The sequence below is a fragment of the Fringilla coelebs genome (genome assembly GCF_963513975.1).
Source record: "Fringilla coelebs genome assembly, chromosome: 9".
Lineage (NCBI taxonomy): Eukaryota > Metazoa > Chordata > Aves > Passeriformes > Fringillidae > Fringilla > Fringilla coelebs.
This window is the reverse complement of record NC_140067.1, coordinates 8,725,562-9,213,148: the sequence shown is the minus strand read 5'-3', so window position 1 is coordinate 9,213,148 and position 487,587 is coordinate 8,725,562. Positions and strand designations below refer to the sequence as shown.

Here is a 487,587-nt window from a genome sequence, read left to right as displayed (position 1 = left end):
CCTCCCGGCCGCGAGCCGCTGCTCTCGCGATAGCGGGCGGCGGGCGGCGCGCGGGGCGGGAGGGGGGCGGTGCCGCGGCGGCCGCGCTCGCTGACAGGCGGCGGGAGCGGGAGCGCGCGGCATGTCCGCGCCCGCGCGCCCCGCGCGCAGGTGCCCGCGGCCGCCCCGCCGCCCCGGCGCTCCGTGACCGCCGCCCGCCATGGGGCCCCGGCCGTGCTGCCGCCGCCGCTGAGGAGGAGGAGGGGGAGGAGGAGAAGAAGCCGCCGCGATGAGGAAGGGCCGCTCTCGGGGGGACAAAGCGGCGCCGCCGCCGCCGGCGCGGAGGGAGCCCGGGCGGGCGGTGTCCGGCACCGCGGCGGAGCGCAGAGCCGCCCTGCTGGGGGGCGGCGGCAGGAAGGAGCCGGAGGATGCCCGGGCCGCGGGGGCGGCGGAACGGGTAAAGCCGGGGCGCGGGGCGGGGGTCGCCGTTGTTATGGAGACGCGCCCCGCGTGGCGGGGCCGGTCCGCGGCCGCCCCGGGCCGGGACCGCGGCGCTCCGGCGGGGGAGAGCGGCGGGGGGCGCGGGGCGGGAGCGGCGGCGCCCGGTGCGGCGGCAGCCTCCGAGCATCCTCGCGTGCTCCGTGCGCTCCCGCAGGTAGATGCCCCCAGAAGAGCCAAGGGTGGGAGCGGCGGCGTGGCCGTGTCGGTGCTGACGGCGTGGCGTGAGTGAGTGAGTGAGTGAGTGAGTGAGTGAGTGCTGCGGGAGCCGCGGTGCCGGGAGTCTGCCCGCGTGCCGCGGAAGGCGGGGGAGGATGCAGTGGAGTCGGGTGTGTGCTGTGTGCTGGCTGGTGTTACTAATCGCAGAGTACATCTTTCTAGTAACCCTCTGTGGGTCACTCCTAATCGCGATGAGAATAATGTTGCATTTTCCAGCATTTTAGGTCTTAATTCCAGAAGTGGTTTGTTTAGGAAACATACCGTACCTTTGCAGAGACTTGAAAATGCATAGGCTTGTTACGTGTGGGAGTGTGTAAGTTCAGTATGTCCACTTTCATGTCTTTCATACCCACAAAAACAGGATCTACTGATTGGTGTTTAGGATTACAGGGACAAGAGACCAAAGAGATACTAAATCAAGTTTAGGATCATCAGCACTTTGGTAGTCCTAGTTTTACAAGAGATAAAAATGGGAGATGACACTTCGCAGTGGAAAAATGTAGGTGACAACTAATGCTATTTTTTTGTTTATTTGGAGAGAAGGAGAAAGTATCACAAGTGTGGAGATTCCTGGGATGCAGTAATTCGTTGCCATGTTTTGCCATTTTTTAGAGCAAAGAGAAAACCTAGGGTCTTTGTCAAAAAGGTGTTTTAAGTTTACATCATTGTTGCAGATGCACAGGTTTATGCTGTTTAAAAAATAATTTCTTAGGTTTTTTTCCTAGAAAAGCTGCGTTACACTGCCTTCAAATATGGGAGCCTTGGATTTTGGCTTTGACTAGTGGATATCTCTTGAATACAGATTTATCAGACTGGGCCCTTGAAGAGGAGAACTCTATTATTTTATTCTCTAGCGCTTTGTTAAGCCAGGTGGTTAAGAGGGGCTGCTGCTTTTGATGTTTATTCTCTCCTGAAACAACTAAGAAATGCTATAGTCTTCATTCGGGGAAAAAAATCTAAAATCAGAAGAGGTCACCTGGTATCCTCCCAGCTGTCTGTGAAATGGGCAAATTTGTAGAGCAACCAAATACAGCAGCAAGGTGTTTGTTTGTACTGTTTTGACGTATTGTTTTTGATATTGACATGGAAATTGAAGGAAATGATTTCCATTCTTGGTGGTGTGAATGAAACTTACAAATGGTAAACACAGAACATGCTATGTCTTGAATGTTGTATTGAACACTTGGGCAGTTTCACTGAAACAACCCCAGTGCTGCAAACCAGGAAAGGCTGCAAATTCAGAAGTGTCAGTTTTTGAGATGCACCAGGCTTTTTAATGGGAAATAGTGCCAATTTGTGTTTAACTTGGGCACTCTGACTAGGACCTGAAGTGACTTGTAAGAACAGATCTTTGTGTGCTGGCAGGTATTCGGTGTGTTGGAGGAGGAATTTTTCAGCTAAAGTTAAGAAAGCTCCTACTCAACCGTGTGTGAGATACTCCCCAAACTTCTACGGAGAAGCTCTCATTCCCTCTCCCCTTCTGCCTTTCATTTAAGGTTTTGTAAGTGTGGCAAACAGCTGCAAATAAATGGGTGTGTTGGACAAATGTGACAAACAGCATTTCTGTCTTTAATATCAATAATTCAGCGTTTATTTAAATGTTGGTAGTTGGTACTGTGTGTGTGGTAAAAAAGGCCCTCTGAGATGCAAAAGACATCGAGATACTCCATTTTCACAGATCCAGCTTGTAGCTTGACAAGTATTTCCTTTGGGGCCCTTCTGATATAAGTAGCCCAGTTGTTCCCAAGTAATGTGCCCTCAGCAGTGCCAGTGCAACAGTGTGCACAGCTGCAGCAAACCATTCTGGATGGAATTCAGATCTCTTTGTTTGCCATACATTTGCACAAGTTTGTGGCTGGGAGAGGCTGAACTACTCCAGTGTTGAAAAAAATCCTTATCAAACTGTGACTGCAGCAGTTAATCACTGTACTGACCTTAAGGCCTTTGAAAATCTGGTCCTTTGCTCTGCTTGTAGTTCCGACGTGCACACGATTAATGTTTGTGCTTTCTCGTGTGTTATGCAAGAATTAAGAATGACTGTACTTGGGCACATTAAAGATCCCTCTCGCCCAGTATCCTGCCTCTCCCAGCTGCCAAGAACAGATGCTTGGAGAAGAGTGCAGTGTATATTGAGGAAATGCCTCTCCCAGCCTCCAGTAATTTGTGGCTCATAGGTTTCCTGAACCAGAGGTGATATTTGTTTTTAGAGCCCCCAGTGGGTTTTTTCTTCTATGAATTTGTCCAATTAGTGTTTGAAGCCATGTATGCTTGTAGCATCCACAACATCCTGTGGCTGAGTTGTAGGGCTTAAACACATTTTGTGTGGAAAAAACACTTATTTTTGTTTGCTTTTAAACTTTCTGCCTGCTTGGTTTCATACCTTGCTTGTTCCTTCTTGTATTGGAAGAGGCAGTGGAAAGGAGAATCCATGTTATTGTGTGCCTTATGGGTTGATGACTTTTTCTTCTATTTACCTTCCCTTGCTTGTGACTTTTCCAGAGGCATTTCAGAAAGAAGTTACTCTACCCCTTTCATTGTCCTTGCTGTCTTCTTTGCACCTTTTGCAGGTATGTTTCTGAGTGGAGACAGTGATGCAGGAATCCAAGGAACAGGGTTGGGTTACAATAACCAGGACCAGCTACAGTATTTCAGCATATGCCACCCAGTCAACTTACATGGCATATTAGATTTCATTCTTTAATCTTCTGCATGCTTTTTCTAGACAATCTTTAAGCATTGAGTTGGCACTGCTGTGGAACTATGATAACTCCAGTCACTCTTTTAAGTGGTAATAATTAGTTCAGAATTTCTGATTGTGTACATATTTTTTTAATACTATGCATAATTTTACATTTACCTGCTATTTTACCAGCCCACTTAAGCAGTGTCATTAAATTCTTCTTCAGATCTTGAGTCAATGCTTTTGCAATCTTCAATAACTTTAAGCATTGTCAGCAAACTCTGTGTCATAAGTGTCAAGCTTCTTGGCTAGATTTTGTCTTAAAATATGCAAGGTGTTGATCCCAGAAGAGATCCTTGTGAGACTCCAGTGGTGATCCTTCTTTTTTGGGAAAAAGGCCAACTTAAGTAAGTTGCTCCAACTTACTTCCTGTTCATCAGTCATTAATTCATGACTGAATTGTCCTTCTTACTCCGTGACATTTTAGTCTCATTGAGTGAGGGCATCTTTGTCAAACACAGCACACTTGGATTTCAGTAGAGGATCAGCTTAATCATTGTATGATTGCTGACTGCACTGAAGGAGAAAAATGACCAGTTGAAATGAAAGTGATTGTTGTTCATGAATGACAGTCACCCTCATCCAGAGGCACATTTCAAGCACTAGGCTGTTTCCATATCATGCTGACATAATTAATTTTAGTGATATTTACAGTGAAAGATTTGACATGGATCATAGCCAATATTTGTTAGAATTGCTTTTATTAGCATTTTTTTCTTCAGGTAGAAGACAAAGTCCTCATAGAAAGGATTCTTCTGTTTCTAGAGGTGATGGCTGTAGAGGTTGTGATGGAATTATACAAGACCGTGGTTGGTCTACAGGGGGTTGGTAGCAAACAGCAACTTTCTGTGTCCTCTGGTATCAAGTGATGACTCAGGCTTTGCAAGAGGTGGGTCTTCATGCTCAAGGTAATACATGTATTTTTTTTTTCCCACAAGGGATGTAATAGATGCAAAGGAGGAGATTGAGTTAAAATTATTTATTAGGTAGGCTGGATCCACCTGAGGAAAACACCCGAAATCAGCTAAAATCTAGGAGAACATTGGAATGGGGCAAATGCATGGTGCTTGCTTTTACTTGTCTGTGTGGAATGTCTGCTATTTTTTATCATGAGCAGTGGGAGCTAATGTGTCCCTATCAAATTCAAATGCTGTCTTCCTCTAAAAGCAGAGGGATGATAAACAGATGTAAGGAAAACTGAAGTATTGTCACAGGTCCAGTGGGATGGAGGTTGAGAGAGAGTCAAAATAGAGAATACTGAGCATTGAACATCACTGAATGACATTTTCTGCTCTAAAGGCATGTAGGGAACTAGGGAGTGCAACCCAAGGGTGCTTGCTTGCATATGTGACCAGGTGAGGGAACAGAAACAGACCCCGTCACTTCGGACAAGCTTCCCACTCTTGCTGTGGGTGGCCAGGTGTGACACCAATTTCTACTTGGATACAAAATGTTTCCTGAGCTTTTTGCAAGCTAACTGACTTATAATCAATCATTTAACAATAACTGTCTCTAGGAACTGTAGTGCTACAAACTTTTTGAGAGTAACAAAAATATTCCTTCCCCCCATCGCCCCCCAACCTGTCTTTGAAACATTAGAGATCTTTCTGTCCCAAAACCAAAATGGAACACTGAGGTTATCCAGTGTGCTGTCTGTGGAACTTTCCTGAAAGATAAATTAAAACATCTCTCTTAGAAACTGATCTTATCTTAGCATTAGATCATGGTGTGTTTGTCACCTCTGCTGAAAGCTCTGCCAATGTTTAATTATTCCTGCCGTTAGAAAGCTAAACGACATCTTACTTCAACGCTTGTTTTGTCTAATGGCCAACTTTCAGCTGTGGAATATGCTTGTGCTAGCACAGGCAGTAAAAATTCTCTACTATCTGATCTCTTTTCCATGTAGAAGTATTTGAAATGTAAAATTGAGCTTTGCTTGGAACAGAAGATGCTGAGTTTTTTGCTTCTAGAACTCGGTGCGTTTTCCTCTTGATTCTTCTTGGAGTGTTCGCCAAACCCAGGTAACACTCTGGCAGCCTGGAATAGTGTGATTGCAGACAAGCTTCCTCCTTCACTACTTTTGGATACTTGTCTTTTTGCAATTTTAGGTATTGCATTACCACAGTTGGGTGTGTCATATGAGAGGGGGTTTTGTAACATTATGCATATGTGGATATTTCTCCTCCATCTATGAGTAAAATCATGCAAATTGGTCCAAGACTACTTGTAAACAATAGGTTACAAAGCTTATTACTCCTTTCATGTTGTCATTATATTTTGATTCTTTTTTTTTTTCTTGGAAGGAATAGCAAAGAATCTTTTCCACTGACTTCTCACCCTGTTATGTTTTGGAAGGCAGTCAGTGACCAGCAGGGAGAAACTGGCCAAACCCCAGAGTGCTACTCAGATGTATTTTGTCTCCACAACTGCAGAGAAGCTGTTACCATGCTTTCCTTGCTGCGTGGCAAGTCTGGAAACTGAAGAGATCTTCCTTTTTTCCTAATTAGAACTTCTGTACTTCAAATATACTGTTTTCTTTTCTCTCTAGGTGATATCAGTGCTAGTAAAGGCACTACCCCTGTTTTGATGAGCTCTGTATGTAGACTGCAGAACAGTTTGGTGTTCTTTAGTTATTTCTACCATGAGTCTTCCCTTTTGATTGACAAGTGAAGAATAAAGTTTTTGGAGTTCAGTTGGCACTTTGCTTCTCAGTTTTCTCCACAGCTCTGACTCTCAGCGTGCTGATCACAGCTCTGTTGCAGCTCTTCCAGTCATGGACCCTGTGGGTAACAGTTCACAACACTCAGAGCTGTTCTTTATAACTTCACATCAAGACCTACAGGCTGGGATGAAACTTAATCTGAAGAAGATGAAGGTTTATTTTCAAAATTCAAGCACATAAACTGAATCAAATGGACTTACTGTTAGCCATGCAGATTGCATTTGCAATCTAGTGTAGATTTTACTATTCACCTTACATATTCTATAAAAGCAAGTATAGCTTAATCATAGCCAAATATATTCTGTAAACATCATTGCCCCTTTTATTAAAGGAGGGATGGAGTGCTGCTAACTTCTAGAAGTTCAGGAACCATCTGTTTATATAAATGCTTATTACCACCTGTTCTGTGAAATTGTTTAGGGTTGATTTTAGGGTGGTTCTGACCTATGTCTGTTTTGTCAAAGGAGCTAAAGAAATTTCCTAAGGACATTGGTAAAGACTCCTGAATTACAAGTTGTGATTGTAACTTTCCAGTAAAAACTCAGTTACTGTTTGCAGACCTCAAACTTCCTTTTCTCATCTTCTTTTGTTTCTGTCTACTAGCTCTTTTTCTTATGGAAGGAAGAAAGAAAAAAAGAAAAAAAAAAAAAAAAAAAAAAAAAAAAAAAAAAAAAAAAGCAAGCTGTTTTTAATGAAAAGCACAATTCTAGCCTGTGGAGCTTCTAATATGGTTGACCAGAGTCCAGAGTGAATGGCTGGCCAGCAGGCATTCTTACTTGTCCTCAGACTTTATTTTCTGAAGTTTATTCCCTTTTCTATGGAGAAATAAAGGTAGTCAAGAGGTCAGGGTGTAGCTGTGGAGGAATCAGATGTGTGTTCATACCAATGTTTAAAAATATGGGGTGCTGAAAAAGTGACTGAGGGAAACAGTCATCTAAAAGCAGGCAAAGGGGAATAGAATCAAGGGATCAATTCTGTAATGTGTTTATTAGATAATAACAGAATTGAACCAAAAGAGAAATCCAGATGCAGACAAAAGGGATGTGGAGTAAAGTGACCAATTCTGCAATGGGCTTGTTGGGTAAGAGCAAAGTGGCACCAGAGGGCTGATGGCACTTCTCTGGCCTGAGAAAATGGAATCATCACTTCTTTCAAAGTTGAGTATTAATGGACAAATTTCTGTTGTGTAGATCAATATCTAGGTAGGCATTGCATCAGCAGCTTAGATGATTCAGCTCGCCCATGTGAGATTTCGATTTCCTGTCACAAGTGAAGAGTAAGAGCAAGTATTGTATTAGCCACATCAATTTCATATCTTACATATTAGAATAGCTAAGCAGGCAGTGGAAAGATGCAGTACACTGCATTTCTTGTCCAAAAGCAGAATAGAAGTGAAGGAGCCAAAAGAATTCTTCTGTCAGAAGTGCTTGGGTTTGGTGTGGCACTGCTTTTCTTTAGAATAATTATTAGCCTTAAGGGGGAAGCTGCTGCTACTTACTGTTTGTTACAGAGCACTTGAGGATAACAGTGGGGTGCTGTCCAAGGCTTGGATTAGGCAGCTGCAAAGCATTCAAAGATTTTGGATATATTCCTGACTAGATGCTTTGGGAAACCAAGTAGTATATCCAAGTGTTACTCTGTTGGAGGAATGGCTATGTGTTATTGACTTTACAACTAGTAGCATACTTCTTGAGCAAGCTCACCTACCTTCTGGCAGCCCAGACTGTAAATGTTGTCCTGCCTGTCAAAGTAGTTCTTAAGTCTTTAGAAGGGGCAGTTCTTCAATTTGCTTTGATAGATGTTTTTTATTACCCATGCTGCCTGCCATAAGCCAACATAGCTTTAGTGCTATAAGAAAGGCAGTAGATTATTGTAGATATGATGATAGGCATTTATTTAAAATAAAAGTTTTTCTAAGTCTTATTTAATTCCTATGTATGGAAGCTGAGTAGCTGAAGCTAACGAAGTGGCGAAGACCACCGGGCTGGTGAACTATTTGAGACTAAACCAAAATGCTTTATCCCTCAGCAAGACTTTGTTCCTCAAGAACCACAATAGATAAATGGACAGGTCATATAGAGTCTCAGTGATTTCATTTCCACATCAAATAATGCTGTGCTGTGGTTAGTGTGTTTTTGTAGTGTAGTGATGTAGTACTGTTCGAAGCCTGGTGAAAATGCTGCTCTTTGAAGGAAGAAGCATGAGTGCTCAAAAGATTACCTTTGAAACCAGATTTAGAACTTTAAAATTTGCTCTTCCTCTAAGCTGTGTCTTTTGTGAGTTTTTTACTTAACTTACAGTTAGGGTCCATGAACCCCAAATCTAGTAATCTGTCAGAAGTTATTTTCAAATGTTCTGTTATAAATACACATTACAGTGCAGTGAGGGAAGAGGGTTCAAGACTGATGGCTTGGTCTTGCAATAATTTGGAAGTTTAGCTTTTAATTTTTTTACTATTTGAAATTGGTCTAGTGTTAATGGAGTCTATTATGTACATGGAAAACAGGATGATGCTGTATTTCTTTCCAGGAAAAAAAACGATCTTTGCTATTGGAGTTGCATCATAAATATTTTCACTTTTTGTTATACATATAGTAAGCATTTCTATCAATAAAACATGTTTTAAAACCTTTTAGTTGGTATGGATTTTTATGAATGTAAAAGCAGGACAGCAATTCAAAACATTCCATATACATGTTTAAATTTCCAGAAGCAGATGGAACTGTTGAGGGTGGGCTCTGGGGAGTGAAAGAATTTTTGAAATGTAATTTCTGATTTAGTTTCGGTCCACGTCTTCATGAGCTGTCTATATAGAAAGATTTTCTCTAATGACTTTTGTTATAAGGTGTGAGAAGTAATCCGCCATAAACATTCTCAGCTGTTTGTCGCCAAAATAAGTTGATTAGTTAATTGATCGATACTTGGCAAATTTTTGTCTTGACATTTACTGAGTCATGCTGTGTTCTGAAACTCTTGTAGGTGTTTGACATATCAGCTAATTCAGCTAATGCTAAAAATACTTAACAAGAGTTATAATAAGAAGCTGATTTTCAGTGCACTTCTAGAATGAACCTTCCATTCCTGTCTGCTCATTGTCCAAACACCCAGCAATCCATTTAGGACAGATTTTCAGTGAAGTTTTTGCTTCTAAGGGGCTCATTCAGCAGGTCCTAACTTCTTGCAGTGACTGTGAGCTGTCTTGTGGAAATTGGCTGGATATACACTGTGTGTGTTTATCACTTGGATACGTTAGCTGCTAGCACAACAGGATTGAAAACCAGCAATAGCTTGTGTAGGTCCTGCCATCCCTGTTGAATTTCCCCTATGGGATTTGACGGAAGAGTTCTCAAAGCCGATTGTCTTTCAGGAGGGAAGAGACAGGACAGAAAGGTTACAGAAGTAAACAAATGCTGGCCTGCAGCATTCAGAAGGCAGTTTTGCTAAAGACTAAAATTATGTGTGCAGTGAGCGACTGCACGCGAGTGTCACTGACCGCGCGCGCATCAGCGGCCGCGTGCGCGTTGATGTCCACGTGTGAGTGTCAGCGGCTGCGCGCGCATCAGTGACCGTGCCCGCGTTGACGGCCGTGCACGAGTGTCAGCGGCCTCGCGCGCATCCGCGACCGCGGGCATTGACAACCGCGCGAGAGTGTCAGCGACCGCGCGCGCATCCGTGACTGCGCTCGCGTTTACGTCCGCACGCGCATCAGCAACCGCGCGCGCGTCGACGTCCAAGCGCCAGTGTCAGCGGCCACGTGCGCATCAGCGTCCGTGTGAGTGTCAGCGACTGCGCGTTCTCATCAACGTCCGCGTGCGCGTTGACGTCTGCGCGCGAGTGTCAGCGACCTCGCGCATCAGTGGCCGCGTGCGCATCAGTGACCGTGCGCGAGTGTCAGCGACCGCGTGCGTTGACAGCCGCGCGCAAGCGGCAGTGATCGTGCGCACATCTGCGGCCGCGCTCGCGTTGTCGGCCGCGCGCGGGTGTCGACGTCTGTGTGCGAGTGTCAAAGACCGCGCACGCACCAGTGACCGCGCACGTTTCAGCGACTGTGCGTGCGTCGACGGCCGTGTGCCAGTGTCAACGGCTGCGCGCGCTGACGGCCGCGTGCACATCAGCGACCGCACGCGAGTGTCAGCGGCCGCGCGCGAGCGTTAGCGACTGCGCGCGTGTCAGCGGCTGCGCGCGCATTAACGGCCGCGTGCCAGTGTCAGTGGCCGTGCGAGTGTCAGCGTCAGCGCGCGAGTGTCAGCGACCTCGTGCATCAGTGGCCGCGTGCGCATCAGCGACCGTGCGCGAGTGCCAGCGACTGCGCGCAAGCGTCAGCAACTGCGCGCGCATCAGCGGCCGCGCTCACGTTGTCGGCCGCGCTCGCGTGTCGACGTCCGCGTGCGAGTGTCAAAGACCGCGCGCGCACCAGTGACCGTGCGCGTCGACGGCCGCGCGCGAGTGTCAACGGCCGCGCGCACTGACGGCCGCGTGCACATCAGCGACTGCACGCGAGTGTCAGCAGCCGCGCGCGAGCGTTAGCGACCGCGCGCGTGTCAGCAGCTGCGCGCGCATTAACGGCCGCGTGCCAGTGTCAGTGGCCGTGCGAGTGTCGTCAGCGCGCGAGTGTCAGCGACGGTGCGCGCGTTGACGGCCGCGTGCAAGTGTCAGCGCGCGCGTTAGCCAATCACACGACCCCCTTGCTGGAATGTTAAGCTTGATGGACATCACTTAGGAACAGGCTAGGGGAGAGGCACAGAGAAGGTATTGCTACCTGGGAAAGGACTGGGAAGTCTAAAACAGGAAATTGCAACGCCCTACAACAGTGCGCGAGTGTGCTCGAGAGCGCTCGAGCGTGCGCGAGTGTGAGCGAGTGCGCGAGAGCATGTGCGAATGTGCGAGAGCGCGCACAAGTGTTCAAGAGTGTGCACTAGTGTTCAAGTGTGTGTTCCCTTGTGTTTGAGTTCCTTGTGAGATGACCTTTATAAAATTCAGCTCTTTTGAAGACCAAATTCAGTTATGCAGAGAATCACTGCATAGGACACTCCTTACAACACAGCAAAAAACCACTATAAACCAGCAACTTCCAGTTAAGTTCAATAAATGACAGTAATACCTTAATTTTCTGGTGAATATGCCTCAGTGAATCTGCTGTACCCATGTCCATGTTGTCACTGATGCACACAAAATCAAACTTCATTTTTGTGTCCAGGTTTAGCATCTTCTGTATTTCCTTCCTTGTAATCACAATGACCTCTAGGACAAAGGAGCCATTCAGTGTCTGATTAGAAAATCCCCTTGAGCTCACCTGAGTGATTCTCTACCAAAGTTCAGTTATTTTTAAAATTTTCTTTGTAAGCCGCTTCATTTGAAACAAGCCTTGTAATAGCAGTTGGGTATGGATTTCTTTCCTCTGGCCTCCTAAGTCTTGGGATATGTTTTTAAGGGCAGTATCTCATACTGGACCAATAGATACTTTCATTAGAGATTTTACTTCGAACTTAATGAACCTTAACATTTTTCTTTGGAAATTGCTTTTTCAAGATTAGAACGGTATTATTAGTAAATCAGTATTTTATACAGCACACACATTTTAATACACTGTTATTGTTCACTTGTCAAACTTTGTATTTTCATCTACTATTTTAATTTAAAATATATTTTATTTGTGCCTTAAACATAGAAAACTCTGTATTGTTTTGGGCCAGGAATCAAATATTAATACAGATAACATCTCTTAGGTTTTTCCACTCACCTGGAGGTTCCTGTCTGAAATGTATAAAATCAGATTAAACTTCCTTCCTGATTCTATTGCTATGAAGCAATTGTTTGTTCGTGTAAATTAAATTAACTTAAAACTTACCATTAGGTTTTGTTCATCTCTGTTCCTAAAGAACCAGGGAGTTTACATTCCAAATAAAAATTCATTGGCTTGTAACATTTTACTGGGCATTAAACAGAGTTTACACAGGTATAGGTAGGTATTTTATGTTGATTTGTTCTTTCCCTGTGAACGAGACAGTGAGACAATGTCATGTGCACAAAAATCAATATAGTTGGAGATCTGAAAGCTCTAAAGTGAGCCATCAGAGTCTCAGGGAATGAAGGTGCCCTGCAGAATCCTCTGGTAAGTCTCCTTTTTATAGCCAGTAAGAAATCACAGGTTTCTTTGCCTGCACAGATGAAAGTGCAGCTGTTCCTGCTGCTGGCTCCATTAGCAGTTCCCATTCTAGTCTGACTCACAGCCTAGTTGTGCTAAGAGGGGTTAAGTTCCGTGTTTCCTGTGTAATAAATATCTGAATAAATCTGTGAGGAACTGACAAACAAGAAAAGTTTGGTTTGCTGATACTGTGGATTAGGGTCTTCAGCAAACCTAAACATGCGCCTCTATTTAACCATGTAAAACCTTATAGACAAGAATAGAGAAGATAAATGAGTATTTGATAACACACAGGATGCTAAAGAGAACCTTAAATAATCTTAGTCAGTGATGCTAGGACTCATCACATGTTTGGCACATCTTTTGAGTCTATTGAAAGAAAATCTTCAGAGAGAAGGTGTTTTGATGTCTTATAAAATGAAATTTTATTACAAATCTCTTTTTTGGTAGGGGTCATATTTCTTTTAATCCTTACAGCATATGAGTAAGGATGATGAATGATAGAGTTGTTTTGTTTTATCTGGCCAAGAGTTAATTTCCCTGTTCAATACAGCCTTTTAATGTTTGCAATACTCATGCTAGAAGAGCAATGATAAAGGAATGATGTGGCCTTTAATGCTCAGTGTCTGTTCAGACTGGTTTTGTTGTGAGTGCAGCTACTGAGCCTGGTGTGGGCTTTGGAGTCTTGATAGATTGATAGTGGTTTCTTTGAGCCTCTGTGAAGTCTGATATAGACTTTAGAGGCTCTGTTTCTTTTTCTTCCCTTGATGAAATTCATTTGGCTTTAGGCATTTACTAGCTGAATTCAGGAATTACTCTTCCCTTTTGGCTGTTGGGGAGATCTTGAAGTAGGGTTGAATACTTTGTTTAAACCATTTGTGTTTTCATGTAAGGACCAAACATTCAAGCTGATATAATTAAATCATCAATTACCTTCTCTTATAGACTGTGGTTCCATTAGGAATAAAACAATTTTGTATCTCAACAGGCCTCAGAAAGGGGTTAATAATGCACACAGTTATAAATATTTACCTTTCCTTTTTAAGAAGCTTTTTCGTGTGATCCTGCAGCTGGGACACTTCACAACAAAGTTAACAACACTAACTTTTGTGATGAAACATTAAATCTTCTAATTTATTTGTTCTAATCAAACATGCCATGTAACCCCTGAAGACTTAACAAGAAAAGAAATCTCATTGAAGAACAAGAAAGAAGGGTGTATCTGATAGTATGGGCTTCTGATACTGGGTCTTTTAGGGAACATTCATTTATTTTTCTTGTTTGTTTGGTTTTAACGCTGGGTTTTTTTAAACATGAAGTTTTGAGTTTGTAACTTTTCTGTCATCTGTGGTATAACTGCAGATGAGTGTGCAGCGGAAGCTGCAGGTATTCAGAATGGTAAATGTGTGCATGATGTGTTCAAAACATCACTGTGGCAAATAACACTTGGCTTTGCAGTCATTTTGGAAACTTAATATTGACACTAAGTTCAGTTTATATATTTACTGTTGTAGGAATTTATTGCAAAGTTCTTCAAATAAATCTACTGCAGAGAAAAATAGTGTAGAGCTCTGCTGACACTTTTATATAATGCAATACATTCTGTAAAGCTTTTCTCTGTTGTTGATGTTGTAAACCAATATATTATAGCCTCTAAGAGCCTATGTTGATCTACTGTAATTTTCCTTGATTCTGCTGTCTCTGACATTTTTCAGGGTGTTGCTGGCAAGGACATGAGTTAAGCAGATACAGTTAAAAAGGAACTTAGTTGCAAATTCTTATTTAGCCCATAATTTTGGTCACATGTGGGCTCACCCCAGCTTCCTTGTAAACTGCTGGCCCTCTCCTCTCGATGTGTAATGGGCAGACTAGAAAGTTAAGGCAAATTTCAGTGCTAAATACTAAAGCATAAATACTATGATTCCATTGCACTAATTGCTACTTATATAGATAGATATTTGGTCTGTGATCTGTTGTCCAGGCCTTTAATTTTCAGTGTATTTTAGAGTATATTAGAGCAGGCCTAATGACAGGATCAGATTTATCTTTCATTAAGGGTATGCACACAGATTATATAAAGTGATGAGGAAAGGCTGAGAAGAAAAAGAGTGCTTCTCAGATATGCACACAGCCCTGACACAATAAGCTTTTATCTTTTAAAGGACAAACAGTACTGTGTTAAAAAATAGAAAATGCAGCTTTCAATGTTGACTATTTTTGGTGCATTCAAAAAATTCAGAAAGTATTAAGTTACTCTCAAGTTACATTGCTCATTGGTTATATTCCTTACAAGACGGGCTAATAATAGTGAATTCTTGGCCAGTTTATTGTAGTTAAATTTTCATTCTTCCTTCCAACAGTTTGCTAGGATTCACTTCCAGATGACCTAGGGTTGTTATGCTCATTAGGCTACATAAAAAAGGTTTCTCATTTTTCTTACTAATGGATTTCCTGTTCATAGAAAACTTTTGTGTAGATTCTCCACCCCCTGGCTAACAGTTTAACATATTTTGACCTGCAGACTTGAATATTTGTCAGTAACAATTGAGTGCTTTTGCTTGTCATAGAGATTGTGAGGCAGTCTGTGTTTGATTTAATTACAATACAGTTACATGCATGGAAGTGCCCTTTGCATGATCTGTTACTTCTTAAATATAGGCCATAAAAACAGGGCTTGGGAAATTTTATCCCAGCATTGGTCTGATGCTGATGTATCAGTCTCTCTGGCTGTGTGATGCTTCACCTGGCAGTCAAAGCAAAACACAAATCCACACTTGCAGTATTCACCTGCCTTTAGAGATTAAAGACCTGTGCTGCTCTCTTGCAGCACCATTAAATGAACAATGGTTAAACAAAAGAGCTTCTGACAATCCTTGCAGTGGTTTAATGCTTGTTCTTTTATAACCTGCTTTAATTACTTGGAACTCTTCCTGTGCAATGAGGGCCATGTAGGAGGATCCATGTAGCTGTATTCTGAAATTACCAGATCACGTTTTTAACAGGGGATGTAGTGATCGGGCAAATTGAGAAGCACATTTGGCTTCTTGTCTTTTGTCTGCATCCCCTGTGACAATCTGGTTCTCCCATCCAGCTGAGTGTGATAACCCCAATGTGAGATTTCAGGCAAGAGGAACAGACTTATTCCAGTACCAGAACTCTTTTAGTGCTTTTTCTGTGCAAGTCTGGTAAGTGACTGAGCTGAGAAATTCAGAGCCTCTTGATAGCCAAGAAAAGCTTTGGCCATTCTTCTTCATATCCTGCTATTTCAAGTTATGTGAGCAAACTTTTCTGTACCTTTGGTAGGGAGTGATAGCAATAATCTTTGCCTAGCAAATCAAGATTATGTGATGTTTTTATCTTCAGCCCTAAGCTTTGCAGGAATCAGCTGGCTGTTTGAACCTGATTTTTAGCTTGTGGCAAAAGCCACAAGCCCAAAGTAAATTAAGTTCTTTATCGCCTTTGAAAAGAAATGAATGGAGAGAGGCTTGCAGTCCTTTTCACACGCTGTGAGCAAAGTGTTACATGCTTACTAATGCTTTCATCTTTAGGGCTGTAAAACTTTTTCTTTTGAAAAGTGGAAGTGGAGTCCTTAAAATTATGGCAGTCTGTTCTATGTAATCCGTCCTTCAACCACTTGATCTGATAGATTAATTTACTAGTTTGAAAGCATGTAAGCAAAATTTTGCTCTACAGAAACTCTCTAAAGAGTTTCTTTATTCATCAATTTGGAATGTTGTGTAAGATTTTTGTGTTCTTTGTATGCATTGCTTTGGGGCAAGGACAAGGAAAGATATTTTCCTCTAGTTTTTCCTTCCTTGTTTGAGAGTGGTAATGTAATCTACTGCTATTTTCATGCAGTTCATCTGTGATCTGCAATATCAAAGCAGGGCTTTGATGGATGAGTGAAGTAAATTGCAGTCTTATGGAAGACAGCTCTATTGTTATCAAGCTAAAACTTTCCCTCTTCATTGTTTTGCTGACACAATATGGGCACAGCTCTTAGAAAATGAAATTTTAAATTGGCTGTGTTGCACTTAAAATTTTTTAAAACATAATAGGATGTCTCAGAACAGTACACTTTTTGAAAAAAACTTTTAAAATATCTATTTGAAAAGTGACTTTAACAGTATATAAACCTGCAGAATTTGGTTGGAGGCCCTTTCTTCCAGACATTTAACACTTATGTAGTCTTCATTGCTGAAGTGTTTAATGTGCTAAACAAGAAAAGGGTTCATGAAGAGGTTTCCATATGTAATATGTACCAAATCCATAATTTCTAGAAGACAGCCTGGATTCTTTGGTGAGTGTGGGAAGCTGTATTTACCTTTCTACTATTCCTTTCTTATCTCTGTAGTAGTTTTGGTGGAAAGCTGAACCTGGGGGCAGCTGTCACAAGGAATGGCTTTTTGAGAAGTAGCTTATGCCACTGGGCTGACCTCAAAGGTGTGTGTAGGCAGGGTGCTGGAGCTGATGAGATACTGTGGCAGGAGTAGGTGTGCCCTTCAGCTGGGGAGCTTTTGATTTAGATTTTATCAGAGCTACAAGATTTGTGTACTGTAACTCAAGAAGACACATTAAGAATTTGTAATTATTTTTGCCAATAAAAGGAGACTGTGCATAGAGGGAAAAGGGGAAGGGTAGGGAAGTGGCACATTCCTTGCCTGGTAAGCATTGTCTGTATATGGTGGAGAAAGACATTTAAACACAGAAGTTGCTTGTAACATGATTTAGAGTACTTTTGTTTCTGACTTCAGCGCCTTTCCTTACCTGGTGTCCCAAGTGAAAGAATGTTCTTATTTAGTTGCAGCTCGCTGAGAGCAATTGGTGAGAGGTGTGTCTGTGTTTGTGTGTGTGTTGAAGGGGAGGTGAATATGCACCTGCAGGGGAAAAACCAAAACAACAAACCAAGTGAAACCTCCAAAACACCGACAAACACCCCCAAAACTTTGAAGAAAGAAGTCCCAGTTAGAACACTTCACTTTAAGTTAGTCTTTGACATTTTAATTTTAACTGCTTTAACTGCTGCTGATGTGCACGGGGCCTTTCAACACATGACTAGTTTCAGGGAAGTAGCTGGATACTGAAGGATGCTGGGAATATTTGGAATTGAAGCATAAGGAGTGTGAGAGGAGAGGGTAGGCTGGATGAAGTTCTTAAGAAATTTGTTTGTAAGCTGGAGTGTCCATATTCTTTTTTTTTTTTTTTTTTTTTGAGGTGTGGTAATTTCAGACTGTCACAGATGGTAAACATGTGCCAGATTTCAGACACTATAGGCATAGGACAGGCCTTATTAAAAGTGTGTGCATGTTTCTGTGTGTCTACTTACAGTCATAGACACAAATGTAACCATCCTCTGCCATCCTGAATAGAAACTGCAGACTCTCTGCCCTTGGCCTCTGCAGCTTTCCCCCCCTCCCCGTGCTGGGGGACTGCTAATGCTGCAATTTAATATTATTTAGCTTACTCCCAAGCACAGAGAGAAAGACAGGTAAATGTCTTTTCAGCTCTCCAAATGACAAAAAAGGAGAAGAGTACAGGCTGCTGCAAACGGAGGACTTCAGTATCTTTGTGGGGAAGGTCAGAGACAAATGAAAATGTGACGTCCTTTGCTCCAAGATGTGCACAAGGAACCATAAGATTCAAACAGTTTTTCACCTGAGCAGTTTTCTCTATTCCCCCCAGGTCACTTGTTTTTGAGCCCCCTCCTTTCTTGCACCAGCACAACTGTTTGCAGCTGTATGAACTGAGTGAACTGACCTGCTCTGGTACCCAGCTGTCTCTGTGATCTGGTTTAGACCCTATGGAGACTGAAAGTCTGACCAGAACCAGAGAAGAAATTAGAGCATCCAGAGCAGGCTGGGAAAGGTGCACCGCTGAGGCTGATGTGGAGCAAAGCATTGCTGTCCCTCAAACAGTAATAAACTTATTCAATATTATGAGGTGCCAAAAAATTTCGTGATTAGAAGAAGATGGGGTCTAAGAAAGGTTGTGAAGGAGTGAAGGACTCAGAGCTAAATGAGAATTCTATTTCAAATCCCAAGTATTTTTTTTTCATCTCCTTCCCTTCCCCTCCCTTCCCTTTGAGGTTTTTAAAGTGTGTACTCCTGGTCTGGATTTGACAGTTTGAGGCATAACACTGTAGAATGAATAGATTTGAATTAATTACTATAGAAATAGATTTTGACCTGAATCTGCAAATTTTAATTAAAAACCATAACTGGTAAACTAGTTTTTGATTTAAATTTAAAACTATGTTAAATCATGTGGTCATGTATCATGCAGGGAAAGTTTTTTTTCTTCCTCAGATGAGATTTTTATGAGGATAAGCATGGCTTGAAGTGCTGTATAGCTAATGAGAGGCATTTGAAATAAAATGGAGGAGTCCATTAAAACAAGTGGAGTGTTTCACGCTGCAGAGAAGGGAGAATTTGAACAGTTCATCCAAATGGGCTATAATGGAAAGTGTCACCTCTTCAAATCCATATCTGATAGCAAAGCTTGTTGTTCTTCTTTGGGTGTGCAATGAGAGTTTGTCACCTCCAGAACAATGAAAAGCATGAGGAAAGCACTCACAAGTGGTTGTGCTTGACACTGCTCTGCCTACGCTATTTTGACTGAAATCTTGCTGTGTGCTGTGAAAGGAATTCACATGTGTGGGAGTGTTTCTGACAAATACATGTCTAATTTTGTTTGTAGTAATAACAAAGACATGACACAAAGGCTGATCGTTATCCTAGTTATTATTTGGTTATGCATATGGTCTTCATAGAGCTATAACTTATAATAGCAGTTTTGGGTTGCAATAGACATTGCAACAGCTTCTTTATAGGTATATTACTCATAGGCTGGATGGAAGAAAGATTGAAGAAGATTGGAGAAAGTATTTTTGCTTTAGCAGGAAATAGTTTAATCAAAGCTGAGCTTGTTTCTTCAGTGCCACTTTGTTCTAAATACTGTAAGAGAAAAGAACTGCCAATAGCATAATAGCGTTTTTCTGACTATTATTAATGGTATTTCTTGCAGCTTGGTGTTCAAGGACCAGAGTTGACAGGGACCTTGTGATGTGCTTTCTGTGCAGCTATGGGGCTCCAAAGAGGGAGATGTTGAATGTTGCTGTTTTGGTTCTTTTTTTTTTGGGGGGGGGAGGGTGGTGAGTGTGTTTCTTTGTATTTTTTTGAACAGTGTCCTTTATGCTTTGGAGATTGCATGTTTCAGACAGGGGTTACTTGGCTAACACAGTTTTGCATGTTTTTCTTCCTCCAGGAGATGATAACAGAGTCCACTCCACTGCGTTGCAGGAAGCTCAGCAATCCTGACATCTTTTCATCTGCTGGGAAAACCAAGCTCCACCGTCAGCTAAGTCAAGATGACTGCAAGCTACGAAGAGGTAGCTTGGCAAGTTCTTTGTCAGGTATGCCATTTTGTAGAGTATGATACTTGGTTAGTATTAAAGAAGATTCAGCATAATAAAAGATACTGGTAAGTCATTGGTAAGGTGACCTCTTGTTGGCAGGGCATACAAAATTTTATGTAAGAGAAAGATGCAGAAAGAAATATCAGTAGAGAAGAGTGAAAAAGCCTGGATTTAGAGTGAAATTTTTTATATTGCCCAGAGTGAAAAGTTAAAAGCCAAGATTTAATATGCAAAATTAAAGAATGGAGTTGTGGAACTTTAGGTGACACATTGGGGTATTCTTACCCTTTTTAACATCAGCACTTACTGTAAACTTGCCGACTTTGCCCTTTTGTTTCATACTGGGAGACTGACTTTTTATATCATATTTAAATTACTATTTAGTTTCTTTTTGGCTTCAAAAGCACTGTAGGAAATTGTCATTCAAAGTAAAGAATCTTGCTTACTAACTTGATGTTTTTTTCAGTGGTTTTTTTTCAGTTCATGTAAAATTTGTTTTTTTCTTGTGAACTTGATATTCAGCCTTGTAATTGACTTTAGTTTGTCGGCTGTAGAATCATTGGAGCAAGCATAGCAAGTAATTAACCAAAAATGGACCAAGTTCAGTAGTTCTTTTTTTTTTCAAAGACTTTGTTAGTGGGCTAGGGGATGGTTTCACAACTGTTTAAAACTGATATCAGAGTCTGTGATGCTGGAATAGAGCACAGAGAGCTGCATGATCAGTCTAGAATGAAAGAGCTGATATGCCCGAATGCCACTGTTATTCTGTAGGGTTTGGTTGCAGCCCATTTCCTCCCTAATTAGGCTGCTTGCCTATTTGCATGTTAGTGCAAGAACTGGAAGAGTTGAAAATTCTGAGTGGGAGAGAAAGAGGAAGAAGGTGAAACCACCTTTTTTGATTTATATGATTGTGAAAATGCATCCAGTCCTAGTCCCTTGTCTTTTAACAGAGGAAGATAAATATTTTCATGTTTGAGGTATTAGGTGTAATAGAATTAAATAAGCAGTAAATTCTGTATATTTTATTTTGGCTTGGCCTTGGCTTAGTGTTTTGTTTGTAGTAAGTGGATAGTTTTTGAAAAATGGAAACATTCATAATGTTTTGTACATGTGCAAGTCTGTTCTCCAAGGCAGGTTAATCACTAGAGGAGAACAGAACTTTATGAAGCACACAGCTGTTGACTGACTTCAATGGCCTAAGTTAGTACTGTAGCTTTTTTTTTCCCTTTGAGTAGAAGAAAGCAAAGTAAATAGGAGGAAGCAGGAAAACTGGAAGGGCTGTTCTCTTTTAAAAACAATTTTTCTGTTTGGAGAGTGTAATTTCAGAACAAGAAATTCTATATTCTCCTGAACCTGTTGATTCATCTTGATTACTTTTCAGTCTACTATACCCGATTCAGGAAGGGGTAAAGAGCCTGAAAAAGATCAGTCTAACCCAATTGGGTAGAGAAAATGTACAGGTTTAGATGTCTATTTTCAGTGTAGGCCTTTGGAATGTGTGTAGAACTTGAGGCATGACGGGGAAAGGCTTTAGCTTCAAGTCCCATCCTTAAAATGATTCCTGCTAATTTTTGCCACAGAATCAAATAAGTTTGAAGAATGCAGATGACTGATTGGCTGAGATTTGACTCTTGGTGGAATTCTGGATTCAGGTTTTGTGGAGCTAAAAGGAGATATTGATAACTATATGTTATAGAGACTTAAATAAAGTTATTCTTGTCCTCAAGCATGGGTATTTTAGACTGCTAGATAATTATATTATCTGACTTGCTATTACAGGATATCTTTGTTAGTGCTGCATAGAGATAAATACAGCAATGTACATTTCTGTAGTTTTAGATCTCTGCTGATGAGTTGTTGTGTTTATACATTATCTTGAAGATGATCAAGCCATGAAAGTCATGGCCAGAGCTGTAAGCAGCTTGAGTGGGACCAGGAAGAGGGCACTAATATGTTGTGTCTCTGTTTGCTTGACAAAGTTGGGCCTGCTCATCTCTCATACACTTTGACTTATTCTGTTGGTGTATTCTTGGCCCATTGCCTGTAACTATCACAGAAAATTAATCTTAACAAGTTAAAAAAAGAAAAAAACCACACCACTTCCACTCCACACCTTTCCCCATCATCATGGCTGGTCACATTATGTGGCAGCCTTCCAAATATTGCAGCCACTGCTATGGAATGAATGTAATAATTCACATTTAGTTCTAAGGTGAGGTTGAATTTGTAAACACCTTTCTGCCTCTGAGGGAACAAGTCTTTTTCTGCAGCATATTTGTGATTAAAGGTGTAGCCTTCCTGCTGCTTACTGCAATAAATGTCTCAGTCCCCTGTGACTCCTGAGCATGTAGTAATCCATTGAATGCAAGATTCTTTCCTATGCTTGGAAGGGGGTGTGTTATTTAGTCCCATAGTCCTAATTTTAAGGAAAGAGGTATTATCCACTTCCATTGTGCAATGGGGAAATTGCAGTACAGGGCTTGACTGACCAAACTTACAGAGTAAGTCATCTGGAAGCTAATAAGTGAACCCAGATTCACAGACTTCTTCACTTATGTGTTTTTAACCACAGAAATATCTTCTCTTTTTTCTTTGTGGATGACATTGTACATAAAAGGAAGCTGTCAAGCTCTGTGGAGTCAAAATATGACCTACTTTGACTTTGGTTCTTTCTCAGAGTGGAAATTTACTGCTTGACATTTTTCAAAAACGAGTGTTGCATTGACTAGAAAATATCTATTGAGCAAAAAATATCCATCCATTGTTCAAAGCAAAACGATATTTAAACATACACTGTAGTATGTGACAGCTGTGTGAAATGCAATGCTCAGTGTTCCAGTGGAAGGAGAAAGTGGGGATGTCTAGATGACCAAGCTATTGGGAGGAGACAATATTTTACAATTAGGAATCCATTTCAAAGGAATTTTTAAAATGATACTAAAGAGATTTTGCCTTCTTTTAGGGCAGCAAGTATTGTTTCCTTTTTAGGGTGAGTGGAATATGGAAACTTGCAAAGTGATAGAAGTCTGTTCTTACAAGGTTTTTGGATTTCCCCATTATCTCATAATGTAAAGTAGATTTTTTTGGAAATTGTTAGTTATCAATTTACTGGTAAGGTTCTCTTAGAAGTTTCAACCTACCAAAATCTTGAAATTGCTTTTTTTATTAATTGCTTTTTCTTCCTATGCAGTATTAGTTGTCAGCTTTGTGCATTGAACTTGCAGACTTGTTTAGAAACAAGCTGATGGTATTTTGATTTTATTTTTAAAGGAAAACAGCTACTTCCCTTATCAAATAGTGTCCACAGTGGAGTGGGGCAGACGCTGTGGCAGCCTCCTGGAGATACCTCCAACCTGGTCCGCATGAGAAATCAGTCCCTGGGACAGTCTGCTCCTTCCCTGACTGCTGGTTTGGTGAGTGGCTCTGGGAATGAATACTCGTGGTGCTTTTGTGCTATAAAAAGTGATGTGATCCTGTACTTTAGTTTTTACCTTGTTTCCCCTGTTCCTGCTCAGTGAAAGCAGCATTTTGTTCCTGTGGCACTTTTTAGGCTACAAGGTGAGCCAGGAGGAGAATATGTTCATCCTGCTTTAGACAGAAAGCAGGAAAAGATGTGTGTTGAAGAATCATTTCTTTTTGGGGACATTCCTTCTCAAAGCTGCTTCAGTTGCCTGATGCCTGAAAGAAATATCATTGGAGTCTAGGAGATGTGAGCATGGGAACCCAACCATTTGAAACAAGTTTAATTGGGAAGCAGCTTTCTGAATATCTGCCTCTGCCTGTTTTTCTAGGGAATAGCTAGGGAGATGAATCTGAAAGGGATAACTCTCATGTCCAAGTAATTGAAGAGCTGAAATTGACATATGTTCTTCTTCGTGGTTTCTGTCAAAAGGACTTGGTAAAAAAACCTTTGGGGAAATATTTTTGAGGAATATTGCATCTGCTAAACTAACATTTTCTAAGAAAAGAGTGTTCTGTATGGGGACACACTCTCAGGTGGCTACAGTCAAGTCTGAACTGCACACGAAAAGGAACACATGTTTTGTTTGTAAATTTTCCTTATTATCTATAAAATTCTAAAATCAGTGACATGTGAGGAGAAGAAAAATCCAAGGGTAGGAAAAGACAGTTATTTGTGAGCAGGCATATATGCAACAGAAATTGTTGGTAAGTAGTAGATTAAAACCAAAGTTGATTTTTTTTTTTGCTGAACACCTACAGAGTTATTTGTATAACAGGTTTTACTCAAATGAGGACTTTTGGTGCGTGCTACTTATAGTGCTGCAAGTAACTGGGTAAATTTATGTTATATTGTAAGACTACTTAGAAGCAATGACCCCTTAAGTTAATTATGTTTTTAAGTCTGGATAAAGCCCTGAGAATTTTTTTGGGGGTTCCTAGACAGTTTGGCACCACCAGGTTATGAAAGGAAACTCAAATCTTTAAGGTTCAAAAAGCCACACATTTGTGTTACAACAAATTTTGATTTCACAATGAAGTAATTGTAGTCTTGACGTTTTCAGACATGTTACTATATTGAAATTCTTTTGATTTGGTTTAATTGTGTTGCATCTTAATTTGGTGCCTGTTCAGTGTTTTCCTTAAGTTTATGCTCTCACCAGTGGCTCTAAAGTCAGCGGTAACAGAAAGGGGGAATGCTCACATGAACTTGGCTAGAAGTATTTATCTGAGGGGGATTAGAAAACGTAATATGTTAAAACACAGATCTGTACTCTAGAGGCAGATAAATGCCTTGAAGCTTCATAACTTAGGTTAATGAAAATAACCGTGCTTTAAAACAAAGCACTAATTCTCAGCTATTTAATTTGGAGTACTAGGCTGTTGCTTAACAGGTGTGTGAAGCTCAGCGAGCTGCAGATGTTTGCATGTTACTATTCTGCATACTACCCATATTATATCCTGTGTTTTCAGTTTTTCATGGCAGTGTTCGTGCTATCAAATGTTCTGATCTGAAACACAATGCCAACGAGTTATTTTAAAATAATTTTAAATTCTCTGTTTCCTAAGTAAGGCAGAGAAATGAATCTCTAAATCCAGTTTTTGTTCCTCTGTGATGATGTTTAGGGGTTGAACAATACGGTCACTTTCCTATCTCTCTCTATTCTGTGATGGGCTCTGTGTTTCATTACAGTTGCACTTAATTAAGCCTAGACATTACAAATTTTTATGTGAAGTGGGTTTCAAAAGCAGTGACTAAAGAACATCACAAGATGAACACCTAATTAAATGCAGTGAGTCCTGAGATTTTGGAGCCACTTACATGTTTGCAGCTGTTTTAATATGCTTGTGGTATTGAAATACGTTTCACAAATTAGAATAGCAAAAGGTCTCTTGCCAGTATAATTAATCTCCTTTGAAGAATAGCTCTATTAAGAGATGAGTAAGTTCAGTAATGCAGAGTGTCATTTTAATATGCCAGCCTTGACTGCTAGAGCATTTAATTCTTCTATTATTTGTTATAATACAGTAGTTGGATAGCTAGAGAGAAGTGGAATGTGATTTAGGAAAGCTGTGTGCATTGTTTCTGCTCCCTCTTTCTGGCTCTGCAGGTATCAGTAGATTTTCTTTTGCTAAATTGCTTTGTGGCCTTCAGTAATGTGTTTTTTTGCTTTTTAACCACTACTAATCATATGGCTTGTTTAAGCATTAAAGAATGCTTAAATTGCATTCTTTTCCTCTTTAAAAATATTTACAAAGTGAAAAGATAAGTTAACAATAGCAAATCTACAGAAATTAGTTTTTAGCTTCTGAAACAAGCCTGATAACTGGGCTACTTATCAGCAATGACTCCAGAACTGAGAATACATCAAATTCTAACTTGCTAAACTGTATAAACACAATTTATTGTTGGGCAGGATCTTTCAGCTTGTACATGTGTGATAATCTGGATTAATGTGCCTGCACAGCAGTTGCCACTAGGTCCTTGACCTAAGAAAGAAGCCAGGGCAGAGTGAATGCTGAGTGCTGTCATTGTGGAATGAAAGGTGTTGATCTGATCTGTGTCCCTTCTAAATATATGTGAGGATTTTAGAGGATGACCTTCAGCTCATCATCTACCTTAAGACGAATGGCTCTGATCTTATGAGATTGAATTCTGCTGGGGAGTATCCTATTTAAGACTTTAAATCCCTAAGATAGCTGAGGAAGTAATCAGAGGAAAACACATAAAGCATCATCGTGGGCAGCTCAGTGATATTTCCTGATGTCAAGACCCAAATACACAAAAAAAAATTGGGTGCAGGGAATATGTATGGAGTGCACATTTAAGGAACAGAAGGGTAATTTTATAGACAATTTCTTATGACTTAGTTTTGGGGGTTTATCTGAGATCTTACCCTGTCATAAAAAGAGTTAGACCTTGGACTGTGTTTTTTTAAGGGATGTAATAGAATTCTAGAATCCTAGAATATGCTGAGTTGGAAGGGACCCACAAGGATCATTGAATTCAACTCCTGTCCCTGTGCAGGACACCCCAAGAGTCACCCCATGTGCCTGGGAGTGTTGTCCAAACACTTCTGGAATTCAGACAGCCTTGGTGCTGCAACTGTTTCCCTGCGGAGCCGGTTCCAGTGCTCAACCATCTCACGGTGAAAAACTCCTTCCTGATACCTGACCTAAACCTCTCCTGACGGAGCTTCATCCTGTTTCCTTGAGTCCTGGCACTGCTGATGCAAAAGATCAGTTATGTGGGTGCATTCTCTTAGGAAAGACCACCAGGGTTTCTAATTTAAGAAAGGAAAACGACCTTGTGAAGAGATGGTTGTGATTGTAGTAGATGTAGATTTGGGAGTGTCTTTCTTGCAGCTGTTAATTTTGACAAAACACAATGGAAATAAAACTGATTGCCAGGAGCAATGCCATAAGGTGCTAATATCCCATAGCTGAGCATTTATTGGTGAGCAAGGGGTGACTTTCCCCTCATTTTCATTAAGGACAGGATGCTTAATTAGATCACTACACTAATGCTGAATAGGCTTCTTTATTTGTGAAGAGAGATTCTTTGTGTGTGTGTGTGTGTCCCATGTCCTGGCTCCTCACAGAGACCATCTCAAGCACCCTCTCCAGGGTTTTGTGAAAGAAACATCAGATAATGTGCAACCCATTAATTAGGACTACATCTCTGATGCATTGCTCACCATCTAATGCCTGGAAAAGTTCGAGATGTTCCAGGAATAAGAAACCATGCATGTTCCCCTGCCAAATGTGGCGATAGGAAAACGTTTGAGGAAGCCTGTCAGTGGAAACTTAGATATGTTTGTGAAAGAGATTTTGAAATTCTCTTTTTAAATACTTACAAACTCTCATTTTCTGAGGTGCTTCCAGTACTGAACTGAGACCTGTGGCACTCCTTGAACTGAAAAACTGGACATAATTTTTGAAAATGAGGTTGATGGTTTCAGCCGGGTGGTTGCAGTTCTATTTAGTGTAAACTTTCTTCCTTATATTCTGGGATATATTATGGGATGTGGTCAGAGCCATTTCTTCATCTTCAGAGATGAAGGCTGCTGACTAAGCAGTTGGTGCTCTGTTAATCCTCTGATTCCAGACTTGTAAGACTTCCTTGTAGGGTCAGTCTCATCTTCACAGGATAATTTCAAATGCCTTAGGGTTTTACATTTACTTTCAAACAGAGTGAAAGTTGAAACAGTGAAATAATTGCATATTCATTGTGGTTGCACACAGTGCCAGAGAGTTAATCTTTCCCTCGTATTGTTCTAGAAAAAGTAGTTAAAGACCCAAGCCTCTTAGATTTTGAATAATGATCTGGAAGGTAGAAAAGCTCAAATGCAAAGATTTGAAACACCTCTCAGCTGAAGAAGTTCCTCTGTGGAACAACACTCAGCATGATTTATGGTGAACATTCAGTTCCCCTAAGCAGTGTGGATTAGGCAATGCTGAGTGGAATGGGGAGAATGGGTCATCCTTGTGCCTTTGGGGCCTTGGCTTGGCATGTGCTGGGAGCTGGGAACAGACAGACCTCATGGTACCTTTGGTCTCCAAGTTGAGGTATGCTTTTTAGATGTAGGAAATAATATTGACTTTTTATTTTCTAAATTTTTGCTTTTTTAAAAAATTTCGTATTACATACATTAGGAATAAAATCAATTGTACCCAATATATAAAGTTCCCCTAATAGCATATTTCCTCTGTGCTGTATATTAAAAACACAATTAAAATTTGTATTGTTCCTGGCTATGAGGAAGAGTGGTTAATTGGCTACAGGTTTGAGCGAGTGAGTGAGATTATTACAAGGTAGGTGATTCTCTTTGAAGGCCTGGAAGTGGAATCCAAAGGCTGTGCTTTCCTCCAGCCTGTGCAGGGCTCTGTGGAGCTGCGTTGCCATCTGCTGGTGTGCCAGGGCTGGGCACAGGGACCGGGAACTCCATCATCCAAGTGACTTTTTGTCAAAGGGCGTTAGAACCCCCGCAATCATCAGTGATTTTACAGCAGGGCTGTGTTCATTCTGGGATCGTGTCCCACAGCAATCCTTTGTTAATAACTGGCCTTTTTCATACTCTTCACTGGAGTATGAATTCGCTTTGTAATGTCGTGCTGTGGTTTGCAGCATCCTTTTTCTGGTAACAGAGAGATGATGGTTGGGACATTTACGAAGAAAAAAAAAAGATTAAAAAAATAAAAAATACTATTTGTAGCTGATTCTAGAAATAAAATCGGGAATTTTTGGGTGGCAGCTGCGTGAGCTGCGCTTCGGCCTCTGGCCTGGCGGTGGCGCTGCAGCCCCGGCGTCTCACGAGCCGCGGCTCCCGCCGGGAATGCCGCCCTGGCCGGGCCGGGCCGGGGCCGGGGATGGGGATGGGGCCGGGGATGGCTCCCGCGGCTAAAGGAGACCTCAGCTCTGGGCTGTCTGTCACTCCGGTACGGGAATCAATAATTCAAGAGGCCTGGCGAAGTGCAGTGGAGCTGGAAGTTCCAGCTTCAAACCCCCTCCTAGTTATAAAGGGAAATTCCATCTCCACAGCGCCTGCTTAGCCCCCAGCGCTTTAATGCATTATTTATTTATTTATTACATCCTGTTTGTTATTTAGGATCTCTGCGCTCGGCAGACACCTGGGCAGTGGCTGTTAAACTCAGGGATGAGGTCTTGGAAGGGATGGGGCTGGCAGAGCCCAGGTACAACATCTGCCCTCTCCATCCACCTCTCTGCTCCTCGTGTGTGCGGGCAGCGAGGTGAGTGCAGAGAGCTTGGAGTTCCACCTCCTCACAAAAGAATTAGATGTAATCTCTTTTAATTGAAAAATACAGCACTAGTTCAGGGACAAATCATTAATGCCAGTTGTGCATAGTGCTACCTCCTGTGGATTGCCTGGATACTTATTACAAAAGCAGGCGTTTAATCTGATGGGAAAATTTAATTTACGTTGTGTCTTCTAAAACACACAGCTGCTCTTTTCCCAAAATGTTTTGTCAGAGGTAATGTTACTTTTAGTTTGCATTTTAGATGTTGACTACTTAAATGTTGCTCAATATAGATAAAAATAGTTTTGTTTAAGAATAATCCTGAAAGTCATGGGTGATGAAGGTCATAAATTATTTCATTTTTTAATTTCTTATTAGGGAGTAGAGAACATTCAATACTTGACTGTACAAGTAGGATTTAATATTTTTATGTTGATAGGAAAGGAAAAGACAGCAGGAACTATGGTTGCACGAACGAAGGGATTTTATTACTGTATGAAGGCATGGAAATTGCATTTTAAATTGACAGTTGTAATAACCTGAGTTAGGAAGTAAGTGGATTTCCAAATTAAGACCACATGTGAAGTCTAAGTTTATGCATACTGATTAGATACTTGCATGGACATATGCTGCAGGGCCTGTTGGTGAATCTTTGGGGACATTATCAATTTTGGAATTTGGACAGGACCTGAGAAAGAAGTATGGAGCAAGTTCTAGACATTTGGCAGTGTTTAGAGTGTTTGCAGGGACTCACCTTTGTCACAGCTTTTAAAGTGTCTCTGGTAGGAAACCAAAAATGGATGTGCAGTGACTCTGTGTTTTCATGATAGATTCAGGACACTTGCTTCACACTGGCATCCAAAACTGATAGTCCTGATTGGTTTTTCACTAGGAAACTTAATTCTGAATAATTCATGTAAAGAACAGAAAATTTTTGTGGTAAATTCTTTACTAAAGTTATATTTACTATATGGTGCATATTACTAAAGCACAGTCAGCATCTTGCTCTGAAGAAACTTCAGCATATTACTTAAAACACAGTCAGCATCTTTTTGCTCACTTCAGTTAAGTGAATTCCATTTTGGAGTGGACTCATTGGCTTAAAGGAGGTTTTCATATTTGAAAGAGAATGTGAACACCCTTCTGTGTAACCTGAGGCTTGTCATTGCAGGAAATATGAATTCATAAAACTTGCCTTGTGATAATTGTTAGGCACTAGACTGTCAGTTTGAATGATTGCAGTTCTCATTATCTTCAGATGCTGCATGTTATTTTTTTTGTCTGTGAATATGTTGAATTGATTTTTGGCACATGCAGTCACTTCTCTTCCTGACAGCAGCACTATTGTAGGTGTAGAGTGAGAAACTGCTGTAGTGTGCATGGAAAATTAGCTATTTTGCTTGGGGAGCTATGGGGAACTTAAAATACAGTTATTCAGACTGTCTTGAGCACACTCTGTTGGAGAGCGAGGCTTTGTTCCTTGAGTCTTGTTCTGTGGGTCTCAATGACCTCTCTATAAACACATACTCATGTACACAATAAAAGTTCTGGGTTTTAATTTAAAGTAGTTGAAAATCTGCTGTTTTATTTTTGGCAGATATTTCCATAGAAAGGCACTGTGAGAGGTTTAACATTTTAATATGGCTGCCTTTCGTGTCTGGTAATACTTTTGAAATCGTTTCCTAGGATGTGATAATAGGAGGATGGGTCTTTAAACATGAAATAGTTTGTTGGCTTAAGTTTCAAGCTGCTTTCTTTGAGAGATACAAACAGTTTTGAGCCTTTGGACATTTATAAGAATCCCTTGTGGCATTTTGACTAAGCAAAAGCTTTGGACATGCTCTGTAATTAGCAGCATAATCCTCCATGTTTGGCTGCCACTTTTTGTTTGGTCTGTTTTCCTGCACTGTGTCACTTTGGTTTATCCAAGCCATGCAATGTGTCTTTCCAGCAATCCTTTTCAGCCCCAGAGACACAGTGGTTGTTTGTTTTACCACTTTCAGGACAGTGGGAATACAGAGGTTTGTGTGCCTCACCTCTGAAGAGCTGCAGCTCAGAATCTTTCCTAGGAGTTAATCTAAAATCCTTATTGCCTCGAGATTACCAGGGTGGGAGAGGTGAAATCTCTTGGCAGAGATAAGGGTAGCCTTGTAAGTGAAACACAAGCCCAGGACTGATGCAACAATGCTGATATCTGAACTTTGATAAGCTCAGGTACAGAGAGGTTCAGTCCCCTGGTCACCTGAAGAGCTGAGAGTGAAGCACGTCTCGCAGAGGTTCTGTAAACCTCAGTTTATTAATGTTTAGCAGATGTTTGCAGCTCAAATGGACGGTGCTGTGGATTAATTTATTGCTGCACTCACTGTATATGGTCTGCCAGTATAATTTTCTTATTTCTGATTGTGTTCATATTTAGATTTTCAAGTCACTTGTTTAAGAGCCATGCCATGATCTCTTACCTGCCCTTGCTGGGTTATTCTTGCTAACCCGAACATTTCCACATTAATGGTGAGTTTCAGACTCTTCCCTGGTGGGAACTGCAGAGTCCTTGTGCTGTGAGAACATGAGGTATGAAGTCAGAATAACCAATATATTACCAAGCTTGATTTAGAGTCAATATCTCTAGCTCTTCCCTTTGTGAACAGAAAATAGGACAAAATAATGGCTAGCCTTCTCTTTTTTTTGTTTTTCCCCTTCCATATTGCTGTTTATTATAGAAATAGATGAGAAGAATTCCTGTATTGTGGCATTTTGGATTGATCAGAATTATTTTTACTGAAAGCAGTTGTGGCCAACTAAGTACAAATAATGTAAAATTTGCTGAGAGTGTGCCTTACTGACTGAGAGGCTTCTGTTTTTGTTGTTTATTGCAGTGACCAAGTTTCCATTAAATAAACAAGATTCTGTGTTCATCATGAATATAAAGCACTTGTCATGTTGAGACTATAGTGTGAGTATGCAAAAATATGTCAGTGTGAACTCTCAGCTATTTGGCAAAGGGCAGTGTTTATAGAAGAGGATTGAAAGATATGCAGGGTTTCAGATCTGTCATAAAAGGATGTGAAATGTAATTAACCTAAAATAACCTTTAAAATATTTTTTGAGCCTGATAAATTAAATGAGCTGTTGAGATAACTTAATGAGAGATTTTAATTTTATACCTTAAATAATATCCTATTAAAATCCTCAAGATTTTGCTTTGTGATGGAATCCACTGAGATTTATATTTTCACAATGACCTCATGATTCAGTAACATTGTTAATATATTTGGTGCATATTTGAGGGGTAAGGTCTAGGTTAATGGCAGCATTTATTCTTTAAGTGCTGGAAGCCACAAAGCTCTAATTGAAGATTGGAATGTTCAAACCTCATTATTTTAATTTGGTCATACAGTATAGTGACACTTAAAGTAGTTATATGATGAACTTCTATGGCAGGGTTCATAATTTGTCCATGAAAACAAATTATTATGTGAAACTTTGCATTAAAATTCTCTGCCTTGGAGTTTAAATAAAACATGAAACTTCAGGTCTAACATGGTTTCTGTATTTGTCTTTGCTCAAATTAGCAACAAGCATTTGCATACCTTTAACACAGAGAATTCTGCTGTGAATTGTTTACACAAAGTTACAGTGCATGCACTGAATCTCTCAGACAAAGCTGCCTCAGTAGGTGCAGTGCGATGTTTTTGTTTCAGGTGGTTAAGCTGCAGAGGTACTTTTGGCAAGTCTGCATCTCAAATTTTCTAAATATTGAAGTAATTGAAGTAATTTAGTGGATGAGCTGTTGTCAAGGAAAATACATGCAGTGCTTATCACAGTGTCAGGAATCCAGGGGTTGGAGGCAATGGTCAGAATGTTCATTCTTGCTTGCATTTCATCAGTGCTGCCAGCCCTGGTTAGGGCAGTTTGCACACTGGGCTGCCTCCACTCTGAACTAGATCCTTTTAGGACCTCTCCTACCTCTTCAATGTTCCTAAACTCTCCTTTCTCTCCCAGAAGTGTTTATTTTTCTCAACAGCTTTCCCTACCCCTGGAAAAAACCTCCCCGCAGTAAAACTCAATTCTTATTTCTCAATGATAGCCAGAAGATTCTGGCTAATTGCGGATTTGGGCTGTTTTATGCACACATACACTTCTACTGTGACCTCCTTAGTTCCTCTCCCCTGTCAGTTCTTTGGGCTATGGGCTCCTGGTCTGGGAGCAGTGAGCACTGTGGAGTTATATCTTGTATTGCAGCTTTACAGCTGCTCAAAATTTGCACTCCCCTTTTCTACTGTACAGTTTCTAGTTCTGGTACTACCTTTATTTCTTTAGTATCTCCTTGATAAATGAACAGTGTTCTGAGTCATGTGCTTTTGATCCTCAAGCTCTTTGAGCCTGCTCAAATGACAGTATGCAACACAAAAGTCAAGTTTGTGGGTATTATTAAATCTATCAAGAACTATTTGTTTGGTTTAGGTAGGGTTCTGATGTTTTGCCTTAAAATTCATCTATCAAATATTTTCTTTTAAAAGAAAGTAAAATGTAGAGTGTTATGAATTTCAAATGCATAAATTTCTTATCAGAGGTAATTATTGAATCTCATTAGAATGAAATAGCCTAATGAAAGAGAAGTTTGGCAAGATAAATGATTAGGTGTTTCAAAGGAAAGAGGAACAATGTGTAATATGGCAAACATGCAGAACTCTCTGAATGGAGAGGAAAAGAACTATGTCAGCATTGCCAGATTATATTGATCAGGCATCAGCATCAATCCTGATTAAACAGGCAGCTGTTTAAAGGGTACTTTTGACAGTGACATCTTTTATTTTTTGTATGATTACTGGCCTGCTGACATGCTTACTTTCTCAATATAATTTACATATTGTGTTTAAAATGTTGCTGACTGAGAAATAGTTGAATTATACAAGGCAGAGTAAAAAGAAAATCAGACCTTTTTATAGCTGATATGAACATGTATGAATATCAGGTAATGCCTACAAACAAACCAGCTGATTTATGTACCAACTAAATTTTAGATGAGCACTCTAATAAATTGAACTGCTTGTTTATCCTCTTAATTTTTTATGATAAAGGTTTTTTAGAAATCAGTTTATATACATATACATACCTATACACACACATACATATATATATATATGAGATTTAAAAATAAAATAGCTGCAAATGTTTGTATAAATGAGAGTTGTTGAAACCCTTGGGAGACACTGTTCCATGTGGTTTATTGTCAGACAAATCTGTGGCATCAACTTCCCAGAGAAAAAGTGAAGAATGGATTAAAAGCCATTTAAGGGTGCTTGGCCATTAAACTTGGGTCTGCAATGAAGGTATAGATGTCCCTTGCAGCTCTAATTGCTGAATTTCTCTATTTTTCCATAAGCAAAAGGTGAACTGCTCTTCTCCCTGGCTTACTATAATTTGCAATAATTCCAGGGGAAAAGTATGATGGTGCTTAGTTTCTTCAGTGGAGTACATTAATGATGCATGCCCTTCCATCTGCTTTGGATTTCTTTTTGTCCCATTATCAACAAGGATTTTATCATCAAGCTTTGCCTCCATTGAGTGCAATCTCCATCTGAGAATAGTCATGGACAGCTGTTGGTAATGTTCAGCTTCTTTGCACATCAGGAAACATCCCCAATAGTTTGGGTGTTCAGAAGTAGGTAACTACTATTTCACATTCTGGAGCAAGCCATGAAAGGTTGTTTGAACTCTATCTTGTGTTATGTAAAAAGGATAAAGTTGATTTAACTCCATTTCAACTAAGCTATATGATTGAGCTTATGCTTTGTGTTACAAGCTTCTGTTCTGTGTTGAATCCCCCAGTTCAGAGTAGTGGAAAGCCTATAATTATGTTCACTGCCCATAAGTGTAAATACTACACTACTGTATGTTTTACAGATAATTAATCCCATAAAATGCTCAAATTCTGTCATGACTCTGCTGAGGAATGCCTGTATAGAAATAGAGGTATGCAAAGCTAAAAACAGTAAAAAAACAACCTGCTTTGAGTTTCAAAAAGATGAACCGATTTAGAAAGAGAAGCATGAAGAACAAGGAGCATCAGTGGAGAGACCTGCATCTTTGTAGTCTTCACAGAACTGAATTAAGGACCACTCCTTCAAGGCAGAAGATGAGTGTAGTGTTCCCCTATCCTACCTATGAATAAGAATTAAGACTGGTTAAAAGGAAAGCAGAATGGTGAGGGACAGACCAAAGTAGGTTGTTAATTCAGTGAGTAGAAGGAGATAATGACACAGCTTTAAAATAATTCAAAGATGAAATGTGTGAACTACTATTTGTGCTGTATAGGCAATTGCTCAAAATAGTCTGAGGACTGGAAAATGGCAAATTGAGTACCAGTATTTGAAAAAAGGGATCCATGAGAGATTAATGCAGTTAAGAATTGCAGATGTTCCCTTCATGCTGTAGGTGCCTAAATCCTAATTCCTACGAGTGTAATTTACCATTTGGCATTAACACAGCATGTGCACAGAGCAGGTCATTCAGATCACCCTGACAGCATTGACCTCACTGTTCATTCTCTGTTAGAGTTCATTTGTCATCAGTGGCTTTATTTTTAGGTCACCCATTCAAATAATAGAATCATAGAATGGTTTGTGTTGGAAGGGACCTTAAAGACCCTTTTGTTCCAACCCCCTGCCATGGGCAGGGACACCTTCCACTAGACCAGGTTGCTCAAAGCTTCATCCAGCCTGGCCTTGAACACTTGCAGAGATGTGACATCCACAACTTCTCTGAGCAACCTGTGCCAGTGCCTCCTCACCCTCATAGTGAATAATTTCTTCCTCATATCTAATGTTATATGCATGGCTGTTCTTTTGACATAGAAGGGTCATATTCCCTAGCAATTCTTCCGACAGCTACTTTTAAAAATTCAATTGATTGGCAGGTTCTTAACCCAGAAACTTTTGCTGTTTCCTAGAGATACATTTTCTTTAGAAATGTAGTTTTCAGTCAAGCTGTAAGCTCAGAACAATTCAGAGCCTGATGTTTACATGTTTACTTGATCAGCAGAGACAGTAATTTAAACAGCCCAACCTCTGCCTCTCCCGCCCAAAAGCACCTAAGAACTCTCCTCGGAAGCCACAGTGATTTATTTGCAACCTTTTTTTTTTTTTCCCAGTGAAAATCTCAGTAACTAATGCTGTGATGCTTCTTCTACTTGTTCTTTGGAAAAGCTGATATAGGACTGAAATAATTATTTTGCCTTGGACATTGTCCTAGCTGCTCTGAAACCTCCTAGATAATCTGCTTACTTGTTTGGCTGGGCAGGAATGGACTTTGGCTTCTCCTCTGCTTCCTGTTGCAAAAGCAGCTTTGGAGGCAGTTCTGAGAAGGAAAGGGAGCTGCTAGCGTGGGAAATTCAGGAGCACAGGACAGAGCAAATCAACTACAATCAACTGATAATGCTGATGTCTGATAACTCAGAGGTATATTTAGAATGCTGCTGCTGTTTTCATGTTTGTCTTTTGTTGTCCATTGCAGCTCACACTTGCATTTAGTTGCTTTCTACTTCAGTGACTTCGGAAGGAAACCTAAGGAGACAGGGGTTTCTTCAGCTTCATTAACTATTCTGGAAAGAGCTTCTCCTTGTCTTGAATTCCACCTTGCCTGTAGAGATTTGTGTTCTGCTATGAGATAATTCTGTCAATATAGGCTTGTTTACTTTACAACTTCAGCAGTTTTGGAAGGCTCCTTTCAATATTGAAACATCCACCTTTTGCACTAACAACAGCATGGAACTGTGAATCACAACTGATGGTTGTCAGTGTTTCTTTCTTCTAGGAAGACCTAATGCTTTGGTAGAATTGAATTCTCTGTTTTCTAATGTAGTTTCCTGTGTTAATTGGTTTCTTGCTGGATCCTGTCAGCCTCACTGTGATACCACCCTCCTGAGAAGCTTATTTTGTGGATGCATTTAGAAAAGGCTCTCCTCCTTTCATGGAAAGAATTTTCTCTAGGGATGCTGCCAAGTCTCAGAAGACCAAGAAATGATATGGTTTTGTATTTAAGTGTAATCAAACTGGCATTCATGATCATTTTGTCTCTTTAGAGCAGGAACAGCTCTGTAGATGAATATATATTTTTGGCATTGGCTTTAACCAAAATTGAAAGTAATGGTATAAATGATCTGCCAGAAACACTGAGCTGTAGTAGGGAGTCAAAGTTTCTCCAGTTGTTCCTTCTTTCCTGGTGACTTCCAAGTTACCAGGCCAATTTCATCCAGGCTTAAAAAGAATGAGAAATGTCAAAAATGACTGTAATTGCAATACTCTAAGAACTGGAAAGCGAGTAGGAGACACCCCCTCACATTCTCTCAGTGACAGTCAGTTTGTTGTTTATTGTGGTTTGGCAGCACTGGTTGACACTCAAATATGACAGTGCAGGATTAACTGGAGGAGGTGCTGTCTCCAGCTGGGTGGAGACCAGAAGAGCAGAGCCAGAGTTACCTCTGTCAGGCTATGGGAGGGAGCAGGAGACGAAAAGCCAAACTCAAGTCTGTAAGAAACTGGGCGCCTTTACTCCTTGCTGCAGAAGAAGCAGCTTGTTTATATTGCAGTAATGAAAGAATCTGGCACCCTTCTGTTTCCAAGAACACTGGTGTTCATGGCCTAACTCTGGGCAAGGTGGGAAGGGCAGCTTTTGAAATGCTTCCCTGTTGTCAGGTTGGCATGTTGCTTTTGCTGTGGGGGGAATGGTGGGATGCTATTCCAGCAAACTGAAGATCTTTCCGTGTGTCTGCCTTTGCAGTGTCCCGTGGTTGTCCCAGCCTGGGACTGCACTGCAGGGTCAGCTCTAGGAAGTGATGGCTGTCTTCCCTGGACTGTAAATCTGACCTTCCAGAAAGGAGGGAAGGGAACCCTCACGGTTTGGTTGCGCATACTGGAGCTGAGCATACTTGTGGCATCATCTGCAGTTTATTTCTTTGCTTTTCACTACTAACAACATTACAAAAATTAGTATTCTACAAGCTTGAAAGACAGACTATTATCTAATTGGCTTTTGGTTAGGAGGATACTGATTTCTAGGTCAATGTAAAACAAATGAGCATTTAAATTGAAGAGGAGCAGCTGTTCCAAAGCCCCTTTCCACAGTGCCTGGTTTTGTTAAGGATAATTATGTCTAATTTTAAATTATGATAGCTTTGAGTATTGAGCTTTGCCTTGTTACATCCACTAGCTCATTCTCCTTCATCAGTAAGAATGTTCTATCATGGAGCTAGGTTTCTGATTGGGTTTATTTTTCTGGGCCTTTTGAATTATGAAGAGAAATACAGCTTTAAGGATGGGGTTTTCAACACTTTCATGCCAATGTTACCGCACTCACATTTTATTTTTCGAGGTCTCAAAACTGATACAGCGTGTCTGATTCCTGTGGAAAGATACTGCTGGGAAAATACATATTTATGTAAATGTGTAAGATTTTTGTTCATATTTTTAGCTTGACTATGGAAACGTCAGACTCTAGTGCTGAAAAATCCAAGAAAGCTCTTGTCAGCCTTGGAAGGAAACATATGCTAAAGATGTCCTGTGGATTACGTACCGCTTGTTTCAATTAACACATTGATATTCTCTGACAGTTCTAGAGACAAAAAGCCCAGGTGACAATTCAAATGATGCATGAAAATAACATTTCAATTTTTACTGGTGAGCTCAGATTTTTTTAAAACGAAGAACAAAAGATTTCAACTGTTTTGGTCAATTTTACATTAGTAACTCAGTAGTATGTCTGAATTCTTTAAGGAGCAACATATATTGTAAAGATACTGCTGCTGCAATGAAGCACATTTGTTTTCTGAAATGTTTGCTTCTGGACATGTATTGTGTCACACGTAAGAGTTTTGTGTTTGAATTTAATTTGGAGTAAAGTGTAACTGTATCAAGAATTGCAAAATGTATATATTTGAGTATTAATTTGAAATCCAAGCATTTTTTATCTGCTGCTTTTATGGAAGGAGACATATTTTCACATGCCTTTTAAAATAATTATTGTCACACTTTTCTTTTGAGAAATATTCTTGGAGTCTTTTAAGCCTGCAGTTTTACTGTCTTCTGTTTCTTCTCTCCTGACTGAATGTAAATGGTTCCATTAAAAAACACCAAAAAAAGTTCAAGAGATTGCCAAATTACTATTATGTCTCTACTCTTTTTTAAATGAAAAAAAAAACCAGCCATGAGAGCTCATAAAAATGGGAGGTCTGATCCAGAACCTGGTAAAAAGGGAGAATTGAAAAAAAAAGTTATCATTGTACTGTAAGTCTTTGAAATCTTGAATGAATTTATTATTTTTATCTTTCTTTTTGTTTTTGGATAAATGTCGGAAAAAAAGGATATCTATAAAAAAGCTTTTAACTTGTCCAGCACTTGAAGGAGATGACAAAATTGTGAGAAATCAATAGCAAAGTTTTGTCTGAGACCAGAAATGGAAGAATAAAAACCTGTCAAAATCCATCAGTAAAAAACTGCTGTGAGATGTCTCCCTAGATATCGATGTAAGCTTAGTCAGGTATAAACAAGGAGAGTAGGACAGAATAAAGCCCTCTAATTCCAAATGTTTTGGCTTATCTTCAGGTATTTATTTCAAAGGCAGTGTTTAACTGTATATCATGTTGGTCTTAAGCAAGCAAAATGGTACAACCTTTAGAGTCTTGTTTAAGCACTTTAATGTCAGCTGGAAGCCAAGGTAAAATTCATGGTATATTGAAATCAATTGTATGTGGATTAAGTTGAAAAAATATGTTCAGTGCTGTAGACTCTGTTCTGACCAGAATAATTAAAGAAAAAGCAGTTGTTGAGTTTCACAGCATTTTTCTTAGGGGGTTTTTTCCTAATGACAGCGTGAATCATTATTTGTAGCTATTTTACCAGGGTAATAGAAGGGGTTCCTTGTCTCATGAAATATCAAGTGTTTGTTTTGAAGAAATGGGTGTCCAAAATGACAAATATCCTACAGATACAAGTGGGAGGAGGATACAGTGAAATACAGCTCAGTTTGGTCTTGCACCTCTGCAATTTGTTGTCCTTATGATTCTTTAATTGAAAAGTGCCATCTTTCTGTTAAAATTGTCTAGCTTGTACTTCAAAGTTAAATGTGGCTTTATTGATGAAGTAAGAATTGGAAGCAGAAGTTTGGGAGGAGTTCACAGAAAAGGGAGGTGTGTATATGCAAACCACTGCTGCTGTGGTAAGGCTGCAGCAAGGGCAGTGCTGGTCAGGAGGGTGGATAGTGGGGTAAATCTTTTGTGTGCAGTAAAATTTTGGGAGTATTTATCAGTGTGTGTTTTCATGAGATATGAGGTGCATCTGTAATTTGTAGCTTTATAGAGCCAGTTTCTAGGGCAGAATAGCTTCTGGGCTAACTGGATTCAAAATGTCTTTCCTGTGGGATTCTGGAAACTACAGCCTTTGTTTCCATACACATTTCAGTAAATGTCAATAGCTTCATTTGGGAAACACACAAGTTGGTATTGAGTCTTTGAGCTTTGGGTTTGTTGCTGTTCTGATTATTAATGCTGAGGTTTAAATCCTAACGTCTGAAGCATAAGGGTTGTCTTAAAGTAAAGGAAACTTCATTTTGGTACTGTCATTAATTGTTTAGTAAACAGAAATTATATTTTCTTCAGGTTTAAATTTGCAGCCTATAGTGAGAAAGGCTTTTCAGCCTATCAGAACCACGTTTCTTTTAAAAATGGCATTGTATTTGAAAGGTAGCATGAGAGTAGCTGGTTTCCATTCTGTTCTAATGGCAGTTCAGCTCCAGAATATGAATTTACATAGTGAATCCCACATTTTCTATAAATATGAAATTTAATTGGAGATTCCTTTCCAAAGATGTTATCTTGAGCCAAGGCTCTGCCTGGAAGCTGGTGTCTCTTCTGCATGTGCCTTCTCTGTTACAGTATGGAAGCAGTTGTTCTGTAGATGAATGAACTCTTTCCTCCAGCCCTGTCGGCAGCAAATTTACATTTGTATGGAAGATGAGTGGGAGTGCCGCCTTTCATAAGGCATTGGATGTGGGGGATGGGGCAGTCTGGCCCAGGAATCTAAACCTAACAAACTGGGAACAGAAAGCGTGCTGTGAAAGCCTGAGTATTGTGTAAACCTTGAGGATTTTTGACATTTTTTCAGTGTTTCTTTTTCTGGGACCAAGCCTTGTAAGCGGTGGCTGAGGATGAGTTCCTGCTGTAGTTCATTGCTAATGCACAGCTTTGCTCCAAAGGTCTTTCTTTATCAAACTGAATCTTGTAAATAGGCAAGACATCCAGAAGAAATTCAGACAAGCTGTCAGGCGAGTTTCCTTAGGTTGGCTGCCAAGTTGTTTTTTTTCTTTTTTTAAAAAACAAGTTACCTCATCAACCTTCCTGGTTTCAGTAGTCTGTCAGTGTATCTCAAAGAGACACGTTTTTAAATCTCCAGATAAACACAGCTTGATCAAAATAAATAAAAAAGCCCCAAGCACTTAAGTTTCAGTTTGACAGCGAAACATTTGGCTCTTTTTTTTTTTCTTTCACAGATAAATGCTACCAAAGACTTAAAAAAAAGTCACTAAAGTTGTCAGCTTATAAAATTTTGGAAAGTGATCTTTTTTTCCCACCAGACAATATGTTATGTAAGAAAATGTTATAGCTTTAAAGTTTCCCACAGCTTGATGTCTTGTTTCTTTTAGTTTTGATTAAATAGAGTAAAAACTATAATGAATTCAGAATTATGAAATTCATAATTTACATTATGAAAAATGTAAATTGTGTATCTCAGTATTTTAGATCGGGGCATTGGTTCAAAAATTCCTTGATAATTCAATATGTAATTAAAAACATTGCATCTTGCTGCAGGAAATTGAAAAGCTGTTGGTCTTTTTAGCCTGATTTTTGGATGGGAGCGCTCTTTGTGTGGCAAAATGTGAATTGGTGATCATCACAAGATCATCCTTTTGTGTAGTGCTGATATCCTTCACACTCCATCTCCAGGGATGGGGCCCTGGTTGTGTGAGAGACTTTCTGGTGTTTTTGTAGTTATTATGAAATATCAAAAGTTTTTAAGTGGTCAATATAAGTGGACTTGGTCCTCTAGAAGGACCTCCAAATTCTCTGGAGTTATGATTTAAGGAGTGCAGCTATTGGATTCACTTAAGCTATTCTAGGCAGCACACACAGTTTTGATCCACAGTGTGATGATTTGATTGCCAAGAAGACCTTTAGTGGTTTTGCTTTTATGGTAATGGTAGGTTTCAATTCTGGTGCAATGGTATAAACCACAGAAGATGTCAGGATGCAGTGCCAAGAACCTGAAATGACTAGGAAGTCATAGCAAAATTATTTGCTCTATTTTGGTTAATTTTTAGTTTTTTCAAGGATGTTGAGTGATACCTGAAATACTCTGCAAATATCAATTACAATTTGATATAGGTAGTTTATATTCAGCATAGGAAGTACAATATGCAAACTGAACACAGCTGAGAGATGAGCCACGTGATTCTACACAGATATGTCTTTGTGCATATGTAAATGCATTCTGATATAGTAGATACAGACTCCTTCCTTATTTATCCCCCTTTGCAGTTGCTTTGGTGAGTAGAAAATGTGACTAATAGGATAATAGCTTATTCAGGAATTCTCAATTATGTTTCAGTAAAATGTATTGTACACAGGAACAATTGCACAACTTCTAAGTGACTTCCTGTGGTCATTGCTTTTCTGACTGTGAAATTGGTTTGTCCTTGGTCATCTTCCACTGATGCTATTTGAAAACCTGTGGGCTGCAGAAGAGCTGAAAGAATTGTTGTTTCGATGATACTGAAGTCAATAGATGGAAAACTCCTGTCATTTTCACCTTGGAAATGTTCTGACCTCTCAGATTTTTTTCTTCTACAAGACAGAGAAGTGATAGATTTTGGTAGCAGGCAGTGGAATGGGGTCTGAATCAGCATGAATGAGAAGAGATTTCTTCTTATCAAAAGACATAAAATGCTGACCAGAATCCAAGCACAGACCTCTCCTAGAGACCTCTGAGAGGTAGGGTTGTTTGCTGTCTAGTGTGTAAAAAGTAAAATTCCAGGTCCTCTTCATATTCTTCAATGTCTTGGGCATACATGTGGCTTTTCCTGGGATAATTAAAGGAGATTAAGTTCTTAAAGTCTTTTAACACTGATGTTTTTCTACCCTGGAAACATTAATTTTGGATCTTTCATTTTATCAATATTCATATGGCCAAATATAGGCCACAGACATGATTTTCCATGGTGATGTCATCAATATTATATCTAGAGACAATAGCACTAATTTATGATGTGTAAGTTCTCTTGGTCTGTTCACAGCTTCCTTGAACTGTCATAGCTATACACTATTTTTAGAATTACTTTTCAGTTTACAAATTCACTGTTACACCTCGTTCCTTTTTGGAGCTTGGATGCCTTTTAGGATGCAGGACACTTTTGTCTTCTGCAAGCACTACCTTTGGACTTTCTACCTAAATAAAGCCACAGAATGGGTACACTGGCTGAGCCCAGTACCTTATCTCTGATTGCAGGTGTCCAAGGCAGAGCCTCTTCCCAGAGCACTTGCAACTGTTGGTGGCTCTGGGTCAACTTCAGTGTGTTTCCCTCTTTTAAGAGTTCTTGGCAGATTCTTCAATGCATTTGTCCAAACACTTGTGCCCATGCTTGTGATTCTTTTCCCCTCCAGCCTTTTACAGCCAGAAATAGCCCAGTGTGACTGTTGTGTAAAGCAGTAGCTCCTTTTGTTTCTTTGGAAATTGCTCTTAGCCTTGTTTAATTCACCCCAGTATTGGCAAGCTGATAAACTGTCCTTCCCTACTTACCAGGCTAATCCTTGTAGGAACATACTGGAAATTCATGGCCATTTCCATTTCTTGGTGTCTTCAAATCAACATTCAATTAAGAACTTTATCAGAGCTTTTCCAGAGCCCTGCAGCTAAACAGGAATTGGTTGGATTATGTCCAGAAGATCCCAATGCTACACTACCCTTTCTCTTTCCTTGTTGCTGCAGAGCAAAGCAAATTTTCTCTAGACTTGTAAATTTGATGGAGGGAGGAAGAACTGAGTTAGGAGCTTACTAAGGTTGCTGGTTAACCAACTTTAAAGTCCCTCTTTTAATCCCCCTTCCTAATTTTTTTTTACTAAAGTTGAATATTAAGGTAGGTGCTCTCATTCTTAAAGGATTCAAGTATTACATGACCTCATTTTGATTTTTTTCCCCATGAGAAACAGGTTTTTTGCTTGACCCTTTGTTGGTGTTGCCTGCATCTGGAAACTGTTTGGGAACATTCTCCTAGAATTAACTTTTTATAGAATTGATAAAATTACATTTTGTGTCCTTTGGTTTCTTTAATATCTTTCAGTAATACATCCTTTAATGGCATGTCATACAATACTTTCTCATCTCTAATTGGAGACTTACCTGCAGACCTTTCAGGATGTGAAAATCACTGTCTAAGGGTGGTGTAATCTTTTGGTGAAAGGATGAGTTGATTTAAATTCCTAAAGGTAGTATTTAGTAAAAAAAATTTCTATGTCAGAGAGTTGCTTTTCAATTCCATTTGTCCTTCGCTTGTTTCAGTTCGATCCTAAGTATTTTCTCCCGTCTTCTTTCATCGTTGATTTTCTCTGGTAGATTTTGCTGAAGGAAGAAAAAAGGAGAGTGGATGAGTCTTAACAGTTAAGCAGGAGAGAAGAAAAGGTGGTTGCTCCATTTGTGATGTTTTTGGTGGTGGTTTTTGATCTGACATTTAAGCAAACACTGAAGAAGGGAAGGGGACAGGGAAGCTGGAGGAAAAGCTATGCCTGTTTTTTTTTTCCCAGCAGCCCCACTTGGCTTCTCTACCCCAGAAACTGGGTAAGTGTGGCAGGCAGCCAATTTGAAAGCATCCTCCCCAAGAAAGCTTGAAATTTGGAAGAGAACAGATGATTCTCATGGTATTTCAAGACCCATGCCAGGCTCAATCAATTACAAGTCACTTGTGAAGACATATTGAGAATTGGCAGTGTCTGAATATGATGGTAAATAATCCAGGAAGGATTAGATGTATATGTGCCAATAAGAATGCTTCCAGTTATGTTATGGAAATAAGTTATGGTTATATACTACTGTTATCTGGCTGAAACATTTTCATTTAGTGGTTAAGGAGAATACAATGGGAATGGTGTTGCATGATTGTTAAGATGCCTTGATTCCTCTCACTTTAATGCTGGTGGCCTTAGAAGAGGTAAGATCAATGATCTGGTTAGTGCATTGTCTAATAGAAATATTTCTAAAATCTATTGTAGACTAAAATAAATTGCAAAGTGTATGTAATATACATGAGCATGCATGCCAAAATGTTTTGTTTCTATGAGATTTTCTTAGGTAAAAATAGAATTGGTATGGTACTAATGTCTGATAACTGAAGGTTAGTATTTTTTTTCCTGTGGAAGCTTATTTGACAGCAAAATGGAAGAAATGATATTGAAATCCATCATGAACATTATCACAGTGAAGTCCTACGATCATTTTACTTTCCTGTGTGCTTTTAAATAGCTTAATCTGTATTTTTATGTTGCTGTTCCCCCCGGTGAAGCATCTTTAAGTTCTCCCGCAGAGTTCCGTGGCTGGCTCGCCATTCCCCAGCCCCATTTGCAAAAGCAGATGCTGTTCCTTTAAAATGAAGTGGCTCATGGAGTTGTTTTCACTAGCGCAGGTTTTTATATGGTACAGTAGGCTCCATGCAAATGAGCTCTGCCCTCTCCGGAGCGCACAAAGGCGCTGCAGCCCTCATTCGGCATTCGCTCGTGTAAATCGGCAGATGGATGGAGGGAGGCTCGGCAGCCGCAGGATTTATTAGCTGCTCTCAATAAAAGACCACACTCGCTCCGCCGAGGATCAGGAAAAAGCCTGGTGAATGGGATTGAGTTGTATCTGCTTTCAGCTGACTTTACATTGATGTGTTCAGCTCATGTGACTCGGTCACTTAGCATGAAGATCAGCTAAAGATTTCCGTGTAAATCTCTGCTCCTTTAAGCACCGCCAGACCCGTGTGCTTGTCCGGAGACTCTTTTGGGCTGGCAGCTGTCAGAGCTGCGGGGACGGGAGCGCTGCCCCGGGCTGGGCTCCGCTCGCTGCTGCGTTTGCACACTCGAGGATGTCTGGCTGAGATCCCCTCAAAAACACAGCTCTCGGTCAAGTTTGATTTGTGTATCTCATGAAATCCTTCAGAAGTTAGGTTCTTTTTAAATACAGTGTTTCTATTCAGAAGTCATAAATAGACTCTCTTCCTAAGCTTTTATCAGGAGATGAAATCTGTTGCTTTAGCTTTCTGCTAAAATATTGAAGGTCATTGCGGCAATAGGTTATTCATTATATTTGCAATACTTTCTTTTTTCCTTTTTAATCTAGAAAGGGCATGTGTAGGACAAAGGCTTCTTGACATGCTCAGAAATTTAAATGATGCTGGGATGAACATACCTAGCTTTTTGGTTTTACTGAAATGGTGTTCGGTATAGCTAGAAGCATTGTTGTTTTATTTTTCAACACATGCTGTATGCTCATGTTTTAAAATGGCATTGGCATTATGGACCTAAAGGGGCGAAGCCCTTTTTGACCTTGCTGGAGTTGTCTGTGTGAAGGTAGCTGGAAAACAGAAACTGCAGGACAGACTGAAAAAGACTCAGCTGAACTGTGCTTTTTCATCTTTTTTTACCCCTGCCTTTTTGCTATGGATGACGATGAGGGAAGGGCTGCTCCAGACAGCTCTGTTAGTGATGAATAGATGAATGAATTCTTAAATGTTCAGAACTTGCAACATGTGTTCCAGACCCTTCAGCACATGAGAGTCGCAAGATCTCAGCAATGAGCTGAAGAATGTGCCGTGCCTGCTGCATGGAGGAGCCCAGCATACCTCAGAGATAGCAGAAACAAAAGAATGTGTGACAGTATCTGAAGAATCCCACAGTTGCTTTGTCTTGCAAAGGAGTAAAGGAATTTTTCAGAATTGGGAAAAATAAAATTTCCATGGTTTTCATAGCGAGATTTTTCTGTATTTTCGGTGCCAGTGTGGGGTCCTGTGTGGCCGCAGTATTGCTTTTTTAGTTAGCGTGACTGTGTGTTTTTTAAAGGAAATGTGACCTGGATTTTGTGAGCTTATTATACACAGTAAATGAAGGCAGCTGTTTTAGCTTACTGATCCCTTATAACAGCTCGAGTAAATTGAAATAAAGCAAAAATGTGTATGGGATCTGAATTCAATTCCACTCTTTGGCCTTACGTGGAGTTGTGGATTACTATTATTATATATTTGTAGACAGTTGTGTGCATGAGGGCAGTGAGACATCCAACCTTGAAAAGATTTAGGAAAGTCGAAGAGATTTTTTTCTAATGTGACCTGCTAAATCTGCCACAAAGAGGCAGGCAAAATTACATCCAGATAGTCAGAGACCGTGGCTGCAGTTCTTCCTGACAGGCAAGTGAAAGACCGTGTCCTATTTTTAGCAAGTGGACGGAGGGCGAGTGGGAGGGGGAGAAAAGTTTGAAAATAATGGACTTCTCTAACAGTTAGAGAGCAAAGCTAGTGAGAAGCAAGTGAGCTTTAGTGATCAGCAGTGGAAATATGGATGATTCAAGTATTCTTCGAAGAAGAGGGCTGCAGGTAAGTGTAACTTCAGCCTTCTTTTGTTTATTCTTCTGCTTGTAATGTGATAGTCTCATAAAAATTCTGACAGCAGTTTGGTGTAAATAAGGTTGACTGAGAACATAGCAATGATACTAGATTTGAGTTTTTCTGTTTTTACCTAGTGTATATTTTATAAATTAAAAGCAGGACTTTGTATACAGTTATAAAATAATATTTTAATGTCTTGGATTATATCCAATAGTTTTGTGACTATTCCTATGGTAAGAAGTGAAGTATAAACTATGAGGCTTACCTTATTTTGGGACTTCACTTTTACAGCTACATAAAAAAATCTTTTACATGGCTTGTCAGACTTGCCTTAGAGTAGCCATTTTACTTGAGCATTAATTAAAAATTAAATGTCAAAGCAGATTGAATATTCTCATTTATTTTTGACATATGCTTCTTTACTGCTTCAAATGCACAGTAATCCAAAACCAGAATGCAATTCACCAACGCAAATAATATTTATATTTTACTTCCAACAACCATCATTGTTGCAATAAATGCTCTACTTTGTTTTGAACTCAAACATCCTAGTGAAGTTTTATTTTGTACTGGTGCTGTGGAAGCTGGACTCAGTTGCCCTGGTCTGACAAACAGTAATCTGTGCCAGTGTCAGTGGTGTGTGATAACTGAACTGATGCTTATGGAACAAAACTGCTGGAAGTGAGTGAGCTCCAAAATCTTGTGTGAGATGGACAGGGAATAGATTTGTGCTTGAGAGCAACATATTCTTCCCCTTCACCCCTCCTTTTCATTGTAATAGGATGGTATATAGCCTATTACATACTTGCTAGCATAAGTAATTGTTTATAGACCATGAACATTGCCTATTAAATTAACCATGTCTGTCCCATTGTTTAACTTCCTTTGAGGAAAATAAATTTACTATTTTAACATATTGCCATTCATGCCTTGCTGATGCTTTAAGGCAATTACAAAGTAATTGCTGCCTTATGTGAATATGTTCTAGATCTCACCTTTTTATTTATTTATTTATTTATTTATTTATTTATTTATTTATTGCTTATTAGTATTACTGAAAAACTTGACACAGTGCTGCATATACCATGGTGACAGTGTATTAGGATAGTGCATTTCCTCATAATAAAATTAGCTGTATTTATTTTCTGTAACTGAGTATATAGGAATAGGTAAGATTATGTGGGGGTGAATTTTTGGATAAATTGATATTTATTTTCAATGCCTCTAATTAGTTAGAATTTCATAACCAAGAAGATTGTTTCTGTCCACAGATAATCAAAATTGTTTTCAAGCCATTTATTGCTTTTCTGAACCTAGCATTTCTCATGGATGTTTTATTTGTTTGACAAGCCAGGGAGTGGTTCTCATGGTAATTCTTTAGGGGAGTATTGGAGAAGGGAGGTTGGAGGAGCCCAAATGTCCACCAGTGTCAGCAGAAGACACTGCTGGGAATGAGAATGCATTTCCCTGGTTTAACTTTGTAGCATGGTGAAATTCCATCATTTGGTGGTCTTGAGTATTTACTGTCTCGATGTGGTGTTGTGTCTGTCCACAGTTGGGTAGGGATGTGTAAATGCATATGCATGTCTATTTAGGTGTAATCAATATCTACATCAAAAATGCTTCAGGAACTAAGAAAATAGGCTAAAAGGATATCAGGAAATAAGGCAGATGTCCAAAAGGAAGTTAGTCCTAGATATTTTTTTCCCCTCTGTATTTTGGAGTAGAATTTTTGGAAGAAATTGTGGCTTGGAAAAGTGACCATTTTATAGTCAATTTCAGCTTCAAAAATCAGGCAAAATTAAAGAGCTGTTGGGACATTGCCAAGGCAATATATTTAATTACTTCCCTTGGAGAGCTGGGTGATACTAGTTTGAAAGGCCACTGATGAAAAAAATTAGTTTCTTAGTTCAAGCTGGATGTTGATGGCTTTTAAAATGAACATCACAGCCCAAATTAGGTTTTCTAATCCAACCTCTCCTCTCAAAGCAATGCTAATTCCAAAGTTAGATCAGGCTGCTGAAGGACTTGTTCAGGCTGGTCTTGAGTGTATCTAGGGGTAGGAGATTTTGTAGCCTTTTTTGGCACCTGTTCTGGTACTTAATCAAGTGCACTGTGAAAATCTTGTTTCCTCCATGTTTCACTACAGGGCACTTTCCAAATGCACACATATGATTTCCCCATGCTCTCTTTTACCTCCATCACCTGAAATGTTTGTGATATCAACACTGTGATAACTTTGTCTTCTTGGGGAGCTCTCTCAGCCCTGATCCCTGCAGGAAATAGTTGTGGACCAGAGGGAGCAGATAACCTAAAGGAGCAGGAATGTTCCTACATGCCAAGTCAATATAGTGGCACGTGGCCCTGCTGTATCACCTCTTCATTTGTTCAGTTCTGCTTTTGTTGCCTCCTGTTTGGTGCCACAAATTTGTAGTGGTGAAGTGTGTGGAAATTTGAGGTCCAGGAGATCTGAAAGACAAACTGCATCACAGGGCTTGAATGTGCTTATCTTGGCTGATGTTTCTACTGCACAGCATGTTTGGCTAAGATATAATGTATTAAAAAACTATGCCTCCTCACCCACCAGAAGAATCATTCACTAGTTTTAAAGATAAATCTAACATTTTCCTCCTGGGGGCAGGGGGGAAATAGGGCATGGAGAGTATAATCTGAGTATTTGGTGGACTTGTTCTTGAGCTGATTTATTTTACTCTAAGGACTGAGCACTTTTTTGTTTTGTTTTATAGGGAAAGGGAATCAGAAAGTCAGTGGAATCTCTAAGCTTCAATATATTTAACAATAGAAGGCTGACTGCACTGTACAGTTCAAGCCTTCTCTGACACACCTTTGGCCATAATTTAGAGACCATGAAACATGACTAGCTCTTCAATTTTGTCTACTAAAGAGTGTCTTTTAGAGTTATTGAAGACATTTTTTGCTGGCTACAAAGCTCATTACAAGATCTGATAAAAATGGTGTTAGTAAGAATGTTGCTTTTTACTGTATTTTTATAAAAAAATGAAAGTAGAAATTGCTCTCTAAAGACCTATGAGTTGTTCACAGTGAAGGGAGACTCTGAATGGGACTCAAAATTAGATTTTTCTGTTCTGTTTTTAAAAATCTTCTGAAATAGACATTAACTAAATAATTAGTATCTACATTTTAAACTGAAGGTTACCTTTGTAAGTTTAGCATGAAGATAGATGCATACATACACATGTAAAGATCTTCAGATGTTAGCAGTCTCTTGGATTTGAGTTTTTGGAACTGTGTGCAGCAGGGGAGCCTGCTATGGGAAATATATTAATGAGACTTATTTTACACTGCTCACAGATTTACCAGGAACATATCTGAGCCCACAGGTCAGATGTCTGCTGAAGAGCTTCCAACAGTGATGATGTAGGCAGTCACCACGTACACTGACATCTGAGGAAGAGGTGATAACATGAGAAGATAAATAAAAATGATTTATTCAGATACTGAAATTTTAAACTCATCTTAGAATACCAGAAAGTGCATACCAGTTTTCTTTTAAAAAATATTAAAAAATATTGAAGAAAAAGAATTTTTTCAGGTTAGCTTCCAAAAGAAGCAAGATTCATGTTTAGGCTTGGTTCCTGTTCGCTCGGTAAATTTCCAACACCTGACATTAATGAAAAAAACAGTCTAAGTTCTTTAGCTTCTCTGGAAATTGGCAGCTGACAGGAGGAGTGGGATCTGCATTGGTGTTGCCAGTGTGATGAAGGGAAATGACCTTGCTCTTGTACAAAGGTTGGTGGCTGAGGGTGTCCAGACTGCCTGGGCAATGTGCTCTGTCTTCTGCTGAGGAGGAGAATTGGGGAACTCTGACTACAGATGAATGGTTGCTGGAATTCATTAACTAGATCAGCCACAAGCCACTGGTTTTGACTAAAGTCAGTGGAAAAAACCTGTGAAGCTTTATTCTCTGAGTCTGTTGTAATCTGGTGCTGGGATGCTGTATGTCCCAACATGGGGAAATGGAGCATTGTGAGATCTGTGTGGTCCATCTCATTGTAGGACTGAGGAGCCGTGCTCAGACAGGCATGAAGTTGGGTTCATACCTTGTGGGTTTTTGGTGGATGTCTCCTGGCATGTGAGCTTTCCCACTGGTTTGATTCTTCAGGTTTGGTGCTTGTGGTCCACTTGGCAATGGAGTAGGGAAGGGAACCAAATTTGGGGGGGGGGGGGCGTGAGCTTCTGGCATTCACTTTGAGGACACTAGAAAATGTACCAAGGCAAAAATGTGAAACCTTGTCAGAATAAAAAGTCCTTGAAACATGGACAAGGAGAAAAGGTTAAATGGTTTGCTCAGGCAGAAAAGATGGCATTTAGCTGCTGTCTTCAGGGTACTGTTAAATTGGTTTGATAATTTGCTGTAGTTAATGCTTAAATAAGTGCTTTCAGTTTGTCAGTAAGGACATTGTGAATGCTTGCATAGCTGCACTAAACTATTTATTTTCAGACTCTGAGGAAAGATAAAAATACCAGTAATTAATATTCTACAACTTGAGGAAGAAAGGTTTTGTTTGCAGACGACAGCATGAAAGAATGGGTGTATGTGTGTGAACCTGAGCCCAAGGAAATGCTGGGTAGAGGAATTCTTCCCAAAAAACCCCAGCAGTATCCTTTCACACATTTCATTGGCTTGAGCATGTCAGCTGGACTTGCTAGTTGCCATGATTGGTGTTTGCTGCTGGTGGCAGGGGTTGCTGTGCAGGGAGTGGGAGCGTTTCTCCTCCTCACCATCAGCCCCTTGGAGCGTTTCACTGGTGTTATCATCGCTGCATTTTGTACTTAATGCTGGAAATTCCAAATCTTGAAGGGAAACCAGCTCTCCAGCCTAGCAACATAACACAATGCTGCCATGCTGCAAGACTGGTGTTTAATCTGCTTATCTTTAATAGTCTTCACTGCTTACACAGACCCACTTACCTCTTTAATGAGAAGAAATGTCCTGCAGTGAGGCAGTGTGTATTTTGCTTCTAGGCTTATGTCATCAGTCTGGAAGTTGAAATTGGTTAGAGCACATTTTATTTTCCTGCTGTCAGTTCTGCTGGTTATGGTTGCCACTTCAGTTCCTCAAATACATTGAAAGATGCTATAGAGTGGCTTTTTGTGTTTTTTGTGTTTATTTTTTTGTTTGCTTTTTTTTTGTACAAGGAAGCCTAATTAAAACATGCCAAGTGAAAAAATCTAATTTTGAAAAACAATCACTATTCATTGGGAGTAAGCAGTGCTTTTGTGTTTTCAACAGATAAATATTAGTTATCTTTGCATTCTAAATATTTATAAATTGTGGATAGTAGTCACATAAATTACAGAAAATATTTTAGGAGCAGCACTACTTAATAACACCTAGAAAAGGATCTCTAAAATGTCAAGAGATATTTAAAGTCAGTTTTAAATATGTGGCAGCATTTCCCATGTGATTTATCAGTTGGTCTTCTTTTATTTTGTATTTAATTGCTTTACCCAAGCCATTCGTATTTATCTGACCTGTAGTAGGTATGGGATTTTATAATTTCTGAGATCAAGACAGGATAAGCTTTTCAGGGTTGGTGATTCTTGAATTTCTAGGAGCTACTATTAAAAATGTGAAGTTATTTGTGGACTCCAAAGTGTTTCAGTGTAATTCGCTGAAGGAGCTGATATTAAATCTTAAGATGTTTTTTTAAAGAAATGAATACCCAAGACTTTTTGATGTGCAATCTTAGCACAACAGTGAGAGACAAGAAGCTGGATTACTTTATTCAGCAGCTACATGAATAGCAGAGTGTTTTTGCCCACCAGAGCAGTATGCAAATGCAACTGTTTTACTCTTGGCATCCAAGGTAGGTCAGATATTCCCTGTAGTTTGTTTTCTATTGTGTGGATGTATTCTGAATTTTCCAATCTGTGACTATAGTTTAGCAGCTCTTTCTCTCTTTCTCTCTTTCACAAAATGTTTAAGGTTTACATAATCTTTCAGCAGTTGAAGACCTGGGGTTGGCTTTGGTGGAGGTGGACTTAATATTTAATGAGTTTTGCTCACTGAATGTTCCTGTTTCTAGTTGTTAAAGGCTTTTCTTAGTTGTGTGACTTCTGGCCTGGCTATCTGTGACATTCAAAAGAATTGCTAAACAAAATAAAAGCCACCTAAAACTACAGTGAATTCAAGTGGTATGAAAATGATTTGTTAGACTAGGTTTAGTGTAAGCAGGTGTGCTTTAGAAATATGAATTTTCATTTTACTTGTATCTTGTGGAAACATTGGGTTTGTACTGTAAATAATGCAGCAGAGTTCATTAAACTTGGCTTATGAGCTTTGGAATCATCATCTCTATTTAAAGATTGCTATGAATCACACTTTGTAGTTTTGTGATTCACAGTGTGAAAGTCTAGCCACGTTAGAAAGCTAATTTCAGCTTGAATTCAATTATTGTATACCATAGTAGAAATATATAATACATGACATTTTACATAAATGCTTCAGCATGATTGAACCCTGAAGTTTCTTTTCTTTTGTTTCAAGGATCAAGAATGAGATCCAGTAAAAAGTATTGAGTTATTTCAGATTTTGATAGTCTTTATTCTAACATTCAGCCTTCCTGTCCATAACTGTTCTCCAATATCAATTTTATTGATATATGTGGAGGTAATAAGGGCCACTTTTTCATGCTTCCCGAGGTGTTGTCTGCTGTGGGGCTTTGGGTGAAGTGCTGTACTGCAGGCATGTAATAATATAGTGAATTAAGGGTTTAACTCTCCCACTTTCTATGCAGAATGCTTCCTGATAGATGTCATTGCTGTCTTTTGAATGAATTTCTCAAATAAATAATGGCATTTAAGTTTTTGTATTGTTTCTTTTTGGAGATGAGGTGTATATAGAGATCTTTGAAATCTGGACTTTGAAGTTATCAGCACATCATCTGTGAATGCATTCTCTGGATGGAAAGTGGTTCAGCTTTGTTTTTACCTGGTCAAATCTATAAATGACTCATTTTGCTAATAGCAATGCTCCCTTTAAATCAAATTGTTGAAGCACAACAGATGCTTTTGTAGCCAAAGGTTTCTTTTTCAAAATGCTCTTGGGTATTAGTGTGATAAAATCATGTTTGGAATGAGGATGAATATAAATATTACCTATTGTATGGCACAGCTTAAACAACTGTAACCTGATATAATTACTTTTAAATTACTTTCCTCAAAAGATGAAAATATTAATTGCCTCTGACATTTATCACTTGTTTTACATCAGCATAGGCTAATAAATGTCACTTGTACTGCCAGCAAAAAAAAGGAAATTGTATCAGATGTCACTGGGGTAGTTTGGTGTATTCTGTATTCTGTGAAAAAAGCTCTTTCTGCTCCACTGGTCCATGAGCTGTGGCTTGTTCCTGCTGGGGATGACTCCATGGTCTGAAATGGAGCAAGCCAAGCCCATGGCCATCACTTCCAGCAGATCCGTGGCCCTGAGAGTGTTTCTGAGTGCTTCCAGTGTTACACTGTTTTTTCCCCTTAGGTGTATGTAGTGATCTCTTTTAAAAATGTGCATCGTTTGCCTTATTTTTCATAATTACAGTGAACAATTTGGCTAAGGTGGAAGAATGTGTGCTGGCTGGTGGAGAGATCCCCTGGGGGAGCTAATTGTGAGGTGCCTGTTGGGAAGCAATTAGGATCTCAAAAAACCTAAACAATGGGGGATACATTTAAAGGCTGAAAGAGGAAAGAGAAATGGATTGTGGTGAGCTATGGGCAAGAGGAAGATTGGAGGTGACTTAAACAGGGACATGAGTGATTTTACATTTAAGATTGATTTCAGATTGCAAAGGCTGTGGGCTGACAGTTTATTCTCTCTAATGGTCCCCAGTCATTTACTGTTTATTTTCCTAGCTTTTATCTTTTCCTCTTTCAAATGTGAATGTCAGGCAGCTTCCTGTTCTGAGCTTGTTGGCTGTTTGGGCAGGCCCTACCTTAAAACTCTGTGGACCAAGTTTAAACCTGGCAGTTCTGTTGCACTGTCTCAAAATATTTATTTATGAAATAGCACCCAAAACTTCTTGTACTGAAATGGGCAAACATTGAAGTTTTTTAGAACCAATTTTATAATCTGGGATAGTTTTGCTGTGTGATGACTGCCTGCTTGTAAATTTTGAGACTTTGACAGTGCCAAGCTGATATTTTTCTTCCAAAGTGGCTACCATGAAGAAAGCCCCTCAGGGACATGAGACTACTGGAGACCTTCAGAAAGCAATGTTGTGCTTGATTAAGTTTAGACAGATGATGGAGTGATGTAGTAAAATCATTTTTGTTAAGGCATAATACAACATAGAATCCAGTGTAGTACCACTGGGACTGATAAAAATGAAATACTAAAGAAAAACCATGCCCTTACATACAGCTTTCAGCAGCAGATGCAATAGGTGTAATTTAGTTGGGTGGTGCTGGGAACATAATATTGATTTACCATGAATCAAGAGAAATAGCCTGTACCTTGCCTGGCTGTATGGATTGCAGCAATCTTGGGGAAACCTGTTACCTTCAAATGGTGCTGTAACAGAATCCCTTCCTTTTGATAGCAGTGGGGAGGCAAGTACAGCCAAGTGAAATATCCAGTTACATATCTAAATGGGGGGGTGAGAGTCCTTATGTGCTGTTGCTGGGAATTGCCAGTTTTCCATGTACTTAACTCACACTTCTTGAAAAGAACAATTTCTTGAGAGCAATCCTTTGCATAACTTGCATAGAATTGAAGGCAGTGGAATGAGAGGGGTTTGGGGTAGCTCTTGCCTTGTATTGCTCACACAAATAACTTCAACTTTTTGTGTAGCATTTGTGCACCACAAGATATTTTTCCTCTGTTTAAAAAAATATCAAGCAAAATAGCATTTGAGGTGAAGTTGCAGTGACTCCAAAGGAGGTCAGGCTGGTCACTGTGGCATGTGAGTTCTTTCTGGGAGGCAGTGATTCTCTTGGTCTTTAATAGGAGAATTAGAATTACTGGATGAAGTGATTGCTGTTTGTGTTTTTTGGCAGGCAATATAATGCTACCAAAGGGTTTTAATAATTTCACCTTTCAACCAGAAAGAGCTGTATTATGTTAGTGTTTGAGAGACTGGTGTATGTCTTTGATTCATTTACCCCTTAATCCTCAGGTGACCTAGTTTATCCTGAAGTAAGATGGCTTTAAATGCCCTTGACATAGACCCTGATACTCGAAACAAAGCACTCCTGTATTGGTGTCTTGGGTCTCTTTATGTGCTCATGACTGATATCAGCTGAAGGTGAGTGTTTCAAGAAACAACTATTCATTTTTGGTTTTGGACTTAAAAGAATTTCTGTATTGTAGGCAAATGGAAGCCTTGTCACAAGAGGGCTTTGCCTCCCCTCATTATTCCTCCTTTATCCTTCTGCCAGATCCCAGTTGCTCCGCAGGTGAAGTCAGACAGAACTTTTCATATTCTATAATGGGACACAAAAGGGGGTTTTATAGTTGAGTTCCTTCTGTTTTCTGAAAACTTTGGAGTGTAACAACCATCATTTCCATATTCTCTGCTTTTGTTTCAGGAAGTGAGCCTGATTAGAGGGCTGCTAAATTAACGTCAGCAGGGTGCACTGTGCAAATGAAACCTGACCACTTGAGAGCAGAAGGGATGTTTGAAATGGAATGGTTGCCTTTTTTTTCCCCAGCTGGCAACCTTGGTTTCTCCCCAAATACTCTTGGTGAAGAATTAGTGCTTCTAAACTCCTGGAAGGCAGATTGCAGAAAGCATTAAAATGATTCCTGTTGGTATTTCAAGAACCCCCTGCTGTCTTGGAAAAGAACCAAATCAAAACCCAAAAAATCGAGCCAGCAAGATACTTAGCTGTAGAAATAAAAAGAGGCCACCTTTGTACCTGGGCTGGATTTTTGTGTCTTTGCTGAAGGTTCTTATGGGAATGGTTGATTTGGCTTTTGTTAACTTTATAAAAAAAGAAATGAACAAACGCTGTTTGTTTTCAGGAGCCAATGAGAGGCATAAATTTACATTGGTCTTGTGTGGAACAGGTTGTGGTTAGGATGGATGAACCAAATATATGTGAAAGCTGCAAACACTCAGTTTGGGATGCTGAGTTAGTTCTGATAGAACACAAAACAAAGGGAATTCCTCTTTAATATTTGTGTAACGAGCAGGTTTAGGGAGTTTATTATGCTACACAAAGGCAGGGGAGAAAAACCTCTTTGCCACTTTTCATCTTGGGTGTGTGCCAATTTTAAAAAAGCAAAAATAGAATACAATCCTATTATTAGTGTAACAGATCATGATTGATAGTTGTTATGGCTAGAAATTGGTTTTAAGCACTGTATTTTGGAACAGCTTGAGTAATATTATAGGCTTTTACTTAACATGCCTCTCTTAAAATCTTGTTTCTGCTCTCAGTCTTTCAACCATTCAAAGGGATGTATTTGGACAAGGTATCTATTTTTTATCTGTTTGAAATAACATTCACTTTACTGTTCAATAATCAGTCCTCTTTTTTTCCCCTCTGAATCTACCATTTGTTATTTGTGTAGCTCTAAACTGCTCCGTAGCAGCAAGAAAACCATAGTGAAATGGAAAATGAAAACTGATCATGAACACACACAAAAAAAATTGTAAATATATTTAGAGTTGTAGTAAAAAACTGTACTTAATTTCTTAAATAAAGATTTTTTCCAAACTAAGGCCATTTTGAAGATTTATGCTTAAAAAATGTAGCCGAAGGAGTCAAAGAAGCTGTAAAGATCACAAAATGCAATAAGAGAGAGCAATAAGAAGGTAGAGATAAACATTCATAGCATTTGAGCAGGATATTAGTTTTAAAGGTTAAAATTTTAAATAAAATTCAGAGGAATTCTTAATTAAAAATGAGGTAATGTGAGAAAAATGAAAGTTGAAATAGATGTTGTACTCAGAGTTGTGGTCAATGCTTGATGTCCAAGCAGAGACCAGTGACAAGGGGGGGACCAGTTGGGACTGATCCTGCCTAACAGCTTTGGTGGTGATGTTGGATTGAGTGCAAAGCACAGGAGGGACATGGAGCTGTTAGTAAAAGACAAGTTTATATTTGAGCCTGTTTTTGGTGGTGGCTGAGTGAGAACTTTGTGAGGTTAACAGGAAATTAGGGAGGCAGGAAGATGAAATCCAAGTGCCAGGCTGTAGGAATGGTAAGAACCCAGAAGGTCCAGTGCCCTTCAAAGCCTTCCCATGGGAATCTTTATGCACAATGTTAATTCTTGTTGCAGTGAAATGAGTTCTTGGGTCAGTGGCAGGTAAACTGAGCAGTTGAGATCCCAAGTAAAAAGAGATACCTGTCAACCTGCTAGGAGTTGTTTGCCTTTGTAAATGTAACAGAAATCAAAGTCACAGAAACAAAAATGAAAAAGTAGAAACTTTAGATTGAACAATACTAAGATGCTTAGAGGTTATTCACCATTGCTGCTGTGAAATAAACTGGTAGGTTATTGAATTTTTGTGTTTGGAAAAAATTACTTTAGAAATAATACACCAACTTCTAAGGTCAGACAGGCTAAACCAAATGTTTTAAAAATTGATTTATCAAGTAACTGTCAAGTTCTTAGGGAAAAATACAGAATTAAAAAGAATAGAAACCTCATAGGTGGAAACCAACAAAATGCTACATCCAAAGAATTGAATAAGTTTCCATGAGAGAAATGCTGAAAGGATTGCTCTGGAAATATGCTTCTTGTGTTTTAATTGCCCTGTCAGAGAAGACGATCTCATTAAGTTTTGTTTCTCCTATTAAAATCCTTGTTTGGGTCCTGTAAGTGGTTCCATACATCATCTATTTGTATTATCTTTTACTAAATGTCTGAGTTGGTTTCAAATTCCTATTATGGACGAAAGGTTGCAGTAAATGTTGAATCTAATCATATGGATATACTGTCTTTTGAACATTCCTGGAAGCAAATCTTATTTTGCTGCTTTAATATGTTTGAAGTCCAAATTAATCTTACACCTAGATTAGCATTACTGGGACGTGATAATGGATTAAGTACTGATCTTTTCTGCCCCCTGTTTCATCAGCTGCTTTCTTCTGCAGGAGTGGTAATTGCTTTGGAATGGAAATCTTCAAATAGTATTTCAGTTGATAAAGATTTGTGCAATATCCATGCAGATATTCTTTCACATTAAAAAGGATTCTTCTACTATTTATTTTGACACATGTTAAATAGTGTAAGAGATATCAGAATGTGAATCATAATTCCTTAAAGAACTCATGTAATAGCTGTATGAGTCGTCTTGCAGAAATAAAAAATCATAACATGGAGATCAGCTCATGAAAATCCTAAAGTAAAAATATGAGTATCAAATAAGAAATAGAACACTTATCCTACAAAATACCTAATGCTACAGGACTGACAACATACAAAGTGGAACTCTGATAAGGGGACAATGTACAGTATTAGCTCAATGAAAAAAATACAAACATTAGTACTAACAATACAGGAAAAGTGCTAATGTTACTATTGTGAATAAGGCCTCCTGTTTTTTGTTACAGGTAAAAATTCATCTGTATTATTTTGATCTCGAGCGTTCAAAGACAAAGCTGTCAATTTCATGGAGTTTCTAATTGAAACATAACATAATTCCAATTTTGGAGTCCAAATAGAAACACAAGTCAGCTTTTAACTTCAGATGAATTCTCCAGGGCAGGCAAGTGTTAAGAAAGTTAATTAAGATAATGTGAGTAAGGCTTTTAATGGACTTGCAGCTGTGCACGTGGCCACCTACTGCATCTGGCTGAGATGGGGCAGCTTTGTGTCTTTGAGTCTTGTCCTTACCTGGGCACCTCCAAGCATTTAACCACGGCCTGGTTTGCAGACAGTTTGAGAATTAACTGAGAAATAAAACCTTTTATGCTGTTCCTCAAGGACAGTCTTGAAACAATGGGAAAAACTCAATTGCCATACTTAAGGGCAGCCAGTATGCACTGAGGTTGCAATAATAACTCCAGCTTGTAGGGAAGAGATTAAAACTTCACTAACAGCAAAATATTAAATATGATCACTTGCTAAAAATAATTTGAACTTGCAACAGAGAAAAGACATTATTGTACAAGAAATTGATTTTTGGGCATGGGAGGTTGCATTCTGATGCACAAGACAATAACAAGCTAATGCTAAAAGAAAAGCAGGTTAGCTCTTGTTTTCTCCTGATGCTGGACAAAGTAGAACTTTCTCCAAAGTACATAGAATTATAATTTTAATTTTTGCACATAATACAAGATGTTGATGCATTAACAACGCTGCCAGCAATCAGAGTTAGATCTGAAATAATCTTTTCTCAGTTAAGAAAGATTGCATCTTCATCTCAGGAGAGATCTGTCACTCTCCTCTTGTTGCAGCGTTAATGGTGGAGGTTAATCAAGCATTGTATTTCCAAAGTCCATACTGTAAGTATGTGCAATATGAAACTTAATAACCAAGTCAAAATTCAAGTAAATATTTTCACTGATTAACATAAAGGTACTAATTCATTTTTCAGTGGTGAAAACCTCAGTGATTAGAGATGCAAAAACCTGAAGTAACAGCTCGTAATAGCTGCTGGTGGAATGGCAGTCAAATGGCAAAGCCTTTGGATTCTTGGTAGCTCTTCCTTCTCGTGGAAGAAATGCTGATCCACAGTGTCTTCAGGATTGATTCCTACTCCTGGAGTGCATCCTCTTGTGAAAAAGATGTGGTGATGTAGCTCCATCCATCCCAAATGACACATTTGTGGCATAAGAAGTATTTCAGCTGAGACTTCTGTGTATCAGCAGCAGATGGATCCTTCTGTAGTCCTCATTTGCTGGAAATTGGGGCTGAGAGTCTTGCAGCAAATCCCTCAGAAGTAAACTGTAGTGCAGTAGAATAAGGGAGTGGAGTAAAAAGCCAAAAAGGTTGATTGTACTAAAGAGGATTCACTGAAGGTGGGCCATAAAACAAACAAAAAAGTGCTCCCACAGAAAATGGCAATGGCAGCCGTAAAATCAGATAATAAAGGAATCCTACCATGAAGACAAAAAAGCAAAAAACAATTAAGCCCCCCCAGAGAATCAAACTAAACAGAAAACAAAAAGCAAACAGGCTTAGGACAGGGAGACACAGGCACAGAGCAGCAGCCATGTTGCTACTAAAAAAATCCTGTGCTTAAGCAGATTAGGAAAATTCCTCTTGCCCTAAGCTCTCACAGTTTGCCTGCTATATATATTGTAGGCTGTTTTTGAATGCCTCCATAAATTGCACATGTAGAAAATGCATTCCAGAAACCTGTGGCTTTCAATCCTTTTGTTTTCCAAAGAAAGAAGTCAGTTGTAAAAGAAGGTGTTGGAAATAATGCTGTAATCTCTGGTGCATCGTAACAAAATTTCCTCTTGTGGTGTCTTTGAAGTTTGTATGTATACAAAAGAAAATGTGTGAGCTTTCCATTTATCCCGGTAAAATAGAATTTCTTTGTGTCTGTGTATTCATAGAAATCATGTGTATGTATGAAATAATGTATATATGCTGTCCAATTCTATCTCTTTAGGACCATAAAGAATTTAAGTACTTCATTGCTACTGTTTTACAAGCATAGTCTTCTGAAAATTAGAAACTTTTAGTTTCCATTTGTATGGAAATTGTCCTTTGTTCTGGGTTTCTTTCCTTCTGTGGGAATTCCTCCCTCAATTAATCCATGAGACTGTCCTCACTGCAGCCAAGGACTTCTTGTGCTGGAATGGTGGCTGCCTGCGTTTCCATATTTGTTTGAGATAAACTGGTGGCTCTCCTTGCTGAGCTGTGGAAGGCAGTGCTGTCACACTGCAGGTGTTTGAGGATACTTCTCCTTTGGCTAGAAAGACAAGTTATTTCCTTTCTGGTGACAACCTGTTTGGTGGTGGTTGGAGGGGGTTTTTTTTATAGCTTTAGGCTCAAATATGTATTCCATAGGAAAATGAATTCCAAGAATAGTAGCAAGCTGTCTTGGCCAGGAGTCTGGCATTTTTCTTTGTGAACGATGTGCCCAGAACCAGACATGGCATCATAGCTGCTGATGTGCTTCTGATTGAGCTAATGCCATTATAATAATTTTCATATTATGTTCCATCCCGTTCCTGATGCTGCCTAACAGCCTGTTTGCCTTTTATTCCCCAATTAAAGCTGTCCATTGTCTTCACAGTTTGTCCTCTGTCCTTTTCCAAATTAGTTCTAGTTTGGCTGTATGTGGTAGGTGAGAAGTGAGTTGTGTATATCCTGATTCTGGCCTTGTGTTGGCCACTTGCTTGATAAATTCCTCACACTGCCAGGATTTACAGGAAATCCACATTTGGTTCTGTGCAGTATCTGCTATTGCAGTGTAATCTGGAATTAAGTTAGGAAAACTCAACCTAAATGGAAAACTCAAATCTCAAATTTCTAACATTTTGCAGTAATAAAGTAACAACACACTTTTGAACTTCTGCATTAGTTGTTTGTTTTTTTTTTTTTTAGTTCTGTATGTAAGATTTTTGACCCACCTACAACATTAGCCAGCTTTCTGCCTGATCATCTGGGATACTGAGAATGCCCAGCCTGTTCAGAGATGCAGGAGTGAAAAGAAAAGAAATTTCTAACTCGTATGTAGAACAGGGGACAATGAAAAGGTTGGCTGTCATCAGTGAAGAGAGAATGCCTCAAGTCAGCATTTAAGAAGAAGCCCATAAACTCAAAAAACTGAACTTGCTCTTGGATAGATGTCATCTATTTTTAATTTACTTAATAAAGTAGAATAGAGTGGGAGGAGAGTAAGTTTAATTACTACTTGAAGGAGAAGCTTAATTAGCATCAGTTCTAGTACCTAACACACTGTTAAACACAAGAGAGGTAAATATCGTGTCTAAGTGAAGGCTTCTCCAGTTTTTGCAGAGAATGCAGATCACACGATGGAGAAGGTCTCCAGTGTGTTTCAGGGAGCTCTCAGCACTGAGGGCAGAGGTTTGCTCTTGAAGTACCTGAACTGGACAAACTTAGTGGAGAGGCTCAGAGGTGGGACCTGCAGGGACGCCACGGGGGCAGCCCCTCTGCGCTGCTGCTGAGCGTGGACCTGACCTTTTGGACAAGATTCACCTTTCAGACAGGGTCATTGTATCCTGCTGTGCTGAGGAGGCTCCTGCAGCAGAGATGATTCCCCCAAGGATAAGGGGAAGCTGTGGGTGATGGTGGGTGATTCTGTGAATAAATGCAGTTAACTCAGTTTCTGTGTGGGAGGTTCAGGGAGGGATGCTTCCAGGGTAACTCCAGGTTGCCAAGTAGGCCATTGAAATACAAGATTTCTGTGATAACATTCTCTGTGATACCTGCCAGTTCTGTGTGTGAGAATCTGTAGACAAGAGACTAGCAGCCCACATGTGTGGACAGCATAAAGGAGTAAAAAGGAGGAGTTTGGTGTGATGGGAGCTGATCATGTCTCTGGGACTGAAGGCTTCTGCCCAGGAGGAGCACTGCACCCAGTCAAGACAGGGTCATGCTGTGGGTGCTAAAAAGGAATGTAGAAGGCTGAGGATAAACCCAAAATAGCATCTCTTTTTGGAGTTCAGACTGCTCTTTTGTTATCCTGGTGAAGCGCTGGCCCAGATTGAAAACTTCCATTGTTGTGACTTGTTCTAACTTTGCAGCTTCCCTGATCTTATTTAATGTTTCCTGATTGTTGCCATTGCCTTGAACTGAGAATTGGTAGCACAGCCCTGAAACTGTATTTTTGGCTATTACAGGCTGGGTTCCCAGCCCAAAGGGATGCTGTGATGCATTTCTTCTGTAATATTTTTATCCTGGTAAATTTCATCTGCAGAGCATCTTCCCTGCTCCCACAGCTTAATCCATCAGTCCTAAGAAATAAATACTGACAACACTCTCCCACAGATTATCCTCCTGTGGGCAGGTGTGTGGGATGCCTGTTACAGAGGGTGGCTGTTTGATGCCAAATATACTTTTGTTTTATTTGCCAGGCTTCTAGAATTCATGTAGAAGCCCTTGTAAGTTCAGCTTTGCTTTTTGCACATGGTAGCTCCCTGGCATCGTAGACAGATTCATTTCCCTTTCCTGTATCTTGCTATTATATTGTTTATTTGCCTGTTGGCTTTTTGAGCCCTTTTTTTGCTCTCTGCTTTTCCCAGGCTCTAGAGACTTATTTGCTTTGATAGGAATACCTGAATTGTGTGAAGCAAAAGCCTCCTAGATGGAGATTTTCAGACACTACAATGAACCTAATTTCTCACCTTTTCCATTGAAATGAATGGACATTTGTGTAGTGAGGCTCCAATACTGTTTTGAAAATTCTATTTTTTTGGTCAGTCGTTTGCTTTAATAGTTTCTAGGTCTGAACAGTGGAATGCTATTTAAGTACACTGAAATTAGAAAAATTTCAAGTATTAAGATTGAAAATAAGATTTTGCTCTCCTGGGTATAGTAATTTTACAAACAATTCTTTCAAGTTTGTGTAAGAGTACAGATTCTGCTTCCTAGAACCAGTACACATTTAAATGCTCTCTGTCCGTTTGCATTTAATGTTAAACTTGGGTAGAGAGGCTATAAATATTCAATTAGAATAAAATGAAAATGGGAAAATGAAAAGAATATTTTATTAATCTATAATGTCTATTGATTTTTAGGTGAGCAGGCATAATGTCTATTGATTTTATTTTTTTAAGGAGCGTGTACATAGCAATTTAAGCGCTCTGGACATAAATGCTGGGCAGCTTCTTTCAGGTGGGGGAGGGAATATTACTTGAGTTGCTTTACCTTCATCTGAAAAATAACCCAACACCATGTTAACAAAGCAATAGACTTTCCCAGGGCCTCACCTAGTAAGACTCCAGGCTCACTGCATCTGAAAAACTGCTTTTAAATGTTTTTGTTGTCCAGTCTCTGATAGTTCTTGTGTCCAGGTGAGCCATCCTAGGATTTTTCTTCAATAGATACTAACCTGACTTTTAAATTTGTTTCAAAGATAAGTACTTCTATAAAAGTAAGTGATAGGCAGAAAATAAATATTCATTGTTTAAGAAGCTACTGTGAAATTAAAAACAGTGAAAATAAAGTGGTACCTGTGACATATCTTTTTTTTTTTAATCATGTAAGTGAGGAAAGATCATTTGAAATGTTAAGTCTAAACTGTCACTTAGCACATATGTAAATCTGGACTAACCCCAGGAGCTGCACTGGGTTTGTTTTGGGTGTGTGTGTCAGAGAAATCCCCCTATAGCCAGTCATCTGTAATTCCTTGACTAGGTGGTATTAAAATTCTGCTTTCTGGTGTTAAAATTCAGAATTCAACAAGTACAAAGTTTGCACTAAAATAAATCTTCAAATCTCCAAAGTTTCTTTCGTCCTGAGTAAACTGAAATGTTTAAAATACAGTGGTGAATTTGGAGCAATGTTTCAGCTCCAAGAATAGGATTTAAATGGGAATTTAAATGGGAATCACCACCTTGCCTTTTCTTTGCTGTGCTTTTTACTTTGTGAGAAACTGAAAAGTGAAACATGTTAAAAGGGTTTTGAGCCTGTTGCAGTCAGATCACGTTGGAACTATTTTATCAGTTTCTAAATCATTTTATTGAAGTGAAAGTTATCATTTTTCAGAGAATTTAAGATTGGCGGAGAATTAATGAAATGAATTCAATTTTTGTGTATGCACTGAATGTTTCTGCAGGATCACTTTAATGTTTTTACTAATCCTTTGTTCTGGCTGCTGAAGTTGCACTTCTGTTGTGAGAATTTGGGAGCACCAGTACAGTTTATGGCAGCACTGCCTGAGAGAAAACATTGTGGAAATAGGGATTAAGGAGTTAAACATCTAAGGGAAATAAACCAAGAATTTTCTTGATGAAGAAGATAACTTATCATAGCAAGGAGCATGGGTAGATGGTTGCTATCAGGAAATGAAACCTTGAGTCATTCTTTGAAAGCTATTTAGGTCAGTTCTTCACAGATGGTCACTAAACTTCCAATTTTTTGTTATTTCTTTGAAGTTTGGTCCCTCTCAAACAAAAATGTAACAAATTCAGTGAAAAATCTCGTAAGGCTTTTTTTCCCATTAGTTATCAACATAAGAATTACTTCATTGTCCACAGCAAACATTCTTTGTATAGGAAATCCTCTAATGCACATAGCAGCACATCAAAATTGCAACTTCTACTCTGAAAAAAGCTGTTGAGTTTGGGCTGATTGTTAGTGAGCTGGGATAGACAAAAGAAAATGACAGCAAAACTTCAAAAACAGCAGTGGGAAAGCTTGTGCAGAGGTATAGAGCTGGTTTTTAGTAGTGTGAGCACCATTTGTACTTAAATGCTTCGATGTACTGAAGGTTTTTGCCTGTTAGATAGTTTGGAGTTTCCATGCTGGCTTTTTTTTTTCCAGTATGAGTAGCTTTTTTGTAGCTTTTATGAAATATGTATCAGAGGAGCAGGGACTTTGGTTCTGGTATTCAAGTTCTCCTACAGTACATTACAGACATCGAGTTAAAAACATTAAAGATTTTTTGGCTCCCCAGAAGCTATTCTGAGCTGAATGCTTTAATCATGCATTGAATTCAACCTGAAAGTGTGAACAAGGCCATTGATTAGACTTGTGGTTTTGAGACCTGTCAAGTTGAGGAAAAGCCTCTTCCAAAATCCTCTTTGAAGAAAGAGACTGTTCAGTGACAATTGGTGATGAATTTTCAGGTATTGCGAAGTCTTTGGAAATTTTTTCTGTACCCATAAATGCAAACAGGAATATACCTTAAAACCTCACTTTGAAGCCAACAGCTGAATTAAAAAAAAACTTGCAGTTTCTTCTAAAAGGAGTAAAGGGTGAAGAAGAAGGCACAGCAGAGAAATTACAGTGCAGAGAGTCCTGAGTACATGCAAGGCTTTTCCCAGTGATGAAGTCAGTGTTTGTTCTAATTTGAAGTATGGTAAAGGACAGAAGGCAGAAGTTTTAGATATTGATTAGGATCTTTTGTTTTGATATTTTCAGGAGAGTCCATATTTATAATTTAAATGCAACAGAAAGAGAATCCTTGCCAGAACATGTCCTTGTAATAGAATCAGCTGTTTCTGTCAGCCCATTACAGAGCGCGGTAATCGCCCATCAGAGCTAAAAGTCATTAGGCACAGTCTGCACTTTCTCAAATCTGTGCTTTGGGAGTCAGTGCCTGTATTTTACCACTGCTTTAATTGGGGATGAATTTTCCTTTACTCTGAAACAGATCTCTTGGCACTGAGTAAACCTGAATTATCCAACTATATTAAATGTAGGGTTGTTCATAAATAAATCTGTAAAAGATGCTTAGATGTGTCCCATGCTTTTTCATAGGAGAAATCTGAGTGATCCAAAAGCTTCAGTTCTCTTGACATTTGCAGAGTGTATGATGTAACTGTAGGTCAGGGCTGGGTGTGGTTATTTAAAAATGTGCCCAGGGATGAGGTTGGTCAGTTTCTATGGTTCCCAGCTCACCTGTCTGTCATTTTGAAAGCAATAAATGCTGCTTCTGTGAGATATGTTCTGTCTCTTCTAAGCCTGAAGTTGTACTTACCTACATGAGGAGAAAACTTTCCCCACATTGGGTTTGATGTATAAATTAATGCTGGGTTTGGCCTAGCACCACTTTGCAGTTTCTTATTTTATATTCCATCTCAGAGCATTGTCACGCTGTTGAACCTATGAAGTTAATATAAGATTGTGATTTTAAAATTGGAGTTCAGTTGGTGATTATTACAGTTCTGTCTCACTGAAATTGAGAGGACGATTTAATTACTTTTTTCTAATATATTTTTTGTCTTTATGATTAATTTAAATATGCCTAAGCAGAAAAAACCCCACCAACTAGTTTGAAAGTATGTGTGAAAGATGATAGGAAAGCATGTTCCAATTTAATGTTTGGTTTTTTCACTGAAATTATTGTTTTTCAGACCTAATAATAAAAAAATTGTGGTATAAAGGCTTTGTGCTATAACTGAAATGAGTCATGCCAGGTGTGTAACCACCTTATATATCCAGGGGGTGAATATCTCCTATACAGATAATGTGTGTAAGTGTCACCTATCTGTGGCTTTTGCTTTTGGTGTAAAAAAAGCATTTATTTTTGGGGAATGAAGCAACAGATCCCTTTCTTTCATCACTTTTGTCGAGGGTTTATGCTCCAGTGTGGAGCCCAGCAGGCATAAGCAATATCAGAGACTATTCACTTCTGAGGGCAGAAAGAGGAGTTAAAGTTCTCTTGTTTGCTTACAAAGGTGTAAATCCTGTCTGGCTCTGATTATTCCAAGTTTTCACATGGTGCTCAGCATGTGGATTTCTTCATTAAGTGGTGATGGCCTGTAACTATTCCATTGCAGAACATGCTCAGAGCACCCAGTCTGTCCCTCCTCTCGGGTTCTGTGAGCAGCAGTGATTTGAGAGGGGTGGGCTGAAGTGCCTCGTGTAGCTTAGCTAAGCAATGGAAAATTACATCTGCTTGTTCTGTAAATAATGTCCAGTCAGAGCAGATGTAATTAACTACTGAACTTAATGGATGCCACGTGAGGTTACAGATGCTATCAGTCATAAACTAGATGAAGGCAAGGGAGCTTTATTTGCTTGGAAAACCTTTTAGGACTAATTACTAAATATCTTTAAAATTGATTGCTTATGCTTTCAATTTCTGAGAGTGTTTTCCCATATCTATGTGGAATGGATTTGATAGAGCTTTAAGGAAAGATGGGAGACACCTTTATTGTTGAGGCTTTTTGAGGAACTAAATGGTTTCTCTTCCCTGGAACTTTCTCCCAGAGCTTTACTGTTAGGAAACTTGGTGTTGTTTTAGGGCTAGCCAAGCTCTCCAGCTGTCTGGCAGCACTGGCCTGACACATTTTTCTTTTTGTCTGAATTAATTGAGAAATAGACAATCATAAAGATAAAATTCTGTTGATGTCACAATCTTGGCCTAACATTGACAAAGCAATTGGAGACACGGGCAGCGCATCTCAAAAACAACCACCAAATTTAATTTCTGTTTGCTTTCAAACAATTTACAACTGGGGAGTCAGTGAGAAACAAGCCTGACAGACTTTGGACTGGCAGGAGAGACCTGCTGCTGACATTAACACTGAACTGACCATGGGCCTTTTGTTCCTTCAGCTATGGTATTGAAGAATGCCCCATTTATTTTAATATAATATGATGCCAATGTATTTCAATATAATTTTAGGGGCCACCTTTGACTTTTGTTCATGGTCTGTATTAACAGTGCACTGAATGAATATGAGCTGATGAGCCAGGGCTGGAGTGTTCATGAGATGCTCATTGTCTCATATGGATTTGTGAAGGGTAAACCAGAAAGGTTCTTGTGGAATCCTTTTGTTGGGCTTGGTTATTCAGTTTAAGGGATATTTAAAGAGTTTTAAGAATCAAATTGATTGTCAGGTAGCCTTTTTGTCTAGAAACAACCTTTTAAGATTTGTGTATAGTAGAAATATCAACTGACTTAATCATAGATCAATATTAGTATGAGCCTACAAGGGAGAGAATAAAACTGGATTTGTTTATTTGTAATGCTCTTGGCATTTTTAGCAGCTGTGACTGTTTCCTTGTGACCATTGCATGCCCAGTCTTGAAGGAATTTTTGGTGCAAGTCAAGACAGAGTAATTTTAAGAGCAGTTTCTAACAATAGCATTGCAGCTGGAGTTCTGTATAGCTCTGAGATGAGACTCTTCCCTGCATTTTCTAAAATTTTGTAGAATGTGACCTTTTGACTTAAATTTCTGAAACTGGTGCTGGCTGGCAAAATGAAAGAGAATTTTGAACAGTTGCTCCCATTATTTGGGATGAGTGTTCAGTGCTGGGCAGGCACTTTCACACATCAGGAATCTTCTTCATGGCCTTGTAAAACTAGAATTAAGTAATGAGAAAGATTAATGAGCTGTCTAAGCTGTGTGCTTTATTACTCTCAGTATTCCTTTGGCTTTAGGCTAAATTGTGCAAAAATATATAAGGAAGATTTGGAGCATTTTTTATTGTGCTATTTCTTAGGTTTAAAAGTATAACCTTTTATTTACAGAGGACTACCACTTGCTTTTTATTTTGCTGCTACACACACACACACACACACACACACATATTTTGGGTTGCTGCTGTTGTTTAATTTGGGGAATAAGTTATCATAATGGTCTTCCAGGGCTGCTGCTGTTGCAATTTATGGATTGTCTGTTAGGAGAGTAAATTCATAGTTTTTCTTCTGCTCTGCTGGTTTTTTTTCTTTGCTTCTGCATCACATTAGGTCTATGGGATACAAAATTCAAGCTGTAATATTGAAATTGACTTTTTTCTGCTAGTGAAATTGCACTTTAAAACATTGTCTCTTCTGTGCTCTATAACATTTAAAAGTAAGTTTGGCAAGTGTACTTGAAGAGGGTTGCTTCTGTGGTTGGTTTTATTTTTTTAGCCTTGAGGAAAACAATCAAGTTAATAGTAAATTAGTTTGCTGATGTCTAAGGATTGAACAGTTGAGTTACTGTACCCCTGTGATTGTGACCAGGCTCTTAGAGGTTATATTAATTTTCAGAAGCCAGTCTTTGTTTAACCACTGCTGAAAAGCTTGGGATCGAATATAAAACTAGGAATTGTCTTTATTATGGGAAGAAAGAGACTTCTGCTTGACTGAGGGCATGAAATCAGAGTGACCCTGTGATCCTGGTCCTGAGAAACAGAGATGGGAATGAATCCTGTGGAGGAAATGAGAGCTGGAGGACTGCAAGTCACTCATGGCTCTGGCTGGTGAGGGATGTGATGGTGCCACCCTGCCCTGGCCTGTGGGTGCCCACTGAGCTGTGGAAAAACTGTGGCTTTTCCTGGGGCTGCTCCCTTCATCCCTTGGGAATGTGCTTTGCATCCCTTGTTTTTATTGTCATTTGCCAGTCCAAGCCATGACGTGTGGTTTCAGTCCTGTTTGCTGCCGTGAGCAGTGGCCCATGGTGGGCACCGTGTAATGTTGTATTTTGGGCTGGAAAACATGATGTAATGTACAAAATATGGAGCAGACACTCCAGCCTGCTAAAATACATATTGATATAGTGTGTATATATATATACACATGGGAGTGGGCACTGAAAATATTCTGAGGAAAGTGTGAATTCTTGTCTGTTTTGAGATGTATTCTGGAATTATTTTAGGTCAAGTAGCCAAAATCCATAATCTTATGGAAAGCCCTGAGGTTAAGTGATATGAAGGGTTAGTGGGAAGCTTCTGGTCACATATATTCTTGACAAGTTAATGCACAGATGTGACCTGGATCCTTAGCTTTGCTTACCAAAGAATAAGTTTCTGTTGCCCATTCAGAAGGGCTGGTGGGGGAGGGAAAATAATTTGCTGTGTTTGAGAATTTTGCTTGAAGTTTAAAGGGCTTTTAGCTTTATTTCCTTCTGCAGTAAGTCTAATTTGAAATAAATCCAAAGGCTTTTTATTTTGCTGACTAGTAAGGGATTTCTAAGCTGAAGAGAAAAGAAAGACTGGAAGATCTAAAAGCATGAAATGCATCATTGGCTGATTCATGACCTGTGGGTCAAAAGACTGATATACACTGAATATTTAGAGAAATAGGGCTGCCTGTTAATTAAACAGCTGAGGGTTTTTTCCCCATTTGGTTTTATATGTTGGAATAGTTGCAAATGGTATTTTTATTGTCATGCAGCTTCTGCTGAGGTAGAAAATGGATCAAAACAATAACTTGATTTTGCTTTGAACTTGTATGTTTAGGGTAGCACTGGGTGAACAGATACACTGTTGATTATTCTGGTATCACACACATTTTTCTGGAGGCTGTGGCACTTTGCCACCATGAAGGTGAGATTTCTTAGGAAAGGGTGGTTCCAGGCAGTTTGGGTGGTACTGGGAATATGGGGGGATGCCTTGGGACTAAACTATCCATGGCATTTTAGAATTTGTATGATGGCAGACATAAATTCAGTAGAGTGCAGAGAAAGGTCTGGGAATTAAATCCATGTCTCTGAATATTTTGAATGGTATTGGCAAGAGGCTGGGTATTCGTTTTCTGTATTTTAAGTATCTCTGTAGCTAAGCAGATGATCTAACAGTATGATCCTGAATTTAGTTTCTAAAAAGTCAGTAAATTACAGAAAATATTTGCAGCATATTCCATAGGTTCATCTGACCTTCAGTACAGATATGGTTTCAGTGCTGCTGTTTAAAATTCTTTACTGATGAGTTTGGGAAACAAGTTCAGATGTAATCATTTCTAGACAGAGGAATGAGAAGTGCTGTTTTTAATAACCGTTTACAGTGATATGGTGAAAAGAAGGAAATTATTTTTCCTGACAGATTCTGATAGCAGAAAGAAAAGCTTAGCATGGGGCATTTTTTTTTTTTCCTTAATCACCATGAAAAATTCCTTCCTGTTAATCTGATGGATGGATTACAGTTTGTCCTTGCACGGCCAGGTTGTACTTTCCATCAGAATTGGAGATTCCAACCCTCATTATATCATTTCTGTAATGCAAATGGTTATGTATAGAGGGAGATTTAATTAATCCCCTGCTGGTTGGTAGTATACCCTAAAGCAAACATAGTCAGCAAAGGAAAAAAAATTAAAACAAGAGTGCATGGTACCAGGTCACTGACTGTCAGTGGAATTCCATCATCTGTGAAATATTAACTTATTAACTGAAATGTATTTACTCTTATAGCTGTAAAAATATTTGCCTATTGTCCCAACTGGTATGATAGTGAGTACCTTGCAAAGGAGCCAAGGTCAGAAGCAATCTCAGGAATCATGCTGTCTGCTCTGGCAAAAATATGGAACATCCTGTGTGGCGCTGGTTCTCATTTTAATTTGCAAGGACTCCATTTAAGCTGCCATCAGTGCAGGCTCCAGCATCCAACTTTGCCTGTGGGTCTGTGCCATATGTGCAGATACATATTCAAGGACAAATTACAAGACTGAGAGAAAGTGACAAATTTGAGTGATGGGTTCCTGTTTTTTCGCACTTTTATAACATAACGGATCTGCTGGAACGATGTGGGTTGTGTTGTAGGTCAGTGAACAAATAGATTTCCAGACTTTATTTCCTCTCCATATTGTGTGCACACACCTATGCAAAAAGCCAGAACTCTTCCTGCTGCCTGAAACATTCCTGTTTTCTGATGCAGTTTCTGTTTATAAAAAAACCACAACTGAATACATTTTTCAGTATCTATGTACTAAACAATGTCTTTTGCAAACAAAAATGATCTGCCAAATGACTGGTATTTTTTCTCTTTATCCTCCTTGCTGCCTTTAAAATGAGGATCTTGTCTTATTGTGAAACCTTCTGTAGCATGATATGGTGTCCAACTGATTTTATAGCCTCATGATTGAGGTGATGAACTTAAGATAAAAGGAAATGTAAGGAACTCTTTTGAAGGCAGATATTTGAATCGGCTTTTTATAAATTCTGCGATGCTGAATTTCTTACCCAAGGTTCCTTTTTAACTGCTCATCTGAAAATCTGCTGCTTCTTTTGTCTTGTAGAGATCAAGTTGCATGTTTAATAATTATGCCCTGAAATGTGGAACTGGTACAAAAAAATTAACTTTCAGAACAGTCTGTTCTTGTCATTTGGGTACTGCAAGATTTAATACGCTCCTTATTTTTTAGGATCTGTGAAAGTAGTTCTTTATTTCCACTTCTGAAAATTCTTTGTGAATAATGTGCACCAATATTTTATAGTGTTCTTATGCTATTTAGCACTTCATATAAATCAAATATAAATGTAAGCCTCTGTTTTGAGGGTTATATTGTTGACCTAGAGAGCAGGTGGCATGGAGGCTGGCTGGAGTAATAATGGTAATATAAATATAGCTACTGGCAGCACAAGTGCTCAGGGAGGCAGATGTGCTCTTGGGAGGGGCAGTTTGGAATCTTGCAGGTTCCTGTGTTGTTCTCATCAGAAGGGTGGTCTTTAATGAAAAATGTCCTGCAGGATAAACTAGCATATTGAAAGGATTACAGCTGCTCCCTTTAAATAGTGTTTCAGACCAAGGAGTCACAGCTCAGCACTCTTTTATTAGTTATCTCACCTCTTAAAATGTGATTTATTTTTTCAGGATACATGGATACGTAATGCCAAACTCCTTTGTGGTGTGAGTGGAAACCAGTTAAATCATACCACCTACCTCATAATTTACTAACTAAAACATTTAATCTCTGCTATAAATGATATGATTCTGAGTAGACTTTAACCTTTATAGGGTGCTTGTGGAATGCTGTTGGACTTTTCCCTTACATTTTCAATAATTGTTGAATCCACTGCTTTTGTACTGTTTGAAACCACCCTGTCATTATAAGATACAAACTCTCTGTTGGTTCCATTGCACACATTGAAGTGTTGAGCTCTCTTAAGACCCAGCTGAGTCTCAACCCTGTGAGTGTATCCCCATCTGTGGGAGGCATTTTCATTGTCCCCTTGATCCCCCGGAGATGTGCAGTGTTCTCCTGGCAGTGGGCATCCTCAAACAGGAAATAGTTCAGCAGTTGTCTGCAGTCTGCTCCCTCCTTCTTTCCATGGCCAGGCGTTTTCTCTCTGGGATGTAACTTCACACACACAAAACTCCCTGGTGATCTGGGAAAGCAAATCTCCTTACGCTGCTCGTGGTTGGGTAATGTCCAGCTCTGGTGCTTTTGCCTTGGCCCCACTGCTCATGGCCTGTTTGGGGGGATTGTAGGGGCTGTTACCAGCTCTGGAGAGGCAGAGAAGGGCAGAGAGCTGGGAGAGTGCATTGTCATTTCCCCAGAGGACAGGGCCAGTGCTGCAGAGGCCAGGAGGTGGTGGGCTGTGTGGCTGTTAGGGTTTGTAAAGGGGATTTTAAGGCTAACACGAACTGAGGCATAGTGGAACAACAGGTATAAAAATTGATTGTTTTGATTGTGCTCTTTGTTGTCAAGACCACAGTGGTATTAAATGTGAACTGCTGCCTATTGATTCCACAGCTGCACTGTGTTTGTCAAGGTGGCGGTGCAGAATGAAGACAATTCCTGCATGGATAGGATAATATTTCAATTGCATTGAGATGTCATCTGCCAGGACTTTGTTCCATCCTTATTTGGGAACTCAGTTTCCAAGGGATGTTTTCAGGAACAAAGCCTCAGGCAGTCCTCCTCCTACTCCTCCTAACCTTGCATGGATTTTATCCTGAATTTCTTACATTATAGGAAGTATTAAAGGTCATACTGTTTGAGCAAAGCAAGTGTTCTGTAAAGGAAAGGATTTGTCCATTCCTGTTCCTGGGCCGTGTTTCTTGTGATGTATCTCTGGTAATTACAAGTCACAATTACCAGAGCTGTGCTGCTGCAAGGGAGTGTTCTCTCTTTAAATGACTTTTCAGCTCTAATGACTAGAGCAAAGCTTGTAAAAATGAACCCTAGAAGTTCAAAAGCTGGAAGGTAGTTAGATTTAAAGGTCACTGTTTTGCTTTTTCATCCAGTACTATGAAATTCCAGAGCTTTATATATACATTCTAAAAATTTCTGGGGCTTACTGTGTTGGAATCAACAGAAATACGTCATTTGAATAGAAAAAGTGCTTTCTGCCAAGAGGTGCCATCTTCTTTAAAAAGCATAAATTAAATACAGCTGCTCATATGATGAAAGAGATGTATATGCATGTCTAGGTAACACACTATCCAAAGAAGCAGAATAACATATAATACCTATATCTTATCTAGTTTTTTATTCATTTGCAGTAGCAAAAAGCTGTCCTTGCTACATAGGCTTCGCAGTTGGAAACGAATTCTTTCTAACAAATGAGAGTGGAAGAAATACCTTTTTTAGAATATAAACCACACAACCTGTTATAGATGCTAATGATTTATTATCTTACGCACTTGAAGTGTTTTGATTAAATCTTGACAAGTTTGTCTGACGACAGGAATTTATTTCTCCATGCTGTAAGCTGTCAGCCTTGAGATAATTCACACATGGAATTTGCTCGGCACTGTTAAAGTGTAATGAAATTTCAAATTATGGAGAACTAATACTTGAAAAGAATAATGGCATGTAAGAGTTATATATTTATTTATTTGTTATTAGTGGCTGTAACTTTTTGATATCTTTGGAAAACTTCAAGCTGAATCCAATGTGTTACTGATCAGACCAGTCACTGCCTGTCAATAGCATTGTTAGTCATGTCAGTCAGCACAAACACTGTGGCTAAAGATGGAAAAGAGATTGCCTTACCAGTGTTATGGATTTGATATTTTTTTCCTATTGATTTTTTTTTCAATATTCAGTGAAAACACTGATTTTTTATTTTTTTTTTTCTTAGAGGGGATGAGAAACACATCCCGTAGATCAGTACTCTGACATCCAGTTGGTATTGGCTGTGCTGGTGCTCGCTGGGCTCAGCCGGAGCGAAGCAGCCGGGGATGCGCCCGGCCCGTGCCGATGTTTTGAGGAGAAAATGCCCAGAATCGGGGCCGGGCCGGCGGCCGCGGCTGCCACCTGGCGGTGTCCGGCGGGAGCGCAGCCCCCGCAGCCGGGCGGGGCCGGGGATTGCGGAGCCGGGGGAGGGGACAGTGCCGGGGGGAGGGGGGCAATGCTGGGATAGGGACAGTGCCGGGGGAAGGGGGACAGTGTTTGGGGGTGGGCAGTGCCGAGGGATGCGCCGTGTCCAGCCTGGGCAGTGCCAGGAGAGACAGTGCCCACGGTGGGGGACAGTGCCAAGGGATGTGCCGTGTCCAGCAATGCCCCGCCTGGGGATGCCCCCGGGCTGTCGTCTGCAATAAAAACGGAAAAATCCAGCGTCTGCCTTTGCTTGTGCTGCTGAAAGGCGAAATGCTGCTGAGAACTGGAAGTTGTGTTTGGCCTCGATTTTTTTATGACAATACATAACACAACTAATGTGTATGTCAAAAAAACCCCAAAAAACCAACCCCAAATCACCCCCCAAATCCCGTCTATGGCATCAATTCTTCCTTTTGGTGAGAGTGTGAGACCATAGTGCAGCAGCTGCAGGCACACTATGTTCCACACCTCTGGAAGTGGTTCGGTCTGATGCTGATGAGGTATGTAGGACAGAATTAATTACTGCCTTATCTGTGCTCAGGCTTGAATTTCAAAGTTATGTTTGCTCTGTTGAGTACTTATGATTTTTAACTCCAAAGGCAATGATTGTTTAGGCAAAATGAGCAACTTTCATAGCCCAGACTGTGCATTGTGAATGGGCAGCAGCAGAGCTGTGCAGTTGCACACTGAGCATGCGCTGGGAAATGGCCAGCTCTTTATTCATTCCACTTCAGTCATTTATTGATAAATAAATCAGTAATATATGATAAAAAGTAAAATTAATTTAAGGTTTTAATTTTTTTTTTCCAGAAAGAGCTCAGTCTCCCCAGAAGAGGAAGCTTGTAAGTATAATTATTCCTTATTCATCCCTTGGTTTGTTTTGAACATATAGAGCTGTTCAGTTGTGGAAGTAATTTAGATGGGCAGATGCTCTGTTTTCTCTGTTAAACATTTTCAAGAATCTGTCATGGGCTTGGAAAGAGCTAGCTTGGATTTCTGTGAGACTGAAGCCTCTATTCATTTCCTTAAGTGTAGCAGGAAAAGCAGTGGTAGTGTAAGCTTACTTCTAATTACCACCTTGAGCTGCTCCTGATACCAAAGCAGCTGCAGTGCTGAGTGCTGCCACTCCGACGGGGCTGAAGGGACTCCAGAGGAGTTGCTGATTATTTATGTGATATGGACAACTCTGATCACTGCTCTCCCAACAGTCTGTTGACAGAAGTCTAAGCACACAGCTCCTGGGCCACACAGGTCAGGTGTTTGTGGAGCAGGCAGCCTGATAGAGGTGTCTCAATAAAGTAGAGCATGTCAGGAAAAGTAGGCTTTTAAAACTGTCATTTAAACAAACAGCAATTTTTTTTAATGCATTATGACGCTTAAAGAATTTCAGCAAACTAACTTGGTGTTTCAATGGTATTATAAGAGCTTAGCTTCTGCTATGCTTACAGATTTATGGTGGAAGAAATTGCATTATTGATTGCATTATATAAAAGAGAAAGCTTTTGTACTGCCTGCTATTGCATTATGATTTTAAATTGTTTCCCAAAGCTTATGGACTACAGACATGAAGCTCACAAAAGCTTATAACCTTTCTTCCTCAGGTTTCTGGTTCTAATGAGAAATGATTTTCAGTCTTTCAGTGTAAGCTATCCCCTTTGTATAAGAAACAGTGTTTGGAAAATGCTGTGTAGAGCTTGTGATTCAGGGCTGAACAATACAGAGGATCAAAAGGTCTTTTTTTAAAAGTGGGGCATGACCGGACCTTTTTGTTTAGTTCATATGACAATGATAAACCAGTCAGGGAGTTATTTAAAGAACATGGAGCACTGACTGGTTTTGGGTTTTTTTTAACCAGTGTGCCTCAAAGGATGGCTTAACGAGATTTGAGAGATTTCTAAGACAGGTGGTGTTCATCATTTGAAGATTATGAAGGTTCTTTGATCAAATAGTGGAGCAGTGAGTTACCAGAAAGTTTTTTGTTGAATGTAATATTTGCACAAAACTTTTGGAATTGAAATTGAGGATGCCAGAGATATTCCAGCTCATTCCAGCATGGAGGTGGGTATGACACAAGACTAGTCATGTATTTTCATTTGAGCTATCTGAGATACAAATGAAGTGCTTCAGATGTGTAATGTTTTAGTTACTGGTAACTAAACCAAATGACTGAATATTTTATTTCTGTATTACTTAACTCCTGCAATTTTCATTACTTCACTTTAGTTTTCTTCCACAAGTGAGTGCCTTTTAAGCTGTCACTATGTGAAGTAATTTAGCAACCTGTGTCAAGAAGATCCAGGCCATAAATTTTAAGCACAAGGTTGCTGCTATTAGTGAGACTAAAGATCTATGAAGAATTGAAATTTCTTAGTTGCCTGTGTTGTCTAGCTGATTATTTGATTGTAGTTTCTGGAATTACAGATTCTATATCAAGTCAAGTACCAAGGGTAGTCCAGAACCAAATGATATTTTGTTGTTTGAGAAGTTTTAACTGTTCAGGAAGTCAGTGGTGCATTGTGGCTGATGTAGATCTGTTGATGCTGTACTATGAAATGTACAGGTTCACTGAAAAGGCTCCTGTGGAGTTGACCTGCTTGATTTTGCAAATTCCAATACCAGAGTGCTTACTTGATTAAAAAAACTAAACCTCTTTGTTTTTGAATTAGAAATGAGAGAAATTTATATAAAGGGAATAATTATAATATATGCATTTAATATAAGGTAAAAATATACATATACTGTGTATAAATTTGTTCAACTATTTTGTCAAAAATAATGGCATTTCAACTGTAGGCAGTTCTCAGTTCTTCTGGGGGATTTTCCTCTGCTGGAATCAACTTAACTGTGAACATCATATTCAAAAATAAATTCTGAAAATAAAATTTATTCTGAAAAGCTGCTGTTGTGCTGTGGCTGATGAGCAGGGATAGTTATGGGTGTAGCCATGTCCTGATTCATTGACTGTCAGCCACTGACTTTTGATCACTGACAGAAGCAGAAGCAGGAATGGACAGGAGGATGAAGTACCTGGCTTGGAGCCAGAATCCCTCAAGAGGTGCATGAATTTTCTTCACAACCTCCAGCCTTTGTAGCAGTTGAGTAACAATTGAATTATATACAAAAAACAGCCACTCAGCATTCTTTTGTGTGCTAGTCTGGAGGTTGGGGTGCACTTAATTCTGTAAAAAAATCTACTACTGCTGACTGGTTTGGTGGTTGCTTTGCTGGATTGTTGAGTTACAAAGGTTTTAGCCTGGATCAGCTTGGGTATTTGCCATTGCTGAATGGAAAAGGATGAGCTGTTCCTGAAAATGCTTCTAACTTTTTCTTTGTGTGACTCTCAATATTTCTTATTTCCTGGGTTGGTATGTGTAATCTGTGTTTATTGCAGGAACTGATTATAAGCAGGGACAGCAAGAACTGCTGTGCTTATTCATGCTAAGGAAAAGGAGTGGAGTTACATGTCTCACTGTTTTTGTCAGGAGAACATGAGAACTTTTGTCACCTAAAGAAGCACTTGGGTGGGAGCTGAAGAGAATGAATGGTGGGATGGAGCCTGGGAAGTCTGTTGATGAGTGTTGATGACTGTTTCCATATTAGCAGAAGGAAACAGGCACACTGTAGAGAATGGCTTTGCACTTGGGTATCTTGCAATCCTGATTTTGAAATAATCAGCACAGAGTGAGCAGACATGTAAAACAGATGGGGGAATTGTATGCAGGGTGACATTAAGAGGAATGCCTGATAATTTAGATAGCATTTTGTTGTTAATGTGCTTAAAGTGTTTGTGTTTCTATGGGGGTTTATGTTTAATGCACTAAAGGAGATGATATTCAGCTGAGTTGTAGGCTGCTAAGAGAATGAATAGTTAGAGAAAAGGAGTAAGTAGTTATATTTTGTCTCTGGTGTGGTTCAATAATCAGAGTTCAAAGTTTTCCTTTAATGAATTATGCATATAAATGTATTGGTTATGTTTTTCCCCGTGCTTTGTTCACAAAAGAAATAATTACCATTCATGAATATTTTCTTTAGTTTCAAATAGCGGATGTGGAGTGATAGACTCCAACTTTGATCTCCAGCCTATTAGTCAAAGTGGTTTAATTATTTTCAGCCATTATCCTGTTCTGTTCTCAGTAGAGATTGGTTTTTGTATTGCTGGCTGCAGCTTTCACATGGTTTTGATGTGCACCTGCACGTGAATCACAGCAGAGACGTTCCAGACTCGAAGGGACAAAGGTGGGGACTTGGCAGCAGGAGCATCCCGTGGTGAAGCACCTCTGTGTGCTCATGTGTCTGAGAGCAGTTCAGCACCCAGAGGATCAGGCTGCAAACTGCATTTCATCCTGGCTGCAGGATGCCCAGCACCAGCCTGGAGCTCGCTATTGCTTCTGCTTTGCCTTCTTGGCTGAGCAGTAGTCACTAAATCTAGTTGGGGTTGCCCTTGAGCCATCTGGTTTCTTGTTCAGCACCCCAATAATAATAATAAATTAATTATAAATTCAGTTCTTTATAGCATGAACTTTATTGACCTGTGCAGGCTTTTTAATGAAAAATGTGGGTTTATATTTTAAATTCTCATGGTTTCTAAGGCAGGGTTCATGGTGTGGGTTGCTGTAATTTCTGGGCTAAATGTAAAATTTTCTAAAAAGAAAACACAGCTTTCCCATATTATATCCAAATTTGAAAAGAGTAATTTCCTCAGCAAACTAAATTTGCTAAACCGGTTTCTAACTTCAGCTGTAAGTTTTTTTTGTTAATTATTTCCTGCTATCAACCATCTGTATAAAATATACTTTAAAAGGCTGTATACAAATGGAAAAAGAAACTGGAGGCATAAAAAATGTGAAAAAATAGTTTTAGCCCAGAATATATCCAGTAAAAATACACATTTATATGAACCAAATATTACACATTGTTGTTTGGATGGTGATTGGTGCTGGTAAAGAGTAGTATTTGCCTGAAGTTTTTATGTCTATCTCTGAAATATGGTAAGCAACATAAAAGTGTTTGTTGAAGACGTGTGCAAGCCTTTTATGGTGGTCTTTATTCCTTCTAATCACTTTTTAAGGCAGCTTATGTCCCCTGTGGGACTTGTTTCCTCTCATTCTCTCCCTCCTTCTCTCCATTACCATTTTACTTTAAACCTCTGAAGATTCTTAGTTTCTGCTGCCCTAGACATTTCTGAGGGGGTTTCATTAAACAAGTCTCCATCATAATTTGTTAAACTTGCCCCTAGCTTCTTGACAGTAACATAACACACAAACACACCAAGGAATTTCTCTGGAGGGATGTGCTGAACTGCTTGTATTTTTTTGAATGTTTAGACTTTGGAAACAATAAGAAGTTTGATGGCAGGAAAGAAAATTTCTGGCCTTTAGTGGTTTATGTCTTCGTGCTGCCATGCTCAGGTGCTGTGGGAATTTCCTCTGTGTCTGCAGAGAAATGGAGTATATAATTCAGTTTCTGCTCGTCTTGGCGGGTGAGTGTTTCTGCTGGTGATGGATCGATGCCATTTCCCTGCCAGGAGCGAGTGCCACTGTCCCAGGAGTGGGAAAGCCAAAGTGCAGGAAGTGGATGAAAAATGGTTCTGAAAAGGAGTAGGGAATTTTGCTGCTTTTGCACTCTGTTCTGATTTGGATGTAGAAATAAAGTAAGAAATAATGCCTGCAGTCAGTGCATTCTGCTTGTGGTGCTTTATATAGATGGGGAGAGAAAGGTGCACTCTTCTGACCACCCCATCCTTCTCTGAGCACATACAAGCAGCTCACAAGCAGTAGGTCAAAAATAACCGGCTGCTCTTAAGCTGATCCATGGGGCTGGTTCTGGAGGTGGAACGTGCTGAATTATTCTTGTGGAGCTCCACAGCAGTGCTGCTATTTCTGTATTAGACTTTAAATATTATTTGAAAGCATTGTTTCTTTAAAAGAAGTGATTTGGTGAATCAGGAGTACTTTAGTGTTATGTATAGACTGTAATCTCAGAGACAAAGAATTTATGGGGGTTTTCATCAAGGATTTAAAACTGGAAAAAGTATTTTGTGCAGTTTTTATTGTCAAGTTTCCACTACTTAATCCAGGCTCTCATTTAATAAGTACAATAGAATTATTTGTAGCATACCAAATTTGTACTTTTTGTTGCTTGCTGTGCTGTCTGGCTCCAGAGGCACAGTGTGGGGTCAGAGGGCTTTGGCTGTGTAAGGAACAGCCATCCCGGCCCTTCCTCCTCAGCCTGGCACTCTGTTTTCCTCATTCTGAGAGATTGGGATTTTGTAGTTTGGGGCTGCGATCAGAATTAGGGGAAGGTCTGAAGATCAGAGCTGTCACCTGGAATTTGACTTGGTTGATGAGTACTTGTGAGTGGCGGACTAAATACAACTTTTAGCACTCTAAAACCTATCAAACATATATATATGGAATCTTTTCTGAGGAAAGTAACATTCTTACAAATACACATTTCAAAAATATTTGGCATCATTTGGGAGCAGTTTTATTAATAGCACAGGATTGATTCTGAGCTGGCTGAAGTCGCTGTTTGCGAGCAGCAGCGTTAAGGGAACATTTCCTCCTGGCGAAGGTGTTCCCCTTCCTCCCCTGCGCCATCCGGCTCCAGGGCTGCTGCCAGCGCCGCTGCCCTGTTCTGGGTGCTGGAATCCATCAAGTCTCCGCCTGGAACGCAGCTTGGGAGTTTCGGGAAGGTGTTTGAGGCTGCTGTAGTTGAGGGCATTGATTTCGGAGCGGGGCTGGTTCACGTGTCCCGCCGGCCGGGCGCAGCTGCTGCCCGCGCCCGCTGCGGGCTCTGCCGGGTGCGAGCGCTGCTCGCTCCATCGCCCTGCGGCTGTCCGGGCTGCTCCCAGAGCCCTGCCAGGACCCTTTCGCTGTGCCGAGCCTTTCCTTGGGTTCGCTGGGGAAGGCTGCTCCTGCTCCTGGCAGCCCCGGAGTTGGTGAATCGGGTGGCTGATGTGCGGCGGCTCGGCCGGAGCGTGGCAGGACCGTGCTGCTGGCGGTGTGACAGCTCAGATGTCCCCTCTGTGTCCTGGGCTCCTTCCTTTCCTTCTGCTCCGCTCCGCTTCCTTTCGCCGGATGGTGTGAACAGGCTCGCAGAAGATTTTTTTTTTAATCTGAATTTTTTTTTTTCATAAAGAATTAGGTTTTTGACATGAGCTGTGTGATTAATCTGGACCATGACTGAACTCCCGAGGTGTCTGTGACACCGGGGGTGTACGAAGAGCTCGGAATTGCACTGATTGTTCTGTGCTCTGCGTTGGAGCGATAACAGTGGCCTCTCCTCCCCAGCCCTAAGCCTCTTACGCTGGGAAGAGGCATATCAGTGTATCAGCACAATGATGAAGCGGAGGAAACAGAGGCTCGGAGCCCCATCTCTGCGGATCCAGTAAGGACTGTTGTGAAAAAGAAATTGCACTTAATCATTTCAAATTGAAGCTATGAAGAGGAAAAAAACGGCCAGAATTTTCTGTGGCCAATAGACATTGCTTTGATTTGTTAGAACTTTCTTTATCTGTCATGCTTCTTTGGCTGTACATGAAATTTCGTTTTGGAAGCTTTAGCATTTTACTTTTGTGGAGTATTAGCCATGAAGTATAGCCAAAAAAAGCAATGTTTCAATGTTTTTAACGGGGATACATTGTGGTTAAATTTTGTCCCAAGCATTAGTGTAGTCAAACTAAATGTTTGTAACTCTGCCTTTCTAGTTTGATCATTCTTCAGATTTAAAAAGCACTTTTAATAATCTGTCAGAAAGCTGTTACAGTGCTAAAATCTTCAGAAACCTTTGTTACCTTTGCTGTTTTCTAGAATTAAGAATGCTTTTGAAAACTTCTAGATTTGAAGCAAGAAGTCTTAGCTACATTGCCACATTGCCACATATATTTCTACAAATGGAATTTCAACAAGCATTTCCTTTTTAAATGCTTTCCCTTTATAAGTACTTTGAAATCTACTAATGGAAACTGCTATTTATGATTGTAATTGTATTTATTATTTCTATTAGGTAAAATTAAGGAAATTGTACATTTAATATGTTGTTTGTAAGTAGAGGAGGTGAAAAGAATCTATGGTGTAGTCAGTGGAGGGAGGAGCAGGGTAAGAGGCAGGCTTAACCTTTTCTGTCTGCAGACTGTAAAGCTCATCAGCTGTTTAAGCAGAGATTGCTGGTGGGGAGGATTTCCAGTATATAAAGGCTGCTTTACTGATAAGTATTTGGATTCACCAGGAAATTTAAAGCTAGGAACATGGACAAACATGCTTGACTTCAGGACCCTAAGTGTAAAATATCTGAATTCTAACCAAAACTGAAGCATGCCTCAAATTTCCATTTTGCTCATTTTTATGTTTAAATATGGTAAATAGAAACTTTTTTTTCCAGCCCTCAGTCAAAAATCAAAGTTACAGGTATAAGAATACACTGGCACTAATTTGTATTCTAACACACAAGCACACTGTGTAATACCAATAATTGTAAGTTAACTTTTACTTTATTTCTAGTGAAGGACATCTCATCGTGTATAGTTCACTAAAGTAGGTGTTAGAATCTCTGCTCTGTGTTTATGTACAAGTCTGTTTGCAGCTTTTTGAAAAGCAGCTACTTTGAGACCTTTTCTGTGCCCTGTGTGAATACAAATGTGCCTTGGCTGCTGAGCCTGCAGAAGCAGGATAGTTCCCAGAGCTGAGCACAGAGCTGGGCACCAGCCCCCTCAGCTGCAGTCCTGATGCTACCGTGGATGTGCTGTGGACATGTCACTAAACCTCTTCATGCCTCAGTTTCCCCACTGCTAAAACTAGAATAAAGCCATTTTGCAGTGCTGCTTTCAGGCTTAATTAGTTGTTGCTCTAAAACAACTGCCACTGCTAAATGTTGTTTTCTAGTTAATGGTTTGTGTCATTCATATTTTCACAGTTGTGTGTTTCAGTTATTGGCACAGCTGTGGCATGGAACCATGGCTCCCAAATTGTGAAGGCAGTGATAGAAATGGTCTATGTTTGCTGATGGTGCCATTATTAATTTGTGAATTTTTCTCAATTAAGCACTTTATATTAGAGATTGACAATGGTGTGTATTCCAGAAAGCCTGGAAGTCACTGCAAGAAAGGATTTGAGTAATTCCAGACTGGAGGATTTTTGTAGTGGAAAAATCACATTGAATAGATATTAAATTGACTAAAAAATACATTTTGGTTTGGATGATGATGGAAAGGAATGACTTTTGATCACTTAGTTTATTGCATTTGTTTAGAAGATATAACTTGTATTTTGAAATTATTTTTTTTCTTTATTGAAACAGAGGATGTGATATTGACCCTGATTTTTTTTTTCTACTGTGGTACCTTGTCAGAATCTCCTCTCCTTTGTTCTCCCACTGCCGAGGAAATGATGTTCATCAGCACATGTTCTCTCCTACATCTGCTCCAGGTCTGCAGCATCTTAAATTCCCATTTAGTGCTGACTGTGCACTTGTCACTTCTCCTCTAGTATTTTACCTGAACTCACAAGCCCAGAGCAATCCATCTAGTCCGTGCTACAGCCATCCTTTTCAGTGGAGGTAAGGAGAGGTATCAGCCAGGAATTTTTAACAGTTTGGTGTTGGCATAACCATCTATGAACTTAACAGTTCTGCAGTTCAAGAGAATAACATCTAACAGAAGGAAACAGCTTCCTACTCACAGCTTACTTCCAGCCTTTTAGTGTTCAAGTTGATGTTGCCTATTGGGATAAATTTTTTGTAGTTTGCATGTAGGCCCTATGTAGGGAAAAAGATAAATTGGATTTAGGAGTGGAAACCTGTCTGGTGGTGTGTGCATGCCTGTTCCTGGTGGTACCTTGTGCACCTTGTACCTTGTAGCAGAGGAGCCCTCACAGGCATTTCTGGTGTCAGGAAAACCAACTTAAAAGTCAAGCAGCCTGTCTAAGTAGTGGGTCTGTGCTAAATGCTGCACCCTCTTCTATTCCCTGGAAATCCACTCTGCTTTCTTACAGAGGCTGGCAGGCTAAAGTCTCCAAGCACAGGGTACACAAAGGATAAGGAGTAGAATCAAGCCTGTTGTTAGCAGGCTTGAGTGAAGGATACAAGAGTTTCTAAAGCAAAAATAGCCCAAACCAGCTCAGTTTACATTAAAGCACTTAACAGCTCAACTGATATATTTTCCCTTCAGGATTAGCTCTTGTTCCTCACTGTGCTTGTGCAGGACAAGCACAGCCATCAGCCACCCCAGTGGAAACCTTCAGCTTCTTCTTCTCAGGGGAAATGTCACCAGCTCTCAGGGGGACGGTCCCAGGCAAAGGCTCACACACGCTGGAGATCTTTGCCTGTGTGGTTATGAAACTGGAGCTCAGTGGTACCTACTTAAAACTTGAGCCAACACAGCACCAGAGGGCTGGTTTTAAAGTTCACATGCTGCAGGGTGGATGTGGCTGGTCAAATTTCAGTTACTCATCAGGTGGTAATGCAATAGCCCCTGAATCTAGATGTTATTTCAGAGGGAGGTTGGTCTTGCTGGCCAGCTCTGGTAGGACTAACCAGAAAATGTGAAGTTGAACTATTTTAGGCTTCTGCCCCTCTAATGCAGAGTAATGTACATGACATCTGTTGAGTGGAAATCAGGTTGTCAGCAGAGGAAAGGGATGCTGCATGTGTCTGTCCTCACTGTGCATGGCCATGGGGAGTGGCTTGCCCAGTGTCTGCTGCTTTCCCTGCATGTTGGGCAGCACTCGGTGACAATTCTTAATAAGGTGCTCACTTTGGCAGCACTTGGGGGAAGTGAAGGGCAGCAACTACAGAACAGTCCCCTAACATTTCAATGTCATGGCCATCAATCTAAATTTAAATGAATTTTTATTGTTTAAAGGCTGGTATTGGGTAATGTTCCTTTAAACAAGGGTGATTAAACTCGATTAAATGCTGTTTAGCCTTAGGGCTAATTAACAGACTGGTAAGTGGCAATTAAATATCCAGATTGGATTATTGTTAAAGTCAGCTGAGAACTGTTCTTTTTGGAGATGAGATCTGATGCTTATTGATTATTTTCAAAAACCTTTTTGGTACTTACTGCTTTTTCTTCCTCTGAGAAACCTTCAATTTTCAGAGTTCTGACATGGGTCAGCGAATAATTTACTCTTTAAGAACAGTTCATATAAAAGTCTTAACAGCAAGCTTTATTCCACTGTTACTATGGACTCCTTGATAATAATGTTTTTCACATATGGGGACCTTCCAGCCATCTGCTCTTTAAATACTGAAAGGTTGATGATTCACAGATACGTGGTTCGGCGTGAGAGCTTAGGTCGACTATAATAAGTTTTTATTTTTGTCATTGTTGCTTTCACCTGTGCAGCTCTTGATCCAGTTTTATCCTGTCTTTCTTTGTTGTAGTTTTGTTTACTTGGTTACGGTGCCAGTGACAGCCATTCCTGCTTGCTTAGAGCAAAGGTTCATCTTGGCAAGTTCCCACTGTCATTGATCTGCTCAGCTTAGCACCTCAGCTTAGCCAGGCAGTGATTCATTTCCATGGCTGTGCAGGGAACTGCTGGAAAATGTAACAAGAAAAACTTGTGCCTTCCCATTAAACCTTCCTCACTTTTTACCTTTGGTATATCGCATTTGCGAGAATCTGCACAGATTTTCCCTTCTTCCCTATATTTCGTGGTGCCATTGATAATTTTACGTCGACAGATGAACAAATGTTGGTGCATCTGATGTCAAGACAGATGGCATGGAAGTTCATGGCTTCTGAAAGAATTAATCTAATTAAGATTGAAAATATTTTATACATAACCTTTGAACAAATGAAAATCATGTAAACCTTGCAAAAGAGTAAAAGGAAATGTGGTCTGATTACAATAAAACCAAATTGATAACAGGTGGAACAAGACTGCTATAGTTGATGGAAATGTGTGTTGGAATTAAGGTCATGCATCTTTAGGAAGACAAGACAATTATGTCCAGAATGAAACAAGTTCTGTTTTTTGTCTTTGGGATCTGGCTTGCACTCTTCTGGGGGTAACAGGAAAGTCAAATTACTGAAGAAGAAAATGAGGCCATGTTTCACAGCTGGTCCTCTTTATGAGCTGGCAAATCTTTGTGCACCCATATTTGTCCTTTAATTTAATCAAAATATGAATTTACAGCATTTTTTGCTCTCAGGTTGCTTAAGAGATGTCATGAATTGATTGTTCTAACTTGGAAGTGATGAACCGTGAGATTAAAGGAGAGTGCAATTACCCCCATTCCAGAAACTGTTACATTCTGTGTAACACCCTCAGTGAGATATAAGACATTTTCAGTAATTCTAGAAACAGTTTAATTTGTTTGTGGTAAAAAGGATGAAAGTGTCCAGGTGCTGTTTTTCTGGCATCTCTGAGTGCTGCAGCTGAGGTGAAGTCTCAGTGGAAATTTGCTTCAATTTCCTCACAAACCAAGGGAAGAGTTGGCTACAGCTGGATCATTCAAGGGGCATTTTCTCGTGCTATTTCAATTTCATGAATTCATGCCAGTTGTGGAACATGTTCTTATAGGGATGTATGGCGGAGGTTATTTTTATAGAAATGTTTTCCTCTGGAAATTCTAGCTTTAATGAAGTCTATTGGAAATAGCTATTAATTTTTTTATAGCTTTTCAGAATACTTTAATAGAATTTTTTCCTAGCCTGTACAAAATCTGGTCACCATTTGTGGATGTGATGGTGACCAGACCCTTGCTGTCTTATTTAAGTAAAACAAAATGGGAAACCTAATGTTGCTCCAAAATAGTCTTTAAGCACACTACATAATTACTTGATCAGTGTGTAATTACAATGTTATGAGTTTTATATAATTAGGATTTTATGGACATCTGTGATATAATTTAAGAATATATTAATTTATTTACATAAAAAGGCTATTCTAGGAAACAAGCCTTTCATCAATAACTGTGGTAAGTAACAAGAATATATTATACATAGGCATTCAGCAAATGTCCTGGAGGGCTGCCTGCCTTTATTTAAAGCCTTTTTTGTACAAGCTGTTGCAATGGATGAGGGCAGACCTATATTTAGAGCTAGGGCTTGTTTGGGTGTATGAGTGAGGCTGGGTGGGCAGTGTTCTGGGCAGGTCTGCTCCATTGCACTGAATCCAGGGGGCTTTGCAGGTTTGCAGGGTGCTGGTCAGAAAACCCTCACCAAAGGGTGGGGATGGGGACATCCACCTTCTTGGAATGGACCTCATGTGGGACTGTGGCTCTTTATCTTGTGCGTGAGGATTGCTGGTGTGCCTCGATGAGAGGCTTGTAACTGCAGTCCTGCTGCCTCAGGCAGGTGCAGAAATCCCTTCCACAGCACAAAGATGTATTCTTGGCACACACATCCCCAGATCACCTGAGGTTTGGGTTTTGAAGACTGCATATATTTTACAACATCAGGGCCGTAGCTGTAAACAGAAGTTCCTTATTTTTAAGGAAGATCAAAAACATTTCAGAATTCAGACTTGATAAGTTTCTTTGCTCTTAGATTGAAATACCTCAAGGCTTAAGCCAATAGTTGTTGATGGTTTCCTATCTTTGCCTAAATTTTGCTTAGTGTGAAGTCACTTGATATCATACAGGTTTTAAAATTTATTTTTTTTTAGTTAGAATTTCCTATTTGACAAATGCTGGAGGATTAATGAAGAGGCCTGTATTCAGTTTGAATGACATTTGGAAAGTGTTCTGGTTTTGCAGTAAGTGTTATCTTCCTGGTTTAGTGCTTGATTTGGTACAGGTTCTGCTTTCTTAAATGTGCTAAATAATTGGTCAGAGTTGACTGCAAGATGGCATAATGTCACTTTTGGAAACAGTGTAGATCAGCAATTCAAGAATAATGAGAAACAGAACAACTTTGTGGATATATCATTATGCATAATGTGAAATGATGAATTTTGAGTAGGTAAGCTTTTGGCAACTGAATTCTAATCTACATCTCACATTGAATGAATGAGTTTCCCAGAATTAATTTCTTTTTTAATGGAAATTTTTCTCCTTACTCCTTTTCCTTTGTACTGGTTATTATTCTTGGGAATCATTTTCCCCATCAACGAAACTACATGGGAGGGACACACTGTTGATACTTGCAACGTGACAGGCTCAGATAACTTCTTGTGTGTCTTGGGCTGATGGGAAACTGCTTGTTTAATATGGTTGGCAATATTGAGGCATGGTGGCCTGCATGGTATAATTTTTTCACGTGAAGGCATCATGTAAGTGCAAAAATCTCTGCATCCTGCCTGGAGCTGCAGTAGCAGAAGAGTTAAACCCTGGGCTTTGGAGCCCGAGGTGTGAATTCTTGTCTCCTTCCAGGCTCACCATTTGGCTGCCCTCCATGGGACCAATTGTAAATCATAACCTGGTGGTTTGACCTGGGAAATTGGAGGCTCCCAGAGGGGAGCTTGTACTTGTGACTTTAGAAATTGGAGAGCTTTACTGTTTGTTGGCCATTTCACCTATAAACTCTATAAGGTTGTGGTTCATAACTGGTTTTTCTATATAATCATGTTTGAAGGCTGTGATCTGCTGGTGCTCCTGTGTATGAGCTGGCTCATTTACTACCCCTGCACTGTTCAGAGTTTGGGATGGTTGGGATAAGTCAGCAACTTCTAGGGAGGAATGAAGAGCTCAGAAGGTTCTTAAGAGACTGTAGTAAATACTGAAGCCTTTCTTTTTCTGTCCTTATCCTCAAATAACAGAGAGTTCCTCAAACGACAGCGGTGTGCTCCTTCCAAGTAGTCTCTCCTTCAAAGACTTTTTGATCTTGAAACAACCAGAGCACTGAAAGATTCCTGGCAAGGGAATAGTTCTGAGAAAGAAATAAAATTCTTAACCAGACAGTCATGTGTTTATTATTGTTGATAGACAGTGCCATGCGTTTTCCAAGATTTGTTTTTAATTGGACTATGAGGCAACCAGGGGCTATTTTTAGTTTTAATTTGGAAAATCAGTGAGTGTGCAAAGAGGCCTGTTAATGTCCTGTGCTGAAGCACTGATAGTAGAGATGTACTAACAGCGAGTAGTTGGTGTCACCTCCATGGCCTGGAGCTGGGGGGAAGCAGAGGTTATTTTACACAGCTGTGTGTGTCAGCCCAGGACTGCTCCTGCCCATGAGCAGCAGGTTCCTTTCCAATGTGTTTCTTTGAAAAAACTGCTTTTTGAAGACATGTGTTACAGAATTTATTTAGTTAGATAAACCATTTAGCGGATCAATATTAACCTGAAAGCTTAAGGAAGGTTTAGGATGTAAAGAAGGAAAGAGGATCTCAGGGTAACTTTCCACCAGTTTTTGGAATGGCAACCCATTTCAGCTATGTTTTGCTATCCTGAGCTATGGTGAACTTTTGTCTCAAATTTATGCTCTTGTTTGAATATTCATAACTGCCATGCCAGAGAGCCTGCAGAGCTGCTTCTGCTGTAAATGGACCCACTCGTGCTCTCTTTTCTACAGGCTGCATCTGTGCTCCCCTTTTTTTCAGTATCTCTCTATTCCTGTTTTTGTTCATTCATCTCAAATATGCTTCTTTTAGTGCTCTAAGTTCTCTCTTCCCCTCATTTATCTCCTGAAATTTTGCTACTTTGGCTACTTGTTATTATTCTGTCATTCAATCCCTTGTGTGGTACTTGAGAGCATAATCTTCTAACCTAGTTTACATTACACTGTCATTATGAATTATTAATGTTCTAAAATAAAATCTTCAAACCGTAATCTTTGCTGTGGTGAAAGAGCTCTGTGTGCTTTTGTTTCCTTCCTGTTCTCCCTGTCCTTTCCTTTCTTCAGACCTTTAGGTCTTTAGAGCAGGGGTGTTATTGATCCAGCCGTCTGGGAAAGACTTGCTGCACTTAGAATTGCATTGTCACATCTCTGGGCTGAGATGGGCATTTATTATATAAGCACTTAAAAAGCTGCTTTTGGAAGTAATTCTTTTGATTCTCATCAAAGACATGCTGCACAAGTAGAAGTGATAATGTATGTTTGGGTTATGGCTCGCCTGAGAAGGTGAATATTATTTTTTGTACTCTTTATTCAAATTTTGTTTTGTTCCTGAGAGTCTCACTTGTGTTTGTGAGCAGAGGAGAAATTTAAAATAGCAGAACAGGTCAAGTGATAATTCTCAGCAAATTTTTAGGGCAAAATTTTCCACTGAAAGACAAAAGGTCCCTACTAGCTTTCCTCCACACTTCATTTAATACAACTGCTTGCCCGTTCTTCTTCCGAGAGACTGGAAGATTCCAGAACCACGAAACGCCCAATTTTCCGAGCAAATCGACGCACAAATATTGACCAGAAGCGTTCCTTTAAAGTTACGAGTGTCGGCAATGCCCTCGCAGAGAACTTGCGATGGCTTTGAGCCCGATGAGTGGATTAGAGCTGCGTTTGTCTCTGGCCGTGGGGACGTGTCCCGGCCTGCGCCCCACGGCTGAGCGCGCAGCTCGGCCGGCGCCCGCATGGATCCCGCAGCCGGGAGCTGCCGCCTCTGCGGCCTCCCCGTCCGCGCCCCCGGCCAGGGCAGCTGCAGGCTGGGCCGCAGGACGCCGCGGTCGCTGCTCTACATCGTGCTCTTGTGAGTGCCCCGCGGGGAGGGAGCTCTGGGGCGCGCAGGTGGCGATGGTTCGCTCACCTCACCTGAGCTCACCTGAGCTCTGCCCGCCGGTGGGTTGGCTTGGGAGCCCGAGTGGGGTACTGGGCTACCGCCATGGTCAGCTGGAAATAGGATTTGCTTTTTAATAGGTAGCGCAGAAAATGGTTTTGTTAGAAAATATGTTTTTGAATTGTATACATTTGTGCTTAAATTTTAATTTTTTTTCCCCTAATCGGCAAAATCTGTATAATGCTGCATCTCCTGATCAAAATTTGGAAGAAAAGAAAAAAAGTGAATACAAGATAGATATTCCCATTTATTAACACTTTCTCGTGTTCTTTATATCTGAGATGGCTTAGAAGGTCATTGGTGAGGTGGGTTATGAAAGTAATTTATTTTATTACCAAGCAATTTTGTTGTATATTTTTGTTTCTAGCTGTATTATTTAGATTTATTTGTGCCGTTTTTAATGTTACAGTAGAGTGTAGTAAGATACAGCATTGCAAATGGATAAATTTTGGTTTTAGTATTTCAACATGAATGTTTCTCTGGAGACTGCAGAAATCATTACGAGTTCCATATCTGTCCATTCTGTACTTTATTTCAAAGCTGAGAATTCAGTTTGACTCAATTTATCTTAATTTATTAAATCTGCTTCTGTGTTCTAGCACTTATGTCTCCACTTATATATAGGTAGACACACATGTTAAAAGTCATATATAAAATAAATATCTTCTTTCAAGACTTTCTAAATAATATGTGTGTTTTAGGAAGCCTTGGTTTTGTAATGAACCACCTTTGTGGGTTTCTCAGAATTACAGTAGAACAGTTGATAGAGTTGTATAGTTATTTAGAGTTGTAGTTATTTAGAACTCTGTGGTCCAGGCTTGTTCTTATGTTGGATCTGTTTGTATATTATATATTTTTCTGAGGGTCACAACCTAGAGTAGTTTGTTTGTCTGACAGTTGATGATATCTTATCACAGTTTTTCCAGTCTTTAGGACTAAAAGCTAAGCTTTTGCTGTGAAGATTCATAGTATTCCAGAGGAATGGCTAAACTAGGGGCCAATTTATCTTAAAAATGCATGTCCAAATAAGGATGTAATTCTGCCTTTAAAACTAGATAAACTTTTTCTCCTTTGTGTGTGTGTGTGTGTGTGTGTGTGTGTGTGTGTGTGTCTACTAGCACCCCTGATGTTTCCCAAGCATGGTTTTGATTTCTCATGTCTCTTTTGTACCATGCTTATTTTGTAAAGTCTATTCTTATCCCATGCTCTAACTTCATTAAGAATTTATGCTCGAAAATGTAAAATTCATCCTCTTCGTCTGTTCATTGCATTAGCATTCCCCTTGCTCCCAGAATAACTCTTCTTAGCCAACATCCTACAAAATAAGCTTTTTGTCTCAGAAAAGCCATGGCAAATGCAAGGGCTTTGCAATATCCTTAACATTTCAGCTGAGCCTAAGTGTGTTAACCAGGAAAGGAGGAAACGAGCTGGAGAGTGGAACGTCCTGCACCGGAGATTTGGGTTGGAGCAAACAACCTGAATTATACTGAGAAACAAATCAGATGCCAGGGCTTGTTGTGGAGTTCAGGCTTGATTTGGTCTTGAGGGTAATACACTGTGAAACAGGTGACAGCACTCCCTGCTCGCTGCTCACCACGTGTGCCCTGAGCCTGGGGCACCACGGTGATCCTTGGCACGGGCTGCTGCCCTGGGATGTGCTGGGGGCCTGTGGTCCTGCACAGATGAGGGGAATCCTTTTTGCTTTTGTGAGCTGGTAATTGAGAGCTGAGTAACTCAAAGCCCTCTAATTCACTCTCTGAAATACAGCTCAGTTCCCTCTCTTTGTTGTTTGCTTTGTTCATTTTGCCTTAATTACTTGCCTGTTGTCTTGGTTTAGTTTTAGCCATCCTTTCTTCATCAGTCCTCATTCTTATGAAGACACAAAGTCTGCCAGCCACCTTTGCTGCTGCTCTTACCCTAATTTCTCCTTTAGGCTCTTCACTGTAGCTTCCCTGTTAAATGGGAGGGGGATAACACCTGCTTTTTCAAATCTGTTTTGTTGACATAGTTTTATTGGAATGGCTATGGACCCTGTCTGTCAAGGACTGTGTGTTACAGCACTTTGGAATATGTACAAATCCCATGTTACAGGAATTAGCAATAGCCTGGTGGTGTTACTCAAGTACAGGGAGTCAGAGGTGGAAAAACTGCAAAGAGCTGAAGTGCTGTACTTCATCATGGAGAGGCTGCTGCAGGCTGGAGTGGCAGGAGAAAAGATTAAGTTGTCTTCCTGTTTGCAAATCCAGTTGCACAGTGAATTCATTAAGACTGTGTTACAGGTTAAAAAGGAAGTTTTAAATGCTTTAGGATAAATAATGCATGACAAAGATGAGGAAATGCTATGGTGGCAGGAGGAGGCTCAACCTATGTTTTTTCCTTTGGTTAAATTTTGGCTGGTGAAGAGGAGGAAGAACCTTTGGAGGAAGATGTTTGGGCTACAGCAGCGCTCTGTGATGCTGTGTTTTTTGCAAATGCTTCTGAATGTCCTTAAGTACATTTTGGATAAAGCGTTAGAAGACTTCTGTGTGAACAGGAAGTGACATTTTCAGATCTGATATTCAGTATTGTTGTTTTTCAAATAACATTTCTCAATTTTTATGGCATTTGAATCGCATATGGAGGTTGCATTTGATTAAATTGGACAACTGACATTTGAATCACACATGAAGAAGGCTGGGCTAGGGAAAGAATGCAAGATCCAGTAACTTATTTAAAGAGGATAATTGATCTTTCCATGGCATCTGAACCCAATTGTCAAGTCTGTGAGTTTGAAATTATGTTAAGCTTCTGTTATACTGGAGTAGCTGAACATCTTACCAGTGTTACTTGGGAAGGATTGCGTTGCATGGAACATAAACATACTAATAAGTGATAGTTTTATAAATAAAAATGCAGAGAAAGAATATTTCTTATTAAATATTCATAGGATTTGGGGCACAATTAACTTGGTATTTTAGCACTGCTCACTTATCACTTATTTAGTAGCGTCTTCACTTAAAAGATTGTGATGATGGAGCTGTAGTTGGCATCCTCTATATCTGAGTGAGTACAATTTTGTGCGAGTTGTTTTAGACTGAAATCAGAGCAGTTGCTTGTGCTTAACTGTGCAGTGATATTGTAGTGCATTAGATAGCATTTCAGGCTGTCCTCTAGGATGGCAACCCCCGTTAGTTCAGTAACTGTGCTCAATTAAAATTACATGAGGAGTTGGCAGCTTCCATGCAGGTGCAGGGCCTGATAGCTGCTTCAGTGAATGTTTCTGATCCTTTGAATCATTAACTAGTGCAGTCACTAGGCTGTTCCCTGCATAGGGAGTACACACCAGAGGGAAGTTTAGTTGTTCTTCACCCCCAAAACCCTTGGCCACCAGCTGTTTGTTGAATCTCGTACAGATACATCTTTGGGAGCCCTTTTATACAGAGGTAGCAGTTGAAATCCATGGGAGCCACTGTAGTAAAAGACTGTGACTATGGCTCTTTAGATCTTGGGGGTTGGCTTGGTGATTTCTGCCCCAAAAAGGAGAAATCTGTGGTTTTATAATTGAGCAAATGATAGAAAAGTGGACCTTGAAGATACATCCACCCTAATGTTTTCTGTCAGACTGTTGCTTAGGAGTCTTGCGATTGCAGGCGGCTCAAAGACAGCCTGTTCTTCACTTGCTTAGGTCACTGTTCAAATAATAATGATGCCTCAAATAGCTCAACACACATCTCCCATGTCATTTTTTTTTTAAAGGAACCTTCCTTTTTGTTTTTTAAAGCATAAATGAAGAACTTTTCTCCTTTCCCCCTATTGCAGGACCAGTTTTCTGTTGGGGTTTTTACACCTCACACGCGTTTCAGTGCACGGTGACACAGAGTGGGCATCTTCACCTGTGTTAACTTCTGCTTGCTTACAATGGAACAATTTTCTGTGCTCGTTGGGCATACAATTTAAAGTTTAAAATCAGTCAATATGCTCTTTATAGAGATAGAATACATCTACTTATGCTGTGACTTCTCCAAAGAATTTGGCTTTACTAGCAAAATGGTTTTAATTTCTGGGTATTTCTAGTGAATAATTTGTGTATTTCAGTCTAATGGCTGTTAAAAAAAGTTATGTCCCCAAGTATCATTTTTTTGTGTGAAGCATGGAAGTGATGGTGTAATTAGCAAGAGGTATGTTTTTCCCAATGGCATTTCAACTGGTTACATTATAAGTTTTCCTTTACCACAGTGTAACTTCTGAAATTCATCTTCATTTGAAAACTACACGGTTCATCCTGGTTGAAGTGTTTAAAAATATAATCAGTATTTTGTGAAAACTTTTCCTGATACCTAGTCAACTTAAAGTGTTGTCAGTCACAGAGTTTTGCTCTTTGGGATATTCTTTTTCAAAATTACCTCGTTGATCTGCTTGGTACTGCTTCAGACTTTCCAGGGAGTTCGGCTTACTTCTAAAAGGACAGATTTTATTTAAAAGCAGATGATCTTACACCAAGGAAATTTGTTTAATGATAAATGTAGCTGCTATAAAAAAGTCCAGAAAGCAATGGGTTTCATGTGGACTGTTTGCCTAATTGCATTCTCATTTAATGTCAGGCTTAATTAATGTCCTGCGTTGGTAATGGCAAAGATGAGAAATAGGGAAAGTCGTTGACACTGACTATTTATAACTGTCCAGTGGATGCAGTGTCATTAGGAGGGCTCTGGAAGCTGTACATTTGGTTGACAGAGAAATACTCCATCATCACAGGAGCTGCTGAAATGTTCTGCAGGTGGTCTTTTCAGAGGACAAGCTGGGCATAAAGAAGGGAAGGTGCATTAGGAAGATTGATGGAGACTAAATATCCTGAAAGGCGAGTGAGAGAATGTTGTAAAGGAAGAGGTTTCTCCAGTCTTGGAATGATTCAGGGCCTGAAATTCACAAAGATATGTTAATGTTATTATGAGTTAAATAAAATAGAAAACTCATCTTGTAACCTATTTGTGTGAGTGTTGTTGACATGTTCTCTCATATACAGATATGGTATATTTTTTGAATTAGTGAGAAGTTTCTGGTCCAGATTTTCCAAAATGTTTTGCTGATTGTGCAGAGACAGGCAGTTCCTTCAAAGGATTTCATTTGTCATTGTAGGTGTGAGAAAATCCTTATGCTTCCTATATTTGTCTCTACTAAAGACAATTCTGCAAATGTTGACATATTTTAAGACATTACTTATTTTAAAAGCTTTTTGACAGTTTGTGTTCTTCTGTTTTTCTAGTGAAAACACTTCATCTCCAAGTGTGGTGTCTTCCTAATTTTTTTGGATACTCTGAATTTCTTGGGAATCTCTGGGTCCCAAAATGAACGCTTTGCCGGTGCTGATTTGCAGGATTAGAGTTTCAAAATGCCTGTTCCATGGGGAACAGGCATTTTGAAAAGCAGGAACATAAAGTGTTAAAAGAAATTTCTGCTGGTTTTGAACCAGTGTTATGTAATTCTCAAAGTGCTTTTTGCAGTTCTTGGGTAAAAGCTCTGCAGAATTGTTTTAAATAGCAAGATGGGTGAATGGATGGGTTTCTGATGATAGCAAACACCCCATCCCCTTCCCTGCTTGGGGTGCTCTGTGTTCCCCAGGAGCAGCAGAGGATGGACAGGGTTTAGCTGGACTAACATTGCTGTAGGGCTGTCAGTCACTGATGCCCATGGAGAAATGTTCTCCTAAAATGGCTTCTCCTTTTTGTGTCCTTCCTGCAAGAGATGTGAAAGTGCTGCTGCTGAGTACAGTGATAATGAATGATATGTCTTCAACTATTGAGTTTTCAATCATTTTTGTAAAAAGTGTGACTAATACAGATTTAGGGGTGTTAGCTGATTGTGATCTTATTTGCTAACTATAAGCAGCCAGGAATTTATTTCTGCTGTGATAGGTTTATTTTGTTAGTTAACTGAACACTTTTATTCCACCATTATTGCTCATGAATTTCAATTCATGTTTTAGCTGACAGAGTAAAATTTTCATATCTTTTCGAAACCAGGGTTTATTGGAATTGGAAGGTCACATAATATCCTGAATATAATTCCAAAAGGCTAGTGTTCAGTTTCTACTTGGTAGGTATATGATATTATGTGGACACAAAAATGAATGTGTTTATTCTTTCTCATCAGTAGTAGACAGCGTCAGGGTTTGGTTCTGTTGTATTTTAAATTAACTTTGTGAAATCAAACCACTATGTGATGTAGATTAACTTTGTAAAAATGTTTAAAAGCACTATAAAAGATGGTCGTGTTATGCAGAGAGTCTAAAAATCCCGTTTTGAATTCTAGGTGGAAGGGAATACTTTGCTCAATCAGACACTGTGATTCCTGATTAATGTATGTATTAAAAAATATGTGATTATTTAATGGAAAATTATGAAGACCATCTAATTCTTCCATGAGATTCTGTGGAAAGCTGAAGTGAATCTAGTGGGATTTCTTTCTCCCAGACATTTTTGTGCATTTTTTTAGGGCTGTATTGTGCTTGGAAGGCTGTGCCAGCTGTTGATTGTCATCTTTCTCATGACTGTGATAAAAAGCCACTCAAGAAGGCTGAAATATGAGAACGTCATTAGCTTTCTTACTGGCAGAAGGGCTTAAAGAAGCCACAATAAAAAGGAAATAGATTGCATACTGAAATTAAAAAAAAAAAAAGGCAGCTCCAGTGAGGTTTTGTTTAGACCCCAGAAAAAGAAAAAACATGGCAAGAAGGTTCTACAGGCATGAAGGGGAATAGTGAGCTTGTGGCTAATGTGCAAAGGGGGTGTGTGGGAAACCTCTGATGTGCCTCATACGAGTCTTGCTTGTGTTTTGTTGTCAAAATTCAGCTGGTTGAGTTGTTTTTGGGCACCAGGTGCTATGTAGGAGTTTGTGTTTACTGTGACTGACGTGGATCTGGTGTGGCTGACTTCAGGGTTAGAATGGATTTCTGTTTTTAAACTGATCTTGGGAGGCATTAGAAGCTTTTTTTTTTTTTTTTAAATTAAAAATCCACTTGGGTTACTGAAGATGAAAGATGGGATTTGTTTAAAGGTGGAGGATTAATTAAGAATAATAAGCAAGATGCCCCAAATGTGCCTCATGTAGTTAGGAAAAGAAGAGCCACCATGTCAGAATAAAAACACAAACTAGGCAGACAGTGGTGCTTTCTGTGCACACACAGCTTAAACCCCCCTGTGTTATTCAGGATTGCAAACAGTGCCCAGTTACGGTTTTGAAAACACTGAAAATATTTTGTTTGTAATTAGATGAACACAGAGAGATGTACAGAAAGCATGTATGCCGTGTATTCAGCAAACTCCAGGTTTAAAGTGTATTAGGAAGAGAATAAATATCTCGTTTTGCACTGCCTCCTAAGGTGGAGGGAGGGAGGCAGGGATGGAGCAGGGAGAAAACAGAGGCAGTGGAAACAGCAGCAATATGTACGCTTGCCTGCCTGTCTCACATTAATGGAACAGCTTGCAAGGTCTACAGGGAATTTGCATTGGCTCTGTCACTGGTATTATTTAGTTCCTTATTTATTGCTAGTGGCTTGATTGTGCTGTATTTTCCCAGCAATGAAAGCTTTTAAAGATCATGTCTGACTCCTTTTGGACAGTGCTGTCCAATTTCTCTCTGCCTGCTACCAGCATGTTGAGACGATCCAAAAGGTAATCTAAGGATTTTGCGAGTTATTCTTATGATGTTTTTCTAAGCTGCTTGTTTTAATACTGTTAAATCTTGCTTTTTTTTTCCTGTTTTAACAGATTGAATCATATTCCTAGTGCGTTAGATATGATTTCTTAATTTCTGAATGATTTGTAATTGTATTCATTGTAAAAATCATACTGTGCAGATCCACCGTTCGTTCTTTTTAAAGGTATTTATTTAAAGGCATTGTTCCTTCTCATACTATGTGAATATGATGTGGGGTTTGTTTCTGCAAAATGATGGATAGATGCTTACTGGAAGGAAGCTGCTTTATTATTTGAAGTAGCAAAACAGTATTATGTTGAAATAGGCAGCAGCATGAAAGACTTGCAAATATTTTGACTTACAGCACTTACGGTCTTTACAGAGATATGCATAACCTTAAATTTTAAATAATGCTTAATACATTTAGCATCTTTCTTTTTATTAGAGATGTGAATATGTTAATGTAGCAGTTAATAGGATGAATGTTTGCATTTACCCTGCTCCTGGATTTTGATAAAATCCCATTGAAGTGTGTGAACTAATGAATGGTATCGGATCTGATGCTGTACAGGGTTGTCCCTTCAAGACTGGGAAATATCAACATAATTATTGCTCATCAGGTGCTCTGTGGAGCTTAGCATTTGTAGCCTGAAAACTTACTGGGAAGACTGGTAGGTAGCTAATCCTGACTAAAGCAGTATATTCAGATTTATCAGTAAACAGTTGCAGCTGGTACCAGAATTTCTCAGCAGCTGGTTTGTTGATACAGTTAATAATCTGTGTAAGACTCAGAATATGAGCTTTGGCTTAGGTTTTGGGTGAATTTTGTTCATCAGTTATCAGAAATTATATTAATCATTTTTAGAGGATTAGCTTCTTACCAACTAATATTTCAGGGGACTCTAATTATTGTTATTATTCCATATTTGTGATTTAAATTTTATTAAGGTTGTGTTCTGTGCTGCCACTGACTTTTAGAAATCTTAGTGGCAATGAAGAAAGATTTTGTAAATAAATAGGGATCTTAGTTGCCAGGAATTGCATTAGCAATGTTATTATTTTCAAAATTGTTGTCTTTGGCCTGTTTTTTAAAGTAAAAGAGTTCCTTGAGATTCAGGTTGTGTGTTGATGTCTCTGCTCCAAGCAGTAACTTTCACACCCACTGGGCAGTTGTAGCAGTGGTTTGATGGAGTGACAGAAGAGACAAAGATAAAGCTTCATATTTTCTTACAGATTTCTTTAATTTGGCTGGCGAGAGGAAAGGGAGGCAAATTATTCTCCTGTGCCTCCATTTCCAAGGGCTAAGGTAGGTTGGACTTGGCTTTCAGGTGCTCTTGGCCACCAACCTGTGAGATGGGAGCAGCCTGGTGTAACGAGCCAGGGGAGCTGGGCAGAGCCAGGAGCGCAGGAGCTGCTTTAGGGCACGTGAGGAGGGAGGACACCTGTGCATAAGAGGATAACCTGTGTTAGACCTGCAGATTCTGGATCCTTTTACTACTGCTGCTTGCACAGCTTTGGTTTCCTGAAGCTCTTCCATTCCAGACGGTGTCTTACAGGTAGTATTTTGTGAAAAATTCAGCAATAATAGTCTTCCAAAGAAAGTAAACACCCACAGTGTCTCTAACAACCAAAATAAACCATCCTTGTTTTTCAATATCTTGTTAGTGTGCCATTTTGAATTTAAAATTACGCATCAAGGTCAGAAACAATTTGAGAGATACTAACAAGGTTTCAGGTGTGATATTTTGTCAGAAAACTCCTACTCAAAATTTACAATTCCATTTATTGTTAGTAGTCGAAGTACAAAAAGAAAGGAATTGATCTGTAAATCCGCTGAGCATCTTAATGGAAAAGAGATGACTTTTTATTGATTTAATCACATAAACGAGTATTAGGTATTTCAAAATGATCAAACAGCACCATGAGTATTCAGAGCAGAGAGCTGCTGTATGAAGTCATGTGGTGGAAATCCTATTTTGCACAGGATGGAAACTGCAGCCTTCAGCCAGCCTCAGAAATGAAATATTTGAGCATGTGTGACAGTTTGCTGGGAATATCACCTTCTGCCGAGCCGGGCTGGCAGTCTGCCAGCGCTTTGCCTGCCGTCTTGGGGGAGATGGGTGGGCAGGTTGGGCTGGTCTGAGGAGTATTGTGATAAATCACTGTAATAATGTGATTCTTGCCAGGGTATCCATCCTGAAATCCCATGTCCATGTATGCAATGACTGCTCCTGAGGGTTTCTGGGCTGTGAGAGTGGTCACTGCACATGGAGTGCGTTGCAATGCCATGACCTGGGTGTTTTTGTGTGCTAATGTTCTCAGGATTGTGGCATCTAGGCACTAGGAATGGAATACTCTATTAGTAAATAAATAAATAAATAATTTTCAGTTTTAATTGGCCCCCTTTCAAAGCACAGTGTTCGCTTCATGCACTTCCTTTAAAAATGATGATTTCAATTTAAATTTCTCCTGTAACTTTGCAATCTTGGTCATGGTTAGCAGTAGAGAATTTTTTCCTGTGGCAAATATTTGATCCAATTTTCCCCTACTCCGTTTGTAAAACTTCTGTACAGTCCCGTTGAATTAGTGATAGCTTGTGTGCTCTTGATTCAGGGCTTCTCCGCCTCGGTTTTCTCTCAGTTTTAATTTGGTTTCACATTGCAAGAAAGGGTTACTTGTGGTATTCTGACTACTGAGCTATGGCACATTTCTCTATAATGGCTTCTGATATGTACTAAAAATCCTAGAGGGCTTGACTCCCATATGGCTTCTCCTGCATTAGGAGGCAAATGGGAAGGACTCCTCTTTCTGCTCGGCGCATTTTGTGGAAATGAGCTCTCCCGTGCAGCTGGTGGGATCTCGCCGCAGCTAATGGCTCTGGAAAAGGGAACCATCTGCTGCTCTGGTCAAAGTGGCTGCCTTGTTTCTTCTCCAGCCTATTCCCAGAAGGGTAGAGAAAGTCAAGAGCAAACTGTAAATACATAAGTTTCTCATGGGAGGGGTGACATAAACATAAATCACATTTACCTGTCAAACTGGTTCTGTATAAATATTTATGAGTTTAAACTATAGGAGAAATATGAGAGCTCCTCAAAGGGTTCAAAGGGCATATGGGGCTGGTATTCTGGTATCAGCTCTACTGAGGCATGGCCCATTGAAATTGGATTATGGAAAGATAAAGCATAATTCTGACATATTTAAATTAAATGTCTCTGCATTTAAGTCCTTTTGTTTCTTTAGACTTTGAGTGTATCTTGAATATACTCTTGCAATTTGATATTAACAGCATCGTAGAATTATGCAAGTATTTGTTTGTCCTGTAAAACTGACTTAGAATGCTGATTTCTAATGTTTTTTTAATTTTAATCCTGTCTGGGTGGAACAGGCTGTGACTGTGGGTTTAAGTGATTTCACTTTTGTTTAGCGACTTTCTCTTTGCAAAGTTAAGATAGGAGATTTGTATGTTGAAGTGACTTGAAAGATAATGCTGGGAGACAAAAAAAGGTGGATTTCTGTGAGGAAGGACATCTTGGATTTGTATCCACAATTGCCATTGATGCATTAATTATCTTGCCTCTTTCCTTTTAATGAAAGGGCTTTAGCGATACAGAAATTGGTTAAAATCACAAGAATTACCCGCTTGTAAAGTGTAAAGCAATCTTTAAGTAGCAAATCACCTCAAAGATCAATGATTCTGTGGAAATCATTGTATTTCATACAAACAGTTCCTTGGTAACTAAGAAAAATGCTATTCATTATTGAAATAGTCACAAACAGTAAGAGAAACCACCTTTCACTGGGATGTAAATGGGTGGATGGCAATAATCAGGTGGCCAAGAACACATAAATGGTGCTTTCTGAGAAATTGGTGTTTTTCTGGTAACTTTTCAGTTGCCATAACAAGACCACCTTAGACAGTGAGTCCATACATATCCCCCAAATGCATTCAGTGTCTTTTTTATGCTGATTCATCTAGATTGACATTAAAAGCTGTGTGTCAGAAGGATGCCACCTCCTCCATATATACATTGTCACTTTGAAGAAAAACAATTAGTTTGATGCTAGCAGAATACTTACATTTTTGTGGTAACATAAAGCTAGCATTAAAAATGTGAGTCTATCCTATAATTAACTTTAAAGTGACAGCTGTCTCACCACACATTTCCTTGCTTAAATGAATAACATAAGAAATATTTCCCTTATGTTGGGAAGGATAGGAAAGACCTGGAAATCTGATGCTTTTGTTAATACTTAGCTCAATTTTTTTTGCCTAGCTCAGCATATTAAATGACCATCTGACACTCATAATTGGAGAGGAAATTTCATTCAAATTACTTCTGCTAGGTATTTCAATATGGCCTTAGGACAAAAGCACTGCTTGGGGGAGAAAAGATCTCCACCGTATCTTCTGAAAATCTCTTTATGACAATGGTCTGTTGGATTGCATGGAAATGTAACGGATATTTTGCTCACTAATGGATGAGTTTTGGGGAGCTTCCAATACACTCTCCATTACAGGATATTTGCACTACTTAAATACAAGGAAAGAGGCTGGTCCAGTGAATGGAAGGGAGGTCCTCCTAAAACCCCCAAACATTTGTAATGATTCAGGCAATCCACATGGACTGTTTGTATTTTCTAGTTTATGTGAGTTTCTGTGTAAATCATATTTTATGTTGATTTAGGAAACTGTTGGCAGATTCCCTCTTGACTAAAACTCAGGGAAAGGGTCTTAGAGGGTTAACACTGAAGTTTTGAGCCTTGAAAGCTTTTTGTTCAGATCGAAACTCTCTTGTATGAACATTTGGCTATTGCCCAGGACAAACCAGTTTTTCAAGTCAAAACCTTTGTGGAGAGGAAATGAAGCAACACACAAATTGCAGACAATTTCAAGAATTGTTTGGATCCTTCACATAAACGAGACTGCTGAGTATAAAATAATTTTGTACTGGTGTTTTAAGTGAGCTAAATGAAATAGTGGGGTAAGAGACTGGTTTGAGGAGAGGTATGAGGAAAAGGAAGATCCTGAACTTTACAGAAGACGCTCAGATCAGGTCAGTTCTACTGTGGAAAGTAAGAGTAAATCACTGGCACGTGATCGGCCTGGAAACGCGCAGCTCTTGTGTTTAATTGAAGTCGACACATTTGGGTGTTGGAATCCTTACAGAGTCTGTGCATCTGCTTATTTTGACTGTTTTTTGTCTCTGACAAGTGCATTTTAAATCTGAGTGCCCACCAGCCTAAAGCTCTGGGATGGACTTGGAGAAGTATCTGGATGTGAGGAGCCCCTGCCCATGCCAGGATGTGACTCTTTGCAAACCCCTCTTCTTTGGACAGGTGTGAAGTTGTGGTCAGGAGCAAACTAAGAGATGTCCTCTGGTGCACCTGGGATTCCTGTTATTTTACTGGCAGCTGGATGTTGACTTTACAAGGAACTGTACACCTTAGAGCGAAATTTTTTTTATAAAAAGGAGACCTTACTTTAGGAACTGAGAGATACATTGTATGACATGTCATCTTCTGTCACCAGACACCTACCTGGAGAGAAATTACTTAGTTTTCAGCTGGGTGCTCAACCCTTCATATTGCCCACCATTTTAGTTACTATATTCAGCAAGTATATATCTTTTCAAACCATTAAGGAAAACACCTTTGAAGTGATTTGATTCTACATTTGAAGCTAATTATCAGATAATCCCTGAATAGTTTTTCTCCACTCATAGCCCAATTATATTTTTTTTCTATTATTTTGAGGACTACAGATTAATACCTATGCATTCTTTAGAGTAATCTGCTGATAAAATCAAACATACTTCTGTAGTGAAATATCATAGGTTATTCCAGGCCTCTTAAAAATTTAAAGTCTGTTTTGGTGTTATTTGGTTTTTTTTGATTCTATGTCAGCTGAAGGCGGCAAGGTCTGGAGAACTGGGTTTCAGAAGGAGGATGCTTACAAGTCCCGTGCAGGAGAATCCTTGTGCCAGATATGAAGTCCAGGCCACCTGATACCAGTCTTTTTAGTCTATCATTTTAGGCAATGCTGTGCAGCAAATTGGACGTGTTTTGAGATTGTTAGCTTAATCAATCACTATCTTTCCAGAAAAAAGCCTCAACTGTCATGTTTTATATGAGGACAAAGCTTAGCAACGTACTGAAAATCTAAGCAAATGTTATGCTATATATCAGTAGGATATCTCCCCATATTCATTGCTGCCTGCTGTGTTTACGTAGCACTGAGCCCATCATTGAAACTCCTTCAGAATGAACAGAAGACGTGAACGTCACTTGCCCGGTGGTGTTTGATGTTGGAGCAGTTCCTTCTGGTGTCACTGGCAGTGAGCATGTGCCAGAGCAGGGACATCTTCTGTAGGCACCCATGGGAACAGGCTTGCCCTGGATCTTTGTTCTCTGAGGAAGCAAGCTTGGATCCTGCGGTGGCATTTGAAATTACTGATTTCCAGTACATTGTGTGTTTTCCTGTCCTGTAATTTTTTTTTCCCAGTCTTGATTGCATGGTAAATTAGGATGCTACAATTAGCAGACCTAATTTAAATTAGGCATGATTGCTATGGAATTTGAATACCTGACTTTCTCTCAGTGTTTGCATTTGTCTTCCTCTGTGTCTTCATTTGTGTATGTCCTGCAATTTTCATGGGTCTCATTTGTTTTCCTGCTGGCCAAGCTGGTTTCAGACCAGAACAGAACTGGGGCAGCAAGACTACTGGAATTTCACTATACGTGGCTCCCAGAAATGAATTTTACAACAATCTTTTACTTTTACTGAAATAGGCTAATGTTATTTAACAGGCCTATCTTTCCCCAATTTGTCTCAGAGAAAATGTGGGCTGTGTTTTCCTATGCTTGTGAGTTTCTGCTGGAGTTTGTTAGACACCATTTGTAAAAACAATGCTCAGATGTTCTTAGTTCCTTTAGTTATGAATAAGTATATAAAGCATTCAAAAAGCTTTTAGCAGTTTCTTTGCTTGCATTCTGATCCAATTTTACATGAGGTACATTTATTAAATATCTGCTTTTTGAACAGCTGTGTAAATGATGGCTCTGATTTTACTACGTTTTAGTTTTTTCATTCTTTTATGATTTCTTTTTGTCATCACTGCTACCATCCATTTATTTTTGATGGATTCATATATTTATATGTACTGCTCTCTACCATCTTACTGGAATTGATTTTGATTTTACTTTTCAGCCTTCTTAAGTAGAAAAGCTCTTAAAACAAGTGCCCTTTCTTGGCAGTGGTGAGCTGCTTCACCCTTTGGATGTACTGCTGGTGCAAGCTTTAGCTGTCAGCTTGTGACTTCTAATGTTTGTGTTTTTCTTCTGCTCAGTTTTGTGAATGGTTGTTCCAGCTTCAGTCTAAAATTTCAAAACCCTGTGTGTGTGTATCTATTTGTAGTACACATTTGTATCGTTATTAAACGGGAACAGCCATCCTTGTATGAAAAATTGATGGCTGCTGGATAATGAACATTTGGCTCAGCAAGTAGGCTTTACACAAAAGAATGAGGTTTAACATGTAATCAGGCTTGATTGTTCCAGAAACTTCCCCTTGCTGCAGATCTGAGGGCTGCTCTGTGTGCCAGGGCAGGATCTGCACTCAGGGCCTCCCCCTCTTCTCCTGCCCTTGGTGGTTTTGTTGCTCCATTAACATGAAATGCCTTCTACAGGTGTATTTTCTTATTATTTTAGTAGTCAGCTTATTTGATCTGATAGACACTGCAGTATAGCTATCTAATGTGTTTTTGTAGATAATTTTTTCATGTCTTTTTAAGTGTGTTGTTTTTATCCAGGGCAGTGGTTTATTGACAGACCTGTCTGTGTAAGTGAGTAAGGACCACATAAACAGAATGCTTTATTTCAACACTGCAATGAATCTCTCTACATGAATTTACACCAGTTTTAGTGGCTACACTGAGCATTTTCAATGTCCACAGAACTTCAGCCCCTGTCTGCCCCCTTCTTTGATGTTTAGAGCCAGTTTTTATCTCAGTAGCCTCTTCTCCCTCTCTGCCATTCTGTGAGTGCATTGATTAGAAAGGTCCCAAGCAGCATTTCCTCCTCCAAAGCTGAAGGGAACATCCATATTCTCCCTCTGTATCTGTTTGGAATTGAAGCACCACCTTGGCAAACACATCTCACCTTTGTCTTGCTCTGGTGGGGAACTGCTCTGCTCAGCCCTGGTGGAGTCCAGGCAGGCAGAGCATGGCATTTTCCTGTCTAAGCTTAGTCCTGGACAAATGGCAAAAGTTTTGTAGCCTGCCCACTGAGATTACAGGTTTGTTTAGCCCAGATATTTTCCTAATATATCCATTGGACTATTATCAGTCTACCTTAGTACACTCATGCTTTGCTGTTATTTTTTAGAGATGTTCTTGAGGATTTTTCTCCCATCTTTGTGTATGTGCAAACATGAGCAACAAAAACTGTTTTCAGTGCTTCTGTTTGAAGGGCTTTAGAGGCTGAATGTTTGTGTGTACATGTATATATGGACTTTAATACTTGCACAGAAAAGTGGTTTTCCCCTCTTGAGGAAATGAACCTTTCTTCATTGGACTGTCTTTTAGAAGTATCCTGTTCTTTTCTCCAAATTTTTTTAAATTGATGCTGATATTTTTCTTTTGGTTTCATTTTGTAAGAAGTTGCTAAGAGTTGGGAAATATTATTGCTTTAGGAAAGAGAGGGTCATGGTGATGAAAATAGAAAGCACAATCTCGCCTTCTAAGTTTAGAAGCAAAAGTATAAATTTAAATGATCATTGTAAGATAAGCAGGTGGAGACTGATTTTCTGCATCTATGTCATTACCTACTACTCTTTACAACTGGGGATGAATTTGAGAATTGTTTACCTATTCAATGAACATTTTTTTATATATTCAAATTCTGCAAAATTAAGAAAGGCAAAAGAGAATCCCAATAAGATAAAAGAGCACAAATCTCATAGCAGGCAATAGTTAGGATCAGAAAGATATGAGGGATGAGAGTGTTGAGGTATCAGTGGTGCAAAGTATGGTTATATATATTGCAGCTTACCTTGGTTTTTTTGGTATTTTTTAAAAGGTCAGATATTTTGGTCCCTATAGCTTCTGTGTTAAATCCAAAATATCTACGAAGCCTTTCTGTCAAAAGGTATGTAGAACTGAAAAATTGAGGGATGGTGGTTTTACAAAAAGCTACCTAAAAATGATGTGGGATTGGTTGCAGATTGTCTCACAACACACTCTCTTTGTTGTCTGCTCTTCTGGCACGTTTGTCCCGATGTGGTGCCATGTTCTGTTCAGGATTTTCTGTGCTCTGGTATGCTGAAAGCTGATTGCAAATTAAATATGCTGAGTGATGCTTAAGGAAGTTGGTGTTGCAGAGCTGAGGATGGCAGTAAGTGAGGCTCATGTGCAAAATATCAGAGGACCAGGGGTGGAAGCACAGCCCAGCACTTGTCTGAAAGCCACAGCAGAGACATAGTTCCAAGTGGGAGGAAAGCGCATCACAAGTGTAACATTCTGCCAAGCAAGCACAAACCCTGACACTCTTCAGTTGGTCTCCATAGCTGGAGAAGGTGAGTCTTACCAACAGAGCAAAACCTTTCCAGTGGAGCTCAGGAAAGCACCTTAAGAACTTGTATTTTTAAAATGTGCAGATAATTTGATTGCAAACATCCGGGTCTTGTTCAGAATGTTGCCACTCTGGTTATTACTCTGGTGGTCAGCCGTGTGAAAATCTGTGTTCTGTGCAGTAGAGGCAACTCCCTGGACAGTCTGGAGATTAATTCTAGAATAGTGTATTGTTAGAATAGATTTAAAATTGGATCAGTAATTAATCCTCATGCTGAGGTTTGGAACCGCAGGTAGCTGGTAATGAGCTAATTTGTAACATTTTTTGATTCTTAAACTAAGAAACAAAATGAAGAGAACTGTGTTCATGTTGTGTGCTACAAAGCAGCCAAATGAGTTTTCTTATTATTTCATGTAACATTTACATTAAACTGAAAAACTTTCTTTCAATTTTCAGCTCATTTGCTTTGTTTCCTGGGTGCTTCTTTGGGGAGAGTGTCTAGAGTAGGTTTGTTATATTGCACACCTGTATGTAATTGTACACTCCACGGTTAGAGGGTTTGAAACAATATAAAATCACTGTCATTTCATTCTGGAATTTGTTTGCTTGTATTTTTTGGAAGAAAAGAAATGTGATAAACCAGCTTCCGTGAGAATTGCCAAGTAGAGACTTATTTAAAAAGCAGCTATGCTATGTGAAGCATTTAATAATAGATTTGGAGGAAATGGGAAGTGAAAATATGCAGTTATGCTTAGCTTTCATTCAATCAGCCTTTCACACTTTGTGATGTAACTTCATGGCAGCATAATGCATAACACAACTGGACTAGGAGATAGGAGTGCTTGAGAAGGTTTGTTTTAGGTTTTTACCCATTAAATAATGTCTATATTTATTCTGGAGTCTCTCTTCCATAATCAGAGATTTTTTTCTTACTTTTGTTCTTTTGTGCTAAAACAAGGATAGGCTTGGAGTGTGTTCAGAATAAAGTGGATTTGTGTAGTTGAGAACGGCTGTACCAGTCACTGTAATTTGTTGTGACATCTCATTTTGTTTGGCCTTGCAGAGTTGTTCCTATGTTGTTAATAATGCAAAAGGTCTGGACTATGCAGAGTGGTGTAAGCAGGTGTGCACCAGCCTCAAGCATTAGGCAAATTAGACATAAATTTGGTGTTCACTGGCAATTCCAGCCTTTTCTTTTGTAATTTCTTAGCTTGCGGTGATGCAGCTTCTTCAATTGGAGCTCTAAATGAAGTAGGAGGGCTTGTCTAACATAGAGCTTGGTTTAGATGAAAGGAAAATGGCCTTTCATGCAATAAGTTAATTCCTAAGTACAAAGATGTTAATTTTCCTTAAAACAAAGGACCATCTGCAGCCATTTTACTCCTTGCTTTGTAAGTCTTGCATTGCTTGTCTCTGTGTTCACCTCGGTTGATGTGTTTGGCAGCAGGCTGAGAGGTGTGCTGGCATTGTGGAAAATGATGTCCCTTGTGTGTTTTACCCCCGTGCACACTCTGTACAGAAGTACAACCCACACTTCACAAGTTGACTTCATCTTTTTCCTCTGTGCTCTTCTTTTTTTTGTCCAGTTTATTCTGTCTCGTGGGCATCACAACAATGGGCAGTGCAAATTTGAGTAGAGCCTGGCTTGCTGAACAACTTGGATCTGTTACTGTGTTTGTAGTTATTAAATTGTAGAAAACTTTTTGTGGAAGAGGACCCTGCACTCAGGCAGTTGGTTTTCATTATTGTTTTTATTTGGGTTCCAAAGTTAAATCCTATTTGAAGTTCTTCAGAAAGATGGTGGAAACAGGAATACTGTAATCCAGTCTCAAGATCATGGGAGTTAGGGATTATAAAGGAGTGAATGGCAGGTACAGATTGTCCAGAGATGGACAAAGTCTCCTTAGTTGTTTAGTCTGGACAAAATAACCAGGAAGGAATCCAAATTCAGGATGTTTCCCTGCTTCTGGGACTTCAGTGACAGGAAAGAAAAAGCAGTTTTCCTAGGTGATGTTGGGAAGAAGATAGTTCTGTGTCTGTTGTGGTGGAGACTCTGCCTGCAACCTTTAAGAAGTTGCTTGTTGGACTTGTGCTTCCATCCTTCGTATCTTAACTTTGTGTAATTGTATTTCTTTACAACACAAGAAGTGTTTATTGTAGGAATGTGCAACCCCCAAACCTACACCATGAATAATAACACTTTTTTCCCCCCAGTTATTCTAGGATGAATAATTCTTAAACTATTCTTGAATGTGGAAAAAAAAAGAAATCAGTTGAACCAGATGCTTACTTATCTATTTTAGAGAACTAATTATCCCTGTTGTTGGTAGTGCTAAAGCTTACAAAATTGCTTCCATCTTTGAATTACTATAATTAAGACGATAACTTCCACATCTAGTTAACATTGCTGTGCAGCTGCTGCATTCATTGACATGCAGATTTTGGATTTTGTAAATTTTCTGTCATTGTGAATAAAAATTTTAAATACTTATTTTCATTTCCAAAATGTCTGTTTCTCATAAAGAACTCTTTGTAAAGCAAATCAACTGAAACCAAACTTCTGTAATATCAGAGGAGAATCTGGTGAAGTTTGGTTAGGTGATATTACATTTTAGGAAAATATGTAACCAGAAATAACTTTAGGAGATATGACTGCTCTGAATTTGGATCCTGATTCATAGGGATTTGAGGTCACTAAATGGAGTGTCAAATCTGGAACAAGTCTGATGTTTGGCTTCTGAAATGCTATTTTGAAAGAAGTTAGTGCAGGAGTTAATCTGGCAACCTGAGGTAGTTTAAGAAATTCTAAAATTAAAACTTTTGGTCAAAGCTTGGGCTTGATGATCTTGTAAGTCTTTTCCAATTTTAGTGATTCTGTGACAAATCACTAATATAAATAACATGCATTCATGAATAGTAACCAAAATGTGATTTAAGCTGTACTTTTTCCAAGTATCGTATTTCTTCAAGTTGATTTCTGTCCAAGTCAATGAGAAGGCTCATGCAATCAGCGTTATCTTGTTTACTTACATACTCCAGCAGTTTCAGCTACGAGAAATTCCTCAAGGCCTGTAAATTCAGATGGATTTTGAGAAACTTCCTTATCATTATTCATTTATAATAACCAACATCCCTGTGAAATCACATGATAGTGATGGTTGGTTATTTATATTTACATTGTTTTTTTCCGTGGCCCTCGCTTTCATTACACAGATGCCTCCTGGGCATTAATCAGTTTTGCTCAGTGAGTTGAAGATGTCCCCTGAGTAAACTGCTAAAATAAAGAATCAAATATCGATTTATGCTGAAACTGAGTCATTGATTTCTTTTTCAGACTGAGCAGGCACATGAAGCAAGGTGCACTCGTGGTGCTCATTTTAGAGGCTTGTGCCTGGATGAGGAGGAGGAGGAGGCTGGTTGGGGGGCAGATGAAGAGCTGGGGGCTGCGTGCAGTCGCAGGTACAATGCCAAATGTGCTCAGAAATAACTCTGGGCAAGGGTGCTGCCCTGGGGGCACATTGCAGTGGGTCCAAAAGCAGTGTCCAGTTACCAGAGCCGTCCGATGTCCTGCGGGGTTCAGTTTCAGGAACGCGCTGGGGACACTTCAGTACACGTAACAAACGATATTTTTACTGCAGGCTGAGGAGTTAACTCCAGAAACAGGGTGAAAGCTCTATCCATAGTGATCCAAAGGCATTGTTTCAGCTCTTTCAATGTAAGATATCCATTTTACTATGTGTTTTTAGAATTAAACCGAGGTGCTCCTGTGGTCTCACAGGTTTCTGGACTCAGGTTTGGCTGTGTAGGTGTTTGCCCAGGGAAGGGAGGGCAGCACCTCCAGAGCTCTGATGGGCTGGAGCTCAGCCCTACAGCTTTGAGCCCTACAGAAACTCTGTGCTTTTAAAATTGTGTTTTGCCTAAGCTGGAAGACCTGGAGGGGATTTGCTCTCTGAAATGATGAAGTGAGATCTGAGAAAAACAAAAGGTTAACAAGACCCATAGCAAATTGTGAAAGAAAGGGAGGTTCAGGGCAGGACTCACCTTGTGTTTAATGAAAACAGCAAAACTTTGGCTTATAAACAAATAATAATGCTTGAAATCTCTCTGGACTGGTTAAAAACTGATTTTTTCTAGTTAAAAAGTAAGCTATAGCCAACCTTCTCCCCTTTCACTTTCTCCTATTACTCATGTTTTCTTATGTAGATTGAATTAATTTTTGAGCAAGAAAACATGCAGTATTGTTTCAAGAATTCACAAATGGTAATAAATAATAGTTAATGCAATTTAAGGGATTAACAATATTATCTCCTCATTATCTTTGGCCTGGCAGCTCACTTTTGAGCCTAGCACTGTCTGTCTGGCTAAAATGAACCTTCCAGGAAATAATTTTTTTTTCAGTGGAACCGCTTCTGCCAACACTTAAATTGACTAGTTTGAATTTCTTTGGCACTAAGCCCTGCTTAAAGCCAGCTTTGCTTCCTTCATATTTAGCTGTTCTTTAGGAGGTGCTCAGATGCTGTCATAGTGACCTGGGGAGGGAGAGGCCATCCCACTGGAGTCTGCTCCTTACCTCCTCCCTCCACCCTTTTTTGTTTTAGTGCCTACCAGAACTCCATCACTCTTGTTCTGCATTTCCTCTAGGATTCCTACACCCATTAAAAGTTTTTTCCTATATGCAGAGGGCTCTCTTCCACCAGTAGAGAGTGTGATTGTACTTGTGTATTTTTTTCAACATAGAACATGAATTTGAGAAGTTGGCTGTTGTGTTTTTAGTCTCTGTGTTTAAGTTTTGCCTTATTGCCAACACAAATAAGTCATAGGAATGGCTGAACAGACCCAAGTGGTGTTTCTCTTTTGCAGATGAGAGATTAAAAGTTATCCAATGCTGAGGGTGCAAAGAGAATAATGTTTTATTCCCAACTTGGGCTAGGCTTTCACTCCAAGCCATTCCATCCTCTGGGTACATTTGTGTAAACCTGACCTATTTCAAGGGGTCTCAGCTGTGCTTGCTCTCCATCCCCCTTAACCCTTTCTCTTTTGGCTCCTTATATTGGCAAAGACAGCAAAGAAAATGGATTTATAAAACTCTCTTCAATTGGGAAAATGCAGGCAAGCAGTTAAAAAGCTCTGAATTTGGGACAGTTCACTTCCCCTGTTATGCTGTGGTTTAAATATACCAAGTTTCCATAGTCAGCTCCAGACATTGCTGTGGTAAAGTGTGCTTTAGGAACTCTCTTTAGCAAAGAGATAAATGTAGAGAATGGAGCTCTGTTTTCTCACTGTACTAGTGGTTTTTGTTGAGCAAGATCTTAAATTCTTATTTTATATTTGATACTAAAATACCCTGGATTTTTTTTTTATTTCTTACATAGTAATATACATTACACTAGAATACTCAGGAATTTCATGATTCAAGAAAGATTTTGTGCTAATGTAAACAACGATTATCTAGTATTAATGTTGGAATTGAATATTCTGGGTTTTTTTCAGCAGTTACTGGAATAGTGTAACCGAAAACATGTTAAAAATATCTGTGAACTAGGATTTTAAGCTTCTTAAAATCGGGCTGTTAGTTTTTCCATGAGATGTGCACAATGGCAATCAGTTTTTGGATGGACTGTTGTTGAATAATACATGAATGTAAATGGAGATTGTATGGAATCAGTTGGATAATTCTGAGGAATGCTTTAAGTACACTAAAGAGCCTGAATAGCAGTTAATGGTGCTTCAACTTTATTACTGTTTATTATAGTTGGCAGTTCAGTTGTATTTTTTTCTGCATCAAGTTCTCCAGTTTCCTATAGAACAGCAATAAAATAAGCTTACAAATAATAACAGTCAGATGCACTGTATCCTGTGGCAGCAAAATACTTTTGCATTAAATTGTAGTTCTTGGCAGCCCGAGTGTGTTTATTGTTGGGCAGCTCCAGCAGATCAGTCAGCGCACGAAGGACCTGGCAGACGTCAGTATTTGGGGTCTGCGAGCAGAGAGGCTGTTCCTGTGCCTGGGGAACCAACCCAGTGTGGAGCTTCACAGGGCACCCCTGGAGCGGGGCCAGAGGGCTCCTTGCTCAGCCTTTGCTCAGCTTTCCCTGCTCCTGGCTGTTCTCCCACCCCTATCAACACCAGTGGGATTCTAGGGACCTGTTTTGGGAACTGCTGAAGTAAGCAGGAATGTTTCTGCCGTGGAGGAAGCGAGCTGGAGGTACAGAGCATAGATGTATGTAGCTGTAGTGCTTGGGCAGTTCTAAGATTTTGCTGGCAACTTCATTTCTTCTGTTTAAACAGCAGGAAGAGGGGCAATCACAAGGGGATTTAACTATCTAACTGCTCTTCTTCACAGATCCCATGATTTAAAAATGTTTCCCTCACCCATTGTAATTCCTTTTGTCATCTTGAGAGCTAAATGCTTGCTACCAGCAGTCACAAGCTGGGAAGCAAAGGGAGGAACACATCCTTCTCTTCACTCAGCTCAGCTTTCCCAACAGGGAAAAAATAAATCTGAACTGTCCCATAAGAAGTGTCACTTTCCTTGCTGGAGCAAAGTCATGGCAATGAGCGGAGTTGATGTGCTGGAGGCGTGTCTGAAACTTGCTCTGCAGAGTTTTCCATTGGCATTTCCATTGGTGTTTCCACATGTGTTCACAAAGATTTTTGGATCCCAGGCTTTAAGTTCAGTTAGTAATCCCACTCATCTGCTGGGTTGTGCTAACACTTTGCTCTGTAATTTTAACTCTGCCCTAAGGAATATGCTCTTGTTTCTTATAACCAAGCCAATGATTGTAACGGATTTATTTGCTACTTTGGGTATTGGTTAGAGTATCCAGAGCACTCTGGGCTATATTACATTGTTTTTTGCTTTTTGTGCAAGTTATAAAGCATGAGTAGCACACATTCTGTGAATCAGGAATAAATTATCAGCTATGTCCAGCAGCCTGTGCAACAAATGCTTCCAGAGTGTTGAAACTCTTGCTGCTTTCAAAGTACCTTTCTTCCCTGTACATTTCTTTCTTTGCAGGATCATAACTGAGGTCAAGAGTACGAGAAAATCCCCCCCTAAATACTGAGAGATTCCTCCTTAGCAGAAAGAGATTCTGCAGGACCTGCCTCGAGGTGCTGTTGTCCATCTGACTGTGCCTAATAGTTGGTTTCTCTCTCTTTCTTTCTTTCAGCTGTCGGACAAGCAACAGGAAGAGTTTGATTGTAACATCCAGCACATCTCCAACTCTCCCACGGCCACATTCCCCTCTTCATGGGCACACAGGTAACTCCCTAGGACTGCTCCACCTGGGAACCATCAGCACTCACTCCTTGCAGTGAGTTTGAACATACTGATACTCAGCATCAAAATATGCCCTATGGAAATTACTCTGACTGGGGTTTTTCACCTTCTCTAACTTGTAAGAGGGTCCTTATAGTTTTAAAATAAATGTTTTATGTTCTGCACTTTCTAGTTTGCTTCCATATCCACCCTCCACTCTTCCTGGGGGATTCAATCCTCTTACATCCTGCAGAAGAGCCTGAGATAGAAAATGAAGGCAAATAAAATTAGATAAATACATTTCAGTAAATCTCTTGTTCTGAGTCTCTGAGCATGGTTAATTTGTGGCAGTGATTTAACTGCAGTTCTCATGAGGAGGAACATCCTGCCTGTTTCCACGTGCCTCTGGCAGCCTGGCAGCTGTGCAGTGTGCCATCTTACGGTCTCTGTCTGCTCCTCATAGCAGCATGAGCTGTTTGGGAGTTCTGGTTCTTTTTTACACTGCTCCCAATTTTACCATGGCAGCAGCTGGGAAATGCTCATTTCAGAGCACATGGGCAGGGGCTTGTTAGTCATTGAAGTGAAGTGTGTGGAGATGTTCTTCCAACAGAAAAAGAATAATTCTTCAGCAAGGGTCACACATGCAGATTCAACAGCTTGCCTGAACAGCATGTTCCCTTGTTTTGGTTGCTGAGGGAGGTAGATGGTGTGTGACGAGTTTGGTTTTGCTATTTCAAATTGCCAGAGAGAATGACTGGGCTCCAGGTAGGTCCCTGATGGGCGCCAGTCAGTGGCAGGAAGCAGCTGGAATGTTTGTGGCACATCACCCCCAGTGCAGCCTCTCCGCAGACGCGTCAGTGCTGCGTGTGAGACGAGGACTGTTGTTTTCATTGTAGTCACACTGTCTTCCTCCTACATGGCAGTATGTTCTGTAAGTGCTTTCTGGAGACTGAAACTGAGGCAATGCTGAGAAAGAACAGCAAACTGATGGGAGCTCAGCTAGAAGGAGCCATCTGCTTCTGTTTGCAGAGCTTTGCATCCCGAGAGGTGATACCCAGCCTGTTGAAAGGAAAAAGAAGGCTGAAGTTATTGTTCAGGGATGCCCATAAAAGCCTCATTCACTCTTAAGTTTTTGTAAAAATCTGCCACATTTTCTTGGGATGCACTAAAAATCTCTGTCGTGGAAAGCTAGGAAGATGCTTTAAGTACATCGTTATTCTAAAATGACCCATGATTTTCAAATTAAAATGTTAACAAAATCTTACATATGGTATATTAAAACCATTTGCTGCTTCAGAATCTAAAAGAAAATGCAGGGCCAAAAATGTGTGTAGGACCATCTCCTTCCACTTCAAACTCCCTTGTTGCTGTTGTGTGTGGTTATGGTAGCAATAATTTTGTAAAATTTCGTTTAAATAAGGCATTTTTCTTGGTAGAGATTCTCCACTTAGCTACATTGTGCTTTTTTGCTTTGAATTCATATACATATATATGTAGTTGGTTTCACTAGATTCTAAATTAGCTCTACAAGCCTTTAACTGAGAAAAAGAAATGCTTGGGAGATTGCAACAAGATATTGACATGATCATTGGCCAGAAAACAAATGCAGAAATGTTCATAATAGAAACATGTATTTTGTATTTTCTTTTGATTTACTTTTCTCCTCTATTTAAAAATTTAAGTTTTTTTTTTCTGGTGTTTTTGATGCTGTTTCAGGCTTTACAAGCTTATAATTTATTAGAAGTATGTGAGTGTCTTCTGAAAGGAAGAGTAGCTGCTCAGTGGTGTGCCACCTTACTTTAGCAGTAATTTTCAAATCTTTCCTTTTTTTTCCCTGCTGTTGCATATGGGATTTAAAATTATTAATTAAAAGGGCACCCTTTGTTATCTGCAAGAGTAGCCAGTAGTGCAAAGGAAGATAAATTTATTTAATTTGGGTTCTCTACCAGTACTGTATTTAGGAGTCTTCCCTGGGAAAAAAATAATTTATTCAAGAGACAAAAGTAGATGAAATTTAGAAGAGAGTCACAAATATTTTCTTAAGAAATATCATATATGAGGAGTGAATTTGAGAACAGGCTGTGATATTTGTTTAGTATTTGAACAGAATCTGTCAGTCTGTTTGTTCAGGCACACGCAGTGATGAATTACTAAGAAATGCTGGTGCCTCTCTCTGGCCTCTCTTGTCTTGAACTTTTCTCTTGTCTTCTTAATGCCCATTCTGAGCCTCTGCTACAAATCAAAGGAACAGCAAGCATACAGAGAAACCAGAGAGGCTTTCTAAAATGTTTCTGTTCAAACCCCACACTAAAATAAATTCCTAAAATACTAAAATAAATACACTAAAAGGCAAATCACTAAATACACTAAAATAAATAGATGGCAGTGATGTCAGGAGTTACTCTTTTGTACATGATATAAAAGTCAGTGGGTGAGATCTAGGAGAGTTCTCTCTGTCAGGCAAACCTAGCTCCTCATGAGCACTGATCCAGGCAGAGGGGCTTACTGTCCCAAACAGCATCCAACGAGATGCCAGGCAAATTCATATCCTAGAAAATTCAGGAGAAAAGTATTACTCAAAGAGCTCTGAACATTTGAGAAGCAAGTGCATCCAAACATTTTGAACCATGAATTCACTTCTGAATCAAGAGCACTTAAGGGGGCTAGTTCAGTTTTCAAACTGTGTGAAACAGCATTTAACAGAGCGAGCTGGTCCTTTGGCATAAAGAGCTTCAGCTCATGGGGAGGGCACTCTGCTGGTTCAGTCTCCCAAACTTGTAGTGGCTAGTTTTAGGAATGCAAGTTTGAAAATTTTGCCTTTATTCTAAATTCTTTTTGTTTTGAAATGAGAGGGGGAAGTAAAGAGGTACACATGTGTATTCCTTATTTTTTTTCTATTTATTTGAATCCATTTTTTAAAATCTGAAAATTACAAAGAGATTACACCACAAGGTTCATAACTAAATTGCCATCAGATTACATTTTAAGTCAAAAATCTTAAAATCAAAGAAGTGACATTGTAATTTAGTAGTGAAGAGAAAGGTAATTAAAGCTGGGAAATTGAAACTCAGGCTATTTTAAAATTTCCTTTCACAGCTGTAAGTTAACCAGGTTGCTCTCTGGCTTCCAGTGGGGACACTGGTCCCTGCTGGGACCTTTGCCCTGCTCCCATCTGTAATGGCACATGGAGGGAGCTGCTTACAGGCTGCACTGTGAATGAAATGATTCTGCTATTACACTGCAAGTTCAGTTTCACCTTCTGACACCAAAATGGCTATTGCTGAGGTGCCTTTCTATGAATTATTTTTAGAGTGTAACATCCCACCTGGTTATCAAAGCTGAGGCTCATCAGCACATCATGCTGTGATCCTTGGCTGGTCTGAGAGCACCATGGCATTCATTGTTTATGAGACTGGTGGTACACAGGGTGTTTTAAATATGGTCATAATTTGGAAATTTGTGTGTCCTGGAAGGCATCTAATTCTGTAGCATGCACATTGTCTTTAGCTGCTTGCTTTAATATTCAGCAAATAAGTTGAGTATCCTGCACAGAAAACACAAAAACTTGGCTTTTGTGTTTATTTATTAATTTTTATGGCTCTCAGAAGCAGGTTTTACAGCATGGTTCTGATGTGAATTTTGGGGTTCATAACCTAGCTGATGAATGTCATTCCTGTTTGTAGGGGATAGCTGAGACTGTCACTGCCTGTAAGGTCTGGTTTCATAGTTTGAAGGCAGTGGATTTACAAATGCTTTGGCTCCATCCTTCTTCCTGTGGCCGGAAGATGTGAAGGTTCCTGCCTGAATTATTGGCATCGGTGTTGCTGTGTTGATTTACCTAATGGGCAATCATTCTGTGTAACAGCCTCCCTTGAGACAGGGATTTCAGGTTCAGTAGTAGCCAACTATAACCCTGGAGCAACAGGGGAATCTACCTTTGCTGCAGAATAAATAGGGTTTCGATCAGCCTTGGTGAACGAGACCGTGGCACTCAGGCTTCTCTTGTTAAAATACCTTCATCTGCAGCAGATGCAGCAGTGCTGGGAGATTTTAGGGAAAGTAGAAATTCCCCTTCTCCCTGTTGTTGTTTTAAAAGCTTCACCCAGACTTGAATTGAGTAGAAAAACTAATTGCTTTTCATTTTAAAACTAGAAGCAAATCACAGGGGATCTAATTAAAATTCCAGTGTCTGAAAGGAAATATGCCATATACATCTGAAAAAGTAGTTGCTTAAAAATGAGTAGTATCTCTGTACCACACAGTGCGGGCTCAGAAGAGTTTGAACACCCACATACTTAATTTCAAAATTTAAAAACTGTCATTACCCAATTTGCTCAGTTATTCTGAAATTCCATTTTGATCATAGCCCAGAAAGTTCAAAGATTGATGAAGATATAAAAAAGCAATGACAGTTCATTGCTTGTTTATAACAACATTGGGCAATGAGGTTTTTGATCAAAACTATCATCTTGACACAGTAGTGTTCATTGCCAGTAAAGTTTGAAAAATGAGAAGGCAAAGACCAAGGTTTCCAGATCTGTATCACCATGGAAAGGCCTCACTCCTGCAGCATCCTAAAATGCTCCTTCAGCCTTCTGCTACCAAGTGGTTGGTGACCCTGACCCTAAGGCATGTGCTGCTGCCAGGACTTGAATTGTCATGCATGGCTGTTCCTCACCTGGACTTCCTCAGTCTCCTTGGGAGCTTGCAGGGCCTCCCAGACTGGGACTGTCAGACCTCTCCATCTTCTTGTGGTTCAAAAGCAGCAAAAGGGTTCTGGTTTTCCACTGTGACCATAAGAATTAAAATGAATACAAGCTTAATAAATGAAACACCAGAAGTTATTTAGCTATGGGTTTCTGATCACTCTCTCCCCTCTGCACTTGGGTTCTACTGGGAGTGGATTAAACAATATCCAGTTTTGGATGAAGACCTGAATTGTTGTGTTGTATTCAACTGTGAGCTCGTTGTTAGTCTTAACTAACAACATGAAAAAAAACCCAACAAGGCAAAGGAAAACAAACGTGTTGCTCAAACTCTTTGTTTTTAATTTAGATTGCTCTTGATGAAGCAGATTGTGGAGTGGTCTGGAACTCACTTACCTCTCCAGTTCTCTCATCACCCCATGACACATGTTCCATCAGCCTGGGGCTGGTTTAATCTCAACCAGCTGCTATTTTTCCCCTTGCAGACTTGCAGACCAGATGGAGTTTGCTGGCCTGTGCTGCACTGTGGCCATCCCCGTACCCCAGGAGGTGTCAGCCTGGTCCCCCTCTCCTCCCCCTCCCTCCCTGCTCTGACACAGGTGCCAGGTGTGCCCACCCTGCCCACAGAAGTTGTGCAGAGATGCTGCTGCAGACTTTTGTGACCCATGTGTGAGGCTGAAGCGGGAGGGAACGTTGCCTTCAGCTGAGCTCTGCGCTTCTGTTCTGCTCCTGCTCCGTGGAACAGCAAACATGTCTGGATAACTTGGGTTAAAATGAATGTGACTTAATTATAACCTTAATTATAAGCTTCAGTGGGTTGCTGGATGGGACTGTAACCTCAGGATCACTGCTGCCCTGAGGGGCAAGCTGGACAACTTGAGCTTCTGAAACAGAGACAAGTCCCTTGCAGATGGCTCATACTTGAGCTTTGACTTTTCAACGTGGCTTTTAAAATGAAACCATTTTATATGGGATCTAAATTTAAAAGCATTTCTGATGTACCTTGCAGTTTATTGCTTTTCCAGAATCTATTTCGTTTCCCTGGTCTTATTTCAGTGCTATATTGTCGTGTTTGCACAAAGAAATTGCTGTTGACACTTTTACTATGGATAGTTTCTCTTCTGTGCCTGCATTAATGATGGGACAGAGCAAACCACTTCATGCCCAATAGAATGCACACTCACTGATGTGAAGCTTCTAAATTCATCCATATCTTTGAAATATTTCTGTAGTTAGTTTGTAAATGATCCTGGCTTTCAGAAGGGCCTTCTGCCTGGTGGTTGCTTTTTACTTTGAAATAAAATACATTGCAATAAACCACTCACCATGATGACACACCATATGACAAAGCCCAGAGGAAAAAACACACCAAAAATTAACTGTTTTTTCTTCTTGTCCATATAGTTTCACTGGTACTTTCATTTTCATGGTAAAGTACTATTTCAGAAAAGTGGTAGTGTGACTGCTGATAGGTTTTAGCCCAGTCATCTTACATATAGATAGTCCTTTTATTATGTGCAGTTTTCATGGTATATCCCTTTTTTCCTCAGTGAATTTTACATTCAACCTCAGCAGACATTGGGAAGAAATGTTTTCTAACTGTTTATTTTTCCTGAAACTGTCATATGTCGCTTCTAACTCAGATTTTTCATTGGCAAGTGTTAGGAAAAACTTGTAGATAGAAATTACTGCAAAATATTAAAAGCCTCTATTATTTATGGGTGGTACATTACTTACCTGAAAGTGGGAAATGAAACATACCCTTTAAATTATTTTAAAAGGAGGAGAAATACTGCTACATCTGTGTCAGAACATTTCTTTAGCAAACTAATGCTCAAAACTCAAAGCTCCGTATTTCCAATTATTTGTGACTGCAACATGCAGTTCAAAGTCTTTCAGAACACTGAAACCTTACTCCATTTGTTGCAAATGTGAACAAAAGGGGTTTGAACTGTTAATTTTTGCTTTCTTAAACAGGTAGCAGCCCCTTGGACAGTCCCAGGAACTTCTCTCCAAATGCACCTGCTCATTTTTCCTTTGTTCCTGCCCGAAGGTAAGGCGAGATCTGTTCTCTTTGGGCTGGCAAGCAAATAGTCTATGCATTTTATTTACAAATATCCTGTGGGTTAGAACATTTTTGATTGTGTTTTACTTTCTTTGATGTCTCCAATTATATTTCTTTTACTCCTTATGGCTTACATCTTGGCAGCACCAGAATGTATCAGGGGCTTTTCAGACCTAGAAGAAGATAAAGTAAATGAAGCAGTTAATGCTGCCTGGAGAAGAGGCAATGTTCTCCCAGAAGAATGACATGTGATATGACACATAATTTAGTCAAAGTGACATTAAAGCCAGTCATGATTAGGGTAATTGTAACTTAGTTGTAGTCCTAGATGTTGCTCTCACTGATGTGTATTGAAAATGGACCGATCTTCTTTGCTGTGTCTGCACAAAGGTATAAAAACACCTTAAATTAGGTGTGCACAACTCTATGTCTTCATTCCCTGCCTTCTCACTGGTAGTGACTCCTGACTTTTCTCTTCTGTCCTGGGCATTGATGTCAAGAGAACATTACTGCTCAATTATGAGGAAAATAGCTGAGAATTGAAATTGCAAGTCCAAGAGAAGCTCTACAGGAGCAGCACTGAGGGACCCCAGTGTGGAGCTGTCATCTGTCCTGCAGCCAGGGCTGGACAGGTGCTGGTCATGCGGGGTGTCAAACTGCTGGGAGGAAATCTGACCCCACAGGGGTGGATTTAGTGTAAGGAACAGGAAGAGAATAGAGACAGCTGGGAAAAGCAGAAAAATGGGGATTTGAATGTTGAATCCCAGCAGGTAGGCAGAAATGGATAATGATACAGAAAGTTAAATTTTGTGAGAAAGAAAGCATAGGGAAATTAGAGAGCTCCCAAGGAGTGTTTGTGTATAGGAGGGGGGTTATTAGATTCAAGTGTGAGGAAGATATTTTGGATTTATTAAACTCTGCCTTAGCTGAAAAAAACCCAGTCTGAGTATAAATGATCTGAGAAGAGGAAATGTGGGATCATCCTGAGAGGAAGTAAGTTTTCTGAGAAAGATGGATTTAGCTTGAGGCTAGTTAGAAAAAATGATAAGTCTCAAAACTTCAGAGAAGAATAAAGGGTTAGGATTGGATGGAATAAGGTGCACTCTTTATCTGAATGGCAGGAAAATCCTGGAGCATTTCTCCATTGAGGTGATTTGCTAGAAGACCTGGTGTCCTTGAATTCTGTTTTAAGCAGACTTTGGTTTTCTGGTCTTATGTAAGAAAATGCTTTTTAATAGCACATGAAATGTAAGAGACTGGATATGTATTTTCCTGTTGCCCCAGAGGGAAAATGAGTGCTTTACCTGCAGCTTAAAAAATTCAAATGGACTCATCCACATTTGTTTTTAAAGCCTGATCTGGATGTATTCAATAAGCTCTGTTGAAATAACTGAACTTTTACCAGATTTCACAGTATCTGAAGTATCTCACAGGAGTTCTGGATCCTGAAAAACAGTAGAAAAGTTGCAGCAGAAACAGCAGCTATTGTCAAAACTTAACGTAATTTTTCAATATCATGTTTCAACCCAATCCTTCAATATGGCTTTCTAAAACTCTGAAGAGTGCTCTTTCATACTTTTCCACTTTTTAAACCTAATTTTTAAAGAAATAGGTGAATAAAGGTTAAGCCTGTCCTGTTGAGCACAGGGGTTCATTTTATAGTATTCATGTTCCTCTCTTTCCTTTTCCTGCCAGGGAAAAGAACACTTAAGCACTGCTTGTTTTAGAAACCTGTTTCTATTTTCTGCTTGCATTACAGCCTGAATAGCTATGCCAGCAGTAACAACAGATACATACTGGATTACCCCATACTGGTATCAGAATAACCTCTATATGATGGAATTAAGGAATTACAAGTGTGGTGCCAGAGAAATGGATATTTCACAGCACCCTTTTCGTTGGCATTGCGTGGGGCTTAAGAGATCAGGCCCTTGCCTGATTTCCTGCCTTTGCCATCACAGGAATTACTTGTTGCTGATTTTCTGCCTTTTTTAGTGGTGTCATTTCTTCATTTATTATCCTGTTTGGACATAATTTGTGAATTCCATTCTTTCTTTATAGTCCTGTGATGAATTCTTTCTTGAGATGGAATAGGAAACTTGTTTGGAAAGCTTGTGTTATTGTAAAGCCACTACAATTTCCTGCAAGGTTGTCTTTAGTCTGACTTGTGATTAACCATAAATCCCTTGTTAGATACCCTTTCAATGATTGTGTCATAGCCACAACACGGGCAGGAATGTATGGTCAATTCTGCTCATACTCACTGAAATTGATGTTGGAGGAATACCAGTAAGAGAAGATGAAGGGGTTTTTTTCAGAAATCACATGCATCATTTACTGCTCCCTCTCTCATAATTATTGTACCATTTTTTCCACACAGCCATGGACACAGAGCAGACAGGTAACGTGTATCCCATTGCTGCTGTTTGTGTGTGTGTGTGAACTGTGCTTCTGTGCAGCTGAGCACGTGTCCCTAACAAGTTCCTGCTGTAACAACCCCATTTAGGCATTCAGCTTCTAGGCTTTGTAGTAGAAACAGAAAATCTTGACATTTTGGCTTAAAACAATAAACAGGTAGTGCTCTGGAGAAGATGTGTTGTTTTTCTAACTCTTTGTTTGAAATTGATCTGCTTCTTCATGAAATAGCATTTAGCTGCCATAAAAACACCTCCATAATTAACTAATTAAAATATCATTTTAGAGGCAAAATTTGTTGTTTGCATGTCTTTGTTGGGCTAGCAAAGCATCTGTAATAAATAAAAAACCTAAAGGTGTCATTGCAAGTGTCTTATCCTGAAGTAATATTGCATGTTGTCTCTCTGAAAGTATGTTTATTAACAAAACATTAAAGTACTTTGAAATGCTTTGCATAAATGTAGGAGGAATTTGCCTTAAAGGTCTTTTCCCCTTCCTTGATTTGGAAGATTTTCACTCTTGTCCCACTTCTTTCTGCTAGAGTAGAGCTGGTGTGTTTGTCCTGACTCCTTAGCACATGGCTTGCCTGGATGGCATCAGCAGAAAACAGCCTAAGCATGAAGGGGTGTGCTGGAATTTTCTAATTGAGAAAGATATTTTCTTTTAACTTGGTCAAAATGAAAATTTCAAAGTTATTTCAATACACCATTTAGGTAATTCAGTTTAAAAAAAAAAATCAAGCTTTTCTTTTGCAAGAAATGAGTAACTTGTGCAGCAAGCAACAGAGTGTTTTACTCTGAGACTGAGGATCCAAAGTGAGGTTGAATCATTGACATAAATATTTCCCCAGGGCCCCTGTATGTTACAAGAAACTCAATGAAGATTATTGAAGTTAGGTGTTCAATCCCTTCCCACAGCATGCTACAACTTTGTAATGAGGATAGTTGTTGTTTTTCAGGGTTAAGAAAGGAATTCCATTTCACTTGAAATTATTTTGAGATTGTTCTTTTACATTTAATTGTCTTGCCAGAGAAAACATCACCTGTGGCTAAATGGGGTTTAGCTGTAACATAGGCATGCAATAAAAATCTGCATTACAGACTTATTATTTTTTTAATGCATGAAGCATGAGTCTTTTTAAAACTCTATTGACATAATATTCTTTCAGTGATGTGGAACAGTGAGTTTATTTCCCTCTCATTCTAAGATAGATGGCAAAGAGAGGTGTGTATCAGTGCCTGAAAATAAAAGGAACTAGAGCTGGAAAAACTGTAAACAGGGGTTTTTGTCTTGGTGGGCACTGAACCTTTATCTGGAGGCATCATGGGTATGGATAGTGGGATGAGAAGTATTACTGTGAAGATAACAGTTGAGGTTTTTATAATCACTATTTCAGACCTGTACCAAATATCCTATTTTATAATGCACTTGCATAAATGCATAAATGCATAAATGCATAAGTGCACTGCATCTGTGTGTACCAAACCCCCCCCCACCTCTCCAGAGTGAGTTAGAGCTGTTCTAATTCAGCATCATGTTATGACCAGTTACTGATAATCTGCTGCAAGGAAAAACCCAAGCAAATGGAAACTGACGTGAGGAGGAGACTTTTAACATCCATCCCCCTGTGCAACAGGACATGGTTGTCCATTTTAAGGACACAAAATGTGGGAAAATAGATCAGAGACAGGAAAAGTGCTGTGAGACTGAGCTAAATGCATTTCCATCCTCACTGAGACTGGGTTTGGGGGAAGAAGAGGATTTCAGGGAGGGCAGCACTGATTCTTCTCAAAGGTTTTGTGTAGTTCCTCGGTGCCTCAGTTTGACAGTGGCAAAGCAAGACCTTTCTGCAGTATCTCCACAAGGTTTTGGATGTTCTCCCTGAGGAACATGTTTATTTGGCTACAATAGGGAAATAACTGCTAATGTTGTACTGACTGGAGGAGAAAGGACCCTAGGTGAGATTTCTGTGATTTACTTATGTATTTAGAGTGGGCTCCTTGGCTCTGTTTCTGTCTGCTGGGTTTAATTTTCCAGCTGTGCCAGGCAATGTGCTGGGCAGAATGCCCTCTGAATAGGTAAACAAAATCTGCTTTCAGTTGATTCTTGATCTGATGTAATTTTTTTTGTCCTCAATCTGAATCTTCATTTGGAAGACAATGAGCTGCATAAGTACGATAAGCATGAGTATGTTTTTCAAAGAAGTTTGCAAGGAGCTGTTTGTATTTGTCTGTTTTAGGAGCTCCAAGTTCTGTACAAGTACAAAGCATCTACTTAATGCAGGGTTCTGGAGTCCCTTTGCTTTAGCTTTTCTGAGGTCACCTAGTTTTGCTTTCAAAACTTACTCTACTTGCTTTTCCACAAGTGTGATTGGAAATAGGATCCCTGATTTATCTGAATAACTCGAGGCATTAATAAAAGCGTGAGGTTAGGAGATACAGAGGAGAAACTTGCTTATTTCTCTCCAGAATTAGCCACACTGTGTTCCTGACCGTGATTTCCCTCGCGTGTTTTCCCCAGAACGGACGGACGCCGCTGGTCCTTGGCCTCCCTTCCTTCATCTGGATATGGAACAAACACTCCCAGTTCAACAGTTTCAGTAAGTGACACAGACTTTTCCAAGCAATTCAGTTCGTACAAACACACCCTAACAAATCAGCTTCTGAGTCTCTACTAAAATACTGGATCTTTCTTCATTGTTTTGCTAACATTATTTAATATACTAATTATTTTAAAAATTATTTTAATTATTGGTTCTGCTGCTTTTTTCCGCCATTTCCCAGCTCCTTTCATCTCGCACTTTGCCTTCAGCATTGGTGAAATCCCAGTGCAGCACTTGGCTCAAGTGATCATTTGAGAGGCACAAAGTTTCCAAAGTGGCAGGACTCAGAGATAGTGCACAAACACCTTCTAGCTTTCAGCTTTTTGTAACTGAGGAATGAAATTCTTGTCTGCTTTCAAGTACTTGGTCTGAAAACTTCTTCTACTAGACTAGCAGAAAGAAAAGTTGATAAGCCACATCTGTTATTCAGCTCCAGTAATCTGAACCTCCTAATGAAGCTTTCCAGTTCTTACACCCATCATTAGAAAGGCTGGCTGCAGTTTGCTGGAGTTCTGTCAGCAATACCACCGAGCTGGCAGCACCACGTTAACCCCTGTAACTCTGACATGCTTCCTAAAATGAATCTTTACTCTTTAGTTTAAGCCAGCTCAGCATTGTGGTTATCCACATTAGAACCTTGCAGAGACAAACATAGGAGCATTAGAAGTATACAGTACAGAATTAATGTAACATGCTTTTGTATGTGTCTTGTGGTGTCTTCAGCTGTGTGGTAACAAATCACTGCCTCTTTCCATAATACTGATCATTTGGTTTTGGATTGATTATTTAGAGTACGCTCCTAATAATTGTAACACCTTCATTAATTAGGGCTCATTACTACATGTTATGCAAATCTTACACTGTATTGTTGTTTTCCTCGTGAAAACAATGTTCTAAGTTCATCCATAAACTTTCTAGTGCCTCTCAAACACAAATTGATAAGGTTTTTTTGGGGTGAGTGCTGAATTCAATCTATATAGAAAAAGAAGAAACTGGGGTCAAAAGTTTCCTTTTAGTATAAATTGATATGATTAAAATTTGATTCTGCAATATTAATCTTATCTCTATAACTTCATTTGGTCAGACACATTCTTGCAAACTCTAGTTCACACAATTTCTACCATTTGTTATCTTTTGAACTTGAAGACAGTTGTTTTCTTGTTGAGTTTGTCTCCTTGGAAGGCAGGTGACTTGATTTCAATGTGCATACAGATATATAGGCAGGAGCATAGAAAAATGTACGTGAAAAAGATGTCCCTGGTTTCACTGCCATACATTGTTATATATTCAAGCACTTGAGAGCAGCTGTTAAGAAGGTGCTCTGCTTTGGTCTTTATAGTCTAAGGTTAAATCCTTATGGGCATAATCCATGTCTAAGTCCTCTTGAACTTATGGGAGCATGGAGCAAGTACAGTTACTTTCCATATGGATGACATCCAAAAATAGCTTGGTCACTGGTAGTCACTGTGACAGCTTCCAATTTGCTTGTGAAGATAACACTTTTGGAGGCCAAACTGTAGATTTTAAAGAGTTTGTTGTTTGACCAGAATTAAAGTGGATGCCCATGGAGATATAAAAAGTAGCAACACCAGAAATCTGTTGGAAGCATCAGTTCTTACTTTGAAATTGGGACATCAAGGCCACTTCTAGAAAGTTCTTGGCTTTCTGGCATGAGAAAGCTGAGAACTTTCTAAAGTTCTGTATTTTTTTCTGTACTCAGTCATCATATTTGTCTCTTGTCATGTTCTCAGAAATAGATAGGCCATTTTGATTAATGTTATCCCATAAAAAACAAACAAACAAACAAATCTGAGATAGACATGTCACATAGAAAGCATCAGTTCAAATGGTAATTTTTCAGTGTAAGTAACAGGGAAGTGTAATGAGAAGCATAAAGTGATAGTTGTAGTTAGACCTGAATTCAGCTTCATTCAAGAAATTGGTGAAACATGTAATTCCATGGCTTTTATTTTTTTTTCCCTAAGTGACTAAGTTCCTCACCTCTAGACATTTTGCTGGTTCAGTAGTAGAAAGACTTTGATATGGGCTGTTTAGTAAGCAGTGATGCAATTGTTGGAGCTATTAAACCTGGTATTACATTTCTAAGCCAATCCTATTATCTCAGTATTTCACAGATTAGAATTAATTTGAATTGATCTGAATAACACCTCTAAAGTTGATAAGCAGTGTTATTCCTGCATAGACTTTGAAACTGAAGTAAGAGTCAGTGAAGGGGCTTGTCAAAAGACACAATGAATTAAAAGACACAGGAATTTAACAGAAGTTTGGGCTTCTATTTCATATGATCAGTCCTCAAGATTGTTTCTCTCTCAAGCAAGATCAAGGAAGCCAGCAGACCTTTGCTCTGGTGTATGTGCCAGTGGAAAGTGAAACATCAAGAAGGGCCCAGTCTGTTCTGTGTGCTGCTGGTTGAGTTTTTGTGTGAGAGCAAGAGCTGACCCTCAGCTGTGTGATCACAGATCACCTGCTGCACCAACCTCCTGAACAACCCAAGGCATTTACCCAGTCTAAGGTCAGTGAGGACCTGTAGATTCTGCTTTGTTTTTTACTTCCAAGAGAGGGATGACACTTCAGTCAAAACCAAACCACATTTACCCTTTTCTTTACAAATAATGAAGACCAGATATATCATCAGACCAACACTGAAGAAGCTGGAGAAGACCTTTCTAGTTAGGTGAACATAAAATAATCAGTTAGATTGGCCAGTATACATTTATTTTTAAACAGTTAATCTGCTCTTCATTTTCTAGATGCAGAATTAGTTTACAAGCAACAGTAATATAGATAGATTGATTTTTGGTTTTTTTACTGGAGAATAGTTGGCTAATTCTGCATCTGTAATTAAGACACCAGGGGGATGTTTGTATTAGTCTGCTGCAAATATTGAGCACTGTGATGTGATTACCTGAAAATCAATACTTCAGAAGTGTTTCACTTTGCTTTCATGCTTTTTCATTGAAAGGTCATGTGCCTTAATAGTGCTAGAGAAGCCCTTGGCAGAGAATGTCCATGGTTTTTATCTTCAGGGCCTTCATTAATTATTCTCTGGAATTCTAAACTTTGTGCTCTGATTGCTTTTAGGGAGAGGAAGTGGAGGGAGGATTTTGCTGTGCTGTCCATGGGTTGACTAGCACTACTTCCACAGTGATTTTGCTGTTGGAAAGCATAAAATTTTTAATGATTTTTCTAGATTATAAGTTTTAATTTCTTTTTCTTTCTAATTCAAGTAACTATGTGCTAAACTAATTTGTTTTGAATCAGACATGCATTTGCAATACCAGAACTTGGATCTCTGTTAAAGCAGGTTTTTAAGTGTCTTTAGTACTTCCTTTTCTGTAAAATGCCTCTGTGGAGTGCAGTGGGAGTGGATCTGGAGCCAATTAAATTGTTATCTAAAACAGGATCTTTAGGTTGATATGTTCTTATATCACCTGATTTTCTGTTTCTTACAATACTTGGAATAACTACACCAGTTGAACATTCTCTGTGACTTGTTCATCTCAGATTTGCTGGTTGATTGGGTTTTTTCCCTCAGAAAATGTCAATCCAAACGATCTAGCGATATGGCAAGAGACAGATATGCTTTCTGTCCCATGCTAGGTGAGTTGAAACTTTGGTCATGTGTGTTATATCATGTATAACTCCCTCCTACCAACACTTCTGGTACTAGGATGTAGTGCTTCCAATTTAAGTGAGGGTTGTTGTAGCAAAAGGAAAAGTTTTTCTGCTGGAACAGTGTACATAATTAATTTCATCAGATAATAAGGAGCTGTGGAACTTAGGTCAGGGTGATGTTTTTAATAAGGCCCACTGGTGTTGTTCAGTTCTACTCTGATTATTCAGCACCTTTTTTTTTTTCATTTTCCCTTTTGTTTTTAAAGAGAATTTTTAATTCGTCCTTATGTAATTTATTTTCTTACTTCTCCAAAATGGAAAGGGGCATTGAAGAATCACACACAAAAAATACATTTGTTACTTGACCTTCAGCTTTTTCCCCTGGAATGTCTAACTTTGATGTTATTAGCATTTATTTCCACAAATATTTCTTTTAATCTCAAGTTTTATGAGTTCACAAATTGGGTTCACAAATTAAAACAGTTTCATGGCTATTATTATCACAGGACATGTGTCATATAAATGCATCAACTTATTTACAGAAGAATGTTTAACTCACTGATGAGAAATTTTGTTAATCTTAAAGTGAGATACGTTATTTATTATTGCTTCCTTGGTTAGAGAAGAAGCCTGATGGGTAATGAAAAGGAGAAATAAAATCCTGACCATTTACAATAGCAATTTCCAGTGAGAGCCAATAACCAGAAAACTCTTAGGTCTACACAGCTCCATAGCATTCTGCATGCCAGTGAAGCTCCTGAGCTAAGAGAATATGAGGGAAAAGGAAAGAAAGTTGCTCACCACTCCAGGAACCTCCTTGTCCTTTCCTGAGTAGTGCTGGTACTCACGTGCCTCCCTTTCTGCCTCCCGACAGTAAATTATCTGCATGATCGGATGTGCCGGTTCCAGAATCAGATGCAATGGTTCCCTAGCCCTCTCCCAAAGTTTTCCTGATCTCACCAGCTCTGTCATTGAATGTAAGGGTTGGCTTAGCCTGAAGAGAGCAATAAAAAGAGGCACCTGGTCTGATAAATAGCTTTCTTTTCCGCTGGAGTGCGCAGTGTCTGGCAGAATCCGTTCCTCTTCCATTCATTAGCTGACCCCTATGCATGCGTTTAGTGCATTTCTTTTCTGTATTTTTTTCTGTACTCAGTCATCATGCTCATCTCAGGAGAAGCTGCACCAGCTGCCCTTTCAGCCCACGGCAGATGAACTTCATTTCCTGACAAAGCATTTCAGTACCGAGAGCATCACTGATGAGGAAGGGCGCCATTCTCCCGCCTTGAGGCCTCGGTCTCGCAGTCTCAGGTGAGCTTTGGATTGCTTGTTGAATTTTTAAGGTGTTGGACACATTTATTGCATTTCTATATGTGCTTTCAGATCTAAGAATAGTTACTTGTAGTTGCTTTGTTACATGTATTTGAAACTTTTAATCAGCGTTTAACTCACCGCATCTGATGGCAAAGGATTTTTTCTCACGTTGCTGAGCTTTTGGAATGCAAAGTGGTTGGTATGCTCTGCTTTTGTATTTTCACAATAACTCTATGAAAACATGATCAGCAAGTGTCTCAAACTAAATGCATAGACTGTGGATTTCCTTTAGTGAAGTTTCTTCTCAGAATTTTGCTGCAATACCATAAGGATGTGGTTATAACCACTTTTAATAACTTTTCTGGCGGTGCTTCAGAGTAGATAAAGTCAAAACCTTAAATGCTGTTGCACCCCAGCACAATTTTCTAATAGTGCTGAAAACGTTTCTGCTGCATTAATAGTTGAATTATTTTACTTTTGGTTCAGAGAACTGGTTGTTCAAAGATAACTGTCCCGGTTATTTCCTTGTGTAGTTGATTTCTCCATACATAAAACCAGAAGCAACTAGAATTTCATCTTTCACAGAATTACAGAATGGCTGAGGTTGGAAAGAATCTCTGGAAGTCATCCTGTGCAAAACCCTATTCAAGCAGGCTGCCCAGGATCATGTCCATATAGCTTTTGAGTATCTCCAAGGACAGAGATTCCACAAACTCTCTGGGCAATCTCTCTGCACATCTCTAACAGTTATGTGGAATGAATCCACAAACATTTTGTATCATGGCAAAAGCCTCAAGTGTTGCTGTGCCTTTGGTGCTGGACCAAGTGACTAAAAGTCTAGGGAAAGTCTAGACACATCTTGTGAAAGAAAAGGGGTTTTACAAGCAGGGTTGAAGGAGGTGAAGTCTTCATTCATCTGAGCATGTTGGAGGTGGATATCACCTTTAAATTTATTGATAATATTCAAAAACTGCCAGCTGGAATTGCTGAATCAGTGTGCCCAGCTCAGGACTTGGGTGGGCATTTGTAAAAAGAGAGAGTTAAACAGGCCAAGATAGTGACAAAACCCATGATGAATATCCTGTCACGGCAGTGCTGACCTTTCAGGATTATTTGTAATTATTTGTATGTTCTGAACTTCAGTGCAGGCTGCATGGTAATTGCATATGGAGCTGCTAAGTGTAGTTACACAGTAATCTACAGGAGCAGGTGAGTACTGTGGGGAGTGGCACCCTTAGCCAGAGAGCTCCTCAGTGCCATGTAGTGAAGAGTAACTATAAATTCTGTACTAAGTCCCTTTGAAGCATAGTCCTGCCTGAGTCCTTGTGCTGCCACTGATAACCCTGACCCTGCTGAGTAGTGTAACTGTAGTGGCACTAATTCTCTAGGAGTGAGGCAGCTCCTGTAGACACACATGCTGAAGTAATGATTGTCCTCTACCACAGGTGTCATCCTGTTGTGGAAGACACTTCTGCTAAAGCAAGAGTGATATACATGGCCACATAAAGAGCCCAATTTTATTTTCTTCTGTGTTAATATGGGTTATCAGGTTGCAGAGAATTTTGCCTCTGTGAGCCAATTTGAAGCAGACTGATCATGGAGTAGGTTTATAATTTGTGGTGGGATGAGATTAATTCAGTGTGTCATATAACTGATTAAACTTCTTCTCTTGAATACCTTTTCTGGCTCTCTCACTGATTTTTAGTGTGAAAGTGTCCAGCCTTATTGGTATTCCAAAGCTTAGAATGAAGTAATTTAATTTTTTCAACTCAATGTGCCTCATTTGGTTTTCATTTTGCTTATTGCCAGTCCTGTGATGCTGTGTGACTCTAAAGCACTCTTACCACTACCAGGCATTCATGCTTTCCTCCAAGGAAAATGGATGGGTCACTCCAACCAACTGCAGCAATGTTTGCAGGAGCAAAAACCCTCTCACAGAGGGCAGCCTGTGCTTGTAAACAAATACTGAAACACGGGAAGACCAGACATTGTTCACTGCACAAAGCTTGCTTATTTATTTGCCCACACTTCAGTCACCTCACTTAGTGAGAAGATATTTTCACTTACTTAAAAAATAAAAGCTGAGAACAGCTTTTGGTTTTCAACATTGAATTCAATTAAGCAGTAATTTCCTAAAAATGTATTTTTTCGCTCAGTGGTCTTGTTTGATCAGCTTTAATGAAAAGCAGATGAACAAAAACATCAGACATTTCCCTTAATTGGCAGCCATGGTTTTATAATTTAAAAGATGGTGTCATAGTTAATGTGTATTCATTTTTCTTCCTATATGACTGCAGCCTTACATCTGTTTTTGAGAGAGGAAGTGGCGTTTTGAGATGTCACTGCCAAATGCTGAGATTGTTTTTTGTCTCTCTAATCCAAGATATTTTTTAAGAAGCGTCAGATGATCCTTTTATGTTCCTAGGTATAGAATATTGCCTAGATCTAACTTTTGGGAAAAAACACTTACTTCTTTGGCTAGAAATGTACCATTTTCTTGTACCTAGCTGCAAATGTTCTATTCATACAGAGCACTCTTAATGATCAAACTGGATGATAAAACTAACAAAGTGTGCAGTCATGGAGAGTGCACTGACAGGTTGGTAGCACCTCTGCTTTGCTTGAGGTGTTCTGCCAGTGTGCCTTGAAGATGCTCATCTTTTATTTAATCATGCCATATTTGAAATGCCCAGAATTTCTGCCCTGAAGAAATGGTACTGCTTCTTTCCCAGCTGCTTTCCTGCACAGGGGGAAGGAGGGAACACGAGAGCAGCACTGGAATGCAGAGCTGTGACATCCTTGTAAAACTGCTTGCAAAATCCAGGAGCCTGTTCTCTCATCTGTCTCAGAAAGATCCAGTACTCACGTGCTCAGTCAAAGAAGATATTTCCATGTGCCCCACCCATTTTGGGGCTTGTGGTGTGCCTTCAGTAGAAGAAGATACTTCTTCATTACCTGCAGAAGCAATTCCTAAATATCATCTCTCAACTGTTCTCTCTCTTTTTTTAAATAATGCAACCTTCAAATCTTTCAAGTTATTGACCAACAGGGAGATCCCCAGGCTACATTTGTTTTGTTCAGATCAATCCTGGGCTTCACCTGAACAAGATTTTTTCTCCCTGGAGTAAAATGCATGAAAAGTTGTGAATACTTGCACTAAACTTGGCATCATTACTCTTTTTAAGTTAAAGAGATGCTGCCTTCCATCTTTTCCCAGTTCTCTTTACTTGTCATCTTTAGCAGTTGCTCACATGTGGGAATGTGTGGAGAATGTCAGAGATGAAAGTAGAGTTAACTAATAAAGACTTTTTCAGGAGCTGCCTTTGTGCAGTCACTCAGCCCACCAATCTGCCCATTTTTCTTGATCTCTTTTTGTATTTCAGGATGATGTTGTCTAGGTAAAAAGGGCTGAAGATTGTTGCAGTGAATTTTTATATAGTTGAAGTAGGTGAGATCATCCTTCTTCATCTCTTTGCTGGGTAGTGCTTTTTAAATGCAATCCCCCAGCCTGACTTTTAGCACACTGGATCCTGCTGTTAAGAATATACAGACAAAACAACTGGAAAATACCAAAAAAGACTCCTGATGGTAAAATGCCCAAGAAGCAATAGGTGCTGTGAAAACCAGTGGCCCACACAGCCCATTTTTATCTTTCATCCTGCAGGCTGTGGGGCTCTCTCATCTCAGTGCACTTCAGAGGCAGCTTTAACCACTTGAGTAGTCGTGGTGTGTTCATCCCTTCATGCTGCTCTCAGGCAGGGCCATCCACCACAAGCTGTGGAGCAGGATTCACATCCCCATGGATTTGGGGAAGGATAATAGTTTTATATTCTACAGCACAAGGCATCTATTCCTTCTGAAAATACATTCTAACTGCATTACAGATAATGCTGGTCTCTTTCTTTCCTCTCTCAAGACAGTGTGTCCTGTGAACTTGACTGGAAAAGGTTCTTCAAAGTGATCGGTTTTATATTTATAAACTTTTGGGTTCACTCACCTTTTTTGTGGTTTTCTGTTATGAAGAAAACTGGGTATCTTTATTTGTTCTTTGCACTGCTCATTATTCCAACATTCTGTTTTCATTCTAAAGCAGTCTCAGTCTTTGCTGGCATGCATAAAACCCCTGAAATATTGGAAAGCAGAAGTTGCAGCCCCTGCTGCTGGTGGAGTTTTCTGACTTCTGGTATTAATGTAACTTTCATTACCTTAAAGATTTAAAGAAGAGGAAGGCTCATCTTAGTGCCTACTTTATCCAACTTTAGCTGTCTAGTTTTCAAATTCCTTGTCTTCTGTGTCTGGAAATGACAGAAAATAAACTCTATAGTTCTAAATTTCCCATGAGAACTGACTTTGGTCATGTCCTGTAAATACAACCTAATTAAACCTTTATATACAGGGTGAAAGCAGATGGAAACACGGTACTTTCAGCTTTTTTGCTTTTTCCTAATAAGTACAGCTATCATAGTGAAGGAAAAATTACCTATTCATAAACATCCTGGTTTTATTTAGTCACCCTTAAACTAGATTTTGAGATTTAAGTTATTGCGTAAGTGTTGCTCCTTGAAATAGCTCTCTATAAGCTATTTTCACTTTGAAGCATCAGATAAGGAGACATGAGTTTTGACAGGTTGAAGGCAACAGAAATCTTTGTGGGAGATAGATATCCCTGGAAATCCACCTCCACGTTGTCTCATAAAGTGGAGGAAGCGTGAAGGAGGGAAAAGAGAGAGTAGTTTTTCATTCTGCTGTTAGGCTTAAGGGGACAGATATTATTCTTCTAATGTCTGCTCTGCTGGAATGAAAAACTCACTGACAATAATCACTTCTTTGACCTACCTATCTGCACCAAGAAAAGGGAAGGAGCCTGCCTTTTGTCTTAAAATGATATGCACGTGCACAGCGTGTGTCCTCTGTTTTGCAGAAAATAATCTGTTCTTCTGTGAGGCTTGAAATGTTAGACCGGTTTGGTTCTGCCTGTGAAATTTTTGGTGCTGGGTAGATGTGTGAAGCTTTTGCATTTGAAAAGATGTCATGCCAGTAAAATGTCTTAGACTCCTTTTATCGTATTTCTAAATTTGCTTGTGTTCTCCCTTGGTGGCATTCAGTTATCTGCCCAGTCCTTGTTCCTTTTTCACCTGGTTGTGTCCTACAGGTGCTGTAAAGAACCTGGCAGTGCTTGGCAGGCAGCCTTTGGTTAGTTAGTCAGGTATCCAGCTAATTAGTTCCTTAGTTTCCCAAGCTGAGGATCAACATTAAAAATTATGGTGCAGTATATTAAGTTGCAGTCTTGCTATAGTCAGCTAGACATTTTAATTTGACCCAGTGTACTGAGCAAATTTTATTTTGGGTGACAATGTGCACCTTGATCCGAAGTTTTATCCAGAGGTTTTTGGGTACTCTGTTGTTTTAGTTGGTAGAAAGTGGTAGAAGGTGAGATACAAAACTGCAAACGCCCAAGGAAGCACTTTCTTGCCAATTGGTGTGCACAGAAATTGTTTTGCAAACAAAAGCAAACACAGTAAATTCTCCTATCATGGGTCTCCCTAAGGAAATGCTACATCTGCTGGCAGGACAGCTCAAGTAGCCTGATTTCTGCAGAGCTCTTAATTTCCTGTATCTATGAATAAAGTGCCTTGAAAGCAAAAGGCAAAATCCCTCATGTTTTATTGTAGCCCTAAGACAGCAAATACTTAAGCATGTGCAAATTTTATTGTTAAATTGAAGTATGTGTGTGCCTCAGTATTTCTGTGTAAGTATCAAAGGGCTTATAAATACTTGTAATTTATACCTCATTTAGATCACACAGAGAAAAATTACATCAGAAAAAAAAAAATTCTTCAATAACTGTGTTCACCAAGTCCTCCAGCTCCATATGAAATTCCAGTAAACAAGTGTGGTGTTTGTATCAGCATGTTTGGTCTTAAGAGAAAAAAGGATATGGATAGTAGGCTAAATGTGCAGGGGAATTTGCTTGCAACTCTGCAATTTAAATGTTTTTACCCGAATGTTTAATTATGTCATACATTGCATATGAATATGAATGTAAGTTTCTTTTTGAAGAAAATTCTTCTTGATTAAAAATAGCTATCTACCCCGCTAAGGGAAGTTGATGAAAATGTCTTTTTACTTGCTATTCATAACATCCAAATCAGTTTTCTTCTTCAACATAAGGATTCATGACAGATTTAATCTGAAGTGCATTTTCTCAAGCTAAGGGATAAGCAGTAATAAAAACAAGACATGATGTAATTCATGGAATTTCAGTACAAGGCATGAAAAGAGTTTGGTACTGCTGCAGTCTGTGACCCAACGAGTTAAATTTTCTTTGAATTGTTAATATATGTTGCCAATGTTTTTTGCTCTAAATAGGTTTGCAGGAAGGTAGTAACTGTAATGCATTCCAAGTTCAAAATGCATTTATTCCATTTAGAGAGATCGATTTCATCCTTCACGAGAAAGTTTGAAATGTTTAAAGGCATTCAAGATAAAATTGTATCTTTTGACATAGAGTATTTTTAGGAGTATTTAGTACTCTTAAAATCATGAGGACAGTGATCATGTAAGATGCCAAATAATTGAAGCCCTTGTTTGTCTTGAACGTTGAAACAAGGTAGCTGGAGCGATGAGCTGCTGCAGGCGATCTGTGGCTGGGGATTATCTGCATTACCTCATCCGCCTGTCCTTGGTGGCAGAGTGAGTCAGAGCCCTGCATACCATCAGATGTGATGAAACGAGATGCAACCCTTCTTTAAAAAACCCACCCAGGCAGTAACATAAATGCAGCTCATCAAGATTTACTGTTCTGGTTTGTTTTTTTGGTGTGCCTTAAAGTTTCTTGCTAACTGTGCATAGATGCATATGGATCCGTGGTGTAATGTGCATCAAGGGAGTGCAGCTCTCCTAAAAGAACTCTGTCCCTGTTGCCTGTGGGATTTATTTTATATGTAAGTCTTAGCTGAATAACAGTGCTCATGCAGTATCCTTCAGACAAAGGAAAAGAAATCATCCCAACTTCCCTACTTCCTATTGCCCTGCTGCCTTCTGGAACTGGAGACTCCAGAGCTCACTGTGATTTCTTTTGGAGTAGGGCTGCTCCTGCTGCCATGAAGGGCAGTCACAGAATGGGGGGAATAGCAAATGTATCTGCAATAAATGCCAGCTCCTGTGTTAGGGTTTGCATTCACTGGAAATGACATAGGGGGGTTCTTCCAGAGCCTGTGTGGGGACAGGGATGTCAGCAGTCTCCAGGAGACTGCAGACTGCCACTGCTTGCCAGGATCTTCTCTGAGGTCCAGCATCTGCACAGTACTGAAGTGAACTCAAAGCTTTGGAAGGGCTACAGTCAGTGTGGCAGCATTATGATCAGCACTGGGTTTTGATGTTTTGGTGTGATATCTGTAAATGATAACTTGATTTCTTTTCTCCTCCAGCCCTGGTCGGTCTCCAGTTTCCTTTGACAGTGAAATAATAATGATGAATCATGTGTACAAAGAAAGGTTTCCAAAGGTAAAGAATTACTTTTTGAATAATGCATTCAATGAACTTGTGTTCAAGCTCAGAATTAGTTTGTAGTGCTTGTTGGAGAAGGAGTCCAGCTTTTACATCCCATTTCCAAGCAGTGATTGAGAGTTTGAAGTTGCCTCCTCATCTTCATATCTTAATTCTGCAGTAGAAGAAATAGATTTGGTATATGTATAGATTAGGATGGAAAAGGCTGAACTGGTTTTTTTTGTATGTATTTCATATTTGCTAAATTTTGGTGTCTTCTATTGGCACGAGAAATTCTCACAAGAATGAGAAGAAGGGCCATGCCTTGGCTTTTAAAAAATCTGGATAATGAAGCCTGTGGAAGCAAGTTAAAAGTCAAAATCTCATTGAAATGAGTGTCAAAGATTGTGTATCCCACAGCTGTCGATATGGCCATTCCTTCCTGTTCCACCACCAGCAAAAATAGATGTTTCTCTGGAGACAGGATATCAGGGCTTATAGTGATAGAAATGCCGTGTGTTTATGGCCTGGGGCAATGATTTTCAGCTTCCACAATCTTGTCTAAAAGTTCTGAAAACTGCCTCACATCTTACATCCTTACTTTGGAGACCTAGGGAGGAATACAGCCTCAGGACCAAGATATTTTTCTGGTCATTTACATTTTCAGAAAGCATGTTTTGATTAATTTTAGTTGTTTGCTCATGTGAACATAACTATTGCCTCTGTTGTGCTATCTTGATTCTCAGAAAACGCTACTGTATTTTGGAATTTTTTTAAGCCTTGTGCAATTTGATATTGCAAATGTTTCTTTAGCACCCTACTTGTTTATGCTTTAAGGTCTGCCTTAGTAAAATTCAGGAGTAATTTCTCTTTATTCTGCACTTTTAGGCCACGGCACAGATGGAAGAGCGGCTGGCTGAGTTTATTGCCTCGAATGCTCCCGAGAACGTGCTGCAATTAGCGGACGGGGTCCTAAGTTTCATTCATCACCAAGTGATTGAACTGGCCAGAGATTGCCTAGATAAATCACGTGAAGGTCTTATTACTTCTCGGTACTTCTATGAGCTGCAGGAAAACTTAGAGAAACTTCTCCAGGATGTAAGTGCGCTCTGGAAAGTTGAATGTGTTATTTTGATTGGAACTTTAACCAATAAACCGGAGATTTGATTTTAGGAGAGACGGTGTGGATTCCAGGGGAGGGGCAGCAGGTGGGTGGCGTCAGGAGATCTGAGATGTTCCAATCCCCTGGAAAAGAATCTACTGTGGGTGGATTTGAGTAAATCACTTTACCTGGGAAATTTGTTTGTACAGAAATGAAATGTGAATATGAGTAAGTCAAAGGCCGTCTTTACCATTTATGAAAATTGGGTTTATTCAGCTGAACAAAATTTCTGAAATCTTTTCTCATCAACTTCAGGACTCTGAATGACTTATTAATTACAATAGTGCCTTCAAGGAGTGAAAACACATAGTTATTATAGTTGTTGCTGTAAATTTTTCACAAAAGATTTTCTTGAGCTGAACGCAGTCCAGTTGTGGGCTTTTAGTACTTGGATGTGTTTTGTGGCATTCAAAGCATTTGAAAATACACAAGGGGGCGTAATTTTAATGCAGTCTCAGTCTGCTTCAGCTACTCATTAAAAATTGCTCTTTCCCTTCAACATGAAAACAATATTAAATTTCAAGCATCTCTTAGAATTTATGCCATAACTGTTGTGAAGATTCTGTGCTATTGCCAATTGCTGAGTCCAGACCTCTGTTTAGAAATATCTTCCTAATCCTCTGCTTTAATGATACAGCAAGCTGAAAAAACTGATTTTATAAGTATTGCATTCTCAGATAGCAAATATCACAGGGACACCTGGAAACAGAGCATCTAAAATACTTTGTTTTCTGTTATGATTTTAATTTTATTTTATTTTTATTGATAAGTTTGCCAACCCACTGGCATGAGTTGCAGTAGATTGTGTCCCTTTGCCTCTCTTTTCAGACATTAGAAAAAGGCAAATGAGTAAAAATACTATATTAATATGCATTTGTTGTACTAAAAAGCTTCGTGAAAGCTGCAGGAACTTCCCTTGTATCAGCTAAATTTTTTGGCTGCTCCATTTATGTAAGTGTGACTGTAATTTTTCTGGTATTTGTTATGCTTGAGAGAAAAATGAGTCATGTTTGGATCTGTGGTGTTCTGCTTGGGTGGGAAATATAATTCTGACAGACCAAGAGAGGTAGGGAATATCTTTTGAGGGGCTATATGATTGTCTCCCTATAGGATATCAGTAACCACTTGTGGATCCTCCTTCTATCTCCAGAGTCTGGAAGCAGGGTATTTGCACATGTGACTGTGAAATAAGGGATCAGGTCTCTTTGGGTGATGCTTTGGAAGTTGGGAAGGTTTCATTAAAAGTGACTTTGTATGCTCAGCAAAATCCCTTACGTGTCAGGGGCACAGGGGGACTACACTGTGTTTTACTGCTTCTGGTAGCAGATCCTTGGAGCCTGAAATTCTCCCTCTCCCTGACTTTTCTCCTGTGTGGACAGTGATTTCTTACACCATAAGGAACTGAGAGAGCCATAAATTAGGGCTGGCCACTTCCAGTGTGCATTTTCAGTCCTGTCTTCTGGCCTGAAGAGGTTAATCAGGGTCTCTGAGGAGGTGTGGGTCAGATAAATCAGCTTTTTCCTTTTCTCCCATTTCCCTCAGAACAAATCCTCAAAATACACTTCTTAAATGTCCCTTGATCCTACAGGCATTATCCTGCTGCTCTGAAATACTGGGAAAGGTGTCATGGAACTGTGATTAGAGGAGATACAATGGTCATCATTCCTGAGCTTGTTCAGGAATTGACATTTGGGGCTTTCTTTGCCCTCTTCCTCCTTAACATCCTCTGTGGAGGGGCAGCGTGAGATGGGTCAGCTCTTCAGTTTGGTTGATTTACTCTGGGGAGTAAGGTGGGCTAGAGGTGATTAAAGGAAAGTTTAGAGAGGCAAGGGAGGCAGAACAGGCTGGGAAGGAAGGGAACAAAAACATTAAAGACATTGGAGGAAAGCCAAAGGCTCCATTCCACTTCTTTCTCATTTGTTTTTTTTTTTCCCTGTCCTATGGATTTTTCTGTTCCTTAGCTTATCTTTTGGATTTTAATATTTAAGAGCTACTGGTTTCCTCTGCTTGCCTAGTCTGTGCTTTGCCCTTCAGACTGCATTCTGCAAGGAAATAATTGGAACATTTTCGTCAAAATATATAGAAATTGGTGAAATTATTTCTTTTGGAGGACTCACTTGAAGCACAGGACATTTTGGAGTCAAGTTTAAACTATTCCAAATTTGATGGCAGGACTGTATCCTTTGTTTAGGTTGTAAAGTATCATAAATAATAGGTACATAAATAGTACCAATTAGGAGGTAATTCAAAGAGCTGTACGACTTGGGAGTTGCATGGTCTCTGTAGGAGGCTATGGAGTTTTATGGTGTATTTTTATAACATACTGAAATATTGGAAAGATGCTTTATTGGTGAATAATGAGGCCAGCAAGTGGCAGAAATATCCACAGATTTTCTTACAATTTTACTGTGAGAGAATGGATTCTCTCTCTTAAAAATTCATTCTAAGGTGTTGATTCTGATACCTGGTAACAGACTGAACTTGCACAGCATTTCAAACCATAAAATGGAAATTTGATTTAATATATTGTAGTTTGAGTAAAAATGTAAAACAGACTGTTTGGGTAAGCAAATAATGAGCTCTTTAAATGCACCAAACCAGAAAGCTTTTGGAAGATTTTTGGATCCTGGCTTTTGTAATAACATGCCAACAAATCTCATTAGCTATGGCAAATGAGATCTTCTCCCTTGTTTGGAGCATGAAATACTGTCTTTTAGCCAGAAGAACTTATCACATCATTGAAATAATCATGAGGTAAAAATGAATTTAAGAGATTTTCTTCATTTTGGAAAGCATGAACTTGAATGCTACACTTCACATCAAAGCAGAAATACAAAAAAAGGAGATAAAGCACTGATATAGAAAAAAACATGTGGCATTCAGTTCTTTACCTGTAACCATGGGGAGAATCTCAGGTTACCGTGGAACAAAAGGTCATAGTCAGTTATTCCTTGGCTGAATCAATAAGATAGAAGGAGCCTAGGTGTAGCCAGCTGGGCAGGAAGGTGAGGGATTGCAGGTGTTTCTGTGCTTGGAACAAAGAGAGCAGGGGAGGTATGAGTGTTCTACAGCAGTGACTGATGCTGCACACTGGCAAATGGATATTCTGGCTGGGGTCGCTTTCTTAGTAAGAACCTGAGTGTAAATTCATCAGTCCTTGGCTTTGCAGGTCTATTGTTTGGGTTTCCATCAGTATATTAGCTCAATTACAGCCTTGTGACTTGCATATCCCAGTTATTGGTCCTGCTGAAGCCCAGGGGAGGACAGTGATTTTAATTTCATGCCCCAGCAGCCACAGTTAGTGACGGATGGGTCTTTCAGAGGAGGGAATGGTTTGTAAATTACCCACTCTGCCTCCTGCACACGTGTCCCCAGCAGCCTGTGCAGGGCTGGCATCAGCCCTGCCCAAAGCCCTCCTGGGCACGGCAGGACAGCCCTGAGATGCCACCGGCAGCCCGGGGGCTGGCACGTGGCGCTGGGGACGCGCTGCTGAGGTGGCACCGCTGGCACCTGGCTCATGGCTGGGCTGGACACAGCTCCTGCTCCTGCGCCCTGCCCGTGGGACGCTGGCGATGAGGAGTCCGTGGGGATGGCCGGGCTGTGCTGTGGGAGCAGCCAAGAAGAGGAGGCGGTTTCACTGAGGATCCTGGAAGGGCAGCGCTGTGCAGAGATGATGGCTGAGTGGCTGTTGCGAGTTGTGTGTGTTTTTTGTAAATGCTTTTTTCTTTTTCCTTTTGCTTTTCTGTATCATTCGGCAGTCGTGGTCTAGCTTTTCATTTTCAAAACAGACACCTGATTAAACTAGCAGCATTTTTAAATTGTTTTGCCTGGGTTGTCAGAGATGAGAAAAGGAGAAAACAAAAGGACTTGATTTAAAAGACTAAGTTCTCTTTAACAGTACGAATGGGTGCAAAATGATGAATTATATCTATTATGTTATATTTTTTGCATAATATAACCTAAGTGGGGGGGAGAAAAGAACTTTTCAATTGCATGGCTCAAGTTTAAAATAATATAAAGTTGTTGATGTTTTTTCTACCAATTTCAGTGCAACTAACCTCTGGTGATCTGGAATGGCTTTTAAAATATGAAACATTAATTTCTTTCTAAAATTCATATTGTACCTTGTAAGTTTGCATAATGCATTAGGGAACACAAAGTGACTATTTATCATTTTTGTTGTGATTATTTTCTATTTTATAATTCAAAAAATCTTTTAATTAGGAAAAGAAATCACAACTTATTTCAATATTTCTAAAATAATCTTCTGTTTAAGGCTCCGTAGCCAGGAAGGACCTCTGTTGTTGTTTTTAGATAATGAATTAGCAGGTACATCATTCTCTTCAAGGTTAAAATTCTAGCCAGTGCTAACCAGTGCAGAAGGATACAATCAAAATTTCTATTCTGACTGGTGTCAAAATGAAAAATAATGAACCTTTTAATGTTTCTTGTTTGGAAGCAAAGTATCAGAGGTGCTGCTTGTGTATTTCTGCTCCCTGTGTTTGTACTGCTCTTTTAGGTGGTCACCAGTGTGATTCGACTTCTCAGACATATAAAGACATGTAAATATGTCTTCTTCTTAGGTGATTCTAATGGACAACATTAAATGAACCTTTTAGTTTATTGCTGCTTGCACTGTTCTTGATAAAATATCACTCTTATATGTATCTGGCTCATTGCCAGCAGAAGCTCATTTATTAAGTTCTGGACTCTATATTTGTGGCTGTGTTAAAGCACAGTTTTTAGACCTTGGAGAAAAATAGCTCTACTTTGTTTAAGAGTTTTTGCATTGCCATTTTTTTATCACTCTGCAATGAAATACTATTATATTTCTGTTCCAGAACATGTAGCCATGATGTGTGTTTCATCAAGAGAAGGATAATTTCTGAGGGGTTTTTTGTGTTGCTCTTTTTAAAAAAAAAAATTATTATTGTTTTGGTGTGTTTGCTGTTGTAAACAGACATCCCATCACACAAATACACACATGCATCTTGAAACTAAGACTTCAAATTATACTGAAATCTGGTGAAGTAACAGACAGGACTAAATCCTCTGAATTAAGTTTTTATATGCTCTTTTGTTTGCTTATCTGCTTGGACCTACATAACGTACATTGCAATGCTGGAGTTATTCGACAGGATTGATAAAACTGGAAAAGGAGAAACTGAGATTGAGTTTCTCTTGATGATGAAGAGAAATTCTAGTTCAGATTCTAGCTGAAAGTAAAGCACAGAAATGTGTCTGTTAGTGATTACCTAGATGTCAGTGTTGTGTGGAAAGAAAAATTGAAAAAATCAATATTCCTCTGTTCATTTTAAAAAATAAACTGAGCCCACTAGAATAGTATCTATCATAATTGATAGGTGATATAATGCAAATAGAGCCTTTGAAATATCTCTTGCATGATAATGTGAGTCAGATGAGATGGAAAAGCTCCGGCATCGCTGAGCTCAGCCTGCCCTGACCCAGCCGCGCTTTTGCTGCTGGGTTGGTCACTGAGCTGGTGATTTCCTCCAGCATGTGAGGCACAGGAATTCAGAGTTGAGTGCTGGGACCCTGACGTGCTGCTGCGCTCCCCACAGGCCCACGAGCGCTCCGAGAGCTCCGAGGTTGCCTTCGTCACGCAGCTGGTGAAGAAGCTGATGATCGTCATCGCCCGGCCAGCGCGGCTGCTCGAGTGCCTGGTGAGTGTGGGCCTGGCACAGGCTGGGCAGGCTCTGCAGAGTGCTCTGCACCTGGGGAGATGGGGACACAAAGCCTTTCAAAGAGAACTTTGCGTGCTCATTAAGCACTGATGAAAAATAAATTGATATTTATAAAGAAAAAGAAGTGCTAAGTGGCTTCTGCATTAATATTGAAGTGGTTCTCCAATGGGCTGTCAGCTGCATCAGCAGGTAGATCATATTTTAGTATAAGGTTTATGGTTGAGGGGCCAGATGTAGCTGTCAGCATCATTCCATGCTGCTTGATGCCACTGGATGTTCCTTGTGTTGTTAATAGCTGCTGTAAGGAGCCTGTGAATGTCTGTATGGCTGTGCCCGGTGTCCAGGGTGCTGTGCTAAGGAAGAAGTTCCATGACATAAATGGTGTTTGGGCTCTGGGACTCAAATCCTTCCTGTAGACCCAGCAACTGGTGAAACCTGGTGTCAGGTTTTCCATTTGGGAGCACACAGTGGGATACCCCCATGTGAGATCCTAGGAGGTTTGGGAGTCTGGGTCTGAAATCCAGTTTGGTGCTATTGGAATACAAGCAAAAGCAAGTCTCGCTCCTTTTGAACAACCTAATTTGGCTAATAATAATAATGCATTTTTTAAAATTTGATGCTAGAAAATGGTGAAAATTGTTTAGGCAATTCCAAAATAGGTCAGTGTGACCTGAAGTTCTGCAACTACAGAAATATTGCCTTGGTGTGGTGGAGAAGCAGCTTGAAAGCTCATATTCTCACTGTCATGCCGTAGCAACAGGGTTTATATAAACCTTCAGTATCTATAGAAAGAGGTGTACACAATTGAAAGGGTTCAATTCAGTGACTGTATTTCAAAAGGACATTGAAAAATCAATGAGAATGTAGGGAAGTCACCAAAAATTGTGAGGTGTCACAAATCTACAATGGAAATTTCATGACAGGATGAAATTCCCTGGTGTATCAGAGCACACTCATGATGGTTCTTTCTGGACGTAAAAGTGACAGAGATGCTACAGGTGTTTGAGACATCAGAGAAGCTGGCTGGATTAGGGATCTGTGGCTGGCTATAGAAGCACAGTTAACATGTGGGTTATGTAGTGCTCAGTGTGTCCATGGGTGACTTCTATCCCTGGAGTCACTGGAAGATGAATGACATTTTTGTGGAGCTTTCTTTGACAAAGCAGACAGGAGTGGTCCAGTCTTTGATACCAGTTTTTGGAAACACCTGCAGACGTTCTGAGAACCAGTAACTTTGGAGGGTTCCTTTTTCCTCCTCCACAGCTGTCAGATGGATCACTGTGCTGGGAATCCTGCAGTGCAAGGAATGGCACTGTCAGTGAGGAAGTTGCTTGCACAACCACAGGACAGATACCTTCACTTACTGATTCCAGAAATTTCTGCCAGACTGCACTGAAAATCCCAGGCACAACTCCATTCAAACTGGGAGTTCCTTGGTTTTCAAACCATATTTGTGATTTAGATGAGTTTTTGTGACTCCCACTTATCTTCTTCCAGCACTTCTTCAAAATTTATTTTGGCAGTGATGGCAATGGAGAAAGGAGATAAATTAAAGCTCACTGTGTTTGTATTTGCTGCATTCACCATTGTCATTTTTGCTTGTGTACACTCATCATCTAGGAAAACTTGGAACCTCAGAAAGCCCCGTGTCTGTACCTGCTGAGTTCCAAATTCAAGGCAGCTCTTAGTTGCAAATCCAGAGGTCTCCAGGTTCTTCTATGTCTTCTCCACCTGATGTTCTGCAAAATGAGTGGGAGCAGGTGGAAGCAGCAGTCATTGAGATTTGAGTATGAATTCCCAAGTATGTAGTGACAACCTTGACAATCAAGTGGCCAGACTCCAAAGTATAGAAATAGTATCTGGATCTGTGGGTTAGTCTTGTTTTTTTCAACCTGCATTGCCTTTCTAGCAATTTTTTTCCCAAATATTTATTTTAATCTGGTGACATGAAGAACTGAATACTAATGTTCCTTTTGTGCCATAAAACAAGAAATATAGTAATGGATAGTCAACTGTTTAAATAGGTTTTGAGAACTAATTTTTATTTTTATTTTTAACATACTTTTTTGTAATTCAATCTTTGGTTTCAATTATATGTGAATCTATACAAAGTTTTTATACTATTTAATATTAAGGTTAACTTCAGTAACACAGCTCATTCTTCTTTCTTCATTGTAAATGAAGTAAGTTTCTATATAGACAGTGCTCGTGATGATTGTGATTGTTTTAATGCAGTCAAAAACATTTAAGTATTCCAAAGTTCAGCTATTCGGCTTCTGTCTTTGTATTACCTGTTGGACTATGAAATGTTTATTGGCAGAGAGTCTCTGGGTCTTCAAGAAAATAAAAATGTAGTTCGTGCATCTCTGAAACCATCTTTGGGAAAAAGTATCTCATTTATTTATTTATTTTTATTTTTTCATAGCACCTACCTCCCCTTAGTAGGGTTCATTCTCCTGTATTCAAATGATTAAACCTACCATAAAGAAGTCAGAACTGGAATTTAAATAGTTCCTTAATGTTTTGTATGTTTGGGGTTTTTTTTTTTGTCACCAAGTTGGTTTTTCCCCTCTCTCTTTTACTCACCAATGAATGACCTGCACTTGTACCTCGAGAAGTCCTGTCTTGGCTCCACCATCCCTCTCCCTGCATTCTGGTGACCATGCCTCTCTGTGGTCCTCTCTGTTCTGGCTCCTGCTCTCTGCCACTTCTGAGACTGTTGATGAATCCTTTTCCAGAGGAGTTGGGAAGGAACTTTGTTTCTCACATTGGTGCTGTCTTTGGTGGCAGCATCTGTCCAAGCAGCATTGCTTGGAGCAGTAGTGGAAAAGTGCATCTGTTCTCTGTTCAGGTCTCTTCACATCATTACAAGCTCTAATTTCCTTTTCTTGTTTGCAGTTCTGTGCTCTTTTTCTCTTACGTTGCTGACCACACAGCAGTTCTTTACTGGTGCCCTCACTGTTATCTGTGCATGCTCAGCTGTTTGCTCAAACTCTTCCCCTTTCACCCTCCCAATTCACTGGAGAATTTTTGAGGAGTGTTGGCGAAGCTGCTCATTGCTGGTGAATGATGAGGTTTGTAGTGGGGAGAGCTAAAGGTAACTGGTGAACTTGTTCCTAAGCAGAGTGCTCCTGCTGCCCAAAACTTGTCTTTTGGTTCCTGCTATATCTCTTAGTCCAGTGCAAGAGATCACACCTTCTATAACCTTTTCTGGCCTGAGAGATCACATGCACCATGACTGAGTTGCTAAAGTGATCCAGTGTGGAGTACAAGAAATAGGGCAGCAGAAGAAAGCTGCTGTATTAATAATTTTATTAGCAATTACTGAGGTTAGGACAGTGGCAGGATTGGGTGGGTGTATGGCTTGATCAGAAATGACAACTGACAGCAGGAAAGGCTTATCTTGGGTTAACTCACCTGTCAGATGGAGGGGGCAGGAGGTGATGCCTCAGTTCTCATCACAGCCCTTTCCCTGGCACGTCTTAATGTGACAAAACTGGGAGTTGTGTCCACACTTAACACTTACGTTAAGGGGACCTTTTGAAAGTTTGGGTTTGGCTTGTAGAAAGTCCCTACAGTCCTTGTTCTGTTTTGATTTGCAGATCTAAACCCGTGGACACCCCGTGGGATGTAATGTCTGTTGGTTTTGCAGAGCAGAGTGGGAAGCATTGCCTTGCTTGTTGTAACTGGAAATGTTCTGCATCACTGCTGAGCCCAGAATTAGCTTTGGAGGTTTCTGAGGATTCCCCTCTAAGGGGGAGAAACCTTTCATAACTGTAAAGCTGTATCATTTACCTCTCTCTGTGTCTCTCACTGCTGTGCTGTAGGAGTTTGATCCTGAAGAGTTCTACCACTTGTTGGAAGCTGCAGAAGGCCATGCCAAGGAAGGGCAAGGAATTAAATGCGACATTCCTCGTTACATTATCAGCCAGCTGGGACTCACCAGGGATCCCCTGGAGGGTGAGAACTCTTCTTATGTACTTTCCAAACTGTTGAAAGGATAGTCAGATATCCTGGTCACTACATAGCTGAAGGATGCTTTTATTTTATTGATTAATTTTCTAGGCCATTTTTACTTATTTTCCTGTTTGCTGTCAAATTCTAGACTGTCCTTTTCAGCCCCATGTCTCAAAGGAATGTTGCTGGGGTAAGGAAGGCACATCAATAGTGACAGTTCTTTACTTATGATGTTAATAATGTCTCCCTGTATCATAGCTGAAACAATGTTAGAAAATGGCTTTAGAATTTATCTGTTTTCTCTGTGCTATTGGACAGTAAAAGTAAATTCACCTGTTATTTTTCTGATCTGCCTGGCCTGCTAGTGGCCTGGTTGGAAAGTATCCTGTCATCCCACTTGATTGTCCTCTCTGGGAAAAGTGTGTTTTTTGTGGTTTTCCATAAGATTACCACCATGAGTATGAATTTTTAGCTGGAGGTGAGATTGAAGTTTTACATCTTGTGTAGCAGCCAAACCAAAGAGAGCAGTGTAAGGACAGAAACAGCTTTTCTGAAAGGTGTCAGAATTGCATGTGGTAAACTTAATATAGCCATACATTGGCCCAGAAGATTGTAACTTTAGAATTAGTCAGTTAATATTTCTGCCTGGCACTTTGCTGGCTGAAATGACAAGTTTTCTGAGCATGCACAGCTTGTTCAGCAACAATAGAAAGTGTGACAGAGACTGGAGGTTACTGCAGAATATTTCAGTGATTGAACTATGCTTCTTGTTACCTCAGGAGAGCATAATTTTAACATAAATTAGTAGTCTGGCTGGGACTAGTTTAACTTCTCTGGTGTTTACTGGAATGACAGTGACAGGTTGACTTCAAGTGAAGAGCTCTTCGGGAAAATTTCTACCAAAGATTGCTAAATGCAATTTAATAGCATTTGTTGAAATCTGACATTAAAGGGAAATTTCCTTTGATCCCTGTCATGGGAGAGAACCTTTCCATTGCTAATTCCCCTTACTAAAGTCAAATTTTCTTTGGAAATGTGGGGAGATGTCAAGGTGCCTTATTTCCTTTCTGTAAGGAGGGCACCCAGAAATGTCAGTGATGTCTGCTCAGAGCCTTGTAGCTAAGGTAGGATTTGGGCTTGCAGAGTTTACAGCATCTCCTGCAACAGCTGAGTAGCCTCAACTAAGTGACTTTCCCCCTTTTGCTGCTGCTCAGTGTTTTGCAGAATCAGCCACAGCACGTGGAGGGCAGCTGTTTGGAGTGTGATGCTTTTTCTTCTTGGAGCAGAGATGCCACCAGGCTACAGGCAGACATATATGTGTGTAATAGGTTTTAATATTAAGTAGACAGCACTTTCCCCAAACATGCATTTATTGCTTTTACTTATTATAGAAACTATCTAGAGAAGTCAGGCTGAAATTAGAACAATTAATTATATTCATCTTTATATATAATACTGCCTGCAGCATACAAGATGTTAAAGGTTATCACTGTATAATTAGGGTGACTTTTTACAGAGGGAGAAAATGTCCTTCATCATCTACAAGCTCCTCTTAAAATCCTGTTTTTCCTGCATAAACAAAGAGAATAGTGTTTGATTGAGATCATTAGGAGTAATCTTTCCTCTTTCTTTTCAGAAATGGCCCAGTTGAATAGCTATGACAGCCCAGACACTCCCGAGACAGATGATTCAGTCGAGGTAAAGCAGTAATACACTCACTCTGTCTAGCACTTTTTTTTTCTCTCAAAAGAAGTAGTCTACAGTAAAGAATTAATTATAAGGCAGAGTAATTGTAATTTAAAAAAAAAAAAGTGCAGACATTTAAAAGCTCATATTAAAACTAGAGTACATGCTCATAAAAATGTGAAAGTCTTTATACGGTGGTGGTAAAATGTTTAAAAGATGCAAATAGGCATTATTACTAAGTTTTGTGGAGTTTTTTAAAATTTATTTTTGGAGTTAAAAATGAAAATCATCTGGAGGAATTCTTTTTATTCTTTATATTTTACATTTGTAAAATGTGATGGGTATTGAAAAGAGTTGACTTTAGTAAAACCACTGGAAAACTTAAATTATGTAACTGACTAGGTTTCAAAGATCCTTATTTTATTGCTTTTAAAAAAAAATGTAACATTAAGGAAAGGCCTGAATCTTACAGTTTACTGCCTTTTTGTGCTAATAATTTGTGGAGGGAATTTGCAAACACCCAATGGATACAGACAATTGTCCTAAAGCTGAGGACTCCAGAAATTCAGAAATGGATTGAGTTTGAGTTAATGACTGCCAGAGAAGAAAAGGACAAAAAAAATCCCCATATAGAATTAAGTCATTCCTGCTCCTAATTTCCATTTTCTTGTTGTCTTTCCCCAGAGCCGTGGGGCCTCTGTCCAGTCAAAGAAAACTCCCTCTGAAGAAGAGTTTGAAACTATTAAATTGATCAGTAATGGTGCTTATGGGTAAGACTTTTAGACTTTGAATTAGAAGAAGATGCTATGATTGTCCTACCCAGCAAAGGGCTATAGCAAGGTTTGGCAAATGTCTGGGTTTTGTTGGGTCCAAAGCATAAAGTAATTCCACTTGGGTCTTACAGAGGTTCCACAGTTGTTGTATCTTCTGCATTCTTCTGGGAGATGCCATTTCTTTCATTTATTCAGATTATATGTGTAACATATGTGGCTGTTTGTGAGCACTTGAAATGCTAAAAGAAGTGCTAGAATTACACTGGGGTAAATCTACTGTGAGGAGTAATACCTGAGAAAGGCTATTAGATTTTATTATCCATTGAAGAATCAAGTATGAATTCAGTCAGTTACCATTTTAACCACACACAAAAACCTACCCAGAATTTTAAAAGGCAGTTCCTGACTCTTTACAGTTCATAAATCCTTACCAGTGAGGTCATTAGGCTGTTACTGAAAAGCAGTGACACTCAGTAGGTCATAACAGCAAAACCTGAGCATGTGCTTGAGTGTTTTGTGCAAGTGGGTGCTTTGTTAGCAACAAATCATTTTAAAAAAATTATATGTGGAAAAAGTGTAAGCATGGGTTTTTAGTGAGTGAAGACACAATGGAGCATGTTGAAGAGTCATTATGAGACAAAAAGATTTTAAATCTCTTCAGTCATATTTCTGCACAAGTCCCATGTAACTTTGTAAAAAGGGGAGAGAGAAGTGGTAGTTTTGTTGTTAGTCACATCTTTATCCTGGGTTTATTTTATAGTCAGTGGCTGATAAGACACAATACCACGTTAAATGTGATGTGCTCCAGAGAAAAGGAAACAAGTACTGATTCAATAAGGCAGGCAGACTGGATGAAAATTTTATTTGCAAACTGTATTATTAATGTGAAGGAATCTAATGATCTGCAAATGATAGAAGTGTAAGAGATACTTTACTGAAGGAAATCCCTGGTGACAGTGCTGCGTCAAATTATTTTATGGAGTTTGGAAAGAACTGCTGGTTGCACAGGTTTTGGACAATTTTTTAAGCAAAGTGGTCACTGTAGTGTTGAAAAATACATGCTGCTCTACAATGGTGCTTATGGAAATTTGTGACATTGGTGTTTGAGATGTCTCCTTGTTTGTCACATCAGCAAAAATGCTGCTTTATTCAGGAAAGCAGAGTAGCTTAGGGAAGGAAGCATCATGGGGCTCCTTCTTTTCTAGGGAAGCTTGTCACTGAAACAGGATTTTCTGGAGTCATGGACAAGTCTGTCAGGATCCATTCAAAACAGTAACATCACTGTTTAAAAAACCCTAACAAAACCCCAAAGAACTCCAAACCTCCACCCACAACAAAGCAGTTTGAACTGAGAATGGCCTTTTCCTCTGGTGTGGTTTTGCAGAGCGGTGTATTTGGTGCGGCACAAGACCACCCGCCAGCGCTTTGCCATGAAGAAGATCAACAAGCAGAACCTGATCCTGAGGAACCAGATCCAGCAGGCCTTTGTGGAGAGAGATATCCTGACATTTGCTGAGAACCCCTTCGTGGTCAGCATGTTCTGCTCCTTTGAGACCAAGCGGCACCTGTGCATGGTTATGGAGTATGTGGAAGGTATGGCTGTTGGCATCCACTCCTCCAGAGGGGCCTCTGAGTCCCTGGGACTGATGCAACACATTTGCAGTGGAGCTGAGCCTCACTGCTGAGGCCAGAAGTCAGCATGAACTTTCCAGTCTCCACTGGAAAGGAAACCCTCCCTCCCTCCTGTGGAGTGGAATGGCATAGCTGGATCCATAGCACATTTGCTTGACACTCCACTTAGAAAAAGATTTAAGAGACATGTCTTTGTTCTTTAGCAGCCTTTTTAAAAATAAAGTGCCATTTTATGCTGGGGTTGGTTTTCTTCATTGTTTGGTTTGCTTATTCTTTGAAATATAATTTGATTTTACTTTATCAGTATATCTTATTATAAGCAACATCCACTGGTGGATAGGATTAATTTCTTATGCCTGGCTTGCTTGACTGAATGTTTGAGAAATAAGATTATAGTTATTGTATCAGTGCTCTTTCAGATAAATTAGCGGGATGAAATCAGATGTATTGACAATAGGAAATTTTAATATTAATTCCTCTTTGCAAGTAGAAATGAAGGTCGACTGAAATGTGTGGCCAGTGTTCCCAAGGAAGCTTCAATCAGGAGTCCTGACTTATTTTCTTCAAGGCTTCCTTCAATTTGCAAATGGCATCTGTACAATTCCTATCCAAGCCTGCCCAACATATATGGATCTCAATTTTCCTAAGTTTTAATATTACTTTTAAGTTCAAGACAGAGTACAGAGAGATCTTCAGAATTCTTCCTAACAGGGTTGTGAGAGATGGCCTTTAGAAAACTTAGTCTAATCTTGTACTACAGACCCATAGCTGTCGTTTCTCGCTGATATTTGCCATTTCAGCGTGCCATATGTGCAAATGTTTTGTTTCTAGGAGGGGATTGTGCTACACTTCTCAAGAACATTGGCGCCCTACCTGTCGATATGGCGAGGATGTATTTTGCTGAGACTGTTCTGGCACTGGAGTACCTACACAACTATGGGATTGTTCACCGTGACCTAAAACCTGATAAGTAAGTCTTGGGGCCCTCAGAGGGAGCAGAGCCAGTCCTTCAGGGGCTTGCTCTGTAGGGAGCAGGACATGGGGGCTAGAGACAGCACTGATCTTCAACAGCATCCGACACGTGGGAGGTTTTTGGAGTCTCTTGCTACCGATGTAGAAGCAGACAGGCATTGAAAAAGGTGGGAAAAATGTCTTCAAGTATTATCCCAAAGATGTTGTTACACTGATGGTGTTTTGGCAGAAGGTAGTCCCACTCCTAGTTGCCTTGTCTGCTCTGTGATATTTGGCTGTATAGAAGGTTTTTTCCAGGTGTTTAATGGGGATGTAACACTGAGATCAACCTTTGCATTATCTTGTGTTCTTTTTGATTGAAATTGCTTTTGGGAAACAATTAAATGAACATTGCATTATTTTGCTTCTCTTTCTTTTAGTCTCCTGATAACTTCAATGGGTCATATTAAACTAACAGACTTTGGACTGTCCAAAATTGGGTTAATGAGTCTTACAACTAATCTTTATGAGGGCCACATTGAGAAGGATACCAGGGAATTCCTGGACAAGCAGGTAAGCTGAAAAATTTTGTCTGTTGATGTGGTATCAGATGCAGGATTCTATCATGGGATAGAATCAGAGTTAGTAGCACTCCTTCTCTGCCTTGGTGCTGTGCACTGTAAAACTGGAGGAAAATATACAAGTCCATTCTCATGTTTGTACATAATTTGACATAGTTTGTTATTTCAGCTTCTTGTTTTGGAGTCATGCACTTCAGCTCTTAGTTTAGGATGCTGAAAGGGTGGCCCAGGCAGCAGTGCAGGTGTAAACAGAAGTTGGTTTAGGGATGTAACATGGATTTTGCTGAAGGTTGTTCCACGATCTCCCCCTTCTGGTGCTTAGAAAGTTCATGGCAAGTTTCTATATGTTTCTTGCAATTTTGTCTAAAGGCTTAAACATTGATTTTTATCCCCATGATATTTACTAAGGGTCATTTTTTCTCCTTAGCCTTCATTTTGCTAGGCTTAACCAGCTAAGTTCTTGTAGTTAACAAGATAGATTTTCCTTTGATGAATAGCTCTGGCATGTAACTCTTTCTGTTTGAGTTGATATTTTCTGGACATGGTTGAAGGAAATGTTCTGGATGCAGGCTCACCAGTGTCTTGTATAATGGGATTAAAAAATGCTTTTCTCTTCTGAAAATGCCTAGGATCACAGCTGAATTTTTTCAGCTGAATTTTTATTTGTGCCAAGTGTTGATTCATAATTATCCTGTGGTGTTGTCTTCCTGTTGTCTTCTGAGTAAGGATGCTTTTTCTAACAGAACTCTCCTAGGTCATTAGATCATACTCTTGTACTTTACAGTGGTACATTTTTTACAACTGCTTTGTTATTGTTGTTGCTGCTTCTAAGCCCCAGGCAATTTAGATCTTCCAAGGTAATTTCCTTAACCATTGTCCATGCCAGCTGTACCTCCCAAGATTAAGGCTGAAGTGTGTAATCATGCTGTGCTGCTAATTCTGCATCTGTGAAACGAAATTCTGTTAGCACAGAGATGTGAGAGGTTTGTCAAAACTAAGTTCCTGATAGCTGTAGCTGTGCCAGCAGACATCCATCAAGCTGTCAGACCTAAACACACAGAATATGCATTTTTCCCATATGCTTTCCTGTGCATGCACCAAAGAACTACTTAGCTGGCATATCCACACTAGGAACATTTAAATTCATGTGATGTTATTTCTGTGCAGGTAATGTCTTCTTCAAATGTAGACTCTTGCTCCATGGAAGTAGTTCACAGCATGAAGTGGTTAGTGGCAAAACATTAATAACTTCCTTGTAAAGCTCTGAAGGGGGGAAAGAAAGAAAGGAAAAAAAAAAAAAGAGACAAAATAAGCTTTGACATGCATTTGGCAATTTGTAAACTTATTGCTCTCTTGCATGTTTCCCTCGAGGTGTGTGGGACTCCAGAGTACATTGCCCCAGAAGTGATCCTGCGCCAGGGCTATGGCAAGCCCGTGGACTGGTGGGCCATGGGCATCATCCTCTACGAGTTCCTGGTGGGCTGTGTTCCTTTCTTTGGGGACACACCTGAAGAGCTCTTTGGACAAGTGATCAGTGGTAGGTTCCTGCTCTGGCTCCGAAGGGGTTTCAAAATGTGCTGTGAAAATATTGAGGATCCGCAGTTTAGTCAGGAAGGATTAGGTATAAAATAATGGGGTTTAATTTTAGAATTTCTAAATTTCTGTGTCAAAGCAGCTTGCATCTGATTTCAGCTATGGAAGCTTGTGTTGCTTAACATCTTCCTAAATAGCTCTGTCGTGGTGTGGGAGTCATACAAATCCTTGTGGGATTGAGGAAAAATATTTGGGGATTTTTCTGTTCAGTCTTTTAGCATAAATGATGGAGAATTTGAAAGGAGTAGCCACCAACTGGTCTATTTCAGGCTGATTTTGGTTATTGTTTTTGTAGGTCCAAATGCTAGTCAATTGGTAATTTTGTATAAGTGAAATGAAAGGAAATTCTGAGCACAATACATTGAAGTTGTTGTACTCAGTACCTTCACATCTTGTGGCTTTTTAAACCTTTCTCATGCTTGGAGTTGGACAGACAATTACTTTGTGTTCACTCAGTGAATATGCCAGTGAAATAATTTTCTATTGGGAATGCTTCCTGAAGCAGTAAATTTTTAACACACTTGGCAAATGTCCTTTGTAAAAAGAGAATTTCATCAAAGCACTAAATATGATGCATGAAATTGTTACCTGTGAATTGTTCTCTCTGTTCCAAGTATAACGACTCTGGAATGTGCAGGCAAGAGATACAGCCACAGTATTGTCACTGCCTTTGTTTATGGATTGTCATGGAAGTCCCATTTCATACTTTATTAATAGAGTCCTTAAAGCTTTTTTTTTGTCTCCACCAGCACTGCTTGGATTGACAGCAGCTTTAGCTGATGCTGAATTTTATGCATTTTGAAAAATGTCAATGCTTGAATTATATTAAGCTGCTGAATTCAAGATATTTATGCTTCTGGGGCAGTTCTCAACGCTGCACTTTGAGGTGTAGGAGTATGAATGGTTATTCAAATTAGTTGGGAAGCTGGTAGAAAATGTCAAGTCCCTTTTTGTCCCCAGATGAAATTGCCTGGCCAGAAGGAGATGATGCGCTGCCCCCAGATGCCCAGGACCTCATTTCTAAGCTTCTCCGCCAAAATCCTCTGGAAAGAATGGGAACAGGTAAGAGCCTTGAGCACAGGAAAACACTGCCCAGAAGCAGGGGATGAAGCTACCTTGCCAGTGATGCACACCCACTGGTGTTGAGGAATGCTCATGTAGAGCTGGGGAGCAGTTTTCACTGGATTCAGTGTGGTGGAGCTCTGGGAATTCCTGTCACATGTCCATGAGCCAGGCAGATGTTGCTGTCCTGTCTGGGAAACAGGAAAGGGGACAACATCACTTCTCTGATTTGTGCTGGTCCATTATAGGCTTGAGGGTTGTGTCTCCATTTGAACAGTGTATAATCAGATTTCTTTGAAGTTCTCTTTGAGTAGAAGCTTAATTCCTGGCATGGATGTGAATTCCTGGGTGTAATAAAGTAAATGAAAACTTTCCCATTCCTAGAGGCCTGTAGTGTAGAATTCTCCAAACATACAGCAGAGTCTGATAATCTGTTTGGCAAAGTCAGATATGTCTGTCAGTCTTTCTGTATTATAATGTCAGGTTGGAAGTTTTACAAGCCAACACCTCTCATTTCCTCACAGTAAATAATCATAAATAATCTCTAGCTACACTCTTGTTTTAAAGTAATTTGTGCAAGACTGTGGCTTCACATGACAGCTCATCTTTCATTGATTTGATTACTTTAATTTATTTTGGGATTTTCAGTTCAGAACTACACTTTAAGGATAAAAAAAAGCTTAGAGATAAATACATAACAATTCCAAAAGGTACATGTATTCAGCAGATTTAGCACATGTGCACACAAGGGTGATGAATAGATCATGAATTAATAATGATATCAGATGGTTTTCACATGTTCCTCTCTACTTAGAGTCCATGTACTTGAAAGATGTTGCTGTCATGGAAAAGATGTTGAGTTTCTAGCCTTATAAAAGGAGTTGATGGACTGATTTTTTTTTGATTTCTTATATACCTGTAGTGCTGAGACTGCTGTTTCACTTGGCATGTTGTAGTGCCACTGGCACTCAGCAAACCTTTTATCTCTTTTCCTCTGCTCTTTTCTTTTCTAAAAAGATGGTAGCATCTGCAATGAATATTAATTTCATTTGAAAAAAAAAGCATAAATGGGTAGACAGATAGTCTTTACTTTTTCCTTCTGGGTACCCAAGCTTCTGAGCTTAATAACAATAGATGCTAATTCAGGAAGATGGGTGAGCCCTGTCTTGTTCTAGACACATGAATGAGTTTATTCACAGCAGTGGAGTTGTGAGTTGTCACTCACATTCTAAGTGCCTCTCAGAGTTTGCTCTCTTTATTCAGTTATGAACAAGGTGGTGTTCAGAGTTTGAAAATTTTAAATTAAGGTGTTCTTAATCTTGAACTTGATGTGGAATGCAACAGCAGATGCTGTCTTCCAGCCTCTGTGTTGTTGCTGAGCAGGAAGAGGAGGTGGGAAGGAGGAAATCTTGTTCAGGTTTTATCCTGCATGACCACTTTGGTAAAAGGATAAGTTGTTTCTCAAAATTCCTGGAAAATGTGCGACTTAAAAATACTCGAGTACATTCTCTTAGGCTCTTGCAATTTTTAGGGTTTGTTTTTCATGTTATGCAAATGCTGAAAGAAATACTCTGCAATAAAAGGTGCTTGTTTCAGGTAGTGCCTTTGAAGTGAAGCAGCATCGGTTCTTTAAAGATCTGGACTGGAATGGATTACTGCGTCAGAAAGCTGAATTCATCCCACAGCTGGAATCTGAGGATGACACAAGCTATTTTGACAGTAAGACTCGAGATTTGGCCTAAACAGCATCATATTTCTTGTGCATATTTCATTTTTGAAATTGTTAGAGATAAGTCATTTTAGAAATTGAATAAAAAGCTTGATGGGAATTGCTTTTAAAAGTTTCTTTTGAATGCCAAGTAAGGTTTCTTTGAAGGCAAATTAATTTTAAATGAAAAAATGTTGCTGCTGGAGTCAGATGGCCTTTCACTGGTGCCTGTGGTCCTGCCAGCCATGGGCCTGCAGCGAGAGGTGCTGCCATTGTCATGCTGGGTTCATTAAACTTCTTCCAAAGCATTTGGTAAGTCCAAATTCCCTGAGTTTTTGAGCAACATGATCTTTCCCTAGTGACTCTTTTCAGCCAATAAATGTTTTAAAAAAAACCCAAACAAACTCTAGACCTTGAAGACAAGTATGTGGGGGAAATTCTTAAGAGATTTGAAGTAATTTGAATTATTTTTGCTGCAAGTGTATAGCTTTATTTCAGTATTACTAGTTCTAACGAGATATGAAGTGTCTGTCTGGTGTGTATAAATGTCTGGGAACTGCCATGGTATCAGTGCTGTGTAAGATTCCTGGTATTTCAAGATAAGCACCAGACAGAGTAAGTGCTCTTGGGAGAGAAGGGAGGAGCATTGCAGGAGGGATGGACAGATCTCTGTTCCCAGAGCCTCTGCTCCCTAACTTTTCTCATTTGACTTGGGGAGCTGAGCAGGTAGAAGGGACTTGGCCAGGGTGAGGTCTTTCCCCCTCTCCAGCTGCAGAATGGGATACTGGCTGTTTCAGTTCTCTGAGAAGAGGAAATTTCTGCTCTACATCAACAGAATCTCTCCCATCTTGGCCTGGTTGAATCTGTGTGAAGTACCTTTTTTCTCTGCTCCTGTGCTTTGCTGAGAGGGAAAGGAGGGAGAGAGCAGCTGCCTCCAGTCCCTTGGCTCTCACACTGCACAAGCAGATTCCATTTAGATAGTGTTCTTCCATTTTGGGGAAGGGGCTTTTAGGCTGGGGCTTATTTGGAGAGGTAGGATTGGGAGAGAGATGGATTGAGAAATCTCTGTGTGGTTGCTGCAGAGAGCAGCTGGAGTCAAGTTGTGCAGGAGGGGGCAGAGGTGGGGTTTCTACATTTACTGAGGTTGTACTGGTGCAACATACATGGAGAAGCTGATGTGCTGGGCTGTTCTCACCACTAACTGCACTTACAGGATGGAGAAACTTTGGTCACTGAGTTGGGTCAGTGGCTGGCAGAGGTCCAGTGCAGCAGCCATGAGCAGATCCTGGTGGATAAAAGCAAAACCACTGGGTCTGTCAAGCCAGAACCACGGGGAGCTCCCCACGTGCCCTGGCACACTGGGTGTCAGGGTGACCTTGATGCAAGTCCTTTATAAAGGCTGGAATTCTCACATCAGAAAATATCTCACTGCTAGGTGTTGGTGTTGCTGTTATAAACCCTAATGCAGAAAATGTTAGAATTTAATAAATAAAAGTAGCTTTCTGGCCGATGTGGTGCTGCAAATTTGGCTCAGTGTAGTTATCAGCTTTCTGTAGCCAAACTTATTAGTGCCCACCCCACAAAATCCAGTGTGGCTGGCTTAGAAATCCAGTGCTGCAAATCTCAAAGCACGAAATCTCTTTGGAAGAAGTTTTTGCATTAAAAATAGCTTTGCATATTGGCTGCTTGCCCATTTTCTTTCACAAAATCTAATCCTTTTCCTAGTTGCAAGAGGGAAAAGAGGAGATTTTCTTTTGGGGTAAATATTTTTATTTTTTTAAGTAGGCTTGTATGTATGTATGTATACAGGACAGACTGTATAATCAGAAAGCTGTTTATTGGGAAGTTGGACAGTGAATGGTTTCCATGTTTCCTTCCACATGATTGTTTGCTGTAGGGAAGAAATATCCCTACCGTGAAGGGTCTGCAGGATTAGGCACCTTTTGAGTATCAGCTGCTTCCAGGATGGAATACAGCTGACAGGATAAGATAAATTCAGTGCCAAGGAGATATTCTTCACTGGCAATTGCACGGGATGAGCCAAAACTGGCTGGGTATGTTTCAGTATTAAGGGAAATACCCTGCATGGTGTATAAACATTCCAAGTTCTTTAGGCAGAGCAGTAGCAATGCTTGAGGTGTGAGCTGCCAACACTCCCCACACTGATGCAAGTGCCATCTCTTGTTCCCAGCCCGTTCAGAGCGGTACCAGCACCTGGATTCAGAAGAAGAGGAGGACACTAATGATGATGATCACGTGGAAATTCGGCAGTTTTCCTCGTGTTCGCCCAGGTTCAGCAAGGTAGGGACATGCTAACTTGCTGGAAGAAAACAATCTAGGGAGGAACACGGTTTCTTTGCTTTGTATGAGGCAGATTTTAATCATGTGGATGCTTTGTGGGATCTCATGATGTGTGGTATTCACTGAGGAAAGAAAGCACTGCGTGAGTTGTTTATTCTGTGGTAGTTTGTGGCCCGTTAGACGGTGAGTACCAGAATAATTGGAGAATGGCATTTTATATTTCTTAATGTTTCACCAATATGCAGGGCATTGTGTAGTTCTCTTCTGCATCTGATACAGTCTGGTGTTTTTACCAATGAGCTGGATGCTGGCATAGGGAGTATCCAAAATGCCCTTGCTTTGAGCAGTGTCATTCTGAAAGGACCTTCCATGGGTGACAAGATGGTTTTGGGAAGAAAATAAATTCTGACATTTGGAATAAGGGTCTAAAATCAAAGGGGTAAAAACATCAGTGAAAGTTACGTCACTCATTGTCTCAAACACAGCCTGAGGAGCAAAAGGCAAGGTGACAATTTCATGGAGAAGGGTCTCAGCACATAGTCCTTCATGAGTTAGATGTGCCAAATTATGGAAGCAATAATTTTCCATACTGGCCTTACCAGTAGGAAGGCCATAGCTGGAGTATTCTGGTCTGTACTGGGCAATGTTCTTGAAAATGAACATGGACCATTAAATGGGAGTCCAGAGGAAAGTGGCAAGAATGACCTGACCTCTACAAAATGTAAAACCTCTCGTGTTTTCAGATACATAACTAGAAGGAAAGGACTACATTGGTCTTCCTGATAAAATATAATATGTTTGAGAGGGGAAGAAGGGAGAAGAAATGCTGTTTTGAGGCAACCACTTCATGAATTGTATTTCCCTCTTAGTGAGATGGGAGAAGGAATTTTACTTAGGAGTTCTGAAAGGTATTTTGGTTTTTCACAACAGTTCCTCCAGTTTTCCACTGCTGAAGTCAGTTTTTAAGGACCGGTTTGTTCTTTGTCCTCAACCAGGCTACAGTGGTTTAAATAACAGTTACTCTTAATTTAATGGAGTTGCTCCTGATTTGCATCACTAAAAGTATGTTTAAAATTGGACCTGAGGATTAGTTGGTGTTTTGAAAAAGTTCTCATGAGTACGTAAGAGTTTCTTTTCTCTGCTTTTTCTCACCATGAGTATTACTCATTTGTTAGACTGGAGCTTTTCTTTAGGGTTCAATGTTTTTGCCACAAAGAGAAAGTTCACTTTTAATGAATTTATTTTAAGACCTGGAAAATTATACAGCATTTGTAATGTGGGAGGCATAAAAGGCTCATTATATTTTGAAATTCTTGTCTGACAATTCAGCCATATGATTTATTAATAGTTATCTTGTTGATGCTCTGAATTTTTAATAACATTATTTTCATTAATCTCTTCTTATGTAAATTAGGTCCACAGTCAAGTGTAGTTTTAAAAGGATGGATTTTTTTGCTTAATCATTTAATTATTTGAAGACGGCTGTAAAACCAAGAAAGGCACTTTCATTAAGCTGTCAGCATTATAGTAGATTCCTTGAGGAGGGCAGGACTTTTTTGTTCTGAAATAAGCTTGGGGCAATGCTGATAGACTGATAATGAAATGGGGTCATGAGCATGATGCCTATCACTGAAGTGAATTTGTGTAGTAAGATTTCAAGATCCAGATGCCAGCCCTCAAGAGTTGTGCAGCTGTCTTTAGCAATAGCTCCTCTTGGATTTGAGAATCGTTAAAACCAAAAATCAAAGTAATTTCATGAAGTTTGTCTTTATTTCTGTTGTGTTTTCAAAGGAGAGGCATTGGGTGCTGTTGTAGAAAAGCATTTTAGTGTTTCTGAGGCTGGGCCTTTTTCCTTTCCTCCCTGGCACACCTTGAGCACGTCACACCTGCACTGTTACTTGGTCAAAGAACATTACCAAGTTGAGGCTTCCAGGGGGGAATTTCAAGAGGAGATTCTTTTCCCCTTGCTCAGAAAAGGCCCTGTGGGCTGGTTTTCCCTGCTCAGGAGGCTCTTTTCTGCACACAGGTGTACAGCAGCATGGAAAGACTTTCCATCCACGAGGAGAGGAAGACTCCACCTCCAACCAAGCGGAGCCTGAGCGAGGAGAAGGACGATCGGCTGGACAGCCTGGGGGGCTTGAAGAGCCGGGACCGCAGCTGGGTCATCGGCTCTCCTGAAATGTGAGTTCTGTGCAACCGAGGCTCCTCTTCTCCCACAGCAGCTAAGAAAGGCCAGCCAAAACTTTCTGTGACCAGTGTTTAGTGAGGAGAGCTTCTTGTGTTGTGTTTCTACAAGAGAAGCCTGGGCTGGATAGCTAAAAGTGAATGTGGAGAGCCTATACAGTCCTTAAATGTATCTAGTTGAGTACTAACATCATCTAAATGTGCAGCAAATACTTTTAATGAATTTAAAGGTATTCTAACCTTAAGGGAAGATTTTGTATGTTACGTCAGACATGTACCCACATCAGTTTTTTTCTTAAATTAATGCAAATTCTGGTGTCGCCAGACTTTGACCTTTTGCTACAAAGCAGAGAAATCATTAGGAAAGTTCAAAGTTTCAAAAGTTCAGAATATGCAAAATCTTGTGCTCTAATAAAAAATGTCAGTAAAATACATGACTACCCACAATTTGGGTACCTGTCATGTTTCTGGCATTACTGAAAACTTACTTTATAAAAGGGATGTCTCTCATTTTGTGCAACCCCCGTAAAACATTTACACTAATGTTTGGCGTTAGAAAGAGCAAAAAATGTGGCTCTGACCTAGTCTGTATGACTCCCTTAAAAATGTTTTACAGATTGCACTCACAACTGAGGTGCACTTCATTTTGCATTAGGCCTTCCTGGCTTCTAATTTACAGCAACTTTGAAAGAAAAATGCAGCTAATTCCAAAAGGAACATGGAGGATGATTGGTATTTTGCAACTGTGATTTTTAAAAAAATAATATTTAATACCATGTTCATTGTACTGTATTTTTCTTTATCCCTTCCTTTCCTGGAAGCTGGAAATCTAAACTCAAGTGATGCCCCAAGCCTTTATTAACTTCCAGTGTTGTAACTTGGCCACCAAACTTCACCTTTGTCTGGTTTTGGACACCGGGGTTGGGTCCGTGTCCTGTTTTCACCCTTCCAAGCCCCAAGGCCTGGCTCACTGTGGCCCTGTCTGGTTCTGCCCGCAGCCTGCGCAAGCGCCTGTCCATGTCCGAGTCCTCGCACACGGAGAGCGACTCCAGCCCGCCGCTGACGGTGCGGCGCCGCTGCTCGGGGCTCCTGGACATGCCGCGCTTCGCCATCTCCGCCGAGGACGAGGGGGCCGCCCTCAAACGGCCCCAGTCCGAGGGGATGCTCCTGTCCACGGTGCAGGCGCGGGAGGGGCTGCCCCTGCCCATCCCGGAGCAGCCTGTGGAGCACGAGCTGCAGCTGGAAGGGGATGCCGGAGCCACCACCCCCTCCACGGCCGCCGGCAGCGCCGCAGCGCCGACAGGTACGTGCTTGGTGCGGGGTGTCCTGCTCCCCAGGAAGGCTGTGTCCCTGTTGTCTTACAGAGATGAGCTCTGTAGAGCTGGCTCTGGGTGTCAGGGGATGTGAGTGCCTCATGCTATGTAGATATTTTAGTGTGGTTTTGTGGATGTGCTTGCCTTTGAAATAATGCCAGTGGTTTCATCTCCTCAAAATTGCGTCTTAGATTTCAGTCCTGTCACTTCAAATTGATTCAGGTCTTCTCATGTTTGAGATTCATATGATCTATGCCTACTTACACCACTGGGTGCCTACCTGAGACAGCATTAATTTAAGCATTAATCAGAACAGATCACTGCTGAGTTGGAGCTGGAGAACGTGGGTGTCATCCATACCAACAGATCCCTGCTTCCTGTGGTTTTGCTCATCCCAAGAGTTTGGAGAGGCTTGAAATATGCTGGGGAAGTGGGGCTTGTGTCAGGGACATGCTGCCTATTTTAACAGCCAAATACGCCGAAATTCATCCAGTTGTTGTTTCAGAAAAGTGCAGCCTAAATTTAGTAGAGTGGCTCTTATAAGTCAGTGTTTGGTTTCTCAGCAACTTTGACTGTCCTGGGGCTTTTCCCCAACTCTGGGCTGAGCTGAACCTTCCTGTGATGGTTCCCAGGGCTGCTGCAGTGCAGGACTGAGCTCTGGGTGCTGGAGTGTTCCCAGTTCCTGCCTCTTTCAGGGCATTGGGAGGACAAGGGGGTGAAGCTGCCTGTTCTGAGAACAGAGGAGGCCAGAGCTGGGAACTGCTGCAAAGTAGTAAGGAGGGAGAAAAAAAGGAAATTTGGAACAATGGAAGAAAGAGGGGAAGTTGAAATGAAGGTTGGCAAAAGAAAATTTGAGAAAGAAGGCATAATTAGGGGAAGGACTAGATTGTAGGGTTGAATAACAATGACTAACTGGGTAAGAAAATAAGGAACAAGTTGCTGGGACAAACTGGGAACAAGCAGGCAAAGCAATTGTGATGCATTGAGAATGGAGAGGAAAGGGTACTGAGGAAGCAGTCAGAATGGCAGCAAGAATGGACAGGGTGGAGGGCACTGGGCAGATGTGATGGGGGACTGATAGCAGAAGGTGGAAATGCGCTAGAAGAAATTTGCCTCCAGAGTAAAGCCAAAGATTCCTACATCTTATTACTCCTCTTCTGCAATCCAGTCTGTGAAATTCCTCCAAAATTGTCCCCTTCCCCTTCATTGCCCATGCTCCCTGAAGAGGCCTGGTGCTGCCACCATGGAAAGAAGAGGAGCAAGGGTAAAGGAAGGAAGCTGCCTCATACTTGCTTGGCATAGGTGCCATAACCTTGGGCTCTCAATTTCATGCTAAAGACCTAGAAACATCCTGTTAAAAATGGCAAGAACACTTCCATTGCTAATTTGAGGATCTGCAATGTGAGATTGGCAAAAATGAAGTTCTCCTGGGCAGCCTGCTCCCCTGAGCTCAATACATTAGAGCAGTCTTTGATCTGGTGCATGGAATCCAGGGATACCAGTGCTTCAGTGTCCCCAAGCCAGAGGCTTGAAAGGAGTTTAATTCCTGTCACTGTCTCAGTCTGCTCCTCTAATTTATATGGCACCTTTTCCCATGCAGCCTCCAAATCCGGGTTTCTTATTGTCTGGGAGCCTGATTTGAAACTCTGTGCCTCTTAAATGTTGAACAAGCATCTGGTCCTGAGGTCTATGGGAATAGTGCTTCACATTTTTATTTTCATGATACTTCCTGCTTCACTTAGTATGCACAGCAGTGCTGCCCACTTAAATAACGATGATCAATGTTTTGTTCTGTCCTCATTGTTCAAAATGTGGCCCTTAGGCTTTATTTATTGCATGCTGCTTAAAATTTGCTTTTGAAGACAGAATGATTAATTTCCCTTGTGGAGTTGCTGTGATGCTCACCACTTTCATTTCTAACCACCTTGTAAATTCTAATTACTGTATTTTCACAGTGCCCCTTTAAGGTATCACATGGGGGACTGAGGCACCAGCCTTGAGTACAGGACCCCCAACCCCCAGCATCTGCTGTTGTTACATGCCCAGTCTGATCTTCAAGGATACTTTTCATTTTATATGTAATTGTAGCAGGTTAAGAAATTCAAGACTAAATTGCCATAGTGCATAGAAGGGGGCAAATTAAGGTTGTCTTTGCAATCTACATTTTTAGTTTCCCTGAATTGAGTACCTTAGCCTTCTCTTAAAGTGGATTTTTTATGTGCAACTCTGGTAGAACCTGGCTCTTCTATTACAGGCAGTTTTAACTTAGAGATTGACAGTTTTTGCTGGTTGTAAAAATGCAGCACTTTCTATAAACCAGTTTTCATCTGTGAGCGATCCCATTGAAATGGTGTGCAGAAGTGCACCACGGCTTTAGGATTCATGGAACTGCCACTGAGCAATGTGATTTCATTAGCGAGCTTTTCCGCAGAATAGAAGCTGCTAATTTTCTGTGTTCGGAATAACACCATTTCTGTAAATAAAAATTCGAGCCCTGGGGTTTCTTCTTAGGAAAATTTACTCTTGGACTTCATGTAAACATGACTTTGATTTAATGTATTTTGCCTGTAGGGGAATAGACTGTTAGGAATTCCCTGTGGTTCTAATCTGTTTTAATTTAAACTGTAGCTGGGAGCGCTGCAGATTTCTCTGATCCACGAGCTCGCAGTAATAGCAATGAAGGCCCAGACTTTACCACTCCAAAAGCCATCAGCGATTTGGCAGTGCGGCGGGCACGACACAGGTTGCTCTCTGGGGAATCAGGGGAGAAACGCACCTCGAGACCTGTCAATAAAGTGATTAAATCAGCATCCGCTACTGCCTTGTCTCTCCTGATTCCCTCAGGTAAGAAATGCCTTGGGTGAGGCATTGTCAGAATCTGCAAGCACTAAACAAAAGGTCTGCAGACAGATCCTCCCCCTTCACTCTCCTGGAATAAAGCCTTGGCTGGCAGGAGGGGAGAGAGCTAACTTTTACAGTCGGTTTAATATTTCCTGCTCGCAGGTTGATGAGCACTGCTGTGCCACAGACAGCAGCGCCGCGCGTGTGGTCTGACTGCAGCTTCTGCAAATGGCAGCTGGGCCCTGCTCTTCCCCTGGTTTTGTTTAAATTGACTCCTAGCTGGTCTCTAGACAATGGTGCAGCAAGGAGGTATAGAGACACAAAATGGTTTTAACCCTCAAGGTGCTGGTTTTTGGGGTCACATGCTAAATACAGTGCTGTTTGGGAAGGAAATGTGTCTGGTGCACTTATGCACAGGGAAGTTTCAGAAACTCCAGATAACTTGGTTGAGATTGAGTGCTCAAGAACTGAACAGTGTAAGTAGCTCACTAAGTCAACGCTGAACTGCTCACCTTCTTGGTCCAGCTCTGTCTACAAGCAAAACCAGACCTTTACAATTCCCAGTGCCAGGTAATAACTCTTAGAGAGCAGCTCAGCCATTCTGAGCTGTGACAGACTGGTTCCGCAGAAGGAGTTTCTCCCCACAGGGATTTTGTCCCTTTCCAGAGGATAAGACCATGCTGTATTTCCAGGGCTGTGCCTGTTCCTGCCTAGATGGGAGCAGGGAATGCAGCTGGGCCATGAGCGATGCCCGCCCGTTCCTCCCAGCAGTGCTGGAGGCAGGAGTGCACCAGCTCTCGGCAGCCTTGTGGTGATGCACATCACATTTCTTGTGCTTTGGGCGTCGGTTGATTTTTGAACTACAAACTCCCTCATGAAAACCTCTAAAATGTGTATTTAATCACCCAGCAAAGGTTTCTCCAGAGCTGCTCTCATCTGCCAGGTAAATATGTGCTGGGCGATTCAGCAGGTGTTTCTTAATGGATTAGAGATTACCTTCTACAGCTGCATTTAGTATTCCTGCTCTTTGGGTTTATTTTACTGATGTTGACCAGCTTCACTTTAAAATGAGAGTTCTGTATTTGCTTTGTACTTTAAAAAGTGGATGTTATTCCACCAGCAGGCAGAGTCAGGTAGTTTATCTGATAGCCCAGCCCATGGCTTTTCATTTGGGAAACTCACTCAAAAGTTACTTGTGAAGTTGCTTTTCAGTAGCAAAGTCCCTGCAGTAGCTAGTATTTTAGATATTTTTGCCCCTGTGAATTTAAAACACTACCAAAACTGCCTAGACATAGTTGTTGTCTGATCACCTGCTCATTCCTTTTATGTTAATACTAACTGATTTGGATTTATCTCAGCACCAGTGTGTAACTTGCACCAAGATCTAGAGACATCCAATCTTCTGGAGGAGGATAATACATGATAACCTGGAAATGGGGTGTTGCAGGATTGTGCCAAGAGCAAATGCTCATGATGGGTTGTAAATCCTGGAAAGAGAAGTAGAGAACACCGTGACCCAACCATAATTCTGTATGAGCAGTGCACTAAATGTACACCTCCAAATGTGCCTTTTTGGAAACTCTGCTGTTTGTATTACAAAGCATGAATTAGTTGAAGCTGCAGACAGACCCAGCTCTGGTGAAGGCCACCAGCTTTAACACCATTAGCAGATGTGGTTTCGTAGCTGTTCTCTAACAAGAATTTTCTCTCTTTCGGAGGCCTGTTTTCCTAATTTTTGCCCGCCTTTATGTCATCACTGTAGATCACCACACGTGTTCTCCATTGGCCAGTCCAATGTCACCTCATTCTCTCTCCTCCAACCCATCTTCGAGGGACTCCTCACCCAGCCGCGACTTTTCTCCTGCTATCGCAAACCTGAAACCACCAATCATCATCCATCGGGCTGGAAAGAAATACGGTTTCACTCTGCGCGCCATTCGCGTCTATATGGGTGACAGTGATATCTACACTGTGCATCACATGGTCTGGGTAGGTCTCTGCTTTTCTGCACACAGGACCCTCGGGGCCACAAATGCATCTAGCCAGGGGTGTGGGGTTTAGCTTTTGAGATTGTGTTTTGCCACCTTGTTTTCTCTCTCCTTAATCACACACAAAGTTGTCTTTTTGGTGGGGGAATCTCTAGATAACTAACTAACTAAATAAATAAATAACAGCACTTTGGGTTTTCTAATAGTTTTCAAGCCCATCACAGAACCACAGCAATCTTTCTTTCCTTCTTTTCTTCCTGGTTACATGAATTCACCTTCTCTCACCTGCAGCACATCCTTTGAAGCATGTTTCTGTGTACATACCCTCTTTCTCTTTATTGGGGTTGTTGCATGAGGGCCCATTATAGCTAATTTATTCAGGCTTGTGTTAGTGATTATAACCTGCTTCTGATCAGTTCAGTCTGCTGGGGTTTTCCAAGCAGTCGCTTGGAATTGATTACAAGCCTTAAAGCATCGCTGCTGCTATGGTGATTGCCATGGGATTTAGCTCTTGGCTTAGTTGTGAGCTGTGCTAAAAGGTCTGGTTTCCATGTCTGTATCGCTTCCTTCCCACTGCTGCTGGTACTTGATCTCAGTGTTCCTTTTGTGTCAGTGTAGATGACTTCTAGGAATGATCCATTCCCTGAAGCAGTGTTGTTAGGATTGTGTAGGTAGGGAGAATGCAGTCAGGGTAAAGGTAATTTATTCTTTCCCTTGCAATTCTGTGTTCATTAGGTGATATGGACTTCACACCCTTTGGTCCTTATTTAACACTCATTCTGAGAGAAATAATCTGAAACTGAATTTTTGCCTTGCTCCTCCCTTGCTTTTCTTGAACAATGCTGAGTTTACCAAGATACTCATTTGGAATCTTTCCTGGCTTGAGGGAGAGATGTGCATTCCCTTGCACATCTGTCTCCTCATGGTCAAGGAGGCTTACATTCCTGACTAGGGACAGGGGAAAGGCAATGTGTTCACAGGGGAAAAGTCTTGCGTTGGATAGGTTAATAAAGGATGGAAAGTAGAAAAAAACCTCTGTTTGGGATGAAATGCAATATAGCCACCTTAAACACATGGCAGAGTCTTCCTTAAAAGTCTGCTGGCCACCTTGGGTTCCAGCATGTACATGGAATGATTTGGGATGGCAAAGAAACTGAAAGAGACTGAATGTTTGTCTGGAAATCAAGAGCATCTGGGTAACATTCCTGAGTACTGTAAAATTTTTGGAAGTGTGTTAAGCCTTTTGCTTTGGAAAGAGCTGGTCTCTCGATCAGCTTAACCATCCTGGCTGCCTTGGATCAGGATAAGACTGGTGGGATGCTGGGGAGGGGTGGAAGAGCACAGGGTTTTGTGCTTGGCCATGCCAGGGGTGATTTCTTTCCCCCTTCTCAGAAGCAGCAGGTGCTGGCTGGGGCAAGAAGTGACATGGATGGGCTTTGAGTCCCATCTGGGCCAAGGGCCTTGCACATTCCCCTTCTCAGAGCAGTCACCCCTTGTTGTTGGCAGCACGTGGAGGAAGGGGGCCCAGCCAACGAAGCAGGTCTGCGGGAAGGGGACCTGATCACGCATGTCAACGGCGAGCCGGTGCACGGGCTGGTGCACACCGAGGTGGTGGAGCTGATTCTGAAGGTAGGGGCTCAGCACTGTTACATTTTGGAAAACACGAGCAGCTTGTTTAAAATGTATGTAATTTTGGCATTGTCTGAAATACAGGTGTGCACAAAGCACCTGGTGGTATTTAAGAGCAGCTTTGTACTGGTTGGTGTTGAAATTATCCAGTTAAATGACTTGTGTTTGATACCTCTCTGAGCAGCATCTGTTTGCAGAAAAAAGACCCCAAAGTTCTGGACTGTTCCAAGAGAGAGACGTCTTTGGGATTGCAAATAGAGGGGCAGTCAGGATTATTATTTTTTTAACATGAGTGAGACAAGCCATGCTCTGTGTTGCAGATTCATCATGATAGATGCCTGATATGCTCACATCTGCCATCAGTCAGAGCCCTGGGAATAGGATTGGTGACAGAATATCACTTTGTTCAAGTTTCCAAGTATTACAAGTATTAAATTGAGTCATTTGGGATCTCAATGGGAGAGGTCAGATGCTGTGTTCTGCCTGCTCTGGGAAGCTTTACCTACCAGCTGGGGTCTGAGCTAATCATTTGTGAAAGCCTGACTAACGAGGGCTCTCTCTCGGCAATTCCTTAATAAATGATAGGTGGAAATGCTGAGGGGAAAAATGGAGTTTGACAAAGGATTACAAAATGGCAGGCAGCAATAAACTAGCAGCCTACCTGCTTTGCCTGCAAATCTGCTTCAAATAACCATTTTTTAAGCAATGTCTCTTTGTCTTGTGTCTGACAGAGTGGAAATAAAGTGTCCATCTCCACCACACCATTTGAGAACACATCCATCAAAGTTGGTCCAGCTCGAAAAGCCAGCTACAAATCCAAGATGGCTCGTAGGAACAAGAAGAGCAAAACAAAGGATGGTCAGGAAAGGTTTGTTTTGATGTTTCTCTGTTAAAATTAAAGGGCAACCAAGATAATGTAAGAGATCATTGGAGAGTTCTTGTCAAATCCATTTGCAGATAATATATATCAGCAGGTATGTCCTTTAGTTCTTCCTTTCTTCCTTTTTTTTCTCTTTTACTGTGACACAAAATTGTCTGAAATATGCTAGTAAAGGTAAATAAATCATTTGGGCTTGTAAACACCTTTTGAATGCTCTTCCCCAGTAAGAAGAAGAGTTCTCTGTTGAGGAAGATCACTAAACAAGCATCGCTGCTTCACACCAGCCGGAGTTTATCATCCTTGAACCGGTCTCTGTCATCTGGAGAAAGTGTGCCTGGCTCTCCAACTCACAACCTGTCTCCTCGGTCACCAACCCAGAGCTACAGATCCACTCCAGAGTCTGTACACTCAGGTAAAAAAAAGAGATGAGAAACAAAACAAAACTAAGCTAAAAAATCTGGTCAAACAAGAACAGAAAATACTGGAGGAGACTTTTGCTGATTGATTAATTTTGGAAATAAAATACACAGCAGCAGGTAGCAGGTCTCTTTGTGAAGCAGATGGCAGCAGTGATGTCAATTACCTTAAGGATGGATGTGTTCTTGTTCATTGCTTCATTTAAAAATGAGAATCCATACATCCTTTTAAGAATGCACTTGCTGTACTACAGCATCCTTCCACTTTGATGAAAATGTGTGTTATAAGTCGCAATCTTTTCATAGCAGTTTGACACATTTTCTGTGTTCAGAGAAAAGAAATCAAAACAGTGTGGCAAAGTCATATTTGAAAATTGAATCAGCTGCTGGAATAAAGAGATTTGCATCCAGAGAATAGCAATGAAACACGTGGTTTGTCTGATCAAAGGTGTTTTTTTCCAGAAAAGTGTTCTCATAGCGGAGTGTTTCTTACTGTGCTCTGGTGTTGGGTGCTAATGATGTGAATTTCCATCAGAAGCCTGGCAATGTTGCCTTCAATATCACTGCTGTGCTTTGGAGTAACATAGCATTGTGTCTTGACTTATTTCCAATAATTTGTTTTAATGGCCAAATAGGTATTAATCTTCTTGGTATTTTTTCCTTTGTTCTTTTTGTTTTGTTTTTTTTTTTTCTTTTAAGTTGGTGGCAATTCTTCTCAGAGCAGCTCTCCCAGTTCCAGTGTTCCCAATTCTCCAGCCAGCTCTGGACACATCCGACCCAGCTCCCTGCATGGCCTAGCACCAAAGCTCCAGAGGCAGTACAGATCTCCAAGGCGTAAATCTGCAGGAAACATCCCTCTGTCCCCGCTGGCTCACACTCCATCACCAACCCCGCAGTCCACGTCGCCGCAGCGCTCCCCATCTCCTTTGCCAGGGCACTCAATTGGCAGCTCCAGTATCATCCAGTCTTTCCCAGTAAAACTACACTCCTCTCCACCACTGGTGAGACAAATTTCTCGCCCCAAAAGTGCCGAGCCCCCTCGGTCTCCTTTGCTGAAGAGAGTGCAGTCGGCCGAGAAACTGGCGGCCTCTCTGTCCTCCTCTGAGAAGAAGCTGGGCTCCTCACGGAAGCATAGCTTGGATATCTCCCACTCTGAGTTCAAGAAGGAGATGTTGCAGAGGGATCCCAGCCTCCAGAGCCTGCAGGAATCTGCCAACGAAACGACGGGCGGCAAACTCGGGCTGGCGGAAAAAGGGATGCTGCAGAAGCCGGGCTCGCGGAAGCTGGGTGCCATTCGGCAGGACAGGGTGGAGAGGAGGGAGTCCCTGCAAAAGCAGGAGGCCATCAGGGAAGTAGATTCTTCTGAAGATGAAACAGATGATGGTTCGGAAGATAGTCAGGATGGGAGAAGGGTGGACAAGCCCCGTGGCAGTGGAGACCAAGGCTCGGATTCTTTTAATGAGGATAATAAGTTTTCATCTAAATTGGAAAGCAAGGATAGTATTGAAGATGATGCCTTTCTACCTGAAGATCCAAAAGCTACAGAAGATTTGCAGAAGGGAAATACTCAACAAGCAAAGCCTGTTTCAGAGCCGCTGCAAATCAGTGTGCACCCCTCCCCGCCAGAGCTCCCCTCAAGAACTGCTACAGAAAAACTAGCTAACTCAGAAAAGCCATCCCTAAAATCAGAAACAACTGCAAAGGAGCATAAATTGCCAGAAAACAAAACTTTAGAGTGTTTTGGTCCAAAAGACAGATCTTCTGAAGCAATCAAAGATCTTGGGAGAACTCCAGGTACTCAAAAACCAGTAGATCTCACAGAACATATGCAGTGCCCATCTATCAAACTCCTGGAACTTGAAGAAGGTGATTCTTCTGGAACCTCCTGTGGTAAACTTGACTTGAAAGAGCCTGTGCTAACAGAAAGCAGTCAGAAAAACCAGGATTCTGAACCCCTGCTGGCACTTTCCTCATGGTGCCCAGCAAACACGAGCACTCCTGTGGCAGGGAGCCGCCCGGACCGCGGCGAGAAGGGTCGCCAGGAGACGTCTCAGCCTGTGGAACAGCACAGCTCCTCATTTCTGTCTCCTGGGAGCGCCAGTGAAACATCCCAAAGAAGTCCTAGCCCTGACAAGCAGCAGCCCAGCTCATCCCAGGCAGAGGGGGCTTTAACCTCCAGCAAAACCAGCCCAGCAGGACCCGTGTCCTCCCCACTCCTCATCCCCGGCGCCATCTCCGTGTCCCAGTTGGCGCCCCTGGCCCAGAGCGTGTTGGGCCCTTTGAAGCTCAGTATGTCTGGGTCTGGAGAGGTGGAAACCAGAAAGGATTTGGGGGCCTCTTCTAAAGAGGAGAGAGATTTGAAACAAAAAAGGCAGGAAATTTCACAAGTAGGAGAATGTCAAGAGAAAGCCAAACCCTCCAGCACAGATGGTCCGACCACGACGAGTGGGTCCTGTGCAGAGTCCTTGCACCCAGCAAAGCCCTGGGAGGCAGTGTGTCCCGTGGGGGCCAAAAAGGAGGCAACATGTCCTGTGGTGGTCAAAAAGGAGGCACTTTTTTGCAGTGCTAAAGCATCTGAGGCGTTGGCAGGGAGCTGCAAAATCACTCCGTCAAAAGAGCTGTCTCATGCTCTTGGACCAGCAGCTCTGAGAGCATCTCCTCTGCCAGATGGCAGCACGAGGCCCTGTAAAGAAGGGACTCTGGCACAAGCAAAAAGCAAAGAGGTTGGAAATCAGTTAAAAATACAAGACTTTCCCCTGTCACATGATGATGCTGTAAAGAAAACATAGCAGCATCGCTGGTACTCATGGACTGGAGCGTTCTACATTCAAAATAGAGACTGCATGTTTGAATTTTGTAATATACACTAATATAAAATAGAACTTGTGTACATCTATTTTTGGGAGGGTTTTTTTCATACTGTTTTTTGTGTTTTTTCATCCTTGCTATTCTATTTTTGTACACAGTAGTGCTTGCTGTTTGAGGTCTCTTTAGAACAGGGTATCTTTAAAGCAGGGCTTAAGAAACACTTTGATTTCATTTTTTTCCCTTCCACATCTTTTATTTTGCCTGAGTTTAGGGCCTGATGTGCTCCTCCCTCTAATTCTGCTTTTATTTGAGATCCCAAAAATCTGTGTGCAAAAAAGGCAGCTTGTTTTTAAATTTCTGCTTTTCAGCATTCTCTTTGAAATTCCATTGAAATTCGCAAATGTCAAGTTTTTGCTCCAGTTTTACAATCTGATGTCCCTTGACAAGAATAAGAACCTATGCTCTTGTCTGCAAGTTATTCTGAAACTACAGACCATCTTTGGTGCGAGTAAAACCTCTTTGTCACCATGTGTCTTCACAGTCCTGTGTCCTTAGAGGATGTGGAGACAAAGGACTTGGCTGGAGAGACTGGACAGAGAGAGATCCCTGTCTTCTCTTTAAAACAAGTAAGAGTATTTTTCAATGGAATTATCAGAAAGAGAAATCTCCAATCCATGAGCTGGCTTTTTTGGGATTGTTTTTACTTTTCTGTATGGGACACATGGCAACTTTTCCCTCAGTTTTTAAAATTTTAGAGATGTTTTATCTTCCTTTCTCTGGCTTCAGTTCATAACTTGCCCTGCCTTGGAGTAAGTGACCCCAGGAAAGGGGTGCCTGTAGGTTGGTTTTAAAGTAGAAACATTTGTAGTTGCATATTCTCCAGCGTGTCTGGCAAAGTTATCTCAATGAAAAACGACCTTTGGAGACTTTTCCTTCTCTTGGTGAGTCTAAATAGGTAGGGATTTTAAGGTGTCCCTTAACATTTCTGAATTGGGGCGAGGGAAACTTGCTGAGTTTTCTGAATCTGCCCATTTTAAAAACAAACCTATGAAGAGTTCAGACTCCTCGAGTTCTGTGGTCCAGCTGCAAGCAGACTTTAAAACACATGTGATATTTTCAGATTTCAGCTGTAATAGCTAGATCATTTCCACTGCTGGGGTCACTTTGCATTAAAAGCTTACTCTTTGCTCCTAGGTTTAGACATCGCTTTGCTCTAAGTGTGACCGACTCTGGGTGACAGTGCTCCTTGCTGAGGACTAGACCAATAATAATGCACCAATAAATGTGTTGAGTGGTGATACCTGTAGCACTGTAAGCCATTTCTTCATCCAATTAAAGGTTCCTCTCAAGGAACACTCCCATCATTTGTCCCAGATTGTGCTCAGCTTGTATCCTCATCTTGTCTGAGTGGATCTCCCTGCGGATCACCCGTGAGGGATAGCTCCCTGCTCCCTGCTTACTCAGAAGCAGAATGACTGTGCAACAGTATTCCAGGCTAAACCCCATCTCTGTTGGTCTGATTTCCTTACACTGCTGCTTCCTTCACTGTCTTGGCTTTCTCTGAACTTGAAGTTTTGATTCGCTTCCCCTGAATGCAAATATGTTTATTATATAGGAATATATTTTCTCTGTCTCTTTTAATCTGATTTCGGTACAACCCACGACTCGAAAAAAATCTCTGGAATCTCACCCTGTTTCTTTCTGTGTAGCAATTGATTCTCCCCATTATATACTTGATTTTGGCTGCTTGGATTTCATTTCTGGACCAAGGTTTGGTTTGGTTTGAGCTTTTTTTTCTTTAAACATGTTTAAATGAGTGTTTACTCCGTGTGTCAGTGTGAACATGTATGGTGTTGCTACTACACTAACCAAAGCCTCAGAGCTCCCAGGTAACACCTTAATAAACCTGGTTGTGGTGGTACTGAGAGCAGAGCCTGCTGTGCTGTCTCTCTGCTCTTTTCCCTGGAATTCCTAGGCTGCTCATATACACTTGGTTTGCAATTACAAACCACAGTATTTCCACTGCCTTGTCAGGGTCCTGGGTCTCTCCAGCCTCTCCAAGTGCTCTTGGTGGTGAGCATCATTCAGTGCTGATTTAGAGCAGTAGCAAGTAAGGAACAGACTTGGCAGGGTCTGGTACTTGCCTGGCTGGTTTTCTCCCTGATGGGTTGATCTGCTAAAAAACTGTTGAGAAACAGCGCAGGATATTATGGCATGGACAGGAATAGTGAAAAGTGGATTTGGCATCCTGAGTCTGTGGTAATTAGAAAGACAAGCCTCCTTGACAAGCTGATCTCCTGAGAGCACCTGACCTTGGCGAGATGGAAGTGTCTGTGTAAATTAAGGAGTGGTGTGAGGACGTGGTCTGAGCTGGCTGTTCTCTGGGTGGCAGGTCCCCCTTTTCCTTCTGTATTTAAAAAAGCTGAGGAGAAGACTGACCACTGCTCGTAGGAGGTGAGCACGGGGTGTGAGCCAGGCTGGGTAACCTGGTTCATGCCCCACGGGCAGGGGTGGGACCCTGTGACAGTACAGCTGTGAGCTGCTGACTCCCTGCCTTTGCAGGCACTGCTTCCCATGCTGAATTGCAGAATTATCCTTTCCTAGGCATAAAAGGAGGAGTGAAAACCCTTGCTATGTCGCAGCTTTTGCTGCTTTTGCCTCTGTTGGCCAAAGAAAAGGTGAGGTATGTGTTTCATTGCCTCTTTTGTAGCTACGGTACAGAGTGGTCAGTGCAATTAAAAATCCCTGGTTTTTTGGAAGCCAAAGCCAAACAGCGCTGCCAGGAAAGCATTCTAGCGAAGAATCCCCTGCTCTTGCTCAGTCCTGCAGTTTCCCTCAGTGTGCCAGGTGCCCCATCATCCCTGTTCTACCTGCTGTCAAATTTACATGGCGCACTTTAGCAAAAGGTTTGGGCAAAAAGACTTTCTCTATTAAATTTTGATAATAAGCCAAGTAGGTACACCAAGACTTATTCCTTGCTCTGCTATAAATTCCTTAAATACCTTCTCAAAAAAAAAAAAAAGCTCGCAGAATGTGTTGGGAAGGAACAGGAAGTTGGAAAAGCTGTGTCTGAGGGGCAGGAGTGTGTTCCCAGTGAGGTGGGAGCCACAAGCGTGAGGTGTGTGTTTGGAGAATGAGCCGTGCATGTCACCATCCAAATATGCTGCTTCCCTGCTTTGTTCCCCTCTTCCCTCCTGTCAGCTTGGATGTGTCTCCTGCTCCTCACCTGTGTTGGGATGGCGGCGCCTCAGCTGGTTCGGCCTCCGCAGCTCCTCTCTGCTCCTGCATCCCTGCCCCGTGCCTCAGTGTTATTTTTCCCTTTGTCTCTTACTGTTGCAAACTAAGAGAAATGGATGATATTTATTGTAAATATTAGACTTTAGTGTTGTACTGGCCACTCCTGGGTCTGAATGTTGGAGGCCTTTGGCTGCTGCTGTACTAAAGAGCGCTTGTGGGGGAAGGGGTAGGAGTGACCTGTGGGTTTGTTTGCCACACTTGCATTAAGGTGTGATTTGGAGTAATTTTTTTGTTTTGTTTTGTTTTGTTTTTCTTCCGAAGAGGGGAGGATAAAGTCTTTCTCTGGTTTTCTCTTACTGGATGTGAAGGATAATTCTGTACTTCTAGTAGAAGATTTGACAGAAGTGTGTGTTTACGTTGTGTTCGATTACCATATCCAGGTGGCTGTGAGAGCACCTCCTGCGCTGGGCTCTGCCAAGCCGTGTCACTCAGCACTTAGCTAGATAAGAGAAAGTGTGGAATTTCTGTGTTTTTAGAAACTTGAACAATTGCCACATAATAGCGGTGCAATAATTTTTATTCATGTTGTACCTGCATGTCGATGTTCAAATCCTCCTCCAAAATAAATAATTTTTTTTTTTTTACATAAATCCAAACTCGTGTTTGTCTCTTGGTTGGTCTCCCCTCAGTTTCTCATAGCTCTGGTGGTGGCTGTACTCCCAACCTGCCTGCTCAACCAGCTGCTTGATGGGGCAGAAAATGGCCTGTGGAGTGTCTGGGTACAGGAGTAACTCTGCCAGGCTGTTTGGGATTTTCTGCTCCACAGGCCAGGTGTGTGGCTAAGCCAAAGCTTTCCACTCTGGAACTCAAGCCCAGAATTTGCCATCCTCCACCAAGTCTGTAAGTTTATAGTGTTTTGTGTCCCTGCTAATGCAGGGTCCATGTAAAGGGCAAAAGGGGTAAAAACCTGTCAGATGTGAAACTTGGCTGAGCAAGATGAGGATGTGACTGGCCACAACTGCACACCGTGTCTGATGGGTGCAGGAATTAGATGCACAATAAAATCCAGAGGGCAGGGGCTTGGCATGGGCTTGGATTAGCCATGGGGCAAGAGCCAGCAGGTGCTACACAGCCCCTTTTTCACCCACTCATTTAGGCAGCCTTGATGCTGCACCACCCAAAACCTTTCCAGAAACAGATCTTCGCTTTTAACATTTGCAGGTGTTCCACGTGGTGCCCTCCACATGGAAAAGCCTTCAAAGGCTATTCCTGTCCTTGGAAATAGAGCTGGGGAGACGTTCATGTCTGGGGGGATTGGACTAATCCTCATTCGCTGCTGCCAAGGATGCTCAAAATATCCCGTGTCTCCGTGCTCCAGGGACGCTGCGGAGCGCGGATCGGGGGCGAAGCTCGGCTCCGTCCGCAGGAGATTTGCGGTGCCTCTGCCGGCAGCGCTGGCCGGGCGTCATCGCTGACGTGCGCTCATGAAAGAGAGATGCTCCTGCCCACGCCGAGCGGGCCCGGGGGACGGGAGCGGGCGAGGGGACAGCGGCGCCTCCCCTGGAATAACCCCCCTGTCCGTGGTGGCAAAGGCTCCCAGCCCGCCCCACGGCTCTGCCCCACGGCCCGAACCCAGAGCATCCTCTCCGGCAGCACAGCCTGAGGTGGGAGCAGCGCCCTGGATGAGCAGAGTTTGGTGCAAGGGCTTTTCAAATTACATTTTCATGGAAACAGAGATATTTTTCTCGTTTTTCAAGGCTGACTAGCTGCAGTTTAATTAGGGTTATTTTAAAGATATTTTTCTCCTTTTCCAAGGCTCACTAGTTGGAGTTTAATTAGGGTATTTTAACGTCCACAGCCCTCCTGTAGAGGTTTCCCCAGCCAGGAATAAGTATCTCTCAGTCCACAACAGTTTATTCTCCCAGAGGATCGAACCACAACAACTTAGGGCCATTTTTTCCTCCCAAATGATGGCATGGAAGTGGCAGCCCAGTGCACTTTGGTGCCCACTTGCCAACACTGAGATTTGACTCCTTCCCCCAGGATCAGAGGGTGTGGGTGAGTCCCACTGCCAGCAGCCTGGCTGCCTGCAGCTAACCTGGAATCTTGAAGGTGGGACCTGGGGGGAAAGCCAGAGCATCCTGCACAGGTGCACTGCTGGTCAGAGCATGGTGCTGATGGGTTTGATCCCTGTATGGGCCATTCACTTTACAATTGGCCTCATGGTCCTTGTGGATCCCTTCCAACTCAGAATATTCTGTGATTCTGTAAACAGTCTGCCCGCAATGGAAGCCCCAGCTGGAATTGCTGTTGGGTGCACTGGGGACTCCAGAGGAACTTGGGGCCCCTCAAGTGCTGCACCCCACATTTCTGCCTGTTCCCGTGTGGATCCAGGGCACTGAGTGCAGGGGCTGAGCTCGGGGGGTGTGCAGGTGTCTGTGGCTCCACAGGGTTTAACTCTTGCCATCTGCCTCTGCTCTGTGCAGCCTCACTCCCTGTGACCGTGGAAGCACCCAGGGCTGGCCTGCAGCCACCCCCTCCATCCTCCCTCATGTGCCAGTGGGCTTTACATTTTAAACGCTGATTAGGGCTGACCTCATATTTCAGAGCTTACTTCATAGTCACTAATGAGGGATTAGGAATGTTAAGCTAATTAGCAATCAGCAAACGAGGGCCCAGTCAGTCTCCTCAGCCTGACGTGCTGTCAATGAACGAGTTATTTGATGATTATCATAAACCTGCTCAAACGGGCTGCCTAATTCTGATGGGCAGGAGGGAACCAGGGCGAGCTGCAGCCCAGGTGATGGGAGCTCACAACCCCACACAGCCCTGGCCACTCTCCACAGACTGCAGGTGCAGGACACCTGCTCCTGGAGCCAAAGGATTAAAATAAGTAAAGAAATTGGGGTGGGATTTTTTTTTTCCATCTCAGATTTGAGTTATGGCTCAAACTTCCCAGCCTGACTGTTTTGGGAGAGGCTTTATCTGATGGGTCACCTGAGAAGAAATTGTCCACCCCTGGATGCTGTTCAGCTCCAAAAATACCCTCAAACCAAACCTTCCCTGCTGGGAAGCCTCCTCCCAGACCAGCCAGAGCAGCCTGGCTTTCAGCTGGGTTTCAACTCCCTGGGTCATTTATTATCCCATTATTTTGATTTTCTCCCACACCCCACCCTTCAGTCTATGAGGGAAGCAGGGCAGCCAGGAGGTAAGTGAGATGGAGGAGGGGGGGGAAGATAGCAGGGACCTGATCAATATTTCACTCTGGAAAGGGGGGAAAACCCCAAACCCCCAAATATAAAACCCCAGAGTGCTTGTGGGGATGAAGCATAGGGGGAAATGAATGGGACTAACGGGCTGTCCTGGCCCAGGAGGGATGCAGGGGTGCAGGGATGCAGGGGTGCAGGGGTGCAGGGATGCAGGGATGCAGGGATGCAGGGATGCTGGGCACTGTCCTTCTGCTGTTTCTCTGCTCTTTTCAGGGCACTCAGGACCCAAGGAAGCTCCACACCTGGGGATGGCCCCCCATGTGGATGGGGTGCTCAGCCATGTGCCAAGGACATGGTGCACAAGTGTGCAAGAGTGTGAGTAGTGTGCAGGAGTGTGCACGAGTGTGCAAGAGTGTGAGTAACTGTGTGTAAGTGTGCACGAGTGTGCAGGAGTGTGCACGAGTGTGAGTGTGCACAAGTGTGCAAGAGTGTGCACGAGTGTGCAAGAGTGTGAAAGAGTGTGCACAAGTGTGCAAGAGCGTGAGTGAGTGTGCACGAGTGTGAGTGAGTGTGCACAAGTGTGCAAGAGTGTGAGTGAGTGTGCACAAGTGTGCACAAGTGTGCAAGAGTGTGAGTGAGTGTGCAAGAGCGTGCAGGAGTGTGAGTGAGTGTGCACGAGTGTGCAAGAGAGTGAGTGAGTGTGCACGAGTGTGCAAGAGAGTGAGTGAGTGTGCACGAGTGTGCACGAGTGTGCAAGAGTGTGAGTGAGTGTGCAAGAGTGTGAGTGAGTGTGCACGAGTGTGCACGAGTGTGCAAGAGTGTGCGTGAGTGTGCACGAGTGTGCAAGAGTGTGAGTGAGTGTGCAAGAGTGTGCAAGAGTGTGCACAAGTGTGCAAGAGTGTGAGTGAGTGTGCACGAGTGTGCAAGAGTGTGAGTAAGTGTGCACGAGTGTGAGTGAGTGTGCAAGAGTGTGCACAAGTGTGCAAGAGTGTGAGTGAGTGTGCAAGAGTGTGAGTGAGTGTGCACGAGTGTGCAAGAGTGTGAGTGAGTGTGCAAGAGTGTGCACGAGTGTGCAAGAGTGTGAGTGAGTGTGCACGAGTGTGAGTGAGTGTGCAAGAGTGTGAGTGAGTGTGCAAGAGTGTGCACAAGTGTGCAAGAGTGTGAGTGAGTGTGCACAAGTGTGCAAGAGTGTGAGTGAGTGTGCAAGAGTGTGCAAGAGTGTGAGTGAGTGTGCAAGAGTGTGCAAAAGTGTGCAAGTGTGTGAGTGAGTGTGCAAGAGTGTGCAAGAGTGTGAGTGAGTGTGAGTAGTGTGAGTAGTGTGCAAGAGTGTGCACAAGTGTGCAAGAGTGTGAGTGAGTGTGAGTAGTGTGCAAGAGTGGGTGAGTGTGAGTAGCGTGCAAGAGTGGGTGAGTGTGAGTAGTGTGAGTAGCGTGCAAGAGTGGGTGAGTGTGAGTAGTGTGCAAGAGTGAGTGAGTGTGAGTAGCGTGCAAGAGTGGGTGAGTGTGAGTAGTGTGAGTAGTGTGCAAGAGTGGGTGAGTGTGAGTAGCGTGCAAGAGTGGGTGAGTGTGAGTAGTGTGAGTAGCGTGCAAGAGTGGGTGAGTGTGAGTAGTGTGAGTAGTGTGCAAGAGTGGGTGAGTGTGAGTAGCGTGCAAGAGTGGGTGAGTGTGAGTAGTGTGCAAGAGTGAGTGAGTGTGAGTAGCGTGCAAGAGTGGGTGAGTGTGAGTAGTGTGAGTAGTGTGCAAGAGTGGGTGAGTGTGAGTAGCGTGCAAGAGTGGGTGAGTGTGAGTAGTGTGAGTAGTGTGCAAGAGTGGGTGAGTGTGAGTAGTGTGCAAGAGTGGGTGAGTGTGAGTAGTGTGCAAGAGTGGGTGAGTGTGAGTAGCGTGCAAGAGTGGGTGAGTGTGAGTAGTGTGAGTAGTGTGCAAGAGTGGGTGAGTGTGCACGAGTGTGCACGAGTGTGAGTGAGTGTGCACGAGTGTGAGTGAGTGTGCACGAGTGTGAGTGAGTGTGCACGAGTGTGCAAGAGTGTGCGTGAGTGTGCAAGAGTGTGAGTGAGTGTGCACAAGTGTGCAAGAGTGTGAGTGAGTGTGCAAGAGTGTGAGTGAGTGCGCACGAGTGTGCAAGAGTGTGAGTGAGTGTGCACAAGTGTGCAAGAGTGTGAGTGAGTGTGCAAGAGTGTGCAAGAGTGTGCACAAGTGTGCAAGAGTGTGAGTGAGTGTGCACAAGTGTGCAAGAGTGTGCACGAGTGTGAGTGAGTGTGCACAAGTGTGCAAGAGTGTGAGTGAGTGTGCACGAGTGTGCAAGAGTGTGCGTGAGTGTGCAAGAGTGTGAGTGAGTGTGCACAAGTGTGCAAGAGTGTGAGTGAGTGTGCAAGAGTGTGAGTGAGTGTGCACAAGTGTGCAAGAGTGTGAGTGAGTGTGCACAAGTGTGCAAGAGTGTGCACGAGTGTGAGTGAGTGTGCACAAGTGTGCAAGAGTGTGAGTGAGTGTGCACAAGTGTGCAAGAGTGTGAGTGAGTGTGAGTAGTGTGCAAGAGTGGGTGAGTGTGAGTAGCGTGCAAGAGTGGGTGAGTGTGAGTAGTGTGAGTAGTGTGCAAGAGTGGGTGAGTGTGAGTAGCGTGCAAGAGTGGGTGAGTGTGAGTAGTGTGCAAGAGTGAGTGAGTGTGAGTAGCGTGCAAGAGTGGGTGAGTGTGAGTAGTGTGAGTAGTGTGCAAGAGTGGGTGAGTGTGAGTAGCGTGCAAGAGTGGGTGAGTGTGAGTAGTGTGAGTAGTGTGCAAGAGTGGGTGAGTGTGAGTAGCGTGCAAGAGTGGGTGAGTGTGAGTAGTGTGAGTAGTGTGCAAGAGTGAGTGAGTGTGAGTAGCGTGCAAGAGTGGGTGAGTGTGAGTAGCGTGCAAGAGTGGGTGAGTGTGAGTAGTGTGAGTAGTGTGCAAGAGTGAGTGAGTGTGAGTAGCGTGCAAGAGTGGGTGAGTGTGAGTAGCGTGCAAGAGTGGGTGAGTGTGAGTAGTGTGAGTAGTGTGCAAGAGTGGCTGAGTGTGAGTAGTGTGCCCGCGCGCACACGAGCGCACACCGGTGTGTGTGGGTGTGATCCAGCCGGGCTCAGCGCAGCCTCGCAGGGGAAGGAGCTTTGGCAGCCGCCGGCGTTGCTCTCCGGCCGGGGCCGCCGCGGTCTCTGGGAACGCGGGCGCTGCCCCTGCCCCGGGCGCAGCTCTGCCTTCTGCCGGGGGGTCCCCAAAGGGCCATTTTCAGCTCCTGGATGTGGGGGTGTGGGTGGTGGCAAAGGCTGCATGGATCTGGGGCAAGGACTCAGCTGGGATGCTCCTCTCGCTGCCTGGAACCCATTTTCCTGCCTTTCTGGGGATAAAGTAAAGCTTTCTCTTCCTTTGCAGCTAGTTTGGACAGAGGTTTCTTGCCCCCGTGGGCTCAGCGTTGGCCGGGACATGTGGCTGTGACCTCCTTGCTGCTGGGGCTGGATCCGTCCTGCCTCGAATCCGTGCCCTTCCCATGTGCCACCCCAGCCTGGCAGACTGGGAGCTAAAAATAAGTGAAATGCAGGGGATAACCGTGCGCCTAAATATATCCCGTCTTTAATTAGCACCAGGCGACTGCCTCGCAGTCACGTCCGTCTGCCCGCTAATCCCGGAGCCGCTCCCGCGTCACGGGGCTCCCCCGCCGCGCTCCCGTGAGCCCGGGCACGGAGCGGCCTCGCCGCGCTGACCCTCGGCGGGGGGAGGCCGGGGACGGCCGGCGTGGGAGGTGACACCGCCCGGGGGTCACAGCGGAGCGAGGAGGGTCAGGGGTGAGGCGCGGGCAGCGTCCTGCGGTGCTGAGCTGTGCGAGATGGGGGACCGGCAGGGATGGTGATGCCCTGGGCTGGGAATCCCTCTGGCTGAGGGATGATCTCCCATGGCGCTGCCTGGGGAGCTGCTCTGTGCAGGGCTGGGGCTGAACTCGGTGGGGTCAGGCGGGGAGAGCTCCCTCCTCCCCCGGATCTCACCTGGAGCATCCCTGGCTCTCGCTGGTACTCACCCGAGGCAGTGGGTCAGGCAGGATTCAACCCGTGGCAGCTTCATTGAGCTCCGTGGTCCTTCAGGGCCCTGGAAGTTGGAGTTGCACCACAGCTGCTGGTTTAGCATCTGGTTCTGTTTCTAATACAGACATGCCAATCACTCTTCCTGGTTTGACCCCCTTGCAAGGGCATTGGATGCCATCAGGAAGGGATGAACTAAACCTATGGGCCCTGTGGCTGCAAACCCTTCTCTGGTCAGTAGCTCTTCTGCTTTCCTAAAAGGCTGGATTTCCCCAAAACCAGCTTCTGGGGGGCTCTGTGAGCAGCACAGGCAGAGGGATCCTTTGGGGGGGATCCTTTGCTCCTCTGGGGTCTGTTTGCAGGGGAGGGCATTTGCTGCTCAAGGAGAGGGGTATGAACCCCAAAGAGTGTTGAGCGTTATGGGGAGGGCTGGAGGGATCTTCCTGAGGATCTGGGAATGCCGTGGCAGAGCCAGGAAAGGCCCTGTAGCACCTGGAGCTCTGTAGCACGGCCCAGCACATCAGGCTGGCAAGGGACAGCCTCCATGGCACCTCCACACTTTGGAGATACCGACCCAGACCTTGGCACGGGAGAAAAGCCCCTTTCCCCAGCGTGGGGCTGGCCTGGGGCTCCCGTGGGGCTGTGAGGTGGCTGCTCCCCTTCCCAGCCCCTGCTGCAGGTACAGAGGGTTCTCCAGCTGAATTCCAGCGCTGGGAAGTGGGGGACCCACAGGTGCTCCCCTGGAAAGCCAGGGGCTGCCAGCAGCAGGCAGGAGCAGGGCTTGGCTGGCGTCCCTGTGCACAGACAGTGATGGATTCCAGCAGCGTTCCTTCCCTCGGCAGCTGGGCTGCAAGGGAGCCTGCTCCAAAGGCAACATCCGTCAGGAGGGGTGCTGGGACCGGGAGGAGAAGGATGAGGAGCAAGAGGAGAAGGAGGAAGAGGAGGGGGATGGTTTTATTCCTTTGGCTGCCACGGTGACCTCTCAGGGATGACTCAATTTCTCCATCCCATCTGTCTCCTCCTAGCCCTGCATGGAAGGCTGGCAGCAGCAAAGGCATGTTTCCAACTGCCCAAAAATATTTGGGATGTGGGCAGTGGGCAGTGCCAGGGGTGTCAGGTGTGGCCCACACTGTGTGGGTGAACAGGCTCGTGGGGAACCGTTCTCTGTGCTGCAGGAGGGGAGAGCCCTGGGCTGGGCACGGCTTCAGCTGGGCAAGGTGGGCTGGTGCACCCCCTCCCTCACATTTGGGGTGGGGGAGCAGCTTTAGACGGGTGAAGGCAGCAGGTTTGGGGGCTGCTCAGGAGGAAGATGCACCTGGGGAGGTGACAGGGACACAGGGAGGAAGGTACACAGCTTCCTGGAGCTGATTCAGTTTCCCATCCTGAGTGAGGCTGGGATTTATCAGACATATTCAGAAAATAATCTCTGAACTGAAAATGATGCTGATGAACACTTGTGCCTCCAGTGAATCCTGGAGGAGGGATTTTTCTCCCTCAGGAGAAAGGTGAAAGGGCTGTGCAGCGTGTGCATCTTGCTCCCAGCAGAAGGCTTCTCTTCCCAGAAGGGCAGGAAAATTCTCTTAGAAATTGTAGACACACACAAAAATTACACCATGAAGTAGGAAGGAAAAAAAATAAAGAGCAACACAAAGCAGGAAAGGAAAAACACCAACAACCCGCCCTGTGCCCAGGATCAAAGCTGGGAGCCGTTTGGGAGCCCTTGGACAGGAACATTCCCTGGTTCCTCTGGCCAAGCTGCTGCTGTGAAAGGCTGCTTTGTTCCTGAGGCTCTGCACAGCTTTTCCTGCTGTGGACTTTGCTCCTGACGGCGCCTGGGCAGGTGGGATGGGGCAGGTGGGATGGGGCAGGTGGGATGGGGGAGGTGAGATGGGGGAGGTGAGGTTGGGCAGGTGAGATGGGGCAGGTGGGATGGGGCAGGTGAGGTTGGGCAGGTGCTGGGACCAGGGACACGCCGGCTCTGCTGCAGCAGCAGAGCTTTGATGGGGGCAGAGGAGCAGGAGAAGGAGCCCGGCTGCTCCTCTCCCCACCCAACACTGAGGGCAGGTATAAAACACCCAGAACTATTTATTCCAGGAGTGATGTGCATCCAAGTGCCCTTGCACTCCTCCTCACCCCCTCTTCCACCCTGAATCCTGCATTCTCCTCAGGTCTTCACAAACTTTAGGCCAAATTAACACTTGCTTTTTATTTTTTTAGTTTAGTTTAGTTTTTGTTTTTTTTAATGACCTGTGTTTGTTGTCCTGGCTTGGTGTTGAACTGCACCATTACCCGACACTGGAATTTCCCTTCCACAGCTCCTTCAAGGTTCTGGGGCCTCACCATCAGTGCTGGCACAGCTGTATTTGGCCAAAATTCCCCTTGCCAGAAATAAGGAGAAGCGAGGTCCCGCATCCTCCAGGTCTCCAATCTCCAGGGTCCTACATCCCCATATGCCACATCTCAAGCGTGGGAGGGACTCTGGGGCTGACCCAGCCCCTTTAGCTCGGCGGTGTCTCACAGCCCAAGCCCTGTCCAGGTGCCAGGGGTGGTCACGGTGCCTGGTTCCTGCGGCTCCAGCCTGGGGCAGGAAGGGCGGCTCTGGCCAGAGCCCAGCCCGGAAAGCTCGGCCGGGCCCTTGCTCAGCCCGGCAGTGCGGTGGGGTGGGGAGAGCTGCCAGGAACAGACCAGCCCTGTGCAAAAATGGGAACTTGTGCTGCCGATGAAAAGTGCTTTCTTTGGGTAGGATGTTTGTGTTTCCTTTGGCAGGGCGGCCGCGGGAGCGTGCACAGCACCTGCCCAGGGCGGCTGGCTCTGCTCTCAGTGCACCCATCCTGCCCCTTCCCTTGAAAGTGTGAACAAAGGCAAAGTTTGGGAAATGCTCCAGCCACAGCTCTGGTTGCAGCAGGCTTGTTAATATCGAGTGCCTCTCCTGGGCACAGCCCTGGGGCAGCAGCTGGGAAAGCTGGGATCTTGCCCAGAAGCCCAGGCAGGAGCACAGGGAAGGTTTTTGGGATGCAGGGGCACAACCTGGCCCCTGCCCTGCTGACATCCATCCTAGTCTGCCTGAAGATGCTCCACCATGGGACATGCCTTTGCTTGCCCCTGAGGCCTTGTGACAGCTCATGCTCCTCTTCCTGTTCCTTATCCCTCTTCTGGGAACCAGACCCTGAGTTGCTCTAGTTTGCATCAGGGCTGGGAGGCTGAGCCAGCTGGAAGTGAGGAGCTGCCTCCTCCTGCTCCAAGGGAGAAGTCAAGGCTTTGCCCCTCGTCTGGGGGAGATGACTTGGGTCTGGTGGGGCCAGGGAAGGGAAGGGCTCTGGGTAGGTGGCTGTGCACAGGAGAGCTGGAGCCCGGGGAAACCCACACTGGGTTTTGCCCTGAAACGTGCCAGTGACTGGGCAGGGGTGGCCAAGGTGTTTCCCAGGAGCCACCACCACCATCGAGGATGGGTTTGCAGGAAGGAGAGTGAGCAGCAACCCAGGCTGGTGCTCTGCAGCCTTTTCTTCTTCCTCCACCACACCTTCAGCCCAGGGAGCACAGAGACATTTTGGCATTTTGTCCCCTACCCATCACTTCTCTTCAAAGTCAATCAGATCTCGGCGAGAAAGATTTGCCATCAGAAAGAAAAGATTTGGTGAAAATAACAGTCAAGATAAAATGTGGAGAAAATGGTAGCCAGGGAAGTAGATTATGCTGGTCAGAGTGAAGCCTCTGTCCTTCCAACCCTTCTGGGCTCATGGACAACATTGATATAGAAAGGCTAATGCTGGTGTGGGATTGTGCCAGCTCAACAAAAATCAGTGTGGGATGTTTCCCCCCATCCCCGAAAGTATTTTCCAGACTCAAATTTTGTAGATTACCATTTTGTTCCAATTTGGATGAGGCCTGACAAGCAAGACGATGAGATTTCCCATGAAATGGGGATTCTGGGTCTCTGGCCAACCCTAATCCAGCAGTTCACTTGAAAGTTGCTGACTGCTGCTCCAAGCTTGGACTTGATGCTCCAAGGAGGGAAATGCTGCATCTCATGTCTCAGGGATGAATTGTGGGATTCAGGCAGCTCCCTCTATCTTGGGTACCTTCACAATCACCCCAACCCCAGGGAGACTGGTGAGAGTAGCAGCTGCCCTGACTGCATTTCCAGGCTCAGGTGCTCCATTCATGGCAGAGGCACCTGATGGATCCCACATTTCAGCTGTGCATGTTGAAGTGGGATGGAGGGGACAGGCAATCACATTCCTCATGGATTTTGGGCTGCTCAAGGTGCTGTGCAGCACACTCACCACCCTGCCCTTTCCTGATGACTGTGGTACTCGGAGCTATGGCTGTGGTTGTGTTGCTCCTGCTGCCCAGCAACACAGTGTCTGTTAGGCTAAACCATTAGACTAAAATAAGTCTGTTTTGAGAGATGAAACCAAGGAGGAAAAGTGAAGCAGCTTGGTTGCTGCAACAAGCCCCAGGTTTCAAACCAAACCCTGATCCCTTACATCAAGGCATTATGGCTGGGGGAGGATGGGCTTTTGGAGGTGTTTGGGATTTTCCTGACAGATTTTTTTTCCCATGGGCAAGATCCTCACATGAATCTCCCACTACAGGGGGTTCCTAGATGGGGGGAGAAAAGAAATCCCATGAAAGCAGCCTGGGGACTTTTGTCCATGCATCCTGCAGCCCTGCCCTATGGTGCCACGCCTGGGGGTGCCAAGCCATTGCCTGCCCCTGGGAAGGGTCCTGTGTGTGAGTGGGGGGAACCCAGGGGACTTGCAGGAAGCTCTGTGGAACTGCTGAGGATGGAAAAATCCTCGGGATCTGCCCTTTCTCTGAGAAGACATCTGAGCTGGGAGGTGTTTTTCTTTCCATCCAGTCAGCACGGCTGCTTGGAAATTTCCTACGCCGGCTCTGGCTGTGATGTTTTCATAACACAACGAGCAGCCTGGCAAAGCCCTGGAAAACCATTCGCCAATTAGTGACTTACATCTTTCCTGCAATTCTACCTCATTAGCCCTTATTAAAAAGAAATAAATGAAATAATAATAAAAAAAGAGCCAGGCCCCTGGAGCACCTTACAGAGTCCTCTCATTTCCTTGCTGTTTCCCCATTGCTCACCTCTTGCCTGGGGGTGCCAGTGCAGTGAACGCTGGCCCACAGAGCCCATGGCTCATCCCTTGGGTACCACGTGGCTGCTGCTGTTCCAGGTGATGTTTCTAAGGGGCTGCATCCCTCCAGTGCTGTGGGCAGGACAGCAGGGAGCACCCCGAGCTGCTGCAGCATGGGGTGAGCTCCTTGCTGGGTATAATGACAGATGGCTGAGTGAGCCCATCAGCCCACCATCTGGGTGCTCCCAGCACCCCTGCTCCATGATCAGGGGCTTTTCTGCCCACTTGGGTGCTCCCTGCCTGCTGGTGGAGGGGCCCCTGGTGCGGGTGATGGAGGGAATGCTGACTCAGCAGCTGAAAAGGCTTACACGGCCCTGTGAAAAATGCTGATGCAGCATTTTTTCAAAAAAAATGGTTGACTCAGGAGGTTGGAAAAATGTTGCTTGTTAGTCTGCAAAAAGGTCGACTCATGGGGCTGCAAAAACACCGAGCCACACACAGTCACAGCCGCTGGCCCTAAATTTCTGAGGATGCTTGGGTGGCACCCCATCAGACTGCCAAGTTTAAGGGGCACTCCATCCCCCCAGGTCTGCCCTTCTTGCCATCCTCTGTGTTTGTAATGAAAGAGAATCAGCAACACCGCCCCCAAACTCACTGATTTTTCAGTGGTTCCAATGCTTGGTGCTCATGAAGGAATTGTGAAAGCAAAGAGTGATTTCCCCAAGTCCTGCAAAATCTAGGTGAGTGGATGCAGCTGAGCCATGTCTTTCCTAAGTCTGCTCAAGTGGTGCATGCCCTCCTCTCCCCCCAGCAGCAACAGTGGCATCACCAAACGTGGTTTTCCCTGCTGGCAGAGGAAGCAGTGAGCCGTGCAGGAGCGCTGCTGATGGCTCCTGCTCCCTGGGAAGGCGCTGTGCAAGGAGCGCAGGGAAGGCTCCATTAAGGAGAGCGCGTGTGCTACGTGTATTCCTCCCTCCTCCCAGCCCCAGGAGGGGCTTGCTCTCCAGCCTAGAGGAAATCAGACTTCTGCAAGGCTTTTTTAAAAAATTTTTTTAAAGCTTCTGTTAAAGGTGATGCCCATGGCCTCGGCTGGGAGACAGACACAGCTACACCAAGGCAGCCCAACCACGCTGCAGTTTGGAATTTATTAGAAACAGCTGTCAGTACATCCTTCTAAAACATTACATGTCAATGTGCTTTATTGCAATTTTTTTTTTTATTGCATTTTTTTTTTTGATCTAGAGCAAGTAGGCCCAGGATGCTTAGTGTCTGGGATTTAAAAGCCCAACCATCTAGTAAAAGAAAGTACAGCAAAATTGTAACACACCCGGTGACAAGTACAGTGTTGCATTACTGAGCTAGAAACTACAGGATGACTTGTCAGAAAACACTAACATACACTTGGTTTCCTTATGAAGCAGTTTGTTTCTTTTCTTTAAAAGTTAAACTACATGAATTCCTTTTTTATTTCTTTTCTTCCCCCCACCCCCCTCCCCGACTACACCATAAACGACAGAAGAACAGATTTTACACAAATAACAAACAAGAGTACCAAAGTTACATGCTGGAATTCATCTGGAAAACAAAATAATTCAATAGCTTCTGGAGAAGCAGGTTCTTAACAGATGCAGTTTCCCTTAAAAGAAAAAAGAAGTCAAAGAAAAGCAGAAACATTGATGCAAAGGTTGTACAAAGGAGTGTGCTGTTATTTCAGCCCTCGACACAAGATCAAACACCCACTCATGCTTTACATTGAACCACACCTTGTACAAAGAGTCCACTCACAAAGGGACACGCACCAACACCACCCATTGCACATCAGCTCTGGACAGGGGGCACTGAGGGGCCACTGCAACGTGCAAACAATCACTGCATCTCACAGGAGAGCAAGAGGGGTTTCTTTTGCTAAGTCTTTGCTTGGGACACCACTGAATGCTTTGTCCCAGAGTAAATGACACCCCAAATCAACTCTGTTTACAAATATAGTAGCAACCCCCCCGAGGAAATCCAGAGTTCAGCATTTCAGAAGCACATATGCAAGATGAATACAATAAACTCCTTTTCGTTTGACAAAAAACCCAACCCAATTCTGCCTAAACACGTGGCAGAATGTGCTAACAGTGAGTTTTGTTTTATTTTTAAGGGGCAGTGCCACTTACAGCTAATGCATATAAATGTGTACGTGGATATATTTTACACATATCTATATACATACAGTACAGATACACACACACGCACGCGCACACACACACACGGATGATGCAGACCATTACAATCCCATGGTGCAATAAACAGCCAGATATACAAAATTAACAGATTTTCATCAAACAGATCTTTGCTGGATGTAGAAGTCACTCACGAAAACAAAACAGATTCAAACCCCGACCCAGCTGACTGAACGTGAGCCCCCCACCGCAGCCAGCAGAGACCTGGGGCTGGCCCCAGCGTCCTACAAGCCCCTGCTGGGGGGTGACAGTCACCCTTAGAGACCTTTTCTTTTGTCTTTGGATGCAGGAACTTTCTCCAAACGATCCCAAGCCTCTTGCTACAAGCACTTGGAGAGTGCATGGCAGCGGCGCTGCTGGACACGGGGGAATGTCCCTCCCCTCGTTTGCCAATGCCAATCTCACAGAAGCAATCCCAAGGGAAGGTGGTGGAGGGGGCATCAAATTAAAGCTGCTTTCTCTAATACAGGTTGATCAGCAAAGTGGGGTTTTTTCCTACCAAAAAGGGCCCGTCTCACTTTTTTTTTCCTTGCCTCTGAAGCTCATATTACGTTTTTTAAAGGCAAACTTTAGAACAAATGGCGAGTCTAGTCATAAAATAAGGTGAGTCTATGCCAATAGTAATTTAAAAAATGCAAATTCTGCATTAATTGTATGGAGCCAGCCCCTAAGACCAGCACTTCAAGCACTGTCATCATCTAAACAGTTAACAAGCTAAAGCTCCCAATCTGCCCCTTTGAACAAACAGGAAGGAACTGAAAAGATTTCAAGAGAGATTTCCCCCCCCCATTCGGTGGAAAGTATTTCTGCCCACAGAATGCAAGATTCACAAAAATGTTGGCCAAACTTCATGTAACCCCGTCCAAAGCTGCTGCTCACGCAGGGCTGAACTGGCCCAGCCTCCCAAGGAACAGGCCAGTGCTTCTTTGGGCTGGTCCTTCCCTTCTCCCAGTGCCAAGGGAAACAAGGGGATCAGCAGAGCAAGTTCCCTTCCCAAACAGAAAGGGCAGCAGCTCCTCAAGGATTTGTACCAATTCCCTAAACCTCTCCTGCATGTGCATTTAAGGAGATTACAACTGGTTATTCCAAAGAGAAGGGTCTGCTCTGGCATCTCCTCTTATTTCATGGTTCCAGGCAGAGGTTTCTGGTTCATGGTCTGTCTTCTGCTTCAAACTACAAACAGAGGGATGCTTTAGGGTGCTGATCCTTCCTCTCCACTAAAGCTATTTGCTTTGAATGCTGAATTTGAGTGAGCCTGACCCCCTCCCTTCACAGCATTTTTGTTCTTCGGGAATGCTATTTTGATTCTGCTATTGCAAAAGCAGAGATTGCAAATCAACCATAAGGAAACTATACCTTAGGAAACTTGATTTTAAACATGGTCTGAACAAAACAACCCCAAACCCATCATAGTGCTTTGTAAAACTGCATTTTGAACCTGTCTGTCTCTTACCCCTCCTGATCCACAAGCAGTACCTGTTTCATGTCTGCACAATGCAGCAAGCATACAAGACTCACTAACATTTCAGATTTTTATTCCCTGTTAGTGTAACAAAAGATAAAAAAATAAACAGACATTCAAAAACAGAAGCGAGATTGTTCAAGTACCAAATAAGGGGCTTTTCCAAACTTAAAGTGTGACACTCCTATAGCAATTCTGCTGTTTTAAACAGCCACAGCGTTCAGTTACAGACATGGTGCCACCTAAGCCTGCAGAGAGCCCAGGATTTGGGGCAACCGAGACCCTCATCCTTCTCCTGTCCTCCCCAAAACAGCACTAAGTGTCAACATTCATTTCCACAGTCCCATCACAGTTGCCTGGCTTTGAGAGAGAAAAACTTTGATGTTTGCCCTGCTGTGACTAGAATTCAGCTGTGATTAAATGCAAGTTTTTTTCCTGGGAATGGCTTTTGGTTGTGGAAGTCTTGCTAACACTAGTGTCAGCGAGAAAAGAATCAGGCCCATCACATTAAACGGACAACTTCTTTAACATCTGCCACCTCAAGAGAGATGAGTGTGGAAAGAGCATTTTATTTTTGGCATAAGACAAAGGGCTATACTGGATATAACTCTAGATTGCAACTACCAATGGTGCAAAGCAGCAACTCGCTTCACTGCTGATGAGAATGAAATAAAAACCCAAAGACAACCCCCAAAACTAGAGCACTCCAGTATCAGAAGGTGGACAATTGCACATTACTGCTTCACACACTAGTGAAGCATCTGTTGGGATATACTTCTTGTTTCTAGGTTGGTTCTTCCCATGCTCAGATTACTTGTGATCAACAAACAAAGTAATGGGAAAAGATTTATAACTTACTAACTTCAAAAACATGGCACTCGTGGCTGATACAATGGGGCCAATGGCAACTGTGGAAGCAGACCTGATTTCCATCCATACCAATACAAAATACTGAAACACCCCTAATTCCCTGCAAATATACTTCAAAACAGATTAGAAGAAACTGTGCATATTCGAGTTTCAACATCCCCTCCCCCCTCCCCCATTTAACACTGTGCAAAAGTTATTTATTCAACTCTACATATATATTTAATACAACATGGGTCAGTGAGATCAATGTTCCTCTAACTGCAGCCTGGTACCAGATGGCTGCTACGACAGTGAGGCTACTTCCCCCTTTCCTCCTGATGTTCTGACTCTTAAAATTAAAACCTTCTCACATCTTACTGTTTTAAAAGAACTTGAGTTTCTTTGTTTTGCCTCTTTGTTCACATTTCCTGTATTTGTTTCAGGCTTAACAGCTGCTTTTCATCCTGGGGTGTAATCCTGCACCTCACAGGCCCATTTCTGATTTCTCAGTCATGCAAGTGCAGAGCAGCTCCTGGAAGCTGTGGGTTCTCTCACAGGTCTAATGCTACTGAGCAAACAGAATGAGGCCAAGCACAAAGAGAGGTGCAGGACCAAGCCCTTGCCCCATAGATCACACCAGCTACACGTGTCAAGTTGGTTTTATTACAATTTTCATTTTCTCTGTGAGTGCAAAATAGTTGCAGAAAGAATCTGTGCAATAGCATGTGCGAGTCAGTGGGGAACTGTGGCAGCAGCTGGGACTTCAGGTGCCTAAACCACACACAGGGAGAGACAGTGGCAAAACAGCCTCAGGAGACTGCTCAGAATAATGGAGCCAGTACAAGAATGCAGTCTTGGTCTGCCCATAGCCCCGCTCTGAAAGTTTGGGCAAAACAGAACTTCAAAGAACACTTTGGGATGGCTTATTGGCCCTGGCTCCATCATTCACAGCAAATACTTCACCTGTGATCAGCAAAAAGAGCTTGGGGAGCAAAGGGCCAAGAGTCCCAACTCACTCACACCACGATAAAGCCAAGCTACCTTCACAGATGCTAATGGAATTACACTGTATTTACCTTGGCAGAGCCAGGGCTGGAGCCTGGACCAGACCTCACAGGATCAATCAGATTCCACTACAGGGAGACTTCAGACAGCCCTGCTCTGCTATCCTGCTGCTGTCAGGACTGCGAGGGTGTGCCAGGATTTATGAGCCTGGAAGTAGACCTGTGCCTGTTTAAAACCAATCTGAGCCCCACCTGAAATTGGGGCAGACCTGAAACTGGGGCAGATGTGAAACACTTTGGCCAGGTTACCTCTGTTACAAAAGCAGGGATCAGAAATACGGATCTCATCAGCCTCAAATGTTAACACTGTCAGTAAGAGAGAGCAGAGAGATCACAAGGGCAGGGAAAAATCAGACACTCCTCTCACACAGGTTCTTCTACAGGCATGAGGCACCTGGCTATCATTTGTGCCTTTGAACTGATTTCTTTCATTGAGCATTTGGTCTCAGCCCAGCATCAAGGGAATGCTAGATGCCTGAGAGGTGTGAGAATGGCAGCTGTACAGCTACCAGATTAGAACTGCAAATTAGCTAAGAAAAAATTCTGTGTCCACAGACCACCGAGGAAACCATTCGAGATTTCCGCTAACAGCAAAGGCTATGTCTCATTTTTCCTTTTTTCCTGGGGAAGTAGAAGGGACACACAAGCAGATGTGGTTCATTTTGACATAGCAGCTTATGTGAATTTTATTCTTCTCTCACACAGTTTTGAGATTTGGTTAAGTCTTGTAGGGTATCATTTAAATGAGAAAAGTGGCATCTACAGCATTCCTTGCCTGAAGATTGCACTCTGGCCAATTAGGAAGTATCTGGGATGTGTCAGGGTCATTAGTGCAAAATAAAAAATGTCATGGCATGCCAGGCAACCAGACTACCCTTCCTGCAATGGCTGTCAGTGCTCCAGCCTTGTCACTTCCCTACTTGCAAATTCAAGACATTCAGTGAAATAATACTTCTAGTGTAAACAATATACATCAACAAGCCTGGCACTACTGCCCAGGCATTACAGAAAAAAGCCATTGGAACAGGAAATCAGCCCCAGGGTCAGAAACGGGTCTCCAGCATTCTCAGACCTGCATGACTGTCTGCTTCCTGTCCTGCACAATGGGTGCATTGCAAGGGAAATGCTTCCAGTAATGGGAACAAAAGTAACTTTCAAGGTTGCACGCTGAACAATTACTTTGCCAGTTGTGCTTTGATGCCAAGTGGTTCAGTTTGCCAAACTTAGCTCTTTTTCATTTTAGAAGCTTAAGGAATGGAAATAAGCTGCTTTGTACACTTTCCAGGGAGGGGATTTATTTGATGATTGCTGTAGTTGACGAAGCCCAGGACTACTCGCTCCAGTATTTGACAGCAGCCCTTGCCAAAGGATGGTACCAGACATCCAGTAACTGAGGAGTATGGCTCTCATCCCTTCCTGTGTTTTGCATCATGTCTAAAATAACTACAAGGGAATTTAGATTATACCAGAGTAAAATCTTGCTTGGCTGCAGTGGTGTGAGAGTTCAGAACCCAGCTCGCAAAGAACAAATCAGAGGAGATCTAGGATTAGCATGCTCACTTCTTACAACTGAGAGTAACTATACCCCACCAAAGAATTGGGTACAATAAGCCATCCAGGAGCATTTGATTACACTGACCTCTTCTGTACCAAAATCAAGTGTTACAAGAGTCTGTCATTGTTCAGCAAGAGACCTGCAGCAGGTCAGTGCAAGCTTCATTCTGCTTTACATTCTGAAGCACAGTATCATTAAAACTCTGGAAACAGAATCCCAAGCTGAGGAGCAGGAGGGAGAGGGAGTGAAGAAAGAGGAGAGTGAGCAATTACATCAGATCAGACAAATTTAGTGTTTTGAAGCCAGACAATGTTTAGCTTTTCCTTTTATTTGTTTCAAGTTTTGGTGCAGAAAGTATGTGCGGATGCTAATGCAACCTCCCCTGTAAGTGCTCGATCTAGCAACGAACAAAGTTTTGGCATGTTCAGTTTGGTTATGTTTCCTTTAAGCGAAGACCTGCAGTGCCATTGAAACCAAAACTTCGTTATTGTTGGCAAAAAAATAAAGCAACTTTCCTTTTACAAGCATTTTTCCATTTAAATAAAAACCTGAAGCTTTCCCATAATTCCTTTGGTCTTCTCTCACCAAATTCCACGCTACCTCAAGACAAGCCCTCTTTTGGAAGTCCAGCTGAATCGCAGTGAAGCTGCTAAAATTAGCAGAGAAGAATTGCTGTGGCAGAGTTTCCCCCTAGTTTGTTGGGAGTTTAAGACTGAAAGACATTACCAGTGCCTCGGGTAGAGGCTTCAAATTGTGTCTACTAGAACAAGAGAAAACAAAATCCCATTAGAAGTTCCACTGAAGGTGCCTGGCAAAAAATCATCTCCATAAAATGATGCTCTGCTTCCAGTATTTTCATATGCCTTGCGTTGAGTTTATTCCCCTCATAAGGAAACAAAAGTATCGGTGTAAAAGCACAGCTGAGCTTTTAAGGTAGCACCAGGACACCTACACCCAAGTTGTCATCTTGTTGCTGCTAGGCCTCTTTTTGATTCACATTCACAGAATCACTTCTTGTGCAAAACAAGCAGTCTAAGGAGAAAGAATGCCCTCCGAGTTCTAATAAAAATCGTAGAAAAGAATCCAAGATAAGCCAACGCTTTCCTCCTCCCCAAAATTTACCTGCAGAGAGAGGGGGGCATCTGTGCGTAGACAGGATAGGCAAGCCTGACATTTAGGGAATCATTGTGTTGGACAAGGGATGTCTGCTGGTAATGAAGAACCAAATCCTTAAGTGTGCTGTACAGGTTGTACGGTTCTGCAAACCCATAACCTCTTGGAGTGCTGTAGATCACACAGTGTTTCACCTCTCCATCAGCTCTGCAAGGAAAGGAAAGAGGAGAGTTTAACATAAAAGGACAAACCCAAAGTGACAGTCTATTAACAATTAACTAATGCAGCATCTCCGCCAGTCACTGGATTACATAATGGAAGACCCAGTAGATGCAAGTGGAGGAGATTAATATAGTCTGCGAAAAAACTTGGCTTCAGGGCATGTGATTAAACACTCTTGCATAATAATCCACATAAGAGGGCTCTTCCATCCCAGCAGTACAATTCCCTACTGCATTGTTGTCCAAATGGTCCTTGGGAAAAAAGTCAATAACTGAACCAGGAAGATAAGCACCCGAAGTCAGCAATGACTTTGTGTTCAACTCACCTAGAAACCTTTCCACTAAGCAAAGAAACCAAAAGCCACAAATTATCAGGACCTGCAAACTATTCCATGAAACACAGGGGCTCAGGGGCTAACCTTCCATGTGCATTTTTTAATGTTAAGCATGGGACAGGCTCAAGCTGATTCATTATCTGAAGCCATAGCGACCGAGTCTCTAACTTGGCAAAGCAGCTACCGGAGCACAGCGATTCCAAAGCAGCTAGAAAAATTTATCTGCCAGAAAGATCAGGTATTATGTAATCCCTGTACTGGAGCCTGTTACAATCCCAGTCACATGTAAGAACAGGTTACTTTGTGCCACCCCTTTTTGAGCCTGTGGCACGATCCCAACCAAACAAAAGCATCTGATGAACCCAACGCTTGAGTGACTGCAATGAACAGAACATGGAACACAGCAGATACTACAGTCTTCAGTTACCTTGAGGTGCTAAACCTTCATATATTCATTTCTCAGACTTGTGCTCAGAAGCAATTAACCTCATGTGAAATAAATCAGTGAAAGCCATTTTGGACTCCAGGACAAGCTTGAAGGATTTTTAGATAATGGAGCTGGAGTATTTCTGACCTTCATTACACCAGCATAAAATGAAGTGAAATACAAGAAATCAATGCAAGGCTGTGCGAATGTCACCAAAGCTACTGCTCACAAATAACCCTCTGAAGCATCACCATTACCTTACAGATACAAGAAAAAGATCTAGAGTTGGGCATATCTGAAAATGAGAATGGAGGATGCCACACCTTTACAGCCCTGCTTTACTTCTTCCCATGTGTCCCTTAGCAGGGAAGAATATGGGAGAATTAGGCCCTAACTTAGGGCCTTACCACAGAGCTTCAAGTTGGGACACTTCAGAATTTTGTACTAACTACTGTGGGAAGTGCAGAGGCTGCAGGACTACAGTTATTGCACATTCAAAGCACATTTTTCTTACAAAGCTTTTACCATGCCGGTCTTCCTGCAAACATGCAACACATTCCAATGGGTAGGCCTAAGCTAGGCCTGGCTTTTGTTCTCCAAAATAAAGAGCTTTGGTAGAGATTTATGAATTGAGTAGTCAGAACAAAAAGGAAAACAGACTTACACCACAGAACAAGCATAACATCCTTTCTTGCTGCTCTCGCGAATTAAAAATGCTCCGTCAGGTTTCCCACAGAGCAAGTCTTCCGCTTGGACACGGTTGAGATCCCCAACAAACCAAGTTTTCTCATCATGATGTGGCAGGTTTTCATCTTCTTCATTCACAAAGTATGTGCTGAGAGGATACATTTGTTAACCAGTGATCAGTAAAGGAGTTAATAAGCAGAGTTATTTTCACAGAAATCATACAAAGAAGTACCAGAATTGCCCAAATTGGGAGGCTGGGCTCCTAACAAACATATATTAAAGGCTTCCACTTAGATCTTAATTTTAGTCCTACATGTTTCAGCAGAGTTGCTGCCTCACATGACATCACATGACTCCAGTCCTTTACTGAGAAACTGGTAGTTTTTGTTACCAACCCCACATGAAAAAACACTTCCTAATGGAACACTTCTCAATAAAATCATATGTATAGTGACACTTACTCATCAATATTTTCATTTTTGATCCCCAGCCAGTCATTTATTCGCTTCTGTCTCACCCCCTTGTGATTGAGCCATCTGCCAGAAGAAGAGAACATTAATACATTAGAGCACATGTATGGGTTTTCTTAGTGAGCAAGCTGAAGCTCAGACACAGGAGAAACAGTCTGTGTCCAGCCCAGGGACACTAGGAGCTGGATTACGGAGGTGAAATCAAGTGTGGGTATAAGCAACATAACAGAAAAAAAGTACTACCATCTGTTGTATTAGCAACCACAGTTTTTGTTTATAACTAATTTTTCTTAAATTCTTTATTTACAGATTATGCACCTAGTTGTGACTGGCTCTTTAAATATCAAAGTCATGAAGAGGCCAACCAGCTCTCAGACATCCCCTGCCAGAATGCAACACCTTAACATACAGAACTTTGGTTATGAAAAGAAAATTAAAGTCTCATTATCCTGATGGAAACAGCCATTAATCAGATTCATCAGAGACACTATTCTGAGGTATGGGTCAGGCTTACTTACACAAGATACTGATCTCTGATTTTGCGGAGCTGAATTAGGTCAGGCTTGATGCTGTTCATTTTCTTATCAGTCTCCCTGTTGTCCAGAGCTTGTTTCTTCAAGTCTTGTTCCAGGCGCATTTTACTGTCATGGATCTCACCCAGGCGTGATTTTAATTTTTCGTAGTTCATCATAATCCTGCAAGTGGGCATGAGAGAAGAGGTCAAACCAGCCCAGAAGGACTGAACCTACTGGTAGCAGTTACAGAGGAGTATCACAGAACTACCATAACAGCAAGTCCTCCCTTTGACCACCTCATCCTTACATGAAAATTACTGTATGAGTGACAGGAAAGACCTCTTGCCAGAGGGCCTGCAACCTTCAGTTTACCTTAATATATTTCCTTCTGGCAGAGATGCAGGAAGAAATTCTCTGTAGGAAGGTAAGCTAGAACAGATTCTTCTCTCACTGTCAGATCCAGTTTTTGTTGTATCAATTATGCGAGCCCACCACAGGCATCAGCAATAGCAAGATTTCAAATGCAAACTTCAATTACTATCAAGAGCTACAAGGAAGTAATGCTGCCTGTCTCTTCATTCAAGATTAGTTTGCAGGTTTTCTGTGACTCGGGAAAATTACATCTTTTGCTTCTTAATTGTCTTTACTCAGAATGAAGCACCACAAGTGCATAGTGAGATTGTTACAGGTTACTGTTTCTGGTCCAAAAACCTCCTTACTGTGGTTCATAAAGCACTGTGTCAAGTGAGGTATTGTACCCAGCCTTTCTTCAAAGGCCCAGATCCAGCTTTTTCTGCTAATACGCTCTTGGAAGGGCAGTTTCACACAATGCACTCACTGAATTTGTTAGACAACAGCTACTAAACAGTGATCTTCTCTGAAAACGACCAAAACCAGCTATGGACAATGAGATTCACCAGATTTATGTACATTTCACAGTACGCAAGTACAGAGTTCTCTGAATTATATTCTGAGCAAATCCAAATAGAAATGGGTTAAGCAAATTAAATAATTATTTCCTGTTCTTTCCTGGTCCTCATCCCAGTATCTTGATTTACTAAAGTTAAGAGAGGATAATCCAGAGATTTCCCAGCTCTGCAATTCTTTGAGAGAAGAGAGCTTTACTGAAGGCTGAGATACCTTGAGGGAAGGTCTCAGAAAACACTGAGCTTACAAAGTGGCTTATATGATTTGTATGATGCTGTAATGGCAGTGTCAGCGTGGACACCACTGCTTCCAGGTAAGCAAACATAAGCTGAGAGCTCACCGCTCAATTTCTTTGTCGTTGCCCTCCCTGCGGAATCGCTCGATGTATTCTTTGCTGTATCGCTCTTGTGAGTGGCACTGCTCCTCAAATATCTTAATTGTTTCATTAAATGCTTCGATTGCAGTTCTCTTCATCTGAATTTCCTGTGTGAGGAAAGAGTCCTTCATCCTTTGTTCATAATACAGACAACAATGCAAGACTCATTTCCCTAAACTGACTGAGAAGATGATATTTTTTCCCCCCACTTAGTTAAAATAGGATTAATCAGCTTTAAATTCAGTCAAATGTCTGAGTAGGGTCAGGAAAGAACTGGGCAGACTTACTCCCTGTAAGTCTACCCTCCTCCCCTACAAGATGCTCTCTATTAGGCTGCAAACCCCTCAAACATTTTAGTCATATTTTCCATCTTAGTTTGCAGGAAGACTGCCAGCAAACCTCCTCCCCATATATGAACTATCTTATTTTACAAGAAGCAGTCCAAATACCGTATTCACACTTCCTTAATGCATAATATCTGGTGACTGACTTGCACATGATTTCACAAAAAACCTGGACAAACTCCTCTACATCTCTCACTGCAGCATGTGGCAGCTGGAAATACTCAGCAGTGTAAAGCTTCTAAGTGTTGACCTTCTCCACAGCTTTTACTTTATACTAAAAAGTTCAGCTCCTCTTCTTTGCCCCATACCTCTAGGACTATGAGCAACAGCAATATTCACTGTTTCCATCAAATATGAAACTTCCTTGCTGTATTCCACAATTTACTAAGATTTTTTTCCTTATATTGCCTTTAAAAGTCTTAACAGGATAAAAAAAAAAAATTCTTTGCTTTTTAAACAACAAAAAACACACTCTACAAAGAGCCAAAGCAGTACCAACCTGGGATGTTCTGGTATATTCTTCATACAATTTGTCATACTCTTTGCTCTTTTCCTGATACTGAGCATGGTATTCTTGAAGCTTTTTACCTACTGCATCTATATTATCTTCTTTCACCAACTGATCCTGCATATACAAAGAACTATTAAGTCTTCAAGCAAAGCAGCTTTTCCTTAAGAGTATTCATTTGTCCACTTAGGCATATTTGCATTTTACAGATATTAGCATTAGTTTTATAATCCACTTTCCAGAAAGCACTGCATCTAAATCTGCCTTCCTTTGTGAAACATGTTCCACAGTTTACAGACACAAGGAACTGGAACTATGGGACACCAAGAGCTGTGCCAAAATCCTAAACTTTCAAAAGCACACCACACCTTACTTTCAGGGTTGCTATCCCCAGTTTAAGAAAGAAGGAAGCAAATTGCTTAGAATCTTCAGTTAAAGATCAGAGTTTGAGGTTTTTTTTACTTTTCTAAAAAGCTATGCAGTTCTTTTTCCTTAATGCAAAAATGTGTTTTGGGCTACTGAATAAAAGTTTAAAAAATGTTCTTGAAAAATTTAGATGGCTATGCACAGAGTGAGCAGTTGCACAGCTCATATGGGTAGCACTGGCTACAGCAGTGCTCAGTGGGTTCACAAGGGTCCAAGGAGAAATTAAAAAGTTTCTCAGAGGTTCAACTCTGCTGCCTGTCAGGGTTTAAATTCTCTGTTGGGCTCAGATGGAGACTGGGAACCTGATAAAATGTAGCAGCTTACATGGTTAGACAATTTGGAAGATGCAAGTGAGGCCAAATATGAAAATTTTGGGGAAAAAAAAATTTCCGGTTTTCAAAAAAACCAACCAACCAAAACAAGTGAAAGCACACACGAAAATAAACCACCAATAAAAAAAAAATTATACACATCTGCAATTTTTTTCTGGTCTGTTGGGGTCTGATGAAGCTCTTACCTGCTGGTACCTGGACACGGGATACATCAACTTCACGTCGAGCTTGGGGTTGTACTGAGCCAGGGACTCATTGCGGTAGTGGTTAATGAGTTCCACAACGGAATTAAATGTCAGTGGGTCAGAAAAGCCGTACTTTCCATCCCGATGGTAGATCTTTATCAGTTTGTTGTTGCCACCCTTCCTGTAAAGTGCAGTCATTCAGAGGTTTTGCTGTGTCCCTATCATCCCCCATCAGCACTAAGGCTGATGACCCCAGTGGAATTCCTGGGCGAGAGGCTCCCACACTGCACACCTTCACAGGGATTCTTTACACAGCAGTAGTATTAAGTAGTTTAAGAGTCAATACACACAGAATTATCATCAGATTATTTGAACAGGAGCAAAGCCCAAAGTAAATCTCTTCCTATGTGTTCATTCTGGAGCCAGCTTATGGTATTTAAGTCCTAGCTTTGCCAGAAGTTTTGCAAGGGAAAAGGAGAATTCTGAAGGCTGAATAAAGGAGCTGTAAGAAAACCCAAACCCATAATTTCCTGCAATTCAGGGTCACTAATAGCATACAACAGAATAGAGATTTATACAATTATTAATGAATCTTTTTGAGTTATGAGTGCTAATACAGGATACATGAATTTACAAAATCCTTTGAGGATTACAAGATGGTTGTAAATGTAGTTATCCAGATTTATACATTCTAGTGGTTTCCTCAAATATACTGCTTATTTTTTCCTTTTTTTTTCCCAACAACAGATTGTTTAGATACTGTCCTGTCCTTCTCCTGCACTTACAATTTTGCCTCCTAAAGACAAAAATTCGGTAGAATTCAGTGAAATAACCAAATCATGCCAAACCTTGGCACCAGGCTGTGAACTTAGAGGCAGAAGTTAAAGCAGAATTCTAACTACACCCTTGGGATCAAACCTACCACTAAGGCAATGAAATTTCAAGGCAGGATCAAGTACCTGCCCTATCACAGTAACTCCCAAGGGTGTGCTACAAAGGCTGTGGCTTCTGTGCCTCACCTGCTTGTCCCTAACAATCAACCTTGGGAGCCTGTCAGAGGCAAGTGGCTGGGCAGGCTGGGCAAGGCACCAGAGCCAGTCACATGAGGTTTCTGCCTAACTGCAGCAGACAGGGCTGGGGCAGCTCTGGGAAACCTGCCACACGCAGACATGAAGAAAAGAGCACGGCTCCAAATCAATATTCCATAAACTTTGGATCAGAAAGCACAAGATACTCTTTTTACCAAGACATTGTGTTCAGTTCTCCAGAGCTGCACGCTGATGAGGTATTCAACACTCTCCCATTATTCAAAGGCCTGGTTTACAAACACTTTTTATCTTAGCAGTTCTGAAGCCATGAAGCACCTGAGCAGCTCTCCTCCCTGAGTCCCATCTCATCTACACAGAGATCCTCAGGGTGCTACTTAGTGAGGCACAGGACTCAATGCACAGAGCAGAACCGACTGTCAGACCTGGCTCTTTATTTGCTTGTTCTGGGATGTGCAGAACTGGGAACACCTCTCAGCTTGAGCCACATGAGCTTTACACAGCCAGGGCTGTCACTGGAATGGAAGCAGCTCCTCAGGGCTCTGCTGAGGGGACCACAAGTGCTCAGTGCTCACCGCAGTGTCAGAGTGTAGTCCCCCTGCATCTTGGTCGATGCGTCGCGCACCAGGAATGTTCCATCTGGCATGTCTCGTAATTTGTCATTGACTTCTTCCCTGCAGGATGGAAAGGGAGGCAAAATTAGAAGTGCTAAGGACATGACCACCTTTGCCACAGGTGAAACGTCTGACCCAGCAACACCAGTGTCTGCAGAGTTCAATCTTCTGCCATGCTCAGGCTCTCCAGTTTTTTAGGCCACCTAAAGCAAGTCTCAGCTTGTGTAGCTGTACTAAAGAAAAGTAGCTGCAGTCAACTGCCACTTAGGAAGGAGTCTCTGTTTAAACAACAGTAGCAGCTGTGACTCAGTTCACAACCTTTCCCTTTAATCTGTTCAGGTTTTAAAGTCCACACTGGAACAGGTGCCCTTTGAGAAGCCAGTCCTGACCTCTTAAGACATGGTCTCTGGAATCACAGCTCAAAGGTGCCTAGAGTTTAGCACAGTTTTAGTCTCAAGAGGCTCATTATTGGCTTAGCTCTGATCTTATTTACAGCCCTTTTAAACCACTACAACCTTGCTAGCTGCAGTGCAACTTTTCCTTATTTACAACTGAGGCAGAAGGATACTCAGTCCAGAGCTTTAAGCTAAACCAAGAAATCTTTTAGTGAAAGTGAGTACCTGTAGGCATTAAGAAAATTATTTCAGCTGAAGAGATGCATCTTGCTTATGAGCATTTCACCCAGATTATGTATCTCACTTTATAACAGCTCCCTCAAAGGTTTTGAAAGCCCTAAACACTTTTTAATACAATCATTTGGAAACTAAAGTTTCTCAAGTAGCCTCAACATTTTTTAGGTGCTGTAGGAAGCCTAGCTGAATCTTACAAAGAAAAATCAACAGCAGTTGTTGGGTTTTTTTTTGTTCAAATACTAAGGAACAAAAGCATTCAAAAGAATAACAAAAGAATAGCCTTAGCTTTGATTTAGCTACCTGAAAACTATTTTGTTAGTAAAACTGACTCCTACTGAGTATCACATGCTCATGTCCATTACTCCTCTTGGACCATTTTACAGCTTGGACCCAGTTAACTCCTTTCTGAATGGACAGATAATGACCTGCAGGTTTGGGCCTGCAAGCTGCACCCTGGAGCTCATGACAGAATTTTCAGCACAAGTTCTTGACTGAAGAACATTGCTCCTGCCCTGCTAGCCTGATGCAGCCTGTACCTGCTGGCTGCCAGGGTCATAAACAATTCCATCTTTACATAAGCGTGTATCAAGTTTAAATCTAATAAAGCCACCCCAATGCGATTTGCAGTGCATTAGCTCCTGCCATCATGGGCTCTGGTAATTGAGGGACAAATCCACAGTCAATAAACTGATACCAATATTGAGCAGTTTTAAACAAACTGTGCCTAGTGGGTTTTGTGATCAGGTTTTCCCACTCTGCTTCAGCTTAAAATTAACAGAAAAATATCTCTGCCAAGGCCCTTCAAAAGCAAGATCTATGAGGGTTTGCTTTATAAAAAGATAAGGGTGGTACAATAAAGATATGAAAGCTTTATTTCCCTTCTCAGAACGTCAGTGAGCTCATGTGGCAAACACAGTCTGCATGCCTCTATCTGCCAGAGTGCTTCAAAGTACTATGTGCACAACTTTGAGCAATTCCTGATCACACTCCCAGCACACTCCCCTGTCCTCTTACAGCTCCAAATTCTAGACTCTTCAGAAGTGCCTAAAGAGAGTAAGAGATGACTGAACATTTCAGTTCTTGTATGCAATTAAGTATATAAAAACAGGTCTTTCATTTTCTGAACCTACCCCAAGCAATCTATTTTCTCAAGTGCATAAAAGAGGGTTTTCTTAAGAGGCAAAACTTGATTTGTTTGGTATGTGTCTCTATCATCTGCTCAGTATAGCTGGATGATGGTTAACATTTGTAAGAGCTATTTTTCATATCACCATGTAATAGAAATTAATATAGCTGAAATTTTAAACAAACGTTAAAGAAACCAAAAATAGGAATGCAAATCCTTTTATCCTGAAGTATTATTTTTATACTGAAATCTTGCTGAACTGCATGCATTCCAGGATTGCATGTTTACAACACTTTATTAAATATCAGATTCAGAAGCATTTATCTTCTTTTTAAAGACTGTATATGTGGGCAAATTTAGAAACTCAAAAATTACTGTCACCAAGACTGGCAATATCTGCACCAGAAGAGCAACAACTTAAATATCCTGAATCTAGCTGAATACTTTCACTTAAATGCTTTGTCAAGCATGGTCCTAAAGCATTCCCTTCCAGTAAAATGCTGCCTGAAGTAGGCATGCTCTTTTTGTCTTGAATTCTAGCAGGCTCATCGTACTTTTAACAATATATATTAATACCTTTTAATTAATATGTTCTAGCAATATTGCTTACCTTGAGATGTCCCCCCAGTACCACTCTGCTTCCTGCAGAGAGAAACTGGAATTGTCCTTTATTCCATTTGTATTGACTGGAGTCATTGGTTTGGGGGGCTTTGGAGGAAGAGCTGAAAAAGAAAAACAGATTAACAAAAGGTAAACAGGAGAAAATAATCACTAAACTGTTAATGAAATACTACAGAAAAAAAAATAAAGCAAGAGAAAATGTGCATCTTGAACTCAGCTTTCAAGCTCTCTCAAACCAAATGAACTTGTAATCTTAAAGCAAGTCTGAAGTCAACTGTTCACTGTGATCTGAGATTTTTTAGTATCAAATGCTTGAGGGAGGGGAAAAGTAAGGAGTATGAGGAAATGTGAGTTTTTGTTAAAAGAAGACTGGTGCAGGCACGACTACAAGGGCAGGTGCCGCCTAAAGCTCCGAACAAATGACAAAGGTGTATTGTGTTTGAAAGCCACAGCCTGGAGAGCACTGGGCACCACGATGGAAAAACTCCAGTTGCTCAGGCATCAGCAGCCCTGAAGCCAGCCCACAAGAGCAAACAGGTGAACTCTTCAGAGGGAAAAACACTGATAGAGAGCAGTGGTGGCTGGGCAGGGCTGTATCTGTCACACACCCAAGGTTCATGTTTCACCTTGGGTTTGTCACTTAGGCTTCTGTTTGGAGCTAAGACTGGGACTCTTTGAGTACTGCAGGACATGAGGTGATAAGGGAAGGGGACAGGGGATGATAGGTAACTGTTAGAGTGCCTGCACTGCTTTGCTGAAGTGCAAGCTGAAGTGTTTACCACAGGAAAGGGGATGCTACAGATGCCCAACAGACAGGCAGAACTGCATACCTGCAGGGCTGGTGCAAGCCTGCCCAGAATTCCCCTATCCCGAATTCATGGCAAACAGGCTTTTACTTCCATCTCAAAATAGGTAACACAATGTAAGGGCATATGAGATACCAAAGCTGTTTCTGTTTGGCCAGTTTTTGCTCAAACAACTTTATCATGACCTGACTGTAAGCCCTGAATCAGTTAATGCAGCAGCCACAGGCACATTCAGGCACTGGGAGAGACTGGTCTGTGAGCAGAAATGTATTATACATTCTCTCCTGGAAAGCTGTCCTGAATGCTCTCCCCTGTTTTGCAAAGACTGGATGCTTCATCAAGAACACTGCCACTGAAAAAGAACATTTTTTAGGTATTTCCTGAGAGTGCTTTACGGAGGGACAGGTCACATTCTCATTCAGAGTAAGAAAGCAGCTACACACACTGATTTGCTGCTAGCATGTTTCCAAGTCAGACCCTGTACATCTGCTCCCAGCCCTGTGCCCTCGCCATCAGATTACACAGGCACCAGCGAGCAGGCCTGACACAGTGACAACAGCCATCTTTCAGATGCACAGGTACACACAGGAACACAAATAAAGGCAGCAGAAAGAAGATTTTGATCTCCAGCTTCAGCACGGAGTGGCTTAGCACTGAGAAGTGTGCTACTTGGCACCATCCAGCTGCTCACCTCCGAGCCACACCTCCCACATTAAAGAAGAGAAAACAGCCTTCCAACTGCAGCTCCAAATACCATTTCATGCTGAATATCCAACACAGTAACTTCACTGTTCTCTGACAAACCAGTAGATGCTTTAATTGAGCCAATCTAAACTAAATGTGAACCTTGACCCAGACGTTTGCACCCTGGGGTTGCTGACCAAACACCTGATTCAGATAGCAGCATTCATTCTGCGGGACCGAGCGCTAAACCCGAGCATACAGGTTCTTTTTATGGGGTGAGCTGGGAACTTTCAGGTGTGCACACATCTAGTGAGGCAATAACAGGTCTTGTTGTAAAAGGAAGGTGAAAACCTTCAGATTCAGTGGAGTAGCTTCCTGGTTAGGAAGCTTCAGTTATTCCTAGCCTAACTACTACAGTTGTTTGTGTAGTGCACAAGTATTTGCACAAAGCACCATTGAGAGTAGGACATGGCTCCAACCCTACTTGGCTTGAAGCTCCCAGCCCCATTCAGGGTCAGAGGAACAGATATCCAGGCTAAGCCTGTGGAATCAATTGCATTCACTGTGCTGTTCCATCTCCCTCATTCAGAGTTCCTGAGTTAGGAAATGTCATCAGGTCCTCCCTGCTCCCAACATCACAGCTACAGCAGTCCTGTGTCTCATCAGAGTCACAGTAAATCTCAGGTCAGAAAACCTGCAGATTCACTCCAGAATCTCTTGTAGGCTCTGACTCATCAAAAAGCATATTAGGTTTTACAAAACACACAAGAGTGCAGAGAGTTCTTAGAAAAGTGCACCAGCACCTGCAATTATTTCAAAGGGACCTTCAAATTAAGGCCTGGACATATCAACAACTTCAAGCTATTTTACAGTGTAAAAAGCCTGTTTTACACTTGTAGTAGGGGCTTTCCAGAAGGGGCTTTCAAGTGTTCTCTAGAATACTTAAATACTTCTCTAGCCCTCCTTGTAAGATTAAGTCTTGCTCCTTTATACACTGTGGGATTATTTGGCAGCTTTGTTAGGGCTCACTCCAAAGCACTGGGTGCAGAAAAGCAAACTAGCAAAGACCAGAAAGGTAAGGAATGGGAGTCTGGACTCAGAGCACTAATCATTACACCAAGTGTCCCTACTACAGGTGGGAGTTTCTCCTTTCCATTAATAGGCAGATATCAGTTCTCACTATCAGGACGTTGCCTACAGAACTTCATTCTTTATAAGAAAACTGGAAGGAAATTCTTTCAGGGAAAAGAATAAGGCTTGGACCAGTTCCTGTAAAACCTGACTCATGGAAGTCAGTCCTTTACACAATAGACTTTTGAAAAATGCTTTTTAATAGCTTGCACATTTCAAAAATACAAAACTATTTGCAAGGGTGGATCCTGTTTCCAGAGAGCTATGTATCTAATTCTTTACTTTCAATGCTTTGAGCTCTTTGAGTCACAATAGCTTTTCCCCTGTACTGGATGCAGAACCAGGCCCTTGCTCTTGCTTTATCCCTTAGGCCAGCATGCCCATCTATTTCAGCATTTCTTGGCTACCCTCTCAGCCCACAGACTTTAGTCTGCACAAATGGAGAACACTCACAAAGGTAGTTTAAAAGCCTCACAGCCCAGCCCCGTGATGACAAAGGGGAATATTTTGTAATGGCATGGCAAGTCTACTGCAACAGAGCAGCACCTACCACACTGCTGCTCTCATAATGCTGGCCCAAGAGGTTGCTAAGAGAGGCATCCTAAAGAAGTTTTTGCTTAGTACCTAGATACTGACAACCCTGCTAGGAGAAATCCTGTGCTGTTTCTATGAGAAGCTACAGAAAGCCTCAAAGAGTCCACAGATTTTGATTTTAAATTCAAAAGAATTCAGTTTTATATACCTTACTCAATGAATATTAGAGATCTAAAATCCTAGAATGAAGTAAGATAAGACTGTCTTGAAGTCAACAGGAATGCTTTCAAGAGCAGCCGTGTTTCTTTCCATGTCACTGAGTCCAATTCTGATCTAGCCACAGGCACAGTTTTACTTTATCTCAAAACCAGCTCCGATTAAAGTGAGTGATCCTGATGGTTTCTTGCCTCCTTTTTCCTGGGAGAGAAACACTGATCAGAAGTGATTAGCAGCACAACAGATCTATCTGTTCTAATAAAGAACCTTCTCTTTGCACCAGATACACAACCATCCTTCCCCTAGCATGTCTCTAGGACAGCTTTAGAGCAGAGATCTTTCCAAACACCAAAAGGTGACAGCTCAGTGGCACCCTTCACTCCCACATGGGAACATTCCAAAGATCAGGTTCAGCCCTCGGTGACCGCCTGGCAATGAGAGCAGACTGGCTCTCCCTCATGCACTCATGGGCAGATCTGGTTTTAATTTCTCCAGCAACTCTACTTCCCTCTTTCTAGCTTTCCCAGGCAGACTAGCTTGAGCTAAATCCCAATCCAAGCTTAGTGTCACTTAGAAGGGGGAAATAAAAGCGAGCTGGTGATGGAGCAGAGGGATGGCAGCCAGTGTGTGCCGGGCGTGGGATGGGATGTTGCTGACGTCAGGCGCTGAACGCTGCCGTGCCATTTCCAGCAGGAATCTCCAGGGAGCTGCTCCCACAGCCGCTGTGCAGGGCCCTGGAGAGACGAGCCCATGGACTGGGCTCTACCAAAGGTACTGCCCCAGGGTGCTTTCCTGACTGTGCAAAATTGTTTTTTGAAAAGGTGACTTGTGACTTTAACTGAGCTGACTCTCTGAAATTCAAGGCGCCTCCAACACCCAGGCAGGCAGGAAAGCTGGCAAGTGCCTGCAGTCCAACGCTGCCGTGTTTCTTTTAAAGTCTCTCATAAAAAATCGTGGGATATATTGGTCCTCAATTTAACTGCAGTGGAGTAGGCAGTGACTTCAATGAGATACACACATTCCCCAGTCAGGTTTTGAATAAAAAATTTTACAAGTTTACATGATCTGAGAGCCACTGAGCCCTGTGTGTGAGGGTTTTCAGTGGCACTGATTCAGGAGGAAAACGGGAGGAATGCCTCGGTTATCCAAGTGCTATAACCCGTGCAGTACCCAGTCAAGCAGCTGTTTCTTCTCTGGCTGCAGTATTTGCATACAAAATTAACCTGCCAGTTAATTAAACTCTAATTTTCACTTTGAAGGCAGATGCCACCTAGTCTAAGAATGGCTCCACAACTTATTTCTTCCAGTATTTTCCAAGAGCTTCAAACCATATACTTAAGAGTGTAGCAGGTTGAAATGCAGCATTACATCTACCTTACTGTTACAAATAATCACAACTACCAAGTACTCTGATAAAGTCAATTTTAAGTCCCTCAGCACTTTCATGGGCTTGTTTACTAGCCTTCTTTCTGATGCTCTCAATCTACTCTCTCTCTACATTGTGACAAGCAGAAAACAGATCAGAGGATTTCCAAGACAGTTACTCAGCTTCAAAAAGGCTGATGTACAGTAGATACCCTGCAAACTGTAATATAAAGCTCTACAAAGTGTCATTGCTATGGAAACATGCAAGTAATCTGTGGTTAGGCCAGCTAACATTTTAATGACATAGTCCTTGAGGAGAGAAGGGTTTTCCCTTTGGAGATATAGATGAAGACTTGGAATGAAAATGTAGGCTAGCTTTGTTGAAAAGAAAAATTCACCCCAATCTTTAACTGCTCTCTGCCGTCTTACTCAATTTCTCAAGCACTCTTCTCAATTTCTCTAGCACATTTCAGGCAAAGCCTCAAAATCTTTCCCTCCCTCAGGAGTCCTGCACTTGTCCCTGCTGCATGAGAACCCCTCAAAGCTATCTGTGAAAAAAGCACAGGTTTTCCAGCTGACACAGAGGAGGGTTGTGCACACCTGCTGACAGCAGCTCCTTCCCCAGCACGGGCAGGTAAATGATTTTGGCAGCTCCACATCTCAGCTCTCCTGCCAGAGCCCTTCTGCAGAGCGCTGAGCACCGGCGCCCTTCGGAGCTGCCCTTCCTCAAAGGGCAGCTCATGTGCACAGAGAACTGCTCTGGGAACGGGGAAGGAAGCTCCTTGATGGAATTATTGCTGGCCACAGAACCTCAGGCATGCTCACATTTTCACCCTCCTCCCCCAAAATAGGCCAGATGCCAAGGAGTAAGACATATTCAAAGAATTGAAGTCTTTCAATATCTCATTACAGAAAACAGCAGACAAGTTGGCAGAAGGCCAGGCAGGCTTCCAATGAAAACACTCCCATTATAGCTTTGCTTATGTTTCTATGAACTTTCATAAAAAACAACACCTTTAAGAAATATTTCAGTTTTTATTAATTGGCTTTTTTGATAAAGATCTGTTTTGTTTGAAAACTCCCCAACTATCCAGCCCTCTCCCACACCTCCCAATCACTGTTTCACCTCCTACAACCCAACAGGCTTCTGCTGCACTCTGTTCCTCATGAGCATCCACAGCTACTGCACAGGTTAAAATATTATCTGCTCTGGGGCACCTGCACAACAGGGGGCAACAACAGTCTGTGAAGAGGCTGGATCAAATTGAGCATTCCTTTGGGCATTTCAAAAGCATCTCTCACTACTCTGCAAGCCCTATTACTTCATGGGCTCAGACATAAGAAATGGAAGATGTTCACAGTCAGATAAAAGACGTGGGTATCTCTGACTTCTGTACCAAAACACAGCTCCTCCCCTTCATTCCAGTCTTTGCATGAAGGTGCAAAGCCAAAAATCCCTCAGCTTCCCAATTATTTTAATTGCCCAAAGAAAAATTGTTTTCCTTCCAACCCAGAGCCCAGAGTAACTGCTGCAAAGCTACAGCAATGCCAGAGGTTCCATGATCAACAGGGTTGAGGTGACTGTCCCAAAATTAACATGAGGAGGATAAAAAGGATAAGTCCTCTTTCACCTACCAGGCATAATTAGCACACTCTTAATGAACTGGAGAGGTTTTAGAACTTTTGTCATGTTTCATCACTCAAAGATTATCACTATCCAGTGTCACATGCCTGGCTAGCACAAGGAAGGAATAATTTTATTATATAAACAGCAGGCCCAGGCTTTTGCCAACTCTGGATGAAAGTCCATGACAGATGTTTTATTGCCATGAAAATTTCAGATATTCAACAAGAATATTGTACTTTACAGTATCAAATGTCAGGTCTAGAAGACTCTACAGCAAAAGTAAACATAAAGTGCAAGGAGCAAGGACTTTCCCTTTTTGCTTTCTAAGTAAAGCAGCTCCTCATCTGCCTTCACAGAAGAAACACCAGAGCATGTTTTCTACTCCTCCACAGGCAGAGTCTTCAGAACACTATTAAAAGTACTCTTTGGTCACTATGCGGGAACAGATTTTTTGACAAGAGCAAGGAAAACACAAAATTCAGAATAAGAAAGAACTACAGTGATTGAGAACGAAGAACTGGCTTTTCATTGTAGAAGAGAGGGAATGAAGTCAGGCCCTAGCAGTGCCAGCTATGGCTAGGAGACATACCAAAGCCAAAAGAAAAATATCTTTTAAATAATAACTAATTTTAAATAATAAATAATTTAAATGAAAACAGCTCAGGGCTGTTTCCCTGAGGTATTTCAAAGACTAATCATCCATCCACATGTCAGGTACAAACCTCACAGGGGATCCAGTTCACAGAAATAACTGGTGCTACTGAGAAGTTTGCTGCACAAGAGGCTATTTAGAAATAATAATACAGCTGCAAATGCATATGATTCTTGCTGCTATAAGCAGCATTTTATTTCAGCTTACCATGAGCTCCAATCTTTCAGAGCAGTATGTAAAATTGTTCCTCATACAGTACCTGTCCTTGTGCTGTGTCAAACCATTTTCTAGCTCCAAAGCACAAATATTTCAACACCACCTAAATTGCTCAGAGTGAGCCATCTAAATCAAGATCAGAAGGTGCATTTCTAAATCAAGACTCCAGAAGAAATTTGAAGGTAAAAAAGTATTCAGAGGGAATCGGTTGTGCACTTTGTCATGAGCCATCTTTTTTAAGAACCTTGATCTTGAAGGAAGCTCCACTGAGGCAGAAGTCCCAATCCACGGGGGGGATCCCACACAGTGCCTGTAGCAGAAGGGGAGGTTCAGAGCAGACATGGAAGAGTCAAGCCTGGCCATTGCTCATGCTCAGATTTTATCTCCTTACTCATTACATGGTGATCTTCAAAGTATTCTAATGAAATCCATTTCAGAGCAGCAGCTTGACTTCTCTCACTGCCCCAAAACTTATCAGAGAGACTGTACTGTACCCTTCAAAACTGAAAGGATCTTAAACACTCATCTCATTGATTCAAGCTGCCTTGTATCCTTCAAGAGGCACTCTTGGAGACAGGAGATGAATCAGGGCAATGAAGCCAAAACCACCAAAGACTTCTAATTGGACACTTGGGAGCAGCTCCTCGAGGGGCAATGATGCAGATTCTGACAATGTCCCCAGGACAACTACACAGGGCAGAGCAGCAGGAGTACTGGAACACAGCACACAAATACAGCCTGGGAAATTCAATTGCAGCGTACAAATTCAGGTTGTAACAGACAGAATTTACAGGCTCAAATTCAATATTGTCAATGAACTTCTCATCCATTTTATCTCTACAGCATTTTCCTGGGACAGGTGTTGAGTGCAAGCCCTACTGCTCACACCTAAAAAGCCCCACATGCCAACAGTGAGACTAGTTCCCCCCATTACAGCAAATTTTCTTGAACTCCATTGCAGCAGCTGTTTTGTTCAGGGGTTTTTTAAGGGGGGGCATGCAAGGAAGGAAAGAATTCCTCCAAAAGAAAATATGATTGTGCGCAGCATTAAATTTTAGGGACTCCAGAGACAGAGGCTACAGAAGGTAAAAACCTATAAAACGGCTCTAGTGTTCTTCTTTCAAGGGTTAGAGGAAGAAACGAACAGAGAGTAAGCAGCAGTTAATAAAAGGAAAGGATTATTAGCAGTTATGAAAGGAAAGTTTGGAAGAAGAAAACTAACCTGAAGTACAGAAGTCACAAAGTGACACTGAACCAAAAGTCAAGTTATTCTGTAGCAAAGGAACAAACTGTATTAAGGACTACATTGGTGTTTTTATAATTCTTCCAAACCCACCAATTTTTGTGCAGGGAAATTTGATGCTTTTTGAAGCCATTTCTAGGTAACTGTTTGTCATCTTCAGGAATATCTGCTTTTAGAAGTAACATTGCTATGAACTACCACTAAAATCACAAAAACTGGTAGAGTCTGGGTGAATGCTGGAAGCAGTCACAGGCTGAAGCAGCTGAAGTATTTCATCTCCTTTTTCAAAGTGCTCTGCATGGAAGGCATCCATCTTGAGTGTGCTGCTGCACTCAAAGCCAGTGAAGACCCTGGATCCTGTTCAGCCACAGGAAAGCTTCAGAGCTCATTGTGCTTCGGCACCAGGATTCACCAGGCAGCTGGTTGGTGTTCAGCAGGGCAGCTGGAGTCCTTTTTGGAAAGGGCTACCAGAGACACCACCTGCACATTGCCTTTTTTTTTTTTTTTTTTTGTACTATATGAATCCTTGTAAAGCTCCCTGTGTACAGACACTTTTCTTCAGAACTAGAAAAACTTAAGATACTGGAATATATTCACTGGAACATTGCAGAATCTTCGTCTGTTGAGTGGAGGACACAGCAAACATGAAGGACAATGAAAATATCTTCTAAAGAAGTTACATCCCCTCACACTGTTAGGGGACCCAGCACCAGCTCATTGCTGTAGTTTATATTATGTGGAGAAGTGAATTCTTGCTTACTTAGCTATTGTACAGACTTTAACCTGTCAGAAGAAATGAGATAAAAAGCAGAAGAAAAAAAGACAATCTGACTCATTTCCATAGGGGCACTTAGTACATGAGCAGAGATTGTTCCTTAAGCATTACTCAGCAACCTACTTTACAAAAATGAGTTTTCCAAAAAATCCAGCTAGAACACGCCTATTGCTTTAATGGGACTGAAGTTTTACAGCAAACTGTTTCAACACAGTTAACAGTCTTTCTGACAATAATAAAGCCTAAGCTTTAAAACACACAGGGCATGCTGATAAAAGTATTCTTTATTCTTCTCTAGCTCTCTGCCCAAAAAGTGACTCACTAAACAACCAAGATGAGGTGATGTAAGGCACCCAACTGCGTTCAGTCCTGGGTGCAGATGTGTATGACCAGCTATGCCTCTGTTTTCCCAAGCTGTAGAGCAAAGATAAGCACAAACAGCTTCAGTCTGGAATAAGATAATCATGCAGGCAATGGCAAAGACAGAAGACAGCTCTGCTGCGTGGGAAAGCAACAGTCCCACAGAAAACTCCAGGAAGAGTCTTCTCCTTTTAACCATGTGAGACAGAAGGAACACCGTGATTAACTCCTGTCAGGTACAGGAATCACACAATACACAAAAGTGTTTGTAACAACAACTGCAGAAATAACATTTGCTGCAAAAACACACATAGGTGAGCTTTGTTTCTTCTCAGAATGTTCCCTCGTATTTTAGTTTGCATAAACCTACAGCTTTAAGAACACAGAGCTGAAAAACTCCTTTTAGCAAGTTCTGCCTCCCCAACTATTTCTACATAAACTGAAAACCTAGTAATAAACACAAATGTCAGCCTTTTAAGGCAGGCTCTCTCATCTCAAGCATAACAGCATTTCACTTTCTATTAATGATGCTATTTTTGTGGTCATGTATTTAATTGAAAGCTGATGAGTGATATTCTTTAACAGTTAGAGCCATCAAAAAGAAAATGAAATGCAAGGAATGCAAAAGCAAGCCTAAAAATGCAATCAGAAATAAAAGAATGGTTACAGAAGTCATTAAATAAAAAGGCCAGTAGAGAACTCTAGGTGAAACAAGAGCAGAATAGAAGCATTTCACACCACTGCCCTCATAGAAGCAGACTCCAATCCAAATAATTTTCCCAGATATGCAGAATACAGTGACTGAGCCTTGTTTACTCCCTGCTCTACCCCAAATCAGCCTGCACAAACTTCCCTTCTGTAACAGGGAAACTCTCAATCCCAAACATCTAATTTTTTTGAAATACAATTTCCAGCAAGACTTAAATTTGCAAAAAAAGACAGTTGAAGCTACAGTGCGGTTGTTTTGAATACATGCACTAGCAGGACTATTTTTATTTTTTTTTTAAGATGTGCAAGAACAGAACTTTTCTTTGATAAGCTTCTGGAGTCAGATAAGCTGAAGGACAACACTGACAATGCTATTCAAATTTGCATCTGTTCTCCCACTGGAAAACTAGTCAGGCATAGACAGGAAGTGTTCACCTACATCTGGCTACTGTGTACCACAAACCCAATCTGAGAAGCCACATTCAGTTTCCATTGTAACACTGAGAATGATACAGCACACCTGTATCCCCGTAAACACTGCCCTTGAGCTCAGAACCCTGTGTTTTCCAAATTACAATTACAGTATAGCTCCCCTAAAATAAGGGTTGTCAAATTATATATGAGACTGGAAACTATAATGAATAAATACAGTCTTTCCCTTGAATACTTGGAATACTTATCTTACTCATACACTGGCAGTGCTGCCTAAACTAAGTAGCCCACAAATTATTGCTCCCCCTGCTTAACTATAGAAAGATTTTGTAGCAACAGCATTGTTACAGCATATGAGGCAAGGCAAAGTGCTGTTCTTGAAAAAGACGGCTGGATCAAGTTATAAATGTAGTTAGTCATATTTCAGGGTTCAATCAGGTAGCTTCCATATAGCTTTAGGTCAAAGAGTTATTGTACTATCTGCTCATAGACAGAGCCCATTCTGCATTAGGAAGCCTGCCTTAAACTTGTGGTTTTCTTCATAACCCACACAAAGGAAACCAACCTCTAATTTGTAGTTGAGCCAAATATCTTTGCTGACATCTGTATCAGAAATCCCAGCGGACCACTCTTACTGATTTTCATCCAACTGTGACAAAATGTATTCAGTGATTACACATTTTATCACCAACACAACTGATAATGTATCCCAGATCTACAGAGGGAAAGACATTACTTAGCCCTTCTAAGTAAAAGTGAGGCAATACATCGGTAGTTGTGCTTTAGATACTCTGGTAACTTTTGCAGACAATTTGACATCCTCTGTTCAAAAACTTCTGGCAGTAACAACTTTTTGCAGACCTGAACCATGTTGTCAAATAAATTAAATTCAACCCAGAACCTATTTTTTTGTCTTTTCACATAGCAAGATCCACAGCAACAACAAACATATGAGTGAACCCCTGACAGTTTCCTAATGCCAGAGCCAGCACATGATGCTGCTACAGCAACAATACTCTAACTTAATCCATCAGTTGAGAAGCTGTTATGTTAGCTATATGCAAGTGATGGCCCCATTTGTGTTTTTAGATATTGAAAGTTTCTGGTTGTATGTAGTATTATGTGCCATAAAGAGATCCTCCCTTATGCCAGTGATGCATGTATAAATGCAAAATAAAACGAAAGCAGGAGGAAAAAGCATGAGGTAACAGGAGTCACCCTTCTGGTTGTCACCACTGTGGTTCCTGTGTTAGTTGTACTGCTCTAAACTATGCTTTGTGAGGCTGGCAGAGCTGCATCCCTAGTTCCACCTCTCTGTTTGGGAAAACTGTCCCAACTCCTACGTTTAGGATGGGTTAAAGCCTAGCAGAAAGCTTGCAGCTCCTTGTTACCGGACAGCGTCTGCTCAAGTCGAGAAAAAAGTGAGAGAGAGGCATTATTACTTTTATTTCTGAACTTTAGAGCAAACCTTGTAGCAGAGAGGCTCCAGGACTGCTCTGAACATCCATTTACACCTACAGCCCGAACAGCAAACACAAGCACACTGATAAGCTGGTGCAGGTGCACTGAGGCCTGACAGAAGCTCCGGCTGCGCTGCAGGCTGCCTGCCATCACCAGATTTTATTTCTGCATTATTATTGGGCAAGGCTAAGGTGGGTATTAACACAGCCTGCCAAGATAAATTAAAGGTCTACTGGTCCTTAACGAGAAACAGTATCCCCACCCTCGGCTCGGAGGTTACGGGTGACACCGCACATTATGTTCACCTTGCTTTTGTCTTCTGCCTCAAGTTTAGACGCAGTAAAATGTAATCAGGGGCAGTCATGCGTGAGCCCAGACACTCGGCTCCCGGGATCCGCCAGTGCCCGGTGCTGCGGCACAAAACCCAACCGGGGATGTCTCGGCTCAAGTTGTGGGAACAAAGGAGCGCTCCGGCTGCCGAGGCAGCGGGGCTGCACACCGCTGCTCTGGGGAGGACTGCACACCCCAGCCCGGGATGCTGCACACCCCAGCCCGGGATGCTGCACACTGCTGCTCTCGGGGGGCTGCACACCGCTGCTCTGGGGGGGCTGCACACCCCAGCTCGGGATGCTGCATACCCCAGCCCGGGATGCTGCACACTGCTGCTCCGGGGGCTGCATGCCCCAGCCCGGGATGCTGCACACCGCTGCTCCCGGGGGGCTGCACACCCCAGCTCGGGATGCTCACACTGCTGCTCTCGGGGGGCTGCACACCCCAGCCCGGGATGCTGCACACCGCTGCCCTCGGGGGGCTGCACACCCCAGCCCGGGATGCTGCACACCGCCGCTCCCAAGTGCTGCCACCACTCAGCCTCCCAGGAGCTCCGGCCACCGCGCCGGGAACGCTGCGCCGAAAAATCTTCACAAATTTTTGTTGGAAGCGGGCCAAATGGAGCTGTGGTTGTTACCGGGTGCAAAGGCAGTGACTTTATCCCAAGGCACGCCGAGTGTTTAAGCCTTCCAAATAGATTCCTCCACACTCCCCTTAGGGATGACCTACCATCCCAGGCCAGAAAATGCCTTCCCACCCTGCCTCCGGACAGGAGAAAGCAGAACCCCCTCTGCCACACTCTCCCTCCCTCCCCCTGCAATTTAAAAGTTGCAGTTCCACGAAATCAGGACATACACATGGGGATTATCCCATGCATCATTTCCAGCTCTGCCTTGTCCAGTTTAAAAATATGAAAGATAAAGTTACTGAACACTTCAGGGATCAGCCTGTAACATGAAGTCCTTTTGCTAACGGGTGTTTGGACTGTGCAGATCCTTGATCCCTGACAAGAGGGCTCCAGTGATGGAAGCATTGGCATTACTAATGATAGAAGAGCTGCTTCTTAATGTAAACTTTGAACAGCTCTGTAAGACTTTTGCATGGCCAAATTCTTACAGAAACACTGGAAAGTTGTTTTCTAACCAGTTCATTTTGTCCAGTCCCTTTTAGCAGCCTCCTTGAACTAAGTCATTCAAGGGGCTTTATATTTTTTTTTCTTTTTAAATAAAAGCCCCACACTAATTGCTTTAAGTCACCTACAATGGGACTTGGGTTTTTGTTCATTTGATACAAGCACACACAAATACTTACCTCGTGAATAGTTAAAAATCAAAAGCATTTACAAGAAAGATATCCTTTAAAATTCACAGAAGCAAAGTGATTTGACTGAACTTTAGGCTTTCAGGAGTAACATCTAAAAATAGGTAGTGTCAGCTATGCAAGAATTTAATGAGTAGTGGCCAGTGCTGTGTGTATGAGAGACCTGTCCAATTTTTAAAGTGCCAGAATTACCAAAAGAAGCAAGTACAGGTCCTTGAGATCTAAAAATCTGAGGACGATCACCTCCTCCTGCTTTAATTAAAGTACCACATACCTCCAGAGAGAAAAATACAGCTCACTGTGCTGAAACAAAGAGAACAAACCACATTTGCAGATACATGCCACGATTCGGGCACAGGTTGAAAAGCACATTCTGAAAGTACGTGCCCCATAAAAGACAGCACTTGGAATTACTTATTTGCTATCAATTTCTCTGCAGGCTAAGAGTTTTGGTGCATATTTTACTGTACCTTCTGGCTGTACAGATCAGAGACCTGAGAAGATAAAGGCCCTTCAATTACCTTACTGCTTCAGCCTGTTTGACCCTTACAGGTATAGATACAGTTTCACCAGTACCCATTTATGCTTACTTTAATTCATTTACTAAAGAAAGATTCAACCTCTCCTCCTCACAAGCCTTCCCTCCCACCTCAGACACAAAAGAAACTTTCTGCCCCATCTAAAAACTTCAGGCAAGCAAGGGATAATGCATTCCCCTATTTTCAGCACTAGCAATCCATGGAGGGGGGAGGGAAGAAAAAGTGGATCAAATCCTTTTGAACAAGGTTATTAAGTGTTATCAAAGTAACTGTGCCCCCAGGGATGGATTCCAGCCCGTTCCCAAGTATTATCCCCCCATCACCGAAACCCAGCGACAGCACACACCTCATCCGTCACTGCTGGAAGAGAGCTGGGGAGAAAAGGGTCTTGGAGACTGTAAAAGCGATTAAACTGGAACTGAATGGAGGTGGGTAAATCACCACCATCAAAGTGTTACAGGCACATAAAGGCACACAGGTAAAGAGGATAATAAAAGCGCTCCTCTAGGAGCGAATACAGCCAAAATATACGCTTTTCAATAAAGGTTTTCAAAAAAGGAGACACGGGAGAGGGGCTGCGAGCAGCTCCCCTCCTCCTGCCTCCTTCCATCTCCCAAAAGTCACCATAAATTGCTCTTCTCCTCCCACCTCCCCCACAAAAAAACCCCCAGTATTAAAATACTTTTGCACAGGAGACATCGAGCTCAAGTCCCTGGGAAGTTTAGACAAAGTTTAACTAGAGATATTAATTTTCATCCCCCCTCCCCCTCTCATTTTAAAAGGGAAAAGTCTGCAGGAGGAGGGAGGGCAGGGATGGACGGCAGTCCCCGACCCGCTGCCAGGGGTGCGGGGCCAGCTCGCAGGCTTCGGCTCCCTACCTGGAGGGTCCATTTCAATGTAAAATATCAGCTCAGTGGAATAGGGCATCATCACTTCCCTCCAGTCCGTGTCATCGCGGTCCATATCCCACAACGTGTTGTACATCGCGACAGCCAAGTCCCGGCAGGGTTAGAAATAAGAGGTTGGATAGCTCGGCTTTTAATCGAGAGGTGGGAAAAAAAAAAAAAAAACGTGTGGGGGGGGATAAAAAAAAGAAAAAGAAAAAAAAAAGCCGAGAAGAATTCACCTCGCTGTAAAATAACGCTTCTAAAAAAAATTAAAAATCGCAAAATTAAACTTAAAAAAAATAGCCTCCACGCAAGTCACCTCAGCAGCTGCCCTACAGGAACTAAAGGTAGGTAGCAATATATATAATAATATATAGAGAGAGTGCTTCTTTTTGTTTAAAAAGACACCTTTCCACAGAAAAGCCACTTTCTTGAATTCTTTTTAAAAATCGCCGTTTTCGGGGTATTTTTAAAAGACAAGCCAAACAAGCCCCCCACAGGAAAGCCGGGGGATGGTGGGAAGCAGCGGATAAAAAGGGGCGATTTCAGTCTCTGGATGAATTCTTTCCGCCGGCGGAGGACGAGAAAGGAGGCAGCGGCGGCGGGCAACAATACGGGCGGGCGCGGAGCCCGAGCGGCGCGGGCGGCGCTGTGCCCGCGGTGCAGTGCGCGCCGGCGGGGCTGGGTGCGCGGGGCTCAGCGGCGGGCGGGCGGCCCGCGGCGGGGCCCGCCGTGCCCTGCTGGCGGCACGGGGCGATGGTGGGCGGCGGCGGCGGCGGCGGGCGGCGGGGCCGGGCTCGGGGCGGCCGCGCTCGGTGACATTTTAAGCGGCTCTGAGGAGCCCGGCCGCCGCCACCCGCCTCTTGCCGGGGACCGGGCCACGCCCCCCCGGCGCTAGGGGGCGGGGCTTCGCGCCGGATCTTTAACCCCTTGGAGGTGAACGGGGGTGTGTGTGTGTGCGGGCGCTTCCACGAGGCGGAGAGAGGGGTGGACAAAAAAAAAAAGACAGAAAGGGGGAATATGCCTCTTCGCGCCGCAGAGGCAGACCCACATAGAAGGCTTAGCACAGAACAAAAGTCTGATTTCCCCCTTTTCTAGCTTTTATCCGTCTCGCTTTCATCACTTTTCTCGACGCTCTTTCGCAGTGCTTCCCCCGTGCTGAGGCGCGCGGTGGCGGTGGTAGGTCTCCGGGCTGGCCGGCCGCCAAGGGGCCGCTGCCGCGGAGCACGCGCGGGGGGCGGGGGGAGCGGAGCGCAGTTGCCAGAGCTGCTGCCTTTGTCTGAGGGAGCAGCGAGCGCCGGGATTGGCAGAGGGCTGCGGGCGGCCCAGCCAATCAGCGCGCGGCGGGGCCGGCCGGCTCGATGGCGATTGGCCTCGAGCGCCGGTTACTAAGCGGGACAAAGGAAGGCGAGCGCTGAGGCGAGAGCGGGGTTCGGGGGGCGCGGGGTGACTCGGACCCGCATGCCGGCCCCGCATGCCGGCCGGGCAGCTCCCCGACACCGCCGGCCCCAGCGCTGGCCCTGGGGGAACCCCTCCTGTCCACACCGCCGGCGGGGCTGTCCCCGCCCCGAGCCGGTGCGGCGCAGCGCCGGGGCTACCGGCCACCCTCCAGCCCGGGCCGGCCGCCGTGTGGGGATGTGGGAGACCCGGGTACAGGTGTCCTGTGCAGGTAGAGCCGCTGGCCACATCCCCGGCGGGAGCCTGTCCTGGCTGACCCCTCAGCCGCTGCACTGGCCACAAGCACTGCCTCTCCTCCCTCTGCAGGGCCCCGGCAGCTGCCTGCTGTGTGAGCCACGTAATCGACGTAATAACCTGCCCATCTCAGAGGGCACCGTACCTAGCGAGTGTGAGCCGCGAGAAAAACCCGACGCGCTTTCTAGTGACATAACCAGCGGGGAGGGGGGGGAAACCAAAACCAAAAACCACAGGAAAAGGCACCAAACTGCATGTCTGTCTGTCACCAGGTTTGGGATAAGTCTGAGCTGCAAACACACCTGAAATGGAACCTCAGCCTGCCTGTTCAGCCACATCCCGATGGGCGGCCACAGCCCGCAGGCACCGGCGGGAGGCAGAAGTGCAGCCAGCTCGGCACTCAGCCTCGGATTTGGCGCGGCGAAGCATCATCCTTTAAGAAAGGCTGCTGCTGAGAAATTAAGGAAAAGTCCTTTCCCGAGACTCCCAGCTAGTGTCAGAGGCACAGGGATGGACAACACCTTCATCTGCTGTGGAGATCTCAGGGAAGGTTGGAAAACCCAGCACTGAAGTTGTCTGCTTTATTTGCACTTCAAAGCATAGAAGAGCAAGTGGCAAATAATTTGTCCTGCTCTGGCATTAGGTAGCAGCTCCTGAAAACACCCTTCTGGCTTGGCTGAACCTTAGGGTGACTGTGACATTGAATAACTGAAAGGCTGTACCCGATGGAAGAGTGTGAGGAAAGATCTGAAGTTTGCTGATGTATCACAACTTCCACAGCAAGCAATTTAGAGCAGCCTGCTCCAGGAACAGAGCTCCTTGAGGGATGGATGGCTGCAGAAGAGCACAGGGCTTTGATTCAAGTCACTCACTGCACATAAATTAATTTTATAAACCCATCCACAAACTCTGATTAATCCATGATAACCAGATATGATTCCTTTTTCTAATTTTTAAATTAAATTATTGAGCTGATACCATGTATCAGCTCCAGCTTCTTCAAAGGGAAATGCCCTCCTTGGAAGCACAGCTGGCTCCCCCAGTGAAATTTAACTTCGTGCTTTGTGCCCAAGCCATCAGCTGCCCACTGGCAAAGTGTGGGGCGTCCCACAAGGATCGGGCATGGGTGGAGGTGCAGAAGTGGATCCTGCTTTGCAGGCCCTGCAGAGCTGAAAACTGGGGCTGTGGTCCCTATGGCAGCCCCCAAACTTAGATTAGCAGCTGTGGCAGAGAGGGGGAAGGAGGCAGACTCAGGTTGAAATTCATTTTCCCCCTTCCTGCACCTCATTATAAGTTCCACCCACATAAGACCTAATTACTTGGCTTTTATGCTGGCAAAGTGGATTTCATCCTTGCTGTTTCCCATGGTGGTTGCCTTCATTTTCATGGCGGCACTGATGGTTACAGCTTATTGATGTTTTCACTTTAGTGATTTAAAGCAGAATACATTTTGTTATTAGCACTGGTTTCTCTCATTGCTGCTTTAATCAAAGATGCAATTTAAGGCAGAGGATTGTGTGTAATGGTAAACAGTAGGATAATGCCTTGAGAGAACAGAATATTAATGTGTTTTTATTTCTCAAAACTGTGCTTATAATTTACCCAAGATTGCTTGGCTCCCAAAACATACATAGGGGGTGCTCCCTTTCCTACCACACTGCCTGCCTTGCACCAGGGATGAGCATGGTGTGCATGTGTGTGCCCAGGGGGGAGAGGGAGGCACATCTGCTGCCTTACACACTGCTAAACCCCCTCTGCCTGTGCCTTTCCCACAGGCACAAGGTCTGAGCATTGGAGAGCAGAGACAAAACTGCTCAAGGTCTGGGAGTGCTCCCACTGCCAAAACCTGGCCATGCAAACCCGATACATCACCCCAAAATGGGAAAAGCTACATTCAAACACTGAAACAAAATAATGGTGATTTGGCAGTGCCTTAGCAGGGGTCAGAGGGCTGGAGGTGGTGCCCCACGCTACTGACTGACAAGGGGCTGAAAGACAAGAAGTGAGCCCAGTGCCTGCTGCCTTCCCAACATCCCGACATCCTGTGTCAACGGCTGTGCATTTGCTCACTTTCCTCTCCTTGGATCTGACAATTTGCATTTCAAGGCAAGATTAAATATTGAAGTTTTGAGCGCTTCCATGTGCTTCAGGAGGAGCTGAACAGACCTGCACTGGAACAGACTGAACACAGAAAAGCCATTTGTGCCAAACTGCTTGGTTTCCTCTTTGCCGAGCCATGATAATGTGATATCCGACAGCTGAATGTAGGCCACAACGGGCTTTTATAGTTGGAAGGCTGCAAGAGGGAGGGGGGCTGGATCCACAGTGCTGCCAGCCAAGTGCATGAAAATGATGAGAGGCTTTTGGGGCAGGCAGGAGACTCCTGGACACTCCTGAGATCCAGACATTAGCTGCACTGTTAGCACAAGCCCACGGCCTGGTAGAGGGGAGCTTGGAGAAGGTAGAACTGCATTCACATCAGCAAGGACCACTCCCTGGCTGTCAGTAGATGCTACATGAAATTACTGGCCTTTTGCTGCTCAGACACTGGGATTTCTGGAGAATGTTCTGTGACTGGTGCCTAGCTTCCCACGGGGGCAGCCACACCTTGCAAGGAACAGCTCAAGAACAACCAGTTATGGCAGTTTGGTTTAGTTAACGGATCTTTCCTGTCTGTTTCTCAGCTCCTGGTGATGAGGAGACGAGAAAAAGCGCAAGGGTTTGTCTGCTTTGGCTCAGATGCTGCTTCTGGGTCTCAGTGTGGCTCAGTACACTGCAGACCAACCCTGGGGCTTGCTGGCAGGAGAAGAGGTGTTGGGAATGGCAGAGGTTCATCCTGCCTTCCTGAACCACAGGAACAGTGCAAGCACCATCTTCCCCTTCAGTTGTACAGTCAGAGCCCCAAAAGTACCACAGAGACCACAAAGCTTTTGCCGCAAGATTAAGAGTATTAATCCCTGCAGGGGTGAAGCAGCAGCAGTTTGCTTCCCTGCATCCTCCAGAACCTTCATGTGAAATGTAATGGGTGTTTTTAACAAGGACTGTGCTTCCTCTCTCTGCTTTATAGTCATTTTATGTCCTAACAGGCTGCAGAACAGTTGCCTCACTCCACCCCAGATGCGGCCACATTTCTGTGGTGAGGAAAAACTCTGGCAAGTGTGCTGAAGTCGGGTGCTTTGGTTTGAAAATTATACATTGCATTAAAAACCTGTATTAAAGAATAACATGTGGTCTGCAAAAAACATTCAAATGAAACACTTCAGTATTAGGAAGTGTCTTATTTACAGCAGTGAGAGCAGCTTGTGCCCTTTTCCCTCCCCTGTCTGCTGGGTAAAGAAAGAGTTTCAAATAGGGGCTCATGTCCATAAAGGTCGGAACACAAGGCATGCACATAGAGCTGAGCTCGTGAGGAATCATACATTAGGCATTTCCTAACTTAAAAGCACTTGGCTTTGCATTGTAAACAACATTCTTTTAACATAGGAAATAACATTAAAAAAAAATTAAAAAGATCTTTTAAATAAATGTCTACAATGTAGGTTGTTGCAGCTGGACCTAAGGTATTCCTCAGCAAGGCTTGGACTGGCCTTTCCTCACTGCTCCAGAGGCTTCTGCCCAAAAAATTTCAGGAGTAACGGTCTGGGATGGAAGTAGAAATCTGCTCTCCTGCAAAGGGAGAGGAGGTGTGTGTGGCTTTTGCTGCTGGACAGTGGATGCCAACCCCGTGCTCTGCACAGGGGTGTCTGGGGCGGACACATCTGCACCTGGAGAGTGCCCGGGGATGGATGAGGGGGTGGGCACGAGGTTGGGGGGGGGGGGGGGGGGTGAGGGAAAGGGCATGCTGCACTGAGCTGTGCTGAATTGCTGCTTTGGCAGACAGCACCGGGCCAGCTCTTTAGAAAGTTCACGTTCAGTTATTGTTTTGACAGGCTGCCAAAGTTTTCCTGAGGAATGCAGGCAGCAGAAGGGAAATGGTGATTTTCAAACTTTTTTTTTTATAACTCAGCCAAACCAGAATGGAATTTCATGGGAAAAGTGAAAGGTACATCTCTAGCCTCGGGGCATCGTTGCTGCCAAGTTTCAGGGTCTGGCTGCAAACAATGGAGGTGTCGGAGCATCTCCAAAGCGGTGCACCCTTGCACGAACTCACATGTGCTCACGCACACTCACACACACGCTGGAAGCATCTTCTCTAATGGTGACTGCTCCCAGAAAACTGACATTAACCCGCAGCGCTTTAAAAAGAGTATGCGTGGTGTAAAAGCAGGCGACAAAGTAGCTGATGGAAGGTTTGCGGCTTGGGAGGACATTTCGGGGCTCTCCTCACCCCGGTCCTGGCGTGCAGCCAGCCATGGGGGCACCGCTGCTCTCCACATGCTCTTCACTAGGTCAGTCCCAGAGCCACGGGGTATTTTTGCAGGTCTCCCTACCCCTAGGAAGGGCAGGAGGTTGTAAGCTCCCCTCCTCCTCCTCCTCCTCCACAGAGGGAGGAGAGCAGCCGGTGAGCCGGGCTCTAGCGCTGCAGCACCCCGGGGTCTGCGGGGCTGTGGAACCGGGCTGGGGAACTGCCAGTTACCTTATATTTTCCAGTACACTAATTTCTCTTGTCATCTTGCCAGTGACAAACAGAGAGAGTTAAACAGAGCAATCCATTAAAGAAGCAGCCTGACAGACCGATTGTTAAGGGTTTCAGCGATCCCCATTTACACTGGCTTGAAAAAAATTTTGCCTCGAGCAGCTCCAATTACAGAATTATCGGACCACACTCTGGTCCCTTTGTGCACTTCGCATCTCTGTCATCGTTCCAGGCCTCTCTCTATTTTGTTGCTTAGAAATGGTGAGCAAAATGGAAGGAGACTTGTAACAAATTCAGAGAAATTAGAGGGGGGATAAAAGAGAGAGAGAAAAGCTCCTTCTCTGATTCTAATGTCCTAAGCCAGGACACTTTTAAAATGTAACACTGTATAGGAATTTAAAATACTTTTCACTTCCTCTATTCATTGCTTTAATGCACTGGAACTACTTGCTTAGATTTCCCCCCCCTCCCCCCTCCCCCAAGGAATGTACAATAACCACTCTGTAAATTCCTCAGGTCCGATTTTAAGAGGTACTGTAGAACTTTATTCATGGAGGAAAGAAATAATCCCAATACCTTCCTGCAGTAACTCTTTTTAATAAACATGGCAGGGTATGTTTTGATCCCAGCCAGTGATGCAAGCAGCAGAAGAGGAAATCAGCATCACCTCTAGGAAAAGCAAGGTCTCAGCCCTGCTCTGCTGACATCCCACTTGGTGACCTTCAGGCTGGATTGCCAGCATGGGTTTGGAGGTGGCACCATTCCCGGTAAGAGGAATTCTGAAAAGCCCAGAGGATTTTCACTTCCGCAAAGCAAAGCTGAACTCTGTAGATTTGTTATTATTATGAAAAAAACCCCAACACAATCTTTTCCCTACCCTAGGATGCACAGCTGAAAAGTTTCCTAACCCTTCACCTTTGGCTGAAGAAGCATGGCCTCCCTGATGCAGCAGCTACGTGACATGGACATTATGTCCCCAACCCAGTGTGGCATCACCTGTTTATCTTCCAGCAAAGTCTCCCGTTCCTGGCCTCCCAAACACTGATTTGACCATCCCTCTGCCAGTATTATTCTGGTAGCAGTACCCTCATAAGTTCACAACATGTAAGAACCTCCTCCCTTTCCTTGCAGTGGAGATCATCTGGTTTTGGAGGGAGGGAAAGTGAACAAAGCCACCCCTGGGCAATGCTGGAGGAAGTTGAGATCAACCTTCAGTCCGAATGCACCAGGGAATGCTGGCTTCCCTCTGGCCCAAAACAGAAGGAAGTTTCTCATGGCTGAGTACCCAGTCCTGCCATGCAAGTCCTTTGCTCCCGTCCCTTTCCCTGGGATTTGATGGAACTGACCTATCCATTTCTCTGTGTCCAGGGAACCTCACTGCAGCATATCCATACTTGGAGCTCTGCACAGCTGCAGGAACAGAGACTTCCCACCCCAGATTTTGGGTGGAGATAGAAAGCAGGAGAAAAACTCCCATAACAAACCAGGGAGCTCTCGGGGGTATTGAAAAGTCCTCTCATTTCTTATTAATCACTTAGGCCAAGAACTCAAGTGTCGGCAGTGTGTTGGCCAGGGTTGTTTTCCTTGCAGTTATCCACATGCAATTCATGCCTTGGAAAATGACCCATTTACCATCATGCATTGTTGCTTAGCTACATGCGCTTTCCCTCTAAGTTTTCCCAAATGGAAACATGGCTCTATTTGCTTTGGAGATCATTTTCCCTGGCTTTCTCTGCTTTACAGTAAATAAGCATAAGAAGAAGAACCTCTGAATGCTGAGTGGAGAAATAAAACAAACAATGTGGTGTAGGGTGGGCATTTAAAATCTGGCATGTGAATGCAATGCCCTACTTTTCCAGCCAAGGTGATAGGCAGGGGGAGTTTGAGTAAAGGCAACTTGCAGGTCAGGTTCATTAAGACCTTTTTTTGTCTGTCATTTGCTTAAAGGTTCTTTCCCTGCTGAAGATTTCCAAACAATTCGGTTGAATAATTCTGGGTTACCAAGAGAAGAGTATTATTTCCCTGGAGGACAGGTGAGACTAAAGGGCACTGAGAACTCACTCTGTGTCTCTGCTGCTATGCCTGACTTGTGAAATCCTAGGTATCCTCTAGAAACATGCAGGAAAACACGTCCCTTATACCTGCAAACCAGGACACTAGTTTGAGCCACTAGACAAGACTTTATCCATCAAACACCAAAATTTCTCACGTTCACTAAGTCCTGACTACACTCTCATAGTGCATGGTGGGCACAGGCTGGCAGGTCAGCCACTGCAGCATCAAGTTCAGCTTCCCAGCACACTGGGTAAATCTTTGGGCCATTTGCTGGAATCCTGAGCCCACCAGTGCCTATGCTGCACAGACATCCCCAAAACATGTAACAAATCCAGAGATTTTGGAAAGCACAAGCTTCCCAGCCCATGGACAGAAGGACTGTGTGGCACAGGTTTAGCTGTGTCTCTGGGATCACTGGCCTTGCTTAGCATGTGCCTTAAGGCTGAGTTGGTGCTTGTGTCCAGGATTTCCAGATGTCCAGCAGTTCATCTGTTCCTCAAGGATCAGACTAAACTTGCTGCATCTTCAGATTTTACTAAGGACAAGGCTTTTGGGTAAAAAGGCAGCCAAGTGTCTCTCACAAACACATAGGTTAGTAGAGAACTCAGTAGAAAACCTTTTGTTTCCTGGTGCCATGAATGTGCTGGCCGTGAGCTCTTTGTGCAGAGTAGACACAGCCGTCAGCTGCCAGAGCTCCCAGGAGTGGGACGCTGTGAAGGGTGAGCTCTGCCCTGCCTTCTGCTGACAAAGCATAAAATCCATATTGTCTCTGAACAGAAAAAGGGGGAAAACAAAGTAAATCATGTGATGATGGTTACCAGGCCAAAACACTGAACCTAGGTTTAATACAACAGTTTCCAGGGTGCCAGAAAGTGAAGAGGGATATTGAGCCTATGCAAATCCCTGCCGGTGGGTTGACACATCCCAAACACTGCCCTCTGTGAGAGCTGCCAGCACCTGAAGAAGCACCTTTACTCCCCTGTCGCTGGGAAGCTCTTATCTTGCTTTGACCAAGTGTACACAATAGACCTTTGTTTTGGGTGATACCTCCCAGATGAACGGCCTCTTAGAAGTGCTTTGAGGAATTAAATGAGTGAAAACAGCAGGAGAGGGAGGGGAAGGGGAGAAAAACTTGCTGCTGCACTACAGGTGGCAAAGTCGGTGGATAGATACTAAACCCACTAAATAAGGAGCTGGAATCTGTGTCAGACTGAAAGAAGCAAATGTGTGACTCGGCTCCCTGCCACCAGAGAAACCTCATGACAGTGTCTCAGTCCCAAAGCGGGAATCCACTTCACTGTCCCCTGTGTCCTTGCAGCAAGGGTGGAGATGCTGCTGCTTGCAGATGCTGCCCAGGTCTGTGGTGTTCCCCGCACACCAAGCTCAGGCACCTCATCCTTATGGTACGGCCTCCTGGCCCCATCTCTCTGCAGTGTGTGTGTTTCAGCACAGGCATTTTGGGGAGCCCAGCAGGTGTGGTATCATTGTGTCCTCTCCTTCCCTTTGCCATTGCATTTCTGCAGCTGAGGCCAAATCCTGCTTCTTGCAATCCTGTCTGGTCTCTTTGGTTGATGGCAGATGCCAGGTCTTTCTTGCCCTGGGTAAAAGGATCACTCTGGGTCGGTGCAGGCTGGGCACCTGCCTTAGGTCCTGGAGCAGAATCAGGCCAAGGGCAGTTTTCACGAATGGAAATCCCCCTGGTTTTATTGTCTTTGAAGCCTGGAAACACCTGCCTGTTGCTCAGGGAAACAAGGCAGTCAGGATAAGGGTCTGGCAGCACCTCCCCTTTGTTCTGTGTCCTTCCTGGGCACCCTTTGGAGCCCAACCCTGCGAGCACCCTGTGCCCCCCATGGCTGGTTAGGAGTTGGCCGTGTGAAAATCAAACATCAAAGGGCTCCTCCAGCAAGGGCTATTTCCACATCAAATGCCTACCTCCAGTCCTGAGCCACTGGGGAGAGAATTCTTCATAAAAGGAGAGGGAAGATTAATATTATTTTTCAAAAGTATAATGGGAGGTTTCCACTCCCCAAGCACTTCAGAGTTGGTTTTTGCACAAAGCTAGAATAATTTCAACCCCAAAGGAAAAAGAAAAATACATAAGAGGAGGTTAAAAATGCCTGAAAAAATAGTTGGTCTGAATAGAAATGTTCAGGTCACTGTCACTTCAGGGGCTGGAAGAGGCTGCTGGGAGAGCCTGACTTTCCATAGGAATGCCCGTCCTCCATCCTCACTCTCTGAGCAGCCGGCTTGTTCTGGATGCCTGTTTGAGCATGGCGAAGCAGGGAGAGCCAAGGACAGGCTGTCGGAACTGCAAACTGGTGAGAAGAGGAAGGAGAGGACAAGGGGTAGAGAAGATGCTGGAAGCACTCTGTTGGGCAAGTGGAACAGGAAAAGCCCGCTGTGAAGTGCAGCCCTCCCTGAGACTCTCTGAGAGCAAGGCGGCACAAATCTGGCCAAGCGACGGGCTGGCAGCGTGCCTGGAGCGTGGCATAGCTCTGCCTTGGAAAGGCACCTGCAGCCTCAGCATCTTCCTCTCACAAACATGCCACAGCATCACGGGGGAACCACAGTCCTGCAGCCTGACAGCCAGTTTCTGCTCTGTGAGCATGAGCCATTGGGCCAGACGGGTGTATGAACAATTATTTGATCATTTCCACTGCAGGAACCGACTTGACAAATACCTCAGATTCACAAGCTCACAGTCTGCTTCTGAAAAACCAGACCAGGAGCAAGCTTCCACCCTGGAAAATCCCTTGCCTGTGTCTGCTGTGCATCCTTTCCCATGCTGGGAAAAGTTGGGCCAAATGCAGAAGGCACCACAGAGCTGGCAAAGCTGCTGGGTGGGTCAGGGGTGGCAGGGCTTAGCCCCTGTGAAAAGGTCTGTCCTTGGGTGACTTAGTGCCTTGTTTGTTTTCTACTTCTTGGTCATTCAATAGAATAAAATTTTCCTCATGTGTACCTCACCTTCCTCTGGACTTGGGGTACAGATGTGAAGCAAAGTGGGGGACAGTCCTTGCAGCCTCAAGCCTCACAGTCTCAGGTGACAAGCACCCCCTCAGTGATTTTCACTTAAAAGGGGGGGTAGGAAGGAACTACTTGTGGATAAGGAAATGCAACATATGATCCTGATGGCTCAGGGAAATTCTGTTGGTTAAGCCAAATCTTGCATTTTCCCAATGCTTGAAGTTACCCATCCGTGAAGAGGGCTGGAGGAGGCATCTTCACCCTATAAATCCCACTTAAGCCCTAAAGAAAATGCTTCAGTGGTGCTTCAGGTTCATCTGCTGGCTGCCACCAGGACAAAGGCTTCAAACTGTCCCAAGCAAGCAGAAAAATCCCCCAATCCCTCTGCTGGAGATTGGAACTGATGGCCAGAGGGCAGTGATGGGAGAAAGCAGAGAAGAGGGTGGTTGGGCAGCAGCGTGTGGGATGGTGCTGGCATCACTGTGTACCCCAGTATCCTTCCTCACCAGCTTTCCTGCGCACCTGGAGCCAAAGCAGGGCTGTGATGGCAATGCTTCTCCCCTCCCCCAGACAGGGCCTGTTACCAGGAAGGTGGGGGAGCCCCGGGACAGTGGCTCCGCGCTGATGCCGGGGTGTGACACGCGGCGGGTCAGTGCTGGGAAAGCCGAGGGGAACGCTGGAAACAGGAGACGCCTGCGGCAGACGCCGGTGCCGGTAGGACACGGCCGGTTCGCTGCCCGCGGGACTGCCCAAAACAACTCACTCACATTTACTGTAAGCGGCAGCCAGGCCGCCCGTAGCTTGTGGTGAACATACCAGCCCAGCCTGCAGAAAGGGCTGCGGAAGCCAAGCTGGCCCCTTGCCCAGCAGGCTGGAGGAGGGGAGTGGGGGGGTGCTCTGCAGCCCTGCCCCGGCACAGCACCCTCAGCCCCGACGGCTCTGCCTGCTGCAGTCCCCAGAGCCTCCTGTGGGAACACACGAGGTGGATTTTCTCTTGCCAGGTGCTTTCTGCACCCAGCGTAAGGAAGGGGTGATGCTGCGGATAGAGCCCCTCGTATGATTCCACTGCCGTGGCCCTGGAACGCAGGGAATTCCTGACTGCGCAGAGGCCCCCTATAAGCGGGAAGGCAAAGGCACTCAGAGGCCGGGCCGGGTGCCGCTGGCCGGCAGCCAGCTCATCCCCGGGGCACCTGGGGCCACGGCCGAGCCGGGAAACCCCCCGGCTGCGCCCGGCTTCCGGCCTTTGTGAGGGAGCCGCTGGCGGGGCGGTGGCAGCGGGACGGCTGCCATCATGTCATCCTGGGCCTGCGTGCCTGCGGCCCGAGAGGTGCTGCCGGACGGCGGGACACCATGCAAGGCCTGGCCGAGGGGACTCGCCGTCCCCTCCCATGCAGCTGTGCTGGGAGGGAAGTTTCCGACACTGCCGGCTTCCCAGAAGTCAGGGGAGGTTTCATCCCTGGCTCTGCTGTCTCAGCTCACGTGTCTTTCCCAGCTCAGGCTGTGACCCTGGCATGCGAGGCGTAGCGCCAGGGTGTGGGGCGAGACCGAGAGTGGGCAGCCCGTGGGGCCAGGCTGTGTGGAGCCAGCCACAGAGCTGCAGCCCTTCTTCTCCTGGCCACTCTCCCAGTCAGACCATCTTTGCTGGTGGGTCCCCTACAGCCCTGGCCAAGGTGGAAACCATCTGCCCTTGGAAAGGTACTCTTCTGGCTGCCCAGTGCCAGCCAGCTCAGTGACATCAGCATGTGCCGCGTCCCCGTGCCCTTGCCCTGAAGCCTCGCACCAAAATCCCCTATTGAGGCACCATGGCCCCGGCAGTGTAAGGGGTCACTGTGCTGGGGATGCCATAGGGGTGTGCTGCAGGGCCAAGGACCAGGAGTTTTGTCTCTCCCCTTCCTGGCATGGATGCAAAGCATCTTGTGAGGGGATCTCATCAGGGGAAGGATTCTGCTTGGCAGAGACCTCTGTGGCATGAGCCACAGTGCTGGTGCCATAGGTGTCCTGGGCTCTGAGGGTCGATGGGCCTGGCCCTGTGCAGGCAGTGGAGGATGTGGCTGCTCCACGGTGGGATAGGGGAGTCAGGGGACACTGGCCGCGTGTCAGGTGACACTTGTTGTTGGGAGCATGACTGTATTCTACAGCAGTCATCCCAACCTTCTCCAGCCACCTAGCACTAGCTACAGATATTTTCTGTTCTTACAAGAAATCCAGCCAAAAACCAAGGAACTGTTCCAACCAGGTGACTCCTCCAGAGCTTTTTCCTCTGCTCTGTGTTTAAGCAGAAGTGATTTTTGCTCAAGAATGTCCAAATCTTTTCTCTGCATAGGCTCTGATTTTGAGCTCCCAAGGACTGAAGTGCTGCTGGCACCTTCTCATTCCCTGCCTGTCCTGACTGCAGGGCCTCTTGCCAGAAAAAAAAATGAGCCTGGGACTTAAATGTCCAGCCCAAACCTGATGTGCCTGAGAAGGAGGAGCACTGACCCTGACCCTCGCAGCACCAGCTCGAGCTTAACTCTCTCCTCTGCAGGAAGATTTGAAGCCTTCCAGTTAAATCTGGGAAGGAGTTAGCAAGTCTTTGTGGCAGGCGGATTAGAGGCAGAGGTAAATGCTCCTGCTAAGTGTAATCTGGCTGGTTAAAAGCTCAGCTCAGCCTCTATCCCAGCATTGTCCTTGCTTCTGATAAATACAACAGACAATTCTGCAAACACAGACCTTTCCTATTGCCACGCAAGGGAGTGGTGAGAACCTGTTGTTCTACCCTTCTCCCCAGGATATCATTAGGATTTATTACCAACCCCCAGTGCCCTCCTTTCTCTGGGATGGGTTGGACACTGGCAGCTTCTGATCCTGCGGGTGCAGCAGGAGGGGGATTACAGCTCGTGGGGCCACAGGTCAGGGCAGGTAAAGGCAGCAGAAGCTTCTGATGCTGAGGAAATGGGACGGGGGGCCGAACCAAAGCCCTCTTTCTCCCCTCAAGCCAGGGGTTCCTCCAATCCCATGCCCTGGGGAGCCCCCTGGATGGGATGGGGCAGGAGTTGTGAGGGGATAGGGACTGGGAGGCTAGGAGTTCTGCTCATTGTGGAGTATATAGCAACTCAAAACAGAAATGAAAAATTATCATAACCATGTAAAAACAGTTTACATTTCCTTGGTTTTCTCTGAAAACTTCTGCAGCTGGTGGCCCTAAGGGGGCACAAGAAGGTGGCAGGAGCCACTGGCCATTGTGGCAGAAGCCTCTATATCCCTACTGTTCCCTGCAGGTGACAGGACTCCCTGGGCAATACTAGCCAGGACCCTGTGTGCCAACCCCAGGAGTTTGTGGGTGCTCTGGAGAGAGTTCCTTGCTCCCACAAATGGAGGGTGCACAGATGACCTCTTCCAGGGGATTATGGCTGAAGTGGGGGGCTTTCATGGGAAGTATGAGCAGGCAGGGATCAGGGTCTTACCAGGATTAAGGTATTTTCCATGCCTTTAAACTAGTTGTCACGAACCCAGAGCTGACCCAGAGCACAGCACCTGGGGGACAGGGGAGAAGAGGGGGGAGAAGCTCATGCCCACCCCAAAACCCACCCCAGGCCTTGCAGAGAGCAGGGGGAAGTTGGTCACAGAGGCTTGGAAGCTCCCAAAGCCCCAGAGATGATATCTGGTCCCCAATTTGCAGAGGTGAGCAAGTGCTGCACAACCCCAGTGAGGTGCCTGTTGATGGAGGAGAGCTTGGGGGGCTCGGGGGGGACAGCAGCAAGTCCCAGGGAGACAGCAGAGCCCTGTGCCCTCTCGGGGGCCAGGACAGAGGGGTCCATTGTGGGAGATGTGAGAGCTGGGTGGCTCCAGGAGCTTGGTAACCTTAATCCTCCCTTGGATTAATGCTTAGGGGAGCTGGGGACAGTGTTTAAACCTGCCAGAGTGAGCCCTCGTGTTGAGCCCAGCCCTGTAGTGGGGTCGGAGGGGGACAGAGGGCACAGGGTGAGGACAAGGAGAGGTGCAGGCAGACCTGTGGCCTGGTCTGACATGCAGCCTCAGATTTTGTGGGGATGTTCCTGGGCCCTGCTCTCCCTGAGAGCAAAGTGATGGGCAATGTGAGGACCAGCCCTGTGACAGGGTCATTTCTGGCTACACTGCTTGGCTCTGAGAGGCTGCTGCTGCTCTGGCGCTGCAGGGCCACTGCAGGCTGAACCCCTTGAGCCTGACCTAGGTGGAAACCATCTGCCCTTGGAAGGGTACTCTTCTGCCTGTAATAAAGTTTCTGGGGTGAAATCCCTCTCTCAGGATAAACTGGCTTCCCTGGGGCTGAGCTTTCAGCCTGGCTCAGAGGAGCAGTGTGAGGATGCCAGGGATGCTCAGACAGCCCATGTTCCTGCCCACACAGACCCCAGACTGAGCCCAGACCCCAGCAGAGGACCCCCTAGCTTGTGGCATTAGGAGCCACCCTCCTCTGTAGCCACTGGCCATGCTGGGGGTTTGCAAGGCCATGCAGAGGCACAGCAGTCCCAGCTCCAGCTCTTCCCCTGAAGCACCCAGCCTATCACACCAGGTCACTGTCCCCAGCCCCAGCTGAGCAGGAAGTGCCACATGGATACCCTCAGAGGAGGTTCCTGCCCCTGGCAGTGTGGGTGCAGCTCTCTCGTAGCATCCCCTGTTCCCAGCTCTCTACCAGGCACCTGGCTTCAGCATGAAGGTGTCCCTGGACCCCAAGCACCAGCCATGCCTCCTCCACCACTCCAAAGGCTTGGCCCCTCATGAGAATCCCCTGTCCTGTGCCTAGTCCAGACCATGTCCTGTGCTGCCCAAACCTGCTGCCAGTCCCAGGGAGCTGCCACAGGACATTGTCACCCATCTTGGTGCGGCCAGTGTCACCTTGGGTGTGTCCCTGGCAGAATGGGACTGGCCTTGCAGGGGCTGCAGGTGCTGTGTGCCTGTCCCCTGGGGCAGTGAGGCAGGATGGGATGTACTGTCCTAAGTGGCATCTTAACTAGATCTGATCCAGTCTTGCAAAGCCACAGCGCCTTCAATTCCCTTAGCGCTTCAAATCTGCTACTGTGCATCTAAGCGGATTATTTTAAATACCCCATGATGGACTGCTCCTTTGTAATATAAACCAGCCTCATGTGTCCCATTCCCCTCCTATTTGCTGTTATTTAGCTGTAGCTGTGACAGCTAGAAGTCTCCTCTTGTCCCCCTGCTCCCCAGGAAACATCCCTTGTACCAGCCCCTTCCCCAAATCCTCTGTCCCCTGTGCTGCTGGATCCTGGGGATGCTCCCCTCCATGCACCCTTTAAGCTCTTGGAGTGAGTGATGGCTGTGGGATGTGCTGCCCCAGAGCTGCTTCATCTCTACCCAGAGCTGAGCCCTGCACCAGCATCACTCCCACCTGCACCTCGGGCCAGGCCATGCCTCAGCTGCTTTCACCCAGAGAGGGGCCATGCAGGCACCCTTTTGGGTAGGTATTGCCAGTGTTCAGGTTTTTGCTGAAGCTGACTGGCTCTGACACCTCAGTCCTGCAATGAAGTCAGCCAAGAGAGAATATCCTGCCTCCCAGTCCCACTGGAGGGGGGTTTGGGGAGCACAGGGGCTGTCCTGGAGCCCACCCATCCCCACTCTCAGCAACGGCAAAGAAGCTGCCACTTTTCCAAGCACTTCCCTTTGGGGCTTGTCTGATTAATGAGGGCTTGTTATTTCCAAACTGTTTGAAATCGTGTTTATTTTATCTGCCTCTGGATTCCTCTGACTCAGGGCTCATCGTTAACTGCCAAAGATGAGTGACAGATCCTGCTAATTACAGCTAATGATGGCCTTAAAGGATCTCTGCACACACACATGTGTTTGTGTGCACACATGCCAAGGGCCATTTATAATTTAAAGTGGGGAGAGTCGTTAGCATAAACCATGCCCCGATTAATTGCAGAGCGCGGCCTCTCCAGGGAGGATGCTCACCATGAAGTTGTGGTTTCAAGCACTGGATGCTGAGGGCAGCACAGGCTGCCTGGGCAGTGGCAGCGTGGTCCCGAGCTGAGTGTCGGCCTCGGAGACACCAAATCAAATCCACCACACAGGAAGTGTTTGGCACAGAGCAGTTGGGAGGGACCAGAGGACACCAGTATGTGGCATGGACATGAGTGGCTCGGAGCCATGCAGGGCTGATGGGAGCTGGTGTCCAGTCCCTGGAAGAGCTCCGTGGGATGTTTTCCAACTATGAGGAGGACCATGCCCAAGAGACCCAGTTCTGCCCCAGTTTCTGGAGGAACAGGCAACTAGAGGAATGGGAGACATTTTTTATGGCTTTACTGAGGATAAAGCTGCAGGAACACCAACCCCTTGCCAGACATTAGAAACCTCACCCAGGGGGCTGGGGTTAGCAGTGCCCACTGCCCTGGATATGCTCTTCCCTCTTCAGTCCCTGAGTAATCCAGTCCTGATGTGGTGACTTTGCTTTTATGTTTTTCCCCAGGAGGAAAGAGAGAAGAAGGAGACAATGAGGCTTTCTCTGCCCCTGACTGGAAAATGCAGAATGAGAAGCAGCGGCTGCAGGATCTCACAGCCACCACCCTGCCAAGGGGATGGGCAGAGTGGGCACATGCCATGGACAGCCTGACTGGGGGCTTCCACAACCTTCAGTGAGGTCCACAGTGAGGTCTGTTCCAAGCCCTTCCCTAAGTCAGCTCTCCAATTTGCCTGGGCTGACTTTCACCCACCTCTGTGAAGAGGGGACACCTGGGGACAGACCCATGTGTCCCCTGACTCCATCTCCTCATCCTTCCTCTCCCTGGGGGTCATAGTGTTGCCCTTGCCCCTTCCTTGTCCTGCCATCTCATGGAAGAGATATCCAGAAGGAAACCAAAAGCTGTCCCAGATGGCAGAAAGGCTCAACAGAGCAGAACAACTGTTCCCAGTCCTTAAATTTCTGCAAACCAAATCCACCTTTCTTGGAAAAATGTAATTCAAGCTCCTCAGTCTTCCTTGGAGCTGGTGAGCAGCAAGAGCAAAGTGCCAGCATTGGCTCCCTGGGGAGGGGAAGTGCCATCCTGCAGAGTGCTTCTATATTGGTCTCTGCCATGAGCAGGTAGGTCTAAATTGGAAGTGATGGCAGCAGCAAGCGCCAGGATGCTGAGATGGACTCTGAGGCCTGCACAAAGTGATTTCAGGGGCTGCTTGTGCTTGGCCTCGGGGATGCCTGCCAGCACAGGACACTGCAGTTCTAATCCCACTAAAAGCTAGGTGGAAACAACTTGGACAAAGGCTTTTGTCTTTCTTGCTGAAAAGACCAGATTCCATCAAGACTGATGGCTTGTGAATTTGTTTAGGATCTCTTGACTTGTTCTGGTCACCAAAACACTCAGGTTTCTCTTTCAGAAACACCCGTAATGTTCAATTTAAGGCTCTTGCAGAAGCAGCTGCCAGAAGCTGCGGAGCAGAGCTTCCTTCAGACATGTGCAGCCACTCGGTGGTTGTGACTGTTCCTGAAACTGCCAGAGAGGCTGTTTGTTCAGGGCCAGTTCTTGCTTGTGCTTTTTGCTTTACCAAACTCCTGTCACTGTCCTCCAATCCCTGTTCATACAAGGGTCCCAGGGGCTTGTGCTCTCCTGGCCCCATTCTCCCCCTGGTATAGTTTTCCTTTGCTGTGGTTCCCCACTGGCATTTTACAAAGCCTTCTCCAGGCCACCTTCCTTATAGCTTTAAACCCCACTATAGCAGGGTCAGGAGGTTACAGGAAAGATGCTCTGGAGGAGCCACAGGCTGGGAACACAGGAAGGACTGTCATGGAAACAAGAGCAGTGCCAGCCATGCTGAGCACCCACTTCACCAAACTCAGCAACATTTTGCCACAGGTGCTGATTTCACTGGTGGCATTGGTGACCTTGGGGACATCGGTCTGCAGAGTCCATGTCTATGGTACATGGAGCTGTACAGCCCATGGGAAATGGGTAGCTTTGAGGTCCCAGGGTAACTCTGGGTGTGCAGAGCTTAACAGTCACCCCCAAGCCCAGCTGATGTTTTTCCCTCTATGCTGTGGCCAGGGAGGGTCAGAGCCGTGCGAGGTGTGGGGCACATGGCAGGGCAGGCCCTGATGAGGCACCATGCTACAAGCTGCTTGCTCAGCATCATGCTGAACCCTGCCCAAATCACCATCACCAAGAGAGAGAGCCCAATTGCAAAGAAAACAGGGAAGCAGCTGAAAAAATAAAGTGTTGCCATGGCACTGTGTGTGCCAGGTCGGAAATTTGGGATGGTGCCGAAGCACAGCCTTGGATGTTCCTCCTGCCCCAGGGTATGAAGAGCCAACACAGAATGGAGAAAGAAGTGCCAGGAGCCAGAGGGAAGACACCCTCCTGATGGCACCAGGGATGAGCTGTCAGAGCTTATGGGTCCTCCAGATACTTGGGAACAGCCAGGGATGCTGCAGCCACATCTGTGTGGTGTGAGGTGAAATGATCTTGCCCTTGCTCCCTGTCTCCTGAGCATGACACAGTGCCTGGCTGCTCAGTGAGGTGCCAGCCTCTGTGGGTACTCCAGCCCCTTCGCCACCTGCAACCCTCCCCAAATGCCAGAAATATCCAAAAGATGGAGAAATCTACTTAATCAAAGAACAGCCACAAGTTCCCAGAGACTATCTCATGGGACAGTAAGTTTTTTGAGTTGAAAGGTGAACAGAGATGAACTGAGCAGACACAGCTTTGCTGGGAGAACTGGAAGGTGATGCAGCATCAAATCAGGATCAGAGGCAATGCCTGCCTCACAACCCTGCACATATGACTGCCACACTGAGACCATCAAACTCCTGCACCTCTGCCCTGTGCCTCTGGTTATCCCCAGCATCAGCTGGCCTGTGCCAGGACAGGTCAGAGCCCAGCTCTGTGCCCCTGGCCCTGCGGGTGTGGGCAGGGTGTGGGTGGAAGCAGCAGTCCCTGCCCTATCTGCCAGCCTCTGGGATTAGCTGTGCACATCGGAGCAGCTCTAGCAGTGCCTGGGTAAGAACAGATAGACACAGATAAGGCAACCTGAATCCTGGGGAAGGCGAGCCAGCTTCATTAATCCCCGTGCATCCAGGCGCTGACTGGAAGATGCTATCATCCCCTTTCTCTCCCCAGCAGCTTGTGTGTGGCTGTCAGTCCGGCCTCGTGCAAGGACAAAACCCAGCGCTTGCATGGGTGGGCCCTCTCTCCCAGAGCTGCTAAGTGGCTCCCATGGGGACACTGCTGGTACAGGGGGACAGCCGGTGCAGGGATGCACAACCCACACAGGGTTAGAGCTGGTATAGGTGTCCACAGCCAGTGTGGGACATCACAGCTGGTACAGAGAGCTATGGATGGGTGTGCAGCCAGGATGGAGACCGCCAGCAGTATGAGGAACACAGCCAGGATGGGGACCCAGCTGGCATGGGGACACATGCAGGGGGACTCTGTAGAGCCCCAGGATATACTGATGCTGCAGGACAAAGGATGACCTGCAGTATCACCCACCCCTGTGATGGCTCGGGGTCATCCCCACATCCCTCCCCAGGCTCCGGCTCTCCAGCTGCAGCGAGCAGGAGGGTTCAGCACTGTGCAGGCACATGGAGGGAGGGGAGCCCTGCCAAGCCCCTGCTGTGTCCCCATCGCTGTCATGCTGCAGGCTGCACGGTGTCGGGTGCAGCACGGCACTCCCCATCCCGTTAGCGCTGGCATGAAAGTGCCGCCTCTGCGGCAGCTGGGCCTGGCCATGATCTCCACTTCCAGGTAAACAGATGAAACAAGCGGCTCAAATTCCCTCCCCGCCCCGGCATTCCCGGCCACACAGACCCACCATTCAGCCCCGCCACCCCGAACAAACCTCCAGTGTTTGGGAGAGGACTCCTGCTCCCGGCGGAGCACCGTGGGGGGGACACGCTGCAGCCGGGCAGTTGACACCTGGCCAGGCTGGAGCGGGGCCAGGGGGCACAGAAAGAGATGCTGTGTTTTTGGCCGGATCCTGCCGTGCTGGGGCAGGGGCAGAAAGGACCCCTTGTGTGCACGGGACCCAGGGATGCAAACAGGATCCCATTAGGCTGTGGCAGTGGGCACCAGTGACTCCTTGGAGTGGGAGCCCAAAGGGGTAAGGGAGTCAGAGGCAGGGATGCCCTGCTGGCATCCAAAAGATTTGCACAAAGTCACAAAAGCAGTGGGGACAGACAATTCAACACATGCAAGTGGTGGCAGAGGAAGGAGCAGGAGGCAGCTTTCCCTGTACATCACCCTGCCATTTACAAGGATGAGAGAAGCGTGCCAACTCCTGCCCCTTGGACTCTTCTCCTCTGACCTCCCAATCCTCCCCCGAGATTTTCCTTGGGTGGGGGTCCATCCTGCAGCACATCCTGGGGTGCTCTGGCCATGGACAGGGCTCAGAGGGATGTCCATCCCTCCAGGGAGCCTGACACTGAGCTGAGCATATCCCTGCCTCACCCATGACAGTTACTGTGGGACCAGGCTGAAATGGAGAGGGGAAGGCAGGAGGAAGAGCCTTGATGCTCCAGCATCCCAGTTGTTCCTTCTGCTACCTCCATCATCCAAAAGCAGCCATCAGTGCTGTTCCTGGGGATATTGTCCCCTCCTCCATGCCTGGCACCTTCCTTCCTTGCTGTCCCTGAGAAGGTGGTTTTCCTCCCCAAGGAGTGCAGGGAAAGCATTTTCCACCACGGCAGATGAAAATGGATTCCAATCCAATTTTACCCTAGTACCACTTCAGTGATTTTGATGGAGCTGCTCTGGATGGGTGCTGGTTGGAGCCAGAGGACAGCTGTCGTGGCTCCATAGACCAGGGGTTTCTTATCTGTGTCACCTTTGATTACTGTAATTGAAATCCTGCTCTGATCTGAGCCGTGCCCGAACGTTTGTGCTGCCTGTACAGCTCTCGGCTCGAACAGCAAAATGACGTTAATAGATTTTAAAGCCAGGCAAGGCCTGTAAGAGCATTTCTGCCTGACCTCCCGGATGGCAGCCGACAGCCACCACTTACCCCAGTCCCGCGCTCCGCTGCTGGCACAGCCCTGTCATCCCCCTGTGACTCATTTTCCCTCCTGGAAGCACAAATCCTGCCTTTCCCCAGAGCTGCTCATGTGTCTGTGTTGGGTAGCCTGCCTCCTCCCACCCCTTTGGAACAGAGCCGGCGTGCTCTCGAGGGAGGCAGGGTCCAGGGGTGCTGGTGGGATCACAGTGGGATCGGCTTCCCCACTCTAGCATGAAATTCCCCATGGGAAGCATTGCCCTTCTCTGGCATCTCCTGGCCAAAAGGGCAGCAGGGGGTCCTGCTGCCAGGCAGGAAGCAGGGGATGGAAATGCCACTCCACAGTCAAAGATGCTCCTGGTTTTGGTGCCAAGCTGGACAATCGGCTGTGGCTGGTGGCGTGGCTGGCGCTTTGTGACCCTCCTCATCTTCTTTTGTGAAGCTGCCCACGGTGTTTAGGCAGAGGCGCTGCGGCAGAAAGGGTGACGCCAGCCCAGACAGCGTCTGAGGGCAGGAGCCGGGAGGACACGCGCGCTGGCACACACATTCCCGCAGTCTGGCTTGGCCAGCAGCCGGCACAGGGAGCGAGCCAGCCCTCACCATTGTGGGACAGCAAAGCTGGTGGCTCCCTCTGGGTTGGCGAGGTTTTGCTCAGCCAGCCTGGCCACTGGGAGCTGCCCCATGGGACAGGCAGAGGTGTCCCAGGTTCAAAGCTCCGTCCCAAGAGGATGGATTGCAAATCCCAAGGGCCAAACCCTGTCTGTGCCAGACAATCACCCTCCAGGTTTTTCATGCGGGCAGCTTTTTTCATGACCATACAGCTGAGAGCCGGTCAGCTCTCTGTGTGCTGACACAGCAACCTGGGCTGGCACCAATCTGACAGAGCCATCCCAAAACTTCATATGCTGGCCAAAGGGAAAGCAGGCTGGCCAGACAGCAGGGCACTCCAGCACCCCACCACCAGCACACAGTCTCCCCTGGATCCTGGCTGGCAGAGCAGCAGCATTTCCTCTCACGCTGGCGGGTCATGGGCCGACAGAACACACAATGCTTGGGGTTATCCAGGCCTTATCAGCTCTGGCCACACAGTGCAGGCAGGAAAAGGGCTTCAATCCCAGCCGAGCCCTGTTTCCGTCAGGAGCCATTCCCTCTGTCATGGGGGAGGGCTGGACCATGGAGTGCTTTTGACAAGGGGACCAACGAAGCTGGGCTGTGGGGAGAGCAGGACCACAGGGCTCTCGTGCTGTACCCCAAAAGCATTGCCAGGCTCTCTCCTTTGTGCTGGGAAAGCTGCCTGTCTCTGAGCAACGCAGCTGTTCCTGCCCCAACTTTACACACCAGAGCTGATGAGTCCCAGGAAAGGGGTTGCCTTTAGGGCATGCAGCAGAGGTCTGGGCTGGCTGAGACATCCTTTGCTGGGGGTCACTGCTCCCCATCCCAGGGAGGCATTACAGAGCTCTGACACGGCAGGAAAATGCCTGCTCAGAGCTGTATAGGCAACCTGAGAAATTTCCTCAGCAAGGGTCACCAATGCCAGCCACAGGGGAGAAACTGAGGCATGAGGAGATAACATCCTTCCCAGGGTTGCTCCAGCCTCTTAAAGCTGACTGGAGGAAGAGGACTGTGGCACAGGATCTCTCTTAGTTTCTCAGCCCAAACCCACAGGATCAGGGAATGCCTGGCCCCTGCTCCTCTGAGCCCTGCAGCAGCACATGAGACTGGAAAGGGGAGGCACTGACAAAGGCTGGGCTTGCTGTGATCCCCTCCCGTTCCATGATTAATTGAACACAGGCTAAAATTAGCCGTGGAGGCAGCACCCCTGGGGTCTCCCAGCAGCATCCCACTGCCCGCCGGCTGCCTGCAAGTGGGTCAGGCAGCAGCTCCCTCCCAGCTGGGCACCCTGGGCGCTTGGGGGACCCCCATGCCCTGCTGAAGGTGTGAGCATCGCTCCTGGCTCCACGGCACAGCTCTGCACCTCTCACCTCCCCACTGCCGCCCTTCCCGGAGGTTTTTCCCTCTCTGGATTCACTGGGCAGGGCTGCGTTATAAGGAGCAGCCGGGAAGGCACAAGGCTGCCTTTTGGGATGGCAGGAGTGTGGATCCCCGTCATGTTCCTCCCCATGCCTTCAGGGATCTGTTATTTTTAGCCACTTTCTCTACCTCATGTTGCTAGCTCGGCTCTGGCTCTTTTCCCCCCCCTTCCCCAGCGTTAATTTGTTTTCTCTGTATTATTTGCAGATTCGGGGAGGCAGAACGAGGTGTTTTGGCACAGGGGACCACTCAGCCATGGCTTCTTCATGCTGCTCTCCACCCAGGGTTTTGGTTGGGTTTTCTCACAGCTATTTTTAACCCAGCAGGACTAAGGGGATGAAACACAAAGGGGTAATGAAAATTTGAGGTTCTCTGTGGCCCATGTGCCAAGCCAGGTGGGAGGATGCTCATGGTTGTGCAAGGATGCTCCCAGGGAGGCAGGGCAGCACCTGGACACAGCCCCCAGCTGCACCCTCTGTGCTGGATTACACACAATGCCTCCTGCTCCCTCCTGACCCCCTGCACATCCGAGTCTGCAACCTCCCCCGTGCCACATCACTGGGGAGAGTGGGGAGGCTGGGCTTTTCCCTTGGATCCAGAGGAAAGCAAACAGGGAGAAAGTTAATTAAAAACTTCAAAGCCAGATCCTTCTCATTTGGCTTAACACGGCAGTCCTGCTCAGCATTGATGCTGTCCCAGAGGTGCCTGCATGGGGATTGGGCTGGGAAGTGCCCAGAGTGTCACATCACAGGATGTTCACGGGATTGTCACCCACCACTGCCACCACTGCAGCCCTGCTGAGCACTGGGGATGGGGTGCCACAGAGCTAAGCTCAGGGCTGGGCACCTGGGCACCAACCTTCCCAGGAACTGGATTTTGAAGCCACTGGAAGGGTGATTCCATGGGGAAGCTGTTCCTCAGTTTCCCCATGGTGCAGGGCTGCCGAACCTGCTTGTTGGGAAGATGTTTTCAAGACACCTGGGGTGGTGCTGATCCCCATATCCTGGCATGATATCACTGCCCCATGTGAAGCAGGGCAGGGCTGGGGCTCCCTGGGGGGATGCAGGGGGTGTCTCCCTCAGCAGGGTCCAGCAAAACAGTGGCCCTTGTCCTAGGGTGAGGACCTGACCCCTCCAGCCACTGCTCTGAAGGAGGTAGGGGACATCTTCCTTGCCCAATTCTCATGCCTTTCTCCAAAAGGAGCCAAAGATCCTCTTGTTTTTTCCAGAAAGCTACGTCACAGGACAGCGATGCTCCTGCCCAAGCGCTCTGCCTCCTGCCCCCGCTTTCAGGTTTTTTTGGTGGTGGGTTGAGGTTTTTTTTCAGAACTTTTGGCTGCATGGTGAGTAAAGGCATCCTGCTGTCTGAGGGCTAACGGCTTGTTGGAGAGATAATAAACCAAAAGGGAGTAAATTAAAGTGACTATAAATAGCACCAGGAGAGGAAAAGGAGATGAAGTCATCTTCCTTCAGCTGAGCTGGTATTTGCATCACTCCTTCCCTTTGCCTTCCCCTGCCCCCTCACCCTGCTCGGGAAGCAGTCATTCCCAGACACTGGGATCCTGCTGTGAGCTCTTTATGCCCCCCTGAGCCCCCATGGGGCTGAGAAATGTCCCCCTGGGGTGTCTGCCCAGTGCTGGGGACTCACTGCAGAGCACAGTGAGATGGCCTGAATGCAGTCACTTGCTCCCAGGCTCCATGGCAGCTTCCCTATGGATCTGTGGCATTGCCCTATGCAAATCAGAGCAGGGCCCTATGCAAACCAGTGCCTCCAGCATGACCCCAGCACTGTATCCTAGGAATAGCTTTCAGGAGCCATCACAAACCTATTTTCTCCTTTGCAGCTCATAAAACGGGCAGCTAAAGAGACCCCCAGGAGCAGCGCCTGGAGGAAGGGATGCTGCAAACCCAACAACAGCAAGTTCACCCAGAGAAGCCCCTCTAGGAACCAAATTCCATAATTCACACTTTTGTTCTTTAAGATTTTAACATCCAAGACTCAAAAGCTCCCCTATCAGTCCCAGGACACATGGGAGAGGAAGGATCTTGGCCCTGCAGGAGCCTCCCTGGAATCAGCAGAGAGCTTCAGATCTCTCCCCAAACCTCTCCCTGCCAAGGAGGCCACTGTCCCTGCAGCCCCAAGCAGCCCCAAGCAGCCCCAAGCCCCCCAGCTGCCCCCTCACATGAGGTATATTTACATGAGTCAGAATGAGGTCACACCACGGTTTCCTTATGTCAGCTACCGACTCCTATTCCTGTGCTATGCACACACACCCGCCGTGTTATTGCAGGGTATTTATAGCTATTTTACATGTATAATTATAAAACCACAACTCCACACACACACAAAAATAATCCTGGTGCCGGGACACAGGGGAGTGGGGCCAGGCTGATGGGAGCAGGAGCAGGACCTGGACTGCACCGCTAATAATAATTCTTTGCACTTTATATATAGCCCCTTTCATCCACAGCTCTCAAAATCGCTTTGCAGGCATTTAATTAAGCTTCCCAACCTCCTAATGTGATGACAGCCAAGTAATAATATCCTCGCTTTTAGGTACAAAGAGAGGGGAGGTGGCAGGACTTGCCTGAAGTCCCACAGCGAGCCCAGGTGTCCTGTGTCCTGCCCCACACTTGTGGGATGACCACAGGGGACATTTTGACTCAGAAAGGGGATGAGGACCTCAAGATCCTGCCCAACCCCTCTCCTCAGTTTGGGGTGGTGACACGGATGACACTACAAAGTCTGGGGACGGCAGCAGTGACCCCAGAGGCTGCTGGGCTGCAGCTGCCCATCAGCTGGATCAGCAGGTGGAAGAGACAGATGCATCCTGACAAACTCATGGGTGTGAGCTTGGGGGAGAGCAATAAATGAGATGACAGGTCTGGAAGGGCTGATTTATGAGGAATATTAAGAGTCGTAATCCAGCCTGGCCTGGCCATCCCCCAGGGAGGCAGGGTGGTGACAAGGACCCAGAGACATCACAAACCAGCAGGATTCACTGGGGCCAGCGCCAGCATATCTCCAAGCAGGAGGCCTGGAAGCACTTGTGCCTCTCGGGCATCCAGGCAGCTCAGTGTGGGGGAATAGATGGGTCTCAGTGACAGCCTGGAGATGGGATCCCACAAGAATGGGTCCCTCTGGTCTCCAGGTCTGAGGTTTGTGCTCCCCTGAGCACCCTCTCTCCCTCCCATGTACATCCCTACTTGGATGGACCAGTTGCCCCCCATCCTTGGAGTGCTGCAGAGGGCACAGGGAGCATGGGCTTCAGTTTTGGACCGTGATGGGATCACAAGCTGCCACCCAGCAAGAGGGACACAGCAAGAGAAGGTGGCCAGCAGAGCAAAAGAGCAAGGAGGTGCTGGAGACAAACACTGGTGTTGGCAATGAAAGGGGCAGGACTGCAGCCCTGGGGGTGAGGCTCGCTAACATCTGCAGAAAAAGCTGCTCTCCTGACAGCCATCCATGCATGGAGAGGTGGGGGGCAAGTGCCTGTCCTCATCCCCACCCTGGGGATGCCCTGTGGGGGAGCAGCAGTGGATGCAGGGTGATTCTGCGCAGATGGGGACTAAATGTGAGTCAAAAATCATAAACCCTGACTGGATCCTGTGGCAAGTACCATCCTGCCATTTTATGGTCATGTTGCTATTTTTTTTCCTCCCAATTTATATCCAGATCCCTGCTCTCTGTAACAAGCTGCACACTAGCCCCCCACCAAGAGCCCCCAGCTCATACCAAGCCCCCAGGCTGGGGGACCAGAACCTGTTTGCATCACAAACCCAGGGACCAGAGAGCAATGACAGAGACATGAAGCCAGAAAACAGCTGCAAACCTTCTGAGGGGCTGCAAAGAAATGGCCCCAAATCAGTGTTTCTGAGGAGAGAGGAGAGAGGGAAATGGAGCAGGAAGCCAGCACGGCCTGGGCACTGCCACAGGGACAGAAGCATCTCCTCATCACTGAAACTGCCCCATGACTTGCTGCTGTCACTGCTCTGAATGCCACACCCGCTGTCCCCCCTCCAGCCAGATGTCTCTTACCAGGAGCTGTCGGCAGCTCTGCCACCTCACTGGCCATGATGAAGGACTCGAGGATCCTTGCACGGAGCTCAGGGCCTGCCTCGGTGCTGAGGGGAGAAGGAGAGGTGTGTGAGGACACCAGCAGTTCCACCTCCCTGGAGAGCCCCAGCTCCCTGGAACAGCAGCCAGCTACCCCAGTGGGTCTGCTGTGGGGCTGAGGCAGTGCTGTGGGGCTGAGGCAATGCTGTGAATCCCAGTCTCGTGTGTGCATCGTGCCTGCTCACTTTGGGCACGGGTGTGATGTCTGAGCAGCACAGCTGGAATGGCAGCTTCCACATCTGGCCTCCCCCTTCGGAGAACCCTGTGCCTGGGGCACTGGTGGTCTGTCATACAGAAGAACCAGCTTGGTTGGGAGCAGCCTGTCCATGGGCACCCTCCTCTCACCCTCCCTGTCCCGTGCATGGCAGGGAACCTCACCTGGCTGCCACAGGGTGCAGCAGCAGCTCCCCAAAGAGCTCCCCGAGGAGCCGGGGCGAGAGGCGGCTGCGGTGGCTGCCCTGGCAGAGGTGACAGAAGTGGCGGGCGAGCTGGCGCAGGAGCAGGGCCTGTGGCTGTGGCAGGGCTGGGGGGGCCAGCAGGGCTCTGGCTCGCTGGCCACACTCCTCCAGGCCTGGGGTCTCTGTAGCAGAGAGGACACAGGAAAAAAAAAAGGTCAGTTTGGGAGGTCAGGGGCATCCCCATGCCTCTCACGGGAGCCCAGCACCTACCAGCACACAGGGCATGAGCTGTGGTAGTTCTCTGCTCCTCCTAGAGACCCAAAAAAACCTGACCTCAACCTCTCCCAACACTATTTTTTTAGAGCCTATCCCTTCCCAGACAGGCCGTGGGACTCGTGGATATCCCAAGGTCTGCAGAGATTATTTCTTTAGGGTCTTGGCCACTTCTCTCTGGGGTTTGACTACCCCGTTTACCCACTCACACCACCCCAGATCAGGTTGTCAGGTGCCTTTAGCACATTCCTTCTGTCAGCACATCCAGGGAGGGAGCTCAGAGGGCTGAGCTGCTCACCTGGTCAGGGCTGCATCTCAAAATCCCTCAGTGCTGCTCAAATGGAGAACATTCCATGGTGCACAGCAAAGCTGTAGTAAAGGCAGAACAAAGCAGAGGTGGGAAAATGGGCACCAGCTTGAAAATCTACTGATTTTAAAGGCTCAGCCCTCCCCTGCAGAAACAGTGAGCTGGGAGGGGAAAGGGTTTTTAGGAAGAAAAAATAATGTGCACTTGGGCCGCATGTGGGGCTGCAGTGAGACCCTGCATCATGGTCTCACTCCCCATGAAACCCAGCACAGGGAAAGCTGACTGGGGTGCAGCTGCTTCCAGCGATACTGGAATTGCCTGTATGGATAAAATCAGACAATGGCATTGCACATCACAGAGGTGCTGCCAAAACCACTGTCACGGGTGCCCTGAGCAGCCCACAGCCCACGAGCTCCCACCATATCCCCGGTGCCCTCTGGCAGCTTTGGCTGGGGCTCCCTGGTCTTGTGAGCTGTGAGCTCAGTGCCCTGGGACTGCGATGCTGCCCCAGGCACAGGAAACAGCCACTCTCCAGCCATCCTCCATTCCTGCCTTGTCCCAGCCCTTTTATCTGCTGGGGACAGGGAAGTCCCCAGGGCTGGGCTGCTCTCAGCCGCCTTCAAAGCCCGGCTGGCTGGGGGCTGACTCAGCTCCCCGCGGCTCTTTGCACCAGGACTGAGGCTTGGCCAATGCCCAGCCAGCTCCCGACATCCATCCTTGGAGCCAGGGTGCAGCAGAGCCAGAGGGGCAGGGGCCTGGGATCCCCTCCAAAGCGGGTCTGCAACCAGCCGTGTTGGTGATGGGGTGTTGGCGAGCCCTTGTATCCAACTAACTGCTCCTGAGGGATGTTTAGCTTTGCTCCAGGACTTCCCCTGCCACAGTCCCTGCACCTTTTTGCACCTAGAGGATCCTGAAGGAGAAGGCTCACAGCCAAAGGGGGAATTTGAGGATGTTTTCCCCTTCCTTTTGAAGGTGGTCATCTTGCTGCTTTCCCAGCTCTCAGCCTCAAGCAGGGCAGAGGAGCCTTGCAGGGCAGGCTGCCAAAACCCAGCACCGTCTCCTCAAAGACTCACATTTTAATTTTTTTCTTTTAAGCCCCAGAGAAATCCTCTTCCCATTGGTTTCTCCACCGTTCTGCCCCCTCCTCCTCCTGCCCCTGTTGTACCAGGAGCAGAGCCCGCTGCAGCACAGGCTGCAGGGAAAGGCGCTTCCCTTTGAAGTTGCTTAACGAGGCAACCCAGCTAATTGCTTCCTAATTGCGTTTTTATCCTTGGAAAGGAGGCAGCCTTTGATTTCTCCTCTGACGGGTGAGGGGAAGGCAGCTTCTCTGTGCCACCAGCCCCAGGGGTATTTCTTCTGGCTCTGTGTCTCAGCACAGGGCAGGGAGGATGGGGTGTGAGTTATCCCTCACCTTCTCCCTGTGCCCCTTTTGCAGCCACAAAGAGCCCATGGCTTTTTCCCATCAGGATATGGTAGGAAAAGGCCACGCAGGTCTGGGTACTGGTGATCTTTTAGTGCCTCTTAAGGCAGCCAAGAATATGATCTGCCCAAGCACTAATCTGGCTTAGGATGGGGAGGTGATGCTCAGGGATGGAGGGTACTGCAGCAACTGGCAGTGAGATGAGAGCTGCTGTGGAAGGGGAAGAAATCCTGGTTTCATGAGCAGCAAGAGGTTCAGGTCCTGTTGAACACAGTGGGCAAGGGTTTCCTGTGTGCCTGGTGATGGCCACGGGCCCTCAGACTGGGAGGGATTGAGTGGCTCTGTGAGGACTCACTTGAAATGGGTTTTGGTCCAGCCTCACTGTTGGGATGGACCATGGGCTCTGCTGACCTGGGTATGAGCCCTGCTCATGTTTATTTGAAAAGAAATCAAACAAAACCAAAACCTTGATGGTCTCATACATTTGCACAGATCCTCTTGCAGGGATCTAAAGGTACTTCCTAATGGCACTAAGCTGAAAAAGCTGAGAATTTTTTGTGCCCATATAAAGCCAGGAGTTAATGAGATTACAGGAAAAAATTCCCAGGCAGCAGAGCCAAAATATTATAATAACGCTTTCTTCTGGGGCCAGCATCACCCAGCCTTGGCAGCTGCCCGTCCTGGCAGGCAGCACCTTCTCCTCCAGGCACTGCAGAGGGAGAAGACCACGCTGTGGTGGGGGCAAAGCAGCCCCCTGGACCTCCCTTCTTTCCCAGAGCATCTCCCAAAAGCTGCTGTGCTGCCCCGGCACAGGTGATGTTCCCAATGGCCCTTCTTACAATCTGCCCTTAGTACAGCATTGGGTAGGGGATGGGATCAGAGCCACCCTGGAGGGGCTGGGAAGCCTTTTTAGGGGCTTCCCAAAGTTCCTCCAGCTCCACAGAGCTCCCAGGTATGGGGGGAGCCCATGTGCGCTTACCTTGAGCCATGTGGACCAAGTCACTGTAGAGAGCTGGAGGGATCAGGGGCGTGGGGAGCTCCTGGAGGTACCACTTCAGGGCATCTGCCAGTGTCTGGGCCTCGTACAGGTCCATGTCCACAGCTGAGGCATCTGCAGAGAGAGACACAGGGAACCCTGAGCCCATGGTTCTTCCCTCTGGCACAGAGCTCGGAGCTCTTCATCCCTGTGGGCCTTCCTGCAGACACAGGGGCTGATTTCTGTGCCCATGCCCCCATCTCCCCAGTGGGGCAGGCCATGATTTCACTGCCACCATTCCCCCAGCAAATATTCCTGTCCCAATTTCCACTGACCCCGAGTTCCACGTGCCTGAGGAGAGCACGAGGCAGCATCTCTGCTCTGAGTAAACTGTACATCCAGAGCATGGGACAGGGAGCCTCACCATTCCACTGGGGTCCCCCTGCAGGATAGGACCCATGGGAAGAACTGAGCAACTGCCCCAGAAACCTTCCAGTTTTCAGGGCCAGGTGCCATGTGCCAACCCCAGCCCAGCAGGACCTGCCTGGAGAAGGCATCCATGGAATGGGGTTATGGTTCCCAGACAATTCAAGTTGCTAAAGGCCCATGTGATCCCCAGTAATCCCAAAATGCTGTGATTGTGCCCCAATTGGCATGACTTCTCCCAGCTCTGAAAGGTGGCTGCCCTGGGAGGTGGTGAAGGATGCTCCAGGAATGGGGGAAAGCACAGGAGGCCACACAGCCTGGGCTCAGGGGCTCAGGGGTCCTGGGCTCAGGACAGAGGCAGTGCTGGGAGCAGAAATGTCCCATGGCCTGTCAGGAGTCAGAGGGTGGGATGTGTCTGTCTGAGCCCCATGGCCAGGCCAGCACAGGGACATTGCTTCACCATGGTCCAGGGGGAAGAAGCCTTTCAGCATCCTTTGGTATTGCCTCATGTGTTTGTCTTGGAGGTTTCCCATCCTGGCTGGGCTGGGTGGTGGCTGTCTGGAGGGTGATGGTGCCTTTTGCAGAGATCTGAAGGTTTCAAAATCTGGCTTTGGTTCAAACTGGACCCAAATGCAATGTTTTGAAATTCTTCTTCTTGGAGAATTTGGAGGGTGAGGGGTACGGGAGGTTGGGAATAATTAAAAAAACGAACACATTTGAGATGGTCTGAAATGGTTAATTTAAAAAGAAGAAAATCAAATTTGTCATTTTCTTAAAGATGCTGTGTCAGGCCCCAAATGGCCTGGAGTGACAGAAAGAGTGTGGCCTTGCTCAGAGCAGGTTCTGAGCCCCCTTCCACTCTGCTCACTGGATCTTTACCCCCCCCAGTGCAGCTTCACTGAAACTGGAGCCATTTTGGGAGATGCTCCATCTCCCAGCCCACCATCTTCCAGCAGAAAATGTTGTGAGCCTCCAACCACTCCAGCTGTGCTTCCTTCTGGGGCAATAAACCCAAAAGAGGAGAGAAACCCTCTTTCCTAGGACAAAGCTTTAGAAGCAGACATTCAGCAGGGCTGGGATGGGAAACAGCTGGTTTTGAGCACCTTGACCTTGATCTCCTCTCGTTGGAGTGGCCCTGCTGTGCACCAGGCAGCCTGGGAGCCTGCCTGCCTGCGTGGGAACACCGAGCTGCAGTGGGTCCCTTATGGCCAGTGCCTTCCATTTGGCTCCCAGACGGAGAGAAAACAGATTGGCCAATGCCCGAAGGGAAGCCTTTAACCCAGCCATTGGAGACGCTACCTCATTGTCAGCAGCTGGGAGCTGTGTCCCGGGGCAGCCTGGGGACAGCCGGGACAGATGCCACCATGCTGGGGTAGGCAGCCATCCAGCGTGGCCAAATGTGACCCAGGGCAAATGGGGTGCTGCCCTTCTGGCACCCCACGAAGTCACAGCATCGCCCCATGGACCGCTCTGCCCTCGGCATCCTCGAGGTGGGCAGGGCTGTGCCAGCTGCAGCCTGGCCCCATTCTGGTCTGTGTTCATGCTCCCATCTCCCAGCCACGCTTCTGGACCTTCTTGGCTGGCCAGAAGGGTTATTTCTGCCAGGCTTTGTAGGGGCATGGCAGTCAGTTCCCCATGTTTGGTAGCACTTGCCCTGGAGCTGTGAGCTGGCAGGTTGTCTCGAGCTGGGCAGGTGGAGGAGAGTGGGGTCAGGGATCCCACAAGATGCTCCAACACCTGTTTTTGGCAGAATACTCACAGTGCATGGCTAAAACCCAGGGGTGCTGCTGGGGATCCCAGGGTCTCATTGCACTGCAGAGAGCTTTTCCCATCAGTGGAATGCACCGAGCAAACCCCAAAGCCCTTCCCACCTGCCACGAGGGTTTCTGCAGGGACCTGTCACTCGCCTTAAGGATGCTGGCACGGATTGAGGAGAGCAGCCACAAGCTGTTCCTGTGCAGGGAAGGGGCCGCTGCCGGGCGCTGGCCCCAGGCGATCCGCCCCGGGCTCCACCGTGGCCTAATTAGCTTGTTTGCCTCGTTAGGCATGAGCCTGGGGGGGTGTTCAAAGGAAAGGCTCAGCCGGTTTCAAAGCGAGATTCAAAAAACATCTTTACACCCAGAGAGAGGCGTGATGGGGGGACCAGGGGGATTCACACCGCGCTGACAGAGACTGATTGCTGACGGCACCATTCTCCGCGGCACTGCGACTAGAAGTAGCCATTAGCCTGTTGTCCCCTTCCTCCTGGAAATGCAGCGGCATCCTCCTGCCCCAGGAGGAGTTCTCCTCCTGCCCCAGGAGCTGCCCCGGTGAGCTGGGCTCCCCATCAGGCTGAGAGCACAACGGGGGTGCTCCGAGCTGCTCCCCGGCAGTGGCTGTGCCCCGGCAGCTCGGGGAGGCTCAGCCGGCAGCTGGGGAAGGGTTAACCCCGGAGCCTTCCCAGACAATTACCACCGGCCTGACCCCATGGATGCTGCTCTCTTCTTATCTGAGGGAAATGATAACCAGCTATAAGAAGTTAATGAAGCTGCAGGATGAGTCAATGCTCTCCTGCTGCTCTCCAGATGTTCCCATCCTTTCCCCAGGGGAATGATGGAGGAATGACGGAGGGATTCCATCTGCCTGCCATAAATAGAAGGAAAACACCCCAAAACCCCAACCTCGACCCCATACCAGCCCCCTCCAACACACAGCCTGCTTGCTGACCTGCTGGCAGAGCAAGCATCTGGGGACCAGCAGCGAGCATGCCTTGCCCATGGAGAGGTGAAAAGCAGGAATAAATTTAGGACTGGGGATAGGGTACATGGGATGACCATTGGCCCAGAGGGAAGGACTCCCAGCCTCCTCCTCCTGGGATTCCAGACCCCACATTCCAGTGGAGGCAGAAAGGTGCTGGATCGTTGGGCTGAGTCAGGCTGGGCAGGAAACTCCGGGAGCTCTCCCGCAGCTGCAGGCGGCCGGGGAGGCATGAGTAAGCCCCGAGTTTCGTAAACGAGGAGGATGTTTAGCCACCAGGGGCAGTGGGGGAGGTGGGGGCTGTTTTGAAGGAGAGGCTTGAGCAGGTCCTGGTAACCAGCTGTCCCCTGCATGTGGCCACAGGTGACGGCTGCTCCCACAGCCCGGAGCAGCTCGTGGGTGACAGGGTGCCGGCCTGTCACCAGGGAGTCCAGCAGGCTGAGCTGGACCTTGGCCACCGAGTGCTGCTGCAGTGAGATGCTCTCAGGTGCATGGTCCCTGTGACTGAGGGGCACCCAAACCACCCTGGGGCTGACTGAAATACCGACCTGGGGGTTTCCCTACCCCTTCCAGGCCTTTTAGTTTTAGTTGTCAATGGGTGCTAGAGTGATGTCCATGCTGTCCAGTTGTGGGGGCTGTACGTTCCCATCCGCACGGATGCTGACCAGGCACTCCAGCTCCTGGACATCCCACAGTGAGGGTTTACTGGGAAACTGTGCACCAAATCAGGGAATGTTTCCCAGCTTTGACTCAGCATCATTGTAACGTCTCCCAGCCAGCCTGCTGGTACCTTGTGCTGGGGACTTGGCAGCTGCCAGGACACCCCCTGCCCATGCACAGGAGCTCCTGCCAGCTCCAAACACTCTCCCAGCTGGGTTTCACTCCACTGCACCCTTGGCTTGCACTCAGCCAGGGTAGGGGTGTGGGGATCCCGTTTGAGGGTGCCCACTGAGTCTGCCTTCCCCCACCTCACCTTCCCTAAAGCAATCCCCTTCCTCAGTTTTCCCAGCTGCTATGGGAGGGGATGGCAAAAACTCACCCCCAGTTCTGCCTGACGGGTCTGGCAGGGATGTCTCTGCTGCTGCCATTTATTTACCCTTCTTTCATCACCACCAAATATAAGAGATGAGCTCATTCCTCTCGCCAGGCTCTGACGACACGGGGTTTATTTCCACTGCAGGTATAAATAAAAAGCAGTGCCGCAGGCACCGGGGCGCCTCACGCTCGGGAGGAAAGTCATCCTGGTGGAATGAGCTCGGCCAGGGGAAACCAGAGCCCTTGGGGGCCTCCGATCCCCCGTGGCATCCCAGGGATGAGGATGGGGATGCGCTCCGTCCCTGTGCATCCACACCGTGACGACGGGGGGAGCGGCGTGAGGCCCCCCAAGCCGCTCCTCACTCCCCGACCCTTTCTGCCTAGCAGCAGCTCCTGGCAGCCCCAGCGAAGCCCCGGGACCCACCGTGTCTCGCTAATCCCCACCGAGACCTGACCTAATTCCCGGGCACGTGAGCGTGTCTCCAGGCAGACTGCTCCGCGCGGGCCGCGCACCGGAGCGCGCAGGGACGGCAGCGCGCCCGGCACGCCCGGAGACACCGGCTCCAATCCGCCGCGCTCTGCCGCCGCCTTCTCCCTGGCAGCCCAGCCGCAGCCGCTCCTGCCTGGCCCTGACAACAGCGGAGCCTCTTCCCATTGCTGCGCTTGTATCTGGGGAAGGGTCTCGGTGTTTACGTCTGCAGCTGGACTCCAGAGCCGCGGGCAGAGCGGGGGTTATCCCAAGTGCGGGGGGAGGTTTCAGTGCTTCACAGCCATCCCGGAAGGGTTCGGTCCCACCTGAGCCATAGGGAGCACCCACGGAGCTCTGGGGTGAGGTCTCTGTGCACTGTCCCCCGCCAGGGAGGAGGGATAGGGACGCAGACCTTCCCTACTCGGCGGTGGCAAAGCACTGCCCGGACATTGCACGCAGGACTTCGCAGCCATTCCCAAGCCAAACCTTGGGTCCCTCAGGCCTGAAGGGCTCCAGCACCCACCGGCCCACCCGCAGCTCTGCTGCTACCACCCAAGGAACGTCCCCGGTTTCCAGCAGCAGCAGTGAGAAGGCTACCTGCCACGTCCCAGGCATGGACAGAACCCTGAGCAAGCCTAGGGGGAGAAGACATCAGGTCTGGGCACTGGAGGGGCTCATACACCTCATGTCCCCAGGCACTGTGGACTTAGTGGGTGATTTTCCCCTTCCCTCGTGCCCCAAACAGCCCCTGTACTGCACACAGGGGACAGCAGGAGTGCTGGCAGCTGGAAACTCTTGGGGTCAGTGTGTGGCCCCACAGCACAGAAATACCCCAGGGTGTGAAGCAGCTCCCATGCAGGAGCTGCAGGGAGTGTTGGGGGCAGCAGGGTGAAACTCTGCTTTATTCCTCTTTTTCAGCCCATACTCTTTCCCTGACACTGCAGCAGGGCTCCTGGCTGGCTGATCACCTCCCAGCCTTTGCTGAGCTCCCCCCAGCCCCCTGTGAAGCTGCAGCTTTTCTTTAAGTCCCTTTTTGGTGCCACCATGTGACTCTGATTCTCATGTTCAGTGATGCTGCATGCCCCCCTCGCCTCTCTAAACTGTTCTTGCACCGTCCATGATGGAAATACCAATTTTGCTGCACAGGCTCTAGACAGCAGTCAGATGCCACTGACCTGCAGAATGTCACCAGTGCCAGCATGGGGACAGGCTCAGCTCAGACTGTAGAGCCATGAGGAGGCACTCTGTCCAATGCTGCCATGAGGATGAGGAACCTTCCCCCCAAACCTGGCTGATGATCAGCTCAGGGACTGCCCACAGGTGAGATCCCCCACAGTAAGGGCTCTAAAAGGGTCAGGGATGGGGAAAGGGTTCAATCAGCACAACTCAGATCTGTGCCTGCACTGCCAGCCCCGGGAACACAGTGCCCATGGGCTCCTAGGGACAGCCAGGAGCTGACTTGCACAGCTCCTTGGGTCCCAAGGCCCTCCTCTTTCTTCCCACTGGAAATTCAGATGCTCTTTCAGTGCAGAAAACATGCTGAGTTCTCCAACACATTGAGATATAGGGGTTAGAAAACCAACATCTGAACTTTTCCAGCCCTTGCTCCTCTTTCCTTGCACTCTATCAGTTTTCCTGCCAGCACTGCCAAACACCAGTGGGATTTGGGTATTCACAGGGAAGCTGAAACCCCCTGTGGGTACCCAGTTTTCTCCCCAGCCAAGATGTGGTTTGGTTACAGCAGCCACCAACCCTGGCTCTGATTTCTCCCCATTCCCCAGGATGAAGCTTGTCCTCTGCAGGCAGGCTGCTGGCAGAGATGGGACCCTGGAGGGGCAAACCAGCAGGAGCACGGGAGAAAGGGAAATGTGACTCTGTCTTCCCACCCACGGGGCAAGCAAACCCCAGTGTTCTGGCAGGGCTGTTCTACTCCACCAAATGCAATGAGAAGGCTTGTATGGGAGACAAAGCAGAGATGCTCTCCAGCCCTCCCCAGCCCAGTGTGGGCTCCAGCAGGGTCCTGGGGAAGCAGCACTGGGTCTGTGCTCTGCAGGAGTTGCAATAGGAGCAGGCTGCCAAGCTTGGCCTCTGCTGGGATGCTTGACTCGGGCAGGAACATCATTCCCGTTCTGTTGCAGAGCATCCCTCTGGCATGGCTCAGCATCAGCACCTTCAGCTGAGAGCCAGTGAGACTTGTCCTTCCCCCTCCAGCTCTGGGGAGCTCTGACTTTGCCCAGTTCAGTGTTGCTGAGCTCAAGGGGCAGCCCCCTGCGGTGCCCAGTTAAAGATTTCTGTCCCAGAGGAGATGTGGGCTTGGGAGAATCAAGTCTCCCAGGGCTGCTGGTGTTTTTTAAGGGCTTTCAAATGCTTTTGAAACTACAATGACATTTCTCTGACCAGTGCTGGGCTCTGCCATGGAGATGGACAGACCTGGACAGACCCACCAGGTGCCCACAGTTCTGGCCAAGCCAGTGGGGTTTGCCCTGGGCTGGGAGAATCTCCTAAGGCTGAGCAGGATTTTGGCAGTAACTGCAGAGGTGCTGCTCTGTGGGGAGCCCTGGACCTGCCTGGGATGCTGCACCAGCTGCATGGGAAGAACGGAGGACCCATAACTCCTGCGTGCTTGGAAAACAAACCATCCTTCTCGTGCTGGTACTGCTGCCCAAGCCCAGCCTAGGCTCCAGTGCCCAGGGAAGTCCAGGGAATTGCTCTCGGATGCCTTCACCTCCTCCTGAGCTCAGCCAGTAAATCTGGCCCGGGATACAAGGCTGTGAAGAAGATAGCCCGCTGCTCCGGGCTTCCTCAGCCCTCAGCTGGGGGAGAAGAGTGGGGTGGTGGGGTGCCCCCAGCCCCCATCACCTCCGCGGGGAGCGCAGCCCTCTCCGGGCAGTGGGGAAGGAGCATCCCTGGGAGCTCTCCTCTCCTGCATCCCTCCTTCCCCGCCCGGCGGGACTCGGCTCCCGGTGCGCGGGAAGCGATGAGGTCATGGTGCTTAATATAGCGATTTCATCACAGCCCTTCTCCCCAGCAACACCGCCCGGCTCCCGCCGCCCCCCGGCCGGCAGCGCCCGGCATGCGGCGGGATGCGGGGCCAGCCCGGGGCTGTGTGGGGCCGCCCGTGCCTGGTGTCACAGTGCCGCCCTCTGGGCACGGCGGCCGGAGGATGGGGATGCTCGATGCACCCCCTACCCCCCAAAAAAACCAGATTTGAGCGGCACGCTGGATCCATGGCGTCCCTCCCGCCCCGCGCCGTGTGCCATCCTATCCCAGCAGCGGGTTTAGAAGCAGGTATGGGGAAATGGTTTTCTCCTTCCCCCCACCCTGCTCATGCCCCTGAGTCCTGCAAACAGCTTCCCATTCTTGTAAATAATGAGCTTTCCCTTTCCTCTTTCTTTTCCCCTGTCCTCAAGACGTTTTCTCCCTGCCCTGCTTCTTAGATACAAACCCTAGAGATTTAAAAAATCAAGTATTTTTGTCTCCCCCAACCCTCCAAAAAAGAGATTCTCCTGAAGCGCCCCTGCCCTGCACCTGCATCACTTTTATCTGCATCACACGGGGAGAAGAGGGGGGTCTGCATGCAGGCAGGGCCTCACAGAGCTGAGAGTAGGGCTGTAGTGATGTTGGTGCTGTAACCCCTCCCTGCCAGGGCAGCATCGCCTCCACAACCCCCTTCCCTCCCGGGAACGCGGGACGGGCTCGGGGACTCACCAGCCAGGAGCGCCTGTTTCAGCTCAGCATCCCCCAGCACGGCGGGGCCGGGCCTGTAGAGCACCTCGCTGTCGAGCCCTGGGACACAGCCGGGAGAGAGGGGTTAGTGCTGAGCCCACCCCGTCCTTCCCGACACGGGGCAGGTGGAGGGGCCGAGAACACCGCGCTCCCCGCCCTGCCCGGGGGGCTGGGGAGAGCTTTGGGGCCGGGGAGAGCTCTGGGGCTGGGGAGAGCTCTGGGGCTGGGGAGGGCTCTGGGGCTGGGGAGAGCTCTGGGGCTGGGGAGAGCTTTGGGGCTGGGGAGAGCTTTGGGGCTGGGGAGAGCTCTGGGGCTGGGGAGAGCTCTGGGGCTGGGGAGAGCTTTGGGGCTGGGGAGAGCTTTGGGGCTGGGGAGAGCTTTGGCTCCGGCGATGCTCTCGGGGCGCTCTGCAGCGGGCAGAGCTGTGGCTCTGCGGGCACCCGGGTGTGCCCTGCGGGTGGGGCTCTGGGTCTCCGTACCTTGTTTTTCCAGCGCTTCGATGAGCCTGGCCACAGTCTGAAGCGCCTGGTCGGGCAGGGCGGGGTGCTCGCTGAGCTCTGCTTGCCCCGGGTGTCCTGCGGTGAAAAGAAGGGGAGAAGGGGCTTGGAAATTCCTGCCTGCAGGAATTCGGCTTTCCTCAGCTGCCCCAGGACAGGATCAAGCTGCTGCTTTGGCACAGCCACAACCAACACTTTGGCTCGTGCATGTCTAATTTTGGAGCACTTCTCCCTTTATTTCATCCTCTTTTTGCAATAAGAGTCACCGTTGGGGGCTCAGCTGCTGGCTGAGATGCAAAGACCTGCTCAGGCATGTGCCCTGCCCGTAGGGACTGTCCCATCCTGGGCATGGAGGTCCTCCAAGCCAAAACCCCTTCCCCACTGTCTTGCCACGGCAGTGAGACTGCCCCTGTGATCACCCCCAGCCCACAGTGACACGAGGCAGGAGCTGGGCACACAGACCTGTGCCCACCACATCTCCCTGCAGCTCTCACCTGCTCGGGCTCTCTGCTGAGCACAGCAGGGTTGAGCACAGGCCCAGGGAGGAGCCAGCCTCCCCTGGGCTGGTGCAGACCTCCCTCAGCCCCTAAAAACCCTTCAGCCAAACAGGGGTCAGCACAAACCCCCGTGTACTGCTCACTCCTGGGTTTTAGACCAAGGACACCTCACTGCAGCCCATGGCAGAGAGGAGCAAACCCCTTGGCAGGCAGGAGAGCAGCTGTCCTTACCCCAGGGCATGTTGTATCCATCCATCCATCCATCCCTCTTTATCACCCCAGCTGATAAACCCTTCCTGTGTGGGTTAAACCCAGCAGAGACCTTGGCAGGGCAGTGCTGGGATTTCTTCCTGCTCTCTCTTTAGTGGCCTTGAGAACCCCAGAACAGCAGGGCACAGGGGCTGGCAGGGGGTGCCACTGGCTGCACACACAGGGCCGTGTGCGCCTGCTGCAGCACGCACAGCCTGTGGAAAGGCCAAAATAAATGTAAGAGGGACTTTGGGCAGGGCCATGCTGCCTTCAGTCTTTTGCAAAAAACACAACCTGGCTGTGACAGGTAGATCCAGGCTCTGACCCTCACCGTGGTGGTGCCCTGGTGCTCTCTGGAGAACAGATAATGATGCAAACCTGCCACTCCTGGGTGGCTGATCCAGCCTCCAGGCATGGCCACAACCCCCAAGCACAGCAAGGGTGTCCCCTCTGCCACTCAGTGAGGGTGTGTTGGTGCCTTGGGAACAGGGAAGATTTCAGGGTTAAAAGCAAAGTGCATCATTGGAAGCTCATTCAAAAATGTCCCCACTGCATGAGTGGTTTCGTAATTAAGGAAACTGGGCTTTTCCTCCACATCAGTGGCTTGGGGAAAAGGTGGTGACTGCAAAAAAATAACTTTCTCCTGACTGGGAATGGCAGGAATGGCCCCAAGCTGTGCCACGCTGGACCCCAGCATCCTGATGCCCCACTGGACCCCAGCCCCAGGGGAAGTGGAGGTGATGCCTTGTGGCAGTGGTGCTGCCCAGGACAAGTCAGGGGCAAAACAGCCAGCAAGATCGCCTGGGACTTGGATCTGCTGCAGAGCCATTTTCGGGATGTTATTTAATTAAGAGAAGGACCATTCCTCCCTGCAGAGCCAGCCCTGGCTCGAAGGCATGGCTGGGACATGCAGTGTCTGTCATTCAGGGCTTCCTCCATGGCCTGGGCCAGCTCAGGATCCCTGTGTGGCACCAGGGCTCGGTGGGAACACAGGGCACTCAGGCGTGGGGGGAATAGGGTACACTGCTGCCGCAGAAATATAAATTCGGGTGCTTTTTTGCCAGAAAAACATCCCTCAAACCTCCATCTGGAAATGGAATCAGTATAGGAAGAATTAAAATTAAAAAAACCAAAAAAACCCCCAAAAAAAGCCCCATCAAAGCAAAAACCCACAAACCAAAAGATCCCAAACCAAAACAAAAGTACCCTGTCTTCCAAGAGGACGTTGGAGATTTTTACTCGAAGGGGAAGCCTGTGAGCTGGGAGGTTTGGGTTTAAACCGACACAAAATGGCACACACTGCTCCTGTGCTGCAGAAAGACGTGGTTGTGGGACAAAACGTCCCCTGGTGAGGAGCCTGCACACGCTGGCATCGCCCCAGGAAAGGCACCCCAGGGATGGGCACCCCAAGGCACAGCACTGGGAGGGCAGCACCCAGTGTCCCCCTGGACAGCAGGGCTGGACACCTGGCCATGGCCAGAGCACATCCTGCAGCTGACAGAGCCCTTCCCACCTATCCCAAAATCTGGCTTTAGGTCTTTTTTCCCTACTAAAACCATGGATTTTACATTTTAAAAATGCTGTTATCCTTTCACCTGAGTGCACGCAGGGCTGGGGTGCCTACACTGACACCTTCCTGGTGGGCCAGGCGCTCCGGCCAGGGCGCGCTTGCTGCTGCGGACATCCCTCGGTTTGCAGGGAATCTCCACATCCCCAGCACCTGTGGGCAGGGGTCCCTGGGCACATCTCCCTCGGAGAGGAGCCCGTGGCACTGCTGTGTGAGGGGCAGCAAAGGCAGGAACGAGAAGGTGGCTTCACCTTCCCTGGTGAGCAGGGCTGGAGAGCCCTGGGGTCTGCTCCTGTCTCCCCCAAAATCTCCACGCTGCCCTGAGTTTTCCAGGGCTCTGCCTGCTGAACAGTCAGAGGGCTCCCCACTGAGCTGGACTGGGCAGGGGGCTCAAACCCCTCATCTGGCAGGATAAACACCCCCAAAAAGTGGCCTCCATCCTCCTGCAAATCCGGCACGTAGCTGCACACGGAGCCTCACCAGTGCTGCTGGGACTGCGGCTGCCTTGGCGCACCGGTCGGGGAGGAGCACCTGCATTTTGGTGAGGGGAGGCGTGGGGGGCCCAGCGTCCTGCCCGTGTGGTGGGGCTGCATGTCAGGAGCAAACCCACGTATGGACACGGATGGTGCCGTGCTCAGCCCAGGAGCTGGGTGGTCCCCCCTCAAATCACAGTGACAAGGGGGTCCTGAACCCTCTTTTGAAGGGAGAGAGACTCATCAGTGGGTGCCTCTCTAAACCCAGAGCCGGCACAGGGGCTCCTTCTTTGGTGACCACACTGGTCCCAGACTGGGCCAGGAGGGTGTGTGAGGTGCCAGACCAGCAGCTGGGCAGGTTTTCCTGCCACGGCTGAAGGCGATGCTGCTCTCCCGGCCCCAGGCCAGCACCGACAGCCATTTCTGCTCCATCCATCCATCCCCAGCAGGAGAGCACCACGGCTTTGACCGGGGTCACTGAGATGTGCCTGGCTGGATGAAGGGGGCATTCTTACTTTGGTGGGTTTTTTTTTAGCTCGTGTGCACCATGGAACTGCTGTGAAATCTCTCCTGGCCCCAACGCACTTGGCCACGGTGAGTGGCGAGGGCAGAGCCGGCTGCACGAGCCCGACAGATCCAGGCAGAGAAATGGCTGCAGGCCTCTGTGCCAGGAAGGGTCCTGCCAAGCGTGCCCCCAGTGCTCTGCTGCAGCCCCCAGGGACAGAGGAGCCCCCCAGGGACTCACCACACTGCTTGCCAGGATTGTCCCCTGTCCCAGCTTGCACAAAGTGACAGTGAGGCTGGGAGCTGGCCGAGGGCCAGCACTCACCCAGGCACTGAGAGCAGCCTGAATCAGGTGCCGCAGTGGTGGGGAGAGGAGCAGTTGGAGAAGAGGTCTCTGGAGACCACCATGGGGCTTTTTGCTCCTCTCTGAGGGGCCAAAGAGGCCTTGCATCTTCTCCTGTGCTTTCATGGATGTGCATCCCCTTGGACACTCCGTGCCAGCACGGCAGCCAGCCTGGGATGCTGGTGAGGAGCAGTCCCTGCAGCATGTTTGGCCGGGGGGTAGCAACACTCTGGGCATTCCCTGCCCCTCCCGAGGCTGCCTCCATACACCAGGGCAGATAATTCCCAGGACAACTTCTTTTTCTGGGGCTGGATCCCCATCCCGAGCGTGGTTTCCCACCAAGCCACCTCAGCTGCAAGCATCCACACCACCCTCGCCACCTCGCAGGGGACACCCACCCGTGGGCCCCCACCCTGCTGCTCCCCTCACACTCACCCCAGGGCGTGGGGGTCCCCGCGGGTGGCAGGGGCAGGGGCCGCGGGCGGGCCTTGGCGGCGGCGGCGGCGATGCGGGTGGGACCCAGGTACTCCACGTAGGTGCCGGGGAAGTCTCCGCGCTCCTTGGTGCGCTCGTTGACGCCGTGCAGCCACCCCTGGGGGTTGCGCTCGTCCCCGTCCTTGTAGTTGGGGCTGCTGAGCAGCCCGGCCCTGCTGACCGTCAGCACATCCCCGGGGCACAGCGCCAGGTCCTCCTCCCGGTCCTTCTGGTACTCGTAGAGAGCCCGGTACTGCAGCCCGTCCGAGGAGGCCATGGCGGGGTCACAGCGGCCCCGGCCGGGCGGGCATTGGGGCCCGGGCTCCGCTCGGGGCAGCTGAGGCCGGGCTGGGGCACTGTGGGGCTGGGAGCGCTCCCTTCCCCGCACACGCACGATGAAAACCTCGGTGCTGGAAAATCTGCGAGATGGAGAGCGGCTGCTGACCCTCCAAGGCCAAAATTGCTGTGGAGCCACACCAGCGCCTGGGACTCGTTGGCTCAGGCGTGGGTAGGGAGCTGTTTCTTCACCGGGGCAGACGGAGGGGAGCGAGTGAGGCTCTTGGGGGTAGAGGGGACAATCGTGGGTCCTCGTTAGCCTGCCTTCATCCGCACCGTGCTGGGGACATCCCTCCTCTGCCGGAGAGAAAGGCAGCGCGTTAGTGACCAAACCTCTGCCTTGACCTCAGCGTCGTGCCCGTCCCCCATGCCAGCCTCCCGGCACCAGGGAGAGCCCGGCGGCTCGCTCGGCCCCGGCTTCCCAGGGAGCTCCCGCCAGCAGGGCTCGGCCACTGCACGCAAGGAAAGTACCGGCAAGAGTCTGGAAAGTAGGGCAAGAGATCACGCCACGGGTTTTTAAAATAGACATATGTGCTGAGAAACCTCCTGCCGCACGCAGCTCCCCTCCGGCAGCTCCAGCCTGGCACTGCTGCACGGAGCTGGCAAATGAAGATGTAGATTTTTCATATGGGTTTGGTTTTGGGTTTTTTTCCTTTTTTTTTTTTTTTTCCAAATTTTTTTGGTGCATTTTAATGTATTCCTCCAAGAGTGACATCATCCCTGGGGGGAAAGACTGTGCTGCTGCCTACCCACTGTCCCCCAGCTTCCAGCAGGACCCCGCGGAAGAGGGATGGAGGGATGACGAGCAGCAGCCGTCTGTCTGTCCAGCCATCCACCCGCCTCCCAGAGCCCTCCCGCCGTCCCTCCAGCCTTACCGGGCGCGGTGGCTCCAGCGGCGGGAGCAGAGAACGGGAGCGGAGCGGAGCCGGCTCCCGGCCCCGCCGAGCCGCGCTCCGGCGGTGATGTCAGCGTCCCTCCTCCTCCTCCTCCTCCTCCCGCTCGGTAGCCGGGTGGCCCCCCCGCCGCAGCGCGTCGGGGGGCGGGGGGCACCCGGCTACCGAGCAGGAGGAGGGAGAATTGTAGGAGTAGGTGGATGACTTCATTCCCAGATGCAGCATCTCTGCTCCCAAATTGCATCCTCTGTAGGATGGAGATCTCCCATCTGTGGGTCTCCATCCATCCTTAGGGGTGCTAAAGGACAGGAGGGGACCAGCACCCCATGGACACCCCCCTTATGTCAGCCAGATCTCCCTGTGCACCCACACAGAACCCCATCCCTTAACCAGGCTGGAAAAACACGCACAGGACAGGCAGGAGACGTCATGGAGAATCCCAGCTCAGGGTTGCTCTGGTTCCTCACTCTCCTCCTGAGCTTGGACAAGCTATCCCAGTATTTGTCTGTCTGTGAGGCACAGCGAGATGGATGTGATGTTCCCAAAGGCTTGCTTTGGTAGTTGTTCTTTTTTTTTTTCCTAAATCCTTGTTTCTCATGCTGACTTCTCTGAAATGGTCGTGGCTCCTTGTCTTTGCTGCAGGTTGGACATCCTAAAAATAGATGGTACCTAAAACACGGGCTCTGGGAAATGCACGCTGGCTGAATCCAAGCCACTGCAGGCAGCAGTGCAGGGGTGGCATGAAGTCCAAGGAGGAACACCAGGTTTTGGGAAAACTGAGGAAACAGACACAGAGGCCAGCAGAACAGTGCAGGAGATGTATGACCCCTGTCATCCATAATTTCAGCAACCCCCTCCTCCTTTCCCTGTAGTGCACGGCCTGATGGTGCAGGGCAGCAGCATCCTGGGGGATTCCTCCTCAGCTGCACTTCCTCGGGCAGCACACAGCCCCCACTGCCCCACTCCCAGCTGGATCCAGCCCAGGGATTTTTCTCTCCTTAGTCCCATTTCTGCTGGCACCATGCTGCTGTCACTGCTGGTGGGATGGGGTCAGAGGTGGCTGTGAACAGCCAGGTGCCTCCCCACAGTCCTGCTTCCCCAGCCATGTTCCCTGTGCCCCACCAGGGGTGAAGAGGTTTTGCTGAGTGTCTGAGGCTCTGCCTGATCTCCCCAGGTGTCCCACAGGGCTGTGAAGTCAGCCAGGCTGAGCACAGAGCCAGGGGTGCTCTGGGGGCTGCCTGGGGAAAGGCAGGGAGGTGTTTCCCTTCTGGGACAGGATGGGAGCTGGGGAGGCTGGTGGGTACAGCCCCACCCAGTGTCACACCCGGCCTGTCCCAGGATCCATCCAACATACAGGAATCAGCACAGTCCTGCAGCTCAGGGGCAGGGGAACAGCCTGGCATGACAGCCCTCATCTCCCCTTCCCAGGATGCTGATGGGATCCCTCCTGCCCAGCACAGGTATCTCCACTTCAAGAGAGGCTCCTGCCTTCCTTAGCAGACATCTCTCTTTCCAAACCAAGACAATGTCTTTCCTTCCTGATGCACCCCTAAGGTCCCCAAAGCCACCATTTCTTGCTGAGCCAAGTTCCACTGCCCCCAATCCTGCAATGGCTGGGTGGGCTGAGCAGCACCCCAGCTCTCACTGGCTGGCTCCTGTCCCAAGAACTCCCAGAGCACCCCTGACACCCCATTCCAGCTGCTCTGCACCAGGATCACTCCCAAAACTCAGCGCCCTGGGCTGCCCCTCACCCTGTGTCACCCCTACCTGGTTAATTTAAACCCCCTCACCACCCCCAGGGTGGGCAGAGGGCCCTCAGGAGCACCCTGTGAAGACTGCAAAAGGTGCTCCAGGCCTTCCCTGCTACTGATTGAGCCAGAGGAGCTCCTTGTCAGGCCCTGATTAATCCACCCTCGCTGCACTCATGGCAATGAGAGCTTTGCCGTGGCTTGCCTGGTCTTGGCTGCTCTGTGGAGAGAGCAGGAGGAGCTGTCCTTGCTGCCTGCAGCCCACAGCTCCCTGTCTGGGCAGCCCAGGGTGGCTCTGTGGGGAGGAGAGCAATGTGTCCCCACTGGGGTCCCTTCTGCAGCTGCTCTCCTCCCCTGGTTGGAGGGATAACCCTCGGTGGGAGCATCTCCAGGGAATGCTCAGCACCCACCTTGGCTGCCTGTCCTGGCCTTTCCAAGGTGGCAGGGGTCCCGCTGCTCCCCTCTTTGCTTTTGGGGGCTGCCCTGCTCATGTCCAGGGAAGTCGGCCACATGGCTGTGAGTAAATAGAGCAGAAATAGAGCTGTTAACATGCCCGGCTGCAGAAAGTGAGGCTGCAGAGTGGGCTCAGCCCTTCCCAGCCAGAAAAAATGTAAAAAAAAAGGTTTTTGATTTCCTTTGACATTTCAGAGTTGGCTTTTTAGGTATCACCACTGTTTCCTCAATTCGGAATGGGCCTTTGCTTTCTGTTCAGGAGCAGAAAAACTCCCTGTCTCTTGGTTTTCTTCCCAAGTGCCCAGCATTGAGCTCTGTGGATTCTGGTGTAGAGAGAGCCTCTTCAAACAACCTCCCAGTGTGGCATCCATGGACAACCTCTCACCACTTGCTCCCATCACCACCAAACTGCCTGCTGGGCTGGGGCTGCCCCAGCCTGGGGAGGGAGAGGCTGCAGAAAACCCCAGGGACACAGGGAAAGGCTGGAGGTGCTGCTGGGGCTCTCTCCTGCCTCTCTGCAGGGCTGAAGCTTCACAGCAAGGCAGCTGCCAGGAGCTGCTGGAGGGGGTGCTGGCAGGGAACCCCAGCCTGGGGACACAATGCCACCTCAATGCCACCCCAATGCCACCCCAATGCCACCCCAATGCCACCTCAATGCCACCCCAATGCCACCCCAATGCCACCTCAATGCCACCTCTCCGGACAGCGGGCACAGCACACCCCAGGAGCAAAGCCGGGCCGGGTCCCACACCCGACCTAGGTGGGAGCAGAAAGCTCCAGCACCCTCCCAGCCCCGGCCACCGTGGCTGGCGAGCCGGCACAGCCCGGCTCTCGCCCGCAGCAGCCCCGGAGCGGCGGCGCTCGGCGCGGAGCTGTCCTGGTGTGACCCCGCCGCATCCCCGAACCCGCCCGGCTCGGCTGCGCGGCTGCCGCCGCCTCGGCGTGGCCCTTGGTAGTTAATGCAAGGGGATCTGCCGGCCTGAACTCGCGTGAGGAGCAAGGAAATGGGGTCTGGAGGGCTGGGCAGGAGGCGGCGGGGCAGGCTCGGGGGCTGGCTGGGGGCGACATGCACGGGAGAAGCCCAGCCCGGTGCAAAGGAGGGATGCTGTCTGTCATCGAGCCCCTCGCTGGCGGCGTTATCCGCACCCAGCTGGGACAGCACCGCGATGAACATCGGCTGCGAGAGGCACAGGGACAGATCCTCCCCTGGGGGACGCACACAGGGCGGGGCACACACCGGCAGTGCCCCTTGTCACCCCTGGGTTTACACCCGGGCCCCACGTGGCAGAGGTCGCAGCTCCTGGTTTTGGCACTCAAGCCGTGGTTTTGCACGTAGCCACAGAAATGAGGAGGGCTCCCCCGGAAGCGGGAGCTGCAGCCGCAGGGAAATTGGTGTGGTCCCTCCCAGGGTGGGGGAATTGGGATTTCCCCAGCTCTCCGGCCAAAATGCTTTGACTCCTTTCGAAGCTGAGAACTGAAATATTTCAAGACATCAAAAACTTCTGGCTGGTGCAGGTATTTATTTCTCCTCAGGAGGTGGGAGGTGATGAATTCAGCACAAATCTGCAACATTCAGTAACTTCCATCTGCAAACCCAAATTCAGGTTCATCGCTGGCACACTCCAGTGTGTCCATCCATCCTGACTGCCCAGGTGTCTGAGTGCTGGACAGACAGCTGGGTAGATGCTGCCAGCCCAAAAGAGACATGTGAAAGCCTGAAAGCAAGGGACTCACCTGGCTGAGGATGTCCCAAAATCCTGTCAGTCACAGACTTGGCTGATCTCCATGGCTGGTGATGCCTTGGGCTTCTCACCCAGTGCTTTACCAGGAGGGAACTGAGGCCACTTCCCTGCTCTCAGTGTCCCAGGGAAGTGGGACACTTGGAGGAGCTTTGCTGCCCCTGCCCTGGTGAGAGGCACCCCCATGCTCCAGGGAAGGGGATGCTCAGGATCCAGCTGGCCTGTGGGAGAGGATGGGGACAGCAGGGAGGGACAGTGTGGCCTTGCTGGGCAGCAGGGCCATGGGAATGTCACTGGACTTGTCCTTCTGTGGTCAGGTCAGGCCTTCCCAGAGAACCAGAAAATCCAGCCCTGGCTCCCCAATGGGGCTGAGGTGGGGGATGCTGGGGAGCAGCTGAACCCCAGGCTGTGGCACCAGGAAGGGAGAAGGTGAGAGGAACAGTCCATAGCTTGTCCTCGTTTTTCCCTTGTGGCTGGCAATGATTGAGAAGGAGACCAAGTATTCACGTATTTGCCAAAACTTTTTTTTGGGGGCTTGTGTGCAGCAAACAGGGCCAGGCTGGGATGGGGCAACTTTTGGGAGAGGGGCAATATGAGAGGGCATTTAGGAGCAGCTGTGCCCCTTTGGGAGAGGAATGAAGGCTTGGCCCCGACTCTGAGCTGCTTCCTGGCAGCTGCTGCAGAAAAGGGCTGAGGCTCCAGGCAGTGAGGGGATGAGGGCCACAATCCCCAGCTGCAGCAGGGGCTGTGCTCATCCCCAGGGTGCCTGGGAGGGTTAGAGGCTTCCCCCAAATACCACTGTGATTTGGCTGGAGCCGATGGGGCTGACTTCATCCTGCTGAAATGTATCATTACAGCCAGGCAGGGAATGTGCTGTGGGGTTTTGGGGGAGCTGGGTGTGGGGTGGAGTGTGCTGAGCACACACAGCCTGGTTTCCTGCAGGATGAGGTCTCTCCTGCCTCCTGCTTTGCTCTGTGGCTTGATGACAAGTTGAAGAGACACGCTGTGGGTTCTGGTGAGAGGACCAGCCCAAGCTCCTGCCCCAAAGGAGCCCTTGGACAGGCAAGGACCACTGCCAGGGTCAGGCCTGGGGGGGCTGCATCCCCCTCTGGGCTGTGTGACTCTTGCAGTCCTCCTCTGTGGGAAGCCAGCCCTGTTCAAAGCGTCTTTCCAAAGAAAATCACTTTTGGCAGCCCTTAGGCAATGGCAGGTCTCTGCTGACTGCTCCAGCGCTGGCATCTGTCATGGCTGTCACTGTCCTCTCCTGCCGTCACCCTGTTGTGTCCCCGCCAGCAAAAATCCACCTCGCTGTGCAGCAGTCGGGGACGGCCAGAGCAGCTTTGGCTTCTCCCGTACAACGCAGCTCGTGCGGCCGTTCCCCAGCGCCCTGCTTTGCCAGCTTCTCTTTTGGCCCAGGCTATTGGAAATTTGGGGGTTGGAGAGACCCCTGCCTGAGTGGTGCCGAGGAGGGGGAGCAGCAGGTACCCACAGAAGCAGCCTGCGAGGATGGGGCGCCCCAGCCGTGGCTGGCAGAGGGAGCCTGGCCCGGGCTGTGGCCCGGTGAGTGCCGGGGTCCCACCGCCGGGAGTCCCCGGTGCCCAGCGTGCGGAGGGCGGCGCGGCGCTGCCGCACAGCCGCGGGTACAGGCAGGGCTGGACCCCGCGGGGCCGGCAGCGCTGTCCCATCGCCGTGTCCCCGTGGCAGGAGAGACCCCGCGGGACAGGCAGGGAGCCGGGAGCGTCCCGCGGAGCTGCCAGCAGCAGAGGGCAGCAGGGCTCCGGTCCGGGCCGCCCGCGGCCCCAGGGGCGGCTCCGGCGGGGCCGGGCGGGGCGGGGGGCACCGGCGGCGGGGGCGGCCCCGGCCGCGCCCGGTTAAAAGGCGGCACCGGCGGGGCGGCGGAGGCACAGCGGGCTGGGCAGGACGGGACTGGACGCTGGGATCTGCTCTCCCTTCAGGTGAGTTGGATCTGTCCCGTCCCGCCCGCGGGGACCCCCAGGAGGGGCGCTGGGCTCTCGGGACGGCGGCGGCTGTGCTGAGTGGGGGATCCCCCGGTAACCTCTCTACTCTCCCCAGGTGCAAAGATGGGGTGCTTCACCTTTATCAAGGTCATGATGATCCTCTTCAACCTGGCCATCTTCGTAAGTGTGCCTCGGGGGCTGGGGTCTGCGGGAGGGGGTCCCGGGGAGCCCCCGGAGCCGGGTGTGGGGGGGTCTGGGTCTGGCCGCACTCCCCTGCCCCTCCGGACTCCTTTCTGCGGGCGATGGGGTGGAGAGTGTGGGCAGGTGGGTGCAGGTGGGACTCGCAGAGCCCGGCGGGCTGTGCCGTGCTCTGGGGACAGTGGCTGTTGCATCAGCTGCCCCTGTCCCTCGCTGTGCTGAAGCTTGGCGAGGTGCTGATGCCCCGGAACGGTGGGTTCGCTGCATCCATCCCTGCCTGGGGGCTCTGCCTCTGTAGGGGAGCAGCCCCCGTGTGTGGCTGTGGCTTTGGGATTCCTGGATGTCGGGAATTCAGAGCACATGGAGCTCTGCTTCCACCCGGGGCAAAGGGAGTAGAGCTGGCAGGAGCTGCCCTGGCCCTGCAGGAGCCACCTGGAAGGGGCTGTGGTAGGACACAGCCTTGGGAAGGAGGGGGTGCAGAGCCTCCCAACTCGCTCTGCTGAAACACTCCCTCTGTAAAGCTCCTGCCAGGATTTGAGTGTGGTGGGGAAGGTCGGGTGGGCAGAGGGGAGGACTGGCACGGACTGCAGGCAGCCCAGAGTTGACCTTGCCCAGGAGTACATGACTGTCTGGGGTCAGGGGGTGCTTGGCTTCTCCTCTGGGTGGGCAGGCAGCTGCCCTGCATGGAGGAGCTTGTGGCAGTGTGATGGTGGCCACTGCCTGAACTGGCCCTGTGGGATCGTGGGGAGGCTGGAGGCACTGCTGGCTTGGCTGCTCCACTGCTGGCTCTGAAACCCCTCAGCTGTGACACTGCCCAGGGGATGTGCTGCTGGTGGGGTGTGTTTCAGGGTACTAAGCTGTCTGGCAGTGCCCTGAGCTGCCTGCAGTGCCACAAAGTCTTGCTTTGGTGTGGTGAAAAACTGCCAAGGGGAGAAACACCTGTGCCAGGGTCTTGCCCGAGTATCAGATCTCGTGCCTGCCTGGAAGCTGACATTGCCTTTCTCCTCCCAGCTCAGTGGTGGGACCCTCCTGGGAGTTGGCATCTGGGTCAAAGTGGATGGAGAGTCATTCCTGAAAATATTTGGGACGCTGTCCTCTAGCATCCTGCAGGTTGTGAATGTGGCCTATCTCCTCATCGTCATCGGTGCCATCCTGCTGGTGATCGGCTTCCTCGGGTGCTACGGTGCCCAGAAGGAGAGCAAATGTCTCCTGATGATGGTATGGACCTGGCTGACCTCCTTACCAAGCCTCATTTGAGCTGGCTCTGTGGTGGGGGAGATTTCTCTGTGGATGTTTCCATGTGGTGGCAGTCTGGGTGGCCCTTGGAAAGGCAGTGCTGGACTCAGTCTGCCCCAGAAAGGGTGAGAGGAGGCAGGAGGGTGTAAGGAGCGTGTCCAGAGAGCTCAGCCCCTGCAGGTGGAGGGCTGGAGGACCCCAAGGTTGTGCAGAGCTGAAGGCAGTGGGGCAGGAGGGCTGGAGCCCTGGGGAAGCAGATGAGTTCCAGGAGACCCCCTGAGGATTCTGGCTGTCGGTCTGACCTCCCTCCCCTTGCTGTGTCCTAGTTCTTCTCAGTGGTGCTGATCATCTTCATTGCTGAAGTTGCTGCTGCCGTGGTGGCTCTGGTCTTCACAGGTCTTGTGAGTGCAATACCTGAGTCTTGGGTTGGGCTGATCTGGGACGTGTCCTACCCCTTGGGAAAACAGGAGCCATGGGCTGGCAGTGCTGCCCACGGGTGTGGCTGCTGTGGAGTGGTCAGTGCTGCAGCAGGAAGGGATGTTGGGATGTTGGTCGCTGCTGGCACCAGCTACACGGGCAGGCTGGAGTGGCCTGAGCTGGTGGGAACAGGGGTTCCTGTTATGTCATAACCCTCGTATTTTTAGGACAAGTTTTGCCCACTTCTTTCTGTCAAGCCCCTCAGTCCCAAACCAGCTGAGGCTTGACACCTCCCCACCTCTGAGGGTTGAAGCCACTGGAGGAGGAAGTCCCTATTGCCTCATGCTGAGCAAACTCACCCCATTGTTAGGCACCTGAGAAACCACCTGGGGAGAAAGGTGACTGCCTCATTAGGCACTGGAGAAGTCAACTGCAGGGCAAACTCATTCCTGGCTCCCTCACTTAACACTGCTTATCAGATGACTCATGGCATAAGTGACCTTGTGCCATAAAGCACTGCTTAGTGGGGAAGAGGAAAACTCCCTGTGGGTCAAATGGCCATGGTGTGAGTTCTGGCCATCCTGGGTGGTTTTGGTCTCCTCTCCACAGGGTGAGACCAGTATGGGGGTGCTCAGCTCTGTGGTGATCCCCAGGACCTTCTCTAATTGGTGTTTTTCTGCCCTTTCTTCCAGGCAGAGACGTTACTGACAGGTCTGGTGACCCCGCTGCTGAAGGAGAAGTATGGGGTGGATGAGGCATTCACACAGATCTGGAATGTCACCATGACAGAGGTGTGCTGAGCCCTGTGGGTTGGGATCCTCCCAGCATGGGCTTAGGTGGTGCACGTGTGGGTGGGACAGTGAGATGGAAGTGGGGACACATCACAGTCCTGGATGTGCTGAGCTGTCACCACCTCCTCAATTTCCCAGGTTCCTGGGAACTACCTGCTTGGGACCTAGTGGGGTGAGAGCTGTATGTGATGGTGTGTGGGGCAAAACCCAGGTCCCAAGGTGATTCCTGAGCAGCCCACTGAAGCAGGGTTGAGCTGGGTGACCCCCCTCCATGGGCCAGTGGGGTCCCGATGGTGTCAGAGCCTGGACAGAGACCTGAAGGATGCTCTTCCCATCCCTTCCTCTCTCTCCTTCTTAGGTTCACTGCTGTGGCCTGAATAACTACACAGACTTCAACAACTCCTACTTTTATGATACACACCACAGCTACCCCAGGCAGTGCTGTGACATGCAGGAGCCCTGCAACGGCACGGTGGCTGCAGAAATGGCTGTCCAGGTACGGGTGTGCTGCTGGCTCTTGGCTGCTGACCTGGGGTGTGTCTGGGCATGGGGAGGGAGACCTGTCCTGTAGCTCCAGCCCCAGCTCTGCACATGGTGCTCCCATGGGCTTTAAGTTCTGGGGGGAGGCTGTGGGTGCCTTGGCTTGTCCCTGGTAGAAACAAGTAAAGCTGTTATGTTGTTCTGGTCCTAAAGGGAATAGGGTGGCATGCCTGGTGCTGGGCATGAACCCAGGCACCACTCTGCCTTTTTGGGTGATTTTCCTGCTTCTTCCCTTCCTTTCCTTGCTCCCCACCCAATATTTGGTCTGAGAAGTGGCTGACTTGCCCCTGAAGCCTCAGACCTTCCCCATGGCTGTGTGCTTGTGCTCTGGGTTGGAGAAGCAGTACCTCCCTTCCTGGGGGATGCTGTGCCCTGGCAGTAGGGGTATCACCACCTCTTGCCTTCCTCACTGGTGTGGTTGCCTCGTGCAGGGCTGTTTCAAACAGATCTTGGAAGAAATCAGGACCAACGCAGGAGTGGCGGGCGGCGTGGCAGCCGGCATCGCTGCCTTGGAGGTGAGTGCCTGAGCACTGCTCTGCTGCCTCCTCCTTGTGCCTGGAGGTGGGGCTGGACCAGTCTGGGGGGCCCAGGGGGCTGGTGCAGCTCCAGGCTACTGAGCCTTCTTCCCTGGGCACGTCCAGCCCTGCCCTGGTGCACTGGGGGTGGTGGGCTGTGACCCCAACCCCTGCTGGGGAGGGGAGGGAGGCTGCAGGTTTAAGGGGGGCTGACTTGCACCTTGCCACCCCCAGATTGCAGCCATGGCAGTCTCCATGTACCTGTACTGTCGGCTGGATGAGAAGTGACCCCCTGGGGCAGGAGGATGACCTGCCACCCCCCATGCTGGGGTGCACCCGTGGCGTGCCATGCTCTCAGGGGGACCCCATCCCTCCCCGGGTCTGATGCTCTCCTGTGCACTGTGATTTGTAGCTGTATTTTGATCTACTGAGCTGGGATCTGTAGAGTTTGTGTATATTTTTGTACTGATATGGCATACAGAGCCTGTACATAGAGATTTGGGGTGTTTTTTGATTGGGGGGGATGTTGGGAGAAGCTGCTTGGTCTGTTTGGCTGATGCCAGCAGGAGATGAGGCAGCACAGGGGCTGTTCAGGGCTGCTGATCTGGCAATGGCACAGTGATGCCTTGATACACCCCTGCAGGTGGGGGCTGTACTGCTCTCACACTGTCCCTGCTGTGTCCCCCTGCATCACTTTGAGGGGATAACTACACCCTCACTGGGAATGTATCTACTCCTGCACCCGTCTTTTGGCAGCCCTGGCCTTGTTGCCACGTGGTCCCTGAAAGAGGGACTGGCTGCTCTCTGCCCCTTCCCTGGCAGGGAGGCAGCCCTGGTGGTCTCTGGCTCTGCAGGGGCTGAGCCTGCCCTGTACCCCATGCCATTTTGTGCCTGAGCCCCTCTCCATGCTGTAAAAAAATGCAAATAAATTTTTCATCTTGGATACAAATTATTTTCTGGAGTTGATCCTGGTTCTGCCTTTAATAAACACCCTCTGCTGGGGGGGTGGGAGGTGCAGGGGTGGGGGCTGCCTTGCCTCCCTCCCCCCTTCCTTTCCATGTCCTTGCAGGCAGCACAGCCCTGCCCACAGCCTCCCTGCCCTCTTTGCCTGTGGCTCCTCACCTGTCCAGGTGCTTGGAAACAGAGCAGCCCTGTGTTTGCACAACAGACAGGGTGCGGGGAGGACACCACCCTTACATCCCCTGCCCTCTGCAACAGCCACTGCTTGCTCACAGCACCCAGCCAGGCACGGAGCAGCAGCTTGGCTTGACAGGCAGGGCTGGCTGGGGGGTTCCTGTGTCCCCATCAGCTGCAGGAACCCGGGATGGGGTGGTGGAGAGGGATGGATCCTGCCACCCCCACCTCTGAACATCTCTGCCCCAGCTCTGTCCCGTGCTGCCTGTGTCTGATGCACCTGCCCTCCCTCTGTGTGTGGGGATGTGGGAGGGATGGGTGGGCTTGGGGGGTTTCCAGACACCTTTACTGCTACTCCCTCTCTGCTCTTCAGGATACACTCACTGTGCCTCAGCACAGTGCAAAAGCACAGCCAGGGTGGTGCTCCCAAGGGCTCCTTCACCCTGTTTTGGCCATGGCTGTGGGGCAGGGGCAGTGAAGGACGGGTGGTGGCAGGAGGCCAGTGTGCACACAGCCTCCCCAGCACTGCCTCGCTCTGTGCCTCCTGTGGCACCCCCTTATCAGCTCCTGCCCGGTACGAGGCTGCACCGAGGCACTGCCGTGGTCTGGCATCGCCCTGGTGCCATCCAGTTCCTGTCACATGGGCAGGAGCAGGCAGGGACAGTGAGACAGGCAGGGGCTCCCACTCCCCACACTGGGTCACTGAGCCCTGGGGACATGGCATTTGGCCTGCCCCATGGCAAGGTGTGGGGGAAGCTGTGAGAAAATAGCCTTGTCTTTCCCAGACAGGCAATAAACAGGTCCCAGCTCTACCATAAACCCGTGCCGCCTCATGGGTGGCGTCAGGGGTTTTATGCCTCTTATCCCTCTCCAAGGATGCAAGAGCTGCCAGGAAGCTATTCCTGGAGGTGTTGTGGCACCCAGGAACCAGTTGGCACAGAGCTGGGCACACTGGCCATGTCCTCTTCTGCCCCTGTTTTTGGGATGCCTTGCAGAGCTGGCTCCGGGCACACACCCTCTCACCATCACCCCTGTGGGGCGGAGCAGGCTCAGGGGTGAAACTGCTGGCTTCCACCTTTGCAACTCCTCCTAGCCAGGGTTTCCATGGGTCAGAACAGGCTGTTTCTGAAGCACTGAGTTTTGTAAATAACCCTGCAACCACTGGCTTGGTCCCTCCCCTCCACCTGCTGGGAAAACTTGCAGGACCAGTTTCAGGATGCGGATGCGATTCCTCCCAATTGCCCTCCGAGGCTCTTGGCTGCCCTGGCAGCCAAAATCAGAGCAGTGGGGGGTAAACTGGACTGGCACAGCCTCCCTGTGCTCCCACTGTGCCCCTGCTCTCCACTTCCACTGCCCAAGCACTGCCACAGCCTTTGGGCTCTCCGAGGAGATCCCGTTCCAGCTGCTCCCCCACAAGCCCTGTGGCACATCCCAGCCCACCACCCACTCCCACCAGCTCGTGTGGGTGCCACCAGGCAACTCTGCACTTTATATCCCTTAGAGTGGCCCAGTTGTCACAGACTGACACGCTGGGGCAAACAGAAACGGTCAGCACAGGCCAAAAGGTCCCCGAGGGCTTGTGGTGGCAAACAGAAACTTCCTTATTGCCCCCGGAAGATGGCAGGAGATGGCTCGAGAGCCTGGCACATCTGGGTGTGCCAAAGTGGGGGTTCTTCTTTTCCACCTGGGATACAGGGTGAGGGAAGGCAGGAGGGCAAGGTCTCCCTGCAGGGACCTTAGGCAAACAGCCAGTGCTGTGATGGGAGCCGCGCAGAGACCGAAATTCCTGGAGATTTGCAGGGTGCACTCTCTACCGGCATTACTTGCCCCAGGGCACAGCAGGCGAAATCCTGTGTGGTGCAGGCGCCTGTGCTGGCAGGGAGTGGGCAGTGATCGGTAATTTAGGAAAGGAGCCGCCCCCTCCTTCCTCGGAATTAGCATCGATGGGAACAGGTAGATGAGAAGAAGGAGGAGCTGCACCTCTTTGGGTTTGTGCTAATAAAGGGGGTAATAAGAAGCTAAAGCAAACACTCAGATTAGTTGCCACCGAGTGCCTGCTGTGGGGAATTACCCCTGCCTGCTGTAAAAGCTGGGACAGGATGTTCCCAGGCTGGGGAGGAGAGGATATCCTTGAAGGGTGCAGGCTGGTCCTGGGGAAGAAGTGAGGCAATGCACACTTTCCCTGGCACAGAGTGCCTGCTGGACTCCCCTTTTCCTCAGAGATAAACCATCCCGAGTGCCAGCCTAACCCCAACAGAGCTTTCTAGGCAGCTCCTGCCCTGATTATTTCGTGGGGATATCAGAGGAGGCGATGCAAGGCTATTCAAGAGGCAGCAGCTGCCATTGAACTGTGTGTTAATCATTAATGCTGCACCGGGCAGGAACGGCACAACAACCGTCACAGCAATCCTGGTACCCAGTTGAAGATTAATTTGCCACCTACCTTAAATGTGGGAACAGGAGGTGGCAGCCCTGTGTCTGCAGGCACAGCAGGGAACAGGGACAGGAATGGGCTGGGTGCAAGGAAACAACCTGGAAACAAAGGGAGAAGCCAAGCAGAGCCCCTTCCTGCAAGCGGTTTGGGCACCTTGGCATTTATGACTTTTTATTCATAAATGCTTTTGGCATTTATGACTTTTTATGAGGCAGAGGGTGCTGAAAATTTAGGATCAGTTCCCTGGGCTGGGATGCAAGTGGCTGGGCACAGCACCACTGACTCCCTCCCACGCAGGGAAGGAGATGGGGCCAGCACAGAGCATCCTTCTAGTGATGACAGCTCTCCATTCAAGAGGAGTGGGTGTGTTATCCCAGAGGATTCTGGCTGGAAGGCTCTTCCCTCCATTTGTGGGGCACAGAGGAACCCATGTGCCATGGGAAGGGTCAGCCTAGGCGTTGTGTCCCACATACCAGCCCATCATCAGAGCACAGGGACTTCCTGCTTCCTCGGCCCAGAGATCTCCAACAAAAAACTATGATGCATAAAAATGAACACCACCGGAAACTATGCAAAATTCCCCACCCCCCACGAGCTCTGGAAAGGTCAAGTTTCATGCCAACACTCTTTTGCTTTTGTTTAATTATCAGCCAGCTCCTGGGAGGTGGGGCAGCCTGGACAGGTTCTCCTTTGTAGGGCTGCACAAAGCCAGGGAGGCTGGGCTGGGGGGGCTGCAGGGGCAGGGTGAGAACTGCAGCTCAGGCAGCACGTGCTGCAGCTGCTGCCGCATGGGGCTGAGCTGGGGCAGCCACCGGGTCGGACTTCAGCGGGGCAGGCAAGGGGACAGGTGCCTGGCCAGCTCCTGGGACAGCCGGGAATGCTCCAGCACCAGCAGGATGCACCAGGAAGTGAGAGAGACCCCCCCCAAAAAATGCAGGATGATGAGTGACCCGGCTCATCTAACAAGAGCCCCGGGGTGCTGAACCCTGGCACCACCAGCACCTGGAGGGCCAAGGCTCTCCATCAGCCTCCACAGGTTCTCCCCTTTAAAGGGTTAACCTGCTTCTGCTGTCATGCCTCTGTTTCGGGAGGGGAGGCTCCTATAAACGCAGCGGTTTGCACGGACTGGCTCCCTGCGGTGGCCACCACACGAGGTGTCAGACCTGAGCCCGGTGGCTCTGCAGGGCTTGATCTGCCTCTCACCCACGGTGCCCTGGCACAGAGTTGGTGCCGCAGGGCTTGGCTCGGCAGGAGGTGGATGTGAGAGCCCCTCACCAAGGCCCTGGGACTAAGTAAAAAACTTCTGCCAAGGCGTTGCCCTGCCAGAAAGCTGTGCTTGGTCCTGGGGAGGGGGCTACCAGGACAGTCTGGCTGCAGGGATGAGGCAGGGGAGCAGGAGGCAGCAGGTCCGGGGTGCAGGATGCAGCTGGTCCATGCTGGTGGCTGATGCTTTCTCACTACCACTTTATTTCAGTCCTGTGGTCTCTGCCCCAGAAATGGGCACATATCCCCAGCCCTCCCAGGGTTCCCTGCCCCATAGGGGCAGACATTTGGAGTGGTCAAGAGTGTGACAAGGCTGAAGTTCTTCAAGTGCCAGGAGGAAGATGGGAACGAGTCACCAGGCAGTTCGTCAGAGTTTCCATCAGTTGCTGTACTGAAGATAAAAGTGATAAAGCTTGAGGAGGAAACAGCTCACAAACCTGTGCCAGCCCTGCTGGCACTGCATGGCACCACACAGGGGACCTCTACTGGCACAGGCCTGGGGCTACCCTCAGCCCACAGCCAGGCCTGTGCAGCCCCGGGCAGAGCAAGCCACCAGAGGACAGGGGTCTGTCTTTGCCAGGCAGGACCCCAGAGCCAGGGACCCCAGCCCTGTACCCTGCACAAGGCCAGCTATGAAACACACGAGGCTCAACAGCTTTGCAATGTTTACTCTTGAAAAAATAATTCCATTCAGAAAGCATCAAACCCTGGTGATGCCACACACCCAGCCCTGCCATGGCTGCCACTCCTGAGCCTAGCTGGGGGGACAGGGAGGGATGGAGAACAGCACCCCGTGGGCCTGGCATGGTGTGTGGAGAAGGGGGAGCCTGAAGCCCACCAGCTGAGTCCTGCTGTGACTAAGAGCAGAGAGCCACAGCCCTGTTTGGCAGAGGAGGAGAGGGAAACTCATGTTTAGCCATCCCCTATCCCTAGGACCACCTTCCCCAGCCCCAAGAGGAGCTGGGAAGAAGTCAAGCCTGAACCCTACCTGAGAAGGGCAAGAGGATGCATTTAGTTTCAAGGGGAAGAGAAACTGAGCCTTGGGAACAGAGGTGCCAAGGAAGGGCAATCGAGAGCCATTGGGAAGTTCTTCCAAAGCAGGGCATGGGGAGCAAGCTACTTTTCCTCAAAAAGAAGTCAAATCCCTTTTCCATCTTCATAAAAGACCTGCCTTACCCTGAGGGCTAGCACAGGGGCCACCAGGGCAGCACTGGGGGTGGCTGGGGAGGGCAGGGCTGAGCCCCAGACCAGTCCTGCAGCCTCAAGGGCGCCACTCTGCATGCTCCTGTTCCCTCCTGCATCCATCCCATCCCATCCCTGCTGCTGGGGCAGGCATGCAAGGGACTGTGAGGGTCAGAGTCCCTGCAGTCATGCCAGAGCTGTGCTGCATCCACACTGGGATCATCCTGGCCAAGAGGAGTTCCCTGGTTAACAAGTTTTCATTCCTATTCGGGGCATGGGAGAAAAGTAGGGAACAGAGGGTGGAGCCAGGGGGACAAGAGACAAACCTCCCATGACTGCACCTGTGCAGGCTGGGGGCTGCCAGCTCTCCATGCTGCTTCCTGTTATCCGCCCCTTCCCAGGAGCAATAAATAAATAAGTTACTGTAGTGTAGACTCCAATGCTCAGTTCACAGTGAGAAAATGAAGGGGAAGAGCCCGTTACCTCAGGGAAAGGGCTGAGCAGCAACTCCTTCTCCCAAAGGCAAGCCAGAGCCCTGCATCCCTGCCCAAGGCCAGGGGATGGGCAGAGAATGACTCTCCTGCTGCACAGATGAGAGGAGGAGCTGCACTGAGCAAGGGGACCAGGACTGCCCCCCCGGGGTGCAGGGACATTAGTACCAAATGGCTGGGGATGGGAGGGGGCCCTGGGATCCTTCCTAAGGCACGGAACCCCCTCCCTTTCCCTCTGCACGAGGGGTGTACCACAGTGGGAGGGCCAGGCTGCCCATCCCAGACCACCTAATAGCTTCCCTGCCAGCAACTTACCACAGTAAGGGTGGGAATTCAGGAGAAGAAACTCCCTCTGCCTTCAGCAAAAGCAGGGGGTACCAGGGCAGGAAGGATGGAGAGGCAGGGTACAGTACCACAGGCAAGGACCGTAGTGCAGCATCTCCTGCTCCAGATGACCCTGGCAAACCCGGCCCCTGCAGCCAGGGAATGATGCCTGCTGGCTGCTCCCTTCTCACTCTGCAAGGCACTTTCACCCCCTCTCCCACGACCCAGGGGCAGGGCTGCTCCCCACAGAGGTGGTGGGTGAGGACAGTCTGAGCCAGAGCACACGGCCTGGTCCACTTCCACCTACAATCACCACCAGCTTCCAGAACTGACTGCCCTCGGGCTGGGTGCGGGGTGTCCCTCTGTGTCTGCAGCAAGTCCAGCTCCTCTCCAGCATTCCCTTTCCTGTGAGCTGGGCTGCACCAGTGCCTGCAGCCCATGCAGCAAAGCCAACGTGCAGGAAGATGTCCAACCCAGCACACAGTGTTCAAGTTGCATCCGTCGTGCAGGTAACAGGAGAGATGCTGGAATATTCCCTCTTCAGCACTGTGTTCACCATGGGGCACAAAGCCAGCAGGCAAGAGTCAATAAATAACACCCAGCTGGCAGGCTGCAGCACTTGCACCATGCTGCCTTCTCAGGACTTCAGGGCCAAAAAGGAGAGCAGAAGTGTTTTCTGAGGCCCCCTCTAGGCTCCAGTTGAGCATCTCCTTCCTCCAGCCTTGCCCAGCCAGGGGGCAAAAGGAGCAGCGTTAGTAGTGTCTGTGTTAAAAAAACCAAGTTCCTGGGATTGGGGTGGCATATCTACAGGGAAGGACCCTGTCCTGGGAAAGGGAGACCACAACGGGAGGCTGGAGGGTGCCCAGCATCTGCTTTTGCAGCCCAAAACAGGAGTCTGTATCCAGTCACCAGCCTCCGAGAGCTGCTGCCAACCGTGTCTCTGCACCGTGGGGGTCTCTGTGCTCCCCCGGTCCCCTTTGCTTCCAGCTGCCAGCCTCACGTCTGCTCTGCTGCTGCCACCGCTGGCACTGCCACTGCCCCCTCCTCCTTGGCAGGGGGTTCCATGTAGATTGGTGTCACTGACGAGGGCTTCTTGGACCTGCAGGTGAGGGGGCTGGATGGGAGCAGGCATAGCTGATGGGTCCCCTCAGAACCCCAATTTCCAACAGCACTGCCTGGTACGATCTCCTTCCCACTGGGACATCCTCCAACCCTGGCAATGTATCCCGTCCCCCTTCCCACCACACAATTAAGGAGTGAAGGTGGTGTAGCCCGAGGATTGGGCTGGTCAGAAGTGCATGATAGTGTGTGCCAGGCAGGGGACAGTGCCATAAGGATGGGGCATTACTGAGCCCTTCGTGTCCCTGATACTCACGAGTAGGGGGAGGCAGGGACCCCCACCACAAGGAAGTGGTTTTTCTTGCGGAACAGCCGCCACAGCCCCTTGTGGTTCCCACGGACGTCCAGGTCCCAGATGTGGAGGCACTAGGATGGTGAGGAGGGAGGAAAAGGCATCAGAGCCTGGGGATGGACACTAGGGCCAGGTGTCCCCCTGGCATGGGAAGAGCCACAACCCCTGCCCTCACTGAGACACAGCAGAGAGGGATGTACCCCAAGACCAGGGTGGCACGGGGCTGCATCCCTCCAGCCACACCAAGAGCTTCAACATCACCCAGGGACAGCAAGAACCCATTTGGTGAGCTGTGTCAATGCCATGGGAAAACCCAAGAACAACAGCCAGGTGTTTCCCAGCGATGCAGAGACCAATGCAAGGCTGAGGACAGGCCACGTCAGGGCCCTCACCTTGGCAAGTTGAGTCCAGGTGGTGAAATCTGCTTCCTGCTCCATCCTGATGAACATGACGTAGACCCTGCCCTCAGTGTCGGGCACAAAAGAGTCTTCACAGGGGTTCTTGCTGTGGTCCAAGACCTCAGCCTCACTGTGGAAATGGAACAAGGAGTGAGAGGGGAGCCCACCTTTTCTCCCTATTCCCAAGTCAGAGTACTTCAGACATGCAAGATGTGGCTGGGGCCACCTCCACCATTCCTTCTGTTCTGGTTGGTTCACCCAGTCTGTCTTGTGGTCTCTCCACCTTCCAGCAGGCACTCACCCCAGGAGCCGATGAATTTCAGTCTCATAGTTATCCTTCCTCAAGCTGTTGGAGGAGGAGAGAACACTGAGATCAGGGCAGAGTCAGATAGTTTGATCCCAATTAAAGACTGCCCCAGTGCAACACTAAAGGCAGCTGGAACCAATAAATGGAGAGCAGGGACTGCCACACATTCTTGAGTTGCGGCAGCAAAACCACAACCCTTGAACACGTCCACCTGGAGCACAGGGCAGCCAAACCCAACCTTGCAAAAACCACTGCCAGGACTCCCCAGCAGAGGCCAGTGTGCTGATGCAGGAGGTTATGGTCACCCCAGATGGGAGATGACTCCAGCACAAGGAGACAAGGGTCAGATCAAGCAACTGTTTCATCAAGGTCTCATTGTGACCAGTACTCACCTCTCCACATTTTTAAGCTGGACATTTGGAACAGTGTTGAACTTGTGCTTCTTGAAATAGGCTTCCTGGGAGAAAGAGAGAGAGAGGGTAGGGAAGGAAAACCAGGTTTGATCATGGTCAGCAACACCTGGAGATGACCTCAAGCATCCCCAGTACTTGTGGAGGAGTCTGAGTCAGAGCTCAGCCGCAGGACAGGGCCTGGGGGCTGCGGGAGGTCACTCACGTGGAAGTAGCCGTTCATGTTGAGCCCCACGATGCCGAAGTGGTAGGAGCGCGAGATGTCTGGGATGATGCACTCCCGGCCCTTCCGCTGCTCAGGCATCCGCATCCACATGTCCCAGTCCCAGAGCTGGGGAGGGGAAACTGCTGTTCACACTCAGCTCTGGGACAGGCTTTGGTAGTGTAGCCATCCAAGGAGCTTTCTGGGTGCCCACAATCGGTCCAGCCCCTTTGGCCCCAGCTCTGTGGATGGTTATGTGCCTCCTCAAGTCACTGCCTGTCCCAAATCCATTTTGCTTGGGCATCCTTCCCAGTATAAGCATAGGGATCTGGGACTGGGTGAAGATCAGGTGGGCAGAGATTGGGGTGTAGAAGAAAGGGTCATTCCAAGGTACTCACCTTCTCTGGGGTTGGCCACTTTGGCTCCAGCTCATCCTTGTACAGGCTCTTCCGGAGCACCCATCCCAGGCCTGGCATGGTTTCCACACGGTACAGGAGTGACGGGTCCTCAGCTGTGTGCTCATAGCCCTGCAGCATTAGGGGAACTGTTCAGCACCCTGAATGCACCTGCCCCCCACCAGAAAAAGGGGAGGCATCATGCTCCATCGAGTTCCTCATTATGTGAAGAGGGGAACAGCCACTGGGAAGCACATGGCAGGGACAGGAGGGTGATTTGCAGGGACACTTCTGAAGAGTCCAGGGCTGGGGAGACAGACCCACTTAGGATGACAGTGGGGACACACACCCTGCTTTAAAGATGGAACCTGGACCCCAGTCTGACATGGAAACAACACAAGGCAGAGGTGGCCCTGCTCCACCATCCTTCCCTGACCCACCTGGTCATTCCAAGCAGAGATGCAGTACAGGCTCTCATCCTCCTCCAGAAGGTGTATTGACTGGCTCAGAAAGCTGAGGAAAGAGTTGACCCCTGTCAAACACCCTTCTATCATGTAAACCAAGGCCAACCCCACAAAGAGATGAGCCACCCCCAACTGCTGGAACTGCTTATCCCAGTTTTTGGCCTGAGATAACTGATGCTGGTGGGACACCAGAGGAGGAGCACCCAAACAAGCTAAGCTGTATCTCACCATGGGGAAAGGACAGCATTGTTTCCTGCCCATCAGTCTCTTCTCCTTAAGAAGAAAGAGGAGCCTTATTAGATACTGCCCCTGTCCTCTGGCTATGGGGCAGCTCCAACTATGTGAACAGATCAGTGTCCCCAAAAAGCCAGCCAGGAAGAGAACCCCAACCCTGCACTGATTGCCAGGACAGCGGCCTCAGACTCTGAAGGCAAAGCTAAATTATTGCTTTTGCCTGGGGCCTGCTCAGCCTTAGGTAAGTGAGCTACAGCTGGCAGGGATCTGGCCTCTCCTGAACATCCAGAGAGCTTCCAGGAAATGATCCCATACAGGAACTCTCAACGTTACCTGAAGAAGTCAACAGAAATGTCAAGATCTTCCTCCAGAACCACAGCAAATTTAGCATCCTGTAGGGCAAGGAGAACATCAGAAGGATGGAGATGAACAGGACAGAGCAGAGACACAAGCAGTGTACTGTGTCTGTGAGGTTCCTTGCCCTGGAGGACTGATCCCAGCTCCTGTGGAACAGGGATCACAAATCCCAGGGGAAGGCTGTGCTGTAGCAGTCTCACTCACCGGGAACAGGTTGAAGGTTGCAGTCAGACTGGCTTTGTAGTGCTACAAGAAAAGACAATCATTGTCTGTGTTAGCATCAACCTGGCACAGATCTGGGGCTGAGCCTGCCTCCCTCGAATGCTATTCCTGGGAAATAACTGTCCCAGGATTTGAAAGCTCTCTCACCTGGGAAACTCTGGCATTTTTAATGCTGATGGGAGTGTGCTGTATTCCTGAGAGGCCAAACAGCTCCACGACATCCATCGGCTCCTGCAATGGAAAAGTGCAAAGCTCATCAAATGTGTGGGTCATTCTGCCAGTGTCAGCTTCCCAGGACAACAGGAACATCCCCTGCTTGTGACTGTCTTCTGGGAGACTAGTGAGGCTCAATATAGACCCTGCAGCACAGAACTTGCCAAACCCTTGTGGCCCTTCAGTATCACCATGACTTTGTTAGCCCTTTTTGCAGACCCAAAGTTGTAGCCAAGAATATCTGGGAGGTCCTGATTCCAGCCCCCCAGAGACAGTGCAGAAAGCAAACAGGTATAGCCAGGACCTCCTAACAGCTGCTTAATGGCAAGATCACAATCAACTCAACTTTCTCTCACAGTTGCCAAGAAAAGGATCTTTCTGACCATGGACAGGGGTCAGAAGTAATACAAATTTGGGCTGAGGTATCTCTGCCCCAAGAAAGAGCCTCCAAGGCTTTCTCCATCCCCTTACTGTGCATCCCACCTCCTGGCCACAAAAGAGAAGGAGCTCCCATTGTACCAACCCTTCCCCCTTCTCCAGGTATCCACCATGGCAGCTCAAGCATCCAGGCTGCCCCCTCGTAGCTAAGGGATGCTGCTCCAGTTGCTATGGCAATGGATGCTGCTATCTTTAAATGCTCTGATGTGGTGCAGCAAGAGCCTGCATAAACAAGCTAGCTCCCCCAGCCCCACAACGTGGCAGTGGTGGGAGAGACCTGCAAGGGAACAACTGTCTCCATCCCAAGGCAACCAGGCAGTACCTCACTGGATCCTGCAGAGATGAGGCCTAGCAAGCTCCTGAGATCTACTAAGATCCCACGTGCCTGCCCCAGAGTACATTCCACTGTCAGAGAGACAGTGGAACTCTCCAGGGCTATACAGGCTTGAGTGAGAGGAAGGCCTTTGCCTATAAAGGGCTAGTTCTCCTCCCCCTGGCCCCAGCTTTCATGAACCCCAAGCTTTGAGCCTTGGAAAAACACTGTTTTGTGTCTCTTCACCTCTCACTGAGAATGGTGCTGGACAGGCATGGCTGGACTGGTTTGTTCCTCTCTGTGTGAAGCAGCTGGACAGGTGGTATTACACCTCGAGCCTGTTCAAGGGGCTGGCAATGCTCATCAAGTGAGAAAAGGGGATAGGGAGAGCCCAGCATGACCACCATGGGCCATTCCTGCACACCAGCCCCCTCCTGACATGGGGATGTCAGTCCTGGGCTTTGGGAAAGGCCAAGGCAGCTTTACCCACACCCAAGGCTTGGCTAACTTCAGCTGACTTTGTGTAGGAGCAGGTGAGGAGCAGTGTGACACAGAGCAGGAGGGGAGCAGTGTGACACAGAGCAGGAGGAAGGTGACGAGGCTCTCAACTTGCCACTCTCCAAGGACTGGGCCAGCACTGGGCTGGTGGAGCAGGAAGCTGGCCAGAGGGATCTCTGGCAATGCTCTCACCTCATAATAGCCATCGATGAAGACTGTGATCATCTGTGGATTGACACCCTGAGCCGACAGCAAGGAACGCAGCATCCTGCAGAGAGACGGAGGGGCCTGAGCGCAGCACAGCCCCAGTGGGCACAGGCCCCTCAGCACAGGGGTGTGGATCCCTTGGGATGGGCAAAGTGTGCAGCATTAGGGAATAGGACCTACCTAGGCCTTCCCTTCCCCTCCCCAGGGTCTGCCCTTGGTGCTCATGCAACCCCAGGAGGAGGGTGGATGCTGCCAGCAGGAGAAAGGGAAGGGCCGGGGCCATGCCTGGTCTTGTGGCAGGGAGCAGAGGAGCTGTGCCCTCTGGGAGTGCTTACCTGTACAGGTAGTTGGGGCGGTTCCCTGCAATGACAGCTACTGGCACATCAAAGACTTTATTGTCTTTGAGCTGGAAGAGAGCAATGTGTGTGAGTGGGGGTGGGAGAGGCCATGCAAACTAAAATGATTCTATGCCACTGGGAGTAGATCCAAGGGGTAGGGACCCACTGTTGAGACAGCAGAGCTGCACAGTCCTACCTCCTGGCAACCAACCAGGATGCCCTCAGCACGACTGAAAACCCTACCAGCTTCCCTTCTTCACCTCACCTCTGACCCAGCTCCAAAATCCCAGTTTGCATCCACTCAGAGACCTGTGTCTGAACCCTTCAGCACCATGCCAGTGACAACCCAAAAATCACAACGGCTGTTCTGTCTGTAGATATTCAGGCTCTGCTGCTTACACTGATATCCCTAGAATAGGGTAACTATTCCTGACAACTCAGAGCAAAGGAATTTCCCTGCCCCAGCATGACCTGCCCCCAGGTATTCACCCCACCTTTGCTTGGGCTAAAGGCTTGCCCAGGGGCAGTTTGCATCACTCAGCTAGTGCTTAAGGACAGCGCTCTGCATCAGCTGCAAAACACACCTGGTCCAGCCCAGCCCTCCCTCCTGGAGCCTTCCTGACCATGTGGCCCTGCACTCACGGGATCAGGGTTGAACTCGATGGGTGTGGGGTCCTTGCAGCTGCAGACGCTGCCGTATCCTTCCACTTTGCTGCAGAACCGCTTGCGGCGCCGGTTCAGCTCCGTGTCAGGCCAATGGCACTCAGCATCTGCAGGCACCAAGGAGGAAAAACAGACCTGTCACCCTCACACACTCACCCTGGGTGTTCCAGGCTGGGAAGCCACACACACGGCTCTCCCTGGGCTCAGCCAGCAAGCCAGTCCTTGGCAGTGAACAAGCAACACTTGGGATGCCAGACACAACCCCAGGAGCCATTCAGGGCCCAGCCCCAACTCTGGCCTCTCTGAGCAGCAGCAGGTTGCTCAAGGCCAACAGTCAGAAAACTGACCAGACCAGGTCTGGTTTGGAGAGGTGATAACTGGCCATGTTCCCTCTTCTCCATCCTCTTCTTTCTCAACAACCATGCCTGGAATTGCCATGGAAGTAGGAAGAAAGGGAGCTAAGCCCATTTTAAAAGTTACCATCATCATCTCAAAAAGCCTTAAATGGCTTTGACTTAAAACCAGGCAGCAGGGAGACGTCTCCCAGAGACACCACAGAGCAGACTGTACTTCTCACCTTCCACAGACGTCAAGTGAACTTCTGTCTTCAGCAGAACAGGGTCCCCCCATGTTGAGAGGGCAGGTGACTTGGCGTGCTTCTCCCCATACACTTCTCCTGGAGCAGGAACACAGGGTCAGGACTGCCTAGAAGGGCCCAGCCCCACTCTGTCATGGCATGACAAGGGGCTGTCAGCCTGGGGGACAGCTTGGCACCTTTTCCCATTGGCCTCTGGCAAACTGCTGAAGGAACATGCTCTGCTCCATACCCCCAGGTATACCCTCCTCCCCCCCAAGAATGGAGCTGCCAGTCTCTGGGACTTGTTCCCTGCTCACAGAGCCTGCTGGGGATGGGCTGGGTTTCTCTTCACCTGGCTTCTCCCAAAAAAAGAAGCCACAAAGCCTCTCCCAGCCTGTGCAATACTCACCCCCCTTCTTCCCCACAAATGTCCACATGTCTCTCCAGCTCAGGAAAGGGGCAACTTGGCTCCCCAGGCTTTTCAAGACATTCTTGGCTGTCTCCTTGAGGTGAAAGGAGCCTTCATCCTGGAACAAAACACAACACTGCAGCTGAGGTGTGGCTCCAGACAAGGAAGTCTCCCATCAATACCAAAGGGGTACAGGGCCCACTCCTACCCTTGAACCAGTTAAGCCAGAAACCTTCAGGGTCTCTGTGCCTCTAAAGCTCTTGGTGGCTTCATAATGGCCCACAGGCAGGTCAGAGGAATCGTGAACTCCTTTTTCCTTGAGACCAAATTGTTCTCAAGCAGGGCCATGTGTTAAACAACACTTCACACAGCTAAACACAAAACCCTTGAAGCAGTACAGTGCTGCTTGCACAGCAGCCCAGACCTACCACAGTCCACAGGGCCTCTGTAAAGTCTGGAACTGGGAGCCAGAAGGATGCCACCACATCCTTATATTTCCTCATATCCATTCTCCACCTAACCCCTTGCCTATTGCTGTGGGCTCTGACTCTGCTTTTTGCTTTCCTGCTTTGCTGGGCACAGCAGAACCTGCAGCAAGAAGGGAGAGCAAGAGGACAAGGGAGGTGATCCAGACAGGGAGTCACAGCTCCATGGGGATGTGACATTTAGTCCTGGGAATGCCTGATGACATTTAGGAGGCTACTACCCAGATGTGCTTCAGGACAACCTGACTCAAGATGACTTCTTTTTTTTTTAATATTAGAGTCACACCTACCTTAATGGTGAAGATTAGGATCCGGCCCCGGGCAACCATATTGAGGAAAAGTACCATGGCTTCATCTTCGTGGGGGGAATAGGTGTCAAAGACCCTCTTGGCCATCACATGTCCCTGTTGGTATTCATACGTCAGATGGATCTTAAATACTACACGGTATGGACACACAGAATTATGGAAATCTGCTCCTGAGCAACACAGGGAGTGGCTTTTCCGGTATGCCAGGGAATTAGTCCCCAGAGTTAGTCCCCAGGCAAGCTCAGCCCTCAGGCCTTCCTGCACAGAGGTCTATGGGAAGCATCACCCAGCCTCACAACTGCTCCCCTTCCCGCTCCCCAAGGACAGCAGGCAGCATTGCAGGGACTCTGGATGACCGTGCCATGCTCTGCAAACTGCAGACAAAAAGCATTCAGGGCCTTCCCTCCTGAGTGCCCCTGGCCTCAGGCAGCCAACAGTTCAAGAGCAAGGACAAACTGCCCAGTTTAGAAAGACACAGGGATGTTTTACCGTGGCCTGATTTAAGACGATGACATGGATCCCTCTTCCCTGCTCCCGAGCTTCATCTTCCAGGACCTGCAAGTGGATAAATGATGAGAATCACATGCCAAGACCTCTTCTTATTCCCTGCCCATTCTGTGCAGCAAAGCCCCCAGACAAGAGACAAATCTCTTTGGCTTTGCTGACGGCAGTGAAGGGTGCCAGAGCAGAAGCCCTGGAAGCAGAACTTCTTGCCAGTCACTGAAGAGCTCTGACCACTGTTGTTTGTGGTTTCACCCATTCAGTTCTGCCCACCCTCTGCTCACAGGACAGCCAGCACCTGTCACTCACCGTTGTCCCATCCACGGCCACATAGACCTTTGACCGGCTGGAGTACACCTCGACATCCAGGACCTTCTTGTTGTTGACAGGGTGCCTGGGGACTTCCACATTCAGCATCTCATCATCTACAGCAGAGAAACTCCCAGTTTCAACCAGTCAAGGCACCTCTAGCTCATCCCTGCTCTGTGCTAACCCATCCAGAAGGGCATGCCCAGCAGGCACCCCAGCCCAAGGAGTCACGGGTGGGAATTTACAGGGATGGTAGGTAAGGGGAAATACCAAATGACAACAGCTCTGACCCCACAGAGATCTCTGCAGCCAAATGTGCTAAAGCCTTCAGTAAACAGACCATGAAGGGAGCAGCATTTTCTATTAATTTTTATTAAACCCACATGCACAGACCTGTTTTCATGATGTAGCTGGTCACAGGTTAGCCCTGACTTAAAGAAACCCTTGGTTTCCTTGCTTTCAAAGCACAACAGGATGCTGCCCCTCACCATAGTCCTGAGCAGACTCCTCTTCCTCCTCATAAGCAGCTCTCCTGGTGTCCAAGATCAGCTTGATGTTCACAATTACGGTCACAAGCAGGAAAAGGACAGCACCTGTCTGCAATGCAGGATGTTTTGTGTTAGAAATTTGTAAGTAACAACCCCAAAACCCACCTTGGCATGGGCTGCAGGGCATCCCAAGGAGATCCTGCATGGGATCACAAGCATCTGACATTTCCCCTGATTTTTTCTGAGGAAAGCAAAGAAAAAGAAATGCAGGTGACTGAGTTTCATGATGAAATGCATTCATCAGCAGGAGAGCACTGACTCCTTGATATGTGAGAATTAACCCACTTCAAATGTATCCCTGCTTCCAAATATGTAAGCAGATTCCTACTAAATTTTTGCATCAAGGTTGAGGGTCCCTGCAGGCAAAGAGTTTGGTAATTCAGAGTTACAGCTCCCAGGGTAACCTTAACTTCTGCCTCTGCTGCAGCATCACTACTCTCATCCATCCCTCTGGAACCAGAGGAGGCACTCAGGGTGTTCAGAGGAGAAGAGATGCTGTGCAGCTGAATCAAACAAAGGGAAGAAGCTGAGGTCTGATTTCAGGAAACTGCACTGTACCACAGGCTGCAGAGAGCAGCCTGCAGCCTTACTGTCTGCAGCAAACTTCAACTGCAACCCTTGTGGATGCTCACACAGAGGGCTTGGGAAGGTCCAGGGGCTGTGGAACAGACCCTTGATTCTCTGAGGTCATTAATGGGGCTGGGATCACACACTGGCCTGCCCTTGGTGAGATGCACTAAAAGGATTTCTGTTCAGCTACTGCCTCAAAGCTCTGTGCTGCTGCTATCCCTGCCAAGCAGGTCCAAGGAGTAACTGAGGAAAATGGAAAACCAGCAATAAGAGAACACGATGGTATAAATGTCACTATGGCATTTTGGCTTGTTAATTTGCTGTTGACTCAGGACTATGAGCACCTTTTGGGATCTGTGCACAGAAAGCTTTTAATTAAGCACGAACAGAGCCGTGGGCTCATGGAGAGGCAGCAAGGCCACCTCACCAACCTGCCCAGACCTTCTGCCCTGATGAGCATGAGGGAACAGCCCTGGTGACCAGAGTGAATAAAGCAATAAGGAATAAGAATTAAGCAAGACCAGCAGCCAGGTCTAGCAGAGCTGGCTTGGTCAAAGCTAACTAATGAATGCTTGACTGCTGTAGACCTGGCTATTCCATATCTGCAGCTCTGGTCTACCTATTTAAGCCAAATTTTCATCTGTGTTTTTAAGCAGTGCCACAAACTATAGATATGTGCAGGCTCTAGCTTGTTGCCCCAGCATGGTGAGCAATGCCTGCCTGAATGACCAGACCCATTCCCAAGCCTTCAACACCCTTTTAGACACAGAACTGAATAGCCTTCTTGCCCTGGGAGTCCTCACAACCCTTTGTCCTCCCAGACACATGCAAAACCCTCCCCTGCTCCCTCCCGCAGCAACCAACTGCCAGATCTCATGAGCTCTTCTCAGGAAAGGCCCCTTTTTCGTGTTTTGCTGCCATGGGGCCAAACCTTCCTGTCCTTACAGCCCCAGACTCCCCCCAGGACGCTGTCTCCACCAAGGATTAGCTGTTTTACACCACAAGCAACCAAGCCTGAGGCTTTCCCAGACACCAGCTGCCTCTGGGGCATGAGATCCTATTACCAAGACCTATTTTCTCTGTCCACCTGTTGTGCCTTATACCAGGCTTGGTTTGAAAATCAAACAGCTAAAGGCTGAGCCCTGCAGCAATCAGCATGGGTCCAGAGCCAGGTTTCTAGCTGAAAGCTTCCCAAGGCCACCTGGATAATTGTATCTCCTCCCACAGCCAGGTCTCAACAGGTCTGCTGGCAGCTGAAAGGAGCTGTTACACATGGCAGACCCTTCCACACACAGGCGCTTGGAGGCAGCTTCTTGGGTAACAAGTTATGCTTCCTCAGCATGTCAGGTCACCCAGACTGCCAGCAGACGCACTTCCACCCATGCAGCTGCTCCATAAACTGGTAAATCCTGTAGATTATCCTTCCTAATCTCCTGCAGGGCCGCGGGTGACTCACCTGGCACAGCTTCCGCAGCGCGCGCTGGTTCATCAGCTTGTACTTCCAGGCAAGGTACCAGCTCCGCTTCTTGTGGGGCTTCACAGGGGGGTTGGGCTTCCACTCCTCCATAGTCCCGGGGGCTGGCAGGGGGCAGCCGTGTGGGGCAGGGGTCAGGATGTGTGCTGCTCTCCTCTCGTGTCCATCGGGGCTCCCTGCCGGGGTGAGAGAGCTGCCTTCAAACCCTCTCCCCAGCAAAGACAGAGCCTGGCACAAGGAGTGGCCATGGAGTGCACTGATGTGCCATGAGCAAAAGTCCTTTGGAGCCTCCCTGCTTGCCAGAGCTCCGGCTAGGAGCAGTGCAGGAGGCCAGGCTTTGCTGCAGGATGAGGGGAAGCCCCTGAACTCATCGGCCAGTGGCGGCCTCTGCTCCAGGCCAAACCCTCAGCGAGGCTGCTGCAGTGCCATGAGCCCACTCCCACGCTCTGGGAAAGAAAAGCAGCCCAAAGTCAAGCAGACAACACATCCATCAGTTGTAATGGAATGGGCCTCACTGGCCGTATGTGCCACGGGTCCCTGGTGGAGAGACACCCTCCCCACCAAGAGCCCCATGCCCGCTATCGGGGTGCAGCCAGCCGGACACGGGGAGCAGCACGGAGCCAGCGTCCAACTGGAGCTTCCCGCACCCCTGGGCAGAGGAGCTGTGCCAGCGGGAGGCCGGGCGCCCTAAGGGGAGCAAACCGCTGGGCCTGGGCGGGATGTGGAGCCCCGGCAGGGCCGGGGACCTGTCTGGAGCACAGCGCGCCCCTGCAAGGCCAGGCAGGGCGGGGAGAGGAGCGCTCAGGGGCCCAGAGGCACTCGGGGGGCGGAGGTGGCGAAGGGCACTCAGGCGTTCCGGGCGGGGCGGGAGAGCCGGGTGTCTGAGGGCGGCAAAGAGCGGCGGCGGGGAGAGGGGGACCCAGGCGCTTCGGGACCGCGGGGAGGCCAGGGAGGGCCGGAAGGCGTGTGCCGGCCGCGCTACTCACGGGGAGGCTGAGGCGGGGCTGGGCCGGGCAGGGCAGGGCCGGGCCGGTCCCGGCTCGGCGGTGCCGCCGCCGCCCCGAGCTCCCTCCGCGCCGCTTCCGGCGCCGCAGCGACACCGCGGGGGCGCGGCCGGCACTGGCCCCGCCCCCGGCCCCGCCCCGCGCCGCTCCGCGCGCCCCGGCGGACCTCGCTGGTGCGCGGGCAGGTGGCGGCGGGGGCGGGGCCGGGGGCGGGGCCGCGGCGGGGGCGGGGCCGAGCGCGGGCCGCGGTGACAGCGCGGCCGCCGCTGCCCCACCCGCATGGAGGGCGGCGGGGAGGCGCTGCCCGCGGACCTGCGGGACCTGGCGGGCAAGGTGGGACGGCGCCCGCCCGCCGTGCTGCTGCGGGGGCTCCGGGCCGACACCGCCCCCGCGCCGCCCGCGCCGCCCGCGACACCCGCACCGGCCCGCGGTGCCCACCCGCCGCTCGCCGAACGCCTCCGGACGCTCCGCCTCGAGCTGGTGAGTGCCGCGGTACCGGGAGCGCTGCCGGCCGCCCTCCGGTGACTGACCGTCCCGATCCGCGGTCACCGCAGCCGCCTCGGGCAGCCGCTTGCCACCCCCGGTAACAGTCCCCAGTAGTGCCCGCCTCTGCCTGCATTTCGGGGAACCCCCTTTGCTCCTCCGGGTACGCGTTAACAGCCCCCAGCTCACAGCCCTGCCCCGGCCGCTCTCCGGCCTCGGCCCACGCAGCATCCACCCCCCGCGGTCCCCCTCGGTCCCCTCCGTCTTGTCCCCCTCGCAGCCCCAGACGCCGGTTCCGTCGGGGATGGCGGTGTCCGGGATCAGAATTTAGGGCAGGGACCTTCGCCAAGGGCATGGTGGTGGGTCTCGTCTCCGCCGGGTGTGACCCCCAGGGTGACAAGGCATAGGCATCGCTGGGAGCTTTCCCGGGGTTCGGGGCTTCTCGGGCGGCTCGTAAAGGGCTGCGTTCCCGGGCACCGGGGGAGTGCCGGCAGCAGCGTTCTCGCCTCCCTCTTTCGTGGAGGGAGCAAAGACCGGCGATGCCTGCGCCTCCGGGAAACGTGGCGAGGTTGGGCAATGGGTTCAAGTGCAGCTGGGGGAAGGGACTCTCCCACGCATGAACATGCCGAGCGGCTGGGAATGAGCATTGTTTCCATAGGGAAACAGGCTAAATACGCCCGCATCCCTGGGTGCCCCCGGGGGGCTGGAGCACCACCCAGCCTGAGCCCTCCGCTTTGGCTGATTCAATATTCCCATCGGTGCAAGAGCTTTCATCCTCCCTCTGCTTTCATCCTCCCTCTGCACCGGAGACTGCCCCCTGACCGGAGGAGAAAGGTCTCTGGGGCAGTGCGGTGTTTGCCCTGCCCAGGTGCAAGCAAGGCCTGGCCTGGGCCGGGCATTATTCACCTTGGCTCAGAAAGGCATTTCCTTGCCCTGCCCTGGCCCTTCTTGCTGGCCAGTGAGGAAGTGAGGACACCTCACACCCAGGCCAGCAGCTTGGAATTGGAACCTGGGTGCTAATACCCAGCACAGGGCTCTCCTCATCTCCCATCCCCATGAAAAGGGTCCAGAATTCCGCCTCCCCCCACCCCGATCAGCAGGAAACCAGCAAACCCAGTGCTCAGAGGATAAGCTGGCCTGGGAGTGGGCGGTGGGAGGGGAATTTAGCAAATTCCCACTCTCGCCTCCTGATCTGAGGAGGAAGATTTATCCCTAGGGCTAGATATCTTGAAAGGAGAAGGCGCCTGAGGTTTCTTGTGTGCTGGGGAGAGGAGCAGAGCTGTATCTGCCCGTGGAGAGCGTGAGGAGGAGTGTGGCAGTCCCCGGCACAGCCGTCCTTGCTGCGAGGTCGTGCAGTGAACTTCAGTGCATCTGGAGGAGTACAGAGAGCAGCCTGTGCTGGGTCTCCTCCCACAGTAACCATGTCTTGCTGGAGAGGGGGTTTCTTAGAGTGCAATGGGGAGGTCAGGCTGGTGTGAACTAGCAGCAAATTGATGGCTAACTCCGTCCAGCAAGCAGTATGGAAAGCAGGGAGTGTTATCCCACCCTCTGCTTTTGGGTTGACTCCCCGGGCATCTCTGACAGCTGCAGTTCTGCACGAGGCAGAGAAAAATGGGGAACCCCCCACCAGGGGTTTCCAGCTCTCCTCCTCCTCCGTCGTCTCCCTGCCAAGGCCAGATGCTTTAGCAGTGCATGCAGAAAAGTCCATTGTAGGCAGTTTTTTAAATAACTTGCCTAGAAAGGAAATTTCTGTACTTGGAAGCTGGCTCCTGCCCCAATCCGGGCACATCTCTGCTATTTTTTATTTAAATCCAGCTTGAGGAGCATGAGGAGGGGGTGGGAGGGCTGGTGTTGGTTCTTCACAAATCTTTGACCCTTTTTTTGCTGTCGTCTGGAGTGAGAGGTGTCACGTGCTGAAATCCTGGCTGGAGTTTTCCCAGGCTCCTTCCTCAGCTGCCTCCGTGGCTGCTCTGGCTGTGGGACTGGAGACAGGGGTCTCAGGAGACTGTGGGGTCACCCATGGGCGGGTGAGGGACTCCCAGGGTAGCGGATGCTGAGGATCAGGCACTGTGCTAAAAAATGATCCCGGGGGAGCGCATGGATTTCTGTCCCAGCTTGCTGATGCTGGGCACAGGATGTGTTTGTGAAGGAGTCCGTGGGCATCTGCAGCCTGCCTGTACGTTCCCTGCAGTGGGTTTACTCCTTTTTCCCCCATTGTGGCCTTATTCCCTTTCCTGGCAAAATATTTGTGTCCTGTGTAGGGGAAATCCAGTGGCTTTTGGCGGCCAGTATCATACAGACAGGAATGTCTTGGCACACGGGGCTTTCCATTAGGAAAACAGATGTTTCTGCAGCAAATGAGGTTTGCAAAGAGCTTCCCCAGGCTCAGAGGGGCAGGAGTCGGTGAGGCGAGTGGTGTGATCAGCAATGCCTGTCCTCCTTGTCCTCCTGTTTTGGGAGTGATTTGGGTCTCCAGATCCTGCCATGTGACATTGTCGCCAGGCTTGGTTCAGACCCTAGAAGGTGAGAAGTAAAGGCATGAAGGGACCAGCCTGAGGAAGTGCTGGTGGTCCAGTCAGACAGTTGCACTGAGCAATGCCTGATCCTCTTGCCCTGCCAGTAGCCTCCCAGGTCTTGGAGGATGCTCTGGGATCAGATCTGCATCCAATACCTCCAATTCCTTGCTTACTCCTTGTTCCCATAGAAGATAGCAACACAAGTGCCCTGGATTTATTTCCCTGGGGGGCTTGGTGGCTGGTGGGAGCCGTAAGTTGTTGGTCACCGATGGCTGTGTCCCCAGGTTTTGGACAGGACCCCCTGGGATGGTTCCCTGCAGGGTGTTCTCCCATAGCATGCTTTTCATCAAGCAGCTTAGGAAACCTGTGGCCACCACAGTGACACCTCAGTTGGGCTGGGACATGAGGCCCCTGGGTCACCTCAACCCCCCTGTGCTGTCTGTCTCCTCCCCAGGCTTACCTGCGAGCGGTGGACGTGAAGATCCTGCAGCAGCTGGTGGTGGTGAACGAGGGCATCGAGGCGGTCAAGTGGCTGCTGGAGGAGCGGAGCACCCTGACCAGCCGCTGCAGCAGCCTGGCCAGCAGCCAGTACAGCCTGGTGGAGAGCCAGGAGGCCTCGCGGCGGGGCAGCTGGGACAGCCTGCAGGACCCCAACGACAGGCTGGACAGCATCTCCGTCGGCAGCTACCTGGACACCTTGGCCGATGACATGGATGAGTACTCCCACAACGCCGCTGAAACCGCCGCCGCGTCCACGTCGGGCAGAGCCCTGGCCGGGGCAGAGCAGGATTGGGTCAGGATCGACCTCGAGAGGGGTCCTGCAAAGCAAGAGAAGGACACGGAGGAGCACGAGTGGCCCCACGTGGACCTCTCCCCACCTGGGTTGCCCCAGGTGGCCAATGGGTATTTGGGCCAGCAGTCCCCCTCTCTGGAACCAGACAGAGACACCAAATCACCACCAGGGGCCAGGGAGAGGCTGGGGAAGGGAAATCCAGATGGGAAGGCTTGGAAAGCTGAGGCTGACCTTGAGAACTGCAAACTTAACAGCAAACTGCACCTGGAGTACGATGCCCACTGGCGCTGGCTCCAGTCACAGGATGATGTGACATTCTTATAGCCCGTGGCTTTGCCTTCCCAGTCCAGCTCTCCCAGCTGCCCACTCTGCTTCACTTCTCTGTGCTTGGGAGAGTTGGGGTGGCTGGAAAGGGGGGCCAGGCTGGCTTGGTGGGTTGCACTGTTCCTCTGACGGCCCAAACAGCATTTGGTGATGCAGACATAAGGGACTGGGTGCCTGCCCTGAAGCACATTTCTGGGAGAGGAGGGGTGAAGCGGGTCCTGGTAGATTGAATCCTTTGCTCTAGGGTGCTGCTTGCAGGTAGCTGGACGCCCCTCTGTTGTCCTTGGTGGTGGTGGTGATGGGGAAACCTGGGACAGTGGTGTTCCTGGGATCTCTCCCTCTAATCTTCAGCTTCCTTTGTGCAAAAACTGGGGACCCTTCCCCCAAAATGACTACCCTGAGATGACAGGAGACACTGCCATGCAGCCACAGCTTGGTGGCCCCAGCATGCTCAGTGTGGGGCAGAACCATCAGCAGGGCATCCCTGTTGGATCTGCTCATTTCCATCTTTGTCTTCAAGGCCAGTGTCCATCCAGGGCAGAGCAGACCTGGGGTTTGGCCCCAGCACATGGTGGATGCCAAAACCCCCTTCCCTGCAGGTGAAGCCCTGCCTGGTTTAGATGCCTCTATGAAGCCAGTCTGAGGTGGGGCTGGGGAGCCTCTGTCCATGCTCTGCAGAGGAAGGATGATGGTGCAGACTTCCCAATGTGAAGACATGAGAACGACAAGGCACTGGGTGGGAAATGGAAATCCAATTTTCCCAGTCTGTTCCTGGACTGTCTTCCACCTTGGGAGCAGTCCTGCAGGATCCCTGGGATGTGGCAGCACTCGGGCAGCCTGGCAGAGCCTGCAGGGCTCAGAGGAGCTCCTGCTCTCCCCTGACACAGTGGGGAAGGCTGGGTTTCTCTGTCTGTGGGATGAATGGTGCCAGGTCTCTGCCTTCTGCCAGCAACCAGAAACATGAGGCTGCTCTGCTGGGGTGGATTTGCAGTGACTCTGCCCTGGAGACATCTCTGTCTTAGCCTTGGCTTCTGTCTGTACCTTTTGCTGTCCCCAGCACGCCTCCCAGCACGCCCCTCGCTGGCATGTAGAGCATGGCTTGCAGCTGGAGCTGTGTGAGAGCTTGGGCAGGACCTTCTGCCTTCACCAGATGATGCAGGAAAGGACCTGAGCATGCTGATTCAAGGAGCCAAGCTCTTCCATATTTGTGGATAAGCCTGGAGTGTCCTGACTTCAGAAGCCATGGGTACATCTGTCCCCAGCCAAGTGCTGTGACGGCTTTGCTCTCACCCTCGTGCTGTTGTTTCCTTGCCTGTATGGGTCACAGCTTGGATCTGTCTGTGCTGGGATAGCAGGAGTGAGGACATTGGTCTCAGGATGTCAGTGGGAAGCTAAGAGAGAGGGAGGTGACTTTCCAGATGAGAGATGTGAGCTGGCTGTGGTTAGGAAGGTGGTTGGGTGCACAACAGGTCCGGCTTGGTGTCTCTGAAGCAGCACCTTCAGTGGAAATTACCCTCTGTTCTGAGAGCCCCAAGCACCCTCCTTTCCCCTGAAGATCCTCAGAACCCCCCTGGACGGATGTGGAGAGCAGGACAACACCCAAAATTCTCAGAGATGGTACCTGCTGAGGACTTGGGTGAATCCCAGCAAACTGGGAGTGGGTTCCCTTATGCAACAAGCATCCATCTGCCTGCCCTGGAGCAGCTGCACTTGCTTTGCCATTGCCTGTGAATAGCTTGTGGCTCCCTGCTGCCACTGAGCCACCGTGTCCCCAAGGCTGGCTGTCCCCTGCTTTCCTGCTAACCCTGCATGCAGTGAATCAGCTGAGGGTCCCTGGGGGAGACAGGGTAAGTCCTTTGGCACTGTTAAAATAATTCTCAACAAAAAAAAAATAGCTGGCTAAATAAATGTTTGTGTTTCTCCCAGGCCACGATGTCGGTGCTTTGCTGAGCTCACCGGGGTTTCTAGGGAAAGGGGAGTGGCTGTGGGGTGGAATGCCCTGGAGCCTCTGGCAGCCCTGCAGAAGGGCAGGTTTAGCCCCAGGCCTGAAACAGGCACAGTCCAAGTGTCTGGGCATTTGTCCCTTCTCACATCAATGATAAAAGTCACTTTTCCTGAAGCAGCTGGATACCAAGGCACATCTGCTAGCAGCAAGGGCGACTATTGATCTCGGCTGAACTATGTGTCAAACAGCATCTTCACCCTTCCAGCCCCATATTTCCAAGGAAGATCATTTTAGGTGTTTGCCAGCCTTGTTAGCTGTGCTGGAGCCTTTGCTTCCTGTGTTCTGCAGTGGCAGCTTTGGCTCCCATGGCTTCCTCCACCCAGGAGGTGCAGCGTGTAGAGCAGAGCCTTCTCCAGCCCAGCCGGGGTGGGAGCAGCACAGCTCTGATATCAGGCTGTTGGGATTTGCTCCTGGGTGGATCCTTTTAAAGCCACTAGAGCCAGTGCTCATGCAAACATCAGCTTTTCCAAAGCAAATGCAATCAGCTTTGCAGCCCCACCATCCCAGCCTCAGCATCCCTTTGGGCTCACGGCCTCGACACCGTGAGCGTTTGCAAGTGGGGAACTGGATGCTGGAGCCAGCAGGACTCAGCAGGATTTCCCCAGTTTCTGCTGGCCTGAGGTAAAAAATAGAATCATGAAGAATACCTTAGACATAAAATGCCCAGCCTACTCCTCTTACAAACCTAGACCTCAGCAGTTGGGTGACCCTGTATTGCTGCAGAAGAACTTTTGCTGGGGCTTCCCTGGCCGTGGATTCTTCAGCCTGGCTTACATCAGCCCAAGGTGCCCATAGTCACTAAATCTGTGTATCCCCCACATCCCAGCCCTTGGAGCTGGAGGGGTGGATGGGACCTCGGGGTTGTCTCCCTGCTCTGTCTCTGGGCTGCCTGGATGAGGGATCCCAGGCACGTGCAGAGCCAATGTCCCAAACCTCCCCTGAGGAAACACGCAGGGACCTGCATCTGGCTGAAAGGTGGGTGCAGCACTGGGGTGCAGAGCACATGTGGGTAGGAAACAGCCCACAGCACGGATCTACAGCTTTCCTCCTGGCCTGCCTGGCCCTGACCCTGCCTGCTGCTGCCCTTGAGCTGCTCTTGGGCTGTTCAGTGCCGGTATCAGGTAAGAAAACAAGCAGATAAAGCAGGCGGGATCCCAGCCGTGCCAGAAAACACCCACCTCTGTTACAACAAAAACACCAGCCAGCCAATTTTTTTTCCAGATATACACAGAGATTAGAGTGCCTTAACGAGGCAGTAAAACACTTCAATAGCTCTCCTTGCTTGTTATTAAAATGTCCCCTGGGCTTTCCCTTCCTTTCGTGCAGCTCAGCTCTGAAAGGGCCTGTCCCCAGAGCCATGCAGCCATTTAAGCAATTTCTGTTAGTTCCTGTGGGGAGGAAGCATGAAAATATCCTTTTCTCAGGGGAAAGAGAGCATGGTCCCCTTGGTCGGAAGGGAGGTGGCTGAACTCTGTGACCTTTGGTGGCCCTGTGGCCCCGTGCCACCCCGTGGGCTCGCTGGCACGGGGAGCATCACTGTGGGGTGACCCTGGGAGTGGGTGCAGGGAGTGTGTGGGTGCAAGCACAGCCTGTGGGGCTGGATCACAGTGCCCCCATCCTCCTCTTCCTTGGAGATTGGCCCGGTTATCTGTAACCCTTTCTGGGGAGCAGCGCTGTGAGCAGAGCTCTGGTTTTGTGCTGCCTGACCCATTGCAGACAGTGTGGGGCAGGAGAGGCCAACCAATGGGACAGGAAAGGCTCAGTGTAGCCCCCAACCCCTGCTCTCAGCCTGCCCTGTTCTGGCAGTGGGGTGTTCTGATGGTCTCCTGGGCAAGGCTGAAGTATTGGTGCTGGTTGCAGCAAAGTGGTGATCCCCAGATCCCCAGTAAGAGCTCCACGATGCCAAAGCTGCCTCCTGTTTAGGACAATTGAATTCAGTCCACTTCTGTGGGGTACCCAGGCTGGCCCCATCAGCCAGCTCTCCTTCAGCCAGCACCCCACAGTGCCCAGGGTCCCCCAGTGCTGGGTTAAATCAGCCCAGTGTAGGATTCTTGTGTCCTGAGTTTCCAGCTGGCTTCCAGCTTTTCCTTCCCACTGCCCCAAGTTCACAGGTCTCCAAAGAACCTCCTGCAGGTTTTGTGCAAAGAGGAGAATGAGAGACATCTCCCTCCCTGTGCCTGTCTTCTGCTGAACCTCTACAATCCCTGGAGAAGCCACACTGGACAGGGGATGCTCTGCCCAGGGAAGCTCAGACACCAAGTGGGGTCTCCTGGGAACCTCCTGCCTCCTCTCCAACTTTGGGAACCTCCTCCTGAGATTCTTGTCTGCAGCCCAGTGAGTGTGAGGCTGCTGAAGGGGGTGCAAAGTCAGAGTGTGAACCAGGAAGGAGCTGAGCCTTTGGGAAATGCCTCCCCAGGCTGTTTGTTCCCTGCCAGGGGCTGGCAGCAGGCCAGGCCTTTGCTTTGGAGAATAATCCACTGGCTTTAGTGCTCCCAGCACTCCTTGGGAGTGAAAAACAAGCGTGACTGCTCAGGGCCTCGTGGGTGTGTGGCCATGGGTGGGTGACAAGGACAGGCTCAGGACTTCATTCCCTGCCTGTTCCAGCCCAGCTGGGGCACAGCTGTCCCCTTCCTCCTCGCTGGGTGCTGGGCACCCCATGCCCCATCAGCATCCCTGATATTCCACCTTCTTCCCACTTCCATCACCCATTGCTGGGCAGGAATCCCCCTACACCTCCCGTACAGGACAAGGATCTGGGAACGTCCTGCTCAGTGCCACCCCAGAGGTGACAACCAAAACACGTGTGTGCCCAGGAGATGAGTGTGCTCCTGGCACCAGCTCTGCCTCAGTCCCCAGCAGGGAGCAGCAGAAAAATCTGAATTGCTCTGCTGAGAAATTAATCTTCTTTCCCTGTCTTAGCTCAGCCTGACCTAGAAGAACCACCCACCCCCCCCCACAACCCCCCCGGGTTGTTTTTTTTTTCCTCTGTGGGGTGTTTAAAGGGAAAATAACAGCAAATGTGTTGCAAAGAAGCTGTGGGAGACGGGCCAGACCTCCAGCAGGACAAAGTGATTTTAGACAGGATTTGCTAGGCTGCCCTCTCCTGAGACCCTCTGAGCCGGGGTGGGTGGGCAGAGAAAATTTCATCTGCCCAAGCATGGGCAGTAGAACAGAAACAGTAAAAGGTCAAGAGCTGTGTTGGGCTCCTCCTGGCAGGGTGCAAAGTCAGGGGGACTTTTGGCTGGAGAGAAGTAAAAGCAGAGCTGCTGGAGAGAGAAGTGGCAATGGGAGCAAAGCAGCTGCAGTGCTCGAGCTCTCCCTTGGTGGCTGTGGTCCTGGGGTGGTCACAGGGACTGGGGCTGGGTGGAAGGACAGCACTGACCACCAGGACAGCCACAGGAGGTGAAATATGCCTCTCCCAGAGCCTGCTCCTGCCCCATGCCAAACCTTCCACTGCCCCACGTCACATCCCTTTTCCTCAGTCCCTTCATGCCCAGGGATGAAGCCTGGATGGCTCAAATGCCATCTGTGGCTCCCCAGGCACGGGCTGGGTGAGGGAAACCAGGCAGCCCAACAGCAAAATGATCCTGACAAAGTGCTGGAGCTCACATCTTGGGGGTTGCATCCAAGGAAAGGCTTCATCCACCTTTAAAGCTCATCAGCTACCTACCCTCATCAGGGTTAGGGCTAACCCTGTTCCCGCTCTACTGCAGCTTCCCTTTTGTAAAGTTGGGGAAATAGAAAGGAAAGAAACCCCCAGTCTCCTCTTGTGCCTGAGGACTTTCTTGTGGCTGTGCTGTGTGCTTGGTTCCTGTTCCACAAGTCTTGGAGGAGAGCAGGGAGGCCAGGCAGTTGTTCTGCTGCTCATCCATGTGTCTCTGTACGAGTGTCTGCCTGTCCCTCCTTGTCAGAGTGCAGCACCTGTGGCTGTCCCAGCCCTCCTGAAAAGGAGTCTTGAGTCCAGAACCACCCCCAGCTGGGGTCTGTGCACTGGGAGAGGGGCAATGCTGAGAGCCAAAGGGTTTTGAGGCAGATTTTGGGCAGCAGCCCCTGTTTTGGAGGCTCAGCCCTGTGTCTCAGGGCAGGAGGTGCAGGCAGTGTGAGCAGCAGGGATTATGGCTGCTATAAAAAGCAGCAGCATCTCTCCTCTCTGCTCCCTAAGGCGCTTAGGGGAGGAAGGAGGGAATTAAAGAGCAACCTCCTGCACTAAAGAGGTGCAGTGAGAATAGCCTGGCACACTCATGAGGCCCCCTCCTCCTCAGCACCCCCAGAAATCCTCCCCTGGCCAAAGAAGCCCCTCCATGCTCTTCCTGGGTCCCTGCTCTTGGATCACCAGAAACTTGTCCCCTGCTCAGAGGCTGTGGGGGGCAAGGAGAGGGCTGAGGAGGACAGCTGAGCCTGCAGAGGGGGTCCTGGTGGGCGAGAGGAGCACACGAGGATGCTGTACCATTTGCACACCCCAAATAAAAATGTGGAGAACACTCCTCACTCATCTGCCTGGTCCTGTCCTTCCACCCTGCTTCAAAGGTCCTCTGAGGGTACTGGTGATGTCCTCCAAAATGCAGTCAGCTGCATGGGTGCCTGGCTGGACAGAAAAGCACTCAGATCTTGGAGGGACAGGGGTTGTTGTGGCCCAAAGCCATGCTCTGCCTCCAGAGTCTTGGGACTCCCTGGCAGGCTCACAGTCAGCCTCAGAGCTCAGCACTAGTGACGGCTCTGGTGACATGGCTGGGGACAAAGCAGAGGGAAGGCAGGTGCCAGATGATGGCAGGGATGCAGGGAAGGGCGGGTGTGAAGGGAGGTGGTGTGGGGAACCGCTGCCCTCTGCGGTGTTCCCCCGCTGGTGGCAGGTTCCGGCGGGCTCAGTTCCGAAAGCAGCCCCGGGGTCCTGCGGAGCTCTGGGGCCAGCCCTGGCTCCTGGCGCTGCCCAGGTGTGTCCCCGCAGCTCAGGGACGTGCTTGGTGTTTCCCCTCGCCGTGGACACTGCCGCAGCATCACCTTGGTCAGTCCTGGAGGTGGACACAGCCCCAGGACCCCCCTGGCCGCCCTGCAAATGGGGATTTCAGAGAGGCTGAGCGGAGGGGCTCGGGGCGCTCCCTGCCAGCCCTTCCCGGGCGGGCCCGGCTCCGGCGGCCACAGGAGGGAGCTGGGCTCCTTCCTTCGGCTCCTGCTCGGAGGACAGCCTCGCCAGCCTGGCTGCGAGCCGCTGCTTGGTGCAGGAGCATCTCCTGGGGTCTTGTGGGACCCCGAAGGTCTCCGGAAAGGAGCGAGAGCTCGGCTGCAGTGGAGGGGGCTGCCTCCATGCTCAGGGAAGCCTCCACCTTACTGCCAGCAGCTGATGGGTGATGGGGCTGCAGTGCAGAGGGGTCCCGGGGCTGCTGCTGCGGCCGTGGGGGGACCGGTTGTGCCCAGGGAGTGGCGTGTCCCCATGGTGAGCAGTGCCACTGTGAGACACAGCGTGTCACTGTCCCTCACCTGAGCGACCCCGGTGTCCAGCCTGCTGATGCTGAGAGAGCAGGGGAGCAAGCAAACCAGCCCCTCCTTGTACAACCTGCTGTCTCCCGGGAATCTGGGGCTTCCCAGTTTCCCCAGCCCACTGCCAGCTCTGCAGGGGGTTGTTCCCAGGGGCTGGCAGTCACTGCGGGGATCGTGCCCCAGCATCGCCCTTGTGCTGCTGGAGCATCCCTGTCCAGCTCCCCTCACAGCCCCAGCAGCACAGGGGAAGCCTGGCAGGTGTCAGAGCAGCCACGCTACAAACCCAGGATTAAAAAAATCCGGAGAAAAACGACAGTGGCAGAACACAGAACACTGTCAGATCAGAAATGGTTAATTACGGGGGAGATCCGAGGTACTGTCCCCCACCTTTGCTTGCTGAAAAGGGACAAAGCCCCAGCCCAGGGTGGGACTGCTGGTAATGGCTCTCATTGAAGTCCTTGGAGCAGGAATTTGAAACCACATCCATTTTCCTTAAGCACTCTCAGAAGAGGAAAATGCTGTTCTGGCCCCTGCTGTTTGTGGGGTGCTGGGTACTGCAGGCTGGGAAAAGGCAGGACTTGTCTCCCTGAATGCAGAGGCACAAGTCTGGACCACGGCCTCATCTCAGGACTGGCTCTGTGGCACAACAGTATAACCTTTTTTCTTTAAGGTCAGAGAAGATGTGGAGAGTAAAGGAATCTTCATAAGGGAGAGGCACAAGGAATGAGCTTGGTCCCAGTGCCTCCACTCTGCTATACAGGGAAATTATGGATCCTGGTTTAAAACCCATATTGAGGTTTTTAAGAGCTGATCTTAAAACAGCAATGAAGCCATCAGGATGCTCCTTTTCCCACATGGTTTGGGAGCTTGCTCCACACATTTGCTGTTGCTGGCTTCCCCTGAGCCCCTTAAACAGCGAGGAGCAGGGATCTGTCTGGGGTTACAAATGGGGAAGGATGTCTTTGGGCACAGAGAATGGCAGTTTTGGTTGGTGGTGCTCTGACTGGGAAGAGGAGGGCATCCAGGGAGATGAGAGAGGCGTCCCTGCTCCATCAATGCACGTGGGGCTGACCCCAGTACAGAGCCAGCACCCCTTGGGGCGGCAGGAACTCTGGGGGTGGTGTAGGAGGTGGTCACACTGGGATGAGTCTGAAGGATGCAGATATACAGGGGCTATTTTCCACCACAAAGAGTTTGGATTTCCTGCAGATGGGTCCCTGTCCTCCTCTCCAGAAATGTTCCTCAGAAAAAGGGGTTGTACCTGGTCCCAACAGGGCTGCTCCCTGTCAGGGGGTGCTGGGTTCAAGCAGGAATGTGGTGGAGGGAATGTGATTGCCCTGGTTTGGTTACAGACCTAGAGGAATAAGGCTCCCTGGGAAGCTTGGGCTGTCACCCTGCTGTCCCAGAGCCACAGGACACACCTGCTGAAAAGGGCTGTGAGCTGGAACTGCAAAACTAAAGGCAGGATGATGGCCCAGGCAGATCACCAATGTACTGCGAGATTTGGCTCCTGCTGACCTTTCTGTGCCTTTCTGCAGCTCCCAGCTCCCTGCCGTGCCCTGGGCCTGTCCCCAGAAATGCAGATAGCCACATTTCTCTGCAGCCTCCTTGTATCCTTTGCCCTTTTCCCCACCCTACTCCCACGCCACAGGACAGCCACATGCCAAAGGACTGCCCGGCCTCTCTGCAGCTCATTTCTCTTGCAAGCTTTGTCTGGTGGGTGTATTTTGCATTTGCTTTTTCTTTTTTGCTATTCACAGGGAACAAAGAGGGGGTCACAAACCCAAGGGCGGACGTCAGGACAGGGCTGACAAGCCTGGCAGAAGGGGTGACGCCACCCACCCCCACGAGGTCCTTAGAGGCCGGTAAAACCAGGGCGAGCAGGGCTTTGCTCCACGGCGCCGGCTCTGCCCATCCCTTCCTCTCCCCGCCTGGCCCTGCTAGGCGGCTGCTGCACTGCTTCACTGCTCCATCCTGCTGCTCCATCCCTCCTCCTCTGCATCCCGCTGCTCCATCCCGCTGCTCCATCCCGCCTGGCCCGGGCGTGGCGCCGGTCACGTCTGCTGTGGCAAGTGGCAAGTCTCGCTGATGGCAATGACCACGTCCTGGGGCTGCCGCTCCCGGTGCCGCTGCGGCGCCTCGGGCATCTCGCTCATCTCGTTGACGCTGTTGCTGATGCAGTTGATGTCGCTCTTGTTGCTGTTGTCATCCGGGTTGGGGCCAAAGATCCAGTCTGGAGGAGGGAAAAGCACAAGACAAGCCCCTGGTCACCTCCGGCTGTTTGCCCAGAGCTCAAAGCTCTGAAATTGCTTGAAAATTGCAGCCTTCAGCTACACCCTACATCTAGCTCTGGGTGCTTCCCCCTCCAGGAGTGTTCCTTGCCCATCCCTGCCCCTTCAGCTCCCTCCACTCCCCTGGTGCTGGGATCTCTGCTCTTCCCAGCTCTGGGCTGGTTTTCAGGCGGCTGGTTTCTGGAAGCCCTCCCAGCTTAAGCAGATGAAATCACCCTGTTAATCCCAAAAATGAGAGTGAAGTGCCTCCAAAGTGAAGCGTGCATCTGGGGTCTCTAGCAATCTATTTCCTAAAGTGGGATTTTGCTGTCAGACAGAGTAAGTGATTAAATAACTATGTGCCATCCAAATGGGGCTGGAGACGTGGCTGGGACATGGTTTTTCTGCCTTGACAGTATATTACAGCCATGCCAGGGCCTCAAACTCTCCATGGCAATTTTGGGGCTGTGCTTCTTGCTGGTCACCAGAGCACCAGGATCTGGCTCTGAGCTGATCCAGCCACTGCCACCACCCTGGGGTGACTGATGCCCCTCCAAAATAGAGTGTCACTGCTGGATGCCAGCGTGACTGAAACGTCCCCTGCAGCACTAGGGACTGCAGCTGAGTGAAAGCAGGCAGTGCTGCTTCCCAGACTGCTGTCTTATAAAAAACTTGGCTGTTTGGGCAGTGAGAGGCCGTGGCCCACTGAGATGGGAAGGCACCAGCAATGAGGATACCAAGGCTGGGGAAACCCAGGCAAGGGGAGAGCAGCCCCAAGACCTTGTAGCTGTGGGCAGTGGAGCAGCAGCACTCCTCTGCTTTAGCTCTGCTACCAAAATAAAGCAGAGGTGGCTACAAGGAGGCAGACAAAAGGACCAGCCTGGTTTTGTTGTTCCTGAGGAACTCCGCTCATTTGCCACTGCATCTCACACAATACAATTTCTCTCCTTTGTGCTGTGGGGTATTTTCTCTCCCCACAGGACTTCCAGTTATGGTAGAGGACACAGGCTTCATGATGGGGCAGGGACACAGAAATGCCATGCCAGTGAGATGATGTCTTCCTCATGGGCTGTGGAAAAATTAGGACTGAATAATGGCAAATGCCAGGGTGGGATGCCAGGTGTGAAGTGAATGGAAGATCTCATTTCTCAGCTCACCAGTGGTGGCCAGACATTTCTTTAGGTGTGAGCAGAGAGACAGGAATGACCTGTGGGCTTCTCTATGCTCAGTGTGCGCTGTAAGTCAATTTTTGGGCTATTTTTGAGAGACCCAAACCTTCTCTTTTTTTTCAGAAAAGCCAAAAGTTTTGTTGTTTCTGAAATGCAATATTTGAATTTTTTCCCCAGCCTGAAGCCATTTGGCCACAGCATCCCCAAGAGAGCGGAACATGACTTTCAGGATGATGCTCATGCTCTGGATCCAGGGTAGGTGACCACTCTGCCAGGGACAGGGAGTGGAGGGGGTTGTGCCCCACTGCCAGCATGGGCTGGCTGGAGGATGGGGCTGTCTCCAAGGAGGGTAGAGCTCCCACCACACTGGGCACTGGCAACATGTCCAGAGAGTGACAGTTTTTCCTTGGTTTTCCTATTTTCTTCACCTTCATCACTGTGCTAGCAGGGTTTGCAGGCTGTCTAACAGGAAAGGCAGCAGAAGAACCACCACAGCTCCCTCAGTCATTGCAGTGCTGGCAAGAGGGATTGAGAAACTCATCAAAGAAGTGGTCCAAAGGTTTTTGGGGAGCCTGAGTCTGCCCTGAGTCCCAACCAGGACATTTAGCTTTCACTTGCATAACCCACCTGAGGCTCCCCATCACAACCCTTCCCCAAGGAAAATCAGCCAAGCCCAGAAGGCTCATTTAGGGCCTTTTTCCTTTATAGCTTTGATTTTGCTTGGCTTTACTGGGTTTAGACTCAAGGCCAAACACTCCACCACCTTCTTTGTGGTCAGGTCCATCCCAGACAGAGCCTCTTGGCCCCAAGACCTTGCAGGCTGCTGCAGCCCCCACACAGCTGCTTGCCATGAGGAGAAGCCGAAGGCAGTAACAAGATTGCCTCCTACAAATACTATTACAGTTCTCAGCTTGCTTTCCTTGACGTCAGCCGTAAAACTCCAGTGGGAGCAGCAGGGAGGAAGGAGAATAATCTGTAGAAAAAGGGGTGATGGGTCCTCAAATATCCCGGGAGCCACTGGATAAGGACTGCTGTGTGCAAGGAGAGGCAAAGAGCGTTGCATGCCTGTGAGCAGGGGTAAGAGGCATCTGGTGGCCAGATGATGAACCCCTGGTGACATTTGTGGGCACAAGAAGAAGCAAGAGCTGGATGAGGCTCTGTGGTAAAGGCAGAGAAATGCAGGGGATGGGTGTGTTGGGAGAGCACCAAGGGCACCAGCAGAAGCCATTTGCACGGGAGAAGTGTCACAGTGCATTGTCACCAAAGGGGATGTGGCTGTCTGGGGTGCCTGGGGAAGGTGGCTGTGGGGGGCTGCCACAGTCCAGCTCCTGGGTGAGAGCAGGCTGGATTGTGAGTGCTAATCCGAACCACTGCTTCCCTGGGAATTATTTCTGGAGCCTGCTGGATCTAATTACCCAGTAATCTGCAGGAAGATGTAATTAGGCTGTCATTAGAGGGTATTTACTGCGATGCCTTTATGATTTGACTGTGTAAGTAAGGAGTGAAGTAATTACACAATTACATGTTATTTGTGGCCATTTATGGCCTGTAACTTCAGCGTGTTGCCATGTGTGGAAGAGGGGAGCGAGGCCCCGTGGAGCTGGCAGAGGATCTCCTGCCAGCAGGACCCTGGAGAAACAACCATAAAAGTGTCAGCGCCCTCATGTCCCCTGCCAGGCACCGCCAGCTCTGTCCCAGCCGGGCTCCATCCTCCCCAGCAACTCCCTCTGGCTCCTCTCAGTTTGAGGGGGAGGAACCAAGGTCTCCTGGGGTCACCCATGGCATGTCTGGGGAGGGATGAGGGAGATGAGAGTGGAGACCTGCACCTCTTTGGCATCAATGGGATTAAACCTCTCTCTGAGCGGAAGGAACTTTGCAGGGGATGGAAGGCACAACCTCATGCCATGTGCCAACACAGGCTGGAGACCCTGGATAATGAACCCTGCACAGGGGTGTAACTGGGTAAGGGGGGTGGCCAAGGGCTGGGAGCCCAGGGGTGCTGGTGGGCAGCCAAAGGAACCTGCAGCCCTTGGCACCATGTCATGTATTTCTCTCTCCATCCCTTACAGCTGGCAGGGGGAAGCATGAGCCACAAAAAATACACATGGTGAGGAAAACAAAATCTTCTTTTGGATCTAAGTCCACATATGGATTCACACAATCTCCAGCCAGAAGGTGAGCAAAGTTAGGCTGAACCTAATGACACCTAATGTATCTGGGACAGCTACAGGCAGAGCTGGGATGAGGAGGGATCACACAGTGTGCTCCTGGGGCAGTGGCACATCCACACCCAGGGCAGTCACTCTTTGGAGATAAGAAGAAGCATTGCCTGTCCCTACCCAGCCACTGGAAGGAGCTCATAACACACGCTGCAAAATCCAGGGCATGCCCACTGGTGTGTATGTGGATGTCTTGGATAAAAGAAAAGAACAAAGTGATTTTCTCAGCCAAGCTGGGGAGCAGCATCTAACCCAGAGACACCTCTTCCTGCTGGCCAGGTGCTGCTGAGGCTCAGAGTGCCTGCTGGGGTCTGCAGGGCCAGTGGAGAGGTGGGAAGTGCTGAGGTGGGGTGAGATCGATACGGAGAGATTGATCCAAAGCGGCTGGAGAGAGGAGATAGAGCAGGCTGGGCAAATCAGGAGCTGTGGAATAGCAACTCTGTTATTATTGTTATCCCCAAGTAGCAGAGTGATGTGGCACAAAATGCCCCTGCACCTGCCTGTCTGTCCCAGTCTTTGACAGTGCCCCTGGAAGCAGGACCCCTGGGATATGCTGTATTTTTGGGGACACAAAAACACTGGATTGCCCAGAGGTCACAGTGTGCCCTTTTGTACAGCAGCATGAGGGCTGGTCCTTGCCCAGAAACCCCTGACATGGTGGGCAGCAGGGAGCAGCCTCCTGTTGTCTGGGTGCAGAGGGGCACAGGGTTGCTGTGTGCTCAATGTCACCCCAAGGGGGTGGCACGGTCCCCTGCACTCGTTGGTGGCAGGGTGGGATGTCTGTGAGGCATTTCAGCTGCTGAAAAAGAGACATCCCAGGCAGAAGAGCAGAAGGGGGTGGGAGAAAGGGCTGAAATTTAAATGCAGCCTGGTGAGTGAGACATTCACAGTCCCTGTAGAGATGGAAACAGGAAAGGAAGGGGTGACATGTTCGATGAACAATCAGACTCATGCTCTAGTTTTACTTTAAATGGAGCTGGGTGTGAAAGCAGCTGCTAAAAAAGCTCTTTTCCCATCAGCAGGAGCAGAAGCACCTCTTTCTTTGAAACAAGTCCTGACCCAGCAATCACACTGTGCTCTGCAGCAAGGCAGGGCCAGCTCTGGCCAGAGCTCTGGACATGAGTTCAAGGGTATCCCTTGTGTCTCTGACATGATGCAGCAGTCACAGCTGGATGCCATAGCTGTCTCATTTGCTGGACAGACTCTACTTATTCATTAGCAAAATCAACAGATAACTCCCAGGTTTGCTTTGATGGAAAATCTGTGTCTGCCCCTGGCAACAGTAATTTGTTAGAAACTCCCCTTTCCCCCTCAGATTCACTTCTTTCTAAATGAATTTCATGTTAGGGTTTGTTCTTCCTCCCCTGTTTTGCAAAATTTCTCAGCTTTGCTGCGCTGGCTGTGTCAAAACTGTCCTGCACCCCAAACAGCATGAGCACTCTGCTGTGCTGATGGACAGGTAAGGACACTGCTCCTCTGCAGAGCTGTCACCAGCATGAAGCATCTGGTGGGAAAAGGGGTGACGTGGAAAAGGCACTCAATTAATTATGATATTCTCTTAAAAACAGCTTCTCTGCATGCACCAGAGCAGCGCTGGACCAAGCCTGCATTTGATCCCAGTCCCATCCATCAGGCAGCATTGCAGCTCCAGAGAATGGGTCTCTGAGAGGTGGTGACTCAGGCATGGTAGGTGGGAGGCAGGCATGGTCCTGGGGTGGATATTTGCTATCCATATCTTCCAGAGGCAGAGTGAAGGTGACCAGAGTGTGAGGAGCCCTGCTTGGTCCCAGCCCAAGGGAGACCAGTGCTTGCAGGGCAGCGGCCAAACAGAGCCCTCGCCCCCAGGACCTGACACAGCCCATCCCTGGACCACATGATGGCAGGAATGGGAAGGCTGCTGTGGGATGATGCATCCCTGAGGCCTTGGTCAATGCCTGACAGTGTGTGATGGAAGCCATTCCTCTCCTCCAGCTCTGAGCTCCACAGGTCTGCCCTCAAATCCTGGAGTGAGCCCTTTTTGCAGGGTCAGACCACTGAGGCTCATTGTCCAGCCAACAGCCCCAGCCTGTGAGGGGGAGTGGTGAATTATCCTCCAGCAGCCACTGCTTCCCTAAACAACACCTCAGGAACTCCTGATGCACCCCCACGCACCAGAAAGGAAACAGGCAGGGGATCACTGTGAGAGGTGGGCTACAACCAAGATAGAAAAGCAGAAGGGAACCTGACGTGGTTTCTTCCCACAACTTTGGGAGGCAAAGGAATCATCCTCAAAACAGAGCTGGAAAAGAGGAGGTATAAGTCCTCTCTGACGGACCTAAGATGCTGTCTGCAGTCCCTGCCGTGGGCTGAATTATCCTCAGAGCCCTGTGGTTCTGTGTGGAGCAATTAAAAGTGGATCCCGTGTCCCTGCAGGATCACCCAGCAGCTATTTTCAGCAATGCCACATTCATGCACAGTTTCTTTGTTCAAGAAGACCGTTTTCTAAAGCAGCCTGAAATATGGTGGTTGGAGATAAGGCTGAAAAACAAAAATATGGCTGGTGGGTCAAAAGGGCAAAGAAAAGAAAGACCCTGCTCCAAGGATGGCGTAGGGCTTTGAGCAGTCCCAAAGCCGCCGACCAGCACAGTCCTGCCGGTGCCAATGAACCTGCCCTGCCTTGCCCCAGCTGGGCATCTGCCTTGGGCCCATTCCCGAGGGAAAAGTTTCCTCCAAGGTCTCCTCTGGAGATCAGCAGCCCGGAGGAGACCTTGGCTGAACCGGGTGACAGCAGCCAAGCTCTCCCTGCAAGGCGTTGCTCCCACGCAGCCCGGCAGACCCTTCCTTCCCGGGTGGCTCCCGTGCAGGAGCAAGATGCTTTCCCCTTTCCCGGCGACCACACGCGTGCAGTCTCCATGGCAACAGCTTTGTTTCCAGTCAAACTTTTTATTTTTTCCCCCCTTTTCCTCCTTTTTTTTTTTTTTTTAATTTTAAATAGGAGCGATATTCAGCGAGCTGCTGGGGACGGAGGAGGGAGGGCGGGCAGATTCCCAGGATTGCAGTAATTAGGCGCCTCGTACGTCGGTGACAGCCTTGTCATTTGCCAAGCCCGCTCCTCGCCGCAGCGCCGGCTCTGGCAGCTCTCCAGCGCTTCAGAGTTAAGCAGCTTTCCAAACGCTTCGACCCAATTTGCCTTGACTGCTGGTGGGGTCTGAGCCGCGCTCACGCAGGAGCCTTTCTCCCACCCTCCTCGGGGGGCTCGTGTCCAACCCCAAGCAACGACATCTGATGAGTTTTGGGAAAGCCACCCGTGAGACTTGGTCAGCCCAGAGATAGCAGGAGGGGCTGGAGAGAAATGAAGGTGTTTGGGGCTCTCCTTGGCCAGGGCTCTCCAGGAAGAGCTGAAGAGGGGCTCTTTCAGAGCCCTCTTATCCATATCCAGTTGCTCTGCCTTCCTACTCTCCAACAATGCATCTTTCCTCCTTCTCCTATGCAGTTCCCATTTTCCACTCCTCCCCAGCCTGCTGGGCAGTGCTCATGTCCCCCTGGGGATGCCTGGGCAAGCTCTAATTGATTTTTTAAGAAGCATCTGCAAGAAAGGTGTTGGTGTCTCAAATACCCGTTCAGATTTCGCAGGGAGAAAACCTTGGCAGCATCCCAAGAACCCCTTCACCATCCAAAACTGAGCCCAGCACCTGCTTCTCATTGCTCCTGGGAGAGCAGGGGCCTGCCTGATGCTTTGACTCCCCAAGCCGTGTCCAACAAGCTGTTATTGAGGAGTCACAATCATCCCAGCTGCCTCCAAGTGACTGTTTAAAGCAGCGATTAACTATTCCCGCTTTAATCTCCCTGAAACAGGCTCCAGCCCTTTGGCATCTTATTTCCATCTCTCCCTGTGTATTTCTGAACATGATTAGTGCAGAAATGCTGATAGCAGAGGCTGGAGCTGCTGCCGAGTATATCAATCCAGGCATTGTGTTAAGGCAGCTAATAGAGCAGATTCTTATTTACTGTCCCTTGGTCTCTCTGTCCAGTCCCTAGAGTAATTTTATGCAAATTCATTCAAATTAAACCCCTTCTCTTTAAAGGCTGTTCCTTGGCAGTGTTAACAAACACGGTCTCGTCCGCTCTCCTCCGAGGACTGGCTCATTTTAAGTGTAAAAACTGTGGGAAGATGGGCCTGGAGTGCTAACTAGGATGAGCTGGAGGCAGCCTTCAGCACTGAGGGGTGCTGCTGGAGTTTGGGAAGTGCCTTCTCCTCTCTGCCTGGAGGAGGAAGAAGCTCACATATGGATTTCTGACCTTAACTTGGAGAGATATTACCTCACCCCAGGGCAGGGAGGATGCTTTGCCCTCAGCAAGGGTGTTGAACTGGGAAAAGGCTTCTTCCAAAGTGGCAGGAAGCGAGCAGACCCCAGTGCTGTCCCTGTGCTTGTGCAGCCCTGGGATGGCCGTGCTGCTGTGAAAGGCTGTGGCAGCCCCTTTGCAAAGGGCTTTGCAAGAGGAGGGGCACCCTGCTGACCTCGTCCCACGCAGAGGCTCAAGTTAAAGGTCACCAGGGAGCATTGGTGCCGAGCTGGAAGCAGCACACCTGGGGCCCAGGTGCCCCCTGACTGCAGCTGCAGCCCCCCTCTGTGCCTGGAGGGACAGGGCATTTCTGTGCATCCTGCCCTGCTCTGCAGCACCCACCCAAGGGGGGTTTGAGCACCCACATCTCTGCTCTCCCACATCAGGGGCCACAGCAATGTGGGCTGGGGTGTCTGCTCTGTGGGGGCACGGGCACTGGACTGGCCCCTGCCTCGGGGGAGTTTCTAACCTGGCCTGACCTGGTCCTTTGAGCTTCTTGGGGCAGGAGTGGGTATATTTTTAGGTGCTGTCCCCACTGCCTACCTTTGTGGGGAAGGCAGCACTAAATCAGACAGGCGGCAGAGCCAGGTGATGTTACAGCCCCAGCAAGCCGCTGATTAAGTGTTAAATTTAACACTTTAAGACAATATATCCGTTTCCTTCCATCTAGAGTGAAGAAAAACTCCCCAGCAGCAGCTCCCTGCTGTTTTCTAGGCTCAGCCTCATGTGAGACCCCAAGTACTGCTCCCTGCCAGGAGGTTTGACCTTTCTTGTCCCAAATAACCCCCCTCTAAATCCCTGTGTCCTGGAGCTGCTGGCCCTTGCCCAGTCATGACCCTCTGGCTTGCCCTCCCCTCAGCCAGGCAGGGGTGCTGCCCACCCCCAGGCACTGGTCAGAGTTTTGGCTGCTGTGTGTCTCCTGTGTCCCAGGAGCAGGGAGATAAAGCGGAATCATGAATGAACACGTGGATTTTGTTCCAGATGAGTGTGATCTCCCTCCCCCTGCAGAGATGGAGCCTGCAGGGCTTCAACCCTGACTGGGGGTCAGGCTCAGAGCAAGGCTGTGCAAAGGGATTTCAGCCTCGTTTCCCTGTGCAGGGCATTGTTCCCAGAGCTTTTGGGGATTGTGCACATCTGCAGGAGCCAGGAGCTTAAATCCCTCTAGGGATCCCTTCTGGATCCCTATCCAAGCTGGAAAACTGTAACCAGCACACTGAAGCAAGGCCCTGACCCTCAAAAGGACACGATGGCTGTCAGGGTGTAGGGGCCAAAAGCACCCGGGATTCAGATGGGAACTGGGCACATTTGCACTCCCCAGCATTACAAATTATGGGGCAAAGAGCAAGAGTGTCATTGAAGGCTTATCATAAGCAGCCAAGCACCTCTGCCTGACCACAGCAGCCAGCAGTGTTTGTGCTCTTGGCCCCGATGGCAAGGGACAGCATTCATCAGCAACAGGAAGAAACCAAAGAGGAGGAAGGCAAATCTCAAAAAAATGTACCCTCTTTGGACTGTCACTGCATGGATTTGTTGCAGGGGCTGTGATGGCTGTTCTAAGGCAACCAGACTGCTGAGCTGTGTTTCCTAGGAGTTTGTAGAATCACTGGTGTCTAATAAGGGGTTAAGCTCATATAGCAGATTTTCTTTCACTATGCACTAGTGGGTTGCTATCCTGTACTCAGGTATCTGTTGCCATGAAACTTTTCATGTTGGAGACCTCTAATCCAAGCTCAGTTGAAACTGGCCAAGGGATTTTACAGTCATTTGGCAACCCAGACTCACGCACACGCATTTATGCACATGCACACAGGCACAAGATCTGCTCCTTTAGGAAGGGGGCTAAACCCAAGGATTTTCTCTGGGAAGATGGTCAACACAGAACTCACTTTGGAGAACCCAGCACATTAAATAAACTAACAGTCTTGCAAATGTGAAAGGGTCTAAAACCCACCCAAAAGAGACACACAAGGCAGCACGTCCAGCCTTGGCACCAGGCTGTTTTTGGCCACAAGCACACGATGCATGAAGCCCACACTCACCTACAAAGTCGTAAATGAGGTCCTTGATGAGATGCCCGACGATGGCGTACGCCACTGCCACCACCACCAGGGCTGCCATGAGGAGGTAGAGGACAGCCTTGGGCAGAGGAATGGCATCTCGAGGAGGGGGTTTGTACTCCTTGTAGAGCTGGTCATTGTCCGAATATGAGTACTGGAACAAGTGGTCCAGGCCAGCGGTGAAGTTGCTGGAGTTCATGGACTGGCTATTGGACAGGTAGCTGTCCTGTTCGGGGTCCTGGAGGACACTTACCACCGAGCTGGTGGTGGCTTCCACTTGCTGTACCAAGTTCAGAGTCTTGTTAACGCTGGGGAGGATTTGGGAAAGGAAAGTGCTCCAATCTTTGATGGCACTGATGTTGCAAATAATCATAATTGCAATGAGGAAAGAGGTCTCCAAGCTCAAGAGACTTAAAAGGGAGAGAAAGAGGTGAGAATTGCTGTGCTTACACCAAACCATGTACTGCAAAGCGGGCAGAGAAGGTCTGGATGGGGTACATTTCTCATTTGCAAATTCTTACATGATCCGGTAGGGATGCATCTGTGGTACCTCGTCTCACTCCTGGAAATGCCCGCAGAAACCCCCCACGGGCATGAAGTTCCTTAGGAAAAAGTAGGTGCTGGAATGATTTTGACCGCTATCATTTTTGTTCCTCAGCCGCCTGTCCCTTATGCTACTCACCGATGAAAACTGGAGAGACAGGATCCTGTAGATATTTTCAGTCATCTGGAAAAGAAAGATAAATTGCCCTTCTCCAGCTTTTTTTTTTTTTTTTTTTTCAGAGGCGATGGTCCTTGGCGAGACAGAAATCCCCCCTTGGCTCTGCCCCAGGCTCGGTCAGGCTCAGGGTGTGCGGTGCGGTCCTGGCTCTCCCGTTCGCGCTGCCCAGAGCGTTCGCAGAGGAGACAAATGTTCAGACCCCACAAAGTTCAGCCGCTCCGCTGTGCGACGGGGCCGGCGGCGCGCAGCTCCTGGCCATTCCAGCCTGGCTTTTAGCAACTTCTTCTACCGGCATCTCCCCATCGATTCCTTTAAAAACAGAATCAAGTCAGAGACAACGAGCAGAGAGCCCAGCACCCGCTCCCCAGCCCAGTCCATAAGCGGCCGGTGTCGGGTTTTACCTTACAGACTTTTCCCAGCGAACAGATCCTCTCTCCTGATGCTCCAGCTTGTTTCATTCCGGGCTGGGTCCCTGCGGAGCTGCCCGCACGCAGCCGTCGATCCGCTGCCGCTGCCGCTGCCCGCTGCCGTGTGCGGGGTGCCCGGGGTGCGTGTGTGTGTGACACTCCTCCCCGTCCTCTTCCCTGTGTCCCTTCACCTGCCGGCTCTTCCCAGCCTCCCCGGCTCCGGCTGCGAGGGGGATTAGCTGCCGGGAGGTTGGCTCCAAAACTCCTGAGCGTGCTGGGAAGCAGGCTGGGAGCGTGGGCTCAGCCTCCGCCGCTGCTCCCCGGGGAGTTAATCCTTTCGATGACAAAAGATGAGCTTTGATCCGTCTGCTGGATGTTCCCGGGGAGGTGCAGGGGAAGCTGGGGAGCAGCCGGAGCGCTCGCGTGGGTAGCCCAGGTCCAGCCGCCCGCGGGCGCTGAGCTCAGCCTTTGTCTGGGAGCGGAGCCGGCGGCGGGGAGGAATCACATCGCGGGCGCTGCCGGGAGCGGGGCGGACATCATCGATCTCACCGCCAGCATCCCGCAGGAGTGATGCTCCCCACAGCCTCCCCGGCTGCCTCCGCAAAGTTTGGGCATCGGAGGGATGGCTGGTTTGCAGAAAGCACGGACGGTTTGAGGCTGAGCTCCCTCACCGTCTCCCCTCCCTGCCAAGCTGTTTGTGCCAACTGGTAAGAGCCAGCCTCCGTGGTCACCTTGATAATGGTCTGAAAACGGTTCATGTTCCCTACAAATACATCTCATCTGCCTTAGTGGTGGGATCTCTGGCATCACTGAGTCGCTGGCTTGGTTTAAAGGCAGTGGGACATATTTAAAGAGGAGGAAGAGGAAATCTTAGAGAGGGGGAAATTGTCTTTCTATATTTGGAGGTGAAAATAAATCACAGTTCCCCCCTTTTTTTTTTCCTTTTTGTTTTTCCTTTTTGTTTTTTGTAAGAAACAGTTGTCACGGGGGCAAGAAAATCACCATAATAAGCCTGAAAGCAGCCAAATGGAGCTTCTGAGAAACAACAGCAAAAGATTAACTTTGTGAGTGTGTGTGTGTGTGTGTGTGCACGCGTTACCAGCCAGCAGCAATCCTGCCAGCTGCCTGGGGGTTGGAAGAGTATAGAATAAAATGGCAACATCTCCTGTGCAATAATATCACCAGGGTTTGGGTTGGTGATGGACAGATTGTACCAGGCCTGGAGCAAAGAAAATGTTGAGGAAAAAGCTTTTCTGCCCTCCCTGGAATGTGCATGGACCGTGTCACAGTCATTTCTGGTGCCCAGGACCATTGAACAACATCCTAAAATTTCTTCTCACAAGTGACAGAGCTGTGACTAGTTACAGAAAAATATCTGGGCAGCTGCATGGATACATATCCTGCAATGGGAAAAGTCCTGATGTCCCCCTGCCCCAGCATCTTGATGTCCAGAGTTGGAGCTGCTACTCTGCCTCCAGAGCATGAAGCTGCAGAGATGCTTTGAGGGCCAGGGCAGGAGTTAGGAGCTAAGGGCAAATGGCTCCCCTGTCAGATTCTCCATACCAGATCACACCAGATCACACCAGATCACACCATTTTATCCTTCCAAGATGGAAAATATGGCAATATTTTTTTTATAAGAACTTTTCAATGTGAAGTGAGTTTTGGGCTCTGTGCAGGGGTAGCACAGTGCAGTCTGGCTTTGCTCTGCTCAGAGGCACATCCTTTGCCTGGGTTCTCAGGGGGAGACAACAACCCCCAGGACATGGCCACTGGTCATTGGGGACTGAAGCTGCTCCAAAGCTGTCCTTCCACCACAGCTGTTTGGTGATAGCAGTTGCCATGGCACCAGTGCATCAACGAGAGGGAACAGGAGAGCGCCTGGTCCAGCTGACGCACCCCTGTGCCTGGCTTCAGCTGTGGCTGTCCCAGGCAGGCTCCCACCGTGTTGTACCCCTTTATTCCCTGGAGGGGACGGACCTGAGTGAGTGGAGGCAAAGGGTTTGCAAAGGTGTGTGTACCTGGAGAGATTAATCAGAGCTGAGGGCAAAAGGAGCAGCTCTCTGTGTGCCTGGGGACAGCTGGTGACAACAGCCCAGACCTTGCTCCAGTGGGACACAGGGCAAACCCCCTCAGTTTCCTAGACCTCCGCTGAGTACTTGTGGGAAGAGGCTGGAAAAGCACTCAGGGAAGATCTGAGTTCTGCTGCAGACACTGACTCCATTAAAGGGGCTTAGGGCAATACCAAAAAACCACTCCCCCACCATTTGTATTTCCCTGCAGCGGAAATCAAGTTGGCTCCTTTCATTTTCATTAACACCCTTATCAATTCAAAGTGACTAAAGAGATGCTTAACTGTTCATTATACCCTCTCTGCATCTCCGGTCTGAAAGGGAGCCTTTATTTCCACAGTTATGGTTTCCAACTCATTACAGAGGGAGAGAGCATGGAGAAATACACAAGTGTGGATTTTAATAACCTTATATTTCAATCTCTCTATTATTAAAAAAAATGTTTGCATTTAGTGTGATGGGGGGAAGATTAAAAGGATTGCCATGGATTCCACTTAGGGAACATTGCTAATGATTTCAATAAATCACTTTAAATAAAAATCACAATCTCCACAATTCCACCCAAATGCCATTTGGCAGAGGGGTTGATTATGGAAACAAAATGAATTTCAGAATTAGCTGCTTGTCCTAATGCAATTGGACAAATTAAATTTAGGGATACACACATATCCAATGACACACATATTTCATGCAGAACAGCGGTGTTTTGGCCCCTGGGAAAAAGAACAAATAATGTTTTAGTGGGTTAAGACAGATCTTGTCCCTCATGATAGATGTCAAGTGTTTGTTACAGCTATTTCCTTAGTATTTTTGTTTTATGGCTCACCCTTTGTGAGGCTGCAGTCAAAGCACTGGTGGTTTATTTCCACCAAGGCAGGATCCAACTGACTACTGGAACATGGCTTTGATAATGGTTGTGTCCATACAGAGCTGAAAAACCACTCTGACACATCACTAGCAATGCCCAGAGCAGCCAATCTGGACTCCTGCCTGTGACTGGGACCAGACCCGAGGATCTCTGCAGAAGGTGAAGCCCAGGTTCTACACCAGATCTGGAGATCTGAGGCTGCTGCCAGCTCCACTGCTGGCTGCGTGTCCTCTGCTGTGACATGTGAGGGACCAGGAGGCCACAGGCTGTGGATGTGGCAACACCTGCCAGGTGCAAACAGAGCTGTAGGGGTGGAGAGCAGAGCTGGAGTTTATTGCTGTGCACTGTGCCGTGCCTTGGGAGGGCTTTGTGTCTCTCCCTGGCTCAGAGCTGTGCAGAAGTTGGCCAAAGATGTAGTCAGGAGGTGCAGCTCCAGCAGCAATACCTCCATCTGCACTTCTGAGTGAGACGTTTGTCTGCCCAAGGGTCGTTTTTACAGCCTGAAGGGTTTTTTGTGTCTCTTTTCTGTGCTGGCTGCAGACTCCAAACCCAGATCCCCACCAGAGAAACCTCTGCACCTGGCCAGAAGAACAGGCACAACAATTTACACCTTCAAATGGCACAAGATAAAACACATCACAGGACTCCTTCAAACCACTCAAATTTTAGCTATGCAGGGGCACATTCCTATCCAGATGCTGGCTCATGGGGGCTGCACAGCTCCTGCTCCACTCCCTGCAGCCTTCCCCTGGAGGAGGCAAGCTGACCTTCATTCATCCCTGGATGGGCCAGCTGCTCTTCCCTGCCTCCCTGCCTGGCTGTGCTTGGCTGCTGCACTACACTCCGGAGCTGTGACTTCATCTCTAAGCAAATTCCAGACCTGCACCAAAGTTTTGACAGCAACCTTCCAGCATGACAAGAAGTTGTGAAATTTAGGCTTATCCTGTATTCCCATTCCTGGCATTCATCTTGCCCAGCGATTTCTGCTTGAACAAAACAAACAAACAAGGAGCAGCAGCAATTTTTAGCAGATGAATCAGAGTGAGCTATCTTTATCTATCTATATATAAAAGCACCTTTTTAAAAACTTCTTTTTTGATGATGTATTATTCATGCATCCAAAGCTGAAGAAGTCCAGATTATAATAATAATAGACATAATAAATATGCCCTATTAAATGCAGTGCCTAGGAAGACTGTTCCCTGTCTGCTGTCTCTGGTAAGCAAAGTAGGGTTTTAACTCTGCGTGTGGCACCATCTCATGGACAGCTTGGCTCATTCAAAGGATTTGAGAGGCTAAAGGCAAGCACAAAATTATCCAGCATGAAAAGCTTGCTTCATGAAAGAAAAGGGAACATCTCCCAGATAAACAAAACCCAGGGCAACAGGAGTAGTTGCAGCGGAGGTGAGGTGGGAAGAATGAATTACATGTTTTGTTTGCATCTCTAGAAAGTGCTGCTTGGCCAGAAAATAGGTAAAAATAGCTGAAAAGCATTTGTAGGGGTTATCTCGGTAAGTCTGACAAAAGCAGAACAGGAAGGCCTCATCCCAACAGGTGGGAAAGTACTGTTTTTCCACGTCTCTTTCCACTCACAGCTTTGCTGTCCTGAAATCCAGTGAGAAGGTGAGCCAGGCTGTGTGCATCTGACACCTCCCAAAGCCTCTCAAAGGGATCTGGAGGGAGAAGCTGGCAGTCTCTACATTTTCCATCTTCTCTGCCATCTAAGCTGGATATGTAGATCCAAAAAAAACCTCCTCACCTGCACTTTCTTTCATGAAAAATGGAGAAAAAACTGTATGGATGCAAACCTGTTGGAGTTTTTAGAGAGCTTGAAAGGGCAGGACTGAGGTGCCTGTCCACCTGCTGACATCTGGGCTTCAGGAGGAAACTTTACGCGTCAACAATGGTAGAGGAAAGGAAGAAATTAAGGAATTGAGCAAGGCAAACAGGAAAACTTACCTCCTTCCCTGAAATATCCCCATCATTGCAGGCAGAGGTACAGGAGCAGAGACCTCCCCAGATGCCAGTCCTCAATCCCTACAGACACACCCAGGAGGGGCTCTGCTGCCTGCCCCTCACCAAGTCCTCGCTCCAGTATTTTCTCCTCCCAGAGCAGGACCTGTTTCTAACGAGTGTCATGTAAAGTTATGGCTTTTAGGTGTGGATAGAGAGCTGGGTAGGGTTGAGAAGCGCTGCTGGGTTGCCAGGCAGGTTACAAATGCACTCTGTGACTCCTGATTAATCTGCCACCTCACACGAGAGGTGATGCAGTGCTCTCTTCTGCATTGCAGATTGTGCTCCTGCCGTGCCCTTTCCCCACCACCTTTCAGAACCCTCACCTGCTATTTCCCAGGCACTCATTCAGTGTCTCACAACGCATTCATTGCATGCCTGAGCCCTATGTTGCTGCCTGCCCAGGTTGTAACTGTGTCTGCAGACTGATCCCAGCCTCACAGGTAGGAAAACAGCCCCTGAGGCCATGTCCTGGCCATCCCTGCCACAACAGGCACACTCACATTAAAGGAACTGATGGCAGAGGGGGACAGGAACATGTGCCTGTGTCCTGAATGGAAGTGGGTAACTCTCTTTTTCCTGTGCTCCAAAGCCACATGTGCAGGTGGTGGATCCCAGATGGGAACATCCAGCCACTGTGGGTGCTGGAATAGAGGAGAGAAGTGGGCACAGCCTCCTGGATGGAAGGCTGACAGTGGCTGAGAGCACCCCTGTTCCCTGTTCAGGTCTGGCAAGGTCAGCCAACTCCTGGTGAACTGTAGGAGCCCTGGACTGAGTGACTGGAGCATGAAACAGCTCCAGTCTGGACTGAGCTCTGCTGCATCCCAGCAGGGGCATAGCCTGGAGCATCCCGTGGTGCTCCAGCTCTAGTAGCAAGCTTCTCTTGTCAGCAGCAGGCAGCTGTGATTGGCAGTGGCAGCAAAACGCTTGATTACTTTGGGATAGGATAAACTCAGGAGCAGAACCAGGAAAAGGAAAAAATGTTTTCAACAAGTATGGAAACCACTTTTAACCCGTGCACAACCAGAGGTGGGATTGCATCCCTTCCCTCTTTTTATTTTGTGATGGAAGTGCTGCATGTTGGGGTTTTTTACCCATCTTCCTGCCTACTGCTACCAAAGAGTAATTTAGCCAGGGAAACATTCACTTGAAGTTTGAGCTGAATCCCCAGGAAAAGTCTGAAATTAAGAGTGAAGGTGACATTCCTAATGAGCAGGGCAAGATTTTCTTAGCATAGGCTGTTAACTACAAGGAGACAGAATCCTTTGACTCCTGCACTTTACTGCTATGAAGGAATGCTATTAAATGTCTACTAACACTCCATGAAATTATCCACAGCTCACCAAAGCTCTTGGTTTTCAAAATGTTTGTTGCATGGTGTGTTCTTCTGGCTGAACCTGCTGTTCCCCAGATGAAGGAGGTCTCCCATCAGTGAGAGCTCTGCAGTTGGTTCCTGTCCTTCAGTGTTGAGTTATGGCTTTTCCTGGCGAATCAAACTTGAGTCTTCTTCACTGCAATGGGAATCCACATCTTATCTGTCCCATCAAGCACAGGGAACTTCATATTTCCTTCTTCCCTGGAGCACTCTTTGATGCTTTTGACAAACAGAATGATCTATAGATAAGTCTAAAAATTACTTTACATGCTTTATTTCTTTCATCAGAGAGAAGAGCAAAGAACTAAGCCACATCCACTAAGTCCATGAACATTCAGATAATTCAGGGAGAGCAGGTGATGCTGAGCTTCAATGACATTGCACCAGACTTTTTCTCCAGAACTGAACTCTGCTGAAGGTGACTCTGGGATCTGGGCAGTGAGAGAGCCCAAATGTGGAGGTTTCTGTCTCAAAACCAGTTCTGTCTGTGGAGTTGTGCCTCAAGGAAAGGAAGGCTGACCCCAGCAGACAGACATCCTATAGTTCTTAAGCTATGCCTGCTTTCAGTTACCCTGTGCAACTACTGCTTGCTCATGCCAAAGAAGCAGAACTCTCTCCTTTCAATGTCTGAATGCACTCGGCTCCTCTGCACATCTCCTCCTATTCCCTGACTTGCCTTCCCTGCCCCGAGGCATCCTGCACACTGACTTTCTGTCCTCAGATTTGTTTTGCTGTTGTGCTGTGTCTGTGCCAGCCTCTCGGCCCTTCATCCACCACTTGCATGATTTATAACCTGCCAGCACCTCCAGGGCTCCCAGTCACCACATGGGTTAATGGCTGCTACCAGAAGACTTTGCACTTTTAGGCTTTCTTTAACAAGTGTCCAACATGCACCTGAAATGTGCTTTGTTTGATTATTCTTTGGTTCAGCTCAGTCCAAGGTCAAAGCCAAGAACAATACAAAGAAGCAATAGTAAAACACACAAAAGCCCTCTGCAAACTTCTCTGCAGGGCTCCAAAGCAGAAGTGTATTTTTATTCTCCCTGTGGCTTTCAGAGGGAGGCTGGGAACAGCGTCCCTGTGTCACAGATGGGGAAGCTGAGGTGCACAGCAGCTGAGCACCAGAGCCCAAACTCATTCAAAACAGGGATTAAATTCTCCTTGGTTTCAGTTGACTTCAGTTCCCAGAAATTTAGGTGAGATGCCCAGTTTGTTCATGATAAACAAGCTTTCCTAACCAAAACCAAGGCTGTTTGTTTAATGCAGGAAAGTAGCAGTGCTGGGAGAGAAGGAAGCATGGCAGTGGAACTGAGCTGCCGAGCCTGTGTGAGGAGGGAGAGGCAAATAGAGAGATCTCATATCTGAGACCCCAGCATTAATTCATATGTTGATGAATGCCATAAATTAGATTGCAATCAGCCTGCATTCTCCAGGGACCTATTCCATGTAACGAGGCAGAGCAAGTCTGTTCCAAATCCAGAGAACTTCTGGAGACTCCGAGCGCGGTTCCTTCCTTCCCCACCCTCAATGAATAAATGACGTTGAAAAAGAGGAAGGTATTAGCTGTGAATGGATTTTAATTGACGCAATGGTAAATTCATTTCATAATCTTTAATTAGCAGAGATCCTTGCCGGAAATGTAATTTACAGGAAACTTGCTCCTTTGCTTGAAAATCACTGGAATGTCCTGGTGATGGTAGTGAAAGGAGCTGTGGTCTCTGTAAATAATGCAGGAAGGCCCAGGATGAAGGAGTTTGTCTCTGAAGCAGTCAGAGCAGGCAGATTCTGATCCTGACTCCAGTCAAACCTCAGTCCAGCTTCCAGCTGCAGCTGAAAATCAAGCAGGAAAAAATGATTAATGCTAGAAGATGGCTGGGCTTGATGGTCCGAGTCTGTGGTTATCCAGCCTTCACACACACAGCCCCTCTCCAGCTCCTGACCTTATCCTGAACCTCACCGCTTCCTGCAAGGTCTGTCCCCTCTCCTTTTGTTTTTCTCAGTCTCCTGAGATCCTATAGATCCCTCCTCCCGCTGTCTTCCAAGAACCCTGACCTACAGAGGTCCCAGAGTCCATCTCCTGGCGCAGCTGACATGGTGAAGGGGACTGGGAAATTTTCCAGAGCAGACAAGAGAGCAGGCAATTGTTGAAACTACTCTTCTTCCTCCAACATGTTCTCTGCTACAGGAAGCTTTCTCACCTCAGGACACATTCAAAGTTCATCACTTTGGGAACAGGACAGGTCATGAGGGAACCCAAGAAAACTCTGAGAGCAAATTATGAGTGGTTGAATGGGAGACATCCAGAGGTCCCTTGCAGCCAATGTGCCTCTGCTCCTCTGAAACCAAATTACCCTGTCTGGAGCTCCCAGTGAAAGAAATGGCTATGAGTCATGAGTGGTGATTAAGGACAGCTTTAGGTGCAGAGACTCAGAATAAAATCACAGTGCTCGCTTCTCTGCTTGTCTTCTCTCTGTTCATGCTCCACTTCTTGCCTGCTTATGCTGGGATGAAAGCAAGCTTCCTTTTATCTCAATTCCTAGCAGAGCTAGAGTTGTCCCAGCAAAGGGAATGTGAGCCGGTTCTACTCCTGATGTCTGTTGACATGTTGCTATAAAAAACCCCAATTATTAGGAGAGGAGAAAGAGAAAGAAAAGATATTCTGCTTTTCCATGCTGAAAACTTCATAGTGTGTAATTGAGAGATCAAAACTACCTTGGCAAATAATTGGTGCCAGCTGGGAAAAATTAGCTTGACGTGTGAATCCCATGTTGGGTTTGTTAAGCCAGTCATGAGAAACCAAGTCCTTCCCTGGTAATCTGAGTGTACTTTGCAAGGAAGCCATGGGGAAAGCATTCCCTGTGCCTTTTAATCAAGCATGGCCTTTGTAGGTGTGTGTAACATATCCCCTGTCCCTCAGTTTCTCCTTAATGGCACTGCATTTCTGGTGTAGAGCTCCTGGGGGGTGTGGGTGTGATTGGAGGGGGTTAGATCTTGGTATCCCATACCTGCACCCATGGCCAGCAGCCTCTGGCCACCAGGGTGTGGGCACAGGGAGTTAAAGCTGGGGAGTCCAGCAGGGACTGTGCTTGTGGGTCCCTGTCTGCAGGGAGATCTTCACCTGGGTGGCCTGGGAGCATCCCTCATGAGACCCAAGGATGGGCTGCTACAGGGATGGATAGGTCCAGCCTCCCTCAGTCCCATAAATAAAGGGAAAGAAGCAAAGCTGAAAAGAGACGTCTTTCTGGACGCAGCAGGGAGCTCCAGCTTTCTTTCCCCTTCATTAAATACTGTGTTTTCCTCTAATGAAGGGGCCATCCAGAGCAATAATGAAACTCTTCTCACATCTCAGTGCCTCAAATGCCACTTCCTCTTCCCGCGCTGAGAAGAACCCAGGCTCCAGCAGCTCCGAGGGTGGGCTCCTTGCTGCTGCCTCGCTGTTTCTCTAGCAAAATAAAAGCAAAATTAGTTCCCCTCCAAGAACTGCAAAGCACCCGTGCAGGGGGTTGTTTCATTCATCCCTTCTCCTCCTACATCAATAATGCCTTAATCTCCTCCCCGCTGGGCTCTGCCGCGTGCTGCCTCGATGGAGAAGGGCAGTGTGGTGCTCCTGCAGGGCTCTAGGGCTGCCTTTTCCACACACAGGCTGCTCTGCCTCCATCCATGTAGCCCTGCAGGGAGTCACCACTGGGACACACACAGATCTGTGCTTTACCTGAGGTCTTGGTTTGGGGTGTGTTTCTATAGGGCATGGCATCCCCAGGTTTAGGGAAATCTTATATTTCCCCACCAGGGTTACCTGGGGCACCTGGTGACATCTGAGCAGCCCAGCTCTCCACTGCATCAACAAATGTCCCCTCTTCATGTTAGGGGTGATTATGTCCCCTCAAAGCTATGAGCATCTTCACTCCTGTTGGAGCTTCAGCAGCTAGTGCCTGCCTCCTGAGAGCATCTGGGAGCTGCAGAAAACATGAACAAAAACAATGTGATGAGCCAGAGGGTGCTTCAGGAAGAATATGTGCCAGGTATCTCATCAGCTCCAGGCATCCCATCAGCTCCAGGCGTTTGCCCCTCAGATATTCTCGATTTTGCTCAGGATGGGGCAGGCCCTCTGCTGTGAGGATGGGCAGGGATGGCAGCAGATCCAGGAGTGACTGTGCAGACACAGCTGATGGCCTGTGAGTGTCTCCTCATCTATCATCAACACGAAGTTCAATTACAGCCTATTGGGGTTTTCTCGATTTGCCAGTTAATTAATAAAATCTGCATCGCAGATGAGTTCTATTTACATAAGAGCTGAAGGAGGCAAGTCTTCATCTTAATGGCAGTGAATATTCAGATGTGAGATTAACTCATTGCTCTCTGCTTCAAATTGTTATTTAGTTGGTTGTGTTTTAAAGATTAATCTGAATTTCCACTTTCTTATTGTGAAAGAAGCAGTAATGGGATGTTTGTTTTCTTGAGCCCTGGTTGTTTTATTGAAACAACTTCCAGAAAGCTGCAAAATTGGTTCTGTGTGAAGGGAGGACCCCCTGGCTAGAACAAGAGATGGCTAAAGGGACAATGACAGAGACCTGTCATATCATGGACAGCAGGGAGCTGTGAGGGAACGATTGCTGCTCTTTCCTTATAACTGGGTGTTTCTGAAAGCAGGCAAGCAGTAGATTTGGTACAGACAGAAGCAAGTCTATTTTGCATTTCCATGGAGTGTGATTGACAGTGCATTGGTGCATGTTAAACCCCAGAAGCTGAGTATGGCCTCGAACTGATGAAGACCCTTGAACCGCTGACCACCAAAGATGGAAAGAGTGGGCCAAGACCACTTTGGATGTGCCCAATTGCCCTAGATTTATTTGCATGTGCTGCAGCCACTGAGCAAACTGGGTAGGCCATTGGGCTAAGGCATAAAGCCATTTCTACAGCAATTTGGCTGATAATTTGAAGAAGAGGAAATATGGGGCCCTTTGCTTCTACAGTTGCTGGGAATCAAGCAGATATGTCTGAGGAGAAGAGTATGCATGAACATCCTGAGTGGTGATGGGTTTTGATCTGCCTTCACAGTTGTCCTGAGCAACTTTTTAAGGTGACAGTGCCACCAGCCAGCCCACTACACAGATTAACACAGCCCAGGAGAGAGCTTCCCTTTGGCCATAACCCACATCTGACCTTTGTCTGCTACTGCCTCAGCATTGTCCTTGTCTGATGAGCTGCTTGAAGGACTGAAGAATTAAGAGGTTGTGGCAGTGCCAAAAGAAATTAGGGAATGTGATTGGGAAGGAAACCTGGGAAATGAACCTTGCTTTTTAATCAACGTACCAAGCAAAGCAGGGCTAATCAGCATTAATCAAGTAGAGCGCTGTTGTTAGATGGAGGCCCTGCTTTAGAATAGGGGGCTCTCCTAATGACCCAGAAAAAGCAGGAGAGCCTTTCCAGCTAGAATTCCCTTGCCCAAGACAGGGATTGATCTGCTGATCATGTATTGATCTGCTTTCCCAAGTGCACAGCAGCTGGGGCTCTGCATCATTTCTTCTTTTTGCAACAGAAGTGCCTTGTGCCCTGCCCTGGAAGTGACTCACATGGCAGCAACCACCAGTCAGGCAATAAAACAGCATCCAGTGGGAGCGAGGCATTTCTGTTTTCATTATTCAGACGGCATGTGGGTGTGTGGCTCTGCCCCAGCAGCAGCTGTCATCTCGTAGGCAGTACCTGCACTCTGCTGGAGCAGGAATTCCCTTGGAGAGCAGCCACCACCCCACAGAGATGCCCAGGTGGTGTGGGAGAGGCTGAACACAGCCATGCTGAAACCATTTCCCCCAGAGCTGCTTTCAGAGACCAAATTGGACACCTGCAACCTGAGCTGCAGCTGAGCAGCGGGGACAGACAGGAGCCTCCTGCTACCCCAGGGTGTGAGACTGCCCCAGAGGGGCCATGGTGGCCATATCCACACCAGGCCTGGCACAGCCAGGGCCCTGGCCCACAGGGGTCTGCCCTCTTCCATCACTAGTTAACATCCTCTGGCCAGTGGCTCGGCCCAGCCATGGGGACAGGCAGGCCAGGGTCCCTTCCCGTGTGACAATATGGATGAATCACCTGGCTCTGAGAGAGCTTTTGGCTGGAGCCTCGGATGGGGGCTGTACCGTGGCCCCCGGCCAGCGACCAGGCCTGTTTTATTTGGGCAGCCACACACCAAGGGGCTGCTGTGCTGGATACTCCTCTCCTGCAGAGTGGGAGCCACTGCCAGGTGAAACAGAGGAGAAACTGAGGCACAAACCAGTTAAAGGCCTTGCCTGGCGTCAGCAGCAGGAGCAGGATCTCAGGCTTTCGAGGACGTGTCACATCCCTCTCCACACCCAACCGGAACCTCCAAGAGTGGATTTCACCTTCTGAGGTCGTATTCCATGCTGCCTTTCAGTGATGGGGGTGCTATCTCTTCCACTTCCACAATTAATTGTTTACAAATGATTACTGTCGGTGCTGCTGGGCCTGGGCGCGGGGGTGACAGCCTGGAGGCTGAGTGCTGTGGGGAGGCTGAGACATGCTCTGCTTTCCAGATGAAGCAGAAATTTCTGTAATTTCTGGAGCCCTTGTTTCATTCCATTAGGAAAATTTTCCCCCTGCCTCGCTGTCCCTGATGTTTGAAGTGCCAGGCATGAAAGCAAAGGCAAGTCAATCAGATGAGCAGAGGCCTACTGGAGATAATTGCCAGGCTCTCTCCCAGACAGCTGAGTCAGCTGGGGAGAGGAACATCATACAAGTGATGTCACCAATTCCTCTGTGATCTCTTCTCCTTCCTGAGCAGAAATGGTCTGAAAAACAGCCTCTGAAAAAGCCATGGGGAAAAAACAAAGTTGGTCTTAAGGGAGTTGGGCAGATGGGCCCGTCATCTGCCAGAGAGGAAAGGGAGGGCTGTCCGGGCAGTGGGAGCAACCATGGATGTGCTCAGGAGCTTTTGAAAGGAATTGATGGGGAAGTCAAATTTGGGCTCTTTGCAGTGGAACGCAGCAGGAGAATGAGCAGCAATGGACATCCTGTGGGAAAAGAGAGGTTCAGGCTGGTTATGTGTGCATCCTCCTTAGGTGACGTGCACATCCTCCTTATACAACACAAACTTTTCATCTGAGGGCAGTCAAGCAGTGGGACAGGTGCCCCACTGTGACGGCCGTGCAGTCTTGACCTTTGCAGGATTTTAAGCCCCGAGCAGACAAAGCCCTGAAGAACCTGGTCTCACCTCAGAGCTGATCTTGCTTTGGGCAGGAAGATGGACCCAAAGACCTCCTGAGCTTCCTTTCCATTTGTCCTATGGCTTTAGGAGCACATCCTTGTCAGAGCCCAAGGGGACAGGGAAAGAGGAGGTTCAGAGATTGGGGCTGTACACCAAAGAAAGCCCTTCCATAAATATGGGAAGGTAAATACAGAGATGCCTTGACATGGGAAAGGGCTTTTACTCATCACTGGAGATTTCTAGGAACTGACTAGATGAATGTGGATCAGGCCCATGTGGGCAGACTTAATGTGACCTTGTGTGCCCTCATGTGTGAACCCCGGTCTCTGAGGGGACATTCCTGGTCTCCTGCCAGCCAGCACCCAGCTGGACCTTCCCGAGGTTGGGTGCTGCTCCTCTGCCTTTCACCTTCAGCCCTCTTGGGATCATGGGGATGTCACACCTTTCTCAAACTCCCCTGACCCCCTCTCCAGGTCTGCTGCCACCATCACACGTTCCTACCCTTCACAACCACCATTGTCAGTGCTTTCTAGCAACATTTCCAGTACTTTGTAGGAAGTCTCCATTTCCTTTCCTGACATTATGCTGGGTTCTTTCCAGGAATTTTCCTCATTTCTTTTCAGGAATGTCCACACTGCCTTCTAGGAATGTCCCAGCATATTTTCCAGGAATGCCCCACTGATTTCTAGCAATTTTGAAGCAATTTCAAGGAATTTCTGCTTTGTTTTTTCTGAATGTTCTCCAGTGCTTTTTTGGGAACACATCATAAGTTTTCTCTGAATTTTCCAGAGTTTCCATAAGTGTTCTCTAAATTTTCTTTCTAAGAAGAAAATGTTACAAAAATGTTACTTTCTGGAAAGTTCTCAGGTTGTTTTTCAGGAATTTTCTCCTAGCCTTCTAGGATTGTCCCCAGCTGCTTTCCAGGAATTTCACATTTGACTTTAGAAACTTCCCTGATGTTTTCTAGATATTTTACCACAGGAGCTACATTCCAGAAAATTCTTCTCTGCTTCCTAGAAATATCCTAGGATGTTTTCCAATAATTTTCCTTTTCCTGAAATTTCTCCTTTGATTTCTTTTGAATTTTATCAGGATGCTTCCAAGGAATTTTTTGTGTTCCTTCCAAGGAATATCTCCATATGATTTCTAGAAATTCTGATATTACTTTCCAGGATTTCTTGCGTTTCTTCCCAGAAATTTCCACATTCCTTGCTAGAAATCTCGCCTTTGCTTTTCCATTTCAATGTTACTTTCAAGCCATTTCTTGTTTTGCTTTTTAGAAATGTCCTTGAGCGCTTATTTGGAACTTTGCAAATATTTTCCCAGTTCCTTCTAGGATTCTTTGTAGAAAAAAAAAATCAGTTTTGTAAGAAATTCTTTTATTTCTAGGAATTTTGTCACTTCATAGGATTTTGCCTGTATGCTTTCTAGGAATTCTAAAAATCCCTTTTTGTTGTTTTTCTAGATCCCTTCCTCCTTCACACATCTTTTTGAGGCTATTTTCCCAATATTTGTGTGGGGAACTGCCCGAGGTGGCTCCATGGAGCCAACTCTGCATTTTTTTTCCCTCTGCTAACTTTTGTGTGGAAGTGAGCTTGTGTACAACAAGCTCACTTTCTTTCTACCACTGCTGCTTTTGAGCCTCTCTCCTGTTCCTCAGTGAACCCAGATCTGCTGCATGTTCAGGAATCTGGCAATGCCTGAAGCCCCTGGCAATAGCTCAGGTGACAAAGCACCATTTGTAAACGTGGTTCTTGGGGTTCCAAGCTGGTGCTGTGAAGAGCAACATCATCCTCTGCTCCGCCTTAGCAATTGAACCAGTGCTGAGGGGGTCTCTCTCCTTGCACACAAAGCAGAGGAGGTTATTTATCACTTCAGTCATGTCCAAGCTGCCCAGGTGGAGCGGTCATAAAACATGCTGGATCAGCAGTGTGGATGATGAGGGAACCACCAGCTCCTGCGCAACGGGGTCCCATTAATCTCCTACAGAGCTAATGTAGCTCCCATGTAATGCCTGAGGATGAAAGATGGGCTGGAGATTTCAAGTCATTAGTGAAATCCTGGTGTTACAAAAGGCAATAGATGCCAGTGAGGAGTACAGAACTCATCCTATAGTTTCAATCCTTTGATGTGATGGTGATTTCGTGAGTGACCTTGGTTATGACCTTGGTTTCCAACCAGCTTTGGGCCTTACCTTTCTCCTTGTCTCTATTTGTGTCTAAAAGGTAGCAGATCTGTTGAAGAAAAAACTTTTTTTTTTTTTTGGGTAAAAAAAGAACAGCTTTGACAAATGTCTTGGTTTAAAAAAGAAACCTCAAATTTTTGAAAAGTTTCTCTTTGACAACCAAGATTTTTAGTTTTCTAATTTGTAATGCCCTTGTTCTGCAATTTAAGCCAATTATTAACAGCATGTTCAGAAGCTACTGAAACAAAACATTTTAATTAACCCAAACCAGGTGGCTTTATTTCTGTTTAGTTTCACAGGTGCTTGGGATTTTGATCTTCAGCTGGAACGGGAGAGGAAGAAAATCTCCAGGAGCTTTGTGAAGTAAACCCTTTTCCTAGCACTGTATATGGAAGAAAGCCCCGTGCCTTTGCATCTTTGCCTGTTGCTGGGCTCAGTAAAGCTCTTCTCTTCCAGCTAAGTAAGAAAGCAGCTCTCAGCTGGCTGTTGTCTTGCAAGCAAAGACACTCAAAGGTGACCTGAATGAAGCCATGCACACATCCCTTTCAGCTGCTCTGCTGGCAGGTGACATCTCCCAGTGTAGCAGGCAGGTATGCGGAAGAAACCGCGTTATCCCCTGAAAGGTTCCTAACCTGGATTTCTAAGGTTGCTGTTGCTGTTTCCTCTGTGGGAAAAAGAGATAAAAGCCTGTCTTGCCCTTGCCCTGCAGGTGCCCAGCTCCCTGGCAGGCTCACACATGAGGAGTGCAGAGTCCCCCTGCAGCAGGAGCAGGTGACCTTTTGTCGTGCCCAGCCAAGTGTGCACGGCGCGGCTCTCGGGGCGAGCGTGGCAGCTGTAAACACGCAGCTCATCTGAATGCTGAGCCCTCCTTGGTGAGGGAGAGCACTCAGGCATGCTAAGGGGCAGATATTTGTTTTCCACAGCCCACCCTGAGCTTTCCAGTTAGCCAGGGAGATGGCGGTGAAGGGATCTTCCATGGAAGCAGTCTCACTGCTCTGTGCTGTCCCACGCTGTCTGCCATGGGGTGGTACAAGGTGCAGCTCTTTCCTCTAGCCAATACTCTGGAGGGAGAGCCCACCAGCCCCAGCAGGTGAACAGACACCTGACTGAGGAAAGTCGGGTCTGCAGAGCAGTGTTTGGTGCAGATGTGCTGTGCTGGAGTGCCAGGACAGCTGGCTAACTGCAGCAGGGAGGTTTCTGGTTCTTTGAGCGCCTGATGTTGGCAGTGCACTGGGATATCCACTGGGGAATATCAGGTGGGACCACTCCTTGAGCTGGTGGCACTCCTGGAGGAGATTCAAATAGGACTTTGACTTGATATTGGACACAATGGGTGGTATAGCAGGTCTGTCAACATGCCAGCTTTCTGCTAAGGTCATCCAGACTCTATTTAGCATAATTTGGCATTTCATAACTCTTAAAATTCTTTCCTATGGTTCTCTAAATGGCATGTAGAAACAAAGACTTTGGAAGGAGGAAATAATAATAATAATAATAAAAAGGGCAAGTTAACAACCTTTTAACAAAAATTATGCACAGAGCTGCATGGCAGAGGGAGATATTCATCCCCCAACTGCTTCACTTAATATGGAAATAAAGGGCAATTGATCAGAGCCAGTCACCCCCACAGCGCTGAGCGAGGAAAGGCCAGGCTGACAGTGTGGGGGAAGACACAACAGAAAGAGGCAGCTCTAAATGTTTCATTTTAATGTTCTCCCCCTGTAGCCCTTTCTGCCTTTTATGTAGTGCCTCTTCTCTTCCAGGTCTGCTCAGGGAACTGGCACTGGCCTAGGGATGTGCAGCTGGCTGGGGAGGGGCAGTGGGCAGAATGTGAGCTCACAGCTTGTGGGCCAGGAGCTCACAGCCAGAAACCTGGCACAGGACCCCTGTCCCATTAAAACCTAGTGGTCCTCATGAATCTGCTCTTCACCTGAAACAAACTGCCCTGACCCCAGAGGGCTTTCTCCTTGAAGCCCAGCTTTGTATTTCATCGGTTGCTTTCAGACAATTTCTTTCAAATTTTTGGGATCTCTCTGTGAGGTGACAACTCAAGGTCATGTTTTCAAACCCTTGTGGCCCCAGAGGGAAGCTTCCAAGCCAAATGACTGACTCCAGCAATGCTCATGCCAGTATGGGCATCCTCTTGAGTGTCCCATGCTTGGGGCAGCTTTGTAGCACAGCCAAGGGCAGAGGTGACAGTGCTTAGCAGAAGCTTGACATCAGCTTAAGTAATGGGATTATCTGGGGATGAAGAGGAGAGGGAAGATGAATGGGAAGATCAGAGCAGGAATGAAGGGGGAGAGGGAGGGCTGTGTGCTGTCTCAGGGGAACCTGTCCCCAGGGACTGGCCACACCTTGGGGCAGTGAACCAGTCCTGCTGTCACACAGCTCCCCAGTGCTGCTGTGGGTCCCTCTCTGGGACTCCCTCCCTGGGAAGTGAGCTGCTGGCAGCCAAGTGCTTTGTAAGAGGGCCAGAGAAATGTGTTCTGCTCTAAGTCTGTCTCTAGAGGCTGTGAGATACAGCCAAGGTGTTAGAAGGACACAGTCCCATGGTCCCTTTCCTCTCTGCCACTGACAGTCCCTGTGACCTCTGGAAACTTACTTTCCATTTTCTGAGCCTTGATTTCCCCAGCCTGAAAAACAGTGCTGATTATTCCCCTTTCCTCTGATTTCCTGGCTGATTTCTACCAGTTTTCAAGAAGGTAAATTTGACAGAGGAAATAAAGACTTTTTTTGACTGCATAGCAGCAGCAGGGCAAAGTTTATCTAACTCAGGAGGCCAGGAGGAGGATGACAGGCAGACAGCTGAGGAGAAGCAGGTCAGAGTATCAAACTGTGAATGACCTTGTTTTTTTTTTTCCCTTCCCTCTTCTTTAATCCTGGCTATTAGTTCTTCTGTCTGAGGCACAGGTGATTTTTTCCAAAACCCCCAATCATTTGGAAAGGAGCAAAACATTTTCATCAAACAGGGAAATGCTCATGAGAAGAGCATGAAACATGTGAACAGCACAGAAACCAGTGGAACCAACTTGTCAGGTTCAAGGGGGCTGAGAGTATTGGGGAGTGATGTGACACAGAGTGAGCCCAGGGGACTTGCTGCTGTGCTTCATGCCTGGATGCCCAGCTCACACCCAACCTCAGAACCTCCCACTCTGCAGCTGATAGCATTGCTCCTGCAGCTTGTGTGGAGACCAGTGCATCAGCTCTGGGGATGAGGAGATTTTTGTGTCAGGGGTGATGTTAAGTGATGGGTTTTATTAAGGTGATGAATGGGGGTGGGCTTGTTTCCATTTTGCCTTGGTTGACAGCAGGCAGATGGTGAGTGAAAAGCAACTGGTTGTTGACTATGATTGCTGTGGAAATGTTCAGTTCAGCTGTTCAAGAAGCTTCAGCTGCAGTACCAGTGTCTCCCTTCATTTACAAACAATGCAAACTTTTGCAGCCATTTGGGTCATGGGAATGAGCAGAATTCAGTGACACCAGACCCAAGAGGAGCCCGGTGTGATCAGCAATGTGAGCAAAGGAGCCATCTTTTCCACTTGAAAATAGATCACATTTGATCTGAGCTCTGGTGCACACCACCACAGTGTGCCCGTGGAAAGGGTTTTCAAATCCGAAGCTCATTTTCATGTAATTTTTAATATCTTTTTGCAGAAGTGGCAGCTCCGGGCAGAGCAGAAATCCATCCTGACTCCACCCACAGAGCAGCTCCTGTAGGCAGAGCAAATTCCCTTTGAACTGCTCACAAGACTGTATCTGCAGGGAGAACAAACACTCCAGCTGCAGAGATGAGGGAAAGTACAAAATTCCTCAGGGCCCAGCTGAAGGTGTTCTGTACATGTTTAGTGGGAAAGCTGACACATGGGTGATTCCAGCTGGGCCGTGACAGACTGAGGGAGAGCGCTCACCTGGCAGAGGAGCCAGGGTGGGCAGGGATTATACAGCTCAAAGGGGGCTTGCAGGGCTCTGACCACACCCAGGCTTTGCTTTATGCTCATGCTGAAGGACAGAGGTTATCTTCCAGCAGTTCCTGAGAGGTTTGGTCTCAGGAAAATGAATGGGTTGGGGTTGGTAAGCAAGAAAATCAATCCCTGGCTCTAACATTCACGCCATGCAAAATATCCTCTTTTTTTTTTTCTGAAAGAGGGTGAGGTGGGTGTTGATCTCCCTTTCCAAGTAATGAGTGGTAGAAAGAGAGGAAATGCCTCAAGTTGTGCCAGGTACTCCCAGCAAATGGGAGCCCAAGGAAGTGGGAGCTTCAGCTAGCGGAAAGTGTAGGCTGGCTCTCCAACTACCAAATAAAAGTATGGATGGAAATTGAATGCAAAAGGGGATGATAATTTGAATCCAGTCAGCCTGTGGACAGTGTTATAAGTAATCTTTTCACTTTCATCCCACAGGCTTTCTGAGGGATGGTGATAAAAATGGTGCCCTACTCAAAAGGAAAGACAGCCAGTAATGTAGAGAGGCTTGTATGAAGCATAATCAGTATTTGTCTCCCACTGAAAACTTGTCTGGAGGGGTCATTAAGCAAAGAACTGGAGGGAGATATGACTTTTGCATGGCTCCTCATGGCCATTTTGAAGATGATGATGCACTCACCAGCCAGAGAGATCCCTTTTGATCTAGGGATCTTCTGCCCAGATGTAAACTCAACCTAAGCCAGGGAGCAGAGGTGTCTCCAGCTGGGATGGCAGACCACCAGAGACTAACGCTGCACAAATCAGTTCCTAAAGCCAAAAAATGCATTGTCTTAATCAGAACAACACAGTGCATGTACAAGGAAATTAAGCTGTTTATTATTCATCTTATATAAAGGAGGGGACAGTGGTGGAAGAAGGACATCGAGTCAGTGACTGTGCAGGGAGAAGAGCCAGTCTGCCCAAGAGGCACAGAAAAACCTTGGACATGGCTCAGGCTAAGCAGCACCTCAGGGGAGGAACAAGGGGTGCAAAAGGCCAGCAGGGCAGCTGCTCTGAGCCAGTCTGCCCACAAAGCCATAATGCAGCTTAGTGGTGGCACCCCAAAATAGCCTCCTTGTCCGGCGAGAAACGCTCTCCAAATCGGCCGCCGTGTTTATTTAAGGAGACACTAATTTCCTTCAGCCCGGCTTCCCTGGCTGCAGTGACCAAATAATCACCTGTCAAGTGGCTTACACGGTGACAGACTGGAGGAGGGAGCACAGAGCAACGAGGAATCATCGCTCCAGGTGATTTTTAATATCCAAGAGGCAGTGGCAGACAGGAAAGTGATGGAAAAGTGTGGACAGTGGCAAGACATCTGTCAGGAGCTGCCTGTCCTGCAGGCAGACAGATGGGCTTTTCACACGTTTCATCAGCAGAGCAACCTGCAATATGGCATGAAAGGGGAGAGAAGAACCAAAGGGTGCAGACCTGTCCAAGGGGACAGGGTACCAGGATGCCCTGCAGTCAATGGGGGCTCAAAGCGGCTGTTTGATCTTTTCTTCTGAAGAGATTGGCAGGAATTGGGCTGGATGGAGCCTAAATAATGATAAATTTTAGCTAGGTTTGTGTAAGGAGGGTGAGGATGTTTGGGCAGTGCTTCTGGGCTGGGGTACAGAGCCTCCCTCCCCTCTTTGTAGACAGGGGTAGCAGTAGGGGGTTTTCATAGTGTGAAGATCTGCTCATGAATATCTTGGTTTCTTGCTATTGGGACCTTTTTTACATAGCCAGCAAAAGGAATGGGATTAACTCACTCCCACATAGGCTCAGTAATACCTTCCTTACCTACAGGTGCTCCTTTGGGAGCTTTGCTCCAGTCTGCAGGTCTGGGTGTCTTTGAGGATCTTGCACCCCAAGCTCCAGTTCTGAACTGCCCTTACAGTGCAATGCAAGGTGCTGTTCCCAGGGTCTGCACCTGCTTCTCTAATCCACAGTCACAGCTGTGAGGTGTAAGGCAAGAGGGCTGTGAAGGCAAAGTTCCCTGGACAGAGTTCAAAGTTCCCAGTCAGATGCTGCTTTTGCTGCTTGTACCATGCTCAGCAGACAAGCAGTGTGTTTTGTCTATAGAGGCTGTCCAAGATATCTGAACATTGGCTTTTACTGCAGCTGAGAGAAAGTGTTGCCCTGAATCCCCAAATCCAGCGTTTTGTTTCAAGCAGTGGCTAAGCCACAGTGAATGTCAACTTACTCATTGCCATGGCATTCCCCAGGCTGAATTTGTCTGGCAGATATCAGAATGACCAGTTCTACTGAGGTATTCTTCCCAAAACATATCTCCCTTTTTTTTTTTTTTAGTGAACACCTCAATTTTTGTCATGACTTTGGGAGATCGCAGTTATAATTTATTTCTTTTTCCCTTTCCAACCCTCCAGGGAAATATGTTCACATTTCAGGGCTGAATGTACCTTGGAAACAGATTTTCTATTTCATTACCCTACTCAGCACCTCTGAGAAGGTATGATAAGAAGTGAATTCTTCCCTCGCTCTTATTTCTGGCAGGCAATAAGATATAAAAAAAAAAAAATCTGGAAACACCCCTTGCTACTTTAGATTTATTTTTACTTTTCTCTCTGGGCCTGAGTTATCACTTTGCCTTAACTGGGTTGTCAATGGACCTGACATCAGCACCTGCTCTGCTCCTCCTGCTCAGGTGCTGGTGCTCCCTCCAGCTCTGCTCCCAGCTCACTTTCCCTCAGGAGCATCTGAGCTCTTGCTGCTTTCTGCCACCCAGTCTGCTTTTGTTTCCAGCTGAATTGTGATCAGCAAATGCACAAATATAGATGTTAGCGTGACTATTTACTGAAGGGATTAAGTGTCCTTCCACCTCCTCTTTTTTTGGTCACTTCTATCCCATTACCTGATATAGCTCTAGTTAAGCCCCTCTCCCTGTTAAATGGGTGCTGCCCTGCCCCTCACCTGGGCAGGACCTGGACCTTGACCTCCAAAGCTGGTTATTCTTCCTTGGGAGCTGAAAGAACAAGTGGGCTTTTATCTTCCTCTTAATATAAGTCTGAATTGTTTTTTCCTCAGATAAAACTTCCCAAACTGTGTGAAACTGTCCCCTGCGTGAAAAGCCAACTGAGCTGGTCTCAGTCAAGAGATTCCCCAGGGGGACTGGTGTCTGTGTAACAGAGCTTCTTCCATCTGTGACCTGTTGGTGCCATTAGCATTGAAGAATATTCTTAATTACAGCAGGATCATGCTCCCATGACCTGCAGACAGATCATCCTAGGGAAGGCCACAGACACCTCACTTTCCCCAAGGGCCCTGGCATTGATTTCTCCTCTGGGAAAGTTGTTTTTCCCAAATGCAGGACTTGGGACACTGGAATGCCTCATTCCCTGAATATTTGGGGGCTGGATGTGTCCTTCTGGCTCAGAAAGGAATTTTTGCTGAGTTCTGATCTTACTGCGTGAAACAGCTCCAGTGCTGCTCTGAATGCATGGGTGTGTAAATCAGAGAGATTGGGCAGGAATAAAGGAGTTGAAAGATGAATAGAGGGGTGGATGCAGCCGTAGAAAGATGAGTGTGGTGTAGACATACCAAAGTCTTTCAGTGTGTTACAGAATGTCTTGCTCCACTTCAGAGTCTGTTGGCTGGGACTTTGTCTGAGACTCCAGAAGTGACAGGGGGAAAAGCTCCTGCCTGACTCCAGCAGGATTTGTTCATTTCTGGATCTCTCTGTGTATATCCCAGCCCTGCTGCCTGTAACAGGATCTGGCCAAGGGGAGGGTGTTCTGACCCCAAGCAGAGCACACATTCCTCCCCAAAGCACCTGCCTTTCTCTCAGGTCTATTTCTGTCCTCCAATGTCCTTTCATCCCCACTTCCAGGGGATGCTCTGACTCTGTTTTCTGCTCTTCTCTTTTTTTTTTTTTTTTCCCTTTTCCTTGGTGTTAAATAAGCATTTTACTTAAAAGTGAGAAGACAGGGGTGAACAGAAAGGTTAAACCAGTGACTCTGGCACCTAGTGAGAAACCCATTCCCATTCACACTGGGGAGTGTATTATTTTGACAGTTGTTCCAGGTTGCTTCACTTCCTCATTCCCTTTGGGGAGCTGGCAATATGATTAGATTTGCATCTGGTTTGCAGATGATTTTGCACATCTTCCCTCTGGTGCCTGTCTCAGAAGGTTCTTCACAGCCCCCAGCCCACAGTATGACAGGAGGGACCATGCACTGTGTGGTGCCACCTGACACTCAGGGGGCTCAGGGTCACCAGCTCCAGCCCTTTCTGCTGTTTGGGGTGTCTGACATGGGGAAAGAGAGGGATGATCCTAAGCACCAGTCCCATGCTGGAGCTTAGCTCTAGGCAGTGGGTCCAAAAGCTTTCGAGGAGACCTAGGCATCTCCTCGGAGTTGTATTTGAGTTCAGACCCCACTGCCAGCAGGTTTTTGATTTTGAAATAGGACTTTTGACAGAGTTTAGGTGACCCAGTTGTTGGGGAAGGCAAATTCTGGGAAACGATTCTGGGGAGAGGCATATGACAAATGACAGCAGACACGAAGTGCCACGGTGTTCATCCTAGGGGCAGCTGGTGGCATGCTGGTTTCTCTGCATCCTGGGGTCAAATTCCTTCTGAAAGCATCTCCTTGGAGCTGACATCAGAGATGCTCATGAGGCAGGGACTGCTGGCACTACATCTGTGCCCTGCCACCCACCAGGAAGTGGGGTGACCTCCCAGCCCGACTGGGGACAGTGACCTCCCAGCCCGACTGGGGACAGAATCCTCAGGGAACGGCTGTTAGCCCTACCCTGCCTACTCATGAGGGTGAGGAAATGTCACCTCCCCCCTGTGCCCATGCCAAGGCTCCAGCCATCCAGGGTGTCCTTCTGGGCTCTGCAGCCTTTGTGGAGTGGCCTGCAGGTGCAGAAAGTTTCTCTTCCTGATCACCAGGCTTTAACAGGGCTGGAGTTTTCCTCCCTTGGGCTCTCAGCTGTTCAGGCCACTCAGGCCAGTGTGGAAATCACAATCTGCGCTCTCCTGTTCCCAGCTGACCACTTTAGAGGCTGGTGCAGCTGTGCAGCTGCAGCTTTTTCAAGGCAGACTCTCCTCAGTGTCTCTTATTTGCACCCAGTGGAGTTTATTGCTCACAGGCTCTCAGCTCTGAGACTTTGCTCTGATTTTCCTCTCCACAACCCCCCACTGGGTGCTTTCTGGTCCCTCCCCAGCTCACTCTGTAATCAGATCAGCTCCCTGCAGGGATCCATGGAGGGACACTCATTCTCAGTGTCTCACTGATTGGGTTTGTTTCAACACAGGCTGATTGTGAAGAGGTGTTCTTGGGGCTGTGTGGTAGCTCAGCCTTTGGAAAAGGAAACGCCCTGCTACTTCAGCAGTTAATGATGGCCCTTTGCTGATGAGCCCTGGCTGAGCTTTGCACAGAGGTTTTTCTTTGGAAGGTTTTTATTCCGGCTGGTGTGGGTCCGTGTTTTGGTTTTGGTTTTTGGTTTTTTTGGTTTTTTTTTTTTTTCTGGGGTGTGTGTGTATGTAATATGTATTTTTCTATCCCCTCTCCTGTCTGAGGCTGCAGGAGGAAACAAGAAAAATATTTGACATGCAGCCAAATATCTTAGCTTGACTTCCATGGTCAGATTCTTCCTTTTGGAAGATGTGAGCCTGGGGCCAACTTATTGTTTTCTTGTTTGTAACTTGCATTTTGAAATGGCTCTCACCTGGATCAGAGTTGGGTACCTTTTTAATAATTCTGCAGTTTTATTCAGAGCTCATCTAGTGTAAGAGGTTTCAATTATCCATCTGCATCTTGCCTCTGGTCCTCTGCATTTCCTGTCCCAGTCACTCTCCCATCTGCCACACAGAAGCACCACGCAGTGATGACAGCAGTGCTGAGGCATGAGCTCAAGCTCCAGCTGGGTAGAAGTTTTCTGGCAGGGTGGTTGAGCTCGAGATCCCACCTCAAGCCTGGAAAATGTCTTTTGGTGTTCCCTGCGTCAGGCACGATTCTTCGTGCACTGGAAACTTTTTGGTCTTGTAGAGGGCTGTGGAAACTCAGTTTCCTGCTTTTCCCAAAAGGAGGATGTGTTCATTAAAGCAGACTCTGCTCCCTGCTCAGTCTCCAGACAATTGCATTCCCCTCATGGGCTTTCCGGTTGTTTAAACCAACAGTCCAGGCCTTCTCCCAGTGAGCTCAGTCTCCTTTCTGCTGTTTCTATAGCAACGTCTTATCCTAAAGAAGCCTGAAATCCCTTTGTAAACACAGCTTGAGGATATGCCCACAACCTGCAGGAGGGACCATGGCAGGTGCCCCAGAGCCCAGAGGGGCACCCAAGGGGAAGTCAAGAGTCCTCTTGTGCCACTCTGGTTTTACAGGCAGATTGGAAAGATTTATTTTTGCCAGCCCAGCTGCTGCTTTAATCATTCTGCTGCTGCTTTGCTCTCTGAGGAAAAGGCTCAGGAGGAGGCCTGTGGTGCCTGTAAGTGGCTGTGGCTCTGGGCTACCACAGGACCTTCATGGCTCACAGCCCTTGGTCTCCTCCTGGCAGCCTTGCATGTAAGGAAGCCTTGATCCAGCATCCCTGGACAGCACAGAAGAGATTCCCTTGAATTTCACAGGGAAAGCCCACATGGGATATGAGCAGGGCCCAGCCTGCTTTGCCTGGGAGATTGTGAATCCAAGCACAAAGTGCCACTGGAATGGAAACAGGGTTAGCAAACTCAAATATGGTCCTATATTTGTGATGCACCATAAATCCTTGTTGCTCCCCCGGATAAATCCAGCATGGATCACAATTCCTTTGAACACAACTTTGCTGGTGCTCCCAAGCTCCCCAGTGCTCCTGAATCTGGCTGAACACTGCCTGGCCAGTGTGTGCTGAATGCACTTGCTCATAGTTACTGTTTTAATTTGTCTGTGATGGCACAAAAAGTTTGGTGGCAGTATGAACAACACATCAGACAGATCTGCCCTCAGGGATACAGAGCTTCATCTTGCCTTTGGATCCATTTGGGATCCTTGAGGTCCTAAATGGCACTATGGACTTTATCTACTCAAGGACATTTTTCTACCCTTGCCTGTGGAATTTTGTCCTGAAATTTTCTAGAGGAAATCTCATGGCATAGAGAGCACACTGTCCTATCTCCTGCCTGGGATAGATAAAGGGGGGGGCATAAATTCCTCATGAGTGCTCTGAAAGAGAGTTTCCTGGTCCCCCATCGCCACTAAGACTGGTAAGCAGTGGATGGACACCCAAGATGTGTTTCCAGAATGGGTTTCATGAGGCAGTACAGAGCAACGGGTTTTCCCCAGCACGTAGGCATTCCAAGCCATCTGGAAGCTGAAATCAGTGTTTGATGATGAAAATGTCAGGAAAGCAAATCTAGAGGGGTGTCAAATTCTCCTGTCCCCAGGCAGGCATGGTTGACCACACATGAGGGTAAGCTGATGGAATCCTTTCAGAGCCACCCCAGAAGAGGTTCCCAGCCACAACCTCTTCTCAACAACTTTGCCCTCAAAGTCCTCAAACACTGACTGTGCTTGACTTCTTGTGTGCCAATGGCACATCCTTCTGAGGGTGTGCTTCTGCCTGTGCCCAGCTCTGTCACAACACCAGTTGTGTGAATGATTCTCTGGATGTGGAAGTCGTGGTGTAGCACTTAATCAATTCCATTAAATGGAGCAGAGGAGTTGGGTAGCAGAGGAACACAGAATATCTGTGGTGTCAAAACACAAAACAATTGGCATGAAATTATGCTGATTATTCATGTATTAATTGGAAAAAAGACAAGCTCTGGAGGAGGCTCCGATTGCTAATTCCCCTCCTGAGACAGGCACAGAAAGGTCTCTTGGAGCAAAATCCACCCCCTGGGGAGCCCTCCCTCAGATAAGAGGAGGAACATTAATAATACAAACCCAGAGAACTTGTCCTGAGGTTAGTGTGACTGTTTAGACAGGGTGAGGTGGCAGTGTCTTATCACATGCTTTTTTTTCACTTCCTTTCCCAGGGATAAGTCTGTGTGGAAACAAGAAGCTGTCTTGTTGACACTTGGGCACCAGCCCAGACACTGTCACCATCTGTTCAACCCTGGAATGGGGTCGGGAATCTTTGCAGATGGAGAATGAGAGCTGATGGTTAGACATAAACTAAGAGCTGTCACCTCTGCAGGTGAAAAGATTGTCCTCGTGCTAGACTGAAGCATCAGCCCCTGCCAGGCAGCCCTCGCTGCAGGGAGCCTTGTTTGTTCCTAAGATCTCTGCCAGCTGTGAGGTGCTGGAAGGGGAGCAAGGTGGAGAAGACACGGTTGTTGCTGGGAGACAGGGAAAATGACAACGGGAAAAGTCACTTCCCTGGTTTGCTGGTTTTGTTGTGGATTTCCCCCCCCTCGCAGATTTGCAACTCTCTGTACCTGTGAAGAACAGACTCTGAAAGCCAAAACACAGGAGAGAGGGTGGTGTGAAAAGCCTGACCTTAACCATGCAGAGTGTGATTGTTTCGGTGGCTTCATGTATTTTGCTGCTTCACTCCAAGGGTGTGCTGCTGTGCAGCTTAAACCCTGGCCAGAAGTTCAGCTTGGTTTTAAGCCCTTGGTGTAGATTGACCTTTAGTTTCCACTCCTTCCTCTTTACAGTTGCTTATTGTCTAAACAGCCTGGTGCTGAGACCTGCTTCACCCCAGAGGTGATTTAGGCCCTCGGGGTCTCTCACTATAAGGAAGTTGGTCGCCTCTTGAGCAATGTTGTTTGTGCACAACACAGAAGTTTGGTGTGGGTCAGGGATTAAACTGCTGGGCAGGGGGAGGTTGTTCCTTCCTGCTGCCACTGAGGGGACAGGAGAACTTCAGTCATGGTAAAAACAACTGAGATTTTACTAGAGGAAGGGCAGTTTTGGAGGCCTTAATCTGCCTCACTCTGACATCAGGACAACCTTGCTTTCAACAAGCAGCATGTAAAGTAGCAAGAGCAATGCCCCTCCTCCTACTAAAACAGATTATTTGCCTCATTAATGAAGAAAATATGAGGAAACCAAACTGCTCCAGACCTGCTGTTTAGCCTGTGCACATGTGTGGCTAAACAGAGTGAGCAGCCTGCTCACAGCTGTGTGGGAGTGGGCTCAAGTGACAGACCAAAACATGGGAGCTGCAGGTGATGGATGGAGAGCTCTCCCTGCTCCTCAGGGAGTGTGAGGAGTGAGCACTCTTGGCTGAATTGTGCCCGTGGTTTGGACTGACTTCAGCTTTCCATGGGAAACCCTCCCTGTCCTTGCCAGCCTGGCTGCTTGCCTGGCTGTGTGCCTGGGTGATGGATGGTGGCTTGGATGTCACCCAGGCAACGAAACCTTGCTGTTGTGCTCCTGGACATGTGGCATTGCCTGTGGCTGTGTGTGGAGACTCAAATTCCCTGCTCTTCCCCATGGCTCCTGAAGGACATGGGCAGCTCTGACCTCTCTGGAGGAGTATGGAAGGATGAAATGGGAAGCCTTTGAGAGCCAGTGCCCAAACAGGTGACTGGTGTTTGCAGTGGGGCTGTTGTGTGTTGCAGGAATCACCAAGAGGAGGGATGGTCAATTGCTCAGACCAGGTCTGGGTCCCTCGAGAGGGGCCCTGTGCAGCTGCTGAGCTTGGGTTGGGGTGCCCAGTTATCCCTGTTCAGCCAGCCCAGCCTGGAGGGCCTGAACACCCCTTGGGAGTCTCTCTGGGACATGGGATGTGCCAGAGCTTATATCAAAGCAAGGCTTTGGGAACTGCCTGCTGGCAGTGCTGTGACAGGACAAATGGGGACAAAGAGCTCAGCCATGCCTCCCCTGGGTCCTGTACCTTCATGCTGGCTCCATCCTGGACCAGGGAACCAACGAGGGCTTTAAACAGCCCCTACCCTGTTTTTCTGTGTTTCTCTGGGGTTTAAAAGCTATGAGGTGGGGATTGCATGCTTTCTCAGGGTGCTCTCTGGTATCTGGCAAGGGGCCGATCTGTCCCCACTGCCCCCCCCAGGCTGTCCTGCTGTCCTGCAGCTCTGCCTGTCCCTCTGCCTGTCCCAGTGGCACCTGCACACACCGAGGCTTCTGGCAGCCTCCACCTTTTGAGTCCTGTGGGTTGAAATGAGCTGACCCATTAAGGAGTTACCAGGGTGGGCTGACACACTCATGGGTACACGTGGTGTTATGTTGCCTTTCTTCAGAAATCCAGGTTAATAACAGTAATAAAACCTTCAGCTTTGTTGCTCTGGTGAGGTACCAGCATGCTGTCATGCTCTGATGGTAAAACACTTCAATCCAAGTGATCAGAAGGTGATGGCCCTGTGGAGAGACATATGTTCCTGCTCTATTATTTTTATTGCTCTTAACAGCAGTGTTTTTAAAAGCCCTCCATTTCCTGATCACACCTTTAAGTGCCAAAAGCCGGTCTCCATGGAGGGGGAAGGCAGGAGGAGCGACCTGGAGGAGGCAGGCACAGGCACAGCCTCTCAGGCAGTGCCTGTTTAAGCTCTGTGACTGTGGGCAGAGAGGGATGTGCTGTGGAGATCTCAGTGTTCCCAAGAAACCGCTTGGTTTGTGCTTCACGCTGCCTGGCTGCTCTGAGCAGGGTGTGCTGTGGGAGCCCTGCCATGCTTGGTACCCCATCTGTGTCCAAGCTGCCTGAAGAGCACTCAGCTCTCAGCAGGCCAGCAATGGCCCATCTGGACTGATTCACAGGCAGAAGGAGCACCTGGGCTGGTTTCTTTGCTGTCCTCCCCAGAGCCATCATTGGCACCTCTCTCTTGAAGCACCAAGATCTTGGCAGGCAGCTTCAGCTCAGCTGGCATCATAGATCAGGAGGGGCTGAGGGTGCATCCAGCCCCTGCTGCCCCAGCTCCCAATCAGAGCAGGAATGGAGCTTGCAGCACCCCCCAGCAGTCTGATGGAGTAGGATGCCTCTAAAACTGCATCTTTTGCTGAGAGTTGACAAATTGCCCTGTGTTGGGGGTGACCAAAAGATTTAGCTGAGCCAGGGGCTGGGGTCCCTCACTGCAGTGTCACTCCTACACTCACTGATGCACAGAATGTGGCCCATGGGCTGTCACCTTGGTGGGGTGGAAATCTGCTCTGTGCTCAGAAATCCTCAGAAGCTGCTAAATCAGAGATACTTGGAGAGATCAGAAAGAATCTGTAATGGCAGTGCTGAGACTTTTGGCATGCCAACGTCCACTTCTAAGAATTAGAAAAAAAAAATGTCCCCCTGAGATGGCAGTGGGGAGTGCACCTGGCCCTGGGCTGGTGATGAATTGCAAATCACTGGTGTTTTGTAACAGGGCAGCTTCTTGCTCTTCTCTCCACCCTCAGGAAGAGATATCTGTGCTGCAGATCAAAACAAAATAGATTGAAGTAACAGTTCAGATGAAGGAACCTGTCCACCCAGGGAACCCTGCAAATTGCTCTGCCATCTCCCTGAGAGAACAGAGGGATACACATGTATTTTCTCTCCATTTCCAAAGAAAATGAGACGCAGTGAGGTTTGGAGGCAGGGAGATGGAGTTCAGAAGAGACCTGCCTGTGTGGGTGGAAGCACTGACAACCAGGAAACCTCCAGTCTAATGGAAAATGCTACCTGATGGATGCATTAATGACAAAGAAATCTGGGGTTTCAATGCCTGACAATCAAATGTGGGAGTGTGTATGGATGGAGGCTGCTGAGCAGAGTCTTGATCCAGCAGCTCCTGTGTGCAGGTGAAAGCAGGATCTGCCAGCAAGTCTAAAGATGGTTTGAGCTGAACTGACTCTTATGGTCCAGCCTTCCCCAATAAATTCAGGATACTTCTTTTCACATTCACTAGTAGAGGGGTCCCTGCCCATCCCATGCCCACCCTTATTTGCAGCACTGCCCCAGTGCCTGGGCCAAGCTGTCTGAGCCCAAAATGCAGCATGATCTATGTGACCTTTTCAACCTTCATGGCCCACAGCCAGGGCATTTCATTCTTTTTTTTCCTGCTGGCCAATGCAAAAATGACTGTCCTTTGCTCTGCAAAATGCTCGGAGCACCAGCAGGAAGAAAGAAACCAGTTTTGTCTGAATGGAGCCAGGAGGAAAGGGAGAAATGAAAGGACATGTCCCTGGCACTCTGTGAGCTGGGCTGGTTTCAGTGATCAAAGGTGACATTAGAGCAGTGCTGGGAGAGGAGCTGCTTTAAATAAGTGGGTTTCATCTTAATTGCATCTTTCTAAAGCCAGTGTAGCTGTTGTGCAATGAAACCTTTCTGAGCCAGAGCCTGATTGAGAGGATGGAACAAAGGAAGAAAGAGAAGGGGAAGAGCACGGCTGTGTCCCCAGCATTTGGTGAGGAGGGCTGGAGGAGGCTGAGATTTGCCACAGCACAGTGGTGTGTGTTTCTCTGGCACTCTGCTGTGCTGGGGTCTTGGTTTTGAGATCTTCTTGGGGACAGCTGTCAGGATGGCAGACCCAAAAGGAAAAGCAGTAGCTGCTTCAGGAAGTCTCCAGAGACTGCAGGTAGCCCAGGGCCTGACTCTTGGAGCTGCCACATCCATAGGAACGTGGAAAGGAGTTTGAACCAGCCTCTGCTGGCTCCAGCACTGAGGGTCCCTGCTACCACCACCTGAGGGGTCAGGTCTCCCAGTGTCCAAAATTCCCTGTGTGAGAGTCAGAGGCACAGGTGATCAATCCACAGCCGGAAAGAGGCTCACATCTGCTGGGATGAGATTTGCTTGCCAGATCCCAGCTGTGTCCTGGAGAGCCCTTCCCCATCTGTGAGCAAAACCAAGTGGGGACAACAGCAAAGCTGAGGATCTTTGACATCCCCAGCTGATAGAGTTGGCCATACACCACGGGGCTGGTGTTTTATCAGCTGAAGCCAAGCAACCCTAATGAGCAGCTGATTAGTATAATCACAGCTTCACCTGTTCATCAGGAATGGAGCATTTCCTAATCAGCTGCAGGAGGGGCCCCGAGAGGGGTCCAAGGTCAAGGAATTAGAAAAATAGCTCAGCAGGCAGAAGGGGGACACTGGTCCTTGCAGGAGTTGGACACAGCTCCATTTCCTTTGTTTTTTTCTGTTTTGTTTAGGTACCCTTTAGGTTTGGTAGCAGCCTGAGAGCATTTGGTCAGAGAGCATTTCTGTTACTTCTCTGTAACAAATTGTTAGGAGCTCACATCCAGAGGGTGTTGGTCAATGGCTCAGGACAGCAGTGACAAGTGGTGTCTCTCAGGGGTTGGTGTTATTTAATATCTTCATTAGTGACACAGATGAAGGGATTGAGTGCAAATTTGCAGATGGCACCAAGCTGAGTGGTGTGGGTGACACACCTGAAGGGTGGGATGCCATCCACAGGGAATCTCATGAGGTTTAACAAGGCCAAGTGCAGGGTGCTGCATGTGGGTAGGGGCAATGCCTGGTATAAATCCAGGCTGGGGGATGAAGAGATTGAGAGCAGCCCTGCTGAGGAGGGTGGTGATGAATGAGAACCTCTGCTGTGAGGGAAGGCTGAGAGAATTGGGATTGTTCAGGCTGGAGAAGAGAAGGCCTCAGGGTGACCTAATTGCAGCCTTCTAGTACCTGAGGGGAGCCAACAAGGAAGATGGAGAGGGATTATTTACAAGGATCTGGAGTGACAGGACAAGGGGGAATGGCTTCAAACTGACAGAGAGGAGGTTTAGATTAGATATTAAGAAGTTCTTTACTGTGAAGGTGGTGAGGCACTGGAATAGGTTGCCCAGAGAAGTTGTGGATTCCCCATCCCTGGCAGTGTTCAAGGCACTGGGTGGGGCTCTGAGCAACCTGGTCAAGTGGAAGGTGTTTCTGTCCATGGCATGGGATTTTGAAGTGATGATTTTTATGGTCCCTTCCAACCCAATTCAATGGTTCTATGATTTTTGCTCAAGATGTGTCTGTCCGAAATGGAAAATGCTTTGCTTGCTGCAGGAATGCAACTGTCCCAGGGAGCAGCACCACATTTCACATCCCTGAGAAGTGCTCAAGAATTGCCTCAGGGTTCAAGGCACAGCACAGACTGTGCAGTCTCTCTGTGCCTCAGTTCCCCCACTGGATTTGATTGCTCCTAAGAGTTGCCCAGAAAGCACCCCTTCTGTTGAAACCACCAGACCTTCCACCCCTTGCAGCTGGTGCCCTGGGGGGAACCCCTGAACTCTGAGGCCCCTAAACTCTGCTCTGGGTCTTTTGTGCCAAAGCTCAGTTGGACGGGAAGGGCTGAGCCTTCTTCCCTAAGAGAAGCTTCGATGCCTTCACCCTCACACAGGCATCTGCTTTGCCCTCTGTTTTTACCTGCCTTTGGCTCTCAAGCCCACTTCCCCTGTGCTGTCCTGCTCCTGAGCCCCACGCTGTGCCTGCTGCCAGCCTGGCTGTGCCACCGCGGGAGGACAGGGACGGTTGCATAAGCCACTCTCTGTCCTCCCGCATCGGCATTCATGCTGCACAGCCCCTATTATTGGGCTTGCAAATGACACTAATTTCCCTTCCCAAGCCCTCCCTATAATTTAGCAGCAATGTCCTGTACTCAGATATTATTAGCTGTGCCTTACGTGAACAGTTGCCCTCTTTCTGTTGGTGGGGGGAGATAATGAATTTGATAGGGAGGGCAGACCCACACCAAGAGCCTTTGTCTTTATTTTTTAATTGACCTGGCAGGCTGGGTTGGAATGGCATTACACAGGCTCTGCTGCAGCCAGCCTCGTTGCTCCTCAGCTGTCAGCAGCAGCTCAGAGGGGATCCCCAGACCTCTGCACTACAGGAGCAGGATGTATCACAAAGCAGTCAGTGAAAGCAGTGGACAGAGGGCTTTCTGAGCTCCAGGTAGCTGTGATCTATTTCAAGTCCCTTCACTCCTTGAGAGGCTCAAAGCCACCCAGCTCTTTTGTTATACCCCGTTCCTTTAAGATTTCATTGTGCTGGGCTGAATACAAGGTGACCTTGACCTTAGGCACACCACACATACACCTGAGTGTGTTTTGTTCAGAGTAGAGAGAAGAAGGAATTGTGAAAAGATGAGCTGCAGATACACTGACCTGCCCCAAGCCAGGGCCATCCATGCTGTGAGGAGCTCAGCCCACGCTGTGCTGCCCTCCTGGCCTTTCCTATCCGTGCTTCCTCTCCAGCCAGCACACCCTTTCCAGTCCAGGATGCTATACAGGGAATTTGTGGTGGCTCCACAACCATGTAATAATTCATAGCTTGGCCTCCAGTTCCTCCTGCTCCTCCAGCATAGATCAGACATATGAGAACAGATAAATGCAGTGTCCCCACTATCCAAGTGACACTTTCTCCTTGCCCCAGCAAGAAATAACCTCTCATGCCCCAGCCATGAGAGGTTTCTACTCCAGCAGAGTGGTCACTAGGATGCTTTTCTAGTTCCCATCAAGGAAATTTACCTCCAACCAGCAGGCAGGAGGAAGCAGGATTGTCTCTAGCAGGCACAGGATATCCAGGTGAGGGGTCTACATCCCAGGCTGCTGTAGCTCTTTCATCTGCTTCTGAGCATACTTGGAGACCATATAACCTGAATATCCTGAGTTAAAAGGGACTCACAAAGATCATTGAGGTCCAGCTGCTGGCTCTGCAATGGTTTTGCACTTCATGCCATTCCTGTGTTTTGAGACTCTCCTTGTCTTAGTTCACTGGCCACGGGCAAACTCTGCTGCTGGGTGTGGATAAGGGCAAGACTCAAGCCCTGGGGAACCAGGGAAGGAGCAGCCCAGGAGAAGATCAGGGAAGGAGAGCAGCCAGGACAGACAGGGAAGCTGTGAGGTGCTGGACAGGATTTCTTGGTTGGAGAACGCTGTTGGAAACTCAGCTCTGTTTTCCCAGACACTGGAAAGAGTTTTCATTCTTCCCGTGCAGTCACCAGGAATCTTATACTGGCGAGAGATGAGGAATTGATGCTCCAGCTTTGTTAATTTTCTGTGCATGCTTGTACTCAGCAGTGCCATGAGTTTGCGAAAAGGATTTGCATCTGGCTAAGTAAACATATTAGAGATTCAGTCTATAGAGGAAGACTTAGAAGATCATCTTCTGTTGACCCCTCTCCTCCTGATTACCAGCCCTCCCTTGAGCAGATGCTCAGCTCTGCAGCAGGGATCACAGGTGCTGGCTTCTTCTCAGCTCAGTTTCTGCAAGAATATCATATTCCTGCCGATAATTAAAGATAAAATCCAGGGCTTTGCTACAGGCTATCTCTGCTGGTGACCCAAGAACTTAATCTGAAGCTTAGCAAAGGTTTTGCTAATTTTAAACCTGGAAGGGCTATTGGGCTGGGCTCAGTAATGGAGGGAGGGGAAAAGCCCAGACAGACTGAGTCGGATCAGCTTGTGCTGTCATTTCTTCTGGCTTTGATTCAGTTCTCCTGGGAAGACACCCAGCTGGGCCCTGCTGCTTCTCCATGTCACCTGAGGTTGCTCCACCAGCTGGCTTCAAAGCTTCAATGCTGGCAGAAATCTCTTTGAAATATTCTGTGTTCACCTGAGAATATAAAAAATAAAAGGAAGAGGAGGAAGAAAACAGGGAGAAGAAAAGCTCCATGGGCTTTTGGAAATGTGTGATGGATGTGCCCCCTGCCAGCTGTGTGCTGGATCAGCTGTGTAAATCCTGGGGGCTTTGAGATGATCCACCCACCTATTCTTGAAAGGATTCAGGTTGGGAAGAGAGAGCAGAGTGTCACCAGAGCCCTTCCAGGACCTGCCAGTCCTTAAGGTTGTTCGTGGCAGTCACTGACAGGAAGGGACTGAGACTGTTTGGGTAGAAGGGGTCAAGCAGGGACCAGGACTGCAGGGAGGAGACACAGATGCCAGGAGCTGCTCTTGGGAGTTTCAGGGCAATATCACAGCTGTTGATCTCTAGTGTCTGCCTGAAAGGATGTGGTGGTGATGACAGCTCCTCTTTCCTGGCCAAGATCCTTCTGGGGATGGATTAGCAGTGGTCTCACTGCCTCCTGGCATATTAAGAAACCTCCCAAACAAACGAGTGAGTGAAGGGAGGAGGTGAGCTCATGCTGGTGTTTATCATCACTCCCATCAGAGACACTCTGCAATTGTGTGGTCTTCTCAGGAGATAATGAGGTGATCTTTATCAGTGCTGAAATCAGCTGGGTCTATCCCTCCTGGAGGAGGAGAAAAACTGGGCAAACCCTCCTCTCTCTCCTGCTGGCCAGCAAAAGCAATTTACACATCAAGTGTGTGGTGTCTGGAGAAGCATCTCTGCTCCTGATACCTCCCTGGTGCTGCCAATGGCTGTCCACCTCCCTTGGCAGCAGGGTTTTAGTTTTCCCTGTTAACCTCATTTTCCCACCAGCACTGTGATACTGATGCCTCTTATCTCCTGGGGGAAGAGGTGGAAACGCCTTCTCTAAAAGTTTTGGAACTTGGTTTTGGTCAGCTGATCTCACAGGATGTTTTCCCCTCTTGCTTTCTTCAGAGTAGTGATACAAAGATCCTTCCCCTGTTCCCCAAATGACCAATAATCAACCACTAAAAGCAATAATCTAAAGACATGAAATCTTTCAGCAGCTATAAATAGGTTTTAACATAGCTTCAACTGTTTACACTGGGTTGGCCTTTTGTGTCTGGAGTGGGCAAAAAAAAAGATTAAGAACAAAAAAACAAACAAAAAAAAACCCCAGAAAACTACCACCACCACCACCAAAAACTCAAAACATGGAAAAAAACACCCCCCCAAAAACCCCAAGCAAATAAACAAACAAAAAACCCCTAAAAAAACCTAAAAATCCCCCAAAACCCCAAAGCAAATGAACAAACAAACAAAAAAAACCCCAAAAAACCCAACAAATACCTCCAAAACGAAATCAACCAAAAAAAAAAAAAACCAAACCAACCCAAACCAAAAACAATCCCAAAGAAAAAAAAAAACACAAAAAACCCCACAAACCCCCAAGATTGCAAATACCACATTTTCATTCAGTTGGAGGAGGATAACTCCTCTCAAGGCCACCAGCCCCTTTCTCTGCCAAAAGACTCACAGCTGCACATGAATCTTGCAGGTTGTCTTCTGATCCTCTGGTCCTAACATCTCAGTAAATATATGGGCACTGAAGAGGAGAGGCCAGCAGCACCAGACCACAGGGATGGTGTGTATGGAAAGGAACTGTTGTGCTGGTTCCCAAGCTCTGACATCCCATGAGCCTGCCAAGATTTCCTGCAGTCTGGCAGCAGATCCTGCCCAGGAATATTGCTAATGAAAGTTAGCTTGTTATTGCTTTTAGAAGTGTGGAATGTTGGGAGCTGCTGCACATTCCCTGTGGGGGTCTGGGCTTCTGGAGATTACAGGAGCTGTGGGGACAAGATCCTGAAAGGGTGGGATTTCTTCTGAAGCTCGGTCATGAGCTTGGAACTGGATCTCAGCCCCGCTCCATAGTCCTGGAGAGGTCCCATTCCACGGTCCTGGAGAGTTGCACAGGTTTGCACTCTTGTGACCTCTCCTGTTGCTGCAAGGAGTTATTAGGAAAGGACAAAAGAGAGCAGGGAATGTCTCTGAGCCCCTGTACAAATCCACGAATGAGAATCTTGAAGACTGGGTTTCCTCCTCACGCCCAAAGTCCTCAACTCCAAAGGCATGGCAGGACCGGGAGAGGCAGCAAGGATGGCCACAGTGTGTGAGGTGTGTGTGCAAAGGACAAAGGAGGCAAGACTCTTTAGTCTTGGAGCAGAAACGTGCTTTAACCTGTCATCTTTTCTCTTTCTCAATGCTCCTATTATGAAAGCAAATGTGCCTTGATTGAGAAAAACGGGGAGAAAATGGAAAATGCATAGCACAGGGCCGATGATAGGACAGTCCCTTGCTCTGTCTCTGGGGGCTGATTTCCCCAACCTTGCCGTGCACTGAGCTCCTCCAGAGAGGCAGGAGATGCTCCCTGCAGCAGTCAGACAGGGAGCTCTCCATGGCACCTACGCAGCCTCGGAGGGATCTCTGAGTTTGTTCCACCTTGGGAGGTGGTGCCTGCTCCCCGAGCCTGCAGCTGGAATGTTTCAGGCAATGGAGGCCAATTACCTGACAAGTCGAGCAATTTGGGAGTGATTTCACGCTCCCTGGGCGTACCAAAGCTGTGCCCGGAGAACCCGTGCTCTTGGAGCAGGGATGCTAAACATCAAACAGGACTTGAAGTTTCCAGCGTTTAATTTCCCATTTAGCCAAGGCAATTAAAAGCATCACCATGTAAAGTGGAGGATTTTCTCCTGCATTTTTATTTGCCTGTCCTTAAAGAGAGCAGCTCATCCATCCCACTGCAGCAGGAACAAGCCCGTCTGCTTGTTCCTGTCAAGGACATCTGAATCTCTACTCCATATTTTCACAGCCCTGGAAGCCTGGACTCTAAGAGGATGCCCTAATCCACCTGAAGAACCACACTGCACATCTCCATATGACATGGCTCTTCTGCTGCTGGCATAGCCAGCAAGGCAGCAAGGGAAAGAGGATGAAAAGGAATTTGGAGATCAGGGCCACTGATTGGGGTGAGAAGGTGGAGCAAGATTCTTCTTGGAGATCCCAAGTGAAAGGAAGAGAACTATGGATGCAATTTGTGGCCAGTGAAATTCCAATTAGACATTAGGAGAGAATGGTCAGACACTTGGGACAGGGGTCCAGGAAGGTGGTGAGTCTCAGTCCTTAGAGGTATTCAAAGGTATACCTTAGAGGTATTCAAAGAGGTATTGACTGGACAAAGCTGTCCCTAGCTGGTACAAGAGGGGTGCTGGCTGGCCACTTTTGAGCTTTGCTGTCTGGGTTATAGGTCTGAGGGCATCAATTTCTCTCTAAAGAAAAGGAACAGCACTGATGACTGCAAAACTGGTGAGAGGCACCTGGATGGGATGGTGAAGGTGCCCCTGAAAGCACCACAGGAATAAGCCAGCCCTCCAGCAGTGGGAGGTGTGCTCCCAGGGCAGCTCATCCCTGCAGCTGCATTCCTGGTCACTGGCTGTTCCACTGGGCACACCCAGGTAATTCCTCTCAGGGCTGGCTCTTGGAGGGCTTTGAAGTGCATTTCCTTCCATTCAGTTATCTCTGGGAGCTCTGGAGGGTGGTGGCAGAGGCGGCTGCATCAGTTCATTTGTTCTCCAGTGGCCCAACGGGTTTTTTAACCAAGTAATTAAGGGTTGTTTTCAGCTGTACCTGAGAATCAACCAGTGAGGCAGAGATAAGGTAATGGCATCACAGCAGGTCCTCCACTGTTATTTCTGGCTATGAATTAATCACAGCCACTGAGGCTCTGTGAGAAAGTGCATTGATCATTTGCTACAACAATAAGAATTTCAACCAGTTATGCTCTTTTCCTCTCTAGAAATACTTTGGAAACTGCTGACTTAATGAGCATGAGTCCACGCTCTTCCCAGAACACTAATAGCATCCATTAAGAAAGAAAAAAAAAAAAAAAAAAAATCCAGCCTTTTATTTTGTGGCTGCTGAAAAGCCTGTTGCTGTTAACTGCTCATGTCTGGGGTCTGCCCAGGGAGACTGAACTCTCCAATTCACAAGAGGATCCAAGCTGTTCCCTCAGAGAGACTGGGAAAGATTAAAAGCAGCTGAAAGCAAACCATGCTGGCTTGATGAATGGCATTTGGATGCTGTCAAGTTGTGGCTGCTGGCATTGTCCTCCTTGAGAGCTGTAGCATGAGCCTCCTAAAAACCAGTGCTTGGGGTAAAGCCTTGAGGAGCCACTGGGTGAGATGAGGATCCCACCTTGCCTTTTTACTTGAGAGCTTTGCAGTGATGAGATCCCAAATTGAGAAAGGTAGTCAGATGGTCCCAAAAGACTCAGAGAAAAAAATAAATGAGCAAAGTGGATTATTATGTTTTGAAGCCATGCATGTGCATTTTGAACCTTTGAATTTCACTGCCTGGGGTGAGGAAAGAGGATCAACTCAAGACTGGTCATTCCAGAGAAGGACAAGCCTGTACCTTGGGGCCTTTAATACAAAATATTGTTTATTCAGTCATTCTGTCAGTGCCCACAGGGATGGTCTCCCTGGCATGAGTGCCGTGGGGCTGGGACGCTGTGAATGTGTATGAGGGCAGGATTTGTCACTCCTGCTTTCCAGAAAAGCAGCACTGATGGTGCTGAGCAAACAGCCCGATGAGCATCCCAACAGGAATGACTGCAGCGTGTGCTCAGCACCTCACACCATCCCTGCCACACTCCTGGGAAGGGTGGCACAGCTGTGGGTGACAACAGGGACAGTCTGGCTGGACCAGAATCGACTCCCGATGGCTGCTGTCACATGTTTATATCCTCACGTGGCTTCCAAGCAATAAGAGTGATTCAACTCAACTGGAAAAGCCACATTTAACAGTGGCTCCCTCATCCCTAAGTAGGTACTTGAGAAAAAAGTTCATGCTGTTAAGGGATGTTTTGGGCAAGTTTTTTCCCATGTGCAGGAAGGGTGATCTATTCAAAACAAGGAACAGATTCAGAAAATCAAAGTTAAATTCTGTGCAGACTCTCTAGCCCTTACTGGAATTATCAAATTCCAGATTTTAAGGCTCTGGCCTTTATTATGGATTCGGGTAAGCAGGGCTAACAATGTGTGGTTTGTGTATTTACTCTGCAAACACTTCCATATCAAGATTACCTTCTAGCTTGTCCAGCTGGGAATCGTTGGTCTAATTTTCAGATGGAAACTGGGCACATGCTGTTTTGTAGCAAACAGTGAAGAGAATTCCCATATATCCCTAATGACTCAAATAGGCACGATTATTCACTCAGGTTTCCCACCCAAACAAACAGAGGAAACAGCTGTCACAACTAAAATACCTTTCAAGAGCTCAGAAAAACTTTCCAAGCATGGGCTGGATTGGAAAGCTGAACATTGACTTTTGTTACACTACCAAACTACTTAACCCTCAGCATGGGTCAAATAATAGATTTCTTTTAGATACTCTCATATTTTTTTTTGACAATTAAACTTTATTTGAACTTTTAATTTACAGATTAAATTAATTAAGTTGAAAGGTGAATAAAATTTTTTAAAGCTGAGGTATGAAACTGGATTTTTTTTTATTTCTATAGCCATATACAGAAAGAATGTGGAATGAATCAGAGTGCTTTTTTGGTTTGTTTTTTTGTTTGTTTGGTTGGTTTTTTGTTTATTACTTTTGGTTTTTTGTTTGGCTGGTTGGTTGGGTTCTTTTGTTTGCTTGTTTAAGACAAAATAGCTGCCTTCAGCAGGGTTTGGCAAACATTTGGCAGGGTGACCCATCTTTGGCCCATTTTTTCCATCTGTAGATGGACCCTCACTACAACAGCTCATGGAGTTTAGGAGAAAGAAGATGGGTTCAGTCATGGTACATGGTACATGGTTCATTCACTTACACACTGGTAAGCACCCATTACTGACCGGAAATTATCTCCTACACTTCAGCAGAACTTTAACTCTGTGTTGAATAATCTGCCTTATTTACCAGACAGCAGAACCCAGGGAAATTCCTTCACATTCAAGTGGCAAATATTTAAATAGTGGTTTCACCAGCAAACAGCCCCTGGGCCAGCAAAGGACTTGCTTGGTTTATTTATTTGTTAATAGTTTTCTTTTATTGAACACAGCTGTTCAGAGAAAAAAAGGAGAAAACAAAGCAATTGAAGAGGGGGCTGCCCAGACATCCCAGGAGAATCCAGACTTAGAAACCTTCTCTTATCACCAAACAGGAGGGATTCAGATGAGAAACACAGAAATTAGTGCTTAGAAGTTCTTCTGCTTGAGCTTAATGTCTGTTCTCCAGAGATGCCCAAAGAAGTTTGAGCTAGAAATAGGTCAAATTAAAATTAAAAAATAAGAACTTTCCTGGCCAATACAAGATAAGGCAAATCACAAATAATAGCATTTTCTTGCATAGTATTTGTATATACAAAATGGGGGGAGAGAAGCCTCAACAATCTTGAATAGCACAAAGAAATGGCAATTAATAAATATATCATGCTCCTCACAGCAGAAAAGAAAGGGTACCAGTGAGAATCAAGATTTGAGGCGAGCAAAAAAAAAAAATGTTTCCCCACATTATTTAGTGATGAATGTCATTGCTCCAGGCAAAAATGTAATAGATCCAAAACCAGCCTGAAGTTTTCATGGGAGAAGCACCAGGGCCTGTTAATAGCCATGTGTCAATGTCCATTTCAGGAGTCCATCAGTCATAAACTGCTTGAAAGAAGGAAGGAGTTCCAAGGAAAAATCACACCAAACTTAAGAGTTTTTTTTATTTTAAACAACTCCCTGCTAGAATTCCCTAGCAGTGCCAGATACAGGTGCAGGATCATATGGACTTCTGGTAATCTTTTTTTGGTGTATGCTTTTCATTGGCAATGTCTTAATTCCTACCCATGACAGCTTTTCCTTCCACTAGACTGGAATTTCTCACCAGCATGTGGCTGGTCCAGTGCCAGAAGGAACAAGCTCAGCCCACCAAGCCTTTGGAAGCCCAGGCCCCCAGGATTCAGTTTGACTTTGAAACCATGAACATTGAGCTGGGTTCTTCCTGGTGACCAAGCCATGTTTTGCCCAAAGCCTGTGCTCAAACATTGTTCAGTCCTGACAAGACCAGGAACTTGGATTTTCTTGCAATTAGGAGACAAAGAAGTGCCAGAGCACTTTGTTCATGTATCCACGTACCACAGGCTTCTAAATGCCACCTTGGAACCAACCTGGCTCCTCTCTGGCTTGACCATGTTATCCAGCTCCCATTTGAAGGACCCAGGGATTCTGAGGCCATTCTCCTTGAGTTTGCTCTTCCCCTTTATCTCCTCTCTGCTAAAGATATGCTCCCCATGTCTTATTTGCATTTGTCTGCCTTCATCTCCCAGCCACTGGCTCTTGTTCCGGCTTTCTCTTATAGATTAAAAAGCTCTTTAGAAACTGGTGTTTTCTTCTGCTGACGGCACTTAGGCACTGTAATCAAATCACCTCTTGACCTCCTTTCTGATAAGCTAAATAGACTCTTTCAAGGTCTTGTTGAAATTTTTTCTGTTGCTCTCAGATTATTTGCAAGCTCTCTCCTGCAGCACTCAGCCTGTATGCAGCACTCTGGTCTCCTCCTAGGACGGGGAGGTGGAATAGGTTTTTTTAAAAAGGAATGGGAAAAGTTGTGGCATAGCTGAGGCTTTGGCTTGGGGTCTGATTCTTCTACAAGGGCATCTACCTGCCCACAGCCTACCCGACACCCATGGCATGCTCCTCCTTTATCCACACATGCCCAAATTCGCCCTTCATAAAATGACTTCTCCTATTGAGGGTACAAATGGTCTGATCACATGTCAGCCCCAATTCCCAGGCAGGAATCTTTCTCTTCACCTGGAGCACTCAACACCCACTGAACAGACCTGCCAAAGTGTTTCTTGTGGACTTGGGACAGAGCTGTGCCCCAGCACATCTGGTGCTTGCTGCTCCTCTCTCCAGCTAACCCCTTCCCAGAGCACATCTTCCTCTCTTCTCCTGCACCCTTCACTGCTTCACCCCCTGTATGGGCCTGCAGCCCCTCTCCTCAGGACACAGCAGCAGCATCCTCACCCTGCCCGTGTCCCTTGCAGAGGTGTCTCCCTCCCTCAGTGCCCTTCCTTTGCCGCAGGATGACCAAGCATCTTCTCTGCAGTATTATGAGAACTGCAGGATATGGGAGATCCTGCTTTTTGCAGCCAGATGTTGTCAGCCTGTAGTTATTAGAGATCCTCCAGTGCTCCCACAGCCTCTGCATTTTTTCATTGATGAAGCAACGCGCTCCAGATTTGAAGCCCATCCTAAGTGTGTCAGACTTGGAATGACTCCACCAGCTTTTCCCTCTGCTCAGAGGCATTCAAAAGATATTTAATTAAACCCACATAAGATTGCTGTTAGCAAGCTTTCTCCAATTAGCAAGGTGGAGAGGACTACGTGTCATGGGGGGAAATGAGCAGACATGAAATGGTTTTGTTGCCTGTGCTTTCCTCAGTGTCAGATTAATTGGCACTTTTCTTCCAATTTGAGGCAGAGCTCTGGGTGCACACGGGTCACAGCATTGCAGAGCAATCCCATCCCATTTTGTAGTTTCCTCTCTCTCTCAGTATGATTGAAAATTTCCTTAGGCACTTGAATCATGTTGTGCTCTGTCTGCCAAAGGAAAAAAAAAAAAGGAAAATTAGTGGCGCTCAGACTGATCCTAGGCAGGGTTCTTTCAGGATCTCCACTCTCCCTCACCCATCTGTGTGCAAGCTGGCTTTTTGTGCTGTTTGAACATATGTCCCAAACCATAACTTGTTGAAATCAACCTCAAATGGACCTGTAATCGCTCAGACCCTCCCTGTATGAAACAAGTTGAATTAGTCAGAGGGTGCACCCTGACTGAAAATCTGCCTCTGTGTTTGTCACTTCGAACTTGCAGGGATCAGCTGCAAGGAGAGCTGCTCCTTCAAAAGCAGTAACAAGAGATTTTCCCAGCAGAGGTGCTGTCTCTGTGACCCCAAGGACCTGCTGGCTCTCAGGACGTGTGTGTGGCACTCATTTAAGTCTTTCCCACAGCCTGGTGCTGTGTCCCAGCTGGGGCTGAGTTTGTATCCTTGGAACTCCATACAGGGCTGTCCTAAGGGTGTTGACAATCAGCTCCACTTTTCCTCCCACAGTCACAATCCCAACAACAACAACAAATTCTCTTCTATCAAAACAAGGCATCAGGCCTTGTTTATTATTTGGAAATTGCAAACCAGACCTACCTCGATGTGCGAGCCCACGATGGGGACATGCTGCTATGACAACAACATGAGACTGAATCATCCAGACAGACAAGACACACATAATTGTGTGATCACCTGTTCCCACTTGTTCAAAGGAAATTTTATTAGTGCTGCTGAAGGTACATTAGTGAACAAAGCATAAAACATCCACACATCAGTTGGGGCTCAGCTAATCGATGCAAGCATGGCCTGAGCCTGGTGCCTCACTGTTTCTGCCACTCAGCATTTCACAGGATCCAGAATAGAATTTACAGAAATCTGTATCTACATGTGAGAGATCAAGAAAAAGTCAGTTTCTACTAATATGAAATATTTATACCTCTTGTGTTCTGTTGAGAAGATTGGAGTTTTGACTGTAGGATATTTGTGGTCAGTGGAGGGACAGTCTGGATCCAGGACGATGGTTAGAGAATGGGCATGACTCTTTTTTACATTAAAAATCCCAAAGCAACAGTAACTAAGAATGGAAGATGGGAGAGAAAAGATGATCTGCAGTACTGCAGACAAACAGGAATATGCAGGGTCATTATTCACTCAGCCATACATATAAATCTGAATGTGTTTGTGCTCTGCAGGTGCATCAACCACAGCACCCATTTCCAGCTGCTGAGAGCACAGTTCCACTTGTTTCCTTGCTCCCTTGTTCCCCCTAACATGAGGGTGCCAAAATTACAATTCCAGTCATAGGGCTGGCTTTATGTGTCCTTTTTTTTAGCCATAAAACCCCTGGGCAGCACAAAAATGGCTTAATGTCAGTTCCAGAATACCCTAAATGGGAGTGTCTGGTGCTTCTTTTTAATGATCTGTCTTTTCCAGATCTGTTGGCGGTTTTGTTTCCTTAAGTCTTTCATACCTTAATCTTGTTCACCCAGAAGACTCCAGCAGGTATAAAGAGCTGGTCAAGTGGAAAAAAAAAAGCCCATTGTGTTTAATAATCACACTCTGTTTGAAACAGTGGTCAAAAAATTCATAAGGAACTTTTTCCCCCAAGCTTTTTATCAAGATTTCAACACATAGCAACAAAAAAAAGCAATTTCAATGGGGTATTTACAGCATTTGAAGATTTTCTACCAGGAGAATCAATGGCATTTTTACATGAGTTGGGGAATTTTCTGCCAGTGTTCCGTTCTGATAGTGCCCAAATAAGTATCAGTCCAATTTCCCCAGAAGCTGACAGGGGGCATTGTTGGCAGCGGCAATAAGACCCGAGATGTGGATATTTCCTCTGTAGATAGCGCACATGCATGAGTGTCTCACTGAGAACATTTCCATCTGCTCCATGGTGAGCGGAAAATGTGGGTATTCCACGAGAACCATGCTGAGACTCACTCAATCAACCACTAATAAAACCAGCTCTGGAGTAATCTGAAAACAAGAGGCTCAGATGCACAGACATGAAACATTGCTGGATGGGCCTGTGCTACAAACCAGGGCCACCCCAGTGACAGAGCACATTGTGAAGAGCAGCATCTCTCCCAGCTGCCCCTGGATGTGGCACCAAGGTTTAGCCAGGTGTGAGGAGGCACTGTTTGAAAATCAGCTTCAAAAGGCATTGAGGAAGGAAAAAAGGAAGGAGGAAGAATAGTGAAGCATAAGAACAGATTTGCAGACAAAAGCAAGACCTCTGTGTTGAACCCAGAGTGAAATGCATTGAAAACTATCTGAAGGGCCATTCCAGGGGTGGTCATCATCAGCACAAGGTCTAGCTGGAGTCCAACAGGTGACAGTGTGTCCCAGGGGTCAGTACTAGACCCAATCCCCTTCAACATCTTTATTAATGGTGTGGATGATGGGGTCAGAGTGCCAGTCTGCTTAGCCCCAGTAAGTTTGCTGATTATACAAGACAGGAGGAGTGGCTGACACACCCAAGGGTCTTGCTGCCATCCAGAGGGACCTTGACATGCTGGAGAACCTTGTGCAATTCAGCAAGAATGAAAAGTCCTACACCTGAGGAACTGCCCCAGGCACCACCAGTACACTCTGGTGATTCAGCACTGGTACAGGTTGCCCAGAGTAGAGTCTCCATCCTTGGAGAGATTCAAAAGTTGACTGGACATGGTCCTGGGCAAACAGCCCTAGGTGGCCCTGCTTGAGCCATGCAGACCAGCTGACCTTCATGCCCTGACAGCCTCAACCATCCTGTAACTCTGCCATTCTGAGGAGATTTTAAAGGGAATGTTGAACAAATGTGTGTCCAGACTTTTTTGGGAAGATGGACTAACCCTGTGAAGGTTCCCCCAGTCCTGCCTGGGTTCTGGCTGGGGTTGAGAGGATCTTCACACCAGGTCTAGACCAGCTGGCAGTGTCTCTGACTGCCCCTGGCCCACATCTAGCAGCTGTGTTTGCTCAGTGACACTGTGCTGTTAACAGGAGTCTTCAAGAACAGATGGTGCTAGGAGATTTTTGTTTAAGAAAATCTTAAACAAAATGGGGGGAATCTTGACTGCTTTGTTAATATTTAAACTGAGAGTTATGTGGGAAAAAAAAAAGGCATTGCATACTCTTTCTGATTTTGGGTTTTCTTCTGCAACTCCATCTCCAGTCAGAAGACTGTAAGGCTGCTGCATAGCTACAGAAGAAGAGAGGCCCCTGTGGGCATGGCTGTCACCTCTTTGCATGTTCTTGGTGCTACAGGTTTGAGTTAGAGAGAAAACTTTCAAGAAAAGACATGAAGCAATCCTATGACCTTTCACTGCTTAGAAATCTGGGGATGCCTTTTGATGGCATCCTCTTGCCACTGGTGAGGCAATGTTGTGCATTAGCCCTTAAGCTCAGTTTTCTTCCAGAGCTTGGCAGATGTATTTCATGATTTGGAAAGGTCTGAATAAGCTGTAGAGAATGGATGTCCCTCAAACTCTGCCTTGAACTCATCTCCTGTCAAACAAAATGCAGGAGATGGACGCAGTGTGAAGTGTGGGGGTGGCTGTCAATCTGCTACATCGTGTCATCAGTCATCTCCTCTCCCCACCAGCCTGACTCGGGGAAGATGGGATCCTGAACAGAGCCAGGGGAACACACACACACATGCAGCAGAGAACAGAAATAACCCAACCTGGCAGAAAGCAGGCAGGCTGTCACACCTCCTAGGGGAAAACTGATACAGCCTCTTGCTTCTGTTTCAAAACCAATTTCAAGCTGGTTCCACAAGAGAAATGGCATAAAGGGCATTAGATCTGGCAAGAGAGGCTGCTGTTCCCAGGATGATGTATGGGAGATGAGTACAATTACCTGCATGCCTAAAGCTGGTACACAGCCTTTTAGGTTCAGCAGACTCTGGCTGTCCTTTCCCATCAGCAGGAAGATCAAAACAAAGTCTCCAAAGCCTCTTATGGGGCTGGGCTTGTCTCTGCTCCTGCTATGTTGGAGAACAGAACAAGGAGCAGCAGTGGCAGCTACTCAGCAAGGACCCTCTGTAATGCTGTACCAAAGATGATCTGGTGCACAGTCATGCAGGGGAACCTCTTGTGCACCAGCAGCACAGTGCCATGGCTGCTCTGCCACTCTTCCCTATGCCTGCCATCTCCCCTCTCCCAAACTCACCATGCCCTTCCTTTCTGCACCTAATGAGAGAAGCAAAGTAGAAACCACAAGACTAATTCCTACACACACCCTCTTGCAGGTGCCACCTTCTTTCCTCTGAAGGCTCACCTGGAGTTGGCATGGACAGTGGGACCATTATGAGCTTGTGGGGAAAGAGATGCTGAGGTCCTGGCACCATCCACTCAGCCAGTGTTTAGTGGCCTTCCCAGAGAAGGGGGACACCTGCTCAGCAGTTGTGTGATCCTCACGGTTGGATGTGCAGCAGATAGGACATGGTAATACAGCTGAACACCACACATTTGGCCCCTGGATTTAATTTCTGTGGAAGGAGAAGTAGGCAAGCAATGGTTGTCCCTATGAGCAGCAAGGGCTTTGCATTGGCTTCTTGTCTCTGCTTTTGTTTGGAGACCAAATGCAGTAGGAAATACCAAAAGGTGGAAGTTGTCTCCAACTGGTGGCTCTGTTTTTTTTCAGACTGACAAAAGCTTGGAGATCTACAGCCCATTTGGGAGAGATGGGGCCGATGGTGTTTCATGTTATTTGGTGAAATTAATGAAGTTTAATCTTTTTTTTTCCTTTAGAAAATTGAAATGCCTTAGGAAAACAGTATGCTCTGTCTCGTGGCTACAGGCAGCTCTCCTGAATAAGCTATTGTCAGGCCTCAGAGATGTGAGTCACAGCATCTTTAATCTCTGGGCGGGAGCATTCTCCATGGCTTTCATGCTTTGGAATAAATCTTCAGAGATGTTCCCAAATTAAGCATGATTCCTTTCTAATCTCCTTGCACTTCTTCCTCTCCCCATTTTATCAGCCAGGCTGAAACACATTTCACATGGCCTACTTCGAAGCAAACTGATTAATGTGATCGCTTCAGGTTTTAGGAGGGATCAGTGCTTACTGCACGGGAAAGGGCTCCTACTGCTGCTGGCAGCCCCAGCTCCACAGTGGCTTGGGTGGCTCCGAGGGAAGTGCCTGTGAGCAGAGCTGACAGCAGAGGCTGGAATCACAGACTCACATGGGCACCTTCCCAAGTCCAGCAGGACTCTTGTGTCCAGGTGATTCTCTGAGCCCTCAAGGATCAGAAGCAGCATCATGCTGTATCATGGGGCTGGTGCCTCCTGGGCTTGGGGGAGAAGGAGGGAGGAGCTGCTGGCCCGCAGAAGGGATGTGTTGTGCTGCCAGTGGCACCACTTCCCCTCCCAGGTACCACAACCTCTGCCTGCTCCTTTAGCCAGGGGTAGCTGAGCTGAAGATTGCAGCTCGTGCTGCTCTGCTGCAGCTGGCACACATCTGGTGTAGAACAGAGGGTTTGGGTTTGCATCCCTGCCATGTGTGATTCAGGCCTAGCTGTGGGGTGTGAAAAACTTGAGTTGGGAAGCAGTTGTCTGAATGTGAGTCAGGGATAGAAAGGGATGTTGGAACAGGGTGGTGAAATGCTGTGGAAAAACACTAACTGTGGATCCATATGTGTGTATTGATGTTGCTCACAGAGAGAAAACTGCTCCTTTCGGCTTTTGTGAATCAATTTTTCTGATAAAAGATGCAATCTCTCTCTGCCAACCTGGCTGTTTCAGCTCATGCAGGTCGTCCTCTGTTGTCTGACAGAGGGGCTGCTCGCCTGCAGTGTCCTTGGACAGCCCCCAAGAGCTCACAGCCTACACAGACAAAAGCTGTGCAGTGATCAACTGTGTTTTACAGACAAGGAGCTAGAGATGGAAGAACCAGGAAGGAAGGATCCTCCCTCTGCAACTGCAGTTTTGAAGCACCAGGGTCCTGAATCCAAGGCTACATTTGCCTGGGGCTGGGAGTCTCAGAGGTAAAAGTGCCCTTTGATTTGCCACCAGGCTTCAGAGTGGGACAGCCTACAGTTTCTGAAGGTGAATTAAATAATAACTAAAATGTTGAAGTAAAAAACCAGTAAATCTTGATGGGTAATACCGAATGGGACATTGCCTATAGAAAGCTGAACCTCATGGAGCACCATAAAACTCATGAAGCAGACTAAATACTGATGGTAGAGGGGATAGGAGCAACAAAACTAAGCAAAAAAAAAAGTGTTTTGAAGGTGTGGGCCTCCTGATACTGCTTTTTTTCCTGCAGTCTCTGCCTCGAGCAGAGCAGGGTGATGAGGAGCCCTAGAGCTCCTGCCTTTACAGTCTGGCCCAAATGTCTTGTGCATTTCTTTTTCCTTGATTGACAAGAGTGAAGGACCCTCGTGCTTTAGTGAGTGTATAATGGCTGCCTTGATGTCATTTATTGAAGCTTTGGAATAGCTGTGCTTTCTAATTACTTCTTCCCACCTGCCTGAAGAGCACCTTTTGCTTTCAGATTAACTTCTTGCTGTCTCTTTGAACTTGTGCCTCTGTACTCCAAGCACCCTGGGTTTTGTGAGATCAAGGCAGGCTTGGTTAAGGTAAAAGGCAAGTAGTGATCAAGGTGGTTTTTGTTTCCTTTCCTGCACAGAGACGTGCCAGGTTTGCTGATTAGACTGTGTGTGGCACAATCAGAGCCCTTGTGCCTTCAAAGAGACCCTCCAAGAAGAACAAGTCGGTGAGTGGCCTCTGAAAGGGAAAAGCCTTCTTCCTAATCTTCAGGGGGGCATGAGCAGTGTCCAGTGTGAGCATCCACATGCACTGCACTTCTATCCTGGCTGTGTGCAGTGGCTTCATTGCTCCTGCAAGCAGAGAGGCTTGGGGGATGACTGACAGGTGCCTCCTATCACATTTTGCAATTTAAGCTGCAAGGGCTGATTTGCTGCAGACACTTAAATGTCCTGGATAGAAATGCCAACGTGCAGATCCAGACCACTAAATAGTGAGATAGTGGTTTGACTGAGTTTAAATTGGCAAAATATCACACTGTTCTTACTGAATATGGATTCAGTGGAGCTTTTAAAATGCCAAATCACTGGAGTTTAGTTGTGGCATAGAGGGAAGTCCTAAGGTTTTCCTGAATACATGTAAGACATTTAGGCATGAATGATAATCTGGAATTTGCAGCATCTTTATTGTCTGAAGCAATGGAGCAGGAGTTGTTCTTGGGCTTTGTGCAGCACTGAGCACATCAGGCAACCTGAAAAAATGACATCCTCTCTTTTAAGACTTGTGTCCTGTCCATCTATTTCAAGCAGAGAATTAAGCTGCTGGTGATCTTCTCAGAGATGGTGGTTTCTTATGGAAAACTAGAAGTTAAATCAAGAGGGAGGTCTAGGGGTCCAAAGCATAAAGCCAGATGAAGGGTATATTTCCCGCTCTTAAAAACTGCAGCAGTGGAAGGCCATCTCTGTCCAGACAAGGTTTTCCCTAATTTCTGACCCATACATATCCTCTTGAGCTGCCACTGGAGCCTACCACTTTCCTTTCTTACTTTCCCATCACACAGAAGATGCCCTACTTTGCAAGAGCTTATAAATTTGCAGATTGATCTCATTTTCCCCTTTCCTGACTTTAAAACAATCATATCCTTTTCAGTTTCCCTTGCACTTCCTATTTTCAAGGATTTTGATAATGCTGGTCACTTCTCACCTCCTAACACACTGAGACTGGGTATCCAAAATTGGGCATGGAATTGCAGTGTTAAGGGAAAGGATGCTGTGTGGCATCTGATGGTTAATGCCTGATAATACAGTCTAGGATACAGCAGAGCTCTTTAACAGCTGCACATGTGGTGGCTCCAGCAGCTGAGGACTGAAGGAGCCCTGAGCACAACCTCCATCCATGCTAGAAATTATTGTTGCTTGCACACAGGTATTGCTCAGAGCAACCTGCAAAACCCTGCTGTAAAGCAGGACAAGTTACTTGGGAGACAAGTGGGTTGGTCTGAGCACAGCCTGTTTCCCATGGAGGTATTCCTGAAGGCTGAGTTCTGCTTGGAGTCTGTGGTGTCCTGTAAATGAGATGTTTCATGCTCTGGTGTGGCTGTCAAGAGGCATTTTGCACTAGCAGAGTTTCTCTCTCCTCTCCCCAGCTGCCTGCTTACTCCAGACCTGTCAGAATGGCATGTCTGGTTCCCCTGTGAAAAATTTGGTGCAAGCAGCCAAAGGATTTAAAAGTTATTAGGAAAAAGAAAAAAAAAAAAAGAAAGAGAACTGCAGAATAATTCTGCTTCCTTCAAAAATAAAGCTTAAAAAAGATGAAAGGTATTTGCCTTCACTCTCTGTAGGCTCTAACTCAGCAGCCAGCTGGAGAGAATTTGGGAAAGCAATTCCAGGAGCCTGGAGCTCTTACTGTCAGTAAAACCTGCCACTGGGACAGCAGAGCCATCTCACTGCAATCCGCTTTCCTCTGCTTCCTGGCAGTTTCAGCTTCTTTATAGTGTTTTCTTTGAGCTGTAAGTCCCTCAGTAGCTGATCCACTTCCTGTACAAGATGGCAAGTGATGGCCCACAACTGGTGCCTGGCACTCCAGGCTGTGGCATTGAGGTTCTTCCTTTTTTTTTTTTTTTTTTTTCTGCAGAGACTCATAAACATTCTGATACAGGAGCAGAAAACAAGGTGTCAGAATCTTGAAGTCTGTTTGTGGTGGGGTTTGGTGTGTCCAGCACGGCTGCCTAGGATGAGGCACCCACACTCAGTTATTCATGTCCCTGCTGTGCACAGAGCCTGAAGGTTTCAAAAAGTTTTGGCCCACATCTCTTCCTTTTGGAGGCTACTTCCCCCATGACTGTAGATGCCACTGCACATCCCAGATCTCCTTCCAGGACAATCCCAGGGCACTGAGAGGCGTTAGGACATTTTTCATCAGGGCACTGAACCAGAAGGCTGAAAACTTGAGATAGTGTGAGTGGGACAAGGGGTTGGGGTGCCCAACCTCAGAGATCTTCAAAGCTTGACCAGAAAATGCCCAGAGCGAACTGATTTAATCTTTGAAGCTGGTCCTTGGAAACTGGAATGTGAAGTTGGACCAGAGACTGCCAGAGGTCCCTCCTTACCTAAATGAATCTGTGATTGCAGGCATGGTTTGAGGTAAAACTCATCCTTTCCGGTCCTGAGGTCTCCATCTCCAGTGGAGGGAAAGTCACCTTCCTGATTCTGCATTACCCATCCAGCTGAAATCACAAAGCGGAAAGTCAAAAATAAAATACCCAATCCCTTTTTTCAAGGCTGGAAAGATTGTTGTGCTTGTCAGACATTTCATTTTTTTTGACATTTTCACTGATTTTTTTTTTCCTGAAAATGTTATTGCTTTTTAGCTTGACTGAAAACCCTCCTTTCAGAGAGAACTTTTCAACAGCCACCTTGGTAATGCTTTATGTTGTTTTTTTAAAAACCCCAAATGATTAAAAGCCCTCATTACAAATGCTGAAAAACCCCTCACAGTCTGCCTGTTTTGAACCCAACAAAATGAGAACAACAGATAGTTCTGTATTTTTCACAAAATAGTTCTTCCTCTGTATTTTTTTAAGTCTTTCCATTCAGGCTGTGAGCTTTTCAGGGCAAAAATTGCCTCTTTAACAATGTCATTTTCCAGCTCCCACTTCACCAAGGTTTTCAATTTGGATGGGAGCTCTAAGTCAGATAATCATTCAAGACCACAATGTCTCTGGTTCAAAGCAGTGCTGACTATGTGAGCTCACAACTCTAAACTAAGACTTTCACTTTATTAAAGCCCTAAGTTTGATGGTTTTGTTTGTTTGTTTGTTTGTTTGTTTGTTTGTGTTTTTTCCCAGTAGCCTTTTTCACTGATGCCCTGTTTGTTTTGCAAGCTATTATAAAAAAGCAATTGTTTTTTTCAGGGAGATGCTGTCAGTTCTCTGCTTTTCAGGAATTGCAGCTATCAGAAATGATTGTCTTAGAGCCTAAGAGATCTGTCATGCCTGCCCCTTTCCTTAACACTTACAAACATGTATCATGTTGATGAATTTAGATGGTCATTTAAAGGCAAATTGCTTGTCCTACTTTTTGCTTCTTATTGATTGTCATATAATTAACTGATTCATTTCATTAATATAATCCAGAGTGCCTGTAACCCAGTTAATCAGCAGAGCCTGATCGGAAGGCTTGGGTTTAATTAGACTGCTCTAATTGCCCCAGTGAAATGATGTTTCCTCTGTCCTGAGCCATTACTTATAGAAGCCAGATTTTTTTATTTTTATATTGAGATTTAATCAAAGGGGCAGAGAGAATAACATTTTTCCTCCTGCCGGAGTGAGGGCTCTCTAACCAAAGAGGAAGGGGTTGGGGACAGCAGTCCCACGTGGTTAGAGGTGACACATCCCTTGTTACCTGGTGAGGGCCCAGCAGGATCAGGGGCTGTCCACAGCCCATAAGGCTGAGATCTGCCCTTGGATTTGCTCTGCAGCTCTCTGAGTGCTCTCTAAGTGTCTGAGCTTGGCAAGGAAAATTGTAACTGATTGTAAATTTCTTGCAAAAGTGGACCTTCAGCAGGGCTGAACCAATTTGCAAAATCAAGCTGAATTTTGGAAGTAATTTCAGCTTTTCATCCTCCCCATAAGAAAGGAGGGATGTGTTTTTGGAAGTGCCAATATAGCTTGATTCTGATGCTTCCTAAATCCAGGCTTTTTCATATTCACAGGTTGTGTTGTTGGCTTGCATGTGCTTATAAAGGTGAGTGAGATAAGACTGGCTAATTAGCTTGTAAACAAAATAGAACATTTTGCTTTGCATCAAATGAAGTATTTTGGGTTGCTGAGTCAGGCTTATGCATGTTTAAAAACATTCTGGCAAAAAAAAATTAAATTAGACACAAAGGTGGTGCAGGGAAAAACACCCTGTGGGGATTGCCTTCCTCTTGAATAAAGGGCTGGCTCCTGAAAGCAGTCCTGGCTAGTGGGAAAATGCCTGAACCACTCAAGCTGCTGATGGTTTTTCTCTGAGTTAGGGGATATCACTAGGTGGGTGAGCCTCTGTTTACAGGTACTTTTCAGCCAGTGTCACGAGCCTGAAGAGGAATCAGCTGATTAATGTGCAATTAGTGCCAGAGACTGTGATTAATGGTGGATGCAGGAGCAGTGGAGGAGGAGGAAGCCGTGGCACTACCTGGAGGCCGTCCCTTTTCCTGCTATCCCGCTGATCCCACATTCTCCTCCCGTCTCTGTGCCACTGCTCCCTTCCCCATCTCATGACTCTCAAGCCATGGCCTGTGGCTCAGCATGGTGTGCAGGTCTCTGTCCTTGATTTCCAGCACAGGGACAAGGAGGTATTTGGAGAGGGATGCAGCAAACCCATGAGGAAGAAAGTGAGCTTGCAGCATTTCTGGGGCTCAGAGCTCACTAGGGAGATTTTTTCCCTGCTCCTTTTGCCTTTACTGCTTTAAGGAAATAGGATTTTGCATGTCTTCCTTCCTGCCTGCCTTTTTTTGTAAATAAACACGATTAGCAAAGATTTATTTTTTTCTCTTCTAACAGTAATAAGGATTAGGTACAACAGGAGCTAAAGGGACAGGAGTCAAATGAACCAAAAGAAACAGTAATATTTGAAGGGGAAGGGCCCCCAGAGTGACCGGGACAGGGTCACCCAGCTGCCGAGGGACACAGAGCTGTGCCCTGGCTGTGCTCAGGCTGCAGTGGGTGATGGAGGGGTGAGAGGTGGGATGAAGATCAGCCCTTCCCTGCCAGGCACAGCTGTAAGACCTGGAGGCTGTGCCAGCTCAGCACCCAGACGGGGCTGGGGGTGGGATGTGGATCAGCGCTGACTCACGTCACTCTGGGCTCGTGACTGTGCTCTTCTGGGTGTAACATGCCAAGGTGCCAGGAGCAGTGCTGGGACCTCCTGCCTCCTTCCAGCCTGTGACCTGCCTGGGTGTAGAATGGCACCTGGCCTCCAGAAAGGAAAAGGATTTTTCTCCCTGAAGTTAATGTCTTCAAAGCACTCAGTGTTTTCCCTCTCAGCAAGTGGCTCTGTTGGAAGGGCAGATGAGCTGTCTCTGGTGGTGATGAGATGGGATCACAACTCCAGCTGGCAGTAACTCGGTACGATCATAGTCAGTTTCCCTCTCGTGGTTTGCAAAGGAATTATCGGGAAGAATATTTAATTACTTTCTCAAGTGAATATGATCAAGCCATGCTGGTGCATCCTGCAGTCCTGGTCCCTTCAGAGCTTCACCTGAGAAGATCCAGGTGGCACTGCTGAATTTTGTTAAAGCTGTAGCTCTGCCTTCAGGTCATAGTTACAGATTATCACCTCTCCTTTCCATTGCAGAATGGCTGGAGCTGTTAGGCAAGGTCTGAGGTGTCCTTCCATTAGGAGATATTCTCTTATATTACCTCTCCTCATGCTGTTTTCCGCCTGCTGCAAAGGTCACAAGTTGTCTTGCCTGTGAAGAGCTGGGTTAGAAGCCCCTGTTCTTCCAAAACATTTCTTAAAATTTCTGTGAGGAACATTTCAGGGGAATGCAGGGGAAGGCTTGCATTCCACAGAAAAGGAAGGAGCCTCAAAAATAAAAGAGAAAAAGGGGGAGGGTGGAAAAGAAGGGAGATCCCATGAGTCAGGGAGGTCAGTGGAGTGCCACAGCATCCACAGGATCTGAGTGTATCAGTGGTCCCAAGGAAATGTGGTGGTGGCTGGTCCCAGGGAGTGCCATGAGCTCATACCATGGTGGTGACTGGAAGATAGGCTCTGTTTGATGTGGACAATATAAGCAATAAATATTTTTGAACTGCTTTTTTTGCCTAATTCTAGAGTCCCCGAGGAAGATATTCGGCATCCTCCCCTCTCCTTGCTTGTACTGGAGGGACTCAGTATCCTGCAGAGACAGCAAGGGAAATGACAGGATTATTCCCCATGGTGATTATCCTGTGATCTCTCAGGGCTGTATAAATAGGAGCTGATTACAGTAGAAAAGGAGTAAATTGTGTAATTAGAGAAGGGAAGAGGGGAGGACTTAACCTCTGCCTGAAGGTGCTGGTTTGGAGAGGAGAGTGGAAAAGAGAACGCTGAGCAGCGGCTGTTCTGGGACCCACAGCCTGGAAAGGGCTGACCTGGTCCCTGGCTCCTCCTGTTGCTTTGTGCGAGCCCTTCGATCTTCCCTTCTGGAGAAATAACAAAATATTTATTTCTGCTGGACCTCCTGGCCATGTTATTTGTGAAGAAAGTCCCTCTTGCATGTCCACCTTGCCCCAGACCTGCAGTGTGGCTGCCTTATGAGGGGCCTGGCTGCACTCAGACATTGGCATCACCCCAAATTTCCCTCTGGGACTTGTCATGAATGGTTAGAAGAGAAAAGCCATTGCATGATGGAACCCACAGCAGTTCTATGTTGGGTGTAAGATGACTAAGATCTTTCCTGCTGTTCTACATGGAGCAGGAATTTTGCCTCCCCTTCCCTTTATTATTGACCCAGCCTGGCCTGGGCCATGAAGTGTGTCTGTTCCCATTGCAGGGAAAAAAAGCACACAGCAGAACTGCTCTCAGAGCCATGGAGAGGGAGGCTATTATTGTGAATATTATTCATGCCAGGAAAAATAGCCAATTACCTTCCTATAGAACCACTCTCTGCCCAGTGAGCCAGTAATTGCAATATCTGACATTCATCATGGAGCTCTGAAAGAGCTTTGGGAATAAAATACTGGGAAATGGATGGACTTGAAAAAGACAGGGGAAAAAAGTAAAGTTAAGGCCCTTAACCCTATCACCCCTAGATATTCTATGCCCACTTACATCTCAAGTCCTACAGATGCAAGAATTTGGCTTTGTCTTATATCCACTTTATTTTATGTTTTAAAGGTACGTAACAGTATTAGTGTAGATGGTTAATAAACTGAATAGTGAAATAGGATGTAACTGAGGTGGGGACACTGCCAAAGATGCTTTCTTGAGGTTTAAGAAGGTCAACGGGGCAGCTGTGGCACCAGTAAGTTCTTGCATTTATTCCCCAGGTTTACCAGTGAAACAACCAACAAAGGGGAAATCCATCTTTCCCTTTCTTCTTTTTCTCCTTGGAGGAGGAAGAAAAGACAAAGTCCTATCAAGCGCTGCAGGGTGTTGAATATGTTTGCTCTGCTGGACTGCACTAAAGGCCAGGTTTCACTCCCCGGCTGTCCCCAAGGTGATCCATGGACAATGTCTGCAGATGTGTCAGGTTTCCCAAGATCTACTAATGCTGTCAGCTGCTGAAGCCTCCAGGAACCCACAGGCTCTGGGGAATGTGCTCCAAGGCCTGCGAGCAGCACCTCTTCCCCACAAGCTGGGTGGGAATCTCACCCTGAAGAGGGTGCCTTTCCTATCTGGCAATGGAAGGGTTAACTGCACTTGTCAGAGGGTTGTTTGGGGTTTTCCCTGTGTAGCCAGAAGGATAATTTAGCTGTATTTCTCCAAGCTGCGGTTTTGCACCCTGTAAAAGTCTGTCCTTTAAATTGTTTGCTGAGCACCAGCCCTCATTTATCATGTCAGCTGTGATCCCTGCAGCAGCCACAGCCTCGCTCCTTCCTGAGGACCAGCCACCCTTCTCTTGGAAGGAAAACAAATCTACGCTGAAATTGCTGCTGCCCTGAGTTTGCTTTTTTGCCCTGAACCCTCACAAATCCCCTTTAGGGCTCTCCAGAGGGATTTTCTCTTTGTTCCGTGGGTGCAGAAAACGATGCTGGCCCATAATCAGAGATTTTGGGTCAGCCATCATATCATACACAGTACAGGTAACGTCAAACGTGTCAGAACAGGGAAGCTCACAAAATAACTGAAGATTGTGCCAAATTGAGGCAAAATTGTAAAGGGACAGCTTTGCCCTCTGCACTGCTCTTTCCTGGGTGCCAAGGGTCACCTGCCTGCCCACCACAGCAGCCAGGGCTGTAATTCCTGCTGCCAGGATTCACTGCCGCCATGGCCCCGCTCTGGCCTTCACACCCTAGTGTGGAGACGGCTCCCTTCACCTCACTGCCGGCACCCGAGCTGCCGAAGAGCCAAAAGAAACGGCTCAGTTGCTTATTCCTTGTACTGATTTCCTGCTGCGGCCTCACACCCCGACTCTTCTGGGGCCCAGCTTCTGTGGGCCAGCACTACTCCTGCTGCTTGAGGGGAACAGGACCTTTCTTTGGACAGAAAAATAATTCACTTTTTTTTTTTTCCTTTTTCTCTCCCAGTCTCCCTTTGAACACCTCTACTTGACACAGAAATTCATTATAGATCTCAAGTCCTCTTATTGCTATATATATATATATATATATATATATATAATCCGTGGATTGCATTTCTTTGCCACACGCTCCCTCCGCGGAACCCCGAGCGGGTCGATGCGGCTCTGTGCTGCTCGGCGCTCGCTTGGCCGCGCCTGTGGGCGCGGGGCGGAGCCGGCCCGCCGGTTTTCCCGCCAGCGGCGCGCGCGGGCCGTTGCCGTGTCCGCGCGCTCCCGTGAGGCGATGGTGGGTGAGGGGGACCGGGCCGGGGGTCTGTGTCAGTGTCAGTGCCAGTGCCAGGAACCTCCCGGTCCCTCACTGTGTGTGCTGTCCCTCTATTCCAGAGGAGGAGCCTGGCCCCCAGCCAGCTGGCCAAGAGGAAGGCGGGCGATGAAGATGAGGAAGAGGAGGAGGAGGACTGGCATCCCCCGACGGTGAGCGAGGGGTGCCGGGACGTGGCCCCGTGTGTTTCCCGGCCCCGTGTGACCCCGCAGCCGCGGGCAGGGGGATGTGGGGCGGCGCTGCGGCCAAGTCACTGCCCGGTGCCTGAGCCTCGCCATCCTCTGCGTATCGCGCCCCCGGTCTGTGCTGCCGTGAAACTTTGTGTCTGTGGTGGTGGAAGAACTTCATTGTCTACAGACGGTGCTTCGTGGTTATGGAAAAACTTATCCCTGTGAGAGCCTCGAGTGCTGTGTGAAACGAAGGGTAACTGGGTAACTAGGAATGGGCTGTTCAAGACGGAATGTTACATATTTTTGTAAAATACTTTGTCATCAGTTTCACCGATCTGTAAGAGACAGTTAAGACCTCGTTTACACATTTATAATGATACAAGTCCCAGCCTAATCCTTATTTACAGTAATGTTTTATGTCATACAGGTTAAAGAGTCTCACGTAATGTTTTCTGTGTCAGTAGATGGTCAAAAATGTCCCTCACGCTGAAGAGGACTGTGTTAAGTCAGGAAACAGATCAATGACTTATTTATATTCATATTTTTCTGAGTATTTGAAATGTAGGGTTCAGTGCGAGGCCTTCCACTTGCATAACACCAGGTGCCATGGAGCCTCTGGGGACTCTGATGTAGTTTGTTCCATGCCACTGACCCTTCCTTTTCTTAATTTTGCCTTTGCTCTTGAGTGGCGGGACAGGACAAATCTCAGCGTGCACTAGCCTGACCTTTTACAGGTTAGAAGATGGTAGTTATTTTCTTAACTAGGCAAATGCCTTAAGCTTCATGTAAATCAAACTTCAAGGTTCGGTGACCTTGCTGTGCGAGTCCTGTGGCAGCAGGGGTGAGTGATGGCTGTGTGTGCTGACAGCTGCTTGGCTGCCTGGGCGATGCTCTGTGTGCTTTGGTGCTTACTGAGCGTGGCTGTAGAGCATCTCTGCTCTCCCCTGCTCCCCCTGAGTTGTTTGGTTCTGGTTCTGTTTGCCAGGGCCGGAAGAGGCAGAAGGCAGCTGCTGAGACAGAGAGTGGAGAATGTTACCGGTCGCCTTTCCGCAAACCCTTGGCTCTGCTGACCAACAGACCCCACTGCCTGGACAGCAGTCAGCACGTGAGTGGGGATGCTGCTGCTACACACATAGCTCACTCAGCAAGGAATTCCTTGTGCCTCCATGGCCCCTTTTAAACTGAGGCATTATGCAGACACAAAGTCTTTTGGAGAGACTTTTTGCCAGCTCCTGCCCTTTATTGTTGAAGGAGCTGTGCTGGGTGAGCTTGCTGTAGTGGAAATCCTGAATGAGGGAGTTCTGTGAGGCCCAGGTGAAGGATGGCACCCAGAGGTGTGAGTTGCTTTACACCCAGGTGGGTCAAATGCTGTCTGCCTGCCCATTTCTCTCTGGGCTTCCACTGCTGGAGACCAGATGCTGGACTAGCTGGGTGCTTGCTGATCCAGCATGGATGTTCCTGCAGTGGTAACCCAGCTCCTTTACAGGAAATGAGTTGCCTGCCTAAATTACCAAGGCAGGGGGGAGCAATAAGTTTTAAAGAAGTGAAAAAAGCCAGTGGATTTAGGAAGATGGGAGCTATGAAAAATCAATTTCGTGTATTAGAAAACGCAAAGGAAAATAGTTTGGAAAAGCAGAAGTGGTGGAGGAAATTGTGCTGAATTGCAACTTTCTTCCTTTTGGCTAGTCTCAAAAATAGTTGGAGTTGAAGCTTGAGTAGATTAAATAGAGGGACTCTGGGTACTTGGCAAAACTGAGTTCTAAAAAATGTCCTGTACTTGCTTTCTTGAGCAGTCTCTGATTTCAGACTTTTGAAATGTGTTTTCTTTCTGAATTCCTAGGAGGCTTTTATCCGCAGTATTTTGTCCAAACCCTTCAAAGTCCCCATTCCAAATTATAAAGGTAAGATGAGGAGGTTTAAGGATCATCTGTGTTGGCTGACTCGGGTAAAACAGATGATGCTCAGGCCTGTCAAATATATTTGTGGGGATTATTGTTATTTTTTGCACTGATGCATATGTTCCAGAAATCCTGACTTAATTTTGAAAGAAAAATACTGGCATATTAGCAAAGTCTTCATATTTCTTACTAGTGTTTAGTTTGGATAATCCTACACTTCAGAATTGGATTTTATAGTCTTAGTGCTATGTATTTGATGTAGTGCCAGGAGATTTTACACTGTATCACAAATACAAAGGCAAAATGAATTCCAAGCCACGAAGGTTTATCATTTAAATAATGATGCTAACAGACAGAAGGCTGTGGTGAAAAAGATTGTATGTGCCAGTTTTATTTCTACTTGGCTTGGAGAGTTGAGCCTCAAGGTGATCTTCAAAACAAGATAGTTTTGAAGTTCAAAGCCTCAGCTGTCTTGAATCAGTGAAATGTAAGATCTCAGAAACAAATAGGCCTGTTCATGTCCCCTGCTTCCCCTTCATCCTCCAGCGAAAAACTCGAATGCAGAGCAACCAATTTCACTCAAACTTGAATTATAAAAATGTCTGTAAGCAGCCACTGAATATGGAATGACAAGCCCCAGAAGAGTTTGGCAAAGCGCACTTCAGGAGAAGTGGATTTGTCAGGAGGCTCAAACAGAACTGTAACTGGGAAAGCTGCTTTCTGTGACTGTTACCTTGCTCTTCTAATTGGGAAAAGGGGCTGTTTCTTGTGTTCTTTCTTTCTTCTTGTGTGTGCATTGCTTGTGCTCAGCTTGTGGTACTCTCCTGTTTTGCAAGCAGCTTTAGTAAACAGTGGACAAATAGACTGATTGAATCTTTTTAGAGCAAAATCAATCCTGGGAGCACAGTTGCCCAAGTTTTGATGGGAAAAGGGATTTTTATATATGTTCTTGTGTTCATGTCCATTTCACAACTGTGACAGCAAAAGACAGTACTAGGAAAAGAAGGGACTCATGCTTGTTTTCTGCTTTTCACAGAAATTGGCTCCAGGGCCAAACATCTACTATTGCTCAGCAGAGAGAAAATAATACCCCAGAGCAGGTAGTGACAGTATGATGCTGGCTGTGGTGCTGTAGAACTTCATCACTGTTAAAGATCAGTTCCTGACCTTGCATCAAAGATACAACTGTAGCTAAGTCTGGGTTAGGTGACCCCAAAAGAGAATTTCACCCAGCATATTGTATATGTAGGAGTGTATTTGTTGGGTTGTTGAGATGTACATTGTGGAACCCTCCTTGGCTTTCAATAATCTAGAACCACCACCTCGGGTGAGCAGTGCCATTGCTCCCTTTTTGCCTCTGTTCCTTCGTTCTGTTTTTTCCTGCCTCAGAGCTTCCCACTGTGTGCTGCCAGAGTGCTGCCAAACAACGGCCCCGCTTAGGTTTGCTGTGTGCACCAGCTGTGCGTGCACCTCCACTCCAGCACCCAATTAATTCACTGCTCCTAAGTCTCATCAGACTCTGCTGCCAGGCTCTGCTTGCTTCCAGGAAGATGTTGTTGTTTGAGATGTGCCTTTGTTCGATTTCAGGGCCTCTGGGCTTGCGCTCACTGGGAGTCAAACGGGCAGGACTGAGGGGTCCTCTCCATGACCCATTTGAGGAGGGAGCTCTGGTTCTGTACGAGCCCCCGGTGCTGAGTGCCCATGACCAGCTGAAAATAGACAAGTGAGTCATCACCTGGCATGAATGCTGCAGCTCTGACCTCTTTCTGGGTGTAGATTTATGTGCTTTTCTCCCAAATGCGTTTGAGCTGGGGTCTGAACATCATGGGGATTTAGATTCCAAGTATTCTGCCTGGATTGGTTCAGGAATGGTTACAGTCAAAGAAGGAATGTACCCATGCTGGATTGTTTGTGTTCTTTCACTGACTGTTACGTCTCTCATGCATCAAAAATTTAAACCTGTTGCAGGGAAGGAGCATACACGCATGGAGAAGTTGCTTCGAAAATCTCATTGCTTAGTCATTAGTCAGGAAACGTCAGCATCTAAGGACAAGCAAAGGGAGATGTCTGTCAAATGTTAGGCTGCCTACTGGTTTTTATTCTGAAGTAGTTTCTTTTGTGCTGTTGTTACAACTTAAAAAGGCTGTCAACTGCACAGAGGCTTCACGGACAGAGAGAGGGGTTTCTCTCTGGGGAGATTTAGTTACAATATTGTTACAGAAACAAGAAAAACAGTACTGACTTTTTAGCTGTGTCTCTGAACAACATTCTGCCCTTTTTTTTACCACAGCCCACATACGTAGTTTCACTGATGTTTCAGACTGTGGGCAGGTCTCTAACTTAATTCTCAAAGCTGAATTAATCCATTTTTCACTTTCTTGTTTGAAGTTGCTTCCCCTGTGCCACAGGAGAGTCCTGGTACAGCAGTGAGATTTAACAAAACCTAAACATGTGCCAAATTCCTCACTCACACTCTCTTCTTCCTTGACTGCCTCCTGCAGGGACAAGGCACCTGTCCATGTTGTGGTGGATCCTGTCCTCAGCCGTGTTTTACGACCCCATCAGAGAGAAGTAAGTTTTCCATTGGGACCTGAGGGTGTGGCTGGAGGTTTTGTTCCATTTCAAAAGGCCACATTTCCTCTGCTGGAGTTGTTATAGGTCTGCATAGACCTCACAAATGACAGTCTAACAGACTCTAGTCTGTTGCAAATACCAAGTGAAGCATTTGTTTTAAGCATCCTCTGAGAGGCCTGAATGCTGATGATACTTCCTGTCCCTTTTCAGGCAAGAGTCAGAGCTGAAAGTCCTGCTTTTACTTACCTTAAAGTCTGGAGATGTAGCTCTGCTGGGTGGAATTCAGTGTGGAAGGTGATGGGAATATATTTGCAGTAAACTGTGTTGCAGCCCAGTTTTGAGTCAAGCAGGGCAGAGTGTCCACCACTGTTTTACTGCTCAGCAGAATTGATTGGATCTGCTGTCCCTGAGCCAGGAAACACTGAGACTCCAGTTTGTGGTACCATGGTTCCTAAAAAAGCGTGGAGTAGGTTCCTGTTTTGAGGTGCTTTGTTTGGAGGCTGCCCTTGGTAGGTGTGAGCTGTGCCTGACCTATGCAGGCTTGAAATTTGATGGTGAAGACTGCCTAAAGCATTTTATGTTATAAATATGTGCAACATTGTAACATGGCAACAGTGGCTACAGCTCTCCAAATATCTGATGTAGCTTCTGGACAGCTCGAAGTTCATCTCAGATGCAATATATTATCATTTAAGTTTGGAGGGAGCACAGATGGAAGCTGTGGTTGCTGATCTTGCTGGCTAAGCAGGTAAAGCTAGATGTATCCCTGCATGGGAGATCTTCATTCAGATGGCTATGAGAGCATAGTAGGCTGCTCATGGCTTGTAGTTTTATCTCAGATCTGGTAATGGACCAGTGCCCCACTGTAATGCTCATTTGTGGCTACATAGCTGGAGGCACTCTGGTTTTGGGTAAGCTGCTACTTACTGGTGCTTTTGTCAAGTAATCAAAGTTATGTTGGTATCCTAGGCACACTGTTTTTTGGCAGGTAAATGTCAATGATAAAGCAGTTTCTGCTCTAGGTTGACTGATAAATCTCTGCCTGCTAGGATTCCTATGCTGCTGTATTCAGCTGAAGCTCCTACATAGCTGTACAGCTCTGCTCCAACTTTGTTGTGATTTTTGCCCAGGTGCTGGTTCTGCAGCAGAATGCAGTCTTATAGTCAGTAATGTAGTTCAGAATTGTTCAACTGGCTTAAATTACATTAGCCTGTTACTAAAAGTCTAAGAAAGTAAGAAAAGGACTTGAAAGTGCAGGTCAAGGTGCTCCATCTTCAAGTCCTAAGTAGTGGAGTAGAGAGGATGAATCCTTGCAGGTATGTTTAGCTTGTACATTCCCAGCACAATGCCCTGGTTTTCTTTGTCTCTCTTATCACATGGTAGGGAACATTTTGAAGTTTGTCTCTTCCCCCCCATCCCCCCTTTATCTCTCTCAGTGATGTGTCAGGGCCTAATGCAGGGCTGAGCTCTTCTCCCACCATGTGACATAGGTTTAAAACCTCAGCCCTGTGTCTTCTCTAAAGCTAAATCTGCTTTGGTCCTTGAGCCCCCAGGTGAGTCACTGCTTCTAGGCAGAAATTATGAGGGCTGATAATGGTGTTCTGGGAATTATTTGGGCAGCAGAAACAATTTTACTCACTCTGATTCTTTAAAATTACCTGATTTGGTGGTGTTAAGATGATAAACCTCTTTGAAATGATTGATGCATGTTAGTTCATGGCCAGGCCCTGGCTAATGCAGCCAAGGGTAGAAATTTCTGGGAATTCATGTTCGGAAGCTGGTTAGAATTGTACAAGAAAAATGTAGCAAGATTTTGTGCATGTTGTGAGGTCCATGCTGGCACCAGTAGTGCTGTTTTACTCCAGATGTGGCAGTATTTTAGCTGTGCCTCAGGTAGTTTCCTTCTGTCTCATTAGAACACTGCCTGTCCCCAGGGATGTGTGCGCTACACGGATCTGCTGTTTGTTGTGCTATCAGCCCTGTGCATTGTGGTAATGAAGTTGTCACTCTGCTGATGTCCCCATCCTGCTCTGAGAGAACAATATTTTGGCAGGGGGTGAAATTTCTCTGGGACTGTGTGACGAGCCGGCGGATCCCTGGGAGCCATGGCTGCATCATGGCAGACGAAATGGGGCTGGGCAAAACTCTCCAGTGCATCACACTCATGTGGACACTTCTCCGGCAAAGCCCAGACTGCAAGCCCGAAATCGAGAAGGCCGTGGTGGTGTCTCCCTCCAGCCTGGTGAGAAACTGGTACAATGAAGTAGAGAAATGGCTGGGGGGAAGGATCCAGCCACTGGCCATTGATGGAGGCTCCAAAGAAGAGATTGACCGTAAACTAGGTACAGAAATGTTTGCAATCTGGGCGTTTGGCTGGTTGGGGTCAAAGTCTTGCTTTGAAAGAAGGCTGCAGCAGCCTATGTGAACATCTCTGAGCAGTCACTGGATCTCTGCAGACTGCTGTCTGTCTCTCCACTAACGTGTTTAGATCTGACCCTTGCATTTTTGGTAATAGTTGGTCTTTTGCCATAATGCAAATCTAGTCAGGTGTTAGAGTAGTCCCAATGCTCCAGGAAAGGGGGCAGAAGGGACATGAAAATGGGAATAGTTGTGGGGAAAGGAGAATGGGTATATATGGGTGGAAAAGTTTTCATTAATTTTTAAGGCAAGTGTTTTGACCATTTGACCTGTTTTGTATTAGTTTTCCTCATCCTTTTGTTGGTTTTTTTTTCCTTTTTCCCCCTTCCCATCTGCAGTTGGCTTTATGAACCAGCATGGCCTGCGAGTGCCTTCACCCATCCTGATTATCTCCTATGAGACCTTCCGACTGCACGCCGAGGTGCTGCAGAAGGGCACTGTTGGGCTGGTCATATGTGATGAGGTACGGGGGCACCTTTAAGGGGAATCCATTCCTGGTGGTTTCTCAATGTCTGGTTGAAAGTGGATCTGCTTTCTTAAAGGAGAGTGGACAATGGGATACAAGACTTAGCTATGGACAACACCCATTCTGGTGTTTCAGAGGCTCTAAGTAGGATCAGCCATACTGTGTGAGCCTGAATGGGAGAGGTGTCTTCATGAGCCAAGATATGAAGAAAATCCAGCTGGTGGTAACTGCATCCACTTGTAGGTCCTTGATGGGCACCTACTAGGGCCCTCTCCATGTGAAATATGTATCAGAAGGGAGGTCCATGCCTGTCTCTGCTGATAGTGCTGGTTTTCAGGCATTGGTGTGTGTCAAGCTCTGCTTTCACATGGCCAAAATGGAATTGTTTTTTCATTTGTCATTCCCTATTTGTGGTTATAGGTAGTGAGAGCCAGAGATGCTTTGAAGGACAAGATAAAACAAGTGTCCTCTGCTTCCTTGAAATGATTAGGCTGGGACTTGCAGGGGTTGAGGTATCCTCTGCTGCTGGGTAGAAGGAATTTATTAAATAGGGGTGCCACCCAGTGGTTTGGCTTTGTATTTGCCAGAACAGTGCCAAGAGGGGCATGAAAAGAGTGAGTGTCCTCAGGAGTGTAGCTCCCGTAAACCTCTTATCTATGAGTCCATGACTGCCCACACCTCTCAGTGCCCCTGCAATGAGACTAGCACCTAGGGAATCTGGGAACCCACATCCTTGGCCTTGTGGTTTCTATACATATCCAAAAAATGCTCACCTCTGCTGCAGTCTGGCATTCATGAAAAGCATCTCATCACTTGTGCTTTGTCCTATCCAGTACTCAGATGCTCATAAAGTTGCTTTTCCCAGGCAGGAGGAGTGTTCAGATTACCACTGTAAGAGGTGAAAAACTTCTTTTTATTAGTGTGCAAAGGTCTCTGTATAGGTGGTCTGAGTGGTTCGTAGTCTCGACCTTGAGTGAAATAACTTTACTGGTCCAGAGTTCAGTGCTTGTGTTGGTAGCTGAAAACATTCCCATCTGAGAACAGGAAACAGTTCTTAGAGTTATCAGTTTTATTGTGTGATGGTTGTTGTTTTCATGGTAGACTTTCTTGCCTGTCTGGAGCTCAGATATTCCTGGTTTGGGAAGTTTGTAATGTCTTGTTTCCTCACGTAATGGCTAAAGGCTTTTCACTAGATCCTTGTCCTTGAGACAAATCCGTTGCAACACTTACTCCACTACCCGGAATGGGAAGAATAGTGAGATGCCTTTTATCAGTGCTGATATGGTTCTCCAAGCTGCTTCCTTACAGAGCCACTGGATTTATCAGCCTTATTCCTTTTCTCTGCTTTCTTTACAGGGCCACAGACTGAAGAACTCTGAAAACCAAACTTACCAGGCTCTCAACAGCTTAAACACACCTCGCCGAGTCCTTATCTCAGGCACCCCTATTCAGAATGACCTGCTGGAGTATTTCAGCCTGGTGCACTTTGTCAATTCAGGCATCCTGGGTAAGAGATCAATGTGTGGGAGATGGGAGGCAGGGGAAGGTGCTGGCCAGACTTCCCTCAATGCCAGCAAAAGCAAAGCAACAACTGAGATGTTGGTGAAAAATTATGTCAAGGGTTTGTAACTAGATGATCTCTTAAGGTCTTTTCTGCTTCAAACAACTCTGTGATTCTATGAGACTTCTCTGGATACAAACTCTTTCAGGTCAGGCTGCCCTGTTCTAGGGGCTATGTGTCACCTGAGCTCTGTTTAAACAAGATTCTAATGCAAACTGCACCAGTTGAACAGGTATTTTGGAAGGGAATCAATTAAGGTAAAACGAATATGTGAAACTGAGTGCTACTGTAAATTATTTCTTTTTTCATCTCCCACGGTCGTCTCAGGTTGTTGGGCATCCAGTCCGAGAGGCTTCTCATTTATTCTAGTACATGCCCAACTCTAGTTAAACACAATTAATCAGATTCTTAGTCTTGCAAGCAGAATTTGGGCTATGTCTTTTTCTGTTCAGCTGTTTTGCCCCCAGGAGTTCTTAAGGAAAGGATGGAAGAGCTGGTAGATGTTCTACATCTGCTTTTTCTATGTGCTTCAATTCTGGGTAGTAATTACAGGGAGCTGATGGGATTTTTCACCTGCCCCCCTTGACCTGTACTTTGGGCAAGATTACTCTCCCTGTACTTGCAGTTCGTTCTTTCTGAGATGAGGTTAATGGTGTAACTACTGCAGCAAAGCTGCATGCACTCAGTGGGCATTTTTCTCACTTTCAGTCTGTGGCCAGTAATAAGCAAGTGATTACAGATAATTTTGGAGTAGGTACAGATAATGCCTGTGCTGTTGTTTGCAAGGATAAAATCTGGGAATAAAATTATAACTGGAATGTGAGCAAAAGCAGTATGTATGTGACTGTTTAAGTAAAATTCTGTGACCTTTGGCTTTGCACTGTTGTTGGAGTACGAAATGATTATCTGTTAAATTGATTTGTCTCCCTTGTGAGTCTTTCTTGGCTAGGAAAAAACCCAATCTTATGGATGGGATGAGGGTTTGTTTTATCTGCTGGGCCTGGTGTTTGGGGTGTGGTGGCTGTGGTATGCTGATCAAAGGTTCTTTGTAGTAGTTATCACCTTTTCACTTCTGTTTTATACAGGAACTGCACAGGAATTTAAAAGACATTTTGAAATGCCCATCTTGAAAGGAAGAGATGCAGATGCAAGTGAAGCTGAGCGACACAAGGGAGAAGAGAGGCTTAAAGAGCTAATCAGTATTGTGAACAGGTGAACTTCATCCCTCTTCTCTTCGCAGAGCATTTGCCTATAAGCCCTGCTCTATTTCCAAATTACAGTTGTAGCTGTAATGAATTCTCTTGCCTGTTACGTCTGTTCAGCAAGTGATTGTGCAAGTATTTCTTGCCAAAGAAAATCCACATAGGATTGAGCTTTAGTCAGATAAATGGAACTGACATGGCACAGTCAGCTGCAGTCACCCTCAAGCAATACTCTCAGGTACTGGATTATTACATGACTCCTATGTTTCTGTTTTCTCCTGGGACATGAATAATCAGGAAGTATCCTTTTATTTATGTTATCTATAAATGTGGGCTGCGTTAGACTTGAGATCCATCCGACCCAGATGTTGAGGAGCAGGAGTATAAGGAATGTCACTCCATTTTGCTGTTGGTTGCCCAAGTCACAGAATAGCCCAGCTCACACTTCACAGTTCTGTTGGCTCTGTAGGGCTGATAGGACAGACTACAAGTGTCAGAGATGGGACTTGTGATCCCCAAGAAGTACCTCTGTGATGTGAAGTGCTGTCTTCTTTATCTTTGGTTGATTTGTGGTACCTGTTCAAACTTGTTTTCTCTTCATGAATACAATCAGTTTATCCATATCTGCTGGCAGTTGCTTGGCTCTCTTTAAGAACTTTCTAGCAAAGACTCCTGAATTCTCAGCATTGCTGGTGTCTTCAGGGTTTTTTTCCGATTGTTTGTTGTTTATGGGTTTTATTTGGTGGTTTTAGGTTGCTTGGTTTGTTTTGTTTTTTTAATCTGATCTTTTTGTAGCCATCACAAATACAATCCTGCAGTTCACAGTAACAGTAAATTAAATTTCACACTAAGTAGAGTCACTCCATAGAGACAGTCCTGACCTTGACACAGATCAGCCTGCAGAAGCCTAAGAAAAAGGAAAGGTTGGGAGGAGAAAAGCTTATTCCTTCTCAAGGTGCATTTATTTCTTTTTGTAGTGGATGAAAAATGGTTGTAAAAGTGTGTTCAGGGATGCCTGTGCCTGGCTTTGTTGAGGTCTTTGTCCTTTCCTTTATTGTGCAACAGTCATAATACGCAAATAGGGAAGACAAAGCACAAAAGTAGTAACAGATGAGTCTGTTGAATTTGGTAGGAATTGCCAATGGGACCGTGATGCAAAGACATATGGAATCATTGAGGTAAGGCTGGAAGGGCCCTGGAGAAGGCATTTAACCAGCCTTGCTGTCCTAAGGTAGAAGGTGTTAGAACTGAAGACCTAAACCATCTCTTAACCCTCACCCAGCACTGAAGACCTTGCAGTTTTCCTAGGACACTTTTTCCAGGGCACTGCTGTCTTTGCAGTTAGAAAAGGCTCTTAATGTGTAACATAAATCTTCCTTACTGCAGTTTAAGCCTATTACTTTTCATCCTGCTGCTTATGGGTTCGGAGACCAGATTATTCTTTTATTTACCAGCCTTTTACTGATTTTGGGGTTGTCATATATCCCTGCTGTCTTTCTTCTATAGGTTTTGTAACATATTTTTGATACTTCCTGGCAGAACTGGGTTTCTGCACCTCTTACTCTGGTTGCTCAGCTCAGCGCTTTTTCTAGTCCATTCCACCTTTTCTGAAGTGTGGCAAAACTGCTCCATGGGGCATTTCCAGAGGCCAAAGGATATGTCCTTTGCTGGAATCTTGGGCCTGGCCATGAGCCCATCTTGGGTGAGGATGGCTACTGAGGACTAAATGCGGAGTTGCCTGCCTGTTCTTTGGTTTATACCCATGGTTTGTGCTGGTTGATCCCTGTACTTGTTTGCTGTCCATGCTGCTGATCTGTTGTAGCTCAAATTGCAAATGCTGTTGGTAGTCTGAGGTAGAGCAGAATTTCTCTTGTGACTGAGCTCTCCCTGTGTAAGTGGCATCATGTCTGATCCCTTCAAATCTCATGAACCGCATTGGAAGCCTTGCAAAGACAATGGGTTATATGGGGCTCTGTACACAATGTGGATTGTGGGTGTCTGGCCTCTGCTGTGTGTTGGACTGTCACAGACCTTTGGAGAGAAAATATCAGAGGGACTGTCTCTTGACCACCTGAGGAATCATAGTGATAAAACAGAGTTTTATCAATAAAAGTTAATCAAGAGTCATCCAAGCATCTGATCTTAATTTCTCTTCCTGCAGGTGTTTAATTCGGAGAACTTCAGACATCCTGTCCAAATACCTGCCAGTGAAGATTGAACAGGTGGTCTGCTGCAGGTACCAAAAAGCATCTGCTGTGTCTGGGAAATAGTGAAAGCAACAGGAAGGACTGAAAAATTGCAATAAGCCCTTCAATTCTTGTGGTGACTGCTTCCCTCTAGGAATGATGTTGTAGCCATTGGCAATATGTTGCTTTTCCTTCTGAAGCTACAACCCACTATTGGTGGTTCTGCCAGCCAGCTGGTGAGCTCTGGGCAGCTGTGTAGAGCAGAGCCCTGGGCTATGCAGTCTCTGCAAGCTTCTCTTTCAGCTCTGGAATATAGAAATACTCTACCAGCAGCCTTCGGGGCAGTTCTAGGCTGGCTGTGCTGTAGCTGGAAAAACTGAGCTGCAGGGAACACTCTGTTTAGATGGAGCAGGGCTTTTGTTGGACTGTAGGCTGGGACTGCAGAGCTCTTGTTGTGTTTCAGACTGACACCTCTGCAGACTGAGCTGTACAAGAACTTCCTGAAGCAAGCCAAGCCAGTGGAGGAGCTGAAGGAGGGCAAAATCAGTGTTTCATCTCTCTCTTCCATCACATCCTTGAAGAAGCTCTGTAATCGTGAGTTGTTCATATGGGTTTGGGTTTTGCACTGTTGTGGAGCTTTTTTGGGTCTCCCTTGTGCAGTCTAAACAGTCTCTGAGCTCTGTTTATTCTTCAGATCCTGCTCTTATCTATGATAAGTGTGTAGAAGAGGAAGAAGGATTTATTGGAGCCCTGGGCTTGTTCCCTTCTGGCTACAGCACCAAATCTGTGGAGCCCCAGCTTTCGGGTATGGTGGAACTCAGCAGTACGGATGAGCTGCCTAACACAGGCAACCACGAGACTGTATTTAGCACCTTACTAAGTGCCCCTCCAGGGTCTGCAATTTGGGAATTCTTCTCTAGCTTTTTCTTTCTTTTCCTTTTTATCCAGGAAAGATGCTGGTTTTGGATTACATCCTTGCTGTTACTAAAAGCACCAGTAATGACAAGGTGGTTTTAGTGTCTAACTACACTCAGACGCTGGATTTATTTGAAAAGCTCTGCCGGAGCAGAAGGTTTGTCTTTGGGTTTCACTGCTTTAATCCTGCTAGACTGCACTTGTTGCCTATGCTGTGAAAGAACTGGCTATTCCTACGCTTTCTCTCAGCAGGAACTTGTGATTGTCTTTTAGCTCAGGTGCTCCTGAATTGAAACCAATGTAGCTTGTGCTTTGTCTGCTGGGGTCACTCAGCAGAAAATCTCTGGCCCTCTGCTAACATTTCTAAAGCTCATTCTGTTGTTACAAGGCTGATGATGACAATTTTCTCTTCTAATTGTAGTAAATGCTGTATGTTCCAGGTATCTGTATGTGCGGCTGGACGGCACCATGTCCATTAAAAAGAGGGCGAAGATCGTGGAGCGGTTCAACAGCCCCTCCGTGAGTAGAACCTGCCAGATGTGAGCAGCTCTCCTGCCAGCTCAGAGTGCTGGGAGTAAAAGGATGGCTGCCTCTGCAGTCTAATCCAAGCCTGCCTTTTTGCAGAGCCCTGAGTTCATCTTCATGTTAAGCAGCAAAGCAGGTGGCTGTGGTTTGAACCTGATTGGGGCCAACAGGTTGGTGATGTTCGACCCCGACTGGAACCCGGCCAACGACGAGCAGGCCATGGCTCGCGTGTGGCGGGACGGCCAGAAGAAGATGTGCTACATCTACCGACTGCTCTCGGTGAGGAAAACTCCTGTCCCCTCCTCAGCATGCAGCTCTGGGTGCCAGCCCAGACTGCAGCTGCTGTGCTTGGGGCCAGAAGGGAAAGAACTCTTCTGTGTTGGTGACCACAATTGATTGGAACTTAATTGCTTCCTACCCTTAGATGTGTTGCCATGGAAAACCATGAAGGTTCTAGCTGCAGGGTCATTACTGCAGCCTTTGGTTTGTAGCAGTGGCTGGCTTCTGAGAAACAGAAACAACTGTGGCATTGAAGATAAGATGTTCCTTTGAAGTCATTTAGGCATCTGACTTCTTTAATTTCATGGGGTGTCTGATGCAGAAGTTGCTGTTTTTCAGTCAGGCTGCAGTCTGTTTTAGTTGGGTGTATGTGTACTTTAGAAACAGCAAGTACGTTCCTGGAATTACCAGCATTTGGGATGGAGCTGCCAGTGAGCAGATGGGATAGCTGCTCTGTAGGGGAAAATCATGAAAGGAGACTGCTCTTTTCAGGCTACTCTAATGCTTGGTGCAGCAGTGCCAGTAGTGATTGCTGCTTCAAAGTGTCTCCTCTGCCCTTGTTCACCTCTCGTTAGTTCAGACTGTTGGGATTTTTGTTTTGGTGCGGTGGGGAAGTTGTTGGGTGATTTTGATGTGTGTGGTTTTTTGTTTTGTTTGGGGATTTATTGTATAAGCTGAGGTTCCTTGGTCAATTAGTATTTTTACTTTGAGAAAACAGACATTCTTTGCCCATCTTTTCTTAACGGAGTTCTTTTTTGACCTTGCTGCACTTGGAAGCAGGGAGCCCCTTTGCTTTTAGAAATAGGAAATCAGTCTGCAAATCATGACTAATTACCCCCCTCCTTGGTGTTACATTTGTTTGCAAAACAGACATTTTGCTCTTAGATTTTTGCCTTAGAAATACAGCATGCTGGGCTTTCTGCACATCTGTTCTGGAAGCAGACATCTACCTCCAGGCAGGATGTGATTGATCTGTGTGTGGGTGAACCAGAAAATAGTGCTGATGCTTGTGTCACCCAGGGCTAGACCTTGTTTCTGCTTCTTGGGGAGATTGTAGTTGGGATGTTTTGTCAGGGAGCAGCTGTAACTGCTCAGCTCCTTTCCCTTCCTTCCTGTCAGCACATTCTGGTGCAGTGTGTGAGTTTTAGCCATGAATGGCAGTTCTTCCTCTTCCTCATCTGTATCTCCACTGGATCCACTCCTGCAGCCACAGGGAAAGAGAAGCAGAGTTGAGTTAGATCTGCAATAAAACACATGTGGTTGGAGTGCAGCTACTAAAACTTGCCTGTCACCTGTACTGGTGAGGCACTGAGTGGTCCTGACAGCTTAGTGCCATTTGATCTGTGACATTTTCCCCATGTAGAACACCAGTGTTCCAACTGTGCTTCATCTTTGACTTGCCTGTAGACAGGGACCATAGAGGAGAAGATATTCCAGCGCCAGACCCACAAGAAGGCCCTGAGCAGCTGCGTGGTGGATGAAGAGCAGGATGTAGAAAGGCATTTCTCCCTTGGAGAGTTGAAGGAGCTCTTCACACTGAATGAGACCACCACCAGTGACACCCATGACAAGTGAGTATTCTGAATGACTCATGGCTGGGATAACAAAGTTTGGCTGTGTAATTCAGGGATCTCCCAGGCAGCAGGAGGATGTCCAGGGAGTGAGCCTCAAGTGTTTCTGCTTCTGAAGCTGTTAGCCACCCAGACATGAGCACTTCCTTGCTGTCCTTCCTTTTTGTTATCTAGAAAAGCTCTGCTGGCTGGACAAGTGAGCAAACTACCTTGTAGCTACCTGTTTTGGAGACTGAAATACTGCAGCTAATGAAAAGAGAAAAACTGATCAGAGCTGTTCAAGGTGGAGCCTAACTTGGTCCTTCCTTACTGCTCTCTTCCTGGTGAACAAATGCTGAATTGTTTCCATACTAGGGATTCTCCGTTGGCTAACAATTCATGAAATCAGTCCAAGTGCTGTTCTGGCAACTAAAAGAATACTTTTCTCCATTGTCTGCTTTTCTCTCCCAGCCCAGAGACCTGTGGTATTACAGCCACCAGAAAGAGGACAGGGAGTGCAGGGAAAATGCTTCACTGTGAAAATTAAGACTCTTAATTCAGGCAAGAAGTGAAGAGGATTAATTTTAAGCTGTATCAAGGCTTAGCTCAGTGTAGGTATCCATTCTGCATGGCAACAGCCCTTCCTGGCCTGGCTGCTGCTCTTTGTCTCCTTAAGTGACAGCTCAGTGGGGCATCTCCAAAACAGCCTGAGCACAACCTGGTGGCTGTGGTGGGAGCCAGGATGGAGTGTTTTGGAGCATGGTGTGCTCTTTGAATTTAGGAGTCCTGATGCAATACTAATAAGGTGTTAACAGCAGTTGCTTGAGATCTTCCTTAAGCAACATCCAACACCTTTCAAGAGAAGCTCCTCCTGAACTTCCTCAGGGTCTTGCTGGACCATTCCCAAATGGTTAAACATGAAGAGGGACTGCCTTTGGCAACAGAACCCCCAGGTTTTCAGAATGTGTGTCATTCCTTACCTGTCACACACACCAGAAGGTATTTATCTGTTTAAATGAAATGCAGTAGTAATTCAGAAACTGAAAATCCAGGGGAGCTAATCCAAATGTTACTGGGCTGCAGTTTTGAACAGCCCACAGGCAGAAGCAGCAGGAGCCTTGCACTGATGTTGCACTGACCTTGGCAGGATCAAGTGTCGCCGCTGTGTGAACGGGCACCAGGTGCGGCCCCCGCCCGACGGCTCCGACTGCACCTCGGACCTGTCGCAGTGGCACCACTGCGCGGACAGGCGTGGGCTGCAGGACTCCGTGCTGAGGGCGGCGTGGGACGCTGCTGTCACCTTCACCTTCCATCATCACTCCCATGAGGAGCAGCGAGGGATTCCCTAGCAGGTTACTGTCCCCTGTGGGGGCAAGGGCAGGCTCTGTGGCAGCCTGCCCCACTTTGATCCCTTTCGAGGAAAGGGGCATTGGGCAGCTGTGCATGCTGGACTCTTGTGTGGCTGTGGGATACAGAACAGCGTGGCTCTGGAGTGGCTGCAAGGTCCTTGGCAGTGTTGAGTCTGCTGCAGCAAGGAACCCGTGGCTTTTTCTTTGCTGTTTTATTGTGTGCCTGAAAAACAGCCCCTTGGCAACTGGGAATAATGGGACCTTGCATGCTTGATCAGATTTAGTACTGGTTCTCCTGCCTTTGGTGTTTGTGCCTTCTACTCAGCCAGATTTTGTCTTCAGGTTTAAGTTGAGTCAGGAGTTTTACAGCACTTGATGTGCAGTCAGGTTTTTTTCTTTGACAGCTCTGGCTTACAGTTGCTGATCAAAACTTGCAGGATCCATTTTTACTGTAAAATGTGAACCTTGCTGATTACTTGGGAAGAAGAGGATTTTGTACAGGGGGAAAATATTTTAGCTCATATGTTGAACATCTGGCCTGAAAAAGATCATGCAAGCAGTAGGAAATCAGGCTCTATTCCAGTAACTCCATTTCTAAAACCACTTGATTTGTTATGGGCAGGATGCCCTGATCTAGCAGTGTTTTAATGAGATCACATTACATGACAGTAATAAAATTCACTTTGGTACATTATGAGTCTTAATTATAATTTTATTATAAAAATGTTACAAAATAACAAACTATTCAAAACCGCTGTAAAATGAGTGCAGACACTGGAAAAGGGCAGTGTGATTGCAAATAAACAGCAAGCTACTTGGTGCATAAAGAATTTTTTGGTGTAAAATACAACTTTCCAAATGGAAAAAGGTCAAGCCGGGGGGCTTTGTTAGCTTGTTTTCTACTCCCTTTAGTGGAGGGAGGAGTTCCTACTTCACAGACCACAGAATGAAGAAGCTGGAAGGAATGTCAGGTGAGACTGTCCAATACCTCTCCTCAAAAACAAGAGCACCTAGACCTGGTTGCCAAGGACCACAACCCGATGGCTTTTGAGTCTCTCCCACACTGGAGATGGTTATTGGTGAGACATTAGCTGAAACAACATGAAATTTGTCACAACACCCAGTGACATAAACAACTGTTCAGAAGGTCATTTGATGTATGTCTCATTTGTAATACTCAAAAAGATGGCAGAGTTAGATCACCTGGAAACACAGCAGTTGGCCCACATGCTCTGGCGTGCCATGGCAGTGTCACACCCCTTCTTCAAATGAACAGCAGAGTGAAAGGAACAACGCTGTACTGCTTGAACAGGAGAAGAGCCCCCACCTGTGCTGTGGAATGAGAAGGTGATGGATTTCCCCTGCTCCTGTGTCCCTCACATGACACTGATGTAGTCAGCGAAGGCCTGGGAGGAGTCCCACGTGTCATTGACGACAGTGCACACGGCTCTGAGACGCCGCAGCGCCTCCTGCGCTGTCTCTGCATCCTGGTCCAGCCAGTTCTGGAAGAGGCGGAGGTGTGTGAATGGAAGCTGTCCTCCTCTCAGCTGGATGTGGCCTTCCAGCTTCTTTGTGAACTCCAGGAGCCCGTCAGGTTTGATGCAATTTGAGCTTTCCAGGGAAAGAAGAAAAAAATAAACATTAAGAATCTAGGCTATAATTCAAGCAATTTAAATTAGTAACTGCCAGTGCAGGTACCTGAGGAGGTTTTAAGGCCAGCTGCACCTTTCTTCAGTAGTACAAAATCTAAGTGTTTCTCATGAAAACAAAAACTGAATATGAAGAGCTGGAAACCTTTTTAAACCAAAGTGGTAACAACTGCCAAGTTAAACTCATTATCCAGACCTCTTACTACTGACTTAAGTAGACCTAGATCTGGCCTTAAAATGTTGCAGCTGTCAACTCTGGACCAAGGGACCTGGCCCAACCTACAGGTCCCAGTGCAAGACTCAGCAGTAAGTGATCATTTATGTCTTCCTGCTGAGAAAATCTGAAGGGCGTGTGTCAGATCCTGTTATTTTCTAGGAGATTAAAAGGTCAATTCCCGTGTAGAGATGTGTAAATAAATATCAAGTTGCATGCTGGATTTAAATCTTATCAGAGGCACAGTAACAATGAGGCTTCAAGCCTGCTGAAGAAATGTGGCCATGGTTGAATAAATTGTCAAGCTTATGTACTCTGAGCAACCTGAGCCATGAGCATGTAAAGAAGGGGGGCAGAATCAAGCAAAGCAGTTGTTAGTAGTGCAGAAATGCCACCCCCATGTGCTTCATGAAGGTTGCTACCTATCTGTAAGGCCACTGGGTCAAGAAGAGTAGCAGTTCTGACTGAAGACCAATGCTGAGGAAAGGAATGCAGAGGCATTCTCAGGATGTGCCAGGAACAGTGACAGCATTTCCCTGCTATGAAGGGGCAGTGGGAACAGAGCTGTTCACACTGATGCCTAGGACTAAAAGAAGGGATGTTAGTCCCAACCTACAGCTCAGGAGACTCCCAAGGGAGCAGCAAACCAAAGCTGCTTTAAAGATGGAGCTTGACTCCTAAAGGTGAAATGTCTTCAGAGGTCCTGGAGGTCCCTGGGGGTGTATGTGCCCACTGCAGCATTCTCTCAAGGAACAAAGCCATGCTCAGATTCTCCTGCTCTCAGAGCCCAGTTCAGCTCTCTCCCTTCCACAACAAGGAGTTCAGTGTTTAGAGAGGCAGAATACCTGACATCCAGCTGGCAGAGAGAAGAGGAGGAATCTTCAGAGAAAATATCTGCAAGGGCAACCAGCCTGTGATTCCCTGAAAGGGAGAAATGCACTATTAGATGCAAATTGGAAATGGTCTTTAAATTTAAATTGTTATAGGGCTGGGATAATAGTGCAGAAAAGGAGTGTGTAAGCACGTGAATGCAACACAAAGAGCCCACCTCTGGACCCTCAGTGTGTCCCCCTCAGTGACATCAAGTGAGTTCATCCCCCTGAGCACAATGTTTGAGGCAGTGAAAACATTTGCTGATAGGGTAGTTTGTGTCCCTACAAAAATCATGGTTTTGTTTGAGAAGTCCAGATGCAGCTTTGTTTTAGAAATTATGTATATTCAGCTTATCCCAAGCTTTCCTGTTTTACTTTGTTAAAAGAACAGAAAACAATATTCTGGATCTATCTGCAGTTAATTTCTGAAACATTTCTACTTGGCCTGTGATTCAAAAAGCCTATCACTTCTGAAAATTCAGTTCCATTTCTTTGACACAAATCTTCCTTTACTTGTTCTCATCCCTCCAGTGGCTGCCAACAGCTGTTGAGACACAAACTGCCCAAACTTGGGCAACATCTGTTGCCTCTGAATCAGAGGCAGTCCATCTGATGCTGGATCTACTCCTGTTAAAGTCTGAAGCAGATCAGAGTTCAGTCATACCTGGAGCTCTGCTGAAACTTGCATTTGCTGCAGAGAAAAGCAGCTATAATTCCTGCACAGTACCTTGGTACACTGCTGAATGCAACTGAAATTCTGCCTTTAAAAATGGATCCAGTGCTCCTTATTTTGTGAACTAAATCCCAGTGTTCCTGCATAGGGTAAGTTCAGCACTGCAGTCAGCCCCAGAGTTCCCTCCAGAGAGCTGCTCAAAGGCCCCACAGCCACACACAGCGTACGCACCAAGGCGATTCCCAGGCAGTTTGAGGCTCTTGAGCGATGAATTTCTTTTCACTGTATTGATTATTTCTGATAAAAACTCAGCAGTAGAGCTTTCAAACAGCCGGCAGAAGGAAAAGGTGATTTCTGTGAAGAAATGAATTTACAGTGCATATGAGTACTCCCTGTGCTTCAATATTCCATGACTGCATTCTGCAGACAGCTCCAGCCCCTAATCCACATGTAAGAACAAAGCTTCCCCAGCAGTGGATTGCATATAACAGCACTTCTGCTGTGTCAGGAGGAGAGCCAGATCACACCCAGGCAAGTGGCTCTGCCAGCTCACCCAGTTAAAGGCTGATGTGCTCTGCAGGTTAAAAATTGTTTTATAGCTGAGATTGCAGGCACTTCCCTGCAGGATTTGCCAGCAGCTCCTCTGCTCCACTGGCACAAAGACAGGCATGTTCCCACTCTGACAACACCTGCACATCTGCTCCAAATATCTGTGACATCTGGCTAAACCTTACACATCCAAAGATCCCCTCTTAAACGCCAGCCAGCCAAAAGCAGCCACATGCAGCACCTTTCCAAGCACCCAGGAGCTGGCTGTACCTTGTAGGCCAGGATCCTGAAGCAGAAGCAAAACTTCTTTCTGGTGCTCAGCCAGGTTCACATCATGAAAGCTCAGTTTCTTCAAATTTGGAGTACACTCTAAAAGCAAAACAAGTTCTCAGGTAAAGCACTGCACGTCCTTGGGATAAAAAGACCCTGACCCAGCTACCAGCTAACACCCAGAAACTGACTTAGACTGTGGGTAATTTGTGCTGTATTGTGGCCAATTAAAAAGGAATTATTGTGCTGTGCAGGATCATCCACATAACACAGCATGTGGGATGGTTGACACCCATTTCCTTTTCTCGGGAGACTTCAAGCATGCCACTGAAGAGATGGACCCACCTATGCTGGCTTCATGCTAGAGGATGGGAGACCACAGCATGGAAGCTACAGTGTGTGTGCCCCAGTGATGCTGCCTATGGGTTAGCAGAGTACCTTTGAGCACCTCCAAAAGGAGCCCGAGCTCCTGGGGGCAGGGTAGTGTGGCACTGTCAAGGGACAGCTGCTGGAGGGACTTGGACGCCTTGAGCACTGGCAGCAGGAAGGCAGTGTGCAGAGGTTCCCTGGGGAATCGGATCTCCAGCACCTCCAGGCAGCTTTCTACGGGAAGAAAAAGAATGAAAGAGTTTGCTCTGGAGTGCCTGTGTTCAGTGTAGCTACAGCAAGCAGGAAGCCTGGATGCCCAACACCACCATCCGTCAGGTTGGTACAAACTGCCTATGCACCAAGTCCTGGCCATCACTCAGAATGATGATACCTACCTGGGATTTCTGCCTCGCTGCAGCTTAGACTCGCCTGTGGCCTGCTGCCCTCCAGCTGGTTTTTGAGGTCGAAGCTGATGGACAGTGTGTGGAGCTGGGGCAGGGCGCTCAGGATGCAGCGGACGAGCTCCATGCAGGGCATGTGGGAGAACATGTCGCTCACGCGGAGCACACGGAAGCGGCACTCTGGGTGGCGGGATAGGGCCCGGAGCCCGGAGAGGATGCAGGAGATGTTGGCATTCAGGCCTGGAACAGCATTTGTACAGAAAAGTGTGAGCTCTGCGTGTAGGCACTGGCACACAGAGCTGGAGCTGCAGCAATGGCAGCCCGAGTCAAAGGCTAAACTCACAGACCACTTTATCCACGCATCCTTAAGCTACGCTCTGTGCACAGGAGATGCAGATCTGGCTCTTCCCTTGGCTCTCTCTGAAGGGTGTTTAGGCACAAAGCCAGGGGCTGCTCTGGGACAGAGGGATCCCATTCTCTCCCTTAAGTCCCCACGCTCATTAAAAATCACACCCAACACCTTTCTCAAGGTGGGGTGTGCACTGATACTCCTACAATGCCCCTTCCTGTGAAAATCAATGCAGGGTAAACCCGAGCAGTAAGCCAGACCATTAGAGCAGGGCTAGGAGGAAGTTCTATTCACAGCACTGACCATTGTAGGACAGAACCAGGTTTTCTAATGACACCCAGGAGCTCAGCAGGTTACTCAGAGTCCGACATGTCTCCCCAGTCAAAGGAATGGAGAACAATTCCAGCGTGGAGACACTTCGGAAGCGGTGAGCAGCTTTCAGAGAAAGGGTTCCAGCAGGTCCTCCTCTTTTCTTACAGCCAGCGTGGCCAGTGCATGGAGATCTTGGGGAGGAACTAGTCCAGTTGTCAGTGTTCTCTCCCTCTGTGGTCCTGGTTTTGTCCAGTAACCCTGAATTATCCTCTCTAGCAACAGTAAAAACAAAATCATAGAGATCCTCTGGGTCAGCATAGTGTCCCCTGCTCCGTCTGAGGCAGCGACGTTTCCTCCCCACTGCAGGTTTCTGCCATCTGCGTGTCTTTCGAGGAATGGGGTGACAGGACAGCTGCTCTGAGCTGGAACAAGGGGAAGAGCCCCCCTGAATGCTGGTGTGGCCACAGGGCACCTCATTGCTTGTCTCTTCACACGCTGGGTTTTGCAGAGGAGGACTTCTGGGGCCAGAGAGGACAGAGGTCATGCAAGCATCAGCCTCTTTTGGGGATCTCTTCTGGTTCTCAGCACCGCTCCCCTCCCGCTCAGCATTACAGCTCCTCTTTGCTCCCTCCTGTGCTGACTCCTGGCTTTGGGCTTTGTCCTCCTCTCTGCAAAGGCCACACGGGCTGCCATGACAGGCGAGGGCATTTCCTGAGCGCCAAAACCCAGCACTCATGGTCAGGATGAGGACGAGAAGAACCGTGTCAGGAACAGGCCAGGAGCACATGGACACGTGGCTGACAGAGCCGTGGTGGATCAGCCGGTGAAGGAGCAAAACCAGCGAGCGCCTGATGGACTGGTCACAGGAGAGGAGGTGCTGGAACTTCAGGACGCGCAGGGAGGCAGCCAGGTTTTCCAGCACCTTGTGGTTGTGCTCGGCAGTGAGTTCCACGGCCCCCTGCAGCATGTTGCACAGGGTGAGCTGGGAAACGTGCGGGGAGCTGTGCAGGAGCGGCGAAAAGTGACGGTCGTGGAGGCGCCAGTCAGAGGAAACGTCCAAGACACCATGGAGGACATTGGAGAAGAACGTTTCAAGGAACTTCTTCCTCCAGCATGTTATGCTCTGCAATTGAACAACAGGGCATAGGAACAAAAAGTCAGCATTCATTTTTCTTGTTCTTTATATGTTAAATTATTGCTGTCTGCTAACCTGGTGTCCAAGAAACCCCTCCTGCTAGCTCCACTGAGACCACCTTTCTAGCTCTCAGCATGCTTCCTCAGTGTACTCATTGAAAACCTGAGTGAATCCCATTGCTCCCTTCATCCTCCTTCTGGCCTAATTTAAACACTCAGTGGTTTAGAGCTGGGCAGGTTTTTTTGCCTATTAAAAACCACATCACCAGCAATTTTATTCCAGCATCTATTTACTGGCTGTCATTAAGTTGTTTGTTAATGATTCTTCTACGATGATGAAGCAATGAAGCTGCTTCAGTTTTTTTTACATAAAACCATTCTCCAAACTCCCTGTCTTCTCTATTTTTCTCATGCTTTCTAATACACCAATATTTTTTTTTTTTTGCCAGTGTAGGTGTAAAGATTATAAAAGATACTGTTTTTATCCTGTTTCATGAGACTCTCTGAAGACAAAGATTTGCTCTTTTGGCAAACAGTGCTGGGAGATGAAGGGTGGGGCTGTGCACTATGTTTCCTTCATAAATCCCATTTCCCAAAATGTTTGTATTACCAGGGTCATGCCTTGGTCCGGAGCTCTACGAATGCTTATAAACAGGTGCCAGGAATTGCTTGGAGTTAGCCAGAAAGAAAACCCCACGGAAACCAGCAGAAACAGAGCTCCTGGACCGAGCCCCTTCTCCCACCAGAACGTTTCTCACCTCCGAGTTGGGCGGCCTGGTTTTCATCACATCGTCCCACAGCTTACGCCAGATGGGCTGTGTCGAGAGGCCTGGGGGGAAGAATCATCACCGGGGCGCTTTCACCCCTCTCCCAGCGTCCTGCTCCGGAGCTCGATGGGATGCCGGGGCCCAGCCCGAGCCGTCCGGGTGCGGGACAGAGCGCGGTGTCCCTGGGACCGCTCTGGCTCGGGGCTCCTCTCTCCGGCTGAGGGTCCCTGCGCTGTGGGCTCCTCCCGCCGGGTTCGGGGCATCCCTCCAGTCTCTCACCCCATTAGTTTGAGGGGCCCGTCCCTCCCGCCCGGGGGTGTCCCCACGAGTTCGCCGCCGTCCCCGCCGGTGTCACCTGCTCTCCGCGCGGCGTCCTCGGCCCGCTCGAGATGGAAGATGGTGAGGAGCGGCAGGAGCCCCCGCAGGAGGTGCCCGGGCAGCGCTGCGGAGAGCCAGAGGGAGAGGGCGGCAGGGTGCGGGCAGGCCCGGGCCCCGCGCCCCGCCGCCCCGCGCCGCCCGCGCCTTACCCCAGACGTCCCGCTCCAGGGCGGCCATGCTGCGGCTCACGGCGGCCGCGCTCAGCGCGAACAGGCTGCACGGCCGCTCGGCCGCCATCACCGCCTCGGCCACGCCCGCCCGCACCGCCATCTTGGGAAGCGGCTAGAGCGGGCGGCCATGTTGGGGAGGTCGTGCCGAGCAGCGGGGCGGACAGACCGGCGGTAACATTCCCGTCGCGCCGCCTCCGAGGCCGAAACACACAGAAAGAAGGGAGAGCAAAGGCAGGAGCGCAGCAATGGCCGCCTTGGCGCGGCCGCTGCCGGCTGCCATGTTTGGAAGGGCAGCGCCCTGGGCCGAAGCACCGCCCTGCGGAGGGAGCGCTTCCGCTTCCGGCGCGGGCAGCGGCGCTTCCGGCGGGTGACCCTGGCGAGTCCTTCTGTGAGGCGGGAGCGCGATGGGGCAGCGCGGCGAGCCCGAGGTGAGCGCGGGGCCCGCACGGCTCCCCCGGCCGGGAGGGCGGGCAGGCAGTAACGCTCTGCTCTCTTATCTTTCCGCAGGAGGAAGAGGAAGAGCTCGTGGTAAGACGGCGAGCCGCGGCGGGGACTCGCAGCTGGCAGGGGCGGCTGCCCGGGGCCGTCAGCGCCGACGAACAGGCTCGGGGGGCTCGGGCGGGGCCGCGCTGGGCCCGCGATCCGGAGCTCCGTGGGGAGGCCGGGCTGCGGTGTGGGTGCGGGGCTCCCTCTTGAAGGGGCTCGGGGGAAGAGGCGTGCGGGCCTGTCCCTGTGCTCACCGCAACCCTGTGTCCGCAGGACCCCCTGACCACGCTGCGGGAGGAGTGCGAGCAGATTGAGAAATGCGTGAAGGCGCGGGAGCGGCTGGAGGAGTGTAACGACCGGGTGTCCTCACGCTCCCATACTGAAGAGCAGTGCACTGAGGAGCTCTTCGACTTCCTGCACGCCAGGGACCACTGTGTAAGAGCAGCGGCTCTGAGCAGAGCTGCCTTCTGTCCTGCTTTGTTGTTTAATGTTTGGTTCCTCCTTCTTAAAACAGATCTAGTTGGGATTCCATATGTTACTAAAGAATTAAATAACTCAAACCCAGTGTTTGTACCCTGCAAGTGGCACTTAGCTATTTCTGTCTTGTACTTGCCATTTTAAAGTTCAACCTTTTGAACCTGAGCTGAAGCTTTGTAAGGCTTCTCAATAGCATTCTTGAATGACAAAAGGCAGGGCTGTGGAGCTGTGTGCATTGTTGGCCCAGAAAACCAAGAGATGACACCATGCTGATTTCCATCCCTAAGCCACGAGTGTCTGAGGGCTCTCTTTCTTTCCAGGTTGCTCACAAGCTTTTCAGTAAGCTGAAGTGAAGGGGGGCATGGTTGTCCATCTGCTTCCACAGCCGGTGCCAGTGGTTCCTGGATCACAGTTCTGCTTCCTGCAGTCCATCCTCCGTGCTGAGCATGAACGAAACGGCTTCCTGGCAGCCTGTCACTGCCTTTGTGCTCCTGGAAGATGTGCAGCTGTGCAAAAAAAAAAAAAAAAACCAACGTGTTGATGTTCTGTAATTTTCCATATTAAACATTGAGAGTTCCTGTGGAAGTGCCCTGTGTTTATTTCCTAGTTCTTGTGCTTCTGACTTGTCCCGGGTTAAGATGAAATCAGTGGGTGCCAGAGCCCAGTTAAGGGTGGGAGAGTTTTCCTCGCTTGTGGAAATGTCGTTTTTGTGCTGCCATGGTGGACAGCTGCTGCAGCCTAATCCCATGGGGAAGAATTTGTCTGTTGGAGCCACAAAGATTATTCCTAAGCCCCTCAAGACCAGTGTTGTTCACACAGTATGTTTTAAGTTCGACTGAAGGGAGGGACGCTTTTCTAGAAGAGAAAAGTTCATCCCCACCTTCAGGGGAAAGCTGTCACCTGTCCCTCACTGTCTCCTGCTTCTGCCAGCGGCTGGAAGAGGCTCCTGGCAGCAGCCAGCTCAGCCTCCTGCCCAGGAAACCAACCACGTGGCTGTGGGGGTGGTTCAGCTGCTCAAGCCCCGGTCAGGGTCACCTGGGGGGAGCTAAAGCCTTTCTGTGTGAGTTACCAGCCCGTTCTGCTCACCCTGGGACTGTCCTCTCCGTGCTCTGCCTGCTCCTTCCCCTAGAGAGAATGTTTGGTAGGAGGAAAGCTAGGCTATCTCACGGCTATTCTTCAAAGTGGAATGAAAGCCACCACCTTATAAATGTGGCTGTCCTTTATCCATGTAGTGGTTCATGGTCCTTTTGCTGTTGTTCTCAGACTTTCATTAGGGTAAGCGTACCATGTATGTTCCAGTAGGTTTTGGTTATTGCTTTTTTCCCCTGTGGCACAGGGCAGGTCCAGCTGTGCCTGTGCAAAGCGCGTTTGTCGCCGGACCCTTCCCAGCAGCTGATGCCCAGACCCAGCTCAGTGATGACCGGACGTTTAGGTTGCTTAGAGATCACGGAGTCCGGCCCCGTTCCCCGAGCCCGGCCGCCCGCAGCCCTCCCCGGTCCCGCCCCGGAAGGCGAGCGGCGATGGCGGCGCTGGGCGGGCGCGGGCGGGCGGCGGCAGCGCTGCTGCGGCGGGCACCGGCACCGGGAGCGGCACCGGGAGCGGCGCCGGGAGCGGCACCGGCAGCCGGGCCGCGCCGGCACCGGCACAAGGAGAAATGGGTGAGCCGGACCGGGGCGGGACCAGAGCGCGGCACCGCACGGCGCGGCGCGCACCCCGCGCTTGTCCCCGCTAACTCTGCTGCACCCCGGTGCAAATCCCCTTCTCATCCCCCCATTTCACCTCTCGCTGCACCCTCCTGCCGCCGCGTTGTGTGCAGCCGTGCCCGCCCCGGGCCCCCAGCCACATTTCGGCCATTCACAGAGTCCTGGAATCGCTGAATGTGCCGATTGGAAGGGATGCATCAGGATGCAGCTCCTGGCCCTGCACAGGACCCTCCCAACAGTCCCGCCCTGTGCCTGGGCATTGTCCAAATGCTTCTTGAACCCAGACAAGCTTAGTGTGGGACCCCTTCCCTGGGGAGCCTCCTTCAGTGCCCAACCACCCCATGGGTGAAAAGCCTTTTCCTGTCATACAACATAAGCCCCCTGTCACAGCTTCATGCCATTCACACTCACACTCCAGGAAGGCCTCAGGGACTTCTGGCAGCCCAGAACCCAGTGCTGGATTCTCCCAGAAGAACATGAAGGCTGGGTGTGGGGGCATCGAGGTATTTTGTGTTTTAACACTTGCGTTGTTTTTCCCCACCAGGCTGCCACGGCCCCACGCATCCCGTCCACGCGGCTGGCGCTGCACCACTTCGACACGAGCTACAGCCTGCACCTGGGGGCCCTGTGGCCCTCGGTCCGTGCTGGCCTGCTCTGCGAGCAGAAGTACGGGGCCCTCCTCAACAACTTTGCTGCTGCTGACCATGTTCCCCAAGAGCTGGAGCTGCTCAACGCCACTGATTTCATTTCTGAGGCTTCCCAGAAGGTGCAGCAATGGCAGCGGCGTGCAGCTGCGGGGGAAGCGGCCACAGGGTGCCAGGAGGGCTCTGGTGAGGGCAGGACTGGGATGCAGGCAGAAATGGTGACACAGGCAGAGATGTCCCCACCACTTAGCACCTCTGTCAGCTCCAAAATCAAGTGTTACACCTTCCCCAGGGGTGACATCACGCGCTTTCGCCCTGCACGGTGAGACATCCCTGACAGACCACCCTGGTGTTTGCCAGCCTCAGGGGCTGCTTCCATATGTCACCATCCTCACCTCCAACTGCTCTTTTACTTTCTTTTCCCCTCCAACATTTGCTTTTGCTATGCAAACTGATGATTTCCAGGCCGGATGGTCTGGGGCTCCTCGACTATTACCTCATGGATGCAGCGTCTCTCCTGCCTGTGCTGGCGCTCAACGTGCAGCCAGATGACTTCGTCCTCGACCTCTGTGCGGCTCCGGGTGGGAAAACTCTGGCTCTGCTGCAGACTGGGTGTTGTGGTGAGTGGGGATGGGTGTTCCTGTGTGTAAAGCAGGGCTGGAGCAGTTTACTGCACCCATTCATGCCTGACCATTAATGATTTCTGTGTGTAAGAGCTGGGATCAGGGGTGTTTCTGCAGAATTGACATTGCCAGTGTGCCTGTTCTGCCCTGTCAGCTCATCTGGCAGCCAACGACGTCTCCCTTTCCCGAACAAAGAGGCTGTACCAGATTCTCCATAGCTATGTCCCCAAAGAAGTCAGGGATACCGTGAGTGTCACATCCTACGACGGAAGGGACTGGGATCAGGTGAAAGGAGGCACTTTCCATAAGGTATGTGTTGGGAACTACTGAAGATAAACCCATCAAGTTGACTTCCCTCTTCTTTTTGAGGAAGACAGGTTATCCTTCCATATAACTGTGTAGTTTTCTGTAATCATAAATGGAGAGAAGACCAAGCCACATAAGCAGTAATTTTTCTTCCTGCTATCCCTTCCTGCAGGATCTAGTGCATATGTGCATCTAGAATTGTACCTTTACTTGCCTGTGTAACACCCTTTAGAAATCCTGTTCTTGTCCATCACCCAGAAAGGGTTAAATGTGAAGATTAGGTAATTCTGGCTTCTCCACGCATCCAGCCACAGGGGATGGGTTTGGTGTTCCAGGGGCTGGGTTTGGTGTTCCAGGGGCTGGGTTTGGTACTGTGGGAGGCTGCAGCAGCAATGCCCGTGTGTGCTGCAGGAGCATTGCCAAGGACACAGAGCAGGGATTAAATGAGGACATGAGTTAGTGCAGGATGTTTCCACCGTTTTTGAGTGTTCCAAAAATGCCAAAGCAGCCAGATGATTGCAGCTCAGTGTGGTGCACACCTGTGTTTGGACACTGAGAGCTGTTGGCAGGGGTGGAGGAGGCGGGCGTGGGGCTGGCTGCAGGAGGGAACTCGCTGAGCTTGACCTGTGCAGGGGCTGAGGTGGGACCTCTGCTGCTGCAGGTGCTGGTGGATGTGCCCTGCACGACAGACAGACACTCTGCCATGGAGGAGGACAACAACATCTTCCACAAGAGGCGAACCAAAGAGCGTCAGATGTTGCCCATGCTGCAGCTGCAGCTGCTGATGTGAGTCAGCTCGGTTGTGTTGTGTTCCCTGAAACCTCTTCTTACTCTGTCCCCAACTGGGAAGTGTGGAAACCACGTGTAGTTTTCTGGCAGTAGTTGGAACACATGAAATCACAGTGAGTCGAAGAAAGTGCAGATGTTCTTGGTCAGATCACCAAGGTCTGACCCCCTTGTCCTTCTGTCCCCAGCAGTAGTGGTGGGATATAGGGAGAAGGTCTAAGGAGCAGGATGGGTACATTTGTTTTGGGTGGTGATCTCCTGGGTCCTGGCAGGCAGCCCTGGAGGATTCCTGAGTGCCCACCCATCCCAGCACACAGGAGGACATGTGATGCTGTGGCAATAAGGAAGCAGATTGGAGAGTCCCATGGCAGCACTTGAACTGCAGGAATCTCTTCCCCTGTACATATATCCCATTCCTTTGGATGTGACTGCAGGATTACACCTTCCAGCTGCTCTGCAGTAGCATCTCCCATGTTAAATCCTTTATTACTCTTGAGTACTGTTTGACTCTTACACTCCTCATGTTGCAGTAGTGACACAGACTGCCGTGCCTATGGAGTTCAGTGGGGGTTGTCTGTCACTTCCTAGGGGTTCCCTCTTGGCTTCCCACTTTTGGTGGGTGGGGATGTCCCTGGGTGGGTGGGGATGTCCCTCCCTGGTGACCTGTGTGCTCCCTGTGTGTGCTGCAGGGCTGGGATCCTGGCAGCCAGGCCAGGAGGGGCTGTGGTGTATTCCACGTGCTCGCTGTCCCCGCTGCAGAACGAGTGCGTGGTGGAGAGGGCTCTGGACGTGGCACGAGCCCAGTTCAACATCAGCATCCACCCAGAGGACTTGAGCCACTTCAGGACGCTCTTCCAGGACACGTTTTCCTTCTTCTCGGACTGCCAGCTCGGGGAGCTTGTCCTGCCTCACCTCACAGCCAACTTTGGGCCCATGTATTTCTGCAAATTACGTCGGGTGTAGAAGGGGCAGCAGAGTCTGTCTGCTGTCAGGAAATAGCCCAATATTTAAGGGAAAGCAGAACTGCTTTATATTTATTTTTCTTTCTAAAATGTCCCAAAGGAAACCTGCTTTTTTACTGCAGACATGGGGAATAAATGAGACCTGCTGTGGTGTTTCCTGAATACTTATCTGTTTGAGACTGAGGTGTTTAATCTAAGAAAGAGAGAGAGGTCTTATCAGAGGGAGCAATTTATCCATCTGTGTGGGATGGGATAAATGGCCTTGCTCTCTTCCTCCTGTCTGAGTGCTTTGATCCTGCTTGAGCAGGTTTGGGTTAACAAACACCATCTGGGGATCTCAGCCTTTCTGTCCCAGATTTCACCATCTGCATAAATGAGTTGCATCTGTCTATGCTTATCTCCTGCCTTCAGAGAGAGCAGCCTGAGGTCCTGAAAGGAGAGTGCCCCTCCTGTGGGGTTGGAAATGTGTTTGGGATGCTGGAGATCTGGTGCTGTGGAGAGGCCAGTGACTGTTGCTATCCCTCACAGCTAGCAAGGCTGTGGATAAGTGTGAGTATTCCCATGCTAGATGCCATTTAATGTCCAGTGAGCAGGCGTTTGTATGATTGTGAGTAGTAACTTTGTAGAATCATCACCATCAGTGAAGGATTACTGGAATTTATCATGGGAGTTGCTGAATAGTTACATTTTTATTTTTGTGAGGAAATTACAGTGGTGGGAAGTGATGGACATGGCTGTATTCCTCATGGGGCAGCCCATAGTTCCATCCCAGCAAGAAAATACTATTGAACTTCTGTAATCCTTTCCTCTCAGCACCACCCTGCTTCTGCAGGAGGCAGCACTGGTGGAAATAGGGGTGAACCCACATCCGTGGCCATCCATCCTTGCTGAAAGTGCAGTTCCTAGATTTAGCTCTCCTTGAACCTATCTTTAACCACTCCTGCAGGGTTCCTTACAGGATCTGTGTTTATTGGCAAGGAGAGGGCTCAGGAGGTGGCGTTTCCTTCCTCCTCCCCAGCGCAGTCTCTGCACTGCTGGTGGCACTCGTGCAGCACTGTCCCTTCTCCTTGGGGGCCATGGTGACTATGCCACTCTCCTGTCACGGCTGAGGGTCTCCACCTCCTTCATGAAGCGCAGGCACAGCTCCTCCTGCCAGGGCAGGGCCACGCACTGCACGGCCACGGGCATCCCCACGGCTCCTGACACAGCCTGCAGCGGGGGCACCAGCAGTCAGGGGCCCCTCGCACCTCCAGCAGATTTTGGGAGCTTGGTTTGGGCCTGTGGCTCATCCCACAGCCTGGGGAGGTTGGAGTTTGAGCCCTCTTAGGGTGCTGGGCAGAGGGAAGGCTCTTGCTCTTCTCTGATAGGAATGGTTGCCAAATCTTGGGTAATGTGTTTGAGACGCCTTCCCCCCCACACAGCCCAGCCAGCTCTGCCTTGAGCTGTCTTGTAGGCAGATCCCTTTTCCTTCAGCATCCTCATTCCTGATCCATGCTCCACTGACAGCCTGGGCCTGGTTGAAGGCAATGTGGAGCAGGAGGAGAGTGCAGTGCAGTGCTGTGGGCTGTGGCTGTTGCAAGGACCTGCTCCCAGAAGCTTTGCTGCATGACTCCTTGCTGGCTCCAGCCTGCCCAGCTTGTGGGAAATCCTTTAGCCCTCCCAAAACTTACCTTAGAGGGGCTTGGGAGAGCAGCAAGGGGTGTGTTCAAGGTGGGTTTGGGGATTAGCAAGGGGTGTCTAAAGAAGATATGAGTATTTTTGCACTGTGCCCATACTGATGGAGATATTTAGGAGCCCCTGATATCATCAAAGCTGTTACCTTAACACACATCAGCAGTCTCTGCTCCACCACTTGCCCTACCTGTTTCAGTGTCCGGTCCCAGGGGTCATCACAGCATCCTTTGTAAAGCTTTAGCTCTTCCTCATCAGCCTCTGACACGGTGCTGACGGGGACAACCCCGGCGGGGAAGTTCAAGACGTTGTACAGCATCGTGGAGGAGATGGCAGCTGAGAGAAGCAGGAGAGGATGAGGGCTGTCACAGCCTCCTGCCTTCAAACTTACACATTCCATATTCATTGGAGCCCCTGAGAGCTGTGTCTGTCTCCACCTGCTCAGAGAGCTCTGTGCAGTTACTTTTCCTTCCTAATTCCCATGAAATGCTTGGCTGGGCAGTGAAGCTCCATGGTAGTGGGTGCTTCCCTGCAGTCTCGGCCACTGTGTTTCTCTGCCCTCCTGGGAAGGCCCCAGACTCACTCACCAAGGAGTTTCCTGGGGTATCCCGTGGTGAAGGCAGGTCCCAGGACAGGGCACAGCACCACATCCAGCTGGAGCTCCTGCCACTGGCTGATGAACTGGGAGCGGTACACCTGGGGAGGAGAGGAGCCATGGCCGTGCCTGGAGCCCCTCAGTCTCTGAGGAGGCAGCAGCAGGCAGAGGGGCTCAGGGGATGAGGCAGAGGAGCGTGGCTGTGCTCCACTGTGGCCAGACCGTGGCCAGGAATTTGAAAGGTCCCACTCGGGCCATGCCACTCCCAGGACAACCTTCACTGTGCCTGGGTGTGAGCACTGCAGAAAACCACTGAAGTTCTGTCTGGGCTGACTCAAAGCCCATCCACCCCATTCCTGTCATTCTTGGTGCCTTTCCTTCCATCCTGCCTCCTCCCCAGCAGCCCCTCCCCTGCACAATCCCTTTCCAAACTCTCTGACCTGGTGCTTGCCACAAAGCCTCAGCTTGCAGCATGATGCCAAAGAGGAAAGTCCTCAAGACAAACCTGTACTTGATGGTGATGATCCCACATCTCCTCCACTGACCTGCAAGTGGAAATCATAGCAACATCTTTAAGCTGCAAGAGCAGGAGGAATTGCTTAAATAGCCTTCTGGGTTGATAAGCCCTGGTGATTTTAGCAATTTCTTGGAACAATACAGCTTTCACAATCTTTCTAAAGTTTCCTTTGGCATCTGGCCAAGCAATTCAGCAGCACATGTCTGGAAGTGCTAGGGAGAAGGTTTTCCTGATGGGCCTGGATTTAATACTCATCTCTTCCACAGGCTTCCTGTAGTGACCTTATCCATTCAAGTGCCCCATTCCTGTCAGGATGTTGCCAGGGGCAGTGAAGCCATGTCCAGCAATGAGGGGACAGCCTCTGCTGAGGGCAGATCACAGACTGTGAATCCAGTCCCCCCCAGGCAAGCACACGTAGAGGAGAAGGTATCACCCATTTCCACGGGCATCCCTGGGGACAATTCCATCTTACCTCATTCCAGCCATGGCGCTCAGGTAGTCAGCCAGGCGGGGAAACTGGAAAGGCACGAGGTTCCTTAGGGACATGGTGTGGGGCTGCAGTAACTGGTGTCACCCCAGGATGCCCCTGTTCCTGTCCTGAGGGACAGGGACTCACCAGAGGTTTAAGAAGCAGAGCCAGCAGCTTCTTCACCAGCCTTGGCATCTTGCAGGAATTCACCTGTGGTTTCAAGCCTGGATCTACAATATTTCCCGTGCTGAGAGATGACAAGAGGATGGGGTCACGCCAGAGAAGCTGTTTGCCCTTTCTCAGAGACCTGAGTGTTGCCTGTTTGGGGTGGGAGAGCTGGGCTCTTTGTGCCTGTGCCATGCTCATGGCGTGGGGATGGAGGTGTTGGCAGCACTGCTGCCAGAGGGCTCCTACTCACAACACATCCAAGAAGGCGCGACCTCCATCAGCAAAAAACGTCTTCATAAACAGTTCAGTCATGACATAGGGGATCCGAGGGGGAGAGAAGGGCACCAGCTGCACCAAAACACAAGGTTATGTGGCAGCCTGGGGATGTGAACAGTTTCCAAGACCCAAATGTGGATAATCCTCAGAGGCAGAGAAGCACCTCCCTGGGCTCCATGTGCTGAGAGAAGCCCCGGTTCAACCATTTTCCATCCAATAATCTCCCCATGAGATTATTCCTGCTGATTGCCCATGGGATGCACTTCTCCCTTAGGCAGAGGGGTCCCTGTCTGGTGTTACGTGGCTGGAGTATCACAATCCCATACCTCAGCCGGGTCATTTTTCCCACAGGTGTGCTTGGGAGCTGTGTCTGGTTTCTGAAGGGTGATTTCCTCAGTGAGGGGCGAGGCAGGGGACACCCTGGGGAGAAGAGCAGGGGGTGGTGGTGGTGGTGCTCACCTGGTGCCCAGCTGCCTGCAGAGCATGCCTGGTTTCCTGCACTGCCCTCCTCATGCAGGGCGGCAGAGGGAAGTAGCCGTCGGTGTCGTAGTACCCGACCCGCAGGGGAGTGGGGCTGGAGTACACCTGCAGCAGGAGACACCAGCTGTCATTCCTGTTCTGTGGAGACCCAGAGCACTGGGAATATTTCTGTCTGCTCTGGGGTGCCCTGACCCCAGGGGAGCACTGGCTTTGACCCTCATTCATGGGGAAAGTTTCCTGGACTTCAAGATAGACTGGAACCCACAAAAGTGTGAAATAGATTATAGAGAGCAGTGCAGGTGTGTCACTGGGTGAGAAATTGAGGGTTTGGGATTTTTAGTGTGTTGTGGATGGAAGCACAATGAAGGGCACAGGGTGTCCTCCTGGGTTTCTTCTTCATGCTTCTTCCTCCTTCTCCATGGGTTTGGGTGGCACTCTGTAACTGGGCAGAAAAGTCCTCACTGGGGCTCTGTGGGATCAGTTATTGGGTTAAAAGGGAAAATAATCCAGGTGTCAGTTCTTCATTGGATAGTTCAGTCTTTAAAGCCCTTGTACCAAGAGATTGTTGGCCATTTTGTGCCTTCTAATGAAAAGCTGCTGGACTCACAGTAGTGAGACTGTTTCACTGATAACAAATAACAAACACCTGAGTCCAAACATGGATTACTGTCTCACATGCCTTCAGCCCAGACCCAGAGAAACTGACTGCTGTCCCCACACTATTCCTAATGGGATTGCTGTGAAGTTCCTTTAGACATACACCATAGACCAGGTCTGGGACTAAGACTGGATCCAGCCACACACACTACATCAAGAAAGCAAGGGGGGCCTCTCTGAACCTTGTGATGCAGTGGAGGGTCTCCCCTACTCCTTGTATTTCCCTATGAAATGCTTAGATCTGAGCTGTTGGCCAGTCTGGGGCTAGGGTTGGACTCAGCTGTACCTAGGCTCTGTCAGGAGTTTAGAAAGCAAGGGGGTCTCTCTGAACCTTGTGACTCAATGGGAGGGTGCTCCCTGCCCTTTGCATCCCAGTCTCCAGGCAAACCATTCCAAAGTGACCCTAAGCTGATTTTCCTTTGTGTGCTCCACAACCCTGTCATTGAACCTTGTCACCCTTTTGCACATTTGTATTAAAACCTGCTTTTTGCAGTGCCTTTGACAGTGATTCTTTAGGTGACCTAAATCTCTCAATTGTGACACCCACCCTGCTGGGGGAAGGTCTGCTCCCACACTGACACCCACTGCAGGAGGGGGAAAGAGCTCCAAATGCTAAGGAGTGACTGATATTCTGGTTTGCTGTTTATAGTTACCCCTTCCAAATGTCTACCCCTGCCTTTTCCTCCAGGCCCCCCTTCAGGAGGAGCACAGCCACCCCAGACAAGTGGATTCAACCACTGCTAAAAAGTGTGGAGGTGGAAAAACCTCCTGCAGCTGGTCTGCTGCAGAGAGAACGGGAACACCCTCAGTTAAGAGATTGACTGCAGCAGTTTCTGCTCCTGTCTCATCTTCCCCCAGAGATCTCCAGCTATTTGTTCCCAGTGCTGCCTTCTTCCCTGCTCTTTCCTGGATCCTCTCAATCCAACAAGCTGTATTCCAGCTGAGAAGACAGACAGGATAACTACTGGTTTGCCTATTTTTTTCAAATGAGAATTATGAATTCTGCCCTCAAAGAGAACTAAATCACTGAAAACCAGTACTATAAAGATAACTGGACCCTTCAGGAGGGCGTGTGGCACCCTGGAAGGAGCCAGGGCTCGCTGAGTGAGGGCCTCACCTCCTGGTTGAAGGGGATGGGGGGCACGCTGGGGTCCAGCTGGAACATCTCCTGGCACAGCAGAGCCTTCATGCACAGGGCCAGGCTGTCCACGTCCCTTGCCATGGGCCCCAGGGCACAAGGGACTGCAGGGGACAAGAGCAAACACCCACACTGAGCAGAAGGATGTGCCAAACCCCAGCCCACCCCTCTGCACAGCCACGTCAGGGTGGGCAGGCAAGGAGGGGAGTTTCAGATGGACTCCAGACAGGCTTTTGTTGTCTCAGGTTTTCTCCTGGCCCACAGGAGAGCATCAGGCGCTTCACAGGATATAGGGAAAAGGAATTTAAAATTCATGTACCTGCCAGGATGCCATTGACAGGGCCAGTCACTCCAGATAGGCTGTGGGAAAAGAAGAAGTACATTGTCATTTCAGTAATGGGGAAATGTTCCCAATATGTTTGGAAAGCATGTGGAGTCTCCGGCTCAGGACGAGAAGCAGAAGGAAATAATTTCAAAAATTTGGATTGAGTAGTGTTACTGTGATATTTTATGAAAAATCTCTTTGTTAAGATTTCTTCTCCTGGGAAGCTGAGAAGCTTCAGCTTCTCCCTGTTTTGCTGCTTTAGAATGTGATTTGGAGGATTGTTTACCAAACAAGTAAATCGTTTTTACTTAATAGCCAATCACAGCCAGCTGTGTTGGACTCTCTGAGTCTGTCACAAGTTTTTGTTATTTGTTCCTTTTTAGCTTTCTGATGTATCTTTTTCTTTACTATAGTAATATCATATCATATCATATAATAAATCAGCCTTCTGAGAGCTTAGAGTCAAATTCCCATCTCTCACCTCATCCTGGGGACTCAACACTAGGGAGTAGTTCAAACCAGGAAATTTTGGCCAAAATAAGCAACCCCAAAAGATCTTAGTTTTGGTTTAACCAAAACCGTTCCATTTTGGCATTATTTAACCCCTTCAACTCCAGGCTAGATTTACAATGAAAACCTGCCCATTTCCCACTAAATTTAACCATCCCATCTCCGGGGAGAGGTTTGGAGCCAAGCAAGCCACCCTTTAAGATCCACCCTCTCTCCTCCCTCCAAGCACCCACCCAGCACCTTCCCCCTTCAGCCCAGCCCTGAGCAGGGGCAGGGTTGGGGACAGCCCCACACCCACCTGAGCCTCTGAGCCGTGGGTTTGAGGCCGCAGAGCCCGCAGAAGCTGGAGGGCAGGCGGATGCTGCCGCCCAGGTCGGAGCCGATGCCCAGGACGGAGCCTCCCCCTGCGATCAGAGCTGCCTCCCCTCCCGAGGAGCCCCCGGGGCTCTTCTGGGGGTTCAGAGGGTTCAAGGTCTGCCCAAAGATGGGGTTGCTGCATTCGTAGCTGGGGAGAGGAAAGCCGGGAAGGAGGCAGTGAGGAGCAGCCGATGCCTTGGGTTGGTTTGTTTTCCCTTGCAGAGAGCCTGTGTGGCATAGCCAACCCCATCCTTTCGTCCTGTAAATCCCTCAGGACACAGCTCATTCCCACCAGCCTCTGCTCTCCCTCCCATGCACAAGTGCACTCCGTTTGTCTTAACCCATGGCAGGCTTTTTCCCCTCTTCATCTTTTATCTGACAGCTTTTCCAGTTGAGGTTGCTGCCAGATAATGGAAAAGGGACTCTCCAGGAATGTCTCAGGAGCCTGTCCAGGGCCCTACAGGCTGGGATTTTCCTTCAGAAGCTCAACCAGATTTATGGTGATGTATGTCACCTGAAGAGGGACTGTGGCACATTGGTCATTGCAAATGGGATGGCTCCTTGTCTCTTGAGGACCTTCACCAGGACACTGTCCTCCTCCATCGGAGTGCCCAGGCACTGCACCAGCCCGCAGGTTGCCAAGTGCCCCTGCAGAGAGGAGAAGTGACAAGGGACACGGTCAGTGCAGTTCCCTTGCTCTTTTGGAAGGCTCCTCTGGCATTCCTTCAGGATTTGTGTGTTTGGTACCCACCCACTCCCTTGAGAGCCCTTGCTCGAAGGATTCCCTCTCCTTCCATCCTTGGCAGAGGGCTGCCAAGCACTCACTGGGTTAGAGCTTCTCCTGAAGCTCTCCTTGCTCTTTTCCTTGCTCCTTTTCTCCCCTGAACCAAATGCAGCTCCATACTCCACAGGTTCACTAGCTCAGGATCAAACCCAGCATCCTGCTGCCCAAGTGAATCCACCAGTGGATGTTCAGGGAAGGAGTAAGCCCAGGTAAACAAAACATGTGAGTTAGCATTTTCACTTAGCCTTTGGTATTTGAGGCTTGCTTTGGTCTTAAAGCCCTCAACTTTAGTGCAGCCTGTACTGTGTCACATATCAGAGGAGAAATCATTTGTGTCTATAACTATCCCTGTTTTTTCTCTGCTGATGGAGGTTTGTGCTGCTTTTGGCTGGGCTCGAGTTTATTTTCTTCACAGTAGCTACTACAGGGCTGTGTTTTGGATTTTGTGCTGTAAACACATTTTGTGTTATCAACACACAGGGATGTTATTGTTATCACTGAGCAGGGCTTGCACAGAGCTCACACTGCCTCACCAGTGAGCAGGCTGGGGCTGAGGGACAGGGAGGGGACAGTCAGGACAGCTGACCCCAAGTGACCAGAGGGACATTCCATGCCATATGGAGTGATGCTCAGCATATAAATCTGGGGGAAGAAGAAGGAAGGGAAGATGTTTGTGGTGGTGGGAACTGGGAAACTTGGGTTTTCCCAGTTACCATCAGACACGATGGAGCCCTGCTCTCCTGGGGGTGGCTGAACACCTGCCTGCCCATGGGATGGGGGGAACGAGTTACTTGTTTTGCTTTCCTTGTGTGCAGAGTTTACCTAATAAACTGTCTTTATCTCGACCCACAAGCTTTCTCACCTTAAACCTTTCTATTCTCTCTCCCACATCCCACTGGGTGTGGAGTGAATGAGTGAATGAGTGAGTGAGTGAGTGAGTGAGTGAGTGAGTGAGTGCGTGCCCAATGGTTGCAGCTCCCTCAGACACAGCCGGGTTTCCTGCGGTGCAAACAGGGAGGGATTGGGCCCCTTCCCCGTTCTCCATCTCCCACCACTTCCCTCCCCACGCTGGGACATCCAGAAGCACAGAGGGGAGAACCTTGTGGCCGATGTGGTCCTTGATGCTGACGGGGATGCCGTAGAGCAGCCCTTTCTCCTTGCGCCGCTCTATTTCCCGGAGCTGCTCCTCACACTCTGGGATAAAGTGTCGCAAGCAGTTTGTCTGCTGGGTCACCTCCAGGGCCTTGGTTGGGAACAGGGGATGGATAAGGACAGCATCATTACACAGCTGCATTCAGCAGCTACCTTGATTTACAAAGTACAGCCTGAATAATCCCTTCCCCAGGACATCCCAGCTCAAGCCATCTCAGAGGATCTGGCCCAGGAGACAGAGCATGTTTTTCTCTCAATATCTCCTGTATTAAATGCTGGTCATAATCCAGCTCCAATGAGCCTTTTCAGCCACCAGCACACAGACACCATGGCATGGAGAAGGTAAAAGATTTGCTTTGTCCATCTCACTGTGGATGGACACTCACCTTCTCTAAGTAGGTGTAGAGGACGGTCCTGGGGGACAGAGACCCTTCCTGCAGTCTTCCAGAGAGTTCCAGCAGGGGCAGGGACAGAATGGCATCCCTCTGGACACTGGGGACCTGCAGAGGGAAGGTGAGGGGGATCCAGGGCAGCAACTCCAGTTATGTAGCAGTGTGGAAAATGGATGGTGTTTGCTGCTGCCTCCCAGAAGCATCTTCTGAGAAAGCCACTCAGGCAGGCACAGTCACTCAGTCCACACTCACACCACAGCTAAGTCAGCAAAGAAGTGGGAGTTAGCCACTGACCAAGACACAACCTCAGCTGAGCAAACACTGCCTGGGGCAGGAGGTACCAAAGTCCTTGCACATGAGTCTCAGGCTGTCCTTTCATCCCTCAAAACAGATACAGGCAGTGCAGGACAGCCTGGGCTGAGAGCAAGCATTTAACAGCTCAAGCCCATCAAACTGCAAGGAAGTCAGCAGGGACTCACAGGTGGCCTGCTCAGGTAAAGAAGACTGGCAGTTCTCAGTGCCATCAGGTTTTTAGAGGTTTTCTATAATATATTTATATAGATCTATATTAAAGAAGAAAGGTTGTAGATATGTGTATCACTTGTAGCTGGTATGCTCTATCTCCAGGTGAATTACCTGTATGAACACGAGCTGGTTTACCCAGTGTGTGTTCAGAAGTGAATGGAGCAGAAAGGAAAGGGGGTTAGAAATGATGTTGCAGTAGAATCCAGGGCTATGCTGGGTGGATGCCTGGCTCATTCACCCCCCTGTCACGTCCTGGCTGCTCCCAGGGGACACTGAAAGCCCTGTGTTTCATTAGTGTAAAGTTAGACCAGGCACCTCTGGGCAGCCTGATGGGAGGTGCCACTGACTGAGAATGCTGCTTTTGGAGACACCCCTAGAGCTGTCCAGAAGCCAAGTTTAGAGCCAAAGGTAGTGTGAACAGATGTGCAAACTTGGAGTCAAGCAGAGGAAAAAGCTTTCTTGCTTCTACCCATTGTTGACAAGAGACATTTCCAGATCATTAAAGTACAGGGATTTGGATCAATGAAGACCCAGTGCACAATCACCTGTGTTGGTCAAAAACCTCTTCTCAGTGAGTAATTCCCATTCCCCAAGCTGCAGACTCCCACCACACCTCATCCAGCTTGAGGAGGGCTGTGATCTCCCTTTCTCCCAAGGCAGCCTTTCCTCTTGCTGAGGGCTGCTGGCTCATCTGCTCCTTATAAAAGCTCTGGGGCCATGAGCTGGAAGGAGGAGCTGAAGGGCAGCATCAGCAGACACCCCAGTGGGACTCAGAGCCCCGAGGAGGATGGTTTACCTGCTCCCTGAACTCCTGGACAGCCTTTGCCATCTTCTTCATGCCCTCATCCCGGGTCCTCCGAGCCTCTTCCATTTTCTTCTGGATCCTCCTTTTGCCCAGCCATTTCCAGAGCCCCAGGGCTGCCACGGAGCCCCCGAGCAGGGCGAGGGCAGCACAGGTGTCCCTGCTCCCCTCTGGCAGGAGCTGCCTCAGCTGCTGCTGCTGGATCATCACCTCTGTTCTCCGGGGGTGCAGAGAGAAGGAAAAGCAAGGCAGGTGCAGGAGACCTTCCCTGGCTCCCCAGACCCTGCCCTGCCCCAGCACCCCTGTCCTGGGTCAGCAAAGAGTTCAGAAAGCTCAGGCTGAAGCTGGGCCCTGCAAAGCAGCTGTAGGTGGAGTGTGCAGTGAGAATGATTAACCACGAAACGGAAAAGGTAAAGCTTGGCCAATGAACCTTGTGTTCTTTGGGGTGTTGGGTTTGTAGGGGCTTGCTGGACTCTGGGGAGTTCTCTGCTGGGGAGAACTGTGGGATCAACTGAACAAATGCAGCAAGGAAATCGCTGCTCCTCTATTTCCTGTGTAGCCTGAGAGGACAATGGGAGAAGAGGAAAAAACAGCTTGAAATAACAAGATTTCGCTGCACAGGGCTGGGGAGTGGTATGCTGAGGGAATGCATAGCTGGGCAGTACCCTGGGCTCACCAAGTCCCTTCTGCTGCTGCCATGGTGACCAGAGGATGTTTTGGCGCTGCTGTGGTGTCCTCACGCACCAGAAGGAGAGGCTGTTCCACCCTGTGACAAAGCACATTGTGTTGCCTTAGGAGTGGAAAATCCCACAGGCTTGCAGGCCAGGAGCAAACCCACCCTGGAGAGGCTGGTGTGTGAGATCTTTCCAGCACAAATGCCTCTCACGACAAGCACCAAGAACAACACTGAGCTGAAGGCCACAGCCCAGCCAACATCAGCCATGGTCTGTCTGCAGCCTCCTCTGTTGCTTTTGGATGGTGGATCCTCCCCATTGGGCCCCTCCCTGGGAAAAGTGCTCGGGCAGCTATGGATCGTGCATTGCAAAGCTCTGCAGGCTTCCAGCAGAGTGTGGAACTGGATCTGGAATGCAGGCTGAAGAGCCCTCTCCCCTTAGGGCTGAGTGGTCCTCTAGGGCTCAGTTTTCCATTGTCACGTCCCTTCTCAGCAGTTGTAAGAGTTTACTGCTGCTTTCTGTCACAATTTGTGTCAGCTGGGAATGTTCTTATCTTAGTTCTTAACTAGGGAAATTCATGGACTCTGAACAAATCTGTCTTGGGTGTCCTCAAGGAAACATTCTGGAGCCAGCAGCAATTTGGTAACAAACTGAGCTGGCCTTTTCCTGTGTCCATCCCAGGGGCACCCTTCCTTGGGGGGTGCCCCCTCAGCTCTGGCACCGCTGGGGTGGAAAGAGCTGCAGCTTGGGAAGATGCCTGCAGCTCATCCTGCTCCTGCTCCATGGTGCTGGCTGCAGGAGGAGCTTCCAGAAGGTACAGAGTGATGCATGAGAGCAGTGCCCAGCTCTGTCCCAGTCCTCATCCAGCCTCCAGGAATCCATGAAAGCGCTTCCTGAGGCAGAGGTGGGCTCTTTGCCTGTGTGACAGCGCCACAAGCTCTGTGATGGGCTGAGCAGATGTGGGAGGGTTTTCTCTCTGTGCTGGGAAGTGTCAGGGCATCAGGCTCCCACATCCTCCCACATCCTCCCACATCCTCCTGTGCTCTGGGATCTGTGCCCCGATCCTGCCCTTTAGACCCTTGGTGAATGTTTAACACAGACAGACACAGCTGTGTCTGGACTGACCTGGCATTTCAAAGGGCACGTTTTTCAGCAGGCACAGCTGCATTTCCAGATGGCTGGATGCTGCTGGGGAAAACCCTTCTCCTATCAGTGTGCCGGCATCTCCACATCCTTCGTGAATCCGAGGTGTGGCTCCTCCTGCCACCACAAGGCCACAAATCCAGGGGAACCTGAAGGAGGGAAGTAGAGGGATGTCCCAAGTGGAATCTCCACAGCAGAGACAGACCAGCCTGACTTGCAGGTCAATATTCACTTCTCCACATTGATTTTGTCCCCTGAACTGGTCTGAGACCAAGGTCAAACCCACTGGCGGAGCTCAGATGAAAGCCATGACCCTTTTCAGGAGGAGAGTCAGCCTGTAACAGCTGCTCTGGGGTTTCATTGTGGCATCCACAACATGCCCTTCACTGTGACCACCCCAGAAAAAGGCACTTAAACCAAGTCAGTGTCCCCTCCTGTCCCCAGCACCACCTTTGATTGAAATGATTCAAAACTGCACTGATTCACTCCCAGCAGGTTCAGCTCTCAAGCAGGCTGGGTCTTTTCTGAAATTCTTATAACTGAACTGTTTTTTCCCTAAATTGGTAAGAAACATTTTTCTCAGCTTTGACCCCATTCTGTTTGAAATGACAAAGAATAAATCCTGACAGCTGTGTCTTGGGTGGATGTCTTTATAATCAAACACTCTGATGCACTTTTCAAAACTATTTACAAAATGAGGCACGTTAACTATGCTGCTCTGAAAGAATTTTAAGGACATTTTACAAAATACTGAAATCATAGTGAAATGGGCTGGACCCCTCTGGGGAACTTGTTCAAGTTGGCTCAGAGGGTGAATGAATGTTTTCTGGGAACTCTCCAGTTTCTGACTCATTTCAGCCTGGAATATCCATTGGAAGAATAACACTTTCCTCAGTTCCAGTCCAGCTCCACCAGCACTCACAGAACATAAGAGCTGCTGAGAAACTTTCCCCTACCTAAGCTGCAACTTTCCAAACACCAAGGACATCAGTTGAAAGGTGAGGGTCTGTCCCTAATAACCCTTTTTCACATTGCCCAGCCAGGACCCTGTTGGCTTTTCCTGAATAAACTGTGATAGGATGGGAAAAGAGAAGTCCCACAGCAGCCCTCAGACCTCTGACAGCGGGGCTGCTTTCTCCCCTGACCATCCCTACATTTTTCCCAATACTTTCTGGGTATTGCACTATTTTCCTTCAGTTTTCCCACAGCCAAGTTGAGCTGGGGGGAGGTTGTAGGAATCCTATTTAGAGCTTGTCCAGCAAGGCAGGGACATGATCAGAAAGGGCACTGCAGAGAGCTGGTGGTTCTTCACCAGAAGTCCAGGAGCATTCCTGTTTCTTCCATCGTCTCTGGTGTCTGGCACAGGTCTGTCCCCACTGAGTGACAGCTGTGGCTTCAGTGCCCTGATGGTGAGGGACTGGGATGCTCCCAGCTGCTCCATGACTGGGCATAAATCTTGCAGCAGGAAGCTGGGCTTTCACTGGTCTCCCCTGGGCAAGCAGGGGATGTAGGAAGCTGCAGAACAGTGACAGGAAAGAAGCAAAACAAAGAGCCAGCAGGGTGAGACCCTGCTGGGAGGGGTGAGGATTTGTGCAGTAAACAGCTTTCAGAGTGAAAGAGTTACCAACCCTAATTCTTGCTTTTTCTGTTGTGTTTCAAGGGTGAGCCTTGCTATATTCAGGTGTTTTGTTTCACCTGCTTTTTGAACATTTGCTTTAAGCTTCTGCAACTACCACCTTCCTTGACACTTCTTTGAAGGGAATATCTGGGATCCTGGGAATGTTTGTGTCCCTGATTTTCTCTGCCACTGCCTGCTACACACAGAGCTCTGTGTGTTTTGGATGCTGTCAGGGAACAACTGACCCCCTCTAACCACTCATGTTCTGTTTTATTTGCTCCCGGTGTTGTGATTATGCAACAATGTGAACAGCAAACTAAAGAAAAAGTCCTGTGAAATAAAGTAAAACCAAATAAATACCCTGGATTTTATGATGCCTCAGTCTGTTAAACTTGCCTGGTTATTTATCTGGCCACAGAATGAAATGTGGATTAAGGAGGGCAGATTTAAATTATTAAAATCAAGAGGGAGGAACAAGGTTTAAAGACCACAACTGGGATATTGTGCTAAAGATGAAAGAAACTGGTAAAAACAAAGCCCTTTTGTCCCAGTCAGATTTGCACATAATTCTCTGGGTCAGACCACAGCCTGGACTTTGGTCAGTGCTGGGCAGCTGGACAAGCACTCTGCAAACACACGGTGCAGGGCTGCAAGGGCTGCACAGCCCCAGCCAGCACCCTTGGGAAGGAGCTGCATACAGCAGCGCTGGGCTGGAGGGTGTGGAAGGGGCTGACATCCTTCTTCCAGCTTGGAGGAGGCCTGCAGGAAGAACTCTGCTGAGAACTCGAAGTTATGCCCTGCCCAAGGCCTTTCTCTGCTGGTGTTTCAGCTCCTGGCCTCACCAGAGTGCTCTCAGCATCACCCTCCCCACTTTCCCCTACACTGGTGCAGCAATGGCAGCTGATGTCATGAACAACCTGGCTGGAGAAGGGCCCTAAATTTTACCAGGAAGGTGCTTTGCTGTCTGCCCAGCTGAGGTATTTACCTGATCTCTAAATTACTGAACAGACCCCTAACTCAGGTCCAAACATGTATCTTATTTCCCTCACACTTTTCCAACGTTCTTCTGGATGTCTTCTCTACCTCATCCCCTTCAGTGCCAGGAGAGTGTTGTGTGAGCATCCACACTCTCTACTGCAGCATCTGCTGGGTCCCAGCAGAAATTCCCTTTGGCTGCTGGGTCTGGAGAGAGTGCTGCAGAATCCTGAGATCTAGTGACTGCCTTGGGGCAGGAGAGAGGACAGCAGGAGGAACAGCAAACCTCTTCCAGAGCCATCCACAAGGAGCAGCTGGAATGCAGAGCACAAGTATGCCTGGAGAAATTTGTGGATGTGGTGGAAATTTGTGACAGCCTGGTCAGAGAGCAAGAAAATCAGACAGGTTTTCTCACGGCTGACTTGTGAGACTTTAGGGAATTGTAGAGAAACTGTGTTAGCTTGTTATTGTGAACAACCTGCAGGTGGTGTTTTCCTACTCTCTGTTTTCCTGTTCTTCTAAAAGATTGTTAATAAGAAAGGTGTTTTGGTAATTAGCCAATCAGATGAAATTGATTGATTGGCCAATCTGGTCTGTATGTATCAAACAGTCTATAAAAGAGAAAACTTTGGTATTAAAGCTGCTGCTGTGCAAACCACCCTTCTGGTGAGTCTGTGCACTTTCTTACTCAATAGCAACAGAAATTCCTTTTAGAAACAGGACTTTTTCACTTGGTTCAGCCTTGCAAAGATATGGAGGGACACAGGAGTGACGGACACAGACCTCTCCTTGCAAAACAAGCTCTGTGCACGCTCAGGTCTAGCCAGCGATGCTACCTGGGCAGATCTCTTATTTAATGGAGAGCTCCCACCTTCCCTTTGAGAGGACAGCCAGAGACCCCTTGCTCCTGGCCTGAGAGGCTCAGGGTCACTCCGCAGGCTGTCCCCAGGCCGGGCTCCGTGGCTGGTGCCCCCAGCAGCATCCTGCCGGGGCAGAGCATCTCCTCGGGGCAGGGTGTGCCATGGCACGGGTCAGAGGGGGTGACTCAGGCTGCGTGACTGTCACACTCCGTGTGACTCAGACCTGCTGCTGGATGACTGCAGCATCCCTGCACAGCCCCAGGGCGGCAGATGAGCACCAAGGGCAGGGTCACCCCTTCTCTGTCTCTGTCCCGGCACGCTTGGGGAAGGAATCACCCTAATGAGCATTGCTAATGATCGAGCCTTATTTCAACACACACTTGCTTGTTGCATCTCCTTCATCACTCCCCCTTTGTCCTCCAGCCTCTTCTTCCACCTTGAGAGTAAAGGTTGGGTCGAGAAACAGCACAAATTATCAGGCTGTGGCTGGAAGCACCAAGCAGTGGAATGGCCTAAGTGTAGCCACAGAAATGCTTTCTCAGTTTTCCCTGAAGTGTTTGTGGGCAATAAACTCCCATATTTTCCCACTGCTTAACTGGAAGAAATAATGAGGAGCAGGAGTGATGACAGACCAGCTAACATTTCTCTCAGCTTATGGTTAAACAGAGAACATTATGTTTTGCAGGACTCCCTGCACAGCTGAACTGCTGGATGGTGTGGAGATCTAGACAGCAAATGAGTTCAGGAAGGGGACAAGTTTGTGGAGGAGAGCTCTCTTGGCAGCTATTTAAACCCATGGGCTGACTGCAAGCCTTTGCCAAAAAGTCTCTTGGCCAAACAATGGCACAGCCAGAGGGGGAATCCTGCACTTACCAGGTTTTACTCTCCCACAAACATCTGCTCCTGCCCACTGTTGGAAGTAAAATATTGCAATAAACAGCTCTTTGATCTCACACCATACAATAAATAATATTAAACTGTTGTTATTGGATCCCTTTGGTCCGGCATTAACTCCTTTCTTTTGTTTTTTTTTGGCTCAGTTTAACAACAAAGGACAATTTAGACAGAGATGAGATTTCTGCTGATTACTTTTAAACAGAATTTAGTGCCACTTTATTAGAACATTAGCTCAGAGTTTTCAACTCACTCTCTACTTTACTTCACATCAGGTGGAAGGTGGCAGGGAGTGAAAAGCCATCCCACTGGAGGCTGGCTCCCCGAAATCACACACTTCTCTTGGCGCCACGGGCAAGAGCCTCCACCTCCTTCATGAAGCGCAGGCACAGCTCCTCCTGCCAGGGCAGGGCCACGCACTGCACGGCCACGGGCATCCCCACGGCTCCTGACACAGCCTGCAAGGGTTCAGGACAGTGCTGAGTCAGGGCACCAGGGCAGGGACAGGGCAGGAAGGGAGGGCAGGGCGAGGCGAGCGAGGGCACAGCTGCCAGGCTGGAACAGCAAACTGCGCTGCTAAACAAGCTCCCACTCCCTCTGGAGATGGACACCAGCCTTGGGACCGTGTCCCACAGGTGTCACTCGGCTGGTTCTAACACTTGAGCTCTTTTCCTGCTGACCTCTCTCAGCCTCCTGTCCCAGGGGTCTCCGTAGTGCCCTCGGTAGCGCTTCAGCTCTTCCTCGTCGGCTCCCGTGACCGTGCTGACCGGCACCACCCCAGCAGGGAAGTCCAGCACGTTGTACAGATGGGTGTAGGAGGTTGCAGCTGGGGCACAGAGCATGCAAAATAACAAAATTTAATGTGCTGGGTCAGCAATGACCTTCAGATGGTAACCTGAGCTGCAGGAATTGCGGAGTTGCTGGTCCAGAGGAGGCCCTGGAAACACGCTGCCTCAAAGGGACTTCTGATGGAGAGGTTTGGGTGACAGAGAGCACAGTGACCTGTGCATTCACCTGTCACTCGTGGGGAGATTAGATTCGCTCAGTGAGGGACCAATTCAGAGTCTGCATGTACCCCTGGGGAAAAATCCCAACTATCTTTTCAAGATATTCCTGATATCCAGTTATGTAACATCACCGTGGGGATTTTGGACCCCAAAAGGTCATGGCTAGAGGGATGGAGGACCCTGACTTGCTGGAAGTGATAAAAAAAGGTGTTTTTCTGCAAGTCACAAGCAATGAGCCTTCCTGCTGTTTGTGGAGTCTTGGGAAATGTGAGACAGCCGCATCCAAAAGAGCCTGGTGCTGTACCAAAATCTACCACAGCTGTCCTGTGGACACAAATCCTGTACCACAGCTGTCCCCACTGCCCCTCTCTGCTGCAGAAGCAGCTCTGGGGCTTTCTGCAGCAGAAAAACAGCAAGAACTCACCCACGATCACCTGGGACAGAGGGACCACTTATTGCTGCCCCAGAATTATCCCCACATCTTCAGCTCAGACCAGGTGGGCTGTGACAAGACCCACCCAGAGCCTCCCCTTTGCTTTCTCCCCGAGGGCAGAGCCAGCGCCGCGCATGGTTTGGGAAATGTCCTTAGGACCCGCGTGTCCTGCTGCAGCTCTGCCCACCAACACACCCTGGCTGGGGGCAGGCTCCTCAGGGACATTACCAAAGAGCTTCCCAGCGTAGCCATGGTTGAAGGCAGGCCCCAGCACGGGACAGAGGATCACATCCAGCCTCAGCTGCCTCCACTTCTGGATGAACTCCCTGCGGTAAGCCTGGAGGGAGAGGCACAGAGGGTGTCAGGGGTGTCTGCTGGACAGCAGTGGCAGATCAATGCTGACACAGGAAAAGGAGGGAGAAAGTCTTCCTGGATACAACAGAAAAATTATGTAAGATAAAATCTGAACTGTGCTTTGAAAGGGTCAAGGGAGTTTGTTCTTCCATTTTTAGGTTTCCTGTCAGAATACCATATGCTGCCCAGACCTAGACATTAATGCTAGGTGCGTGTTTCAGAACTGATTTATTTGAGTATTAACCCAGTCCTTTCCATGATCAGCTTTGTTTTAGAATTATATTGAATGGAGATCAACAGCAGTTTGTCTGGGTGACTAAAAAGTCGTATTTCCTAAAGGCTTTGGTTATTCTGGTATAAGTATTAAAAAACATGAAGCCAAAAGACTTCCACAAAACCTTCCTTCATTCTGCATGAGGATACAGGTAAGGAAAGGAAGGAGCAAGAGACATTTGGGCAAGCCCCAGGACATCCCCCACAACACAGGAGGCACAGCTTCAGGATTGCACTGCAGCTCCAGGAGTGATCCAGATCTGCAGTCTGGTTTGGCACAGCTTTGCTGAACATGAGGCAATGAATGAATCCATCCCCAAAGAGATGTCCCACTTTGTCTTAGCAAACAGACACAGATGGAACCACAGTTCTTTCTGCAGCCATTTCCTGGCTACAGGGACACATCTGTGCCATGGCCCAGCCCCTGTCCTGCACAACCCTTTCACAGCAAGTTTTCTGTGCAAGACTCTTCCAGCTCTCTCACAAAAGGCCCGGCCTTGGGGCTATTTCTAGTCTGACCTCAATTTCCACCTGCAGTCTGAGATCCTTCCTGCTGAAACTTCAACAAATGAGATGTGTTTCCAGGAAATACAGTCACTGCAGCTAACCTGATTTTTTTTTTTTCCCTGAGAGAAAAGCGGGTCACTAGCCAAAAGTTTTGAATCGGCTCTTGTTTGCAGCAGATGAAAACATGTGAATATGGTTTCACTGAGCTGTAACAATTCAAAATATCTCTGAAGCTTTCAGATCTTCTAAAGTGTTTTCTTTTTGGCTTTTTGTTTGTTTGCTTGCTTGTTTTTGTGGTGACTCTTTTTCGTGTGTGTTTTGTTGGTTTGTCTGTCTTGGGTTTTTTTGTGTTTATTTGTTGGGTTTGGTTTTCTGCGGGGGTTTTTTCAGGAATGGGAGAGGAATCTGTTTTCACCTTAAAAAAACCCCATGCCCATTTCATTTCAAACACTCCCACCAGTGACCAGGCTGCTTTTTAGGAGTTTTTCCTCTGCCCTATAATTTGTCAGACCTCAGTGCACATCCATGGAGTGGGTGGCACTGAGAGAGGCTGGTGGTGCAGGCTGGGGGGATGCTGCTCCTCAGGGAGGATTGTGAGGGTGTCCCAGGGAACACAGATCCTGTCTTGTGGGAGGACACCAAAACAGCCTCCTCAGCGTTGCAAAACACCAGCTGAAAGAGGATACTCTCTATAAATAGACAGAGGCAGCGGAAAATACCAGAGAGGAGAGGTGCTATTTAAACCCAAGGACAAAAATAAAATAAGGATAAACTGGAAGGGAGTAAAGAGCAAAGGAAACATGGAGGTTTCCAACCATCAGAGCAGAGACAAGAGGAGGCAGTCCATAAAACCAAATTGAAACATAAAACTCAGCTGATTTAAAAGAGGAACCTGGTCAGCTTGTGGCAGCACGGGATGCAGTTGTCCAGGAAAAAGCTTCCTGTCTGAGGTTCCCGATCTCAAATGAGTTCATAAGGAAGCTACCTAAGTCACAGGGTTCATATATCAAATTTTTGGCTCCTAATGTCTCTGCTTGATAGTTCAAGCAGATGGCCTCAGGTCAGAACAGTAACACCTAATACCTGAAATGAAGAATTCACAACAAGAGACAGAAAAGACAAAGTGAAGCCTCATTTTTACTGGCTGTTCTCATGCTGTTTTTGCTTAGACAGGGCAGGGCAAACTATGGTGAGTAATTTCCAACCCCAAGGCCATCACTGAGTGCAAAGCAAATGCTTAGAAACTTTGGAGACCTCTGACTATAGAAAGAAAAATAAAGTCACATTACCGCCACTGCTCTATGCTGATCCCAGAGGTTCTTGGCAGACCTGGAAAGGTGACAGAATTAATGAGCTTTGTGACAACAGAAAGCAATTAAGAAAATGCACAGACAGCCCATTTTTAAGGTAACTGCATGATCCTTCTGGGAATAAGCAATGGTACCACCCAGCTGATCCCCTGCTGCACACCTGCTTACAGGTACATCAAAAGAGCTTTTGTTAAAGCATGACAGAAGACCTGGATAACAATCAGTGCTCCAAATCCATTTGCTACCAGTTCGCTGTGTCTGTGCCTGTCTTGGAGGTGCAGGTGCCTCACACCACACTGCACGTGCAGGCAGAGACCTCTGCATCAGCTTGGCACCCAGACAGGGAAAACAGCCCTTATCTCCCTGTGCTGATCTCCAGGGAGTCATCCTGGCCCTGTCACTCTGAGGATCCTTAAGCTCCTAAACACCCCCTGGCTGAGCAGCCCTGGATTAGCCATGCTGAGCCCAGGTGGTGCAGAGGCAGCACACACCCACCCAGCCCCGTGGCAGGGCTGGCATCCCCCTGAGGAGCAGGTGGGCACGGCCAGGCACATCCCCTCTCTGCAGAGCCACCCCAGGGTGCCTTACCCCACTCCACAGAGGGCGCCGAGATCCCCAGCAATCCGTGGGTACTTTTGGAGGGAAGAGAAACACCTGGGATTAGTCAACAGCAGTGCAGCTGGAACAGCTGGCTACCCTGGGACTGCATTTTGGGCATCTGCCTTCTCCTGGCAGAAGGGGCTCTGAAGGACGGGCCAGTTCCAGTGAAGGGGGTTTACTCCCACAATAATTTACACATTTAATCACTACAGCTCTTAAAAATGAGGCTCTAGACCACACTACTAGTCCTGGAAATCATCCTCTGGATGTGGGAATGCTGTTTAGATCCTTGCTAGTGATATCCATGCTCCTGGAGCTCATTGCTGGAGGGGCTGTATGCTCACAGCCCATCATATTTCAACCTCCCCACGCAAAACTCGCAGTAAAGGCTGTCAGACTCACTTGATAAGTTCAGCTTGGGTTAAAAAATTAAATGTATTTCATTATGAAGCCCATCAGGCAATTAACATGAAGCAGCCAAGAATTCCTGGGTGGTACAATTTACCTCCCTGCACAAGCAAGCCTCCCCACCTTGCAGATCTCCTATAACGCAGGTGAGACACACCCACACACTTACTATGGGTTTCAAAATGATGGCCAAGATCCTTTTCACCAGAGCAGGAAGCCTGTAGGTATTGTACTGGGATTTCAGGTTGGGATCCACCATGTCTCCTTTGCTGGAAGAGCAGAGAGTGAAAAAGTCAGGACAAGTCACCTGTAGACAAGTCACAGAGCAACAGGAACAACAGAGCTGCTCCCTAGGCAGGGTTTGTCTTGGAGGGAAGTTGCTGGAAGAAAAAAATCTGCCAAGTTCAACAGAAAACACTGAGCAATAAATGCTGAGGCATAAATGTTCATGGCAAAAGGACAGATAAATCAGGACTTTTCTGCCTGTGTCATCAGGGCCATAAAAGTTCTGGGGGGCTTTGCCATGGTGGGGCCATGCACAGCCCTGGCATGCTGAGGTGGGAGAGGGGCTGGGTGGACGCCCAGCCTGCTCGTGCTAGAGTCACCCTGCCAGAAACTGCTCCTCTGCTGCTCATTGCTCAGGCTGCACACACAATACAAACATGCTGATGCAGCCACTGGCCTCACAGTTGCAGGTTTCACAGCCCAGGCAGCAATCTCACAGGGTTTTACTCACAAGCAGTCCAGCAGGTGGGCAGCCCCATCTGAGAAAATCCCTCTGGTGAACAGCTCATCCACCATGTAGTCAATCTTTGGCGGGGCAAAGGGGACAAGCTGCAAGAAAACCATCCCTGTCCAAGAGGCAGCAGAGGTGAGTGACTCAGAGAGCCCTCTGTGAGCCTCCCTGCCCCATCAGGGGTCACCAGAAGTCAGTGGGAAGTGGTGGGAGACTTGCACTTTCCTTGGCTGCTCTAGGACAGCAAGGACTCATTATCATCTGCCTGCTGTCCTTTCCCATTAGCCCTACACAAGTCATTAATACACATTGGGACCTGGCACAGGCTCCGCTCCTCCACATTCTTACAGAAGAATTCTTAGAAACTTCAAACCACCAGTTTTAAATTTTCTTGAAATTATTTTGCATCATTGGAGCAGCTGCCATAGAGAAATTTCCACTTGTGGAACCACAGAAAAATGTAGGCACAAATCAGTCCCTGGAGGGTCAACTGCTCCAACTTCCTTCCCACTTACCCACTAGGAAATCTACAAGCTGTGTTTAACAGCTGAGGGAACACTGAAACTGTTTTGAGCTTGATGTTTATGGGAACACCAAGCACGATGGAAACAACAGTGCTTGGGGTGAGATGGAGATATCTGAACATAATTATCACATCTGCCAGGCTGGAAATATAAACAAGATCACTCCAGTTTAGAAAACAGGCTGTTGCATTTGCCTTTCTCTTTTACCGGGAGCAAAAGCGGAGATGGAAAGTGATTCATCCAGACTTTGTCAGGAGCAGGGTAACAGCTCCCGGCAACCACAGGCATGGAAACTCACCGTGTGGCCTGCATCCTGGAGGAGCTGCCTCGTGTGCTGCACAGCCCTCCTCATGCTGGGCGAGGGCTGGAAGTAACCATCCCCTTCGTAGTACCCGACGCGAAGAGGCTTTGAGCCGGCGTAAACCTGGGAGAAGGGGAGCCCCCATTGCATCCAGGAGAGGAGCAGGACTGGGCTGCTCCCGGGGCTCAGGGAGGCACCAGCTGAGCTCTCCTGGGCTGGGGGAAGGATGGGAGGAACAGGGCGGGTGAAAAGCAGCGCTGTCCAGAACACAGCAGCGGTTCTCGGTGCGGTCTTTTCCACAGCACCTCCTGCCTGCCAGCCCTGCTGTGTGGCTGCTTCTTGTGCTGGGATCCTCTGTCCACAAAGGTGTGTGTTTCCCTGGTTCTTTGCTATCTTGGAAATCTAGGAATTTCTGGAGGTTGCTCCCTGTTGTTGGGCAGGTGGAGACATGGGAGAGCCTCTGAGCCTTACCTGCTCGTCGAAGGGGATGGGGGGCACGCTGGGGTCCAGCTGGAACATCTCCTGGCACAGCAGAGCCTTCATGCACAGGGCCAGGCTGTCCACGTCCCTTGCCATGGGCCCCAGCGTCCCTGTCACTGCGAGCACAAAGGGCTGTCACCTGTCACTGCAGCCAGGTGCTGGCACAGAGCTGCTGGTGGGGCTCCAGCATGGGGGAGTTTCAGGTCAAGGAAAAGAAGTGGGGAAGGAGGGTAATGAGCAAGGAGGTCCATCAGGAATGATCTGTCAGTCTCAGAGCAGAGGCAGCCTAATGAGCCTGATGAGCTCCTGGGCCAGGCTTCTGCAGATGTGAGGAGAGAAGGCTGCAGCCTTCCCTCCAACGCTGCCTGGCTGCAGCTGAAGCTGTCAGAGTCTCCTGGCAGCATCTCCAGGGAGACATCCCAGGCCTTTGGCACGCACATCTCACACCTCTCTGGCCAGGCATTGCACTGCCTGGTTCCATTCCATCATTGCACTGATTTCATCCTGCTGAGGTTCAGCCAACACCAGCCACAACACAGATCAGGACAGATGGTGCAAAACGTCACAGCATGAGGCTGCTTTAATAGAGAGGCAAAGGTTTGATGTAGCAACATGTCATCATGGACTTACCCGACTGCATTCCCATGAGAGCACCAACGACTCCCTGTTTGCTGGGAACACAATGGGAGAAGCAGATTAGCAGCAGGCTGGAGAGCAGGTCACCATGCTGAGCTGCAAACTTCCCATTTGCCCTCAACCAAATCCAGGAGGGCAAAAGATCCTGCAAAGACTTGACACTTCCAGGCTATGAAGAAGACTTGCATGGTCTGGAAGATGCTAAGGACAGTATTTATTAATCTCTTTTCCCTGCTGCAACTAACTCCTTATCTATGGGCAAGCCACCTCTGATAAACAGAAAACTCTTACAGGCAAAGCAAGGGCTGGCAAACATCTGAAAAGGAGATCATTCTGCAGTATTTGCTTTCAGCTTCTTGGCCAGAGCTATTAAAAACTGAATAAGTCTTTGTTGTGATACAGATTGAAGTCATCTTGTGTTATTAACAGAGCAAGTTCAGTGCTAACTTAACCCTGGAGGAAACCACGGGCACCACCACAGTTTGATGCACACCTTGCAGCCTCCACAGTGAGTGGCAGAAGGGGACAGGAGCTGGGGTGTACCTGATCCTGTTGCCCGTGGGTTTGAGGCCGCAGAGCCCGCAGAAGCTGGAGGGCAGGCGGATGCTGCCGGCCACATCCGAGCCGATGCCCAGGACGGAGCCTCCCCCTGCGATCAGAGCTGCCTCCCCTCCCGAGGAGCCCCCGGGGCTCTTCTGGGGGTTCAGAGGGTTCAAGGTCTGCCCAAAGATGAGGTTGCTGCAGTCGTAGCTGGGGAGAGGAAGATCAGCGGGTGAGTGAGGCATTTCTGCCTCTGCAAACCATAAATGCAGGGCAGAGAGCGCTGTGTGGGGATGGGTGTGGAATTCAGGTAGCATTGGCACGAAGCAGATTTGTTGGGACAGCTGAATTTAAGAAGGAAGAGGCATCAAATACAAGAGAAATCGATTTAGATCGGAATAATGAGCTCGGTTAGCTTGGATAGCGAGAGGCACGAGTCACAGAATTTCCATGAAGGCAAACATGGCATTACTTTATCATGGTCTGTGGGATGTTGGTTTTCACAAAGGGGATTCCCCCCTGGTGCTTGAGAATCTGGACAATGATGCTGTCTTCTTCCTTCACTTGGCCCAGAAATTTCACCATCCCTCCAGAGGAGATGTGGCCCTTGGGGATGGGAAACAAAGCTCTTTTTAGTGCAGGAGAGATGCTGTGACAAAACCAGACCTAATTCGTGATGCCTCTTGTGGCAAAGCTCCCACCTAACTTTTCTCAGAGGCAGAACAGGACTTGACTCTCCCAGGGAAAACCAGATCAGAACAGGTTACAAGTTTCTGGAGAAACCAAAATTGTAATCATAAGAAGGACAGGTTTGCTGGTCCCACAATATTGGACCCAGAACATCCTTGTCTGAGGGAACTCTTAGCCAGTCCTGTTGAGGATGGGACATCCTGGCCTGTTCCCAGACCCACAGCAAAAGGCAGAGGAACTGGGGATGCACCTTGCAGTTGATGTGGTCCTTGATGCTGATGGGAATGCCATAGAGCAGCCCCTTCTCCTTTTGCTTCTTCAGTTTCTGGAGCTGATCCTCACATCCATGAATGAAGTCTGTCACACAGTTCACCTCCTGATTCACCTCCAAAGCCTCTCCAGAGCAGAGAAGAGCAGCAGGACAGATGGATGGATGGAAGGAGACATTACATATTGAGTTTTCAAGCTGAATTTTCAACCTTCTCAAAACTTCAGCATTATTGAGATCTTACCTATGAACTTAATGTGTTTCTTTCTGAGATGTTTTTCTGCCCTGGATTCTGTCCTGCTTATTTGCCTGTGAGCCACCCTTCAGACATAACAGTATCAAAAATTGCAATCCCCAGCATTTCTGGCTCTCTCATCAAATGAGCTGATTTTTAATTTGAAAGCCCCACAGTAGGAGAGCCCTGCAGCATCTCTGCCATGCTGGAGGTATCACCCACCTTGTCCATGTAGGAGTAGAGGACACTTTCTGGGGACAGGGACCCCTCCTTCAGCTTCTCTGCCAGCTCCACCATTGTCAACGAGAGGATTTGGGAGGTCTGGGTGCCTGGGTTCTGAAAAGGGTGGAGAATTGGGTACAGGGGGAAGAAAAGGACAGAAAAAGGTTGGTCAAGGCTGCAAATACCCAATTCTAACATTTTCCCAGCAATCACCTTGAGTGGAAAATTCTAGGATTTATGCCCTGTAAACATGCAGACCTCCCACAGAGCACTGTGTGTGCTGGAGTGGGGAATTTACAGATGGGGAATTTGCTGAGTCTTAGTTCATAAAACTGGAACCAAAACAGGCAGAAAGCTGCACCTTGACTGGAGAGTTGCATGAACCTGTAGGAGTGGTTAGACCTGTCTCTGTTTACTCTCTTACAGGCCTTCACTCCCCTTCTAACTCTAACTCACTGAATAGCAGTTCAGCCAGCTAAAGTTTTACAAAATTTATCATTAACAAGGGGGGAAAAAAGCGTGTGGGCTGTCTGCAACCTCCCTTCCAAGAAAAGAACAGAAGGAGGTGTTTCTTCTGGGTTTAAGACAATTCCAAAGGCCGGACCTCCTAAAATCCAGGTGCTTCTTTACCCGGGCATGGGCAGGAGGAAATGGCTTTTGGTCACTGATGTGCAGATGTTGTAAGGTTGTGGAACCCCCTTGTACTCAGAGGAAGATGGAGCAGACAGATCCCTATGGAGGGGCAGAAGAAAGAGGATGGGAGAGGAAAGGCTTGGCAGTAAGGTTGGATGAGGAGAATGGACGTGGGAGGTCTGGGGTGGTGACCTGATTGAGAAGGTCCCAAGCTCCAACTTTTCTTTCATCCTCAGGATTTCCTCAATGGGTCTGTATGGAGAAATACTTAATTTACACAGCCTTTTGGGGCAGTGGAGGGTGATGACCCTCACAAAACCTTGGGCTGGCGATGCTCCAAAACATGCCCGTGCCCCATCCACCTTTCACAGAGAGATTGATCAGAGCTCCCCCATTTCTTTGGTCATCCAAATTATAATCCCTTCCTTGCACATACCCCAAATTTACCTCTTGTTTAAGCCTGTGAGCTGCCTTCTCCATTCTCTCCAGGGCCAGATGCCGAGACCTCCTTGCCTCCTCCATCTTCTGCTGGACCTGCCTCCTTCCCAGCCACTTCAGGAGCACCACAGCCGCAGCTGAGCTGCAGAGCAGAGCCGAGAGGGCACGGAGGTCTCCCCAGGACGGGTCCAGGACCTGCCACAGCCTCTCTTGGGTCATGATTTCTGTCTCTTAAGGCCAGCTGCAGACACCTGGCTCTCCCACCTACTCCTCAGAGGGCTGATGAATGCAGACTGTGCTCGCCTACAGAGCAGGATCAGCTCTGAAGCAGAGCTGCTTTAACAAAGTGCAGGAATGGACTTTGCAGAGCGTGGACTTTGAAAGGGTCTGGCTGCTGGAGCAGCACTGTGGGTCAGGCTGCAGAGCAGTGTGCTCAGCTCTCTCAGCCTGGGGGGTTTCCCAAGGCAGGGGTGTCCCCAGGGCTGTGTCTCCCCAGCCAGGGGCTGTGGCTGTACCTGGCTACACACAGAGCTGAATGCCAGCAGAGCCCAGCTCTGGGCTGGCCCTGCTATACCCACGTGTAGTAATTAATGGACACTTAGCCCATTAGCAAGCAGTGCTCAGCCACCACCCCTGTCCCTCAGGCAGCATCACCTGCAGCCCCATGAGCCTGGAAAAACATAGTCCTGCTGTCCCTCATGTAGGGAGTCAAAGTGTCCCTGTGAAGAGATGGGAGCTCGGGAGATCCAAGAGAAGGAAGGTGCAACAGTGATTGTGGAAATGAAGCGTGGGAGGAACTCTCTGAAGATGCCTTCAAGGAGTGATTGCTCTGTATCATTTTCAAGAAAAGCGCCTTTGAAAAGCATTTTGGCAACCTGAATCAGAGGGTGAGCACTTTTGGGAAATCCCCTCTGATGGATCCAGAGTCTGCTCTCCTGTTTCTAACCCCTCCTCCAGCCAGCAGAATGCCAAGGAGCTGGGCCATGCAGCCAGAGCAGCTGCCCCTTGCCATGGGTGCTCCCCTGCCCAGGACTGTTCTGTGGCTTAGTGCAAAAAGGAGAGGCTGAATAAACTGGGCTTCTCTCAGCTGTAAAACACATGCAAGCCCACAGGGAAAGGACAGGGGATGCCTCGAGAGCTCATTGCCAAGAGCCAAGGCAACCCCCCTGCTTCTGGAGAGATGCTGGCTGTGCTCCAGTCAGCAGGGTAGCACAGCTTGTAAGGGGAGAGCGTCCCCAGTAACCCTGGCTCTCTGCAGGAGGGGTCTCATTGGGGAGCTGGAGCCAGTGGTCCTGCTGCTCTATCATGTTACCTTCTTGCTGTTACAGACATGTCCTGTGGGATTATTGCTGTGGCAGCAGGGAGGCAGCTTGAGGAAGACGTGAGACCTTGCAGAGAAACTGCTGACAGGAAACTGAGGAGGATCCTCCCTGTTTGGACAGGGCAGGCAGCAAAACGAGCCAAACAGCTCAGTGGGGATGTCACCAACCCCTCCCCACAGACTGGCCCTCATTGCCCATCCCAGCCTGCAGCTGGCCCCTGTGGCAGCCTCACGTCCCCAGAGCCCCCCTCCCCGCCCGGTGCACTGTCCCATGGGCACGGCTTGCTGGAGGTCTGTGCTCAGGGCTTCCAGGGAGGAACAATTACAGGTTCAGGGTCACTGGTGGCTCCATGGTTTGGACTCCTGCACCCTGCCCACCTCCATGCAGGGAGAGAGTGGTTAAGCCAACAATGATGTGGTGCTTGGCTCTGGAGCAGGGGTGCAGGGGGCACTGCCTTTCCCCTTTCAAGTCCTCCAGGCTTGAATTTTAAAACAAACTTTTAACCTCATCCAGCATTTTCTGCATGGGAAGAAAGCACCTGTAACCCCACCCAAGCTCTTCTGGGCTTGGCTTTACATAGCATTCAGTCATGGGATGCCTGGAGCTCCCTCCTTCCTAAGCCTGCTGATAAAGAATGGGGGTCCTTGGAGGCTGCTTTCTCCTTGGCTGTGATAAACACTACCCCAGGCCCTTGAAAACACTCCATGCTTTTGCACGGTTTAAACCATGATAATACATTAAAAACCCAAACATTAGTCCTGCCAGAGCATTTTTTACAATCTGCTTTTGGCATTCCCACATTGGGAAAACACTTCTGCACTGTGGTATTCCTTTTGGAACACCCTTGGAAACCTGCTGCAAACAGCCAGTGCTGCCAGCCCCAGTGACAGGGGCTGCCAGTGCCTGGAAAATCCTGCTGGAAAACCTGGCAGGGTCCAAAGGGGAGGAGATGTGCAGGGCAGGCTGTCTGCTGTGCATCTGACCTTGGCACGCTGCTCAATACAGGCTTCAAACTGAAAGGGGGTGGATTTAAGTAAGATATAAGAAATTCTTTCCTTGGGGGTGGTGAGGTCCTGGCACAGGTTTCCCAGAGAAGCTGTGGATGCCTCATTCCTGGCAGTGTTCAAGACCTGTTGGGTGGGACTCTGAGCAACCTGTTCTAGTGTCCCTGCCCGTGGAAGGGGACTGGAAGGAGATATCTCTAAGGAACCTTCCAACACAAACTGTTCTGCAATTCCATGATTTCTCCTTCACGCTGTGCAGGGTGCCAGCAGCCCTGTGGGAAGTGGGCCAGCTCCATCCCTGCTTGCCAGAGTCTGCATGGAGGCTCAGCTTTCCCTCCTGACTGCTGGTCTGTGCTAGGGAAAACACCAGATTTCATCCTCAGGGAGCTGAGAACAGAGGGGAAAATCCCTGTTCCTACAGTGCTCCAAGGAGTGGTCTGAGCATCTCAGACAGAACCAGTGCCCATGCCCCAGTTTCCCCATTTGTAAGAGAAAGCTACGTTCTTTTATTTCCCTGGGGTAATTAAAATCCACCCCAACCCCACAAACACGGACTTGAAATAACAGACATGACTCAGATAATAAAAAGTACTATGTTAGGACAATGATTGGAAGAGCTCCACCACATCAGAGCTCGCCTTGCTTTCCCCTTGCTCCCAAATCCAGCAGCCAGCCCAGCCACCACTGCATCCTCACTGAGGGGAACGAGAGTCCTCTGCGTCACACCAAAGGATGTCCCAGGCTGCTGTCAGCTGGGATCCTGCTCTGGGGCTCAGAAGAGGCTGTTCTTCTTCAGGCTGAGGGTCTCCACCTCCTTCATGAAGCGCAGGCACAGCTCCTCCTGCCAGGGCAGGGCCACGCACTGCACGGCCACGGGCATCCCCACGCTGCCACGGAAAGCCTGGGGCACAGAGACAGGGAGAGGCTTGGGGACGCCCAGAGGAAGGACAGACGGGGGAGCTCGTGCCCTGCAGAACCTGGCACCGCTCACCTTGGCCAGGGTCCGGTCCCACCAGTCCTGGTAGTATCCCTTGTAGCCCTTCAGCTGCTCCTCGTCCTCATCCGTCACCAGCGTGACAGGGACGACGCCAGCGGGGAAGTCCAAGGCGTTGTACAGCATGGTGTAGCTGACTGCCACTGCGGGAGAGGGGCAGCTTGCAGTGCCAGCCAGCACGGGGAGAGCCTTCCCTGCTCCGTGTGTGCTGGGGCACTCAGGGATGAGGGATGGAGATCGGCCCTTTGGCTCCCACTGCACAGTTCCAGGCGCACCCCAGGGCTGGGCTGCAGCTGTCCCAAGAGCTGAGCTCTTCCTGCAGCTGGCCAGCACCAGGGGATGTGAGGGAAGCAGGAGGGCTGCTCATGGACCCCGGCAGAGCAGCACAGCAAAGGTCAGAGCCCTACCTGAGAGCTTGGCAGGGTAGCCGATGCCGAGAGCCGGGCCCAGCATGGGGCACAGCATGACATCCAGATTCAGCTTCTTCCACTGGGCAATGAACTGGTGGCAAAAGTCCTGAGGAGGAAATGTGCTGGTGGTCAGTGGGGTGGATGTACCGTCCCACAGCTGCTGGCTGAGGCTCTCCTTGGGCATCCAGCTGGGCTCTTGGCTCTTCTCTGGGAGCAGCCAACAGGCTGCATCAGAGGTGATCCTGCTAAAATCCAGCAGTGCTTTGCTGCCTGGACAATATTCCTCCCAGCTCACAAAGCGCCCTCTTCCTGGTAAACTGGAGGTGGGCAAAGACTGAGTGCACAGGCACGTGGTGACTTGGGACATGAGCTTTTGTTTTTGGAAAACCAGAAGGGAAATAAAGGCACGTCTGATGATGTACGTTTTTATATGCAGGTGTCAAAAATTCAGGTGTGATTTGGCATCATGAACTTGCCTAGGTGTTTAAATATGCTGAGAACTTGCACACCCAAGTGAGGTCTGTTGAGGAGTGATGTGTTCCCATCTTACATCACCGCAGACCTGAAGCATCTCCCAACCTTGCTGAGTACTGAATCTGCCTCTTCCCAAAGAGAAATCAAACAAAAACTATTTAACCCCAAACTGTAACACTTTACCTCGATTTCCTGATGAAGGCTCCAGACTTCATCCACTGTGCTGTAGAAGGAAACAAACCCAATGAAAGGCATCCTTCCCTGTGCACACCTTCCTTCTGCCTTAGGCATCCCTACCTCTAGGCATGATGGATGCATGAACCAGTGCTGAAGCCAACACCATATTTCATTCCCACAGGCTTCATCCTTTTCCTAAGCAAAAGGCTATGACCCTGCCCTCATTCCCACCCTCAATTTCCAAACAGTTTTCCAAACCTAGCAGGGTTATGGTGTTGACAAAAATTGCTCTGTTTGGTCCCAGCCTTGCATTTTCTGCCTTGCATTCTCTCAAACACACACAGCTGCAGCAGTATCAATAATGTAGCCAACACTGCTGCAAAACAAATCTTCACACATTTGCTCAGATTTACTCACTTTTCTCTCATACTTCTTATGATACTTGAAAATCGAGGCACCTGAGCAGGAGAAAGTGAAAAAAAAAAAAATGAATCCCAGCTCTGTCCTGAGACAGCTCAGTCACAAATAGAAAGTGTTTCCTCAGTGTTCAGGCTGGATTTTCCCCACCATGGGGAGAAAAGGAACAGAAATAGTATCATTCTGGTTTGGAGCTGTGTCTGACCACAGCCAGATAACAATCCCCAGAGACTTCTCCACGAGAAAGCCTTAGTGCAATGGGAGACAAGTCATTCACATACAGCTTAACTCTGTCCACACTAGAAAGAAATGGACCTTACGAAAGGTTTGGCAATCCAGGAGAGGAGAGTTTTCAGCCAGTGTGGTGCCTTTGCCAGCCAGAAGAACAGTCCTGAGCTGCCTCTCTCCATCTCCCCTTTGCTGAAAGGGAGAGGGAGGGTTTAGCTGAGCAGTGGTAGGAAGCAATCACAGCAGATCAGCTTTTCCCAGGCCAACCCCTCTGAACACCATATCTAGGTGACAAAAAGAGGTTTGCTCCATTCTGCTGGGCAACACTTGATGCTCACAGCAATTACAGGATATCAGCTTCCAGCCTCCTTCCAAAGCTGGCAACAATCCCAAAGAGAACCAAGGTACAGCTGAATCACTTAATGTTAAGCCTCCCCCCAGTAACTACCAGGCACTACCTGCACCCACTAGATCTGCTACCTGTATCCTGAGCCCAGCCAGACCCTAGGGAGGATTTCTATAGCCAGGCACCAACCCCACCAAACCATTCCAGGCCACACTTACAACTTCCTGACGAAGGAGCTGCCTCCATCTGAGAACATTCCCCTGACACAGTAGTTAAACACCACGTGGTCCACATTTGTGAGTTCAAAGGGCACCAGCTGCAGGGACAATGGAGGAGGGTATCAGGGCACTGTTTGGGAGAAGCCACTGAGGGCTTGACGCGGGCTGAGGATTTCCTGACAAGCCCACAGGAAAACCTCCATCCTTCCCCGAAAACAATGTTTTCCCTTTGAGCAACAACTGCTGAGTCAAGAGACACGGGATGGGCTTGTCCCCGTGTCCCAGCAGCCCCTACCGTGTGGCCAGCCTCCTCCAGGAGCTGCTTGGTCTCGCGGACGGCGCGTCTCATGGCCGGGCTGGGCATGGTGAAGAAATCTGTCTCGTAGTAGCCTATGCGGAGGGGTTTTGTGCTGGAATACACCTGCAGGGACAGGCAGAGGCTGGCTGGAAGCGTGCCAGGGGAGCCAGCAGCACAGCCACACCATGGGGCTAATCTGGAAAGCAGTGCTTGGCTCTGCCCAGGTGCCCACCCGCGTGTTTGCTCTCCCCAGAGATCTCCGGCCCCTTGGAGGCTCTGTGCCTCTTCATTGAAGGGCAGGGGTGGCACTGTGCTGTCCATGGCTGCACATGGCAGCTCTCCCCAGAGATCTCTGGCCCCTTGGAGGCTCTGTACCTCTTCATTGAAGGGCAGGGGTGGCACTGTGCTGTCCAGGCTGAACATGTCCTCGCTCAGGAGCGCCCGCAGGCACAGCGCCAGGCTCTCCACGTCTTTCGCCAGTGGTCCCACTGCTGCAGCCACTGGAAGAGACCACAAGAGAGCATTCATGGCTGAGGGTCTTTCAAGGGCATCTTCTGCACATCCAGTACCTCTTGGCATTGTTTAGTCTTCATGTAGTGTTGACAACAGCTCCTCTTTAAGAACTGGGCAGGGGATGCCCACAAGTGTCTTCCCACCCACAGGTCCATCATTGTGGACTGAGCTGCTGCCCATTAATGTGCACCCTGGCGTCTCCATCTCATGACTCAAAAAATATAAACAAAAAGATTTGTCAATCGTGACACGAGGGCAACATCACACACTCCCTTTGGCTGCTCATCCCACCAGTGACAGACGAGGCCACACCCTGTGGCTAACAGGTTGTGTTGTGGTTTATGCTACATAAACAGCTCCTCTCAGCTCATGTAAAAAAAACAAAAAAAAATCCCTGAGAGAGAACCTGCTTCTCTCTAAAGGTGATGGAGAAAGTGCCCCATAACCAGCTGAGTGTCCTTCTCACCCCTGCCCTGCTGCTGGGGGACAGGCATCAACTCCTACCTGCCTTCTGCCCAACGACTCCAGCCATGACTCCTCTTTTGCTGCAAAGAAAAGAGACACACAAAATACAGCAGCTGAGTAGTTTTCATTGAAGGGAAAGGCTTTAAGCAGTAGCAAGTATTAATTAAAATTGCAGATGTGAAGGCTGGCTGAAGGAAGGGCCAAGAGAAAGCTCAAGAGACACAGTCTAGGCCTGAGTGATTGAGGCCATGCCAGCCAGGAAGAACCATCCCCTCAGCATGCAGATGAACAGGTTTCCCCACCTCCATTCTGGGGTAACCAATGCTTCCCTCCATACAGGCATCAGGAGGGATAAACCAGCTCTTCCCAGTTCTTCCCAAGCTTCCCTTGCCCACAGGAGCAGGAGCACCCCAGCACAGCGGTTGGCAGAGTGTGTGTTACCCAGAGACATCACTGCATTTCCCACAGTACCTGAGTCTCTTCCCTGTGGGTTTGATTGCACAGATCCCACAGAAGGCAGCAGGAAAACGCAGGCTCCCTCCTACATCTGTCCCAATGCCCAAGATGGATCCACCACCTCCTACAAGTGCTCCTTCCCCACCAGAGGAGCCTCCAGGGGTTCTGGTGAACATCAGAGGGTTGCGGGTCTGACCAAAGATTAAGTTCTTGCAGTCATAGCTGAAAAGAAAGAGAGAGAGAGAGAGAGAGAGAGAGATATTGCAAATGAGGAATTCAGGTATCTGCTGCTGTGGAGCCCTGTCACCACTAAAAGACCTCGAGAAGGCAATCAGGTAATTCACCAGTTGTTACACTGACAGCGTTTACTGTGGTTGTGAAGACCATGAGCCTTTTCCTGGTGGTCCCAGGACCTGAATTCACTGACAGCTTATTTCACTGACATTAAACCTATTCCAGAGAGAGCCTCTGGCAGCACAAATACAGCAACCCTCCTGGAAACCTTCCTGTTCAGGGAGCCAAGTGCCACAGGTTACCCAAAGCTGAGCCCCTGCTTGAGCACAGGCCAAATGCCAACTGCAGAAATACTTGACACTGGACTTCCCCAGAAAGTGGTGCAAAGTCTGATAATCCCTGGAGCAACCTCTTTGTGTGGCTTTTTTGAACTGTGGCCAGCCATTACCACATCACCTCAAGGAAGTCATTTCACAGGGCTTGGGCAATGGTCGCCCACAGAGGAGCTTTGCCAGAGTCACTTGGCAGGACACAGGGACACTAAAAGGGTGGCTGTCCAGCAGAGCACACCTGAGCACACCACATATCTGTGACACCAAAAGTGGTCTTGACAGAGCAGGAGGTTTGGGGGCAGAATAATCTAAGGCCATTAGCTTAACTAGCTTCCCCTTCCATGAATATGCGTTTGCATTTTAGACTTAATAGGGTCATCTCTGAGAGGTTAATTTTAAAAAAGATAAAAACAGTTTCTCTCCTCTCCTCCTCCTCTTCTGCTTCTTGATTCCATGTGGAACTAGAGATAATTTTTATCTTCAGTGTAAATGTGCTTACTTTTTAAAGCGAAATTTATAGACACAAAGAATGGAGACCAGGTGTTGTTATATAAAAAGAAGTGGGAAATGAGAATGAGACCAGACAGAAACCCACCCTTGAGAGGAGGAAGAGAGCACTGCTGCTATGCTGAGGGAACGGAGCACCCACCTACCTGATGAGGGACTGGGGAACATTGGTTTTGACAAATGGAATTGCCCCCTGTCTCTTGAGCACCTGCACCACCACGCTGTCCTCTGCTGCGGGTTTATTGAGGTTTTTTATGAACCCCAGTGTGGAGTCATGACCCTGGGAACAGAGGACAATGAGGTTTCCAGTTGGAGGACTGCAATTCTCCCTGCCCCCATACTTTTATCTACACGTTTGAGTGCACCTCCAGCAACTTGCCCATCACACACACGTTTCAAGGTGTGCTGATGGCAAACCTGACCACACTTCTCTGTTGGCTCACACAGGAGACAGGCAGCACAGCCCCTCCCCTGTCCAGGCAGCCCATTCCACATCAGCTATGACAAAGTCAAGCCAGGTGCTGAGGTCAAAGCTCCCCCCTCCCCAAAGTCCAGCCCACAGGGATTTTGGGATACATGTGGAATTGTGCTGGAGGTACCTGGCAGTCGATGGAGTCTTTGATGCTGACGGGCACCCCATAGAGCAGACCCTGCTTCTCCATCAGCTTGGCTCTGCGGAGCTGGGTCTCGCTCTCCTGCAGAAACTCCGTGATGCAGTTGGTTTCTGTGGCAAGTTGGAGGGCCTGGGGGGAAGCAGGACAAGCCCACAGGTGAGTCACAGCCCGCAGCGCTGCACAATGAGCTCTGTTCTGCAAAGGACACCTGCCTTTTCCTCTTCCCCATCTGCACAGCTGGTATCAGGGCAGCCCTTGCTGCTACTTTTCAAGCTAAACTCCAAGATGGACACAGCAGTGGGGCCATAGTACCAGTCTGTGTGTGCTAAAGGGAGGCACTCAGCTCAGATGAATACCACTGACTGTTCTCTTGTTTGAGCTTCTGGGATGGCATAAATGATAGTCCCTAAGAGGGAACCTAGGAAGTGATCAGAACATTAGGGCAAAAGTAGAGAATGAACATGAAAACTGACTTTTTGAGGTTTAACAAGCCATTTGGAGATGGAGGGGAGACAGCAGCACTTTGCCTCTTCCTTACAGGTACACCTGCCCAAGGGTAGGTGTGGGCTCTCCCAGGAAGGCATGGGCTCTGCAGATGCTCCTTGCTCCTCCTTTTTCCTCCAAACCAAGCTGCGAGCTATGGCAGCCAGATGCCCAGCTCTCTAACCACTCACAGAAAGCCACAGAAGGGCCCACCACTAACCAGTGAGCAGTGCCAGCTCAGCAGCCTTCGAGCCAGGTTTGAACCTTGTGTTGTGCTCCTCCCCAAAGAACCCAGCCCCGCCGTGGGTGAGAGGCTGCCCCTGCTCCTCACCTTGCCCACGTAGGCATAGAAGACGTGGTCCACGGGCAGGGAGCCATCTCGGAGCCTCCTGGAGAGCTCTGGCAGGGGCAGAGAGAGCACGGAGACCACGTTCACAGAAGGATGCTATGGGAAAGGTGGAACAGGCAAAGTCACACTTCAGCTGATGGGCTCCTCCTTTCTCCTTGGTCCCCCCTGTAACTCACCCAAAAAATATCTGCCATTTAGTCACCACATCCTGCCCTACCTGACACCTGTGTGAAACCCTCAGGGCCAATATTAGCCCTGGCTTTCTCAGCCTTTCTTCCTGTTCAGACCAGTCACACCAAGCACCTACTAATTAAAATAAAGCCATTCACACAGCCTTGTTCAGACAGATCATGGCCAGGCCTGGGGGAACAGCTTAGTGCAATGCTCTTGCTGAATTACAGTGGGAGCTGGCATCATGGTTATACAAATGGTTCCATCAAGGAATGAAACCAGAACCGGAGACAGTTCTTCTCCTGCCACTCTAAAATATTTGCACATGAAATTGCAAAAACCAGGGAGCCTCTGGGCTGGTAATTTTTGGGTCAGCAGAGGTTTTTTCACCACCTACTAAACATCATGAAAAATGTATCAAACCTCACGTGTCCAAGCTGGACTCTGAACTTGAGCGACTTTGCTCCAGCCCGAGGCCGGGCTGCCTGCCGGGACCGCGGGGCTCCATCGCATCCCTGCCCTACCCCTGCAGCTGCACTTCGGCCTCTGCTGATAACACATCGCCCTTCGCCTCTTCCTGCTGCCTCCTCCACCAGCCTGAGCCTCCCGCCACGGCCACGGGGAGCTTCCAGATAGGGATTTTCCCCTCCTCGCTGCCCGTGACTGCTATCGGGATAACGGGTTATCTCCCACTGCCCCAGACAGCCTTTCCTCCCCATCCCTGCGACACCGGCGATCGCTGCGATGCTGAGGGCTACACACACGCACTGACTCAGAAAGCGAAAATAACAACAACACTAAATCCCCGTGTGTCCATACAAGGAGCCGGGAGAGCACCTGCCAGGCGGGCAAGCACGGGCCAGGCGATGGGGAGGGCCCAGGTGAGGAGCCCCCCGGGGGATGGAGCGGGGCCGCGGCTGCCGGCGCTCACCTGCTCCCGAAAGCGCCGCGCCGCCGCCTCCATCCGCACCAGGCTGAGCTCCTGCCGCTCCTGCGCCTCCGCCACCTTCCTCCAGAGCGCCCGGCGCCGCCGCCATCGCAGCAGCAGCAGCAGCAGCGCCGAGCCGCCCAGCAGGGCGGGCAGCGGCACCCGCATGGCCGCGGCACCGGCAGCGGCAGAGGCACCGGCACCGGCGGCAGCGGCACCCGAGGCGCCGCAGCCCGCTCGGCCCCGCCCGGCCGGCCAAGGGCACCCGCCCGCGGGGAGAGCGAGCCAAAACCCGGGCGGGATCCGGGATCCGAGCGGCTCTGGCTGCCGGGGAGCGCAGCGCGGGCAGCGAGGGGGAGGTTCGGCGGCAGGAAAAGCTGCTGGATGACAGCTCGCTCCTCCCTGCGCTGGGTGGTCTCTGCCTGATAAGGTTTATGGGTTTTTTCTGTTCGCCCAAGGGAGGCTTTGATCTCCCCGTAATTTTTCAGCCCCTCTGGGAACAGTCTTGGCTTGGAGGATCGAGGCAGCGCGGAGGGGGAGTCCCAAAGGTACCCGGCTCTCCTGCGTTTCCTGGAGCCAAGCGGCTGTGGGAAAATAGGAGCAATAAATGTGGCAGGCTGTGCCCGGCGGAGTTCACTTGTCGCTGGCAGAGCACGGGTGTGCCTGCGCTGTGCAAAGCGCCGCGGCTTCCAACAGCGCTGTCTGGCATCCCTGCTTTCTGCGGCCTTGCACGCCGTGTGGAGGGAAACTCCAAAAGAATTTCTTCATCACCAGCCCTACAAGGGGTCTGTCCTTAAAAAAACCCTTCCAGGACTTCCAAAAGTCTGTCAGAAAATATTTCAAGCTATCCAGTTTAGATGCTGCCCGTAGGATTGTGAAAAACCTGTTGGGAAGAATCTGGGATGTTTTATCACTTCCCAAGCCACCCCTGGGCAGATGCTGAGCTAGAAAATGTGGTGGAGCTAGATGCACCCAGACTCGATTTTCCTGGCATTATTGCTCAGGCCAATGGCTTTATTTCTTTCACTCTTCAGGGTCTCAGGGCTCCTCTGGAAGCACCTGAGCCACTCATGACAGAGCCTGGCACCTTTGGAGGGAGCTGCTGTGCTGTGCATCCACAGTGTCCTGGGGTGTGCTGGACATGCTCTGTGTCCTGGGGCTCTGCTGAAGGGTTTTGAAGCCTCAAAAATACTCAGTCCTCATGAGCTCCATGTCTTCTTGCTCTGAGAATATGCAGCTGCCTGTTTTCTGCGTCAAGGAAATCACATGCAAGACCAGCAGTTTTCCCAGCAGTTTTTTTTCCTTGAACTTCTTTTTTTTTCCTTCCCCCTCCCTGCCCTTTTTCAGATTATGGGGCTCAGAGAGTTCTACAAGATTGCAAACTCCCAAGGGCACTGAAGTTGGCTCACAAGAGAGAAATGGGTTGGCAGGAGTGCCCTTCCCATGAATCAGGAGGATGTAATCAGCTCAAGGCTGGCAGAGCACACCATGGCTGTGATCCCTAACTCCCCTTTCCTTCTTTCTCACCCTGGAGGCTCCAATCTCCTGCACTGATCTCACCACAGTGCCAAAAGGGGGCAGTTCCCTGGCAGGTTGTAAAACCATGTGCAATGAGGTCTTTCAGGATGAGAACAAGAAAGGTGGGGGACTTTGGAGAAACAGAAATTAAAACTAGTTCTTGTGGAAGACAAAATTACTTCTCCAGCCTTCTTCCCCCTAATTTAAGTCCTGCTTAAAATCTCTCACGCAGGAACAATTTGCAACTTCTGCAGTTCAGTCTGTAAAAGGGAAGAAAACAAAGGAGGAGAGTTATGCCTGGAGCACCTGCGCCTCCAGGAGCTGCTGCTGGAGACTCTCCTCCCCTTTCCTGGAGAAGTGTGTGGGGGTGAATAGGTGGGGTTGAAGCATCAGTCAAAGCAGTGATTGGGTCTCTGCTGGGGCCAGCCAGGTCCAGGAGGGTGACTCAGGGCATGGGAAATCCCAAAATGCAGCAGGTGCAGCTGTGGCCCAGCTGCCAGCAGAGATGGGCCAGTGCAGGACCCAGGCAGAGGACGGGGAGCTCTGCTGTGTGCAGGTGGTGTCTGGTGATGCCCTGCCCAGGACAATGTGCCTGGCCTGGGCTAAATGAGCTAAAATGGGTCTGGTCTTGTTCCCCATGGCCTGGGGTGGTGGCCAGCTGCTGGCCTGTGGCCAGGTGATGCCCTGATGCCCCTCTGGGACATTGGTGTCTCCTTGCCAGATGAGCACTCTCCTGCTGTTATGTCCACAGGGCTGCTCATATGCTACTGCAAATGGGGCTTGAATCTTGGAGTGCTGGAACTGAGCACTGATCCTACTCCTGCTCCTCCTCCACTGCCTGGCAGGGCTGGAGCCTGTGGCTAAGGGAGGATGAAATCTGTGAAGGCTTCTTTCCCCATTGCTCACATAGCTCCCTGTGTCCACAGAGCTGTGACTGGGTGGGTGCCACCACACCCCCGAGATGCTGGAACCTGCAGTTACCAAAGGAGGGGCATAAAGCGTCATCTTCTGTCTGTGACAAATCACACCTGGTCAGCCAGGCTGGCTGGGGCTGAAGGACCAGCTGCTTCCTGCTCACCTGGCACCAGAGCCGTGCTGAGAGCACGGTAAACACACCGTGGTGTTTTCCTCAGCACCGTCTGCTGGCATCCAGAATGCTGCGGCTCCTTTGGCCAGGGGTTATGGTAGAGTGACTAATAGCTGTGTGCTCACACAAATATTTCTTGTGTGAAGTAATCTGATTCTGGCACTCCCAGCATCCTGGGGCAGGGAGATCCATGGTTTATCTGTGTGCTGTAGGGAAGCAGCATCTCCTGTTGGCCTCCTACAGCTGATTTCATTTACTCTTCCTGTTTCCAAGGAGGAAAGAAGAAATTGTTTGCTATTCACCCAGGAATTTTACATTTCTGTTCTTCCATTTCACCCTGCTGCTTTTAGATTGTTTCCCAGAAATTACCAACCTGTTCCTGCCTCCAATTGCCAGTCACCTTCTTCCTGGGATCTGTCTCTCTGGAGAAAGATCCAACCTACATTTACATCAGCCAGCCTCTTGCTTCATTCTCCTCTCCTTGCTGGTTCCTGGCTCTCGAGTGGAGTTAGTCAACATGGACTGCAAGAAGGTGAAGCAGCTCCACTCAGAGCTGGAGTTTAGCCCCTGCAAGAAGGTTGTTCAGCAGCCTGGGCACGAGGCAGTGGGAGTGATTTCTTTTATCCCTGCCAGAAAACTGCACGTTTCAACCCAGCTGTTCACTCAGTGGTGTTTTTATTGTTCACTTTGTAGTCACTAAGGTGTTTGTCCTCCTCACTGCCTGTTCCCCAGAGCTCTGTCAGGGGGAGGGCCTGTTGCTCCCAAATCATCTTCAAGCTGGAGTGTGTGAGTTACCCCAATCAATTTGAACACATGGTTTCTTGCCAGCTTTGTGGACTCTGTTCTGAACCAGATTAGGAAGTGCTCACACATTTTCTCCACCAGCAGAGTGGAGGAGGAGCTGCCCTGGGAGAGGATCATGACTTGCATGTGCAACTTGCATTTGCACAAACTCTCTTGCTCCTTGTGTACATAGCAGCTGTTGCATGGTAGTTTGAAGGAAAAGCTGAAGAGATCATAACAGAGGGATCCCTAGGGTGGGAAGGACCCCTTGGGATATCCCTGATATTGCTGAAAGCACCTTAAGCAACAGTCTCTGAAAAGCTCCTTTCTGTATAAATGAGAGAGTAGGGACTTATTTCTAACAGTGTCTGTGTTACAGGGATATGAGTCCCAACAGATTTGCATTAAAAAATAAATGAGAAAAAAAAAAAGTTAAGTGAGCAAAATTACTCCTGTAGTTGTTTTACTCCTGTAGTTGTTTTACACAGCTCAATGAAGATAATTTTATTGGCAATCATGAGTGATTACAGTATTATCTGCCATCAAAAAAGTTATTTTTTGAATGCTAAAGGAATTAATGATACATAAAACTGTGCTTAGATTGAGTGCATTCATCAGCAGAAACGCCTCGTGCTGGCACTGCTGCACTGTAATTACTCTGTGTGCTCAGAGGAGGAGAGCAGGAGATGGGGGTGTTGTGTGTACTGCCACAGATTTGCATACACTTACACACTGAGCAGCTGGGGCAGGGGGGAGCAGAGCCAGGGCAGCAAAGCTGGCGAGCAGGGAGACAAGTTTCACACATCCTTTTTCTTTATTGTGCATTACAGAGTGGGGGTAATCTCTGTTTAAAACTTTATAGGGTGAAGCCAGTATGCAGAAGATGATTAAATACTCAGAATATCAAGGGATGAGTCCAGTCTTTGAAGGATGCTGCTTCATGGTGTGATCGATTGATAAAACCAGTCCTGGGTCACAGGCAGTCATTGCCCAGCCCTGGGGGACTGATGGGGATGGTGGGAAGGGCAGAGGTGTTGTCCCCAAGGGACATCTGCTCATGCCATGTGCTTTGGGACAGCCCATTGTGCTGCCCTTTTGTGGGGCTGGAGCACAGGCACGTCTCAGCAGGGGTAGGTGAAGAAATCCAGAAGAAATTCTCCCCAGCTTGCTCCCCACCCTGTGGCCCTTCCAGGGAAACATGATGCTGGGGGCAATGTTTACAGGCTGGGGCATTGCAGGGAAAGCTCTTGCAGGGACTGTGGGCAGTGTGTGCAGAGCAGCAGGATGCCTTCCATGATACAAAGGCTTTGGAAGGGTTTCTAAAAGAAGTGTGATGGTTCCAGCCCCTTTACAGAGCCCATGGGGCCCTGGCAGTGATGGAGCTGTGCTCTGCTCGAGCAGGGAATGTAAAACCTTCCGTGGTCTCCATCTCCTCCTGCACAGCTGCCTTCCGAGCTCAGCCTCGACCTAAATGAATAAAGGGCAAAGGGCGTTTGGGGGAACACCAGGTGAGCATTCCTTGCAGCATTCCTTGCAGGAGAAATCGCTGCTGGATGGTTTGGCCTTTCGGGTGTAGCCACCAGAGAGCAGGATTGAGCTGCCAGCCTGGCCGGAGTCTCGTACACAGAGACTTCTGCGCCCTAAACCCTGTGGTGTATGCTCTGAGCTTGGAGCACTGTGCGAAGCTTTTTCGGGCTGTTTGGGTGATGAGACAGCCCGAGCTCTTGTGGGGAGCAGCACTCTGATTTCAGGGGGTTTTAAGTGCTCTTATGAAGTGCTGGAAGTTCTGCTGTTGATCCATTGGGACCCCGTTGTTTTTGTTAAGGAGGGCATCTCAGCAGAACCTGATCCTGCAAATTGTCAGCTTTGCTGCTGCCAGGATTTGTTGCTGTGGCCAGGACCGTGCCTCAGGTCTGGCAGGCTGCCTGCCCTTTCGAGGAGAACCATGAAATCATTTGGGTTGGAAAGAACCTCTGGTGTCACTGACTCCAAGCCTTAACCCTGCACTGCCAAGTACACCACGAAACCACATCCCTAAGTGCCACATCTGCACATCTCTTAGGGACCTCCCGTTTTTGTGACACAGCCACTTCCCCGGGCAGCCTTTTCCAGTGCTTGACACTGGAATGAATTGAATGAGCAAGGGCATCTCCACCCTCTCTGAATGCACATTGCAGAGAAGGGGAAACACTTGATATTATTTGTGTTTTAAGGCCCATGGCCCAGGTTTTGAGGCTAACAGGGGCTGCCCCAAGTTTAAACCTTTCTGTCTTCCCCAGAAGTGATGTTATTCTGTAGTCTGGAGTCTGGATTCAAATGGGCTCCTGAGTCATAGCAGGGTCCTGAGCCCTGAGTGACTGGGCTGAATCCAAACCTCCTTGGCCACTGGCATTGTGGGTTTGCTTGCCTGGCAAAAAAAGTACACACACACAGAGGTTTCCTTTTTTTTGTTTTTCCTTTTCCTCTTTCCTCTTCCTTTTCCTCTTCCATTTCCTTTCCCCTTTCCCATTCCTTTTCACTCTTCCTTTCCCTTTCCCTCTTTCTCTCTTTCTCTCTTTCCCTCTTTCTCTCTTTCTCTCTTTCCCTCATTTTCGAGATCCCTACTTTCTGAACAGGCCAGGAGAGGGAGCCAGCCAGTTACAGCACAGCCCAGATTTCCAGCTCTCCCTGTTTGCCCTGGGATGGAAGCTAGCAAACTTTAGATATCCACGCTGATTTTCCCAGGGAGAAGGTTTCATCTGACCTGCAATGTACACTTCCACAAGCAAGATAGGCACAGGGCAGGAGGGGAAGCTGAGGCACGGGCAGGACCATGCCTGGAGGGATGTGGTTGGTGCATCTTCGTGCTGACCTCCTGGGCCCTATTGCAGGTTGGGATTGCTCTGTGTGGGTCAGTACAAACATCCCCGTGGGCTGAGGTGGGGCCTCAGGTGGTCCGTGTGGGTTCATTGAGCATCACCACAGATGTCACCTCTGCAGGGACACTCAGTGCACAGCAGGAGTGCACCCCCTGCCCCATCCCTGCTGAGTCTCTGCAGGGTCTGTAGGAGCAGCAGCTGGTCCCTGGCTCAGCCCCCTGATGGAGCAGTGGTGGGGAGCCCTGCCCATGCCAAGCTGGTTTTGGTGAGTTCCCCCCATCACCGTGGAGGCTCGAGGGGCAGAGACGTGCAGGGCAGTGCTGGGGAGGCCTTTGGTGACTCCTCCCTGTCATCTTCCCAGAGCCATTGGAAATCCACAAAGCATCCTGGCCCATGGGCACAGCAAACACCTTCAGTGGATTGATCAGCCCCTCCCATTGCCTGCATCTTCCCTTCCCCTCTCATCCCTCCTGGGCCAGCACCACCAAAGGACTGGTGAGATCACCCCTGTGCTGAAAATAAATAATTAAATAAATAAATAAATAAATAAATAACCAAATAAAAATGCTGACGTGGAGAAGTCAATCAGCTTTGTGTGGCCTTGTAATATCTCATTTTATCCGCGCCACGCTTTATTAAATTCTCATAAACCTGTCAATGAGGACAGATACCATTTCAGTTTACCCCATTAGTTCTACACAATGACATCGGGGGAGAGAAAGATGGGGAGGTGGTGGGGAGCCACTCGGCGTGGAGAAAAGAGGAATGAATTTAAAGAAAGGAAAAAAAAAAAAAAGAGAAAATCAGAGCCAAAACTCGCCTTTGTGACAATAATGTAATAACATCAGCGCTCAGGGAAAATAATTGAATTAAGTGGCTTTTGTTAATGGTTTTAAGATTTAGAAATGTAAATAATAGGTAGGACTCTTTAGTGGGACTCTAGTTTAGGTAACTGCATCCCTGAGAATGAGAAATGCTTTGCTGTTAAATGTGATGTCAGATAGTTTTGTTACTCCTCCGGTTTCATGCCTGCAAAGCATATTTTGCAGTTCTAAAGCCGGGTGTGTTTATCATCTTTCCTTTCTAACTTCAGACGGAGCTTAATTCAGGAGTATTTGCATGAACCCTTCTTAGCCAGTCCCTATCAGTTATTTGCACCGCCAGGAATAAAGTATTATTTCTCCCGAGCTGCTTTGGAGAACTTCCTGACTGCAGGGTGACTCTGCTCCGAAGCCTCCTGTCTATTTACATGTTCATTAAAGGCAGCAGCAGCGCTGCTCTCTGCAGCAGGGCCAGACTCAGCCCCTGGAGTAAAGTGCTGGCAGAGGGACAGCAGTTACACCGGGCTTAGGCCAGTGGGGATGGAGAATCCAGCCGACAGGTAGGATGAGCCGGGCGATTTAGAAATGACTTTCATGGGAACTCGTTCTGCTTAAAATATTATTGGATTTTCATTTAGGAACCTATCAAAGTGCAAGAATAAAGTCTGAGCTGCCTAACCCACATAGGTCTAAACAAACAGTCCTCCCTTCTGCTCTGGGATCTGCCGGCTCGCGGATTGGAAAAGGTCCTTCGGTAAGGCACGGGCTGAGTCTCAGGGAAACCTACTGTGCCAGGCAGAATAGGGGGCTTTGCATTTATTCAGGCTGAAAATCTTCCCCTTTGCAGGATGAAGGCTCTCCTTGGTCTGTGCCACCCGGATGCTCCATCCCCACTTGTCCCCCTAGCTCTGCCTGCAGCTGTGTGGGCAGAAAAAGCACGGGGTGGAAAAAGTTCTCCCATGGCTTTTGCTCCCCACAGCAAGCAGGCAGCTCTTCACTCTGCCAGATCACTCTGGCATGTCCTTTAGGGACCTCCCTTCCAGCTTCACCTGTGATCTGCCCTGATCTCTGCTAGTGATGGCTTCAGCTCTGCATCTGTGGCTGGAGAGCCTTCCTCGTCGCTGCCAGCTGCTTCCCGTCCCGTGGGATCTCGGGACCCACACAGCCTCAAACACCCCATAAACCTTCTCCCAGCACCTTCCCCAGCCTGTCCCTGTCACCTTATGGGCTTATCTGGGAAGAGCCTTAATGTCCCAAGTCCAAGCCAAACCTGACCCAGCTCGTGTGGGCAAAGGAGAGAGTTGCCAGATTGTTAATGTGGAAATAGAGGGTTCAAGCAAGTAACACGTTTTCCTCAGGGTGTTTCTTAAGTAGGTTGTTTACGAAAAGAAAAGAAAAGAAAAGAAAAGAAAAGAAAAGAAAAGAAAAGAAAAGAAAAGAAAAGAAAAGAAAAGAAAAGAAAAGAAAAGAAAAGAAAAGAAAAGAAAAGAAAAGAAAAGAAAAGAAAAGAAAAGAAAAGAAAAAGAAAAGAAAAAGAAAAGAAAAAGAATCCCCCCCAAAAAAACAAAAGAAAGGAAAAAAAGAATACTTCAGTCTTCCTGGAGAATTTGATGATATTTCTTACTACTGTCCATTTGCCATATTGCTGTAAAGGGAAGCTGTGGTAGAACAGAAGGATTTGTTTCTCCCCTTATGGGAAAATAGAATAAGAACAAGAAGAATATTGCAATTAAACAAATTAAACAAATCCTTCACTACTCTCCCTGCGCTAGAATAGATCATTAATGATCAAATTCTTAAAACCAGCCCCTGACTGAGCAACATCCTTCTGGCAGATCCCTTTTTTCTGCCCATTCCTCTGCAGCTGCGGGCTGGGCTCCTGCCCTGGGCTCTCCTGAGGATGCTCTGGCTGTGTGCAAGGTGCTGGGGTGGGATCAGTGGCTTTCCCTTCTCTACAAACAAGTGGAACTCTGCCTCCCTGCCTAGAAATGGGAAAATGGGATAATTTGTGTCTCTGCTTTGCAAGCTGAGGTGCTCAGCAATGCAGCAAGATACCAGCTAGAAGGAGACTTACACAGCCCTATAGACAGGGAAGAACTTTTTTCCTGGAGTGCCATTAAATAGTTTTCCATGGTAGGACCCAGGCGATGCTATTGTCTGCAGATAAAAAGCAGGTTATTTTTCATTAGCTGCAAAAGGCTGTTGGTGGTGGCAAACTTGCCATCAGGTCTGTAGCTCGACACAACATGAGCAGATAGGAGCAATATCATAAAAATAACTGAAATCCACTGAGGGCTCTGTTGAACTGCCTTTTTTAAGTGCATCAGGTGAAGCAAAAAGGAGTGGGATTCAAGAAGTGGTGCTGTTGGATTGGGAAGTGCATATACATTGAGCAGGAGACATGAGCATGCCAGAGCCACCCCAGTCTGCTGGAACTGCATGTGGATGGGAGCCTGGCCCTGGCTGCAGCATTTTGTCCAAGCAAGACTGGATTGAAGTTTTTCTGGTGGGACTGTCCTGGTACTGTCTTCACTGACAAGGTCCCTGCCAAGGCAGGAGCCTGTTAGAAGTAGACAAGGAAAGAACAGCCTTGCAAGCCAAAGAAATCAGACTCCAGATGATTTACATGGAGCATGAGGGGCACCAGAAGGGCAGCCAGCCCAGAAAATGAGATTATAAACTATCATCCCCTGTTACACGCTGGGACGTGGCTGCAGGGTGGCCCTCTGGCATCATTCGGGGAGGCAGCCGTGGTCTGGAGTTGAAAGCAGAAGCCTTTTGTCCTGTCAGATTGGAAAAGCCCACATCCTGAGGAGTGTCTGAGAATGCACACAGTCCTGCCTTCCCTCCTGCAGCCTTTTCCTGACCTGTGTGCAGTGCCTGACACCTTCAGGGGCCACAAGAACATCCTGGCTGCTCGCTGCCACGTCCTGCTGTCCCCATGGCACGGTCTGGAGAGGTGTGTGAAGAGGCAGTCTGGGGGACTGAGATGGTGGAAGAGGAGAAGCCCTTCCTCCAGGTGGCCAGGTCCTACAGACAGCAGTATTTGAGGTGGACCCACTCCTGCACTCGAGCTTGCTGCTATGGGGCAGGTGGTACCTGCAGGGCATCACCTGAAGTAGTTTAAACATTGACTTTTTTGGGGAAAGGAGAGATGAAAGGAACCTGGAAAGGGGATACAGGGGCCCTAAAGTGAATGTATCAAGCTCCTTAAACTGGCTTAGGGTTCAAGCTGGGTCAGTGTTGCGTCTAAACCGAGAAAATGCAAAATACTCCATTTGCTGATGCAAGTGTGAGACCTGCTGGTAGAAGCTTGAGTTTAATGTTCTTCACCTCTGTGATGTGAGCCCACAGGAAGGGAAAAGCAGCACGAGAAGGAGTCCTCAGAAGAGGCAGAGCCCAGTGTTTTATCAGAGCTGGCACGGATGTGGTTAATAAGATAATCTGCGGACCCTCCAACACAAAGAGAAAGTGAGATTTCTGATCCATAAAGGATCAGTCTGCAGGAAGCCCCATCAGACTCCTCAGCGTGAAATTACACCGCAGCAGGGGGGTACAGTCCTGCTACTGTACAACATTAGAGAGATGAATTAGGACTTGACATTCATGTGCTTAATATGCCTATTCCTGGCATTATCCCACAAGGACCAGTCACCGGCAAGGACTTACGGTCACTGGGTCTAGGGAGGTATTTAGGGTTGCTCATTTGCTTCCAGAGCCCGGCTATCAGGCTTCCCCATCTAATCTCTCCTCATCAGGAGCAGGGGGGTAGCACAGCCCAGCTCTGCTATCTCACAGCAATCTGGTCTGGGGAATAGCCACCAGGTGCTCCCTTGTTTCTCAAATGAATCACAGCGATCCTCTGGACTGGCGAGTGTGGAACGAGGGGGAAAAAAAACCCACATAAAAGCATGACTTGGTCCTCAAGAAGCTGAGAAAAGGGGAAAGAGCCAACCCCAAAAGTATGTGTCTCGCATAGTTGCTGCTAACAAAAATAAATATTTACTGGAAAGGGAAGTCTCAGCAGGTCTGTATTAGGAATTATTCAAACTGGGTTTGCCTCTCCAGTGTTAAACTGGTTGGAGGTGTGCCCTGGACAAACATGGGCACTCTGAGCTACTTTACCAAATGGGCTTTGTCAAGAAGCCAGAGTATTTCCAAGCCCCAGGTCTGGGCTGTGTGAAAATTCCTGTCTTTTTGAACTCCGAGCCAGGAGAGAGTGCTTTTGGTTTGTTTTTTATCCATGAAATATTTTGTCGAGAACAAAATTTTTGGGGAAGGGGGAGAATCTACTCCAAATTCTGGAAGAAATAAAAAGAAAAATGTTGGCTACAAGGCTAAATAGTTTTTGAACTGATCATTTTCCAAGAAAAAATCCAAATATTTTTTTTCAGAGAGTAGCTGTCCTGCAGGAAATTCCTGATTTCATGGACGTGCCGCACTTCTGGCAAGTGCGCTTGTGATCAAACTGATTGAAAAGCCATTTAATTGGAACTGTTTTCAGAATGCAGAATGAGCTAAAACTTGGCAAAGCTAGTGGGGGGGAAGCAGGGACAGACCCAGGAGAAATAAATGAGAAGCAGAATCCTCCCAGAAGCTGATTTTGCAATGGTCTGGCATGGAGAAAGGGCAAGAGCCTCCCCAGCATGAGCACATCCTTGTGGCTGTGATCACATTGTGTGGCATGTGGGCGCTTTGCAGCTCACAAATCCTGCTCCTCCAGCTCTCTCCTCTTCAACTGTGTTCCCTGGGAAAGGGGAGCAGGAATATGGTGGGATCCTGGCACTTATCTGGCCATGGAAGTGATGCTCAGCCTGAACATGCAGGACGAGCCCTGAGTCTGGTGATACAGAAACACCTCTTGTTCTGGACACAGAGAATGCCCAAATTTGTAACCCATTTCTACAGCACTTTGAATGTGGGCACAGTCCTGCTTGCCCTGCTTGAGGAGGGATAAAGCAGAAAGGTCACGAGACAAATTCAAGGAAATTAAGTGAATTGGGATTCTAAAACAGTTCACAAACCAATACAAAGCTGCTGTACCAATATGGGGACAGGATCACCACTCCCCTTGGCTTGGTTCTTCTCTCTGTTAGAACCATGGTAGCCCATGGGGGTGGAGATGAGGATTTCCATGGGCTCTTTTCCCCTTAAACACAGATTTTGTGGGAATATTAAATCTAAATCAGAGCTAACGTTGTCATGGGTGAAATCAAATAACAGTGTGTATACCCAGGTATCTTTACTCTTTTTCATGTGATGGAATTTCTGGATCTGGGCTCCTACACCCTGACACCAAGCCAAGCATGGATATGATTCCTGGGCTTGTAGAGCAGACTCTGGAGTTGCCATGGAGTTCAAGGCCGAGGTGGATGGATTACCCATCCCTATGGACAGGATGAGCTTGCCCCTGTTGTTTCCTCTGCCTGGTGGCACCATCTCAGTGAGTGATGTGTAGGCACCACTCCATCTCCCTAATCTTCTACAAACTAGTCCTCAAGTCCAAATAAACACTTCTGGGATGTCTTGTGTTCAAGGAGCCTTGAACACTGAAAACCGCACAACGTTTTGGTTGCTCTGTTGTCCACACAAGCCAAACACAAAGTATTCCCAAACCCATTCTGTTGATTTAAAATAAATCCCAAGAAAAACATCCCTAAGTGAACCAATGTGTGGAGGCTAATGGAGCACTTCCCACCTGAATGATAAATTCCCATTCTCTGAGGGAGTGACAATTTTTTTTTTAGCACGATTGGCTTTTGTCTCCTGTGAAATCAGAAGTCTCCCACTGAGGGTTGGGTTTCATGTCTGGGTCACAGTTTCTACTGAAAGGAATTTTCATTATGGGCTTGGAAACACTTAAGCCTCCCTGTGCAACTGATCTATCTGAGCTTTTCATATCCATCAGGACCATGGATGCCATCAGCAATCAGGGGTGAAATCTCAAGCAACCCGAGAAGGAGGTACGAGCCTTAGGAGGAGACAGGATCTCATAGTGAGATTAACATGGGCTGAGAGGGTAATTAACCACAGTAATTATTTGCTGAAGGTGAGGTGGGGGGTACCTCCTTGTTGGCAGACTTTAGACTGGAGGATGGATTCCCTGTTTCAAGGGGGAGTCAATTCACTGAGGTTCTTCGGTTTGTGATGTGCAGTGACAAACTAGATTATGAGGCTGAAACAGAGGTTTGGGGACCAGGCTAGCAATAGCTGAGTCCTCAGGCCACACAAAGTGTGAGAAGTAAATAACTATTCCCAAAGTATCAAATGACATGGGAGAGAGAGACCATCCTAGGGAGACAGAAGACCTAGGAAATGCTAATAGGGCAGAAAGTCCTGGATGTATTCTGATCAGCAAAATTCAAATATTGTATTTCTATGTCTGGATCTTGCCCTGTTCTTTGAGAACATAGTAAAGGGACTAGTCCTTAAGGGACTGCCCTTGACAGAACTTTATGTTATACAGCACCCATGTATCTGAAACTCCCTTTGCTTTCCCTTTCCAGGTAACACAACATCAACAATCTTAATTTTTCTTTATGGATGCTGCTTTCCAGTTATTCTCATCATTTTTCTCTGGACTCTCTCCAGCTAATGCATATCTTTCTTGAGCTGGTTCTCAAAAACAGACATGTTTTTCCATCTCAGGTTTGACCAGAGATGAGCAGAAAGAAGATGCATTCCCATATCCTATGGCCTCTCTCAGGGTTGTCCATGGCTGTAAGAGTGCTCCGTGGGTGTTGTATGGCTTTAATCAAGCAGTTGCACCAAAAATCTGTGACAGGGGTTGTGTAGGCTGGAAATGGAGCACTCTTTTGTGACTTTTTCTTTCTTGTTGAATGGGATGGAAATGAGGAATGCGTCTCCTCCCACCCACCCCCGCCCCCAACTTTCTCTGCAAAGGTGAGATGCCAAAACCACAGAATGAGTTATAAGAAAGCAAAATAACTATTGTAAAGTGGATGTCTTCATCACTCTTCTATGGTTAAAGGTTTTCTGCATCAAATAAAACAGGTTTTGACATAGAATTGCAAGAGAAAAGAGCTGAAAGGACTCCACCACTGCTCCTCCCCTGTTAACTGGAGATCATCACAGCCCAGGTAGGCCCTTGCAATCTGGGGTAAATCTGACAAGCTGTGAATCTACAGCATCAACAAATGTACAAGGATATTCAGCCTCCTTTGACAAACAAGAAAACCAGAACCAAGAATGTGAAGCTTTTCCTCCAAACCACATGTAATGGGGCAGCAGAGGCAGCAGCAGCAAGCCAAGCATCTCTGCCCTGCTCGAGGTCAAGGCTGCCCTGTTTCCTAAGAGAAAGTTAATCCTTTAGCTTGGGTGGTGGAAGCTCTATTTTTAGGTCTCCCTATTCTTTTACAACTCATCAGATTTTTACTCCTGGAAGCTGCTACACAGTCTCAGTGCTCCTCTTGAGACAGCCCTTCAGCCCCTATTTAATATTTTTTTTTTCTTTTTTTCCCCTTCCCAGGATAAAATCTCTTTTTCAGCATTTGGGAACTGAGGAGCACATTTGGGTGGGGTCAGGGCACTTGTGAGCAATTAAAACCCACCTCCTGCCCGGAGCCAGGCTGTTGCCAACACCAGGTCAAGGCTGTGTTTACCCAAGTTTCACAGCTGCTAGAAAGGGCTGGTGGAGTTAGTGTGAACAAATCTGTGAACTAGGGCCAGCAGGAAGGAAGGACCCCAGGGGAGTCTGTAAGGGGATGCTTTTGCATTGCTGGGAATAAGGGGGCCATCTCAATTTTCTGCCCTCTCTTTACCAACCTGATTTTTTGTGTCCTGTTGTAAGTCAGTTCCTCTTGAGTCACAGTGTTTGCAGCAGTAATTTGGGTGAGAAGGGGTCTTTGGAGGATGTCTGGTCCAGGTGTCACCTCGGTCATGGGAGGCAGCATGTGAAGTTGGGGATGGTAGGAGCTCATCCTTCTCCACCAGCTGCACAGTAAGCAGAGAGCAGTGCCCTGGTCTCTGCAGGACTGAAGTGAGACAGGGTGGAAAGACACTGTGCTCAAAATCCCACCTTTTCCTCAGTCCTGAGGTTACTCATCAGAGGAGACCCACAGTTCTGTGACAGATGTGGATGGCTTCCCATGGGCTCACGGGGAATCTCCTTCCAAGCTGGTGCTGGCAACCTGCTGAAGCTCTTCCCTGAAGAGACACACCTTGGGACTGTGTCTCTGTGTGCTGAAGGCTCCTGCACCTGATAGGAATCACTGGGAGCCCCCAGATGATGTTCACTCATTCAGCTCCTACAGCAGACTTCTCATGTGCTGCTGGGCAAATCCATGGGTTCTCCCCATTTCTGCTTCCTACCAGGAAAATATCCCCTCCTCCTCCTCTCACCTCCATCTGCTCTGTTTAGGTGAGAGGGGAAGAGGTGTTGATTTACACACAATGTGCAGAGCTCTGCGTGACCAGCTCTCTCACTCCCAAGGGGAAAAAAAAAGCCTCAGACAGGATAAAAAAGCCCCACCAAAACGCTAAAAATGGCACTCTGCTGAGCAGGTTTGGGGGGCTGCTCTGCAGAGAGGAATGCAACCCGGGCGAGGGCAGAGCCAGCCCTCTCCACCAGCCCCCACCTGCCCCTCTTTCCCCCACTGTGTGAACCTACTGTAGATTTCTTGAATTTCCCTTTGATGTTTATCTCCCCGCAGTAATTCTCTTTGGGGGATTTGCTGGAGCGACGTTAGAAGAATACAGCCTGGAATAGGGCGGCCGAGGGGCGAGGGAATGTTGGGAACAGGATTAAGATCATATTCTACAAGCGCCTGTCAGCCGCTGAATGGGGCTGAAGTTTCTGATCGGCCCGGGGTGCCGGAATGCCTCGGGATTCCTCTCCCTCTTCCCCTCCCCTCCTCGCAGGGCTTTCAGCCTGGTGGGGAAAGCACAATCGTGGCCCTCGGTGGGGAGGTGGGCTCTGGGGAGCATCACCCCACAGGGCAGGAGCTGCCAGAGGGGGTCAGGGCATTGCTGGGTCTCACGGGCAGCCAGCACGGCTGCCTGGGAAAAATAAGGAAAAATTTAAAAAAACCCACAAAACAACAAAAAACAACAAAACCAAACAAAAAAAAAAATCCCCCAAAACAAAACAAACAAACAAACAGACAAACCCAAAACCAGAAACCAGAAACAAACAAAAATCCCAACTAAACAACAACAAAAACAAATTTAAAAACAAAACAAAACACCCCCCCCCAAAAAAAAAACCCAACCCCCCCCCACCAAAACCCCCCAAAAACCTCCAAAAACCCCCAAAACCCAGTGATAATGCTGAAATGTCTGGCGGATTTTTAGGTGCAAATCGCTATATTAAGAGGAGAATATTCCCTTTTGAAACTTCCAATCACAGTTTCCTGATTTCTTTCTTCTTTTTTTCTCTCTTTTTTTTTTTCTTTTTTTTTTTTCTTTTTTTCTTTTTCTGGCATGGGATTTCATGGCTTTCACCGGGCATTTTGGTGGTTGAGGATTTTTTTTCCTCTTTCTCTCCTTCTTCTCTTAAGGTGGAGTTGGAGTCCTGGCGAGAACTTAATTGGAAATATTTGGGGCTTGCTTCTGAGCATTCCAAGTGGTAGGAAACAGAAGTTCCAGAAAAGCAGAACAATTTTGAAATGAGGAGGGGAGGGCAAGGGGAAACCAGAAAGTGTATTTTGAAAACTCAAAGCGTGTTTTGAAAACCAAGAGGCAAAAATAGTTGCGAAAGAGAAAAAATTTTGGAAAGTTTTGAAGCTACTCTCATCTAAAACAAAAACACAAACACACAGAGCTTTCCTGGGGAATGGAATAGGATCAAATTCCCCTCATTTCAGAAAGCTAAGGACATGCAGGCTTTTGATGTTTCCACCTGGAAGATGCTTTTGTCTTTTTATACTTTAGAACCTTGTGATAGAGAAGATTTTGAAGGGACCAGTGTCCTCCCTTTTCCCAGCCTGAAACATGATGGATTAACCTGTGTGAGCCCTCTTAGATCTGTTTCAGTAGAAAAGAAGCATTTCTGGTAAAATATTCAGATCCATTTAGGAAAATCTGGATTTTGTTTGACTCTGTGGGTGTGGAATGTTTTTCACTTGTTCTGCACAAAGCAAACAGAAACCTTGCCACTGCTTCTGGTTTGTGTTGGAAAAGGAAGTCCTGCAGGTAATGTCATTTCTGGGCTGCTCAAAATAGTTGGGGAAAGGAACAGCTCCTGTCTTTTTCACTTTCTGGATCGTGACTACCTGTAGCTATTCTATAATGAGGATTTGTGTTTTTCTAGAGCCCTTGCCTGATTGAAAGCATCAGGAAAACTTTGTCAAGAGACCTGCTGATGAATAAGAACTTTGCAGAAGCTGTAGAAATCCAGCAAGAGGAACTCACTGTCCAGAATTTGCACTGGAGTTTGGGGAGTGAGGGGGTGAAAGCCAAAGAAGTTGAAGTCCAGCTCCTGGACCCTGGTGAATATGAAAACAACTCTGCTTTTAAATGAGTTTTTCCCTTGTGGTTTACAGAAATTTGACAGCTGACTACAGAAATCAAGTTGTCCTTTATGTACATGACAAAATCTCATTAATTATTTTAGAAAGTTGAGAGTAATTTTCTTTATGCTTGTGGCTGGCAATACTATGAAACTTGAGAGAAACAGAGGCTGAGTGACATTACCAGAAGCAATGAGGTTCAGGAAAGTTAAATAGTCCACACAAAATGACTTAAAATAAATTAAGACTTTAAAAATTCCTCTGTTTTTCGTAGTCCTTAACAAATAATGCTTTCAAGTCAAATTACAAGGCAACATTCTGTAGTTCTTATTGATTTCAATTGTAACTTTGCCTAAATAAAATACGCCCGCTTTATTTTTGACTCTTTAAATCCATCATTTCTTGCTATTATTCCTCGACTTTGTCAGCTCACTCATTGCTGGAATCAGCCCTTGGTGTGTGAGGGCAATCTACTCTCACACCCTAAGAGCTCCTACCCTAAGGACCTGACAAACTGCTGCGTTTTTGGATTTCAAACTTACATTTCCAAACCCCCTTGTTCCTTTGCGGTACCAGAACATGAACAGCCACTGCTCATTCATGGAGAGTTGAAGGAGGTAGGGTTTATGGGAGGAGAAGGGATCATCACAAGGGCTCTTTGGGCAAAAGGTGCTCTGAGGTCCAGGTCCACAGGGGTCACTTTCATGTTCCATCTCCCATTCTGCTCCTGGCTCAGTGTTTTTTATGTAACTCCAGGGTTTATACATGGCAAATAGATTATACCAGTTAAAGGCAGTGTTATTACCTTCCTCTCACTGCTGAGGAAACCAGAGCCCCACCAAAGAAAAGTCAAGAAATTGCAGTAACTCCTTGGAGTGAGCCAGGGAGCACAGGAATGCTCCTTCCTCAGCAAACTGCTGCCCAGAAATATTTCCTAGAGCCTCCTCCCTGTTTGCATTTGCCTGTGATTGTGGCACCTTCTCCTGAACATCCACTCCTGAGTGCAAGTGGGACAGGCCAGGGGCAGCTTTCTGAGGAACTTTCCAACTTTCAGAAACTTTCTCCGACTTTTGGAAGTCAGCTGAATGCAAGGCAGGGCTGGACTTGGCAACGTTTGGTTAATGGTTGGTCCAAGTGATCTTAGAGGCCTTTTCCAACCTAAATGATTCTGTGATTCTGGATCTGGCTCCTTACTGCTCATAATCCCAGTTTTACAGCGATGCCTCCCCCCTGTGCAGAGGCAGGTTCATGTCCAGTCCTACCTGTGACTCAAGCAGGTAAAGCAACATCAAGAATTTCACAGAACACCTCATAGCATATATAATTTGTTTGGCCCTTTAATTACCTTTTTTTTTTTTAAATCAAGCTTGAGACATCATAAAACAAGAAGTGGAAGAGGAGAAACCTGAAATGCTGGGAGATGGACTGTCATCCCAAATCCATAAAGGACAAGAAGACTGGTGGGAAATTTCCCTTTACCCCATAATTTTTTGGTGCAACCTTTAGCTCCTGCTGGTTTTGCCAGCCTGGTGCAAAGTGCTCTCCCCCCATCCCTTGGTGTCACCCCGAGACTCATCCAAGCACAAACCCAAACACTGAGTTTCCTTCCCCACGGCGCCGTGGCCATCTAGAGCCATTCCAAGGCTGCTGAGCTGGGTGGTGGCGATCAGCAGAGGCCAACACAAGGCCAGTGCTGGGTGACATTCATGGGGACAGCTGGGAGGCTGCAAGGGGGACAGCAGGCTCTAAACACATGCTTAAACACGGCGCTTTCTGCCCAATAATCAGTAACATCGAGAGGGCGACATTAAACAAAATAATAAATCGTGTGCTGGCCCTCAAATTGGATCCCTTTTTTTTTTATTATTTGATTTTGTTAGGATTTATTCCCTTTGACAAACCATGCTGTTTAGAATACAATAGTGGCATAATCACAGCCTGGGGCCCTCATTCTTCAAGATAATGGGATACTTATTCATCTAAGGCAGGTACAAGTCTGTCCATGGCTTTCATTTTACAAGATTACTTGTATTTCTGTCTCATTTGCAGTAGGTGATATCTGTCAGAAAGCAATTTTCACCCAATTTGGGGTTCTTAATATTTTCTCTTTAAGCTCCTTTGTTGTTGATTTTTCCTCCCCCCACCCCTTGACACACATTTTGCAAGCAACCCATGGACAAGCTACCTTTTATTTCCCCCCCTTTTAAACAAACAAACAAACAAACAAACAAACAAACAAACAGCATCCCTGGTCCTGTTTACACAGCTTGATAATTTATGAGTTAAGTGTGACAGCACAGGAATTTTTCAATGTACGAGGCAATGTCCTGGCTGGTGTGTGCTCCACTTCACCCTCAAGGAAAAGAGAGCAGTGCTCACTTTTGTTTGGCCTGACAGCCTGACAGTTCAGAGCTAGGAGCCCCTCGTGCCCCCAGAAATGTGCCCAAAAAGCAGTTTTTTAAAGGCCAACTGGAAGGCCTAGGCTGAGGTCCTGATTCAGGCTTTGAGGGCTTAACCTCAGCATTTTTTTTCAAGTAAAGATGAATGAAAAGCAAGTTGTTAGGTTTTGGGGTTTGGGTTTTTTTGGGGGGGAGAGATTTTTGCAGGTATTGTTGGGAAATTAAAGCAAAAAATATTGGTCCACTAGCAAGATTCTACTTCGTGCTCAAAAGAAGTATGTGGTTGATTTTTTTTAAAGTTAAAAATGAAGTGAAATGGGGAAAAGTATGTGATAATGTGTTTGGACCTAAAAGGCATCCAGATAAAATTCTAACTATTTGGGATTTCAGCCCTTCCAGATTCCCTGTGTGAAAGGCTCCTCTCCTTCCCTTCCTTTCCTGTTTTCCCTTGCCCTGCAGCCCTCCCTGCTGCTTTTGGATACCCCAGGTCGATTTGTCCTTACATTTTATTTGCAAAGTGCAATTGTTCCTGCTGAAAGCTGCAGGAAGGTGGGCAGAGGTGAAGCCCCCTCCCAGCCCTGGTGCAGACACGTCACATTCCTGCAGGTGACAGCCCTGCCATCCTCCTGGGAGGCGAAGGGACTTCAAAACCCAGGTGGAAGCAAAGCAAACAAATAAAATTTGGGAAATGGAGCTGAAATCAAAAGCACGTCTCTCGTCTCTCTTTGCTTAAGCTGTTTAGAGGAGCTCTGTGTGCAGAGGAATTACTTTGAGGTAACTCAGACACCTTTCTTTTCTCCATGGGTGTCTCTGAAGGCAAAACTAATTCACTTCTGCTCCACCAGGTCTGCCCTCTATTGTTCCCCACTAATGTAATTTTTTTTTTTTGTCTTCAGAAACATTCCTGCTTGTGTAATCATCTCCAACACAGAGAGCAAAGAGAGGAAATTAAGATGTTATTGAGGGTTTGAGAGATATCTCATGTTTCAGAGTGGATCAGAGGCCTTTTTTTTTTTTCTTTTTTTTCTTTCTCCTTTAAGGTGCCTGTCTTGGGGAGGGGAGGGAAATCTGTTCTATGGTTTGCTGGGGTGAGGCAGGGCTGGTCTTCAGGAAGCTGTGGAGCTTCTCTCTTCTCCTGGCACTAAAAGGAATAAATGCAGCAATATTTATCTCCATAGCAATAAATATGTCCTTAATTCCACGCGTGGGTCCCTCCAAGCAGGGAATCTCTTGGGGGAAGAGTTTCACTTCTGGTGGTCTCCACAGGCCAATCCCAAGAAGTTTTTACTGAAAGGCTCCCAGTTCTCCTGGGGAAGAGAGGACTGGACTATCTGAGGTATCAGACAAGATTTTTTTTTATTTGGTGACATGAAGCAAAACTGAAGCTGACAAATAATTTCTGACTATTTTATTTTGTCTTCACCGAGGCTGAGCTGGAGGGAGCCGAGCTGCTTCCACCAGGCGAGTGATTTATCTTGTTATTGGAGAGTCCATTTTTAACTAAAGAATGAGACTGTACACATGAAAATCCATCAGCAAAGGTTTTTCCAGGGTAACACAGTGTGTTTCAGTTTTCCTCATGTTTCCCAGGGCAGCTGTGAGGACCTGCATGGAGATTTTAAGGTGGCTTTGAAACTTCTTTGTTTCTGCTTCTTTTCACGGTGTCATTGGAGAGATGGTCTCCTTTCCCAGCAGCCACACTGGCCATGGCCACCAAACCATGGAGATGACACTTGGTTTAACTCACAGAGCCTTTGTGGTGCTCATGACCTACTCATTGACTCCATAAGAAAAAAATAATTGGAAAATTAGCATAAGTATTGCGTGTCAGACTAAACTGCTTGCAGCTGCCTCCGAAATAAGGGGGAGTGTAAAGTTTACTGAACAAAAATGATGGATAAAAAGTCAACCTGGGAATCACAGGTGCCTCAGCTGGGCTTCCTGATGGTGGTGTGTTCTGCTGAAATAACCTCACCCTCCCGTGCATGAGTTTGCCCACGTGTTTCCTTGTGGACAGGTTGTAATCCCACGCTGATATTTTACCTCACTAATGCAGAGAGAATGTGCTGGAAAGAAAGCCAAGCTGAAGGAAATCTGTACCTTGCTTTTTGCATCTGTGTGTGAACGAACTAACTTTGCTTTAGGCCACTGCATTCCCTGCTCAGCACTGTTGGGATGGTGATTTGGAAAACCATGCAGAGCGGATGCTGCTGGGAGCTCAGAGGTCTGTAAACATCATCTCTGCTCCGGTGGCTTCCAGGAAAAGCACAGCTGAGAAATGGACTTGGCTTGTCCCAGCAGTGCCCTGCTCCCAGCAGGAAAACAGCTTGGGGTGCAGGTTTGTCAAAGAGGAGCAGGATTAGGGCTGCAAGGGGGCAGCAGGGTCACTCTGCTCCTAGTCCTGCAACATGGATGTGAGTCTGGCACCAACTGGGCTGGGCTGAGCCACCTGGATGGGTCTTTGGTAAATCAGGGCTTGGAGAAAACTGTTTCCCTGACATCTGCTGATTTTTGTGGTAGTCAGAGGGTTAAACACCTTCTGGGCTGTGTCTAATCTGGTGAGCCTGGTGCAGGCGAGATGCAATCCTACCATTCCTGCAGCTGGGCACTCTCCCTGCACCACGAGGAGGGAAATATTCTCCTTCATCAGCTGCAAAAGGCAAAGAACAGGCTGCAGTGTGACAGTGGAGAGGCTGGGATTCATCATCCCCATCATCCCCATGATCCTCATCATCATCCCCATGATCCCCCATCCTCACCTGGGGGTGCTGCTGGCAGAGACTGGAAGGTCAGTACTGAAGAATTTGCCAGGGCTGAGCTAAAAGCAGCTTTTATCCAAAAAGGGGCTGCAAAGCGTGGAAACACCAGGTAAAACATAAGCAAGAGCCCCAGGTGACAGACAGACAGACAAAAGCTGCAGGTATTTAAGCCACCTGGGCATTATTAATAGCTGGGTTTGTCTGACGTGTGCCTTGCAGCAGGTTAAAATAAAACACCAGCACGGTCCCTGCTGGACTTGCAGCCCCTGAAAACAGAGGCAGCCCCAGTGTATAACAGGATCTTCACTGCTGTTCTGGGGCTTGAATAAAATTATGGTGACTTTGCATAGATTTTTGCCCTTAATGCAAATAGGGAAATGATTTTCTAATCAGGTAAGATTAGGCTGAAACATGATAACTAGAGTTTGGTTTGTTAATGAAATACAAAGAAGTAGCCTGTACCTTTGTAAACTATTCTTAAAAATAATGCAATGTTAAAAAAAAAATAAATGGTTTCTTTGGCTAGCAGTCATGTGAGAGAGCCTTGATGCAAATCTTTGTAATGAGTGCATTCCGATGAGCATTTGAAAAATATATATGTATTTATTTGCATTGATATGTTTATGTGGCTTTACATATCAACTTAGTCAGGAAAAATTGAATAAAATGTCTCAGGTCTGGGAAATGAGAAGAGATTATGAAAAGCAGATTTAATATAGCACCGTTTTTTGATGTTTGTGGCACATTTCATCATATTGCCAGAGACACCCAATTACACAGCTTGCAGAGTAATCAGCAAATGGGGAATCCGAAGGAGAATATTAACTCTGGTCTTTTTTTTTCCCCTTCCTCCTCCTCCTTCTTTAGCAAATATTATGTTATGCCTTATGGAAATGGATCAAAATGCCACATGTGCAGTTAATACTGAGCTCTGGAGCTCTTTCAAATCTTATTTTTCCCCTCACATTGTATTTTTCTGGAACAAACCTCCTGATAACTTTAGGACATGGTCTTCAAGGCCAAAGCACCACCTTAAACTTCCTGCAAGTTTGGGTTTCAGTTTTAGCTGGTGGCTGACTTTACCTCATCAGCCTTGTGGGAGGGAAAAATTGAATTATTAATTGAAGATAACCACGTGCAAGGAGGTGATCACTGTTCATCCATTTATTTCCCTCTTTGGGAAGGCAGGAATTTACTGAGCAATTTGGTGTCCTTGATGGTCACAGACACTCCTTACCCACATGATTTTTAATATTCAAAGCAGACCTGCAACTGCAATGGAAAAGGAGATCTAATGATTAATATTTCCCTTATTGTGGATTAAAGAAAAAATAGCAATGGCTGCAGTGTAGGGCAGTTGTGGCTGGCTGATATTTTGGGTGTATGTGATCAAACAGCCTTCAAAGGCACTGAGGGAACTGGGTCAAAACTATTAGCACTAAAATTTTTGCAGGCGGGGGTGTTCCCAGTCTCTGCCCACATTCCCACTGTTCTGGTTCTCTGCCTGGCTTAAGAAAAAGCCACTTTTCTTGAGAATGTCTAAAAAGTTATTAATCACTGTTACAAATGCACTTGCATTTCCTTCCAGATTCCTTTTTCCCTTCTGTGTGTTTCCCATTGCATTATTTCTACAGTTGAGAAAAGAAATTGGGAAGTCATATTAATGGGGGATGACATTCTGAAATGGAATAATTTGATTTCTTTTAAAAGAGCTTGATTATCAGATGACTTCAGGAAAATATCGATAAAACTGATAAAAATGGGTTTTTTTTCCTGCTTCACCAGGCATCAAACTGAGCCTATACCCAAGGTGAAAAACCCATGAAACCACTACCAGCTTCCTGCCCAAGAAGTAGTTTCACCTTTTAGGTTCAAACTCACCCTGAAGGAGCAGGAGGTGCAGGAACAAGTTTGCAGAAGCTTTTCTGCCATCTCCTGGAGCACAGCCCCCCGTGGGCTGGTGTAGGAAAGGGGACAGGTCCTCCACCAAGAGAACACATCCTCAAAATGACACAGAAAGCCCAGTCCTTTGAGAGTGGTCCCATTTTCTGTGCACCACTGTCTGTAGAGATGAGCTGTCTGGTCAGGTCTTTCCTGTCTTCACCTCACCAGGCAGGAATTTCCCCCTGGGATGTGCAGGAAGGAGACAAGAGGCGCTGCAGCCACTGCTGTGGTGTCTTGTGGCCAAGGGGGATTGTCACCTGCCACCCCAGCTGGAGATGTCACCCCAACAGCGAGAAGCTGTCACTCAGCACCTTTTTGTGCAGCTTTTTCTGTGTGGCCCCAGCCTCAGGTTAATGAATGATTCACAAAATGCATTTTTCTTGTTGTTTTTTTTCCTTTTTATTAGCGGAGTATGAAAACAGGCAATAATTTTACAGAAAGCAGGACTGGCACAATTGGTACATAGCATCATGCTGCAGCTTTTCAGAAATGAATATAAACTCTTTTTTTCTTCTTCTTCTTTTACCTACCAGAATAAATAAATATGATACACATTTGAGTTCCTCAATAGTGAATTCTAAAGCACGAGGTCGTACACTACAGCTCAATTTTACAGCGATCTGTACAGTGTATTACTTTGATTTCCTTTTTGCAATTTAAAAGCCTTTGTTCCTTTGCAAGGTGGGTTTGACATACAAACACGGGTACACTTTGGAGCTAACTGTACACCTTGGGTCAGAGCCTGGGGAAAAAAAAATAAATGGATTGCATCCTTGCATGAGAAAATAAACAAAAATGTTATTTTTCATTGCACAGATACATCCAAGGTTCTGCTTTGTGGGATGGCCCCACTCAATGGACAGAGCAGTTAGAAAAGGCTTTGGCCATTCATAGAGCACCAGCTGCACCATTTAATTTGCTGTGGGTTTAATGTGTGTCTTACACAGGTTTTGAAGAGCACTTCCAGACTATTGTGCTGGAACCCAGACTATTAAAAATATAATCACTTTTTTTTGTTAGTATGCAGAAAATGATACATTCTTTACAAATCATTGTGGGGGTTAAGTGTTGCTCCCAGCTGTGCTCCAGTGAAACTGGTGCAGTAATTCCACTCTGGCAAGTGATGGGGGTCCTGATGTGTGCACCTCAGCTTCTGCATCTCTTCCCCAGGAGCCTGGGACAGCCAGGGACAGTGTGGATGCTGCTGCTTGAGCAGCTGGGAAGCCAAGAGCACCCACAAAGTCTGTGTGGAGCAGGGAAGGGAACCTCCATCCCTGCTGGGCTGGGGTGTAACACGGTGCGAGAGTCGCAGCCGCGCGCCAGAGCAGGGGATTTTTTTGTTTGTTTGATCTTGCATTGCTGAAATTTTTGGGGGTTTTTATTTTTGTTGTTTATTGCACCAACCTCTTCTTATCCTTCCACTACGGATTTGGGCTGAGAGCAGACCTACGCAGAGAATCAGCTTTTTTTTTTCACTCAAAAGAAAAAAATAAATTAGATGTATTCTGCTGCTCTAGAACAGATCATAAAAAACCAGCAAGGGGCACATGGAGGGCTAAGAAGGGAGGAAAAGAAAAATCAACACAGCTTGTAAAAACCAGCAGGAAAGTTCTGTAATTGACTTTTTTCAAGCTTAATTGAATTATGTTTCATAGCTACTGTAATTAAACTAATAGAATATGGTGGATTTTAATTTGCATTCCTTTTCTAGAGAGGTTTATTTAATCTTTTATGTATGAACTCTTCAGAAATGTCCTGATCTTGCTCAAAATTGTCACGTCAGTGGAAGTACCGCACATGGGACACAGGGACAGAAATAATTACAGTTCCCACACCTCTGTCCTCCCACTTTGGTTTTTCTTCAGCAAAAACAAGCATCTCTCTGGCTGCTTGCAATGGAAACACATACCTAGAGCTCATTAAAATTCTTCACATGGTGAAACACCTAAATGAGAAAGGAGATGTGGAGGGATCTGCTTGCTGATTGTTATTTTCATATTTGGCAACAGTTTTTGTGTTTCCTACACAGCAAATGATGATTTTTCTTGGAGGAAATACAGGGAAAAAAGTATCTCCCTTTATTCCCATATTCACCATCAAGGGCATTTCCCCTTCTTAGCCAAAAAAATTAAAAAGACAAAAAAAAGGACAAAAGGGTGTTTCCTTTCAGCCTCCCAGCGTCATTACTGGATACTTTCTCATTTAGCATTTCCTTTTTTTTTTTTTTAACCAACATTTATTAGACTTCTCTTGCAGTGTAGAAGACATTTAACTGCAAACTTTTGCCCTCAATATCGTGACTGATTTTCTCCTGGGACTTGGTCCTGCAAGAACCATGTATAAAACTGTGATAAATTCCTAAGGAGGGTTTGGAGCTGTAGCTGGTTCACCAAGGAGAGGCAAAGCAAACAAAGCCATAGGGAGGGCAAAACTTTGACAGAGGAAATCTCCAGATCTACAACCTACTTCCAAATGGGAACTAGGGAGACTTTTCCCAGATTTTCCACCACTGTTTTTAAAGGATTTGGGAAATTCTTTTCCTGGCCTACGTGCCACGCTGTGCATTTGTCTGGCATTCCTTTCATACATTAAAAAATCAACTTGGTCATGTGCCTCACAGAACACAAAACATTGCTCCTCTTTTTACATTTCACCTCCCCGTGGGTAGAGCTGTCCCAGGAATGCCCTGCCAGGTTGGCACAGTACCCAGAGGGGATGGATGGAGGGATGGATGGATGGATGGATGGATGGATGGATGGATGGATGGATGGATGATAGATGATGGATGGATGGATGGATGGATGGATGGATGGATGGATGGATGGACTGATGGATAACTCTTTTTCTCTCCTATAACAACTCAGTTGTAGGGTCTCTGTGCTACACTCCAAGCATTTTACGTCTGTGATGGAAAAAGCCACGTTATATCCAATTAAAATGTTTGTTAAGAAGTGTCAGATCTCTGTCTGGAAGTGAGGAGGGGAACCTCAATCTGTTTTGATTCTGAGACTCATCAGTGACTTCATTTTCCTAAATAGCTGGGGCTGGTGGAAGGAAAGGGGACAAGCAGAGCTCACATCCCAAATCTGGACATTTGCAGGGGTTCTTCCTACCTGGAGAAACATCCAGCTTTGCTGAGTTCAAAGAGGAATGATGCAGAATCAGTCCTTTCAGCCTTCCCAATACAGACACAGGGTTATATTGCTGGGGGAGTTTCTCCCTATGTTTTTTCATAATTTTCTTTTGGTCAGAAATAGCCCAAGAGCTCAAAGACCTTACAACAATATGCAGGAAAGATTCAGTTTTGACAGATAATTAATTATTATACTTTTCCGAGCTGTGAGCTTGGAAATTTTTTTTTGCATTTCCAAATCAATTTTGGCTTTTCAGGTCAGCTCATTCCCCTCATGGATGTTTAAGGATGACTGTAATTAGCTAACTCCAAACTTTGCATAAAACACTTCAGGGGCTCATCTGAATTGAAGGAAATCTCCTTTTTTTTTCTGTTTATTTTAAAATTTTAGCTATTTTCACCCTGATTCACAATGGGAGAAATAATCTCCAGGTGGGAATGGTTCACGTGCCCTGGTCCAGGACCAGCTGCACCTCAGTCAGCTGCTGCTCCTTGCAGAGGCAGATGAGGATGGTGCTGAACAAACACCCCTGGGGACTGATGGAGATCCGAGTGCCTCCTCTCCCCGCTTGCTTCCTGAGCCTCACCCCAGGGCTGGTTTTTAATGGGGTGAGAGATGCTCCACTGGGGAAGTGCCAGGTAGCAGCTCCAAGGCTCTGTGAGGAAGGAGATCAGCAGAACACAGGGATAAAACAGGTCAAGCTCCTGGGTTGGTTGAAATGTGTGACGGCTGCCAATGGTAAAATGAATTTTTGCGCCGAGGCACAGGGAAGGGTTTCCCTCCTTGGCTCAGTGGGGAAGGTCTTGTCTCCCTCCAGGGGATCATGGCAAATCT

The 487,587-nt window shown here is 47.0% G+C and overlaps 12 protein-coding genes across 17 annotated transcripts; 6 read left to right on the top strand and 6 right to left on the bottom strand.

Moving 5' to 3' along the window:
* Positions 1-268: 268 nt before the first annotated feature.
* On the top strand, positions 269-183,595 carry MAST2 (microtubule associated serine/threonine kinase 2; the record flags this gene model as incomplete). Of its 4 annotated transcripts, none has more annotated exons than XM_084211459.1 (30): positions 269-436; positions 19,567-19,714; positions 22,988-23,130; positions 77,975-78,006; positions 118,233-118,324; positions 125,005-125,080; positions 127,473-127,493; positions 130,028-130,106; positions 134,917-135,053; positions 142,487-142,562; positions 143,433-143,642; positions 149,289-149,390; positions 153,239-153,371; positions 155,005-155,066; positions 155,739-155,824; positions 157,212-157,420; positions 158,291-158,429; positions 158,851-158,983; positions 160,363-160,528; positions 161,545-161,646; positions 163,243-163,365; positions 165,546-165,655; positions 167,682-167,836; positions 168,838-169,142; positions 171,781-171,996; positions 173,756-173,982; positions 175,488-175,610; positions 176,342-176,478; positions 176,715-176,902; positions 177,606-183,595. In XM_084211459.1, the coding sequence occupies 30 exons, from the start codon at positions 269-271 to the stop codon at positions 179,693-179,695; spliced, it is 5,988 nt and encodes a 1,995-aa protein (XP_084067585.1). In that variant the 3' UTR covers positions 179,696-183,595. The 4 variants fall into 4 exon arrangements, with proteins under 4 accessions (XP_084067585.1, XP_084067584.1, XP_084067587.1 ...); XM_084211458.1 differs by having other exon boundaries at positions 134,899-135,053; XM_084211461.1 differs by lacking the exons at positions 269-436; positions 19,567-19,714; positions 22,988-23,130 and adding an exon at positions 47,510-47,599 and having other exon boundaries at positions 134,899-135,053.
* Positions 183,596-202,664: 19,069 nt separating this feature from the next.
* On the bottom strand, positions 202,665-273,652 carry LOC311156751 (phosphatidylinositol 3-kinase regulatory subunit gamma; the record flags this gene model as incomplete). Of its 3 annotated transcripts, none has more annotated exons than XM_084210974.1 (15): positions 202,665-203,750; positions 205,191-205,361; positions 205,675-205,749; positions 206,202-206,378; positions 207,466-207,608; positions 208,345-208,470; positions 209,297-209,477; positions 210,918-211,016; positions 213,325-213,436; positions 256,928-257,013; positions 257,384-257,585; positions 260,383-260,514; positions 268,754-268,831; positions 269,251-269,321; positions 273,300-273,652. In XM_084210974.1, 15 exons carry the CDS (start codon positions 273,650-273,652, stop codon positions 203,549-203,551), a joined length of 2,208 nt encoding a protein of 735 aa, XP_084067100.1. In that variant the 3' UTR covers positions 202,665-203,548. The 3 variants fall into 3 exon arrangements, with proteins under 3 accessions (XP_084067100.1, XP_084067101.1, XP_084067102.1); XM_084210975.1 differs by having other exon boundaries at positions 269,251-269,346; positions 273,337-273,652; XM_084210976.1 differs by lacking the exons at positions 256,928-257,013; positions 257,384-257,585; positions 260,383-260,514; ... (1 more) ...; positions 269,251-269,321; positions 273,300-273,652 and adding an exon at positions 228,613-229,224.
* Positions 273,653-280,625: 6,973 nt separating this feature from the next.
* On the top strand, positions 280,626-284,487 carry TSPAN1 (tetraspanin 1; the record flags this gene model as incomplete). Its single annotated transcript, XM_084211409.1, has 7 exons — positions 280,626-280,682; positions 281,712-281,918; positions 282,263-282,337; positions 283,046-283,144; positions 283,503-283,640; positions 284,116-284,199; positions 284,434-284,487. The coding sequence occupies 7 exons, from the start codon at positions 280,626-280,628 to the stop codon at positions 284,485-284,487; spliced, it is 714 nt and encodes a 237-aa protein (XP_084067535.1).
* Positions 284,488-289,722: 5,235 nt separating this feature from the next.
* On the bottom strand, positions 289,723-304,385 carry POMGNT1 (protein O-linked mannose N-acetylglucosaminyltransferase 1 (beta 1,2-)). The gene is made up of 22 exons (XM_084211415.1): positions 304,265-304,385; positions 303,261-303,454; positions 301,175-301,283; positions 300,687-300,802; positions 300,366-300,431; positions 299,859-299,972; positions 299,084-299,201; positions 298,675-298,773; positions 298,077-298,204; positions 297,432-297,502; positions 297,082-297,157; positions 295,575-295,658; positions 295,410-295,451; positions 295,182-295,240; positions 294,591-294,663; positions 294,154-294,282; positions 293,759-293,884; positions 293,536-293,600; positions 293,138-293,182; positions 292,831-292,966; positions 292,403-292,512; positions 289,723-292,126 (listed from the first exon to the last, which is right to left on the bottom strand). The coding sequence occupies exons 2-22, from the start codon at positions 303,369-303,371 to the stop codon at positions 292,024-292,026; spliced, it is 1,980 nt and encodes a 659-aa protein (XP_084067541.1). The 5' UTR covers positions 303,372-303,454; positions 304,265-304,385; the 3' UTR covers positions 289,723-292,023.
* A 176-nt stretch (positions 304,386-304,561) lies between these two features.
* On the top strand, positions 304,562-310,324 carry LURAP1 (leucine rich adaptor protein 1; the record flags this gene model as incomplete). The annotated part of the gene is made up of 2 exons (XM_084211315.1): positions 304,562-304,762; positions 307,736-310,324. 2 exons carry the CDS (start codon positions 304,562-304,564, stop codon positions 308,396-308,398), a joined length of 864 nt encoding a protein of 287 aa, XP_084067441.1. The 3' UTR covers positions 308,399-310,324.
* A 78,857-nt stretch (positions 310,325-389,181) lies between these two features.
* Positions 389,182-406,981, top strand: RAD54L (RAD54 like). The gene is made up of 18 exons (XM_084211413.1): positions 389,182-389,241; positions 389,340-389,429; positions 390,433-390,552; positions 391,288-391,348; positions 392,933-393,068; positions 393,847-393,916; positions 395,973-396,261; positions 396,676-396,800; positions 398,160-398,310; positions 399,450-399,576; positions 401,728-401,802; positions 402,216-402,346; positions 402,447-402,557; positions 402,701-402,824; positions 403,108-403,186; positions 403,292-403,471; positions 404,879-405,042; positions 406,169-406,981. The coding sequence occupies exons 1-18, from the start codon at positions 389,239-389,241 to the stop codon at positions 406,368-406,370; spliced, it is 2,238 nt and encodes a 745-aa protein (XP_084067539.1). The 5' UTR covers positions 389,182-389,238; the 3' UTR covers positions 406,371-406,981.
* Positions 406,982-407,064: 83 nt separating this feature from the next.
* Positions 407,065-414,547, bottom strand: LRRC41 (leucine rich repeat containing 41). Its single transcript, XM_084211414.1, has 10 exons — positions 414,457-414,547; positions 414,285-414,371; positions 413,921-413,991; positions 412,020-413,151; positions 411,362-411,607; positions 411,036-411,200; positions 410,598-410,696; positions 410,010-410,132; positions 409,079-409,154; positions 407,065-407,981 (listed from the first exon to the last, which is right to left on the bottom strand). Exons 1-10 carry the CDS (start codon positions 414,542-414,544, stop codon positions 407,747-407,749), a joined length of 2,322 nt encoding a protein of 773 aa, XP_084067540.1. The 5' UTR covers positions 414,545-414,547; the 3' UTR covers positions 407,065-407,746.
* A 275-nt stretch (positions 414,548-414,822) lies between these two features.
* Positions 414,823-416,025, top strand: UQCRH (ubiquinol-cytochrome c reductase hinge protein). Its single transcript, XM_084211319.1, has 4 exons — positions 414,823-414,905; positions 414,985-415,005; positions 415,237-415,398; positions 415,761-416,025. Exons 1-4 carry the CDS (start codon positions 414,882-414,884, stop codon positions 415,791-415,793), a joined length of 240 nt encoding a protein of 79 aa, XP_084067445.1. The 5' UTR covers positions 414,823-414,881; the 3' UTR covers positions 415,794-416,025.
* Positions 416,026-416,960: 935 nt separating this feature from the next.
* NSUN4 (NOP2/Sun RNA methyltransferase 4) lies at positions 416,961-420,599 on the top strand (the record flags this gene model as incomplete). Its single annotated transcript, XM_084211505.1, has 6 exons — positions 416,961-417,098; positions 417,688-418,109; positions 418,253-418,407; positions 418,565-418,719; positions 419,378-419,502; positions 420,192-420,599. The coding sequence occupies 6 exons, from the start codon at positions 416,961-416,963 to the stop codon at positions 420,463-420,465; spliced, it is 1,269 nt and encodes a 422-aa protein (XP_084067631.1). The 3' UTR covers positions 420,466-420,599.
* A 948-nt stretch (positions 420,600-421,547) lies between these two features.
* Positions 421,548-431,489, bottom strand: LOC311156882 (vitamin D3 hydroxylase-associated protein-like; the record flags this gene model as incomplete). The annotated part of the gene is made up of 15 exons (XM_084211189.1): positions 421,548-421,673; positions 422,326-422,471; positions 422,723-422,831; positions 423,236-423,275; positions 423,720-423,763; positions 423,864-423,963; positions 424,135-424,232; positions 424,620-424,745; positions 426,415-426,539; positions 426,755-426,795; positions 427,569-427,775; positions 428,142-428,275; positions 429,511-429,654; positions 429,950-430,063; positions 431,277-431,489. 15 exons carry the CDS (start codon positions 431,487-431,489, stop codon positions 421,548-421,550), a joined length of 1,767 nt encoding a protein of 588 aa, XP_084067315.1.
* A 6,286-nt stretch (positions 431,490-437,775) lies between these two features.
* On the bottom strand, positions 437,776-448,438 carry LOC311156883 (vitamin D3 hydroxylase-associated protein-like; the record flags this gene model as incomplete). The annotated part of the gene is made up of 15 exons (XM_084211190.1): positions 448,051-448,438; positions 446,971-447,084; positions 446,496-446,639; positions 446,028-446,161; positions 445,559-445,765; positions 445,010-445,050; positions 444,371-444,495; positions 443,897-444,022; positions 443,075-443,172; positions 442,508-442,607; positions 441,919-441,962; positions 441,310-441,349; positions 439,115-439,223; positions 438,127-438,272; positions 437,776-437,904 (listed from the first exon to the last, which is right to left on the bottom strand). Exons 1-15 carry the CDS (start codon positions 448,258-448,260, stop codon positions 437,776-437,778), a joined length of 1,767 nt encoding a protein of 588 aa, XP_084067316.1. The 5' UTR covers positions 448,261-448,438.
* Positions 448,439-450,967: 2,529 nt separating this feature from the next.
* FAAH (fatty acid amide hydrolase) lies at positions 450,968-459,209 on the bottom strand. The gene is made up of 15 exons (XM_084211259.1): positions 458,985-459,209; positions 457,865-457,978; positions 457,036-457,179; positions 456,583-456,716; positions 455,379-455,585; positions 454,947-454,987; positions 454,305-454,429; positions 453,927-454,052; positions 453,632-453,729; positions 453,160-453,259; positions 452,840-452,880; positions 452,429-452,468; positions 451,769-451,877; positions 451,359-451,504; positions 450,968-451,268 (listed from the first exon to the last, which is right to left on the bottom strand). The coding sequence occupies exons 1-15, from the start codon at positions 459,147-459,149 to the stop codon at positions 451,140-451,142; spliced, it is 1,719 nt and encodes a 572-aa protein (XP_084067385.1). The 5' UTR covers positions 459,150-459,209; the 3' UTR covers positions 450,968-451,139.
* Positions 459,210-487,587: the final 28,378 nt, after the last annotated feature.

What these genes read in the sequence shown, in the direction of transcription:
- POMGNT1 (XM_084211415.1), bottom strand. Translation starts at nt 303,371, where the DNA reads ATGGAGGAGTGGAAGCCCAACCCCCCTGTGAAGCCCCACAAGAAGCGG. An exon ending in TGGCCGTGGATGGGACAACG is followed by an intron (nt 300,432 to 300,686) that starts GTGAGTGACAGG and finishes ATCCACTTGCAG; the next exon opens with GTCCTGGAAGATGAAGCTCG. An exon ending in CCTGGACTCAACTTGCCAAG is followed by an intron (nt 292,513 to 292,830) that starts GTGAGGGCCCTG and finishes TCACCATCCTAG; the next exon opens with TGCCTCCACATCTGGGACCT.
- UQCRH (XM_084211319.1), top strand. Translation starts at nt 414,882, where the DNA reads ATGGGGCAGCGCGGCGAGCCCGAG. An exon ending in AGGAAGAGGAAGAGCTCGTG is followed by an intron (nt 415,006 to 415,236) that starts GTAAGACGGCGA and finishes CTGTGTCCGCAG; the next exon opens with GACCCCCTGACCACGCTGCG. An exon ending in TGCACGCCAGGGACCACTGT is followed by an intron (nt 415,399 to 415,760) that starts GTAAGAGCAGCG and finishes CTTTCTTTCCAG; the next exon opens with GTTGCTCACAAGCTTTTCAG.
- LRRC41 (XM_084211414.1), bottom strand. Translation starts at nt 414,544, where the DNA reads ATGGCGGCCGAGCGGCCGTGCAGCCTGTTCGCGCTGAGCGCGGCCGCC. An exon ending in CAGCGAGGCAGAAATCCCAG is followed by an intron (nt 411,201 to 411,361) that starts GTAGGTATCATC and finishes TTCTTCCCGTAG; the next exon opens with AAAGCTGCCTGGAGGTGCTG. An exon ending in CTCTGCCAGCTGGATGTCAG is followed by an intron (nt 407,982 to 409,078) that starts GTATTCTGCCTC and finishes TTCCCTGGAAAG; the next exon opens with CTCAAATTGCATCAAACCTG.
- RAD54L (XM_084211413.1), top strand. An exon ending in GCCTGGACAGCAGTCAGCAC is followed by an intron (nt 390,553 to 391,287) that starts GTGAGTGGGGAT and finishes CTGAATTCCTAG; the next exon opens with GAGGCTTTTATCCGCAGTAT. An exon ending in CCCCATTCCAAATTATAAAG is followed by an intron (nt 391,349 to 392,932) that starts GTAAGATGAGGA and finishes GTTCGATTTCAG; the next exon opens with GGCCTCTGGGCTTGCGCTCA.
- FAAH (XM_084211259.1), bottom strand. Translation starts at nt 459,149, where the DNA reads ATGCGGGTGCCGCTGCCCGCCCTGCTGGGCGGCTCGGCGCTGCTGCTG. An exon ending in TCTATGCCTACGTGGGCAAG is followed by an intron (nt 457,180 to 457,864) that starts GTGAGGAGCAGG and finishes GCTTCCCCCCAG; the next exon opens with GCCCTCCAACTTGCCACAGA. An exon ending in GTTCCCCAGTCCCTCATCAG is followed by an intron (nt 455,586 to 456,582) that starts GTAGGTGGGTGC and finishes CTTTCTTTTCAG; the next exon opens with CTATGACTGCAAGAACTTAA.